The 472,445-nt window shown below is 42.9% G+C and overlaps 2 protein-coding genes and 2 pseudogenes across 2 annotated transcripts; 2 read left to right on the top strand and 2 right to left on the bottom strand.

Moving 5' to 3' along the window:
- Positions 1–10,191: 10,191 nt before the first annotated feature.
- Positions 10,192–10,752, top strand: LOC139005974 (cytochrome b-245 chaperone 1 pseudogene; annotated as a pseudogene).
- A 2,253-nt stretch (positions 10,753–13,005) lies between these two features.
- On the bottom strand, positions 13,006–14,451 carry LOC139019039 (F-box only protein 31-like). The gene is made up of 2 exons (XM_070428250.1): positions 13,349–14,451; positions 13,006–13,225 (listed from the first exon to the last, which is right to left on the bottom strand). The coding sequence occupies exons 1-2, from the start codon at positions 14,449–14,451 to the stop codon at positions 13,006–13,008; spliced, it is 1,323 nt and encodes a 440-aa protein (XP_070284351.1).
- A 314-nt stretch (positions 14,452–14,765) lies between these two features.
- Positions 14,766–15,785, top strand: LOC139018977 (speckle-type POZ protein pseudogene; annotated as a pseudogene).
- Positions 15,786–27,729: 11,944 nt separating this feature from the next.
- Positions 27,730–333,797, bottom strand: KIAA1217 (KIAA1217 ortholog). The gene is given in 21 exon segments (XM_070432834.1): positions 27,730–29,389; positions 29,391–29,741; positions 30,421–30,543; positions 31,071–32,720; positions 32,831–32,908; positions 37,205–37,324; positions 40,331–40,495; positions 41,224–41,405; positions 45,470–45,653; positions 46,984–47,380; positions 51,014–51,161; positions 51,647–51,777; positions 56,714–56,889; positions 68,020–68,186; positions 75,143–75,192; positions 94,619–95,454; positions 126,591–126,684; positions 130,889–131,087; positions 180,995–181,193; positions 324,478–324,761; positions 333,478–333,797. Coding segments are annotated over 21 exon segments (5,748 nt in total). The 5' UTR covers positions 333,548–333,797; the 3' UTR covers positions 27,730–29,245.
- Positions 333,798–472,445: the final 138,648 nt, after the last annotated feature.

The raw sequence follows: 472,445 nt of genomic DNA, 5'->3' as shown, positions 1-472,445 counted from the left end.
ACACACACACACACACACACACACACACACACACTGAGTAGCCAGATTATTATGACCACGCCATCAGTACTTTGTTGGGCCACCTTTTGCCTTCAATACTGTGGCGATTCTTCTTGGCATTGACTCCATAAGGTATTGAAAAGTGATGCGAGGAATCTGACACCATGCCTAATGAATAGCACTGTCCAGTTCTGTGAGATTTGATGGTTGTGGAACCAGGTGCCTGATGGCCCTTTTAACTTTGTCCCACAAATGCTCAATTGGATTGAGATCTGGTGATTGTGGGGGCTACCTAAGCAAGATAAAGTTTCCCTCATGTTCTTGAAAGCACTCCTGCACAATATGAGCACCGTGGCATGGCGTATTGTCTTGTTGGAAGAAGCCATCTCCATTGGGATACGCCATCAACATGATAGGATGAACCTGATCAGCAATGATACTTAGGTATGTTGTGCTATTCTGACATTGTTCCACACGAATTAAAGGGCCCAAATCATGCCAGGAAAACATGCCCTAAGCCATAACACTGCCCCCACCAGCTTGAAGGGTTGTACTCATGTTGTGGGGTGCATGCTTTCATGATGTTTCTGCCAAATTCTCACTCTGCCATCTGCATGATGCAACTGCAAACATGATTCATTGGACCACATGACTTTTTCCCAATGCTCAACTGTCCAATTCTTGTGTTCCTGTGCTAATTGGAGAAGTTTTATCTTGGTAACTGCAGACAGCAAAGGTGTTCGAACAGGCCTTCGGCTTCCATATCCCATACAATGCAGTGTATGGCTAATTTGCCTACAAACGTCAAGTGGTCATAATAATCTGGCCACTCAGTCTCTCTCTCTCTCTCTCTCTCTCTCTCTCTCTATATATATATATATATATATATCCCATGTTCAAAGGCTGTTAAATCACATTGTTTACCCATATCTTCGAAAAAAATCACTTCTACTAGTGTGGTAAACAACCTGCTTTCCTATTTATAATGGTCTGGCCCTCTGGCAACTTCAGTGCAAAATTATAGCTAATGTGCTTACAAACATCAGGTGCTCATAATAATCTGGCCACTGTGTGTGTGTGTGTGTGTGTGTGTGTGTATTTCAGAGAGGAAGAGAGGGAGAGAGATAGAAGCATCAGTGATGAGAGAGAATCATTAATTGGTTGCCTCCTGCATGCCTCACTCTGGGGATGGAGCCCACAACCCAGGCATGTGCTCCTGACTGGTATTGAACCCAGGACCTTTCAGTTCACAGGCTGATGCTCTATCCACTGAGCAAAACTGGCTAGGGCAGAAAGATGGCATCTGTGGTGTGGGAGAGGGCCTCAGCACAGGAACCCTGGTAGCTATCCCTTCAGCTCTCTGCCAGAGCCACAAATGCCAGTCTCTCCTCACACTCTAGTCCACTCTGTGCCAGAGCCCAGGGTGACTGGCAGTGAATGAAATTTGTGTGTTTGCCCTTATGAGGGTGCCTTTGGTCAATTTGTGTCTCTCGCTTGCGAATAGAATCCTCATTGCTTGTTACAGCCAGATGTTATGTGGGTGCCTCTTCCCAGCTCCTGTGCTCTGGGCTGGGCAGCCTGGCGTGAGTTGAAACCCCCTCCTCTGGGGAACCTTTGCAGCTGAGATATCCCTCCAGACTCAGCTGCCTCTGGTGGGAGCAGGCCAGCTCTCTCTCGGTCTCCGCCCTGCCTACCTGTCTCATTGTAGCTTCTTCTGTACATTCTTGGTTCTAAGTCCTCTGTTCAGTTCACTTTCAGTTGGTTGTTCAGGTTGATTGTTCTAGATTTTATTTGTGATTCCAGTTTGGTCTTGGGAGGAGGTGCGTGTACCCTCCGCCTTCTCTGCCATCTTGGATCTCCTCCTTGGAGTTTTCTCATTGGCAGCACTCTGGCTTTGCAGTCGTCACCTGGCTTCCTTCTTGATGCAACATCTCTGGCTCTGGTGCTTCTCAGCTTCCAGAAGCCATCACTAGCATCACTGATGTTAGAGCCACACTCACTATCATCGCATTATCCGCAGCCACCACCCCCTACCCCCTCTCCTCAGATCCTTGGAATAATGGTCACCTTTCCTCAGGTGCCATTTTCCAGTCCTAGTTTCTACTGGAAAAACATGCAGGAAGGTGTGGGGAGAAGTAAGCAGACTCAGAGCAACGCCTGGTCTCCTCTACGGGTAAGTCTGTGGCAGGAAGATAGTCGGGCAGAAAGTACTTCTACTTCCTGGTGCTCCAGTCATTGCCCCTGAGGGGGAGGGAAAGACAGCCTTAGCTCCAGCTCAGCCTGGGGCTGACTTCCCTTATGTGCAAGCATGCTTGTCAGCTGGGTGAATGCCACTTAGGTCTTTATCTGAGGGAACTGAGTTCTTCTTGCCAGAACAGGCTGTCTGTCACCACCACAGGGGAGACCAGAGTGGGTGACATTCCTTTGGAAGCAAGTAAGACAGGACAGTTCTGGCCCTGACTGAGATGGGGGGGGTGGGGGGAGAGCGAGCGGGGGAGGCCGCTAGTGCCCAGAGTGTTAAAGGGTGAGGCTGCACCCAGAAAGCTGGGAATGTCAAGTCTTTGTCTGGGAGGTCTGTGCTCTTTCGTTTTTGGAGTAACTGAGCTTGAGACAGTAATCAAGCTAATTTTTCAAAACCCTGATCTCAAATTAAAAAACTAAAAGTTTTTTGCACAGCAAAGGAAACCATCAACAAAACAACAGGAAAGCCCACTGCATGGGAGAACATATTTGCCAATGTTATCACTGATAACAGTTTAATCTCCAACATTTACAGGGAACTCATCCAACTTAACAAAAGGAATATAAACAACCCAATCAAAAAATGGGCAATGAACCTAAATACTTCTTGAAAGAAGACAGAAGAAAGGCCAAAAGACATATGAAAACATGTTCAAAGTCACTAATCATCCGAGAGATGCAAATCAAAACAACAATGAGGTACCATCTCACACCTGTCAGGATGGCTATCATCAACAAATCAATGACAAGTGCTGGCGAAGATGTGGAGAAAAAGGAACCCTCGTGCACTGCTGGTGGGAATGCAGACTGGTGTAGCCACTATGGAAGACAGTATGAAGTTTCCTCAAAAAACTAAAAATGGAACTGGCATTTGACCCAGTAATCCCACATCTCGGAATATATCTCAAGAAACTAGAAACACCAATTAGAAAAGATATATGCACCCCTATGTTCATAGCAGCACAATTCACCATAGCTAAGATTTGGAAATAGCCTACGTGCTCATCAGCAGATGAGTGGATTAAAAAACTGTGGTACATCTACACAATGGAATACTACGCTGCGGTAAAAAAGAAGAAATTCTTACCATTTGCAACAGCATGGATGGAACTGGAGAACATTATGCTAAGTGAAATAAGCCAGTCGGAGAAAGATAAGTATCACATGATCTCACTCTTTTGTGGAATATAATGAACAACATAAACTGATGAACAAAAATAGATCCACAGACAGAGAAGCATCAATCAGACCATCAAACATCAGAGGGAAGGTAGGGGAGGGTGGGGGTAAGGGGAAGAGATCAACCAAAGGACTTATATGCAAGCATATAGGCCTAATCAATGGACACAGACAACAGGGGGGTGAGGGCATGAGTGGGGGGATGGGGGTAATGTGGGGATAAGAACACATATGTAATAACTTAATAAAAAAAAATAATAATTAAAAAACAAACAAACAAAAACCTAAAAGTTTTTCCCAGGCCGACGTGGCTCAGTTGGTTGGAAGGTTGCATCATCCGTTGCAGGGCACATACCTATGTTGCAGGTTCAATGCAGGTTCAATACCCAGTTTGGGTGGGAATGGGAGGCAACCAATTGATGTTTCTCATATTGATGTTTTTCTCTCTCCCTCTCACTTTCTCTCTCTCTAAAATAAATAAAAACATGTGCTTGGGTGAAGATTAAAAATCAAAACTAAACTAAACTAAAACTAAAAATTAAAAAAATATATATTGTCAATTTTCCAAGGTGCCACTGTCATGGCAGAGCATCTGGTATTGCGATGGCAACACCATGAGGACAATGTGTGGCTGCATACACGGTGGTTGATGTTGATGGATTTGGAGATTTTCCTCTTCTCGATGTCCTCCATGGGCAAGCAGGATCATTTAATTTTGCAGAAGGCAGAGGTGGGAAAAGGGAGCAGGAGAAGTGAGACGCTGGGCCAAGTGGAAACACACAGCCCCAAACATCCAGTTGGGCACCAGATGGAGTGACTTGTCAGCCTCCGCAATCTGTCATTCATGAGCCCGCAACTCAGACCCTCTCCTTCTCTTTCCTCATTTCCCACCCCACTTCCAAAATGGTTTTCATGATTCAAATTGTGTCTTTTTTCTCATTAAATCGAATACTTTTTCTTTTGCTTACAAAAACATTACTAACTTTGTGCTTAGTATGCAAGGTCCTTCTTGTTTTGGTTCCAACCTGCTTTATGACATCACCATGCTCCTCCATGAAGCACCAGCCTAACCAAATACCATTGTCCTTGCTTTTCTCCCTGGACCTTCACTTTTTCTTCCCTGGGGGTGAGTGAGGGCCATCTGTGCCTGCTCCCACTTGCCCAGCACCATGGTGGTTTGTGTCTCATTGCTGTCCTGCTTTCCTGCTGGAGTCTGAGTTCTTTGAGAACAAGAGTTGAGTTTTCCTGGAACCTTACACCATTGCCCGATAACGAGGAACACAACAGATGTGGTGGCACGGCAGGCTTTGTGCCCTTGAAACAGGTCAGCAGTGGGGGCCACACTCTCAGCACACCAGTGTTGGGGTCCAACCCCAGCAGGTCCAGGGGTTCCCAAAGATGTGGACAGAGTCTGCAAAGAAGGAATGACACGGAGACAGCATTCAGATGATCAGCATAGTTGGTTCTCTCTTTATTGTCCTGTTACAGCTGTATTTATACCAGTTGATTTTAATCCTATCCACTCTATTCCAAAGGTTAGGGCGTTTCTTATCTCCATTCCAAGGTTACTCTATTGTTCTATTAAGCTACAAGGAAGTAACTGAAGGGGATTATCCTAAGTAAAGATTATGTAGCTTAAGTGTGATTGTTCATAGTTAAAGTGATTAATTACCCGCCTGGCACTTAGTTAAGGGGTTTTATTCCCTCCCCAACTCCAGGGGAAAATCCCCACCTGGGGAAACAACCTTTCTCAGAGAGGTGACCTTGGTTAAAACAAGTAGCGCTAAGAAGGGGAGCAAACATATTAAGAACAGTATGCCATATACACCAGGTCCCTTGAAACATAGGCTGTGCAGATGTTTCTTCCCTGCAGCGACTGTGTCAAGCAGCAAGGGTGGACAGGCTTCTGGCAATTTCCCTCCATTTTTATTTTTTAAATGACAGCGAACGTAAATCAGGGCCACCTCTAGGATTGGGTGGTTTAAGACTCTGAAGAAGACTTGTTTGTGACTGTGCCAACAGGTCAGTTCAAGGCTTAACCCTATATCTCACGGCTCCCCACATCTCACCCTTCTTTTATTTTTTAAGCCCTGCATGGCCAGTCTGTTTGTTCTAGGTCCTCCATAGTGATCATCGAGGCATCACAAGAGGCCCCCTCACCAGTCCTTAAAAATAACGTACTGCAGTAACACGCAGGAATGAAGTGTGGGCGAGAGGCCGGGGCACGGGGTGGGGGGGAGAAGAGAGAGACAGGGAAGGTCTGGAGACACCCCCCAGTCGGTTATCAGCGGTGATCTCAGGGCAGTGAAATTTCAGGTGACCTTTCTCTTCCATCTCTACACTCTCTGACATTGTGTTAAAATGTTAAAATCGGCACCTGTTATTGGATAATTACAAAAACAGCAGTTTCTTTCTGAAAAATGTTAAAATACTATTAGAGAGAAAAGCAGGCTAACGACTTGAGAATATCAAAGGCAGACGCCGTTCTCATTAAAGGAGGCACTGAGCCCAAACCTGATTTGCTTTGGAACTTAAACTGCAAAACACGTGCCCTAAACATCCCGATGTGGATGACCATCAGAGGCGGCGACGAAGAGGAACGACAGTCGGAGGGGACAGCAGGCGGTGCTGGTGCTGCTCAGAGGCATGCAGGAGGGGACATGATAGCCCCGTGCAGTTTGGTGGTAAGTGGGTCAGCCTGGGGCGTTACTAAAACAGGGCACTCTCCGGGGAAGGGTGGCTATTGCTGGAGACGCAGAGGGTACTGTCCAGAGCCTCGAGGCCCCGGCCGGACCAGGCCAGGCCCCCCTTCACTTCATAGTCATCCAGCCGCCACAAGGCCCGCAGCAGGCTCTTCTCGTGGCTCTCATGTGCATCCTTCTTGGTGTTCTTTATAAACGCTGAGAACTTGGCAAACACGTCATCCCCAGGCTGGGTGGGGAGGGGTCTCAGGGAAGCAACAGGGTGGAGCAAGCAGCTATGGCTGATCCTCAGCTCTGCCCTAGAGGGCCCCTGTCTCAGTGTCCCAGTAATTGCTGCAAGCACCTCTGAGGGAGAGCTGCCCTCAAGTTCTGAGTTCTGCCCACTGCCAGACAGTCCAGTTTCTCCCCATATGAGTCCTGGGTCCCCAGAGACTTCCCGGAACTGGAGTTCAGAGCAGTCGGGAGCTTGTGACTCCCTCCAGATTCAAAAAGACAGCCGCATCCGCAGGTGCCAGCACCTTTCCACGTACCTCTGCACTTTACTTCCACACCTCCTCTGAGTCTCAGTGTGTTTTTCTCTTTGCTTCTAGTTGTAGAATTTCTGCTCAGTCAGCCTTCCTGTGGTTCTGGATGATGTCCATTTTGTCTTTTAGTTGTATTTTTGAAGTGGTTGTGTGAGGCAGCAATTTCCGGTGTTTACCTATGCCGCCATCTTGGTTTCTCCTCACATCATTGATCTTTATATCTCTCCCTCTCCCTTCCTGCCTGAAATCAATAAAAATATATACATATATATTTTTTATTTTTTCCCCTTTATTGAATAAGATATTACAAATGTGTCCTTATCCCCCCCATGTCCCCTAATCCCCCCAATCCTGCCCTCACCCTCACCCCTGTTGTCCACATCCATCACGTATGCTTGTATGCAGGCATACAAGTCCTTTAGTTGATCTTTCCCCCTTACCCCCACCCTCCCCTGCTTTCCCTTCGAGTTTTGAGCATCTGATTGATGCTTCTCTGTCTCTACATCTGTTTTTTTCCATCAGTTTATGTTGTTCATTATATTCCACAAAAGAGTGAGAGCATGTGACATTTATCTTTCTCTGACTGACTTATTTCATTTAGCATAATGCTCTTCAGCTCCATCCATGCTGTTGCAAATTCTAGGAGTTCCTTCCTTTTTACAGCAGCATAGTATTCCAATGTGTAGATGTGCCAAAGTTTTTTTTTAGTTTGATTTTGTTTTATTTTTTAAAGTATTACAAAGAGTATTACACATGTCTCTCTTTTCCCCCCCTTGACATTCCCGCAGCCTCCCCCACCCCCCGTGTCTTGTGTCCATTGGTTATTATATGCATGCACACAAGTCCTTCGGTACATCTCCAACCCCCCCAACCCTCCCCAGGCTTCCCACTGTAGTTTGACATCCTGCTCAATGCTGCTCTGCTTCTGTATCCATTTTTGTTCATCAGTCTATATTGGTTCTTATTATCCATAAATGAGTGAGGTCATGTGGTATTTTTCTCTGCTTCCCAGGGGCCGTTTCAGCCTCACCGGGGCCATCTCAACTTTACAGGGGCTGCCTCAACCTCCCCGGGGTTCAAAATTATATTTAAAGTATGAATCCAAACAGCTACACAGAAAGCATGCTATGAGAGTAAAATATGTAAAGGAATGGGAAATAAAGATATGGAAGAGAATAAAAGGATGAAGACACAGGTAGAGAAAATGGAAAGAACAGATCTAAGGTATCTTAGAGTCTTGGGGCACGTACCTGTTTCTGGGCTTTCTGTATTTTTCAACCTGATGAAATTAAACGCGCGTGCACACACACACACAGGAATACAGAATGAAAACTGTGGGGTGCAGGTACAGTGTTTTGGCCAGGCTCAAGCCTCAGACTAATGAAAGGACAGGGTCCTCTCATTGCCACGTGCAATCTCCCAGCTGGAGGGCAGGGCCCTCCCAGCACAATCATAGCCAATGGCTGTGGTTGTAAGCTTGAAACTATGGTCCAAACATGTGGCCCAAAGTACCTTGTGATAGACCTCGGGTGCATGTAGTTAAGTGAGGTTGAACCTCATGAGAATGCTGTAAACAACCTGATCACGCCCTTACTTTGCCTTGTGACATCTGCTATAAAATAAAGACATGGCTTGTGGGCGCTGGCGCTGTCTCCTCATCAGGGAGCAGCGTCCCACCGAGACCCAGCTTTCATTCTCTTGTCTGTCTTTTCTCAATCCTTTCACGACCCCCACTCAGGATCACCCTTGGCTGAGCTGGCATGGCACAACAGGTGCCCTGGGGCTGAGTATGCCATGGCCATGCTGGCTCGCCACAAAAACCAGGCAGCAGCCAGGCCCAGATGCCACCTGCTGGCTGACATCAATACCACCCCTCTCTGCTGGGGTCTCTGCAGCATGGCCACCACCAGGCAGTTCAGATGCTCCTGCAAGTGGATGATAGAAATTGTGTGATAAATAATAATACATATTATGCAGTGCAAAAAATAATGTAAACACATAAGCAATTTCTGATAGGTTATATAGTTTATTTTAAATGTAATATTAATCAGCATCATTTCAATAGTTGCAAGTCCTTTAAATGTGAGTTTGAAAGTCTGAAGCAAGACAAGCACATATCACTGCTATTACTTAACATTGTTCTGAATATTCCAAACAACACTTTTAGAAAGAGAAAGGATTAGAGGTATGAAACATGAAAATGCTGCCTTTACTTTGTAAAAGGTACTTTATCTAGAAAAACACTTAATAATTCACTAAGATATCTAGTTATCTAAATGCTGAAAGTTTAATGGTTTTCATATAAAAATCATACAATTACTTTATTTTGCTGATATTCATTGGAACACAAAATGGAAACAGCCAGGAATATACAGGGGAAAGGATTTAATTTAATTTCACATGAAATAGATTTCAAATATATCTGCAAACCAAATAATCAAAGCAATGTGGTCCTGCCACATTAATTCACAGGCAGACCTGTAGAACAGAACAGCATATATTTACACGTCTATATCTTTCTATGTATCTATGTATGTATCTATCCACATACCTTATTTTTTTTTGTTAATCCTCACCTGAGGATATTGTTTCCATTGCTTTTAAGAGAGAGACAAACCTATGTGAGAGACAAATTAGTTGGTTGCCTCCCAAACACACCCCAACTGGGGGCAGGGATCAAACCTGCTACCCAGGTAGGTGCTCATGATCAGAAATTGAACTCAAGACTCTTTGGGGTGTCGGCCAATGCTCTAAACACTGAGGAAAGCAGCTAAGGCCATCCAGGTATTTCTATCCAGATCTATCTATCTATCTATCTATCTCTATCTATCCTTTAACTCATTCATCCATCAACCCTGAAAGCTAAATAGGAGATTCACTTGAACCTGGAGCAAAAGGAAGGAATTTAGGATTTTCCAAGAACAAATGCAGACACTACTTGGAGCAGCAGTGCTCCAAATTATAACACATTTATTCCATGGAGGCCCTTGTTCAAATGAAATAGGTAAACTTAGAAAATATAATTTTATTTGAACTTAGTAAGAAAGTCTCATAGAGATGCCAGAGTTAAATACACATGTATAAATATTGCCTGCTACATGATGCTGCCCACTGTCACATAAAGAATGGCAACTCCTTTCGCACACCAGATGTACTACAAGATTCCAGAGGTAGAGTTCTTGCAGAGAATGTAGGAGTCACAGGCTCATGGTGGCCCCCGACCACCTCTGGCAGACAGAAAATGAGGAAAGCAAAACTGATTTCTTGACAAATACGCAGTCAAGTGCAGTGTGCTCCTCACAGGTGCCCAATCATCTCTGTTTGTTTCAAGATCCTTCATTGCTTGGGGCTCCTAGAGGGAGTGGTACTGATGGTGTAGGGCAGTGATGGCGAACCTATGACGCGCGTGTCAGAGGTGACAGGCGAACTCATTTTTTGGTTGATTTTTCTTTGTTAAATATATAAAATGGGTTCCAGGCTCCGACCCGCGCCTCTGGTCCGCGCTCTCGCCGGCCTCCCGCTGAGCGTGGCGTCCGCGGCCCGGGATGTACATGCAGGTGGAGAAGCTCTCCGGTTCCCGCCTCCATCTGAAGAGGGCGCCGGGCATCCGGTCCTGGTCCCTGCTGGTCGGAATCCTGTCCATCGGCATGGCTGCTGCCTACTACAGTGCAGATAGTCTGGGCTGGAAGATCTATGTCACCGGCTGCCTGTTCGTGGCCATGCAGAACCTGGAGGACTGGGAGGAAGCCATCTTCGACAAGAGCACCGGCAAGGTCGTGCTGAAGACGTTCAGCTTGTACAAGAAGCTGCTGACCCTCCTCCGAGCAGGCCACGACCAGGTGGTGGTCCTGCTGAATGACATCCGGGACGTGAACGTGGAGGAGGAGAAGGTGCGCTACTTCGGGAAGGGCTACGTGGTGGTGCTGCGCTTTTTCACCGGCTTCTCACACCCCCTCACCCAGAGCGCCATCATGGGCCACCATAGCGATGTGGAAGGCATCGCCAGGCTTATCACCAGCTTCCTGGAGCTGCACCGCCCGGAGAGCCCCGAGGAGCTGTCTCAGAGCAGCGACAGCGAGTCTGACAGCCCCACCGAGCAGGGCTGACCCGGGAGCCCACGGCCGTGGATCTGATGGTGACTCAGCAGGCCAGCCTTCCTCCTCACCACCCAGCTGTGTCCCTGGCAGCCCCCGTGCGGGTCCCTGGGCCACTCCTGCTACTTGCTGCTGCCCTCTGCATAGAACCACGGCTGGGCTCCAAGGCGCCCGGGGAGGGTGTGGCCTCGGATCTGCCTCCGGGAGCCTGGCGGCCCCAGCCTGGGAGGTGTGGGCGTGAGTGCGGTGGGTGGCGTGGTCTGGGCTGGGCTAACCCACCCCACAGCCCACCAGCCGCGTGTGCTCCAGCCTCTGAAAGGGGAGGGGAGCCAGGCTCCCCAGGGCACGGCCTGAGGCTGGTGTTCCTGCACGCGACAGAGGTTGGCCACACGGTCCCGGGGGAATTCAGCTCCAAGGTTACCGCGAGGCTTCAGCTTGTCTTGGACCATCCAGGATGGTGCTGGGCTGTCTTGAGGCAGATCCCCTCCCGCCCGTCCCGTCCCCTCCACCCCAGCAAAGCCCGCTTGGCGAGAAGAGGTTCTCCAGCCTCGTGCACTGTTTGAAGCCGGGACCTCGCTCTGAGAAGCCAGAGGCAGCTTCTCTGGAACCGAGAAGACCTGTCAGCCGGCCCCTTTGTGGGGCAGGAAGCGGGCTGCACCCACGGAACGGGGCACCGAGCGCCTCCGGGCAGGTGCAGCGGGCAGAGCCGGGATCGCCCACGGGGCTGCGGCTGCCGGGTGACGTGGACCGCAGTTTCTACGGGTCTCCCTTCTCAGCGGGGGCTGCGACTAGCCCTTGGCTTGGGCACACGTGGCTCGGACCTGCTCGAGTTGGGTTCCCAATGAACCGCTGTACCGAGCTGTGCAGGTCTGCTCCCCCTGGGGGCTGAGAGGCTCCGGGAGGGAGGGGCCTGCTTCCCTGCCTCCATCCCCCCCCCCCCCCCCCCCCACACCCCGGGTGGGATTGTTGTGGACCCTCTGGGCCCTGTAAACACCTGAGTGCAGCCAGGCGGGAGGGAGGTCGGTCACATTCCTGCCAGCCTGACCTCTAGCTTCTACTCTCCTTTTTATTCCACGAGAATTAAAGTTCTTCGTGCAGATCAGTGAAAAAAATATATATATATAAAATGAATATCAAAAATATAAGTCTCTTTTTTACTATGGTTGCAGCTATCACAAAATTTCTATATGTGACATGGCACCAGAGTGAAGTTAGGGTTTTTCAAAATGCTGGCACGCCGAGCTCAAAAGGTTCCCATCAGTGGTGTAGGGGAATCCAATACAGGCTCAGATATATTTCTTCTCCCAGCAGGAACCTCTCTTCCCAGGTGTGTGGACCTGATATTGAGAGTTCTGTCCCAATTCCCCGCTTCGCAACCCGTCCTACTCTGTATTGAGGAGGAGGAGGGGAAAGGAAGGAAGTAAAGCAATAAACAGGGACAGGGCGGAGGGCCCTGCAATGTACAAGATGCCAAAGACTTCTGTTGGGAAGTTCTCTGTCCCGCCACCTAGGAATGAACAAAGCTCAGTTGGAGTCTGAGTCAGAGGTGTCCCCCGAGGAAGATGAGCAGGAGCTGCTGGCACCTTCATCGCTACTCCTGGAGTCTGAAGAGCTGCTGCTTTCTGCCTTTCCCCCGTGTTCCTTCTTTCCTTCAGATCCCCGTGAGGAATGAGAACAGCCCTCATTTGTCTCTGAAGACGCCATCCCAGGAGCCTGTGGCCCCTGCTGGTGAAAATAGCCCACAGCCTCAGTGCCAAAGCACTAGCTATGCTTTATGGAGATAGTGTATCTGTTAGATAAGCTTTCATAAGGAATGAGATCTATTGCTATTGGCCATGAATTCAATGTTAATAAATAAACAATATAGATTAACTAAGATGTCTTTATTTTGTTTGCGTGATTAATCACTATGCTTTAATTATCTTCAATTTGTAACAATGAAATTGGGGGTCACCACAACATGAGGGACTGTATTAAAGGGTCGCAGTAGTAGGAAGGTTGAGACCATTGGTCTAAGGTATATTTCGACCTCAATTGCCGGCTCCTACCTAGCCTGGCCCTGTTCTGGGCTTGGACAGGAGGCAAACGACTGATGTGTTTCTCTCACATGGATTATTTGTGTCTTTCCCTCTCTCCCCCACTCTCTCTAAACATCAATGGGAAAATATCCTCGGGTGAGGATTAAAAAAACAAACAAACAAAGGTGGGTAACTTGGTCAGAGGGTCAAATCTTCAAAGTGCATACAAGCTGCTCATCCCAGGGGATCAGGGGCAAATGTTTGAGAGCATCTCCAGGAAGGCCTGCGGGGATGGTGCCTCCACATTCTGGAAGGTGTTCTGGACTCTGCTGTACAGGATGAAGAATTTCCTCTCCAGCCAGATGAACCCGAAGTGGTTCTCATCAAACAGGATGAAGACTCCAGGGCAGCGCCTGGGGTAGGCGAAGGGATCGAAGGTACCAATGTCCGCGGCATAGAAACACATCCTGCAGGTTCGGGGGTAGTTCTGGTCTCTTGATCGCACGCCCACAGGCAGAACAAATGGAACAGGCTGCTCCTCCAAAGCTGCAGCCCCGGACTCCCCGACGCTGGGCTGGGCAGGGCTCTGCCAGGCATGGCCCTCGCTTTCCTCAGTCCCGTTTTTCTGCTGCTGCTCGCGGATCACCTGCTTGTCAATCTCCTGGACCACGCGGGAGAGCTGGTTGAAGTTGCGGAAGATCTCTCCATCTGACAGCGGGATGCGGCGCATGAGGTGGATATCTATCAGCCCGAAGGTGACTCCCGTGATCTTCGAGATCTTGGCATACTTCCCACGGAAGCTGAGCATGGCAATCATTAGGCCGGCAGAATTATATTCGACCTCGAAGAGGCCGGGCCTGATGAGGTCGCCCGGGTGGTTTGGTGGGAGGTAGAGGCGGCGGTAGGTCAGGCAGTCATACTGCTGTCTGTCCTCCTGCACCAGCACCCGCCCCCGTTCTCCCCTAAGCCGCGTAGGTGAATCCTTTTGGTGATCGCTCTTGAGCCACTGGATGCTGAAGCTGTCCTTCTGAATCTGCATGCGGTGGCGGTGGGACAAGCTGCAGTAGTCATCCATGTACTCCACCGCGGCTGATTTCCTCCCCGTCAGGCGAATTCTGAAGGAGGGCTCGAACTGCATTGGGGCATCCACATGGGTGTTAAGGGAAGGGCTGTACTTCCAACCAGTAATGCAGAAGCCATCCACCACGACATTCAGCAGTGTTCTATAGCTTGAATCTAGCTGCCACAAACCCAAAATGTTTCTGTATGGGTGGAGCAGCTTCGCATAGACTTCTCGATAAGACGTACCGATTATCTCGAGGTCCTGCAGGTTTTCACAAAGGCCGTACTCCTCCCGGCAGCGCCGTCTCCAGATGCTGTCGCTGTGCAGGATGTGGTGGAATTTGGTGCAGGCCTGGGCCAGGCTGGGCAGGTCGGTGCCGGGGAGCGAGGCAAAGATCGCCACCAGCATCTCCACCGGCAGGTCCTGCAGCGAGCAGCGCCGGGGCGGCATGGGGCTCGCGGGTCCTCCACTCCCTGCACAGCACCGCGCTGCAGCGTGCGCCTCCAGGTGCTTTTCTGCCGGGGCCTGCTTGCCCTCGGCCGCTGCCTTCTCAGCTGGGCCCTGGCACTCCTGAAGACACCGACAACCCCGAGAAGAGCCCGCGCTACAGAGGCAAGAGCACTCCTCCATGCCTCCACGCTGAACAGCCACCACAGAGTGGGCTGCTGCCCTTCTGCAGGGTTTTAAGCTGGCTGGGTCCGCCCTAGAGTCCAGCCACGCCCCCCAGGGCCTAGCCACGCCCCCTCAGAGATGAGCCAATTGTAGGACTTTAAACCCATTAACAGTTGCCTCCTTTTCCCAGTGCCCCTCCCTGTCTCCCCGCCCTAGCCCCTGGCAGTCACTAATCTGCTTTCTGTAGGGAGATGCCTCCAGGGATATGCCACTGGGGGTGTGTGTGTGGGGGGGACGACATTTCACAGAAATGCAGTAAAACAAACACAACCATGGTGCATCTACACAATGGAATACTACGCTGTGGTAAAAAAAGAAGGAATTCTTGCCATTTGCAAGAGCATGGGTGGAATTGGAGAGCATTATGCTAAGTGAAATTAGCCAGTCAGAGAAAGATAAATACCACATGACCTCACTTATTTGTGGAATATAGAGAACAACATAGACTGATGAACAGGGACAGATCCAAAGACAGAGAAACAGCGATCAGACTGTCAATCCCCAGAGGGAAAGTAGGAGAGGGTGGGGGTAAGACAATAGTCTTCTCCCTGATGACAAGCTGTCCCTCTTCTGTGAGGTGAGTGTGGTTCAAGATTCCTCCACCATTTCTGGCCAGAGTACCACGAAGATGGTGAAGGTTCCTGAGTGCCAGGTGGCCCATGAGCTAGGAGGATTTGGGAAAATTCCTGGTTCAGACTGTTGTTTTTGTGTTGCTGGCCAGGAATTCCAGGCTCACAAAGCTATCTTAGCAGCTCGTTCTCCAGTGTTTAGGGCCATGTTTTCACACTCAATGGAGGAGAGAAAAAGAGCCGGTTGTAACCATTGACATGGAGCCTGGAGTTTTTAAGGAGATGATGTGCTTCATTTACACGGGAAAGGCTTCGAACCTGGACAAAATGGCTGACTGTTTGCTGGCCGCTGCTGTCAAGTGTGCCCTGGAGCGTTTGAAGGTCATGTGTGAGGAAGCCCTCAGCAGACACCTCTCTGAGGAGAATGCTGCAGAAATGCTCACCTTGGCTGAACTCTACAACGCAGATCAACTGAAAATTCAGGCAGTGGATTTCATCAACTCTCATGCTGAGGATGTCCTGGAGACCCAAGGGTGGCAGGCAATGGTGGGGTCCCATCCCCACTTGGTGGCTGAGCTGTACTGCTCTCTGGCTTCGGTACAGTACACCTGTCTTGGTCCCCCACGCAAGCGCCTGAAGCAATCCCGAGATCCTGCCTGTTGTAAGACTCCTTTGATTTTCCAGAAGCAGCAGTCACTGTTGCTGCCATTGAGCATCTGGTAGACAACACAATCTGTGGAGCTTTCCTCTGCTGTCGGGGGAAGTCTGCATCTCGGCCCAAGATTTTTAGTTTTATTATTTTCCTTAAAGAAATCATATTTTCAAATGTATCTTTATTGATTTCAGAGAGGAAGGGGTAGGGAGAGAGGGAGAAACATCAGTGATGAGAGTGAACCTTCCGTAAACTGATCCCTGCACGCACCCTACTGGCGATAAAGCCCACAACCAATGCATCTACCCTGACCACCAATGGATCCTAGATTGACACATACCAACTGAGCAACACTGGCCAGGCTAAGGATATTTTCTTCCATAGATTTTTTTTGAGAGAGTGCAGTGGAGGGAAGGAAAGACAGAGCCTGAGACTCTGAGAAAGAGAAAGAGAGGCAATGCCCAGACAGATGCGTCGCAAGGGGTGGAAACTGCAACCCAGTTATGCGCCCTTGAGTGGAATCAAACCCCTGACCCTTCAGGTCTGAGCCAAAGCTCTAAACACTGAGACACTGACCAGGGTGAGATAAGTCTTACATTGGGCCTTAAGCATTTAAATTTAGAAAAATGTTCAAATGTCTGTCTTTAGGGATTTGTTGTTCTGCAGATGTTGCGGTCATCTCTGCACTCTACTAGATGTGACAGCCAAAACCGCTCCTGTTGTTGTAGCTCAGAATAAAGTAACATCTCAAAAGTCCAACTTTTGCCTCAGGACTTTATTTGCAACGTGTCCACATGATTTCTTTTTCTTTTTGCAGTGACGATCACTTTGCAGCCGGGAAGAACTACTAGATTTGTCTTCCTACCTGGAGGTTTGATCAGCCCTTGTGTGGGATATGGTCCTCAAGGTGCAAATGTCTCTGTTGTATCTGAGTGTTTTCATGCCTGGGGTTCTGAGACTTTTACCTCTGGGAGACATGACTGGGAGACATTGGAACTGGGCTGCTGGAGTCTGTAGTGATGATTGGAAACAGGAGTGTCCAGAAGGGCCTCTTCTTGGCTGTGCTAAAACCCACATCCACTACATTGTCCTTGCCACCTCCCCACTTTCACTGTAATATGTGCCCTAACCTATTGGCTGAGTAGGGGCATTCCTGGATTTTGAAGGTGAAAGTGTGACCTTTATAAATGTAGCTCCAAGTTCCTTATTTGTAAAATTTCTTCCTGCTCCTTCTCTGTCCTTCTAAGGCCTAACTTTTCCTTTAGTCACTTTTGACTAGAAATAGATTAGGAATCATTCTACATGCTGGGGAACACCAGTATCTAATAAAGACATTTTCCTAATACGCTATCAATTATGACAAATATGTTACCCCTTTTTTTTTTTGCTTTTAGTTTCCTTTTATTCCATGAAGATCCATTTACTATATCATTCAATATGATGATAACATTCAAAACATAAGTATTGGTTTGTGCTTTACTCAGGTTGGGAAAATCTCCACGCATGATGCACGGCATAGAATATGTTCTCTGGATTTTGCTCTATTTCTAAACTGTCATCAGGAAGTATAATAATAGATGACAGGGGTGTCTAAAAAAGTACAATTAAATGCAAGAAGTTGGCTGATTTCATGTAGCATAATATTCTTCAGGCCCATTGATGTTGCCCCAAAGTTTCAGAGACCCCTCTTTACAACTGTGTAGTATTCCATTTTGAAAATGTTCCACAGCTTTTTTTAATTTATCCATTTGATTAATGATGGCCACTTGGGCTGTTTCCATGTCTTAGTTATTGGGCAACAGAAATGAAGGAGAAATAGGCAAATGAAACTAAGTCAAAATAAAAAGCTTCTGCACAGCAAAAGAATCATGATCAACATGAAAAAGGACACCCCCATATGGGAGAAAATATTTGCCAATGTTAGCTCTGATACGGGGTTAATATACAAATTATATAAAGTCCTCATACAAGACGACAAAAGGAAGAGAAACAATCCAACAAAAATGGGCTGAAGGACCGAGTAGACATCTCTCCAGTAGAATGAACAAGCTGTGCTACAATCATAGATTGGAATACCCTGAGACAAAATAATAAAAACAATGCTACACACAGAGGAGCGCAAAAATCTAGCCAAAATGCTTTCCTTTAATTCTTTAATATCAAATATATTTTTATTGATTTCAGAGAGGAAATGAGAGGGAGAGAGAGATAGAGACATCAATGATGAGAGGGAAGTATTGATTGGCTGCCTCCTCTGACTGAGGCTCAAACCTGCAACCTGGGTATGTGCCATGCTGGTTTATAGGTTGACACTCAATCACTATGTCCCTCTGGCTGGGCTCACCAACATACTTTTATACGATGAAAGTACACACCAAAGTTGTATACTATGTGATTTTAGTCATATTAATTTAAAGAAATGATCATTAGAAACAGGGCATATTAATCACCAGCATATGATTACCTTTTTTGGGAGAGGTTAGAATTAAGACAGGGTAGGCAATCCTGGGATCTAGAGGTATGAGTATGTTACATTTGTGTTATGAAATAGAACATTCTTTGGACAATTTCTTCACCATTTTCCATAATATTAGGAAATGTCTGGGCAGAAAAGCTATATTTTTGAGTCAGTATCATGGAACCGTCTCCTTTCACTGTGTCCCCCAATATTATTTCTTTTATGGTTGCCTACCTTATGGATTCCAGGGACCTGTAAGAGCATTATTTCCCCCGTTTGATACATATAGAGACACAAAATTGTTATCAGTTAACAGCAATTTCTAGGATGTGGGAAGTAAGCTCAAATGACCTTTTAATTTTATCTCACTCTGTAAAAAACATTTATTTTCCCAACTAAATATGAAGCTTTGCTATAATTTCAAAAATATGCTCATTTTAAATAACACTCATTTCTTTTGTTGTGTTGCCTAATATATAAGCTACAGTTTGTAATTTGCTTTTCAACAAAACTCTACACTATTCAAAGCTTATCAAATCATACAATTAAAGTTGGTTAGCGAAATTGTATTTAAATTATGTATCCAAACAGCTACACAGAAAGCATGCTCTGAGAGTAAAATATGTAAAGGAAGGGGAAATAAAGATATGGAGGAGAATAAAAGATTGAAGACACAGGCAGAGAAAATGGAAAGAACAGATCTGAGGTATTTTAGAGTTTTGGGGCTAGTACCTGATTCTGGGCTTTCTGTACTTTTCAACTTGATAAAATTAAACGCGCGTACACACACACACACACACACACACACACACACACACGAATACAGAATGAAAACCAGGCTGAAGCCAGGCCCAGCAGCCACCTGCTGGCTGACATCTATACCACCCCTCTCTGCCGGGGCCTCTGCAGCATGTCCACCACCAGGCAGTTCAGATGCTCCAGCAAGTGGAGCAGAGGAAAGGGACAACCTTCCAGGTGCTCAGACACATCACCCAGCGCTTCTCCTCGGGCCACTCTGAGTGGATGATAGAAATTGTGTGTTAAATAATAGTACACATTATGCAGTGCAAACAATAATGTAAACACATAGGCATTTTCTGATAGGTTATATAGTTTATTTTAAATGTAATATTAATCAGCATCATTTCAATAGTTGCAAGTCCTTTAAACGTGAGTTTGAAAGTCTGAAGCAAGACAAGCACATATCACTGCTATTACTTAACCTTGTTCTGAATATTCCAAACAACACTTTTAGAAAGAGAATGGATTAGACGTATGAAACATGTCAATGCTGCCTTTACTTTGTAAAATGTACTTTACCTAGAAAAACACTTAATAATTCACTAAGATATCTAGTTATCTAAATGCTGAAAATTTAATGGTTTTCATATAAAAATCATACAATTACTTTATTTTGCTGATATTCATGAGAACACTATATGGAAATAGCCAGGATTATACAGGGGGAAAGGATTTAATTTAATTTCACATGAAATAGATTTTCAAATATATCTGCAAACCAAATAATCAAAGCAATGTGGTCCTGCCACAATAATTCACAGGCAGAGCAGTAGAGCAGAACAGCATATATTTACACGTCTTTATCTTTCTATGTATCTATGTATGTATCTATCCACATACCTTATTTTTTTTTGTTAATCCTCACCTGAGGATATTGTTTCCATTGCTTTTAAGAGAGAGACAAACCTATGTGAGAGACAAATTAGTTGGTTGCCTCCCAAACACACCCCAACTGGGGGCAGGGATCAAACCTGCTACCCAGGTAGGTGCTCATGATCAGAAATTGAACTCAAGACCCTTTGGGGTGTAGGCCAATGCTCTAAACACTGAGGACAGCACCCAGGGTTATCCAGGTATCTTTATATTTCTATCTATCTATCTATCTATCTATCTATCATCTATCTTCTATCTATCTATATCTATCTATCTATCTATCCCTTCATTCATACACCCATCAACCCTGAAAGCTAAATAGGAGATTCACTTGAACCTGGAGCAAAAGGAAGGAATTTTAGGATTTTCCAAGAACAAATGCAGACACTACTTGGAGCAGCAGTGCTCCAAATTATAACACATTTATTCCATGGAGGCCCTCGTTCAAATGAAATAGGTAAACTTAGAAAATATAATTTTATTTGAACTTAGTAAGAAAGTCTCATAGAGATGTCAGAGTTAAATACACATGTATAAATATTGCCTGCTACATGATGCTGCCCACTGTCACATAAAGAGTGGCAACTCCTTTCTCACACCAGATGAGTATAAGAGTCCAGAGGTAGAGTTCTCACACAGGGACCGCTTGGCGCAGATCAGCACGATCCTGCTTTCAGGCCCTTGTGTCTCTGGGGGATCTGGGTATGTGCTTGGCTCTTTGAACCGAGGGACATCCCACGGATTACCTGGGCGCGTGGCCTCCTCCTGGACTGAGAGCCAGAATAACTCAGGGTGGTTGAGGTGGAGTCATCATTAGCTAAAACCCAGAGCACAGACTTTAGGAGCCGTCACCCCTACCCCTCACAGCCTGCTCCTCGTGCTCCCACATCAGTCCTCTCAGGGTCAGCTCAAAGATGGCCACGGCTTGACACCCTGTAGCCACACATGCAGCATCGTTTGTATTGGATCCTTTGTCCACTTCTTTGCCTTGTTCCTCCTGCTCACCCATCAAATCTCAAATGACATGAAGGCTCAAATGACAGCTCCTCTCTGAGGTTTTTTGAGCCGCTCCTCCTCCCAGAGCACAGTTTCTCTGTCTTGGGGTTCTTACAGAAGTGGGGTCCCTATTCTTGTAGGGTGAAGGGGTTCAAGAGCGCAGGCCACCCCAGGCTGACACCCTCACTTTTCAGGGAGCAGGGTCTCTGGAAACCATGCATGCGGCTCACACGTGTGAGTTTTTTCATAGTGGACACATCAGATAGGGCTTCCTTTGTACACGCCCTTAGAGCATGCCCTGGTGTAGCATGTTCTATGCAGAAGCAAGAACCCCTTCTTTCTCTAGAGAAAAATGCTGATGGTGCCTCAGAACTGGCACTGGGCCTGGAAAGCAGCCAGGGATGGAGGCAGACCCTCCCATGTCCCCCTCTTCTCCCAGGGCTTTTCTAACCTGACTTCTGGGCTTCTCTGGGCACATCTGCTTCGTTCCTCCCTCCCCACCCTGGGCTCCCCTCACTGCAGCTCCAGATCAACTAGGAGGCGACAGTTTCTCATCATTTAGTGCCCTGCTGCTACGGGATGTTCTCATGTCACCCGCCAAGCCCCAGCCATACACACTCAGAGCAGGTCACAGAACACCCTGAGTTGGTGAGGGAGGCGGCTGCTGAGAGCCTGGCAGAGGGCTGTGGAGCCACCTGGTGGACCTTCGAGGTAGAGCTTCCCTTGTTACCTCAGCAGTTGCTACTTGGCTGAACCTCAGAATTCCCTAGTGAGCTTTCCCGGCATGCATGTGCCGGGCCTCATTTTCCAGCTCCACAGCCCATTCTGGTGGGTGGTCACACGTGAGAACGTGGGCTTGACTGCTGTCCCCATTCTGAGTGGCTGTGCGATGTGACTTGGACCCTGTGATACCTGAGGGAATTTACGTGGCCTTTTCTCTCCCTCTAACCAGTGGTTCTCAACCTTCCTAATGCTGCGACCCTTTAATACAGTTCCTCATGTTGTGGTGACCCCCAATTTCATTGTTACAAATTGAACATAATTAAAGCATAGTGATTAATCACAAAAACAATATGTAATTATATATGTCTTTTCCGATGGTCTTAGGCAACCCCTGTGAAAGGGTCGTTCGACCCCCAAAGGGGTCGCGACCCACAGGTTGAGAACCGCTGTCTAAACCCTATTGGTAACAGGGGAACTGGTGTTAAAATAAGTTGGCCTGTGTGGCTCAGTGGTTGAGTGTTAACCCATGAACCAGGAGGTCATGGGGTTCCATTCCCAGTCAGGGCACATGCCTGGCTTTCAGGCTCAGTCTCCAGTAGGGGGCGTTCAGGAGGCAGCTGCTTGATGATTCTCATCATTGAGTTTCTCTCTCTCTCCCTATCCTATCCCTTCCTCTCTGAAATCAATACAAATATATTTGAAGAAAATAAACATGAAAGGGCAAAAGTTTTAAAAGGCTACATTGTAAAAGGAGGGAGCAGGAGTTCAGGAGTGAGCAGGAGGTGGCCTGGTGCACGTGGGGGCTGGGCACCTTCCCCCTGTGCCCCCGAAGGCCACCCCAGGTCACAGCCACCTGCGCGCAGGGGTTCCCCCCAAAGGGAATAGCTTTTGGTACAAAATGTGATACAACCCGCAGGGCTGCTCGGCCCTGCTCACATGTGGGCCGGGCCGGTCTTGGTTGTGGGTCTGTCCTGTGCAAGGAGGTGGCTGGCTGCACCTGGCCTCTGCCCCCTGGCTGCCAGCACACCCACTGCTCCTAGTGTGACCACCCCAATGTCTCCAGACATTGCTGAGTGTCTGCTGGGGCGCAATGGCCCAAGGGTGAGAACTGCTGGGAGTTAGTGGTCAGGCGATGGAGGGATCAGCTGTGCCAGGGGAAGTGGATGGAGAGAAAAGAGATGCGGTGCATCAGGAGCCAGACCGCCTGGGCTCCGGGGTCCTGGCCTCCCTCACAGCTCTGACAGCCGGGGGCCTGATGCGGAGTAGACAGCAGCACCTGGAAAAGATGCCCAGACAGACTCTCACCTTCTTTGGTAGCATTCGACTCTTCGCCACAGACCTCCCCCACCATTCTAGTGTGGCCTGGGGGACAATGAGAGTTACCCACAGCTGAGGTAATGTCTCTGCATTCACTCCTCGGGCAAAAAGTGTCTGCAGGCTCAGAGGTCCGGTTGGAGGTGTTGGAGGAACCACACAGCAGAGGCCTCTCTGCGGGCCCCTCGTAAAGGGTTTGGATTGTATTTAAACACACCTGGAATGATCTGTGGAATCTAATGGGTGAACATGTAACTGGGATACATAAAAATTCATTGTTGGATCCAAAGTATCAATTGCACAAGGACAGGGCAGGGGCCCTTGGCTTCGTTCTATACTCTCGTGCTTCTAGTTTCTAGCCCTGTCATCTCTGCAGTAGATGAAATACGTCCTCCAGAAATTCCGCAAGTAGAAATAACAGCAAATTCATGGTGACCAGAGCAGGAGAGGGGCTGCCTGCACGGACTCGCATTCCTGCCTTTGGGATTTACTGCCCAGGGAACTCTACCTTCCTTCTCTTAGTCAGCTGGGGCTGCCCTAACAGATGCCACAGACTGGGTGGCTTAAATGACAGACATTTCTCTTGCATAGTTCTGAGGCTGGAAGTCTGAGAGCCAGGTGCCAGCCTGGCCGGGTTCTGGCCTGCAGGTGCCACCTTCTCAGGTATCCCTTCTTATGAGGGCATCCCTCCCACCATGAGGGCCTCATTGTCACAACCTCATCTAACCTTTGGGCCCCGCCTCCAAATACCATCACATGGGGATTAGGGCGTCATTATATGAATGGGGGAAAGGGGGAGTGTGGACAGCAACATTCAGTTCTGCCCTCTGGTATTTAGAATTCCACCACTGGATGCATGGCCATTTGATTAAATGCTATTGCCTTCCTATAGCCCTAAAGTGCTTGGAAGGGAACATCAATGTTTTGGTTTGTTTTTTTTAAATTGAATTCAGAGAGGAAGGGAGAGGGAGAGGGAGAGATAGAAACATCAATGATGAGAGAGAATTTTGATCTGCTGCCTCTTGCACGCCCCACACTGGGGATTGAGCCTGCAATCCGGGCATGTGCCCTTGACCGGAATTGAACCTGGAACCCTTCAGTCCATAGGCCAACACTCTATTTGCTGAGCCAAACCGGCTAGGGCAGGAACATTAATTTTTTAGTGCCTTAGTTTACCATCACTTTCCCCCAAGATAGGAATGATGGGAGGTAGTTATTCTGAAATGGAGGCCTTGCGATGAGGAAAAATGCCACCTGCCTCACACTTTCATCCAGGGCCCAGATGCACCCTGCCGGCGGGCTGCACATTTCACAGCTGTGGCAAAAGGGAAATGAAATTGAGAGATGTAGTGAAAGAGCAGGGCTTCTAATAGTCTTCTAGAGGAAGTTCCTGAAATGACCACCAAGTGGCAGCAAGTGAACAGTCGTTCCTAAAACCCTGCGGAATCTTAAGGGAGTCTACCTAATGTCAGCCTGGCTAAGTCCTAGGAACAGTGTGAGGCCCCCAGGTCCCCTCCACAACCTGTGTCTCCACAGAAGAGCATGGTCCTTCATGGTTTGTAGCAGGCTCTGCCATGGCCCCTTTGGGAGTGTGTAGGTATGAATCCCTGTACTTATTGCATACTTCAGCCTCCCCTCAGCGCTATGACAGAGAGGTGCTACAGCAGGGGTCCTGACCCAGGCTTCCTGGGGAGAATATTCCAGGCAGAGGGAACCCCTGGGGCTCGGGCTTGTCTGAGGGGCAGAGGTGGCTGTGATGAAGGGAGCGATGGGGCAGGTGGTTTGGGCTAAGACCAAGGGCAGGGAGCAGCAGATCCCATAGGGCAGCAATGCCTGCTTTCCCCTGGGAGCGCCTCCTTTGAGGAATTTTACACAGAAGGGACAGGAGGGTAGAGGGCGGTCATGGCCCCTTTCTCTGGGGTCACTCGGTGAAAGGCCATTCTGTGTCCAGGTCATGTAAGGTGTGCAGGCCTGGCAAGGTGTCCCCACTGTGACTGCCCACTGGTGGAAATAAAGAACTTTGATTGCAATCACCGCACAATGGTCTATTTATCCCTGAAGTTTCCTGCCCTGACTTCATTTCTAGGTGAGTGAACTTTTTCTGTGAGTAAAATACAACCGCCTGGCTGGGTTTCCGGGAGCAGATGTCAGAGCAAGAAGCGCTTCTCGTGGCTCAGGAGGTGGAGACTCCCTGCTTCAGGAAGGGCAGGCTCTGTGCCAGGGTTGTGTGTGTGTGTGGGGGGGGGATGGGGGGTGGGGGGGGGGGTGAGGGGGTGGGGGGGGCAGAGGCACTGAGGCCGACTCAGGCATGGGTGCGTGCGGGCCAGTGAGCACAAACCCAGCAAGGGGGAAAGACCCAGGAAAGGAGACAGAACACACCAAAGGCGAAGTCTCCTTCCTGAGAAATCTTAGATCTCTGATCCTTCTGTAACCTTAGGTCTAATCTAATACTGCCTCCCCCGACAGAGCGGGGACTGTGTTAGGGGCCGTCTGTGCCCCGAGCCCTGCAGAGGGATGCTGATTGTTAAAGGTGCAAGCTTGGTCCCTACTTCATCAGTAGGAAAGAGACTTAATCTCATTTGTTTAATATGGAATCTTTGTAGGTAAAGCCCTTCAAGAAAGCCAAAGATAGAGAGTGAAAAATGTGCAGTCTGCGTAGCAATATGGGGCATGGGTACCACTAAAGGGAGCCATTTGAGGGTGTGGTGGAAGCCGACTGGTTGACCCTCTTGCCTCCAGGTCACCAGGGTGAGCCTTGGCCTTTAAGGTGGCTGTGGAGTTGGAAGGCAGGAGCCCTCACAGGTCTGGGGTTCTCTCCTCAAAAGTGCTCTTGTAATCACTTTGTCCCCTTTGGACATGATCTCCTCAGGAGAGTAGATCAGAGTGTGTGCGGTGGCCTGTGACCCGTGGTGCATTTTCCTGGACAAGATCACCCGATTACTTTTGCAAGATTATCCGTTGCATATTCAGTAGAAGCAACTTCATCCCTCTACTGCCTCCAAAACACTCCTGGTTGCTCTCCAATGCCTCTGCGTTGACAGGGCCATGGGGAGGGGAGGAAGCTAGTCCCCGCTGCAGGGCAGGCAGGCGGCTGAAGCGCCTGATTTGTCCTGAATCTGGCAGGGGGGGGGGGGGGGGGGCGCGAGGGGAGTGGTCAAACCTGCTCTCAGTGCCCAGTGGAGTATCTCCTTTTGGTCACAGGTCTTGCCCCGGTACTCAGGGATGGGCCCCAGCTCCACCCCTTACCGCCAGCAGGCTCTGGGGCGGGGGGTGGGGGTGGGGTGGGGGGGTGGGGGGTGGTGATTGGGGGTTCACCTTTCTCCCAAGCCTGAAAACCCACCTCTCTCTTCTGAGGCTGTGGTTCTAGGGCCGTGGCTCTGCCCCAAATCCATGTAAGTCTTTGTTTTACTTTGGAAAGAATTCCAGTCACAAGCAGCATTAAAAGGAGAGCGGCCTCCTCCATGTGGCAACACTATTGACCGTTCTGTGTTGCACCTGCAAGAGCCCAGCGCCAGCGCGAAACATCTCCGCGTCTGGCTCCTCCGCAGGCCTGTTTGTGCCACCCCCGCCCCACGGGAGCCTCTGAAGGTCCATCCTTGCAGAAGTGATGAAGGCGACCACAATCCTAACCAACCCTTCCCGAGTGTGTGGTATGCGCCGGACTCCGTCTTGGGAATTTTCTGTGCTTCTCATTTAATCCTCTCATCAGTCCTAGGTTCCTTTACTATTCTCCGTTACTGATGGGCAAACCGGGACATGCCCAAGGCTGCAGCACCAGCCGGTGGCCCCGATTACGGACTGTAGAATGGATCGGAGAAGCCTCCGTGGTTTATTTAAGAACCTTTTCCCGATATAATAATTTGTTAGTTGAATGATGAACTTAAAAGATAATGTAGAGAGACGCTACTAATAGTATTTTAACAAAAACCTGAAAATCCAGCCGCCGCCTGTCTAACATCACCCACCTGAGCTGCTAAAGGAACCGAGGTGCCTTTTTAAGTGTGGCAGGCAGCTGTGCACACCGGGTCCAGCCCCTCCAATGATGATGGTTTCCCCTCCAACTTCCTGAGGAGGCAGGCAGCGCCTCGCTGGGTCTGTCAGGGGCCACGTTGAGTCGTCCCCCCCCCCCCCCCCCCCCCAGAACTGTCCCTGTCCGTTCCTTCATTACAAGGGTTGAAACTGGTCCTCACATGTATGTCCTGCCAGAGCTCTGGGAGGTCTGAAGTTGCATTGAAAGCATGAGCCACAATCTGTTCTTTAGCTGCTGACCCAGAGTCTCAGCAGCTCATACACAGGAGCAAATGCATGGGCGTGCAGTACCCGTTCCATCTACTTTAGCATATTGCAGCTGTTGAGTTGGTTCCAGGAGGCAACTGAAATGTTGGAACCTCTGATACCTAAAAGGTTTAAGGCAACTTTCCTGAGTGTTACATACGTCAAACATGTGATTATAGTTACTATAATGAGTAGAGACAGGGTAAAATATTTCTGGTGAAGGCATGCCAGCTCAGCAGCCCGAAGCTTGTAAACACTACCACCGGGTGCTAAAGTAATAAGAAATATTGCACTTTACATGAAACCACCAAGTTAAACATTTTGGAGGCAACAAGTAATGATAAGCAGGTTCCTGAGACTGTCCTAACAAGAACAGTCTATTTATATATTGTGTCTATTTATAGATTTACAAAAGTTTATCAGTGTGTCAGTCCATTAGTAATCTGGGCATTATTTTCACGAACCTTTATCCCTATTTTTTAAAGGAAAACTAAGTGTAATGTTAGTTATATTTCCCTTTGTTAGTTATATTTGTTTAAAATTAAGAACTCAAACAAACAAAACAAAACACATCCTAGTGATAAGGACCGTTTATTTCAGCTTACTTCTCCTGGAATTCAAACAGGAAAAAGCCGGTCGGAAGAGCCTCTCTGGAAATGAAGGTGGAGGCTGTGCCCAGGTTTGCTTTCTGTCAGCCGAACCTCGGTGAGCCTCCGAGAAGAGAGTCAGCAGGTCACGTCGGAAGGCACCACACTCACAGTGAATTCATAACACCTCGTCATGAGTCACCTCAGAGTTTTCGGAGAAATAGAGCTTTCAGAACACAGGTTTGAGGCTGCTTACATGTCCCTGATAAACCCTCAAAGCCCAAACCATTTCCCTTGGTAACAGTTCCGTTTCATTCTTTGCCTAGGACGCAGCTATAGTAACAAGGTACAAAAAATAATAAGCATGCAGCCCTTTATTAGTTTTGCAAAGTCTCTGCTTATAGTTCTGTATATTACATGACTGTGTTATACAAATACAGTTATTTACAAAAACACTCTAGCTGTGCAAACTTGTTACTTTTTAAAAATGTATGGAGAGTCCCATTTCTGCCCATCCCAATATATAGTTGTAAAGCATGCATAAAAATTAACTTTGGTGTGGGAAAACTACTCTATGTGCTGTCACATATAGTGTTTTTATGTCTATTTATATATTTACAAAAGTTTTTCAGTTTACAGAACAGTACAGGAGTGTACACTTCAAAATCCACAATGTACTGTAATAGTGTGGGTTGCCAGGTCTCAGAAAACAAAGGAAGGGGTTAGATACTGCAAAGAAAACAACAAGAGAATCCCAATATGTTAAAAAGAAAAAAGAAGAAGAAGAAGAAGAAAGAAATGCAAAGAAAACTAGCTTGCTTGGGCTGGCAAATTATTATACATAATTTTCATGGCAGTGCAATTGGTTTGATAAATTGCTTTCTACATATGACCCTGGGTTGGCCTGTTGTCTAGACACTACTTTCAAATGTACAATGCTATAGTATCAAAATGTTTTGGCAAAAAAGATCTTGAAAGGAACCATGAAGTTTTGACAAAAATAGAAATCTGTAATAAAGCTAAATAACACTAAAATAAAAGGAAATATTATAGTATCTCTTTTACAATTTGTATAGTCGCACTTGCGTATTTCTCTGTTCACTTCTAGTCTCCGTAATGAAAAATATTTTTATACAAAACATACTAAAATTCTGGAATCATACATGTTTTACATGCTCAATACATTTTTTCCTGCCTCACACACATACCCTTCTCTCTCACCATACTCTTTCTGTAACACATGCTTACTTCATTGAACAGGTGTTGAATACAGACAGTTAACACTATGTAATTACAATAGCAACAACTAAAAAATAAAAACCAAGTCAAACAAGCTTTACTGAAATCTATTAATCCAGTATTTAGCACATACTTAGCATGAAGCCTCAAACAGTACAGCAATATGTTACATTCTCCTGCGAAAACAGTTGTTAAAAGACTGTTACATTTTTTTTTTCTAAATTTTTAAATGTAACTCCAACTTGTGCCTGATAGGGTGTGGCCTTTAAGAGGTTTCCTTTGCTGTGAATGGGGTGGCTTTGCTGGAACTTCCATTCTGTGCCTTGTAGCTGGTGAGGCTGGGAGTATGGATGGTCCTGATGCTCCTGGCACCTTGGTTCAGTGAAGTGGGGGAGGCGGGGGAGGGGGGGGGAGGGGGAGCAAGAGGGAGGGGCTGCTCGGCCATTGGGAGTCTGCAGTGAGAATGAGAGATGGTGACCTTTACCTGTGTGAGTGGGGCTCTGAAACTTTAAGGAGCCGTTAGAGACAGAGGGGATGAGGGAGGCCGAGGAGGCGGATCGTCCTGTTTGGGGGCTGAGAGGGTTAGAAGTAACCGGTGGTTTAGAAGCAGCCGGGTTAGGGAAGTTAGAGCTGTCACCGCTAGAAGAGGGCAGAGAGCCGCTTTTCCCAGAGCTGGGAGAAAGGGCTGGGATCTTAGAAGCAGGTAAGGAGGGGAAAGCAGGCTTACAGTCCCCACCAGCTTTCTTAGCACTTCCATTAGCCTGCAAATAAAGACGGCGGAGACAGTTTGTCAGAAAGTTGGTAACACGATCGTTGCACAGGGTCTGGCAACACAGCCCTTCTGAGAATAATTCAATAAAAGGCATCCACCCCAACCAAACCAGTTCAAGGCCTGAGCTAAGTCTCATTGTGCTGTACTGGGCCTGGGAGAAAACCCCAAAGTACAGAGCAGAGGATGCACAAAGGAAGAAAGGAGACCATGTCTGGGGTCTGGGGCTGGGTCAGCCATGCGTCTGGGTTATGAAGGGGTGAGGGTGGGACGTGGAGTGTTAATGTGCCTCTAATGCAGTGCAATCAACATAGACGTTAGTGGGGGCGACTTTCAGGACAGTTCAACGACAGGTTTGTCTGACTCGGTTTCTCAGGGCGTCCTGATGAACCACTACATTCGCCAAAGAAAAGCCAACCGGTGTGGCAGCTTGTGTTAATGGCTAAACTTGGGACTCACAAAGTAAACGATGTTTTATTGCAGGCATGCAAAAGCGTGGAGAAAAGTTCAACAAACAAAGGTTTTTAGACTTTCTTCATGCCCCAGATCCAGGAAGTCTACACAAACCATAGCTTACAAAGAAAAACACAATGTTTGGTATAAACTAAGTCAGCGACTTGCTTCACCACTGTAAGAGTGTCCATCCAAAACTGGTTTTAAGGTAAAACTACCTGACGATATTGGCGGGGATCCTGCAGTTTGGTCTGCTTGCCGGGCTTGTCCAGGCTTCCGGGTCTATTCTTGGAGCTCATGGGGACTGGCATCCTGCTGGTCTGCGGGGTCCCCGCCGGGGCCTGTGGGGAAGAAGAGCGAGAGGGGGGAGACAAGGGAAGCACGTGAGTGGATTATCACCGAGGCCGGCCCACCGTGTGCTGAGGAGCTCAATGTGAGAAGCCACAGCCCTACATGCAGAACAGATCTGGGAGACGGACATCAGAAGACACCACGGGGTTAATTCCAAGAATCAAACAGAATAAACTGCTCCACTACTGATCAAACGGATTTTAATGTGAGTATCAGAGCAATCACTTTAACGGCAAACGGATGACTCGGCATCCTTGCGCTTACCCAACACCAATCAGCAACAGAGGTAAAACCAGAGTCAATTAGCTGTTAGACACCCAGTTGTTGTTGTTTTGAAGGGGAGGGAGAAAGTGTGAGAGAAAAGTATCAAGGCGAACAGACAAAAAAATAAATAAAACATAATAAATGAGCCACCTGAAAGGAAGCAAGTCAATCACAAGACACCTTTTGCTAGTGGTGATTATGGCAGATTTAGGAAAGCAGCTGGGTCTTTTCATTTTCCATCAGACCAAGATACCTTACGTGAAGCTGAAGGTATTGATGAGGGGGGCTCTAGGGCAGTGGGAGCTTCTTCCAGAACTAGCAAGGCTCCGGGAGAGGCCTCCCGGGCTATGTGGGACGAGCTGGCAACAGAATCTCTGTTGGGAGAACATGAGGTATCAACGAGGGCTTTTGGACTCATTTCGCTGATCGTGTTTTCCAGCTGTTTGATGGTCTGCTCCAGGCTGTCCAGTGTTCTGTAGGTGTTATTTCTAATCTCATCAGTTCTGGAAATGGAAGATGTGTTCTCCAGACAGGGCAGCCCCTGTCTCCGGAGCCTGTTTTGGGGGGTGTCTTCGGGTGGAGAAGACTGAGTGATTTCGAATCGCTTGGCTTCTTTGTGCTGCTTCAAAGTGCCGTCCTCTTCCTCCTCTTCGTAGACCACCACCTGCAAGGTCTTCTTCCCCGTCTTGGTTCCTGTGCGAATTGCCTGAGTGAGAGCGGCGAGTTGCTTTTTAGGGAATTTGAACTTGAACTTTTTCTTGGGGCTTTCCAACTGGTCATATGCCGCATCACACTTGCTTTCTGAACTTGGAGAATCTGCTCGGCCGCTCGTGGTCAGCTCAGCCTTATTCATTCCCTGTCCTCCTGACACTCCGGTGTCTCCTGAGAGGGAGTGTGGCTGCAATCGGCTCTCAGCCTGCAGTCCTGAGCAGGGGCCTGGCACAACCTTCTGGAACTTTTGGGAAGTGTTATTCTGGACCACAGTGTCTCCATTTTCCTCCTCTTCCTCCTCTTCTATCTTTTCCTCTGTCATCATTCTCTCTAATTCCTCATCGCACTCCTCAAATATGGTTGAAAGTCTCTTATATGCAGATCGGATGTCCATGGGCTCGTCAAAAATGATGATGACTGGTTTCTTGTCTAGGCACACAACTGGCTCTTCATTTTCAGTCCCTTCTTGTTGGGAAGTCATCTCTTTTTTGGCATCAATATTCACCGTCTGTACATCTTCTCCCTTCTTGCTCACTATATCCCGGACCTCCCCGCTGGAGAGAACCTGGACCGCAGTTCTGGTAATCATGAAGGCGATGTTGTCTGTGGGTGCACTTTCCTCAGTGGGAGAACTTGGGGTTGATTCTCTGTCCTCATTAGGCTTCCCATTATTAGCATGCCAAGCCCCCTTGGGTCTTAGCACAACTTGGCCAAACTCTGTCACAGGAACTTCTTGATCTTGAGTTTTGACATCACAAATACTCAATTCAGTTGACCTACTGGGAGAGAGTAGGTGACATCTATCTGCATTTTCTTGATCTCGTTGACTCATCTCTTTTGTCTTTTCATAATTCATCTTCTGGTTCTCAGGGTCAGATGGAGGGCCCTGCAGTCCTGAGATTTTAGGCCCTTTGCTTATTTCATCTTCTAACAAATTGGTGCCAGGGAAACTGGAATTGACCTTAGACACATTTTTCTGGGAATAATTTCTACTGTCTCTAAGTAAACTCTTATTGGGTATGGGATTTTCCTTCATTAAGATGTCAGTTTTATATTCTGATGTTCTTGAGGCATCAAGAATATCTGATGTTCTTGATGTCAGTTTTATATTCTGATGTTCTTGAGAAATACTATTCTCCACTCCTCTTTCCCACTTGGGACGGTCACTATGTGTAGGAGCCCCTGAGGTGACCTGCGAGGGAGAGTGGAGGAGGGAAATGACATGCGTTAATCAGAAATGGATCTGCAAAGGAGGCTAATTAATCTGCATGGTATCGGCTGGAACACGGACGGGGAACTCACCTTTCGGGATTCCATTTGGGGGCCATTTTCATATTCAACATCAGATTTCCGTACGTCTTCATGGAAAAATTCCAAATTCTGGTAGGATAGTGTAGGACATGTTACTCCACAAAACCACACCTCCTCCCACAGTGGACTATAACTAAATTGTTCCTTTAATTACATTTCCAAAACATGCGGGCCAACCACATTTGTTACACACCGGTCCAAAGCCTATAGCTCTGTTTACCTTGGGCTGTTTTGTTCGCCAACTTCCAAAAATGCCCTGTGTTTGCATAAGATGAAAATCTCAATTAGCAAAATATCTCAAGAAATTCAAAACTGGTGGGGGAGCAACGAAGAGAATAAAGAGACTGATTCTGTAGGAAACGTCCTCTTTTCAACATCTGACAGTAAGCTTGGCGGAAGCGGAAACCAGCATGGGGTGGCCTTGCAGAAAGCACACTACGTCAGCAGGCAGAGTCAACGTCTTCTGCCTGCCACTTAATCGTGTCACTTTAGGCAAGCTCCTCCACTTCTCTGGGCCTCAGTGTTCTTGCTTATAAACTGAGGCACTAGACCAGCAGATTGTTCATGTCCCTTCCAGCTAGTTATTTCAGTCCTATCAGTTTTGTTTATGGAAAGTGTCCTCCAAGGACATCTGCACTGGTAGGGTGTAGGACTTTGAGATTTAAAAAAACAACATTCTTTTTCAAATGACAGATTGAAATATACTCGCAGTTTGTACTTGCACTTGCCAAGGAAAGTGTCAAAATAGCCTTCAAAGTAATCACACCAAGATGATCAAATCCAAATTCAGTGTGATAATGCTGCTAAAATATCATCTAAACATTTACAAAACAGATATCTGAGGCTAGGATTGTGACTGGCACATCATGATTAAGATTTTATTCTCTATACAGTCTGATGCAGAGCAAAGAGACATCCCGAGGCTCTCACCGAGGTTCCGACCAGAAGAGCCCAGCATGGAGGACCCGGAATGGAGAGGGCTCCCCGGGGAAGTGCGCCCTTCCCCGCATGGCTGTCCCAGTAGCCTGGGCCCTGTCACAATGCTCACACTAACCATGCCCTGTCATTTCCAGGGCACTTCTGTCCTTTCTTCTTGTTGCAGAAGCCCAAGAGGAAGAGGTGAGTTTAGTAGGATGGGACATAATCCCAACGAGGTTGTTTGGTTACAGCAACGACAGCGTAACAAAGCACAGTAACCCAGGACCCCGCCAAAGTCAACCCAGAGCAGTCCTACCACCCTGGTTAAAAATGGAAAGAATGTTCATACAGGTTAAGGGATAATACACAAACCACAGACTCCCTGTAAGTCACATGGAAAGATCGCACAAGGTACGAGGTGCATTAGCCAACAACACCAGTTCAACTTCCCCTCACCCCCAGGAGGCCCCCAAACAAGTGCAATGAATGACTCAGCTGCTGTAGTCGAATGACATAATATCTTTTGTGGGATTTTACATTTAGATGATTAAACAATGAATACAACAAGTAGAAGGTTTTAAGAAAAAGAAAGGAGGCTTGGGCCCAAGGTTTCAATTCCATCTATGGAGCTAGCACATTAGGACCTGCGGAAGAATTTATCCTTGAATCAGGGAAGGAACAGCCATGTGATCTAAAGAAGACACCTGCACAGCTGATGTTCTGCTGGCCCAGGTGCTGGGGGTAGACCTGCTCTCTGTTCTGATTGGTCAGGATCCCAGTCATACCCATCATGAAATATTTGGAATGCCACCATGTGAGACACGCATTGTAAGACAGATGGAGTAGCAGGAATACTCCAATGGAAGGTCACTAAGATAAAGTTGCCAAGCTTAGGTTTCACATGGCCTATCATTTTTGTCACTGGGCTAGAAAAAAGAATGGGTGTATCAAAGCAAGTGCATTAAATTTATTCAGAGTAGCATGGTCACAACTGTCATAGGTAATCTCACAATGATTTCTTAGATAGTCAAGATTGAATAATTAAGCCTCATTAATATCTACTTATGGGCTCTGAGATTTGGATTGTTCAGACAACTGGTGAAGCAGGCTCAATACACATACAGGCAATAAACCAGAATTAGAGACAGAATTATAGGACTACTGCATAAATGTCAAGAACTAGGCTAATGCTTTCTGATGACAGAAGAAATATTTTAAGAGGTATAGAAAAGGAGATGAGTAGCCCAGGAAGAGGTTAATGACAACAATTTGGGGACAAGTCTGAAACCCACATTGTATATACTACTCAAATACAAGTCTGATACTGATATTATGGAGCAGATCAACCTACTCAGTATAATTATCTAGAATAAGCACTTGTGATTAAACCCAGTGTTGGGCACTCAAGACAGACCTGCTTATTATTAGCCGATGGACCCCTGATTGAGATAAAAGAGATGATTGGGATATGGGTTTGTAATTGCTGGACAAAACATCTCATGCAAATTTCAAGGCAATTAGCAAAATTCTACAATGAGACAATAATCTTCTCCAGAGGGATCTTCAAGAAGTTCCCAGTTTCCAGTGTTTTAGACAAAAACAGTCCCATTGGCCCAAATATGCCCTATAACTCAAATGCGCTAGGGTCTTCCATGGCCTGGTCTTAATAAGGCCACATAAGAGGATTCCAGAGACTGAAAAAACAATATATTTCCAATATGACTGCCATGGATTCAATCCAAATTAGTAGGAGGTTCTCTTCATGAGAAAGATTTATCAACAATAATCTCATAACCTCCCGTGATGTACCGGGAGATCGCATGTCGCCTGGTTACTGGCTTCTTGTGGCAGACTCATTGTACACAGGGCTCTCTGCTGGCTGTGAGCCAGGGAGGAGTAGGCAGGGGGCTGCAGGCACCGGGCTGTGTCTCTTGAAGGGTTGTATTAGAATAACTTTCGATTTCGTGACCCTTTAGCTCAGGGGTCCTCAAACTACGGCCCGCGGGCCACATGCAAATACAAATATTGTATTTGTTCCCGTTTTGTTTTTTTACTTCAAAATAAGATATGTGCAGTGTGCATAGGAATTTGTTCATAGTTTTTTTTAAAACTATAGTCCGGCCCTCCAATGGTCTGAGGGACAGTGAACTGGCCCCCTGTTTAAAAAGTTTGAGGACCCCTGGTTTAGCTCCTCACTGAGCTTATGTGCAGATGGACTGCGGTGCCCACTTGGACTCACAATGTGCTAGCCGAGATGTTTGACTTCATTTAAGGGCAACTAGAACCTCTGAATTCTGAAATATACGTTCTGGTGAGACATGTTAGGACTTGAGTTGATCATAATAAACTTTCTATACCAGCGGTTCTCAATCTGTGGGTCGAGACCCCTTTGGGGGCTGAACGACCCTTTCACAGGGGTCACCTAAGACCATCGGAAAACACATATATAATTACATATTGTTTTTGTGATTAATCACTATGCTTTAATTATGTTCAATTTGTAACAATGAAAATACATCCTGCATATCAGATATTTACATTACGATTCATAACAGTAGCAAAATTACAGTTATGAAGTAGCAACGAAAATAATTTTATGGTTGGGAGTCACCACAACATGAGGAACTGTATTAAAGGGTCACGGCATTAGGAAGGTTGAGAACCACTGTTCTAGCCTGACATTTAGACAGCGACTTCATTCAAATAAGATGGCTCTCTTGCCAAAAATTCATAAAAGTTCCAGGTCTAACTTAATGTTGAAGTTCAAACACTCAGGCTTACATCCTCTCCCTAAAGTACTGAGGTCATGACAATGAACTTTTGTTCCAGAGCCTGGACATCTGTTTTGAAGCCATTTGAACGCCACAAAGTATATTAGCACTAAAACTATACTGAACTTCTTATCCTGCAAGGTCTACTTTGAGAATTTGTAATATAAGAGAATTCTGCTGGGCATCTTTACACATGTGTGCAGATACATGTGTGTGTTTCCATGAGCATCCACCTGAGGACAGCCTCAGGTGTGCAGCTCTGCCCCAAGCTTCCTTCCTGGAATCTACGACTTTCACTGATTTTTAATATAGATGCTTTGGTCCAGGAGATAGGTGAAAAATAAGAAAAAGTGCTACAAACTTGGTTGGTGTTTCTTTTTTATGTCTGTAAGAGTCATTCTAGACAATCTTGAAAGATGTATATTCTTTAGTTTGTGAAGATAATGCCTCAATTCTGCACATACTATTGAACGCTGTGCACGGAAACAATGCATCTGCTCAGAAAACCTCAGCCAGTTATCTCTGAATTAAATGCAAAGCGGTGTCTCAGTTCATTGTCTTTTTAAAGGCGAGAGGAAAAGAGAGGGCACAGAAGGACAAGCGCAGGAGCGGTTAGTGTCAGAGCAAGGAAAGAAGGGCTGTCCGACCGCGTGGCAGAGTGTAATTGCCACGTTACCTTCTTCTCCTTGGGTGAGACTGTGGCCCCCGGCCTACTGTCTTTAGCGTGACTGTCAGCCCGGGACTGCTCAGCATGACTGTTTGAATTTACATCCATAAAGGAACACTTCTGGAATGCCTATGGAATTAAAATACTGAGGTTAACAGGATTCTGTGTATCGAGGAGGAAGGAGGAGACAGGCAGGTAGGGAATCAATCTAGAGTGTGGAGACCGCAGCCCTGTCCTGCACGCAGGTCACACCAGGGCCGGATGGAAGGCAGCACCTTGAAAACCTGCTTCCCTTCTGGCCTCAGGCCCACAGAGCTGGTGAGAGGACGGAGCCTGGGGCCAAGGCCTCTTGATTTCTGGGCCACAGCAAGATAAAAGGACACAGCCCTTGCAGAGAACACCCTTTCTTCCGGTCCAGGGTGAATTTGGTTTGCGCTTAGTAGGGCTTCTTGTTTTGACCTTTCAAAAATATTGAATATGTAAATGAATTAATGAAAAAAAAACAACAACCAAGAAGCCATCTTTTCTTTCTTTTTTCTTGATTATTATTTTTTTTTACCAGACTCAATTTCTTTATTGAAGCTATAGAAAAAGGGCACAAGATATTAAAAACCCTTAAACCTTTAAATAAAAGTAATGCTTGCCAATTCATTGTCTGCAATAGTAACATGGACTCCGTGCTCCGAGGTGTTCTGAGGCTCACTGAGAAAGTGGTGCTGTTCAGCACCATGGCATTCTGAGTGGCCTCGGAACTGCCTGAGGCCTAGACTTGTTTCTGAAAACTGTCCTGGTTTTAGTAGCCACACCAGCTCATGTGAGCACGGAGCCAGGAGAGGAAGCACAGGCTATGTCTGCAGGGCAGAGGGGAGCGGCAGGGTGATGGTGAGAGCAGGAGACACAGTAACCCAAGAACCCAGGTTTCTTGAAATCAGAGGTTTTCAACACATCACCTGGTTTAAAAAATACTATTACCCAGGGCTCACCCAGAGAAAATTAAATCTGAATCTCTGGGCTGTAGGACTTTAAAAAAATTTTTCTTATGTAATTCTAACAGCCAGCCAGGATTAAAATCTACTTATTTAAATGAATCATCTCAAACAATTCTTTCATATTTCCTTAATGTCAAGTACTATCATCTAGAAATAACTGCAGGCAGAAAGAATAACCCATGCCCTCCCCAAGTGAACGTCTCATCGATGGTCCAAGTAAGAACGGAGCTGATGCCCAGGACTCTCCCCAGCCGGCTTTCCACTCTCTGCGGATTCCCTGCTCCCGCCGCTCCGGCACCCTCCTTGTTGGCCCAGAGCTGCCCAGGGCTCCGCTCACGAAGGCCACTTGCCATCGCTGTTGGGCTGTGAGACCCTGGACTTTGGAGCCTGTGGTTTCTGATGGTGCCTGTTGACAGGAGCATGAAAGTTGCTCCACAGTTACGCTCCTCGTCCTGCCGTGGGGATGAGGGCTGTCTAACCAGAGCCACTGGCCAACTTTCTGAGCAGCAGGTTGGGTCCCTACCCCAGCAGGATGGCTGGGTTTGGTTAAGTTAGGGTTAGAGCACGTACTCACCACTAGCACCTAACCACCAATAATACAACAAGAAGCCAGATACACCGCTTTTGTAAAGCTTCCAGGTGAAGAAAGCATCGAAGATACTCAGACTTCGATGGAGGGAAATATTCTCAAGTGATGGGCTCTAAGTGGCTAGAACAAATATATTAATTTTCTTAGGAGGCTAGTGCAGGATTATTCACAAGACTAACACTCTCCACTTCTTGGCTTATTAGTAATTGTTCACCGTGTACAGATTTACAATGATCTAGTGCTCTGTCACCATTTGAATCAAACCAGGCCATGACCCATTCACACCCTAATTTGGGGCCAGATGCTACAATGAATGGCCCTAGGATCTGCCTACACATCTTAGGACATGCACCAATCCCAGCGACAAGTAGGCTTGACATGCCAGGGTCAACAGCCTGAGGGTCCTCATTGGATAACTGGGTGATGGATGCCTCCCTGCTCCCAGCTGTTTCATGAGTTGCTAACTTTATAAATCTGTGATTCCTATGAATGAAATTCTCCAGCCATTCTAAAAACTTGTGCGTAATCTGATTGGTGGAGGGGATGTCCCAGTCCAGTCTGTGAGTTTTAGTGAGGCTCGAAAGGCTCGTGCATGTGACCATCAACCAGCAGCCCTGTGTTCCCTACAAAATCCAAGCAGCTCCTCTTTAGCGGGCATTACCACGGAAAGCAGAGTAGGACAGCAGCAGGGGAAATGACATGCTTTGAAAGCTCTCCCTATTCCAAATGCAGGATGCAGATCTATGGTTGTGGGCCTGCACACAACCATGGGTACACTGGTGAAAAGTAACATGTTTTGGAGCTCCAAGAAAGTTGTGATCTTACCATCTGAAGAACCAAATGGGTCAAAATGAAATACTCTATGAACAGACTTTGGTCTAAGCATTATGCATATGTCTTCAGTTAGTCAAGTTCTTAGAACGTATATGCAGGGCAGATTCACTTCCACAATCTGAATGTGGGATCAGTTTTGGGTATAGCCCATGCACCCCATCTTTAATCCTAAGAGCAGACTGTGGTAATTAGTTACAAATAAAAATCTAAAAATAAATAACAATTTCTTAAATAGGCAAGGAAAATGATAAAGACTATTTGGCTTTTGAGACTATTTGAAAAGATGAAACTGACATTGAGTGGGAACCTTGTATGGAGTGAAGGAGGCCACATGACTCAAGTTCAGTCATTCTAAATATCAAGGCCAAGTTACAGGACCCCGCCTGAAGTAGGGGTTCAGCAGTTCTTATCAAGAGATACCATGGCCAGTGTTTCTGATTTCCTTTTAAATTATTTTTTTAAGGGAAACAGAGACTATCAACACTGAAAGGAAGAAAAGTAAATTCTACCAGCCAGAGCTAGGAAAGCTTGCAGTTGATTTTTTGTGTAAACTTCCTGAGTTGTTCCATGGAATGGTCATTCCTTATACACATCCTAAAGGTGTGCTGAGAGCCCAGTGAAGGCCAAGGCCAGCCTTCTCTAGCCAAGGAGTCTGTGAGAGATGTAGGCGGAGTCCCTGATGGGAAGAGCAAGGAGCCACGGTCAGTCACTGCATCCACATACCTGGAGTTCTGCCATGATTTTGTCTCCTTCTTCTTCCTCCTCCTCGTCCTTTGAGGAGCAGGTAGTGACTGGAGGTGGGGATGGAGTCCACGCTGAAGCAGGCTCCTCTGCTGGGCACTTTGTGGCTCTAGCCTGCAGGCTTGGTCCTGCATCTTCACTGCTTGCCTATGGAAGATTCAAGCCACAGATGTTGGCTGAACACCCCCAGGTCTGGCAAAAAGAGGGAGCGACCACAGAGGACCTCGTGTTCCCTCACTGCCTACTAAACTGACTTCCTGGCTCTTCAAATTGAGTTGAAGGGCTATTTTGTCCACTTGCATTTCGTTTAGGTTTTTGTTCATGTAAGCTACCATTTTGGTGAACGGATTGAAGAATTATAATAAAATTGTAACTCCTCACCATGCAGTGCCTGTAAGAAAGGTCCTCCCATACTATCTTCCCTTGAAACTTGAATTTTACATTGAACATAAAAGATAAAACATGCCATGTGCCATGCAAGCTGAAGCTCATTAAGCATCTCTGTGTACGGATGCCCTCAACCATGTTAGCGCATCCCAGTTATCATTGTAAGGTGGCCTTTCTTTTGCTTCCCTCTGCTACCCTTATTTTCAATCTCACGATGACCTGCTGGGGAAGTAGCTTATGATTTGCATTTCACGTCATTGCAGCTAAAAGTCAAGTAAGGATAAAACTAGTGTTGCTGCATCCAGTCCAGTAACACGGGCTGACATTTATCCATCTGTGGTACTTCCTGCCCTTCCAGTTTTATTTGATTCTCTGCTTCTCTTCTCTGCCTCAGTGCTTTCTATGTTCTAAATGAGAGCAGACATGACCTTGTCTAAGGGAATCATATGAACCCAGAGACCAGTTTGCCAGGCCTTGACCCATCTGACCTTAGTGGTGGTGTTCTCCTTCCTGCTGGTGTAGACCACGTCGCCAGTCCTGGTGGTGGTGAGCCCGGATCCTGGCAGGTAGCTCCGTCTCGGGGGCGGGGGAGGAGGGGGTGGGGACTTGCCCCCCAACCTGTCCAAGTCCTGCTCGGAGCTTGGAGAGTCTTCTGTAAGACAGTGTGCCACTGCACAATCATCTCCTTTCAAGATGACGCTCAAAAGTCCAGTGTATTCCTATAACCTTGATACATTCTGATGCAAAATTTTCTCTATTCTCTCCATCGTGCAAAAATTAATGTAAAAACCCTGCAGCCCAACTGACTTGAAATCCTGGAAAGATCTTTCACAAGCTAATTAACCCCTCTGCCTTGGATTTCTTGTCTGTTAAATGAGTATTATAACAAGCACCTGACCACTGGGGTGCCCTGAGGATTAAATGACTTACTATGCATAAAGCACAGTGCTTACTGGCTTATGATAAATGTTATGCAACTATTAGCTGTCATTATTAAACAAAAAAAGCTACTTGGAGAGATGTAAAGGCAAATCAGACCTAAAGGCAAATGCAGAGCCCTGCATGGTCTCCAAAGCCCCCAACCCCCAGGCGAAAAACAGCCTTCGGAGGAGGCACTGGGCAGGGGTGTGTTAGAGTAGAATATGGCCAAGGAAGGGGCAGAGGGAAACTGGGAAGCACATGGGAACAGAGAACAAAATCACGGGGAAAGTGGGGGCTTTGGTCCTGGTTATGGGCTTGGAAAAGGCTCTCTGCTAAAGAACAGACAGCAAATGCAGTAGAGAGAGAATTGTTAGTATTGACATCTACTCAGCCTTCCCCAGGAAAATGCTCAGGAAAACAGCCTCATTGCAAAGCCCTTCCCCAACCTTCCCCACTTCAGCCCTTTACAAACACTGCCCAGCAGTTCTCTAAAGTGGTAGAACCAGAAATTCAGGGTCTGCACTTATAGCTGGGCTTTTCCCAACTCTCTCTAGGGTAGTGATGGTGAACCTATGACACGCGAACTCATTTTTTTGGTTGATTTTTCTTTGTTAAAGGGCATTTAAATATATAAAATAAATATCAAAAATATAAATCTTTGTTTTACTATGGTTGCAAATATCAAAAAATTTCTATATGTGACATAGCACCAGAGTTAAGTTAGGGTTTTTCAAAATGCTGACACGCCGAGCTCAAAAGGTTCGCCATCACTGCTCTAGGGACTGGAGTGCTTGTCTTTTCTGAGCAGAGACAGAGTTCTTTAGAATGCTTGACACGATCCCATTTATAGTGGTGACAGACTTGCCCAACTGGTGGCTCAGTGGTTGAGCATCGACCTATGAACCAGGAGGTTAGGGTTCGATTCCTCAGCAGGGCACATGCCCAGGTTGTGGGCTCAATCGCCAGTGTGGGGTGGGCAGGAGGCAGACAATTAATGATTCTCTCTCACCATTGATGTTTCTCTCAGTCTCCCTCTCCCTTCCTCTCTGAAGTCAATAAAAATATATTCAAAAAAAATAAAGTTGTGACAGACTCGGGAAATCATGAGGGTGACATGTCAGTGATTATTCATGGTGGACAGTTCCTGTCTCATGCACGGGGGTGCTGGGTTACAGGGCCCCGCAGCATCGGGGCTGTGCTGGTTGATATGCCAGCAGCCTGGCCTTGGGATGGTCACCTCCAGGTTGGGTCCCTCTCGCAAGCATGTCAAACTCACAGCTACCGGGCCACATGCCTCAACATAGGCTGGCCGACCCAGGTCTCTCCTCTCAGGTATGATGACAGACTCCCTCTTTGAGCAACTTATTCAAGCTCCTCTCGGCCCTCTTCTCACTAGCCCTGACCTTGATCTGCTGAGCCGAGCTTTAGCAAAGAATCCAGTCAACAAGAATCCCCCATTCTTGATATCTGACAAGTTCTTCGTTCCCCACCCTGATATTTAGGTCCTTGGCCTGCCTTTCGCAGGAATCCCGCCTGCTGCACTCAGAGCTGAGTCAGTCTCTCTCCTCTTGGCAATAGTCTTGAATAAAGTCTTCCTTGATGCTTTTTAACATCTGCCTTTGTGAAGACTTTTGCTTTACCATTGACTGAGGCCACCATTCCCCAAATTTTCCATTAATATTTTTGGGAGCTATCCATCCTTCCCCATTATATATAGGCAGACAATTCACCCAAAAGGGAATACAAATGATTTTTTAAAACCCTTAGCTTAGAATTTTGCCCCATTAGTAGACAAAAATAACATCCATGACAAATAAAAAAAGAATAATAGAAATCAAAGTTTACAGAGAATGGATGATACCCTCACCCACTTCTAGTGGCCTGGACATTAGTAGACTCTTTTTGACAAGAAACCAGGCCATGTGTTAAAAAAGAAAACAACAACAGTAAGAACATTTTAACTGAGTGAAGATACTTTGGGGAGTAATTAAAAATATAATTTATGCAAACTTTTTTTAAATCTGAAAGAATAAAAATCCCAAATGAGGTTAACAAAATGTATTGTTACTATTTTTATTGTACAAGCAGGAGAAGGAACAATTATAATTTATTTATCATTCTAAATATATAACATTTTCTTTTTTTATTTTATTTTTATTGTTGGCACTATTACGGACGTCCCCAATATCCCCCCTTTGCCCACCTCCACCCAACCTGTCCCCCTTCCCCCTGGCCATCACCACACTGTTGTCTGTGTCTATGGGTTATGCATACATGTTTTCTGGCTAATCTCTTCACCTTCTGTCATCCAATTCCTACTCCCCCCTCCTTTCTACCATCTCATTCTAAATTTATAATTTATTTGTAATTCTAAAACATCAAAGGAGACTCTATGACAAAAATTAATAATAGGGAGAGCTGAATTAGGAAAGAGAGAGCTGCAATGAGGAAGATCATGTTATTTATTAGAAATTCTCCATGGGAACTTTGGGAGAAACGCCGTGGTGGTGAGAGCAGACCTGGGCCCTTTCCTCTCTGGTCTGTGTGCCTGACCCTCCAGGGGCCTCGCCAGGCCTCTCACAACTGGCAGGTAGGGAAATAGATCAAAAACCCCTCTTAGCACAGACTGAGGGGGAGACTTTCAGTGAGTGGAGCTTTAGAGCAGCTTTGTGGAATGAAAACCTGGAGTGTTACAGTGGTTAAACTGTGGTTATAAATTTCCTTGACAAGTCAAGATGGCGATTCCATTGCAAATTAATTTTAGTTGCTGGACAAGGTCTCATTCATTTAGTGTGACACATTGGGCCACAAGTAAACAATGATGTCACATAATTTTTTTTTTTAATCCTCATCCTAACTCAAGAATTTTTATTGATTTTTTTTAGAGAGAGAAGGGAGAGAGAAACATTGATGTGAGAGAGAAATATCGATTGGTTGCCTTCCATAAGTATCCTAACCAGGGAATCAAACCCTCAATCTTTTGGTGTATGGGATGGCCTTCCAACCAACTGAGCCACCTGGCCAGGCTAGATGTCATATAATTTTATTTTATTTTATTTTATTTTTTAAATATATTTTATTGATTTTTCACAGAGAGGAAGGGAGAGAGACAGAGAGCTAGAAACATCGATGAGAGAGAAACATCGATCAGCCGCCTCCTGCACTGGGGATGTGCCTGCAACCAAGGCACATGCCCTTGACCGGGATCGAACCTGGGACCTCTCAGTCCGCAGGCCGACGCTCTACCCACTGAGCCAAACCGGTTTCGGCGTCATATAATTTTAATATCAGAATAAAGCACAAGGCTTGTAATAGCTTAGAAACTTAGTAGGCTGAGTTTTTAAAAAGTTATTTTATATTATTACTGACATATTGAGGCTTAACTTCCATAGTTCAGTTGGTTAAATTTACAATTTAATAATTTCGATTTAAAAAATACAATTTCATCTTACAAGCAATTATCCCCCTGGGAGCTCATAAAAGCTGGCCTTTTTTTTCCGCAGCATATGAAAAACTCCTGCTTTGGATGCAGGCCTCATACTCGCCCAGCTGGTGCTGGGAAGTGTCATGAATTCACAGGAAATGCAGAAGCTGGGGAATCTAAAAGTTCCCTTATTGGGCATTGTTCTAGCATCTTAACATAGAACAGCGTCCCACTATGGCTATAGTTCTGGTTTCAAAGTAGTAGTGAAGTTCTAGGGACACCTGAGAGATTGGTTCTCCCAATTTTTCAATTTTATAGAATTCTTAAGAAGTGAGAGCTTGGCCCCACCCTGACCCGAAGGCAGCCAGTGGCAGCTGCCAGCACCTTACCTGAGAGTTCCAGCCTGTCCCCCGGAGCATCGCCCTTGGGCTTTGGGCCCGAGGCTGGGGGCATCTCTAGGTTTGGAATTGACTTCATGATATTGGCCTGAGCTTCTTCCAGGAGCTTCTCAAACTCTTTCCCATTATAGTGGTCCAGATTTTGTCTTTTCTCTTCCCATTTCCTTTCCGCTTTCTGAAGGAAAAGAGCAGGTGAAGAAAGTTGTTTAAAACAGAGGGAAAAGCTAATTAATTGTTTAGAGACTTCCTGTTGGGTGGGAGGAGGTGTAACATAGTTAAAGTGTTGGCAAAATAACGCTCTGGGTTATGTGCTGCGGGACACCTGGCAAATCAGACAAACCTGCTCTCTGCTGCCTCTTCTATAGCTAAATGGGCTGCATTTAAGCACGTGACACTCATTCATATTGCAGCAAGCTCAGAAATCAAATTCATTCATTAAACGATGACTGAGCACTTACCAAATACTTCCACCAACAGTAAATAAAATGGGACACAGACATGCTATCCTAGGTAAGTATCCATAACCAAGTTTTTGTTTTCTAAATTGAGCTTTCATCGTAGAGATGTTCAAACAAACAGAAATAAACACCAAAACACTCACTAGGAGCTAAGAATCCCATGTCTTGGTTCCACTTCTGTCAAAGACTTGCTATATGGCTACTGGACCACATTTTCTTACTTTGAAAAAGGGGAGGGGGTGAGATTACTTAGATGACCTGTTTATGGTACAAAGTCAGCAACAGTTGATGACTTCAGGGCACACAAATACCACATGAAATGATTCTTGATGTTTGCAGTTCTATTGCTTTGTGTCATCAGCAGTGCTTGGGCAAGAATGATCATCATATTGAAAACAGGCATTGACAAAAAAATTACTCATTTCTGTAGATTCTTTTAAAAATTGAAAATGAACTGTATGTTAATAAACACTGACTTTACAATCATTCAAAGTGTGCATACATTTCTTAGGACATCATATCGTATGTAATAAAGAGGTAATATGCAAATTGACCATCGTGCCCTCACAACATGGACATGGCTGCCTACAACCAGGCTGGCAGGGAGGTTAGTGAAGGTTGACCAAACGACTGAACAAGCAAGCTGCATGGGGCAACCAGGCCAGTGGGGGGACTGTGAGGGGTGACCAGGCCAGCAGACGGGGGCAGTTGGGGGCAACCAGGCAGGCAGGCAGGTGAGTGATTAGGAGCTAGCGGTCCAGGATTGTGAGAGGGATCTCTGACTGCCCCAGGATTGGGCCTAAACTGGCAGTTGGACATCCCCCGAGGGGTCCCAGATTGGAGAGGGTGCAGGCTGGGCTGAGGGCACCCCCCCTGCATGAATTTTGTGCACCAGGCCTCTAGTATATATATAAACACATTGTCAAAAAAAATATAACTCGGATACATATATGGACTATCTCTACTGCCAGGCTGTAAATTCTTCCAGGGAAAGACCATGAGTTACACTCCTCTATGGGGCTACAAAAAATGAAATTAGGACTCTACCTCAATAGACACCGCCCTGTTCCTGGCACTCACACTGTGGATTTCCTCAATGAACAAACTCTGCATGGAGGAGCCATTCATGGGTGCCTGTGGAGACTGAGTTGCCTGTGATGACTGGGGAGCTGAGGTCACTTCCTGTGTGACAGTCGGAGGGCTGGTCGGGTGCTGGGCAGGGTTGGGTGGGGCGGAGGAGAGCTGGGAGGGCTGAGTGACCACAGGAGAGCTCTGTGCATGGTGAACCGTCAAGGGCACCACTTCCGACTTCACGTCTCGAGGGACTGCTGCGCCGTGGAGGGGCTGGGACGCCAGGACTTCTGCGGCGGTGGCCTTCTCCATGGCCACGTACTGTGCGGCCTCGGCTGCATCTGTCCCTTTTAAGAGCCCATCGGTGACATGTCTAGGAGGAAGCATGCACAGCAGCGTTAGCTATGAAATAGGTGACTTTTATTTTAATATTATGGTGTATGTGAATACAGTGCCATCCCAAAGCCAGGTAAGCTTTTGTTGCAAAATTAAAACATTCTAAAACTCAGGGTAGCAACTCAGGGTTGAGGGTTTCCATAGCTACTTCCCAGCAGTGAATTTCCTCCTACCTATCTCTGGCAGCTGCTTTCTCAGTCATGTCCTCAGGAGGTGGCCTGCTTTGCTCTGTCCACTAGCACTGTTGTGCCCTGACTCACAATTCCATCACTGCTTTGGGGGCGGGGGGGAAGTGGTCAAATGATTCTAACAATGTCTCCTGCAGCTGATCCCGGCCTGGAGGGCCCTCACAGATGCAGTTCTAATCCCCAAACCTTCCCGACACCCCAGAATCTGCTCCTTGCACTTCAAATGGCTCAGGAGGGCAGTCTATGTTCTAATGCTCACTCTTCCTGGTGCGAGCTGGCTTCCCCACCGGGACTTGACCAAGCTTCCTGCAAGGTCACCATGACACCAAATTGAGCAGCTGGGTTAGTTCTCATCTTCTTCTGCTTCCGGGGCCATGTGATGCTCTTTGTCCACCGACACCCATGGTGCAGCGAGAAAGACATGGCATTGGGGTCAGACAGACTTGGGTCTGAACATCAGTTCTGCCACGTTCTACTGCTATAACGCCAGGGACGTCACCTTTTTGAGTCTCAGATACTTTTCCATAGAATGTGATCTTGACGATGATGCTGACAGCTGATGTCTTCCCTAGGGTGGTTGTTCAGCTTAGTGTAAAGTTATATATATGAGACAATGTGAGACTTGTACCTGACCTGTAATTTTTAATTAGTCTCTTTCCCTTCATACTAAAATGTTCTTTTTGATTTGAAAAAAAAAAAGACACTATATTCTATGAGTCTCTCCTGCTACTCATGTCTCTGTTCCTTTTGCTGCTTAGTTTCCCTACCCTGTCCCTTCAGCCTCGAGGATGCCCAAGGACCTCTTCCCTCCTTTCCCTTCTCTCACTCTACCATAGCCACCTCTTCTACTTCAAATCATCATCTTCACGAAGGCAACTTCTGATTCTAAATCTCTCTCCCCTTCCTCCTCCCACCTCCCCTCCCCATTAGGCAGGGACACCCTTCTGTCTCTCTCTCTTGAACCTCAGTCCACATTCCTAAGGGTCTAGTGGGCAGTTGTATTTGGTTATCCTTAAAGCACTTCAAATTCAATACGTATCAAAACATGTCAGCCTCTTCCCAGCTGCTGAGTTGCTCTTGTCACCTGCGTTATCTCCCTGCCATGGCATCAGGACACAGGCACGTCCTGTCTTCCTCATTGTGTCTCCCCAGTGCCGGATACAGCACTTTACATACATGAGCTACCAATACCAATTAATAGTGCAAAGGCTTGTGATGGGCAGCCAGATGGCAGCTAAGATTTCTTTTATTTTAAAAGTTAGTTACCTGGGGTTGTCATTCTGACCACTGAGCATTTATGGGACAAAAAGTCATGTAACATTCAAAACACACATCACATCTTTTTTAGAACTTGATTCCCTGGAGATGAGGCAAGCACTGAGCTCCGTCCCTCTGTGCTGGCTCTAACACTTTGTTTTAATTGTTTTTCAGGGGAGAGAAGGGAGAAGGGGCAACACTGTCTGCCAGCCCGTTATCTGTTTCCACTTAACAAGGGTGGCTTGTTCTGGGCTTTGCGGATGGGTTACCACATTTAGGGAAGAGCTTAATGAAGAATTCTTTTACCAGATTTTTATCCTGCTGGAAGAAAAAGTTCACTCCAGCAACTTAAAATGAGTGGACCTATGAGAAGATGTGTCTCAGGTACAATTTGTTCCTGTACTCAGTCAGATGTGGTCTCTGCAGGAGGCCACTGCTGGATTTCAGAATTCCTTCGGGAACTTATGCAGGCCATGCTTATCATGTTTGCATCTCAAAGGAGGCCTTTTCTTGAGGTCATTGTTGCTAGAAAAATCTCACTTGTTCCTCTGGTTAATAATAATTCATCTGAAAGTCAACTATACATTTATTTATCTTATAAATCTGATCACATGTTTACAGTTAATGACTAAAATTCTCCCAAGAAGCTGTCTTATTTGTTCCTTCTGTCTGTGACTTGCTCTCAAATCTGGTCTAAGAGCTGAAGGCTAATGTCTCTGCAATTACCTAGTTCTATTAAAAACAGAAAACTCAGGGACAGCCCTGTTGGAAACTGGTTTAGTTTTGGTAGTTGTGTCTACTTCCCATGTGAGAGAGAAAGTTATAAAAGGGCAGGGTTCCTGTTTGTCTTTATTATTATACTAGAGGCCCAGTGCAGAAAATTGGTTCACGGGGGCTGGGGGGAGAGGGTCTCTCAGCCCAGCCTGCACCCTCTCACAGTCTGGAAGCCCTCGGGGGATGTCCAACTGATGGCTTAGGCCCATACGCCTGGCTTCTGGGCTTCTGGCTGAGTGGCGCTCCCTCTGTGGGAGTGCACTGACCACCAGGGGGCAGCTCCTCCACTGAGCGTCTGCCCCCTGGTAGTCAGTGCGCATCATAGCGACTAGTCATTCCACTGTTCGGTTGATTTGCATATTAGCCTTTTATTATATAGGATTCTTAACACCCAATACCAAGCTGGACAGGCAGACTGTCCAAACATTACTGACTGCCTGGGTGTGAGATCAGAACCAACTCTGCTCACTGGAGTCAACCTATCACTTCCTATCCTGGCCCCATCTCTGACTTCCAGTGAACTTCCTCGAAGCTCAGATTTTCTCTAGACAATGGGAATGAGAATGCCTGCCACATAGGGTTGCAAGTTAGGACAGTGTGAGCTAATATTTACAAAGGCTTAGTTCAGTGCCTGGAACATAGGAAGTGCTCACTGACATGAACTATTGTTATGAGTGTGCTGAGAAGAAAGAGATCTAATTGTCACCCAAGACAGAGTACATGAGACGGCATTTATAAAGGTGCTTCTGGCAACACAATCCTGCATATATGTCAGCACTTTCTATGTGAGCATAGAGTTCAGGAATTTTCTTCTCAATGAAAGTCCTGGGTGATTCAGTGATTTAGTTTAGTTTTTCTTCTTCTGTGACCCTCTTTTATGGGCAGGCAAGGGTGACTGGCTGTGCCACGCAAGGGGGTTTGTTTCTCTTTTCTAGATGGGATCAACACCTCTCAGATACTCTTTCAGTAGGAAACTCAAAAAAGGCTTTATTTCTACTCATTTTCTTTGAACTGAAGTCATCTATGCCCCTGAAGTGAAGGAGGCTAATATTACATTTTGATCCATTCTTCAACTTCAAAATGTTATTGGAAGGAACCACCTTCAAATGATTTTCTTAAAATGTTGAATGAGTTGACTAGTGAATTGCAAGCCCAAGCTCGTGCCGGATGCAGCAGGAACCTGCTGAAGGATTAGGACCTCAAGCCATGCGCACAACGGAAGTTCCAGGTGGGAAGGGACTGCGGCTTCTCCTCAGGGCACAGGAAGTAAGATGTGCCATGTCCCAGGTCCCAGGAACACAGAGGAAGCCTGGGAGTCCAAACCATAGACCCTCAACCCTCCCAGCACCCCCACCCCCGCACCGCCCTCTGCACGCCCACAGTGCGGTCACCTCCGCAGCAGGGTCAGGGTGTCGGTCATGCTCCGCACTCTCTGGAGGAGACTGTCCAGCCGGTGCGGCTCCTCCTTCAGGAACCGCACGGCCTCCACCTCTATGCGCAGGATGGCTCGCATCTTGTTTTGTAAGGTCGGGAATTCTCCTGTGGCCAAGAGCAGTGCGTGAGTTGTGGGAGAAAAAGTCAGAACAGCAACCCCCCCTCCCTGCACCCGACCCTGGATAGGGTGCAGCTCATGGGGTTCACCAGCCACAGTGCCATTCACACATCTTCAGGGAGAAGAAGTGGCGAACAGATGGCCATGGCCAGGGGCAGAGCTCCCCTGGGCCTCCTTTCCTGGCTGTGAACTTCGGATAAGGCCAGCTCTCCCTTGGGGTTGTGTTTACTGAATTTGGCACAGGTGCTGGTGTGTTGTAAGAGTCCAGTGAGGAACTGTATTATCATTTAGTCCTAAATCTGTCAGCACCCACTACAGTATAAGCTTCAAGAAGACAGGAAGGCCTGCCTCTTGTTCAGGGCTGGGTCCCACGTGCCTGACACCGGAGGTGTCTGGCGGACCCTGCCATGCATGAGTGAATGAGTGAGTGAACGAGGCCCTCCCTGTGGGACATAACCCCGAGGAAGCTCACCTTTCAGGGAAGCTACCGCTTCTCCCACTTGTCGCAGGAGGAACGCCCCATCTTCCACGTCTTTTAAGGTGACCACTCGGCCGGCTGATGCAGAGTCCTTCTTCAGGTCTTCAACCAGGTCCTCCAGCTCACTGGGGGGCGAGCAGACCACAGAGCGTGAACACCGAGGGCCGACAAAGCACCGGCGCAGGGGCATGGGGCTCACCTGGGCCCCCCCCTGTGTCCTGTGTCCCCGCCCACCTTCCCTTCCGCCCAGATGGTGGAGCACATGTGAGCGCAGGTGCAGGCAAGTTTACCCAGGGCCTGTTTTTGGCGTGGCCCAGGCGGCTGCAGGGAAGATGGCAGCTGGCTGACAAAGGACCCACTCTTCATCTTCAGTGGCGCTGAGGCCAATTAAGGGGGGTTGTGTGCACTTTGTGACAATAGAGAGGGAGAGAGAGAGAGGAAGGGAAAAGAGAGAGAGAGAGAGAGAGAGAGAGAGAGAGAGAGAGAGAGAGAGAGAGAATGCTGTAGTGGAGTAAAATGAGGAGCCCAGATCAGGCTTCTCAACCTTGGCACTTGACCTTTTGGACCAGATAATTCTCTGTAGTGGGGCCTGTCCTGGGCATTTGAGGGTGTTTGGCAGCACCCCTGTCTCTGTGCACTCGGTGCCAGTAGCACTTCCCCCACTTTGTGACAAACAAGAATGTCTCCAGGCATTAAATGTCCTTGGGGGAGGGGAGCAAACTTGCCCTGATCCAACCTCTGGTTTATACTGATTGTCCCATCAATAAGGACTGACTTTCCTTTCTAAGCTACAAAGAGAAGAAATGATCCAGACCTGATTCACACACAAACATACACACACACACACACACACCACACACACACACACACACACACACACACACACAATCACGCACCCTCATATGCGCACACACACCTTAGGGTACTGCCTGCTCCAAAAGAATTAAGTTAAGGCCTTTCACTTCCAAAACAAACAAACAAAAACAAACATCCTGTCACCTGGGAACATTAATAACCTCCTCCTAAGCCACGTTTGTATCATTTCAGTTTACCTGTAAATCTAACAACCACCCCTCGTAAAGAAAAGGGGAAAGAACTTTGAGATGAAGAGCCACTGGGTGGCAGTAAGTGAACAGCTGTTACTTGGTGGAATCCTGAGCCTGTGGAGCAGGCAGCAGCAGGAGGGGAAAAGGCAGTATTTGCAGAAAGATGGCCCACTGAGACCCTCGCACCAGGTGGACGAGAGGATGAAGTTATGGATGGCACGACAGTTGTGAGAGCGATTCAGGCAGGATGGCGCATATGTTCAATAAGGACCATGGGACAAGCAGCAAATTCATCCACCTCCGAGAAGGGGGGTGAAGATTTTGCTGATGTCTTTCATTCTGTTATGGAAAATGGACCAAAAGTGCCTATGATCCCTTCAGATAAGATGATGCAACTTCAGGACCAAAATGCAAAGCCATCTTCTCACTGTCCACATTCACAAACGATGGACAGATACCCGTTTATGTGAACCCACTGGGATGTTCCCACAGCTCCTGCACCCCGAGGTGGAGAGACTGTGTGCCATCTCTCATAAGAGTTCTAAATATGTGAGGAAAAGTCCTTTTTCACTTCATAACCAAACAGAATTATTTGAATGTGTGGATTGGACACGCTGTCCAATCCTCCTAAGCTTTGATGGACGAGCTAAGACCCAAATGTTATCATGGTTCCATTAACAATCCTGCAGCTGGCCAGGTTGCAATTAATACTCTAAGGAGCTGTCATCTGAGCAGTCAGCCTAAAATTCTATTTGAATCTCTTCCATACAATGTGACTCTTGGATTTTATAACCTTGCATCAGCTGCTTATAAACACTTGTAAGGGTCCAACACAGTGGAGCCTTACATGTCAGTTTTTCCTGTGTTGATCATGGAACATAGAGAAATGTGTACTGAAATTGTTGTGCACAACAATATCGCTTCTCTTCATAAACTTCTATCATAGATAAAGCATGCAGAAAAATTTGGTTCACCCAAAATGTAAAAGGAGACCATGGAGCTAAAATGAATGCTGAAAATAATTTTTTAATATTATAGTAATTAATATGACTTTTGGGATATTAACTCTGCTCAAAAGAATGCCAGGTGTTCACAGATGCTATGGTTTTTAGGTAAATCCATTCTATTTGTTGATGTTGCTTTTCATTCTGCCTTGGTTAAAAAGAAGTATTAATTTGTTGAGATATATTTCATTTGACTGTTATCAGAAGCCCAATTATTATTTCCACATGGAAACCCACCAAAGAGAAATTCTTTTGATCCAATTTCTCTCCATAGTTGCCAGGCCCAAATTCTATTTTTCTGCCACTTGAATGGCTCACCAACAACTTGCCCTAACATGATCCCCAAGGAAACTTATTTTCATGTGTGTGCGTATGTGTGTGTGTGCGTGTGTGAGTGCATGTGTATGAATGTGTGTGTGAGTGAGTGTGTGTGTGTGCACATGCACGTGTGTAAGGAGAAAGGTTGGGAGGAGGAGGGTCAGGGAGAGGAGGAGAGTTGGGGAGGGCAGGAAAGGGGGAGAGGCAGGTATAACTGTTCTCTCTTTAGGTTCCCGAGTTGAAATTTCCAGCTGTCTTTTGTAACCACTCTGATCCATCCAATCAGTCCCTTTTGCATTTGATTTATTTTCTCATTCCTATTTCTACTGTTTGATTCAGCTCTTACTGACTTTTGTCTGGACTGTTAGAGTCAGTTCCAATATGATTTCTTAGACCAGCGGTCGCCAACCTTTCGGACCTCACAGACCACCAGGGGTCCATGGACCACCGGTTGGCGACCGCTGCTCCAAAGGTTTCCTTAAACCAGTGGTCGCCAACCTTTTGGACCTCATGGACCACCAGGGGTCCTCAGACCACCAGTTCGTGACCGCTGTCTTAGACAATTTCTCTCTCCCTCAATCAGCCCTGCATGCGATGGCCAGAGGGATCCACCTGAAATACAGCTTGGAATCTGTTACTTTCTTGATCAAAAAAGCTTCGGTGACCTCATCAGGCCAGGCAGAAACTCCCAAATGGGAAGATGATTCAAAATCTCCCCTGTATCTGTGTAAAATGCACAGTCCTAAGCTCCATCCCAAGAAATCCTGAATCAGGGGCTGGACCCAGGAACTTTCATGAAAAGCCAGAAATCCAGTTACGTGATCTTCCAATCTCGGTAAACACAGAACAAACAGACGTCCAGCAGGCATGCTGGGCGTGAGCATGGTCTAGATATGGGGAGGTACCACGCAAACAGAAATAGCACGACCCAAACACGAGACATGATTAGTATCTTGTATCCACGCTCCACCCAGCTGGACTATTCTCATTGTCCAAGGATGTCTTGTGCCTTCCTGGTCCTACTGGTTTGTAGGGTTCCTCTACCTGGGAACTGGTCCCCCCTCCACTGATGAAACCTCACCAGTCCTCAAGACCATTTCAGTTCAGTTTAACACACCTTTGTGAAGCCCTACTATGCACATGGTACTGTGCTTGGCCTGGAGGCCCATGAAGAATCATTTCAGGTTAAGTGTCCCTGGTTCCTGGGGCTCGAAGCCTTTGTATAGGTTAACCTGGCACCGGGAAACCACCTGTTTTGTGCTATCCATATACTTCTATGCCCTGTTTTGCCAGACTGAATTTCCTCTAGTGGCTGTGCACAACCTATTCACGTATGGCCATCCCACAAAGCCAAGGTGAAGTCCTCCATGATATGTTGGTTCCACTCCCCTGCATATCATTCCTATGCTGGCCTACTAGTCTCAGGATAATATTGAGATTAAAGATGCCTTATTTTAGTCAAGGAGCAAGAATTATCTCAGCTAACCAATAAATACAAAATTTGAAAGGAGGAAATTTACTTTTCATATTTTATTTGGAAAATGTATATAAAACACTAAAAGGCTATATATCTTAAAAGAAATTTTCAAGAAAAATCCTGAGACCTAGTTTTGAGAGCTGGGCTGTCACAAAATCATTTTAGACAGATAATAGCCTCACTGCTTCACGGTGAGAGATTAACTAGTTATAAATGTTTGAACTAAACAAAACATTTTGAGATGGCGATGAACAGTGGTCAAATTTGATTTCTTTGAAAAATAATAACGGAAACAGTTTTTTTCTCAGACTGCCACTGAGAGTGACATTCTGATTTCAATCAGACCCATTGGGTTGGCATCTGAGGTGAGGTAAGCTGCAGCCCCAAATATCCAATAGGAGACCAAGCACAGTGCTTTCCATCACGGAGACTTCTGGGGGTTCTGGGCATACAAAGAATTTGGAAGTTGCTCCCTTACAATTCCAATTTGGAAGGTTTAAGCTTTCCAAGAAGCAAGAGGATTGCCAACACTAGAAGAACCGCAGAAATTACTATTCATTATATTAAAAGGTGAAATATTTCTGTGATAAATCTCCATTGCATAACAAGACATGCATTAATATAGAAGATGTGCCTGCCCTAGTGACCGGGGAGTAATAACACTGCTCACTCCAATGGGGGGACTTGATAGATGCTTTCAATCAGACCCTCACAGAAGGCTGGGAGCTTTCAAGGAAGCATCTCTCCTCTGCATCAGACATACTTTACATTTAAATTCTTCTTTTTGTGACTTTAACTACAGTTGAATAATAGGAAGACAATTTTAGTGCGCTGTTATTTTGACAATTAGTTTTGATTTACTGAGATTAAATGCAGACTTCCCATTCATCATTGGGTTTTGCCATTTGCTCCTTTTAATTCTGTGTTGCTGAGCCCTACAGAAGAGTGTGATGTTCCCACCCTTAAAGAGACCAGCTCAGGTACCTAAGGATTGCTGAATTCCTTGGGCCTGGACTGGTGGTGGTGGTAGGGGTGGTGGTGGGGGCACCAAGAGTCCATGGACAGCCCAGAACCACAGAACTCTAGCTTGTACATAGTAGGTGCTCAATAAAGGGAGAGGGGGAGAACACCATCTAGGAAGGGCCTCCTCCTTGGCAAAGTCAGGTTTCCTTCTCTGGTTAAACAGCTAAACACACAACAAGCGACGAGCACTCACCATAACTTCTTGACGATCTTCTCCTCTTCCTGCAGGTACTTCTGTCTCTCTTGCTCCACCAGGACGCGCTGGCGCTGCACAGGGTCCTCCAGCCTCTTCATCATTTCAATCACTCTGCCGCTGATTTCCAGCTCAGCCTTCTTCATCATCGCCCTCAGCAGCTCCTGGTTCTGCAGCTGTGGAACAAAAAGAAATCAACCTCAATGGGCTCTGCCGGCCTGACACGCGGTGAGTGCCTGGCGGGCTTCAGAGGCGGGTTAGGATAAACAGCCGCAGCTGAATCTTCATTTCAATGAAAAAGGGAAGGACCAAAGACTGTACATAATGTTGCTTCTTCAGCCAACATCTGAATTTTAGCAGCCAACTGACAATCAGACTTCCATGTCTGAGTCTGCAGGAAATAGGATCCTCTCTTTACTCTGGTCAATGCATCATGGACAATGGACATGAACTCTCATTGACACGTTTTTATAGGGAGCAGCCAAGAACACTAGGTTTGAAGCCAAGCAGATTTTGGATCAAACCCTAAGCCTTTCTCCCAGGCTACTGTGAGATTCTGGGCATGTTACTTGGCCTGTCTTGGTCTCCGTTTCCTTATCTCTAAGGACGGGGATTCACTTCCTGTGGCAGGGCTATTCTGAGGATTAAATGAGATACTGCTTAGTATTAGAACAGGCACTCAACAAATGTTGATGTGGCTATGGACTATTTCAGGATATCTATTAAAAGAGGATCGTGTGCCTCTTTTTTATATGGGTTCATGTACCAAATACCAGGTAATCACAGACCATTACAACATGGCGTTGATAGTGATGGTGGCAACGACAATGATTCCAGATCAACCCAAGGCTCTTGGCAATTGAGTGATTTCCCTGGGTTATACACAGGCTGCTGTGTGCATCAGACCACAATTTCCATGTAATTTTCCACGTACTTACTAGGGAACTCGTTTCTCACCACAGAGTATAGGACGTGTGAGTTTGCACCAGGCTTCACAAGAATCTAGTTAAACACTTGAGTCCTATTTCCAAGAAGGTTCTAAGTGCTCCCCTGGGCAGGACAATTTTCTGACAGCTCATAGGCAAGTGAATTCATTCAACCAGCCTCAAAAGCAGTAATTATATTATACCTAAAGTTCCCCTGAAATGTCAATGTCATTTCCTCTGTTTTCTGCTCGTGTGGACTGTCCTACGACTGCTGTATAGGAGCAAAGGTGTCTTTGTCAACTGTCCATTATCTGAAAATTGAGGGAAATGCCATCTGGCCATGTTACACCTGCTTGAACCCTTATCCTGGCTTCCATTTTCTCTGAATAAAGAGAAAACATCTCAACACGAGCCATAAGCCACCACCACGTTCCAGCATCAGTACAGCACCGTGACCAACTGGCTGTCCAGAGAGAGCGAGACTGCTAGGGTTCAATGTCTAGTTTTACCACTTAGTAGCTGTGTAATTGAGGCCAAGTTATTCATTTCTGTGTCCCTCCATAAAAAGGAGTAGTAATAGTTTATATCTCATAGGCTGGTAATGTAGACTCAAAGAGGCAATCCAGTGCTGACAGCAGTGCCTGGCACAACCCTGGCTCTCAGTGCATACTGGCTCCGGCTATCAGGAGCATAACCCTGGGAAGGGCCTGCGGTTTTGTCTGGGAGGGAACCAGATAAAACTGTGCCATTCTTGGGTCACCTCCTCTATATGACTCACGACCATGCTCTCAGACTGCTTTGGCTAATAATGTCATCTTAAAAAAAAGTCACCACGTTTGGAGACAATGCACAGAGGGCCACTTCCTCCCATGCTCTCTGCAGCCACAGCTCCTCCTCCTCACACTGCATGCAGCTGGCACGCTCTCTGCTGCTGCCACGTAAACATCCTCTCAGCTCTTCTGATTGGCCAAGATCCTTTCTGCCACAGGGACTTTGCACATGCTAGTGCCATCACCTGGTTAATTTCTGTTCTCCATAGAGTCTCCAGGACACAGTGCATGGCACATAGCAGGCATTTAATAAATAGTGGTTGAGTGCATGAATTGAATTAAGCAGCAATCCTATCTAATAAAGACAGACTATGCAAATTGACCATCACTTCATGACAAACATGGTGGTGCCCAGAGCCAATAAGGAAGGAATATGCAAATTGATGTGACAAAGATGGAGGCGGCTGGGCCAGGACGCTTGTGTTGTTGCCATGGCGACAACGCAGGCATTCAGCCCCGCCCCGGCTGCTCTGGACCTTCACAGTGCGTGAAGGCAGAAGGCAGCTCTGGGCCAGAGCAAAGGTGGAAAGGCGGCTCCAGCCAGAGTGAAGGTGGTACCAGCAGCCAGGGGAAGGAAGGCCTATTCTTGCATGAATCTTTGTGCATCGGGCCTCTAGTGTTGGTAATAACAGACAATGGAGATCTAAACTCTCTTTCCTGGATGAAATAAATATAGGGTGGCCAATGGGCTCAGAGATGGTTTGGGTTCAGCTCTAATGCCTGGCCTTGCTCTGTCTGCAGTTGTTAAACATACACAGCAACACTACCTACTACCAAAATGGTATACTCACATTCAGTGCCATGTGTCAAATGGCAATAGTATGCGAAGGGCCAATAAGTAGATGATTGTGTCTAAAAGTGACTGATGCCTGGGTCCACCCTCCAAGAGAGGTGCAGCCTCAGCAACAAGAATTTTTAAAACTCCTCAGGTGATTCTGGTGTGCCACCAAGGCTGTGCATCGTGGTCTAAGAGAAGGACCCCTGAATGGATAGAGGATGCCACTGCGCCATGAGCTGTGTGGCGCAGTCCTCTGCGCCTCTTGCATCAACCTCACAGACAAGCTCCAATGAAGTTACGGTCCAGTTAGCAGTGGATAGTAACAGTGGCTATCCAGCTGGAAATTATTGAAAGACTATTTCCAGTTCTTAAAGCTAAAATCTGAAAGATGGCAAAGTGAAGCCCTAAGAGGTAAAACTACTGACTCAGAGTCACTTGGGCGACTGCAGGGCGGAATCAGGATGAGAACTAGGTCTTCTGAATTCAACCTAGTGATCTTTCAACCACCACCTGCAGGGGCAGAGTGCCAGGCATCATGTGTTTCACTCCCAGGCACAAGCACCGTTTCTGGCACACGGTAGGTACCCAACGCATATTTGCTGTATGAATGACTCTCAAAATAATGTTTCTGAGAAACCCGTAGACATATCAGAACACAAATTCATGTAATATTCAAATTATTCAACTGGTAACACGGTCAGGTCATATTCAAATTATGGAGGGAGGGAGGGAGAGACTCGCCTGGAGTTCTGGGCTGCATGACACTCCTTCCCAGAAAGAGGGCCTTCCGGGAGCCAGCCAGAGGACTGACCGGCATTCTCAGGGCATTTTCAGGAGCACGCTGGCTGGCAGGTGCACAACAGTGGATTAACCATGAAGGAGCAAGCACGTGCTCAGGTTCTCTTTCCATTCTCCTTTAGTCCTGTTCACCCACACTCCATCCCCACCCCCACCCCCACCTGGTGCTCTTGCCATTGTTTCTGGCACTTCATCCAGCCTGGTGTGAAAAGGTGCTGAAGGCAGCATGTGGATCAATACCTCTCTCTTAAATGCTTCAAATAAATTAGTCATCAGCACTTCAAGCCATTATGTTTATTTTGGTTCAGCAGTGACATCTCCATTTCAATGAACTTAAAAAAAACCTCATTCCATTTTTTACTTTTAAAACAGTAAAATACAGATGCTCCTAACTTTCCCATGAGTTAGGCCCCCATAAACCTATCATAAGTTGAAAATACCATAAGTTGAAAATGCATTTAATACACCTAGACTACTGAACATCATAGCTTAGCCTAGCCTACCTTAAAGGTTCTTAGAATACTTACATTAGCCTACAATTGGGCAAAATCATATGGCACAAAGATTACGCTGTAGATTTATCAGTTATTTACCCTCAGGATTGCGTTGGCTGACTAGCCCAGAAAGGATCAAAATTCAAAATGTTTCTACTGACCACATATTGCTTACACACCATGGTAAAGTTTAAAAATTATAAGTTGATCCATCCTAAGTTGGGCACCATTTTAAGTGTGCAGGTCAATGAGTTTTTTTAAAAAATATATATTTTATTGATTTTTTTACAGAGAGGAAGGGAGAGAGATAGAGAGTTAGAAACATTGATGAGAGAGAAACATCGATCAGCTGCCTCCTGCACACTCCCTACTGGAGATGTGCCCGCAAACAAGGTACATGCCCTTGACCGGAATCGAACCCAGGACCTTTCAGTCCGCAGGCTGACGCTCTATCCACTGAGCCAAACAGGTTACGGCTGGTCAATGATTTTTGACAAATGTATACACCAAAGTCACCACCACTAAAAAAAGAGATAACATTTTTTATTACCCTAGAACCGTGGTCAGCAAACTGCATGCGGCTCTTTGGCCCCTTGAGTGTAGCTCTTCCTAAGCCTTAGGAGTACCCTAATTAAGTTAATAACAATGTACCTACCTATATAGTTTAAGTTTTAAAAATTTGGCTCTCAAAAGAAATTTCAATCGTTGTACTGTTGATATTTGGCTCTGATGACTAATGGGTTTGCTGACCACTGCCCTAGAAAATCCCTTCATTACTCTTTGCAATCAATCTCCCAACCCTCAGCCCAACAAAACTATCAACCTGCTTTCTGTCCCTTTGGATTTAGTTCTTCCTGTTCTAGAATGTCATATAAATAGAATTGTACGATATGTAATCTTTTGTGTCTGGCTTCTTTCCTTAAGTATATTGTTTTTGAGATCCAGCCATGTTGTTGTTTTAGTAGTTCATTCTTTTTAATGTGGAGTTGTATTTCATTGTATGAATAAATCCACGTATGGGGTATTTTGTACATTGTATAAACTCAAATTTTTATTTACTGACTTGATTCTGGTGACCTCACCAAAAGTCACTTTTTTTTGGGTAGCATTTAAAAAATAGATTCTATTTGACTTGATATGTATACAATCAGGTCATTTGTGAGTAAAGCCAATTACACTTTTTTACTTTCCTCTCTGTATGCCTCTTCTTTCTTTTCTAGACTTATTGTCAGTGCTAGGATCTTCAGTACAGTGTTCAACTGAAGTGACAGCAGCCTTCCTTGGCCTTGTTCTTAATTTTATGAGGGATGTATTTAGTGTTTTAACTATAGGTTCTATAGTTTTTTTTTCAGACATCCTTTATCATTCTTGAGTCATGTGTGTTTTTATCATTGGTATTGAATTTTGTCTTTTTTTGTGTGTGCACCTACTGAAATATGATTTTTCTCCTTTATTCTGTTAGTAAGGTCAAATACATTAATTCATTTTTTTCATATTAAAACTATTTTGCATTCCTGGGATAAAACCAAGGATACTACCTTATCTTTTTAATATATTCCTGCATTTAACTGCTACCATTTTGTTAAACATATTTGCTTGAGAGATATGTCTATGGGTATTGTTTCTTTTAAATAATACAATTAATTGGTTTTGCTCTTAGGGTAATGCTAGCTTCATAAAACGAGCTGGGAAATGTCTTCTATTTTCTGAAAGTTTTTTTCTTTCAATACTTTAAAGATGTCATTCCAGTCCTAGCCGGTTTGGCTCAGTGGATAGAGCGTCGGCCTGCGGACTGAATGGTCCCGGGTTTGATTCCGGTCAAGGGCATGTACCTGGGTTGTGGGCACATCCCCAGTGGGGTGTGTGCAGGAGGCAGCTGATCAATGTTTCTCTCTCATCGATGTTTCTAACTCTCTATCCCTCTCCCTTCCTCTCTTTAGAAAATCAATAAAAAAATTTTTTTAAAAAAAGATGTCATTCCATTATCTTCTGACTTAACTTTTGTCTCTGTTGAGAACTCAGTGTTACTTCTTCTTTATGTACTGTGTCTCCTCCCGCCTCCCCCGCTGCTACGTTTAAGATTTTTCTATTTATCCCTGTTTTTTTTTTTTAGCAATTTGATTCTAATGTACTTTTGTGTGGTTTCATATTATAGTCTCCATGTTTGTTCCCTTACAAGATTGGAGACCCCCCCCCCCCCACCCCCCGAGTGTGCTTGTCATTCCAGGGTTCATTGAGCTTTTTTGGTCTGTGGATGTATAGTATTCATCAGATTTAGAAAACTGCAGCCATGATTTCTTCTAATGTTTTTCTCTTTTCCCTTGACTACTTAACATTGTTTGACAAATCACTAAGTTTTGGTTCATTTTCTTCAGTCGTTTTTTCTCTTTATACTTCAGATTAGACAGTTTCTATTATGTTTTCATGTTGACTGATATTTTGTTTCACCAGCTATTAATCTTCTATTAAGTGTATTCAAATACTGTGTTTTTTAGTTCTTGAAAGATTTTTATGTCATCCATTTCTTGTGTCATTGTGTCCATGTTTTCCTTTAAATCCTTGAGAATAATTGTAATAGCAATTTAAGAGCCCTTGTTGCTAATTTTATTATTCCTGCCATTTCATCCACTGATGGATTTTTCTGAAAGTTATGCGTCATGTTCCTCATAATCATCACATGTCCAGTAATTTTTGATTGGATGCTGGGCATGCAGTTTTAGATTTTGTTGTTTTCCTTTATAGAGAACTTACTCTGGCTGTTGTTTTAGTGACTTGTGGATCATATTTGTTCTTCAGAGGCTTGTTTTTAATCTTTGTTAGGGGTAATCTAGGGTACATTTTACTCTGTGGCTAGTTTAGTCCTAAAACTGAAGCATGGTTCTTCTCTGATATCTATTGAATGTCCCAGGGGAACAATCAAGACTCTTTACCTCTTTACTCTTGCTTGTCAAATCATGAACATCTCCCAGCCCTTTCTAAGATCAGCCATTTTATTTTTGCCTGGCTTAGTGGTCTTTCATACTATACACTTGGCTTATCCTATATAATAAAGAGGTAATATGCAAATCGACTGTCACACCTTTGCACAAGATGGCCACCCCCATGTGGGCACAAGATGACTGGCAGGAGAGGGCAGTTAGGGGCGACCAGGTCAGCAGGGGAGGGCAGTCAGGGGCACCCAGGCTGGCAGGGAAGGGCAGTTAGGGGCAACTGAGCTGGCAGGGGAGGGAAGTTAGGGGTGACCGGGCTGGCAGAGGAGGGCAGTTAGGGGCGACCAGGTCAGCAGGGGAGGGCAGTCAGGGGCACCCAGGCTGGCAGGGAAGGGCAGTTAGGGGCAATTGGGCTGGCAGGGGAGGGAAGTTAGGGGTGACCGGGCTGGCAGAGGAGGGCAGTTAGGGGCGAGCAGGTCAGCAGGGGAGGGCAGTCAGGGGCACCCAGGCTGGCAGGGAAGGGCAGTTAGGGGCAATTGGGCCGGCAGGGGAGGGAAGTTAGGGGTGACTGGGCTGGCAGAGGAGGGCAGTTAGGGGCAACTGGGCTGGCAGGACCAGCAGGGGAGGGCAGTTGGGGGTGATCAGGCCAGCAGGGGAGCAGTTAGGCATCAATAAGGCTGGCAGGGGAGTGGTTAGGGGGTGATCAGGCTGCAGGCAGAAGCGGTTAGGGGCAATCAGGCAGGCAGGCAGGCAGGCGAGCGGTTGGGAGCCAGCAGTCCCAGATTGTGAGAGGGATGTCCCAAATTGGAGAGGGTGCAGGCTGGGCTGAGGGACAACGCCCCCCCCCCCCCCGCCAGTGCACGAATTTTGTGCACCAGACCTCTAGTTGTTCAATAACAGACCCACAGATTCATATATATCGTTCTCTGTAGAGCCTCCTCTTGTTTGATACTCCACTCCATAAATTATAGTTGCTTCAACTCTCTAAACTTTGAGAGTATCTCCTCAGCTCAGAGTGTCAGTGCTATGCTTGGGTTATTGCTTTCTGTATTATGATCTGAAAAGTGTCCCCAGGAAGAAAGCTGAGTCAATTGCAGGAATAGAGAGCTTATCTCTCCCTCAACCAACAGAAAGGGGCAGAACTGCAGTCAGTTCTGTAGATACAGGATTAATTTGGTAAAACCCAAGTCCTGTGGCATTTTGGGAAAAAGAAATAGCTCATCTCTTTTTTCCCTCTAAATCATACCAGAAAAGGTAATAGACAAAGGTAGTCATCTTTTGAAGGGAGCATTTGTTAGGTACAAGATTTTCACCTGTCCCCCTTTACCATTATTACCAATTAATGGCAGACCCAACTGTAACCTACGAATGGGAACGTAACAATGTAAAGTTTCATACAGCTCTTGTAACAATTATAACTGAATAGAGAATACATATGATTAGCCCCTGGGCATGAGGGGCACTGTTTGAAGGCAGGGCTTTCACACTTACAGGGTGGCAGATACCCTACATGTTTCTGCTGCACCCTGTGACAGCTGTCTGACATCTCAACATTTCCAAAGTTATCACAATGAACTGAGCATTCACAATACCCGAGAGCAGTTCTCACCATGGAACATTCTAAAATCAACAGTGACTGGAACACTCTAGAATCTTACCCTGGAACATTCTAGCATCACCAGGGCATGCCTCTGGCCCACACCAATGAAGTCAGACGCTGGCAGTGGTGTTTGGCTATCGATATTTTTAGTAAAGACTTCAGGTGATTCTAAGGGGAAGCTAGGTTTAAGGACCATTCTCTTAGACTGTTAGTCCACATGAAACTGGACAGCAGAGGAGAATATACAGAGTTTTAATGGTTTTCCTGACCTTCTTCATGGGCTCCTTTTGTCTCCCTTAACATTTTTTTTTTTGCCCTGTTTAAATCTACCCACCCTACTATGTCTGCATCACATTTCTTTTCTTGAGAATAATCCATCAATTCTGAAAATGAAATGCTCAAATGGGACATGCTCTACAGCCTAGGACTTTCTGGTGATTTAATTATCTAATTACTGAAGCCGGCTGCCAAGCACAAAAGATTTCATTCAATTTCACTATTTTATAACACAGTTCAAAGAACATTTGAACTTCAATTTTTGTTCTTTTGAGACTATTCTACAGAGTTTCACGTGTCTCTAATGACAACTCCATTACTGGACTTGTAATCACTCTGGGGTTGTCATTTATTTTTGGAGTATAGAATACACATGCTGACGGAGAAACTGGCGCTCAGATGGCTTAATTCTTCTGAACTCTTTTTGTCTTACGTAGACTCCCCTGACGGAAAAGACAGAGGCTTGACAGGAAGGAAAGCTAATGGAGACACAGAGGATACAAAGACTGAGGTAGAAGCGACAGCAGCCAGGCGAAGAGGCAAAGTGCTTCTCTTTCCTCATGTGTCTGCTCTTGAGAACTGCAAACACTTCTAAGCTCAAGAGCATGTCTGCTCACTGTTCTTTACACCCCAAAGCCAGAAAAGCTGCGCAGTTCTGGGCAATAAAGGAACTTGTGTGGTTAAGACAGCATTCCCAGACCTTGACTAGAGAGCTGCTTTGTTTGGGAAGCTATGATTCTGCAACTGAGCCTCCACGGTTCAAGGGTTGAAAGGAGTGGCAAGCTGTGGGAGACTCCTTCCAGCCAGCCAGAGGACCAAACAATACCAGCCACCACCAGGGTGATGTCACAGCCACACACATCACAATCTTGGTATCAAATTTGCCACACTTCAGCGATGTTTCAGAAATTCCACCCCTGCCCTCAAACCAACAAATGTTCACTTTTGAAAGCACTACCATACAAACAATACATTTAAGAATATTTTCTCTTGAGTGTCCATTAGGGAAAGACAATTTCCAAATGGCCAGCAGGTGGCGCTACAAGGAAGGAGCAGTGTGAGAAGGGGCTTGTCCTCCATAAACCACAGGTAAGAACCGGGGGGGGAGGACATACCCTCTCTGCCCTGCACAAGTGTTGTTTGGCTTGCAGAGTACCATTGGCCTTTAATTATTTTCCAACATTCTACAGATGTACACAGATATTTTACTTAAAAAACCCTGTATTTCCTGATTCTCTAGGGTTGCTGAAATGTCCAGGCACACTGACTGTAATACAGTCAGGTTAAGAGCTGGCTGGAATTGAGTGGTAACTATCCTTAGAGGGGCCTCTTTGCCACTGTCCCTCCTCCACTTCACTTGCTGAGTTACTCTCGACACTGTGGGCACTGGACTTTGCCACCTGGCACACACCCTCAGCCCAACCCATACATTCATTTCATTGCAGAGTGTCTTTAAAATTGCAAAGCAAGGAGAAGCTAATGCAAAGGATGGGGAACTTCACAGACGACGTGATTCATAGAAGTATTCAAATGGATTTGCATGGGACATCCAAGGTGTCTGGGACGTTGCCTGAGAGGCAGAGTCACCTTGGAGGCCTGAGTACGGAGCCATGCTGTCTGGTTATCAGACCTTACAGTCCGTGACGGAGCCTCTCAAGCCAGCTGCCTTTCTGTTTACTCTCTGGCAGGTAGAATAAGGGCAAAGCATCTTCTTGCCTTAATGAGGTGGTGAAACATGTAGGGCTCATGCCTCTGTGAGCTGAAGCCCTTCCTTGTCGGACCTCCCTGGTTGAGGAGGCCACACCCCACTGGCTACTGTGGATGCCACACCTGTGTGGCCACGCCAGGCTCCTGGGCGGGTCTGTCTTTTACCAATGTTTGAACTACGAACTCCTCGAAGTCAAGGAGCCAGCTCTCTACCCTCAATGATCAACCTCCTAACGAAGGCAGGCGGCGTGAGGCTGATACGTAAAGCAGACACATGATCTCATGAAGAGCGGCCCTGCCCCAGCTCCTCAGTGCCCACAACCAGGAGATGCATTATTCAGCATGCGATTGGCTCACCGAGATTCGTGCCACAAAGGGTCATTTCCCCTCCCGTTTTGGTTCCCATAGAGTGCACACATTCCTCAATAATGGGAAAAGGTAAGGAAAATATTATGGGACACACTATCCAGATAGAATGCAGATGTTTTTCTCCACAAGATCATCCATGATGGCTTCTTTTCTATATGAATTAATCATTTAGATACCTCATAGGTCCTTGTTAAAAAAAAAAAAGCTCAGTTGACTGTCTCACCACTGGACCTGATCACTGGGGGAAGCAAGGAGCCGGAACACTAAACAGGAAGTCGTCACTGGCTGTTATTATGCTCCATGGGGCTCCTGTGCTCTCAGCTCTCCTCAGAAAAACAGATGTTTAATGGGCTTTTCATGTGTAAAAGCACGCGGAGCTTAAAGAAGTGGCTATCCATTGACTACGGTTGCAGTGGAAGAGTGGAAGGTCTCGACCAAGATTATGTGTGTGAGGGAGGACACCGTGGCTCACCCTTAGGAGAGGATGGTGGAAAGAACCCTGGTGGGTGCTGCTGTGGGGCCAGGGGTGTGGGAGGCGGGGAAAGCTGACTTTGGGCAAATAAGACAGAAGACATCGTCCACAAGGAACAGTCTGTACCTGGAGCTGTCGCATCTGCTGCAGCTGGAGCCGGAGCTCGGCCACATTCCGCCTCATGTTGAGCAGGCTCAGGTGGACGGCCGAGGTGCCGGCGGCCAGGGGCTGGCTGGGTGGCCCCAGGGACTCCAGGGCTCCGAGAGTCTTCCCGCCAGAAACATGGGGAGTGCCTATGAGAAAAGAGCAGCAAAGACCCTAAGAAAGCCAGCCAGGAACGGCGAAGTTAAGCTCCACCCCATCACAGACAACTTGACTCTAAAAATACCCATTTCCTTCACTGTGAAAATTAAAAAAAAAAAATTATGCTGGTCCTCTATATGACAAAAGTAAGGAATTAAATTTAAATAAAGTATGGAAACCTCATGCCACTTTGCAGCATGCGCTCTTTAACAATCATTTGCTAGAAGCTTAGTGCCAAAAGGAGGCAGATCAGTGCAGTATCTAAAGCAGGAGGCCATGTGGGAAGCTGTCTGTCTGTCCACACAGCTTCTGTGGATATATACAGATGTGCAGAGGAAAGATCAGATGTATCTGGAACAAAGGATTAACAGTATGCCCGGCTGTTGGTATTCCATGAGGTTTATATTACTACTTTTTCTATTTTTAAATCTGCATAGTGAATCTCCGTAATTTTATAACAGAAAAATAATTTTAAAATTCTGGGACCTAACACAGGATCTCCGTGACTATTTCCTGCAGGCAGGTGTACCCCAAGAACATGCCCTTAGTTCTGAGCAGAGATTGGGCCGATCACGAAGGGAAGAAGAATGAGAACTGAGTTTCTTCAGAATCTTTTCAGCTTTCCAGACCAAAAGCAGCAGGACCTCTGCCCTGGTCCCAATGGTGAGAAAAGCAGGCGCGATGCGAGAATTCTTTAGGAGAGGAAGCCAGGCAGCAGAAACAGACTCTCCCTCCACAGTTCCTACCTGCCATAAACGTTGGCTCCTGGAGTCCAACTCAAATAAACCTCATTCACTTTATAAGTTCATCTGGGAAGAGCCTTATTTGACGAAGTTTGCTTTAAAAGGCCTCATAAAAGATCCCAAGTAACACAGGATGAGCAAGGTACAGGAATCAAAAGGAAGTGCTATTTATATATTGTTTAAAGATAACGAATGCAGTTCTCTGGAACAGGCCACCAGGGTAAAATCCTCACCACACCCACACCCACATGCACAAGCACACGCACACCCACACCCACACGCGCACCCACACCCACTTCTGAAGGGGCTGAAAACTCTTTCCTGTAAAGGACAAAGTGGAGGGTGTGCCATGGGCCCGGCTGGCCTCCCACAGCAGAACCCTGGCGTTGCTCTCCTGCCCTGGAATGGCTACAGCCAATGGTGTCTCTTCCCATCTCAGCTCAGCACCCACGGGAACCTTGCCTTTCTCAGCACATGCAGGGCTGCTGCCCTGGTGGCTCTGACCAACTTTTGGCAATCTCCTCGCCCCCAAATCAAAATCACCCTCATAAAAGCAAGACTTGCTCCAATTACAATCTAGTCTCAGGTTAAGGGGCGATCCTATCACTGGACAGCAGGCAGTGAGTAGATGTCTATTTTAAACAACCAGTGAGCCAACCCCTCTGGCAATGTTGATGTACCTTTGGAAAGAAGGGACGTGAATTATCAAGCACCACATGTTCATGTGGAGCATAACTTCACTAAATGGAGAAAATACTTGGTCTTCAACACACACACACACACACACACCTACCTATATAGAAATGATTAGTTTCATTCCTTGATCTGACCAAAGTTTTACCTTAAGTCCAGTCAGTAAGAGAACCGTGACTCTGCTTCTCCTTGCCTCCTGTCCAGGCTCCCTCTTAGACTCAACAATGACTAAGAGCAGGGGTCCTCAAACTACGGCCCGCGGGCCACATGCAAATACAAATATTGTATTTGTTCCCGTTTTGTTTTTTTTTACTTCAAAATAAGATATGTGCAGTGTGCATAGGAATTTGTTCATAGTTTTTTTTTTAAACTATAGTCCGGCCCTCCAACGGTCTGAGGGACAGTGAGCTGGCCCCCTGTTTAAAAAGTTTGAGGACCCCTGGGCTAAGGCATCCACCTCAATAAAAGCACGACTGACATTCCTTATTTACAAAGACAAGAAATTAGAAACATCTGCAGCCTTTTCCAGATCTCATTTCTTGATCTGAAAACATTGCAGGTGGGTATTTTCTTCAGATACTCAAAGACTGAATCATAAGATCTAAGGCAGTGGTTCTCAACCTTGGCTGCACATTAAAACCACCAGGGAATCTTTTTAAAATCCTGATTTCTGGGCCTCATCCTCCGGAAATTCTGTTTCTTTGTTATGGGGTGGGGCCACAACATTAGTAACAGTGGTCGGCAAACTCATTAGTCAACAGAGCCAAATATCAACAGTACGACGATTGAAATTTCTTTTGAGAGCCAGATTTTTTAAACTTAAACTATATAGGTAGGTACATTGTTATTAACTTAATTAGGGTACTCCTAAGGCTTAGGAAGAGCCACACTCAAGGGGCCAAAGAGCCGCATGTGGCTCGTGAGCCACAGTTTGCCGACCATGGGTCACTCTAAGGAAAACGCTGACACATACATGACTAAGCTGAAGGCTACAGGGAAGACGAATGAATGGTGAAAGGTTTCCATAAGAGAACATCTAGTAACATTTCCAGCAATAGCAGCATGTCAGAATTAACAGCACCTTCAAGATCAAGTATTCTGAGGGAATCACAATAAATAGGAAGTTTTTCTCTTAGAATCGGCCAAGTTGCTTTATCATCACTCAATCCCTCCTTCTCTTTACATTCTGAGGGCACTGAGGCACCTCACCAACCTCCTGAACGGAGGAGAGGCCAGAATCTGTTAGAATTGAATGCTGATAACTGGTTAAAAAATACCTTTCACAACAAAGTTTCTTTATGGACTCTATACTCATTTCAAAAATTTCTTCATCTATAACTTCTTAATCCACTAAATTTGGTTTCTAATTCCATCGTTCACAGAAATGGCTCTTTATAAGGTGGGCAATGGTCGGCTGTCCACCCAACAGACACCTCCTTGGTGTGATGCTGGGCTCCATCAGCCACCTCTTTCCTTTTCAGTCAATTTGAACTCTCCTGTCCCTTGTCTTCTTCCCTCTCCACTACTCCATCTTGGTCAATCTCCTTTCTAATGTCTTCCTTGGCCAACTTTAAAAAGCCTGGCCTGTTCTGGCCTGGGCCTGTTTCTTCTCTCACTGCACGTGCTTTCCAGGGAGGTCACTTCCTCCACCGCCACCCGCCAAGGTCCCTCACATCTTTGTCTCCAGCATCCAATTCTCTTCAGATCCGCATACCAGTACGTTCGTGTTGCTACAGGACTTTTCATCTTCCCAGACCTCTTTTTGTCTCTGTACATTTGACCTTAGCCAGTGGCACTATTATATATTCAGTTACTTAAATCAGAAACCTGGAAGTCATCCTCAGCATCCACTTCCTAGTTGTGTGACCTTGGCAGGGTAACTCAACCTCTCTCGCTCTCCGTTTCCTCATCTGTAAAAGGTGTGGAAGGGTTACTGTGTGAGATAATGGAATTACCACATGTAAACTGCTTACCAGTAGCCTGGTGTCTGGCACAGAGGGACTCCCCACTGCAATCAGCTGTGATTATGTCTCTGAGCAGAGTGGGCTGGAAAAGCCTCTGCCAGGCTCCCTTCCTCCTCTGGAGTGTCACAGGGCCAGAGGCTGGGGGTGACAGCGGCAGGCTGAGAGCTGTAGGCAGGTGCCCTGAAATCCATGCACGGAGCTGGATTTGGTGAGTAGGGACCACGAGTGATAAGTTCCCCTTCAGATCAGTTCACAGGACCTGGGATCTGCTCACCATATCCACACGCAGGTGGTCACATTCTGCTCCCAACATGCACAGATGAATAAGGATTCATCGTACAGTTTGTTCTCAGAAACACCCTCCATTCTGGGTATGTCACCCTTACCAGGCAATGGCCTCCCTTCCTCCTCCCCAGTCACTGTTAGGTAATACACTTCAGTTGAGTATATCTCACTATGAAATTTATTACATGCAAATTTAATGTACCTTGTGTGATAGAAAGAACCTGGGTTTGGGGATTGGCCAGACTGGCTGTGACTCTTACTAAGTGTGTGGCTAACATCTTTCTTACAGGGTTGTGTGTTAAATTATATAACACCCTGTATAAAATACAAAGTATGCCTTTGAAATGGGAGGTTCCTTCTGTTCTCTTATACCCACAGAATCACATATTCCTAAAGTAACAGGAAGTCTGGGTTTTCCTTTTCCTTTACCCTTGGACAAATGAGCTCCTTAGCTCCTATGTAATTCCATGTACTTGTCTACAGAACAGGCGTAATTCTTCTCTTACAGCTTACTTCCTTGGGTTCTGGAAGAATTAATATATTTTGTGCACTATACAGGCTGCTATGGCAACGAAAGCCCGGTGGACCACATCTAGCCCTGACATACTAGAATGAGAAAGACCAAATTCAGCAGAGACGCAGGGGAGCAAACACACATGCTTGTTGCTGGTGGCATTGCAAATTGGCTCGGCCTCTCAGAAGAGAAACTGGCAGCATGTTGCCAGAGATACTCAACTGTTTGTCCCTTTGGACTTACTGATTCCACTTTGGGAAATACTATATCCTAAGGAAATTACACCCGCTCCTTCCCCCTTGCTCCAAAAAAGACATTTACAAAATTATTCAAAATAAAGAAGTGAAAAACCTATACATCTTTAAAGGGACTGTGGCACCTTAACACAAAAAGATGAGGAAAAAATGACAGGTGGGTGGCCCCTGTGGATGTGTTCCTATGTGAAAGTGTGTGCAGTCTTCTTCCCTGGGATATGGGAATAATGAGGACGTGCCAGGAGTTAATGGGTTGTTGTATGAAGAGCACCTAGAACAGTGCCTGGCACATTGGAAACACTCACTAAATGTCACTCATTGAAATGATGATGATGATGTCACCCAAAGTGAAAGGACTAAAAGCAGGGTACAAAGCGGCACGTACTATTGGTTAGAACAATGATATCAGATACTCATCATTTCTGGGCTAGAATCCAGAGGGATGGGATGATTTAGTGTCTGTAGTTTCCCTCTGCTCCCCCCACTTTGAGATACAATTGACCTAGACCACGGTGCCACTTTAAAGTGCAGAGCATGTTGCTTTGATACACTTATATAGGCCATATGGTCACCACTGTGGTGTTAGCTAAAACACCTGTCATGTCTCATAATTACCATTTCCTTTTTGTGGTGCGAACATTTAAAATCTACTCTCTTGGCAACTTTCAAGTATATAGTTCAGTATTTTTTTCTTTTTTATTGAATTTATTGGGGTGACATTGGTTAATAAGATTATATAGGTTTCAGGTGTACAATTCTATAATACATCACCTGTATGTTTATCACTCCAAGTCAAGTCTCCTTCCATCATTTATTCCCCTTATACCCTATTCTCCCTCCCCACACTGCCTTTTCCCCCTACTAATCACCATACTGTTGTCTGTGTCTATGAGTTGTTTTTTCTGCTTAATCCTTTCAAGGATTTTCACCCAGCACCGCCCACCCTCCACAGCTATCAGTCTGTTCTCTGTGTCTAAGAGTCTGTTTCTGTTTTGCTTGTTAGTTTATCTTGTTCATTAGATTCCACATATAAGTGAAATCATATGGCACTTGTCTTTCTCTGATGTATTATTATCTATAATCACCATGCTGTGCATTAATTCCACAGAACTTACTCATCTTCCAACTGGAAGTTTGTACTTTCTGACCAACACCTCCCCATTTCCCATCTCCCAGTAACCACCATTCCACTCTCTCTTTCTATGAGTGCCATAGGTTCCTTTTCCCCTTAAGTTCATAATAGGTCGAAAAAGAAATGAATGAACAAGTATCTCCAAAACAAACTGGCACTTGCTCTGAAGACAAGTTTAGTGATTTCTGTGAAATAATTCTCTGGATGCACGGCCACTGATTAACTTCTAAGTAAACCAACAGGCCCCAGAGGCCCGGGAGGGCTGGAAGACCAGCCCTGTTGGCTGAGCAGCTGAACTGCCTGCACGTAGCCCAGGACTAACCGAGGTCCAGCTGAAGTCCCAGATTCTGTCCATTCCACCGCGCTGCACAACACTCTGTGGCTTCCCCAAATTAGAGGTTTCACCCAACTTGCCACATGCTTCCTGTGTAATTCAGAGGCTGAACACGTCCCTGGTAATGATTCTATTTCTAACCCAGGGGGCAGGACGACCTCATATTCTCGACAGAGGTCTGCCTTGAGCCTGCAGGATAAGATGTGCATCAAATATAGCAGGATACTAGGGAATTCCACATGGAATTTAATTGGGGCCCTTTGAGAGGGGGGTGAGGGAGGGGGATGGGGCGCGATGCTGGCATTTAAAAAGCAGGCCTTGGTCCAAGGATACCTTCTTCTCCCGACTCGATCATTGGTGGCCCCTGTCAGCATTCGCCCCTTTTCACCCATTACCATGCTGCCCTGGGCTGAGGTCCTTCCCTAGTGCAGAGCCTTCCAACGGCTTCACTTTGCACTTAGATTATTATCTAAATTCCTCATCCTGGACGGCTCTTCCCTTCCCCCTTCACTACCTAAATCCTGTTCATCTGTCAGGTCTCAGTGTGTGTCACTTCCTCAGGGAAACGGCCTTGGTCTAGGCTAGAACTGTCAGTTAAACATTCATCCTTCACTTTTGCGTCACACTCAATGCTCATGTAATTACTTGCCCCATATTCATTTCCTCCACGGGATTCGGAATTCTAGGCAAGCAGCTGTGTCTGAATCATGCCCCCTGTCGTCCTTACCCAGTACTATGCACATAAATATTTGTTGGATGTTTGGCCATATAAATGAGTAAGTGAATGAATAGTGAATGAATGAATGAACACTGAAGGGAGAAGACCAAAGGGCTTAGTCCCTCCCAAATTAATGACGAATCTGGAATTTCCGCATTAAGCAGGGAAGGTGTGATGGGGCGGACATTATAGGGAAAGTCTCTGAAATCACACCATGTCGATGACTTCGGGAAAGGTCACGGACTTCTGCAACAAGCAGAGTGCACCCACGGCAGCCTGCAGGCTCCCCAACGCTCCAAGAACACTTACCTGCACTCTCTGTGTGGTTCTTAGTAGCTGGTGTTTTCATCATCTTCTCGCTGAATAAAAGAAAAAGAGAGTCAGCTATACAATTTCCAAAATGCCTTTTTTTCCGCCCCCTCCATTCATTATTCTAAGCAATGAGCAGCAGGTAGTGATGGTATCAAGCAATGAGGGGATTTTAGCATCAGCACCACGATTGGCCGGGATGGAAAAGGCTTCCCAGGTGTGCACTGACACTGCGGGTGGAAGACAGCAGGTGGGCACTCATGACTTTCAGAGGATGGCGGAGGTGGAGACGTGTGGACGGTGGCTGCAGGCACTGCGCAGTGGTCCATGAAGCCACATGCACTGGGAAGCCCATTTACCCTTCTTGGGCCAAAGGGTTACCTTCGACCAAGAATTACCAGAAGGAAAAAACAAACAAACAAACCATGATTCAGAGAGATGTAACTATTTTCAGCCTTGAAATGATTACAAGAAAACGGATTTGAATGAGTGAATTATCTTAATGATTAAAGAGAAACAGATGGAATTATTTAATGGGTTTGTTTCTTCTTTTTACCTAGATGCATCTTTGCTATTACTTGTTAGGGGCCCTTTAAAAAGCGCAGACTGAACAAGGCCAGTTAAACTGGCAATCTGTCTCTCCATGGCTTGCATCCTCTCTCTGTAAAACAAGAGAATTGTTTGTTAAAGCTTTATTGACTTGCAGACTGGTTCGTCTGGTGAATGATCACCCGAGGGTCATAAAAGGTACCACCTAGTAGGCCAGCAAAATGCACCCGCCCGGCTCGGAGAACGTGACGGGCCTGCCAATCCCTGCTGAGCTTGCGTCGTGATGGGAGTTTAATACTAACCCCAAGACCTCACTGAGAAGACGCTGTGCAGACCTGAGAGGCCTCCTGCGAAACTGGAAAGTGTCTCCCTCAGAAACAACTCTGCTTGCGTGGAGTGTTCTCGGGCCTTCCTGCCCTGCTTCTGCCATTTTACGTCTGGCACCGGCGGCGGCCTAGGCCAGCTGTGCCAGTGGCTCAGGCCTCTAAGCTGTGCTCCTCAGCGGGGGAACTGATGACCGGTTTGGGCGTCAATGATGGGGATGTGTTGTGTGTGAGGTAAAACGTGTTTTATCGTCTGAGAGCAACACCAATGACTGTCTCTGAAGGCCATGGAAAGATGGTTGAAGTCAATGTCTGACTCTGGGGTGAATGGTGCTCAATCTAATGACACAGGAACTTTAACCTGTGTTAAAGGGCTTCCACAGGAGCAAGAAGAAAAAAAAATATCCCCAACATGAATGAATAACCCCAACTGTTTATTGTGCACAGATGCCGCACCTGTTCGGGCTCCCTAATGCTTCATCACAATTCGTTTGGCTCAAATATTTGTGCCTCAGACAACGTCCGTTTCACAGAGCTATTACCATTATTTTCAACACATTAAACAGACAACATCACAAGTGGCTCCCTCTACTGGCAGAGGACATCACACGTGACTGCAGGCAAATTCAGTTATGTTTACTTGGGAGTTTAAAACAACAAAGACAGGCAGGGAAGGGCAGCTTGAAGAGCGGCGGCACCTTGCCGGCCTTTGTGCCCCATGCGCAGGTGTCCTAGTGTGAGCTTGAGACAGAGAAGGGACCCCACTCTTCACTGCGGTCTCAGTGCCGCCAACCTTTCCCAGTGTAAGCGGCAATGCCGCCCGTGCTACACACTGCATATGCACACACTGTGGCTTTTACATAGCAGCCAACTACTTTATCTGGTACCCAGTGGAAACTGTGGTGGTCTGTTCTTTCCCTGGAAAACAATAACTGGTTAAGTTGGGCTTACTGAGAGATGCTATATCTATATCTTAAAGTTCATGACAATCCAGCAGACTTTCAAGGGTAGTTTTGTCCGTACACAACTATTTTGGCCTTGCCTTTTGCCTTTGGAATATAACCCTTATGAAACACGGAGTTTAATTTCACAATTACAAGCTTCTGACTTCAGAATTCCATGCATTTTCTTTCGTTTAAAATGGCTGGTCTGTCACAATACTGAGTTTCTTGGATGAAAGTCATGCAGTCTAGGCAGTTCATGGTTGTAAACCCACTAAGGAAGAAGAAAGAATTTAAGCATGAATAGTGTGATCTCTTTGCTCTGGGAGTGTGGAAAGGAGAAGTCTCGAGCAGTGAGTGGGAACGCATCTCTATCTCCATGCAGCAAGTTTCCAGGTGTTTCCAGGTGTGGCAGTGAATGCTGAACCCCGGAGCTGCAAAGCATTTTCAGTCACACCTATGCTCCTGGTCTCCTCTCTGTCATAGCAGAGCGCATGTGCCAAAGAGAAAATTTAGGAAGAAGCTACCCTCAAGAAAGCAGGTTAGTAAATACCTAATGGCTATCCCATGTTCATCAGACCCAAGTCGCTATGGCGTCTCAGAAATGATTGGCTAGTGGCTGATCATGCTGCCTGCCATGTGGGAGACACAGACTCACACAATGGGCTCTTGGGAAATGAGTGACTTCCACAAGGACCCACTGAGTAGCGGGTGAAAGCTGTCCAGGGCCCCCGTTCTTCCCACGGTAATGCTCGAAGTCAAACTCATGACCCTCGGAGTCGAGGTACGTTCAGAACCACCTCAAGATGTACTCGTTTCCCGCTCTCATCCAATCCTAGGCAAATACAAAGCACTGCTTTCTTCTTTCTTCTTTTAAAAGCAGCATGACATTTTTAGGGTCTAGACAGCTTTGGTGAGTAAGCGACTTGAGGGGATCCATGAAGCTGGAGTGTGGAACAGGAAGGCATGGTCACAACATAACTGCAGACAGAGGACAGCACTACTATGTACGAAATGTAAGAAACAGGTAGGTCTATGACTATAGAGAATAAATGAGAATCTGGTAAGAGGGAAATGGCAGGAGAAGAGATTCAACATTGGCTCTAGGCATAGCCCTGATTAGGGCTAAATCACTGTTCTTTCTGAACCCTCACTGGCCAACGGGTTTCATGACCTTGTCTAAGAAAGGTCAGCGTAGCATTAAAAACCAAAACAAAGCACCTGGGCCATTCCAGATTCAGGGCATTGATCTGCAACTGATCCATCACAGCGATTGGAATCGCACAATGTTACAGCACAGGCGGGGTGGTCTCCACACGAGCGTCCATAGAGTTCCATTTCCTTGGCTCAGTGGGTACTTGGCTCTTTGCTGCGCTTCCCCAGACAATGGTTTTAGGATGCAGAGGAAGACAACCCACAAATCCACACCCCTCTTCTTACTCCATAGGGATCATGTCCACATAGCTACAGAGCTTTCTGGGGTCAGGGTCTGGATGCTTTGAAGGAAAGGCCCTAGACTCAGGCCTGGTATCACACCCTTGGTTCTCCTTTTTGTATCTGTGAGGCTAGAAGAAAGTGCTCCCTGGGTGGCCTCCTCTGTGCTATGCCACCATCTGGGCCCCAGAAGGAAGACAGGATCTTTCAGAGCCTCCAGAGTTCAGAACATTTGAGCTGACACCTGAGGGGTGCAATTCTCTCCCATTGCCCAGGTAACGGTGGGTCCTGCACGTGGCCGAGGCGCTGACTGCACACGCGTGTTCCACTGCCTCAGCCAAAACCACGTTACAAAAATACAATTTTTCGACACATGGAAATGAGAAAACTTTTCCCCCCCTATTTAATCATCAAAGTGTTTCTGGTTTCAGGATTCATTTGAGGGAGATTATCTGATTTATAAATTCATAAATAAGATTGTCTTTCCATTTCATGGTTGGTAATCTGGAAACAATTTTATGGTTTAACTAAATTACAGCAACTGGAAACTTATGCAGCCTTTGCCCATGATGAAATGTTATGAAGTATGTTTTAATGTGAAAGGGGAAAAAAAGTGAAATGCAGTGAAAGAAGAGAAATTATATATGACCCTCTCATTTTATTGCAGGGACAATTTTGTATAATAATCATCAAAATATTAAAGATGCTTAAGCTAATTCTTGCCAATATCGCTTGGTTTAAGGTATTACACGATTGGTATAATTACTGTTGAAAAAATGGTTTAAAAGTGATTTCATAAACCATTTTCTATCATTCCATAAACCATATTTATGGGATTAGTATATGTGGTTAACTAGTCATTTAGCACAGTAAGTCAGCCTGGATGAATGAATGTTTTCAGGGCCCAAGCATAATATTAATAAAAACTCAAGTCCAAATCCAGGGAAAGTGCTGATCCCAGTATTGAAATTCCTGCTGCAACAATGGGCTTTCCTGCAAGCACCTGTCTGTCTGTGAAGACATAGCAAAGCCTACACTGCTCACAGTCTGCTTTGTCTTTAGAGTAGAGGCACGGAAAAATGTGCATTTGAGGGAAAATTTTTAGTAAGTAACTCAATTTATACAACGTTTTTGATTCAAGTTTTCACCTCTAACATTTTTGACCATGGACTTGCCTTTGTTCTGAGCCCTCATTACTGAGTTAAGTCCTTATCATTGCCTATCTGAGTAAATTAATGGCTATTAAAAAACAAGTCAAGGCTGTAACAAGTCTGAGACTGGTAATTCCCCTGTAATGAAGCCCTTAGGCTATGTTTTTAAAGATCCTAAACAAATGCTGGGGATCTAGGTGAAACCAGCCAAGGGAGCTGATAGGATTGCTTAGGCCCCCAGTCAGGGGCATTCTCCTCCCTAACCAGTTACTAACATTGAAACCTAGTGGTGCAGGACAGCCAGTAACAATGATTGTAACCAGGGCTGGCATTCTGAGAATACTTTCTAGGTGGTCCATCAATTCACTTCTAGTTCTAACATTGTCTGATTTGTTTTTTGCTCCGGCTCATTCCTCTACCCCCAGAAAGGGACAGTCAATGAGTCCTCAACAAATGTTTTTGAGCACTTAAGTTGTGCTACACGCCACAGTGCAAGCTGCTGTGGACACAGCAGCGATAGAGTACCATCATTAAGCAGCACCTTCCTTTCACAAAGTCACTTTTTTTTTTTTTCTGGGAGAAATCTCAGTGAATTAAAGCCCAGTGCCAAAGGCATTTCCCAGAACTGAATAGTGAACAGGCTTCAAGTTGTTTGCTCATGCCCTGACTCTCTGGTATGAAGGGAAAAAAACCAAAGTAATTGAAGACACTATTTTCAAATGAGTTCAACAAAACACTGGAATTCAAATGATCTGAACTTGTGATACAGCTTCAAAGAGGACTCTGAGCAGCCAGCTTTCTATTTTTGCCCGCACTCTAACCTACTGGTGAAAGAGCTATATACTAAAGACATTCTTCCAAAAACTTCCAACAAATGTTAACTTTTCATTCAAGCATCCAGATGTATTGAGGCAATATTGATGGAGTTGATGGTGACTACAATGGGGCTACAATGTTCTGTGCGCATTAATATTGTCCCCCTACCACTGCACGCCTTTAAAGACCATATCTTGCACTTTTCCTGCATGTACAAACATTAGATGAGGACTGAATACACACAGGGTCATTAAAAAATATTGTTTATAACCCTGACCTTGAGGGCTGCTGTTTGTTCTCCTGCCCACTGCTCATGGAGAAGAAAGGAGTTCTATGTTCCCTATTGCCACTTCATCTCCCCGCTTCTGAATTACTCATCTGTACCTTCCCTGGTGCCATTTGAGACCAAGGCTATGATCATTCACACCCTCCTATTCCCAATCACTATGTACGGATGCAAAAGTTGGATAGTGAACCGGGGGAGGGTCAAGGGGGAAAAAAAAGGAGACATATGTACTACTCTTTGTAATACTTTAAGCAATAAAAAACAATTAAAAAAAAGTTGGACAGTGAAGAAGACCGATGGGGAAAATATTGATTAATTTGAAACACAGTATTAGAGGAGAGCTCTACAGGTACCCAGACCACTAGAACGATGAACAAGTGGGTCCTAGAGCAAATTAAGTCTGAAACATCATGAGGCAAAAATGACAAAACTGAAGCTACCTTACTTGGGCACATCATGAAAAGGCAGGGCTTTTTGGAAAAGACATTAATGCTGGGAAAAATAGAAGGCAGCAGGACAAGAGAAACACCAAACATGAGACGGATTGACTCCCTGAAAGAAGCCACAGGCATGCGTCTCCAGGAGCTGAGCAAAGCTGCTGGGACAGGACACGGTGGACATCACTCATTCACAGGGTCTCCAGGAGTCGGAGCTGACTCAATGGCAGTTAACACACACACACATTCCCTACCTACATCTAGAATATTCCCTCACATCCTTGGATGACTTCAGCCTGGAAAGATGTCCTCCTGTCTGCCACACTGCAGTCCATCATCCTTGGTAGCTTTGGTATCCGTGCTGATAACCCTTTCAGAAGTTTGGCATTATAGATCCTCAAACTCTTCTTCACAGACATTCTCTGACCTTAAGTTAGTAGTTGGTAAGTTTTTCTGTCCAGATCAGAAACTCCAAAATCCTCTCTAAGTGTAGCAACTTTTAGTTGTCTTTGATTCCCTTAGTCACACAAATCAGCTCTTTACCTTCATCCTTATTTCCTTCATCCTCAGCCATCAAGACTGTCTGGAAATTCATTTTAATTTTCCTGCTCCTCACCCTGATGGTCCACACACACTCTCTCCACTGTCCTGACTGGATTCTCTGTGGCTGGTCTCTCTCTCAGCCTTGCAGTTCCTATGCTGGCTGACTACAAAGGAGGGAAATAAATGAGAGGAAAGGACCCCTTTGTGTCCCTTTGTTTCTTCCCCTGTCACTTCCTCTTGGTGATACTTCAAGGAGACAGAGTGTGGAGTCCTCTCGTCAGGCAACCTGGTTTCCCCCAAGTCAGGAAAGACAATGATCAAAGCAAAGGTGTTCACCTGGAATGCTCTGCATTTTACTTATGGCCCATGAAGCTACACACTGAATGACAACTATAAAGAAATAAGCACAAAATGGAGCCCCATTTATGAGGATCTGGGAAGAAAAAGCTATATCTAATCTTCATAAATTTACCAAGGTATTGAGAGAATGAGAGCTTATAATGAGATGTGAAGAGAAATGCTGTGGAGATGATGGTATTCCCTGTAATAAATAGTTCTTCACATTTAAAAACTGCTGCTATTTACCCAGAATGCCTCAGTGATGTTTAATAATCAATAACTCAATTCAACAATTGCTTTGAGTGAGCACTGTGATAGCTCTGGGGGTAAATGCTGCGAGTCTTTCCTCTTGACCTCAGGCTGCAGATGCCCCAGCTCGGTGGGCACAGGTGGCTGGATTCTGCAGGGTACGGGTGCTCTTAGTAGTCAAGTGGTGCTGGATGGCAGAGTCGGACAGGTCAGCTGGGGAAGAGCTACTCCTCCTGAGAGGAAACATGTGCAGGAAGGCAAAGCAAATAGTGGGATTTAGCCAGAAGAAGAGAAAGGAGAAGAGAGCAGAACAGAGTGTTCTACGTAAGGAGAGTTCCAGGCAGAAGCAGAAGCATTGGACTAATAAAATTTGACAGGAGCAAAAACAATGGACTAGGAATTAACCCAGATTTGTGCTTTGATTTCAGAGATGGGCAGAGGCGGGGGAGAGGGGGAGGGTGGGGCAGCTTGGAGGCCATTGAGGCAGATCAGGTGACAGTGGTAGCGGCTTGCACCAGAGTGGTGGAGTGAGGTAGAGAACAATGGCTGGAGGCAGGGAATCTTTGGATATAGAACTATCTCTGGTTGCCCAGATGTGGAGTGTGAGAGACAGTAATCAAGATGACACCAAGGCTTTCGGCCTAAGTAATAGATGAAGTTGTCATACATGAGATGGGAAAATAAGTGTTCATTTTTGGACATGCTGAGTTTGACCTGACCACCAGACATCCAAGGGGAGATACAAATCTCCACTCATAAATCACTCAATATCTCTGAGTCCTCACCTGTCAACCTAGGGTAACAACTGCCTTCCCTATCCCACAAGGCTGTCGTCCTACAAGATGTGGGAAATGAAGGCAAGCAAGAAAAATGTACGAGCAAGCACTTTATAACTTGCAATATGTTATGGATGTGGAAGGCTTCTTTTGTCACTTCAACTTCATTCATTCAACAGATATTTTTCTGGTGTGGATTGTGTGCCAGGCACAGTGGCAGATGCTTGGGCCATAGCTGTGAATAAAGCAAAGGGCTTCTTACCCTCCTGGAACTTACATTTTAGGGGTGAGGGTAATGGTACAACAAACTAAGTAGAGAAGTGTATATATGTGTGTGTGTGTGTGTGTGTGTGTATGTAAATATAAAAATATACACTTGCATATAATTATACATATAATATTTATGTAATCGTGTGTGTGTGTGTGTGGGTGTGTATGATGGTTGGTTAGGAAAGGCCTCCTTGAGCAGATGGTGTGTGTTTTTTTGAAATATATTTTTATTGATTTTTAGAAAGAGAGGAAGGGAGAGGGAGAGAGAGATAGAAACATTGATAAAATGAGAGAATCATCATCGGTCAGCTGCCTCCTGCATGCCTCCTATTGGAGATGGAGCCTGTAACCTGGGCATGTGCCCTGACCGGGAATTGAACCAGTGGCCTCTTGGTTCCTGGGTTGACAGAGCACATGGTGATTAAGTGAAGCCCTGACATTGGCAAGAAACCAGTCAGGTAGACAGACATCTGCTGGAAGAGAAGAACAAAAGCAACGTCTCAGAGGCAGGAAAATCCCAAGTTCACACACAGGAAGCTAGTGTATGTGGAATGGAGCTGGTGACAGGGAGTGTAAAAGGCTGAAAGAGCACTCTGCACACAGAGGAAAGGGGGCCTCTAAGGCTCCCACCCCTTGTGAAATAGACGCCCATTCTCTAATGTCCAACACCGAGCAAATACCACGTCTGAAAGCCGGCCAGACTTAGACTTCTAGAATCATGCAACTTTGTAGTTGGAGAGAACTTATTTAGGCCCCATGATGTTCTTTCCATTCTAATTCAGTGATTTTGGCTAAAGCAAAAAAAAAAAAAAAAAAAAAGGAAAGAAAAGGCATGCAGGCCCAGCAGGCTGGGCAAAACTGAGCCACACCCAGATGTGTGCTCCCACGTGCACACTCACTGACTTCCGGCGTGCTGACAGCGTTCTGCCCAGCACAGCAAATGCTCTGGGAATGCTCCAGGCAGCCTTTACTCTATTTCACAACATGCTTCCTGGTAGGCTGTTTTGTCTGGGACCAAACAGTCCCAAGTCGGGCATGAGGACACATAGTCTCTCAGATTCAAACGGCCAACACATTATGGCTCCTTTCCGCAAAGGGCTATGGCTTCACAATGTTATGTCGATTGAGACTCTTATTTATAGAAAACTTTCCAGTTCACAAAAGGATTTTACACTCATTTTCCTTTAAACGGCACAGACCCCTCAACCTGTGGGTCGAGACCATCAGAAAAAACATATAGCATATCCGATATTTACATTACGATTCATAACAGTAGCAAAATTACAGTTATGAAGTAGCAACGAAAATAATGTTATGGTTGGGCGTCACCACAACATGAGGAACTGTATTAAAGGGTCGCGGCATTAGGAAGGTTGAGAACCACTGCCTTAAGAGGTCATGGTTACTGTTCCGTTCTGGCCAAGGACACCGAGGCTTAGGGAGGTGGGGTCCCCCTACGGAAGCACGGCTAGTTTACCGGCACACACACCTGCACACCCAGTGCTCCCTGCGGGGCTCTGAGCTGCCGCCTCGTGACTCACCAGCTGGGGCGAGAGCCTTCCCTCCCCAGGGCAAGCCTCCACCCTGCTTGCTTAAATCATCTGCTTTACATTTTCGTTCTCTTCCCTGAGGGGGATTTTTAATATTCATGCTGTAGAAGTGACAGCTCATTTTTTTTTTTGTACAGGTACAAACTAGTATGAATAGCTGTTTGTTCAGGTTCTGGCAACCTGAACACGGGCCTGTAATGTACCTTCCCACAAGAGATGGCGTCAGAAGCGATGGGAGGTGGTCTCTCGCGTGGTCCTAAGGGAGCCTGGCACTAACTGCCACTCCCACCTGCCCTGGGTCTGCAGCCTCTCAGCACGCACTCAAAAGAAACAAGATAAAGTCTCTGAAGGAAAAAGGAAAAAAACAACATCTCCTATACTTGGCTTCTCTCATGAGTTTTTTCATTTTGTCTTCTTAGATACTGTGCTTGCTGGAGGAGTTAGGAGACACGGCCTTTATTAAAAAGACAAGAAATATTGAGACAGCACGAGAGTGAAAACATCATTTGACTAGTGGCTCCAGTCACTGGACCTTTGGGAAGTCCCTGTTTCTCCGTCTGTAAAGTCACCGATTAGGAGCGTGGTCTCTAAGATCCCTCCGGCTCTGAAGATGGACAGGAAGGGAGGGGTGTTTCCTGGCAATGCAAGTTGGTCCTACAAGACTTGTGGGAAATACAGACTTTTTGAGACCTGCAGTTTTTGAAAGTTCAAATTTACGCTTACACCTGGCTATATTTTTGAATCGCTTCATTTATGAAAAATAGTTCAAAATTCAAACAAGTGCAAGCTCCCTGATCTTGACCAGACAGAAGGACAAGCCCCAAAGAGGCTAAAGTGTAGCCTGGATGTCAGGAGAGCCCGGGACTACCCAGCTGCTGGGCTGCTGGACTTAGATGAGCCCCATCTTCAGGCTGGGTCGAACCCACGATGAGTCTGCACTGAGTTTTCAAAAAGGCTGAACCCGCCCCTAAGCATTTATTCATCTTCTCTTTGAAAAAAGAGGTTCCAGTCGGCAAGGAAAGGGGCTTATCTGAATCTCACAGTAGTTACGTTCCTCTGGCTTAGCTTCTGGTTTCAGACCCAAGGCATCTGATTGACAGCACCTCATGAATATTCAAAGGGAATACAAGGGCATATTTAAATTTCACCTAATTAGTGACAGATGATGGCTTTTCCTTTTGAGAAATTGGTTTAAAGTAACACAGACTTTGTGACAGTCATTCCACTGGTATTTTTGATAGAATATTCCTTGTGTAAGAGGAGTGCTATCTTCAAAACTTGTCAGGTGGGTAAGTACCATGTTTATCAGACAGCTGTTGCCTCCACTCAGCAGTTAAGAAATGACTAGCAAATATTACTTAACCATGGAGCTTATATTCCTGTGACTGAAGTAACAATTCAATTCATTGGCTCTTACTTGACTTCTGAGACCAGCAAAACATCATATCCAGATGACATTTTTATAGGCACCATAATGCTAGCAATACAGCAAAGATAAGTCTGACTTCCTAAATAATATCTTTTCATTGTAATATATATATATATATATTATATAATTCTAGCTCATCTCCACATTGTCATGAAGGCTTCCAGATCAGTATGAGTTGAGGAAAGTGCTCCCTTGTCTGAATTCACAGCCATTGTTGTCTGTATCACTTCTTTGGAATTAATTATGTACAAGCAGTCCCCAAATTAGGCTTATAATTAAAAGTTTACTTGTACTTCCATTGTTTAGAACTTGGAATAAATGGTGGTTGAATTTCCAGCTGGACCACGGACGCCTCTATAACCTCCAGGGTGTTATTAGTTTTATCATGTTCTTCATTGTTTTCAAAGAAAACGTGGCCTGACTTTCCAGCTGGACTTCCCGACGCTGGGAACAGAACTGCTCCCGAACGAAGCTGCAGACTCTGGGAGAGCCATTTCCCCGGGAGTGACTTGACATGGCCTCCTCCCTTCTCTGCATTTCACTGGGAGACAGGGTCACTGTCAAAGTGACAAGAAAAGAACCCCTGAGAAGCACCCATGAATGAAACCCCATTTCTGTGGTTGTTCCTGCAAAACAGTTACTTAGTAGGCACTCAAAGTTCAGAAGTTTCCTGTACTTAACTGTGGCATAGCTTATATATTTATATTACAATTTTGATGGTTTTTTGTTTTTATTTTTAGTTAATCCTCACCCGAGGATATTTTTTTCCATTGTTTTTCAAAGAGAGTGAAAGGGGAAGGGGGGGAAAAAGAGAAGCATTGATTGGCTGCCCCCCACATGTGCCCAGACTGGGGCCAGGGAGCGAGCCTGCAACTGAGGTACGTGTCCTTGACCGGAATCAGACCCAGGACTCCTCAGTCTGAGGGCCGACGCTCTAATCACTGAGAAAAACCGGCTAGGGTACAATTTTGATGTTTTATGACTGTCTTCACAGTTTATCTTACTTGTGCATGGGGACTGCATAGAAATTTCTTTGTGTCCTCCAAAGCATGCAGCCCACAGCTAAGCACAGAAGAGAAGCTCAATAAACATTTATTGATCCATAATGAGAGCTGCATGGAAAAGCAATTGAGATAAGAATTGAATCATTCAGGCACTGTAAGGCATCAAAACAGATAACCTAGCAATCTCAACTACACCTGGCTAGGTGTCTTCACCCTCAGTCTCAGAGCCCGGGTGCCCTTGTAAAAGGATGCCCTAATCCTGGCTTGTCTTTTTGCTCCTGGACCCAAGATGTGCAACCCTGACTACTCTCTTGAAATGGACTTTAAAATGGCTTTGATATTCTAAACATTCTCATCTGGATCCTGAAGCCCAGTTGATTCCATTTTCTTCACACTGAGTTTTGTTGTTTCCTATAATCTGCTCACCAGCTCTATGTTCTTCTTGGTATTATATTCAGAAATAGTCCTTTGTCCTAGCCAGCTCTGTGGTTTAAGCTCTCTGTTTGCTAATACTTAGTAGGATGCTTGCCTCAAAGCAGGCACTCTTTGAGCACTTATGGTAAGGCAGGCATGGAGCAAAGCACTTAACTGTAATGTCTTCTTCCATCCTGTGAAGTCCTGTTATTATTCTTACCAGAGGTCTGGTGCACAAAATTTGTGCACTGGAGGGTGAGGGTGGGAGGGTGTCCCTCAGCCCGGCCTGCGCCCTCTCGCAGTCCAGGACCCCTCTCTTCTTACTGCCCGCTGCTCCTTACTGCTTGGCTCGCTGCTCCTTAGTGCTGCCATGGAGGCGGAAGAGGCTCCTGCCACCGCCGCTGCACTCGCCAGCTGTGAGCCCAGCTTCTGGCTGAGCGGCACTCTCACTGTGGAGCACATTGATCACCAGGAGGCAGCTTCTGCATTAAATGTCTGCCCCCTGGTGGTCAGTGTGCATCATAGCGACCAGTCGTTCTGGTCATTCTGCCGTTTGGTTGATTTGCATATCAGGGTTTTATTATAGAGGATTTTACAGATGAGCAAAGGAAGGCAGAGCAAGAGTCAGTAATGTGTCAAAGGTCCCAATTGCCAGCAAATGTTAGAACTCCGATCTGAACCCAAGCAACCTGGCTTTGGAGTCCACGTTCATAAATAAACACTGCTTCATACTGCCTCTCAATAAGCGGTGGATTGCAGATTGTCTGAACTGAAAGTAGTGACAGCAAGTTATAACAATAAAGAAGCTGTTTTACCACAAGGAAAGAATAGGATTGTAAAAGTTGTCAAGATCTGTGTTTTAGGAATGTCATGATTTACATTCCTTAAGTGTGAGGCATTACTTCATATGCCCACTACATTAGGTGGAAAAAGCCCACATTTCCTTTACAGCAGTGCTTCTCAACCAGGGGCATTTTACCTCTCCGGGGCATCTGACTATGTCTGGAGACATTTTTGATTGTCATGACAGGCAGGGTTGATTGGGGGGTAGTCTGCTACTGGCATCTACTGGGGTAGAGACTGGAGATGCTGCTAAACACCCTACAACACACAAGAGAACCCCTCCCCGCCTCGCCCAATTATCAGGCCCAAAGTATCAATACTGAGCAAGTTAAGAAAACCTTGCTTTAGAAAGATGCCAAGTCCAGTTACTTAGGATACCTCTGATGTGGCTCACTTCTGACGATACACACAGGACAAGGAAAAAATCAATCATTCTATTTTGATCATTCAGATTCACCTCTGTAGCAGGACAAATCAGTTTAAAAAATCTTCAAATGTCTGTCAGTCACTGTGAACATGTTTACATGACATAAACCTAAATTTAAACTTTCACTCAATCAACTGCTAAACCAAGGATGCATCCCACCCCTCAAAGCTACCAACACAGTAATATAATCCTCATAAAATGAGAAAATGATGTAAAATGATTAAGAACACACACACGCTACCAGTTAGCATGCAGGCTTCCTCCTGTACACAGAATTTTTCTTTTCCCTTCTTTCTACTTGGCTCGAGACAAGAGGTTCTGTTTCTTTAAATCTGTGATGTTTCAGAAATCATAGCGGGATCCCACGTGGCTTCTCTTTCCCCAGATATACATGTCCAGACAGGGCAAGAATGTCTCCTCTGTGGATTCTTGACTAGTTTGTTGAATTTAGCTACTGTACGTGCAGAATAGCAAGATATGATCTTAGTTCAGGTTTACCATGTTTTGTTGAAAAACATTACATTAGGAGGAATCTGTTATACATTTGGAAGGAGAGCTATTAGTCACTTGGAAATGAGCACCCTTGAATTTTGAGTGTTATTTCAATAAAGATATTGCACATTAAATGATACAAACTATAAATAGAAGATAGCAAAACATAAATGCCCTAGAATTTTATAATTCTTAAGGGCTGTTTTATGTGCCATGAATAGAAATAATCATGCTATTTAATGAAGTAATTTTAAAACCGAGGGAAAAGAGAGCCTGTGCACTAAGTCATGTCACACATCGTTCCCTCGGCACTCCCTAACAGGCACAGGGACCCACTCGCTTCTTGGAGTTCCAGCTGAAGGGAAGTCATCTGAGTAAAGCCACTTCATCACTCAAGATCGTTTTCTTTTCTTTCTAGAAGCTCAGATATGAGAATTGCTCTCCTGAAGGTCAAAGCAGTTGTAATCTGCTCATCTACCCCAAAACCCATAGCCATCTTGGGAGGAGAGCCCTACCAACATATATATTCTCCTATATACATGATTTCCCCCCAGATCTTCTATGTATAATTTGTCATTTTTCAGTGTTTTGTGGAAGCATATTTATAAAAACAAGAGATGCCAAATTTATTAAATCAAGACACATGACTAAATATAAGAATCAAGACGAAATTACTTTAAACTCATTTTCAAGTCAATATGGCTGTTATAAAATAATGTGCCTTCCAAAGAAAAATATACAAAAAACTACCATTGGAAGTTTCCTGAGCACAGATGGGAAATAAAGGATTTTTCCTCTGTGATTGCAAACATCCTGAAGTTATGTGGGCCCTTCCATGGAGTGCTCTTCTGAACAGCATCTGGATCCAGCTGTGCCCCAAAGAAAGCATCGCCACAGACTTCTTGGTCTCCCTCCTGTGTTTCTGTAGCTTCCCGTCTTAGAAGTAAAAGTTCACTTCAGAGCTTTATAAAAAGAGCACTCTCAGGTTTATTTGCTTTTTAACATCATTTAACTGCAACAGAAATTGGTTTGGCACTTTATAGGACCCTATACTCATGAAGTTAGACATTTAGGCATTGAAGACTCTTTTAAAAATACTCCCACAGATTAAATATATCTGAAATAACATCACGGTATAGGTGAAACAATGGACTATAATTTTGTGCTTCAGTAAGTGTTTTATGTTCTTGTTTTTAAAAAATTTCATTGACATAGTACTCACATTCATTGTTTTAAACATAAAATCTACCAAGAAGGTTCTCTATATTCTTTCCTTATTTCTTCATAATTGTGCTAATGTATTAGCTAGGGCAGATATATTTTAAATGGCATGTATATATTTAGCAGCTAATTATGCAAATTCTACCATGATTACGATTGTAAATATCCTTCAGGAGCATCACTTAGCATCTAGTCCTGAAAACATTTTTGGAAAATTCTGTTTAAAATGCTCAGAATTCACTTATTTTCTCAGTGAAGGTAGGACTCGGAGTTCTTATGCACCAGGCAGAATATTGCACATTGATAAAAAGTATGGATTCTTTAATGGACCTGAACATTACATGCCACTTCATGGCTTTGTGACCTTGGGCAAGTTACTTCACTTCTCTGAGCTCAGTTCCCGCATTTGTAAAATTGAAATGATGATAGTACATACCGGTACTTCACTGAGTCATGATGATTATATCCCAAGATGTGTAGAAACTACTTAACACAGTGTTTGGCCCATAAAAGGCTTTCAGTAAAAGCTAGTTATCATCAGCACTCTTCTTCTTAAAATAGTAGTTTATAAAATAAATGTAGTGCCCAGCAGTACTACATTACAGCTCAGTCACTAAGCTCTCTAGAAGAGTTCAGAACTACAGTTGAAGAGGAGGAAGTATGACTATCTGGGTAACTATGAGATGATAGGTGGGAGTGCTGATAGCAAAATTTCCAGACTCAAGATTTTTTACTAGAGAATCGTTCTATACACACTTATGTCATGTGCCTGGGTTAAGGATGTTTAGGTGTTTCAGTAATGCGGACTCTAAATGCTGATGTATGTGCGTGTGTGTGTATGTTTGTGTGCATGTGTGTGCGCATGTGCGCACGTGTGTGTTGGCCTACAGGAAAAGGGAATCTAGCCTGCTCATGTATGTACAAGGACTCCAATTCCACCCTCTGAAGATAATCTGGTTAACAGGTGAGGAATCACCTCGGCCAGATGTGAGATAATATTCTTCCTCTGTTATTTCACATTTCAGGGAATAAAAAAAAAGTAAAATTATGTTCATAATTATAATCATATGTCAGAATATGGTAGTGATAATGACAGTATATTTTAGGTGAACATTATTCTCTTTTAGTCAATTTTTCTAATACTTGTTATTCTAGAAATAAGATCATTTAGATTTTCTAAAAAGGGTTTCTAACATATAAAACATAAATCCATCTACTTTTTCTGAGCTTTGGTAAAATAGAAACCTAAAGAGGAAGCAGAGGCCCTAAAAGAATTCTGATACTGCTGAAGGCCAAAATTCTTCATGACTTTGATCCAATATAGAGAAGACTCCACAGAGCAGAGAGTTCTTTTGTTCCCTCCCATAACCCGGTGCTGTAAAAAACTGGGCTCAGCCTGGCGGGCGTGTCTCAGGGGTTGAGCGTTGACCTATGAACCAGGAGGTCGTGGTTCGATTCCCAGTCAGGGCACATGCCCAGGTTGTGCGGACTCAATCCCCATTGCGGGTGTGCAGGAGGCAGCTGATCAATGATTCTCTTTCATCATTGATGTTTCTATCTCTCTCTCCCTCTCTCTTCCGCTCTGAAATAATAAAAATATAAAAATTAAAAAGAAAAACCTGGGCTCAGTGATGCTCATTAAGTTATAAACATGTGGTAACTGCATGCTGGGAAAGAAGTCATACAGTGTCATTGACCAAAATGTGCCTACAGCCCAGCAGGGTGGAAATAGCTTAATATGATCCATGGTGGAATCAAGCTCTCAATTCTCTCTCTTTTTTTAAAAAATTCTTTTCTCTTTTTTTTAAAATATATTTTATTGATTTTTTACAGAGAGGAAGGGAGAGAGAGACAGAGAGCTAGAAACATCGATGAGAGAGAAACATCGACCAGCTGCCTCCTGCACATCTCCTATTGGGGATGTGCCCGCAACCCAGGTACATGCCCTTGACCGGAATCGAACCCGGGACCTTTCAGTCCGCAGGCCGACGCTCTATCCACTGAGCCAAACCGGTTTCGGCAAGCTCTCAATTCTCTTCGACCCACAAGGTGAGGCAGCATGGGGGTGGTGGTGGTGGTGGTGGGGCGGGGATGGTGGGGAGGATGGATTCTAGCCCTCACATAGTATCCTGGAGATGAATGGTTTTTAGTTTCCTTACTAAATTCTTATGATTCTAAGTCCTTCCCCTAAGTGACTAGTTTTTCTCACCAGTCCCTTACAGCCCACCCCAGAGGACGTGTCACCCTTTCTTCAAAGCACAGGGCACAAGCTTCTGAGCAACAAGGCACATCTTGGTAGATTTCCTTCTAGTTGTGACATTGGTCTATTCCAATAAGCCTCAGTATTCCCATACCCCTCAGCTGTCTGTGTTCCTTTCTTCGAATTTTAGAATTTCACTTCCTACGGCCTTTGGAAAGGAGAGAATACATATCATTTCTCAATCCTTAATTTTTCTTAGTCCTACATAATCAAGCCAGTCACCACTGCTAGTATATTTTTTTACTCGTGTGAAAGCATAGAATTTGTTAGAGCATTAATGATTCCCAAACGACCATTTTCATTCCCTTTCCATCCTCCAGGAATCTTTCTGCTGTGACTGAACAGATAAGGAGAGACAGCCCTTTCATGATAAAATTCTGCTAATGAGGACAGGGCTTTCTGATTTGTGTGTGAAACAGTAAGATAGACAATTCATATTACATTCACAATTTTGGCCTTCTTTTTATAAGGTTATGTAATAGTAGTAAGTGATATTATCATTTTTAGTGAGGAACAGGTAACACTGGTTCTTATAAGGTACTGAATGATTAAATATGTAGATATTATTTTTCATACATCTTCTGGATTTATATGACAACTAGTTTGGGATGCATTTTTTGACTAGATATTTTATGATTATAATTATTACGTTGATTTCCTTTAGCCAATTCAGGCTAGAGAAATTCCCTCTATCACAGCGGTTCTCAACCTGTGGGTCGCAACCCCTTTGGGGGTCGAAAGATCCTTTCACAGGGGTTGCCTAAGATCATCGGGAAATACATATATAATTACATATTGTTTTTGTGATTAATCACTATGCTTTAATTATGTTCAATTTGTAACAATGAAAATACATCCTGCATATCAGACATTTACATTACAATGCATAACAGTAGCAAAATTACAGTTATGAAGTAGCAACGAAAATAATTTTATGGTTGGGGGTCACCACAACATGAGAAACTGTATTAAAAGGTTGTGGCATTAGGAAGGTTGAGAACCACTGCTCTATCAAAATTAGCTTTTCTTTTACTATAAGAACTTTGGAGAGTTTTAAAAATGTAGTAGGAAGGTTCTAGACTGGCAAATTATAATAATATGTATATTAAAACAGAAATTAAAATGGCTAGAGTCTGTCATTCAACAGATAATTTTGCTGATCTCAGTATCACTCTGGGATGAGCAGTAAATCTAAACCATCCTATTTTTGTGCAAATTCATGTTTTATCGATGACAACCAGTAACACCTTCTTTCCATTTCCCCAAACCAGATGAGAAAACAAAAATCTCACCACACAAGGAAAAACACAAATCATCACTTTAAACAGCTACACCTTGGACCACTCACTCCTTATTTTCTGTGGCGAATCGTTATTATGAGCTCTGGATTTCTGGGTCTGAATGGTTTCTGCTAACCACAATTTTCTTCCAAATTATTCAGCTGTAGTTATGGATGACGCGGTCTGACCCACGCTCAGGAGCCTGCACTGACCGCTCCTGGTGTGTCTGCCCTTCTTGAGCAGGGCCGTGGGTCTGCCTCATTGACCCCCAACAATTTGGAGGCCGCAGACAAGGTTGGCCTCTGAGCCTCGGCTTAGCCCGCCGCAGCATCCGCAGGGCACAATGCTCAGCTGACATCTGTTCTCTTGGTCTGATCTCTGAGGAGCCGCGCTCATCAACACGCGGGCACAGCCCACCCTCGCCACCCCCCGCCTCCCTTACCTGGTCTCTCTGTCTTTGGGGATCGTAGCGGTGCTGTAAGCAAACATTTGCTTCTCCACTAGCGGAGGGCCGAGGTCCATCAGGCCCGAGAGTCCTGGCGCGGTCCGTGGCTTTTCAATGTACACCAGGGTGCCCGGCTCCTTCTTGAAGGACTGGCGGCTGGGCGAGGCCCGGTCCGGCTGCAGGGTGTGCGGGGGCCCGTGGGCGTTGTGATGCGCGTGCATGTCCACCAGCCTCAGGTCGCCGACGCGGTGCGGGGAGGCGGGGGGCGTTTTGGAGCCCAGAGTGGGTAAGTGGCTGTCCGGGTATTTCCTGGGTTTCTGCCTGTACAGGGACTGCTCCATATGCATTTCCGCCTGCAAGGCCGGGCTGCAGTACGCGCTCGCCGACCGGATGGCGGTGCGGTGATAGGCGATGATGTGATCGGGCACGTCCAGCGGGTGCGCGCCGCCGTGGGAAGAGGCGATGCTCATGCGTCCCTCGTGGTACAAGTAAGGATCCGCGTAGAAACCCTCGTTTCGGTACATCGCGATGTTCTTGCCGCTCATGTCTTCATCGGGCTTTACGTCTCTTCTTTCCAGAATGGCGCTGGGGCTAGGGGAGATGGACCTGGACACGGGCAGGCTGGAGAGCCTGTCCCTGGGGATGGTGGCGTTGCCGGGGACCACCATGGGGCGGCCGCCCCCGTAAGGAATTCTGGATGGGGAGGGAGGCATGGAGTGGGGCACGGGCGTGGAGGGCGGAGAATTTGGAATGGCGTGGGCCGGGTGTGCTGTGGACCCAGGTCGAGAGGCCGCAGGGCCATCTCCTCTTGCATAAACAAGTTCTCTCTGCATCTGAAAATAAAACAAGAAGTTAGAACATGTACTTTGATATTCACATTTTTTAGAGAAGCCCCAGGGGACAGGGTGGTTTCCCTGATGTGGGAGGCTGCACGAGGGCCCTTGTCAGATGCCCACCCCTAATCCCTGGGCCCTGTAACTATGTCCCTTACGTGGCACAGGCACTTTGCAGACGTCCCTTTTTAAGAATGTTGAGATGGGGAGACTGTCTGGGATCATGGGATGGGCTGACGGCAACGATAAGGGTCCTTATATGTGACAGGGAAGCAGAAGGGTCAGAGGGGGGCAGGAGATGTGGTGCAGAAGCAGGGTCAGAGACACTGGGAGATGGTACCACTGGCTTTGAAGGTAGAGGAGGGGCTAAAGAATGCAGGCAGTGTCTAGAAGCTGGAAAAGGCAAGGGCATGGATTCTCCCCAGGAGCCCTCAGAGGGAGTGTGGCACGGCCAACACCTTCCTATTGGCCTGTGAAACCCACCTGGATTTCTGGTCGCCACAGCTGTGCAATAATACATTTGTGGTGATTTAAGCCACTAAATGTGGTATTTTGTTACAGCAGCCACAGGAACCAAATACACCTGATGTAGAACTCAATGCTGTCGGGTTTGGAGGGAAAATTGTGCAGTGGTTTAAAATTTGAGGTCATAGCTTCGTAGAGACACTTAATACATGTGGTCCAATGTATCAAAAGTGCTAAAATTGTGTTTTCTAAAACTTTTCTGGGCACATTTTCTAGTATCAGCCCTGGAAAATAGTAAGTATCTTTCCCATCTGGTGCAGTCTAGGGACGGGACCAGAGAGGGAAGGACACTGCTAGGGAAGACCTGAAGGGAAGTTTCACTCTCACTCACCATCTTCTTACTTACTTGAGCCTAGAAGGTTGGGAGGAAATCATGATCCAGGGGATAAGGGTGCAACTGGAGGAGGGAGAGAAGATGGAAGGGAATCCCAGGCACGTGGGAGAAGGAATCCTAACAGTGCATCCTCTGGGGCTGCCATGTGATGAAAAGAAGCCAACAGGAGTTGGCCACTGTAAGCCCGGTACTTCCTGCTCAGGCAGCAGGGACTTCTGGGCTGTGTCATTACCATCAGAGAGCAGGGACTCCCACAGGGTCCCATTAGCTCTCCTTTAGAAGAAACGATGATTAAAGAATCAACGACTCAAGAATCATAGATTCTTGGCAGACTGGTGGTTGCCAGAGGCAAGAGGTGAGGGGTGGGTAAAAGTGGTCTAAAGATATAAACAATATAAACTTGTAGTTATAATAACAAATACAATAAATAAGTCATGGACGTATAATGTATAGCACGGTAGCTATAGTTAATAATACTGTACTGTATATTTGCAAGTTGCTAAGAGAGTGATTTTAAAAGTTCTCATCACAAGAAAGAAAAATTGTAACTCTAATGAGCCGATGGATGTTAATTAGACTTACTGCGGTGATCCTTTCTCAATATTCATATATGTCCACCTGAAACTAATATAATGTTATATGTCAAATATATTTCAATAGGAAAAGGAATCAACTTAATGGGGAAAGGGAAAACTAATTTGCAATTACACTGCTGTGTTTAGCAAGGAGCAGAATAAGAAATACAAATTAATTCAGGATATGAAGATTTGATACTTTCTGTTTTCGTCAAAACCCAGGAGATTTTCCAAATGGACCTAAGGGAAGGGACAAACGGCCTTGGCACCTCCCAAGTCCACTCTTCAAGTTCTATTTGTGTTGTCGCAGGAGCCCACATTCCTACCCAGGCTTCTGGGGATGTGACAGACAAGGAGGACATACATGACTGGGGGTGGGTGAGGCAGGGAGATGACGAGAGAGGAGGTGGGCTCAAATAGATGAGAAGTAAGATGAGCAGCTGGGAGACCCATAGTGTGGGTGATGGGGAAAGAGAGAAGAGAAAGCAGAGGCAACAGATGGTTGAAAATAAAGCAGAGCCCAGTGCCTTGAATATATACCGATGCCTTATCTTACACATCCACTCATTTAGGAAATGGTATTTATCAAGCACTTGCTTGGAACCAGGCATTATTCTAGCATACAGCTCTCAGAAGCCCCCAGTTCCTACCCTTAAGAGAGCGCTCTTGAGTATGGCTCTGAGAGGAGAATGCAGGGGAAGAACGGCAGGACTCCCAAGCTTCCTTGTTTTGTCTTTGGGAAGATCCAGCAGTGCAGAACCCCTGCCCCAGGAGTCTCACATGTTATGAAAGATTTAATAGTGGGAATGACCAATAAAAAATGCAAGCGAGGTGCAAATATGTAGCAACCACAAGAAGCCTTTCAGGCTACCTTATCTGAGCACCATTGGCTTCACTTCTCAGCCCTCTTGGGCGGGGGGGGGGGGGGGGGGGGGGGGCAGGGACTGTTTCTGGGGGCCCAGAGTATGCAGGTTCCTCAGTGGCAATTATAACTTTATTCCACGCCCTCCACCTCTCAACATACACAGTCCCACCAAAATAGGCCAGTTGGTTCCCTGTCTACACTGAACTTGGGATATCCTCAAGCTGTCCTCACCCCATTTTCCAGGCTGACACTCAAGGTTGGGATCCAGGTATGTCAGCTCCACAAGGCCCAGCTGGTTTTCTCTCTGATCACTCACTTGACTCAGTTGCTCAAGAGCATTTCCAATTCTCATCCCAGAATGGATAGACTAGCCACCTGACAGACGTTTTGCAACAGAGCAACACGGATCCTCTATAAATACCTCTCCCACTCTACCTTCCACAAGTTATGGCTCAGTGAAAAGAAACTAACTACCAACTGAAAGCCTAAAGCCTTCCGGGGAGTCTAATGGCAGTAACTCAGCAACTGAAGCTGCTTTACGGCCTAGAAACTATAACACATCCACTGATCATTTTGATGAGTAATAAGCTGTAACAGCTGTTGAAATAAAGTCTTTAAACAAATTGGAAAATAAAAAAGAAGAAAGAAAGGTTTGGGTTAGTGGTGAGCAAAGCAGACCTTCACAGGTCATCAAATACAAGAAGGACTGGCTCAGCCAGCAGGGCGTGTCTGGCCAAATTCCTCACGCAATCAGACCACGCAACGCAATAATCAACCCAAATGAACGCAAAGATCAATTTATCACCTGGATTCAGACATGCCACTGTGTAGAAAGCGTAACAGTGCTCAAGAGGAATCAGGTGCAACAAATGGTAGGCACTATTATCCTTATTTTTAATTCCAAAAATTAAAGGGGGTTTCAGATGTCTAGACCCCACTCAAGATAAACAGAAATCCTAACTATGTTAGTCACTGCTCCCTGTTCTTTTCCCTCTTACCTGGCTTCATATTACATCTTGATTTTGGGGAGCCTGACCCCAATTAATATCCATCAAACACTTCCCCCCTTTTTCTAGCAATAGAGTAAAAAGAGACATCAAGATTCTGAGGAGTACAGAACTGTCTAGAAGGATAAAGAATATTAATGAAAGAAAAATGTTAAATTAACTTTACTTCATGACAAGTTGAGTAAATTTCTTTTAAAATAACAGGGTGCCTGCATAGGTATTTTACTTATTTATTTTCTATAAAAACATGTTGGGTAAGGTGAAAAGAAGTGGTTCTGAGGTACATCATACAACTAACTTTTAAAATAAAACATGCAACAATATCATTAGATGTTCTCAATGTCACTTGTAGATGAATTCAGAAAGAAATGTAATAGTTAACAACAATTCTGATACGCAGTGCATTCGTATTGGGAGTGCAGGTGATTGGTCAAAATATTTAACATCCAGTAGCAAGAACTGCATGGGTACCACGCAACCAAGAATGGGACTTCAGCCAAGGAGGATGGATCCTGGCCACAAGCAATCAGTATCATGTGCCTAATGGTAATGCTGTGTATCACTCCTGCCATGTCCACTTCAAAATAACCTCGCCATCATCCAACAGGGCTCCTGGGAGAATCACTGTCCACCCGAGTTATGCTTAGTGCAGGTGAATACAGCATTCAGCTATGGCAGAAGAGGTAATCGAAAGTTGAACATCTCCATCAGCGAGAGTGACTTAGAGGTTGAAAGCCTTTGGCAGAATTCTTGTATTGGTTTGCCAAGCTATGACTGACTTTCCAAGATGGACTTCTAAAAAAGAACCCTGATAATTTCATCCTTGGCTGTACATAGAGCCCAAGGAGAGAATGACATGATGTTCCCATTATGTCGTGGGGAATGTTTTAAACTTACAACCAGGATGAACCCTTATAACTGGATAACTTGGGTTCATACACTAAAGGATATGGATCGACCAAAGGCAACTCACTCAGGATGAGGCAGAAGGTATGGATGGGGAGATGAGAAGAGAGAATTTTTTTCAAGTCTTCAGGGTGATCATCCATGGAGACCACTGGCTATTCTGATAAAAAGTGGACTTTATAGACTCCAGAAGATACCGATAGTCTGAGTGAACTAGGATGATATCTAAGAGTCTATAATTCATAGTTTAAATAGTCCAGGTTGATCTCATGGAGATCTCTTCCAGAATCAGTCACATACCCAGTTTCGTTTTGTTTTCTGTTTTATTGGCAAATGAATAAAGAAATGGCATTAATACATACTGGGATTTTCCTGCACTAGTACTCAAAGTCAGTCCTTTCAGGAGAAAATTATATTAAACTTTAAGGTAAAATAAATAAGCAAAACACACACACAGAGCTACTATGCACCTTAATATACCTGAATCCCTTATTTCCCACCAATCTCTCTGATGCCACTAAACTACTCTGTCATCTCACTTCGCTTAGTAAGTTAAACGTATCTGGATATGTTATATCACTGACATTTTTGCCCCACAAGATTTCAACAGTAACGTCTTATGTGAGCTTTAAAGAATTTCATTTTTCATCAGGAAAGGGATGACCTACACACAAAAGTAAAGGTTCTCTTAACACCTTACCAGAATACAACACAGATATTCCTTTGCCTGCGCCTCAGCTCAGACAAAGAAAACGGTCATTTCTTGCATACTGGCAATGGATGAACAAGGCGGTTCTCCATCACTCCTCTCCTGTGCTGGGCATCACCGCTCCCTCTCTCCATTACTGCCCAAACCACTGCTGTCTCGGGTTGAGTCCTTCCAGTTCTTGTAAGCAGCATAGTTTCCTCCAGATCCCAGCACTGGGCCCGGCTCAGGCTGCTGTCCCTGACCACAGTTCCCTGCTCAATATGCTGTTTGGCCTGAACTTCCTAAAGACCAGAAAAAAATCTGGGGCAGTATCAAATGAATTGCTTAAAGTTTGAGTTAGAAACCCTAACATATATCTAAATTGTATTTCCCCCCAATACTGTAAGTTAACTCAAATATTACTCATTGAGAAATTTTTTGAATGTAAGATAAGAGGGGGAAACATCTTACAATTATTTCTGGGGGAAAAATAATGTAGCCCCAAAAAATGTTTATTTCCAATCATTTTGGGAACTGTCTCATGTAATCATGTCTTTGTGGAGTATTTAAAATACATATATTGTTTGCAGAAAGGGAATATTATGTACAGTTTATTTTACTTCAAGCTCCACCATTTCAAGTCTAGAATCTGTAAACATCCCACTCAGTCAGACTACACAATGAAGTAACCAGGCAGAACTGAAGAGGATTCTTAGGAGACTTTCACCGACAAAGAATTAAAGCCACTTACTTTTTCTTAAGCCAATCACCTGTATAACTAACGCCGTGAGAAATCGCATTGGCTCAGCTCCCAATTACACGATTCCTTTGTTTGCTGCCTTCATCTAAATCCTCAGTTCCACACTTGGATATGTTAGAGTTTTCTCTTCAGAGAAGAAATCCCAAAGGACACAGATCCTGAAACGTCCCCCAGCTTGTGTTCCCAACCAGTAAAGACCATCTCGTTCTGCTCAGTCTTCTGAAAGAAGCTGCCCCGGGCATGGATGAAAAGTCCTCCTCGCCAGGATAAGCCAGTGTCTCCTCCCCTTGGAAATCAGTCACTAAATAACCTCAGCCCACATCCAACCACCGGCTCCGGCTGGGTGACTCAGTCCTTTAACAACTGCTTACACGGAAAACACACACCAACCAATGAACTCCGGGAGGCCCAGGTAAACGGGTTAACAATGGGGGAAACATTACAAAATAGATTTACTAAAGCAAACACGATCATTCAGACCAGCAAACACGATCATTCAGACCAGCAAACAGGCAGCCAGCACCAACGGAAACCATGCGAGAGCCCATGGGCTGATTACCCGGGGGACCAGCTCTCAGGTCAGCGCTCCGTGGAGGGCGGGAGCTGCTAGGAAACCTGGGTGGACCCGCACCCCACACCTGCGCTGCTGCCAAGACTTTTGAAGTCTCTGGATTGGCAACGGAAGGAAACGTGAGCCAATTCCTGGTTTATAACACCGGAGGGAAAACATGAGGGAGGAGGCTGTCTGTGTATTCATTAACCAGCCTCGCTCACCAGGCTGAACTTTGGGTAGCAGCCATTAATCAGTCCTGTGCAGTGCCAGGCGGGGAACATACCTGAGAGGAGAGGAAAAGATAGACGGGGCCAGCCAACGCTTGAACAACGAGGGGATTCGAGAGAGGAAACCAGAGCCTTTGCGCCCCACCCTCAGCGGGATGGAGGCCGGGGTAGTCCTCGAGGTCTCAGCGGTCTAGCTATTCCCTCCAGGTGAACAGGCGCAGGGACGTGCGCTCCCAGCAAGAAGGGACTTGTGCGGCGCGCAGGGCGCACAGGCACGAACACATTGCTAGCAAACGCTGAGGGAGAAGGAAGGCATGTATTTCCTTAGCTCACAGGTAGGCTCTGCTAGTCTGCCAGCTGGCTGAGCCCTGGGGGCTGGTGCGAGGGAAAGCTCCCCGAGCACGAACCCAGCAGAGTCCCTGCGAAGGCCGTGGCCTCAGGCCACCCCCCATGACCACACTCTGGGCAGCCTGCGCATTTTTCAAACATTTCCCGGCTTTTAGAGGTTGTCCTCGCTGACCGAAAGAATTCCATGACATCTCTCAAGTTCATTTTCATCAGCACCGCAGGCTTTTCTCAAAACCCTGTTTACTGCCACCGAGACGCTCTGTGGTTATTAAAGTGGGGAGGGGACGGAGCACATGACATGGCCACCCTCCTAAGATGTCTCATTTAGAAACAATATTTGGATGAAGTGGTTGTAACCGATGCCACCTAAGAGGTCGGAAAAGAGAAGAAGGAATGTGAAAACCCTTGTTTTGATTTTTAATCTAATCAGCAGGCGCTTGTTATTTCTCAGCGGAGTATGGGAAGCGCGCTATCAGCCCCGGCCGCATCTGGTGTACATTTGCAGGTTTCGTTTCTTCAGTCCAACGTGAGCTTTCCAGGAAGGGGGAGGCGGGGGCCGCTCTCCCCTGTCTGTCTGATTAAGCCATGAATCCACCGCCGGCACATCCCTAAAGACCCTGTGTTTGGCATACAGCACACAAGACATCCTAGCCGTCAGGCTCTTGCAGTGATTGACCCACTGTTTCTACGTGCAGGGCTGCTGGTGCGAGGGAACAAAAGCGAGGAGTCCGGGTCACGGCCCCTCCCCACGAAACAGAAGCACTCCGCTCGCCCTGTCTTTGTTCGACTAAGTGACTCACACCACGCTCCACACATTAGCCCGTGTCAGCTATTTTAGAGACAGGTGGCTTCTGTCAGCCCCGTTACCACCAGAGTCCGTGGGCGCAAGGTGAGAGACTGTCTGGCTCACCTCTCCCACCGCCTTCTTCCTTTCAGGTCCAGAACGCTCTCACTTGCAAAGTGCTCCCGGCACGGCCTGCGGAGCACACCGAGGCTCCGGCTCCGTCATTAGCAGAGCAGTAACTCACTGTCAGGGGGTTGAAAGCTCGCCCAACCCTGCGGTGAATCAGGATGAGTTAAATGCTCTCTAGTGAGAAGCACGCAGCTCACCCGGAGGAGGAGTTCCATATCCTGAGCGCTGTCCAAGGAGCCAGGAGAGCTGATCTAAGCAAATCCTGGCTCACACGGACCCGGCTCGATGAGGGGCGAGCGCACTCCAGCAAAGGGGTCTCTCAGGCTGTCACCACAACCCACCGCGAACGCCCCCCACGCTGGCCCTCACTTCACCTGACCCTCCTCTGCAGGCCCACCCTAGGGACGCTGCTGCCTCTGTGAACCTGCTCTTCCAGCCACGTTCAGGGTCCTACTCCTCAGCCACCCACTTCCTTTCACTGACGGGCACTTTAGCAACGTGGAAGCAACGCATTTCTTTTGAGTTACTATTAAGGAGGGAGAGGCTGGTCAATTCAGCATGGCCTCAACAAGAAATACTTTTTAGGCTCTGGAAAGGCTAAGAGTCTTGAGAAATTATTTCCCTTCCTTATTCATTTCTTGATTGCCTTTAACAAAATTACCTATGTTAAAGGAATATCTAAAATGTACTTATCAACATTAAGACCATATTATGAAGGGAAGTGATCGTGATGTTAAAAAATGTCAAATTCATCTTGCTTACACTGTTCAAACTGGGAAGACGGTCATTTATGAGGTACTAGTGGACCTTTTAATATTGCATTTGATCATAAATGGAATGTCTCCCAGACATGAGACAGACGGTTGCCAAAATTATTTAATTCTCAGGGAAGAAATGGTCCAGTCAGTGGTTAGCTTATGGCTATATTTAAGATAAGCGTATTTCCACAAATATTTTGACACAGGGAACTCCGCTGAGCCCTCCAGTACTGGCCCTGGCTGCCTTAGCATTGTGTCCACTGGTGATTCAAGACCTGTCTGGCACAGAGGAAAGTAATGTTAAATAAATCATTTAACTTCCAAGGCATGACTGTAAGTGTGTCAAGCTGCAGGACAGATAAAAGAAAAATGTTCTTCCCTCACTGATACTCGATCTTCTGTTGGGACACTCCTGTATTATCCAGGCCAAGGACAACCTCCTTTTGTACCTAAAATAGTTACAGTTTGTAAAATGATATCTTCTTTCTATCACTTGCAACAGATGGTGCAAACAGCGCCTTCTCATTAGTTACCTCCATTTCTGCACATCATCCATTTCCTGGATGGACACTGTTCTTTTATACACAGGAATCCCCTTCCGTGTTTCCAGACTTGTTGCTAGTAGCAAGTCACCTCTGTCACCCAAATATAACTTTCAGTTCCTTAGGCTGTGTTTTTCTTTTTATGACAGTTCTCTAAACTCCTGTTTAACTTGGTAACATACATCCTGCAATATACTTATTTATTTATAACATTCCTTATTCTACAAAGGATGTATTTGGACACACACACACACACACACACACACACACACACAATATTCATCCAGCAGTTTGCAGCTTACCCAGTGCTTTCAATTGTAATTTCATTTCATGGGCCTCAGAAATACCATCTCATGGGTAGGAAATGGAAGTGCAAGGAGTTGAGAACCAGAATCACCTCCCCATTGCTGGTATGGAGTGAAGCAGCCAGAATGCCCTTCCTCAGCCAGGCACTGGGCCACTGCTTCCTTCGAGTTCAAGTGTAAAATCGCAGGTGTGTCCTCCAGGACTCTGGGAGCTGCTCTGGGAGGAACTGTGTCCCCAAGGCCTTCCCTACTGGGATTACTGAGGGTTTGTTTGAGTTCTGACCTTCTGTGTGCAGCATGGCGAACTCTGTTGGAGAATTACTTCATTTACTTCACTTACAGGTTGAAGTTTTCTCAGCAAAGGAAAGAAAAACTGGGACATACCAGTGGGCTTAGGAGCCAATTACCCAGATACTCTCTTGACTTACTAGGAGGTTTTATCTTCCTGCCTCAAAATTAGTTATATTAATTATATAATTAATTATATATTATATGTACCTAATATATATATTAGTATTTATTATGCTTATATATTATACTTACTTATATTATGTATCAGTAATTATCACTATTTATATATCATTTCATCACTAGTAATATATGTATAAGTATGTATATTTCCATTAGTCACAGATACTAAATTACTAATGGGATAAAATATCTGGGCCTTATCTGATTAATACTTGTTACCATTATGACCCCAATCCTGCTACTGGTGACATTCCTGGGACCACACTTCTCAGAGATGCTGGATCACTAACAGAAGCATACATCTCCGTCCCTGTCTCCTCTGTCCTTCTTACCTTTTGTTAGGGAAACTGATCAACTTAATTATGTTGCAAATTTAAAAAGTTGATATAACATGATATACCTTTAGGATAATCACCACAATGTCAGAATAAAAAGTATATATTAGTTTGATGATATGTCTTCAACATATCTGAACTTAAGCAACAAATTGATGATCTATATAGAATGTTATGCTTTATAGCTGCAGCTTAAAAAACTAGGTATTTTTCAGAGACTGTTGCAGAAAATAGTGGTAAACAAATTGATGAATGGTAGATGCCAAGCTAGAGGACAAATGATCCTTTATTCTTGTTCTGTCACTGTCCTCTCACAATGTAGCTACTCAAATCTCAAGGCTTTCGTTGGTTCCTCTAAACCCTTTCTCACGGGTCAAGCAGGCTCAGCTTCTTAGCACCAAGTGCCCGGTAGGTTTAACCCCTTCCGGTGGCTTCTGTCTCCCCTGCACAGCTCCTCCTTTCTGCACAGCTTTTCTCAAGCCAACTCTGTGGACCTGGGTTATAATAGTGGCCCTGGAATCACCCCATTGCCTGCATCCTGCTCTGTTCTTATATTGATGGGAGTAGGATATGTGCTGGTGCCATTACGAAGTAATAGAACAAACACACAACATCCCGGGAGCTCTGTCAGCAGAACCCATTTTAAAGGGAATTTTATGGATGGCTTCTGATGAAAGGTTTTTTAGTTGTGCCATTATTTTGATCCTTGGCTGAACAATATTAGCCAATCTGTCAAAAGGAGAAAGGGTTGTGTGAGGGAAGAGCTCCAGAGGATAACATGGAGGGACAATAACTCAAAAAACCCACCAAGTTCAATTTTCCCTCAAAATCAACATGAAAAAACAATGATGGAAATCCAGATCAAAACAGTCCAGGTGCCAACTCTTCTTGGGTTCAGAAGAGCCACCTGTTCTCCTCTAACAGCAACGTTTGAAGCCAAAAGAAGTTCCATGGGTATCCCAGGTATACTGAATTAGTGAACTGGGAAAAGTCTCTCGTGTAAGACTGGGAATAGATGTTATTTGTTGTGTAATTATATGGGCTCATGAACTTTCCCAATTCTCACTAGTTATAAAAGAATTTAAAAGGCTCCATGTTTACAAATTAAATGAATATACCTTTGAAAGTCCATCTGTTTTACTTGAGTTTGGCTGGAGTCAAACACCCATTCAGGGTGTCCCTCTGCAGTCAATGAAGCACGGTGAAGTGCGAAGAACACAGGGGTTAGCAACAGGTTTTTAAATATAAACAAGAAGTGTCTGATCTAGACTATCTCCAAGGCCCATTCCAACTGTAACATTCTGTGGGTCCACAAAGTATTTATTGAGTAGCCACTACATATGCAAAGCCCAGGATTCAGGCTGATGATGAAAAAAAGATCTATACGATTTCATACCTACCTTTGAAGGGCTTACATTCTAGTAGAAAAAAAAATGAGGCATGTACATGAATATTCAAAATAAGAAAAAGCAAAAATAACTTTGACAATTATCAAATGAGTGCAACAGACAAACGCTCTTGGGATCTACATTCTTCTGGCTAGGAGAGCTGAGAAATAATTCTCTGAAGAGGTGATATGTAAGTGAGTCCATAAATAATGAGCAGAATTTCAGTAGGTAAGAAAGAGTTTCCTTTCTTAGGTATTCAAGGCAGGAAGTAAGGCACCTTCAGAGACAGGAGATGGGGGAGTGCCTAGTGTCCTGGAGCAATGGGTTGATCTCTGACCCAACGAGCAATTTACTCGAGGACAGTGGTTCTCCAACTTCAGCACGCATCAGAGTCGCCCAGAGGGCCTGCTAAAACACAGATCATGGCTCCACTTCCAGAGTGTCTGACTTAGCAGGTCTGGGTGTGGCCCGAGAATTTGTATTTCTAACAAGTCCTCAAGTGCTGCTGACCTGCTGGTCCAGGGACGGCTCTTTGAGAACCACTTCTCTCGAGAGAAGTGGAAAGCTCACATCAAAATCTCCACTCAGCTGATTTATTAAGCTTTAGGTGGCAATTATAATTCAACTAGAATTTCTTTACCTGTAAACATACATGTTCAACTAAATCTGCTAGAAGATGGAAATGGGGAAAGTAAACTCATATTTTTGGAAACTTCCTGTTCACCAAATGCTTTCCAGAATTTCCTTATTTAATTCCCAGCTCATTCCCATCAGGTAAATGTTATAATCCCCACTTTATAGATAAAGAAACTGGGACTCAGCCTTGGCCAGGTGGCTCAGTTAGTTGGAGCATCATCCCGTACACCAAAAAGGTTGAGGGTTCGATTTCCTGTCAGGGCACGTACCTAGGCTGTGGGCTCCATCCCTAGTTGGGCGTGTACAGGAGTCAACTGGTCCCTGTTTCTTATATTGATATCTCTCTTCCTCTCTCTCTCTTTCCCCTTCCTCTTTCTTTCAAAAAACTGGGGCCCAGAGACTTAAAGTGTCTTACCCAAAGTCAAAGACCAGGGCAGGGATCCATGAAGAGCCAGAACAACCCTGCTCTCTAGCATTAAGAAGTCAGTGCAGTGGGAATGCAGACTGGTGCAGCCACTGTGAAAGACAGTATGGAGTTTCCTCAAAAAATTAAAAATGGAACTCCCATTTGACCCAGTGATCCCACTTCTAGGAATATATCCCAAGAAATCAGAAACACCCATCAGAAAGGATATATGCACCCCTATGTTATAGCAGCACAATTTACAATAGCTAAGATTTGGAAACAGCCTAAGTGCCCATCAGCAGATGAGTGGATTAAAAAATGGTGGTAACCTACACAATGGAATACTATGCTGCTGTAAAAAAAGAAGGAGCTCTTATCATTCACAACAGCATGGATGGATCTGGAGAGCATTATGCTAAGCAAAATAAGCCAGTCGGAGAAAGATAAAATATCACATGATCTCACTCATTTGTGGAATATAATGAACAACATAAACTGATGAACAAAAATAGATCCAGAGACATAGAAGCACAGAACAGACCATCCAACCTCAGAGGGAAGGGGGAGAGGGGGCTCATTAAGAGATTAACCAAAGGACTTGTATGCATGCATTTAAGCACAACCCATGGACACAGACAGTAGGGGGGTGAGGGCATGTGCTGGGGGGCTGGGAACGACTGGGGAGAGGTCAATGGGGAAAAAGAAAATATATATAATACTTTAAACCAGTGGTCGCCAACCTTTCGAACCCCATGGACCACCAGTGGTCCGAGGACCATCGGTTGGCGACCGTTGCTTTAAACAATAAAGAATTTTAAAAAAAAGAAGTTAGTGTAGAGGCCTGACCTTCTTTGAACACTCTTCAAAGGAAAGCAATGGTCCAGCGATTACAAAGATAGGTATTATTTCCGTCTAAAATCAGGTCCAGAAATACCTAAACAAAGTCATCTGTATTGAATGCTGCAAGAGGTATAAGAGAAAAGTAGACCAGAGCATATTACTGTTATCTACAAATGTGGGGAGAAACTGCCTTCCAAATGATGTCTCCAGCATACCCGTGACCCCCACAAGAATGTTCCATTTCAAAGGCATACCTTTGTGTTTTCAGTTCAAATATCGAGAAAGCCAGTCAGCCAGCCAGCCAGCCAGCCAGCCAGCGGACATGGCTCAGAAATCCGAGCTGGTCAGCAAAACCACTGCTTCTCCTAATTTGGATAAATAACAGCCTCAAAGACCGCCAGTTTGGGAGTCATGCATCCCCCAGGCCTGGCATGTGGCACGCTTCTCTGCCTGCCCTGCTGTGCCACGCTGTGCCCTGCACAGACGGCTGGGCAGTGGCAGCCAGCATGGGCCAGTCACTGCTTCCCCACAGGTCCCGGTGCTGCCAGGAGCCTCCTCCTCAGAGATAAGAGCTGCTTCCCTGCGTCCCAAGGACAAACTGGCAGGCTTTGGGCACTCCTGAAACGGAGGCCCTCAGGAGGAAAAACAAGACAGCTGCCAGTCCAGGGACTCCGTGTAAAGAAGTCACGCTCCATATCACAAAACACCCACCTCCAGCAAAGGGGCAGGGATGGTCTAGTTGTTCCCCCCAAACACTGCCCCCGAGAGGAAAGAACCCTCTGCCACACAGGAGGTGAGGCATGCGAAGAAAATGCTTTGGAATCTGTGAAGTGCTTTTGGAAGTTCATAATCAGCATCAAGAACTTTCAACTCACTGCAAAGAGAAACAAGCTCCAGGCTGACCCCTAAGTAGCATGTCTTCCCCCCCTGCCCAACCCAACTTCAGTCTTTTTTCCTCCTACTTTAGATTATCCTTTCTCTCCCTTTCCTTCCCCTCTTTGAAAAGGAACATTGGGCAGAGTTTCTCCCAGAGACGGTAGGAAGATAGGGGTCAACCAACAAAGGGAGTTTCTTAAAATTAGGGCAGGACGATGGCTTGATTCCATAGACGCTCAACTCTCAAGTTCCCCTTCAATGTGCTGAAGCTTCAAATTCGTTTCCAATTTTTTAAAAAAGGGTTAATCATCGTCTCCGGTCAGTACCCCTCCCCACCTTGATGCCCAAGGAAGGGTGTGGAGGGATGAGCTGGGTTATGCATGAAAAGGCTTAGGTTCTCCTCATGGGACCTGCTCAGCCGTGGTCTTCGGCCGAGACCGTGTCCTGCCACTGAACTTTCCTGAGGCTCTGGTTCAGCTGCTAATTTGGCTCAGGAATAGCTTGTATTCTTACCCTCCTGGTGCCGTGGACATCACATGAGCTAACTTATTTGTATATGACTTTACATGCAGAAAAGTGTGGTCAATGTGTTATTAAAATCACCAACAAACATTTATAGGCTCATTCAATGAATCGTGAGAGTAACACAGATAGATAGAAAGACAATACCTACTTTAATATATTCACAGGAGGATAAAGAGGATGGCATACTCTCTTCTGGAGATATAAGAGCTCGTGAAGTAATGGAGATTCTAAATGCCGTGCTGTAATATTCCAAAGCATCATCCTTGAGAAAAACGCCCAATATATGCTATGAACTCACATTCAAGAAGGTGCTTGTACCCATTCTCATTCCCAAGTGAACTGGCTACTCTGAACCCAGGCCAGGTTGGTTAAAAGACTTCCCATCCACTTCATGCTGATAGGATAAGTACATTCCAATATCAATTATTTATAAAATTCATGGTGGGCAATTATACACATCTCCTTCCCTTCCCAGCTTATCTCCCAGGAGAACCTGTCTTCAGGAATGAGAAGAGAATCTGTTACATCACTTGCCTGTGAACAGAATAAAAGTTTTGGTTGGTGAGGAGGAGGTAAAACCAATTAGCTAAAGATCAGTTTTTGAAAGCTCTCAGAATGTCACTATATTGTCCATTCTAGTCTTGTCCCATATTTGTATTAAAAACCGTGATCTGTGTGCCTTAGATCTTGATAGAAAACCATTTATCTGTGCTAGTGCTCAAAAATAATTTTTTGGGGGGCGCGGGGGGACAGGCACAGATGTATAGCACAGTGTAGTGATTTAATAGAAATGTTTGTTATTGAGCATATATGCCAAGACGGATTTGCACATACAGATACTCACTGTATCTACTTTAAAATATAAAAATGTTTTGGTAGATTTTATAGTAAGATATACTATGTATATGAGTAAAATTCTGCAGATCAAAATTGTCTGCCAAAATTAAAAATATCAAAATAACCACTTCTGACTCATTGCTATGCTGTAGTCACAAAGTGGTACTGAATAGAAGCTTATTAGCATTTCACTCAATTTCTTCAGTTCATTGTTACAAATAATAAAAATACAGACACATTTTAAACACCATATTTCAGTCTTAAAATGGCCAGATTAACATAATTATAGCCGTAGGTTGCCAATAGTGGCACATTTCTCATTTTCACGAGAACGCAGAGGTTCTCCAAGATCGCAGGCTAATGGGCTCCTTGGTCTAGATATAGAAGTGAAATCTGCAGCAAGTTTCTGAAGCATTAAGATCCGAACCCTGGAGATACCTATGAGTGACTTGCGCTGCAGTGGAGCAGTATTTTTGTTTGTTTTGTTTTGTTTTGCAGTGACACAGCTGCTAAGAAATGTATTTTTAGATTTGCTTTTGAAGCAAGCAAAAATGGCATCCACTTTGCGGATATGTATCTAGAATGTCCCCTCAGTCTCTGGGCTGAGATGGGTCAACCATCTACTGAATGCCCTATTCAGGTGCCTTCCTCCTTAGAATGAGTACAAAGAATGGCACCAGGCGCAGCTCCCAGAGCCGGGCTGTGACCTCACACCTCAGAGGCGAGTTGCAGAAAAAGCACTCACTGCGCCTCAGCCCTGTAGATCAGGCCCCTGCTCTTCCGGAATTACTTCATCACTGACATTGTTATGTTTGGGTTTTTCTTTGGCAGCTCTTCTTACTATATCAAGGGCAGATGGAAAGGAACAGGTTCAAAGAGTTAAATCAGAAGAAGGGGAAGCATGACCTTTGATTCACAGGAAAAGACAAACATAAAAAGAAAGAAATCAAGTGCATGAGTCGATCAACGGAGAGAAAGATGCTTTCTGCACTTCAGGACCAGGGCCTGTGCTAGAGCTTCCTGGACAAGGGGAAGGACCCGTGGCCTCAATGACACACTGGGCGTTCACACTTCTTATCAGAAAGGGCCTTAAGTAAATCAATCTGCACGAAAGGGACCGAGGAAACAGCTCCTCTTTTGTGCCAAATACCAAGATGCTGGAGGTCTTGAGAACACTTAAGCAAGAATTCAATTTGACCCTGACATCCAAATGGTTCATTTTCTTCAATGGTATAATCCTTAATAATGGTTTACTCTGCCCCTCTATGAACACCCAACTCTGGCTTTGTCATAATGCCTGGGTTTCTACACTTCACTCGATAACAAGATATTGTCACTCTTTCTGCCAGACCCTCACACCAAATGTACTATCATGCTTTAAGTCAATTTTAAATGGACTTTCTTTTTATTTAGTTGTGACAAAGCAAGAATATTCATTAACTTTCAAGTTCTTGGCACTACTTATCTTTGCAGTACTTGTTAATACAACATTATTTAATTAATAACATTTAAAAACTTGTTTCTTCTATGTGCCACTTAAAATCATTGGCTCCAAGGGAAAAACAGTTTTGGAAGTAGTCTGAATAGTAATACATTAAAGTTCCAAACAGAGTTATTGTCAGAGCCTTAGCAAAGAGGCCGACGTTTGAAAATAACACTATAATACTATACAACCCTTTAAAGCCAATGTTATTTTATTCAAAGTATCATAATTTGAAGCAGCTGCTGTTTTTCAGTTGTCTTGATGGCTTGCTCTCCTTCAATAAAATATTGAATGATATGAATCGGGTTAGTTGAGCAACCCATTTCTTTCTGGTCCAGGCCCATGCATATCTGACTAATGAGCTCTGGCCACACCACAGTGTTGTGCTGCTGTCTGGACGCAAAGTGAAAGCTGGCTATGCTCAGCGACTACAATGGACAGCTGAGAAGTCAATGGCATAGTGTTTGCCTGAATCAATCAAGAAAACAACCCTCGAGAGGGTGAGAACCAAAAGAGGAGAGCCCTGGAAATGGACAAAAGGCTGGTGTAAGGGGCTGGGGTGGCCTGGGATCCAGCCCTACTTTTGTCACTTCCTTACGTTGTGGCCTTAACCAACTCACACCAGTCATGCTAGCCTCCTGAGTCACAACTGGCGGTGAAAGAGTGATGAGAGGTGATGTGTAAGTCCTTTCCACCTCTAGAACCCTGATTCCAATAAGCCAGGCCTGTTTCTTCAGGGAGCGCCAACGACACAGGCCAGATGTATTTCCTAGTCACAGGAGCCAGCCCCAGCTCCTCAGAGCGGACAGTGTCACACCTGCAAATCACACGCAAGCAAAGGGATCGCCAACCCCACGGGATAAAAGCAGGGCTTGCCACCAGGCAATATGGATCTTAAAAACATTTCTTTCCTCTTCAAAGGATAAATGTGTGTCGCCCCCCCGCCCCCCAAATTTACATAAAAGTAACACAAGCTCACCTGAGGGATTTTAGGAAAATCATGAAGAAAAGAATGGTCACCTGGATAGGATCTTGGCTCCAAGGGAGCCTGTATTGATATAACAGGAAATGAACTCCCATAGTCCAAGCTGCCCTGACGGGGACTCACAGAGGAGACATTCAACCCCAGGGAAAAAACAACATGTAGGTACAAGGGATACAACCGGAAAATACCAGGACATATGATCGCAGTCAAAGGCCATTTCTGCTAGCACCTATATTTATGAGCCAAGAAACGGGGTGTGGCTTGGATATAAAAAAGCTGAAGTGTGGCATTAACCTTTCCTGAACTTTCTAGCAAGGCACAGAGCTCTCAGGAGCTCACCCCAGTGGCTGCTGGAGGAGGAAGGCCTGGTTCCAGTCAACATTCAATTGCGTCGGTTGCTTACCCAGCCCCAGGTTTTATGCAGAAATGGGGTTGGAAGCAAGCTGCTTAGATCCTGGAGCCCAAGTGCAGTGCTGCGATGAGCAGCCGCATTCCCGGTGGATGCTGCTGGCAGGCATTACTTCGCAGCCCAGGTCACCAGGACATTTTGGCGGCTGAGTGGCTGTGTCAGTCTTCAGGAGGGGCCGAGGCAAGCAACAGTCCCTGCCTCTGAGTCGGTGCAGCTAGCTGTCCTGACTCCAGAGCCCTCCACCTTCCAAGTTCTTTAACGTTCTTCCTGTCCACCTCTTTCTAGAGGCCTGAAAGGAGAGCAGGCGGGCACATGCAGGCCGTCTCCATTCAAAGACGCTCCCTCACTTCCAAGTCAAGCTCTCGAATAAGCTCCCTGGTCCCACGAGAAGTTTTATGAGCGCACAGCACGTGACGCAAAGAAGGAAGCGTAAGAAGGAAACAGCCCTTTATCCACGGTGCTGTCTGCTATCCCACGTCATCTGACGTTCACTGTTTTCATTTCACTCTAAGTTGTAACCAGGTCCCTGAATAACAACCAGTGTGATACTAGGTCTTGGATGCTACAGATCTAAAAAAAGATATATCCAAAATTGTACTAAATAATTTATTGTGGGCGCTGTCTCCTCATCAGGGAGCAGCGTCCCACTGAGACCCAGCTTTCATTCTCTTGTCTGTCTTTTCTAAGAGATCTCTTAGGTTTTGTTAAGCTAAAGATAGGTAAGATAGAAATAAGCTGTAGAGACGAAACCGGTTTGGCTCAGTGGATAGTGTCGGCCTGCGGACTGAAAGGTCCCAGGTTCAATTCAATTCTGGTCAAGGGCATGTACCTGGGTTGCAGGCACATCCCCAGTAGGGGATGTGCAGGAGGCAGCTGATCGATGTTTCTCTCTCATCGATGTTTCTAACTCTCTGTCTCTCTCCCTTCCTCTCTGTGAAAAATCAATAAAATATATTAAAAAAAAAGAAATAAGCAGTAGAAATAGAAAGTAAGTGGTAGACGTTAGAAAATAAGCAGTAAGAATCAATCCTTTCACCCCCCCCCCCCCCCCCCCACTCAGGGTCACTGAACCAGGCTGAGCTGGCATGGCACATAAGGTGCCCTGGGGCTGAGTATGCCATGGCCGTGCCGGCTCCCCACAATTTATCTTGAAGACAGTTAAGCATTACTTATTTATTTATAAATCATTACTTCCAAGATGAGTTATCTGTATCTGACTCCAGACTTGGAGCTCTTAGCTCCTGGTAAGGCTGTGCATAGTTAGATTCTAAAACAAGACCTGTAGAGTCAGCCTGGGTTTGAGTCACAACTTTGCTACCTACTAGTGTGTGATCTTGTTATTAATCTTTCTCAGCCTTTGTTTTCCAATCTTAAGATAGGTATGATGGCACCTACGCCAAACAGTTATTATGATGATTACATAAAATAACGTATACTATTTAGACCACATTGGAAAACAACTTCTCATATGAACTCATCTCTAAATTGGGATAATGGTATCCATACAGTTATTCATAAGCTGATCCATGCTCACATGTACCTTTAAAATGAAACAGATTGATTTAATAGAACATTATTCTTATTAAACTTCTTTAAAAGAAATAAATGCAAAATATTGTGATTTTAACTAGTGCAAGAATAAGACAGAATAGTTATTCTCAAGTAAATATAATTTCTGCCAAAGACTTTTTTCAGTCAATTATTAAACCCAATAGAAATGAAATCTATCTATTATGTTATAATATGTCAAAACTGTAGAATATTTTAATGTTATTCATAAAGCTTAAATTGATATTTCTTTTTAAAATGTAAAAATCAAGATAAAAGAGCTATTTTTATTTTAAAATCTACAATGTTTTATACAAGAAAAAAAACAAGAAAATTCCCCTGGACTGTGAAAGGACACATATTAATCTCCACCCCCCCATTTGTACCACGCCTTCAAATTCTCTACATTTGTCTCAGAAACTAAATGCAAGTGAGCACCTTTGTGAAAACACTGAAAACTGTCACAAAACACATAAACCGATGAGATCTGTACTAGCAAACAATGTTGACTATTTAAATCCTTTTCTAAATTATAAGGTTCAGCAGACACTAGATCACAAAATTTATTGACTGAAGACAGCCCAATGTAATTTAAATGGATTTTTTTTTAAAAAGACGAATGCCAATAACAAAGAAGTGCCCTCTAAACAGTTAAAATAAAAACCTGAAATTTCAATTCCTCATTGAATCAACTTAAACACAGCAGACCTGACTCAATCCAGGGAATGTGCCACAGACGACAAAAATTTCTGAAAATTCTTTTCTGTTACAGAGGCACAGTTCTTACCTTACATCTTCCGTGAACCTTTCTCTTCTAGAAGAAACTTTCTAGACTCGCAGAGACCTTGGAATCACCCATCTCTCGAACGCTTCCAGCGCTGCCTGTCTTTATGGTGACTGAATGCAAGGCTTGAGGTTTTTGTGTGTGTTCTTTTTTTTTCACAGAAGGAAGCTTTTAGTCAAAATATGCGGTTTAAAGGAGCAGTATCCACCCTTGTTAAAACTATTTCACGGACATTCAGAGGTTTTGTTGCTACTCTATGAAAGTTAAATCTGAGTAGGAAGGCATTTTTCCTGTTCCGGAAATCGGCATAAGTAAAACCAATGCTGAGCTAACGAGAAATGTTTCTTCCATGTGTTCGTCTGGCAGAAGCTGTGAGCCATATCAAGGAAACACGTGATGTTTATAAATACAATATGGCTCGTGTTGTCATAACCTCTCAATGACAAAAAGGAAAAATAAGTGCAAGGAAAAGCAAGCAGCCACACAGCAGGAAAGATGAGATTTGTATCACTTGGAAGCTGTACATCAGATGTGCATAGATTACCCTTTCTTGCTTCTTAAAAATAAAATAAAATGTAACTGGAAGTAGCGAGGGAGGAATATCTACCTTGTCCTGGATCTTCCCCGCATGGAAATGTGTTTGCCTAGCTAATCGTCTCAATAAGAAGAACTCCTTACCATTCCAATAGAAATACTTTGTGTCTGTCAGAAAGACAGGACAGAAAAGGCCATAATTACATCCATTATGCATAAGTGAGTTCCATAGTGTTAACTCAAGCAAATAGCAGAATGAAGGCGAAGATTTCACATAGCCTGGAACTGATGTGAAAATTATAGATGTCTGTGTCATTATTCATTAGTGACTTTCTGATCTTCTATTGGACTGTAGGATTTGTGAGGGCAGTTACCATACTTGGTCACTATTACAGTTGACTCTTGAATAATGTGGAAGTTAGGGGCTCCGACTCTGCACAATAAAAAATCATGTTTACTTTTACTCCCTCAAACTTGACTACTAAGAGCCTACTGTAGACTGGAAGCTTTACTGATAACAGAAATAGTCGATTAACACATATTATGTATGTTATATGTATCATATACTATATTCTTAGAATAAAGTAAGCTACAGAAAAGAAAATGTTATTAAGAAAGTCATAAGTATGATATAGTCCCATTCATTTATTTTTGCTTTTATTTCCCTTGCCTATGAGGCCAAATTAATAAAATAGTACCTATGTTTTCTTCTATGTAGTTTATTATTTCAGATCTTATATTTAGGTCTTTTTTTAAATTTTTTTAATTTTTTTTTTTTTTTGCTAAAAGTATTACAAAGGGTATTACATAAGTGTCCTTTTTTCCCCCCCGCCCTTGACAATCCCCTGCCCTCCCTTACCCCCCAGTGTCTTATGTCCATTAGTTATGCTTATATACATGCATACAAGTCCTTCGGTTGATCTCTTACTCCCCTCCCTCCTGCCCCCCAACCCTCCCTGGCCTTCCCACTGCAGTTTGACAATCAGTTTGAGGCAGCTCTGCCTCTGTATCTATTATTGTTCAAAAGTTTGTAATGGTCTTTATTATCCATTATATTTAGGTCTTTGATCCACTTTGAGTTAATTTTTGTGTATGGTGACAAGCAGCAGTCATTTCATTCCTTTGCATATAACTTTCCAATTTTCTCAGCTCCATTTATTGAAGAGGTTTTCTTTTCTCCATTGTACATTTTTGGCTCCTTTGTACAATGGAATATTACTCAGCCATAAGTAAAGGTGAACTATTGCCATTTGTGACAACATGTATGTGTCTTGAGAATGTCATGCTAAGCGAAATAAGTCAAGAACCATGTGATTTCACTCATATATGGGATATAAAACTGAAAGCAACAAATGAACAAACAAGACAGACAAACAAAAACTCACAGACACAGACATCAGTATGGTGGTTACCAGAGGAAAAGGGGGTGGGGAGTGGTAGCAAAAGGTAAATGGGGTCAAATATATGGCGATGGAAAGAGATTTTACTTTGGATAGTAAATACACATGATATATTATTGCACATGTGAAACCTAAGTAATTTTATTAACTAATGTCGTCCCAATAAATTTAAATACAATTTTTTTTAAAAAGTCATCAAGAAGAGAAAATGCACTTATGGAATTGCACTGTAAATGAAAAAAATCTGCCTATTAGTGGGCTACACAGTTCAAAATCATGTTGTTCAAGGGTCAACTGTGTCTCTTCAGAATCTTGCACAAAAGCCTAAACCAGGGAAGTGGTTCTACGTATAGTGGTTGGGAGAGTGAATCAGTGAAACTTCACAATAAAAGAGTCAGATGAACTGTTCTAAAATAATCACTCCTACTTTATAAGTTTGGAGGCATTTAAAATACTGACCATACAATCTAGAGGCAAGATTTGTCTGACTGAATTATAAATACAGTGAAATAAGATCTGTCTTATTTAATTTGTTATCTGGAGATTTGTTTACTTTCTGCTATAGGGGAACGTAACTCCTGAGAATAAAATGCAGATATGTGTACATCCCTTAATTTAAACTGACAAATCTGTTGCTCTCATCTTAAAACTTCAGGGCTATTCACTGCTATAAAATTATATGGATACGAGATGTTAGGCTAGATAGGCATTCGTATTTCTCATTTTGGTCAGGAACTACTTCTGGGATAAACTAGGGAATATGTTGCAAACCTCAGACATTTCCAGTTATAAGTTCTTGCACTGATCTTAGGAGAAAAGGCATTAACTGGAAATTTGTGATGGGAAAAGTGCTGAAGTGAGCCCCCTTTTCATCCAGACATGTAATGAGAATTTTCTCAAAGCAGGACAGTATCCAAGGGAAACACAGGAGTTTCCTTTAAGAAGCTTAGAATTTAAAAAGGACTTATATGTGCATATCAATACCTACAGTGCAGGCAGGAAAAGGTGAGTGTGCTATGAGAGGGGGTAGAGGTGAAGTTCTGTGGAAGTCAGAGAAGAAAAAGTGGTGAGTGAGGCTTGGAGAAGAGAAGAGTAAGGGGAAGTTAGATGATGACAGTGGCTTCCGAGTTAGGTCTTTAAAAATGGGTGGCACATAGACACTGATGATGAAGATAGGAGTGTGGAGAACAGTAGTGACCCCAGGAGTAAGAAGGCCCGTTCTGAAGATGACCTGCCTGGCTCTGAATCCAGCTCCACTTCTGAGAAGCTCTGCGGCTTTGAGCAAGTTCCCTAACCTCCCTGATCCTCCTTCCACAACTGAAACAGAGCGATAATAAGAATTCCTTTCACACTGGCTTTTACTGAAAAATCAAATGAGCAAAATGCTCATTTTTCAAAATGCCCAGCATGGTACCTGGTCCAGAGTATATCATGAATATTTCATTATGTGAGTGAAGGGAATACTGTGATGGTTGGGTCAAGGAGGGCCTTGAATGAATCAAAGAAAATTAGTTAGGAGTGTTTTCTGATTTCTATGGGATTCTCTTCTCTTCCATTTCTATAGAATTATTTCATTCACCCCTGCCTTCCCCAAGTCCCAAACCCTTCTCAACCAGAACACTGGCCTGAGGACAAAATAAAAATCTCAATTACATTAGAAAATGGGCACATACTTCTTTTCCTTTACTTTGATTTTCTTCCCCCCTCCTTTGTTTTTGGCAGGATATCTTTTTAACCTTTCCAGAAGAGAACAGAATGAAACAAAGTCAAATATGAAAAGACACCGTAATAGAATTAAGAAGTGAAACAAATACTTTAAAAGAATATTTTATGTGTTCTAAAATCTTAGTAGAAGCATCATTTCAAAACTTGCAAAAATCACATGGAAATATCAAAAAAGGTAGACTGTGGGCTGAATCCAAAGAGTAAGACAGAGCTGGGTTCAAACCTGACATCTGACATTTACCAGGTGTGTGGGTCTGGGAGAGACATCATTACCTCAGTTGTATCATCAGTAAAATGGAGTCAGAATACCTACTTTGCAGAGTTGTTGACTAATTTAAATAATATGCAAAGTATTTAACACATTGCCTACCATATAGACACAAAAGAGTCTATTATTCTAAACTTAGGAAAACAGTAATAGAGAATGAATATTACTTATATCCTGACTGATTCCCCAAAAATATAATAGAGTTCATATAAATTATTACAATTTTGCCCCTCAAAAAGTCAAAGTGGAACGCAGGACAGAAAAAACAAGAGAGGAGGGAAAATTAAAAAGAGAAGCCAGGAACAAAGCCAGCACACAAAATACACACTGCAGAATGCCTGTACACTTGCTGTGGGTGGGCCACAAATTTAATTCTAAGCTTTAAAGTAGCAACACAAAGAGGGAAAATGATCACTTCTAAGACTCAGAGTGTCCACATGATAAAAATAAACCGGGAGAAGCACAACTATTTCTGGTGATGAGAACAGGGAGATATTTTAACAGTGGCTTCTCATTAATGACAGAAAATGAATAATACAGCATTTGTAGTACTGTCACTACACTACTCAAGGCATCACGTTTGACAAGTATTTACACTCACCATGCAAAAGACACAAACTGGCTCTTGGAGGGATACAAAGATGAGCATGAGAATGGTTGTGCCTTTGGAGAACTCACAGTCTTAGGGGTGAGATGAACATGCATTTAAATGAGTATAACACCAACAGAATGTGCAAAATGTCCCCCTAAAAGAAAGATGAATTCTGACAGAGCATTAGGGAAAGCTTCACAGGCAGTCTTTTATTTGGCCTCTAAAAGCACGAGTTTAATTTTTTACACTTTATTATGGAAATTTCCAACCATAAAAAGTAGAGAAAATAATATAACAGACTACCATCATCCAGCTTTGACATTTTTCAATATTTTACCAATTTTGTTTCATATATTTCCAAAGCAATTTTTTTATTTGCTTTGCTGGAGTGTTTTAAGGCAAATCCCATTAATCGTGCCATTTGACCTGTAAATACTTTAGTATGTCTCATTTTTAAAAACACAACCACCAAGTTATCATTATGTCCATCAGAATTACCGGCTATCCCTTACTATCATCTGATTCCCAAAACATGTTCAAATTTTCCAAAGAGTTTCAAAGATATCTTTTACAGTTGGTTTGTTCTAATTAGGATTCAAACCTGGCATTTGGTGTTATTTTATAGAAGAGACCTAGAGACACAATAGTGTTCCCTCCCACCGTTTTTTTTTTTCATGCCAGCATTCTGTCACTGGCATCAGGCAACTGTCCCGTAGTAAGCTGCATGGACTTTCGAAAGGCAGACATGTGCGGTGGGAGAGTGCATTTCATACACTTGGAGCAAGAACTGTGAGGCAGCTTTGCTGGGTGTTGGGGTGGAGAGGATACTGGTCACTGGCCTGTGTGCTATTCTTTGCACAATGGGAAGTTGGGCTTAAGGTGATGACTTCAGAAGCAGTTGTTGGAGTGGAGGAGGAAGAGTTGGTTAAAGGCTGTTGCCGATAGAAAAACAGTGAACGATGCACCTCCAGCAGGAGGCCGTGTGGCTAACAGCCTGGAACGTGGAGTGCAGAGGCCTGGGTTCACTTCTCAGCTCTGCCTGCTCTAGCTGTGTGGCCTTGGGCACAGTTCTTAGCATACCTGAGCAAATGTCTCCTGAGTTATAAACATGAGGCAATACCTGCCTCAAAAGGTTGTCTTGAAGATTAAATAAAATTACCCTGAAAAGTAGGTAGTAAATGCTCAAAAAAGTTAGCTATTGTAAGAGTAGCAGTGCAGGCACTGGCCAAAGGGTCATCTGCCAGAGGCCTTGCACAGCGGAATGGTTCCGGTGACAGTAGGATGTGCTGAGAAACAGGAGTTAGGCCAGTGATGGTGAACTTATGACACGCGTGTCAGAGGTGACACGCGAACTCATTTTTTGGTTGATTTTTCTTTGTTAAATGGCATTTAAATATATAAAATAAATATCAAAAATATAAGTCTTTGTTTTACTATGGTTGCAAATATCAAAAAATTTCTATATGTGACACGGCACCAGAGTTAAGTTAGGGTTTTTCAAAATGCAGACACGCCGAGCTCAAAAGGTTCGCCACCACTGAGTTAGGCAACTGAAGACTCACTGATAAGTCAACTTTTTAAATCTCTTCTCCCCAATCCTCAAAACACACATATATGTGTGTGCAAATGTGCACGCATGTGTGTGTGCGCGTGCGCACGCACACACACACACACACACACACACCTTCTCTCACAAAGATAGAAAAACAGGAGGAAATAGCTTGGAAGAAAAAAGAAAAGATTATGACTTTTGTATGTGTGTGTCTTCAACAACAGGATACACTGGAAACACTGGAAGACTATCCACGTAGAGACAACCACTTGGAAATTGACCATTTGGGTCTTGAACTCTTAAGAAATTGCAGAGCCAAGGCTATAGTTTCAAGGATTGTCCACTTTGGCACGATTAAATCAGTAGTAAGATAAAACTCACAAGTAAAAAAGGTGAAGATAAAAAAAACAAATTAAAAAACACACAAACTGGAAGTCTGCCTGAAAACACTGAAGACCATAGAGCAGTGGTTCTCAACCTTGGCTGCACATTAGAATCACCTGGGAATCTTTTTAAAATCCTGATTTCTGGGCCTCATCCTCCGGAAATTCTGTTTCTTTGTTATGGGGTGGGGCCACATTAGTAACAAAGAAACAGAATTTCTGGAGGATGAGGCCCAGAAATCAGGATTTTAAAAAGATTCCCAGGTGATTCTAATGTGCAGCCAAGGTTGAGAACCACTGCCATAGAGGGCAAGAGGAAGAAAAATAGTTGGTGAATAAAAGAAGTGTGCCTGAATGTCGGCTGGGATTTAGCAATGGCTACAGTGTAATGGAAACCCAGGTTTCTAAGGAGACTGCGCATCGGTGTCAAATGCAGAGCGCAAATAGAAGAGGTCTGGGAGGCAGCGGCTGAACCGGGTGTTGGGAACTAATTTAAGACGCAGGGCTGAGCTGGGGATTGTGCTCTAAATGCAAATCTGGGAACTATCTATACACAAGGAAAAATTAAGGACATACAAGAGGGAGCAAAGTGAATGTCAGGAAGTAACTTCAAAGTGCCTGAGAAGGTGGAAAAGCCCGAAGACTGACAAAGCCACCGGCTTGGTGGGCGGGACGTCGCTGGTGGTTCCCGTTGAGAGCCACGGAATGGGATGGCTCCTCTTCGAGTTGTACATTTGTGAATTACAAACCCATGAGAACACATATAATTTTTTGCAGAAGGGCCTGTTCCACATGGTGACTACAGTACCATGGGAACTGAATTATCAAAGCTACTATTTAATGTAACAAAATAGGGACGGAAACATTCAGGAGCCGGGCGCGCTCATTCCAGCAGAGAACCACAAGTCTCATGAAATAGGCCAGCCTCAAAAATGCGCAGCGAGTGCAGAGTGAAAAACTAGACACGTCCTCCTCACCAAGCACATATGCCGTGCGCGCTCACCACCCCAGAGCGAATGCTTTAGTCTAACATGCTTCCTGAGTTACACCGGAGCATGGACTGTGTTAGACCCAGACTCTTACAACCTTTCTTTCACAGGCAAGATACTCAATTCATTGTGTAAGGGGAGTTTCAGAGGGCCCTGCAAAGTTCTGGCACTGCTGGTGTGGCGCCTCTGCATGGTCCACCCAAAGTTTGTCATGACACGCATGTGCATTGGTAACGAGTGGGCAGCTGGAGGACCATCCCGCTGCCTCTGGAGGCTGCTGAGGGAAGGTGAGTGACAGGCGGGGCAGGGCTGCCACGGGCACATTGCAGACATGCGCGAGGATGGAGCTCCTCTCCACCCACCGTGCAGCTCAGTTTAGTCTACAACAATTCATCCTTGCTCTGTTCTCTGTTTCTGTTCTTCACCACGAACCATGGGGCTATGCAGCTGCGCTCCAGACAGGGCTCAACAAAGCTTTCTTTCCTTTCATGGAAAGGCAGTTACATTCATCAGGAAGGAGAGAGAATGCCAACCTCTCGAGCCAAGAGGTGAGGCTGAAGGAATTCCATGTCTTTTAAATTCTGGAATCTGCGATGAGACCAAGCGGCAAACTGCAGGCACAATCACACCTAGTTGGTTTTTAAACTGCGTTCTGTTTCTCATTTCTAACTCATCTTCACTGAAACCTAAAAAGCTTTTCAGTGGGTTGGATGGTGAACATTTGTTGTCTCCTCGGCTGGGGACAACAGTTGATTTTTCTCACACAAAAAATTACTGTCGAAAGTACGCTGTGGGCAACTCAGAAAGTGATCGCTAGGGTCTCATCTTAAAGTAAAACACAGGACAACTTCACCGATAAGTTCTGAATTCCAATAGGCTTTGTCCACGTGGTTACTATTTGATTCTCCCCATGCTCGCGGATGGCCCCTTGTGCAGGTACCACATCTGCTTAAGAGTTAAAACAAGTGTCCTCCCCAGCCATAAACAAGATTTTCAGAGGCGATTCTGGGACCGCTGAGCGGGCTCTATGTAATGAAAACAGAAAGCTGAACACCATGAAACTCCAGTTCAAAGGCTAGACATATCAAACACACAGATCTCCCAGGGAGAAAAGATTCCTAAAAATGTCACCGAGAAAGAGAATAACGAAGCAATAAAAGGCAAAGGGTTTTGTGATATTCAGTCCACGCAGCCTGGTTGGCAGGCCTCGATCTGTCTTCACCTGGTGCTGGTTTACGTTTAGAGTGGAAGTGGCTAAAAATAAACCTCAAAATCCTAGATGGTCTGAAGTAGCCACACGGCCTTCGCTTCAAATCACACACCATTTCTGACATAAAAAAAAGCAGCAGTTGAGTACGCGAGAGGCCTCTTCCTCCAGAAGTGTAGGTTCTGATGTCACCACAATGTCATCACTCATATTCCAGGCCAGAGTTACCTAGAAATCCTCCCAGCACTTCCTATTGGACCTCCTGGCCTCTTGGTCCTGAACTCACAGACCCTGTGTGGTAGACAGAACGATGATGTCTACATCCTCAACCCTGGAACCTGTGACTTTAAAGTAGGGAGACTATTGTGGGGTATCCGGTAGGTTCCATGTGATCACAAGGGACCTGGGTTAGAGGTGTGATGATGGTACCAGAGAGATGCGATTTCACTGGATTTGACAACGGAGGATGAGGGCTGAACGCTGAGGAATGTGGGTGGCGCCTAAAAACTGAGACTAAAAGGAAAGAAAAGCCAACATCCCGCTGATGACCCCTAGATTTGAGTCCACCCATACTGGATGTCTGACCTATAGGACTGTAACATAGTAAGTCTGGGTCGTTGAAGCCACTGACTGTGTGGTAATTCTTATGGCTGCGGCAGAAAACAAAACGCTGTAGGAAGTGGGGATGCTTCACCTCAGGCACTCCCCTCCGGCGCTAGGAGACGGTGCCTGGCTTTCTCTGGCAATAAAACCAGTTCATTTCCTTTTTTTCTAGTTAAACTTCAGATTCCAGCAGAGTGCTAATCCTCAGAAAAGATGATATATAATAGCACAGCATCTTCTAAATTTGAGTGTGGGGGTGGGAGGAGGAAGGAGGTACAGTGGGAGAAGTTAATCTTTCTTTTTTCCTCCCATTTTCTTTCAGAGAGATGTAACACTATTGTTAGAAACACAATCCCTTTCTAGTGGACTTGCATTAATGTGGTTTGAAAATCTGCCTTTTCAGTTTCTCTGCTCTTTTTTCCCCTCCAAAATACCTCTGTGTGCTGTGAATGTTTGGATAATCTGAGATGATCTAAATGGAAAGAATTTTAGCTCCCAAACCATGTAGTTTTTCGTACTATGCCCTCAATCAATTCAGATAAGATTTGATAATATTTAATATACAGCAACAGCAAACAGTCCTGAATTAGAAGGTGAATAATTTAATTAGCGTGCTAAGACTTGGAATAGCTGACGTAAGAACATTAAAATATTTTACACTTAATTATTTATGGGGTATTCTTTTTCATTGCTGTTTGTATGCTAGCTTTATTTTAATTGGAGAAAAATAGAAAGAGTTCCTCTGAGTAAGTTAAGGTACTATGCATCAAGAACCCATTTATGTAAAGATTTTTCAGGATCCTCTTGGGGTGAGGACATCACTAAACTCCAGGCCTAAGAGCAATGAGTCTGTGTGAGGCCCTGTTTCAGTCCCTTTGCCCCAAATGACCAGAAAATATTTCTCTACCAAGAAAGCAAATGAGTCGTCAGACCAAATGAGTGGTGAGAACTCCCAAAACCTGGTGGTGGGGTGTGATTTCACCAGGAGCACATACCAGAAGAAGAGATGGTTTAACCCACCAAGTAAAATTAAAAATAGAACAGGAACACTTACCCTCATGTCTCCGTTCACAGTTTTTGGCGTGTGATTGAATGCATGTGCAGGATCCTTGTTGTACACTTTGAGGAGCGATCTGTCCTGAATGTTCCTGGAATAAAAAACATCAATAACTATGGCAGACGAAAGGAGCCTTACTTTGGCCATTTTCTTTGTCTGCCCATAAGAATCAGGTAAAAGACAGCAGCAGACAATCCAGCTGTTGTCCACAAGCAACCAGACAAAAGTTCTTTTACCACAGAGTAGGCAAAAATAAATAAGGAAAATAAAAATGACTTCAGTTTTTCTTTCCTTTTTTTTTTTCTTTTTTGTTCTTTCTGTGTAGTTTACCACCCATAGATAGAGGGTGGCATCTTTTAAGATGGTGAGCAAAGAAAGGTAACACTTAAAGAAACAGTAATGCTCTGATATCTACAACATGTTCCAAGAGATTTGGTTAATATTTAAATATTTAATTGCTTACTTTAACCAAACACCCATTTTTCTGCTTATCACATGAATGCACACAAACAAAAAATGCTTTTCCCCCTTCAAACAGTTTCAGCAAGGAAAAGAATATCTATTTGCAGCCCAGACCAAAAAAAAGTACCACAAAGATCAAAACCATATCTTTACAATGCCTTTTTTTTTCTTCCACAGTGGGTTTTAAAAAATACTTTTCTACATACAAGTTGAATGAGTGGATGCACAGGGTATTGAGAAGGAATAGCTGCAGATCACTTCTTCCACCTGTCTTTCTCTCCTTCTGAACCCAGCATTTAGAGCTGGGGAGTCAGTCACACCCCAGCAAAGAACAGAAGTCCCACACCTTTTCTCAGTTCCTACCTTAACATTATTTAAGACCATATGAGTTGTCTACGAAGTCCTTTTCCCTTCATATTCAGATTTCGTCAGCAGAAGGGCCACCCAAGGCCCTCTCAGCCTGGCCTGCACGGTGATTCCTTCCAGGGCCAGCGCAGGGAGGGGGGGGGGGGGGGTGGGGGGGAGGGGGGGACAATGTGTGCAGGAGGACACATTCCTTTCCTCCAGGTGCAGCCACACGTTTTGCGGGCTGATCGCAATCACTGGGATTACTGGGTTATGTTTTTGTTTTAAACGGAGTGGAGAATTCTTGGACTAGTCTTGCTTCCCTCTTTTAAATACCCGTCAGTAATTGCTTTGAAGCAGTGACTAGCCCAAGCTTGCACCATAGCTCCAGGTTTCAAGTAGCTCATTAGAAGTCAGCTTAGGGGGGAGTGTGCGGTCCTTGTTATTAAGGGGCTAGGTTACTCTGAAGGGGGAGTTCACAGAAGGTGAGAATGTGGGGATTCACTAAAGGAATTCACCCTGTAGCTTCGGGGAAAAGTCACAGTAATGATGTGGAGAAACCGAAAAACATACTTGAGCCACGAAAAAAAAACCTGGTGTGATTCTAAAGGTATTTAAAGTACCTTGGTTTATAATTAAATTAGAAACATGTTCATCCAAGATGAACCAACACCAAAGGCCCAGATTGCATTTATCATGGCAACATTTACAACACAGCATTTGAACCTGAACTCTCTGTGGCATTTCCCTAAGGAAAATATGGAGAACCCAACACAATGATGAAACAGCCAAACTTGTAACAAATATATTCTCACTTCAGAAAATACTGAAGAATGTAAAATGAAATTTGTCTCTGGGTTCAGATTAAAACCATTGTCTTCATTTAAAATCCACATGGTACATTTTTTTTGGAGGGGAAAGAGGTTTTATATAACGGTAATGTTGAGAATTTATTTGATCATTCAGATAAGATATACTTGAAGCATTTTATGCATAAAAGCAAAGAAATAGAATAATTATTTGGAAAGGATATATATATATATATATATATATATATAGTTGTATATATTTATATATATAAAAATTTTCTCCACATTTTTAGATCCATTTTTATAAGTAAATCAAAACACTAAAAAGTAAAATCTAGACAAATGACTTCCCAATTAAACATTTTAAAATGAGATTTTAAAAAATCAGGCTATTTACACTGCAGCATGAGGATAAACAAGATCATCATTTTTGCAAATATAAACATATTAACTGAAAATTATCAATGTTAGAAATGATCACTTCTCTCAAGCACTTGCTTGAATTTGCCTGAAAAAGGATCTTCTTAATTTGGAAAGTTGGGGGACCTTTCCTTTTTGTCTTCCCTCCCACTTCCCTCTTTGTGACTATGAAATGACACTCCCTCAGAATGCTTAAAGGAAGTATTAGTAGTACTCTGAGACTTGGGGAATGCTCTAGAATATTGGGCCTCATCTTATATAATAAAAGCCTAATATGCTAAGTGTCTGACTATTCAACCAGTCACTACGATGCTCAATGACCACCAGGGGGCAGATGCTCCGACCGGTAGGTTAGCTTGCTGCTGGGGTCCAGCCAATCGGGGCTGGGTGAGATGGGCTGGACACACCCTGGAACCCTCCAGTGGTCCCTCCCCGGACCTGATCATGCACTGGTGGGGTCCCTCAGCCTGGCCTGTGCCCTCTCACAATCTGGGACGCCTTCGAGGATGTTGGAGAGTCAGTTTTGGCCTGATCCCCGGGCCTCTAGTTGTAATATAAAAATTCTTGCATGAGCTGTGAGGCAGTGGGTCCAATTGTTCATAATAACCTCATCAGTCTTGAGCTCCATAATCAAAAGTGGCTTTGCCTAGTTTCATGCTTATTTGTTATTACCATATCTCTCAATTCCTCTAACTGCAAAACGCAGAAATTCAAGAGGAGTGTTCTAAAATGTCACGTCCATGTAAAAACTCTACATGGGATTATATTACCCCAAACACACTCTTTAAACATAACATGATTACTTCATGTTTAAGTTTATGCTTTATAAATTTCCTTTTATTGGTGACAGCCTGGTTAATAATTTATTTCAAAAAACAAACATGAATTTTCTGTTACCTATGAATATTTAAACATGTTTGGTTTTTTTTGTTTGTTTTTTTAAAAAGCAGGAAGGTTATGCAACGGATGCAGCACCCTCCACCTTAGGGCATGTGTCAAATTTTGAAAGCCCTCAATTGCTCATACAACTTGGCACTTGCCTAAATATGTCATTGCGATCACTGTTAGATATTTATCAGTTTACATTTATTATACATTAAAGGCACGTTTTTAAAAAGTGGTTTCCACTAATTCCATAATGAAGAAACAGGTCAGCCTGCTATTCCCCATAGGGCAAGTACCCAGGAACTCAAGTTGTGGCCCAGATGAGCTGAGCAGGGAATAAACGTTCTGAGGGAATAAAAAATTCTTGACCAAGAATGTGGACAGTCAGGTTTTGATTAGGTGTAGCCATGAACTGGCTGCGTGATCTTGAGTAAGTCCATTAACTTTTATGCATCTGAATGTCTAGTACCATAACATAAAAAGGCTAGAATAGTCACTAAATAATTTTTTAATTTCTAAAATGCTTAGAGGCTATCCTAAACAATTCAAACTACAATTCAAACTGTTATGCAAGGGTGTTGATTTAAGTCCTGTTTCTCAGGCTGTTTGTCTGGGACAGATTAGATGGGTCCCTTCTGCTCTATACACAACACCACCACAGCCGGTAAAGATGCTTTAATCGACTGCAGTAGCAGGCGTCCATGGAGCCTCAGTAGCAGGCGTCCATGGAGCCTCACTTTAGAGTATATTCTACTGGGCGCCCTGGAGAAGCCCAACTGGAGGGAGATCCTTTGGTAAAGGCCCAACTATTTAAGACACAACTGGGAAGGGAGAATACGTCTCAGCCTCTTTTCCTGTGGATAGTAGCAGATTCCACTGCTTTTATTCTGACTGGCTCATGTGAAGAATGACTCAGTGGGGTCATTGCCTAAGATGTCCTCAGGCTTGTCTGTGAGGGCAGAGCAGCTGAGAAGTTGGGAAAGTTCCCGTCAGAAGTAGTGTCTTCAACTCTGACGACCTTGATCAGGTCTCTCCGCCTGGGCCTCAGTTTCCACAGCTCTTAGATACCTGGTGGACTGGATCGTTTCCTAAGTTCTTTTCAGACACAACATGCAAAGATCTCTGTGGGAGAAGTCTAGACACCGTTGCCTTTGTAAACCACTTCTTTGTAAGTGAATTATGGAAAGCCAGCGGGTGAATTCCCACCTGGGTGAGATAAACCTGCCAGGTAGGAGCAGGCTTTCTTCATGGGGCCACGAAGAAAGTAGGACTCAATACAAACTGTAGCAATGCTAAACGCAATATGGTACACACACACACACACACACACACACAAACACACACACACACACACCACACGGCATGACTGCTTACCTTACATCATTTAGTTCATAATAGACATTTCTGCTTTCGTCTTTGATGTAAATGGCGACACTGGGCGACTCCAGCATTTTCATGGTGAGCTGCTGTGGGAAGGCACTTACGAAGAGAGCCCGGATCGTGTCTGCACTCGTGATTTCGTTGGGCATCCTGAGCTGCTTGGTTTCATCTCCATACTGGAGATAGAGAACCCCTGCGTGCAAAAGGAGCACAGCGGTCACTCTCAGACCAAGACTCACAGGACACGCAGCACAAGCTAAGCCACTTCTGTCTGGCCACGTGCAGGAAATGTTGTGGACAAGCTTGAAAGCATGCAACAAGAAATATATGTTCGGAATTTCCAAGGAATGCACTCTCTGGTTATCTCAAAAGTACCCATTTTTATTCTTTGGGAGTCCGGGCAGGTGTTAAAGAGGCTAATTTTCAACTTTTTTAAAACTAAAAGAACAAAAAGCGAACCTCTGGCAGCCTAAAGCAAAAGCCAATACTTAATCCCCTTGAAAGGTAGACTTAGGAATTTAACAGCATAGGGTGATCCCCCCACCCCCCATGTCTTTCACTAACTAAAAACACATTCAGTATAGCCATGTGTAAGATATATAGTTTAATCAGTGGTTCTCAACCTTCTGGCCCTTTAAATATAGTTCCTCATGTTGTGACCCCATAAAATTATTTTCGTTGCTACTTCATAACTCTAATGTTGCTACTGTTATGAATCGTAATGTAAATATCTGATATGCAGGATGGTCTCAGGCGACCCCTGTGAAAGGATCATTCGACCGCCAAAGGGGTCGTGACCCACAGGTTGAGAACCGCTGGTTTAAGTCTTTATAGTCCATTCAGAAACATTTTAAGTGGCAATGTTACAATATTTCTGTAATCTAAGACATATTTATTTAATGTTTATACCATGTGAAACTATAAGGAAAAAGTGGCACCCTGATGTCTCAGAAAGAAACTGGAACAAGTCAGTTGCACAAATGAAAACAAGCACAGGATCACAGAATTCCAGCATTCCAGAGGGTACGTGGCTCCCAATGAACCATGCCTATACGAGTAGCCATGCTCTTACAAAGTGCAGATTCTTCCAAGATCCGGTCTGAGCTTTGCCATGTGACTTTCTTTGGCCAACGGGACATTAGCAAGTGTGATGCAAAATGGAGGCTAGCCAAGTGCTTGCACACTAGACCTTGTCCTATTGCTGAGCATGGTCATGGGTTCTCCCTCACAGAATCACACTTCCATGGAATCCAGGCAAACATGTGGAGGCCGCATGGAGAAGAATGGAAGCCCTGACTGGTGGCCCCACTAAGCATCCGTTCTCCAGCCAGTCATGAGGGTGAACCCTCTCGGTAGGGGTATCCCTCCCTCCCGGGAGAACTGCCCCCATCACACGAAACAGAAGTCATATGAAACAGAATCGAGAGCCTGGCCCAAGTTGCAGAATCATGAGCAAATAAATGACTGTGTTTGTTTTAAGTCACTATGTTTAGGGTCATGTGTTACTCAGGAATAGATAACCGAACCAGGGAATTGGAGATTCTGACATTCAATTTGTATCCTATTGTGAGAATCTACTGAGGAGGGACTACTACTTACTACTAGAATAATCCTTGGCAGGAGAGATTTAAAAGAGAACAGAATATGACTTCTGGTTAAATATGGCCGTTTGTGTAACACATTTATCTCTTTCTCCTCCTGAAATTCCATTAAAATGACAATGAGGAATAAAAAAGCAAACATTAAAGAATCAACAGAACAGGAGAGGAAACAATAGCAGACAAGAGAAAGCTGACACCTAGGTCTTCAAGGAGACAACTCCACATAAAACGCAGGCCCAGGGGAGCTCCGGAAATGAGCGCCAGACTCTGAAGGCAGGAATGCACAGTGACCGGAAAGCATGAGCCCTGATTGAACTTCCTTTTTTTTAATGGCACAGCAACCTGTTCATATCTCCCTTTTTATCCCACTCAGCCAAGCGACTCCCCATATCCACAGAAGACTGAAGAGGTTGAACCAGATTCTGCTCATGGGCACAGGGCAGTGGGTGAAGTGCCCTCTGACAGCATCCTGGCAAAGGGCTGCCATCGCAGCCAGGGACTGGAGGAGCCCCCCAGGAACGCTGGCTGGCCTGTGGGAAGAGAGCAACAGAATTGTGAGGGTAACTGTGCAGGGTCTGCTTGGTCACCACGGTGGTAAGCAGCCTGGCCCATATATAAAGCTTCCGGTTAGGACACCCGGCCTCGCTCAGAGATTAGCAGACTACCCGGGATTAACGGACATTTCATAAAAGCCTCTAATGTGAAAGAAAAGACTGAAATAAACAGAAAACAGAAACTCAGAAGGGATGAGACAATCCAAGAAAAGGGGGATATTTGGAGAGCAAAAGTGAACTCTGGGAACCATGAGAGCAGAAATTAAACACATTCATTGAAAAAGAAAAAGTTGATAAAAACCTTAAAAGTGTAGTAAAAAGACTTTTAGATGGGAGAAAGGTGAAAACCAAGAAGAAAAACAGAGAATTACTTCAGCGCATCCCAATACCTAATAATGGAGACTTGGATAAAAAGAGATCAGTAAAAATAGAGAAGTTTTACAAAAAGTATTATTAGACCTCCCCCACCCCCAACTGAAGGACATGAGATTGGAGATTGAAAATATTCATGAAATGCTCAATACACTCAGGCTTGTCACTGAGACATTCCAAATGGCAGGGGAATGAGAGGTTCCCACCAACCCAGAGGGTGTGGAGAACAGTCACAAGAGAAGGGCCAGGACTCAGAAAGGCACTAGAGCTTTCTCTACAGCAACCAGAAACCAAAGACAATGGAGAAACAGCCTAGGAAATCTGGGAGGAAATACTTTAGATTAGGTTTGTATCCTTCCAAACCATCGACTGGGTATCTATTAAAGTCAGATTTGCAGTGAGGCCTTCCTGACCACCTTATTCATTATTTCAGCACCCATTTTCCCTAACAGTTCATTCTCCCATCCTTGCTTCATTTCTGTTCTTGAGCATTTTTCACTCTACAGTTGATGCTTGAACAATTCAGGGTTAGGGGCTGACCCCTACACAGTTGAAAATCTGAGCATAACTTTTGACTCCCCCAAAGTGCAACTACTGCTAGCTTACTGTTGACCAGAAGCCTTAGCGATAATAGAGTGGGCAAAAGTGGTTTTACAGTTGTGAGTATGCGAAATACAGAGTTTATTCTTGTATTACTATTTAATTGTATTTTCCATATGAATAGTTGTAAAACTACTTTTGCCTCACCCTGTCTACACAGTTGATTAACACATATTTTTATAAATATTATATTCTATATTGAAATGCTATACTAAGCTAGAGAAAAAGAAAATGTTAAGAAAATCATAGCCGAAACCGGTTTGGCTCAGTGGATAGAGCGTCGGCCTGCGGACTGAAAGGTCCCAGGTTCGATTCCGGTCAAGGGCATGTGCCTTGGTTGCGGGCATATCCCCAGTAGGAGATGTGCAGGAGGCAGCTGATTGGAGATGTGCAGGAGGCAGCTGATTGATGTTTCTCTCTCATTGATGTTTCTAACTCTCTATCTCTCCCTTCCTCTCTGTAAAAAATCAATAAAATATATTTTAAAAAAAGAAAATCATAAGGAAAATACATTTACAGAATTTATGGAAAAAATCTGCATATAGGTGGACTCACACAATTCAAACTGCTTTCAAGGGTCACCTGTATAATTCATATTTTAATTATTGTTATTGTTTATTGTCAGTCTCTCCCTTTAAAATGTAAGCTTCATAAAGTCAGGAATTTTTAAAAATGTTTTTGTTCACCGTGGTATTCTTAGTACCTCTAATATGACTTACTACATAGTAGGTTCTCAGTAAATGAATGAATGAATGGATGAATGGATGAATGAATGACTTATTAGTCATCAAAAGGAATGTTCATTTGGGGTCTGGCTGAACTATAAGAGCTTTGGCTACATGATGTAACAGCCCAGTGATCTCCTTCCCACTTTGCATACACATTAGAACTACATTCTGAAGTGGCTCTTTCCTTGACTGGAGCAGTCCTTTCCATTCAGTGTAAGCAGCTCAACTTCCCCTCCCTGCCCATCATAGTTTTGATCCTCAGCTTCTTCATGGGGTTAGTTTTCCAGAATATCCATGCTGTTACACATTCTTCAGAGTGCAGAAAAAATCTTTTAAGCCTCTGAGCTCAGATCGTGCAACGTTTCTGTCCCAAAGGGGAGATGTGGTGGCTGCCCATGTGATTGCTATGCCATGTCAAAAGGCCAAAGCCATTCCTGAGGTCGGGGCCCCAACCATGGCTGGGCGAGGCCCCTGCCCACGGGCCACTTATGGCCTCACTACAGTCAAATATCATGGCCTCACTTCCCCAAAGAGCCTGGCTTTCATTCCCACATCTGCATTCTGTACGTGTGTGTGCTTTAAATAGAATTTGTAGGCTCTGAGTAAAAAAAAAAAAAAAAAAAAAAAAAAAAAAATCGGGCCTACACTAAGGTTACCTCAGGTTCTGGCTGGTGCAGCTGCCAGCTGGGTACACAAGTCCAGTTACAGATCATGACAATCCAGAAAAGACGGGGGAATGATGCCTTTATAAACAGAGAATAGTCTTTTTACACTTGATTCAGCTTGGTTTCTCAACTCAGGAAAGGGATTTAGAAATGCTTAAACTCAGAAGGAATGCTCTTAATATATGATGGCGTTTTACTGGCACAGTGATGAGAGTCAGCGCGCTGGCATACTCCCCCAGCGCTGAGTTCGTGCTGGCTGCTCCGCATTCACAGAGGAAGGACTTGGATCATAAACTAGTTCTTTATGAAGAAGGAAAGAAGACAGGAAAGTACATTTATGGGATGTCTGCTATGTGTCAGAAACAGCATGCGCATACAGCAGGTTCTCAATAACATTAAGTAACAACTTTGATGAGATGCCCTATGAACTTAACTCTTGTTTATATCAATTAGCCTAGGGTAAAATTGGTTTCATTATACATCATTCTGCTTCAGGTTGTAGAACTATGAATGATGTTAAGCAAGGACTTCCTGTATTTCATTTAATCAGCACAGCTTCTCTTCAGGTCGATGTTATAGCCCCACTTCACAGATTGGGAAAAGGAAGCTCAGAAGGTCCCAATACCTTACCTAAAGTTACAGCTAGTAAATGACTTAACTAATTTACATATCCAATTGCATCCATCCACAGAACCAATTATAAATAACTAGAGGCCTGGTGCATGAAATTCGTGCACTGTGGCGGGGAGTGGAGATACCTCAGCCCGGCCTGCACTCTCTCCAATCCGGGAACCCTCAGGGGATGCCCTACTGACGGCTTGGGCCTGCTCCCCGTGGCTCTCTGCTCTTTGCAGGGCCTGCCTGCTCCACACCACGGCGATGGGCAAGCAGGCCCCGCTAGGTGCTGCCTGTGGGCCATGCTTGCTGGCTCGCGGATCGCCGCGGCAATGCCTGCTGGGCTCACATTGCTGGGGTGACACCGCCAGCGTCCTGCCCTGGCCGCTATGGGTGCCTCCATCTTTGTTGTGGAGTGATGGTTAATTTGCATATTACTCTTTTATTAGATAGGATAATGTAAATGGAGCCACTTTTAAAAATGAAGCTGGAGCTGCCAGGCCACAGGCACTACCTTACATGTCTACACCTCAACTCTTGGAATGTTTAAACAGGACAAAATAACCATTGGACTGGACCTTAGGCCACCTTGTGTCCTAAGAACTATTTGCAAAGATAATAAGAAAGCAATTGTGATGACTACTGGACTGATAACTACTGGACTGAACATTTAAAACACTGTTTAGAATTAATATCACATGTTATCTACACCGATAAAAGGCCTTCCTTCTATTGATGTAATTATTCCCCTTCCCTTTCTCATACTCTGCCTCCTTACTGGAATATTATTTGGCCTTCTGCCTGAATTAATGATTCCAGCATAATTATTCTTACTGATCTCAAGTAAACACTTGTTTGCCTCTCACTTTGAAGGGCCTTTTTATGTTTCGGTTAGGACCATGATCTCTCTCTTGAAGCATACAACCTAAATAAACTTCTGCATTTAGTCACATCCATTTCCTCTAACCTTCCTGTCTGGATGATCTTAGCTGTCCTCACATTTTAGTTTGGCCATCTGCTTGAAGATATTGAGATGTGATGGGGGCAGCTTGGAACAAAGATTCCTTAAAGTTGACTGGAGTAAATGCTGACACACAGTCAGACAGAAACAATACACATGCTGGGATAAGTGAGGAAGGCACAGAGCTCAGAAAGCAAGAGAGTTGAAATGAACCTCACCACATGGAGCCCCTCTGAGAAGCCTGGACACTCAAGGGTGCTCCAGCTCGATGGCTCTGCAGAGGCAATGTGCATTTTTCACCAAGAGCATTTGGTCACAATTTTACAAAAAACAAAGTGCACTTGGCAGGTCACGCTTGCATCACACATCCTCATAATCTTTTGAATCTCAGAACAGTTCCAGAATGTGGGGCATCTTCCAAAATATTCTTTATCGTAATATGACATGCAAGGATTTTCACAGTGGGATCTTGCTGCGCACTGAATGTTTTTGTTTCTCCAAAATTCATGTTAAAACCCGAATCCCCAATGTAATGGTATTTTAAGGTGGAGTCCTAGGAAGTAGTTAGGTCATGAGGGTAGAGCCCCTGTGATGGGATTAGTGCCCTTATAGGAAGAGGCACAGGGCTCTCTTTTTCTTTCCATCCGGGATGCAACCAGAAGATAGCCATTTGCAAACCATGGTCTCCCCAGACACCAGATCTGGTGGCACCTTGATGTTGAACATCCCAGCCTCTGGAACTGTGAGGAATACACTGTTGGTGATCTATGGTGATTTGCCATAGCAGCCTAAATGGACTAATACAGACCTCAACCTCCCGTTCCAGCCTTATCACTCACAGCATGCCTCATTCCTAGAGCACTGTAGTTGTTCAGACCTCTCACTGGCTCAGGTGACTTTCCCACCACTTCTTTGCGTGGCACTCCCATGACCTACTCTGAGCGATCTTCCTCAACCACTCCTCCATCAATTTTTCATTAAGATTTGAGGAATTAATTTTTCTCACATGTGCTTACATTGTGTTTTACTGAAATTGAAAGCATGGCTTTTAATTCTGCATTATTATTAGTTGTATTCACCAGATGGTATTATATAGTAAAGTACTGGCTACAGAGTAGATGCTCAAATATCTTTTCATTGAAATGAATTCAATTCTGCAGCCATGCTAATCGACATGTGCTTGCCTCCTGGGATGCGTTCTACAATCCCCCTAAACAGCATTTTCCATAGGCAGATGATGGTGACAATTCCAAATGACCTAAATTCCGCAGTTTCTCCAAATCCAATGCAAGATTATATCAATCAATACTTGTATTACAATTATGGCAAATGGCTAATGCCTTAAAAATATAAAGAGCTCCTATAATACTTTCTGATGGAAGCCAACAGTTTTCAACTTAATAAGAAAAAATATAAATATTAAAATAAGATATTTTTTTGCACCTATGAAATTGGCAAATGTTTTTACAATAAAATACACAGTGCTGACAAGGGTTGGGAAAATGAGATATCTCACATACCATTGTTGGGAAAGTAAATTGATACCATTTCTCTGAAGGCCTATTTGTCAATATGTGTCAAAACTTCCCAAAATATACATATGGTTTGAGCCAGTAATTTTTATTCTATACATTTATGCACAAAGATGCACTTACTAGGGTGCTTACTAAAGCATCACTTATTAGAATAACTTGGGGGAGTTTTAATATTAGGGGATTTAATATATCAATTCATTTCATAAACATATTCATTGGAACATTACACTGTTATTAAAAGGAATTCTAAAAGAATATGGCAATGAAAAAATATATATTTGTTAAGTGACAAAGTATGTTATAAAACAAAAAGTTCTGAACGTTAGTTTTTTTTTTTCCCCATGGGGTCAAAAGGCACCTAAGTATATGATTGCAAGTTGAAAATAGGGGACAGAAATCAGGTATTTGGCAGTTTTTCCATTTTCATTTGTGTGTGAATTTTTTTAAATATAAATGCGGGGACATAAAGCATTAATGCAAGTCAAATGTTTCAGTGAACAAGTTTCAGCAGTTCAACTTCATAACAATATAAATAAACCTGTTAAATTTTTTTGGACAATGCCAGCATTTGGATTTTTTTAAAAACAAGTAAATTTCTTATTGATGGTAACTAAAAAAAAAACCAAACCCCCCCAAAAAAACAACAAAAAACAAACTAGATTTAAAATAAATTAATCACCTTGATGGCAGTGATGAATCCAGGTTTTGTGGGGCCTGAAGCTTAGACCATTATGAGGGACCTCTTTAAATAGCAGAATATCAAGTTGGAAATATAAAATTCAGTATGAACATTAATTATTTATTTACAGGGGTCTGAGCCTTGCTTTGTTTCACCAAATGAAATAGTGATACTATTGAAGTGAGCATCCCAAGGCATTTCTCTAAAAAATGCTTTGAAGAATCTGTTGATGACTTCTGTAATTCAAGCCATGTTGAAGACATGAATGTCGAAGATGCTGATTTCTGGTGCAGTGATCCTATTCATCCCAAGGGCTCCTGCTGCCCTCTTACATGGATTGTCAGAAAATTGTCTATAAAGAATCTATGACACAAAGTCACTACAGAACTTGCAACAACATCAGCTGAGTCAATAATTTAGTCTTAAAGGTTACTCAACAAGTAAGGCAGAAAATATTATAAGACAATGTTGTGAGAAGCACTATAACTGATTATGGATATACTACAATTGTAATTGAATTCTCTCATACTTAAGGTGAACTATTGGTTAAATAAGCATTGCAATATGAACTCACTTTGTAAGGCTGAATATTAGAAAGGGAGAAATAGAAAGGACTTCAAATTTAAATCAAACCCCTGAATAAAATACTAGTAAAGCAAATCTAGCAATGTATGAAAGAATACATCATGACAATAAGAGTTTACCTCAAGCATGCAAGGATGGTTTAACACTAGAAAGTTTAGTCCCAATACATTCTCCAATAATAAGAGAAACTATACAATAATCTTGATAATGTCAGAAAAATGTTAAGAAAGACCCAAAATAAATTCATGATTTAAAAACACACACAATCATTTAAGAATTAAAGAGAGCTTTCTTAACTTGGAAAAGGAATCCATCAAAACTCTCAAAAAAGCATATTGCTAAATGATGCAATATTAGAAGCGTTCTCCTTAAACACAGAATTTTTGTTATCGCTGCATCTGAAGTCCTGGTTAGCACAGTTAATGCAAGAAAAAGAAGTAAAAGGCATATGGATTATAAGGGATAATTAAAATAGTGATTATTCTCTGATGATATAACAGAGAATCCAAAGAAATCAGCAAACACACAACTAGAGCTAATAAGGATTCCATACGACTGAAAGATTTAAAATCAATATATAGATTCAACAGTAACCCCACTACTAGAAAAAAATAGAAAACATAGTTTAATAAAAATACCACTTAAAAATATCACTTATAACAATAATATGGCTATTTAGGAGGGAGTACATGCTCTACCAAATACCAACACTATTAAAACAGTGTAGGTTTGGCAAAGAGATAGAACAAGTAGACTATGAAACAAAATAGAGAACCTAGAAAAAAACACACAGGTTTTTTGAAAGCTTGATATATGACAAAAGTGGTGGTATACATCCTGGGAGAAATGACTGTTCAATAAATAGTGCCAGGAAAATTGGTCTCCATATGAAAAAAGTAAAAAATATTTCTTTTCCTTACACCATTTACACATAAATTCCTGATGGGCTAAATACCTACATGTGAGAAGCTAAATTATGAAATTTTAAAAACAAAACAAAAAACAAAACATGGTGCTGTCTCCTAGCATATTGTATAGGGAAAGACTTTGAAAAGAAACAAAAATCATAAACCATAGACAAAATATTTATACTACATTAAAATGAATATTTTGTACTGCATAAGACATTGTAAGCAAAGTAAAGAACAAAACTACATTTTGAGAGAAGATATTTATAGCTCACATGCTCTATTAAGGATTAGTATTCAGAATAATTAAAGAACTCTTATAAATCAATAAGAACATAGAAAATAAGCAATAATGTATAACCAAAAATGGATATAAATAGGCAACTGATACAGGGAAGAAATCTCAGCAGCCAATAAAGGTTAGAATGCCCAACTTCACTAGTAATTATCGGAATAAAAAAATGGAAACAATGACATACTATTTTATACCCATCAGATAGGCAAATATGAGTAAATCTAATATCCTCAAGTATTGATGTGGTCTTGGAATAATGGAGTCTGTTATTCCTTGCTGGTGGGAGTGAAATTTGCACAATCACTTTGGGACACCTGGAAAAGTGGAAGATGTGCATCCCGTTACCTGGCTACTTCTTTTAAATTGTCCATCACAGATAAAAATCTCATGTGCGGGCACTTGTCCCCGGATGCTTATTGCAACTCCATTCCTCATTGATTTGTTCTCAGTAGTTTATTCATATAATGGAATAGCAAACAGCAGTTCAAATGAATGGAGTAGAACGACATCCATCAACATGGATAAACCTTAAACCTTAAAGTTGAGTGAACACAGAGGTTACAAAAGGATCTATGCAGTACGATCCCACTTATGTAAAATTTTATGACACACAAGACAGTAATACATATTCTTTATGAATACAGCAAATATAGTAGAAGCACATTGCATGACAATCATACCCTCTAACTTCAGCATGTGTTTAACTCTGAGAAAGAGGGGGAAGAGAGGGAGATAGGGTTCTATGGCATTTTCTTTCTTTAAAAATGTAAGAGGTCCAAAGAAATTATAGAAACATACATTTTATAACATTTGACAACTTATATAGCATTTGCTATGTGCCAGGCACTATCTAAACCAGTGGTTCTCAACCTTCTGGCCCTTTAAATACAGTTCCTCATGTTGTGACTCAACCATAAAATTATTTTCGTTGCTACTCCATAACTATAACGTTGCTACTGTTAAGAATCGTAATGTAAATATCTGATATGCAGGATGGTCTTTGGCGACCCCTGTGAAAGGGCCATTGAACCGCCAAAGGGGTCGAGACCCAAAGGTTAAGAACCGCTGATTAACTCATTTAATCTTCTTTATGAGGTTGCTACTATGAGTATCCCCATTTTATAGATAAGAAACACTGAGGCAAAGAGAAGTAATTTGTGACATACCCAGCTAATGATCTTAACCATTGTGTTATGCTGCCTCTCAGGTGTTAAACAGATGAAAATATCTGTTTAATTTTGGTAATGTCTATTATATTATGTTTTCTGTACCTTTTTCATTCAAAAAATTGAACAACAAATCATTTTTAAAGAAAGAATGCCAAAATAATGCTGTCTAAAAAACATCCCTTCCACAGAGCACCCAATTCTTTCCCAGGAGTTTAAAACCTGAATGTAGCCATGGAAATCTGGAAGCTTTTCCTTGGCTTTTGATATAAGAGTTGGTGTGGGAATTCTATCATACAAAGCAAAGAGTAAAGGCCACAAAAAAAAGAATATTTTCTTAAAGATAAGAACAAAAATATAAAAGTACAATAATCATGGTTCCAGAAAAAAAATTAACTGGCCTTTTAAAGATATGAAAAGTATGTCTTTTACAGTTTTCAATGCATGTTTTCAAAGAATCAGAAAGATTGGTTTTAAGTCAAACAAAGTCCATAATCACCCCCACTAGGAGATTATATATCCTGCATATTCTCAATCACACTTATTAGCAGACTTAGGTTCAGAGATTATAAATATTTGTGAGAAACCATCTGAGTTAATCTGAAATTTATTTTCTTCTCTGCTAAACTATTAGTATTTTAAATAATAATAACCAGTAATTATTATGGATGAATGAATATATCTTTAGAAAAGTTTTCAGTATGAAAGACTAGTTTTTATATAATTACATGGAGATTTTAAACAACACACTGATATACAGTGTTATGAATTTTATTGTTCAGAATTTCTTTCATTTTCTATATTATGGTGAAATTATTCTACTTAAAAGATAAAACCTGTTTGGTTCTCAAGCTGGGAGAAGAAGACATGGGGAGGTGTCCATAGGATGAGCTATTTTTTTTCTCCTCTGGTAAACAAAACTCAGGATCACCAATAATTTCCAGAGGGAAGTTGTAGGGTAAATGGGAACACAGGTGCATCTTCATACTTTTATACCATCAGTCAAGCTAATGACAAAAAAATAAAAGCCATCCTTGATGATAAGCATCCTATATAACAAAAGTCTAATATGCTAAGTGTCTGGTCTTCGGTGACGGGTCAACTGTTCAACCAATTAAAGGGTAATATGCTAATGATATGCTAAGGCCGCTCAACTGCTCACTATGACATGCACTGACCACTAGCGGGTAGATGCTCCGACTGGTAGGTTAGCTTGCTGCTGGGGTCCGACTGATCGGGACTGAGCAAGATGGGCCGCACACACCCAGGATCCCTCCTGTGGTCCCTCCCTGGCTGGCTAGCCTGCTGTGTCCCTCCTCAGCCAGCCAGCCCCGATTGGCCCTGATCAGGACTAGGCGAGATAGGGCCAGACACACCCTGGAGCCCTCCCGTGGCCCCTCCCTGGCCCCAATTGTGCATCAGTAGGGTCCCTTGGCCTGGCCTGCACCCTCTTGCAATCCGGGACCCCTCGAGGGATGTCGGAGAGCTGATTTCGGCCCAATCCCACAGGCCACTCCCCTTGGGAGGATGCCAGACACAGGGCTCATGGCTGGTGAGCGCTGCTGCAGCAATGCGAGCCTCTCCTGATTGAGACTGTTGGGTGCAAGCTTGCAGCAGGTACAGTGGGGCCAGGATGAGCGGGGGCAGCAGGTAGGAGCTGCAGGCAGCATTGACTGTGGGTTTCAGCCCGATCCCCGCAGGCCACCCCGAGGGACCCCACCCATGCATGAATTTGTGCATTGGGCCTCTCTATATATATAAGGACTAGAGGCCCGGTGCACAAAAATTTGTGCACTGGGGGGGGTGGGGGGGGAGACGGGGTCCCTCAGCCCGGCCTGTGCCCTCTCGCAGTCTGGGACCCCTCAGGAGATAATGACCTGCTGGCTTAGGCCTGCTCCTGGGTGGCAGAGGGCAGGCTCAATCCCTAGGTGCAGCTCCTGGTCGGGCTCAGAGCAGGGCCGATTGGGGAGTTGGGGCGCTGCCTCTTGTCATGCACATAGCAGGGCAGACCGGGAGGTTGCGATGCCACCCCTAGTCACGCTCAGGGTAGGGCCGATTGGGGGGTTGGGGCACCGCCCCCTGTCACACTCAAGGCAGGGTCAATGGGGAGGTTGCGGTGCCACCCCCTGTCACACACAGAGCAGGGCCGATAGGGGGTTGGGGTGCTGCCCCCTGTCACGCACAGAGCAGGGCCGATCAGGGGGTTGAGGAGCTACCCCTTGTCACTCACAGAGTAGGGTTGATAGGGGAGTTGGGGCACAGCCCCCTGTCACACACAGAGCAGGGCGGATCAGGGGGTTGGGGTGCCGCCCTCTATCACCCACAGAACAGGGCCAATCAGGGGGTTGGGGTGACGCCACTGTCACACTCAGGGCAGGGCCGATGGGGAGGTTATGGCTCTACCCTGTCACACACAGAGCAGGGCTAATCAGAGGGTTGGGGCGCTGCACCCTGTCACACACAGAGCCGCAGGGCAATCAGGGGTTTGGGGAGCTTCCCTGTATCAGGCACAGAGCAGGGCTGATCAGGGGGTTGGGGCGCCACACCCTGTACGAACAGAGCAGGGCGGATAAGGGCGCTGCACACCTGTCACACACAGAGCCACAGGGCCATCAGGGGGTTTGGTCGCTGCACCCTGTCACGCTGATCCTGGGTTCGGGAGGCCTCGCGGCTCCGCTGATTCTGGTGCTGGGAGGCATATTACCCTTTTACTATATAGGATAGAGGCCTGGTGCACGGGTGGGGGCCATCTGGTTTGCCCTGAAGGGTGTCCTGGATCAGGGTGGGGGTTCCCACTGGGGTGCCTGGCCAGCCTGGATGAGAGGATGATGGCTGTTTGTAGCTGGTCACACCCCCTTCAGGGTGGGGGTCCCCACTGGGGTGCCTGGCCAGTCTGGGTGAGGGGCTGAGGGCCGTTTTCAGGCTGGCGGGTGCCTGAAGCTCCCAGTCTGTCCTTTTTTTCTTTTTTTTTTTAATTCTGGGCCAGCTTTAGCTCTGAGGCTTGGCTCCAGCACTGAGGCCTCTGCTGCTGAAAGCAGGTATCTGGTTTGTTTGGGTTCTATAATTGTAACACTGTTGCAGTTGCTCACTCCAGCTCTGAGATCCCGGCTGGCTGAAAGCAGGGATCTGCGTTTGTTCTATAATTGAAACAATGTTGCGGTCCTGCTGGCTGAAGCCCGGCTGGCTGAAAGCAGGTTTCTGGGGTTTTGTTTAGCTTCTATATTTGTAACATTGTTTCTTAAACTGAAAGCTCAGAGCCCATCAGCGGCAGGCGGGGAGCGTTGGCTTCCTCCGTCACTGAAGCAAGCAAGCCTCCTGTTTGCATCAGCTGCCTGGCTGCCAGCCGCCATCATGGCTGGCAGTTAATTTGCATATCGCCCTGATTAGTCAATGGGAAGGGTAGTTTCTCTTTTATTAGATAGGTTAATATGCAAAGTGTCCCCTTGGGATTTCAACCAGGAGTTCAATCGCTGGCTATGACGTGTGCTGACCACCAGGGGGCAGCACGGAGTGAAGGAAGGCCCAGGCCGGCAGCCAGAAGGCCCCAATTGGCCCTGATTACTGGCCAGGTCTAGGGACTCTACCCGTGCATGAACTACGTGCACCAGACCTCTATTTATAAGTAAGTGCCAGTAGACCCAGATTGGTGGGATTCCATTTTATAGGATAGAACCCCTTCCTTTTCAAGCTCATGTTTAAAAAGTAGTAAAAGGGGGATGTCTGAACTCCAAAGAGCTTTGCCCATTGTGCATCTCTTCCTACACTTTGCCCTCTCTCACCCTCATTCCTGGGGGCCACCTCGTCTCCTACCTCTGTATCCTGTCTTCTGCAGGGGCGCTCATCCCAGCAGGTCTTTGCCACCCTTAGACCTAGAGGTTCACCCACTCGTGTTATGCGGCCTGAAATAGGGGTGCTTCAGTTGAAGGGTGACACTCTGGCCATAGGCAGCCACTGAGGGTTATTTCAGGAGCACTCACATTTTACTCCTTGCTGTTCTGTTCCCCAAAGGAGAAGGCCATAGAATGGCCGACTGGGAGGGTGAGGTCCATGCTGACCAGCAGCTGTTCCTCTTCAGGCTGCTTTTTCTCAGCTTCTTCTTAGGTGTCTGAGGGGGAGGAGGCTCAGAACTTCTAGGCAGTGGTGAGAAAGAGGGTGTGGGCAGTTCGGGGAATTCATATCTCCTGTGTGACCCAAAACATAAAGTTAACTGATCCACCCGAGGCAGCGCCACAGGGATGAACAGCTTCTCCTACAGTCGGTAATGTGACTTGATGGAGGTGCAGGGCTTACAAGTGTTAAGTCCGATGGAATAAAGGTCCAATTGTAGGATGCAGGAGGAGCATGGGGAAGGGCCCTGCCTCAGGAACTACACTTCAGAGCCTCTCACCCCCAACAGCACATGCACCCCAAGTATTGAGGGTGGTCAGGGCACGGCTGCTTGCAGGGTGTGTGGTGGGTGCCTGCCCCTATGAGTGAGCAATCACTTGTGGCTGCAACAAGAAGGGAGCTGGAGGTGGAATGAAGAGGGGGAACAGCTGCTATAGGGTGGGGATGATGGTGGGGGGGGCCCTTCTTTATCTCAGCATCCAGCACAGAATTGTGAGAAGTTGGAGAATTCTGAAATCAAACCTGGCTTTCTAGGTCGCTTTATAAAGGTGTATCTGTCAAAGGACGAGGACAGAACATATTTTATCTAACAGTTTGTCAGCTTGATGTATAGCTTTAAAACGATTTAGACCAGTGGTTCTCAACCTGTGGGTCGCGACCCCTTTGGCGGTCCAACGACCCTTTCACAAGGGTCGCCTAAGACCATCCTGCATATCAGATATTTACATTACGATTCATAACAGTAGCAACATTACAGTTATGAAGTAGCAACAAAAATAATCTTATGGTTGGGTCACAACATGAGGAACTGTATTTAAAGGGCCAGAAGGTTGAGAACCACTGATTTAGACAGACGGCAGAGGAGCCCCTGTGCACCTGCTCCAGGCGAGCTTGTCTGAGACACAGAGAGATGAGGACTGTCTCCCCAGCACTGGCGTCAAAGCCAGGAATAGAACCTTCCTCGCCTCCTTTATCCGAGCTGCTGTGATGTCCACTCCATCAACAGGTGATTTTGGGTCTATTTTTGAGTAGTCCTAATGGAGACAGGTCCCCGAGTGTCCTCAACTTCTCTGAGATTTGGTTACTTTATTTTTGGTTTTCTGTGAGTGGGAAAGGCTGAGTCATGCTGAGCTGCTTTTAGTGTCTCCACGTTTTATATAATAGAGAACTGCTCTTGGTACTAATTTAAAATTTTCCTATTACTAGTATATGCTAATTATTGTGATTTACTCACTATCTGATTCCTTGGAGCCTTCAAGAGACTTTCCTCGGATGGTTATAAAAGTTCCCACCACCATGGCAGCCACAGCGGCCAAGTGGACACTCCCGGGCAAATCCACCCCGACTCCAGCCCGAAGTGGGCAGTGACGGAGCAGGAGGCAGGGTAAGTCCGTTCCCAGGCTTGTCCCTGGCTTCTCGCCTACTTCCCCTCCCTGTGTCTTCCCTGCTGCTCCAGTGTCTCTCCTCCTGTGTCCTCGGGCCCATGCCAGGGGGTGTGGATCTTCTGGAAGCCTCCTCTGTGTCTCTGGCCTTTGCCTCTCTCCACACCCTGCCCCCGTGGAGAGAACAGGAATGCCCTTCTTTCAGCCCTGGCCAGAAGAATACAGGGGTCCCAAGACAGCTGTTGTCTAGGAGAATCCAGAGAGATGGCAATGGAAAGTTCTGGAAGTTGGGGATAGGTGCACAGGATTGCTTTGTGGGTGAGCAGGAGAGAAGAGTGAATGGTGATTGAGACCGATCAGTCGGTCAAGTCTTCTGATCTGGGTTATTTGGTGGCACTTGTCCTGGTGGGGAAGGGGGCTTATCTAATTTTTATACAGCATATTCTAGTACACCATTGCTTGCTTTAAGAGCAAGTGGGAAAGGTGAGGTTTGCTAGTGGACCTCCAGGCGCAGGAGGGTAACCAGCGATCAGGCCCAATCTCTCCCCCAACTGCCCAGCTCCATCCAGCACCCAGGACCCTAAGGAAGGGATGGACTTGACAAGCTGAACTTTCAGATCTGCCCTCGAAAGACCCAGAAAGACTTTTCAATGAACCTTCCCTTTCTGTTCCTCTCTGGTACTTTCTGAAGTGGCATTTAAGAGACATCACACGTGGCCGCTGCCTCCTCCCCATTTCCCTTTGAAGTTTCAGTGCTGCCTTTCACGAGTAGCTTCTATTCTCACCCATGAGATCACAATCAGGAACAAACGTCTGAGGTGGCTGAAGTAGCTCTAGGAGCGGGGGGTGGGGAGGGACTGCAATGACAAAGTCCCTGCTTAGATCCATGTCCCCAGGTCTCCTCTGTCACAACCTGGAAAAGATAACTCCTGCATCCAGATTCACCATAAATAACCTTTCTCATTGCTTTCATAGGTAAGAGTCCCCTCTATATGCCTCAAGATCAAAACGACAATTGTTAGCATTCCCACTAAAAGCACTGGGGAAAAAAGCAATAAGCACTGTAGTATCCAGCTGTCGTATTAGCTAAGAAATAAATCAGGCAAAGTTGTTGTCTTGGGTGCCCTCATCGTCTCACCCATTGAACAAGCTGGGCGGCTACCCCAGGATGGAAGAAACCTGGAAAAACAAGACCCAGCATAGATTACGATGACTTAGAAGCATCTGTGCATTCTCTTGACTTTATCTTCTATAGTATCGATTCAACTGATAGACCAACATTATGCTTTATAACAAGCATAATAAAAGGGAGAATAATGGCGTATGTCCCTTTTCCACAGGACAAGTACAACCTTCACACTGTGCTTATGCAAAGCAGACTGAACTGTTATTTTAATCCTTAAGTGAAAGCTATAGGAAAAGAGCAACGTTGATGACACTCAGGGCTGTTTTAGATTTACGGAGCAGCAGCTCCGCATTTACTTATGCAGAATTAATAGCATAAAAGATGAATTTCATTCATTTAGGAATATTTATTGAGTACCTGTGTGTGCCACGCGGTCTTTTAAAGGCTGGGGATACAATGGTAAGCTCAGAGGTCTTCACTTCTACTGATGTACAATAGACAATAAACTCACAGATAAGAAAGTGTGGGAGTGTGCCAAATAAAAGGGAACAAAATAAGGCAGGGTGTGGGGGCTGGACAGCATGGGGTGGGAGTGGGTGGATTGCTATTTTATTCGAAGTGTTGGATGTCCTGCTGATAAGATATTTGAAAGAAGTGTGGGAGCAAGGCTCAAAGATATCTGGGCGAGGAACAATTCAGGGAGAGGGAGTGGCAAGTTTTCTTGAGGCAGGAGTATGCCTGTTGTGTTCCAGGAACAGCAAGGGGCTAGTGTATTTGGAGGAAGGTGAGTGAGATGGTGAACGCGGCAAAGTTAGCGAGTGGTCACACCTTGTAGTTTCTTATACTCATGAGCTGGAAGCCAGCAAAGGGTGATGAGCAGAGGTGTCACAAAATGAAATCTATTTAGCAGGGCTGCTCTGTTAAGAACTGACCATAGGGGACAGGACTAAAATGGGAAGACCTTAGGGAACAAGGCAATAATCTAGGAAAGGGATTATGGTGGGTTGGACCTGTGCAGAGTGCTGGAGATGACAAGAAGTGGTTAGATTTCTGGATATATTTTGAAAGTAGAGTGAATAGGAGTTCCTGACAGATTGGATATGAAATGAGATCAAAAGAAGAGTTAGGAGAATGGCAAGGTTTTGGCATGAGCAACTGGCAGGATGGGGATGCAGTTGATTGAGATGGGGAAGACACTGGAAGGAAGAGATTTTGTTGGGGGTATTAAAAGTTCATTTTTGAACCTGTTAAGGGTGAGATAGCAAGTAGGTAATCTGAGATATTAATCTGGACTTTAAGGGGAAAGTCCTAGCCAGTGGAATCATCATGATTATTACAGACTGAACTAGAGGCCTGGTGCACGAAATTCGTGCATTGGGGCGATGGATTGTCCCAAAGTGGTAGGCTGTGCGCCTACCTGAATGGTTCTCCACACTGCAGTTTCTCAACATCTCCCCACGCTCCTGAGGGAACTTCAATAAACCAACTCTTAATGCTCAGCCTTTCTCTGCCTCGCGCTGGGCCCTGCCCCTGCGGCACGCAGAGTGGCCGCTGAGGCCCCGCCCCCATGGCATGCAGCCATCTTGTGATGGTGTGAGGGCATCACGCATGAGGGCGTGATGACTACTTAGCCTTTTATTAGTAAGGATGCTTGTGCCTCCCCTGCCAAATTCATATGTTGATGCCTTAACTCCCAATGTGATGGTATTTGGAGGGGCGGCCCCTGGGGGTGATTAGGTTTAGATGAGGTCTTGTGGGTGGAGGCCTCATGATGAGGTTATAGCCCTTATAAGAAGACACACCAGAGAGCTCGCTCTTTCTTTCTTTATGAGCACACACCAAGGAAAGGCCATGTAAGCATACAGTGAGAAGATGGCCATCTGCAAGCCAGGAAGAGAAGCCTCACCAGAACCTGATCATGCTGACACACCCTGATCTTGGACTTCCAGCCTCCAGAACTATAAGGAACTAAATTTCTGTGGTTTAAGCTACCAAGTCTATGGTATTTTGTTATTACTGCTCACACTAATACAATCATATAGGTGACATTTGGCACTGTGGGACTAGATTACATCATGTAGGGTATTGGTATAGTTGAGAACAGATGAGGTCCGGAGCTGAGGCCAATGTTTATAGGTGAGAAAATGAGAAGGATCAACAAAGGTGATCAAGGAAGAGTGGTCAGTGCAGTAGGAAGAGAACCAAAAGGCAGAGGTGTCCAGGAAGCCAAGAGAAATATGTGTTTTAAGGACAAAAGTGGCCTAGTGAGTCAAGTTTTGGCAAGTCAAGTACAATAAGGGCTGAATAACATGTGGAGATAACTGGTAACCTTGACCAGAGCTGTTTCTATGGAGTGGTGGGACTGAAGGTCTGAATGGATAGGTTCAAGAAAAACCATGGGAGAGGAACTGGAGACAGTGCTTAAGGACAACTCTGTCAAGTCATTTTATCCGAATGCAACAGTACCTGGGAGGGGATTTCATAAAATCTGGGGAGGGTAAGCTAAAGGGATGGGTAATCCAATCTCAGAATAATCCCAAATGATTGCTGAAGACTGACAAGCAAGTCAGATGAGACACAGCTCAAATGCCATCATTTTTATAAGATTCAGATTTCTTTTTTTAACCAAACAATTTTTATGGTATTGTTACAGTCATAATGGAAAATTGTAACAAACATGAAAATTGCACAGGATCTTTCCTTTTAGAATTTTGCAGACACAAACAACTTTTGGTCACAGTGATATCTGGCAATCCAACAAGAGCTCATTCCTACGCAGATATTACTAATCCGCCCTCAGCAACAATTTCTCTGGTTTTATAAGGCATGTTTTGTACACAAAGTGGGGTTATCCAAGATCTTTGTGATACGCTTGGCCAGAAGCAAAAGCGTCAATTTTCATTTCTACTGATAGTATCTAGTCTCCAAATTCCAAAGAAAAACTAAAAATTTTCAATGTTCACAGCTAGACTCAAGAAAAAATATTAGTGTCTATTTAGATGCGAGGAGTGATGCAAATGAAAAAAAAAATCAGTGGTTTTAATTTCCCATTGTTTCTTTCCTCTCTGCCAGAATATGCTTGTCATGGATCACTTAGTGATGGTTGCAAATATAATGGAAAATGATGTCCAAATCTAAGAAAATCATATGTGTGTATGTATATATGCACCTTTTATAGGTGTATGCACATATGATATGTAAAGACACACACATACATATGAATACATACAATTTCTCATAATAGATAAAACCAAGGAGTACTTATTACCATTGTGAAAGAATTCACCAACACATCCTTTGGTAGTTAGTATCCAAATGCACTTAAAATCACAATTACACGTTATTTGAACAACGGTCTTGGGAATATAAGTGCAATAAAGGGGATAAACCAATAAATGTAAAGTTAAAAGGTAAAGATTCTGTAATAATTCACAACACGAAAACAAATAATTTCAAGGATCTCAACAACAATATGCTATCCTTGAATTACAAAATACTGCATATTTGTTCTATTTTGTCTTTGTGTCTCTGGGTCAATGGGCATTAAATCAGTAATCAATCATACACAAGAGTAAAAAATTTTAAATATATCTGTTTGAATAGAAGTATATTGATTAATTTAAGAGCAATTGCTTTGATAGGAACCTATTTATTAATTAAAGTATGGCCCATTTGACCACAATAGTGGAATTTCAGCCTTAACTTAATCTGACATGCACATACATCTTGCTGATATTTTTACTGACTTTAGTTCTATTGATATTGTTTTTAATAGATGGCTCTTCTCTTACAGGGTAAGTTAAAATAAAAAGAACATAACAGTGAGTCATGTATATGCCAGACAACATTTAGAATGCCTCATTCAGAAGAAAGAAAAAGAAAACATGCACAAAGGGCTTGAGAAACATTCTCAGTATCTTAGAAAAAGAGAGAAGGAAGAGAGATGTGACTTTTATGCTGGAAAACAAAATTCAGGGTGATCCAATTTCTAATTACTGTGCCAAAGCTGCTGTTGTAGATGACCTCGGTCAAATCATTTATTTCTCTCTGTTTGCTCATCTAAGAGTCCTATAAACCCGCAATTCCTCAAATACTATCCAATTCCTTTTGGCTATCTGATTTTCACTTAATTTAAAGGATGGAACCTTACATAAATGCTAGAGAATACCTCCAAATGGTAAAATCAAAGTTCCCTTTTCAACACAAAAGAAGACACATAGAAATGTTATTGTAAATTGGGGGTAATTACTGTTACATAGCTTCATTCATCACCATGGTGGGCAATTCAGAGACCTGGGAGAAAATAAGAGGAGTGTGTGGATGTGGGCTCTAGTCAAAGTTTGCCACAAAAATGTTGTGTGACCTTAGGCAAGTTATTTAACTTTTTTTTTCCAAAACAGCTTTATTGAGATAAAATAACATCCAATAAGTTCTACATGTTTAAAACGTACAATTTTCATGAGTTTTGATATATGCCCATACCCATAAAAATATCACCAAAATGAAGGCAATGATCTGTTTTCTGTCACTATAGAAATTTGGGGAGGATCTGGCTCATTCTTTATAGGTGTGACTGCATGAAATTTGTCCCTGTGAAATCTACTTTATGGGATTAAACAAATTTAACCACTATATCATCTATTCCAGTTAATTGATTTAACACATATCTATTGAGCATCTACTATATGTAGGTACCATGTTAAGAGCTTGTAAAACAGCAGTGAATAAAACAAGATCCCTGTTCTCTTGGGCCTTTTATGCTATTTGGGGAGAGCATGTACTATGTTGGGTGATAATTAGCCCACTGTATGGAAATAGGGTAAGCCTAACAGGAAAGAAAAAGACATTTCAGAGAAGTCCACTTCAGGTAAGATGACATCTGAATAAAGACTGAATGAGAGACCACCCTTCTCACAGATGTCTAGGGAGAAAGTTTTCAGGCAAACAGAACAGAAATTATAAATGTTTTGAGTAGCAATAAGCTAAACTGTTAAAGGAACTACCAAGATGCTAGTAGCTAGAGTAGAGGAGTGAGCGGGGGGCAGCAGGAGATGAGGCCAGGTGGCAAAAGGGCTATATCTCTGCCTTGTACTTTGAATGAGATGATGGGCCATGAAGTATTTGGGCCAGAAGACTGGTGTGATGTGACCTGGTGGCTGAAATGACCATTCAGGCTGCCCTATGGAGACTATTGGTTGCAAGAGGGGAAGCAGGGGGACAGTTAGGAGGCTACTGCAATAGTACCAGCAAGAGGTAGTGATGGAACAGAGTTGCAGGAGGTAAGAAGTGGTCAAATTCTAGATGCATTTTGCAGGTGAGCTTCTCACTCATGATTTATTTTTCCACAGTGGTTTTCCAAAATGCTTAACAATAATACTACAACTTAAGTATTGCTTACTATACAGTTCAGGCACTATACTGAACAATTAACATAAATTAACTAATTTAAATCTCAGGACACTATGAAGTAGGTCCTACATTTATACCCATTTACTTACTGATAGGAAAATTGAGACAAAGGGTAGTTAAGTAATTTGACCAACAGCACATAGTGATAGATGATAGAGCTGTGATCCCATTCAGGTGGTCTGGGTGTAAAGTCTATGCTTTACCCATATGCTATATAACTACTCAAGATGATTGCATAAGAGAAATAGTAACTATTTTGATCCAAATAAACACTGACCAATCAAAAATTGAGAAACAAATGCTACAGTGATCATTTCATTGGAAACTTACGGTTTCAAACAAAAATTTCAGAAATAAGCTTTTTAATCTTTTAGTAAACTAAGCTGTTAAAGTTACTACCTGGCCACTATTCACAACCATGACCATATTAATGGTGAGCGCTATTAAGGACTAGAGGGAAGATGACTCTTTGGAAAAACGCTGAATCCAAAATGGGGCTGGGAATGAAGAATTCAGAGCAGTATGGTCATGATTGTCTGCCTGTTGGTAAATTCGTTCTTTCTGGCATTTTCCTTTTGGTTTTTCTTATTAAAAATGTAGATCTCTTCTCATTATTAAGGGTACAAAATGAATCAATATTTCCCTATTTTATTGTCACTAAGAATTTATGGGAGCTTTAGTCATGATGGCAGCATAGATAAATGCAGTACTGGCATCCTCTTACAACCACACCAAAATTGCAACTAAACTACAGAACAACCATCATTGAGAACCACCAAAAATCTACCTGAACAGAATCCTATAACAGAGGATATAAAGAAAAAGCCACGTTGAGACAAATAGGAGGGCTGGAGACACAGAATGGACTGGTCCCATTCCCACTTGTGATGGTTAAAAATCGGGAGGGATATCTCAGTTGTGTAGGTCATCCCTGAGGAATGAGGGGACTCAGCCCCACACCAAGCCTTAGTTTCACAGCCAGACCAGTGTTCCAATGCCAGGAACAGAAGTCCCATAAGTTCTGGTTGTGAAAACCAGCAGGGATTGTGGCTGCTGGAGTGCTAGTTCATCTTAAAGGGCTGTGCATGGACTGAAATTCACTCACTCTAGGCTACACACTGGGGCACCAGGGACATAAAGGGAGGAACTGAGTAGTCTGGCATCAAGGCAGGAGCTGGAGGAGCAGCTTTCTCCCAGATGGAAGTGCTGACAGTGACCATAGTTCCCCCACAGAACTATCAGGTGTACTCTACATCTGAGACTCTATCAAACTGGCTATCATTGTTAGCCCTGCCCTGGTGGTTCCATGAAACCCCAACCAACTTGTGAACCCATCCAAACCATTTCCAGGGGCTTTTCCATACAAATAGCCAGTCTTGGCTCATGCTTTGGACTTTACTAAAATCTCTCAAACAAGCAGCATCTGGCCTCTGTGTTCTTTGTACATCTTGCTAAGTGGCCCTAGGCCTGGCACTAGTGGCAGCCATCCTCAGTTCATAGCTTGGCTTCTCCTGGGCACCTCCAAGCCCAGCTTGAGTAGCAACCATCTTCAGATCACTCTGTAGCTCATGCTCAGTGGCCTCAAGTAGGGCACAGGTGGAGGCTGACCTTGGCCAGCACCTCCTGGGAGGTTCCAGAGCCAGTGCACTTGGTGGACAGCTTTAGACCTTGTTGAAGTACCACCCAACCACCTCCACAAGTGATACACTCAGGGAAAATATTCAGAGGGCACCAGAGCCCCACTGAAGCAAGTGTTGCTCCCTGGGATTGGCCCCTGCACAGTAGATCCTACACTGTTGTTGTAGCCAGTCCTTGCAGCCAATTGGCCTGGGGATAAATAACCTCTCACTGATGTGCCAACAGCAGTCAAGATGCAACTACATTAGGAGGGTGCACAGAGTGCACCTGAAGCGGCCAGCTCTGGGGGCCAGAGAGGCTGTGCCCCTGGGCCCAACAAGACACTACTATATTGCCGGAAGCTGGTCCATCCTTGCTGCTTGACACAGTCGCTGCAGGGAAGAAACATCTGCACAGCATATGTTTCAAGGGACCTGGCGTATATGGCATACTGTTCTTAATATGTTTGCTCCCCTACTTAGCGCTATGTGTTTTAACCAAGGTCACCTCTCTGAGAAAGGTTGTTTCCCCAGGTGGGAATTTTTCCCTGGAGTTAGGGATTAACAGGACTAAGGAAAGGAATAAATCAGTAAAACCCCTTAACTAAGTGCCAGGCAGGTAGTTAATCACTTTAACTACAAACAATCATGCTTAAGCTACATAATCTTTAGTTAGGATAATCTCCTTCAGTTACTTCCTTGTAGCTTAACAGAACAGTAGAGTAGTGACCTTGGAATGGAGATAACAAACGCCCTAACCTTTGGAATAGAATGTATAGGATTAAAATAAACTGGCATAAATACAGATGTAACAGGAGAATAAAGTCAGAACCTGGCTGGAGAACCTTGCTATGCTGATCAACTGAATGCTGTCTCCGTGTCATTCCTTCTTCGCCAACTCCGTCCACACCTTTGGGAACTCCTGGACCTGCTGGGGCCAGACCCCAACACTATATAAGGCCATTCTACCAAGAATGGGAGACAGAGCAGCTCTACCTAATATATAGAAACAAACACAGGGAGGCAGCCAAACTGGAAAGACAAAAAATAGGTCCCAAATGAAAGAACAGAACAAAACCCTAGAAAAAGAACTAAATAAAATGGAGTGAAGCAATCTATCAGATGCAGAGTTCAAAACACTGGTAATAAAGATGCTCAGCGATCTTTAGAGGAGGTATAGAGAGAACTTCGACAAAGAGATAGGAAAGATCAAAATGGAGATAGAAAATATAAAAAGAAGCCATCATAAATGAAGAATACATTAGAGAGAATCAATAAAGAAGATAAAACAAAGGATCAAATCAGTTATTTGGAAGATAAGGAAGCAAAAAATACCCAATCAGAACAGGAAAAAAAAAATGAGGATAGTTTAAGGAGCCTCTGGGACAATTTCAAGGGTACCAACATTCACCTCATGGGAGTGGCGGAAGACAAAAAGAGAGGAAGAAATTGAAAACCTATTTAAAAAAATAATGACGGAAAACTTCCCTAACCCAGTGAAAGCAATGGGCATACCTGTCCAGGAAGCACAGAAAATCTCAAACAAGATGAATCCTAAGAAGCCCACAACAAGACACATCATAATTAAAATGCCAAAGGTCAAAGACAAAGAGAGACTCTTAAAAGCAGCAAGAGAAAAGCAGATAGTTACTTACAAAGGAGCTCCCATAAGACTATTAGCTATTTGCTCAACAGAAACTTTGAAAGCCAGAAAGGATTGTCAAGAAATAGTCAAAGTGATGAAAAGCAAGGACCTACAAACAAGATTACTCTACCCACCAAAGCTATCATTTAAAATAAAAGGACAGATAAAAAACTTCCTAGACCAGAAAAACCTAAAGGAGTTCATCACCATCAAACTAGTATTACAAGAAATGTAAAACAGTCTTTAAGAAGAAAGAGGAAAAAGATAAAAACATAAATAATAAAATGGCAATAAATACATATCTATCAATAATTACTTTAAATGCAAATGGGTTAATTTCTCCAATCAAAAGGCATATGGTGACTGAATGGATAAAAAAATAAGAATCTGACATACAGGCATTTGCAAAAGTAGATTTACAGTTGTGAGTACATGAAGCAATTTATTTTTATATTATTATTTGCTAGTTAGTGTATTATTTGTATTACAACTGTAAACCTACTTTTGCCCACCCCTATATGCTATCTGCAAGACACTCACTTAAGATCAAAAGACACACACACACATACAGAGAGACTGAAAGGAAAGAGGTGGAGAAAGATATTTCATGAAATGGAAACGATAAAAAACCTGGGGCAGCAACATTTACATCAGAAAAAATAGACTTTAAAAGAAAGGCTATCAACAAGAGACAAAGAAGGATCCCACAATTCCACTTCTGGGTATTTTTCTGAAGAAACCCAAAATACTAACTTGAAAAGACATATGCATCCATATGTGCATTGCAGCATTGTTTATAATAGTCAAGATATGGGAGAGACATCAGAGGAATGGCAGCATGAGGAAGCCTCTTGGCCTCTCCCCTGAAATTTCAACAACTTAACCAACAATAATTCAACAAAAAATTCCCTGCTCAATACAGAGGCGCACCTGAGAGACTTGCATATTAAATATCTAAAGGTGGGCAACCGGGAATATATGCAGAGATGAGAAGGGAGGAAAGTGCAGACAGCCTGAAGACACAGCCTGGTGGCCAGGAGCTTGTGGCTCAGCCTGGACAGGGGAGGAAGCTGGTGGGAGCAGGCAGTTCCTTCAGCGGGGAGGAACAGGGAGCCGCAGGGGGCAGTGCAGCAAGGTGAGCAGCCAGGGGAGTGCACAGTGACTAAGCCAGCAAATGCCTGACAGGGCATGGGGTTCTGCCATGTGGCTCTCTACTATCAGGACAGGCCGTGGTGTTTCAGACAAAGAAATGGAACCACAGAGCCCTGTTGCTGCTTGGGTTCCCAAAACTTGCTCCTGCAGTCAGGCCAAGAATTATGTTACCTGTAAACCAAGAACTATTACAGTAGAAGGGCTGTTTCCTTCTGTGACTGATCCCCAGGTAGAGTGCTTAGGGCAGGACCCCACGGAGGTCAGGGGTAGTCATTACAGTGAAGGCAAAACAAACCCCACTCCCAAGCAGTGTGGCTTTATTGTCTTATGGAAGCTGTATATGTCAAGACTGGGACATCACAAATATAAAAAAATCTTATGATTCAGTGCCATCTACTGGAAAATAGTAGAAAGACCTCTTCAGAGGACGCTGCTATTGGCCATTAATATAGACATAGATTAATATAAATGCCTAGGCAAAGGAGAACAGCAAATATCATGGATAATCACGGTAACAAGGATGTTCAGAAAGAAAAAGAAAAAGCCTCAGAAATCAAGCTGGAACACATGGAAATATGCGATATAAATGACAGAGATTTCAAGATTGTAGTCCTGAAAATAGTGAGATGCGAGAAAATACAGACAGGTAATTCAATGCACTCGGATAACAAATCAATGAACAAAATGAATACTTTACCAAAAAGACTGAAACTGTAAAAAAGAACCAATCAGAAATCCTGGAAATGAAGCATGCAATTAAGGAGATTAAGAGTAAACTACGGAGCACAGAAAACGGAGCCAACCAGATGGAGGACAGAATTAATAATGAAAATAGGAATCTAGAAATGACACAAAGGGAAGAAGAGAGACCTGAGCATAAAAAAAAATGAAAGAGCTCCATGAGACCTATCAGACTCTATCAGAAAAGCAATATTAGAATTTTAGGCATTCTGGAGGAGGAAGAGAGGGAGAAAGGAATGGAGAGTCTATTCAAACAGCCATCAGATATATGAAAAGATCTTCAACTTCACTAGCTATTAGTGAAAGAAATGCAAATGAAAAGTACAATGAGATATCATCTCACTCCTGTTAGAATGGCTATTATCAACAAGACAGGTAATAACAAGTGTTTGGAGAAGTTGGAGAGAAAAAGGAACTCTTATCCTACTGCTGGTGGGAATGTAATCTGGTACAACCACTATGGAAAACAGTATGGCACTTCATCAAAAAACTAAAACTTAAGTTACCTTATGACCCTGCAATCCCTTTTCTGGGTATCTTCCTGGAAAACTCTAAAACATTTATTCACAAAGATTTATGCACCCCTGTGATCATTGCAGCATTATTCACAGTGGCCAAAACATGGAAACAATCAAAGTGTCCTGCAATAGAGGATAAAGATGTGGTATATATGCACTGAAAGGGCGAGGGTTAGGCCCTCCACCTTGCCCCAGGGTAAAGGCTACGCCCTCCATCTTGCCCCAGGGTAAGGGCTACGTCCTCCATCTTACCTTGGCCACGTGCTTGGCAAGGACCTTCTTCCCGGAAGTCTAAGACTCTGCTAGCCACACCCAGGAACAAGACATCCACTTGCGCCTGGCCAATCGGCAGAGCACAGTCCTTTCTCCTCCCCTTACTCCAACTCCCCCCTTTAAAACCCATCTCTAGGCGGGGTTCTGTCTCTCAGCCACTTGGTTTGCCGTTGTGTCGGTGAGTCTGGTGGATGGGGAGCTCAAGCTAGCTTGAAATACAGATTCTTATGCTTTTGCATTGGATTGGCTGGCTCCCTGATGTGGTTTCTTGGGGATCTTGAAATCTGGGCATAACATACACAATGGAAGACTTACCCCACCATAAGAAAGGATGAAATAGCGCCATTTGCAACAACATAGATAGACCTAGAGAATATTATGCTGATACAATAAGTCAGTCAGAAAAAGCTAAGAACCATATGATTTCACTCATATGTGTGAGATAAAACTGAAACTCATGAACATAAACAGCAGAGTAGTGGTTGCCAGAGGGAAGCCGGTAGGGAGAGAAGAAAGTCCTAATATATGGTGACAGGAGAAGATTTGACTTTGGGTGGCGTGCACATGGAACAATATGCAGATCTTGTAACATAAAAACCCACACCCGAAACCTATATGATCATGTAGAACAATGTCACCCCAATAAATGTAATTAAAAACAAAGATATGGATGCAATGTAACTGTACATTAATAGATGAATAAAGGAGAAGTGGGGCATACATACAATGGACTATGACAGTCATAAAAAAGGATGAAATCTTGCCATCTTCAACAACATGGATGGACCTAGAGCAGTGGTTCTCAACCTTGGCTGCACATTAGAATCACCTGGGAATCTTTTTAAAATCCTGATTTCTGGGCCTCATCCTCCGGAAATTCTGTTTCTTTGTTACTAATGTTGTGGCCCCACCCCATAACAAAGAAACAGAATTTCTGGAGGATGAGGCCCAGAAATCAGGATTTTAAAAAGATTCCCAAGTGATTCTAATGTGCAGCCAAGGTTGAGAACCACTGACCTAGAGTATATCGTGCTAAGTGAAATAAGTGAGACAGAGCAAGATAAATGCCATATGATTTCACTTATATGTGAAATCTAAAACAACAACAACAAAAACCAACCAAAAAAAATGAACAAGCAGAACAGAAATAGATTCATAGGTAAAGAGAACATTTTGATGGTTGCCCAATAGGAGGGATGAGTGAAAACAGCAAGGAAATAAAAAGTACAAATTGGTAGTTACAGAGTAGTCATGGGATGTAAAGTACAGCACAGGGAATATAGTCAATAACATTGTAATAACTATGTATGGTGTTTGATTGGTACTAGATTTATCGAGGTGATCACTTTGCAAGTTATATAAATGTTGTACAGCCAAAACTAATATAATATTGTAGATCAACTGTAATTGCAAATAAAAGAATTTCTAGAAGACAGCCTGCTTTTCATAACCATTCCTTATTACCAGTCTTTCTCTCAGATCTCCTGGAAGACGGGTCAGAATTTTATGGATGAGGAAATTGAGGCCTACGAAAAATAAAACATTTTCCCAGGGTCTCCAAGTTACTCCATGGCAGAGCTGGGATGGAAATGCCAGGGTCAGAATGTTCCTGATGTTTTTATAGAAGGCTGTGAGCTCAGCCTGTGACAGGTGTTTTTGTTGTTTCATCAGATGGAACTATTGGGAAAGAGCTGGGCAAACACATTCTGAAGTCTGCACACAAGGGAAGGGCAATCACACGTGTGTGTAGAGTTTGAGGCTACATTTTGCTTAATGCTCTGTTTGGGTGTACTTCACTCCTTCCTGCCAATGCAGCAATCTCTACACACTAAGGAAACTTGGATTGTTCAATGATACACCTGATTATAATTCTAACTTCAGGAGGCAACACATTTCAAATCTTTTTCTAGCACATTTGCTATAGTCACCCTAAGTACAACAGATGAAGCATAAAATCTTTTATGAGCCAGTAAACAGAAGCTTCTGCCGCACAATGTTTCAAGATAAAAGTACTCCTTCTTTTCAATCCTGTAAAGTGGAGAGCTTTAGTCATGTGTTCCAGGATAAAAGGTAATAAAGCCTGATAAACCAGAGACAAATCTTTAGGTTTCTTTAATTCCAACTGGCCAACAAACATGAGCAGCGAAGCCATAATACCTCTCCCCTATGAACCCAGGATCAATGTGTGTGAGTTCTCTTGCAAGCTCTGTGAATATGCATGTATGAAAATGTATCTTAACATACTTGGGTTTCAAAATCATTTTGGAATCAGACTAAACAGATTTACAAATGGGAAATTAACCAATAGTTCAACAGACTTGTGGTTTTCTTTCATGTTCACATATCATCTCCTTTTTCTCCTCCACACTGGATAAGATAAAAAATTTTACTTTTATGTTCTTTGCTTTACTGAATAAACACTAATTTGAATGTTAATTGAAGCTCTTCTAGGTAACACAGTAGCTGGATGATGTGCTACTGGGAAATAAATAGCTTCACAATGATGGTTTGTTGCTGATAAAGGAAAGGAGAAGCTATGAAAGCTGTCTGTATTGGAGTAAGTTTTGCCCTTGTTTGGTCAATGAAATCAAAGGTAAAGGGTAGGTATGAAAAAGCTTTTTGTTTTACCCATAGTTTGATGATGATTCATATTTCATTTCCTAAAAGGTAAAAATATTTCATCTTCAAAACAGTGCAGGCATTCCACTTACAAAATTAATTTATTTAAATATTAATTATGCCCAGGGAGGCATAGTTGAGTTAAAAAAACACACACATACATAAGTTTAGGTGTCAACGTGTCCTGGGTTTAAATCCTGTCTTCTCCACTTGCTGCTACGACCATTTATGTTATTCACCCCCATTTGGCCTCTGTTTATTCATCAATGAAAAGGGTTTACCACATTCTTTCAGGATTTTGATAGGAATTTTGATGTCAGTAGGTTTCCAAACACAGAGCAGATGCTCAGTATATGATTTTAATATGAATTAAAGTAATACTAATTGGTTTATATGCTATTTTATCGTAAATATATCTCAAACACATGGTTTTCCATCCCCCTCCTAGATAATGGGAGAATTTTAATGTTTTTTAAATTGATTTCAGAGAGTGGAAGGGAGAGAAGCTACATCCTACTGGGGATCAAGCCCACAACCTGAGCATGCCCCCTGACTGCAATACTCAAACCACTAAAGCACACTGGCCAGATGAAAACGAGAGAGTTTTAGAATGTATTTTCTCTGATCACCCTCTCTGATCTTAAATTGTAACCACCTGGTATTTTTATTTTATACTAGTGACCAAGTGCACAAAATTCATGCACATTAAAAGGAAATTAATTAGAGAAAGTATTTCAATATTGCTCTTTGCCCTTTCTCTATAATAGAAGTGTCAGAGATGAAAGAAAATTAGTAAAATGTATATGAAAATCTTCCTCCTGTCAGAGTCTGGGGTGCACCACAGGAACCAGAGTCAAGTCCCCGCCCACCCATGTGCGCCTCCAAATCTCGCGAGACTCAGACTCGGCTGGCCCCACCCCCATTGGGCTAGATCCAGACCCGGCTGGCCCCACCCATCAAGCCCCACCAGGTGGGGGGCATGGCCTCAGGTCCCCCAGCCTGGGGCGGGGGGCGCAGCCTCAGGTCCCCCGGCCCGGTGCCAGGGCGGGGGGTGCGGTCTCAGGTTCCCTGGCCCAGTGCCGGGGTGGGGGGCATGGACTGAGGTCCCCAGGCCAGGGTCAGGGTGGGGGGCGCACCTTGAGATCCCCCGTCAAGGCCTGCATGGCAGGGGGTGTGGCCTCAGGTCCCCCGCCCTGGTGCCAGGGTGGGGGAAGGGGCGGCCCGAGGTTCCCCAGTCTGGCACCAGGGCAGGGGGTGTGCCCTGAGGTCCTCTGTCAAGCCTCACTGGGTGTGGCCGTGGCCTGAAGTCCCCCCGCCTGGCGCTGGGGCAGGGGGCACGGCCTGAGGTCCCCTGTCCCAGCCCAGCGCCAGGCAGCCTCAGGTCCCTGCTGATTGCTCGTTAAGGCACTTTACTGGAACTCGGCCTCCGCTGTAGGCGCAGCCATCTTGACCGTTATGGCATGACGGTCAATTTGCACATTCCCTCTTTATTAGATAGGATTGCCTTTAACTCCTTTAAATGATTCATTATGATTGGTGTTTATTTAGATTTTCTGAAAAACATTTAGTTTATCACCATCAGTTCACACACATCACTTCTCCCTCCTAGGTTTATTACACTTCTTAAAAAATATATATTTTTAACTTTTTATTTTGAAATAAGTATAGATTCATAGAAAGTTGCAAACAAATCTATAGGGAGGTCCGACGCACCCTCCACCCTGTTGCCATCAATGTTGGCATCCTGAATAACTATATGCAAAAACAAAACCAGTTCATTGAAATTGATATTACCCACAGAGCTTATTCAGATTTATACATGCTCTTGTGTGTATGTGTGTGTGTGTGTGTGTGTGTGTTGTGTGCGTGTATACTTCTATGAAATTTAATGCTGTGTAACTACTACCCAATCACAATATGTAATTGTGCCATCATAACATGGCTCCCTCATACTGCTCCCTTGTAGTCAACACCCTTTCACAATCCCTGTTAACTTCTAATGTGTTCTCCATTTCTTTAATTTTATTTTAGTAATCTTACCTAATAATAGACAAACATGTAAATTGGCCGTCCCTCCGCTACGCTCACCAGCCAATCAGGAGAGTATGCAAATTAACCCAACAAAGATGGCGGTTAATTTGCATACATAGGCGCGAAGCAGCGGAGCGAAGACGGAAGGCTCCAGGCTGGAGCAGCGAAGACGGAAGGCTCCGGGCCGGAGCGAAAGCCTGGGTCCCAGGTGCCGGAGGAAAACTGGTGCCAGCAGCCAGGGAAAGGGAAGGCCTATTGCATGAACCTCTTCATGCAACGGGCCTCTAGTCTATATATATAAAAGCCTAAGCGCCCGGCCGACTGGCCGGTAGCTATGACCACCAGGGCGCAGACGCTCAACACACAGGCATAGAAAATGGAACAGACTAATAAATCTCAGAGGAAAGAGGGGAGGGGGGATGGCGGGAAGAGATTAACCAAAGATCTTATATGCATGTGCACTGGTGGCCTGGTCTGTGGGGATCTGGCCAAAACTGGTTCCCTGGCAAACCGACCCCCCTCAGGGGTCCCAGATTGCAAGAGGGCACAGGCCAGGCCGAGGGACCCCAATGGTGCACGAATCCATACACCGGACCTCTAGTGTTTCCTATAAATGGAATAGTAACTTTAGAGGCTGGTGCTTTTTGTTCATGCTGCATAATACCTTTAAGTACTGTATCATCTAAGTTGCTGTATCAATAGTCTGTCCCTTTTTATGCAGTAGTATTCCATGGGATGAATGTACCACATTTTGCTTAACTATTCATCTACTGAAGGATCCTTGGGGATGTTCCAGCTTTTGGCTAAAACAAAGCAGCTATGAACTTTCATGTTTGAGAGAATATGTTTTTATTTTCCTGAGGTAAATGCCATAGAGTGCAATTGCTGAGTCATATGGTAAGCCCATTTTTTTTTTAGTTTAAAAAACCTGGAAAACTATTTTCCAGATTGGCTGTACCATTTTAGATTCCCATGAGTGGCCCAGTTTTTCTGCATCTTTGCCAGTATATGAATTATAATTATTTTTTATTTTAATCATTCTGATGTGTATAGTGGTATCACATTGTGGTTTAAACCTACATTTTTCCAAAAGGATAATGAACATATTTTCATTTGCTTATTTACTATCTGTGCAACCACTTTGTGAAATGTCTTTTTCTGTATTTTGTTCATTTGTTAATTAGATTGTTTGACTGTTTACTAGTGAGGTTTGAGAGTTATGTGAAATGCATATGCTACTAGTTCTTCCAGTCAGTTATGTGACTATTCTTCTGCCCATACCACACCGTTTTGATTACTATAGCTCTATAGTAGGTTTTGAACTTTATTCTTCTTTATAAAAAAATTTTTTTGCATCTTCTAGCTTCTTTGCCTTTAGAATAAGCTTGTTAATATTTATAAAAAACCCTGCTGTGATTCCGAAAGGAATTGTTTTAAGCCTATAGATCAATTTAGAGAGAAGTAACATTTTTACTTTGTTGAGCTGTCCATTCAATGAAAATAGTATGTCTCTTCAATTATTAGGTCTTTGATTTCTTTCATCAGCATACTGTAATTTTCAGCACACAGATACATATGTTCTGCTAGATTTATACCTAAGTATTTCTGTTAGATTTATACCTAAGTATTTCATTTTCTTTGAAGCAATTGCATATGATACTGTGGTTTTTTTTAAAAAATTACTTATTTTAGTTTCCAGTTGTTTGCTGTTAGTATACAGAAATGTCACTGAGTTTTTTATTTTGTGTATTGATCTCAGATCCACTATTTCTATGAAGGTTTCTCTCTCTCTCTCTCTCTCTCTCTCTCACTTTCTTTGGGATTTTTCTATGTAGAATATGTCACCAAAAAACAGAAACTTTTCTTTCTTTCCAAATGGCATGGCTTTTATTTTCCCTTTTGCTGTCTATTGTGCTGACTAGAACTCCCAGAATCATGTTGAATAAGAGTGGTGAGATTGGACATTCCTACTTTGTTTCCAGCTTAGAGGGAAGCATTCAGTCTCTCATCATTAAGTATGATGTTGGCTGTAGGTTTTTGTAGATGCTCTTTATGAGGTGAGGCAGTTGCCCTCTGTTCCCAGTTTGCTGGGGCTATTTTTTCTTAATTGTAAATGGGTGTTGGATTCTTTTCAAATGCTGTTTATATGTCAATTGATATGATCATATGATTTTTCTTCTTGAGCAGGTTGATATGGTGGATTGCATTGCTTGAATTTCAAACCTTGAACCAGCCTTGCATACCTGGGATAAGTCACTTGGTTGTAATGTATCATTCCTTTCATACACTGCTGAATTTGATTTGCTAATATTCTGTTGAGGACTTTTGTGTGAAATGCATATGCTACTAGTTCTTCCAACCAGAGTCTGTGAATGCTAAATACTTTTAATCTTATTTATTTAAAATTTCTTCATTTTGCTCTCACTCTTAAGTAATAACATTGCTGGTCAAAGAAATATTAGTTGAAAATGATCCCCCCTCCCAAAATTTTAAAGACATTATCCTATTATCTTCTGACATTGCATAGAAAAGTATGCTGTTGTCAAGTTTTCTTCCCTTCATAAATAACTTGTCTTTTCTCTCTGTGTGCTTTTAAGATTTTCTTTTCTTTTTTAAAAAAATATATTTCTTTATTGATTTCAGAGAGAAAGGGAGGAGAGAGAGAGAGAAACATCAATGATGAGAGAGAATCATTGATCAGCTGCCTCCTGCACAACCCCCACTGGGGATCGAGCCTGCAACCCAGGCATGTGACCTTGGCCGGAATCGAACCCGGGACCCTTCAGTCCACAGGCCGACGCCCTATCCACTGAGCCAAGCCAGCTAGGGCAAGATTTTCTTTTGATATTTGTTGTTTTGAAGTTTCCCCAAAGTGAGCCTATGTGTGGGTGTTATTTTAAAATTTTTCTTGGGATTTTGTGTTGTGTTTCAATCGTAAGACTCAACTCCATTTTCAGTTCCAGAAGAAGTCTCATCAGTTGTACCTTCCATTATTGTCTTTCCCAGTTAGATTTGGTCTTGTCTTCTGGAATTCCTTTTAGACATAGGCGGTGTTGGTCATTTTATCCTGTCTCTGTATAATTGCCTTTTCTTTTTTTTTTTCTTCCCTTACTTGAGGATATGTTTAGAGAGAGGAAGAAAGGGGGGATATATATATAATATATATATATATAAGAGAGAGAGAGAGAGAGAGAGAGAGAGAGAGAGAGACATTGATGTGAGAGAGGAACATTGGTTGTCTCCTGTATGCACCGTGACCTGGGTTTCAAACCCACAACCTAGGTATGTGCCCTGGCAGAGAATCAAACCCACAACCTTTTGGTTTATGGGCGATGCTCTAATCAACTGAGCTACCCAGCCAGGGCCATAGTTTTTTTAAATTTCTCCTCAGATTGTGAGATTTCCTAAGATTTATTTCTCATTGATTATTTCTCTCTTTGGTTGAATAACCTGTTCTAGCAGTGTTGGCAATCCTGATCAAGTCTATGTAAATGTGTTGGCTCCACAAGTATTCTAGTTTTTCCCTAGGCATGCTGGCTTATACGTCCTTGTTCCCTTTGAAGTGGAACATGGCCTTGTGACTTATTTTAACTGAAATATCACTGCTTGCAGATGCTTTAAGAGCCAGAACAGAATTTGTCAAGCTTCCTTTATCCAGCTTCAGTAACATGCTGAAATGGAGCCTTTATGAGCATGTGTTCCTGAGTGGCTACGATAGACAGACACACCTGTCAACCTGTACCAGATATACAATTTGAGAAGAAACAGAGATTGAGTTGTGGTAAGTGTCACTGAGATTGCAGATTGTTTATTACTGCAGCATTACTCAGCCTATGCTGACTGATACACTTCGGGATTCCCCCCAAAAGACAGGTATTGTAAGTTCAGGCTCAATTCCTCTAAAAAGGGAGGTATTGTAAGTTCAGAGCTTTTGATTCAGAGCAGATGATTTTTTTCTTTGCCTCCCAATGTCTAGGCCAGAAGGCAAACTTATTTGCTGTTTGCTTTGATTGTAAGTTCCTCTGCTCACATCCCATTTTATTAAATGATCTGTAGGCCATTTTTTTCCAGGGGCCATTAGTCTTTCTATTCATTTTCCTGTTGCTATGTAAGTATCAGAGTCCTAGCCCAAAGGCCTGAGGCCAATGCCCACTTCTGAAATACCCATATTCACTGTCATTTTCTTCTGGAATCTGAAGATTTCCTTTCCTTTCTTTCAAATTCAGCCATGTATTCATTCGTTGTTGTTGTTGTTGTTATTGTATTTCAGCCTTCCTTTCTATGTGCTTGCAGTAAGGAGGGGACTGTAGGCATTCTAAGCTCCATCACTCTGCTAGAAATCTCACTAACATCATCCTTACTTAGCAAATAAAATATAATAATGTGAAAGGGCAATGATGGAAATTTTATTTTGAATCGGGGGAAAATTGAGGTGATATGTTTGAATTAACTCTGCAGATAAACAGAGTAAATTAGAAGCTAATAAATCTCAAATGAGAAATGTTTTGATTTTAACTTTTGATGTAAATATTTCTAAATGAAATTCATAATGTCCTATCTTAGAAAACAAAATATAATTGACACTTTTATTTATAACTCAGGTCATCATTGTGAACATCAGTTAATTGATAGAGTACTTACTATATACCAGGCACCATATTAAGAACATTACCTATATGATCTCAACTGTTCTTTACAACTAGTGTGGAGGTAGGTACTTATAAATCACTTGCCCAAAGTCACACAGCAGGTAAGTAATGAAGTCCAGATGAGGTGACCGTAATCTTATATATGTGCCTCCTCCATTAGAACACAAACTCCTGGATGGCAGGGGCCAATCTTACTCTAATTTCAAAACATCTACAGAATCCAAATTCTTCCTTCTGGGTCCACTGCTAACACCCTCATCTCCCTAGATTATCCTGAGACTCCTACTGGCCTCCTGGCTTCTGCCCATGCCCTTTAGTCAATGATTAAACCCAGCAGCCAGAATACAACCTTCATACCTGAAGTGATGCCACTGCTCATAGCTGTGCCAGAGCCATTTCCATTCCGATGTGGCCAGCATAGCCCAGGTCTTTGCTGTTGTAATAGCCCTACACTATGCAGCCCCCGTTGCCTCTCCAACCTCAGTCCCTACTCCTCTGTTACCAGCCACTCCAATCACAGTGGGCTCCTTGCGTGCATACTCTTGCTCAGAGACTTTGCACTGGCTATTCCCTCTGCCTGGAATTCTCCTGGGTATCTGCGTGGCTTATGTCTTCACATGCCCCAGATTGTGGCTCAAATGCCACTTTCTCAGTGATGCTCTCCATTCTTTTCAAAATGACAACTCTCCTACCTTCATCTCTGTACCCCTTCCTCTACTTAATTTTCCTCCATCTCCACTGTGCTTATACCATCTATTATTTTATTTTATTTGTCATCTGCTACCCCAACAGAATAGAAGCTCCAGATGATCAGAAGGTAGTGACTCCTTTTTTTTTATTGCACCCAAGACTGCTTTAGTAGAAACTCAGTATTTGTTAAAAGAATGAGTTTCTTTCTTTCCACCTGACATAGCACCACGTACATTGTAAGTATTTAATACATATTTGTTAAATTGAGCTCTTTACTCTTAAAAAGGTTCCCACATTACTTGGCTCTTATGCAGGCACATGGAAGCATAGGAAAGTACATAACCCGAGAATCATACAGAACCAATTACTAAATCAAAGCACAACGCATCTTGTCCCAGGGGAGCTTTCTTCCCCAGGAAAATCTTCAGCTACACTGTCCTGGCGCATTTGGCTCTCCCTTGTCAGCACCAGGAGGAATATCAATGTCTGGCTGCTGATTGGCCCTGAGTGGGGTAGAGTTCCCTAGGGCAGACAAGGGCTGGTGGGGGAAATCCCTAATTCCTGGGAAATTGGGATGTGTATGTAGAGAATTGTGAAGTCATATGGAAAGGTCAGTCACCTTTTTATTTATTTTTATTTTTTTAAAATATATTTTATTGATTTTTTTACAGAGAGGGATAGAGAGTTAGAAACATCGATGAGAGAGACACATCAATCAGCTGCTTCCTGCACACCCCCTACTGGGGATGTGCCCACAACCAAGGTACATGACCTTGACTGGAATTGAACCTGGGACCTTTCAGTCTGTAGGCCAAACTACCCACTGAGCCAAACCGGTTAGGGCGAGCCACCTTTTTAGTGTTAAGTCTGCGTACCTTACTAAGTGTGTCAAGCTGAAGGAGGCGGTGGCGGATAACAGTAGTTGAGTTCAAGCAGGGATCAAAAGTAAAACCAGCACAATGTAGAAGGCCAGACAGACTGAGGTGAGCAGGACGGCTCTACAGCTCACTGAGGAAAGGGTACATATTCCCACACTTCTTGTGAGGGCTCTGCTAGTCACGTGTGCTAGGATTAAATACTCTAGTTCAAGGACATGACGAAGGCCAGACACTTTAGCTCTCTTTGCTTTCCTGCCAAAGTATGACTACTTTCCACCCCCTACTGGGAGCTGAGTAAAATCCCCTCATGTGGTGCTGCACTGTAATAACACTTTTAAATCTCCTCCAGAGCATAATACTACCTTAAATCAGTGATTCCCCAGAATTCAAGAAGTAGAGCTAGAAAAAGTTTGAGAAGCACATTCCTAAATGATAAGTGTCACGATAAGAATGAAGCCGGGTAACTGGATAGAAACTGGCAGGGTGGGTGCTAGCTCATCAACAGAGGGCTCTTTGGGGAGCACCATCTGAGCAGCAGGCTGAATGAAGTGAGGAGGGGGCCATGCAGAGATGGAGCCGGGAACCGGGGCGATGGCTCCAGGCAGAGAGAGCAGCGTAAGCAGAGTTCCTGAGGGGAGCCTGCTGGAACAGCCAGGAGGCCAGCACGTCTGTGTGTATGCACAGCTTCTTCTCTGTAGTCGTTGATTTATGTATATTTTAAAATCCTTACATGGTTACCATGTGCCTTTAGTTATACAGAAAATTCCTTAAATACAAGAACCAGATTGCATATATGTTTAAAATAACTCTCCATGGCACTGTTAACAGTGCCAGAAATGGAATAGATTCTTAATAAATGCATAAATACATGGAGAAAAAATTGAGAAGTGGGCAAAACTTGTGTGTGTGTATGAGAGAGGGTGTGGGAATGGAAGATTTATTTTTATCCTGTTTAGTTTTATATTACTGGGAGACACTTAGCCAAAGATGTCTGAAAGCCAATTAACACCTTGGAAAATTCTGAAAATGAAAAGTTGGTGGGAATATCATTTTTCATGACATTCCCAAACCTTGGAGAACTCCAACTCAGCGTGATGAAATGGGAGCTTTTCTTGATGGGATACAGTTAAACCAGTCAGATGCCAAACAACTTTCATTTGCTAAATTTGAGGGTGGGGCTTGGGAGACGCCAAAGTGAAAGGTAGTAATGGAAGTTGAATCTGTACCAGGGGGTTTTAAATTTCCCTTCCCAGTGCTAAGAAACCAGGTGGAAACACTATGAGAAGGTTGAAGAGGCTGGAATAAAACCAAATTAAATAAACAGAAGACCTGACAAATCTAATCTCACTGTCTTGAAGAGACGCTTTAAGTTTGTGACAACTGCCACAGGCCTGACTATCCCCTCAAATGAGAAAAGGAGAAAGGAGAAGAGTGTTCCGAGTCCCTGTATTAGTCTGCTCAGGCTGCTGTAACAAAGTACCAAGGCCGGGTGGCTTAAACAACAGAAATTTATTTCCTCACAGTTCCGGGGGCTAGAAGTTTGAGATCAAGGTGTCAGCAGGATTCGTGCCTTCTGAGGCTTCTCTCCTTGGCTTGTAGATGTCATCTTCTCCTTTTGTCTCCTCTGTGCGTGTCTGTGTCCTAACCTCCTCTTCTCATAAGGACACCAGTCATATTGGATTAGGGCCCCCTCTACTGACCTCATTTTAAATTAATTACCTCTTTAAAGGCCATATTTCTAAATACAGTCCCATTCTGAGGTACTAGGGGTTAGGGGCTTTGCAAGGTGCAATTGAGCCAATAAAAGCCCCTAGAGGAGTGGTTCACAGTGACAGGAACTGAGACACCACCATCATGGCGGTACTTCGAGGGCTTGCCTGCTCTCCTGCTCAAAAGCAGCTTTTGGATGGTGGTCCAGACAGGACCTCATGTCCAGACCAAGGAGGCTTAATTGAGAAATCTGAACAGGAAGTGACCTGGACCCTTCACCAACACCTTCACCTCAGAAGACATATATCTGCTCTCTAACAATGCAGAAGGTGTTCCTTCCTCCCAAAATATGAGAAGCTGCCCCAAAGCTCAGTTTCCAGATGTCAACAGGCAGCCCTCTGAAGGCCACTGCTAGGGTGAGAGCACCACGGATGGAGTTCTACTTGGGTGTATGGCATAAAGCCGGCTTGCATGTTAATATTATTTTTACTGTTTATTAGGAGAATCTTTAAAGCTGGTACAAAAATATGTGGGAACTCTTACAGAATTTGATGAGCATAAAGGATTATATATATATATATTTTTAAATATATTTTATTGATTTTTCACAGAGAGGAAGGGAGAGAGATAGATAGTCAGAAACATCGATGGGAGAGAAACATCGATCAGCTGCCTCCTGCACACCCCCCACTGGGGATGTGCCCGCAAGCCAGGTACATGCCCTTGACCGGAATCGAACCTGCGACCCTTCAGTCCGCAGGCCGACGCTCTATCCACTGAGCCAAACTGGTTTCGGCTAAAGGATTATATTTTAAAGTCAGATTTTAAAGAACAAACTAACTTGGCAAAAACTTTTGAGTGTGCAATGAATCTTACATTTACATAAACAAAACAAAACTAGCACGAGTTAGTCAAGAGATTTTAGGTAGAGTTTTCAAAACAAGAGACTGACAAACTAAATGTTTTCCCTGTAAGTAGTTTAGGCACATTTTGTTAATGCCTCGTGTTCCAAACAAATAATAACAAAGCACATCAGAGTACGTCCTCTGAATCCAGATGCTTCTGATCTCATTCCTGAAGAGAGTGGAGAGTAACAGCTGGCATTATTAGAACAGATACAAAATTTGGAATTTTATCAGCATGAGAGATGCCTTCTCTAACTTTTTGCCATTCAAAGCTTTCAACAATGACCTGCCCCTCAAATTTTCTTCTCAGTCTGAAGATACCCACCCTGTTAAGACAAAGAATACCCAAGGGCCAATCATCTGAGAACTAGGCGAATTATTAAGACTACACCAACTTTTTCCATGTATCAGATTAGATCACCAGAAATCTGTTAAGTTCAAAAGACATGGCTTCATATTATGCTCTTGGGTTTTGAGGTTTTATATAATGACATAGCCATATGAAAACCCTTCCCATAAAAGAACTGTTAGGTATGTCTGTTACATAATCCAATGTCAACAACATTAACCTATAGGAGTTCTTGGATTATAATTCTGGAAAACATTTTTTCTAATGAGCTAGTATAAACCTCTTCTTAAATAATGAAATCTACTTGATTTATTACATTTCTCCTTTTTTTTTTTGGTCTTGGCTGCAATTACAGCAATTATCCTTATCTGAATTTCTCTGGCACACATATTGTGCCCAACTGCTATTGTATTAATTCTTGTTTTAATGGTTCTTATATACTTTTACTATTTTTTAATAAGCCCAAATAAAATCTATTTTGGATGTAGAGAGATATAAATAACAGATAAAACTTCCCTTCTCTCATGCTGTCTTATGAAACTTGATGAAGAGTTCTTTTTGTGTAAGAGCATTTTTTATGTAATAAACAAAAGTAAAACAAGTTATCCAGGTGTCTTGGTTAGGATGGGGTATTGCAGCTAGGACAGAGAGGGAAAGAAATATTTTACACTGGCTTATTGGCAGATTGGTTTTCTGAAGTGGCTGTGAAAATTAAATTCCATAACCTCATAACCAGCTATTTAATCTCATAGCTCCACCTACGTTATTGAAATGTTTTATATTGACTTTACGAAAAGGTGACCTGTAGTCCAGGTTAGGAACACCCCAGTTATAAAGAAGGAAAGAGAAACAGCAGACCCCAAGTCTTCTCAAAGACTCTTCATTGTTACCACCTAACCAACAACAGACCCTGTAAAAAAATGGTGACTCCAGGAGGGCTCCGACCCTTGGAATCAATCAAATCTATTCACCTCTGTTGACACTTTTCCTTCCTGTGCCCTGTCTACAAAGTAATCCTAGAGATAGTGGTAAAGGTCATTGACCTTCTCAGGTACCTTATTACAACTAAACGATTCCTGCAAAGTCTTAGAAATCATTCCAGAGTTTCAACCCAGGAATTGTAACAGTGAGAGATTTCAAAAGACATCTGACTAACTTTATTTTTTTAATGTAAGCAAACACATCATGAGCCTACAAATCTTTTACGAGAACATTCTTTTTATGGGGGAATTGAGAACCAAATGGGTAAACTTGAAAAAATACTTCCTTCTCTCAGAAAACCTCATATATAAAAATCAAAACTCATAAAGGAAAATTAGGGATGATTACATTTTTTAAAAATATATATTTTATTGATTTTTTTTTTACAGAGAGGAAGGGAGAGGAACAGAGAGTTAGAAACATCGATGAGAGAGAAACATCGATCAGCCGCCTCCCGCACACCCCACACCGGGGATGTGCCAGCAACCAAAGTACATGCCCTTGACCAGAATCAAACCTGGGACCTTTCAGTCCACAGGCCGACGCTCTATCCACTGAGTCAAACCGGTCAGGGCAGGGATGATTACTTTTATCACGACTGTTTCTTGAAATATTCCTTTTGGTGGTTAATTCCCAGTCCCAAATACATTTGCTTACTTAGTTTAAAGATTGATTCAGTTTATAAAAACTACCTTTCAAGACATTCATTATGTCAAGTGCAAGAAAGCTAAGAGGTAATCTTTTTGACTCACCTAATTTAGCCAAATTAAAATCCTAAATACCTCTTGTTGTATAGAGAAAATTTATTCAGGCCTGCCTGCCTTCTTGCCTTCCTTCCTTCCTTACTTCCTTCCTACCTTTCTTCCTTCTTTCCTTCCTTCCTTCCTTTTCCCATACCCCTGGTTTATTTAGTGTTTTTGCTATGTGTGTGTGTGTTAGTAGTTTAGCATAGCTCATTTTTTCAATGAAATCTTATTTATAGCAGAGAAAATTCCCTAAGAACACAATTTGAAAACTACACCTCGAATTCATTCTCTAGTTCACAGCCAAGTCTCTAGAAGTTGTTCTTCTGAGCCTACAGGTACTTGTCATATTTTCTGAAACACCCAAAATAGGCAGCACTATAATTTCTACAAATCAGCAAATCAGACCCCTTGTATCAGTCATGCATGGTTCAGTTGCAGAGAACTGAGTTAATTTAAGCAAATATGGAGTTATTGTGCAGTGTGCAGAATCATTAGGATGATTTTAACTATAGAACTGGGTACTGCAGACCCCATTTGACTAAGAGAAAGCTTCCCATTACCCGGACAACTGTGACTCCAAAGTCACAGTTGGAAAAATGGATGCTTTGCACCTGACTTTCAATGCTATGAAATAGCAGTGCTCTGGCACCTTGGCAAATGATGCTGAAGAAAACCCAACAGCCTCTGCAAACGCCTTGGTTCCCACTTCTGGAACCCACACATTTGATATTCCAGACTCAGTCTGCTTCCTGTCTCCAAAGTAAAGAAAGGCAAACCAGGAGGAGACAGGAGTGGACCATGCCAGCAGGTTGCCATATCCACCTACCCCAGCTACTTAGTTCCATACTAGGGAAAATGCTTGAACTTTTCTTTGACAGCACTCTAAAAAGGTCCGGAATGTGCCCCAAACCTATTGACCTGCTATTAAACTCTCTTCTATAAATTTTCGTTTTGATAATATTACATTTCAATCATTACTTGTGCTTAGAAAACAAATTTCGTAAACGTCTCACTTACTCTCTAGATCAACACGACTTTCCATTCGTCTGAAATGTGTTTCTATTTTAACTATGCGAGTGGTGTCACGTTCACACTGAAATAATCTGAGTCTCACAGTCTTTGCTCATCACCCTTCTTGGCTTTCCACTTGGTAGATGGAGGTTTCCTCAATCCTTTGCTCTCACCTCCTACCTCCTCTTATGTGCAGGAGAAAAAATTATGGCAACTCTGTCCCCTCTGTTCCTTAAATTCACACATCTCCTCACCCCCAGGAATGGTCACCATCACTGTTACCACGTTGAAATAAAAGAACAACCACATAGGTACTCAACAACTCACATGTGTGGAAAAAAAGTCTCCCCAGTTAGTCTAAAATCTTCTCAAGCCATTTCAAATCATTCTTGCTTGCTGAGCCTGAGGGTTCAAAAGACAATTTGTTACAGAAACAGCAACCTGTCCGGCTGGCAAGCTGGTAAGAGTCACATGTGCAAAAATTAACTCAAAACAGATCGTGTACTTAAATGCACGATACATACTAGTAAATATAAAACTTATAGAAAAAATGAGACATGATTGAGGACCTTGACCTTCGTGAAGAGTTCTTTGACATATCACCAAAACCACAATCCGTAAAAGAAAAAACTGATCAATGGAGCTCATCCATAAAAGACCCGCTGAAGAGGAAGGAAAGACAAGTCAACCATTCAGAACGTGGTCAACACAGGCATCTGGCCGCGGCGAGGAGGTGCTGCTGCTCTTCCCGGTTGCACATGAGTTTTACTTTCAAATTCCTGAGCGCACACAGACGGGTGGGAATGTCTCGCGGCTGCCCTTTCCCCACGGCTGCCTACGGTCACATTCCGGACAGGCCTTTATAAGAAAGACAGCGACGATTAAAAGGCAGCGGAGGGCCCCTTCACCGAGACCCAGACCTCATGTCAGCGGGGCAGTTTTTCATGGAAATTATTTCTAAAACCAAATGCGACTGCAAAGCGGTTTTTGCTTTCTTTTGCAGACTTCCTTTCTCCTTCTCTTCTCCATTTTCACTGAAGAGAGAGAGGAGGAGAAATGGTGAAAATGCCACCGAGAAGAATTTCGGTTGGGCTCGGATGGTGGAGGGGGCAGGGAAGACAGCACCCTGCAGAAGTAGAGGTTTACAGGTGTCGATCACCGGGACCTGCTCAGGTTGTAATTCGGGGCCGCTGAGCACCGTGCTTTCCTTACTTCCTCTTGGTAAACCTCTAAGAATGACGAGCTTGCCCTCAGCATCAGAAAGGACCTGTGTCCTGCCTGCAGTCCCTCGGCGCCTGTCCCCAAAGCGGAGCTCACATCCTGCAAGCAGGATGCATCTGAGGGAGAATATGAAAACCGACCCCAGCGATGGCTGAGGTCTCTGTCCCTTCTCTCCTCTAAGTCTGCTCACAGCCTCTGTGAAATTCACCCCACCTCCCTCGCTCCTCCCATCCCCTAAATACACTCAAGTAACAGAAAGAGGGAATCAGCCAAGTGGAAAATGATTAAGCAGGCAGGTTTATCTCTGGGCACAGGCTGCTGAAGTGGGGGGAAGTTTCATTCCCCCCGGGGAGCGGGAGTGAATTGAGGATCTGCCTCGTCAGGGCTCTGCCCTCAAGGTGCCCAGGTCTCCCCCTGCGCTGCCTGAGCGACACACTGCGCATGTGCAGAAGAGCAGCGGAGGACCTGGGCTTGACTCAGCCTCCTCCTGGGCTCTGTGGCTTTGAGGCCAGGACAATGGGATGCGGTGTCCCGGGTGACCCAAGGGGCAGCCGCTGGAGTGAGGAGAGCGAGGCACTCTCCACCAGTGCAAAACTTAAGGAGGCCCCAAAGAGTAATCAAGATCAATTATAACTTAATGTGATATCTTAAAAATCAAAATTCTTGCAAAAATCCATGATGAACAAACTATGAAAATTTTAAATAAAGACAGAGCCAACAGGGCTTTGGGGGAGATCGTAAAATTCTGTGCATTAAGGTAAAATGACAATGTACAGGTTCGAAAACATACCCAGGTGTCCAAATGGCACCAACGGTGGGTTTCTGGAGGTCCCGGCTCAGTACCGGGTCTGCAGCCTCTGAGACCTGGAGTACCAAGGGCTGGGACACACCTGCTGCTCCTGCCCTTCCCAGGAGCCCGTGCCTGAGTGTTAAAGAAAGCCAGGCACACGGGGCTTTCCTGAACACAAAGCTGAACGAGGCCCTGGCAGGGAGACTGTTTAGACTCTCTCTGACTCACTTTCCTGTTTATTCCCCATCCAGGCCCAACTGAATTACCCCACAAGGCCAGGTGCGGCTGGGAGGGCATTCCCAAACAGGCCACCAAGAGGGGACCAGGGCAGCGCCCACTCCACTGGCCAGTTCATTTTCTGGAACCACAGTTCCCCTTGCTTGGGCAAACTTCTCATTCCTCTCTTCTCACTGCGTTCCTTTGTGTCTATCCAGGAGCTGTAAACATCGCAGGCCTAAAGCCCCTCCTAGAGCTGGAGGAACAAACATCTCGGATGCATTTTTAATCAGCTGTGACTCTGCCCCTGCAGGAACTTTACAGCCAGGTGGGCTCAGAGTAAATCTCGGCATTTTGCAGAAGGGCAGGAGGAAACACCAGCCGCCCGCAGCAATTCCTAGGGCGAGGCTGCCCTGGCTCCTGCAGCCCCTCCGCTTCCTGAGGCCAGTATCTACCCACCTGCGCTGCCAATGCGCTTGGCTGCGAGACAAAGGGTCCATTATCCAACAGGCTCAATGTTCCCCAGGTACGGGGAAGGCACGGAGGCATTTATTCTTATCTTCATTTTATTTCGCAAAGCACAGGCTGTCTGCACCGAGAACTGAACCTCACTCATTTCCTGCAGAGCACAAAGGAGAAATTCCGCTCCTCAGCTGGTTCCTGGTGCTCTTGCTTCCAGCTCGAAGGGTTTAAGAGAGCAGGATGCTCCATAATCCAGCTGGAAAGCCCCCGCCTGGTACCAGGGTGGAAGCCTGTGTCATCCTGACACTGCCCTGGCCCACTATGCTCCTTGGCATTATCTCACCCCTTCAGGTCCCTTGCTTTCATTTGTAAATGAGGCGGTAGGAAGCCTGGGCTACTGCTTCTGCCATTTAATCAACTATGTAACCCCCAGAATTAAAAAGCAGATTTTCTGTGTGTGTTTTTTTCTCTTATTTGTGAAATGAGGAACCTGGATTATATGCTAAAATGAAGTATACAAATTTAATGTTAAAATTAATAATGCAAATAATAATAGGGGTTTTTTTTGTTTTGGTCTTTTTTGGACAGCTAGGACAATGTCTGAACCCAGTCTGCTCTCATCATCTGCAGGTGAGGAACAAATTCAGGGTACTTCCTCATGTCTTCCTTCTCTTTTCTTCTTCATGCAAAGCATTTGGTAGGTTTTACATAGAATTTAGCTGTCTCATGCTAAATTCTAGGGGCCAAACCCTGAACTTTTTCTAATTAACCCAGTTCCTGTTCCCTCTTTCCCCTGATCCCCATCTGTCTGCAAACACAGGTACCGAGTGGAAAACTTGAAATGGCAAGTTAAGCGTATGAAACACCAGCACAATTGGCAAAGAGGTCTAAGTTCTCATACCTGTACATTTTGTTAAAGGGCCAGAAAAAAAAAAAAACACCCAGCAGAGCAAGATAGGAAGTGAAATGTCCAATATGAAAAAGCGAACAATCAGTGGTAAGGCAGAAAGAGAGAAACCTCCTGTTTTTCTTACAAACTCATTGAAGGAAAAGCTTTGCCAAACATGTGCCAAGCCCCTCCATCCTTTCGTGTGGCAGTGGGATGAACGGCCCTGAGTTTACAGCTGTCACTAACAGTCGTGGGCGTTTTGACCACATTGCACCTCTTTTTCCTGGAGCCATTCACACCCTCCTCTGGACTACCAGACAGTAGCCTGGTGCTGGTGCAAACCCAGCTCCCAGGACTCAGATCTCAACTCTCCAGGCTTCTGAGACGGGGAAGGAGGTTCCTGAGAAACACCACTCATTCTGCAGTCTGTCCCCCACTCTTCCCTGTATCAGGGACACAGGCAAGTACTGCTAGAGTGTTGGCTCGAGTGGCTAACCAGCCAGGTCTAAATGTGCCCACTCCCAAAGACATCTTAGACTTCTGCTTCCCCAGCAGGCAAATCTTCACGCGCGGTGTTCAATCAGTGAAGTTTCTCGGGATTCGTGTTTTTACAAATCAAGATCAAATTAACGTTCCATTGCAGGAGTATGTGTTCAGAAGTATAAAAACAAGACACACGCAGTAATAAAGAGACATCAGAAACTGCTTTCTGAGGCTCACCCAGAGATCTTTCTTTCGTCTGGTTGGTCGATCTCACCACCGGAAGGCTCGCTCGAGTTCGGCTGCCTCTGGAGAAAGGACTTGGGGCTTCGCTCTCAGACATGGCTTCCAGAGAGTCACCAGAAGTCTCGGATAAATGCTCCACCGGGTCGCCCAAGCTGGGAGGCTGAGGACTGTGAGACAGTTTGGGGCTTCTTGTCTACAAAAGGCATTTGAAAGAAAGTGGGAGAATAAGCCATTATTAGTTATACTAAAAATATATTCAATGCTATCAAGGCCTTCAATCTACAAAAAACAACATAGCAAGAGGAAGAAGTCCATCAGAAAGACTGGATAGGACTAGAGACCCAGAGGGTCAAAGTTCCAGTTGTAAAAGTTACTGAGAAAAACATATTGCCCCTCAGGATCCCATTAAGATTTTTATCAGTGAACACCCACCTTACAAATTCCATTTTGGACAAGGAGTTGAGGACAAGCCACGTTATAAGAAAGAATGACAGCATATCAACTCCTTTTGCCAGTTGTTATAACACATGAATTGTGTGCATTTATACACTGCCACATGCCCTATAACAACATTTTGGTCAATGATGGACTGCATACATGACAGCGTCGTGTGTAGGAGACTACACTATCCGGGTTTGTGTAAGTGCACTCTATGATACTCACACAAGGACAAATTGCCTAATGACACACTTCTCAGAACATATCCCTGTCATTAAGAGGGGCATGACTGCATACGCAAATGGATGTTGCATTTACCCCAGAGTACACTGAACACAACAACCAGTCCTTATATCAAGACCATTTCCAAAATCAATAACCTACCATTGTGAGAGGGAGATTTATATCACAGTTGAATTTTTCTTTTGAGACACAAATCCTAGAAATAAGATTATGTCTAGTTTTGGTTATTACCTCACCAATCGGCAGAAGTATGTATAATAAAATGCATACGAAATACATAATTGGTTTTCTTTCTTAGTTATCTCTACTATAATGGCAGAAGTTGGATGTGTAAAATGCTTAAAGCTTTTAGTCAATAACATTCCTTGACTATTACTACCGGTTGAGCACGGTGGAAGATGCAGAAAAACAGAAATGTGGCCTGATGTCAGAGTTTCAAAACTAATCACTGAAATTACCGAAGGACAACAGATAACTCAAGATATTATATAATTAAGTGTAAACCGTGAACTGGGTGGAACATCCACTCCTACTTTCAACAGACACCTATTGAGCACCCACCATGTTCCAGGAGCTATGCCAGGCCCGGGGACAGAATGATGCACAGAACAGACCTGCCTCCACCCTCATGGTGCTCACAGACTAGTCAGGTGACAGGCATTAACACAAATTAAAGGTGCAATGAGAGTGTATAATTCCAACTGCTGGTGGTGTTGGGGTGGGGAATGTATATGGGCAGAGGGTTGGAAAAGCATGTAAACTGTGATCTCAACAAAGAGGGAAGTTGGGGAAACCACGGGGGAGGGATGAAAAGCAGGAAAGCCATTCCAGGTGAAGGGAATGGTATGTGCAAAATGCCTAAGGCAGAAAGAAGTGGCAGCGCTGGAAGCTTGGTGTGGCTGAAGTCCAGCGGAGAGCAGAACACACACAGCCTGGAATGTGGATGAGAATTCTCAATTGGACTCTAAGGTACCAGAACATCGTGTAGGTAGTTTAGGCAGGGAAAGGGGGCCGGGGGCCAGGATAGATACTCTTTTTAGAAGATCACTCTGCTGTTGTGTAGAGGCTGCAGATTATATATGTAGAACGTCAGAGAAAGGAGGCAGTGAAATGGGATTAGGCTGAATAAATGTGTTACCTCGGCTTTCCCCTCCCACCGCCTGCCCCTGACTTGCATTACATGACTCCAGGCACCTTTCAGGAGGCAAACTCATCTGTGTTAATCAAGTACACGAATTTTCACTTCAGGAGATGCCAAAGGTACTGATGGGCTGGTGCTGGGATCTTGGCATATATATACTCGGTCAGGGTCCCTGTAGCCATTTTTTTGTTTGTTTGTTTCTTTGCATTCCTTCAAGTTTTCCTGAGGATGTCAATGCATTTTGAAGTGAGGCACCGAGGCACTTAACTCTCAAGGGAGGACCAGCTCGTGGATGTACAGGCAGAGCGATCACACAGGGCCCCGTCCTTGAAAGGGTTTTGTGATTGGTTTGATGCTCTACTTTGGCTGTCCTGAAGCTCATAAATGTCAACAAGGTACACTGATGATTACATAGCTGTCTCAAAGCTCCGGTGACAGAGCTCTCTCAGGGATGCCCAGATGTGCCAATACTCAGGAGAACCCTTTGAGGGTCGATGATCCCATCTCTCTTCCTAAAAGTTCAAGGACACCCCTCTTGGCAGGAGTGCTATTGCGTTATGTAGATGCCTGCATCTGGCCGCACCTCTCAGGACCTTTCCGTGGGGGAAACAAGAGTGAGGTCAGCACACAGCGCCCGCACCCCTTAAATGCGGGACATGGCCAATCTGGATGTTCCATAGAAAACTCTCAGCTCAGAGGCCATGCCAAGAACAGGGCCAGAAAGGACACCTATTAACAGTCAAATGGTGTCTTTGGGTTAATTTTTCTGTGCAAGCCTCCGAGGTGGTTTATTGCCAGATTTATTTCTTATAAAGTTTGCTTCTGCTCTGGAGATTAAGATCTGGCTGTGGCACTCAAAGAGTATCATTTGATGGGAAAAGCCAACCATACATCACTGTGCAGCTCACCAAAATGTGCATAAATTCATATGGTCTTCCATGAAGTATGCTGGGCAATGAACCTGGTTACTATGCTCAGCAGAATATCAAGCTCAGATGTCCTCATCCCTGACTGGAAAAAAAAAGATATTCAGTTTAGCAAAATAGCTAAGGAATAATATGACTTGATGCAGCGTGGCTTCATGTACAACCTCTGCCATTTGGTCACCCTCGCAGCCTATGGGAGACATTCACGAGTTGTCATTTTCCATGGCAAGAGGCAATAATCCTTGAAGAACATCAGAATTAAATTTCATTTCTTGTTCAGGGTCCTCATGGTGGTAGTATGTATAAAAATAAAGATGTAAGGGCTAAATCTTTATCTTTAACTTCCTGTACACAGCCACTCGGTTCCAAATATAAACTCCTTCTCTCGTTCTATGTCATTCACTTTCTCACTGCGAACTATCTTGCATATTAGCAATCTCCTCACACAGTACCTCCCCTCTGATGCCAGCTCACTGCAGAGACATCACTTAGTGCAGAGAAAGTAAAAAGGAAATTGCTGACATCAGTGTCAAATACCCTGTGATTTTTGAAAAGTCAAAAAGCATTTGGAACAGGGACACACTACTCAGCACAGGGTTAGGCTTCAAGGGTTACAAGTGAGCTCATAATGCATTTAAGGGATAGTTTGGGGCCAAGGACAATATACACGTAACAGCTGGACAAGAAGAACTAAGAGGTGTGCCACTGTAAGTGCAGAAGGGGTTTGGGGGGAAAACTGCTGACATTAAAGGGTAGGTTGGGTGAGGAGGAAGACCATGGGGGAGGAAGTGCTAAGGGGTGCTCAGAGCAAGGTCACCGGCTTGCCTTCTCTCACCTTCACGCATGCAAGGGGCCCACAAGAGGAGAAGGTGGGGAGGCTAAGCTTTCCCCACCAGGCACACTCTGAGGAATGGGAGCCGGTATCTTCCTCTGCTCTCTCAACTAAGCTAACAGGTACACATCATCCAACAGCAGTTGAATCCCAAGTTGTCATTCCAAAGGCAACCTCGTGGCAGGATTATGCCTCCCACAGTCTCTCCAGTAATATTGAATACATAAAAAAGTTCCACTTTTGTTGTTGACACTTAGCCATTTTTTAAAGGGTTCCTGCCCCTAAACCATGCTCCCCTCTCTAAGGACTACTTCCCTGCCCACATGAACAAGCCCCTAAAGCCCAATGTTTCGTACATAGAGTAAACATATTGCAGCTTCCCCACACAATTCTGCTTTGCACCTGTTGCTCTAAAGTACTTATTAGTAGTAACCCCCTTTCACTCTCAAACATATGATGGTTTGAACAACAAAGTATATGCACACCACTCCCAGCCCCATCTCAGCTTCCAGGACCAAGTCATGGTCACCTGATCTTGCCTAAACTAATCATTTTCTCTCCCCTGGAATGCAGACCTGGGACAGAGAAGCTATTAGTCAGTGTCTATTAAAAACTTGAAGTGTGAGATCCTATGAAGCTGCAGCTGAAATGGGCAGGGAACATGAAACAGAAAAGAAAAATATAAGGAAAGGATGAAGCAGATCTGTATAGGGAGATGGGAAGGAGACACCCTTGGCCCCAGGTGAAAAGACTGAAAGATTTTAAAAAAGGAGCTATCTGGGCCCCCCAGGAGTTGCAGTTCCTAACTCCAGTACACAGCGAGGCTCTTCCATTTGTTGTGCTTAAGCTAGTTTTTAAAAAGAGCAATGTATGTTTTTTTTAAATTTATTTTTATTGTATTACAAATGCCCTCCATTTCCCCCCCTGCACCTGGCTCCCTTCCCCTCCTCCCCTGGCCCCCAGGCCTTTGCTGCAGTATTGTTTGTGTCCACGGGTTATGCATATGTGCATACAAGTTCTTCAGTTAACCTCTTCCTGCCCCCCTCTTCCCTCTGAGATCTGTCAGTCTGTTCCATGCTTCCATGTCTCTGGATCTATTTTGTTCATCAGTTTATTTTGTTCATTAGATTCCACATATAAGTGAGATTGTGTGATATTTGTCTTTCTCTGATTGGCTTAGTTTGCTTAGCATAATGCTCTCCAGTTCCATCCATGCTGTCTCGAAGGGTAAGAGATCTTTTTTTTTCTACAGCTGCATAGTATTCCACAGTGTAAATGTACCACAGCTTTTTTTATCCACTCATCTACTGATGGGCACTTGGTCTATTTCCAGATCTTAGCTATTTTAAATAATACTGCTGTGAACATAGGGGTGAGTATATTCTTTCTGATTGGTGTTTTGGGATTCTTAGGATATATTCTCAGAAATGGAATTGCTGGGTCAAATGGCAATTCCCTTTGTAAGTTTTTGAGGAAACTTCATACTGTTTTCAATAGTAGCTGCACCAGTCTGCATTTCCACCAGCAATGTACTAGGGTTCCCTTTTCTCCACATCTTCTCCAGCATTTGTTGTTTGTTGATTTATTGGTGATAGCCATTCTGACAGGTGTGAAATGATACCTTATTGTCATTTTATTTGGCATCTCTCAAATGATTAGTGTCTTTGAACATTTTTTCATGTCTCTTGACCTTCTGTATGTCCACTTTGGAGAAGTGTCTATTTAGGTCCTTTACCAATTTTTTAATTGGATTGTTTGTCTTCCTTTTGTTGAGTTATGAGTTCTTTATATATTTTGGAAATTAACCCCTTATCAGATGTTCACCCATGCAGTGGTTCCCTTTTTATTATGATGGTGGTTTCTTTTGCTGTGCAAAAGCTTTTTACTTTGATATAACCCCATTTGTTTATTTTTTCTTTTGCTTCTCTTGCCCTAGGAGATATATCGGCAAAAATTCTGCTACGTGAGATGTCTGATATTTTACTGCTTATGTTTTCTTATAGGATTTTCATGGTTTCACGACTTATATTTTAGTCTTTTATCCATTTTGAGTTTATCCTTGTGTATAGTATAAGTTGGTGATCTGGTTTCATTTTTTTTGCATGTACCTGTCCAATTTCTCCCACATCATTAATTGAAGAGACTGTCTTTACTCCACTGTATGTGCTTGCCTCCTTAAGATGACTCTGTGCCTTGCAAAGAAGCCACCACTAACAGAGACCAATTCTAGCAGCTCACTTGCCCAGGCTGCTATGATGCTCATACATCTATAATATTAGTAGTAACCATGAAGAAAGTGAAACTGGAGCAATAATGCTCATTATTTTGTATTTCAAGAATTAAACTTTCTTTAAAAGTATATGGGGGGCATATAATATAGGGTTACCACGATTTTATTTTGTGGAGCCAGGGACATCCAAAAATGCTCTTTCTATGGAAAGTATCACTCTGCATGGTATCATTATTATAAGAAAAGAAAAACATTTTTACTCCAAAAAAAGGAAGAATATGATGTTCATATAACCTCAGATTTGGCCTAAGTAGAAAGTCCTTCTGTCGGGAGTTACTGTTCCCACCGTGGCTCAGGTGCAGCCTTTGCTCGGTCACGCGTCGTCTACAGCACGGCACGGGGAGCTTCCACCCTGAGCTGCTGAGTGAAGGGCTGCCCCTGCGTGGAGAGAAGCGTGAAGCCGAAATGCTCTCCAAGTCACCTGAGCAGGACGTTAGGGTCCATAAGGTCGGGGTTTCCTCTGTGCTTCATGGGGACCCATGGCACCAAGCAATCTTCTGTTTCCATCACAATCTTCTAGAATTTTCCCCAAACCATCAGGCAACCCTAAACCTACAAACCCAACTGGGAAGCCAATGGGAGTCATGCATAAAAGTGTGGTCTGTGTAACCAGGCTCCCGGAACCCCACTTGTTCCTTCTCCTCTTGTCTTCTACAAAGATGGCTTTCTGTTACCAGGAGACACTGGGGTAGCAGGCGTCAGGCAGGTCTCCTCTCTGCTTCATCTGCAGCCTGCACAGACTCTCTGGGAATCTTATCTGCTTAATGAAGGGTTGACGGAAGGGAGAAAGGAACTGACAAAGAGAGTACCTGCTGCACTGTGCTGGGTGACTGACATGTGGTAATCCCATTCAACCCTCATTGCAACTTCATTGAGAAAACAAGAGTTTAAGCCTGACATTCTAGCAAGTGTGGGAACTGGGATCAAATCTGTAGAATTCCAGAGCTGACATTTAACCAGGAGCCTAAAGATGCTGGCTCTAGTTCTGTTTCTACAAAAACTGAGCAACATATAACCTCACTGTTCTCATCTGTAAGACAAAATTGAATTCGTTGGAAGTTAGTCCTTTCAGGACTAAAATTTCCTATCTCCAAGATGTATACCATACAAAGAAGAAATCATGTCACCCAGAAAACTTTTGTTTACTGAGATTTTCTTCCACTTGTTTACCCTTTAGCTCTTGCTCTATAGAAATATGCAGCAAGTGGCACACTGGTGTGGCTCAGTGGGTTGAGTGTCATCACATGGACCAAGAGGTCCCGGGTCCAATTTCTGGTCAGGGCACGATCCCCAATAGGGGGTGTGCAGGAGGCAGTCAAAACATCTCATTGATGTTTCTATCTCTCCCTCTCCCTTCCTCTCTATCAAAAAATCAATATTATTATTTTAAAAAGAAATATGCAGCAAGCTAGCGCTAGGATCTAGTTTCCGAAATTGTTTCAAGTGCCTGCAACAGAGTTGCACAACATTGCTTTTTAAAGGACTGCCATCCTTGCATTTTTTATCATCATGAACAAATATTTGCTGGATTGCTCACCATGAGCATTATGCTATGCTAGATCAAATTTATTCTTATTCTTTGCAGTGTTGAAGGAAGAGCTAGAAGCATTGATTGTGTGTTTTTTTCATTTCCATTTTCCAGACCTTTCAAACTCTAAATTGAAATACTGAGGTCCAGAAAATGAAACCTGCAAACATAGCTTTACGTAATGTGTTAACTGTGGGGAACAGTGGGGTGTCTGGTGAGCCCACTCGCTTCAGATTATATTTAGAGAGGAAAACTCAACACCGCCTTACCGAAGTTTCACTTTATCCTAATTAATGCCCAATTTGCCACAGAGTATTAGGAAATATAATGAAGCGTCCCCCATGGAAATGTATTCGGGATGACTCATTATCCCAGCGCTCATTAACTCACACGGTTAATTTAATCACTCTTTCGCCCCATTGCTTGCACTTGCGAAGCTTTCAGCTCAATCCCAGTCAACATTCGGAGTTGAACTGAGAGAACTTTCTAGCTATACGGCACTCTTACGAAAGGATTCAAGGAGCAGAATACTAGAAGTTAACCAGCAATGGGTCATCCCAGACTTCAGGCTTCTCCACCATTCCTGCTCCACAACCCTCTAGCCTCGGGAGAATGAACAGATTATCACGATGGAAAGGTTTAAGCTTCTAACTTTGCATACAGAGTCTTTTCTAGAACCACAGAGCAGGCACTTTCCTCTCTTCTTTGCCTTTCCTTGTTTTCAAAGTCTAAGGCCTCTGTTGGGTTTGGGTCTGCAGTGGGAAGAAAGACAAAGAGCTCTTAGAAGCCATCCCAGGCTTCCAACCCGCCTCCTGTCCCCGCCACCTTACAGAAGCCCGGCCCAGGGAGCTGGGTCAGCAGAGAGCCTCTCCCTTCAGGCCGGCCACCTGCTGTGCTCAGGGGGGTGGGAGCCAGGTGCGCTTCTGGAGCAGCGGGCCCGGGCCCCAGTCTTCGCGTGGCTTTTTGGGTACTTCCCACACTTCTATGGCCCGTGGCCAGAAAAACCCAACCCAAGCCAGTGTCTCCTCAGTGCCAATCAGGCTGATGGCCTATCTGGGGAATAGACTGATGACACCTGCAGCTCTAGAATATGGCAGGTGGGTGTAGGAGCAAGACCACTGTAAGGGAGAGCCGTACTTAGTCGCAGCACAGTTATGAAACTCTGGGGTGGGCCTGGCACTAGAGACTTAGAGGAGAAGAAATCAGCTTTTGTTTTTAGTAGAAAACTTGGTGCAAGCACTAAAGCGTCCTGCTACTGGTAAACACACAGCTGAGTGTTTAGGGTATACCTGGGCACTTCATGCAAGCAGTCTGTGGGCACTGCCAGACTGACTGGTAACGGGGCACTTCTGGGCCTAACACTGTGAGGACGTAACTACACCAACCCCCACCTTAAAGCCAACATTCAACTGTGTGTATCTGAGATTCTCACACATCTCTCCTGTCATAAATTTAGCTCTGAAAATTCGTTATTTCCCTTCCCTAGCTTGGATAAATGGGAAGCGTTTTCTTCAAGATTTATTCTGATAAATTATCCTTGATAAACTCAGCTTAAACCCTGTTTCTACAAGGGTAATGTTTCACCTCTTTCCTCCCTCCTCTCCACTAAAAGAGTGCCCAGGAATTTTTCATGATTTTCACCTGTGAAAACACAAAGATGTTTGGTCTGGAGTAAAATCAGACGATTCAGCAGTTGAACAAAGTACGACTGTGCCTTTTGTTTCCACGTTTCCTTCACTGGGCCTGTTGCTTCATTATCAGGTCAGAACTCTGGGAAGGCGGTGATGCCAAGCAGTCACTGCCCATTGCCTTCTGTCTGGAGCCGGCCACAGGCATTCATGCGGCGAGGCAGGCACTGCACGGAGCCCAGCGAGCCAAGCGGGCCGCCCTGCCAACCCACGCTGCCATGCAAAGCCCCCTCCTACACATGCCAAGGAACAGATGACAAGGACACCTGTGCAGGAAAGGAGACTTGCTCGTTATTTAACGTAGCGCCATACAGCACAGCTACTCTTTCAAGTTGTGTCAGATTAATCTTTTGAGATATTCTTAATTTTATCTTGTCCTTGTAATTGTCAAACAAACAAACAAAAAGTATGGAACATCTACGCTTCTCCCTAAGACCCTGGGAAAACTGCCAAGTCTTTGTGCTCCAAGGTGTTCCCAGGGGAAAGGTCTGTTAACGGGGTCTCTTTGCCACAGAGGCCACCCCGAGGCCCCTCTGCGCAGGCTTGGCTTAGAAAGTAAAGGCTTTTGGAAAATGAACCTGGAGCGGCCCTCCAGAATCAGAGGCTCAGAGGCCTTACCTAGTTTTATTTAGTGCTCCCGGAGATTTCTTTCTGACCCAATGTGATGCAAATACAAGTTTCAATAATTGCTGAAGACAAGCGAATTTAATTAGAATTGTAAAAGTTAAGAAAAGCCACACATCCTGTACTGGAGTGGCAGGGAAAAATCTGCACACGTTACATCTTTAACAGAATAGATAAATGTAGGAACAACTTAGAAGACTGGTTAACAAATTACAATGTGGGCGGACATACTATGGAATATTATGTATGCAGTCACAATCAAGGTGTTTTTTAAGGATTAAAAAAAAATAACAAGAAATGGAAATAATATCAAATATTAGCATTGGTTTTCTTTATATGGCAGTGTTCTGAGTAATATACATTTTTCCTTATTTCTCCAAAATGAGAATGGATTGCTTTGGTAATTCAGAGAATTACTGAGGAGGCAGGATAAGTTAAAAGCGTGGATCAGGGGAGCACTGAGAAACCAGAGCGATTCCTGTCTGTGGTGACCTGAAGGGACTGCTGCCGACCCTGTCTTCTCCTGTGCATGCGCAGGACTAGGGCCCAGGTGAAAGGAAGCCTCCTTATACTAGTAGATGGCCCCTGACATGAGGACACAAATGTATGGGGAAACCCCGGGCACAGACACAGTTTCATTTCCACACCCTACACAATGTGGCAGGAATCTAGAATGGTATGGACTTCCAACTTCAAAAAACATACAGTTAAGAGAGAAGACGCAAAAGCTGTCAAATACATTCTGGACATGCAGATTACATCAACCTTTTAAAAAGACAAACTCTCACCTCTGTAGTCCTGACACCACGGAGGTAAGGTAAGGCGCTTAAAATTTGACTCCAGGAAAACACTTCAACAATTTTCTATAATTCCTTGAATATTTTCAAATTTTCAACCCCTTCACAGTGTGTAGATGGTATGATTCTCCTTTGTTTTTCTTTACCAGGCTTGGCTGTGCCTGGAGGGGCAACAAAAGCCAGTTGCCCTGCAGATGGGGTCTGGGCTCCTCACCAGGTCTGTTGGGGGAGGGTGGGGGTTGGGGGGCAGGGGTTGTAGCCTCTTCCACTTCTGGGGTTAGATGTCAACTGCTACCTGCCCACCTGGTGTCCTACCTGTAACATGACATAGACTTGCTTCAGAAATAGCACCAGGAATTGGGCTGCTCTCTGACTTTCCCCTAAAGCCATCATAAGATAAGGCTATTTAAAGAAGATAAAGAAGGCCTAGCTCACCATCATCTCCATTTAGCATCCTTCCATCAAGTTAGAAAGTTACACCTTGAGCAATTCCAAATATGAATCTCATTCCCACCCCCTCCACCCCCGCCCCAGCCCTTTCAGGCACGCCTTCCTGCAATTATTATTTAGTGTTGTGTTTTCCTCTTGAACACAACAAAATAAAAGACCTGATGAAGAATACTGCTATTTTCTTGCTGACCTATTATGTCCATACATCAATGTACCTTGCACGAAGGCATGAGCAAACCACGTGTCTTTCAGAATTTGAAACAGAAAAATAAGTTTGCCTCATGAAGGAGTAATAAGTGTTACTTTGACCTACAATGAGAAGGGCATAAAATATCAGGTACATTGGAAAGGTGGAAGCTAAATTTAATTCTCAAGCCAATCACAAATTTGTCTCCTCGGCCTCTTGATTTTCAGTTTATCCACCTTCAGGTAGAGTCTCCCTATGGCCAGCTGCCTTGATTCAACCCTCTGTTTATTTTTGAAACAAGAAGGTGTGCATGATAAACAAAGGAGCGGGTTCCGCAGGCTTTGGCTCCCACAGTGCTCACTGGGAGAGGCTGAGCAAAGCAGCAGATGCCTCTGCCATCCAGAGAGCCAGGAATGCACTTAAAAGGCTTCAGGATAAAAGGTGGCCATGTGAGGATCGCTGTTATTACAGCGATGAAAGGAAAGCGACCTGCTTGCAGGCTTTGAAATTTCAAGTCAAATACAACCAACAGAACACACAGTGCAAAATATGCACCTTAGGAGGCCTCCTGACAAAAGCCATTATTAAGCTCATCCCTGCAGCCCGGGCTTTAGTTCCTTTTGGAGAGGATGTGGGGCCCCGGGCCCAGGGGTGGTGCCCCTAGAGCTTAACTGCCTTGTTGTGAAACCAAAGAGGTTTTCCCTGGTGGCAAAAGCGACCTCCCTCAGCCTGTCACGGGAGAGCTGAAGATGTCCTCACTACCCCCACAATGAAGAAGGCCACATGGAGCTGGTCAGAGGGGACACTTGGTCCCCAAGGCGACCAAGCCGAGGCCACCAAGTGCCTGAGGCCAGACCCTCTCCACACGTCTTGGGAGTAGAGTTTGCTGTTACTTTCCAACTCACATTTCCAAACACACCCCCCACCACCAGTCACCCTCCCCATTTCAATGGACTGATTTTACAATGAAAAATCACCTTGTGAAAATTCTGACTAGCTTCTCGGGTAAGTGGTCTTTTTCCCTCTGGTTCTGCTAGAGGAAAGAATACCAGGGTTTGGAGAGATGGAAAGAAGACAGGATTTAGAATAAGAAGATTTGACTCTTGCTCACAGTATTCTCACAAATGCATACTCCAATCCTGACATGGACTGGCCTTATTTTGAACTCTAGTTCTCACTTTTATAGAAGAATCATAATATTTACTTGAACAGTTGTGAGCGGTAACTGCAAATGCGCACAGGAATTTGTCAGCTATGAACTGACACTTAGCTCCCTGATGTAACAGCGCTCTCTGCAGGTGGTGCTGGGTGCTCTGATCCCCACTTAATTCGAGGTGGTGGGTCCCATGGCCTGTGGGGTCCTATGCGAGAGGGGAGGATACCAACCAATCTCTCACTGAGTTCACCTTGCCTTTTTCTTGATCTTATGAAGTCAGTAAATGGTTACTTCCATCTTCAAAATAGAAAATTTGACACGTGCAGATGCTCTAAGAGTTGCTTCCGTTTCCCTCTTAACTTTCATCCCACTACTTCTCCAAGTATAAATCATGTTCAAGTACTAGGAACGACTTCACCATTTTTGTCTGCTTATCTTATGGAATCACAAGAGTGATTTGATAAATGTATATGTGAAAGTAAGTTAAAATACTCTCAAAAAATACAAAATGAAAATGCTAGGTGTTAGCAAAGTAATAATACCTGGTGCTAATTGTAACTTGTATGTAAATGCTTAAAAAAAACACCTTGAAAAAATTCTCTAATACCTCATTACTCACTGCCAAATTTGCTGTCAAATTTATCATCAAAAAATAACAAGAGTCAGCATTTAGAATTTATTTGTTTTAAGCATAAGAAAACAATAATGAAGGGGACCCCAAACTGTGTATTTATCACAATGAATGGAAAATCCCACATCATGATGTCAAATCTCTGTTCTGATAGCAGAAAGGAAGAATAAATAGCAGTGTACCAGTTGTAGGAAATGGCTTCATTTCCTCCTCTGCATTGCTACCTAGTGCACAAGGTGTGTGCGAGGCCATCATAAAGATGCTTCTAGTTTGTGTGAGTTATGGAAATGTGGGAACAATTAAGAATCACGAAAAAAATAAAAGGTGACCGAACCATCAGAACTGAGATGGTGTGGAGTATGACAATGATGCTCTGTATTTCTTCTAGCCCAAGTTTTACTTCTATGTCTCTTTGTTTGAGTGGGGGCTTTCTAATTTGAGCTTATTAACCCTATAAAATAAAGAGTCTGAGTATTAGGAAAAGGGAAGGAAAAAGGGTCAGTGTGCTCACTGAGGACTGACCACAAGTTGGACTGCTGGGACCTTCCTGAGCATAGTGTTTCAGGCCTCACAGTCCAGACCAAACGGTTCTGCCCTGTGTATGCTCAGGAGACAATCAAGTAAGAGCCCATGCTTGGGGGACAGGATGTGGGTGGCTATGTGCTAAGCCAGGTATCCAGGTATTGGAAACTCTCCCCGCTGCATTCCAGTTTTAACACTCTAAACCAGCTGTGGGCAAACTACGGCCCGCGGGCCGGATCCGGTCCGTTTGAAATGAATAAAACTAAAAAAAAAAAGACCATACCCTTTTATGTAATGATGTTTACTTTGAATTTATATTAGTTCACACAAACACTCCATCCATGCTTTTGTTCCGGCCCTCCGGTCCAGTTTAAGAACCCATTGTGGCCCTCGAGTGAAAAAGTTTGCCCACCCCTGCTCTAAACTCATCTATGATGAAGCAGAGAACATTGAGGACGTTGAGGAAATAAACGATATGTTGAAAAAATACAAGGCCAGATTGCCTAGAGCAGTAGTCGGCAAACTCATTAGTCAACAGAGCCAAATATCAACAGTACAACGATTGAAATTTCTTTTGAGAGCCAAATTTTTTAAACTTAAACTATATAGGTAGGTACATTGTTATTAACTTAATTAGGGTACTCCTAAGCTGTACTTTGCTAAAAACGTCCTCAATCTGATTGAGGTATGTTCGCTGAGGTCGACCCCTTCCAACTCTCCCATCCACACTCGTCTTGTATACTTGTTTCAGATAGACGAGTGTGGATGGGAGAGTTGGAAAGGGTCGACCTCAGCGAATGTACCTCAAAACAATGTACCTCCCCCGTGCTGCATATCCCGCGGCCCCCCCACTTCTTCTAGCGCCACTTCTTCAAAATAGACTCGCCCAGGCCGAAAACCGACTTCTGCGCATGGGCCACGAAGTTTTAATCGCACTGTACGTGCGCGTCCGCACGTGGTATTTTGTGGAAGAGCTACACTCAAGGGGCCAAAGAGCCGCATATGGCTCGCAAGCTGCGGTTTGCTGACCACTGGCCTAGAGTCAAATCCCAATTCTGTTACTTACCAGAGCTTTGTGGCCTTGGGCAAGGTACTTAACTTATCTGTGCCTCAGTTTCCTCCCTTATAAAATGGGGACCATGGTATGCCTACCCCATGGAGTTGCTGTGAGAACTTAATTCTTGTAAAGTACCTGGTACAGTGCCTGGCACGTAGTAAGTTCTAGATAAATGTGTCTATTCATGTCATTTTTATTATTAAAATGTATGTCAGTAACGTGAACTGGACCCCAAATTGAATGTACTGGAGCTGAGCAAAGGAAGAGTCCTAGAGCTCTGAGACCTAGAATGATGCAGGTTTCTGCTTTACTCCCACAGCTGCGCTGCCTGGAATAACTGCTGAGGATGGAGTTTCCTGTTGGAGAGCCTGCTTTTCAGGTGATTGTGCCCCAATCTCTGACCTGCTGTTGCATTACTGCTGATTCACAGCTCAACTCGTGGAAAATAAACAAAATATTTCAAAGCAAGCATGCAATTAGTGTTCATTTCAATAATAACTCTCACAATTTTAAGATGCACATTTCAGAATGTTGCAAGCATTTGGCTTTGAGAGGTTTAAATGAGGACGCGGGGCAGACCAGGCAAAATACAGGCTCTCCGTTTAGTGGCTGACACGGATTAGAATGCCACACGCAGTTGAGTGAAAAGGCAGGAGGTGAGATGCGACTCAATGCAGAGAAAAGAAAAGTACTAACTCGCTGAGATGATTCAATTTTCATCAAGTACCTTTGAATGTCAAGTTCTGCCTGGAGAGAGATCAGCATGCACTGCAAAGCCTGTGTATCAGGAGAAAAAGAAAAAAATAGAAAAGAGAAAGGGTGAAAACATGAAGAGAAAAAGAACAGGTTGACCAAAGGGACCATCTATTTGTTCCTGATGAAAATGTAGCACAGTTAACTCTTTCTCTCCTATACAGAAAGAAAGAATGGTGACAGTTCCATCTTTAAATTTTAAAGAGAAACGGTAAAAGGCTTGACTGGCAATGAGTTTTCCCTAAAATATCTGCCACAAGCCTGTCTAAATTCACCTTGTCATTTCAGAACATGTCACATGATTGGCCTACTGTCCTGAGGTTGTCCCAAGGCTGCAGGGGAATTACCAAAGCCAGAGTGAAATACCAGGCCTAATGCGGGCCGGTGGCGAGCCCCAGCCTGCCAGCCTGATTGGTACTGGCCACTGGGCCACTGGCTACTGAGCTGGTTCTCCAAAGTCGGGCCTGCGGGTGCAGCGCTCTGTGCTGTGATTGTCCACGCAGGATGACAACTTGTTTACCATCAGACCCACTGTGAATACTTACAGGAACAGAGATCAGCATTAGGGCTCAGGGAACATATTCTGACACCTGAACCTGGCTGGCTCTGGAGTGTGCTGTCAGTTTACCATGATTATCATGACAGTATTTAAACATTATTCACAACAGTCAAAAGGTAGAAGCAACTCAGCAGATGAGAGGAAAAAAAAGTGTGGTATCCTATCTAATAATAGACAAACATAGTAATTAACCGTACCTCTGACACGCTTCCCATTGGCTAATCAGGATGATATGCAAATTAACTGCCAACCAAGATGGTGGCCGGCAGCCAGGCAGCTGAAGCAAACAGAAGGCTTGCTTGCTCCAGTGATGGAGGAAGCCAAGGTTCCCCACCTGCCGCTGCCGGCCTCTGAGCTGCACTCTAAGAAACAATGTTGCAATTATAGAAGCTAAACAAACCCCAGAAACCTGCTTTCAGCCAGCCGGGCCTCAGAGCTGGAGTTGCAACAGTGTTTCAATTATAGAAGCCAAACAAACCCAGATACCTGCTTTCAGCAGCTGAGGCCTCAGAGCTGGAGCCGAGCCTCAGAGCTAAAGCCGGCTCTCAGCTCCAGTGACAGCCATAGAAGGTAAATAAATCGCAGAATAAAAAAAAAGAAAAAGAAAAAAAGGAGAGGTTGGGAGCTTCAGTCACCCGCCAGCCTGAAAACGGCCTTCAGCCCCTCACCCAGACTGGCCAGGCACCCCAGTGGGGACCCCCACCCTGAAGGGGGTGTGACCAGCTGCAAACAGCCATCAGCCCATCATCCAGGTTGGCCAGGCACCCCAGTGGGGACCCCCACCCTGAAGGGGGTGCGACCAGCTGCAAACAGCCATCAGCCCCTCACTGAGGCTGGCCAGGCACCCAAGCGGGACCTCCACCCTGATCCGGGACACCCTTCAGGGCAAACCAGCCGGCCCCCACTAGTGCACCAGGCCTCTATCCTATATAATAAAAGGGTAATATGCAAACTGACCCTAACAGCAGAACGACTGGGAATGACTGGTCACTATGACACACACTGACCACCAGGGGGCAGACACTCAATGCAGGAGCTGCCCTCTGGTGGTCAGGGCGCTCTCACATGGGAGGAGCTCTGCTCAGCCACAAGCCAGGCTGATGGCTGCCAGTACAGCGGTGGTGGTGGGAGCCTCTTGTGCCTCCTCAGCAGCGCTAAGGATGTCCGACTGCAGTTTAGGCCTGCTCCCCGCTGGCAAGTGGACATCCCCCGAGGGGTCCCAGACTGTGAGAGGGCACATGTCGGGCTGAGGGACTCCCCCCCCCACCCCGAGTGCACAAATTTTTGTGCACCGGGCCTCTAGTCTATAATAATAAAAGCATAATATGCTAATTGGACCGGATGACCTTCTGGACGAAGCCAGGCTGTGAGAGAAGCCTGGGTCCCAGGTGCCTGCCAGTGGCCAGAGGGAAGCCGGTGCTGGCAGCTGGGGGAAGGAAGGCCTACTCTTGCACGAATTTCGTGCATCAGGCCTCTAGTATACATATAATGAAGTATTATTCAGCCTTAAAAAAATCCTTAAAAAGGAATCCTTTCACATGTTACAACATAAAGTGAAATAAGCAGTCACAAAAAGACAAAGACTAAATGAGGTACCTACAGTAGTCAATTCATACTGATAGAAATAGAAGGGATGATGCCAGAGGCTGGGAGTGGAGGGGGATGGGGAATTGTTGTTTAATGTGCATAGTTTCAATATAGCAAAATAAGAAGAGTTCTGGAGAACAATGTAAATGTACTTAACACTAATAAATTGTGTACACTTAAAAAATGTTAAGATGTATATTTTACCACAATTAAAATGTCATGTATATTTTACCACAATTAAAAAGAAAGAGAAAACAGTCAGCCAATGAGGTGTCATGGTTTGGCAGCTCACTTTATATATTACTGCACATACATACAGATGTACAGGCACACCTCGGAGATACTGCGGGTGTGATTCTAGACCACCACAATAAAGCGAATATTGAAATAAAGTGAGTCAAGCAAACTTTTTGGTTTCTCAGTGCATATAAAAGTTATGTTTATGCAATGTTGTGTGTAATAATATTATGTCTAAAAAATGTAATACCTTAATTAGAAAGTACTTTATTGGTAAAAATGCTAACACTAAAATGTAAATGCTAAAAATCACAGGGCTGTCACAAACCTTCAATTTGCAAAAAACACAGTATCTATGAAGCATAATAAAGCAAAGCACACTAAAATGAAGGATGCCTATATCCATGTGGATAACTAAGATATGTGAAGCCTCTAAATATCAGCTTAATCGAATTACATAATATCCACGATCCATTCCATTAATGTATGCATGTACATATATATGTGTATTTCTGAAAAAAATTTATACTATTTGTAACTTAGTCTCACACATAGTAGGTCACAATTATCCACGACAAAAAGAACATCTGAATAAAAACGATTATATACAAAAGACCAAAAGCACAAAGACAGGTCTCCAGACAAGAACTGTTCTAAAATACTCTACCCAGAATGCACTTAGAGGTTAAAGAAGGGGAAAGAACTCAAAGGAACTTTTAAGGGAAGAGGGGAGTGACAACATTAGAAGAATTATTAGCTTAAACTGACCTCAGAAAAGCCCTTTTCAAGGTGAATATATTCTTGATAGAAAGGTGAGGGTTGCTGTAGGGCCCTCTGGTTCTCTTGCCCTGAAGTTTACAGGCTTCATCAGCTATGAAAGAAATATCCCAAAGTACACATAATAAAGGCCCTGAGGAGGTTCATGATAAATAAAAGTGTAAAATAAAATCAGGGTGATAGATTTGAAGAGTTGCTATGTACAGAAAAGGGAAAAAAGGGAACCAAAAATCACAGAGTTTCCATAACAAGGAGATGGGGAGTAAAATGGGCAGAGGGTTGGGGACCCAGGAGAGATGCAGCCCAGTACAGAGATGCGGAGATAGGAGTGGGCAGAGGGGACCAGTGCCCTGCTGACAAGGAGGCTGCCAGTGGGCCAGAGACCCCAACCTCCCTCTGCAGGCCATGGGCAGCCGAGGAACCTGCAACAAGAAGAGAATAGCTGGGCTAAGGGGATGAGGAAAGTCACTGAAGTACTTTATACTTTAGATCAGAATCATCTGAAATTCAAGAAAGTAGGGGCAAGAGGTGAAAGGCTTCCAACTTTGGAGCAAATCCCAACTCCACTGGTTGCATCTTTTCCTGCCTTTGCTGACTGAGGTCAAGGAAGCAGAAGCAGGAACAGTCCCCCTGGCTTCCGAGCTGCAAGGACCCAGGGGTGCAGGAGAAAGGCCGGTGGTCCTTGTCAGAAGATGCAATGCAGAGAAAGCTCCAGAACCAGAGGCCACTGGAGCGGTAGCCCCTATAATGACAGATACATTTTCTCAGGATTACAAAATTAAACTCACAGAAAACCTTTCCACTTCTCAGCAGGCTTCATCTGTGTGGAAATGTTTTGAGCCCTGTAGGTTTTGAGCTCTAGAGTAAGAAAGCAGAGGGGAAAAAAACTGGATTTTATTAGGCCACTCACATACTCTTGTTAAATCAAGTGTGTAGAACCTAGAAGCCTGATTTATGAGTTTGACTATAAACTAGAAAATTGTTCCTAAAAAAAAAAAAAATTAGAGTGGGTGGGAAAGGAGTTGAGCATCTTCAAGCCATTTTAGAGAATTGTAATGACGACCGAGTACTTTATCAACATAACAAGGTTACATCGAGTTTCAGGGAAAACACAAGACTCACCGCCTTAAGGAAATGGCTGGAGTGTCAAAAATAATAATGCCGTAAAAATTAAGCAGAAAGACTCCTAATAAGTCCAATGACTATTATAGGAAGACAATGGCAAAGAGAAACTACAGATGCTGGGGTTATACTGAAGGTTATTTGCGATTTCTCTGACAGGTTCAGTGCAGCATTAAGGAAAGGGGGTTCACAAGTTTATTTTCTAAGAATAAATATAATGTTGATGAGCCTGAGAAGAGCTGATCGAAAACAGCAAATATGAGCCGAAACCGGTTTGGCTCAGTGGATAGAGCGTCGGCCTGCGGACTGGAAGGTCCCGGGTTCGATTCCGGTCAAGGGCATGTACCTGGGTTGCAGGCACATCCCCAGTGGGAGATGTGCAGGAGGCAGCTGATCGATGTTTCTCTCTCATCGATGTTTCTAACTCTCTATCTCTCTCCCTTCCTCTCTGTAAAAAATCAATAAAATATATTAAAAAAAAAAAAAGAAAACAGCAAATATGAGGTAAGTGCCTAATGCACAGATGAGACAGGGAAAAGCAAAAATGAACAATAAATACACAGCAGTTGTAACAGTGAATGATGAGTGATACTTAGTCACTTATATTTTTTCTATTGCCACATCTGTTTCTGAGTATTAAATAATAAAAATAATTATATCCTATATAATAAAAGAGTAATATGCAAATTAACCATCACTCCCTCACTCCCTCACTCCATCACAAAGATGGCGGCAGCCATGGAGCTGGAGCAAGCAGGAGGCTTGGTTGCTCCCGGCGATGGAGGAAGCCAAGCTTCCCGCCTGCCCTGGCCAGCCCTGAGATCCACTCAAGGCTACAAAGTTTCAATTATAGAAGATAAATAAATCCCAGATACCTGCTTCCAGCCCGTGGCCGTGGCCAGCCTGAACATGACCCTCAGCCCCTCACCCAGGCTGGCCAGGCACCCAAGCGGGACCCCCACCCTGATCCAGGACACCCTTCAGGGCAAACCAGCCAGCCCCCACCTGTGTACCAGGCCTCTATCCTATATAATAAAAGGGTAATATGCAAATTAACCCTAACAGCAGAATGACTGGGAACAACTGGTCACTATGACACACACTGACCACCAGGGGGCAGATGCTCAATGCAGGAGCTGTCCCTTGGTGGTCAGTGCGCTCCCACAGGGGGAGTTTTGCTCAGCCACAAGCCAGGCTGATGGCTGCCAGCACAGCGGTGGTGGCGGGAGCCTCTCCCACCTCCTCTGCAGCACTAAGGATGTCTGACTGCAGCTTAGGCCTGTTCCACGCTGGCAAGTGGACATCCCCTGAGGGTTCCCAGGCTGCCAGAGGAAGCGGGCCTAAGCCAGCAGGTGGACATCCCCTGTGGGGTCCCAGACTGCGAGAGGGCACAGGCCGGGCTGAGGGACCCCCCCCCCCCAAGTGCATTTTGTGCACTGGGCCTCTAGTCTATATATATAAAAGGCTAAGTGACCACCCGACTATCCAGTACATATGACCCGCACTGACCACCAGGGGGCAGATGCTCGGCACGGTGACTTGGCAGTGGTAGTTCTCGGGTGATCCACCCAGGAACCAGAGAGGAGGGAGCCCGATTCCTCGCGGGGCAGCGCAATTCCACCTTCAGCCATGGGTGCACGAATCCGTGCACTGGGCCACTAGTAATAATATTAAGAGTATCAATAAAGATGGCAAAAGTCAAATGTAGGTCTCTGGTAAGCAACAATGAGAGATCAAGTTTAAAGGATGTTGGAGATTGCTAAAATTTAAAAACTCACAAAAGGTTCAGTTTTGTTCACAAATTGAAGATTTTCTGATATCACTTTACTTCTAGTCAACTTTTGACTACCTGGGAGCAATTTAACCAGGTTTGAGACTAATTATGGTTAAAGGAAATATATTCATGAAAAAATTACAAGATCTAGTGAAATCATGTTTATATTAGGAGTCCTGTAAAGTCTGTAATTACACAATAATCATTGGTCGTCTAGCATTTCTTCTTCTAACATGAAGCCCTAATTGACAGAGACTACACTTAGGTTTTTATTCATGTTTCCAAATTTATTTCCTTTTCCTCCTCTATTACCGTTGTGAAACCCCATCTCCATTCTCCCCCCCCCACCCCCCCGCAAAAAAAAAAAGAGACACTAAGAAGGGATCCGGGGAACTAACTGGGCTCAAATTAAAAAAAAAAGCAGAAGCCTAGCAGCCATTTCTGCACATGGACCTCTCATGCAAACTGTACTTCACAGAGAAGCCTCTGCACTAAACTGCCAGCCTGCACTGTGTTTTCACATCTGAGTCAGCCCTTATGAAGGAGTTCTTGGAGTCCTACATCAACAGTAAGACTGAGGCTTTCCCATCCAATTGGAGCTGAGCTGCACAGCTCGGACCAAGCAGATCTGCTCTATTCTGACCAATTAGCAACAGGGATGGGGACTTCTGTCTCTATGAGCCAGTTCCCTTCTGGCTGAAGTAGTGCACTTTGGGAGGGGGGTGGGAGAGGGTAAGAGCAGGGCTGCCTGGCTCTGGGGCAGCCTCACACCAGTGAAATGGCCTGCTGTGGCACCACTGAGCTGTTCCAGGCAGTGCTGTTTTCACAGCCATGCTGTATTACAGTTGAGCTGTTTGCACTAAATAACATTTCTTTCTTCATTGCACCCCAAATTGGGGATTTCTGTTGGCGTTTGAATTGGTGTCAATGACCATCAGTTGACACTTCAACTTCTTTGTTCTATGGAGAATTGTCAGTATTAGTTTCCACTGAGTTCAAGATTCAAGGAATGCAGAGTGCTATTTTTTTTTTTTATCAAATTTCTTAACACCTATCATCTTCCTGCTTCTGAAATCACATAACAGGTATTTAATTTTTTTAAAAATATATTTTATTGATTTTTTACAGAGAGGAAGGGAGAGGGATAGAGAGTTAGAAACATCGATGAGAGAGAGACATCGATCAGCTGTCTCCTGCACACTCCCCACTGGGGATGTGCCCGCAACCAAGGTACATGCCCTTGACCAGAATCGAACCCGGGACCCTTGAGTCCGCAGGCCGACACTCTATCCACTGAGCCAAACCGGTCAGGGCAGTATTTAATTTTTTAATCCTGACTTTCCTTCTCTATAAAGTGGGGACAGTTTTTACTTCACGAGGTTGTTATGAACATTAAAGGAGAGTGAGGCATGTGAAACACAATGCACAATTTCTGGCACAGACTAAGAATACAAACGTTAGGAACTTCAAGTTTAGAAAAAATTGCCAAATAAAAAGATGCTTTACTTTAACAAATAACCAAGCAATAAATATAAAATGCCTTAAAATTCTGCATATCTTTTTGATTCAGCCATTCTATTTTCAGCAATTAACTTTAAGAAAATAATCTACAATGATCTACAAAGATGTACACAATAGAACCAATCAAACTAAACAGTCACTAACAATGAAGGATCCAACTCTATAACAATGCAGAATGAAATTCACACATATAATTAAGTGGGAAAAATTATGCTAGAGAAAACGGTATGTGTTAGGCTTTCTTTCAGTCTACATATATAGAAAGAAATAGGTAATACACCAAAATGTTAATCCATGTGGGTCATTAGTTTGTAAATGATTCTTTCACTCTTTATTCAGTATTTCTAACATCTCTAGAATATACATGTATTACTTTTGTCATAAAAAAATAAATTATTTTAAAGTCACCTGGAGGTTTGGTATCAAATTATTAATGCTTGTTTTTCCCAAATATGATATAAATAGCTACAGATGGATATAAAATAAGATGGGAAAACAATATTCTATCCATTTGAGAGCCTTACAAATGGGAATAAGAAGATCATATCTAGATTCATAGCCTCTTGATACTTGTAATTTTGCCATTATTTTTTCTCACGTTGATTATGTACTAGTTGCACCACCAGGGGGCGCATTGAATTAAGCAAGTACAATAATACAGGGTGGGGGCAAAAGTAGGTTTACAGTTGTGAGTACCTGAAAGTTTATTTTTGTACTATTATTTTTTTTCATATATTTTATTGATTTTTTACAGAGAGGAAGGGAGAGGGATAGAGAGTTAGAAACATCGATGAGAGAGAAACATCGATCAGCTGCCTCCTGCACACTCCCTACCGGGGATGTGCCCGCAACCAAGGTACATGCCCTTGACCAGAATCGAACCCGAGACCCTTGAGTCCGCAGGCTGACGCTCTATCCACTGAGCCAAACCGCCTAGGGCTGTACTATTATTTATTAACTACTGTATTATTTTCCATACAAACAACTGTAAACCTACTTTTGCCCCACCCTGTACAATCTATCATGATAGGAAGAAGCAGCTAAAATCCCAAATTTAGGAACACGACACACCCCACATTGATTGCTCTGTCACAGTTCCTCTTCAATATGCCCCACAGGGTGCCTTGTACAAACTCACTTTGGCTGTACGAAACCAGTCTGAAAAAAAAAATTACACCACTTGTGTAGCTAATATCAATGATAGAAGGAAGAGCATTGATTTCTGCAAGTCTAATAAATTTAATAAAATTGCCATCAAAGAAACAAAAATTAGTAGTCGCTCCTGTGACATAAAACTAAACACAACAAAAGCAGATATTGGGAAAATAGTTTTAGAATTAATTCTACCCTAAAGACAGAATTATCAGTAACGTGGGGCCAAAGCAGTATTAGGTTATTATGGGGTAAAAAGAAGGTTCTCCATTAAGAAACCCAATTGTAATATAATTTCATTTCTAAAAATATTCAAAATATTAACGATGGAATAAAATCAGGTAGCCTTGTGAGACTTTGTAAGTCATGCTATGATTTATAAATGATATTTCAATAATCTTAAAATATAGGATCAAGCCCTGGCCAGTGTAGCTCAGTTGGTTGTACCATTGTCTCATGCACTGAAGGGTCATGGTTCAATTCCCGGTCAGGCACCTACCTGGATTGGGTTCCATCCCTGGTTGAAGTGCTTATAGAGGCAACCAATCAATGTTTCTCTCTCTCTCTCTCTCTTTCTCTCCCCCTCTCCTTTCTTCTCTCTCAAATCAATAAAAAACATGTCCTCAGGTGACAATCAAAATATATCTAACATAGATATTTATATGATCAAGTCTAAGGGACTTTCTAGGGTAAGTACAAACATATAAGACTGCAGCATCTAACAAAAAGTGCTCATGGCAGAAATCTGAAGAAGTTGTAATTTTCTAGGAATCCTAAGTAATTCTATAGTGAATTTAGGATGGTGACTGGGAGGTATAACTTTTGGAAAGAGACAGAATTGGGCTTGAACCAATTTCAACGTAATATCTGTGAGATCTTGAGCACGTTACCTTGGAAAGGTTGCCTTGGTCATGTTTCATGTGCAGTTTCCTCATCAATAAGATAACAAATATAGTAATAATATTGCTTATATTATGGTTTGTTGTGTGAAGTAACTTATGAAAACTGCTAAACCCAGTGCCTAGCATACAGTAACACAGTTCACTGCTTAATAAAAGCCCAGTAAATATTAGGGCTGCCATAGATCCTGTGCCAGCATGTGGCCGAGCAAAGTGTCTGAACCCTTCTGTTCTTATATTCTCATGAGTCGAATGGAGGTAAGGAGTTTGATTTTAAAACAAAAAAATAAAAAGCAAATATACATTACTTATGCATGCAACAGAGTGCTGCTTTTCAAAGCATGGGGGGGGGGGGGGTGTCCAGTTACCCAATTATTTCTATCACCTTACCAATGTCTGCAAAATCAGACTACAAAGTAAGCAAGTAAACCTGGCATATGCAAGGTGGATATTCAGCCAGTTCTCCCTATAGCCGCACCATTTGTTCATGACCACTGGGCCATAGCAGTGGCAGCCCTCACCATAGCAGCTGTTAAATATGGCAATTATTAACCCTGGTCATTTATCTTAAGTTCTGGGTTTCAACATCCACCCTTCCCGCCTCACAGAGTATGAGACTAAAATGATGCAATAAATAAATCTCTGTGAGAGTTTTGAACAAGTTAGATCCCTGCAAATAAAAGGTGGCTTTAGGATTAACAGGTACATTAGCTATCTAATTATATAACCACTTACAGGATGGCTGATGTCTCACTAACAGGTCAGCGAGTTCTTCCCTGAGCCTCCACATTCTGGTTTAACGAAGAGGGAAATGCAAGTGGGCTGACTTGGAAATGTCCCTGCCCAGTGTTTTATAAAACACGTACACAGAGTTAACCCAGGTCATCTCCACGAGAGTGACAGGTATTCTCAGAACTGCCCCAACCAGACGCAGCCGAAGGACATCAGGATGACCACTCCCCTGAGAACTCATTATCTTCCCATAGTACTTAACACCATTGGACACATTAGACATTTTGTTTATTTGCTTATTTCTTGCTGACCCCCACCCCTACTCCACCCCCCACCCCCAATATGTAAGCACCAGGGAGGCAGGAATCTCTTCAGGGCTCAGATTTCACTTCTAGAATGAATGAAAGGCTGGAAGGAGGCTCTGGCTTGGGGGAGCCTTGGGCCTTGTCAGCCTGCTTGACTTGAGAGTTTACCTCTTGACCCTCTGCATTGTTGGTCTGACGAGTTCAGACATGTGCTCCCAGCAGCCGTGCCTACACCAGCAAGCTCGGCAACACTCAAATCAGCCTCCCCAGCCAACTTGCTGACTCCCCTCAGCCACCACTCAGGGCTCTCCATGACATTCCAACCTATCACCTCGGCTCCCCTGGCTTTAGTGCTTCTTGGCCGCACTCACACCTTCTTCAAAGGAGAAACATCTCCACCTGATATGGGATTCCTGTTGGGCAGAATTCCTGTTCAGTTTTCACCAAAACCTTCCTCCTCTGGAACACTAAACTCAAGTGAAACAAAAACACTCCAACCCCTCAAGGAAAAAAAGAGCTCTGAAAATCCAGGTTTCTTTTCTCTCTCGTTATTACCAGAGCTTTGTTATATATTCCATCCTTGTTCCAACAGCTGCCTGCCGGTAGCTGCCACAGGGGAATTACCTTACTCTGGGATACAGGTGCCAGTTAACACCGGCCTCACCATGAGCTGAGCAGGCCTTGCCTTAAGAAGCAGCCTTCTCACGTGTAGGACCCGATGAAAGGTCGCAGTTTGAATAGGGAGGAGAGCCCGAGAGTGCAAGGCTGGGTCCTGGCCTCATTTTCCAGCGTCTCGCCTATTCATCTCCAGAAACAGCCATATTATTTTGGAACTAAAAATTATTGTGAAAGCGGATAAGCTTTATTGGGGAAGAAAATACCTTCTCATACAAATACTATCTTTGACAATCCCATTTCACTGCTAATAGCAATCAAATAAGAGATTGAACCCATTTCTTCAGCTCTAAGATGGACTGGTATTATTAAACAGACTAAAGGCCCAGTACACAAAAATTTGTGCACGGGGGGGTGGGGGGGGGTGGTCGGTGTCCCTCAGCCCGGCCTATGCCCTCTTGCAGTCTGGGACGCCTTAGAGGATGTCCATCTGCTAGCTTAGGCCCGCTCCCTGGGGGATTGGGCCCAAGCTAGCAGTCAGACATCCCTCTGGCAGCCCGGGAGCCCTCAGGGGATGTCCACTTGCCAGCGGGGAGCAGGCCTAAGCTGCAGTCGGACATCTTTAGCGCTGCTGAGGAGGCAGGAGAGGCTCCCACCACCACCGCTGTACTGGCACCTGTCAGCCTGGCTTGTGGCTGAGCAGAGCTCCCCCTGTGGGAGCTCACTGACCACCAGGGGGCAGCTCCTACATTGAGCGTCTGCTCCCTGGTGGTCAGTGTGTGTCATAGTGACCAGTCGTTCCCAGTCGTTCTGCTGTTAGGGTCAATTTGCATATTACCCTTTTATTATATAGAATAGAGGCCAGGTACACGGGTGGGGGCCAACTGGTTTGCCCTGAAGGGTGTCCTGGATCAGGGTGGGGGTCCTGCTGGGGTGCCTGGCCAGCCTGGGTGAGGGGCCCCACTGGGGTGCCTGGCCAGCCTGGGTGAGGGGCTGATGGCTGTTTTCAAGCTGCCCAAACCCCCTTCAGGGTGGGGGTCCCCACTGGGGTGCCTGGCCAGCCTGGGTGAGGGGCTGGTGGCTGTTTTCAGGCTGACCAAGCCCCCTGGCGACTGAAGCTCCCAGCCTTTCCTTTTTTTTTTTTTTTTTTATTCGCTCCAGCTCCGTGGCCACAGCCTGCTGGAAGCAGGTATCTGGGGTTTATTTACCTTCTATAATTGAAATTTTGTTGCTTTTGAGTGGAGCTCAGATACAGTGGCAGGCTGGCTTCCTCCATTACTGGAGCAACCAAGCCTCCTGCTTGCTCCAGCTCTGTGGCTGCTGGCTGCCATCTTGGTTGGGTTAATTTGCATATAGTCGCTCTGATTGGCTGGTGGGCGTGGCTTAAGGCGTAGCAAATGTATGGTCAATTTGCATGTTTGTCTTTTATTAGGTAAGACAAGGAAAACATGGGCCACCATCTGTGGCTAGTTTGTGATGATCTAACATCAGCTCTATAATAAATACAACCTAGCTGGGGCCCAATTACAAATTAGTATTTTTAACATTGCAATTAAGGTAAAGAATTTCTGAAGAAGTAAAAGGGGGAAAAAGAGCTATAGGTCTCTAGCATGATTCTGAAGTTACTGCAGTAGAATGCATACATTCTCCTAGCTGGGTGAATACTGCTAGTTGTCATTTTTAATATTCCAGTCTAATGTTTTGTTTATAAAGTAGGTAAAGATTCCAATGTTTGGGAATCAGAAGTCTGGATTCTAGTAGTTCTTGGAGAAGTTTAACATGTGTCCCTCTAATTACAATGAATTAAAATAGAATGCCTGCACATAACAATTCAACTCTAAACAGACTTTGCTAATTGCCTGGAAATAGCGGGAGCAAAGAGCTGAAAGCAGTCAGTGAGAACACAAACAGCCTCTGGCCCTGCACTGAGAAGCTGAGAGAGTGAGATGAGAGAGAAAATCGCCCCTTAGCAAAACTAGAAGTCATGTGGCTCCTGTCTATCATCATAAATATGGAACTTTTCGACCTGGGGGCAACCACAGTTCACAAATGTTCATCAGGACTCTGGGTGGTGCCATTAGAAGGCTTTCAAAAGCACATTTAAGAAGATTACCAACTGCCCTTCCCAGAGAAGGGCACTAAAAAGTTAATTGAGAACTTCCTTGCCACTTCTTCCATCAAAACACAGAAATAAGTTGAAAATACCCAAAGGAACAAATCTAATGAGAAATATGTTTGGGAGAGAAATAAAAACAGAAATTGTTACTCACAAACAAAACATATTGTTATTGTAAAGGCATTTTTGTTTGTTTTTTACCAATGGGTATTATTTTACCGGCATTTCCATCTGGACCATCTGCCTGGGTCGCCTCATCACCTGTCCTAGAACATCAGGAAGTCATCATATTGGAATGTTAACACTTTGGGGTGGGATGGCTTTCTTTTCCCTCCTCTAAAGGAAGTCTGGGTCAGCAGGATTGGGGTAGAGTGAGGGGCAAGGGAACCTGCATTCAGGGAGTCAGGAGGAAACAACATCATTGAGATGGGTGCTCCTTGCTGGTCTGAACATGTTCTTCAGGAAACACCTCTTTCTTTTCTTCTGCCTGGAAGATCCAGGAGGCTGCTATGGGTCTGAGGCTGAAGTGTAGGCATACAGGGTTATTCTGGGTTTCTAGCAGAGATATCAGCACCACTCACCCTCCAACACACCTAAGAGAATCTCACAAGAATTCCCTTAGAGAATTCCTCACCCCCAAATCCCTCCTTTGGTTTGCACCTGCAGACATGAGGGTTTAGGACGAAGTTGAGAAGGTCACTCATAATTTTCAAACTAATTGCTCCATTGTATTTCAACTCTTAGCCAAGGTGTCTGACATGGAATCTTCCTCTTCTTAACCCCTGGCCCCTCTCAGAATTTACCAAGTATCATGATGACCGTCTACGTCCTGCACAATGCAAATAAATCCACTTGCATATCACCACTAAAGCACAACAACAGTTCCTTTGCCTCTGGGAACAGAAACCCACTCTTTCAGGGCCAGATTGCCAAGCAAGAATAACCCTGACTCTCCACCTACTCCTAGTTTGACACTGACCTTTTCAATATAGGGCTAACTTTGACGTGTAACTGAAGAGCTTAATAATCCAAGCAAAGGACAGTTAAAATAGAGCATTTCATTAGTTGACATAAAAAAAGAATATATGTTCAGTAGAATGGTGGTGCTCTGGGCACCATAATCTACAATGGGCAGACCAGTGGCTGTTAGGGAGAAGGGTGAAACTCTGTAGTTGCTTTTTAAGTTTACATGTAAAGTATACACACATACCTTGCAATTAATTGCTTAAAAACGCAAAACGATCATGTGGCCATGTGGAACACTGGGAGCAGGCAGACTTCCTATGGGCTCAATCTCTCTTTAAGGAGTTGCTCAGTGAGCCACCCTCCTTCCCGTTCATAATGCAGGTCTTAGGTCAGCTGGGAAGACTTATGGCGAAAGTATAATCCAATGTTTAGCCTGTTGTGGATTTGTCTACTGACCTCTTTCCCACGCCAGTGGAGCAGACAATGCAGCAGAGCGGGAAGGCAAGCCACGCTGGTGGTCAGCTCTCACTAACCAGAGATAAGGGAAAGGAGCCCAGCTGGACAAATGATCCATCCTGAGGGTGTCCAGAAGGCCCATTGCTGGCCCTGGGCTGTTGCACCCCCAGGCAGCATAACGCAGAGCTTTCCCATTGTGTTATCAGCCCCCAGCACGTGTAGACTCTTGTCCTGTCTGTCAACCACAAGGGCAGGATCAGACTCGTGACAGACAAGGTAGTAGCTTGTGGATGGGCTGTGAGGTGCCGAGGGCGATTTCATGGGAACTAAGAAGATATAATGTTTCAGGAATGCCTCACCAACTCGCTAGCTGAACCTTACAAATCCATGGCTTCTTGGTGCGCCAAGCAGGGTCTCTGGACACCATCATTAAAAGTGTAGGCACCACTGGGAGAATAAACAACAGCCTTACCGGGCAGTTAGACTCCGTATCAGCAAGGTTAGTAGAGCCTTTCCTGAGAGGGTATTTTGATAAGATGTAGGAAAGGGGGTCCAAAAGTGAAATAACTGTTGCACAGGCAACTATGGTTTACTCATTGTTTTTCATGAGTTCTGCCTAGACCCGAGGTGGGGGCAAGTCCTGTATGCTCACTGGCTCTCCAGCTTCCCCTCTCCTACAAGAGGAACCTCTCCATTTCACAATGGGCAACAGGTTCAGACTGTGGCTGAGACTTTCAGTGTCTCTCTCCTGCCAGCCCTGGGGAGTCCCAGCTACCCCCACCTACACTGTTAATGACCACATGAAGTCATGAATAAGTGCTGACCGTGGATTGTGCTGTGCAGAGCACGGCCGTAGAGACTGGCAGTTGCTCCAGAAAAGAATGAAGCCCAGGGCAGGGAAGCAAATAAAGACAGAGGGCAAGAAAGGAGGCCACAGTGAACATTTTGAATAGTTAGATTCTCTTACGAAGAGTAACACTTGAAATGCATGGCCCACTAGGTAGGATTAATCATAAAAATCACAAATCACTGTCAGTAAGCTTCAGGGGATGTAGGTGGACAGGATTTGGGTACAATCTGTTTTATGGAGTTTTCATGGTTCTGTTACTTAACCTCATGCTAACAAGAATAAAACTGAGACTCAGTAGCACAGTACAGGGGAAATCCATATCCCATTTCAAGGCCAACTAGTAAAAGAAATTTGCTGTGTCCCTCTAAAGATGTCAAAAATTAAATAATGGAAACAGAATTTCCTTGATTCTTCTGTGAAGGGCAGTTTTTCTTAATCACTGGAATATTTTGGTCTAGGGAGTCCAAACTGATCATGAAGACACCACAGAAGTACGTGATCAATATGGAGACCTTTCAAAAATACACTCAGGCAAGACAGGTTTATCTATAGTTATCTCAGAACTAGAACACAATAAAAAAATCTTTACATACAAGAGAAGGCACACTAAATAACCTTCCTTTGGTTTAGTTCACAATATCAATCAGACTGCTTTCTCTCCCCCTACTTTCGTAAAGACTGCCCTGTGGTGCAATTGGAATTACATGACATGGGAGAACAGTATCCTTCAGCATTGATGTCATCATTGTTTTTGAGTCAGGTCACAGCTCTAAACGCAGGAAGCATCTGCAACATACAACATTCCTTTCAACTTCTGAAGCTTTGGGGCCTAAAGCCAAAAGGTGCTGAGTAACCTCAAAAATATGTTCTTCTCTTTCTTTAAAACAATTATTTTGGGGGAAGAGGGTGACACAAAAGCAATTTGCACCACCTTACAAAGGAGTTGAAGAGTAACTCCTCATCATGGCTGCTTTTAATCTCATTTTTTGTAAACCGTCTTTTCTTCCAGAATTTTTTTCATGCCTGAAATCTACCTCATTTTAGCACCATTACCCAAAGGCCCTCTCTTCAACTCTGGAGCTAAAGGCATTCCTAGTACACACGCTTTTCATTATTGCTTACATTTCTTTTCTGCTGACCATGATTGCACATCAACTTGCCAACAATCTCTACTCAGGAGAGAGATTCAATTCTTTTTAAGAAGAAAAATCACTGGGTACTTTATTTCTCCATGCAGATCTCATAATACAAAGATGTTCAATGCATTCAGCAGGTGACTCATTTTCCTTAATGTCTTTCAGATACTGGCATGCACATCCCAGCATTTCCATTTCCACCATCCAAAGCAGAAAAGATAAGACGAGGTTATATGTTACCCAAGGCTATATATGATTATATGAGAAAGGTGCCATAGAAGTGTGTCTGGTAGATCAAGCTGGCCAGGGAGCAGGCGGCACAGGATTAGAATAAGACTGTCCTAGATATACTTTCTACCAAATTACTTAGCCTGACGGAGCCTTAGTCTTCTTGTCTATAAAATGGAAATACCACCATGTAGATGATCCAAAGGTTCAGTGAGGAGTAAGTGAGATAACTTCAGTGGGGATTAATAAAAAACAAACAAAAAATATCTCATACCATAAATACAAAGTAAAAAGGAAAGAAATATTTGCTGTGAGTACATACTAAAAAACAATAATTGTGTCCATTTACTCCACTATGCTAAGTACACTATTCTAAAGCCACTGTATCCACTAACAGTACAAATGGCATGTACTTACACATTTCTAGCTATTTGTGTATCAGGTTACACAGCAGGTATGTTCCCAAAAAGATGTATATAAGTCAAACTTTAATGGAATTACATGTTACCTTTGTTAACTGATTAAACATTATGCTTTTATTTTCATTTATAATTTATTTTCAATTAAAATTTTATCATTTAATGTATAGCTATAAAATAAGTTGATTCTATTATGTGCATATTGGAATGAACTACAGAAAATTCTATTTTAGAAGTAAATTTATTGGTCTGATGGAGTAGAATAAAAGAGAGAGTCCTGCCCTAACCGGTTTGGCTCAGTGGATAAAGCATCGGCATGCAGACTCAAGGGTCCCGGGTTCAATTCCGGTCAAGGGCATGTACCTTGGTTGCGGGCACATCCCCAGTGGGGAGTGTGCAGGAGGCAGCTGATCGATGTTTCTCTCTCATCGATGTTTCAAACTCTCTATCCCTCTCCCTTCCTCTCTGTAAAAAATCAATAAAATATATATATTTAAAAAAAAAGAAAAAAAAGAGAGAGAGTCCTTTCAGGATAAGAATGATCATACCCTAAGTTCAATGGGTCAGTAATTACCTCTTATAGTACAATTTTCTTAAGGCAAGAAATTATATGCAAATGCATAGAGATACTATCTTGCTTATTCACTTCAAAACTCAAAGTATTTCTTCACAAAACTGACATGCAATTTGTGGGGTTTTTTTTAATGTGTGGTTTGCAATTTTAAAAAATCAGTACTCTTTTATTCTACTCCATCAGACTGTCCAAGGTATACTTACTACCAAATTACTTTCTACCAAATTTCATTCTTCCTCCTACTCATGCCAAGAGTAATCCCCAGCTATGAAAACAAAATATTTTAAAGACAAAATTGTGATATAAAGCCTTATGGCTTGTTTCATGGCATAACCCCAATCATTAATCTCCTGCTCACCCAGTGCCAAAAGTGGTCAAATCTGGCACACATGTGAAAAATAAATGGAATGCGTTTCCATTTCGTTCTTTATCTGAGAAATGAAAGTGTTGAGTCAGGGAAGTCCTCCAGGGCAAGAGGATGTGAAATAATGTAAATGTCTCCAGGCCCATTTTCCAGACCTCTGAGTGTTGATCTTAGTGGAGCCTTTGAGAGTCTGGTGAGAAAGATCACGTACTATGTCTCTGAGGAAATAAACCCACATCTCAAGCTTAGAGGTCTGAACGTGTCCATGAAAAACATACCTTTCTGGATGCCAGGTAAAGGGAACTCAATTCAAGAAAGCACACATCTCACACCAAGTGGCTGCCGCCTTTATCCTTTGGCTTCCTACATGGATCCTGTGGCTGCCTGAACTTCAAATAGGGAAGAGTTGAGGTTTCAAGACTGGGGATCAATTGCTGTAGTTTATTTTATTTTTTATAGATTTCAGAGAAAGGCAGGGAGAGGGAGAGATAGAAACATCGATGAGAGATGAACATTGATCATCTGCCTCCTGAATGCCCCGCTACTGGGGGTTGAGCCCACAACCCGGGCATGTGCCCTAACTGAGAATTGGACCCTGACTTCCTGGTTCATGGAATGACACTCAACCACTGAGCCACACCAGTCGGGTGCTGTAGGTTATTTTTAAGCAAGCATTTGGACCACTAATGTGTGCCTTAATACTCACTAAGCCAACTCACAGTTACTGACAATAGTATAAGACCAACCAGGAAGTATCTTCAGATTCTATTTTGTTGGGACATATTCATATGGATGATGGTAGTGTGTGTGTATTTTATTGCTTCAAAGTGAACAAAACCCAAGTGTCCTTTGACAGATTAATGGGCAAACAAAATTTGGTTTATACACACAATAAAATATTATTTAACCTGAAAAAAAAAGTGTGCATTTGGCCACAATAAAAAATTTTTAAAAAATACTGTTGATGGTCAAAATAAATAAATACCATAAGAGAGCAAAATAAAAAAAGTGGACAAGAAAGAACGTCTGGCCTGGATTCTCTACAAAGTGTCTAAATATATATGGAGGGTTCAATGGAAAATTATTCTAAGCATATCATTTGAGATGTGGGGGCAATTTCTTGCTTGTGTATTTAGTCAAAACTCTTATTTTAACAGTTCTCTCCAGAGGGGAATGGCTCTGTACTCAATCAAGTTTGAATAAAGATTTCAGCAATATTTCATTTCATCTAATGCTCTTTTGGTGTTTTCCCAATCTTTTGATTCCTTGAAGTATTTAACCATGCTCTTAACCTCAAAAGCTGGACTGTATACTACCAATGCCCTTTGGAGAGGCTCTCTGAGGTAGGCTGCAGTTAGTGTACGCTACCCTTCCTACTTGGGAAGGGGGCTATGTGTAGGCAAATATCGCAGTATTTGTACCACATGGGGAGTTTCAAGCTGGATACGGGAGAACTCAAACCAATCACTACAACTGTCCTCCAAGTGCCATGTGTTAAAGCTTTTCACAGCCTCTTCTTATATGCTGGAAGATGCAGTTGTTCATGAAATCACTATGCATGGTGCCTCAAATTACTTGGACTGCAAAGAATGTTTTCATATTTGAAGGCAGGACAATAGATTAGACATACCTTTTAGCACACACCCACATTGCTTCTCTGACTGTGGTCTGGGACTAATGAGCATCTATGTTTTTTCAATTGACAAACTGCTCGTTCAGCTTAAGATGATATACCGCCTAGCCCTAGACAGTTGATATTCAATTCTCTGAGATAGTCTGCAGAGTTGATTCTGTTATTAATATAGCAACTCATTGAATGCACACAGTCTGTTTTAACTCAAAATATGATCCAAAAGACAATCCTACCATTAAAAATATGGAAGAGAGAAAGAAATCTCATTTATTTTCTCTCCAAATAAATAGTAAGGTTTCTCCTTCGAACTATAACATGTACAAATAAGGAAATTTTATAAGCAGGGACTGTTCTCTGACCATGTTTAAGCACAAATCTGTGTAAAATTATTTCCTCTTTTTGGAAAATACTTTATTAGCATGGGTGAAAAGATCCTTTACTATTCACATTATTAACTAAAGAAAGGCTTTACGTTTTCACATTCCTCACAGTTAAGATAAAAACTGACTCTTGGAATCTACCCCAAAACCTCAATTTCCTGCTCTGTAAGAAGATTTACCTCGGAGAGTGAATAGGTCCTAACTGCTGCCAAAGCAAAGGTCTTTGTATGAAATCAATCAGATCTGGGCAACACATAACTCTATTTGATGTGCCACATAGTAAAAGATGCAACACAAGAAATATTAATACTTTTCTGGCTGATCTACAAATGCACTCAGAACAGGCATACCTCATTTTATTGTGCTGTGTAGATACTGTGTTTTTTTTTGTTTTGTTTTTTTACAAATTTAAGGTTTGTGGCAACCCTGTATCAAGCAAGTCTATTGGCGTCATTTGTCCAACAACATTTGCTGACTTCTTGTCTCTGTGTTGCATTTTGGTAATTCTCACAATATTTCAAACTTGTTTGTTATTATTATATTTGTTATGGTGATCTGTGATCGGTGATCTTTGATGTTTCTATTGTAATTGCTTTGGGGTGTCATTAAACCGCACCCATACAGGACGACAAACTTACTCGATAAATGTGTGTGTTCTGTCTGCACCATCAACCAGACACCCCCACCTCTTTCCCTCTCCTCATGCTCCCTATTCCCTGAGACACAATGATATTAAAATTAGGCCAATGAATAACTCTACAATGGTCTCTAAGTGTTCAAATGAAAGGAAGAGTCACATGTCTCTCACTTTAAATCAAATGCTAGAAATGCTTAAGCTTAATGTGGAAGGCATGTTGAAAGCTGAGATAGCCCAAAAGCCAGGCCTCTTATGCCAAACAGCCAGCCAAGTTATGGATGCAGAGGAAAAGTTACTGAGGGAAATTAAAAGTGCTACTCCAGTGAACACAAATGATAAGACAGTGAAACAACCTTATTGCTGATATGGAGAAAGGTTTATTGTTCTGGATAGAAGATCAAACCAGCTATAACATTTTTCTAAGCCAAAGCCTAATCCCGAGCAAGACCCTAACTATCTGCAATTCCATAAAGGCCAAGAGAGGTAAGGAAGCTGCAGGAGAAAAGCTTAAGCTAGCAGAGGTTGGTTCCTGAGGTTTAACGAAAGAAGCCATTTCCATAACATAAAGATTCAAGGTGAAGCAGCAAGTGCTGATGTAGAAGCTGTAGCAAGTTACCCAGAAGAGCTAGCTAAGATAATTCATGAAGGTGGCTACACTAAACAACAGAGTTTCAATGTGGATGAAACAACTATATTGGAACAAGATGGCACCTAGGACTTTCATAGCTAGAAAGGAAAAGTCAATGTCTGGCTCCCTAGCTTCAAAAAAACAGGCTGACTCTCTTGCTAGGGGCTAATGCAGCTGGTGACTTTAAGTTGAGGCCAGTGCTCATGTACCATAACAAGAATCCCAGGACTCTTAAGAATTATGCTAAATCTACTTTGCCTGTGGTCTATAAATGGAACGACAAAGCCTGGATGAGAGCACATATGTTTACCACATGTTTTACTGAATATTTTTAAACCCACTGTTGAGAACTACTGCTCAGAAAAAAAAGATTCCTTTCAAAAGGACACCTGGTCACCCAAGAGCTCTGATAGAGATGTACGAGATTAATGTTGTTTCCATGTCTATTAACACAACATCCATTCTGCATCCCATGGATCAAGGAGTAATTTTGACTCTTACATCTAACTATTTAAGAAGTATAATTTGTAAGGCTATAGCTGCCATAGGTAGTGATTCCTCTGATGGATTTGGGCAAAGTATACTGAAAACCTTCTGGAAAGGATTCCCCATTCTAGATGCCACTAAGAACATTTGTGATTCATGGGAGTAGGTCAAATGACCAACATTAACAGACATTGGGAAGAAGGTGATTCCAACTCTCATGGATGACTTTGACGGGTTCAAGACTTCAGGGGAGGAAGTAACTGCAGAAATAACAAGAGTACTAGAATTAGAAATAAAGCCTGGAGTTGTGACTAAATTGCTGTAATTTCATAATAAAACTTAAATGGGCCCAGCTGGTGTGGCTCAGTGGTTCAGTGTCGACCTATGAACCGGGAGGTCATGATTCGATTTCCGATCAGGGCACAGCCTGGGTTGCGGGCTAGATCCCCAGTGTGGGGCATGCAGGAGGCAGCCAATCAATGATTCTCTCTCATCATTGATGATTCTATCTCTCTCTCCTTCTCCCTTCCTCTTTGAAATCAATAAAAATATATTTAAAAATAAACAAACCAAACACTTAAACAGACGAGGAGTTGTTTTTTATGAATGAGCAAAAAAAGTTATTTTTTTTTTAGATGGCATCTATCTCTGCTGAAGATGCGGTTGAGAATTGTTGAAATGACAACAAAGGATTTAGAATGTTACATAAACTTAGTTGATAAAGTGGATGCAGGTTTTGAGAAGATTGATTCCAATTTTCAAAGATGTTCTGTGAGTAAAATGCTATCAAACACTATCACATGTTACGGAGAAATTGCTCCTGAAAGGAAGAGTCATTTGATGCAGCAAACATTAATGTCGTCTTATTTTAAGAAATTGCCACCCCAACCTTCAGCAATCGCCACACTGAGCAGACAGCAGCCATCAACAGTGAGGCAAAATCTTTCACCAGCAAAATGATTACGCCTTACTGAAGGCTCAGGTGATGATTAGCAATTTTAGAAAGTATTTGTAAGTGAAGGTATGTATATTTTTAGATATAATGCTATTGGACACTTAATAGACTACAGTATAGTATAAACATTAGTTTTATATACACTGGAAACAAAAAGTTCACATGACTTGCCTAATTGTGATATTCACTTTATTGAATATCAGTCTGGCACCAAACCTGCAATATTTCCAAGGTATGCCTGTAATGTCTTATTTATGGAACACTGTCACAGAAGTGAGATTTCCAGAGAACATTTTTTAAAATATATTTTGGATGCCAATTTAAAAATTATCTTATTTAATTTTAATTTGGCATACATTCAATCTTTAAAGCTTAGTGTAAGGGCAAAAGTTCATTCTTTTTTTAGATGATACAGTATCACCATGAACATTAGTTCTGATGTTAAGAGAGAAAAATTGAAAACAGGGGTCGCTTCATTAAGCAGCCTCAAAATAGTGTGCCTATGAACTGAGCAGAACAGCGGCTAAGTTCCCTTTGCTTGACTCATATCTAAGAACACAAACATACTGGACTCAGAGAAAAAAAATAGTTCAATGGAAACAAACATGGAGTTCAGAAATAAACCCAAACACAAGCAGACATTAGGATCTCACAGTCAGTGGGGAAAAGATTGCTCAGTCAGTGGTGGTGGCAGCACTGACGAGCCACTTGGGAGAAGAACTAAAGCTGGATCCCTCTTAGATTAAACTTCAAAGTAAACTTCAGATGGATCAAATATGACAACCTAAGCAAGTTAAGCTCTGAAAGTACTAGAATAAAACACAAACAACTTTTAATATATAATATTCAAATGGGGAAGACTTTCCTGAAAACATGACTCGAAAGGCAGAAATATAAAAGGAAAGATTCTAAATTTGATCAATGTAAATTTCTAGTGAAAAATCTCCACAAACAAAATCCAAAGACATGCTGGACAAATATTTATAACAACTATGAGAGAAAGTTAATTCCTTAATTAAAAAAATGTATAGCTTTTTTATTAATCCTCACTTGAGGATATGTGGTATTTTGTGATTTTTTAATTGAATTTTAGAGAAAGGAAGGGAGGGAGGGAGGAAAAAGGGGAGGAGGGAGGAAAAAAGAGAGAGAGAGATCAATTGCCACCCATACACATCCTGACCAAGGACCCTTCAGTGGCGGTTTAAAACCATAGAACGCTCCCAGGAGTAACTTCACAAGGACCCAGTCTGCTTGGGCCAGGGCAACCTTGCCTGGCCTCAGCCCTGGGATGGGTGCTGCAGGGATGGGATGGAGGAGCGGGGGGCTGGGAGGGGTGAGCAGCAGTGCTGGTTAGAAGAGGACAGCAATGGTGGCCATGCTGGATCCACGCCCCTCCAGGACAGAGGCCAAACCAGGCGGTGCTCCTTCCTACCCATCCCAAAGGACCTGGAGGTCAAGTCCCCATGAGATTCTCCTTTCCTTCTATGTACAACTGCACAATCTGTGGTACAACTGCACATAGTGTCCTCACATCATGACACTATGAATCCTTGGAATTAGTCAAGGTTTTTTTGACAAGCCATGGAGTGGGAGAGAAGACAGAATCAGAGGAAAGGAGAGAATCTGTTGAGTGAGACAGAATTTAGTATTGGGGTTGGTGGGATGCTGAAGTTCCATATGTTAAAATTTGTCTCCCCATAACCATGATCCCTAAATGCAATTAAAATGTGAAAAATAGTAAAAGTCGCAGACAAACCCAGGTGCAACATGGGTCCAGAACTTTCTTAGTGTGCCATCCCTAGTGAATTAAACCAAACCCATGGACCTTAATTTCCTCTCCTATAAAACAGTGATAATAATTCCCATCGGAGAGTTGTGAAAAATAAATGTGAAAACATGTAAAGCACCTGCCCTATTCCTGGCCCATGCTAGTGACTAAACAAAGAGTACCCAAATTCCTGATAGTCATCTCAGCTTGAGGCTACTGGCTTCTAAATCCAGTAATTCTATAAATCCATGTAAGGTTGAGGCCAACCCCCAAACATGTTACTTTGTCACTAAGAAAGAAAATCCTTTATAAAAGGTAGGACAAGATTTCCTCCTTTGTGATGGCTAATTTTCTTTGGACTGAAATTAGGTAGTAGCTAATGAATTATAAATGAGGATTTATTTGAATGGCCAAAAATTGGGTGACAAATGTCCAAAAGGAGGGAAAAATATATTTAATAACAGAATTGCAATCATTACATCACAGAAATCTGTGTTAATAAAGAGATACATAAAAAAGAGATAATATTTAAATAAAAGAAGTTAAGTTGAGATAGAGAGGAAGGAATGGAGGAGATGATTATTGAGAAGCTACTATGGAGATCAGATACCTATCAGGTTCTTTCACGTGCAGTATTTTATTCAATCCACATGTTAACACTAAGAAAAATATGCTATCTTCAATTTTACAGATAAGAACACCAAGCTTCAAAAACCTGCTTAGAAGGGCTGGTTCAGCCCTGGCCAGGGAGGCTCAGTTGGTTGGAGCGCTGTCCCATACACCAAAAGGTTGCAGCTTCGAATCCTGGTCAGGGCACATACCCAGGTTGTGGGTTCAATCCCTGGTTGGGGCTTGTGTGGAAGGCAATCGATTGCCTCTCTCTTGTATCGATGTTTCTCACTTTTTTCTCTCCATTTCTTTCTCTAAAATTAATTAAAAAATAATAACATAAAAAAGTCTTGTTCAGGCATAAATCTGCATCTAAATGTGAGTCACTTGGATTCAGTTTCCTTCTATGCAAATGGAACTTATTCTAGAAACATTAGTATATATTCTTCTATATGTCCTTTTATAAGACAGTTTCAACAGGATTCAACATGTTAAGATGAAACTATTCTTTCTTAAGAGTCATCTGTACTATAAGGATCAATTCTGTTTAAATTCCATCACCACAAGAACAAAGAAAAAGAAAGTAAATTTAAAATGCCTTAAATTGAAACTGCTTAAAAAAATATGTATTACTTCTAGAATCGGGAGAAAACATAAATTTATATTATATGAAAAGAAAATTCATTTCAAATAAATTTTATGTAGATAGAGAATATCTTGAACCTCAAGGTCAAAATTATAAAATACACTCAACATCTCAAAAACTTGACAGCTGCCTCTGTTTGAAGGATTAGATTTAGCCCAGCTCAAAAGCATGAATAATTTCACGAGGGCTTTCCAGCATGTCCACATTCTACAGGACTGGAGGAAGAGTATCTGTCAGTCCTCTAAAAGGAAGGGGCCGTTGATGTCATTTGTTTCAGGGGCCTTCCAGGACTGGGGACTTGGGCTGAGGAGGATGCATAAGGTCCAGATCCTCCAGAATGGGCTGTTAAGCACGGAGAGGAACAGACAAAGACCCTGTACTTCAAACACTAGAAAAGCCTGGAAGGCACCCTGAAGGAAGTCCTGATGGAAAATTTCACACAGTGGGACAGACGACTCCTCATTTCTGGTAACAAAAGGACTCGGGCATTGAGTGAGGCGAGTAGAACACTGAGAACCTTATGAAGGGCAGGGCATTTGCTGGCTGCCTTCCAGACTACAAATTCACTTCAGCTACATTTAGAAAACATGTTGAGAGATTACAATGTGCTGTCCATTGCTGAAAATGGTAAAAAGTCTAGGAAAAAGGCAAATGCAAAAACGTTAAGTCTGCAGATTAACAAACTGCTAGGTGTCACGCGCTCACAAAGTGAGGTGTACATGGGCCTCCAATCCAAGGGGCTGAGCCACAGGTCTTGAGAGAAATAATGTGCACACAGCATCACTTTTCCAGACCCCTCTCATGCGTCAGTATGGCATCCCATCAGTATTAGGAAGTCTTCGGTTTCTACTAAGAAATAGCTCATAAATCTTTCAAAAATACATTATTTGTAAATATATTTTTCAATAACCAAATCAAATGAATTAGTATAAAACATGATTAGAATGCCACCACCACCCACCAAAACAACACTATGAAATCTCCCAGAGTTTGGCCCAGAGATAACGACCAGTAAGTCCCAGGTTTTTCAAGTGTACTAAGCACTCGTGACAATGTCACCAGTTACTGCTTGGTCATTCAACAATGCTGAAGTAACAGCTGGAAAAGAATCAATGTGAGGCAGTGCTTACACTGAGGATACTTATGCTGAGACAGGTGGCATGGGACTTCTATGGCAGACTTCTGTCTATGTAAGTAACCACCATCATTTAAAAATAATTATTTGATATTGTGGTAAAATATATAACACAAAATTTACCATTTTAACCATTTTGACTATGTAGTGCTGACATTAAATTCATTCAACAATAGTTACAATAATGTGTAACTATAACCACCATCCTTTTAATCTTTTCCAAATGAAATTCTGTACCCATTAAGCAATAATTCCCCATTCCCATCTCCCTCTCATCCCTAGCAACTGCCATTCTGCTTTCTGTACCTATGAATTTAACGACTCTAGAAACCTCATTAAGTGAAATCATGAAATATCTCTCCTTTAGTGACTGGCTTATTTCACTTAGAAATAATGTCTTCAAGGTTCTTCCTATTGTAGCATGTGTCAGAATTTCCTTCCTTTTTAAGGCTGAATAATATCCCATTATACCAGTGATGGTGAACCTATGACACGCGTGTCAGAGGTGACACATGAACTCATTTTTTTGGTTGATTTTTCTTTGTTAAATAGCATTTAAATATACAAAATAAATATCAAAAATATAAGTCTTTGTTTTTCTATGGTTGCAAATATCAAAAAATTTCTATATGTGACACGGCACCAGAGTTAAGTTAGGGTTTTTCAAAATGCTGACACACCGAGCTCAAAAGGATTCACCATCACTGCACTATACAGTTATATATGTCATAGTTTATTTATCCAATCACCCAGAGGCGAACACTTGGGTTGCTTCCATCTTTTGGCGATTGTGAATAATGCTGCTGTGAACATGGGTGCACCAAAAACTCTGAGTCCCTGCTTCCACTTGTCTGGGGTATATACCCAGAAGCAGACTTGCTACATCATATGGTAATTATGTTTAATTTTTTGAGACATTTCCATCTCATATTCTACAGCACCTGTACCATTTTACATTCCCATCAGCAATGCACCGGGGTTCCAATGTCTCTGCATCCCCATCAGCACTGCTGTGTTTGCACAAGTGCGCTGCCTCCCTTCCTCTCTCCCAGTAGCCACCCTAATGAGTGTGAGGAACTATCTGATGATGGTTTTGAAAAATTTGAATATTTTTTTCAAAGCATTTTCTAAGCAAGCAACTCTGTTGAGGTCATAACAGAGTCTGACCTGTTTTTAATCAAAACTTCCCTGGGCCTTTATATTTAAATATGGATAGCACGACAAACATCGGTGGTCGCCTACCATGAGCCAGGTTCTTGGTAAATCAACACAGACTCAGTGCTAAACAGGATGGGATCATGGTACTCATAGTCTATGTTGTACAGGGTGAATCAAGCACAGGAATCCACACTTAGGGTCTTTCAGGCTAAGAGCAAGATTAGGAGGTCTGCACACAGTCCAAAGGGAAACAGCAACACTCAGCAATGCTGGTTTGGTAGAAAAGGCGTTTGCCAGGTATAATTTTTAAATAGAGTTAGCCAGAGGCAAAACTGGACAGTAGAAAATATTCCGAATTTGGTGTCTAAACTCCATGTTCTTCCTGCTCATTTTCTTGCTAGAGCCCTATCACCATGGAGCCAGGTGCCCCATGAAGGTACCAGTTAAAATGTACAACGTAATGGATTTTAGTGTATTCACATGGTTGTACAACTATTGTGACAGTCAATTTTAGAACATGTTATCATCCTACAATGAAACTCTATGCCCATTAGCACTCACTTCCCATCTTTCCCTAATTTTCTCAGCCCTAGGCAACCAACAGTCTACTTTCTAGACTATAGATTGACTTATTTTGGACTTTTCATATAAGTGGAATCATATGTGGTCCTCTGTGATTGGCTTTTTTTCAATTAGCATAATGTTTTCAAAATATATCCACACTGTAGCATATATCAGTACCTTATTCCTTTTTTAAAAAATATTTTTTTATTGATTTCAGAGAGGAAGGCAGAGGGGGTGATAGAAACATCAATGATGAGAGAGAATCACTGATTGGTGGCCTCCTGCACCCCCCTACTGGGGATGGGGAATTGAACCTGTGACCTCCTGGTTCATAAGTTGATGCTCAACCACTGAGCCACGCCAGCCCGGCAATACCTTATTCCTTTTTATTGCCAAATATTCCATTGTATAGATGTACCACATTTTGTTCATCCATTCATTAGTTGATGAACATTTGGATTATTTCCATTTTGGGGTAATTATGAAAAATGTTGCTATCAACACTAATGTACAAGTTTTGGGGTGGATTTCATTTGCATATTAAGAGAAGATGAGTAGAGAAGAAGATCTTAGATTCAAATGATGCACAATTCCAGTAGTGGGATTTCAACAAAATACCCAAGATTGGGGAACACATTTCGATGACATTCTAGCCTCCAACAAATCTTTCTAAAAATGCCAACTTCCTAAGCCTGCAACCTTCTGTGTCATAGTTCTGTCAATATTATCATTCATTCTACAAATATTATAACTGTGTGCCAGATAATGTGTTAGAACTGAAAGCACAATAATGAACAAGATAGACATGGTCTATTAATAGAGCTGAGAGGCACCAAGGAGACTAAGGAAGCAAATATTTTGAAAACTTAAAAACACCACCATAAAGGAATTACCTGGTAATTAGAAGAGAGCTGAACATACAGTTGTTGTGCGAAGAGGAAAGTGCCACTTAAAACTTTATTTATAAAAGACCCTGTCCTTTAAAACAAATTCAGATCTTGACATATAGTTGAGATCAGAGGGTACATCTCCTTCCTGGTCTACTTCATGTCCAAACTCAAACACTTTAATAAAAGTACGAAATGTACTCTTCCCTAAAACATAATTGCTCATCATTTTAAAGATCTCTAGGAAAGCAGCACACATCTTTCTTCACTACCTTATCTCAGTATTTAATAAGGGGCACACTGTTTTCCTTTAAATTTATTTCAAATCCTTTATTTTGGTATGTATTTGGCCTCTTAGTTTGTCATAAAAAGAAATATAGATGTGTTTTGGGGAGTCATTCAGACACTTAACATTAATAACTTATCACAACATTTTTCCACACTATATTCAACTTTTGTTGTGCCTGGAAACCTTATTTTTCCAACCTATTAACCATCTTTATGACTCTTTTCGATGTCTCCAGCCACAGTTTTATTTGTACAGATAAGATTAGATCCTTGGTTACCTAAGGCCTTAAGACCTGAAAAAATACAAGTTACTTTGTTACTTGACCTTGTAGGTTGGTTCTGCGCTTTATACCTACAAGGCCTTCTTGTAACTCTATTTAGAGGGCATCTGGTCCAGAAAGGTCCAACTTATATGGTTCAGAAAGAAATCATCTCGATACTACTTTTGGGAAAAAATGCTATTAGCAAACAAACTCAAAACATATGTCTTCTGAGCATGAATTCAAATTATGATCATGCTCCTTATATATAACAATATAAGTATTCTCTTATCCTCTACCTGTCTGCCCTTGACATTACCTTCTACTATCTTGTTTTCAATGGTGCCGCCAAATGGCCACAATTATTCTGACCTAAATCCCTCCCTTCTCTCTATCCCCATCATTTTCTGTGTTTCTTGCACATCTTCCAGGAACATTTTGAATAAGCACTGGATCTAGCACTGATCACCTTAGAACATTTCTTTTGTATGTATGACCCATTTCTCCCACTTTGCTATGAACACTAATTTCTAATTAAACTTTCAAAGTGCTCCCATGAGGTTACCCCTCGAAGAGTTAAATAGTGAAAAGGAATTACTTGTTTGAGGTTCCATGGTGTGACCTCTGTCAGCTTTCCTGGAGAAACACTGTCAGCTTTCCTGAAATCAGACTCGTTCACTTCTTCCACTTTCCCTCAATCTACTATGTCAGAGAGAGACCACGTTAGTCTGACAGAACTTGCTTTTTCAAACCCACCTGCTACCTTTCAGCCTGAAAGTTGTTTTCGAATCAGTTTTTTGATATCTGCTACTTCTCCCCACACCATCCCCATTTTCTTTCAGGTCATAAAAACTTTCAGATTTGTCATTTCAAGGTCACCCTTTCTCCGTGTTACATAGAAATGGCATGGTGCTTCATTTCCAGCTCCATATTCTCACAATGACTGGTGTTCTGTGAGGCCATCATTCTAAACACCTCCTGTTGACCCTGGAACAACATGGTTGCTAGAGGCATCGACCTTTGCACCGTGGAAAATCCCTGTACAAGGTATGACTTTTGACTCCCCGAAAACTTAACTACTAGTAACCTACTGCTGACCAGGAGCCTTACCGATAACACACATACCTTTTGTATGTTATGCATTAGATACTGTATTTTATAATAAAGCAAGCTAGAGAAAAAAATGTTATTAAGAAAATCAAAAGGAATAAAAACTACATTTACAGTATTAATTGAAAAAAACCCCACACATTTAAGTGGACTCATGCAGTTCAAATCCTTGTTCAACAGTCTCTTGTACTTCAGTACCCGTGGGTGCCTACAGATGTTAATACAAGCAGTCTACTAAAACAGCCTTCGGCAGCTCTTCTAATAATCTTGCTTCCTTCCCCTACTCCCAGACTCTTTTAAAACAAAGAAGTTTTGCTTTTGGGGGGAAAAATAGACAAGTTGACCTATTGCTGTCATTTAAAACCAACTCCCTCCTCTACTAAACAGAGAAACGACATTTCCCCGTCCTGCTGCGTCTGATGTATTTAAAGAATATTTCCCTTGATGTGTTTTGAAAGTTGCTTCTCATTTCCTGCTCGAGCTTTCCTGACTTTGCTCTGCGGCTCTTTCTTTGTACTCCTCCTTGGCCTTCTGCCATCCCCTACTCGGTTGCAGCATTCTTGTTCGGGCTTAGCTATTCAAGTAGTTCTTTGTTCAGGCTGTTGGGTTTCCTCCTACCTTCCCTACCTTAGAATGGCCTCCTTTTGTTTCCTTTAACTGAATTTCATTAAAGCAGCCCTCTGGGCTCTCAGGTCTTCTTCTATTCAATGGTGGTGGTGATAACTTCCCTTAAATACCGGAAATTCACTTTCACAAATTCAACTTTATTAGTACTGCTGATTTTTACTTATTTTTTAATATATTTTTATTGATTTCAGAAAGGAAAGGAGAGGGAGAGAGAGATAGAAACATCAATGATGAGAGAGAATCACTGATTGGCTGCCTCTTGCACGTCCCTACTGGGCATAGAGCCCACAACCCGGGCATGTGCCCTTGACTGGAATCGAACCTGGGACCCTTTAGTCCACAGGCTGATGCTGTATCCACTGAGCCAAACCAGCTAGGGCAATTCTGCTGATTTTTAGCCAGTGAAGAGCCTAAGAAATACTAGTATTGTTCACAATTAGATACTGATCTACTTTCGTTGTTTGGAATAGTTAACTTCAAATAGGGCAGCCATCACTGATCCTTCCACGCTCTCCTCCAAAAGGATCCTGCTGTTTCTCTGTAGATTTGTGTGGTTTATAAGGCAGACGAGGGCCGGGAGATCCCTGACACCACCCAGGTCTTCAAATTGATCAGATGGGCAGAAAGCCTGTGCCCAGCTTCTCTTAAATGAGAGGTCTATGTCAGAATTCCCGAAAAAGATTCCCTCTGCCTTTTCTAAAGTTTACCTTCTGAAATGACAAACTTTCTGTCTGAGGATCTCCTTTGATGTCCTCTTAAATCACAAAGAGAATTGTGCAAATGATAACATAACCTTACTTTTCAAGCCTCCACCTATTCTTAAACAGGCCACATTTTAAAATTCTTAGGTAAGTTATACATTAGACATGTTCAGCAAGGTCTAAGTCAGGAAGAGAAATTTATTTGCCCCCATTTTCCCTTATTTTTTATATTTTAGGGAAACCAGTAAGACAGTACTCGCTTAGTGCATTTGCACAGCCTCTTGACATTATGATTTCTTTGCTTATGGTAGATTCTCCAAAACGGGTCAAGTTCCTTATGGCAATCTACTGATGATCAAACATAACATAGTAATTACTAACTTTCTCCTAGTAACTAAAATATAAATACCCTGGCATCTCTGTCAATAGAGCTGTTTCACTGCTCATTGGCCCAGGTTAGGTCCCTGTCAGGGAGTCTCCAGGTCGCACACAGAGATATGATTAGCATTTAGCCTTCAGAATAGGGTGCACCATGATAACATGTGGCAGAGGAAGAACATCAGGTCCCAGAATCCGGGGACTGAAGGAATTAATGGCATGTAGGGTTATGACTACACGCTCCAGAACTAGCGTTTGAACCCTGGCCCTGCCATTTGTTAGCTCGGTTTTGGGCAAGTCATATAAATCCTCTGTGCCTCTACTTCCTCAGTAGCTAAATGGAAATAAAATCAACATTACACATCTCAAAGGCTATTTGAGAGGCATTACACATGTAAGGCACATGGGACTCAATGAGCAATTCCTAAATTTACACAGACAGGGGAGTTTACAGCAACTAACAAAATAGTAAAAATACTTAAAAATCACATAGGTAACCAAATTTTGGGAGAGATTATTAAGACATCTCACATAATATGCCACGATTGGTCTGAATGCCACAGTGAGGCCAACCTGTTGAATGAACATTTCTGAAAAATATGCATCTGGCATCTTACCATGCCTTGTAAAGAGAGCACCCATGAAAAGTTTTGTAAAATGCTGACAATTTCCGGGCTAGTTCTCACCAAAAGAGAAGTGACACCAATTTGGGAGACTACAACTAATTTGCATCCATTCCAATAAAATGTGATGAGTTTGCCTTTTCATCTTATCTTCAAAAAATAAAAATAAAAAAAAACAGATAAAAACCAAATACTTTATGTTCTCTTTTTAAAATACCAAGAAGCAAGTATAATCCAATGAAAGGAAAACTAAAAATAGTAAGCATAAAACATTTCCAATGCAATTTATCACCTTTCTCTGCTTAAATTATTAAGAATCATTTACAAACCATCAGTTGTTTTATATCAATCTCTTAATTACATCAAAACACCTGTCTACCTCAACTGTATCTTTCCTAGGTGTAAGAGTTTTAAGGGCCAATATTAATTCACATAATTGTGAAAGGGTCCAAAAGCAATTTAGATTTTCATTCTTGGAAAATAAGAATGCCTCAATCCTTTGAGTGGGTAGCCCAGCTGAGAAAATGCAAAAGCATAAAAGTAGAAAAATCCATTTTAGTTTGAGATAATACATGATGACAAATCAAAAAGCATGACATTTAATAACATAGCACCGTTCACATCTATTTGATTTTGGTAACCATGCCCTTCACACCTTTAGCTTTGAGAAATGTTCGAACACACTGGAAAAAAATGAATTATGTAACTACAATGCCTGCGTTATGAAGAACTTTTGTCCATTTCTCTCAAACTAGGCTACTACAGGTATTTGTCTTTCATGAGCTAGACCAAAGTATTCTGTGACCAAAATTTAATAATAGCACTCTCTGTAATTCTTATGAGGTGAGGAGGTAAAGGAGAAAGTATACATTTTGTGATTTAAAGTTTTCTCCTATATGATATTTTCAGTTCCTGGTGAAATGAACGATCCTAGGAGTAACTCATGCAATGAGTAACATGACAGCCTGCAGGAATCTTTACAACTTAGAACATGGGAAAGCATCAACACAGGTACTCCAGTGATGCAAGAATTTGATGAAAAGGATAAAGAAGTAAAAACTGAATATAAAGTAAGGTTCCTTTACTTTCCCTGGTCCCTGAAGCCCTCATAAGGACACTTTCTCCCAGACAGTCCTGGAACTTGCTGAAATAGAAACACTAATCCCAACAAGAACTTAACAGGACAGGTTGTGATGCCTTCAACTGGCATACCTACACTTACAATAGTCTCTTGCTGGGGCTCAGGGCTGAGTTATTCATAATATCATAAATGTGAAAAGACTGAAATGTCTCATAATTATAATTTTATACATTTAAAAAATTAGCACAAAGATCTTACAGACATTAAAAAAAAATGGCAAGACATTAAGAAATAGAAACTTTTTAAATATGGTAAGAAATGGGAAGACATTTCAGTCTATCTGTAGGATAAAAATTTTTTAAAAATATATTCTATTGATTTTTTTACAGAGAGGAAGGGAGAGGGATAGAGAGTTAGAAACATCGATGAGAGAGAAACATCCATCAGCTGCCTCCTGCACACCTGCTACTGGGGATGTGCCCTCAACCAAGGTACATGCCCTTGACCGGAATCGAACCTGGGACCCTTCAGTGTGCAGGCCGACACTCTATGTAGGAAAAGATTTTTTAAAATACTTTCTGAGTTTTCCATAATGGTTGTGATTTACTTTAAAATATATATATATTTCCAGAAGATCCAATATTAATCCTTACTTTTGTGATTTACTTTTATTCAGTAAAAAAAAAAAATGAAAATTTTAAAAAGGACAATATTTTTTGTGTGGAAAATCTATTAAAAAACAGCTGAGCTTTTAAAAAATTATATTAACCTCAAATTTAATAAAAGCTGATAAACAACAACAAGCTTCTTTAATCGTTCAAATTCTGACACAGTCTATTAAATAAAAACTATGTTCCCAAGTTTCCCCCTGGTATGAGAGTTTGCCTATTAGACCTATAGACACCCATCCTCCCCTCCCCCACACCTATGTGCTCTCAGCACAGTGGTCTATATAGGGCATAGTTTCATCAATGGTCAAATTGAAGGCTTAAAGGTTAAACCAGCCAAAAACACTTACCCAGCACCCCCCTTTCCAATGCTTCCTTGCCCTCATGTGGATCTATCCTTCATTCCCAATCCACCTTCCACATGTGCTCACTGTCCTCCACACCCAGCTCAGTTTCCATGTCCAGCTTTATGATCAATTCCTTGCAAATATTTCCATTGGCTTGGGTCTTCTCTTCTGCCATTGTGCCAGCTTGGCAATCAACACAGGTTCAACCTAACTAACCATTTGCAGTGAGCAGCTAAAATTGCTGGAAGGAAAAAGCCTACACAACTTTGCCTAATGGTCTTACCTTAAATTCATTACCATGAATCTCAAACTAGCACTCAACTCTGCTAAATAATTCTTCTACACTTTCTTTGTTATTTCCCTTTTTAAGTTTTCTGGAATGACAATCTATTGTTCACATTTTCTTCTCTCCTCCAACTCCCTCTTCCTTCTTACTCTCAGCTGCTCACCTCCTTTCAATTGTCATTAGCACACAAGAACTACCTCATTCCCTCACCCTCAAATCCACCAAACTGAGGTGCCCACATATGCATTTCCTACTCTTAGGATGGAAAAGTTGTCTCTGCTCCTGAGGCCCCTTTCACTGTGTGCTAAATCCCAGTCCTTTGGCTCTTTAATGTCTTCTCTCTTACATGCGTCCTTTTCTGTTCTCTAGATCATTCTCACAGCATACTGGCTTGCCTTGATATTGCTGAGCTTGAAAACAAAAATGATAGTTTTATCATTTACGTTTCCCTTTAACTATATAATGCAATGACACACACACACACACACACACACACACACACACACATGCGCGCGCGCGCGCACCTACATATAATAGATGAAGTAAAACCAAGAAGTTTTAGCTGTTATGAAAATGACCTATCCATTAGCTCCTTTAACTTAGTAGTTCTAAGTACATGAAAACGAAGCAATTTTCAGGAAATTACTTAGCTGGGGAATATGTTATTTCTTTAACAAAGTAACACATAAATGGAACAAGATTGCATACAGAATGAACAAAATTTAAAACAAAAATGTGAGTCTAATTATTTGGTATTCACAAAGGAGATTTTTCCTTACAAATTCATTGACATGATCATTTTGGGAGAGTAGCTTCTTTCTCAAATGCACCGATGCCATGATGGGTGAATCTTCTGAGAAGGAGGCAGGATAAGTCACTGTGGGGGTTGGGGGGGGGGGGCGGGGGAAGGGGTCTAAGAAGAAGGCACAGTGGTGTTTTCAACCTCTTGAACAGGCCTGGGATCTGTTCCTGCCTGCCCTCCTGGGTTGCCTGGGAGAGAGGTTGTCCTGAAAGATGCTAGCACTCATAGTGGGCATTACAAGAAAATTGAAGCAATAGCCCACGACTTATGAAAGAAAGAAACACCAACACTCCAAACAGGGAATAAGGGGAAGAAGTTCAGATTAATTCTTATGCTATCTCCTCAGGGAATAATGTTCACTGCCAGGAAAAATCCATTTTGTTAATAAAAGGATCGCTAAAATTGAGAGCCAATTTTTCAGTAACATGTAAATTTTGTATAACAAATTATACAAATAACACCTGTTATCTACCCACTTATATTTCCCGGGTTTTCTCGAGCCAGGTACCAATGAAAAATCCAAAAGAGAGTGTCAGGGAAAGCGGTAGGCAACTTACCCTTGTCACTGAAAGTCATCATCGTAAATCCAGCAATGCAACCAACCAGAATGGGCAAGGGACTTAACCAGTACACACTCTCCCACTTGTAAGCTCAAATAATTCTATGAACCCTGATTTCAGGAACAAGAGCATAAAATTTAGTCCTATAGAATCGAAGCCAAATAACATAAACTCAAACAAGAAAATGGTCCAGGATAGGAAGACTACAAAATACTGAAACTGAATTTAGGAGACAAACTGGCAAATTGGCATATGTCTTCATTTTCTTCTCTTCAACACTCTGCCAATGTGAACATACATGCCCATCCATACCCACATGCAAGGAAACCTTCACCCCATTACTTGCTACTCTGATTCCCTCACTCTGCATCAAGAGTGTAATTTTCTCTAATCTTGTAGCCAGACCAAACAAATCACTGAATTATAGTACCAACTGACTGCTTGTAATTAGCCTTTTCTGAGAGGTTTAAGAGAATCCATCCATTCTGTGGTGTAAAAGTCAGTTGATAAGGGGGCTGGATGCTGAGTTGTTAAATATATAAGGTGTTGGCTGGGAGCCCCGTGTTCTTTCTGGGGCCTCACCTGTAGATTGAAGGGCTGAGACCAAGATGAACTTCCTGCTCTCATTCTTAGGTGCCCACCCAGGAACCACACATCCTTTGTTCTCATCCGATCTTGCATCCATATATTCCCCTTAAAATTTCCCAATTTATCCATAGTAACTCCAGGGACTACTGCCAGCAGAGTTAGCTGAACTGCCATACCTGCCCGAGCCTTCCTCCTTGAAATCAAAAGTGCTAAGCTCCAAATCAGAAGGAAAAAAAAAATCCCCAACACAAAAAGCTGCCTCCAAAGAACTTGCAAAATCATTGTCCCACACGCCTTTAATGAGGAGATGTTGAAAAAATGAACACAAGTCAGAACACTGAGCTTCAATTTAAATTTACTGCTGATTGCTAGGTGGCTTTGGCATTGTTCTTTGGTGAATGAAAATGAGAATTCCCAGCATTATTTCACATTGAGAAGGTGGCCAGAGACCAGCACCTCGATGGTCACCTGCTTATACCTTCCCCAACACAAGTTCTGCATCGCCAGTATCTGAGGGCTCAAGCTCACGGTCAACGCAGAAAGCAAGCAAGCACTTTCAAGCAGTCTCTGAATAAAAGCAAGTATAAGCATTATTATGAACACATGAAAATCTTCGGTACCTATCCAAGATATTATTAGCACTACAGCAGGACAAGTTTGCAAGACTTGACAAGACCAGCATCAAACAAGTATTGACATCATCTTTTTTTAAAAAAAAAAATAGGGTCTAAGACATGGAATGAAGATTACTGAAGAAGCATGACTACAACATAAACAACTATTGAGCCATAGCTTGGGAAGACAAATCCAAAATTCTTACTAATACAGCACTCCCACCCTGCACTCAACCCTCTATCCACATTTTCTCCATATTTATAGTGGCTCCTGAACCTAAGATCTAATGCTTAACTTTGTAGCATTTTATTATTTTTAATAAAATTTATTTACATTTTATTATTAAAATAATTATTCCTTCTTTGGTTTTGGAATTACGAATTGGTATTCATAATTCTAACATTAACTAAGGCACAAGAACTCTCGAATACTAAGGAAGAAATATGACACTCTAATTAGACACACAACCAAAAGAAGACATTGTCATTTGACAATCTTAATGCCACACAAATTTTCCTTCCTGAGGAAAAGATTCAGTCCGTCAATCCTTTTCCCTTCCCAGCACAGCTGGTTTTAAAGTGGCATTATAAAGCAGATGGAACTCTAATAAGCAAAAGCCAGGGGGCTGATTAGATTGTTTGCAATCTGCACTTCACAAATAGAGAACCATCACCGAAAAGTAAAGGTCACTCAAAATGAATTGTAGTCCATAAAGGGCATGGGTAGAGACACTGGGGCTACTAGCTATTATTGATTCCGCAAAATTCTCTGATAAAGGAGAACGCGGGATTGTCAGGGATTTCTCTTGGCACAGACAGACGGATGGACTCAATTGGGCTCGGCGTGTCCTGTTAGGTGAGCCCCTGAAGCATACATAAAACTCTCGGTGCATGTGTAGACATTGAATTGAAACATCGGTCACTCCATTAATCTAATGTTCAATAGCTGTTTCTGAGCCAGGAGAAGTATGGGCTCATGGGGAAATGAAAGGGTTGGCGTCTTCCTCACAAAGAAAGAGGAAGAATCCCTTTTAAGCCACGTCACCAAGTCACATTCTTAAGCATCTAGGAACATGGTTGTATTCAGTCACCAGTCGCTGGGATAAAAGTGTATGGTCTATTCCAGGGGTGGGCAAACTTTTTGACTAGAGGGCCACAATGGGTTCTTAAACTGGACCGGAGGGCCCGAACAAAAGCATGGATGGAGTGTTTGTGTGAACTAATATAAATTCAAAGTGAACATCATTACATAAAAGGGTACGGTCTTTTTTTTTTTTTAGTTTTATCCATTTCAAATGGGCCGGATCCGGCCCGTGGGCCGTAGTTTGCCCACGGCTGGTCTATTCATTCTGTGCTTCCCTTCTATCTCTGCCTCACTCCAAGCAGGAAGAAGATGCGTGTCCACTATCTTCCAGACTCTCTAGAGCAGTGGTACTCAACCTTCCTAATGCCGAGACCCTTTAATACAGTTCCTCATGTTGTGGTGACCCCCAATTTCATTGTTACAAATTGAACATAATTAAAGCATAGTGATTAATCACAAAAACAATATGTAATTAGATATGTGTTTTCCGATGGTCTTAGGCGACCCCTGTGAAAGGGTCATTCGACCTCCAAAGAGGTCTCGACCCACAGGTTGAGAATCACTGCTCTAGAGCAGCCAGTGAGGTGAGACCCAGGACAGATGGTGCTTCTTCTGTCTTCTCTCCATGACAGACATCACCCCCTCTGTGTGTTTAGAAGGACAGTAACCTAGACGTGATTGAAAGACCCTTCATGACCACATGCACAAATAATTCATCATGCCTGCAATTGGGTTGACATCTTCCTCACAAATAAAGAGGAAGAATCCCCTGTAAGCCTCGTCATCAAGTCACATTCTTAAGCATCTAGGGAGAGCTCCTTGGCCACGGCAGTGGTCAGAGTCTTCTTCCCTGCTGGAGGGAGTTCGCCTGCCATTCTCATTCCTTCCTGGTGCTCAGCTCTCCCCTCCTGCCACCTGGCAGCGTGGGCCTCCCACTGCTGGTTGTACCACTTGGGTCCAACCTCTCCAGGGATCACCCCTGCTGACTAGACTAGAATCACCACAGCTTGGCGCCTGCTGCATACTAACTGGAATGGAATGTCTGTGGTGCAGCCGACTCCTCTGTTATTTTTGTTTTTTTCAATTGAAGTAAAATAAACATTATATAAAATTACTACCCTAACCATGTTTAAATGTACAGGTCAGTGGTATAAAAGTACATTCACACTGTTGTGCAACTGTCACCCCCATCCATTTCCAGAATTCTTTCCATGTTGCAAAACTAAAATTCTATACCCATTAAATAACTACTCCCCCTGTCCCCAGCCCCTGGTGGCCACCATTCTGCTTCTATGTCTATGAATTTGACTACTACTCTAGGTACCTCAGAGAGGTGGAGTCCTGCAGAATTTGTCCTTTTGTAATTAGTTATAGGACTTTGAGTAATATACTAAAGATTCATCCATGTTGTAGTATGTGACAGGATTGGTTCCCTTCCTTCTTAGGTTGAATACTATTCCATTGCATGGACAGACCATAATTTATGTATCTATTCTTCCATTGATAGGCCCGTGGATAGCTTTCAACTCTTCGCTATCATGAATAATCCTGCCATGAACATGGGTGTACACATATGTCTTTGAGTTCCTGTTTTCAACTCTTTTTGGTATATATTGAGAAATTGCTGGGTCATAAAATAATTCTATTTTTAATTTTTTGAGCAACTGTCATCTGTTTTCTAGTAGTGGCTGTACCATTCATTCAGTAGTTTTTAAGATGAGTCTAGGTGACTCTAATGAGAATGAGAAGGTAAATAACCAATGCTGAGGCCATTAGAACCATCTCCATCCCATTAAATCAATTAATGACGACTGCTACAGAAAGCTGTTTTGTTTATACACAGTAAAAATAGTTGTATTTTCTCTGTCATCAGGCAGCTCTGGTTATTCTGATAAATGGTTCGGTGCTGTGGTGCAATGAAAACTGCCCTGAGGAAGTTCTTATAGTTTAATATGAGAACTCCTGAAGATAATACTTTAGCCAAAAAGGAACAACAAGTATAAATCATGATTAGGAGAATGTAAAAATTAACTTTATGCTTCTGAGTCATACTTCAAAAATAGCCTAAGATCTACATTCTTAATTGTACACAATAGACTGAGGAGAAAGTAATCAGCATGGAGCATGCAATTTATACCTGTGATTAGCTAACTCTATGTCTGATTTATGGCTTTTGGGTAGATGGGTACTAATTTATTTTTCCTTTGCAGGTCTCCATGCATAAAGTGTAATTACAAATTTGTTTGCATTTCCTGTGGAGCAGAATTAAAAACATAAACTTCTTGTAAACTTGGAATAGAATGCTTTCTTGTCCTTTATTTTTTCCTCATAATAAAAATAGTGCCAAATAGTGTTTCATCCATATCATAAGCCCACTGGTTCCAGTCACATGGTTCTCAAAATCACTCATTGTACCTGATGGAATAACTAGTGATGATAGTAATTGCAAAAAATCTGGAGTTTTATATATTTAATTTCTCTACCCTTTTGTTTTGTCACCTTGCTATATCAAAATACGGACTTTAGTTGTCACACAGAAACATTTTACCTGAATGTACAGTTAACAAAGCTGGATATATGACTCTTCTTGCAGGCAAATTAATTTCAATAAATACCAAGAGAAAGTGCTTTGGCAAAGACTCATGGTTTTAATGCTGACTGGGAAGACTATGGCTTTGAATTGAAGCAGGGCTTCCCGCCATCAGCTGAGGCCCCTTTAAAGGACCAGTGGCAGGGATCTTGATCTTGTCCAAGCGCTGTGCTAATAAGGTTCACATCAGAAGTCCCACCGCTGCACTCACCTGTGCTATTCTCAGGCCCTCCCCATTATGGCTGCAGCCCAGACTGTATCCGCAAATTCCAAACATGCATATTCTTTAAAATATATATATATATATATATATATTATTTCAGAGAGGAAAGGAGATGGAGAGAGAGAGAAACATCAATGATGAGAGAGAATCATTGATCGGCTGCCTCCTGCACACCCCCTACTGGAGATGGAGCCCACAACTAGGCATGTGCCCCGACCAGGAATTGAACCGTGACCTCCTGGTTCATAAGTCCATGTTCAACCACTGAGACACACTAGCTGAGCAAACATGCATATTCTAAATGCTTGTCAATATACATGTGCATTCCAAAAAAGAGTTTAAAGTTAAGGTGCCTCACCTCCAATATTCCAAAACTTAATTTCTTATTTCCTCCACCAAACCTATTGTCAATTTGACTTCCAGCAATGTATTTCTTAATCCTCACCACCCCTCCTTCCCATCCACCCACTTCATGGAACTCTCTTGAAGCATAATATAATGATTTATTTTTCTTGTCATATTATAAAAATAAAATCAAATACAGAAAGATTAAAGTTGTTGTCACAAATTATGGGTTTATAATTTTTCAGAGGAAATGTTTTAACTTCTTTCATGTCTTCTCATTTAGACAAAGCAGTCAAGACAGGGTGGAAAAAGTACCCAGCCTGGTGATAAAGATGTTTTTATAAGGAAAGTTCTCCTTGATTTAAGAAAAAACATTGCCTCTAATGAAACATTGTGTGGGCAGAAATGTCATTAAAATGCATCTTGACATGGCAAGGCCATCCTGTAACAGTAACCTTGAGCCAGGCTCTGTCCCAGAGAGTGATGAGTCTAGCCTCGCCCAAATAGCTGAGTTTGTGGGTGGCTTAAAAGGCCAGTGTGACATTTGGCCTTATAAAGTAAAAAACAAATGTAGGAAATGTGGGGGAAAACAAAAACATCCATTTTATCTATTTTCCCTTGAGAGCATATGTACCTTAGAGTAAAAGACAGACACTGACTACCACTGTGCAAAAAACTTTGCAAACTCTCTTTTTTCACTTATTTCTCATAATTAAAGCTGGAAACCACCACAGGAAGTTCTTTCCTCTATTATTTCTTTTTTTTGTTGTTGGCTATATCTGCTCTATTGAATAAAGATGTCATTTCACCACACATCGTAATATTTATAGCTCTGTCCTCCTAAGATACCAAGGCAATGTGATTTTTCTCTCAAAGAGTGGAGCTTGTTATTCACAGAGAGCAGTTGATTTGGCATAAAAAGAAGCCAAATGGGGCTCATTCCAATGGGGCCCAGGACTCCAGCTGAGGGAACGCTATCACCAGCCCTCACATACCTAGATGTCTGCAACCCCGGAGAAAACTCAGCATTCTACAGAAAACAAAGAGCTGATGCAAAAAATAATTGACAGCTCAGAGAAAGCCCATGAAATATCTGGTTAATATTAAAAACTAGGAAGCATTACAATTTGAATGGATTTGTCTAACTGAAAAACAAGTCCACACTGAGATTTACAATGAAGGCAGCAAAAAAGAAACTCAAAATTGGGGCTTTTTGGACAAGCAAGAAATGTGATATAAAAACACATTTGACAAAAGCACAACACAGTTAAATGTATTTATACTTCTCAGTTTATTCTCTCCAGCTGATGTATACATTTTTGGGCAATGAACAAGTGGAAAACCTATAGGCTGACTTATATATTATAGTATTGTTGGTATATGAATTTCCCCACCCGGTCAATGTTTATAATAATTTATAATTCCAGCATTTGCTAGACTACACAATCGTACCAGCCCCCTGAGACACTCAGAATAAACAGAACCTGATTTTTCCAACACTATTACTAAAAATAAAAGGACCACACAGTGAGTATCTCTCATTATCACAGACACTATTTGAACAGGCAACTTTCTTTAAATTCATTCCATTCAAAAGCCTTAGGAAAATTAGCAGTTCTCCCTAGAAGCCCACAGAATGCTGGAGCCAGAAGAGATATGCAGGCATCTAGTCACTGGCTTGGAAATATATTGTTTTTTAAAAATTGGAGCTGGCCTGACAGATGAAAGCAGTGACACTCTGGCTGAAGGAGGGGTGGGAAGCTGGGGTACTGGGAAGGTTGGGGTATCTGGCACCGAAGCCTGCTCTCTGCACCAGTCTGCAAGAAGACAGCGCTCCCAAAGCTGGTGAGACCCATTCCGAAGCCATTTTGGAGGTCCTTTCCATGGAGAGCAGGTATGGAGTTGGCTCGGCATGGAAACAGGGTGTTTGAGGAAGGAGTCCACTCTGCACTGTCAAGTAGGTTCAAGAACATTTTGAATGTCAACCGCTTAATATTATGAAATGTAATGCTGACGTTATGGTCAAATCCATTATCCCACACAGAGTGAGAATTCATTCTGGTTTGACCAGGACTTCCCCATTTTAAACACTGGAATTCCCATATCCTGGGAACTCCCTCTGTGCTGGCAAACTGGGACAGGACAATTCATTCCCCCCCACCCCCCCCCACCCCCACACACACACACTACAAAATAGCACCTGCTGGCAGCTGATCTCACTCTGATGGGACTCAAAGAGCAGTAACCAAGCAACCAATGGAGAGCAAGGATGAAGAGTGCCTATGGGGTAACACAGCACCCAGCAGGGGACAGGAACCGGGCGTCTCCCACACCATCAGGACGTATATGAACTTATGGAAAGCAGCAGCTGAAGGTGCTCTGGACTGGGCTCACACTTGTCCTTAGAAAGGAATACCTAAAGTGCTTAAAAAAGAGTTTTCAGCTCATCGGGTAACTACAACAATAAAAGCATAATATGCTAATTAGACCCGACAGCCTAATGACCTTGCCGGACGACCTTCCGACCTTCTGGATGAAGCCAGGGCTGCAAGGGCCAAGGCAAGTGGCCGCAGCTGCAAGGGCCGAGCCCCTTGCAGGAATTCGTGCATTGGGCCTCTAGTTCTTTTTATAATCTTAATCATATCAGATCCCCCCTACTATTAGATAATACTAAGGTAAACTTCCTTCCAGTTACTGTTTAAATGATCGTAAGTTAAAATCATCATAAATAACAAAACGTGGCAAGTATAAGCTGATACCGCTTCCCTGTTCACATTTTTAAAATATTTAGGTCCCATTCTGACAACAGACAAAATTACAAACATTCCTAAGGCTCAGAGCCCGGTGGCAGAGCCCAGTGGCAGAGCAGGTTGATCCGCTGTGCCAACGAGGCCTCCTGGGCACAGGAGTGAGTCTGCCCTTGGCAAACAGGAAAGAGCAGTTTTCATGAGTAGACAAAGCTCCAGCTCCTTCCTTTCAGATGGTCTCCAACACAGACAGCCGCTCCCACAGAGCAGCATACATTTGGTCCTGAGCTTCTATTGCCTATAACCAGGAAGCGGAAGACATGGCAAAGGCAGAGAAAATTCCCATTTGTCCTGAGACCCTGTGAAACTCTTGAGCTGGTTTTCACCTTTGAAAAAAACACACAAACATACTCTGGGCCGACAGTTTCATCTCCCTTTCTTTCAATGTAAGTAGCACCGATTTTCTGCAGTTATCTTTAACATCAGGACCTGAGGGGCTCCTGGTTGCTTCGCACCACCTTCTCCTCTTGTTAAGTTTCCTGCATATCACCCCCTTTTCTACCACCCCCCATTCTCTGCTCAGCCATCCAGTGATGCCTCAGGGCATTGCTGTGACCCGTGAAGACATGCTACGCTAGAGACGGTCAGCACCAAGACTAGATGGAGAGCCACCCAAACCAGAGGAAGACGTGGGTTCCTGGGTGAACAATGGCTTTATTTTGTAGCTGGTAGAGCTCATCAAATATCACATCTGTACCTCCATCAACAACCAAGGGACCTAAATGGAGCTGTAGGATGGCTCCTCATGCCACACACAGGCACATGTCTGTGCGCACAGCGCCTGCTTACACGCTGCCCTGGACAGATTGTACAACTCTGCTGAGCCTAAGAGTTACTCCTCCGCAAAATGGTCTACTGCCATCCCCACCTGAGTCTTCACCGTGTTGTCAAAATGCTTAGGTCTTTGGCAGAAATGTTACCACAGATTAACGGGGCTAGTCCTCTGCAAAGCCATGCAAATGGCTCTCTTCATTTTATAATGTGTAAATAGAGCTATGGAAGGAATTGCATAAGGGCTATCAAGGCAATAGGATTTATTTTTAAATGAAATAATGGGTGTCTTTGAAGCTCTCTTGAATAGGATCCGTTGTCTTTCAGGGTGAATAAGGTTGGCTCCCTCGTTCCCAAGGACACGCACTAAACCCATGACCAGCAGTTCTAAAAATCGACACTCAGCTCTAATGTCATGGCCTATAACCTTTAGCCTGTCAGCAGTTCCAAGCTGTGCACTGTCACTGGGTGAGAAAACACCTATCCGAAGGATCCTCTCTGACAAGGGGGTTGCACCAGCTTTCTGCAGATCTCAAAACAGTCCAAACAAACACATTTCTGCAGGTGGTATCCTGAAGAAGCAAAACAATCATTGTCTAAAACCAGCCCCCTCTGTAGGAGGCTCCAAAGCCCGAAGGCTTTAACAACACAACCCACTGATATTTCCACAGCCACCCTCCCTTTCCTCTTAATTAGACTGTTGATGGGCCTGGGCTTAATATAATGGGCTCCTCTGAAAACAGCCACTCTGCTCATTTGGAAGTAAGAACATGTAATAATCACCAGGCTACTCTTCCTCAGCTCACCAATGAGAGCGTGCTGTCCCGCATTTATGTCAGAGCTTGTCAACAAACAACTACAACTTCACTGTCAGCTCTGCTCAGGTTCCCTAAAAATCAACAACAAAACTGCAAAATATGTCCCCCTCTCCTGTTGGTTTCCATCAGGAGTTACCGGGAGGAGATCACGGGGAAGAGGGAAGGATAGATTCCCTTCGTATGTTGTTCAACTAAAAAAATCTTCCTCTAGTTTCCACCCAATTCCTCCCGTCTCCGCTGCTGAACAAAGCTCAGGTGTCATCTGTCAAGTCCCTCTCTTTTCTAGTCTACGAGGAGCCCCTGCCCGTCCCAACTGCATTTCTTTTTCACCTTCAGAGAGTGAAAGGACTTTTTCTTTTTTTCTGGAAAACCTTTTTTATCCAGATGACCAAAAAAGTCCCCAAATGATTTGCAACACTCTGACCCTAGATCCCAGACGTCTCTTATGAGATATCAGGAACCCTAACTGAAACTTAAAGGCCATCACTGCAGGATCACCCAGTATGGGATCAGTTATAGGTAATAAGGAAGAAATTGTTACAGAGTGCTGAAACTGTGGACTAAAAAAAGTAACACAGTCAGCATCTTTGATTCATTCAGAGAGCAGCTCCCTAATGCTCCCTGCCTTTATCACTGTTTCCCCACCACACATAAGAAAGCACACAGTAGATACCCAAACACCTGCTGAGTCATTCAGGCAATATTTACTACTTGCCTGCTGTGTGCAAGGCAAGGTCTGAAGCTCAAAGACCAGTTCAACTAAGACCTTCTCACTGCCCTCAAGATGTTTAGACAACAGTAGAGTACCTGGCAAAAGACAGGTTCCTTTCTTACCTTTTCAAATATAAACCAGTCTCACTCACTTTCTCAGTTGTCACAGGGCACAGGCTATGATCTAATACACATGTGATCCTGGACTATACTGTGCATACAGAGTACAGAGCTCTGAATGTGGGGTCACCATAGATCACTCCAGAGAATCTGGGTTCCTGGATTGCTGGAATAGGGAAAATAGCAATTTCGTATTTCAAGGAGACCCTTGCTCAAACTTTAACTAAGTAATTGCCCTCTGAATATTTGCCAATATTCAATTACATGTCTGCAAGGGTATTTTCGGAATGAGATTATCATTTGAATCAGTGCACTGAGTAAAGCAGATTGCCCTCCCTAATATAGGTGGGCCTCATCCAATCAGTTGAAGGTCAGAATAGAACATAAAGGAGTAAGAGAGAACTCTTCCTGCCTGTCTGCTTGAGCTGGGGCCTCAATTTTTCTTGCCTTAGGACTTTACCTGAAACATGGGCTCTTTCTGGGTCTCAAGCCTGCCAGCTTTTGAATTGGAACTCACACCACTGGTTCTTCTGAACCTTCAGTTTATTAACTGTAGATCTTGGGAATTCTCAGCCTCCATAATTGTCTGAGCCAATTGCCTATTATATATATATAATTTTTAAAAATGTTTTCACCTAGATTTGGCAAGAAATTGGAAACCTCAAGGTTCTCCACCAGGTGACTTCCCAATCTTCAACTCATCCTTGTATGTGCTAATCTGCATGAGCTCTTGTCCCTGGGAGTTGTAGTCATCATTCATTTGCTAGGTGGCCTTAGGCTCCTAAAGCTTCAGTTTCTTCATCTGCAAAATGCAGATAACAGTGGACGCTCATTGGGTGGTTGTGAGGATTAACTGAGTAATACACATACTGAATTTAGAGCAGTGCCTGATACATAGTAAAAGCAAAATAAATGTTTGTGGCTGTTTTTCTTGTTATGTATAGTTTTGAGACAGCCATTTATTTGGTAGGTTAATAAAAGACATTTCCAGAAAGACTTTTCCTTTTTAACATCCAATTTAGAACTTAAGGGAGTCAAAGGAAAAAAATAGAGAAATAATGTTGCCAAAACTTATAAGGCAATAGCACCAGCAAATGCAAAATAACTATGAGCCCTTTGCCATAACTTTCCTTTGGGAAAGCAAATTTTTTTTAAATACTACCCTAACATCATGGATAGGTCCTGCGACCGTAAGGGAGGGAAATGACTGTAGCAAAACCAATTTTACCATAGGCTAGTCGATGTAAACAAGAGTTAAGTTCCTAGGACATCTCATCAATGCTATAAGCAATCAACATCGAATGAAAAGACATTATTGGAGGACCTGCTGTAATTATTCACATTTTACAAGTGCAAATAACAATTGTCTGCCACTGGCCATAGAGATTAAGGACAATAGGCTATATCCTAAAAAAAAAAACCACACCTATTGGTGGGTACCTGTATAATACAGAGAAATACAGTTCATCAGTGTGGAAATAAATAACCTGTGGGATTATCCTGTGCTAGGTGCACAGAAGATGGATTACCTGCATTACCTGGTTTAATTGTCATATTTTAAGAAATGGACATTATCTTCATCTTGCAAAGGAAACCAGAGCTTACTTAATTTGACTCAGGAATACACGGTGAGTTGTAAACCAGGATTCAAACTCAAGTCTCTGATAAACTTTTAAATTTCTACCAGTGTTGGCCAAAGTGTGCTCAGTGGATTCTGGATGTAAACAGATATAAACCAGAGTTTAATGGTCAAATATCTTGGGAGAAAAGCTGAGTGAAATAAAGGTTAATCGGGTTATCTTCATTGTAGATGTTGTCAATGACTTCAGCATGCAAAGGTATACTGTGGACTCTACAGTGTGATATAGTGTGCAACATTTGTCGGATCACATAAGTGTGTGTGTGTGTGTGTGTGTGTGTGTGTGTGTGTGTGTGTGATCTGTCATGGTCTACTGTTCCAGGGGACCCAGAGTTTGGTAGCCTCACACTCATATAACTTCCCATGTGGCACTGAAGGCACACTCCTTACCCTTAAAACTAGGATTTGTTGTTTTCAACCTTTTCTCCACTCACTAACATTTTCCTCTTTTTTGACAAATCACTATTTATTTAGGCACTCATCCATTCATTCACTCAACAAATATGTTATGCTAGACAGTAAGCCAGAGACAAAGGAAATGAAGGAGTCATGGACATTGACTGATATCTATCAGACACAACTAAGAAGCTATTTCAGGACCTTGTTTCTAAGAGAGAAGGACAAGGGGGATAAAAGAAGTAATTGTGTGGATCGTTATGATGGATCAGCACAGGTTTTTCTGGCTGGATTTTATATCGTTGTCCCTTTCAGAGAACAAAGCTCAGGGCCTTGTTTGGATTAAACCTATGAAAGTTGATGACTTGCTCTATTCTCCATTCAATAGGACTCACCTCATTCTAAAAGGATAGGGGGAATTGCTTGTGATTTTGAACTTGGCCTTCATCCAGCTGCCCAGACCACCCTATTACTGCTTAACCGCCATCAATTATATGAGCTCCACCATTCCTTTGATTCCTTTCCAATCCAAATTCCCCCTTTCTAGGGTGACTTCTGGCGGTCTAGCCAGTGTATTATCTAACGGTGTATGGAATTTGGAAAGGTATTTTCATACGCGGGCCATACACATTCCTTTTCCAGGGTCTATTCTGAAACACATGTGCTATCAGTTAGCTCAGGAGGCTGAAAAGGGACATGGCTGAGGAAATGATGGGGAAGAAGAACCAAGAGAATTCAAAAGGAAGGCTGTCACACTGCTTAGCAACAAAGAATCAACAATTTTTATATGTATTTAACAGAGAAAATAAATTGGTTTATTGTATCCAATTATGGTAGCTAGATTTTTTTTTTTTTTAACTATTTTGGTCAGTAAAAAATCAAACAGCCTCCTCTTATCAGCAATATGGATTTCTGAAAAATACCTTTAAAAATATGGCTGACAAAGTCAAGGAGTGATCCTATAACTCAGGAGGTGATTTACATTCCACTGTTTGCCTCAGTGAGAAAGCCTGCCTGCTCCAGTGTGTGTGTGTGTGTGTGGGGGGGGGGGGGGATGTATGCTGTTCTGTCACCACAGGAAGGAGAGACTGTGGGGTCAAGCAGTGTTTACACAAAGGCCATCTCAATAGCGCTTGAGCTCTTTGCCAGGTCTGACAATGGGAAGCTTGACACAGGAAAGAACGCCAAGGGCAGCTACATCTTCCAGTGATTAACAACCCCCACCAGCCATCCCTCTGTGCTCACAGATGTGGGCTTCCTAATGTCAGAGTTCTTGAGAAGAAGCTTGACCTGGAGCTACTGGAAAAGAAGAAATTACATCCACTAGTCAATTAAGATTTCCAAAAGGAGACGGTGAAGATGTTCAAAATCTAAAAGCTGGTCTGCTCTTGTGCAGGAACTATGTACATCTATTATTAGAGCGTAGGATCTCAAAGAGCCTTCAGTGATGGGGGAATAAAATAAAGACTTAGGAGAAATACTGACATGAAAGTTGTTGCCTAGTAATTAATAGTGGGGAAATGACAGAAGTAAAAGTATGAACATCTATGCTAGCTAGTGCCTGGCAGATCTCTGTCAAACCCTTGCTGTATGAGTGAATGGTAGATACGCGGAATGTAAAATGCAAGTGTTCAAGAGGCAAAGACCCTCCCAATATTAGACAAAAGGACAAGCAGACAGATGTTAGCCAGTTAAATTAGCGAGACCAGAAACATCACATTCCATCCAAACCGTGGAAGACAAGATGTTCCTTTGCAGGATATCAACAGAGAACAGGAAGTGAAAGGGGACACCTGGCTTCAGGGCTACTGACTAAAGCAGAGTTATTTTTATCACTTGGAAGATGCTGCGGCTGAAAGCACTATTTCCCACGCCTGTGTGTGACATGCAACCAGCCTTCCCTCCTGCCATCCATGGCTTCAGAGAATAGCTCCTTCTAAAGGCTGACAGCTGCTTGCAAGTCACTGAGACACACTAAGTGGCCAAAGAGGCCATTTTAAATACCTGGCTAAGGACCTGGAGTTTTGGCGTTAATTCACAATATGGAAATTTATTATTCCATGATATTTTTCAGAAATCCATATTGCTGGTAAGAGGAGGCTGTTAGAGTTTTTACTGTGGCATCTAGGTTTGGGCCAAAATGATGCTCTGCTTCAACTCCTTATGACCAGCGGTTCTCAACCTGTGGGTCGCGACCCCTTTGGGGGTCAAACAACCCTTTCACAGGGGTCGCCTAAGACCATCGGAAAACACATATATAACTACATATTGTTTTTGTGATTAATCACTATGCTTTAATTATGTTCAATTTGTAACAATGAAAATACATCCTGCATATCAGATATTTACATTATGATTCATAACAGTAGCAAAACTACAGGTATGAAGTAGCAACGAAAATAATTTTATGGTTGGGGGTCACCACAACATGAGGAACTGTATTAAACGGTCGCAGCATTAGGAAGGTTGAGAACCACTGCTTTATGATTCCTGAAATCTCAAGTACCACTGTGTTGCCCAAAGTTATAATTACTAATGCTTTGGGGAAGCCAGAACATGCTGTTAATCCTCTATGAAGAATGAAGTTCAAAGTTGGTTGTGGTAGGTCTTCATGGTAGAAAGGACACCTTATCAAGATGTTTTCATTGAAACCAGTTGGCACTGCCTGAAGGGGAATCAAATAGCATATAGTCTCTCTCTTTTTAAAAAATTTCTTTCTTTTTTTAATCCTCACCCGAGTATATTTTTTTCCATTGATTTTCAGAGAGAGGGAAAGACAGAGATAAACATAGATGTGAGAGAAGCACATCAATTAGTTGCCTCCTGCATGCACCACGATCCTGGGAGAAGCCTGCAACCGAGGTACATGCCCTTGCCCACCATAGAACCCAGCACCCTTCAGTCTGCAGGCCAATTCTCTATCCATTGAGCCAAACCTGCTAGGGCCGTATAGTCTTTTTTTAATTAAACAATAATAATGTAACATTTACCAGTTGGTTAGCCAGAAAATCTTGATGAAAGATTAAATCAACACAAATTTTTACATAACTTGCTCCTCTTTTTTATTTCCAACATCAGTGGTAGTGCCATTTGTACCACAGAGACTCAATCCCGCATGTATGGTTTCCTCAGGACTCTTATCTTTGTCCGTGTTCTCCCTTTGCTTGCTATCTTGGGTGACCTCTTTCTTTCCTATCTAGATGTTGAGGATCTTTAAACATGTTCCAAACATGTTCTTCCAGGCTAAGGTCTCAGCGGAGCCTCAGAGCTACATTTCCAGCTGCCTGATGGTGGCTCCGCAAAGAGGATGCGCCCAGACAGTACTATGGCCCTTCCTCAACCTCCACCTAACTCCACCTGCTGCCAGTCCTGCAATGACATCATCACTCATCCAAGTAGCTGTTGAAATTCTACAAGTAAGATGTCTAATTTGGTATTCTCCTCCCCATTATAAATGTTTCTGCTTTCATTTATTTACTTTAATTTTATAAACACTTACATAGCACTGAAAGTGTGCCAATTACTGTTCTAAGAAATTTATGACCTTCATTATCTTTTGCCTTCAACACCAAGAATCTTCTTACCAGTCACCTCCCATCTATTCTTCCTATGGCAGTCATAGCTTTGCCTACAAATACCTATCTGACCCTAAACTTCTGACATTTCTATACTACTCAGCACATCCCATAATGGTCTGTATTACCTTCCTATCAACTGTTCTTTTTGGCTGAGTTCTCTTCATACTCCTCATGAAGCTCATGTTGCAGCCATACCAAACTAGACACCTGCCCACTTGTTCTTCCCTCTGAGTGCGAAGTCTTTCTCCACCTGAAACCACCACCATCCTTCAAAGGTCACCAGGTATAAAGAAATTTCTTGAGAGAAACCTTTTTGAACCTCTACCAGAGCTGTCTGGAGGATCCCAAAGGCATATAGTAAAACTTCAAGTGGATCTAAAACAAAACCCCAAGTGAAAACAGATGAAGTTGTTGGTTCAAAAGAAGAAGGGTCAATTGCAAGACTTTTCTTAACCATATGGCCAGGAAAAAAAAAAGAACCTAATATAATATTGCATATGATGAAGCAATGACAAACTGAAACACTTTTTCCATGTAAAACGAAAATGTAAAGGAATCACACAGCTGTAGTTATAGAAGCAGCTGTTGAGTCAGCCAACTTGGATGAGATCAGCATGGAAATCAAAGAATGATGATTTATGCTAATTTATTTATATTTGGTCTGTGTACTCTCTATTTTGCACTTCTAAACCTCCTGTCAGCATCATTTGTGCTTCTACCCATTTTCAGCAAGTTTCATCCTGCATTTTTTCCAATTGTCTTTTCTCTGCTTTTACAAATTATGATGAGAAAAAAACATGGAGATGCAAGTGGAACTGCAGGCCACTTTCAGAAAATCTTACACGCACAAATCTGAATCCTGTTAACTAGACCACAAGTGTTAGGTGTCCTGTGAGCAAGAACTTCTACAAATTAATTGGAGAATACAAAGATGACCAAGACATGGCTTTGAATCCAAGGACTCACAGTTCTGGAAGGGAGACTCACAGCCAACAGCCTTGCATACCCAACAGGTACTTCAAATGCCTCATGTCCAAAACCCAACTGGAGTTTGTCTCCCATACTTGATCCTCACTCAGACCTTCCCATCTCAGTCAATGACATCATGAATCTTCCATCTGCCGAGTCCACAAACCTTGTTTATAACCACTCCTGATTCTCCTCCTTCTCTCACAGGCCTCCATGGTGAGAACAGCAGCAAACTCTTTCAACTTTCTAAACCAGGATCTAACTATTGTCACCCCTCAGGCCACCATGCTGGGCACGGCCCCTGCTGTCAATCACAAGCTATTCAAGAGCCTCCACATGAGTTTTCCTGCTTCCAGACTTGAACTGTGGTAGGCAGTTAGGCAGACATGAGTAGAGCAAAGACCATGAGCCAGGTACAGAAGGTCACCATGGTGGAAAGCCTAACAAGGGACAATTGTAGGGTGACGTTTCCTCCCCTAGCATATCCTTATCATGTGGTTCAGACCCCCTGAACTTTCCTCTCTAGAGATAATATCTAGACCTCAATTGTGTTTCAGCTTTAGGCCCAGAAAAGCAGCAAAACCATACAAGCAATGCCAAGGCTGATCTCAGGACCAGCTGCATTAAATAATGACCCCCTGCCCTGGTGCTGACCAATCAATCAGTGGAGACCCTGACCCTGAAAGGACACACTTGGAAAGCTGATGAATATTCTATTGAGTTCTTCTCCTGGAACCGCCCCTAAAATCTCTACCCCTAAAACCATTAGGATTAGGACCCAGTGCTCTCTCTCAGCCCCTACCCTCAGTCATATCACCTTTACCTTCCTCACTTCTAAGCTCCAAAGGTCCTTCCCTTTACCTCTATAACTTGTTTCCGAAGCCCATTTCTTTCACAAATTACTTCTTCTACCTCTGCATTCTCTTGTAGTTGGAACTTTGGCTCTGAATTCTTTCTTAGTCAGAACTCAAATACCAAAGTTGCTGAACCCATGTCCAGAATGACCCCACCTGTCTAACACTTGGTGCTGGTCCACCACCCCTACCAGACCTATCCCAATGCAGACGACTCTTCACAGCAGCCCAAGCCATTCTTTTTTATGAAAAGTATGTAGGTCTTCAAAACCCTCCAACAACTTTCCTTTTTACTCAAAGTAAAATCCCAACTCTTTACCCAGGTCTCCTAGCACAACCTGACCTCGCCTGGCTCTGTCCCCAGACCTGCCTCCACACCAGTCCTCAGGCCACTCTGGCCACGCTAACTCCTGGTGCCCTGTCCCTCACACACCCCAGGTGCCTCCTGGTGCCCTGTCCCTCACACACCCCAGGGCAAGTTAGAACTCCAGGCCCTTTCTGGCTCCTCTGCTCTGCAGGCTCTTCCTGTAGCCGGATAGCCACATAGTCGCCTCCCTCCCTCACTTCTCCGCTCTCTGCTCTGATTGCCCTTTCATTTGAAAGGCCTTCTCTATAAACTGCACCCAAGTGTTCTCCATTTCCCATATCCAATATTCTTTTCTTCGTAGTCCTCACATCACATGCTAGTTCTTCTATTTGTTTTCATCTGCCTCTCTCCACAGAAATGAGAGTGCTAAGAGGGCAGGCCTGTTGTCGTGTTCATGACTGCTCACACCTGGACAGTGGCATATCATATGCCCTTATTAAATATACACTGAATAAATGAAAGGATGAAAGAGAAATTTGTAGAGAATAACTGTATTGCCAGATCAAAGGTCGTTCGTTTATGTAGAGACTATTCATGTTTAAAAAAGAATCCTTTGCCTTCCCTGAAAGTTTTTTTTAAACATTCCAATAGCATTCCATTTTAAAAAGTCAACTAAAGAAGACAGAGGGAAACTAGATAGACAGGAAGGATGGGACCATGAAGCGGGGGGTCGGGGGGGGGGAATAAAACCAGGGAACCTAACTAGGTGGAATCACTAAGGCACCCCAGAGAAGGGAGGTGAGAGACATGAGCTTTAAATGTGTGACTGTTGCTAAGGCAGGCAGCTTGCAGATAACCAATCATAAGACAGTGTGGCCTATAAGCAATCCCAAGAATGGTAAGGCAGAATTCTTTGAAAGGACCAATCAGGAACTAACAAGGGTATATACAAAAAAGTGTGCACTTCCTCTTCCCTCTCTCCTGGTGCGCTAGGTTAATGGCAGGAGACACACTCCCCTGCACCCACGTGGCTTATGGCCTTGTGGGCCTCCATACATGGACTAACAGACTTTAATTAGCTTGGATGCTGAACTACTCCCGACTGTAACATGGAAAGGAAGCTCTGGACACGGGCCTGGTCCTGGAACCCCAGTTGCACCTTTTCTAGGACTGGCTTCTCTCAATAAACTTTGCCTCCGTTAACCACTTTTTTTTTTTTTTTTTGGTCCATTACTTCATTCTTCGATTTCCTGAGATAACAAACTCAGACTCAAACTCCACATTTTGGTTTCAAACTCACATGCAACTTTACATATAGTTAGTGAGGAAGTGATGCCTATCTGATTATTCATTCGAAACACACTGTGTAGTAACTGTGGCAGGCAGACAGTTTGGGACACACTGTAGACTGAAAGCTCAACTAGTTATCACCTGCCTTCAAGAAGTCTAGATTGCATCACATAGAGGAAGATAAGAATTAATATAAAAAAAGAAATGTGGCACTTTCATTGCCATTTTTGCAAGTAAAAGTCTTCTTGGAATTCAGAAAGTGCCAAATCACTTCGAACTAGAGCAGTGATGGCGAACCTATGACACGTGTATCAGAGGTGACACGCGAACTCATTTTTTTGGTTGATTTTTCTTTGTTAAATGGCATTTAAATATATAAAATAAATATCAAAAATATAAATCTTTGTTTTACTATGGTTGCAAATATCAAAAAATTTCTATATGTGACACGGCACCAGAGTTAAGTTAGGGTTTTTCAAAATGCTGACACGCCGAGCTCAAAAGGTTCGCCATCACTGAACTAGAGCGACTGTGGACCTGGCCTGATTTTCAGCAGGTGGAGAGGGCTGGGCTTTGGGGTATGTGGGGAGAGAAGGCCTAGCACTACTTGGGGAATAGAAGCTGAAGGTGCTTGCAGCACTGAGGGCTAATCCGGACATGGGACTGTGGTGATCTGGTGCAGGCCGCAATTCAATTTCAATTTTCCAAGATACTGACTCCCTTGATTTGAAGTCACTCAATATGCTTAATAATTCATTTATATTTAAAGAGAGATGTGAAAGGTTAGTACCCTTAATATTAAATGCTTTGGAAAATATTCTAGTCATTCTTAAGGCTTTTTCTTTTGGTGCTCTTAACACTTCAGTATTGAGTGCATCATGGAAATGTCATTGATACAAAATAATGACCCGGGCCCAACTTTAACACACCAGGACCAGAGAGAAATGTCAGAACAGAGGACATCATCCACCCAGATGCACTGGATTTTACCAAAATGTAGTGGAAGTATTAGCAAGGGCAGATGCCACTTCAAATGCAACAACAGCTGAAAGGAGACACTCATGAAATGCTAAGAGAGAAGCCATTATAATAGGACAGGAGAGGGATATATTTATACCACACTTAATTAAAGACAATCTGGCCAAAGACAAGATAAAAGAACCTCTGAGAACATGTTGTGACAAGTGACTAAAGAGGTGAAGCAGAGGAGAAAGGGAAGGGACAAAAAGGTCAGAACAGACTCCTGTGGCCACATGGTCACTTTTCTAATGACTAGCATTTAACTTTCAAAAGAAATAATTCCTCCAGGAGTAAACTAAGGATTGATCTCTTTGCACAACAAAGTAGGGATTCATTGCTTTATCATTTAAAAAGAGTTTTAACGCAAGATAGTAACTCACATTGTCTTACAAAGATTCTCTGAGCCTTCTGCAGGAAGAATGGGGAAGGACCGCTGAGCATCCCTACCTGCATATCCTTAGCACCAGCATTAGAGTGAAGGGCTGGAGATGCTCCCCATGGTGAAAGGGAAAGCATTCTGAAAAAGGTCTGAAACACTTTGAAGTCCACCCTTCTTGAATTTGAAGTTAAACATACTGGTAGAGAACCTGCTGGACTTAAGGCTTGCCTACGTGCTGGAAACTTGAAGAGAAGGAAAACAGAAAAGGCTGGGGTCGGGGAGGGAAGAGGGAGTGGGAGAGAGACACCATGCCAGTTAAATCCCAGAAGGAGCTGCCAGGAATCCAGAGAGAAAGCTCCCTGAGCTGCAAGACTGAGCTCAGGTCCCAGGGGGTTCTGACTTGATTGAAGGAGGCAAGACAGCACCAGGGGAAATACTGTTTCTCACCCCTTCTTCCTTCATAAAATTGTAGTGACTACTTAAAAAACAATAACAACAGCTAACAGATGCCGAAAACACTTAAGTTGCCCCGGGAAGTCACAGGTTTGCTTGCGGGCTTGTAGCAATTGTATGATGTTTGGTGTAATTTGATGAAAGAGTCTCATATAAGCAAAAACAAGAGTCTATGGGACTTTAGAGGGAGAGGGGTTCAAGTCAGGAGCTTTACCTGCAACTGGGTGTTAGTGTCATAATAACCTAAAGAACCTCGAATTTGGATTCTCGATCCAGTCCATCCCTGAGGAATGGTAAAAAACTTGGCCATGTCTCTGGAAGCCAATGTATAGCTTCTTCTTTTTTTAAAGAAAATTATATTTATTGTTGAAAGTATTACAAATGTCCCCATTTTTTACCCACTGACCCCCCTCCACCCCACAGCTGCCCCTGTCAGGCTTTCACCACTATGCATATATGCATAGCCCATGGGTTATCCATATATGCATATGTGTTCCCTGGTTATTATCTCCCCACCCACTTCCCTGACCCTGCCATCCCTCTGAGATTCTCAGTCTGTTCTAGATCTATTTTGTTCAGTTTATTTTGTTCATTAGATTCCATATATGAGTGAGATCATGTGATACCGATCTTTCTCTGACTGACTTATTTCACTTAGCATAATACTCTCCAGGTCCCTCCATGCTGTCTCAAAGGGTAAGGGATCCTTCTTTTTTGCTTTTGCAAAGTATTCCATGGTGTAAATGTACCACAGCTTTTTATCTACTAAACTACTGATGGACATTTAGGCTGTTTTCAGATTTTAGCTATTGTAAACTGTGCTGCTACGAACATAGGGGTGCATATACTCTTTCTAACTGATGTTTTGGGTTTCTTATGCACAAGAACAGCCATCTAGACCAATGGAACAGAACAGAGAACCCAGAAATCAGCCCAAGCTATTATGCTCAATTAATATTTGACAAAACAGGCAAAAGCATGCAATGGATTCAAGACAGTCTCTTCAATAAATGGTGTTGGAAAAATTGGACAGATATATGAAAAAAAATTAAACTAGACCACCAACTTATACCATACACAAGAATAAACTCAAAATGGACAAAAGGCTTAAATATAAGTTGTGAAACCATAAAAATCCTGGAAGAAACCATGGACAGCAAAATCTCAGACATCTCTTGTAGCAATAAGTTTATGGGTACATCTCCTAGGGCAAAGGAAACTAAGGAAAATAAACAAATGGGACTACATCAAAATAAAAGGCTTCTGCACAGCAAAAGAAATCAACAAAACGAAAAGGGAGCCCACAGTGTGGGAGAACATATTTGGAAATGATGCATCTGATAAAGGGTTAATATCCAAAATATATAAGGAACTCATACTACTTAAAAAAAGGAAAACAAACAATCCAATCAAAAAATGGGCAAAGGATCTAAACAGACACTTCGCCAAAGTGGACATATAGAAGGCCAAGAGACATATGAAAAAATGCTCAAAGTCACTGATCATCAGAGAGATGCAAATTAAAATGACAATGAGGTATCACCTCACCCCTGTCAGAATGACTATCATCAACAAATAGACAAAAGACAAGTGCTGGCGAGGATGTAGAGAAAAGGGAACTCTAGTACACTGCTGGTGGGAATGCAGACTGGTCCAGCCACTGTGGAAAACAGTATGGAGTTTCCTCAAAAAATTAAAATTGGAACTCCCATTTGACTCAGTAATCCCACCTTGAGGAATATAGCTTCTTTATTTTTCATTTTCAAAGAGTCACCCGATAGTAGGCAATCGTATATATCATTTACAATTTGATATATACAAATTTATATATATATATATATATATATATATATATATATATATATATATATTCATTAACAATTTTTGCAAGTCTGGGACAAGTGTTTTAAGATCATTATTGCTAATATTCACTCTGACTCTGCAAAGATGCCCAAAAGCCAGAGCTCAGGAGGCTAGACCAGTGCCACCCACTAAGAAGTGGCAGGGGAGAGCGTGGCACTCAAGTATGGTAAGCTCCAAGCCCAAGCTCTGTCTCTTATGCCCACTATACGCATCCCCACCACAGCAACCCCATAATCATGCTTCTCTCAGCTTCTCTCATGTGGGATTGTTACCATCATAATTAGCTAATTATTGTTAATAATAGGAAAAGAGCAAAGGGAAGGCCAGACATTATAAGCATAGTCATCTGGGTAGCTTCACCAGAAAGCTGCAAACTTCACACTCTCCAGGGAATAGCTGGTCGATTCCCTGCAGATCACTGGGGAAAGAGATCAAACACAGGAGATGGGTGCATGTGCAGTGAAGTTAGGGTGATGTAAGAAAGGTACTTGCCTGTCAATCTAACCTGGGAACAAAGATCACTAGCTAGGAAGGTAGAAGACACTGCAGGCCTGAACAATCCTGAAGGGTTGATTGGTTAAGCTCCCAGTTATGACGCAGAGACAGTGAGTTCCCGCTCTCTTGTTTCTCTTGCTTTGCTCCTGTTTCCTTGCACTCACTTGCTCCTGTTAGCTCACCATGTGGCCCTAGAAGCCGCATGACCCATGGCCATGTGGACCCCTCACACAATGGACTGCAGCTGGGAACACAAGCTAAGCTAGCCAGGTACTGGACTGGAATGTGCTTTAATATGGAGCAAAGACGCTCCATATTAAAGCTCTAAGCCTTGCCCTGCTGAAGACATGGCTAGCCTTCTTTCATGGCAGGTCGGAGGGAGATGGCACCTTGGAAGGAAACTCCCTTAATGTTACCTCATCAATAAAGCTTTCCACAACACCTCATCGTCCTGTGGGGGCCTCAGAAAATTTTTCCCGAGGCACCCCAAGAGCTCCACTTCCACCAGTAACAGGTGGGGACAGAGAGGGCACCCCACTGATAATAGTATGTGACTGTTTCTATTCGTACATCTGAGCCTGAGCCTTTACAGTTACTCTTAGACAAGAACTAATGAGGCTGTCTGTGCCAAAGAGACTCTCAAACCTATCAGAGCCAACACCTCTTTTTACAGCCTGAGATATAATTAAGAAAAACCTTACCAGGTCATATACATTTTAAAAAATTAACGTAATGTCCTATTACCTAAAGGAGAAATTTACAACAAATAAGATACACTTCAATAATAAATGCTCAGGTACAACTTCAACAGAAGACACAGGAAGGCTTGGCACTCACTTCTAAGTAGGATCCATGTGAATTCAACAGCTACACATGCAGGCTGATAGGAACAGTGATGTTATTTTTCTGAAATAAGCATATACTAAAGCTCTGAACAAAACAAAGGACAATATGCTCTCAATTAATATGGTAATTGCATGCCTGGAAAATTCAGCATGTGTTTAAAATGCTCTTTGTAATATATATTCTAGTAATAAAAACACTCTTCACCCCCAAAATGTCTGGCCAGATGTTCTCAAGTTGTGGCCTCTTATGGGACAATTCTTCACAGTGTGAGACAATCTTACACATTGTAGAGCGCCCATGAAAATGTCACCTCCCAATTAGGCAAAGACGGCCCCACAAGTTCCACAATAGGCCACAGTGGGTGGTTGTTTTGTCTGCTATAATTTGTAGGCAATACTCCTCCTTACTTTATATGTTTCTCCCAACCTCCTTTTTATTTCCAGACAGCTGAAAACACTTTAATATCAAAGCCTTTAGTGCTTTAAAAATCCCAATATATTGTCATCGCCTTCTGGCTATTAGCAAGTATGTGTGAACCGGATCACTCAGCTTTTGACAGGGTGACAGAGAACCTCCTAGGCTTTAGTTGCCATCTACTTGGCCCTTAAGAACATAGCTGCTAAGATGACAAAATGATACACTCCATACTAGAAATTCTTTTTTGCACAAAACCTATATTTAGACCCAATTAGCAAACTTTCTCTCTAGACTTATTCACCTAAGGCCAATACTATGCTGTGAGGGCATTAAAAAAAAATGAGGGGGAAAAGAGTACCCAAAACAAAAACCCAAACAACTACCAAAGTAACAAATCAAAGTAACGAATCAAAGATGTTAAAAGGGAGAAATGGGTCTCCACTATTTACGACTGAAAATGGTCACAGAAAAGTGATGGGTATTGGCTCACATTTTTTATGTTTAATTATGAGATTATTTTCCCACAAGTCAATGAGAACAACCTTAGCTTTGAATGCTATTCATTCATCAATTCAACAGCTATCCAAGGGTACCTGTTACACAGGAGGTTCTATGCAGTGTAACATAACAGAGTACCTCAACTTTTCAAGTGCATTGTATCACCTAGGGGGCCTTGTAAAAATGTGGGTTCTGACTCACCAGATTTGAGATGGGGACTGAGATTCCTGATTTCTAACTCACTCCCAGCTGATGTTGACACTGTTGGTCCATGAGACAGGCTAGTAAGCCAGGTCAAGTGAGACAGGGAAACTGAGACAGTTTACAGGCATCTAGTGAATCACAAACCCTACCTTCCATAACCAAGGACACAGAGTACATGGTTTACCCTTCTCCTCCCCAACTACAGGATAAATAGCTAAAATCAGGGAGATAGATAACAAAATCCAATTAGTATCATTTGTGCCAACCATACCCAAGGCCTGATGAAGTCAGGGGAGCAAATCTCATTTAGCTCATCAGCTTAAAGCTGATGAATATTCTATCAAGATCTTCCGCTAAAATTCCCGCCTTTATGAACAGATTAGAACTCTGAAGATAAAGACCCAGGATAGCTCTCTCTGGAACGTGCCTACCCTTTTCTTCCCCAGGCCTGTATGTTTACCTTTTCTCCCTAAGTTCTAAGGGTCCCCAAGAACCTGTCTCCAAGGCCCCTTTTACAATGACTTTTCAGTGAGTTAAAAGCAGTCCTGCCTTAGCTCACTTTTTTTCACTGTGGCTGCTAGCTACTTCCAAGTGTAACAGCAGCCCCGCCTTGGCTCGCTTCTTTCCTCTAACATTTCCAGGGAGCCAAAGCAGAGCACCGCCCAGGCTCTCCTGTTGCTTCTTCTACCCTAAGCCCTCTCTTTGCTTCCCTGTCCCCAGCTTTAATAAATGTGCTGGTGTTGTGGAATCTTTCCTGCAGGAAGTCAGGAACCCACACACTACTGGCCAGCTGGAGGCAGACCTGCTCCAGGCCCGGGGCCTTTCCAGTGACAAGCAGACCCTATTTTGAGTAGCAAGGCATTTTATGGAATGAAATAATCCAATTAGACATGGACCCTACTTTCCAAGAACTTACAGTTAGATAAGGAGCTATACCTTCCAAATAGGCAGAAAAGCTCCATGCTGTAAGGACACTGGCTCGGGGTGGTTGGGTGTCTGGGAAGATATGATGAAGAAGGTGGCGTTTTGGCTGGTTTCTTAGGACTGGGCAGTAACCACAGGGAGGTTACATGGTCTGGAGAACATGGCCTGGCAGAGGGACCAGTGTCAACAAAGGGACAGACCTAAAAAAGTGCGATGTGCTGAGGTGAAGAGAGAGAAGTCCCGTTGGGAGATGATGTCTGTAGGAGGTGAGAATAAAATGGTGGAAGATGAGGTTGGGAAGTTGCCTGAGAGAATCCTGGGAAGAAACCAGCACATCCGGTCAGGAAACTAGAGCGAAGTTGATGGCAGCGCTCCGCAGAGCAGTGGGAAGAACAGATGAAGGGTCACAGGAAGACAAATAGGCTGACAGTCCAATGAAGAGGCTCCTAAAATAGTACAGGAGAGAGACAGAGAAGGCCTGAAATAGGGACAGTCATAAATCTTTGATAAGAAGAAAAAAAATGCCGAGCAATTTATACCTGAATTTCCTATATTGGGCTTTACTTTGAATAATGATCTACTTTCTCCTGATTAGACAAGCAAAGTTACAAGCATTTTTAGAAAGTCTTGGGGAAAACTGATACGGTAATTAAAAGTCATAAGATGAGTACTCCTGGGTTATATTGGAAATAACTAAGAAATGCAGTTGTGTTTTTTTCAGAGACTTCAGATTTAAGTTCCCTATCCTATTAATAAAGAGCTAATATGCTAATTAGATTAAACAGCAGAATGACTGTTCAGACGACCTTCCAGACGAAGCCGGGGCTGTGAGGGCCAGCAGAGGCTATGAGTGGCTGTGAGGGCCAAGCCCCTTGCATGAATTTCATGCATCGGGCCTCTAGTTAATGAATAATGTCCCACCTAACTTGGTCATTTTTCATTCTCAGAAAGGTGGTCTCGGTGCCATTAACCACATTTCCTCTTATTCCAATGTCTGGGTCTGTGTTGCTTTAGCTCACCCCAGAAAGAGATGTATTTCCAGAAAAAAAAGCATCTGGTTTTGAAATAGAATCAGAGAGACTGCCTCCAAAACATTAGTTTATAGAGTGGGAGAATGCAAGGTGGGAAATATTATAATTTCAAATCCCCAATTCCCACATTACCAGGCCGAGTCTATGTGATTTAATAGCATCATAATGTGGACAATGTTCAAATGATGCTTCAAGTTTCAAACCAGTGACTTTTCCCATCTCAGCAGGAGACCACAGAAGTCCCTAAAGAATGCAGTGGACCAGACAGATCTTAAAGTTGCAGTGTTGCTTTCTGAATCCTAATTAAGCGAAAATTCTTCTTCAGAATAATTTCACTGTGAAGCAGTGTGTCGAACTGCACGGTGCAGCAGAGCCATGTTCTGTTACGGAAACAGATGCACCAAATACATTTCTGTTTACAGAATACATATTCAGGAGTCTATTTTCTCGTGGGTGTGAGTGCATGTAACTGCCATTAACTTACCTAATGGAACAGCGCCAGGCACAGCAAAGGGCACGCCCCTGATGGATGGGAACTGTGCCATGCCTGTTGTTCAGTCTCCATCTCAATGACATAAAAAATTGGAGTCTTTAGATGATTGACCACTAAAGAAGCATGTATCTGAGTAGGCAATTAGATTAAGAATTGAACTGAGGGAATCGAGTGAAATGGGAAAGAGTGAAATGTACATGAAATAGGAGAAAACTGCCTGAACCAAGGTGACAAAGGTGGGATCCCCTAGAAGGGGGCTATGAGAGGGGCAGCTGTGGGAAACTCTTCATGCCAGGATGCCAGCAAGGCTGACAACACAGACCCTGCATGGATTTCTGTGTCCCGGGTGTTCATTTCATTAATGGGCACTCAGGACTGAGAAACCCCGTGTCAGCTCCAGAAGGCCAGTTGCCAGTAGAGAGAAACTATTAACTGAAGACACAGTTGATGATGCAGAAGAACAGACAATAGGGGCTTCCAAGGTTCAAGCACACACATGAGACATCCTGGACCTCTAAGACCATGGGACATGCTCGGAGCGACACGCTAGGCGCGGAGATCAACACAGAAGCTTTTACGCTGAGCCCCTCCAATCCCGATGGCTGCCAAGCCCAACTTGCGTGGTTACAAGTGAGAGAAAAGTCCCTGAGCGCATGTGTTCTTTCCTGGGTGTAGAATGAAAGATACAAAATGCCAGGTGCTTTCCTCTGATGAGTGGGAGGGAAGAGAAAGATAAAGGGTGGAGGGAGGCAGTGAGTTCAGGGGCTGCAAAGGCAAGACAGAGTGCATTTAGTTATTGCCATTGAACAGGACTTCCTGAGCATACAGTGAGTTGCAATTTGAAATGCAGCGAGGAGGAGGCAGATTCCTGGTTCACGGGATGCTGCAACAGAAGTCCTACATGTCTGTATATTTCCAGAGATTACTTAATAAGAATATTATAGACAATGGCTTTTTGTTTGTTTTTTGGGGAAAAAAAAGGAAGTGTTCCTTAATCCCCATCTCCATGGCTGCACTGGGCGGGGCCTGTCTCACACTCAGGCTGCAATATCCTAGCTGTTTAGCCTTAACTCAGACTTTGATCTCTTCAGTCTCCCTCAACCACAACCTGATAGTTTTTTCTTATCAAGAAAACAGAACAGTGAAATGAGTTTTCCCATTTTTGGACTCAGCACATTAGCTACAAATCAAATTTGTAGATATGAATTCCAGTTGATATGAAAAATGTACCATAAACAGTCTGGGGCAAATTCTGCCAGGATTTTAAGAAGTTAATAGGATATGTTTAACTCTAGTGGAATGTAAGAACACCCACTGCCTCCACACCCTTATCCTTAATCTGTTTACAGTTACACAGAATAAACCCCTTTCACTCCTGGCTAGTGAGGCAAGTGGACTTCCTTTACAGCCGGAGCCAAAAGGGTCTTCGGGAAAGTTTTGTGCGACCAACTTGAGCTGCCAGGACACAGGAATGGGTATTAGGATGGGCCGAGTTTGAAGAATAAAATGAGTGATACTGAGCTCCAGGTTATTGGTCCAAATCTGTCCAATTCAGTTCCAGGGCCCATCACCTGGAGTTTCCATTAGTTAAATCACTTCCATAGCAAACTGTTAGGACAACTTACTGGTAGATCTAACTCCAAACTGTATCAACTCAGTTTGGAGGATCCTTTTTTTTAATACCATCATAGTCATCATAACAACTTTGCATTGTTTTGACAGTTTTACTTTCTCACTCATATTTCTTTTAATTGTCCAGCAAGCCTTTCCTAATTAGAAAAGAGCCAGAAAACTCATCCAAGCATCTCTGTTAGAATGGTATGAGTGTTATTCAATTTTTAAGCCAGTAAATAAAAATTCTGCAATTTGTTTCATCTGATTTTAGAATTAGACTCTCTATGCGTGCTACAGAGTTAGGGGCAACATATAACTATGTTTTAGCTAAAGCCATATATATAGGGTGTCCCCCAAAATGTATACACTCATTTTGAATAATTATAAAGGCAGTGTTTATTAAAATACACTTTCTTTTCAAAATTGAGCTACCAGCTGTTAAAGTCTGTATATATTTTTTTAGGATAGCCTGTATATAGGAGAATTTAACATGTAATAGATGAACCTAAAGTCTTCAAAGTCTTAGATTTTTGAGGTCTCTTATATTTAAATAATAGCTCTTGGTTTGAAAAATCTGCAAGGAAAACATATTCTTTGGTAGGATGCTTCTTCAAATTGGGGTAGAAAATGGTTCTGTTTGCCAGCTCCCTGGTATTAGTAGAAATAAATGGTGCAGTTTGACCAAAAACATACTTTTGATAGAAGCTCACGAGTGAACAGGAACATAAGTCGCTGTCCCCACAGAATGCCTTAGAAGTGTCCAAATATGCCAAGGAGGAAGGAGAGAGGAGAAGGGGTGGGATGACTGGTCAAAATTTTCTAAGATCAAAGCTGGTAGGAATATTCCATGGTGGGTCAGGCTCTGGGACTGGCCATGGGTACGTGGCAAGAAAAGGTAGGTTGGCCCTAGCTGGTTTGGCTCAGTGGATAGAGCATCGGCATGTGGACTAAAGGGTCCCAGGTTTGATTCCAGCCAAGGGCACATGCCTGGGTTGTGGGCTCGATCCCCCCAGTAGGGGGTGTGCAGGAGGCAGCCAATCAATGACTCTCATCATTGATGTTTCTATCTCTCTTTCTCCCTTCCTCTCTGAAGAAAAAGAAAGAAAAGGTAGCTTGGCTCTCATTGTCCACAAGACAAGCTCAGGGGCTGCGCTTTCTATCCCAAAAGTCATTATAGCAATGGGGGGGGGGGGGGGCATTGTAAAATTTAATATGAAACAGAACAACCCACATAGGAGATGGATAGAAAATAAGCTTTGAAAAGAGAGGTCAGCTTGCTATCCCTATTAGATATATTTTATTATGGTTTATCATGTCTTTATTTTTATTTCTTAATTTTATTTCTTTTTTTAATTTAAATCATTTTTTTATTTTTCAATTACAGTTGGCATACAATATTATATTAGTTTCAGGTGTACAGTGATTAGGCATTATATAACTTACTAAGTGATCATCCCGATAAATCTAGTATCCATCTGACAGCATACATAGTTATTAGAATATTCTGTAACAATCAATTTGTACACCCTCGTATTGTAGTTGAAACTTGACTGCTGTTGGCATGCCAGTGAGAGGGATTCACCCCCAGGCCAATGGGCTGCAAGGACTGCCTGTGACCACCAATCACCATGGAGGATCAGCTGTGTAGTGGCCCACCCCACAGAGCAGGACTTATACTTCAGCAGGCTTCTGGTCCCCTCTGAGTTCACTCCTTGAGTATGTTACTGTGGAGGTGGTTTGGTGGTGCTAGGAAGTGGTCTAAAGCTGTCCACTGAGTGCGCTGGCTCTGGGTGATCTGCAGATGGCTGCTACTTCTCCTGGGCTTGGAGGTGCCCAGGAGAAGCCACTGCTAGTGCTGGGTCTGGGGCAAGAGGTACAGGGCATGCTGAGGCCAGATGCTACTTGTTTGAGAGATTTTAGGAAAATCTGTAGTGTGAGCTGACACAGGCCATTCATATGAAAAAGCCACTGGAAATAGCTTGGGTAGGCCTGAAAGTTGGGTGGGACAGGGTTTCAGGAAACCACCAGGGTGGGGCAAACAGTAATAGCCAGGGTGATGGAAACTCAGATATGGTACCCATCTGCTGGCTCTATGCAGGGTGGGGGGAGGGCTTAGAAAAGGAACAATGGCCTCTGTTAGCATTTCTGTCTGGGAGAAAATTGCCCCCCAGTGCTCATCCTAATGCCAGACAATACAGTTCCTCCCATATATCCCTGGTGTCTTTTGAGCTTCTATCCCAGTGCTGAAGCTCAGAGGGAAAGTCAGAGTAAGTCTATGTGTGGCCCTTTAAGAGGAACTGCCTAAGACTCTGGCAGCCCTCAGTCTCACTCAGCCTCAATTCCTTCTGGGTTTTATGGCCAGAGTTATGGGGACTTCTCTTCCCAGCTGCCATCTTGGTTGGAAGTCTCCTACCAGATATGTTTTAATGCTCCCCAAATAAAAAGTCTTAAGAGAGATATCTGTTCATATTCTCTTCTGTTAAAGCCTTCTTCCTGCTATATTATTGTAGTAAGGCAAACTCAGCAAAGGAGAAAGAACTGCCTCTTTTTGGAAACTATGAAACCACCTGAGAGATGAATGACAGGGAATACTTACAAGCACAGTTTGCAGGTTACTTCCAGAATTCCAACAGATTCCTACTTCTGGGCACTTTAACCTTTTCCAAAACCCTCAGATCCATTGTGAGAAATTGTGATTAAAATCAGATTTTAAGAGTTACATTATTTTGAATGCAAGTAAGAAGCTTTCTTTTACAGGGAGCACATTCCAGTTAATTAATCCTCACTCCTATTTGGATAATAACTCCATTGTTCACTGATGATTTTGGAACCCTACTCCCACTTTCTCTTCACTCTAACTTCTGTCAACACCATGCTGGCTTCAGTGTCCTTTGGAAAAGCCTTTCACACTTTTGCCTCCAAGTTGTTTGGCCTTCTCACTTTGAAGGGTCCTTGCCTGCACTCCACCCACATAAACAGACATCCCTTGGAGCTTAATATAGCTTACAACTGCTCCACGTCTGAAATCTTCCACTCTAATTCCTCCTTCTGATCACAGCCTTTCTGTTCTCACAATCTCCTACTCGGACTCCATCTTATCTTCTTTTAGTTTCCTCACTGTTACATATCTATTCTTAAACAGATTGGATATCATTATCTATCACTTGTCACCCTTCTCTCAAACCCTTCAACTATTTTAACCACTTATCCTCTCCCACACCCACACAACCAAACCTCTCCAGTCAGTCCCAATATCACTGACCTCCTCTGAGCGCTGCTGAATAAAATCCCACAACTTTGCTGGTGGGTGCCATTACCTACCTGTGGTATCTAACCTTGCTGGGCTTTCACGGGGCCTTGATGATAATCTTCTCAACACCCCCCCTCTCCTTCCCACACAAATACTGCCTCAAACCTTGACTTTTCTCTCAGGCTCCTTCCTCGCCAGCTCCTTATACCATTAGCAGTAGGAGAGCCTCACTGGAAAACCAAAGGCATGTCACAAGCCTTCTCCAACTTCCTATGCTGCCACAGTCTCATGTATATCCAGCCCCAAACTCCAGTTTTCCTTCTTCAACAGCAGAAAAAGATCCTTCCACCTCCCTCCTACTCTTGCCCCCATAGAAAGCAAAGCCACCCACCAAGTCTCTCCATGCCTTCAGGTTTTCTCCTCTCAGGCTTCCTTAGGGACCACACACTTATAATCTTTTGTGGTTTCACAATAAGGCTTCCAGAAAGAGTGTCTGTATTACACACCTCTTCCTCAATCTTTCTCACCTCCCAATTGATTTCTGACCCACTGCTCTTGTCCCTCAACTGAAATGGCTCTTTCCAAGTTTGAATGACCTCTCAGGTGCTGAATATAACCGAGGTGGCACTATCCTTAATCTTTGAGTATTATTATTTTATTTATAGTATTGGACTTAGTCATTGGGATGGGATGAGACAGAGAAAAACAGTAAAGAGAAAGGAGTAGAGAATATAGGAAAAAGTGCATGGGCATGCTTAGGTACACAGTAGGGCTCAAATACATGGTAGCTATATAAGCATGGAGGGTATCTAGAAGCAGCTTTATAAAAAGGTACAGCTCAAACCCTTCTCATTGGACTTGTTATCATGCCACTTCCCTAATTATAATCTTTCAGTTGTTTTCCATTGTCCACAGGATGAAGTGTAGACTTCTTAACCTGAGACATACCAGGTACTTCAGTGACCTGCCCCAGCTCTCTTTCTTCCCAGCATGCCCGAGCTCCACCCACCCCACACACACATGCTGTGCTGCAGGCTCATTTAATTATTTGCACACCACTTCTTAGACACAATTAATTTCCATATTCACATCATACTCTCTCCACTTCCAACAGACTTTTTTGTGTCTGAAAAACTCTGACACATTCTTCAAGAATCAGTTTTAGGGTCAGCCTCTCTGAGCAACCTTCTCTAATCCAGAGCCTGTCCCTCATCTCCTTGCTCCCTCCAGGGTAAAAAGCCCCCCAGCTCAGGTCTCACTCCTTGTTCTGTCCCTTGGGTCAGCACCTACATCCTATAAAGCAATCCTGTGCCATATCTCCCACTAAACTTGAGGGCACAGGCTGAGCGCTGTTCATACTTGCAGTTGAATTGCCTGGCATGTGATTGTTGTCCAACATATATATTCATTGAAGGAATGGCAAACAGAAGTGAAGACTCTGAGAAAGTGCGCTATAGTGTCGTTGCCTTGTATGGAATGCAGTGAATAGAAGATAAAGTTAAATGGACACCTAGCCCCAGGAGCTTAAACCCCATCAAAATCATATCTCTCAGTTTACTAATCTGTGAAATAGAAAATGCTCAATAGTGTATTTGGACATTTTCAAATTAAAATAATACACAGAAAGAAAAGATATAATCATCATGTGGTCCAATCTCCATAACAATGTCTTTCAAGTAAGTCAGTCATCTTAGCAAATGAATAATTAGAGTAACATTAGGGGGTAGGCTCCCAAGAAGCATGTCTACTACTTTATGAAAAAGTCCTGTAAAACGTTTCGGATGAGAATACATTTCAAAGGCAGGCTGAGTTTCAACCAGCAGGATTATATCTGGAGGCTTTTAGAACTGACCTAAGATGTCCTTCCAAATCCTTGTGCTTCTCTGGTGGCTACCAAATGCCAGAGTGAACTTTGAAACAAAAACAACTCTCATGTTATTAAGTGAGATACACATTAAAATTCTAACCAGTTTGGAGAATCAAATTATGGCTTTATTTAATCAATGTTCAACACATACAATTTAAAGCAATTTATTGGTCACAGAAAGAGGAGTATGGGACTTTCTAAATATCAGAGGTCAGATATCTAGTTCATTTAAATCATGACCAAAGCAACTATTTTCTTTAAAAATGCTAAGTCACTTCTACCAACATGCTAAAAATCCTATTAACTATTCTTTGATTTCGACAAAATTCATTTCCATATTCACAGCATGAAGTTATAAAGTTCAAACTATAAGCATGAAGGAAGATAGTATTTTCATAATGAGCTTTGGGAGGGGGATATAAAAGAAACAAGCTTCCCCTAAAGAAAAATGCCTTTAATTGCATCTACAGTAGATAGTGATTATGTCCTGTAATCACAAACTTGATGTCAGTCTTCTCAAATATGAGTGTGGTCATTTTGACACACAAAAGTTCTCACTGACCTAAGCACCCTGATTGAAAACAAGTGAGAAAAGCTTCTGAAAAGTAAAGGGCAAGATGCCATAAATCCTAGTCCATGGGCATGGACTGGGGGATTCCGAGTTACTTGCTTGAATCAAATGTGATTATAATTCCCCTGCTTAAGATTTAAAGTGAAATAACTGGGTTGACCAGGTGGCCCTCCCATGAGTGCTGGGTAGAAGCAAGAGGGCAGCACCGCTTTTCTTCCTGGAGGGGACAGAATGCTTTGGTAAGAAACTGCAGAGCAGAATCTCAGTCCTCAGCCTCGAGTACAACAAAATTACTCAAAATTAGGATTTTTACTATTCCTTCAGTTAACGCAAAAGAGCCTCCAGAAGACTTCTAACGTTGCTAAAGTCAGACTCAGCAAAGGGTGAAGTGGATATTAAGTGGATAATGTCCTTGAAACTTTCTGCCTCTGTTTCCCATCAAATTAAATCGACAATAATATTTCCCATTGGCTCTTCATTCTAAAAGTAGGGTTCGTGTTTGGCCCATTTGATGTGTACAAATATATATTTGCTGAAACTAAATGAATAAATCTTCTAACCTGTATTAATGGAGGAAGGGTAAACTTTATTTTGAATCAATAAGAAATTCTGTAAAGTGCGATAAGTTAAGATCTCTTAAAATATGCAGAATATTTTGGTTGTGAAAAATATGTGAGAGTAGCCCGGCCTGTGTGGCTCAGTGGTTGAGCGTTGACCTATGAACCAGTAGGTCACGGTTCATTTCCTGGTCAGGACACATGCCCGGGTTTTGGGCTTGCTCCCCAGTGCGGGGGTGTGCAACAGGTAGCCGATCAATGATTCTCTCTCATCATTGATATTTCTATCTCTTCTCCTCTCCCTACATCTCTGAGATCAATAAAAATATATTTTAAAAAAAGAATGCTACAATGCAGAGATTCCTATGGCAACATACAAGAACAATCATATAAAAAATACGTAAGAGTATATACTAGAAGAGAACTTAAACTTGACAAAAAATAAAACCCATTATCATCATTATTTTGAATGAGCATGAATCACATGAAACTGTAGTTACTGAACTGCTTTTGACTTTTTTAAATGTCAATTTGTATGGTTCCATTGAAAAGACTCCAGCATTCCTTTCTAGAAAAGCACCAATGATCATCCGAGCGCAGATGAAGAAGATCTGAGGCGACAATCAGCCCCCCGGAACCGAGCACTCCCTCACATTAAAACCGGGAAGGACCCATGTGTTCATTCTAGTCAGGAAGTCATTTCTTCACCAGGAGGGCTCCTCACTGAGCCCTCTACACCATCAATTTCCAAAGTAGTTTTTAAAAAGTCAAACATTAAACATGGAGAATCATATGGCAGAGAACTGCCTGAGAACATCAGACCTGCACCATTCAGATGAACTCTTAACCTCTCAATACCTCTCACCATTTTTCTGTCCACTAGCAATGCTATTTGCACATTTTTATCATAATAACATGTTTTTTTTTCCCTTCTGGCACTGCAAAATACATATTAACATGCATTCCCCCTCCACCCCTGGCCCAGCACTGCAAAAAGAAGCAAAAAGCTTTAACTGGAGTTAATTGGTGAAATCTTCTATTTTGGATTTACTATATTTTAGTTTTATAAGTTTTTGCATAAATTCTGGGTTCTTAATGATAAGCTCTAACTTAGATAATCTTTTTAAATTGTAATAAAATATTGTCATAGAGATTTATATTTAATTTGCAGAATTCATAAATCTTTGGTTTATAATATTTTTCTCATGTGCTTGTTTGCAAAAATCCTTCATTCCTTTTCACAGAGACCTCATTTTCTAGATAAATTTTGCACATACTCATTAATCAGTAATATCATCGTGTTCAATGGTAATATCTCCACTTGAATAATATTGTAGATTTCACAGTGATATATTAAAGACAATTATGACTGAGTCAGATGTCAGCATGCTAAAGAACTTTGAAATCAAGGATGCTACTATGCTCTTGGCTCTAGCATATGATGGACCCTGCAAATCTTTTATTTATTTTTAATTTTTTAAAAAATATTTGTCATATTTACAAAACTCAGAGCTAAGGGACTAGAAGCATGAGTCCCTATTCCTAGCCTGTTTTATGCCCAATCATCCTCATTAATTTGAGCTCCCCTCCACAGATTCAACGGCCCCAGCTCTTCATTGTCAGTAATGATGCAATGCCTTCACTGTCAGCAATCTTCAGTTTCTTTATTATAAAAGTGAAGAGAGAGGTGGCCACAGGATAGAGGTAAATTTCTATCTAGCATGACAGTGTAAAGCATGCTGATGGTAACACACCAAATGTATCTGGCTAATGGAATTATTGGACTAAAAAACTATTGTGGTTGGGTTCAATTCTGATTTCTAGAACATACTTCATGGCTTGAGCTAGCATCAGTGGTTTACATTAGCCAACCACCACCTGTGTACGTGTGTGTGATGAAGCCAGGGGTAATATTGGCTCCTGTTATGCCAAAGCCATATATTTGAGGGATTATTAAAATCTGTTCATTCATCCACAGTGGAAATCCTTGAAAGTAGGGATTGTACAGGCTAGTTCTCTATTGGTTGGGGGATGGGGGAATACTTTGTAAATTCTGTGGTTAATTAATGCTTCGCAATAGAGGCAGTGACAGTTACGACATGCTACATATCCAACTGGGATTTTCTGCAAGTGAATAAAATAAATAATGGACTCCAGTTACCCATCACATATTAACCTGATATCCCTGGTATAAGTGAGGCAAAAGAATGATAATTTTTCCTAAAGGTATTATGACAAGGTAATTTTACATTTATTACTTGAAGACAGTCTCTAAGGTTCAGGTTTACTGAGCAGCAGCAAAGGAATCAGAGCACTGAAGTAGGGTGAATTTTCAGTTTTAAGGAATAGGAGTGAAGTTGAAAATGTATATTCCTTATTTTGATAACTTGAGAACATACTCATGACATGTGGTCAATTGTAAAGGATTGGAGTGGTCCAAAAGATCCCACTTTTGTCTAAAAATACCTAAGCAAAGGTAGAATACTGAAAATTATAAACAAAAATGTGAACAAGCATTACTTCTTGGGGGTGAGACAATGAGGGAGTATCCTATATAATAAAACGGTAATATGCAAATTGTCCCCTCGACCGGGAGTTCAACTGGAGTTCGACCAGGGGGCTGGGCTGGTCCGCCAACTGCTCGGGGCCCCTCGCTTTTGCCCCCCACCACCCCAATCAGGGGTGGGGCTGGCCGGCTAATCTTCCGCTTCCCCTCCCCTGGCCAGCCCGACCTGATAGGCCCCGATCGGGGTGGGCTGGCCAGACTTCACCTGTGCATGAATTCCTGCACTGGGCCTCTAGTTTTTTATATTTTTCCAACTTTTTAATCCAGAATAAAAAAAAGCTTAAAAATTAGCACTGATGCCATTCCACAAAACCTAGTGATGTCCACCCTAACAAAACTGAATCTTAGGATTTAGACTAATTCCCTTTGAAATGCATATTATGTTGGGCAGGAGGGGTCAGAATAGAAAGGATATAGCATGAGAAGGTACACTTTAGGTATGGAGAGTGTGGGGAGAGTCAAAATGCAAACCATCGTGTCCACATGACAGGCAGATGTTGGGCAAGATGACTGATGGCTTTGGAAAAGACCCACAGCATTTCAGTACTCTGCCCAAACAGCCTTAACTCAGAAATTGCTCCGATCTATATATATGGGCAGAAAATTTCCTAGAAAAGTCCAAGAAGCTGCCTGAAACAACTTAAACTCCATGCGAGGGAAACTGAAGCTGCCTAAGACTCAAGAAACTAGACCTGGCAGTGAGCACGCACCAGAGTATAAAGATGTCAAATTTTAATGTTGTACACTGAAACTTGTATAATGTTATTAAGCAGCGCTACCTCAATAAATTTAACTTTTTTTAATAAAGAAAGGGTTTCCATGGCTTTCCTAGTCACCAGAACCTCAAACATAAATGAGGAACGTAGTGCCACCTCATCTCCAACTTGTTTATTAATCTCTAGTCATATCACCAACATACTTATTGTAAATTAAAAAGATATGAAATCCTGACATGGTGCCACTAATCTGTAAGTTGAAGCCCTGTAGGGGGTCCTGATTCAGGGTACGAGGAGGCCCTTGTAGTCTGAGTTACCTTGCTAAGAAATTAAAGTGCCTATTGGACATAGCAATCGCTTTATATTCTTAGCTTTCCATAAGATTTAGATCATTAACTCTGCCAATTTCCTCTGCAGAAACTACTTTGAATAAAATGTCTCAAATAGAAATGCAATTTAGAGATAATAAGAGAAGAGCAAGTTTTTTGAAGACAGAACACAGTTTTGCCAGCGTGCATTCTGGACGGTTTTGTGTAGCCTTCCCTGGCCCAGGGTCTGCAGCACAGACTTTTAAAGATGTTGTTAAACTGAACACCAGTGAACACTAAGAAGTCTCCTTTCTTGTACACACAAAGAATCTATCCTCACTGCTAATCAGACAGAAAACCTCCACGAGACAGACAGGTAAACATAAATGCCAAGTACCCCAAGCGCTAATGTTTATTCCTGCACCCTATCGACGAACCTGGAGAGCGCCAGAAGTTAAAATCAAATTGTCCGCCACGTTAGTGAAGGGACCACTAATACAATTAAGAACAGCTGTATTTACCTGCAGAATAAAACTCTTTCGTTCTACTTTGTTTGCAAAGTGAGAGATGCAAGTGAGGCATGGCTGGAGAGCTCAAATCCTACATTCTGAGATAAATTAAATTGATCTGCTTCCCTCCATCCTTCCTGCCATCACCTCTACCCTGAATCAGCCTGTATAAATATCTTGACTGGCTACTGCAACAGCCTAATACCAAACATCCCCACCTGCTGTCTTACAACCACCCCCTCCACCCTGCAGCCAATGGCCTTTCTAAAAGCAAATCGGTGCCTTCAACCCTTCAATGGCTCTCTATTGCCCTTAACATAGACTCTCTGGCCTGGCCTCGCCTCCTGGCTCTGCTCATCCCTTCTCTGCCCCCTTCCCAACGACGCCATTACACCTGATCTCTATTCAGATGCATAAAGATCCAAGCTCTTTTCCCTCCATGCCTTTGCGTACGCTTCTGTGTGTCTGGAAGGCCAGCCCTCCCTCCGCTTGCCTGGCTAACTCATATTTCACAGCTCAATATAGATACTTTTTCCTCATGGAAATTTCCTAGACCCACAAGTATGAGTTATCAGCCCCCCTCGGTGTGTTCTCATGTCACTAGCTTCTTTGGTCATGGAACTTCTCACAGTCTATTTTAGCTACCTGTTTGTTTGCTATCCTCTTATTCCTTTTGTCTCCCCTGTGCCTAACGTGACACCAGACCAGAGTCAGCACCAAACACTGACTGACTGGTGAACGTGGCTCAGTATGAGGGAGCTGCCCCTGACCGAATGCCTGCTGGACGGCTGCACGCTGCCTGATGCTCTTATCCACATAACTCTGGCAGCTCTGCATTACTTTGGAAGTCAGTGGGATTAAACAGCTTTCTTTCTCTAAGCACACAGCATCTAAGTGAATTGAAAACCAGGTCTGTGTAGCTTCAAAATTCCTGTTTACCTCACTGCAAACACTGCTCCCCCTGTGGCCCGTGCACAATGACCAGAGTTCTGTGCGTCGGGCCTCACAGAGTAATTCTAATCCATCTTCTACCCAACAGTCTTTCACAAATGAAGACTTCCCAGAAGCTGGTGGTGAGGCTGACCCCTTGCACCCCCACTATGCTTGAATGCTCTTCTTTGTAGTGCCAAACGCCCTTCCCACAGTGACTCATCAGGGCCTGGCTTCTCCTCACTGTTTTCACACAGAGCCTAGAGACAATGTCACCATGTTTTTGTTTTTCACATGTTTACTGATTTTTAGAGAGAGAGGAAGGGAGACGGATAGAGAGATAGAAACATCAACATGGATCCGCTGCCTCCTGCATGCCCCCTACTGGGGATCAAGCCCAAAACCTGGGCATGTGCCCTGACTGGGAATTGAACTAGTGACCTGTTGATTCACAGGTAGATACCTAACCACTGAGCAACACCAGCTGTGCCATCTAACCCACGACAGCTTCTTCCAGCTGCCAAGACCAGGCATCCACAGGACAAAGGGGCAAATCACACAGCTGCCATCCAGGAGCTTCGTGAAGAAAGGCCAGCACAAACTGCTTTCACAGGGAACACTCCACCCCAGGCGTCTGGTAGCCAGAAGTGCTGCCGCTGTCCTGCGGCTCTTGTCTGCCTCAGGCAAGTGTGATTCAGAGAGATACCCTGGGGAGACCCTGGATAGCAAGTAGGCAGTGTCTTCCCATCGAGAGGCCACACAGTACCTCCTGACTCTGCGTGGGAGGCTCTCCTTTAGGAGGGAGACCGGCCACGGACAGGCTGGCTCCACTTCATGTGGGATCCACTCCAGCGTCCACCGCAGAAGCATCTGCATTTTTGGAAGTAAACTCAGCAATCCAGAAACAGCCATTCTCTGGTGCCAACACTCCCAGGCTGACAGTTGACATAGCCTGTATTTGAAAAGTCACCCACTTGTAAACAGGTAAGAGTTAAGACATGCAGAATAGCTATCATCAACAAGTCCACAAATGACAAGTGCTAGAGAGGATGTGGAGAATGTGGGGAAAAAGGAACCCTCGTGCACTGCTGGTGGGAATGCAGAATGGTGCAGCCACTGTGGAGAACAGTATGGCGTTTCCTCAAAAAACTAAAAATGGAACTGCCATTTGACTCAGTGATCCCACTTCTAGGAATGTATCCCAAGAAAACAGAAACACCAATCAAAAAGGATATATGCATCCCTATGTTCATAGCAGCACAATTCACCATAGCTAAGATCTGGAAACAGCCAAAGTGCCCATCAGCAGATGAATGGATTAGCAACCTGTGGTACATCTACACAATGGAATGCTATGCTACTATAAAAAGGAAGGAACTTTTACTATTTGCAACAGCATGGATGGACCTGGAGAGCATTATGCTAAGCAAAATAAGCCAGTCAGAGAAAGATAAATATCACATGATCTCATTCATTTGTGGAATATAATGAACAACATAAACTGATGAACAAAAACAGAACCAGAGTCATTGAAGCATTGAACAGACTGTCCAACCTATGAGGGAAAGCGGGGGGTAAGGGGGTAAGAGATCAACCAAAGGACTTGTATGCATGCAGATGAGCATAACCAATGGACCCAGACAGCAGCGGGAGGGAGCGGGGGGCGGGGGGGGGGGGGAGGATGTACTGGGGGGTGGGGGCGGCTGGGTAGAGGTCAATGGGGGGAAAAGGAGACTTATGTAATACTTTAAACCATAAAGAATTTTAAGTTTTTTTTAAAAGAATTAAGACATAGTTTGAACATAGCAAGTATTTCTAATCTATAAAACTAGGAATTGGATTTTAAGAGGATAAAACATTTGAATTGGTTTAAAAGTTTTCGAAAAATTCAAACCCAGATTTCCACAGGCTTTAGTAGCTATCTTGGGAATTATAAAGGATGCTCTCAAACCAGGCAGAACTAGATGAAATTGTAAGCCCTTTGTCTTTTACATTTCTGGAAAGACCTCCCTTTTTCAAAGGACATCAAAGCTGAAATGCCACATAATTCCCTTTGTGTGTCTGCGTTCTGTTCAGTGACATCAATAAGACGGATGATTGGCAAACAGCATCTAACTCCATTTGTACTAGTATTAGAATAACATGTGAAATGATATAAATGATCTGATTCCAATGACCTTGTAGTTCAATTCAATCACAGTGTTACTAAATAAGCGCAAGATCAACCGTACTCAAACTTGCATTTATGAATTAAATTCAACCCTTTTTCCACAATCTGCACAGGCTTGGGCAGAAAGAGAGGACTGGAACAGCAGCTTGCCTTCCCTACCATATTCATGACAACACTGCCAAGTTCACCAGAGGGCTGAGTCTGGAAGGACAGGTTAGAAAAAAATATCTAAGAAGCCAGGAAGATAGAAGTGATGGCCAGGACTCCTTCTGCAGTCTGTTCCTGCCATGTGATAACAATGGCAAGTGGACTCCACTTTGGAAAATTCTATCGAGAACCAAATTACACTGATGCTAAAAGTCAACAAAGCCAGTAGCATTCATCTCACCTGCATCTTAAGCAAAGGCTTAATGGGAAAACAAAATACTCGGCTGAAGTCCAACAAGGTGATGCTCTGCCTTCTCGCTTCAGCTCTCAGACTGTAAAACGGTGTCCTTTTCAAGGCTACTCAGTGCCACATTTTTTTGCATTTTTCTGCCGTGTGTGTGTGTGTGTGTGTGTGTGTGTGTGTTCACGATTTAAAATGGCTCCTAAGTGTGCTGAAGTACAGCTCAGTGTTCCTAAACATAAGAAGGCTGTGATGTGCTTTATGGACAAAATATGTGACTTAGATAAACTTCCTTCAGGCTTAAGTTAGAGCTGTTGGCCATGGTTCAATGTTAAAAAATCCACAACATATATATTACATAAGGTGTTTTTAACCAGAAACACACATAAAACAAGGTTTTGTGTTGACTGGTTGACAAAAACATAACCAGAGACTCACAGGAACTTAACCCCGTATTTCACCTAGGAAATTCAGAAAATTCGGTATTCACTAATTCAGTATTTGCAGCCACTATACAGAACACCACTGCAGCAAATAACAAGAATTGTCTGTGTTTTCAAACTACAGCAAAAAATGTCATAACTATATAAAATAGGACTTGGAGGGGGGAAAAAAGCAAAGGATATTTAGGTGTAGTATCTTCATCATTTTTACCTTTTTTGCAGAAATTTGACAATTTCTGATCACTGGCTTGCATTGGAGAACATAGCCACCTTGTATTTACATGGTCCTCTATAAACTGTGATGTTGTATTAGAAATTAGTCATTATTTTTATTATTAACTAGAGGCCCAGTGCATGAAATTCATGCATGGGTGGGGTCCCTAGGCCTAGCTGGCGATCAGCGCCAATAGGGACCAGGCTGATTAGGGCCAGGCCAGAGAGGATGTGACAGTTGCCAGGCCAGGCATGGAAGGAATGGGTGCTGACGCCGATGCCAACGCCGCCATCGTTGGTGCCCTGCCACCGAGCGGCTCCCCGCCTCCCCCACCCTCCTTCCCTCACCACCACGCTGCCACCAGTGGGTGGGCAGTGGGCCGATCAGGGCCTGCCAGTCAGGGGGAGGGACGGGGCATAGGAGGTTGGCTGCAGGCCCTGAGGAGGGAACCAGCCCTTGGCCCCCCTGGGAAAGGGGCCATGTCTGCCACCACCTACCCCTGTTTCCCTGTCCCAGCCCCGGGGCTGGCCCCCATCAGGCAATCAGGGCCTGCTGGCTCGGGGGAGGGACTGTGAGAGGTTGGCTGGCTGGGGGAGGTTGGCAGTGGGAGCACACTGACCACCAGGGGGCAGCTCCTGCATTGAGCATCTGCCCCCTGGTGGTCAGTGTGCATCATAGCGACCAGTTGACTGGTCACTTAGGCTTTTACATATATATAGATTCCTAAACATAATGTATTATTTTCACCTTTAGGCCGCTGCGTCTATGTGGGAGCAGTGTGGTTATACAGTTTTGGTCACATTGCCACTGCTCTCCAAAACCTATTGTTTATAGAGAGCTAAATTTCAACAATTATGTGGCTAGAATAAAAACAGACAAATCCTTTTAATATAAACTATGTAAAAGTTACTTAACACTGTGTTAACACCTTTGTAACCATTTACTTTTGTCTCACTTGGGTGCCACTTTGTGAAATCTATTTCCAAATTTTTAAAAGTAAGCCACAGTTGGATTTTCTTATCTCCAAGTCTTTGAAAATATTCATTATTCCCCCAAATTATCTTATAATAGTGCACCAATCTGAAGATAAAAATTTGTCACCTCAAGTCTTCCCCTAACTCAAAAGTTTCTAGCTCTATGCATAAAATCAATTCATATATACATGCGTTCTTAGGATGTCTCTGGTAATATATGGAACACCAACCATTACCTTATCATTTATGATATTTCAGTTGTCCTTTGGTTTAAGGTTGTATTTCTAATTCCCTGGTACTGTAATGGGAAAATTTGCTTCACTAAATGTCTGCTCTGGTTGGGTTCCCGATCTAACATTTTTATGTTTGGCCGTATTATTTATGTTCTTGAATTAAGGTAGGAAAGGGGCTGCCCCATGTCCCTCTCAAAGATAACCTGGTCTTAATTAAGGATGTGCTGTGGGACAGCTGTACCCAGAGAAAAGCAAAAAGCCTTCAAGTGGAACCTCATTGATTTGGGATAGTGAGCTGGATGTGAGAGATTCTGCTGTGTCATTTGCCTCAAATACTCCAAAAGGGAGAACTTGAAATTGACAATGAAATCAAAGTTGCAAGGGTATATTTTGCTTCAAAGAAGACTGTTCATGTCTAGCATGGACTCTCTAAAGAAAGGGGAATAAAGGAAACAGTAATACTTAATTTAATAATTGTTTTTCAAGTGTTTTTCCCTGTTCACACTTGCAAAAGTTAGTAAGAGTTTGATCTCTTGATAGCAACCATAGGCAAATTAATCAGTCTCTAAACATAATTCCTTCTCCCCCCTGAGCTGGGGAAAGGGAAGAGATATCTCACACAGAAAATGCCAGCTTCTCCCGCTTATATATTTAGTGTCATTAAAAGAACTCATAGAAAATGAACTATTTTTTAATATTTTCTCTTCCCAAAGGCTGATCTCCAGAAATAATCAACAGACCAACTGTCTAAGAGGCAGAAGGGTACACCCTTTTACACAGTGGGAGCCCCTGGCATTCCTCTGGCAGTCAGAGACTCCATTCTCAGAGCCCAGACACCAAAGAAAGAATTGGGGTGAAAGCTGTTCCCATGTTTGCTCTTTTCATTTAAACTTTTCAAAGAAGACTTTATTCTAACATGCATTTAGAAGGAAAAGAAAGTTAAGAATTCTTCCTCCGGGCAAATAATTCATAAGAGGAAAAAAATCCTTCAATATGATTTATTTCATGGGGACCATTGACGAGTGTGTGGAAACAGATCTCAGCTGAAATTCTAGAATGGCTGTTAATGGTTACTGTGAAAGAAGTAAGTAAAACAAAAATTAAAAACAACTATTAAAGAAATCTGTTACTGTTTTAACAGCTATCTCAATTTGGCTGGAACGTGGCTGGTATTGAGGGTGTACATTCATTTTGACTAGAATTTGACAGTCAACCGCAATATTGAAGGTAGGGCTCCCTAGAGGGTGGCTTCGGGAATTCATAACCTTCTCAATGTGTCACGTGTTAGAGGAATGTTAGAGGTGAAAGAAGAAAACTCAAGACATCACTTAATCGTCTATGTAATGTGAACATTTTTTTCAATACATAAGTTTACTGAGGCCAAAAAAAGTGACTGAGGTTACAGATCAATTAGAAATAGAAGTCCTGCCTCCTGGTCTGGGGCTCCTACCTCTAACCTGGATCCATGGCGAGCATCATTGTCATCCCTCAGTGAGCAATGATTTTCCTGGTAGTTCTCCCTTATCTAATTTTACTGCCTAAACATAGTGCCTTTTGTTCCAGGAGTGGGACACCGATCATGTGGGAAGAAGGAGGGAGAAGCCTGAGGGACCTTCTGATGTCATTGCTAGGTAGAGGGGACAGGTTGCTTCTCCAGCCCAGAGCCCGTCCCACCACATTGCTCTCTCCTGCGGGCGTCCCTAAGGGCCTTGGTCTCTGTGCTTCCTGTGACCAGCCTAAAACGAAGGTGAGTTCTGCATGAACCTGACAATGAGCACGTCTTTATCTTGCATGAGGCTGGGTCATATTTTTGAATGAAGCAATTTTTCCGTGAAGAGGTTGGGAGGAAAGGGGAAGAGGGAGAAAGTCCCAAGGAATATAAAAGAATGAGCCCTTCACAGGGGAAAAGATTGTTAAATGCCTATGTATGCACAATTTCATTATTCCTATTTTCTATTCTCTTAGTAAAAGGCAAGTATTAACTAATGAAATAAATGGTTATTGTTAGAAACAAAATTAGCACAGATAATCTGAAATCTCAACCAAGATCCAGCATGTTGTTTATATTGTGAGAGATTTCACAATATCTGTAGCTACTAAAGTTCATTATGAGGGAAGTAATTACAAGCTTAATTTAACTGAGGTTCTTACCCCAAAATGTGTTAATATTTTCCCCTTCAGAATATATTTTATGACAATCAATATAGAAAATAATCCTAAAATTAAATATCATTAAAAAAATAATTTTGATGCCAAATTGGAAAAGAAAGATACAAAAGTGCTTTGAAAGTGGCACCAAAGTTAAAAAAAAAAAATTACAGGCAAATTGAGAATATGCTTTTTCCAATGACACTGAACTCAACAATTTTCTCCATGATGATTTGAAAACCCTATAATTCTTATAGAAATCTAGCAATGTCACCCTCTCAGCAGAATAGAGAACTACATGTTGTGTTCTGTAGTTCAAAGATATATTGCTTTAAAATGGAAACTGGGGCAGGGGGCACATGCCAGGATTACTCTTGAGTGTCACCAGAAGAGAGCAAGCTAAGCTACACTTCACAATGCAGTAGCTTAATTCATCACCTTTATTTTTCATGCTTGCTAACTGGAAAAAAGTTGAAAATAACAAAAGATGCCATTCTTCATGCAATGGACTGTTTCAATGGAGTGTGTGCACGTGAACTGTCTTTACGATGACGGAGGGATAGCTTGTGAGTATTTATCTAACAGTGCACTTGTAACAAGGAGAAGAGCATCACGGGAACCTGGTAGTGGGGGAGCGGAGGACAGAATTCACGCGAGTGTCACAGAGCTAGAAGAGACTGTGCTCAGTGTCCAAACATCCTCTTTACGTTAAAAACAATCTGGGCATTCGTCCAGTATAATGGTTGAAAACTGAAAAGATTTACCAAGAAAGATGATGAAAGTCAATTGTTCTCTTTTGAAAATCAAGTTCATTGCCAATATCCTTGTTAGGGAAATTGGCCAGACAAGTGACTAGGGTAGACCTAAACCCAGAACTCGGCAATCAAACTGGAGTTCTGTTTCCATCACCCACTGCTCTCTCTGTGGCGGGAGGGAGATTTTGCTAATACAGTAAAATCTCCATATAATGAACTAATACGGTGGATGGGATGTCCTTCAAAGCCAAAAGTCCACTATATAATAAAGTACTTTTCTGAATGCATATGTTAAAAATTTGACAAATTAGTTTACCTGTTTTTACTTATGCAGACATGTTTGTGTAATTAAAAATAAGTATGTAGGAAAAGTTTAGTTTCACTGAAAAGTTTTCTTTATGTATTACTGTAATTTTTAAAAATATATATTTTCATTGATTTTCAAAAAGGAAGGGAGAGGAAGAGAGAGATAGAAACATCAGGGATGAGAGAGAATCATTGATCGGCTGCTTCCTGCACAAGCCCCACTGGGGATCCAACCCACAACCCAGGCATGTGCCCTTGACCAGAATTGAACCCCAGAACCTTCAATCAGCAGGCCAATGCTCTACCCACTAAGCCAAACTGCTAGGAGTATACTTTTAAATTTATTCTGAATAGGTCTAGTAAATGCGTGCATTCACCAAACACCAGGAATAAACAAATGCACATGGCAGTGGCACAGCTTAGTGCACCTGGGAACACCCCCATCACCCATTAAAACTGCTGCAGAAAGTCACACCATTGGACAACGGAACCAATTACTACATGTGATGCGGTATGGTCACAGGTTAATCATTCACAGAACATTGTTTATGAGCTGTGACTCTTGAATTTAAATATGTAGACTATAGTTGTAGATATGTAATATTTATTTATGTGGGCAAAATTACTGCAGTGTTTTCTCCAAACATATGGCCTATTTGCTAAACTTTGTTAAAAATCGCAGTGAATTAATAACATAAAATAACTTGTTAATTCAATCATAAGCAAATCTTGGTTAAATGCATTTGAAAGTTAACAGGGTGTTAATTTTCACATATGACATATGGTATGGATCCCCAATGTTTAGGTGTGTGGGAGAGATGGTTTGGCACTCTACTATTCCTAAAAGTTCCCCTTGATAAATATCTGCATTGTTTGAACATATTACAGAACTTCTTGAGATAGTTCTGTAGGCCTCTTTGTCCCAACCAAGTAGTTCTCTGAGAGAAAACCAACTCACTCATTTTGCCTTCAGTGTGATAAGCACCAAGTGAGTGGATGCTCATCTATACATATATAAAAGCCTAAGCAACCGTTAGGATCAGAACAACCGGTCAACCAGTCGCTATTACATGCACTGACCATCAGGGGGCAGATGCTCAATGCAGGAGCTGCTCCCTGGTGGTCAGTGCGCTCCCACAGTGGGAGCACTGCTGAGCCAGAAGCTGGGCTCATGGCTGGCAAGTGCAGCTGCAGAGGCGGGAGCCTCTCCTGCCTCTGTGGCAGCGCTACCGAGTGGCAGCTGCAGCAGGGTGGGATGAGTGTCACCATGGTGCCTGGCCCCGGCTCAGGCTCCTCTCTGGCCACCTGCACTTCAGCACTGTTACATCCTTCAGGGGATGTCAGACTGCTGGTTTTGGCCCGACCCCCACAGGCCCTGAGGGCACAGACCAGGCTGAGTGACCCCATCCATGCGTGAATCTGTGCACTGGGTCTCTAGTATCCAAATAGTACCCTTCATGTTTCTGTCAAAGTTTAATATTCTATGTGTTGTTTTTTTTAAAATATATTTTATTGATTTTTTACAGAGAGGAAGGGAAAGAGATAGAGAGTTAGAAACATCGATGAGAGAGAAACATTGATCAGCTGCCTCCTGCACACCCCCCACTGGGGATGTGCCCGCAACCAAGGTACATGCCCTTGACTGGAATCAAACCGGGGACCCTCTAGTCTGCAGGCCAACGCTCTATCCACTGAGCCAAACTGATCAGGGCTCTATGTGTTTTTTTTATTAAAAAGTTTTAATGTTAACATTTCTTTATGCTTTTTTGATGAATGTTTAAAACAATCCATTTTAAAATGAACACGTCTTAGCAGGGAGGTTAGCATGTCAATTAACTGGCAGGGGGAAAGTATAGCACACTTTTACTCATCATGTTACGAGTAATTTCAAATATAACAGGTTGTTGACGTTCTGTACTTAGGGAACTGCTAGTTTTCCAAAAATGCAATATAAGAAATCTGACCTTTCTACCCAAATGAATTATGGGGCAGTGATTTGCACCAGAATCTTGCCCTGTTCACTGACAGCATTTTTTTAAATAGCACCTCCCCTAGTAACTTACTGTCAGTGACAGTCTAAGTGCACCAATCATGAAATAACTGCTGGAGAAAGGAGCTTTAGGGCACAAAAACAGAGGTAAAGGGTGAGCTACCACTGCCAATTACAGGTAATCAGAAAGCATACCATTCCCTTAATTAAAAATAAGATAATGGTAAATGCGATTGGATCTATGAAAATTCAACCCACACCCAAATATCAAGCCTCCATTAACTGCATGTTAGGCAAACCATGCAGCAGTGTGAGCAGAACAACCAGTTGTTTCTGGACCAACAATACAAAGTACCAGCCTCGGTGAAAAGAAAACAGGTTTGCTTCAAGTGGTGCTTTTTCTCTCTCTACAGCATTATTACTTATATTAGGTATTAACTACGAAAATAATTTAACTCTTGAAAAAAATTATTCAGCTATGTTAACAGTTTATTATTCTTTCTCTTTTTAAATATATATACACTAGAGGCCCGATGCACGAAATTTGTGCAAGAGTAGGCCTTCCTTCCCCCAGCTGCCGGCACCGGCTTCCCTCTGGCACCCGGGACCCAGGCTGGCTTCCCTCTGGCCCCAGCTTTGTCAGAAAGGATGTCTGGAATAATGTCCAGAAATGTCCAGTCTAATTAGCATATTACCCTTTTATTATTATAGATATTTTTTAAATTGATTTCAGAGAGGAATAGAGAGGGAGCGAGAGACAGAAATATCAATGATGAGAGAGAATCACTGATCAGCTGCCTCCTGCATGCCCACACTGGGGATCGAGCCTGTAACCCAGGTATGTGCCCTGACCAGGATTTGAACTGTGACCCTCTGGTTCATAGGTCAATGCTCAACCACTGAGCCTCACAGGCCGGGCAACAGTTTATTATTCTTTCAAAATCAATTCATACATCCCCTTCTTTCTGAAGTCCTTCCAGTTTCCCTCAGATGGTAAGAACTCTCCTCTTTTGCGTTCCTATAATGCAGCAGTTCTCAATCTGTGGGTTGCGACCCCTTTGGAGGTCGAATGACCCTTTCACAGGGGTCACCTAAGACCATCAGAAAACACATATATAATTACATATTGTTTTTGTGATTAATCACTATGCTTTAATTATTTTCCATTTGTAACAATGAAATTGGGGGTCACCACAGCATGAGGAACTGTATTAAAGGGTTGAGGCATTAGGAAGGTTGAGAACCACTGCCATAATGCCTTGTCATACACCCTGCAGGTTTACTCCATCAGTTCTCAGTATATGACCCTTTGCCACTGGACTGAAGATCCTTGAGAACACAGTTCATCTTTATATTCCCATCAGACACGTGGATTCCTGGTGCTTAGTGGATGCTTAATGAAAGTTTATTTAATTGTATTTACAGAGAAGGGGACAAACATGAAGTTATAAATAACTGAATCTTATTATAATTAAAACTGACATATTTCCACTCCAAACATTTCACTTCCCATTACAGCTAGTCACATAGTCATAATAGCATACTAGCAGACTTTTTTTATTCCTGTCATCCGGTCACAGGGGCAGTTAATGAGTAGCATAATAGTCAAGAGAAAGAGAAAAGATGAAATATTTGGACAACCAATAAAAAATGATCAGTCTTCACAGATCCACAAATTTGGAGTTGAATATAATGTGGCCTCCAAGGTTCTGTATAAAACAAACCATCTTTTACCCTTTTTCCTTTAGAATTGTATTGCTTTCTCCTTCATCTCCTCTAAAGATAAATCCCTGAGTTCTTTAATTTCATCTCTGGCTTTACTTATTTAGACTTCCCTGACTCCTCCCACAGACTATGTCAGCTCCCCCATTAAGAACACTCCTTATCTTAGCACCATCCTTATAATTATTTAATGTTTTATCTCCCCCCCCCCCCACACCCTTCCCTGCAAGAAGAGGGAACCCTTGTCCATGTTGCTCACTGTGCTCATCCTGCTCACTGTGGTCATCCATTGCTTAACACAATGCCCAGATAAACAGAGATACCCGATCTCTTTATTTGGTGAATGGAGGGAAAAGGAAAAGAAAGGGAAAGAAAAACTTTCACATGAAAATAGGAGAGATAAAGACACTGAGAGGGAGAATAGACACGTATGCCTGGAGGGGGAGTCTCTTCACCCTCCATTCTTTCAACTCTCAGCTGCTTCAAGAAAGAAGAATGTTAGATTCCACATGCATGTGACAGACTGACATATTTCAGAGGGAAGCGTGGGGGGAAGAGATTAACCAATGAACTTATATGCATAAATGCATAGTCCATGGACAAACAATAGTACAGGGAAGGACTGGGGAGGGGATGGAAGGGGGTGAGATAGGGTGGAGGGGGAACACTGGGGGGAGGGGGGTGTGATATCTGTAAAACTTTCAACAATAAAGATTTAAAAAAAATGTTTGTTCAGACACTGTCTTGGGATAAAGACACTAACTTAAGAAAGAGAGCGAAGAGGAAGGCTGAGTATGGGACAGTATGTATTGTCCTGGGATGAAGGAATGTGCACTAAATACGAGGGTGAAGGCCGCAGTTGTCAGTTATAGAAAATTTCTTCATATTTTCTAAAGGATCACACACATGATACTGGCATTATCAAGGTGATTATTATTTGACTTGAGTGAAATGTTGGTGGATCTGAAATCATGTACAAGACCAATTTAAGCATTACTCATGAAGGTACAAAGTCTTCAAGTCCAGATAAACTATAAAGGCCACGGCCAATGTCTGCATTATCAAGACCAACACAACTTTGGTGATAATGAATGCCGTGTCAGACAGTTCCTTTCCTTGTCCTTTACAAACTCCCCATATTGTTTTATACTGCAAGTTCTTATCCTAGCAATTCACTGAAACAAACCTTTGAAGGAAAAGAAGGAAACATGTTATCATCCACGGCTCAAAGATTTCCTGGAATGTTCTGTGCAACTAACTCCCTTTGTGAACTTACTTTCCTTTTTTAAACGCTGAAGCCGGTATTACTGGTTCAACACATTATCACAGACTTCACCTTTCATCTCCTTACACAACTGTGTCAACCTGATAAAAACAGAACCTGTCTGCTTTTGTTCCTTCTTGCCCACCCTCTTCCCAAATGCCCATTTGGGTATGTGTGTTAGCAGATCCTTTGAAAGGGATTTTTTTTTCTGTCCCTCCCCATATCTCAGAAATATAACAGAAATGGGCAAAGGCTGAATTTCAAGCCGTCTAACACAATGTTGACTATTATATATGTTCTACCCAGCCCGCTCTCTTCAGAGCAGAGAAAGAAAAATCACCCTGTGCTGGTTACATGCATGTGAGGTGTATAATTGATAGAGTGTATCTAGTACCAAATCTATAATTCCCTGCAAAAGCTTAAGTACTCCCAAACCTACTATTCAATGGACAAAAAAATTATTTCCCCAATAAAAATGTTAGAGGTTCCCCCACAAGATGAAATATAAACGTAACTGGGCTCCTTTGGGTAAAGCCAGTCAGTAACAGTGCAGGCTTCAGAAAGAAACGGTTCCTCAAATCTAAAACACTCGCTGCTTAGTGGGTAGTCTCCCAGACACCCTTGGGAGTCAGCTCATTTATCTTCGCTTGGTACGGAAAGGTTAAAACACCTTTCGAGAGTCAGGATGAGTCAGTGATGGCAGGAGTGGCGGAAGGGGAAAGCGAACCCAGAGTCCCTTCTGAAAGACATCAGAGACCCTGCTGACATCTCCTCAGTGGCTGACACCAGGAAGGAGGTAATGCAACAGCATGGTGTGGCAGGCATTTTCTGCAAGAGTTAAGCACAATGGAGTGAACCAAGCTTTCATTTTCAAGCCTCCCCCCTTCCCCTCAAAATGGGCTAGCATTTGCACATCGACAATGCTAAGCTAACTTCATCCAGACACCTCCCTCACGGCCACCAACAAATAGGAGTTGCAGTGACTTGTTATTAAGGAAGTACAACTGGAAAATTTACAACTAGATGCTAATCTTCCTGTGCATTTATATTTAGAAAGAGAGGGACAGAGGGAGGGACAGAGGGAGGGAGGCTGGCTGAGCATGCCAGGCTCCGGGTGAAGACTGGAACGTGTACACCCACCCCCGTATCAGGTCTATCTGGGACAGAGAAGCGGGAAGACGGGAACAGATGACCTCAGCACAAGGAGGTGCCAAGACACAGACAGAAGAGCTTTCCCATTGGGCGCATGTTAAATGTGAGTGGACCTTGGCCTCACCCACGATACTAAGGTTACTCAACAGTATTTAATAAGGGATTTTCTTCTTAAGGAAACCTCAGGAGGAACTCCCACTTTCTCTAGCACCTTAAGTTGGAACTCCCACAAATATTTAAGACAGATGATCATTCAGCCTTTAAAATGACCAGCAACCTACCTACTCAATTGGTAACATAAGCCAATGCGTTATCATATGGATTCTCACAACTTGATCCAGCAATATTTCGCCTTAAAGCCTTCTCTCCCGTGTGGCTCACTACGGACATGCGAAATGATGTCTGAGTCCTCTTCAGAGCAATCCGTCATAAACTACCAGACAACAAATACATCTCCGTCAGCCTTCTTTCCCACAACATCCCCAAATCCTTCATCTTTCCATTCTTTCACCATTTGTTCCCTTTGCCTCCTCATCCTCTGAGATTACTAAAATTGGAGGAAACACTGAAATATGGATCCAATACATTAAAATGATCCTTTTATGTCAATGTTTTCCCCCACATACACACAGCGTTGAGGAGGTTTTTTCTCCTGTGAAACTGGATCTTTGTATGTCAAAACTGAATTCTCAAAGGCCATACACCATTCTGTCTCCTGTGTCTTGGCTCAGTTGCTGGAAAGAGCTCAGGTCTCTAAGTTTAGATTTTTCTCATGGCTTATAGCTCAGGCAAATGTCCTTGCCAGACAACACATATGGCAACAGGCCCTGCAACTCTTCCCAGTCATCAACTGCCCCAAGTCTATCTGCAGGGTCCTGGCTAAAGTAACCAAGCTGACCACCCCATCCCCAAACTCTACACAGCAACCCCACCTCACTCTTCAACTCCACCCGTCCCTCTTCAAAGATAGAGTCTTCTCCCCCTCCCCCACAACCCCTCTGAAGACACCACTGCAGAGGTTTCTTCTTCCCAACCCTGTTATACACCCCAGGAAATCCCTTACTAATAACACAGCTTCACTACTCACAGCTCAGGGGAGCAGCTCCCCTCTCACATACCATTCCCCCCATCACCCACTCTCCACTGTCAGCCCGGGAGAGAAGTGCTCACTATGTCAAAAATACAGAATTAGGACTCAAGAACCATTTCTCATTTTAAAAAAAAATCACAAAAACCACCGCTCAGTAGGTCAGCTAAACTGCACATTCAATGCACTTCTGTAGGACTATTTGGAAGGGAAGTGCCAAATTCCACACAACTAGCTTAAAAGATAAACTTTTATAGCGACAGTCATTTAGGGGATGACATGTACAATCCCAGAGAGGTGTTGATACATGTTTCCGTGGCATTGAGATCCCCTACCTAGAACTGACGTTAAACACTTATGTCATATAGCTCTGTGACTAGGTCTCTTTATGAAGAGGCATTAGACTCTCCACCTCCAATACTGTGACTGGATTATTACTTCGCCTTTCCTCATGGTGGTCCTGCAGACTAGGAAAAGAATGGACATCTCTATTCACAGAGCGGGTGAGGCAAGAGAAATAATATAACATTCCAGCATATAAAATTTTCTGTCAAGTCTAGAGAAAATGTTGTAGTCTAGATAAAGCTACTTGTGGACTATTTTATATTAAAGTACCTTTTAATTTATTTTTATAAAATATGAATTTCATTATAGGAACTAGGCTTCACAACAATTGTGGGAGGTGGTGAGGAAGGAGAAGTCCAAAAAGGATCAGACAAACATCACTAACCATCCCTGATATTGTCAACACGTCAGAATTTGCAGGAAGCTAGGCATGTTCAGCTATTAAAGTGCAAACACAAAGAGGCTCAAAATATCCTTTTCAAATATGCTTATGCCCTTCATAGCATAACAACCACACAATTCAAATGTTGGTTGTGGCATGAATGAACATAACAGGGCTAACAAATACCTTGTGTTTTTCATGGTGTCTCGCCTAGTCTGAGGTTCCCTGACCAGTTTTAGGGAGCCTTTGTAAGGAACATGTATGAAAACAGGAGGTCTGAAGCATAGCCGCTTGTTTTTGCATGCTCTTCCTAAATTCTTCAGAGATCTCTCTTCTTTTTTTTTTTTTTTTTTGACTCTTTCCTTTATTTTTCCAGCTGATGCCATACGCACACACACACACACACACACACACACGCACAAGAAATCCAGGTTATGATTCTACAATGAGAATACTTTGCTTTAAATGATCTTTTCTTCCTACTTAGGTCCTCACAATGAGGCCTAAACCTTTGTTTCTTTACAGGGTGAGAAATACACAGCCAAGGAAGGCCCTCAGCTTCCTACAAGGGACAGAGCTGCAAGACCAAATCTTAAAACCACGGGGACATTCCAAATTCAGACACCTGAGCTCTTTTGAGCAACTGAGTCAAAACACAGACGGAATGGTTTGGCCTTTCAGAATCCAGTTTCACCAGAGAAAACATCTCAACCTAAGATGTGTGTGTACCTGTGTGTGTGTATGTGTGTGTACCTGTGTGTGTGCATGTGTGTGTGCACGCGTGCCTGTGTGCATGTGTTTGCGCGTGTGCACACGCGTGTGCGTGCGTGCGCGTGTGCGTGCATGTGTGTGTGTGTGTGTGTGTGTGTGCGCGTGTGTTGGGAGTTGGGCCTGGAGGGCAGTGAACGAAGTGGAAGTTTGTTTGCTAATTTTACTCTCACACTCTCCTCTTTCTCCTTCTGGGAGAGAAGGGGCGAGGGGAGTGGGAAGCCCTGAGAAAGAATATATTCAGTATTAGCCTGGAAATGACCCCTCCACAGGCAGGTGGAGGTGGGACCCTAGCAGTGGGCTCATTGCAAACCTACCCTGTGAGTCTGCTACCTTCAAGGCTCCCTGAGGGAGGGAGTGGGGGCGACACAGAGTTCATTTCCAGACTCCAGGACTTTCCACAGGAGACCCAACTTAGGCCCTATTCTCAACACCAAGTACTTTAACAAAGTTCCTAGTAGGGTAATTCCAAGGAATTCCAAGCTTTCAGTGAGGAAAGACTATGAGAAACTGCCAACATTTAATGTGTGAAAAACCTGCACCCTTATTTTCCTATGGAAAGAAATGTTCACCCACCCAAACACAGAGACAGATCACTCTATTTTAAAATTAACCAGAGTCCCCTGCAAACACAGCCCCCTGATTCCTGGCTTTACTTAGAATCTCATCACAGTTGAACAGGAAAGAAGCAGCTTAACTTCCTGCCATGTGCACCTGCCAGAATCAGACAGTGCTTGTCTTGGAAGAGCCGCCCCTGAGCCCTGGGCTTTAGAGGAAAATGGCTCTGGTGGGAAAAGCTACCTCCTCTGTGATGACCCAGGGCTGACAGGCATCTATAGGCTCAAGCATAAGCCCCTGGATGCCAGGAATTGCTTCTAAGCGCTGTTTGCACCCTGTGGTGGCTCTAGTATTAGTCCCCCTAATACTTAATTTCGACAGACTGTACCCCGAGTCAGACTTCCATTCTCAGCCTGGACCTTCACAAATTTGCTTTTTTATATTCACCTTTCACAGAGCACAAGTGTGAGCCCCAGATATGAAAGCCAGTCAGGATTTCAAACATCCTATCCCATTGTGTGACTATGTACATTGTATGTATGTGTGCATTTCTCCACTTGGGGTTTGGAGGACACAGGGAATAACCCAGTGTGATATTCTCCCTTTACCTACAATTGCTTTTCTTTCCCCAGCCAGAATCTCAGAATCTGTGTGGCTGAAAACACTTATCAGGGATAGTCCAGTGGTCCCCCGCTTACCTGTGGGGATACATTCCAAGACCCTCAGTGGGTCCCGGAAATCTCAGATCGTACTAAACCCTATATATACTTATGTTTTTACCTATACATACACCTATGATAAAGTTTAATTTATAAATTAGGTGCGGTAAGAGATTAACAACAATAACTAATAATAAAATAGAATAATTATAACAATACAATGTAGTAAGTTATGTGAATGGGGGTCATCCTATATAATAAAAGAGAAACATAAAAAAAAGAGAGAAACATGTAAATTGACCATTCCTTTGCTATGCTCACCAGCCAATCAGGGTGAATATGCAAATTAACCTGACAAAGATGGTGGGTTAATTTGCATACACAGGCACCGGGCGGAGAGCAGAAGTGGAGAGCAGCTTGGGGGGACATGGTTCCCTTGGTTGCTCCCAGCGCAGAGAGCACCAGGAATTCTGGGAATAGTAGTTCTGATGGCAGCCCCAGGACCGGAAGCGGAAGCTCAGAGCACGGGGAGCACCAGGAATGCTGGGAATCGTAGCTCTGGTGGCAGACGGATCTCCTAGACACTAGAGCAAAGTGAGCCTGGAGCAAGTTACTATTGCAGTGGGGGATGGAGGGAAAGCAAAGATGAGAGACATAAGTAAAATCAGAGTGTCTAGGAAAAATTAAAGGGAAGATATCCTAAAACTTCCAGGAAATCTCCAGCAATGAAGCAAAGGAAAAAAAAAGCCTCTATTATTCTGTGAGCAACAAACCAAACTGGGTTGGGGGGGGTCTCAGACAATTCGTTCATATGATTGCAAAGACAGACAGAAACTCCCGGATTAAAGAGGGCTCCCCTGAGGGCTCCCAGATTGGAGAGAGTGCAGACTGCAGTTGATCGTGGGTAACTGAGACCACAGAAAGCAAATCCATGGATAAGGGGAGGACTACTATGCTCACCACCAGTGTTCTTCAGAGAGTGATACACCAGCACTGGGAAGCATGCTCCCTGGGTAGGACCACCACTCAGCTCTGTGCTACCTTGTGTGGTCCCCGAAGGAAGAGCAAGAAGGAGTCAGGAAGCGGGGCTGACCCAGGTCAGAGCATAGCAGAAATCAGGATACTAGGGCACAGGGGAGACACTAGGGTATGTGCCCAAGCCACCTGTCCAGACTCCTATGTTATCTGCCCTTCCTCAAGAACGGTCATGAGCTGGAGGTGGGGGAGGGGGCTATTCTCAGGAAGCCTGAATTGATGAAGTCACTACCTAAGCTTTCCAGCCACCCTGACCTCACCTGGCATTTGGGGGTGGCTGGATATATATTTCAGCTCCCATGTTCTCTTAAGTGAGATTTTGGTCTGAGCTAGTTTTAATTCTCAGCTTAAAACTAAGAAGACGTAACTAGGTGGGAACTCAATGAGACAAGGGTCTTGGGACTGTGTGAGGAACCAGAGGCCCAGTCAGATCCAGGTCTGAAGCGAGAGGAAGACAAGGAGAAGGGAGAAGGTCCTGTGTCCTACCTGGGCTACGCTCCCAGGCCTGGGGGATCTGCGTGAACCCGTTCTGCTCAGCTCAGGGGAATTCCGAGTGTGGTTCCAGGCCCCCCCCGTGCAGACCCATCTTCCCTCGAGAACAGGCTTGTCGCTTCTTGCCAGCCACTTCTCTAAAGAACGAGAGCTTCCTTTTCATTTCCTCACGGACCCGCGTTTCAAAAAGCGATTAGAAAAACAGGTAGAGACTGACGGGGTCTCTCCAAAACGGCAGGCTCTCCAACCCTCTGCTCTGGCAGAACTGCAGTCTCCACGTAAGTGATGGCCCGGCCTTCCTTCTCCTGCCACCAATACCATGGTACCTCACTCCACTCACACCACCTTTGAAAACCATTTTTTTCTGACCATCTTGGTTAAATATTTTTACCCGTACCCAAACCCCTTTGCTCTGCCCAGTCCAAATTTTGTAGTCCTTGGTCCCTGGGTCTTTTTCTCCTCTTCTCTAGAGGACATGCATCCTGGGCCAGGTAACTCAGTTGGTTAGAGCATCATCCACATAGCTCAAGGTTGGGGGTTCGATCCCCACCGAGGGGCACATACAAGAATCAACCAATGAATGCATAAAGAAGTAGAACAACAAATTGATGTTTTTGTTTCTCTCACTCTCTCTTTCTCCCTCCCCCCCTCTCTCTAAAATCAATCAATAAATAAAAATAGAGGACTAGCATCTGTTTTCTCCTACCTATGACCTGTAGTTACTCTCCACTGGCACAGCTCCTATACCTCAACCCCTAGCCCTTCTGCTGCCAGCCTGGTATCCCCTCAACCCGAAGATGTCTGAAGGAGGCTCACCGGCCACGCTCTGTGACAGAGCAGCAGGAGTGTGAGCCGAAATGTTCCAATGCTAAAACACACACACACACACACACACACACACACAATCCAAATCCTCATATTGCCAATCACTCATATAAAAATTTAAAACTCGAGCCTTTATAAAGCACTATTGAGTCAGTTCCTTCTGGAAAATGCTCCCCCCCCCCCCCCCCCCCCCCACACACACACCTCAATACGCTCTCTTCCTACATCAAACTTGGTAACTGTGATACATTTCCTAAGGTTTCTATTCAGAACATCTTAATTCTGGCAGTGGGAAGACAGGCACAGATATAAAACTCATCAAATGAATTCCCCTACTAGGGCTTTTCATTTTTGAAGCTTTTCTCTTTTCTTTCTATGAACCTCAGCCTCCACAGTCTGACCACGTTTTCCTCACAGAAAGAAAGCTGGTCTACTTTTCATGCACTGAGAAGAGGTAAAGTTTCTACTGTCCAAGCTGGGCGGGCTCCTGAGGCAGATCAACAATGCTGTGAGTGGGGATGAAGTCAGGAAGGAACAAGAAGGAACATGCCAAACCTCCCTTATGCTTTGAAAAACTGATCCAGACCGGTTCAGAAGCAGCCGTGCGTGTTTTCAGAGACTCAACCAAACTGCTGTGGCAGAACCAAAGGGAGAGGAGGCTTTTATTTTTCCCAAAGGAGGGAAAGCAGGTTTGTGGGTTTTCGGTTTGTTTTGTTTTGGTTTCAGAGAAAGTTCTTAACTGGAAGCACTTAGATTCTAATCTTTGTGGCATTTGCAAATTAGAATCCCACATACTTGCTTAATTCACAATCCAGCAAGGTAAGGACAGATTACACCTTACCTGGAGACATTCTGTATAGTCATAGAAAAATGCTTCTGCCCGGGCCGAGTGGCTCCGTTGGTTGGAGTATTGTCCCGTACAACCAAAAGGTTGCAGGTTCGATCTCAGTTGGGGAGAGTACAGGAAGCAACCAACCAGTCGATATTTCTCTCTCTCCCTTCCTCTCTCTTTAAAAATCAATAAACATACCCTCAGTGAGGAATTTTAAAAAGTGCTTCCTGCCTTTGTACAGAAAATAAGATTTTCCAGAGTAAAGCAAAACAATTTAATTATCACTAAACCAGGATTAACTGCTGTGGGCAATCAACCTCTGTGCGGAAGCACAATTTAACTTAAAAGAAACCACGTGACCCAGAACCCTCTCCTGCTCTCACTTGGCAATAAATGGCCAGGAACAGCTCAGTCCAGGTGAGCTGCCCAGGTAGCCAGGAAGGCATCGCATAGCAGATGAGAGACCCCAGGGAGAGGCAACAACCCCCGATCACCCCACTTCTGTACCTCGCTCTTGTCTGCTGTGCTGCAGGGCCCCTGGCAACAGAAACTCAGGAGGCCGCCTTCCTTTCTGGGCCGTTCTACAGGGGGACACACAGATGGCTCCATGTGCAGACCCGCAAGCGGACATCAGCAGTCACCTGCCTGGCCCGCGGGCAGCAGGACCTGTCCCGTCCACGCTCAGCTGGCCTTCAGCTGAGCCCATCCTCCTCCGAGCTGGCCTGGCACACCCCTGTCGGAGGAGGCCCAGGGTTTGAAGAGTGATTCACATAGAAAATACCGGTTTTTCATTGCTATGCAAATGACCCAGGGTGGGGTTTAGCTAAATCCGGATGTGGGCACCAAAAAGGAGGGCAAGAATGTGCCTCTTTCTTATACGTCTCACTTGGCCAAATGGGCTCAGGCCATACACCACTCATGAAAGAAAATTCGAGTTGAATGGAGTGGGTCGGGCCCATCTATAGTTCGCCAGCACACATTTGGGCAGTTAATAGTCACATGCGCTTTCATATTTAAAAGAGACAGATCTTTGTTTAGTTCATATCAAAATTTATTCTTGTGTCTCTATCATCATGAGGCAAAGCCCAAACTGTCAACAGTTTCAATATCAGTGTTTAGTAAAATTGCTTTATCTGATAGGCAGTGCAGTCATGGGATGTTTCATCTGTGGCCATATCTGCCTCACAACCCACTAGGCTGGACGGTCTAGAACAACTGCATAAAGAGGCTATGACATCAAGATGCTCGAGAGCCACCCCGAAGGACACACCCCACTGCTGACAGCACAACCTGTGCCACCCATCCCACCCACTAGTCTCAGAACCATCTCCAAAGAACACGTGCTGGTGTGAAAGGGTCGCTCGGGGTTAGGAACCTGGGTCCCAGACGACTCACTCTGGTGCTCACAACCGCTGAGGTTGACCCAAGTCACATCTGTTCTCTGAGGCTCAGTTTCCGCAGCTATAAAATGAGCGAGTGGAATGCTACCTACTGGCCTTCCCAGCATTTCCACAGCTTATACAAATAAGTCCAACTGAACAACACCCAGCATTAAAGGTGTCAGTGGGACTTGCATGGTCTCCACTGCAGTGTTCAGCCAACCTTAGCAGGGGGCGGTCTGAGGGCCCGGCCTGAGCTAGGAGCAGCCAGGAGCTTCCAGTGGGCTGTGTGTGGAAGCTGGTGGATTTGACTGTTGATATCATACTTCAAATCGACTACCATGAAATGGAAAAAAAAGAGAGTTGGAGTCAAATATAAATAAATGATTTTTTCTTTACGTTGAAAACAGATGAAAAGGCAAAGGATAGCTTTCTCATAGTGTCACTGGGAAAACCCCAAATCAGGGATGATGACACGTGGATCCCAGATATTATTGCATCAATGTATACCCTTTATTGTGGTTGAGAGTAAACATTTTAGTGACCAGAGAGTGGACACTCTGAATACATGAGACCCAATGACAGTGTTGAGAACTGGGGAAAAATAAGTAAGAAAAGAAATACCAGCATTCAGCTTTTGGGTTAATAATAAGAACACAGGATTGCATATTTGGATAACAGGCAGAAGACCCTGGGTGGGGTCACAGATCCTCAGGAGCCTGACCATTTCCTGCATGTGGGGTCTTCACAGTGTGCCAACGGCCCTTTGGAGAGAGTCACTGAGGGAGAGGGGAAGCCAGCTTAGTTAAAAGCCCCCTTACCCCAGCCAAAAGAAGCTTCTGCATAAAATTAGTGTTTAAACAAAAGCTAAAAATATTCTATTACTCTTCTGCCTAAAATCCTTTGCACTATACTAAGAAAAAAAAAAATCCAAACTCCTTACGGTAGCTTACTAAACCCAGCCACCTCTCCTCCGTCACCACTTATAGGTAATTTTTTTTCAATAAGTACTATAAATGTGTTTTCTCTTCCTTGTGATTTCTTTAATAACATTCTTTTCCTCTAGCTTACTTTATTGTGAGAATACAGTATAGAATACATATAACATAAAAAATATGTGTTAATCAACTGTTATCCAGTCAACAGTAGGCTACTAGTTGTTAAGTTTTGGGGGAGTCAAAAGTTACACCTGGATTTTTCAACTTCACAGGGGCTTGGTGCCCTAACCCCTGTGTTGTTCAAGGGCCCAGTGTAGTTGCTTCCATGTGTGGAGCCTCTGGTACATGCCAGGTACTGGGTTAGGTGCCTCTCATACTGTCTCCCACCTGTACACCACCTGGCTGCAGAAATGGAAGCTTCCTTAGGTCAAGTGACTTTCCCAAGGCCACACAACGAGGAAGAGGTAGAATGAATTCCTGAAATTACGTCTGTCTGAAACAAAGGCCGGATTCCTCCCATCTCACCACCGCCCTTCACAGGAGCAGGTCTATGAGAGACAGTAGGACTAGCTTTGATAGGTGTCGGGCAGGTAAGAGAGACAGGTGTGAGTGGGAGAGCGTGGGGTCCGTGGTACTCCTGAGAACCTGGACACCCTTTTCAATGGAACAGCTGCTCTAATACAAGTTTTGACAAAGGAATTTGAGCCCAGTGTTTCCTGGTCATCTAATTTCTTGCTTCATGATGTAAAAAAACATTAGAAATGTATGTAATACTCTGATTCTACAAGGTTTTGGTAGCTTATCAAAATTTGCAGAAACCTTTGGGCAGGCCTTTCTGGAAAACCTGGCCCCAGGCCTGGTGTCTTTGATCTATAGTTTTCTGGCACAAGGGATTTACCTATGAAAGTTGCCCAATCTGTCCCTTCAAGTACAGTGAGAACTTTCCCAATCGCACATAAAAATATTGGCAACAAATCCGGGCCACAGAAGTAAGGGGTAAGTGTGTTTGGGGTTTATCATGAAAAACATGTGAGCAACGCCATTTTGTGAACGGAGATCTATGGACACCGCTCATGCCTTCTCTGGGGTGAATTCTAAAGGCCTGCTCACGAGGGCAGGTTTCTGAAGAAGGAATCTCACTGAGGCACGCAGCTTTCCGCCTCTAGTGCCAGGAAGACGGTTGCTTAATAAGCACATTCCTGACGGGCCAGCTCCAGGCTTGACTTCAGAGGTACCGCAAACAAGTAGCAAAACCAACCGCTGTTCCAACCTCCTCACTTTCTTTAAGTCCCCCCTTTGGGGTAACGTTGGAATGGCAGAAACGGTAGGCATTGTGAAAAAGAGCGGGAGGCTACAGAGGCAAGAAGGAAATCATTCCCTGAGTGATTACATTGTTTGGAGATCCACTTTCATAAAATGACCAAGATTTCAAAGCAAACACCTCAGGCATGCTATCAAAATGCCTCAGGCTTGCGTCAGAATTGCGGTGTCCAAATCCCCTTGTTGCCCAAAGAACCAAGTCTCTAGAGACCTCTGAGCCTTAGTTTCCTTATTTATATGGATTCATTTGTATGGTTTTATTAGAGGACTGTATGAGAAAATTTGTGTGAAAGTTTCTGGTATATAGGAAGTAATAATACTTGTGGGCAATCTAGTACTTGTAACTATATTCACTTGGGCAGGACAACTTAAATTATGGCTTTTCTCGTGTGGGCAGGACAACTTAAATTATGGCTTTTCTCATTTTGTACGTCACAGACACTACTCTACCCTTTTTCCTCTAAGCATATTCATCATTATTTTATAGGTTTACCAACTAATGTCAAGCATATATGTTTATTCACAAAATACCACATTCAGAGACATTTACTTTACATGTATCCCCTTTTGCAACTATTTGCAATTAACTGCAGAACTGAGATTCTTTATGAAGTAGAAAAAGAATGTATCTGGGGAAAACATGAAGTTTCCAAAGTAGCTGTTGAGAAAGAGAAAGGAATAAAAGTCTAATCACAGTAAAAATATGTACTGATTGGTGCAAAATAAATGCATACATCAAATCTACTTCACTTGTGGTTCTGATGCATTCTGTACACCTGAATCAAAAAGTAGTTGGAGTTTAAAATAATGTCTGAAACTTTCTTCAGTGATTCTGAATTATAAAGGTATTGCTTATTTTCTTTCAAAAGGCATCCTATGATTCTATTCTTTACTTGTCTTGCTGTAGAAAAATAGAGTATTTCAAATAAAAATATTCTGTGTGTTAAAGTTTGTTTTTATTTAGGAAACTGAATCATAGTTATATAGTCATATACTTAATATGAAAGCCTAAGTACCCTTTATCCAAAACTGATTCCGGTAATTTGGCAAAGGAGGAAGTTTTGCTGTAAACTTGAACTTGAAGTGAATGTTTTATACAATGGGAAAGAAGATACCCAACAACCTGGGAAGGTGCATTCACTGCTTTTGTTGAAAATTTCAGGCAGCTTAAATATATTTGATCAAAACACACCTGGTACTCACAACCCCAAACAGCATTTATTTAGAAAAGTGGATCCTGACTGGAATGAACTGGTTGAGGGAAGATTCCACAGCTGGAAATGAGACTACTAATGTCATCAGCTCTGATGCTCCAGGGAAGACAGACAAATAGAGAATCCCTTTCTTCCTGGAGAAACAACCATCAGCGCACAAATATGCTTCCTGATTGGTGTGTGGGATGAAGAAAGTCCCTTTCGCCGCCTACCTGGCAACTGCTGTCCTCCCTTGGAAGAATACACATTACACTCCAGGGCAACTGTTTTCTTACAACTAGTTTCTGAATTTTAAAGCACTATACTAGTATATATGACAAACATAGAAGTAATAGAGAAGTCCAGAAATAAAAAAATAAAAGCTTTTGTCCTCACTAGCTCATTAATCCTTCACTCCCGTTTATTAGGCATTGTTCTAGAAATGTTTAATGTATAGATGAGGACACAGAAAATAATGGGTATGCTCTTCATTCAAATAGGATTCAGCCTTTTTAAAATAAAAGGGATCCTACTATCTATGCTGCTAATTTGTATTGCTTATTAAATATAATTCGGTTATGTGTCCATACCTGCACGTAATGTCTATTTCATATATTGTCATAACTGTATTTTCTGAATGTGCCATAACATACTCTCAAACATTCACAGTGACAGAATAAATTGGTAAGACTTTTTGAGAGAAAATTGGGCACTACCATTCAACACTAGTAATCCTAGTAAACTAGTAGTAATAGACTAGTAATTTGACATCTAGAAATTTGTCCTTCAGATTTGCACAATTACACAGAAGGTCATTGCAGCTGTGTTTATAACGGGGAGAAAAACGAAGCAATCGAAAGAGCAATTAAAAGAGGTCAAGTTAAGATATTATGGGGCCACTACTATAATTGCTCTGAAAGGCGAATAGTTTTAAATCAGTTTGTGCTGTTCTCACCATCATAAACACAGACACACACACACACACAGGCACACACACACACAGGCACACACACACACAGGCACACAGGCACACACACACAGGCACACACACTCCACAGAGGAGAAACAGAAAATTGTCCTTAATGAGGCAATTTGCTGGAGTTGATGTCTTCTGCAGTCTTAAAACTGAAAGAGGATTCAAATAAAGTTACAGGTAAAGATGAAGAGAGCCATGCAACCTTTCCTTGAGCAAAATTCAAACAGATGATATATTTTTTTAAATTGTCCCTTTGGAACAGAACACGTGTCTCTTCCTAGTGACTGCTACAACCACATGCATTGACATCCACGTGACATTCTCAGGGGTATTTACAAACATTCTTAGTGCAAAGACCAAACATACCCAACAGTTCATCTGAATCTCTGTTTCCTCAGTCATTCTAAAACACGTGCGGGGCAGCAGCCTGCTTTTCTTCTAAGTGGCAAGTAGTAAGGCCAAAGAAAGTCCTATTTGTACAGCTTACAGTGCCACCAGATGGACCCATCACAATATCTCTGGGGTGGGCCTTTGCTCCCTCCCTTCCTGCACGATCCCAGTAGAGCACAGAGCATGGCAACCAGGCGGTGTGGGCCCACAGCTCTGAGGACAGTCCGACCATTGGGTTTGTGGGGGCCAATGTGATCATCTGCACTTACTAACCTAGAAAAACTGCTCGTGGGAAACACCTCCATCACCTCTGTTGCTTAATCATGAGCAAGTGGACAGAAGTGGAGGTGAAGAGTACCCTGCAGTGGCACACAGGGTGGGCAGTGGCACCGCCATCCAGAACCTAGGCCTGTAAGCGGCCACTAACGCTGCCACCTGCCTTTACCAGGACTGACCACTCAGGCCATCACACAAATCAGCGGGACATTCCTTTCTGTGAGATCTCTAGAGGAGGATTTCTCCAAATCTGTGATATTTCCCTTCTGCCTTGTAAATAAGTAGTTCAAAATTCTTTCGGCCTGTAAGTCTGTTGTCTGATGCCAAAGCAACAGAGCTCCTGCCATTAGAATAAAGCTCACCCCTATCTCCATCCTTTGTCCTTCCCTGCTCCCTTCCTGAATAAGATTGTCCTGAACCCCACTCTTTCCACCACAGCCCAGGGGTCCCAAGGCCTCCAGCTGCCCAGATGGCACAACCGTCAACAGAGATCAAGGAGAATTTGCCATATAGGTTCATATCAGATAGATTTAGTACCAGAATCCTGCCTACCTTGACATTATGCCTCCAGAAAAAACAAAAATCTGTCTCCCCATATTGTCTCTCATGAATGGTTAGAAGTTAAAAGCAAAGTTAGTAAGTTTATGAAAAGGACATCAATATTGGAATGACTTCCAAGGAAATTCCGCTCTGAAATACGAAATGGCCAGATTCACAGGCATGTCGGGTCATAGTGCTTCTGCGTTCATAACAGCAAGTCCCCAACTCAGGCAGCCTGAGGAATTTTAGCTTCCACTAAATCCTCTCTTTACCTGCTTAAAAATAGGTTGGGGGGAGGGGTGACATCAAGCTTGATTACTGGCAGGGGAAAGCCCCTCTGGACTCTCAGAGGCCACACATCTCAAGAGAAGAGTGAGGACAGAGTCTGGGATGGCACCATTTCCCAGGATGACTTTTTTAAAATAGATTTTTGCAAACTACTTCCCATCAGTTTCAAAACAGGAGTGTTTCTGATCATATTAAATTGATAAATAGCAATGATAAAGCTGAGTTGTGAACAACTTCTAGAAAGAGCTTCCCTATTGCATGTAAAAATAATAAAATTAAAGAAAGAAAGAAAGAAAGGAAGGAAGGAAGGAAGGAAGGAAGCAAGCTTCCCTCCCTCTCAGAGGAACTCGGCCCTGTCTGCCCAGGGGGAAGCATATTTCCAGTGCCTTTCTTTCTGAAAAAAATAATTTTCATGGGAATGCCAAAGTTTTTAAAAGAAAAAAAAAGTAATATTTAGAGATCACTAATTCTGTTGCTCAAAGGCTTTTTTAAATTTCGATGCTACGTTTTATTTGGAATATGAGTAAACCTACATATATTCTTCAGTGGGAAATCTGTGCAACTAGTAAGTGATGGCGGCAGGACTTGAATCCAAAAATTTGGTCCTTGGATCACTGTGTATCCAGTGCTTTTGTCGCAACAGACCTTCACTAAACTCTGCTGGGCACAGAGCAGATTTCTAGATGCAATCACCACTTCTTAATCAACAGATCATTTCTGAACAATATAACAATTAAGTGTAATAAAAAGCTTTATTGGAACTTCTAAAACATGGTGTGTGGGTAAAGAAAATAAATGTGTGAGAACATTCATTGGCGATTTTGAACCTATTTGGAATGCTGGGATCCTACAGCTATTTGATTTCATGACTCTTTTCTACTTTAAACTTGCTGCTTTGTGGTTCATATTTGGAATATCAACTTTGAATGAAATAAATATTTGCTTTCAGACTCACAGATTTTGCCCTTGAGGTAACTAGTGCTCCAGACCAGGCTGGGAACTAGAGTCCCCGCCACAGGCGGATGCCCTTCACCTCACCACATTTCAATAATGTACACAGAACCCGGGACAGGGTGAGGTCAGCCTCCGCAGCTCGGAGATCAGAACACATTAAAATCCCACCCAATAAGCGACCCAGTACTCCTGCTAAGAGCCTTCTTCCAGGAGTGTGGAATCTGAACAATTCTGACCAGTCTGATGTGGAAAACTTGAAAAAATTGAAAAAGTCATCAGGAAAATCCTGGAATTAATAGAGTACTTTTCCCTGGCTAGAAGCACTGCTGCTGAAAATAACACAATGAAAAACATATTTCTTTCTTACATACAATGGACATAGACTATAATTACGGGCTGTTTAGATCTGGGATGTAGACAAGGAGGGGAGGTGTCAAGGTCTAGAATATAAAAGGAAAAAGGCAGTGTGGCCAACCCCTTGCTTCCTGTTGCAAGTCCCACAGCCCTTGGTGCCTCGGTTTCCTGCTCAGGATTCCTGTAACAGGTAAACCTGACTCTTCTTGCAGAACCAAGAGACACCAGAGGCAGGTAAGAGTTAAAATTGTATGTCTGTGAAGTAACTGGAGCTCCTATCAATTGGTGCCAGTAAAAGGGAAATTAATCCCACTTCCAAAGCCTACCCAGAGAAAGTGTCACAGACATAATTAATGTAAAGCCACGACTGTCCTGGCTCCTTTGAAACACTTAATATTTTGCTTTTTAATTAATTTATAGAAATAGTTGTTGCTGCTGGGAGTTATTTCAGTGACACACTGATTTGTTTCTAGACCTCTAAAATGGAAAAAAATAACAAGAAAATGTAGCAGGGCTGTGTATTGTGTTGCATAGTTCAGTATCCCTCTGAGACACAGTTTGTCATCCGTAAAGGAGGAATAAAACGATTCTGCTAATTTTACTGCGCTGATGCAATGATAAGAAAAAGTAAAGGATGTGAAAACACTATAAATAGTCCAGTGCCACATGAGTAGTGAATAAAAACAATCGTTACCATATGGAGCATGAATGTTGAGACCTGCGCTATAAAGATGTTGCCATTTCATCCTCACAACACCGCTATCATCACCCCTATTTTTTGAGGAGAAAACCTAGGCTTAAAGACATTATTTTACTTTCCCAAAGTTATCCAGGTAGTAAGTGGTGAAGCCAGGACTCAAAACCCAGGCATTCTGATTGAGGAGGATAGTTCTTTTGTCACTCAACTGTGCCACAATCACTGTGGTAACACAACAATCTAATATGAGTATCAATTAATCCAAATAATCTGACTACAACCTTCAGGAGGTTCGCAGTATTAAAAATACAGTATCAAAAGTTTTAAAAATATTTTACTGCCTGCCCATTTGCTCCTAAATAGTTTTGGTTTCAAAAACCCAAATTCCCTTTTCACAGGTACCTTTAAATGCTTCTTAACCCTGTGCTTTAACCTTACCTGGTGTGTGAAAAGAAGCAAATATGTTTTTCGTTTCTTTGTAAGCTTGGTGGGCCTAACTCCACAGCCTGATGTCCCCAAACTAACCCCTTTAAGTCAACTATGCAGGTGAGTGATTTTTATCACATCCATTTCACTGGGAAGACTGTTTACTCGGTCTTACCAGTAACTGATGCAAACAAAACCCAAACCACCAACGAAGCGAGGTTTCCTTTCTAAAGCAATGCTTGAAAAACAACCTCCACCAACCATTGCCTGCACCCTAGGAACCTTTATCTGCACTTTCAGAATTTATAAGTACTGCTTCCCTCAAGTCCAAAAACTGTGATGTCTCAAAACAGGATATTTTTCTGTATAAAATGCTTCTCTGAGAAAAGTCTACAGGCACACACCAAAAAAGTGCAGCAGTCATAAGCCTGACTGTTTTGGTAACATTCCCTGGGTTTTATCTTTAGCATTTTAGAACTTGAAAAATACAGAAATACATGTAGTCCCAATTCAGGTCTGCTCTAAGAGTTTTTTAAAAATCTGAAAATAATCCACAAATACACAGAGTATCTCAAGTCTCAGATCGTCCTTCTAACCTTTATCTAAGGCATTTTTATAGCATTATTTACAGGGTATAATCAGCATAATGCATAATGCACCACTTGTTTTTCAGCTCTATTCAAAAATCTCAGTTCTTTCAATTAAAAAAAAAAAACAACCCTGAAAAAAACAGCCCCGAAGCACAACCATTCCATGTGGGAAAGCTGTGCTATTGATTCCGCTCTTCCTGCCAAGAGAACAATGCAGAGAAAAAGACCTCAATGTTCCAAACAATTTTTGGCAATAACTCGGAAGAAAAAATGCATATTTACCTGTACTCTGAGCTCCACAGGTGAGGCAGCAGTTACAGTAGAAAAGCTACTGCTTTTTCTGGAAGTCCTTAAAGGATTCGGGGGTCATCCTTCCGAGCTGTCAGGTAAAGCCCCCTCCATGTCTCTGTACTGTTTTCTTTTGCCGTTTTTTCCCCCAGTGAAACTCTTGTCATTTGCATAAAACCTACTTCTAGCCTATAGGACTTTTTGAGTAGCTACTTGTTAAATTGGCTGTCTTGACATGCTCTTTCAAGCATGACATCACAAATCTCCATGGAAACCCTAACCCCACTTTTCTATGTGCCAACATTACCTGTCAGGCAAAGACTTAAACAATCGTCTGAAATTGTTCATTAATGAAACCTTTTCAGGGGCTTTGGATCTCTGCACAGTATAATTTGTGCTGTCGGCAAAAACTTAGCCAAGAATGATGGCTTCATTTTCAAAGCCTGAGCTGTTTTGTAGAAAACAATGATCAAAATTATAGGCATTCGCTAATCTGCCCCTCCCTGTCTAACAATGCACTTAATCGGTTGAAGAAAAACCTACAGTGGCACATGTGCCTCTCTCTGAAGGATAAGGTTACGCTGAAAATGTAGGTTCTGAAAAACCTTCAATCAATACTCCTAAGGCTTTCTACTCTGCTCTCCAGTAACCCCTTCCTACTTTGACCAGTGAAACTTGCAAAACAGGTTCCTTGCTGAAATGAGTGTGTGCATTTTCCCTTGGCCTCTGGCTAGCAGAGGTAGCAGGAGAAGGTGTTGAGAATTTTTTAACTCTTTCCTAACACACGTCTTTCGCATGTTTGTCCTAGCTTGCATAAATTACGAGAATAACATCAAAATCAGTGTTCTTAACTTTTCTTGGAAATGGTCAGCAGGCTCTAGCATATTCAGTCCTTCCTCATTCACTTTTCGCTGTCCCAGATGTGATAGAATCCCTGATGTCTGCATAAAGCTTTAGGCATATTTCTGCCAAATTTGTGCCCAACCCTTGCTGGTGACACCGGGGCTCAGTCCTCTTCCTCTCACCTCTAAATTTACTGCGGACACACCCAAGTCCAAGACTGCTTACCTGGAAGCCCCAGAAAGGTTGGAATGGGACTTGTTCCAAACCCATGAGAGTTTATAATGATGTTATCAAATGGCTAGCAAACGCTGCAGCGGAGAGCTCAGAGCTGGAAAGCAGTTGAAGGCAGCCTCCAGCGGCATCTCAGAAGCTGCTTGCACTTGCCACAGATCTGCTGCAAACCTCAGTCAGAGAGCAGAGATCAACCTCCACGCATTGCTGAGCCTGCAGGTGCATGCAGAGGGATCCCGGGTAAAAACAGAATGGCTCTTTCCGTAGAAGGATTGTAAATGCTTCCGGCCCCTTCCTCTGACTGGGGAATTCTGCATTGCCACAGTTCACAGTCAACAGATGGGACATCACCTTCCAAGAAAACCAAGAACTAGCCTGATTTGTCATCCCCGAGGTGAAACACTCCTCAAAGGCAAGACTATTGTCAGAGATTCAATTACTGTCTCTGTGAGATGAAAATACATCCAGATGAAGCCCGAACTGTGCTGTACCCAGTGGGGCACAAACACAATGGGAAACAAACAAAAACAAGATATAACCAAAGCTAAGCTTTATTCCGTTGATAATGGGGTGGAGCACTATTCGACTTATTCCTCAAAGTTCCATTAGAGAGAGGAGTCTGCGAAAGTTGATTCAGCAGTCAGAGTGGTTACCAACTACACGGCATCTTTTCTGTGGGTTATTTAGGAAGCTATAATAGCTTAGCTTTTACTTAGTGAATTCAAGCTTGGAGAAGAGACTGAGAAGAGTCAGAATCCTACTGTCAGGTAAGTGGAGATAGTCAGGGAGATAACTCAGATGTAACAGCAACCTGATTAGCCCATTCATGGGCAGGCAGGCAAAGGTAAAGACTTACAGAGTAATTTGTAACTAGTGATGACATCATTATGGTGATGTGAGGATCTTGAGATATTTAGAGTGGGCAAAGTTTTGGACAACGACAATCTTAGCAAAAAGGGCAACACATATGGGGGAGGGGGGAGGGGCGGAACAGAAATGCTAAGATATGCTTAGAGGTGACCAGTCCAGTAATGACTTTTCCTAAAGTCCCTAAATGAAACTAATAAGTAGGACTTTGCTTTAATAACATTGTGATTTGCCTGACAGCAACTGAGTACCACACTAACCAAATCAGAGAGCCATGAGTCATGTAGCTGGAGTATTTTATTTCTAAATTTAGCAACATCAGAGGTATCTCTGTTGGACTTGGATAGCAAATAAGATTCTTTCTCTTGGATTTGTTTCATCAAACCTAGTTTATAACAGACAAAGAAAACTGCTCACTGAAAAAAGCCCATGAAAATATTAGAATACAAATAATTGGTGAAAGAGGTTGGAGTTAACCACTTATGTCATGAATTTTTGTTTCTTAAAAAAACATGAATTATGCCCTAGCCGGTTTAGCTCAGTGGATAGAGTGTCGGCCTGCTGACCAAAGGGTCCCGGGTTCAATTCCCGTCAAGGGCATATAACCTTGGTTGCAGGCTCCTCCCCGGTCTGGGCCCTGGTCAGGGATGGTGTAGAAGGCAACCAATCAATGTGTTTCTCTCACATCAATGTTTCTCTCTGTCTTTCCCTCTCTCTTCCACTCTCCCTAAAAACAATGGAAAATATCTTTGGATGAGCATTAACAAAACAAAAAAAACACGAGTTAGAAGTTGTCATGTAGAAAAGAAATACTGCTTTGAGTAGAAAAAAGCAGTACTTTTATAATTAAAATAACCAATCCTTATTTCATTTAAGTCTCACTACAATAAATAGCATGATGCAAGAACATTTAATATCCCCCATGTTACAAAGAGAGAAAGTGAGCCTCAGAGAAGTTAGGTAATTTGGTCCATTGTACACCATAAGTGTCTATAGATGCAAGCAGCGGACCTTCCCCACATGCCAGGCGTGTCTATAAAAAAAAAGTTTTCCCTAAGTGGCAGCCCTGACCAACTTTAAAGTAATTTTTTGTGAGAATTTGCAGCTGAAAATATTCAAGAACACCCGAATTGTGAGTAATATATTTATTTTTATAATATTCATGGCAAATTGATTTTTTTTAAATTAAATTCAAAATATCGTGGCGTGTGGGGATGGTTTCCATCTTGGACGCGTGGCAGTTAACTGGTTGAATAAGTTTAGATGGCTACGAAGTGTTGGAATATTGATTTGAACTCAGGCAGACCCAAGATTTGAACCCAAAACACATATGCTTAACCCTAGTTTAATAAAATTGCTCATCATTGGAGATACTGAAATCGTAACTAAACTAAGCCAGGCTGGAAGGATTTATTTAGTAAACTCATTTGAAAGTACATATTAGATTGCAAAGGGTAAACAGAGACCTTTGCAGATCCTCCCAGATATACCAAGTCAACAGATGGACGGGGTCTGGAATAGTCCAGACTGGGATAGTCTGTCAGCACAACAGCAACAGTAGAGCAGTGGTATTTATTTAGCTTTAAGCTCTGTGGAGGCACAGGGTAGGATTAACATGTTACAAATCATAACCCCAGGACAAGCAGACCGCTAGGATACAGAGAAGACTAATGAAACAGCAGACACTCGGGAAATGTTCGCAACCTGAAGTTCTGATCTAAAGAAAAACTGACAAACACTAAAAAGAAAAATAACAAGCATTCATTTTTGTGTGTCAAGAACACACCTTAAATATCCAGTGGGGACACTGGAGTTTCTCAGTGAAGTAATGGAAACCAACTGTGGTAATTAATTGCCTAATGCTAAGTCCTTGAACTTTGGTTCTGTTTTTATTTGTAGTTATTGTTCCTTTTGAAGATTATCCACTCACATTTAGTCTCCTTTTTCTATGGTGCTGAGGTAATGGCTAATTATGTGTCTAACACCAGTTCGGATGTTGCTGTGAAGGTATTTTTTAGATGTGATTAATATTGAAGCCAGCTGATTACCATCTATATGTGGGTAAGCCTTGTTCCATCAGTCGAAGGCCTTACGAGCAAAATCTTAGCGCTCCCAAAGAAAAAATTCTGCCTCAAGACATACAAACCCTGCCTGTTTCTACCCTGCAGATCTTAGACTCAAGGCTGCAACATCAACTCTTACCTGAATTTCCAGGCTGCCAGCCTGCTTTGCAGATTGCAGATTTGCCAGTTCCTACAATTGTGTGAGCCAATTCCTTAAATTAGACCAATCTCTCTCCCTCTCCTTCATTCTCAGTCTCACTCTCTTCTCTAACTTCCTGGTTCTGTTTCTCTGGGGAACCCTGACTAATAGAGCAGATAATGCCAAGATGTAACTGTTCAGTCATGTTTTCTGGCTTAGGTTCCATTCCTCTTCTACATCCAACTTTCTGGCGCTCGTTTTCACTTGGAGCACCTACTGCCATTTCAAACACAGCTTGTCAAGACTGAAACTCAAGTAATTGTTTAGTATTCCTTGCACAGGACTGTATTTAATAAAGAAGAATGACATATTTGCTGTCAAATTAAGTTGAAGGAATATAATAAAATTCATCAGTTAATACAGTAGATATCAATGGATTGAATTCTCCCATTAAAAAATGAAGACTAACAGAGTGGGCTAAAAAATCAAAACCAAGTTATATGTAGTTTCTAATAAACATACCCATTTTAATAAACAAAAGTTGAAAATAGATGGTTAAATGTACCAGAAAAAATGCAATGAAAGGTAAAGCAAGAATGATAATACTAATATTTTTAAAAGTTAACAAACATTAAAGAAAATAAAGTCATTTGGTAATGTAAAAAAAAACCCCACTATAATTTATGGAGAAGGAATGATGATCCATAAAACTGTTTGCAACAAATAACAAATAAACTAAAAAAACCATAAGGCAAAAATTCTTAGGAACGCAAGACCAGGAAAACAATACAATTATAGTGATATACTTTATTATACTTCATTCAGAACTGAATAGCACTGAAAGAATAAAATAGGGACTGAGAGGAAATGAATGATACAAATAACAAACCTTACATATATAATACATATAAAATAGATAATTTTTATGAATATTCATGGAAACTTACAAACATTGATTTTGTACTTGACAATTCATAAGAAAATGCTTCAACAAGTCCTTAAACAAACTGAAAAGTAGGGATTATACAGACTTCATTCTGATCGCATTCAAAAAATTCTAAATAATGCTAATCTCAACTAGTTGGAAATGAAATGTATCTGACCATCCCTGAACTCCAAGAGAAAAATCAAAACAAAAAAAATTTCAACTTTCTTTAAAGCAAAGAAACAGGATATATTTCATATAAAATTGAAGGACACAGCCCAAGCTGATGTCAGGAATTATATGCCCTTAAATGCCTTCATTATCAAACAATAAATACTCAAAATGAATAAACATACTACTCATTTAAAAAATAATAAAAGACAACACATATAACTTTAAAAACTAGAAAAAGCAATTAATTATGATAAAAGTAAACAATCTGAAAAAGATAAATATAAACTGACTCTGAAAAATTTAATAAAAAAGATAAGCCTGAGAGAGTGCAAACAAGACATTTGCTCTCTAGCGGCTTACATGGGCACTAAACTTCTTTGTACTTAACCAGAAGCAAAACAGATGCTGTATGAAGAAACTGGAGAAAGAAGCATGGAAATGGGAAGCATACAAGCTGGACTTGGAAGTGCAGTGGTCCTCACACCGAATGTTCTGGTGCAGTTGAAATGTTTAAAAACCAAAGGAACAAAAGAAGGAACAAAGGAAGGGGTATGGGGAGATAGAGGGAGGACAACGAATGCAAAAGATAACATCAGTCAACAGTAATTACAGCACATTCATTTCTCATGTACAACCACTATCCATCCCACCACACCAGCAACCTGCTCTCCTTTCAGCATCTTGGTGCTGTCTGAGTAGAATTCATGACCTTCCCAGCTATAATCTCAGTGAGTACACATGAAGCAGAGTCCTTACACATCCCATTAATCCGGAAATACTTATTGGTGCAAGCCTGACAGACATGAAGCCTCTTGACTGTAGTGTGCTGCGCCCCACGCTACATTTTGTCAAATCAATGCTTCAGTTCAAAGTTCCATCTGATAGGCCCACAACATTACACACTCTTCATGACTCACCTTCACATGTGTGCAGGGTGTGCAGCATACTGCCTGAAAACCTTGGTTACAAAGGAGAAGAAAGAAGAAAGGGCAGACTTGATAAGACAAAAATGCTGAGATGGGTGCTTAAGTGGGGCCCTGAGAGGACAAATCTGAGAGTGTCTCAAAAGGAAGATACTATAGAGTTTTGCTGAAAATCCATTGAGGAAGGTTTTAAGATGGTAGTGAAGTAGATGGGTCTTTCTCGCACCTCCTCCAGAACCAAAATGGAATTAAAACTAAATTGGGGAATAATCACCTTGATTACCAACTGAGGACTAATGTAAGAGGATATTTTTTATAAGAAAGGGCAGAAATCGCCTTGCCTGGGGTTGAAAGAGGGGCTGGTCCAACTCCCAAGCGTGGCCGGCGTGAGTGAGGAGGGATGTTGTGGCTGCCAGCGTTTCCCACTGAGCGGAGAGAGGCTTGAGCAGTCATGCAATGTAGAAATTCATTTATTTTGGGCTAACCAAGCATGTCCCCAAATGAGGAACTTTCTCCCTACTCTCCAAACAGCTAATTAAAAAACTAGGGATCTAGGATTCTTGTACCATACTTTTACAAGATTCTGGTCTAGATCATCGCAATTTAGAATGCACACTGTTTCAGGCTGCCCTAACAGAAACGGAATCTGACTTCCCAAGTCGAATGTCTTCCCCTTAATGAGAAGAGTTTTAGCATGCTGTCAACATCCATTGTAGTGGAGAGACATTGCATCTAATCCTCAGAATGACAGTATTGTCTGTCGCATCTCTACGGATAAGAAAAAGCCTCAGAGAAATGGACTGGCCTGTCTATAATCTCACAACTGTATGTCCTAGCATATATAAACTCAGTTGGATGGAACCCCAAAGTCACTACTCTTCCCACTAAAGTCAGGTATCCTTTGCAGGGTAGGTATTTTGTACTCTGCCCAGAGCCAAGCTCATAGTGTAGATCCCTAATAAATAACCATTTGATTAAATTAGTCCAAGAAAACCCCTGCAGGACAAAGGATGAATAACAGCAAAGAAGTGAGCTTGATGAGTGAGGAGAGGAAGGACAAGTTAGACATTTACAATATGAGTTCTGCATCAAGGTGCTGGACTGCATCATTCTGGTCTTTTTTGGATTCAATACCGAAATTTCCATCTCATTTGGTGACAATTTTCTCTAGGTTTTGCTGATTACCACTTCCCAGGTGTCTCTGCCTCTGCATAGCTATACCTTGGTTCCTGACACCCCTTTGCTTTCCCTCCGACTCTCAGGCACTCCTTAGGAGGTTTTCCAGGAGCATCTTATTTTGATTTTCTGCAAAGCTCTTCTTAATATAGCACTGTTCTCAAAATGTGTTGTCTTGCTCTTCCACAACACTAATTAAAACCAAAGCTGTCACAGCGGTTGGTGGCACCCAATTAAACCACAGATCAAGAGGCATGTGTTATGAACGATTACCATTTAGGACTCTTCTCTTTTTCTCTGTCTTGTATGATTAATGTCAACTTGAAGTCAATTTTGCAAGTAAAATCATAACCCCTTAAATTTAGTCTTATTGATTGCTCAATCCCTAGGACAATGTGTCCTATTATGTAATATTCCAAATCTAAAATGCACTTCTAACACCCTTTAAGTTGCATTTCAAAATATCAGTCCTCAGGGAAACATTTCCCAGCTAACTCCTTCATCTGGTCCCTTGAGTAGCATCATCTGTTAAGCATTAGACTGCTCCTTCTGCTTTTTAAAAAACTATTGTTTCTCATCACACCCAAATTTAGAACATTATTACTTCTGATGACATTCTGATTGCCCTTAGACATAGCCAAGATTATTCTGAAGACTTTTTTTTTATACTGATTCTTTCAATCCTATCATATTCTTTATCCATGGGTCTCTAGTAGTTCATTGAACACTCACATATACACTAATATCAAGTTTCTAAATGCAAATTATAATTTAAAAATTTTCTCAATTTTTAACTTCTCAGAGACTCACCACTATTTATGCCACTGCTTCTTTAGCGCCAAGTTCCTTTTCTTCCCCGAATTGTTGAAGGCCAATGTCATTAGGACACGGCACTTCAGCCATTCTAGGATCACCGCTACATTTTATACTTATGGACACAAGCAAACTAGTCCCCTATTCTGTTCCTTCTCTGTGTCCTCAGCATTTCAGACTGTCTTTCGATTCTGTCACTCATTAGACGATATAATCTGTAGGTTGAGAGCAAGGTCCTCGCAAACAATAGGACACATTGTCTACATGCTCTGTGCTCAGTTTCCCATTTTGTTAAGGAGAGTTAATAATAGTGCCTACCCCACAGGACTGTTGGGAAGACAAAATAACATGTGTAAAGAGCAATAGTGCCACAATTTTAGCTGATGCCAATAATATGTTTCTCTACCTTTTCACGACTATAAATAGTAGCTGACAAAAACAGTACTAAAGGAATGCTAATTGCTTATCTAACATTCTCCATGTTCATGGCAGTCCACGCAGGGTATTTCTTCCCTCTTTCTATTGTTATTTATTCCGTATACATTGTGTTATATTTCTTAATTACCAATAAGTTTCCTTTTCCCTTCAGGTTTAGGTATATATATATATTCCAGAGTTAAGACCAATGTGGTAGGCAAAAATCTGATTAATTTGGAATTTTTCATACATGTTGGAGGAACTATGTCTATTCCCCGAGATATAAACTGATACTGAGATCTACAGCATGAGGAATAATTCAATGTGATAGAAGTTCTGTTATGATACAATTAAATTCATCAAAAAGGAGTCATAAAGAGGCCATTACATAAAGATATAAATATATGTTAATTTATATTATATAAATGTGATATATTATTGTACAGATAGGTGTAAAGTGCTATATACTAGTACAATGAAGGTGATGAAATCATTACTTATATTTGAGAGTATGGATATAAGTAAATGGGGTATTTCCTTCTTAAACTAGACTCCACAGCTAAAATATGAATAAAGCAAACATCCCAGCAGATGCCAGAACCAAGAGCTACAATGAAGGAAAGTGGCATATGCCACTTCTTGGCTAACAGATTTAAGAGCTTGTGTAGAACCCACTATCTCTCTCTTTCTCTGGCATGTGACTTGTAATCCATGTGTTAAGATGGCATTGTTATAAAATGGAAGTAGCCTGAATCAATAAGTCATTGCAAGGACAGCTTCTCTAAAATGTTTTTGTATTATAACACACACACACACACACACACACACACACACAGGAAATTACCACAATCCACATGGTTTATTATGCAGCATTATCAAGACTATCCTGATTGATATATCAGTGTTAAGATATATGTCTCCTATTGGCTCCTTTTTTATTATAACTCACATTTGAATGGATAGCTACTGAAAACTAGATTGCAAAAGGAAAGAGCCAAGCAAGGCATCTCTGGTTTGTGATATCAATGCCTTTGCCACAAAAATGTTACTTGCTTTGTCCTAAACAAATGTCACCCTCACTCTTCAGTTTGTAGCATTCAATGTTTTGAGGCTCACAACAAAGCTCTTAATCACAGCATTCTGTGATTGCACGAGTTGTGATCTGGTAATACTTCTCCTTTCATTAACCTTGCTCTGCATCAATAAAGCTCCATCTATTGAAGATGAGGTCAAGATCATAATATTGTTGGTAGCACACTTTCCTCCTTTAACTCAGCTTTTCTTTCTATATTCTGTGTATATGGGGTCCTGATCACTTCCTTGTTTTATTCAAGAGGGGTATTTTTTCCTCTTTCAAATATTCCTAATTATTTTCAGTGCGTTTTGATGGAAGAGAAGCAAAAATGCCTGTATCCTACCAAATTGAAGTAGTGTTTGTTTCTTAAGACCTGGTCTTTTGATTCAAATGCAGTTAAAGACTTCTCTTGTTCTCTGTTTTTAACTGTGTCATTTTCCATGATTCTGACAAAATCAAGTATATACCTTCTGAAAAGGAGATGTCAGTCAAGGGAATGGATAATGTTGAGTCTGACCAAAGCCTCCTGTTCCAAATTCCATTGAACAACTCTTCACCAATGAATGCAGTTCTTGAGAGATTGTTAAAAAAAAAAGAGTAGCATAAACTAGAACTTGGATGTTTATGAATACACAGGCTGATAGATATTTTCCTGATTTTCATTTTCACAATCGGTAGTACAGTTACACTTGTGCATAGAAACCATAGACTACAGTAGACAGTGGTGAGTGGCGCTAAACTCACCAGGCACAGAAAAAACAGCTCCCATGCTATTTCCGCACAAACACAGAGAGGGGCCTGCTGGGCACTCGGCAGCACAGCCCGGCTGAGGAAAGGAGCCGGGCAAGAGGCCGCCTGGCGTGAGTGACGCCATTTCAGACGGTGTTAACGTTCGTGGCCTTACCTCCTTACTGTGGCGATAGTCATGTGAAAGGAAAATTCTCCTTCATATCTTTCTTACTCTTTGTATTGAATGAAAGAACACATCAGACTTTTAAATTAAAATGCATTACTCTTGACTCCTAAGACGTGACTACATTAGATATAAGAATACGTATTAACTACTTGTAACTGCAGAGTGGGTACTGTTATACCTAGTTAAATAGAAATTCTGTATGTAACTGAGAATAAAGGTGGACAAAAGGTTTCTGAATCTAGGAGTAAGAAGCTTGTTCATGTAGGTGAGAGGCCACCTGGACATCTGTTTCTTCATTAGTGAAGAAATAGAAGAAGCGCATTTCTGCCCTGGCCTATGGCTCAGTTGATTGACGCATCATCCGTACACCAAAAAGGCTGCAGATTTGATTCCTGGTCAGGGCACATACTTAAGTTGTGGGTTCGATCCCTGGCTGGGGCACGTATGGGAGGCAACTGGTCTATGGTTCTCTCTCACATCAGTGTCCCTCTCTCTCTAAAATCAATAAAAACATATCCACAGGAGATTAACATTAAATAAATAAATAAAAGAGCATTTCCAAAATGTGTATTACACAGTGCCCAGGACTGTGGGAAGACTGCTGAGCTACAGACCTTTCTGAGCTCAGAGCTATTTCAGAAAAGTAACTTTCAATGTAAAATATGTGTAGAAATCCATTTTCTATGGTCACCTCGGGCACTCTGCAACTAAATAAGATTTATCTTTTTAAAGAAATAACAATGACATGTCTTTGTTATTTGACCCACTGTGATCAAGTAATCTGATACCAAAACATTAGAAAAATTTAAGGTGAAGGGAGCAAACACCAAGGTCAGTAACAAGTGGAAAGACCAATTCTGACCTTGGTTCAAATGCTGGCTTCTTGACTTGAAGGAAGTTACTTGGCCTTTCTTGGCTTCTTAGCCTCAATCTCTTCTGATTGCCCAAAATGCAACCAATCTCAATTCCCCACCCCTCTCTATCTGTATCACTCAAATAGTATCTATCAACTTCTAATTGTATTAAAAATATTGGCTCATTCATTCATTCAACAAAAATTGATAATGCCTAGTTTAGGTTGCATGCTCCTTAAATGCTACATTTACAAAGGTGATTAAGACAAGGTTTTTGTGCTCTAAAAACATATTCTAGATGGAAGAAACATAAAGAAATGTACAATGAAGGCATGATTATTTGCCAGAGTACAGGTACCACATGATGCTGTGAACACCTCACAAGGTGGGACATTTGGGCTGGATCTTGAGAGATTAGCCTGGGTACAATGAATGTCTTATTTCTTTTACTGATTTGAAGGCAGGGGTCATGTCTCATTGTTTGTATCCCTCACAATGAGATTTATCATTGTAAGTGCATATGTATGTGTGTGTGTGTGCGTGTGTGTGTGTGTGTGTGTGTGTGTGTATACTAGGTGTACCAGTTAATAATGCGGATTTCTTTCAATAGATGGAGTTACACATATGTTGATATATATGTGATTTGATATGTATGCTATTTTGTTGTACTGACAGCAAGCTTCAAAACTTCATATGTCAAATTTGCTGAAGGTGTTAACATCATAGATATTTTTTCGCTTAAAAATGTCGAATTTTGTGCCCAAAAAAGAGCATTTGCAAGAAGTTTTAATTCATTACTTTCTTTTGAAGAAAAGTGCTGGGGAATACTTTGGGAAGCTTATGGTGAACATGCTCCATCTCAAGATACTTGTGAACACTGGTTTGAATGCTTTAAAAGTGATGATTTCGATGTGAAAGACAAAGAACGTCCAGGTCAACCGAAAAAGTTTGAAGACCAACAATTACAAGCATTACTGGATGAAGATACGTGTCAAACTCAAAAACAACTTGCAGAAAGATTAAACGTTGCTCAGCAAACACTTTCTGATCATTTATAAGCAATGGGAAAGATTTTAAAGGAAGGAAAATGGGTGCCACATCAACTGAACGAAAGACAAATGGAAAACTGAAAAGTCATCCGTAAAATGTTGCTTCAACAGCAAGAAAGAAAGTCTTTTTTGCGTCGAATTGTGACTGGCAAAGAAAAGTGGATTTATTTTGAGAATCCAAATGCACAAAATCATGGGTTGATCCAGGTCAACCATCAACATCGACTGCAGGGCCAAATCGCTTTGGAAAGAAGACAATGCTCTGCGTTTGGTGGGATCAGGAAGGTGTGGTATATTATGAGCTTCTAAAACTGGGTGAAACCGTTAATACTGATCGCTACTGACAACAAATAATCAATTTGAACCACGCTTTGATTGTGAAATGATCAGAATGTGCCAGAAGACACGGCAAAGTAATTTTGCATCACACACTTAAAAACCAGTTAAAAGATCTTGCCTGGGGCCGAAACCGGTTTGGCTCAGTGGATAGAGCGTCGGCCTGCGGACTGAAAGGTTCCAGGTTCAATTCCGGTCAAGGGCATGTACCTGGGTTGCAGGCACATCCCCAGTGGGAGATGTGCAGGAGGCAGCTGATCGATGTCTCTCTCATCGATGTTTCTAACTCTCTATCTCTCTCCCTTCCTCTCTGTAAAAATCAATAAAATATATTTAAAAAAAAAAAAAAAAAAAAAAGATCTTGCCTGGGAAGTATTAACCCACCCACCATATTCACCAGACCTTGCTCCTTCAGATTCCCACTTGTTCTGATCATGGCACACGCATTTTCTGAGCAGCACTTCAAAATGTACAAAGAAGTGGAAAATTGGGTCTCTGAATGGTTTGCCTCAAAACAAGAAAAGTTCTATTGGGACGGTATCCACAAATTACCTGAAAGATGGGGGAAATGTGTAGCTAGCAATGGACATTACTTTAAATAAAGCACTTTTGATGTTTCTCTTGAAATTATCATGTTTTCTTTGATTACAAAATCTGCTTTATTAACTGGTACACCTGGTATATAGATATTTATACACACACACACACACACACACATAATGAATAAGTGAAAGAAATCCAAATTTTAAGTTTTCATGAAGGAAAAATACAAGTAAGTTTCAGAAATATAATACAATTTTGTTCTGTCAATAGGAAAAGTAAACTTCTTCGGATTACTTAAATATGTGTTAATAAAAAAATAAAATGAATTTAAATACTAATTTAAAAATAGAGCCTCTGAGACTCTTCTTTAGGACATCATAAACCAGAAGAGTGTAATGCTAAGAGCTGTCATTGTAGCAGTAAAAGGATCCATCATTTTCTTCCTCAATACTCTATGATATAGTTATTATTGTCTTGTGACATATAAGGGCACTGAGACAGAGAAGGTTAAGTCATTAGCTCCAAATCACACAATTAGCACATGGATGGAGGCTGGATACCAACTCAGCCCTGCCTGACTCCAGAGCCAAGCCTTAGCTGCCAGGTGATAGAGCATCACAGTCTGATTGCCCTGCACAGAAGCTTGGGGGAGTCAGAGATAATGACAGCTGCTATTATGCAGATAAGCACTATGCTGCAATAATAGTCATCTGCATTTTTTAAGATAGTGGAAAGAAACCTAGTTTGCTTTACAATAATTTAGACCTTAGAAAATTCTTGGTTGACTAAATTTCAAAGACTTGAATATAAGTTTTCAACCATGAATCTTCCAGTGCTTAAATTCAATTTTCAAAATATAAAGTTTGCTCTAATTCTCTTTTTATATAATACCAAGTAATTAGAATCTAGATTCCCTTAGTATCAAAATATTTTGTGTAATGACTAGAATCTAGAGTCCCTTAGTATCAAAATATTTTGTGTAATGGGTGAAAAGTTGAAGGGGTTAAGAAAAAAATCATAGGCACAGACAACAGTATGGTTATTTCCAGAGGGAAAGGGGGATGCTACTGTCATAATTAGCTAGTTATTAATACTAATAATAGGAAAAGATCAAAGGGGAGGCCAAACATTACAAGCATGGTCATCTGGGCAACTTCACCAGGAAGCTGCAATTTCACACTCCCTAAGGAACCACTGGTCCATTCACTGCACATCACTGGGGGAAGGGGTCCAACAAAGGGGAAGATGGGCACATGCACGGTGAAGGCAGGTGATGTAGGGAAGGTGCTTGTTTGTCAGTCTAACCTGGAAAAAGATAATTGGCTAGAGAGGTGGAGCCACTGCTAGCACGAAAAATCCTGAAGGATGAATTGGTTAAGCTCCCAGTTACAACCCTGAGACAAAAGGTTCTCTCTCTCTCTTGTGCTTCTGCTCTTTTACACTCTCTTGCTTGTGACCTACACTTGCCCATGTGCTAGCCAGCCATGTGGCCTTAAGCGGCCCATGCCCATGCGGACCCCAAGAGCAATGGACTGCAGCTGGGAACACAAATTAAGCCAGCCAGATGCTGGACTAGACTGTGCTTTAATAGAGAGAGGCAACTCCGGGCAATGGATTTAATCCTAGCACTGCTAAAGACAAGACTGGGCTTTTTCCATGGCAGCATGGAGGGAAATGGGGCCTTGGAAACCCAGGGGTTTAATTCCACAGAAATCAATATCACTCATCCTCCTGTGCAAACCTCAGAAAATTCCTCTCCTTGCTGATATTGCAAGAATTCCACTTCCACCTGCAACAGGTGGGGACACAGAGGGCACGCCATCAATAACAGGGAGGTAGAAGGGAATAAAAGGGGGACAAATGGTGATGGAAGGAGACTTGACTTTGGGTAGTTAACATACAATACAATATACAGATGATGCACTATAGAATTGTACACTTGAAATCTATATAATTTTGTTAACTAATGTCACCCTGATAAATTCAATAAAATTTAAAAAAAATATTTCATGTAAGGTGCTAGATACAGCATTTTCAGCATCTTATTCAACAGCACTCTCCTCACTAAGGCCACTTCTCTGGGAGGATTTTTCGTGCTAGCAGTGGCTCCACCCCTCTAGCCAATTATCTTTTACCCAGGTTAGACTGACAAACAAGCACCTTCCTGGTGAAGTTTTAATAATTTAAACTGATGATAAAATACCAGAAGAGAACATGGTATTGAGAATCTGGAGAAGAGCATCAGACGTGTGCTATTTGAATTCCTCCTCATTGCAGCTAATGTATCTTCCTGCAAAGGAAGCCTGGAATAATCCATTGTCAGAAGGTCAGGGAGAAACAAAGGGTGTCATAGAGCAGAGGAAAGGACAGAGGAAGGAAGAGAGGCAGGAGAAAAAGAATGGAAAAGGCATTAGAGAAAGTGCTGTTCATAGGAATATCATACACCCTTGCCTGAGCTTATAACTGATGTTTACAAAGCTTATTAAGGTTCATTTGCAACAAAGCAGTGGAATAAAAAATGTATATACAGAACAAAGCATCAAAATCTTTCTCCTTTTGGGTGGTCAGCTTGGAATACACAAAAATTTATCCTGAATTACCAGCAAAGGCACAGCTGCCAGGCCATGGCTGGACTGCACCCAGGGCAGAGATATATGTGACAAGAGATCAGAGCTTGAGGCCACTAACTTACATCATTATTCCCTGTCATCTGACACCATGTGCCCTTTACATCCTTCTAGTTATATTTAGGCTCCCCGTGTAATTGTTTTAACCTAAAAGCACCATCATCATAGTAGTAGCTATAATCATGACATCACAAATAATAACAGCAATGATAATAACTCGAATATTTTTGACATGAAAAACATACCATTTTTGACAGACTAATTTCTATATTTCAGAAAGAAATATATTTTAACATTAAAAAATACTTTCCCTCTTCACTCAATACATAATCAATTTTCTAGCTTCCTTTACCCTGACCCTTATCCCCATGGTCACATGTGCATGTGCATGCATGTACACAAACACACACACACACACACACACACACACACACACACTCATGACCCTTACATCCCAGATATAGACCATACTACCTTGTTTCTATAATCAGTGATCTTCCACTTATAGAACAGTGGAATAAACAAGGATTCTGAGCTCAAACTTATCTGGATTCAAATCCCAGCTTTTTTTCTGAGCAAATTGTGCAATTGTAACTACCTTGAGTGAGTTTCCTCAGTTGGAACTGCTTTATATAAAATATGGTGTCTCACCAAAAATGTGACATAGGGAGAGGTACTGATTCTAGTACTTAAATGGATCGTGACTCTACTTTTAATAGAAAACAAGGGTATTTGTTATATATCAATTATATCTCAATAAAACTGGGAAAAGTAAAAAATAAGTAAGTACAATTTAAAAATAGAAAATAGGGGTATTTTCTATATACAGGCACACCTCATTTTATTGTGCTTCACTTGATTGCCCTTGACAGATGTGCTGTTTACAAATGGAAGACAAGACTCTATACCAGCAAAAAAATTATGACTAGATTTATCGCAGTGGTCTGGAACCCAACCCACAATAGCTCCGCAGTATGCTTGTATGCTTGAAATGAAAAGATAGCCTTCCTTTCCTTAATTACCAAACAAGTAATCTGCACATCTCAACATCAAGCAGGGCTCCCATTTCTTTTCTCCTCTCTAGGTCAACTGCCTTTTGGCAATGTGAACAGAAAGCAAACACATAGTCCATAAAGCACGTCACGGTTTTAGGCACTCTGATAAAGATTTTATAGTTTAGAAGGTTGAATTTAAGGGGAAAAAATGAAATTGAGATAAAGCATACGTTTAAATAATTTAAACTGATGATAATCTCCACTTCCATGGATGCTCAAAAGTTGAGCTAGTTAGACATCACTTTTGTAACTAACTTATTTGCAAGATAAGCAGACTTAACACACTATGCTTGCCTCTCTACCTGGAGGGTGGAAATCAATAACAGCTTGCCCTCTTCCCTGACCACCCAAATCACTAAATGCTCTGAGTCCTTTGCTATGTTCCCCATCCTGAAAGGTCAATCTGATAACATGCCTGTGAGGTCGACAGAGAAGGCCTCCCACCTCCTGTCAGCTAGAAAGTAATTGCACACAGACAAGAAACAAAAACACCCCAAGCCACAGTTGGGTGATATCTGTCTGGCTGTCAAGATAACCTAAGAAAACAGGTAGCTGAAGACAGCAGAAAACCAAGCATGCAAAAGGAAAACATCTGTGATTAAAAAGAAAAAAAGTGAGCAGAAACAAAACCCTAATGTCAGATTCTTAAGGAAAAGGGGTTTATCTCAAGTTTATCCCTCCGTGCTCTGTTTTACCCTGAAGACGTATTTATATACTCATTCATTCACTGTGCCAAGCACTCAGTGCCAACAGGGTACACAGCAGTTGATCCTATGCTTTACTCAGTCAAGTAATACTTCCCTGCCTGCACTTCAGATGCATTTGTGGGTGACCATGGGGACCCTTTTGGGAGAACTGCCCACTCTCTGGATCTTTCTTCTTGAGATCTGGAGCAACTTAGTGGTGGGCACAGTCCACTCAATTATTTTTCCCCTTTTAAATCAAAGGTCACTTTGCTTTCCTTCATGTTCATTAAAGAATGAGCTTTGCAGAGTGAAATGGTAGCACATTCGTACCTGGTCTCTCAGCCTCTCCTGGTGGCCCATGATTGCTGTGGCATGATGGGGGTATTTCTGCTTGAGATGTTCCAGGAAAGCTTCTCTCTTCCTATCCATCTCAGATGTTTGCATTCCCAGTATTTCTTTGGAACTTCGGGGCCCACCTAGGGTGTGTCTCCGCGGGATGTTTCGGGAAGCCTTGGACACTGAAACTCGACTGTTCCCATTAGAAAGGCGTTCCTTGGTTCTTCGGCATTCTGCATCTTCTAATGACGTTACATGCAGATTGCTTTTTCCTTGTTCTGGAAGACAAAAAAAAAAATAGTTTAATTAATGATCTCACACTAGAAATCTCATTTACAGAATACCGAGAGGGATTGTGGCAGCTGTGAATGTATGAATATAACCTAGCAGATTTCGTGTGTGTGTGTTTATCAAGAAGAAAAAAAGTCAACAATCATGAAATATGAAAAATCACACTTTAGAAATAAAGATGTTGCAGCAAAAAACTGCTATTTCTGACTCTTTCCCTGCAGTTATTCAAAATGAGACACTTGTTCAAATGAGTTTGCAGGCAATTGAGTTAGCTCTTACCTTCACCTGTAATTGGAGAAGAGTACTCCGGTGAAATAGATTATTTCTTTATTTTTAAAAAATACATTTTTATTGATTTCAGAGAGGGAGAGAGAGAGATAGAAACATCAATGATGAGACAGAATCATTGATCAGCTGCCTCCTGCACATAATCGGTCAACACTCAACCACTAAGCCATGCCTGCCAGGCTAATTCTTTATTTTTAATTCCATCATCCTGGTAACAGGATCTTTAGATTTTTATATCTGAAGGTGGTTTCTGAAGCATTTGTTTCATCTCCAAGATCAAAAATAGCTATTATAATAACTGACAGGCCAACCACTTACAAGTTCGATTCCCCTCATTAACATAAACCAAGTAAGCGTAATAACTGAGGGGGCGTAAAGGCTTAGACACATTTCACTTGAAGTGGACTTTATCTGAAACACACACTGAAGGGAAGAGACACCCGGTGCATTCTTGAGCAGCCGTGGGCAAACTACAGCCCGAGGGCCGTTTGAAATGAATAAAACTAAAAAGAAAAAAGACCGTACCCTTTTATGTAATGATGTTTACTTTGAATTTATATTAGTTCACACAAACACTCCATCCATGCTTTTGTTCCGGCCCTCCGGTCCAGTTTAAGAACCCATTGTGGCCCTCGAGTCAAAAAGTTTGCCCACCCCTGTTCTAGAGGCTTCTGACCTGGTAGGGTCAGAACGGAAGCAGGCAATGACAAAGCTCTGAGTGCAGGACATGAGTAGGGCCTCTCCATTCCTTCTCAATGGTTGGCAAATGGGTGCCAGGTTGGAATATTCCACTTAACTGAGAAAAGGGAGTTACTTCTTTAAAAGCCAGAATAGGAAGGGAAAGTAGTGCACATTCAGAAGCACTTCAGGAACTCGCCAGGTTCTGTCACAGGGAGCAGCTCTTAAACAATATCACAGATGCGGCAGGAAAAACGTCCGTGGCCACCGAGTCCCCTGGAGAAAGCACTGGGCTGGGTCTCAGTGCTTAAAACCTAGGCTTCCAATAAGTAATGTGACCTCTCAGACTCACTCTCTTCATTAACAAAAGGAGGATGTGGGACTAGCATCAGATATGCAAAGAGCCTTCTAGATCTAAAGCCTTTAAAGGGACCCTAAAGTATTTTTTAAAAAATAAGTTTCCAATGCGAGCTTATTTGCCAATTACTTATCTTTGAAAGGAATGTGTAGAAAGACCCAATATTTGAGAGTTTTAGATTTGAGTCTCAGATAAACAGAGAACCAAACCTTCATGCCAGAAAGGTAGAGCATCAGGTGTCCAGACTTAGGTGTAAGTTAGTGCCTCTGAAGGCAATGCCACCAAAGGTTTTCTCCGTCATTGCCTAGAAACATCTGTGTGTGGGACTCTAGGCATGACCCCCTTTGGTTAGGCATAGAGAATATTTTAACTCAGGCTGGTTTTCCTGTTCCGGTCTTCCGTCCCTCAATGCATGTTCTGGGAATAATTCTTCTTGTTTACCCTTCACTTCTCATTACATTGCTAATTACAGCATCTCCATCAGACATTGATGAGAAAAGGGAGGGGGACAAAACAGCCAGATTCCTTAATTCTTCTACTTTTCATTAGTCTCAGCAGTACATTTAGAAGGCAAAGAAGATGGAACTATTGGTTTAAAAGATAGTGGGAGATAAACTGTAACTTCATTGATTTTGCTTACTTTCTCATTGGGTGGACTCACAAGATGGCTACCTTTTTTGTGGCCTCTTCTTTGATAATACAGAAGTAACAGAAACCATGGAATAAAGCTAGATGGAGAAAATGCCATATCTCAGGCTGGTAAAGATGTGTGCAATCTGAAGAGATTTAGCTTTATCCTTTGAGTGTGCATGTGAATATGAGTTTTGTATTAGCCAAAAGTTGTGTGTTTGATCTAACAATGTTAACTTTTAAATGGAGTATTAAGATCACTTTTAACTTCATTAAAATAATATATTTTGGGGGAAAAAAGTATCCAGGACAGTGAGGCTAATTAGCAGGACAATCTCTCGAAAGGGGATTTCTTTACACGGGCATAACACACAAACATCCACACACACCCACTTGGGTATACACTCCTGCGCCTCAAATACCAACAGGTGCAGAAAGTCCCCTCTGCAGAGCTTTGTCGCAGACTCACACGAACTATTGTTTCATCCAAGACTCCGAGGAAGAGGTCAAGACAGCCAGAACAGTAGCCCCTTGGAGCCGGAAGGGAGTTTTCCACTTTCTCCTTTGAAATAAATTGGGAATGGCACGAGGAGGGGCAGTGTGGAGCCAGCATCAACCTTCTGTCAGCATTCACCTCACAGCAGCCCCCACTTACTGGCCCTCTACACCCCCTCTCTTTTCAAACACTTAGCACTGGGAGGGTCACATCAACCTTCCTTCACTTTTCCATTTTTTCTCTGTCTCATGGATTCCTCTAAATGTCTCCAGTTGCTTAACAAGGTTTAATCCGCTTTGGAGAAAAGCAGCAAATAGCACCAGTGGTTGATGCACCAATGGCTAAAGGCACAGTCGGCATCTAATCGCCCTTGAAGCCCGCTCCTTCCTCCAATCCCACCTTCCTGCCTTGTGCTTCGATCCAGCTGTCAGCCCCATCGGCCCCCATCCCACCACCAGGACCTACTCCGCTGCCACCAGCACCCACAGCAACCCCACACCACTTTGCCCACACCGCTTTCCTCATTAAGCTCCAGCGCTCAGGAGCTGCCAAGCCCATGCCTGAGGGAGAGTGACCACTTTCCATTCCAGTCATTTAGAGAGAATGTGGTCTTTCAACTGAGGGGGAAAACTAAACAGGGATAGACACAAACAAGAGAGGGAGCAGGCAGAGGACGTTCTGTCACAACTCCACAGCCATGGAACCAGAGATCCGAGTCCTGCCAATTCCTCATTATCCGCATGAATAGATGATCCAAGCCATCCAAACAGAAACAGAGTTTTATTTCTTGTCCAGAAGGCTTTGGTGCTAACATTTAAATTCGGGTGTGTCTAGTTGTTTGCTATTATGGGAATCCACCTCAGACAAATAAGGAGGCTGCCGTATGAAGACCAGGCTTCCAGTTTCCCCTTCCGGTCCCTCCCAGCCTCTGCACAGCCTGGAGCAACTCCTCCCAGTGGCTCACTTCTAGCAGGAGCTGGGGGCAGAGAACAGCCCCTCCAGGAGCAGAAGGAGGGACAAGGCAGGAGTGTTAGAGAGACACGCTTCTGAATTCCAAAGGGCTTTCTGGCTGGGATGGACACGTTCTGGAAAGTGCAAGTAGAAGTGAGGAACGGGGTCAGTCCTGAGTAGGCCGGGAAGATGGGTCATCCACATAACAAGCTGCCCAGCAGGCAGGCGACCTCAGGAGCTGCCCAGGCTGGCTTCCTGGCCACAGCTCAAGTTGCTTTGGCTGGATAAGCTGACCTGCAACAAGTAACCCAGGCCTTGTACATCACTGAGGCATGACATGCCCGGTATCTTTCTGAGAACCAGCAACAGGATTGACAGGCTCCCAGGCCAAGATGAGGTGGGTCACAGTCTCTTAGGGAAGAAGTCACTTTTTTTTTTTTTAGAAGTCACTTCTTTATGGTCACTTCTTTATGGTGACTCCTGGCTAGCTGCCTCTAAGATGTAGCTTTTTAAATTGTAAGAGAGGCTCTCGTCATAGGAACATCATGGGGAGCTTCTGCTTTGCCTGGCTGTACAACCTACCTAGGCCTGTCAGACAAAAGAGGGGAGGGAGAACGTCCATCCCTCGGGCCATATAAGGCCCACAAAATCATGTGGTCTGGCCCTGCCAAGGCATTAGGAGTGAGTTAATTAAATGTTTCACCAAATATAGCAGGCTTATTTTTAAGTTGATAATTTTGTATGGCCCACAAATGATGTGATAAATATCCAAATGGCCTTGGCAGAAAAAAGGTTCCCCACTCCTGCTATGTATTCAAACCATAACGTCTTCACATTGCTCACACAGGAAGACTGTGTGTTCCGGTCCCCTCACCTAGCTGGGGCCCTGTACTAATTCCAGCCAATGCAGAAGTGTGAGCCATCTTTAGTCCCGGCCCCTGGACCTCCTGAATTATCTTTGATGTTTGTTCTCTCTCCTCTCTGGCCAGTTGACTGTGAAAGTTCCAGGGAGAGCCTCCTAGGCCTTGGGGAATGGTGTCGTGACTCTACAGAAGGTGCCTGGGTCCCAGAGTCAGCCTGGAGGTGGACCGTCCAGGAGATCCACATTCTACTGTGTTTGAGAAATAAACCCTGATTATGCTAAATCACAAGGACTGTTAGAGCAATCAGCCTATCTGACTAATATATAGCCTGTGTGCTGCTGGGGGCCCACACGCTTCACCAGTTTTCCAGCTCCCTTATTCATATCATAAAGATCACCATATGCAAATTAGCAGAGAAGGTACACCTAAAACTGGGCCGTTACATTCCTCTAAAAAAACTTTAAAAATTAAGTGAGGAAGGTTTTAGGCAAAATCCTATAGATTTTAGGCAAAATAGGTACAGCCCCTTCCTCACCCAGAAAAGCATTTTTTCTCAACTGTTGGTTAGTTGATTAGTGAATTCATTCATTCACAAAAATATTTACTGAGTGCCTGCCCTGTACACTGAAAGGAGTTAAGACACATAGTAAAGTGGTGATCAAGAGAGACTTAATTCCCTTCCCTTATGGTGGAGTCAACATTATAATTAGGGAGGCAGATAAACAAATAATATGTAATAGAAATGACATATCATGATAAGTGGTCTGAAGAATAAAACAGGATAAGGAAGAGAGACTGATGGGGAAATTTTAGAGCTGACTTCTGAGCGAAGACCGGAATGTCTGGGACTCCCCAGGCTTGCACTCTGTGGGTCTGCCAATTCTATTTCTTTTTTCCAGCTTCACTGAGATGTAATTGATCTAATATTGTCTGAGTTGAAGATGTACAATATATTGCTTTGCTGCACTTACACACTGTAAAGTGATTGCCACCATAATGAATACTAAGTATCTCCAAACGCTGGCAATCGGGAGGTGGGGGAGGCAAGCAGGTAGCTGGCAGCACTTCACCAGCATAGAGATTTCAAGGTCTCAGGGGCCAGACAAAAGCAGACCCTCAAGGGTGCTGTGGGCAGATATATGCATCCCAAGGAACCCCCAAGGGCCACTCTGAAGAGCCCATAGCCTCCAAAGGGAACATGATATAGTTAGACTCAAATTCAACCAGTAATCATTGAGGGCCTGCTCTGCACAATGCACTTGGCAGTGCACTTCCACCCTATTACTTACCTAGTCACCTGCCTATTCAGCCATGGAAATGTCATTGATTAGAGCTATTCCTGAGGCAACCATATGCCCCAGTTTGCCAAAAGAGATCTGGGTTACAACTGTTGTCTCAGAGAAATTATTTATAGTGTTCCCTCTCACTCTCAAAAGTGTCTCCGTTTGGACAATAAGTTACATGATCACCCAAGGGGTCCTTATCTATAGTAGATGGATAAACATCTTTGTTCAACAAGTATTTCTCCAGTGCCTTCTGCATGTCCGATGCTGTTGGATTCTGGGAATGTAAGGATGAAGACAGGGTCGGTGCCCTGGAATACCACATTGTAATTGGTTGAAACACATACAGTACATAAACAATACAATGGAGAGTGCAGTGACCGGGATGGACATACGGTGTGATGGGTGATGTGGGCATCAGTGGCCTGGCCTCCCTTTTGTGGTCCTTGTGCTGACCAAAAAACTGGAAATAAAGCCACACTCCTTCACAGCATCATTCTTACCCATAACTCGATGGGATCTTAAAAATCTAACCTGGATTCTTATTCACCTTTCACCACCTCTCCAGCCACCCTTCCCGGATGCCTGACCTCTAACTGCTGGAGTGTTCCAGGGCACATCTCCCGACCTTTCCTTTCCTTCTGCACACAGACCCCATCCTAGCACAATTCTCAGTCCCCAGTTCTCTCTCAATTCCGGTCATGAGTACCCAAATCTTAATCAACATCCCTACCTGGATGCCTGTTATGCTTCTCAAATCCTAACAGACCCAAGCCACAAACACCTTCTCATCTATTCCCCTCACACGCTTTCTACTTTAAGGAAATGGCAACTCCATTTCTTCAGCTGTGCAGACAAACATTTTTGAAGTTATCTTTGACTCCTCTGGTTCTCTGATGTCCCACATCCAATCCCTCAGCAAATTCTTTTGGCCTTACCTTCAATGGACATCGAGACCATTTCCTGTCACCACTTGATGCTCTACTACCTGCTGGTCTAAGCTAGCGCCGTTTCTTGCCTGTTTTACTGCAGAAGCCTTCAGCACAGCACCCAGTACTACCCTTTGTAAGACAAGTCAGAGCCACCAGCAGCTCCCCACCGCCCTTGAAGTAACAGCCCAAGTCCTTCCCACACTGCCACAGTCCCTGCATGACCTGGCCTGGGATTACCTCTTAACCCCTGTTCCTCCCAACTGTCTCTCCTGTTCTTGCTGTTCTTTGACCATGTCCTTGCTATTCCCTCCCTTACCTTTTTCAGATGTTTGTTCAAATATCACACCAATGAGGATCCCCTTAATAATTCTATCTGTAGTTTCACCTCCCCCCACCCCCACCCCAGCACTCCCTATTCCCTGCCTTATTCTCCCCCACAGACTTAATAGGGCTGCTAGATAAAATACAGAATGGCTGGTTAAATTTGAATTTCAGATAAATAAATAAATAATTCTTAACATAAGTATGCTCCAATCGTGTATGGACTATACTTATGCTAAAAAAAATTATTTGTGGTTTATCTGAAATTCAAATGTAAATGGGCATCCTGTATTTTTATTTGCAAAACCTAGCAATCCTGCCATCTAGCATGCTATATATTTTACTTATTTGCTCGTTATCTGTCTCTACCGCCCCCATCTGCCCAAACTTAGCCCTTAGAATATAAATTCAATGAAGGCAGGTACTTTTATTAGTCTGTTTGCTGCTAGATCCCCAGTAACTAAAAACAGTGACTACTACAGAACAGGTGCTCAGTATTCATTGAGCAGATGAATAAATGAATAAAGTGGTCACACTCTCTCTTTGTGACCAGCTCAAGTCTCTCAAGCATCTTTCAATTGCTGTGTTTGTTTGAAAGTTATTTCTTAAATTGGTCCCATTCTAATTGCCCAGCTAGATTCTGAGCCATTTATTGCAGCAAAGGCCCAGAGGCTGAATTCCTGCCTTAGGATTCGGTCCTATCAAATAAGGGTGGGGGAGGGGCGGGAGGCAGCCTTATCTCCTGCTGGACCCTACTGACCAGGCGCCTTCAAGGAGAATGCTCTGCTTTGGAAGTGCAAACCAAAGCCAGGAGTGATGAATACAAGACTTGGGGATTTTCCAGGGGTTTCTAAACTTAAAGTTTCCTGCATTTCACCAGCGGTAGGGGGATGAAGAGGTGGAGGGTTGGGGGGTGAGAGAGGGAGAAGGAGGGGAAGCTCTACCACTTGTAATTGCATTTACTTCTGTCTGGCTGACTTTTGCATTTTCAGTGCGGATGAGTCATTTGTTACTTCCCTTCAGTCTCAAAACACACACACACCTTTTCCCCTGTGCACAATCCCTACTCCCACACAGCCTTGCAGTCCCGAAAGCAAGACTTTGAGTTGCTAACTGGGCCCAGATGAGCCTGGGGTGGGTGGGTAGGGGTGGTTTATGAACAGCTGTCTGCATGGTGCTGCAGGATAGGTTCTGGCGGCAGGCTCTGGAGAGCAAATAAGACTTTTCTCTACCCAGCCCCTCTGTGAATTTTTTTTGGAACAACATAAGCTTCTGGAAATTCCCTACGGAAAAGACAAGTCTATTATAAAAACAATTAAAGAGAAACTGCCCAAAGAAAACTCACCAACATTGTCTAACAACTCTCAACTTTTGAATTAAAACACACAGAAGACTCAGAGTCCCACCTATCATACAGATGTACACGGCTCCCCGGCTGTTCTGATCTGTAAAATGAAACATCCCCAAACTCTGGGATTTAACTCGCAGACACTACAAAACTTGCATCCACCATGCATTTGCCTCGTGAAATCCCCCAACCAATGAATGGGAATGCTGCTGCCCCAGGGAGGGCTCCAGAGAAACAACTGCTTTCTCCCGCGCTGGAGCGGGGAGTAGGAAAAGCTGCTTTTAGCGACACATTTGTCATTGCCTAGAGATACAGCAGCCACTGCCTGCTGACTGTGCTCCAAGAAGGACATCATCACGCCACTTCCGAAAATCCTGCCGGAGATAAAGTAAAAAACACAAGAAATCACAGCTCTCCGCTCAGTTCTGAAAATGCACCGCCCCAGGAAATAACTCCTTTTCTTTGCCCTGAGCCCTGTCTCCACTTATAAAACGCAGCCAGAGGCTAGGGACGCGCGTAACCGTAACTCCATCTTTGAATGAGTCTGTGACTTACCCCGCGTGTGTCTGCTGTCTGCTGGGTAAGGAAGGCACGGCTCACATTTCTGGCTTTCATTTTCTTCCATTGTCCCTGCCTACAGCACCAACTCCCCTCTGCTCTTTAAACTTCCCAGCGCAGGTCTGAAAGCTCTCCAACAGCGCCTGGAAGGGGATCCGGGGGTGGGGGGGAGGAGACGGTGCGAAACCCCACCCCAAACTATTCTCCACTCCCGTGCGAAGTCTCTCGGGCTGGAGAAAAGTGCATTCCTGCGCCGGGCCTCCCCGCGTCTCCGAGCGGCGCCCCCCGCCCGCGCTCCCGCCCGCGGACAGTCCCGGAGCGACTGGGGCTGCGCTCCCAGCCGCCGCCGCCGCCCCCGCGCCGCGCGCTCCCGAGGCCCCAACAGGTGACGGGCCTCCCTCCCAGGGACACGGGCTGCCTGTTTCCACCTCGGCCAACCGCTGAGCCCTCGCAGCCCGGGGGTGGGAAACATTGCACCGGGATCACCGGCGCGAACCTTCTGGTCTCTTTAATCTCAGACACTGAGTCAGCTTCCCACATAGGCTGCTACACATATTTATAAACAGCCAACTGCTGAACGGACCAAATTTCAGTGAAATCCCTTAAACTTTTTTTTTAAAAGAAAGAGCGTATGCTGAATGTTGTTAAGGAAATATTTTCTGGCACTACTTGCAGCCTGATTAGCATACACAGGGGTGGTTTATTTTTGACACGGTCCATTTCAAGCACTTAAACTAGACTTTAAGAAGTCTGTACTCATTTGCCTACACTTTGACTCCGGACCTTTCCCCAACACACACACACACACACACACACACACACACACACACCGTGGATCACAGAGCTGAAAAGTACACTTAGTGAAATCAACCTTCTGACTCTCTCAAGTTAATTAGTTTAAGATATCTGAAAAGCAACTAAAATGCTTTACTTTGGATGGGCAGAGGTATGTCCGACTTACTTTGTCCTTTGAAACTACCTACAAATATTTATTTTGTTTTTTGCCCAGTCCTTGAAAAACTGGCAAATTTCCCAGAAAGTGAAAATAGGCACAATGTTCACAAAAAAAGATGGAAAAATAATCTAAGCAACATCAATATCTAAAAGTAGTACAACCACTACTAGGAAGAATGTGATATTGTAATGTGTAGTGGGACTCTTCAGTTGAGGGGGGAAAGGACAATGGTCAGCCTGCTGACCATACCTTGACCCAGGTCATAGGCCAATCAGGCAAGGCTTTAGATTAATTTAGATAAAGAATTGGTGCAGAACAATGGCTGGCCTATCCTCCAGATTCTGACCTTGGGTCCCTGTGGGTTTGGCCGTGTGGGGGACATATTTTGGCCATTTAGGGCAAACATATGCGGAAGCCCCTAGAGGACAAAGGATATAGACCAAAAGGAAAGTGGACTTGCCAGGGAGTGAGCGGAACTCACAATGGAAAGGGAGGAAGAAACTCTGAACAGGACTTGCCTTGAAATCTAAGATGTGGTGAATCTCCTATGAATGCATGCATGTAGGTGGGTGGACAGGGCAGGTAACTCGAGGTCTCCATGATTTTGCAACGGAATTAGTAGGTCATCTTGCTTTAAGGAGGATCTAATCTTACACAGTGTCTGTACTGGTGGCCCTCAGGCAAATGCCAGATGAAACTTGTTTTAACCTTACTATGTCCTCAGGTTCAGGAGGGATCTGCGTTCAGTCCCTCAGGTCCAGATTATTCTGATCCTTGTATAACTATTATTTGTCTTCAAATTATTAATGTCAGAAGGATGGGGGGTCTGATGAGAGAGAGAGAGTAAGGAAGGGGAGGGGAGAGGAGGGGAAGAGAGGGGGGAGGGCAGGGGAGGGGAGAGGAAGGGACAGGAGAGAAGAGGTTGCAACACCAGAGTGTCAGTCTAAACCAGATGTCCCTGGTCCTGGGGCTGGAACACCAACCCGATTTCCTTTGGTGTGTGAACAGCCTGCTCCTAGCAGCTCCTCCTTGTCACTTGACATAGCACAGAGACAAAATCCCCAGAGTGAAAGAGATAAGAGTGCACCTACTACAGACAGCACCCAGCCCTGCCCCAAGTGTGTGTGTGGGTTCCTAACTAGTTCGATCCAAGCAGGAAAAAAATCCATTTTTAGATGCAAATGATACTTTCTTGGGGCTACCTGGAAAGTGTGAGAACAGCCCTTCAGGGGCCCGATTAACCCCCAGATGGACATAATGGGGGCAGCTCTCCCACTAGTTCTGAACTCCGTTTAGTTTCCAGGCCGCCCCAGGCACCCCCTCAGCAGACCACGTGCTGGGACCCTCCTCTCCCCCGTGGACAAAGCAGACTGCCTCCTCTGTAGATATTCCTGAAAGCCAAACTCTATGTGGAATGCACAACAGAGAAAGGCATTCCCAGGGAATTGACATAAATCATCAAGGACCATGAAATCTGGACGTATATTACAGCACGACATGTTCTCTTGAATAGTTCAACTTCCTGACCATTCTATGGGGGAAAGCTTCTTTTGGACTGGTTATTAGCCCTTTGTTCTTCCTCCCTGAGCACAGGAATGGAAAACAATGTGAGAAGGCGCTGTATTAACGCTGTTGTTGCACTGACTCTACATTTCTCCCCAAAGCACACAGAACTTCCTATGAAGATTTTGCTGGATGTCAGTTTTTCTGAGAGGGGACTCTGGAAAACAGTAACTGAACTCTGCCATCGACATAAGCTCTGTAAGTCAGGTCTTCATGAAAAATATGATTCTTGTCATTGCTGTTGCTGTGGAGATGTTTTCTGGAATAAAACTATTTGAAGTACCCCATGCTTTTCGGTTTAATGTAATTTCTGGGCTTAAAAAAATGCCATTATAAACCAATCTGCCTACTGCTATCCTTTGAAATTTGCTGTGAAAGGCAGAAGGGAAGCGGGAAAAACTTGAAATTTGATTTTCCTCCAGTTATATAGAGAGCTACAATAATGATACCAGGGGCTAAATGTTCAATCCCATTTCTGTTAACCAAGGAAGGTGCAAGACTATTTCTTGGTTAATCGCTCCATGTTGGCAATCCATGACTCAAAATGAACTAACACACCAAAAAAGTGTCTTTTAAAAGGAAAGACAAGCCCGGCTAGTGTGGCTCAGTGGTTGAACATTGGCCCATGAACCAGGAGGTCACAGCCAGGGCACATGCCCAGATTTTGGGTTCCATCCAATGATGCTCTCTCATCATTGATGTTTCTATCTCTCCCTCTCCCTTCCTATCTCTGAATCAATAAAAAACATATTTTAAAAAATTAAAATAAAATAAAAGGAAAGGCAAGTGATGGGATGAAAGATGGTGATTTTGCAGTCAGAGCTAACCTATTATAGTACTGGCTCCTTGTTGGTTTTGATAACACAACTTAAAGGGGCATCTATCATAATGGACACTAATCATAATTACATATGACTTCTCAACAGCCCAATTAAATTACAGGACTGTGGCCCTGACCAATTTGGCTCAGTGGCTAGAGCGTCAGCCTGTGGACTGAAGAGTCCCAGGTTCGATTCCGGACAAGGGCATGTACCTTGGTTGCAGGCACATCCCCAGTAGGGGGTGTGCAGGAGGCAGCTGATCGATGTTTCTCTCATCGATGTTTCTAACTCTATCCCTCTCCCTTCCTCTCTGTAAAAAATCAATAAAATATATATTTTTTAAAAATTACAGGACTATAGAAAGCATGTCAACCTCCTTTATGTAAGTTTTTCAAGAGAGCAATCATTGCTAGTACCAAACATACATGGAATTACTCTGATATGTTTCAATTTTTCTTTTAATCCTAAGGATAAGATAGCTTCAAATGACAACATTAGGACATTAAAGAAATAACCAATGCTTGCTGAGGTCATAACTGTGATTTTCAAAGGCATTGATAACCGTGAAAGAAAAACAAAACAAAGTGAAAAACAAACAAAACCAAAGTGTTTCAACCAGAGACCTCATGTTTGATGTGTTACATGTCTCCTTTCTAAGGAACACATTTCTGTATGTCACCCTGTACCGCACTCATTAAGGACTTTTGACAGCTGGGAAAACATTTGCTTACATGGATGACCTGGTGATTGAAATGTAGGGTCTTCAGTCCTAGTGTTGCCAGCAGTGTGTCAGCTGGCCAGGGTGACCTTATACTTAGATGTAAACCAAAGGGCTGGTGACAGAGAACAGGGGCACTATTAATAATGACAGTAAGACAAGATGCAGGAACCATTGCTGTTCCTGGCAGACCAGCCCAGATGGTCACCCACGTGTAGTCCAAGATAAGCCCTAGTGCTCCTCAAGTTTCCAAATGTGAAATGAGCATAACAGTGCTGTCTGAGTTTCCCGACACAGACCTCGCCAGAGAAGTTTAAGCACTAATTAAATGTGTGAACCTCATTAGAGCTGTATGACAAGCCTCACCAACAACTTCCCACCAGGAAACACAAATTCCATGGTATGATATTCTGCATGATTCATTCGTCAAAACAGCATTTTAAACCAGGTCACCATTTTCATCTGGAGCATTCTCTCCAGAAGGTCACCCACCTCCCTGCTCTTCCTTACAGTCCTTCAGGTCCCAGCTGCTCAGAGGAGAGCCGGCTAGCCAAGAGAAGTGAGGTGGCCCCGAGCCCCCACCTCTCAAGTCTATCTATTTCGATGTCTTGGAACTTTCTTCCCACACCCGATACAAATTCCTCATGCGGTTATAAATATGAACTACACTTAGAGCCAATGTGTTAATACTTTAAGCATATCTGCTTTCTTTTCAAGAGACTCCATTGAAGTCCCTTTTTATCGGGGGTTCTTTTTATCTCTGTTAGGTTGAAAGATGCCGGAAAGCAAAGACCACGTCTGCAAAACACTGGAGCTGGAGCTGCCATGTGTGCAGCAGGTCGAGGGAGAAACCCACGCTCAGCTCTGCTTCCTGGCTGCTGAAGACCAAGTCTGGATTCCAGGTGGCAACTTTTAAGTGAAAATTGCAACTTGTATATCCTGGACTGAGCTAAACCCTGACATGTTCCACAGAGTTCCCAAAGGCCCAGGATCCAATCCATGAGAACTCTAGAACTTCCACAGACACAGCACCCTGCGCGCTTCCTCGCTGAACCCTTTCAATTGAGTATTTGCTGAGGCCTCACTGGAAAGGGGTTTCCCTGGCCTTTTATTCTGCCCCGGCCCTTCCCCACATGCTCTCCCTCAAAGCTACAATGAGCTGTGCAGGGGGCACAAGAACCATGGGGAACAAGTCGCAGTGCCATGAAATCGGGACCATATAGTTCACCTCACCCGAATGCACTCCCCCATTTTGCAGGTGAGCAAACTGAGGTCTAAAGAGTTAATTCAAGTCATGCTTCCATCTCTGCCATCTCCTGTCAGTCTTCACTCTGTTACACTTGCTGACTACTTAGGACCTTTTATCCTCTTTTCTCACAACTGCCTAGGCCAGGGGTCCTCAAACTTTTTAAACAGGGGGCCAGTTCACTGTCCCTCAGACCGTTGGAGGGCTGGACTATAGTTAAAAAAAAAAACTATGAACAAATTCCTATGCACACTGCACATATCTTATTTTGAAGTAAAAAAACAAAACAGGAACAAATACAATATTTGTATTTGCATGTGGCCCGCGGGCCATAGTTTGAGGACCCCTGGCCTAGGCCCTAGGGCAGTGGTCGGCAAACTGCGGCTCCTTGAGTGTGGCTCTTCCACAAAATACCACGTGCAGGTGCGCACGTACAGTGCGATTGAAACTTCGTGCCACACTCAAGGTGCCAAAGAGCCGCATGTGGCTCGTGAGCCGCAGTTTGCCGACCACTGCCCTAGGGGATCCCTCAAATTATCCTAATTCCCTTTGCTATGCTGAAATGGAGAATCAAGTCAGGGAAGGTTAAGGGAAGGGTATACCTATTTTCTAAAACCCCTCTCTTCTCAACCACAGAATTGGGTCTGGGACTAGGTCTGGTCCTTTTGGGGGGCATTGCTGTACAAGCTGTTCATTGAGCCTGGTGTGTGCTGTGTGCCAGCCTGTGCACTGTTTTGTAATGCCACGAACCTCCCAGGTGGGCAGGGCTTCCCGGAGGAGATGAGGCTGGGATCAGCCATCACTGTTGATGGAGAGGAGGCTGGACGTGGTCAGATGAGGGGAAGAGCCTGTGAGGTGAGCCAGGGTGCAGGCTCATGGCCATAAGGCTGGATGTGGTGGTGGTGGGTGCAGCAGGGGTGGGGTTTGAGGGCTCTGGGTGCTCATCCCTGGAGGTGACCTTGATCCCGCAGAAAGAGGGGTCTGTGCCAGGCCCTGGGGTCCTGGAGGGCAGGGAGAGGATTTCCTTCATTGCTTCTCCAGAACCTTTGCTCTCCCCGCCCCCAGCGCTAGAACTCAGAGCTCCGCACCTCCCCTACCAGGGCAGGGGAGCCCCATTTGAAACTGGACTGATGGCCTCTATATGCTTCTCTGCCAAATGAACACTAGCATAGGTTCTGTTCCAATACCTCATCTAGTTTTTGTGTTTTTTCACTTTTTCGTCAGTTCTTAGCCTTAGTAATAGTCACGAACTTTATTTTTAAGAGACACAGACAATAGCGCATGGAAGGCTCATTGCAAGTGCATGCCTTCCCTTCCACCCGCTGGAGGCTGTGAGCAGTGACTAAGAGAGGGTGCGGGACAGGCTGGGTCATCCCGCACATGGAGTGCACGCTGTGGGCACTGCGAGGGCGCAGGGGCTCCTTGGGCACTGGGGGTTCTGAGCGTGTGTGTGTGTGGGGGGGGGCTCCTAAGGTGCGGGGGCTCCTGTGGTGGGGATGGGGCAGGTGGTCCCCAGGGCCCCGGGCTCCGCAGGGGCGGGGCTACCGCAGCACATCCCTCCGGGAACCTCTGCTCTCCAGCTTCCCCTCACACCCACGCACCCTCTAGTTTTATCGTCGTCTCTTGAAAACCAATCATGTGCTTCTAAACTTAAGTATTTCTACAGTGAGCTCATTTTCTCTCCCCACTCCAGTCCGCGGAATTTACGGGGAGGGGAGAACTTCTGTTCCTTGCAGATGGGAAGAACAGTTTTACTGAGGAAGGATCTGCTTGCTGGAGCCGAGTGGGAGGGCGGAGTGCTGAAACTGGGGAAGTGGAAGAAGACCCCCCCACACCCCACCACCCTGCACTGACCAACTCTTCTAGGGCTCAGCTTCTCTGACTTTTAGCCATGGGCAATTTGGTGTTTGTCTCCATGTGCTACTAGATCTTAACATTCATTATTTCCCAAATTATGCTGTTTTCTTTAAATGTACCCTTTTGCAAACTTAGCAATTTCTTTTCCTTCCTTCCTTCCTTCCTTCCTTCCTTCCTTCCTTCCTTCCTTCCTTCCTTCCTTCCTTCCTTTCTTTCTTTCTTTCTTGGTTCTGAATCCTCATCTGAGGATTTTTTTTCCATTGATTTTTAGGGAGAGGGGAAAGGAGGGGAGAGACACAGAGAGAGAAACATTGATGTGAGAGAGACACATGACTGGTTGCCTCCCACACACTTTGGAAACTGGGGCAGGGATCTAACCTGCAAACAAGGTCTGGGCCCTTGACCGGAATCGACCAGAGACCCTTTAGTCTGAGGGCCAACACTCTATCCACTGAGTCAAACCGGCTAGGGCTAACTTAACAATTTCTTGACTGGGAGGTTGAATGAGATAAAATTTAATTAGAGGTCAGGCCAGGGTGTCCTTAACACAATATTCGGAGTCTACTCTGTGTAACATGACTGAATTCATAAAAATGAAAAGAAGGACATGATAACCAGTAGTTTCTACCTGCCTCCCCCCCTCCCCCCCCCCACATATACACATTCCCCATTCCACATACACCATACACCTCTGCCCAATGTGCCTAAGGACCCCAGGACCTTGGTCAGTGACAAACTGGTGTACAGCATGACACAGCGGACCAGAGAGGAACTGATCATATTCCAGACTTGCCCTGCTCACAAGCCCCAGCTGAGGAACAGCTTCTCTGCACCACCCCAAGCCTCACCTGGGTCCCCTCTGCAGGGTTGGGCTTGAAGGTGAAGAGCACAGGTGCTCTGGGCTGGGGCGGGGCTAAGAGACCCATCAGATCTTCCCTCTTTTTTCTTAAAGAATATGAACGACATGTATGGAAAAGGAATGCAGGTAGAGGTTACCAACAGACCTGGCTGCCCAGGACTTTAGGTGTCCCCAGGTTGCAGACATTTTGGTGCTAAAACTGGGAAAGTCCTGGGAAAACTTGGTTCAGTTGATCACTCCAAACGCAGGCAGTATGGCAAAAGCTGAGACCCACAGAGACATTAGCAAGCAACAGCCCTGAGGCAGAGAGAGGGAGAGCAGCAGCAGGCAGAGAAAAAAGCAAGCAGCTAGGGAACAGTGAATGAGGGACAAAGACAGATCCCTGCTGGTTTCGCAGAGTTGCTGTCATCCTCATGTAACTAGTGTTATATCCTAAATGTCAAAGAACCGTCTTCAATTGTTCAGGAGACTGGGGAGGCCATTTCCCATTCTTCCCACTTCCTCATATCAACAACAACCCAAACCATGGGCAGGCCCATTCCTCGCCACCTAAGCAGGTCCCAACCTGTGAAAATCAGGACATTCATGTAGAGAATGTACAGAATCACTTCTGAAATGAAATAAGTTCTAAATATGTTTTGGTTCATCTTCAAAACACACACAATGTTCTTAGTCTTATCTTTTTAACGATTTAATTAGTTAAAAATTCCCCTTGGTCATAAGCTTTCACAGTACAATGATTTATTTTAAGAGGTTCCAAAAATTCTAAAGGTAAGTTTATGTAGACTGGATTCAGGAAAGGAGTAAACCCTAAGGAAAAGGAAACAGTGAAAATTACCTTGTTTAGGTCAGTATTTCTCAAACTTTAACAATGTTTTCTGCCGTCAAATTGATACATTATCTTAGTATTAACTTCATATGTATAGTATTGTTAAAAGTATGGGTTTGATAAACAATTATATGTTTTCTTACATACAATATAGTAAATACAAAACTTTTTTCAAAGTAAAATGTTTTGTTCATGAACCTCTTAAAATTGCCTCATACAACTGCAGCCTGGAGTACTGATTTAAGCTAACAATGACTGATTCCTCTGTCCCATCATTAATGCACACCTTCATTCGTTCAGAAAATGATTAAGCCCTAACTTGCCATTGGTGAATGCTACAAATGCTGGAATTGATAAGACAACCCATCGATGTGTGAACATTTATCATACTGCACAGTATTTATTTGCTTATATGTGAGCCTGTCATTAGATTATGAGCTCTCAAAGGAGTAAGATAGCTTTAGTCATCTTTAAATCCCCACATGCCAAGATGTGAGTAAAATTTTTTGCATGGTGGGATTAATGAAAAGATGATAAAACCATGGATTAGGAAGATACTATCTATATTCACTTAGAGAAAGAAGAGTTCTAATCGATATATAAACAAAGAGCAAGGAAGATTCAGCAAGCACATTTGTCAAGAACAAGAAAGGCTTTGGAGAGAAGGTGACATGTGGTCTCAAAGAATGAATAGAGTTTCATCAGGTGGCTCACTGGGGAAGAAGCATTTCACTCCAGGGAACCCCAAGTACAATAGCCAATGCCTGGAGAGAGTGTGAGTGGTGTGTGTGTGCTGGGGGCTGAGGGGGTGGGGGATGGGGTGGGAAATAATGGCATAAAGTAAAGATATTTTTTAAAATTTATAGTGGGGACAAGGATTGGCAGATTGATAAAATAAATAAGGGCCATTTTTGAGGATTCTTGTATTTCAAATTCTTGTATTCTTGTATTTTAAATTGGATCCAGTAAGCAACCAGGAGTGAATGGGCCAAACCTGTGCTTTGGAAAAGTGATTCTGTTGGCACAAAACTGAGTGGTGGTGGGGAGGTGGGATGAGGGAGATGAGCAGCAGGGCAATTAGGAGCTGTGGCAAACTACTGCAGTCAAGGAAAACGCCCCTCCGTTACCCCTCCTCTTCTCCGTATGTGCTCACGGGAGCAGGAGGCCTGCAACCTGCCCACCCTGGTTTAAATGTTCTCCCAAGTTAAAGCTCAATCATTACACTCAAGTTTGAGTCACTGTTCTACAGAAATTATGTAGATGATCACATCAGCACCTATGTTTATCCAATAAAATAAATAACATCAGCTCTGGCCTGCTGGCAAAACTCGTTGGAGCATCCAACCAAAAAGGTTAGGGGTTTGAGTCCCTGTCAGGGTACATATGTGGGTTGCGGGTTCCATCCCTAGTCCAGGCACATGTGGGAGGCAACTGATTGATGTTTTTCTCTCACATTACTCCTCTCTCTCTCTCTCTCTCTCTCTCAAACCAATGAAACATATCCTCAGGTGAGGATTAAAAAAATAATGAATGCGGCAAATGTGGTCTGATGAACAAGAAATCCAAAGATAACCAAACAGAGGCAGGAAGCTAGTAATTCACCAAGTGTATTGAAGAGCACAGGAGACTTGGTTGGAAAGTTGTAAGGAGGACATTCTGAGAAAAGGGAAGTGTGTGGAAGGCCGCCTGCCCTGTTTATCAGAATTCTGACTTAGGGGAGGCTTAGGGGAGTGTCGAAGGCGGCCCCCCTAATTATTCATTGACCTTTCCAAAGAAGTCTGTGCATGTGCAGACCCCTGGGTGTTTACTGGAATCCTTATGCTTAATCCCCGGATGCCCTTACCTAGAGGACAATGTAAAAACATGTCCTCCCAAGATTACTCACCCTACTGCTTGTATCTAAAGATAAAAATTCCAATAAAAGCCTAACGAGGCAGGCAATCAAGGCTGCTTGGTCACTTTGGCCAGGCCGTCCCTTAGCCTCTCTCACAGCAAACGTTGTGTCAGAGTAATCCATTCATCGGTCGTTCAGGGGCTGCTGGTCAGCCCCCGCACAAGTGCTGTTTTATTCAAGTTCTCCATTTACGTGGACACAACCTCATGCTCACTCTTGAGCTGTGTGATCCTGGATAAGTGGTTATTTAATCTCTCTGAGCCCCGGGGTTTCTCATCTGTAAAATGAAGACTTTAGGCCAGATAAACTATGAACCTCTCTCAATTGTAATATGATATTCCAGTTCTCTTACAACAGCTTTCCCAGACAACCCAGGTTCACATGCGTAAGGGCAGATACATGCTGGGGCCTCTTCCCTCCCTAAGCAGCTCTTCCATCTGCTGCCCCAACTGTCCTAAAGGCAGGGAGTAGCGTTAGCTTCGCTTTGTCTCGGTGGTCTTCCTTCAGTGCGAGTGCTGACTGTGCATCCTAGTACAAGGCTGCGGGCTTGTGGTGTTTGAGGCCTCACCTTTGCACAGAAGTTGAGGAGCGGAGCACACACTGAGCTCTAAGGTAAAGGGCACCACATGGTTGGTGCCATCCTGAGCCCGGACTATTTCTGCAAGCACGTCAGCGGGGAGAGAGCACAGGCTCGGAATCCCAGCCCCAGTCTCTGCTCCACCCCTTGGCTGCTGTGCAAACTTAGGCAGGTACTTCAGTTTTTCTACTTATACCCTGGGAACAGTAATAGTACCTATCTTACAGGGTTGTTGCGAGGATAAAAGAACAGTGCCTGGCAGGTTGGAAGTGCCATGTAAGTGTGGTACGTGAATAAATAGAATGCGATACAGTTCTATCAACCTGGGTTAAAACATGATAAACTGACCTTTATCATCCCCATGTGAGTCATGATCCCCGAGGCAACCCAGACATGTGACTAAAGCTGTTGGGTTTAAGTAGAAAATGCCTGCTGGACAGATCAGCAAAATCCATTAGTGTTCATCAGTTCACTCCAACAGTGCTATTCCCTCTCTGCTTCACAGGGAATTTATTTTGGCACTTTTCTTCAATGCTTGCAGTGCTCTGCACAAAAGTAAAAATGCAGTGACCTCAGTAATCTAAACATAATAGAAATATCAAGCATAGATTTGAATGAGGCATGCCCAGTGGTATTAGATTTGCAACACTGCCTGGAAAATGAGAACACATAGAAATTCAGACACTGTAGGAAGCATCTGCTGGGGAAGATCTTGCCAACCCCCTCCACCGGCCCCCCCTTAGAAAGACTGGGAATCCCCACCTCACCCCATTAGTAACCTTTAAAAAAAAAAAAAGAAGAAAGAAAGAACAGACCTTTGTAACCAAAGCATTTCTACTCTATGTTGTCGTCAAAATCCAATGAACACAAAATCCCTGCGCACACAAAGAGAATTAGCTAGAGAACTCCGCACAGCTGGAGGGGAGGATGAAAGGGCAGGAAGCCTCTGCAACCTGATAAACATATTACTCACTGCTAATGGGGCTCTTAAAACACAGTCAATACAGATTCATAACACGTTTAGGATGAGACTGTCACCTCAGGGCTAGCTGCACAAAAGAAGATTTAGATATTTAGATATTCACTTAACAGGTCCAAAAACCAGTTCCGGGTGCCAGCAAGACCCTCAAAGGGACACGGGAGGAGTGATGGAGTGATGGTGGATGGAGCTGGACAGGTGGCATCCCCCCCGCCGCCCCCCCGCACTCATAGTGCAGAGAGCTTGACCTTTATCCTGCAAGCACTGTGGAGCCAGACACAGGGTACAAACAGCTGTGATATGATCACATTTGTGTTTTAGATAAGTCTGTGTGGAGAATGGATTTGACAGAAGCAAAAAAGGAACTACACCAAACTGACTATTACAATATTACAAAAGATGTCAGAATCTGAACTACGGAGGTAGTAAGTTAAAGAAAAACAACTACACAGAATTGAGAAAAACTAGGGATAAGTTGGCATGGTGTAGAGATGAATTGAATGAGGGATAGCAGAAGCCGGGAAGATGACCCTGTACAGCTGGGCAAACCCAGGTGACACATCGTATCCCACCCAGGTTTGTGACTGGCTTATTTGGTCAGTGCCACCACAAACAAACCCAGCTATTTTCAGAACAGCTTCATCGCTCTGACAGAATTTGTTGGCACATTCTCTCTGTGCCAGCAACTCAGCATTGCATGTTCCAGGCAAAAGAAAAAAAAATCAACATTCTCCCAAGATGCTCTTTTTTTCATATAGTTAGGAATGGCTCTAGGCACATCACATAGCATTAGTTTTGTATTATATTCAGTTTGATGGATGACTATGTGTCCAATTAGAAATAATTGTCGAGAAGTCTAATGGCCATTGATCAAAAAGACGCTGTATGTGTAAGTTATAAAGAAAGGATGTGGCAGAAAAATTAGGATTCAACTAAAGATGTGGTACTCGGGTAGACCCTTTTACAATTCTAACATTGGTGTGCCTCGCGGTGTGTTCAATTCACCTTGGGTGCAATCTCTAGACCGCTGGGCAGACTTCTTGGTTTAACTCCAAATCGTAATGAAATATATCAGATGTTATGCCCAACACTAAGCACAGTGCCTGGCCCATATTAGTCCAGAAATATCTGTCGGATAAACGAATGAAAGGAAAGGCATCCGTGGACGGATTCAATCCCAGAGTCTGAAGCCTCACCCAGAAGGAAGCAAGAGGCTACGGAGAGAAGCGCAGCGTTCTGCACCTCCTTCTGGGATCCCAGCACCTCTCAGGCTGGCTTTGAGGCTTATGATCCGCCTGCACCTGAACCTTCCCACCTTTCCCTTAATTATGACACTTACTGCAGAGTTAGAGCAATGGAGGACTCCCTGTGGATGAGAGACTGTAACCAGCAGGAACCCAAACCCTTGTTCAGACATTGGCCACTAGGGGGCAAGAGAGCCAAAAGCCTGCTTCTGCATGTCTGTGAGGCCCTCTGCGGGGGCGGCGGGGTGGCAACTTCCACGCTTCCTATGTGGCATCCTCAGCGTTTTTTTGTTTTGCTATTTACTTTAATAACTAACTAGTTAATTAAATTACAGTTGACTTACAATATTATATTAGTTTCAGGCGTACAACCTGTGATTACACATTTATTTACCAATAATCCCCAATCTCAGTATGGCAGGGCAGTTTCACCCCAGAGCAACTTGAAATATTGACTTTTGGGAATATTTTCCTTGTTAGCTAATAATCATTTAAAAACCCAAACAGAAAACAACCAGGACAATTTCCCCAGACTGACCAACCAGGCCTCCGTAAGAAGCTGTGAGGTCGGACCTGCTCCTTACAGCAGCCAGGTGTGCCCAGAGGCCTAGGCTGCAAGCAGGAGAGCAGGTAACAGGCAGGAAGCCCAGTAAAGGTTGAGTTTCAGATAAACAATGAGTAATTTTTTTAATATAAGTCTGACCCAACCGGTGTGTGTGTGTGTGGGGGGGGAGTTTGTTATTTTTATTTGCTAAGACTGGCTGCCCTCCCTGCATGGGTCACTTGCTCTTTCAGGATGCACCAGGTGACAATGGCCACTTCTCTGCCTTTGCTCATGCTACCTCCTCACCTGGATTGCTGTTCATCTACTCACTTCTCCACCTGTATCACACTTCTATTCAAGGTCTGGCTTGAATGTTATCTCCTGCTTCCTCTTCAGTGCCTGTGGGGCCATGTTTACCTGTGTGGTGTAGCATTTATCACGCCTGCTTAGCATTCCTGGTAAGTGTGATTGTCCCATGAGATGGATGATTTGCAATGGGGGCCAGAGGGTTGGGACAGATTTGGATCACCTGGGAAGAGGGGTCTTTATACGGGTTCTATATGGGAGTCAGGACAAGGTTGGAAACCACCACACTAGATTTCTAGCCACTGGGGGGAGTTGGGCCCTATTTATTCCTAATCTTTGTGTCCCTATGATTAGCACAGAGACTAGCTCCTAGCAGAAAGGCAACTCAGATTCATATTTTTTTAAAATAGTCAGCTAAACTCTAGTTCTTTTAAGCAACAAAAAAAATCCCCATGGTTCCCTTTCTGGCACATTTTACCTTTTGGTCTCCCTCTCCTCCCTCACCCACTTCTTCACCTACTTCGTGAAGGAGAATACTCACTTGATGATATGCTATCAGATTTTCCGAGGTTCCTACTTTCCTGGGAGCATTTCACTCATCACCTTATTGGCTCTGCCACCCCCTGACCCCACCTTCCCCTCTGTTTTTACCGGTTTTCTGTAGGTGGATGCCCCAGAATAAAATCCCATATCCCCCGTCCAACAGGGAACACCCAGAGGGCCCCCCAGGGCAGGGCAGGGTCACTGGCTGGCTCCTGCACAAAGGCCTGAGTGCCCAGTGCCTTGGACAAGGCAGCTCATGGGCCCAGAGCCATCATCCAAGGACAATTTGAACTTCAGTTTAAATAAGGACAAATGCCCGGAGCAAACGGAGTAAGCAGCTGAAACTAATAACACCCACCCCGAATTGGCAAATTTACTCAGCTGGTGAGATGGTTTGCAGCCGGGAAGGGCAGACCTCCCCTGGAAAGGTTAAAAACCAGGGATCTGGGCAGGAAAGTTTGCCAGACCTGAGCCCAGAGGGTCGGAGGGAGACCGCATGGCAGACAGCCGCGTCTCTTGGGACAGACACAGACCCTGACCAGGGTAAGGAGTTCCGCGGGTTTGCTGGCGCCAGGAGATTTGAGATTTGGATTTTGTGATTGCGGAGAACTGAGACTAAAGGGGGCATCCTGAGGAACTGATCAGACCGTGCAGTGCCCATAAGAGAGGAGCGTTTCCCAGACCATGCAGTGCTGGTAAGAGGAGCGTTTCCCAGACCGGTAAGAGGAGCGTTTCCGCGGCCGGCCGGCGTTTGTCTGTTTCTTTGTTTTCACTGAACCCTGCTCATAGGACAGTTCGGATACAGACACTCACCTGTGCTGAAGAGAGGGTGAAGGTGCAGACGAGGGGAATCTGGGGAGAGGCTGAGGAAAGAGGGGGAGCCGGAGGAGGTGGCAGCGAATTGAGTGCTGAGACCCCCCTGGGCCCAGGACTGGGGCAGCCATTCCTCCAGAGGGTGGAATTCCTCCCTCCAGCCCCCCAGGCAAGGAGCACAGCCACACCCAGATTCCACCCTGTATGAGATAAAGGACTAAAACAAGCTGATTAGTCCCTGGGAGTTACCAGGGTCTGGCCTATAGAGGGATTTTCAGTCCCACCAACAACACAGAGCAGGGTAAGGATTAAAAAAGGATAGAGAAGCTGTATAGCCTCAGAGGCCAACCCAAAAACACTGCCACCCAGAGGTTGAGCCACAAACTGACTCTTAGGGGAATACAAATTAAGGCAGACTGGATCACAAATACGGCCTGCTTTAAAATCAGGACTGTGATTTACAACACGGAGGAACAGTGTAATGCAGGCAACACTCTCCTAAATACCTGGCAGGACCAAGGCGAACCAGGCTGAAGAGTAGAAGAACCGAAAGACCATCACTACTGCAAATTTTTTCTTTTTCTTTTTCTTTTTAATTTTTTCACCTTTTTACTAAGAAACCAATTTTTTTTTCTCTTTTTCTTCTTTTTCCATCACCTGATTTTACCCTTTCAATTACCACATTTTTATTTTTAACCAGTATTATTACTCCTACCATTTTACCATTTTTTAAAGTGCCATTTTATTTTCTCTTTATTTTCTTTTGGGATTAGTGTTCTCCATTCTATTTTCATCGTTCCTTTAGCATTAATTTTCCCTATCTCAATTCCACCTCTTTGCTAAAACCCTCTTCCTTACTTTTCCCCTTTTGGTGTCCTGTTTCTCTTACCCTATTCCTGCTCCAGACCTTCCCAATTCCCTCTTTTTACCCCCTGTCTAATTCCACCCTACTTATATATCCTATTTCCAATCTACTGCTCTAAATCCTTATACACCTATTCTTTATCCTTCTTCACTTTCCAACCATTTTTTTTTTTTCTCTCTTATCTTTCTATTGTTTTCTTGATTGTTGAATATATTGGGCTTTTTTTTTTTTTTTTTTTTTTTTAAATTTGTTTGTTTGTTTTGTTTTGTGTTTTTTCTTCTTTTTTAGGACTGGTTGTGAGGTTGTTTTTCTTTTTCTTTTTCTTTTTCTTTTTTTTTTCTGCTGGTTTTTCCCTTCCCTCCCCCACCCCACCCCAGCTATTTTTGTGCTTCTGTTTTCCCTTACCCCTCTGGATATTATTGGTGGTTTGTAGTTTGTATTCATCTCCAGGGATCTGTTGCTGGAATTTGTTGAGATTAGTGGCAGTTCTATTGGAGTTTGCTCCTCATACGGGGAGTCTCTTCCCCACTTCTACTTCATTCTCTTTTTTCGCTCTCTTTTTTCCCCCCTCTTTTTTCCCAATTCTATTTTTGCACTCCTTTTTTGTTTGTTTTTTTCTTATTTTTCTTTTCTGTTCTCTCTTTTATCTTCTTCTCTTCTTTCTCCCTTATCCCCTAATTCTCTTAATTCGGTTGGTCACCTTTATTTGGAGTTATTAATATTGTGAATATACTTGTGTTCAGTGCCTGGTACGTTGTGCCTTGCTCTGTTGTATTTTGTGCCTTTAAATCAACGCAGCAGATCCAAGCAACAGCAGCCCCCTGATCACCGCAGCCTCCTGATCACCACACCCTCTGTCTGTGGAACAGCAACTGTACGTGAAGCCTCCCCCCACCAGCCAGAAGAGCCAACGCAGCTGTGAACAACACCCACCAGAGGAGCTGCTGCCAACTGGAAAGCAGCTGCTACCGCAACCGTCTGAGCAGCAACCACAACCCAAGGAGCCCCTGCCACCCAGGGAGCAGCCACGGAACACCTCAACATCTACATATGTCAGCGAGATCAAACATGGGTAGGCAAAGAAACCCCCAAAGGAAAGAAAAGGAGGACTCGCCAGAAAAGCAGCTAAGTGAGACAGAGATATGCAACATGACGGAAAAAGAATTCAGAATAAGGTTCCTAGAGTACATGCACCACATGTTCAAGAAGCAAGAAGAAACAGATGAAAAACTCAACTACTTATGCAAGAAGCTAGAAGAAACAGATGAAAAAATCAACAACTTAAGTAAGTCCCAAGAAGAAATGAAGAGTGACATAGCTTCAATAAAAAACTCCATTGAAAGTATCAACAGTAGACTGGGAGAAGCGGAGGACCGAATTAGTGAATTAGAAGACAAGGAAGCAAAACACACTCAAACTGTACGGCAAATGGAGAAAAAAATTAAAAGACAGGAGGAGAGCCTAAGGGAGCTTTGGGACAACATGAAACGAAACAACATACGAATAATAGGGGTGCCAGAACAACAGAAAGATGAACATGGATTAGAAAACCTATTCGAAGAAATAATATCAGAAAACTTCCCTGAGGTGGGGAAGAAAAAAGTCACACAAGCCCAGAGAGTCCCAAACAAGGTGAACCCGAAAAGACCCACACCAAGACACATCATAATTACCATGGCAAATGTTCAGGATAAAGAGAGAATCTTACAGGCTGCAAGAGAGAGACGGAAAGTAACATACAAGGGATCTCCCATTAGATTATCAAATGATTTCTCAACAGAAACACATCAGGCCAGAAAAGAATGGACGGAAATCTACAAAGTGATGCAAAGCAAAGGACTGAATCCAAGAATACTCTATCCAGCAAGGCTATCATTCAAAATTGAAGGGGAAATAAGAAGCTTCACAGACAAAAAAGGGCTAAGGGAGTTTATCACCACCAAGCCAGCCATGCAAGAAATGCTAAAGGGACTGGTGTAAAAAGAAGAAATATCAAGCTCAGAAAGAAAACAGCCACACACACACACACAAAAAGAAATGGCTACAAACAAATACCTTTCAATAATAACTTTAAATGTAAATGGACTAAATGCTCCAACCAAAAGACATCGAGTGGCTGAATGGATAAAAAAACATGACCCATACATCTGCTGTCTACAAGAGACCCACCTCATTAGAAGGGACTCACACAGACTGAAAGTGAAGGGATGGAAAAATATCTTTCACGCAAATGGAAAGGAAAAGAAAGCTGGGGTAGCAATACTTATATCTGACAAAGTACATCTCAAAGTGAAGGCCATAACCAGAGATAAGGAAGGCCACTTCATAATACTAAAGGGATCAATACAACAAGAAGATATAACCCTGGTAAACATATATGCACCCAATGCAGGAGCACCCACATACATAAGAAAACTTCTGGAAGATATCAGGGGAGAGATCGACAACAATACAATCATAGTAGGGGACTTTAATACACCACTGACATCACTGGATAAATCCGCTAGACAAAAACTCAGCAAAGAAACAGCAATCCTAAATGACTCACTAGATCAGATGGACTTAATTGACATCTTCAGAACACTTCACCCCACAGCTGCGGAATATACATTCCTCTCAGGTGCTCATGGGACATATTCAAAAATAGACCACATATTGGGTCACAAGCAAAGTCTCCACAAATTCAAGAAGATTGAAATCATAAAAAGCTTCTTCACAGACCACGATGGCATAATGTTAGAAATAAACTACAATAAAAACAACCCAAAATACTCAAACACTTGGAAGCTGAATAGCATGTTATTAAATATTGATTGGGTTACCGATGACATCAAAGAAGAAATTAAAAACATCCTGGACACTAATGACAATGAAAACACAACAATCCAAAACCTCTGGGACACAATGAAAGCAGTCCTGAGAGGGAAGTTTATAGCTCTACAGGCCTATCTCAAAAAACAAGAAAAAATGGTAGTCAATCATCTAACTCTACAACTCAAAGAATTAGAAAGAGAGCAACAAGAAAACCCCAGAGTGAGCAGAAGGAAGGAGATAATAAAGATTAGAGCAGAAATCAATGAAATAGAGACCAAAAAAACAATACAGAAAATCAATGAAACCAAGAGCTGGTTCTTTGAAAGGATAAACAAGATTGACAAACCCCTAGCCAGGCTCACCAAGAAGCAAAGAGAGAGGTCCCAAATAAACCAAATCAGAAATGATAGAGGCGAAATAACAACAGACCCCACAGAAATACAAATGATTGTTAAACAATACTACGAGCAACTCTACTCCAACAAACTGGACAACCTGGAGGAAATGGACAAATTCCTAGAAAAATACAACATTCCAAAACTCAATCAGGAAGAATCTAAAAACCTCAATAGGCCAATAACTATGGAAGAAATTGAAGCAGTCATCAGAAAGCTTCCAGCAAACAAAAGCCCAGGGCCAGACGGCTTCACAGGGGAGTTCTACCAAACATTCAAGGAAGAACTAAAACCTACCCTCCTCAGACTACTACAAAAAATTCAAGAGGAAGGAACGCTTCCAAGCTCATTCTATGAAGCCAGCATCACCCTAATACCAAAACCAGGTAAAGACATCACAATGAAAGAGAATTACAGGCCAATATCCCTCATGAACATAGATGCCAAAATCCTCAACAAAATCTTAGCAAATCGGATCCAGCAGTACATCAGAAGGATCATACACCATGACCAAGTAGGATTCATCCCAGAGATGCAAGGATGGTACAACATCCGTAAATCAATAAATGTGATACATCACATAAACAAATTGAAAGAAAAAAACCACATGGTCATATCAATTGATGCAGAAAAAGCATTCGACAAAATCCAACACCCATTTTTGATAAAAACTCTCAGAAAGGTGGGAATAGAAGGATCATACCTCAACATAATAAAAGCCATATATGACAGGCCCACTGCCAACATCATACTCAATGGACAAAAACTAACACCATTTCCCCTAAGAACAGGAACAAGACAGGGATGCCCACTCTCACCACTCCTGTTCAACATAGTACTGGAGGTATTAGCCATTGCAATTAGGCAAGAAGAAGGAATAAAAGGCATCCAAATTGGAAAAGAGGAAGTAAAACTGTCCTTATTTGCAGATGACATGATATTATACATACAAAACCCTAGAGACTCCATCAAAAAGCTACTAGACTTAATACATGAATTTGGCAATGTAGCAGGATACAAAATTAACCCCAAGAAATCTGAGGCATTTCTATACACCAACAGTGAACTTTCAGAAAGGGAGATCAGAAAAACAATCCCATTTACCATCGCACCAAAAAAATTAAGATACCTAGGAATAAACTTAACTAAAGAGGTTAAAGACCTCTACTCAGAAAACTACAGGACGTTGAAAAAAGAGATAGAGGAAGACATAAACAGATGGAAGAACATACCATGTTCTTGGATTGGTAGAATCAACATCATTAAAATGTCCATACTACCCAAAGCAATCTATACATTCAACGCACTTCCCATTAAAATACCAATGGCCTTCTTCAAAGATCTAGAACGAACTCTCCAAAAATTCATCTGGAATAAAAAAAGACCCCGAATAGCTGCAACGATCCTGAGAAAGAACAAAGTAGGTGGGATCTCAATGCCAGATATCAAGCTGTATTACAAAGCCACTGTTCTCAAAACTGCCTGGTACTGGCACAAGAACAGACATATAGATCAGTGGAATAGAATAGAGAGTCCAGAAATTAGCCCGAACCAATATGCTCAATTAATTTTTGACAAAGGAGGCATGAACATACAATGGAGCCAAGATAGTCTCTTCAATAAATGGTGTTGGGAAAATTGGACAGACATATGCAAGAAAATGAAACTAGACCACCAACTTACACCATACACAAGAATAAACTCAAAATGGATAAAGGACTTAAATGTACGACAGGAAACCATAAAAATTCTAGAAGAATACAAAGGCAACAAAATCTCAGACATATGCCAAAACAATTTCTTCACTGATACAGCTCCTAGGGCAGTTGAAACTAAAGAGAAACTGAACAAATGGGACTACATCAAAATAAAAAGCTTCTGCACAGCAAAAGAAACCATCAACAAAACAACAAGAAAACCCACCTCGTGGGAAAACATATTTGCCAACGTCATATCGGATAAGGGCTTAATCTCCAAAATTTATAGGGAACTCATACAACTTAACAAAAAGAAGATAAACAATCCAATCAAAAAATGGGCAAAGGATCTAAATAGACACCTTTCAAAAGAGGACATTCAGAAAGCCAAGAGACATATGAAAACATGCTCAAAGTCACTAATCATCCGAGAGATGCAAATCAAAACAACAATGAGGTACCATCTCACACCTGTCAGAAAGGCCATCATCAACAAATCAACAAACGACAAGTGCTGGAGAGGATGTGGAGAAAAAGGAACACTTGTGCACTGCTGGTGGGAATGCAGACTGGTGCAGCCACTATGGAAGGCAGTATGGAGGTTCCTCAAAAAATTGGAAATGGAACTCCCATTTGACCCTGTGATCCCACTACTAGGAATATATCCCAAGAAACCAGAAACACCTATCAGAAAGGATATATGCACCCAGATGTTCATAGCAGCACAATTCACCATAGCTAAGATCTGGAAACAGCCTAAGTGCCCATCAGTAGATGAATGGATTAGAAAACTGTGGTACATCTACACGATGGAATACTATGCTGCTGTTAAAAAGAAGGAACTCCTACCATTTGCAACATCATGGATGGAACTGGAGAGCATTATGCTAAGTGAAACAAGCCAGTCAATGAAGGAAAAATACCACATGATCTCACTCATTCATGGATAATAAAGACCATTACAAACTTTTGAACAATAATAGATACAGAGGCAGAGCTGCCTCAAACTGATTGTCAAACTGCAGTGGGAAGGCCAGAGAGAGTTGGGGGGCAGGAGGGAGGGGAGTAAGAGATCAACCGAAGGACTTGTATGCATGCATATAAGCATAACTAATGGACATAAGACACTGGGGGGTAAGGGAGGGTAGTGGTTTGTCAAGGGCGGGGGGGGGGAAAAAGGATACTTATGTAATACCCTTTGTAATACTTTAAGAGGAAAATAAAAAAAAAAAAAATAAATAAATAAATAAATAAATAAATAAGGACAAATGCTCCTGGACCATCTGCCTAATGCCGTTCAGGCAGGACCCAGGGTAAGAAGAGATGGCATCCTGACCTGGTAATTGGAGGGAGTTTTTTTTTTTTTTTTTTTTTTTTAAATATATTCTATTGAATTTTTACAGAGAGGAAGGGAGAGAGACAGAGAGTTAGAAACATCGATGAGAGAGAAACATCAATCAACTGCCTCCTGCACATCTCCCACTGGGGATGTGCCGGCAACCCAGGTACATGCCCTTGACCGGAATCGAACCTGGGACCCTTGAGTCCGCAGGCCGACGCTCTATCCACTGAGCCAAACCGGTTTCGGCAATTGGAGGGAGTTTAATAAAGGGACCTTGGTGTTCTCATAGGGGTGGGCGGGGTTCAGAACATGTCACAAGGGAGGCTGCAGGAGGCCTGGGTTTCTTACTTTCCAGAGACCCGGACGAGCAAGAGGAGGAAGCACTCACCCAGCCTGCTGAGGGAGTCCCTGGGAAGGGCTGCCTGGCCCCTGGCCTTGCCCAGAGGGACTTAGCCCACCCAGTGACCCAGCAGGGAGGGTGGGGGAGGGCCCACCTCATTCTTCTTCATCTCTAGTTTTTGTTAATTGTTTGTTGAATGGAAATCAATAGCAAATGCACCCATTTTGGGGTAGAAGCACTCTTTTGTGAAGAATGGGGAGGGTGTGATCCAGAAAGGCCCACTGACCATTCCCCACTTCTGCTCTAGGCTCCTGGGACACCCAGTGTCTCCTGCCCTCTACCTGTTGTGGGGCATTTCGTGAAATAAGAGAAAATGGTGTGAAGCACACAATGCAGAGGGCACTGAGGTGCGTGGAGGGAGAAGATGGCCGGAGAGAAAGACCAGGTGTATGAAATCAATAGAGCATTCCTGTGAGGACCAGTGAGCGCTACGGACCCCTGGTTTGGGAGTTGAGCAGAGAGTGAAAATAAAGGCCAGGATGGGCAGGCAAGTTTCATAGAAGAGTTGGCAAGTTAGTCTCCTTGGAGATGATTTTTAATAAAAACAAACAGTACTCCTTCCTTCAGAAGCTTTGTTGAGGGCTGCCTGTGCCCCAGGTCAACTACATCATGATGTGGGTTAAGCATGAAGTGTCCACAGTTTAATGATAATTGCTCTCAAGGAGCAATTACTTTGGCAGGAAAGCACATCTTGCTTTGATTTTCCAGAAGGAAGAGTTTTCCCCAACCCTCTGCCTCACCCCTTACCCTTTCCTAGAGGGGATCTGTATGCCCAGGGCAATCCCAGTTCGTTCTCTCTCTCTCTCTCTCTCTCTCTCTCTCTCTCTCTCTCTCTCTCTCGGCCCCATTTTGGAGAGAGGCCTACAGAGGTCCACGGTGTCTGGAACTAGAATTAGCTTAATTCCGGGGGGTAGCCCACGGTTGCCCTAACCCTAAGTAGTTCAGGATTGGCTTTATCAGTAAACAGGCTATTTTAGTCTCTTTCTTTCTTACTCTTTTGTTTACCTTGTAATTTGCTCAGAATTTGGGTACGAAAAGTGATATTATATATGAAACCTTTTAAAACCAGAAACCACCCCCTAGTGTGTTAGTCATTGTTTTAAATTCTTTACGTGTGCTTTCATATTTAATCCTCACTACAACCCTAGGAAAAAGGTGCTGCTATTATTGTTATTTATTATTATTATTATTATTATTATTATTATTATGCAAGTAAAGAAACCAGACTTTCAGTAACTGGACAAAGGTCACACAGGAAGGGAAGGAGCTGAGATTTAAACTCTCAGTTAGACTGTAGAGCCCAGCAAGTACCTCCAGCTGCTGCTGCCTCTGCTAGGATTTCTTTTGTGTTATAATCCTCTCTTCTGTCATTGTTGTTGTTTTAGCCAAGTTATTTCAAATTCTCTTTAATTCAACAAACTAAAGTACACGTATGTGAGTATCCTTTTGGTTAAGAAAATACTGAAGAGGGAGAAAACATCAAGACAAAACAAATGGGCTTGTTGAGAGCTAAGATCTGCTCTAACACCTCAAAAGTTAGGACTTGAGCACTTTTTCTCATCTGCTGTCTGGATCAGCGCATCTAGCAGCTCACTTATTTCCTCAAGGAGAGACCATTTAAGCCACCGTTTTTGTTCAGGCTTGAGAATTCTCAACAATTTAGATAATTCTCACTTATTGCCAAAGGAAGACAAGTATTATGTAACCTGAACTGGGAGAAGACAAATTCTCTAATGCTGTTGTTATATAACTCAGCAGGACAGGTGGTGAGTCCTACTCCTGTCTGCACAGGACTCGGCATTTGGACCACTGGTCAGTTGCTCAGTGGTTAGAGCGTTGGCCTATGGACAAGAGGGCCAAGAGTTAGATTCCTGGTCAGGGGCACGTACATTGGTTGCAGGTTCCCCAGCCGTGGTAGGGGCGCATGCCAGAAGCAACCAGTTGATGTGTATCTCCCCCCTCCTCCCTCCCTCCTACTCTCTAAAAATCAATGGAAAAAATATCCTCAGGTGAGGATTAAAAAAAACACACAGAGCTTCAAGATTTGTTTGAGACAAGTGAAAAGTTCCTTGAGGGAGTTTTATTTTTTGAATTTGAATTATTTCATTTTTTAATTAAACTTATTGGGGTGATATGGGTTAATAGGGTCATATAGGTTTCAAGTGTACATTTTTATGATGTGTGATCTCTGTATTGCATCATGTACCCACCACCCAAAGTCAAATCATCGTCTATCACCATATATTTGGCCTCCTTTACCCTTTAATACCCCCCCACTCTCTTTCCTCTGGTAACCACCATACTGTTGTCTTTGTTTATGTGTTTCAGTTTTCTATCCCACACATGAGTGAAATGATATGGTTCTTAGCTTTTTCTGACTTGTTTCACTTAGCATAATATTCTCAAGGTCCATCCATGTTGTCATAAGTGGTAGTATTTTATTTTTTCTTATGGCTGAGTAGTATTCCATAGTATACATGTACCACATCTTCTTTATCTAGTCCTCTATCAAAGGACACTTTGGTTGTCTCCATGACTTGGCCACCATAGATCCAGAGCTTTTTAGCCATTATCCATGTAAGCTTCCCAAGGTCTTGCTGTAAACACTACCCCAGCTATTGTTAATACTACTTCTGGTCACAAACACAGAAAGAATTCATCCGGCCCTATGTTTTTCTCCGATCCATTAGGGATCACGCTAGTCCTCATCTGGGTGTGACTTTTAGCACTGGCTGGAAAACCCTACCACAGCCCCATGTCATCTGTCTCAAATGAGCTTCTCTTAGACGCCTGGGCATGAACAGGGGGATGTGAAAGCACATAACCTGTGGGGATGGCTTTGGAAAAGAAGGTTACAATGATTACTTCAGTGCCTCGGTCTTTGATTCTCATTTGGATTTCTTTTGCAGGAATTTCAAAACCATAACTACCTCTCCTGGATGGAGAACTCTTCTGTTGTGCCCATTAAATGGTTCTAACTCCTGACCAAATCAATTGAGTAAAAAGGCGAGTCTTTAAATCACATTAAACTGAATAAAACTGTGCTACGAAAAAAATAGACTCTTGTGGTGCAAGTTTGCCTGATAACTCTTGAAGAAGACAGCATGAGAAACCTACATCCTTGTTATCTTTTATTTCTAGAAAATCAACTCTTCAGAGAACTTCACTTATATAGATTACATGTTGTTTTCTTATAGATCCTATCCACATAGTAGCTAATTGCAGAGTTCTGGCTGGCATTTCCTGGAGTACATGCCAAAGGATGGGAAGATGTTAAGAAAATAACTAGTCAGCAGCCTGCCTACCCTTAAACATGACATCTTCAATAGCTTGTTCTAATTCTGGAAATCCTAGATAGCACTGGGGGACGGGAGAACTTCTGGGCTCTTTATGTTTGTCAGTTGGGGCAACCCTGCTATGGGAAGTCCCTAAAGCTAACTTCTAAAGCTCGCTGAGAATCCAATGCTGCTTATCTTTCTACCAGGAGTAGGTAATTTAGTGCCCATTCAAATCAAGTTGTTCTGGAAGTTCAGGCTTTAGAATAATGATGAGAAATGGCTACAGTACAAGTACAGAACATTCCTCCACTAATTATTTTCCTATCTCTTGGTAAGAGTGTATGTGCATGTGTATGTATGTGGAGGGGAGGGGGGAAGGGAAAAATATATTTTTCCTTTGGATAATTTTTATTTATTTTTAATTGATCCTTATTTTTGAAAGTCTTACAGATGCCCCCCCCCCCCCTTTTACCAATTGACCCCCTCCACCCTGCACCTGCCTATGGGAAAATCTTTTAAGTTATTATATTCATTGTAGGGATTATGGAATAACACCACAGCAATGAATTATTGCCTGGAGCTGTCCTCTAGTGTCTGGATCACATTTTCAAAGTATTTTGAAACAAAATGAGTTGGGCTCATCCAATGATCTCTCTACCCTTTCCTTATACCATTTAGTAGTAGGAACAGCTGTTGTTTAACAAGTGCATACTTTGTTTCAGGATTTATGTTGAGTATTTTCATAGGTGGCATTATTTATTCCTCTGCACAACCCTCTGAGGTAGGTATAATTATCATCCCCCTATTACTGATGAGGAAAATGAGACCTTCACAGCTCAGATAACAAGCCGCAGACTCACAAATGCCAGGGGGATCCCAGGGTTTGCAATCAGGCAGTTTGATTGCATAGTCCCCAGTCCCAGCCCGTACTCCCTTGTTGGAGTCGAAACAAGTGTCTGGTCTCCTTGAGGCTGGAAGGGATGGCCAGAAAACACCTATTTCAATAGCTGACGCCTGACACCACAGTATAAACACACATTAGAGTTGACTTTTTAAGGCCCACTTCCATCTTTCAGTACAAAAAACAATTGCATTTTAGTTAGAATACGCCAAAAATAAGCTAAAATAGGCAGTGGCCTTTTGAATGTAGCAAGGAAAGCTTGCAACTTCAGTTGCAGTAAATTTCACATGCAATCACTGAATGCCAAATATGCACCTGCTACGATGCTAGAGGCCAGAGACTCAAAGATGCGAATAAGGGGCTCCTTTTAACATGTGAGTTATTTATACCCACGAAAATCCCCAGTGGCATGCTGGAAAGTACTTGAAACCTCATTATTAGTTGGCTTTCCACTTTGAGGCTTCAATTTTACTCAGTATTGGAGGTGGGATTGGGGGGGGGGGATTAAGTAATTTAATAGGAGAGTAATTTAAAACAGTTTAAATATTTAAAACAAACACAGATACTATGGCGTTGAATAAAAATATCACCTTATTTTTAGATAAAATTCTGGGCTTCCAAGAAATTGGGTGAAGTCAACCACGTCAGGTCCCACACTTGAATTCCCAAGGGAACTTATTCTCTTTTCTCTGTTGATATGGGTTACTTCATAACTAGGTGGCCACATTTAAAAAGTACAGAATTCATTAATTAGTGAAGGGAGACAGACACATATAGACAGTGATATTCTCTAGAAGTTGGACCTTCCAAACTGAGAAAGGAAATAGGTGACTTGAGAGGTAGGAGAGAGGGAGAAACTGTGAGGAGCTTAATTAGGGTTAGATCAGTTAGCTACAAAAGTTATGTGAGAAAATATAAAAAGAAAAGAACAAGAGAAAGGGGCTCAGTGAAACCACAATGTTGTGACAAGGGAGGAAGCTCAGGCAGGAAACATTGAGTGGAAGATGGGATCAGGTATTCAGGAATTGTTTATGAACAGATCCTAAACACATCAGCTAGGCTGGTAGATCAGGGCTGTGAGCAAAGTGTCAAGGGAACAAAAATAAAGAAATGAGGTAATGTTGGAAGAGAAAAAGAGGAGGAAAGACAATTCTGGGTGTTGAATCTCAGAGTGTAGACTTGAGGAAACTGAAAATGAATTGGGCAAAAAAAAGAGTGACGGTGAATAGATAAAAACTTATCACTGCTGCCGTAACTGGTTTGGCTCAGTGGATAGAGTGTCAGCCTGTGGATTGAGGGGTCTCGGGTTCGATTCCAGTCAAGGGCATGTACCTTGGTTGCGGACACATCCCCAGAAGGGGGTGTACAGGAGGCAGCTGATCGATGTTTCTAACTCTCTATCCCTCTCCTTCCTCTCTGTAAAAAATCAATAAAATATATTTTTTTAAAAAACCTTATTGCTGAGGAAAACAAAAGAGATCCAACTTCTAAATAATAGGTATCTCTGGAGAACACCAAGTAAGAGAAAAAGGTATAATTATGTCCAAAGATAATTCAAGAAGCTTTTCTGAAGTAAAAAGATTTGAATCTACAGATTTAAATATAAACTAAGAAAAAATGGATACAGATCAAATCATAAGAAGAAAAAAGTGAACTTTGGAAGGCAAAGACTTCAGAGATGTTGAGTGTGACTCAAGAATTTTACAGACAACGCTATCATTCCAGTATAAAGGCAAAGGATATTCAGTGTTAAGAACTCATGAAAATACTTTCTGTGAAATCTTTAGAAGAAATATTAGAAGACCAAACCCCAGTCATCCAAGAGAGGATTGGAAAAGCTGGAGTGAAAGGACTGCCTTGAGGACAACCTTTCTAAAACTAAGAGAACAAATAATAATATTGCTAACGCATATTAGGAAGTGGAAGGGAAGAGAGTATGTATGTTGATCTCCCAGTTTTTCAAATGGAGGCTCAGAAGGCATTCCTTAAAACTGGTAAATCAGGTAACAGAAGCGTGAATTGGTACTCTGATGTTTTTATTCATCAGGTTACTGTGCAGAGGTTACTTATTAAATAAATGAATAATAAAATATCATAGTTAGGACAAAGGAAGAGGACTTGCAAGGAGCATGCTGAAGAGACTGTCTTGGAGGAGATACTTAGTAAGCTTTTTCCAACCAAACTAGAACTAAGTGTGTCCTGGTACATTCACGTGTAACTGACTGCAGCTGGAATCCCCTATACCGCAGCTTTAACACCTCACATATGTTCTTGGAGCATGACTATTAGTCAAACATTGAAATGTCACCTGTGGCTTTACAGCGTACACCATGAAAGTGTGGAGACTTCTACAACAGTGACAGGTAGGTAAATGGTGATCCCAAGAGCTCACTCTTTAGCAAAGCGTTTCCTCTTTTAGGCTATAGATCAATGGAGACCAGAAACTGGAAGAGGAGCTTCTACCTGAGAGTTTCCTCTTTCATTTTAGGTTAAACTTTTAGGTCAGTGTTTTGAAAAATATTACTTCAGCATTGCATCCTTTTCTCTCTTGACACATAGAATTGCCTATGTTATAAATGTTACACATACCTGTACAGTTCTATATACCATATGTAACAAGATAAATCATTTTTTTCTAAGATAGTATATTCTTTGCCCCTGCACCAACCAAGAGCAGGATTCACCAGCACTAGTAACTGTGGTTTCCTTCTTGTTTTAATGACCATCTCCTAGTATGGGGCTAGGGCTCAAAACCTTGTAGGGAGGATAAATAAAAAAATGAGAAATCTGATGCTGCTCCTAGTTTGAGTGTAACTCCTAGTTATGGGGCTAACTTTCCTGTTTCCATTAGTCCCACTCTTTTAACCAGTGACCTCCCCATTAGCTGCAAGCCTGCCCTAGACAGGAAGGGAGAGGGAAAGAGAGATAGAAACATCAACGATGAGAGAGAATCATTGATTGGCTGCCTCCTGCAAACCTCTCACTGGGGACTGAGCCTGCAACCCTGGGCATATGCCTTGACCGGGAATCAAACCATGACCTCCTGGTTCATAGATTGACACTCAACCACTGAGCCATGCCAGTTAGACAGTGCATTGAGTTTCTTGAAGTGATAAAGGGGCATAGTTTCATGTGATTACCTTCCATAAACTGGAGTAGAGAACTGTGCCCTTGGAAGGCGCTTTGTCAATATGGATGAGTCTGAAGATTCTATAAAATGGAAGTTTATTTGCATTAGAAAAAAAAAGATCTGGGCTTTCAAAGACATCTCTTCACGAAAAGAATTTGCTAGGTATACTAAAGAAAAAAAAAAAGAAACAACACAAAACAATGCCATGTAAAAGGAACATCTGTTACAACAGCTGTTCCTAAATGCAGATTAAGGTACAACTGCCACATAAAGAGTGAAAAAGGGAAATATCTTCCCATTTTACTATGAGGGGATAAAAAATCCCTCCTATTTATTACCTAGTAATTCCACTGGGATTCAGCACATTTCATTTCCCACAAGTGAAAATCCACTCTGTACAAACCAAACATAAATATTCCACCTGCCTTGGAATGTCGAGCTTTAAAAACAACACACATTCCACACATCCCTCCATCTACACGACTTGTTTCCTGTTTAAAATTAAAGTGTTTGTCATTAAGCATAAGCACAAGAACAACTGAGAGGCAGCTGTCTTGCTGTACGTGGCCCTGGTCAGTGTAGGTGTCACTCAGACTGACAGTGTAGGTGTCTGCATTTGAGAGGGCCCAAAGCAGGCATGTTTTTGTAAAGATGGTGAAGAATGTAGAAACTGTGCCCAATGAAATGTATTTGAGGAGGCAATTGGAGATATTTGGTTTGCAGAGGAGAAGGCTTGAGGAGAATGGCAGTTTCTTAATGTATTTAAAAGGCTATCACCTGGCATGTAGAATAGATTTATTCGGTGCTGCTGTGAGGTACAGAACCAGTGTCAGTGTGTGGGCTCATCTCATTCTGACTTATTATAGAAAAGTACAGTGGGGCCTTGACTTACAAGTGTCCCGACTAACGAGTTTTTTGAGATACCAGCTGTCTCTCAGCTGATTTTTTGCATTGAGTTGACAGAGTAATTTGAATTAATGAGCTCCTTAACGAGCTCCTTAACGAGCTCGGTCTCGGAATGAATTAAACTCGTAAGTCAAGGCCCCACTGTATTACAATTGGATTTAGTAACAATATTGGTTGATTCCTAAAATAGAGAGGGAGCTCCCTGCTGTTAAGAATAACCAAGTAGAACTGAGTTAAGCATTACTCAGGGATCTGAGGAGAGGTTTCTCCTACTGGAATGTAGGACCAACCCAATGCCTATTCTTACATTCTATCATTTATGCTTAGTTATAAAGCCTTCTGTGTAATTTTTAAATCTAAGAGAATAATGATGTGGGATAATTAATTTTAAGACACAGTAATTTAGCCCTACTGCTTCTTTATTCATTACTCTATTTTGTGAAGATGAACGAGAAGCAGGTGCTGAACAGGAAAAGGGGAGGGAAATCAGAGGAAAGGGGGTAGAATGAGCATCTACAGCTTATCTGCTCTTTCTTGGAAATTAGGCTATATTTGAGCAGTCATATCAAATGTAAACCACTGGTTTACTAGAGTGCACGTTCATCAAAGACCAACTCATACTTGCGAATAGTCTCCTAAAATTTCTCACTGGACATGAATTTTCACTAGCAGCACTGTAATGATGGCACAAAATGATAGAGGCCTTGTTTTTATTTGTTCTCGTCACGGAAGTTCTCTCTCATCTTTCAGTATAGTCGAGCTCACCCATAACTAGTTAATATACTACATTAAGAAAAATACAGGTTGTGTTTACAAGTTAGCTGCAAAGAACATACATCCCTCCACTAAGCCTGCCCACCTGCAGCCAAAAGAACAAATACATGCAAAGAGCATTATTGACCTAACCCACTTCTTAAACAAAACAAAATTAAAACAAACAACCAAAGCCATCATAATCTCGTTGGAGAAAAGAGTCACTTTTAAAGATAAGAACTATGAAACCAGCTGATCACCAAATATCAAGTTAGAAAGAAAAAAAAAAGACACAAAGAAACCCCATTGATAGATACAGTTATTTATGGTCTTCTAACTGTATCTCTATTGGTGCTCATCTAAATTACACAATTCTCTCAAGACCCACTTAACGTCCACCTCTTCCATGGGAAATATGAAAAAGTATATCACCGGTTCCACCTGAATGTTTCATAGGGACTTCAAATCTGTGCACCTGGAACTGAACTTATAATTTTGTCCTCCCAGCCTGGTCCTCTCTCAGCGTTACTTGGTGTAATGACTGTTATCAAAACAAAAGTGAAAGACAGCCTTGACATTTCCCTTTCTCTCACCCCAATATGCAATGAATAACTTCATCCCACCTAATCTTCTAAGTACCATTTGAATCCACCCTACCATCATTATCCTGGACAAGGTGGGGGGCAAACTTTTTTACTCGAGGGCCACAATGGGTTCTTAGACTGGACCGGAAGGCCTGAACAAAAGCATGGATGGAGTGTTTGTGTGAACTAATATAAATTCAAAGTAAACATCATTACATAAAAGGGTACGGTCTTTTTTTTTTTTTTTTTTAGTTTTATTCATTTCAAACGGGCCGGATCCGACCCGAGGGCCGTAGTTTGCCCACGGCTGTCCTGGACAAACCCATCATCTTCTCTCTCCTGGACAATTGCAAAAGCTTCCCAATTAGTCTCTTAGGTACACGTGTGCTCCATTCTATAGCTGAAATGATCTGGGAGACAAACCTGATCATGCTACTCCACTTCGATGGCTTCCAGCTGCCTGTAGGATAAGTTCCAAACTCTTTAGCCTGGCCTCATGGACCTGCATGAACTGGCCACTTGCCACCTGTCTAGCTGTCCCTCTTATCACTCTCTCCCTTCTGCTTCAGGGCTCACATTATGCTCCCAGTTCCTTCAAAGAAGGGGCCATACTCATACCCCCCTCAAAACTTTATACCTGCTATTCCTTCTGCCTATCCTCCCCGCCCCCCCCCCCACCAAGTCCTACTTTTCCTTCAGGTCCAGATTGTCAAGGAAGTATTCCCTGACACCTTCCCCTGTCAGGTTAGGTCCCCTTCTTTAATGTTCCCACAGCTGTTTGCATCTCTCCTGGGTAAGCCACATCATCACTTTATCTCCTTGTTCACTGTCATTTCCAAAACTGGGTTAGAAATTCTTGGATCATAGAAACCATGTCTGCCTCAACCACTGCCGTCTCCCTGGTACCTAGCACCTAATTTGTGCTCAAATAGTTGTTGAATGAATAAAGGCATGAACGCTATGCGCTGTCTAAATCAATAATTCATGAACTTCCCTGCGCAGAGGAATCCCCTGGGAAGCCAGGTTAGCAGATCCATAATCAGCCCCAGGAATCTATCTTTTCAACGGGAACCCTGGGGGGTTTGACGCAGATTGACCTTGGCTCACACTTTGGAAGGCAATGCTCCAGGATACCCCCAGCAAGGGAGACAAGCAGCATTGAGGTTAAAGAGACAAAAGGGAGCAAACTGTGAGAAGTTAAATAACAAGAGAAGATTGATGTAACTGTTCAAACCACCACTGAAAATCCGAAGCACTAAATGATAGATTGTCCAAATAACGCCTCAAAAGGATAGCCCGAAATGGTTAGAAGAAGCCACCTGCTGTGGCTGTAGGTGTGAGGAGACATTAAAACAGGAAAATAAATGCAGACTTGTGCTGAAGGATGGGTTATGTTGGAAAAAAGAAGAGTAGGGGCAATAGTATTGTAGGCAGACAGACCAGTAGGGACATGAGTCCAGAGGGAGGGGAGGTATAAGGCAAGAAGTGAAGCACTTTGCTGAAAAGCATGCTCAGAAATTGAGTGGTGGGAGAGATGATTAGAAATAAAGGGAAGGGCCTCACTGTAGAGATCCTTGAAGTTAATGAAGGGGGTCAGAATAGGATACCTCAAAACAGGCCACTTGGGCGTAAGGATTATTTGAGCTGAAGGCAATTGAGAAATAGCAGATGTGGGGAGGAGCTCTCTGACCTCCCTCTTTCTGCCTAACAGCAGGGCATAAATTTCTTTTTGTGAGAATATCCCCCACCCCTCTCTCATACCAGGAAGAGAGATGACTGACCTGAGTCTGCATAACAAACTTTGCTAAATCCTTATCTTCCATTAGTTTTTCCCAAATATTTACCTTTCCACAATTAACCCCCTCCCCTAGAAGCCCACACCTCTTTTTCTTTGTCTTGTCACCACTCCACAATGTCTCACCTTGTGATAAAATCTATGTAATAAAAGCCTAAGCGACCATTACGGTAGCTATGAAGTGCACTGACCACCAGGGGGCAGACACTCAACACAGAAGCTGCTCCCTGGTGGTCAGTGCGCTCCCACAGAGGGAGTGCTGCTCAGCCAGAAGCCAGGCTCACGGCTGGTGAGCGCAGCGGCAGTGGCGGAAGCCTCTCTCACCTCCGCAGCAGCACTAAGGAGAAGCGAGCCAAATGGTAAGCAGCGAGGTGGGCGGTAAGGAGTGAGGGATCCTGAATTGTGAGAGGGATGTCCAGGGGGATCGGGCCTAAGCTGGCAGGCAGACATCCTCCGAGGGGTCCTGGACTGCGAGAGGGCACAGGCCAGGCTGAGGGACACCCCCCGGCCCTGCTGCAGGAATTTCGCACACCAGGCTTCTAGTGGTATATAAGCTTCCTGGCCTAACCAGACCTAGGATTTTTCAATTCTTTTATGTGAGGTTTCTTGTGTGCATGTGAAATAAAGCTTTTCTTCTGTTAATCCTCTGTCAGCTTAATTCACAAGCCCAGTCACTGAACACAAGAGGGTAGATAGAGTACTAGAAGTTTGTTTTCTTCCCCTATATTATGCAAAGGTATGACAGGAAAAAAAACTGCCCAAAGTAACACTTGACTTGCAACTCAAATAAAGGGTCAAAATACTCTCTTTTTCATAATATGCCCCATTTTCCTGAAGCACTTAAAGACTTCTCCATAATGTAGCCTTCACATGTGTTATAAAAATATAGGACAGATTTGAGGTTAGAGAAAAAGGGGCCATGAGTGCTGAAAAATTTCAAACAAAATGGAACAACTAAAATCTAACTTTGAACTCAGTTGATATAAGAACAGTGCCTTTTCCCACCTCACTTATTTCATGTCAACTTTGATGAGTGGCGGAAAGGAATTGGAGAGGATCAGGAAATGCCAATTCAGAATATGCCACTTTGGCATAAAGATCATGTTGAGCTGCAAGCAATTAAGAAACAGCAGACACAGGAGGACTCTCTGTTCTCCCTCTTTCTACCTAAAAGCAAGGCGTGCACCTCTCTTTGTGAAGGCATCTCCTGCACTGGTACCAGGAAGGGGAGAGCAGCGCTTATCACCAGAGACAGAGAGTCAGCATCGGCCCCAGTCTGCATAAACACACCTTTCTAAAACGACACTTATCTTTCATTAGTTTTCCACATCTATTTCCTATTTACTTTCCCACAATTTATTGTCTCTTGAAACCCAAACAGAGGAAAGCCTTTGTGAAATGAGATATAAGCCCTTGAGTCTAACCACTCCTTTGAGTTTTACTTCTTTTCTGAAAACTTCCAGGCATGTAAAATATTAATAACATTTGTATTCCTTTTCTACTGTTAATGTTTTTTGTTTGTTTGTTTTTGGGGGGTGGCAGTCAAATCTGCAGGCCCTTGTACACTAACCCTAAGAGAGCAGAGAATAAGCTTTTCCTTCCCCAAAGAATCTGCTTGCTGAAATTAGAACGGCACAATCCAACATGCAGGTGTCCCCAAAAATGTATACACACAATGCCTGTGGATTCCATTACATTTTGAACATGAAATGTATTTTAATAAACACCGCCTTTATAATTATTCAAAGTGTGCATAGATTTTGGGGGGACACCTTATATGGTGACTGACTGAATCAAAGGGGGTTGTGAAAAGGCACAAAGGGAAACTCCAGAATGTCACCCTGACTCGATCCTGTCACAGTCCCACAGACAGCGCCTGAACTTCTGTGGGGAGAATTTGCCGGTACTGCATGCAGAGATGGAGCTCAAAAGCCTGGGCGTTATACCCTGGGCCCACCACTTCCAAGCCAGATGGATTTACCTCAGCTCAACTGCAGGTTCTTCACCTGTGAAATGGCGGTACAATTTCTTGCCATCGTTACAGGTTTTCAGGACCCAATATGAAAACATGTGCAACCTATAAGTCACTTTAGAAGTAGAAGGCATTGTTAAACTCTATAAATAGGTAAAGCAGTTAATAGCTCCCAAGGAGATTTAATTTTTTTTTCTTAAATTACTTATGCAAGTGACTTTGAAATAAACATTTGTAGTAGATGATATAAGGTATAATGGTAAAAAGAATTCCGAATGACACATAATACTCTTATGTACCTACTTCATTCACCTCTTTGGCCTCACTTCATTTTCTTTGCTGAGAATAAACATCTTAAAGCCCAGCAGTACATCACTGTGACTCTCCAAGGACTAAATACTGAGGGAGTTTCTATCTGATATTTAGGAGAAGTGCCAAACCTGGCCATATCTGTGCACACATTAGATGAGAGATTCAGCAAACAGATGCTCCTTCTTGCAATCAGCCAAGAACTTCTAATAGTCTGACAACTTGTTAATCAACCAACATATGGCATCACTTTAGTACACACAATGCTCATCTTTGGCTTTTTACAAATGCTTTTCTGAAGGATGTAATCGTCCTGACTCATCAACTCTATTCACTGCAAATCAAGTGAAGCTAGCCTCTACCGCCACCTTGAATTGGTCTAACTATTTGGGGGGGGGGGGGGGGGGGGCGGAAATAAATATAGGCATTGATTTGGATTTTGTGCTTTTATAATCTGAGTTGAAAATTTTTTTAAAAAGTCATCCTTTAGACATTTACCAGAGTAGCAGATGCCTTTATTGTGCAGATTTACATATATCCAATGTCTCTGGTTCCTGTGTTAGTTTTCTAGGGCTGTTGTTACAAAGTGCCACAACTGGGTGGCTTAAAAAAAGGCAAATTTATTTTTTTACAGTTTTGGAGGCTAGAAGTCTGAGTCAGGCTGTTGCCAGGGCCAGGATCCCTCCAAAACCTCTACGTGAGAACCCTTTCTTACCTCTCCAGCTTCTGGTTGTCCTATGCCTGTCTTGGCATGTGGCACGTAACTCCAATCTCTGCCTCACCTTCCCATGGCCATCTTCCCTCTGTGTCTGTGTCCGAATTCTACTTTTATTATAAGAACAACAGTCATAGTGGATTAGGGCCCACTGTATTTACGAATGACCACATGTTAACCTGATAACATCTCCAAAGACCCTATTTTCACATTCACAGGCATGGATCGGGTTTTGTCATCAGCATATCCTTTTTGGGTACTTAACACAACTCATAGCAGTTCCAAATAGCACAGATCTCATCCTATGAGATGATCCTATAAGGCGTCCGTGAGGCTTATCTCCCAAGACTATTATAATAGTTCCCTCTTATCCATGGTTTTGCACAGTCCAAAAATATTAAATAGAACATTCCAGAAATAAACAATTCATATTTTAAACTGCACACCATTCTGAGTAGTATGAGGAAATCTTGAGACGTCCCACTTCATTACTCCAAGGACGTGAATCATCCCTTTGCCCTACTGCCTCCATCCTGCAGACACTTCCCACATATTAGTCACTCAGTGGTCGTCTTGGTGACTGTCCAGTATTGCAATATTTGTGTTCAAATAACTCTTATTTGCTTAATAATGGCTCCAAAGCACAAGAGTAGTGATGCTGTCAATTTGGATATGCCAAAGAGGAGTTGTAAAGACCTACTGCTAAGTGAAAAGGTTTGTATGTATAGAAAAACCTGTGTATATATATAGGGTTGGGTAGTATCTGCAGTTTCAGGCATCCACCGGGGGTCTGGGAACATATCCCTCTGGGATAAGGGGGACTACTGTGCTAGAGGTCACCAGCCTGTTTGGGTCCCTTTAAACAGGCCCAGCTGGCTGATGTCTTGAGCTCATAAAAACCCTTCTTTGTACATCTCCCTCCCATCTCAGAAATCCCTTAGCACTGTCTCCTTTCTTTTCTCACCGCTTTCCCCCTGGCTTCTGGATACCCTCTTGCTTTCGCTCTTCAATACCTAATCCTTGCCTCCACATTCTACCTCATATATGCCTTCACTTCTGTCCTCTGGTACTATGCAACTGGCAGCACCACCTCCACCCCCAGTGCCTCTGAGGAGTGTAAAATCCAGTTCCTTCTAGTGTAGGGTGAGCCGGCCAGGCACTAACCAGGCTGCGGTGGGACGTTACCCTTTCCAAGGTTTTCCCTACCACCTGATATCCCAATGGTTAAGCATATAGTGACTGGAGATAATAGCATGCTCATTGTCATTCATCTAATTCTCCGCTTCTGAAATCTCAGCAATAGTGTTCACCCCTGACATTTAAAAAATTTTACTTATTTACTTAATCCTCACCCAAGGACATGCTTAGAGAAAGGAAGGGAGAGAGAGAGAGAGGGAGAGGGAGAGAGAGAGAAAGCGGGGGAGGGGGGAGAGAGAGAGAAAAGAGAAGAGAGAAAAACATGGATCAGTTGCCTTCGGTACGCTCCCTGACTGGGGATCAAACCCACAACCCAGGCATGTGCCCCGAAACCTTTTGGTGCACTGGGCATTGCTCCACCAACTGAACCATTCCAGCTGGGCCAAAACTTATATATTTTGTGCGCTTTAATAACAACAAAAGCATTCCTCTATAAGATGTCAAAAAGTTATACCTGTATTGAACATTATTAGGAATATGGAAAGACACAGGGACTGTGTGAATTCGCAGTTCTGATTCACACTCAGAACCTTCCGCAGAGGAGAACCCATAGGTCCCTTAACAATCTTTCTGCCTCCAGCTTTCATCTCTGTACCCACTCCCCTGAACCCCTCTCACCGAGGTCAGCATGACCAACCTCACCTTGACAAAGCCAACAGTAACCTCTCAGTCCCGGTCTTACTTGGCTTTCACAGCATTTGTGAGACTTGATCACCTCCTCCCTCCTGAGGCCCTTTCTGCGCTTGGTTTCTGAAACACTGCTTCTCTGTCCTCCTTGCTGGTAGCCCTTTCTCAGTCTTCTTTGCTCAATCCTCTACCTCTCCTTTGTGTCTTAGACTTGTGCATCTGTCTCTTCGACATCTCCACTTGGGTATTAACAGGCTTCTCTAACTTAACATGCTCCAAACAAAACTCTTAATTTACCACTCCCAGCCCCACCCCTTCCAAACCTGATTTCCCCTAGTGAACCTGCCTCGGTCCATGACACCCCCCATTCACAAGGCTGTCCAGGCCCCAAATTACTTTTTTAAAAACATTTTTCCAGATTTATTGAGATATAATTGACATATAACATTTTGTTGTTAATCCTCACCTGAGGATATATTTTCTATTGATTTTTAGAGAGAGTGGAAGGGAGGGGAAGAAATAGAGAGAAAGAAACATTGATGTCAGAGAGATACATCGATTGGTTGCCTCGCCTCCCCCACACGGTGCCCCAACTGGGGTCGGGATCAAGCCTACAATCGAGGCACGTGCCCTTGACCAGAATTGAACCCGGGACCCTTCAGTCTATGGGATGACACTCCAAATACTGAGCCAAACTGGCTAGGGCAACATTGTGTAAGTTTAAGGTATACAGTGTGATGATTTGATATATGTACATATTGTGAAATGATTATCGTAATAAAGTTCGTTAGCATCTATAACATCACAAGATTAGCAATTTTGGTGGTGGTGGTGGTGGTAAGACATTTAAGATCTCTCTTTGCAACTTTTAAATGTACAACACAGTATTGCTAACTTCAGTCACCAAGCTGTCCATTATATCCCCAAGAACTTACTCATCTTATAACTGGGAATTTATACCCTTTGACCAATATCTTCCCATTTCCCCATTCCCCCATCTCCTCTCTGTTAATATGAATTCAGATTTTCTTAGATTCCACATATAAGTGAGGTCACGCAGTACTTGTCTTACTACTTCTGATTTATTTCACTTAGCATAATGTCTTCAAGGTCCATCCATATTGGCACAAATGGCAAGATTTCCTCCTCTTTATGGCTGAATAATATTCCACATAAAAATCACTCCTGCCAAAATCCACTATCCAATTTACATAGTAAGATATTTTGATTCTACCTTAAAAGTGTATCCCAAATCTAACTCCTCCCACTTCTACTGATTCTCCCTTGTCAAAGTCACCATCTCCTTTCCTCCTCAGCAAACTGTTAGGAAACCTGGTAATCTGTCTTCCTGTGAAAAAGTGTACAGTGACTCTTTTTTTTAGAGGTTTCATGTCAAATGATCAATATTCTCTTCCTAACTTACTCATTCTGCATGTGTATGTGTGCCTGTGGGTGGGTACATATTTGTTTGTCTTTTTAAAAGGGACTCCCTGAGACTGTACCCTAAGCTTTAAAATTAGTTTAATCAATTGAAATGATAAGCAGTTTACAGAATCTTAGAGTGGAGACTTAAGTTTAACCTAGGGGGCAGACAATGGGCTTTCTAATCAGTGAAATGAACTACAGTTGTGCCTGAATGCAGATATTTCAGACTGAGATGTCCAGTGGTCTGATTATGTAATGAGAATACTTCAGCAGAGCTGAGACTCCAGATGCACTATGTCAAAACAATATGTTCTCATGTAAATTGTTCCTTTGTGGGCCAAGCGAACACCCTCTTGTTAGAAGAATGTGGTTTCTTTAAGAAGGAAATGGAGGGCTTCCGGTCAAGATGATGGCATAGATAAACACAGTACTCGGAAGCTCTCAAAACTATATCAAACTTACAACTAAGCTACAGAACAGCCATCATTCAGAACCTCCTGAAATCTGAACAGAATTCCTATAACTAAGGCTATAAAGAAGCAACATTGAAACTGGTAGGAGAAGTGGAGACAGAGAATGAGCTGGTCCCACACCCACGTGTGGTGGTTAAAAATCTGGAGGGGATATGTAGGCTGTAGAGGTCTCTCCTAAGGAGTAAGCGGTCCCAGACCCACATCAGGCTTCCCACGTTAGAATTCCAATGCTAGGAAGAGAAGTCCCCATAACTTCAGGCTGTAAAAACCAGCAGGGAGCCCTAGCCAGTTTGGCTCAGTGGATAGACAGCCAGCCTGTGGACTGAAGGGTCCTGGGTTTGATTCCGGTCAAGGGCACATGCCCGGGTTGTGGGTTCAATCTCCAGTAGGGGGCGTGCAGGAGGCAGCCAATCAATGATTCTCTGTTATCACTGATGTTTCTATCTCTCATTCTCTGAAATCAATAAAAATATATTAAAAACAAACAAACAAAAAACCCAGCGGGGATTGTGGCTGAGGGAGATGGGGGGCTGCTGGAGTCCCAGGTGTTCCTCCTAAAGGGGCCACGCAGGGACTCACCTGGAATCACTCCCTCTGAGCTCCAGTGCTGGGGCAGCAGTTGTCTGGCAACAGGACGCGAACTGGAGGGACAGTTTTCTCCCAGACGGAATTGCTGGCAGAGGCCACCGTTCCTTTGCTGAGCCCTCCCACCCAGAGTGGGCAGGCAGGTACCATATCTGAGTCTCCACCAACCTGGCTATCACTGTCTGCCCCACCCTGGTGATTCCCTGAGACCCTTCCCCACCCAATGTGTGGGCCTACCCAAGCTGTTTTCAGTGGCTTTCCCATTGAACTTCCTGACTTGGCTCATGCTGCAGACTTTCCTAAAATCTCTTAGTGTTTCACTAACCACAAACAAGCAGCATCTGGCCTCTGTGTATCCCGTACCTCTTGCTAAGTGGCCCCATGCCTGGCACTAGCTACAGCCAGTTTTGGTTCACAGCTCGGCCTCTCAAGGCACCTCCTGCACAGGTAGTAACCATCTGCAGATTGTTTTGTAGCTGATATTGGGCGGCCCTGCACAGAGTTAAAACAGCAGCCAAACTTGGCCTATACCTCCTGGGAATTCCCAGAGCTGGTGCACCTGGAGGACAGTTTCAGACCATGCTGGAGCCCCACCCAATCACCTTCACCACTGACACATGAAAGGGGTGGACTCAGCACACACCAGAGCCCTGGTGAAGTGCGTCCTGCTCAGTGGGGTAGGCCCTGCACAGCAGATCCTCTGCTGTACTCACTGCCAGTTCTAGCAGCCGATTGGCCTGGGGTAAATCCCTCTGATTGACAGAAATCAAGGCCCAACTACAATAGGCAAATGCACACAGTTCACCTGGGAAAGGGGCGAACCTGGAACACTCAGCTTGAAAGACCGGGGAGGTTTCTCCACTGGGCCCGTCAGGACACTTAAAATTGTGACTGAGCTGTCTTCTTTCAGAATCCCGGGGCAGGCTATTTATCCTGCCTGCATTTGGGCATGAAGGAAGCACCTTCTTGGCATAGTGGGGGTAGGACCTCGGCTCCTCTAGGAATGGCACATTATTTGACTTTTCCTTTAACACTTTTTTCCTTTTGCACCACTTCAGTGCAAGTTACAGCAAACCCTTAACTGCCATTCAAATGGCTGCTATCTTAGTTGAAAACCAGAATTTCAAATGTTTTCAATGTTTTTCCATATCACCCTGTGTGAATTGCACACAGGTTCAGTAGCCAATCGTTTTGGGTTTAAATTCTGGTTCCATTACATATCCACTATATGGCCTTCATCAAGCCATTGCCTTCTCTAAGCCTCAGTTTCCTCTTTGGTAAAAAGGGGATAATTGCCCCAAACTTGCGAGGATTTCTTGAGGATTAAATGAAAACAATGCATGTGAACTGCTCCCCCGGGTCCTGGCTTGCAGGAAGGTTTCAGTAACTCCTAGCTATTTGCTGTAATTTGGATTGTGATGTTGATTGTCATTATTATGAAAGGAAAACAGTATTTTGTTTTAAATAGTTTAAATGTTTTTTAAGATCATCCTATATAATAAAAGCCTAATATGCTAAGTGTCCAGTCATCAGGTCGGCCGTTCAACCAATCAAAGCATAATATGCAAATGATATGCTAAGACCACTCAATAGCTCACTATAATGTGTACTGACCACAAGGGGGCAGAGAGTTGCCCCGTCGAGCAGTCACTATGAGATGCACTGACCACCAGGGGGCAGATGCTCTGACCGGTAGATTAGCTTGCTGCTGGGGTCCGGCCGATCAGGACTGAGTGAGAAGGGCCGGACATTCCCTGGAGCCCTCCCTCGGTCCTCCCTGGCTGCCAACCTCCTGTGTTCCTCCCCAGCCCCAATCATGCACTGGTGGGGTCCCTCAGCCTGGCCTGCACCCTCTTGCAACCCGGGACCCCTCAGGAGGTGTCAGAGAGCCAATTTTGGCCTAATCCCCCAGGCCAGGCTGAGGGACCCCACTAGTGCACAAATTCATGCACCAAGCCTCTAGTTTATTTAAAAAACATTTTATGAGATTTTTGTAAATCTCTAGTCTGATAAAGCCCTTCTAGTTATGCTATGTTCTCTATTTAGGAGATCTTTTCAATGAAAATGTTTCTTAGAATTTTTCTTATCAGGGATGTATATTTTGGTTTTATAAATTCACTATTAAATGATGATGATGATGATGATGATGAAGGTGATGATGATGAGGATCGCAATGACAAACCTTTCCACTTTGAGGATACACATTAGTTCCTAATCTGGCTGAGGTCATTCTGATCGAATGGAGTGACGTCTATGTGAGTGAAGTGCTTTATGCCTTGTTTGTTCTTGGCACATGCGTCCTGTCAACCTCAGTGCTTAGCTATCCCACATGGGTTGGTGAGGTTCAGTTTTGCTGATGCAGTTCAGAGAAAGAAATGTTGACAAAACTACATTGGAACTTCTGCTTTTCCACAAATCATTACTGAGCAGAATACTACCCTGGAAAAATCAGGTTCCATCTGGAATCTTCTTCAAAGGGATGTTAGAGCTGGAGCACCCACAGGACATGAAGCCTCTTTACTCACAGTGTAGTTCTTGCAGCTACACACCATAGTAACTTTCAATCCATGCAGACTTTCCTTCAAGTGTATAGGGCATCTTATTTTATTGCACAACTCCAGTCAATTCAGAATAGAAATGGATGGTGCCAACTTCCATCTTCTGTTACCGAGGCAGTGGAGGTGGTAGAGACGTGAACAAAACATCCGAAGTATTGAGGGTCTTTTGATCATTAGACCCATTCACTGCTGCCTTTGTCCTTTCTCTGTCCTGAATTTGGACTTATTGACTGAGCGCTCCTCCCCAGAATGTAGAATGAGGAAGACTGCCAGAGAAGAGCCTCCCTTGGGAATGGCTCCGGACAGCGCATTCCTGCAAACCCACTGACTCTCCATTTCACAGCCAGGACAATAATGGAATCCCCAAATGAGGCAGATTTCACACAATGGACTTGGGGAGAGATAGGAGAGTGACTCTGCTCTGTTTACACACCAAAGAACAGAGGTACCTGAAAAGGATTCATGCATCTAACACAAAGGCCTGGCCCCCCTGGGGCTCCCACCTTCCTCTCCTGCTTCAGGAGTAACTCTATTTCCCTGTTCTAAAGTCTCAAATTGCCACCAGGCAAAGAGCCCCAAATCCTGCAAAATAGTGAACATGAAATAAAGTCTTCTCAAAGCTGCTGTATTTAGGAAAGAAACACACTAGTACTGTAAAATATCATTTCTTTTGGGCTTTGTGTAAAGCAGGGATATGTGTAGATAATCAGGCCCAATGGTCTGTATCTGAGCACAAGATCTGTACATTTTCCATGGCTAGCAGAGAAGTGGGCTGGTGTAATATAGTCAACGATGGCTACTAAATATAGCCTGTCTCTGGGAAAAAAATCCCTTAAAGCTCTTTGAATATTAGTAAGTTATCTTCCAAAATAGGAATGTAATGATTTTAGATTTTTACTGTTTTGTGACTGCCGGGTACTTATTTTCCCATAATTGCTCAGGGCCAGAAGGGAGATGTATTGGCTGCCATCAAAGCAAGGAGAGAAACACATTCCATCTATGAGAAGCACCCTTCCCCTTGGAAGAGTCCTGGCAAGTTAGAATGCCTGACCTTCACACAGTGAACCCAGAACAGGTTAAGTGCTCAGCCAAATCTGACTGACTTGCTGTTTGATTGAATACCACTGTCTTTTCCTGATCTATATTTATTCATTCATCATGATTTTTGGGGGGATTTATTCCTAACTACAAGGGATTAGGATACAGTAGGGAACACGATAAGTCCCCTATCCTCATGGAGCTAGCCTTTTGGTTGTAAACAAAGGCTGAGAAGTGAAGAAAAACAAAGCAGAATAAGTGGTAGAGAATGATGGCAGTGCTACTTAGAGGCTTGGGGTGGGGATTAAGGGTGTATGTCTGATGAGGTAACATTAATGCACTAGGTTCCTAAGTGGGCCACGCAGCTACCTGGAGGAAAATGTTCCAGGTAAAAGGGACAGCAAACATGTTCCAGGTAAAAGGCAAAGCATGTTCAATAAATATGCAAAGCATCAAGGCAGTATCTAGAAGAGACAGAAGCAGAGAGAATAAAGTGGAGAGGGCTACTACTAGAACACGGTCAAGAAGGGTCCGCATGGGACAAATCATTAGTGTCTTGTAAATATTTTGCCGAGTGTGATGAGAAATAATCGCATATTTACTGAGAGCCTCCTTGACCAAAGTTTGAGTATTAATGCCCTTGACAATTTAAAGATAAGTTAAAAATAATAGTGGGCACAGCACACACAAAAATTTAAAGTGTGGAAGATATCTGGAACTGTTGCTTTAGCTCAACAGGTACCTGAGCTCATTAGGACAGACACCTTCCTGACTGGTTCATCAGGCCCCACTGGTGGCTGGAACCCGGGAATTAAGCCAGAGAAGGAGCCCCTCCAGTCGCTGGATTGTGCGGTTAACAAGCACATCTGGGCACAGTGGACTTACACATACCTTCAGAGCTGCTGCATGATGGCCAGATGACAAATGGATCCTTAGACTGTGAGGTTTTCCTCTGCTTAGAAGCAGGAAAACAGTATCCCCAGGACCTGAGAGGCTCGGTGCTCTGGAATGCAAGGGTGTCTTGAGGCTGACACATGTGAACACTGATCATGTCAGAGGGTGGCCCGCGAGAGCCGAGACTGCCTTCAGTGCACACACTGAACAGGGGCAGCCCCTGGGGCTGCTGCGGGGGAGCGCCCATCCTTCCTCTGATATATGGGCGAGGCTGCTCCTTCTTCCAGCAGCACTTTATCTCGCAGAAAACAGCCTCATTCTTTGCTAATCAGCTACACAGTCTGCTGTTTTCCTTTAAAAAGAAAATTCAGGGATACCATATAGGAAGAGCATGCTCTCTATCCCCCACCCCTCCACACAGAACTCCATAGCACAGAGGAAATGGCCTGCAGTATTTCAGCTTCTGCTTAAAAGTTTTCTTTGGAAGGAGGCCCTGCTCTAGTCAGACAAACTCAGAGTTAAATCCCAGCTTCTCCACTTACTAGCGTGTGTCCTTGGGCAAGTTACACACTTTCTTCAAGCCTCAGTTTCCTCATCTGAAAACATAATTCCCTCTTTATGCATAGGCTTTCGGGGTGGGACATTCTATACCTGTACCTATATCTACATAATACCTAGCATTTAGTCTAAATCTAATTATTGATGAGCATTCTTTTTATTACTATTATTAATAATTCAAATCTTATTGTTTTCAGGTCCCTGTGTCACAGATCCCTAGGCATCCCAAGGGTTCCATTTCAGCAGCATTCTGAAAGTGAACAACCTGCCAGAATTAGGATCCCAATGTCCCATCCATTAACAAAGGTGGGGTTTTAAGGGAAGAGCTAGTGCCTCCAGCTGGGAAGACAGAGGCTTTGTAAACGTGCCACCACTCTTGCTCCAGGACTTTGCCATCCATCACATTCCTCCTTCCCCCTGAGTCCTGACCAGAATTCTGCTCTCACAGATGCCTTCTCACACACTACTCAGCATCCTCTAACAATAGACAGTGACTGTCAAAGGAGATAAAACAGAAGTCCTATACTTGGTCTAAATCGGCGATTTTCCACCTTTTTCATCTCATAAACTAATTACTAAAATTCTGCAGCACACCAAAAAATATATTTTTTGCTGATCTGACAGGAAAAAAAGGTATAATTTTGATTCATTCACATTGGGAAGTTATTGTTGTGTTGGCTGTCATTTTTTTATTGACAATCTAAGAGAAAAGAGGTCAGTGCCCCTGACTAAATTGTCAGGTATTGCATGTTTTAAAAATTCTTGTGGCACAGTGGTTGAAAACTGCTGCTCTAAATGATGACTAGAAGATATTGGTTTTGTGTGAAGGAGGGAGGGGAGAAGGCTCAGTGAGGAAAGGGATTTGTCAACGGATATAATCATGTAATGAAAGGCCAATGAGTTCTTCACAGCCGTCAGTGTTGAACAAAGATGGAAAAGGCCTCGGGCTGGGAAGTGGCAGGGCTTGGGGCTGAGCCCTCACAACACTATTACCTGTGACTGCCAGAGAGGTTAGGAGGCCCTTCCATCTCAGACTAGGATTTGCACAGGACAAGCATGTCAAACTCATGGCCTGTGGGCTGCATGTGGCCCACAGCTAATATTTTTTGCGGCCCAGCCAATATAACAGTATATACAAAACCTTTTAATAAAAAATTTGTAACTTAATTTTTACAATATCCTGTTATACATAATTATTAATAACGAACTACAACAGTTGCTAATAACATTGCTATAATCATGTTGCATTCATTTGCCTTACGCACCTTATGCGCAGGCGCACCATTTCTCTCCACTAATACTAGCAGCGAATATTTTAGCAGCTGATTGCCACGTCATTAGTCTTGGACTGACTTGTTTGGTGTGCACAACAGGAAATATTTCACTTTCAGAGAATAAGAAAAAATAGGTTTATTTGCGTAACGCTTATTAATTTGTGTCTGGTAAGTTGATGTTCAAGAAAAAATATTATTCAGTGTCTGGTAAGTTAATGTTCAAGAAAAAATACTAATTTTTTTATTAAAATGTTGTATTATTTTATGTTAACAATTACTCATTTATTTCAGCCCTTTGTATTCCGCATGTTTCTATCAAAATAAACCTACATTTCTATGAAATTTGAAGCTTTTGGGGTTTTTTTTGCAGCCCACATAAACTTAAACCTTGTTTATTTGGCCTGTGTTAGACTTTGAGTTAGACATGCTTGGCGTAGAATGTATAGACCTGCAGGAAGGAAAAAGATGCCTGGAATTTTGGCTGTAAACCATCATATAACTTTACAGATGCCATGACAAGGTTTTTGAATTCCACAAAATTCTGAAAAAAAAAAACAAACATACTGGGCACTGTTTGCTTCAAATTTTTGTTACATCTACAGTAACACACGTGCGCACACACACACACCGCTGTTCTAAGGTCTCTGGTAGGTGTTACTCTGCTACCCAGTGCTTCTTATCAGGAAGATGAAAGGGGCCCTTGGGAGCAGAGCCACCATAAATCAAAGATTAAAGAGGTCCAAGCAACATTGAGTTTCACCTTTACTGTCATTAGATATCTCCCCTCCTCCTTCAAAATGTGTTTTGTTTACCATTCAAAAAATGCATTTTCGAGAGAACCAAGATGGTGGCATAGGTAAACACCTGTACTTGCTGCCTCCCACAACCACATCAAAATTACAACTAAAATACAGAACAACTATCATCCAGAACTGTGGGAAAGCTGGCTGAGTGGAAGTACTATAACTAGAGAGGTAAAGAGGAAAGCTCATTGAGACTGGTAGGAGGTGCAGAGGCGCGAAATGGGCTGGCACCCTGGTGTGCTGCTTTTTTAATCAGGAGGGAGATACAAGCTCCCATTTGCTCTGAGCTCCAGTGTTGGGCCAGACTCTGGGGACCCAGACACATATGGGGAGAAACTGGACTGTGGCATCAGGGCAAGAACACGGGGGTGGTTTTCTTCCTGACGGAGGTGCTAGCAACGATCATTGTTCCTGTGCTGGGACCTCCCTGGTGCAGGGCTGTTTGCTCTGCCCTGGAGATTCCCTGAGACCCTGCCCCACCCAATTTACAATCCCACTCAAGCTGTGTGCAGCGACATTTGCATATGAATGGCCTGTCCTTTCTCAGCCTAAAACTTGTAAAACAAGCTGCACTGGGTCAAGGAGCCCCAAAGCTATTAAAAGAAGGCTCAAGCCCTAACCGGTTTGGCTCAGTGGATAGAGCGTCAGCAGACTCAAGGGTCCCAGGTTCGATTCCAGTCAAGGGCATGAACCTTAGTTGTGGGCACATTCCCAGTGGGGAGTGTGCAGGAGGCAGCTGATCGGTGTTTCTCTCTCATCGATGTTTCTGACTCTCTATCCCTCTCCCTTCCTCTCTGTAAAAAATCAATAAAATATATTTTAAAAAAGAAAAGAAAGTAAAACACTCTGCTAATGCGGACCCAAGATGTTTAAAAAAAAAAAAGAAGAAGAAGGCTCAAGGCAAGCACCAGCAGCCTGCCTTGCTTCACAGCTGGGCCTCATCTGGGCACTTCCAAACCTGATACAAAGAGGAGGAGTCTGCAGATCTCTATGTAGCTCCTGCTGGGTGGCCCCAGGCAGTGGCTGACTTTGCACCTCCTTAGAGATCCAAGAGCCAGTGTACCCAGTGGTCATACCAGATTACCACTCTTTACATCCATAAGTGACACACTCAAGGGGCAGACTCAGTGAGCACCAAAGCCCCACTGAAGCTAGTCCTGCCCAATAAGGGTGTCTCCTGCACAGCAGCTCTTCCATTGTAGACACAGCTGGTCCTTATAGCTAATTGGCCTGGGGGTCAATTCCTCCTAATGATACCAATAGCAATCAAGGCTCAACTACAACAAGACTGTGCACACAGCCCACAAAGGGGTGCACCAAGAGTGTCCACCTCAGGTAATTGGGGAGACTGAGCCACTGGGCCCTATAGGACACCTACTACACAAGGCCACTCTATCAACTCAAGGGGACTTAGCAGCTACCCAATACATATAAACAAACACAGGGAAGCAGTCAAAATGCAGAGACAAAGAAACATGTCACAAATGAAAGAAATGGAAGAAAGCAAACTACTGGATATAGAGTTCAAAACCACAGTTATAAGGTTACTCAAGAATCTTCTAGAAACCTCCAAGGAATTTAGTGAGACCTTCAAGGATCTTAGTGAGAATGCCAAAAAAATGGGAAAGGACCAGTCAGAAATTAAGCATACACTAACTGAAATAAAAAATAATATACAGAGATTTAACAGTAGACTAGAGGATCCCAAGAATCAAGTCAAAGATTTGAAATACAAAGAAACAAAAAATACCCAACCAGAAGAGCAAAAAGAAAAAAGAATCCAAAAATATAAAGATAGTGTAAGGAGCCTCTGGGATAACTTCAAGCGTACCAACATCCAAATTATGGGGGTGCCAGAAGCAGAGAGAGAGCAAAATATTGAAAACCTATTTGAAGAAGTAATGACAGAAAACTTCCCCTACCTGGTGAAAGAAATAGACTTACAAGTCCAGGAAGTGCAGAGAACCCCAAACAAGAGGAATCCAAAGAGGACCACACCAAGACATATCATCATTAAAATGCCAAGGGCAAAAGACAGAGAGAATCTTAAAAGCAGCAAGAAAAAAACAGTAGGTTACCTACAAGGGAGTGCCCATACGACTGTCAGCTGATTTCTCAACAGAAACTATGCAGGCCAGAAGGGAGTGGCAAGAAACATTCAAAGTGATGAATAGCAAGAACCTACAACCAAGATTACTATACCTAGCAAAGCTATCATTTAGAATTGAAGGTCAAATAAAGAGCTTCACAGACAAGAAAAAGCTAAAGGAGTTCATCACCACCAAACCAGTATTATATGAAATGCTGAAGGGTATTCTTTAAGAAGAGGAAGAAGAAGAAAAAGGTAAAGATAAAAAATTATGAACAACAAAGTGACAACAAATACATATCTGTCAACAAGTGAATCTAAAAATAAAAAATCTGATGAACAGAATAAACTGGTGAATGTAATAGAATCAGGGGCATGGAAATGGAGCGACTGACAATTCTCAGCGGGGGGAGGGGGTGTAGGGGTGTGGGAAGAGATTGGTCAAAGATCTTATATGCATGTATGCAGTACCTATGGACATGGGCAGTGGGTTGGCAAGGGCTTGGGGTGGGGTGGGGTGGGAACTGGGTGGAGGGGAGCTATGGGGGGAAAAAAGAGGGACATCTGTAATAAACTGAACAATAAAGATTAAAAAAAATTATAATGTAACCCAGTCCTGGCCAGTCTGACTTAGTGGATTGAGTGTGGGCCTGTGGACTTAAGGGTCCCAGGTTCGATTCCGGTCAAGGGCATGTGCCTGGGTTGCGGGCTCAATCCCCAGTGGAGGGCATGCAGGAGACAGCTGATCGATGATTATCTCTCATCATTAATGTTTCTATCTCTCTCTCCCTCTCCCTTCCTCTCTGAAATCAATAAAAGTATGTATTTTTTAAAAAATATGCATTTTTCCTTTAAAAATAGATTAGGTAAAACCCAAAGCTAGCCACTGAACTTTTAAGTTATTCAACTATCAGTCCTCTACAAAAAAGCTTTCTCGCCCTGGCCGGTTTGGCTCAGTGGATAGAGCATCAGCCTGTGGACTGAAGGGTCCCAGGTTCGATTCCGATCAAGGGCAGTGAGAGGTGTGCAGGAGGCAGCTGATTGATGTTTCTCTCTCATTGATGTTTCTAACTCTCTATCCCTTTCCCTTTCTCTCTGTAAAAAAAATCAGTAAAATATATTAAAAAAAAAAAAAAAAAAAAAAAAAAGCTTTCTCCTCTGGCTATCAACAGCCAAACTCTCTCCTGTCTGGGGTGATGCTGAACGTGGATCCTGGTCAGTCTTCCCGGGAACCAGGTCTCTGGGATGCACCCCCCTACCCCCCGTCCTTGCCCCCCACCCCCCAACTCCCTTCCCAACCCTGGAACAGTCTCACAGGCTTTGCTGGTGATTTATTTATCAGGCAAGGAGGGAATGAGGGTGGTGGTTTTCTGTCAATCTAGCCACTTGGTTTTAGTAAAAAGAATTTGAAATTGATTTGCCCAAAGGTCTAAAAAATCCTTTGAAGCTGCAGAAAATGATTTTCACAAAATCAGCTTTTGGTCTTCTCCCTGGGGGAAAGAGTACATGGAAGAAGAAATGGCAACTGAGTCTGCAGTACTAAGGGTATGTCTTGAATCATGGATTTTATGAATCATCTTGTCACCTTACCCTCTGACAAAAACCAGTAATAGCTCACCAAAGAAAAGCCAATGCCTGAGCAACTGCCTTACGGAAGCCCACCAGACTGCCTTTTCCTGCTGTACCTGGGTGACTGGATAGTTTGAACTCAGTGTCAAAAACACAGAATTGTTTAATGTATTTGTTTTTCCAGTTCCTGCTTTCAACCATGCCAAATATCTTTTTCCTGCCCCTTCATGATATCTCAACTAGAGCCTGTAGACTTCTGGTCACTTTTCCTTAATAAAAAATCCAAGGCAGCTTAAAACTCCAACCTTGCATCCAATTTAAATCTCATCTCCTTCCATCCCTGGTGTACAGCTGTAGGGACATGAATGGGGAAATGGCAGAGTCTGATTCTGGGCTCACCCCTTCCAAACTGGCTCCTCAGTGGACTTGGGGCAGTGAAAAGAGATTGGGGAAATCCTCTCTGGGTGCTTTCTTTGCTTCGTGGACTCGCATTGGGAAGTTCTTAGCAAATACTCTGTGACAGGATCCAAAATGTGGCCCCAGGGTGCCTGACTCAATTTTCTAGCTGGCTTTGCAGAGTCTACACAATTCTTGGAGGTGGGAGATCAGGGCCCTGCTCCACCTCCCACTCCACAGCTCCCACTAACAGCAGCAACCCCTCTCCTATTTCATAATGCGTCCTCTTAGAAACTTGGGAGCATTTGCTAACAGACAACTCTCAAAATGGTGCCAGCCTGGCCCTGGTCCAGGGAAGAATGTCATCCATCCTTGCGAATCTCATCCGTCCTTGCCACCCCAGCCACCGAAAGTACCATGGTCTTCATGGCCAGTTTGTTTCTTTGCTTTGCTCCACCATATCTCTCCTATTTCCTTTTATCAGGTCAACAAGGTACTGATTGGCTGGCCTGAGACCTAACCAGGTATCCAGCCAGTGAAAGAGGTGCCAGTCTTCCCCTCTTGCCAGCACCCTTCTCTACAAGGCGATCTTCCCTTGGATACAAGAAGGAAAGTACTCCTCCTGTCCGCATGGAGGGAAACCTTTTACAGTGTGTGCTTCATTGATGGAGTGGTCCCAACTGCTTCAGGAAACAACCCTTTCCTCTTCTCCCCTTCCTGGGACATTGTTGTTGGTTCTGGTAGCAGGGCCTGTTCCCCTCAAAGCCCTGGGGAAGGTGTCTGCTCTCATTGTTGGGGGTTCTCTGTGGGATACCAGAATCAGTCCTTAGTTGCTAATCACAAGGGAATAGGAAAAAGGCCCAGTTAATTTTGTTTTATACTGCTATGTGAACGTCTCTTGAAATTCACCTTTATCAAACCAGAAGCCTTTCCAGACTGACTAATTCATTCATTCATTTAACAAATATTTCTTGAGTCCTATTTGCTTGGGAACCTGCTGTAGGCCCTGGAGATATGACAGCAAGCAGGGCAGAGAGGTTACCTCTCTGAGACAGCTTCCATTCTACTGGAGGTGAGCACCAGGCATGCAGGCAAGATGATTTAAGATAGAGCTAAGTGCCCTGAGATAGAAAAATGCAGTGCAGAATGACTGGGGGTGAGGGTGGGGGGGTGGGGGGTGGGAAGGTCATCACTGAAGATTGGTGGCTGGAAAAGGATTATCTGAAGGGAAGATCACTGAACTGGCCTAAATGATTCCCAGGCAGAGCGGATGTGAAGGCCCTGGAGTGGGAGCCTGTCTGGCATGCCCAAGAAACTTCAGATAAGTGAATAGGTCATTTTCCCATTCTCATCTCAGAGTTAAACTCCTAAGATGCTTCTCTCTGTCCTCTGCTTGCTCCAGGCTAGTACATGAGATAAGAGCTCCACTGTTCATTCTGCTGCTGGCCCACCCTGTATATGTAAAGCTTTACAGCTGTCTCCTTAGACTTAGAGATTTTAGAGATGAAGGAGCACTTTCACTCATTCACCTGGGTCATGTGCATGGGAGTATCCTCATCAGAAGAGAATTGTAGCTCTGGCCAAATAGCCACCCGTGTCAACATCAGCCACCAGACAAGGGAAGAACAGAGCTGGAAGGCTTCACACCCAGTGCCTTCTCAGTGGGGTTTATGAATGCAGTCACGTGAATATTAAAATGTGTGTCACATCTTAGAGTATTACACAGATAAAAAATATATTAGTGTGAGGCTTACTTACTAGAGTTAAGAATGAATAATGAAGGGAAAAGAAATAAGTTCCAAGAAAGCTCAAGAGTACCATTTCTCCACTTGGTTTATTACTTTGAAGTGAGAGAAATCTCATTGGAATTGCCCATTTTGTTAAAAAAAAAAATCACCTCCATAACATTCATGCTCAAAATGGCATATTTCTTAGTGACATGGAATTTCAGAGCTGAAAAATATCTTTGAGGCCATTAATGACAATGCTCTCATTTTACACATGAGATAACAAATAACCAAAAAGGTTAAGAATCATTTCAAACCAACATAGCATTTATAACTGTGAAGTTGAACTTGAATACAAGCCTCTTTACTCCCAGTCCACTAGTCTTGCAACTATATTGCGAGACCTCTACGCTGACATGTTACCTGACATACATTATATCCAAACCAGGGCCAACTGTGTTCCCAGCACAGTTAGATTAGAGGTCTTGCGGGCTGTAGCCTCCAAGGTGGCCCCCAATGCTCTCCAACTCCTAATATTCACACTATTGTGTCGTCACCTTCTACATTGTACCAGGGTTGGTCTATGGGACCAACTGAATGTGGCAGAATTGATGGTATGTCACTTGCAAGATTAGGTTATAAAAGACTGTAGCTGCCATTCTGTTCTCTCTTTCTTGGATCAGTTACTCTGGGGAAAACTGGCTGCTCTAGTGTGAGGATGCTTAGGCAGCCTATGGAAAGGCCTACGCAGTAAGGAAGTGAGATGCTCAACCAAAGAGAGTCTGCCAACAGGCACATGAGTGAGCTTGGAAGCAGATCCTGCAGCTTCATGTGACTACAGCCCCAGCCGACAACTTGACTGCAACCTCGTAAGAAATCGTTAGTCTGAACCACCTTGCAAACTGTTCCCAGGTTCAATACAGAAAAACTGTGAGATAATAATTGTTATGTAGGCTAATATTTTTAGAGGTAGTCTTTTGTGAAGCTATAGATAACTGATACAAGCACAGTGCTTTTAATTCTTCTAAATCACCCTTAGTATCATATGATGGGCTGTATCACACAGTGGCAACTCCATCTTCTCGCTCATCACACAGGGGAGAGATGGATAAGACACTTGCTCTGCTCAAGGACCTGCCACAGCTCAGTCTCTGCCAATAAGATAAGGAGGTGGGAGGGCGGCCCTGCAAATGCCAACAATGCCTCCTCAAGGAGAGTCATGGCAACTTTTGCTGTAAAATGTGGAAAACAGGCATGTTCACAGAGAAGAGTGAATGCAAAGCATGACTTTAGGCAGAGCTTTTTTAAACATGCAAAATCTTTTGCTGCTATGTTCATACTTTTGGAGAGCTGGTTCCAGACGCTACTCTTTCCCTGCCCTGGATCTGGTGAAAAGTTTGTTGATGATGCCGGGATCTCAGATTTCATATTTTCTTAACCAGTCCCAGGCATGTGGACACTTTAAAAAAGTATTTGCAATTTAGGGCATGGGATATACTTATGCTAATATGCCTTGTGTCTTAAAGGCACCTAAGTCATCTCACCCTTGTTTTTCTGCTAGACTCTGTCTCTTTCCCTCTTCAGAGTCTAGCTTGAGCTCACTAAGATTTATAAAGCTTTTCTGAAGTGATGCTATCTAGTTAGTACAATTTCTTACTCATCTCCTCATTATTAGTCCTCATGCTTGAACAGAGCTACATTAGGGTCTATGCTCCCCTTGTCTCTGAGGGGGCTCTTACCTGGTTCCCCACATTAATTCCTGAATTAAAGAACATTTCAGACCTTAAACAGTGGGTACTTAATAAGTGTCACCAAATAATGCCAGCGCCTGAGAGGCTGGCATGGTAAGAGAGGAGCTAGATTATGGTAATGGTAATAATACCAACTTAACCTGGATGGGAACTTTCTTCAGTGTAACTGTATGTATAGCATGTGCTACCTTCACAACTTCCCTGTGAGGGAGGGGAGCAGGGAGAAAGAAAGGGAGGGAGGATGGAAGGAAGGAAAGAGGAAGGAAAGAAAGTTAAGGAAGGAAATCCATGATCTACTGTCACATAATTGAGGATATAGAGTCAGAAAAGTCTTTGTGCATTAGTGATGTCTTTTAGGAAGTAGAGCTCAGCCTTCGTATAGTCAGAGGTATAGGTTAGATCAGAACTCCCAAAAGGTACAAATGATATCTGAGGGGATATTGGCAAACTTTCTTGCCACTCTCTGTCCTTCCTTCCCACATGCCTAAAACCCCTTATTACAACAAATGTCTCTGCATTAGAGTGAGAGTCTTCTGAAACGCAAACACTCTTAGGAGTGTTAAGTGCTCTCTGTTCTTAATATTTTATGCTGAAGGGGTTTCTTGGGGCTCTGAGAGAAGAAGAGTTTTACAGAAGAGAAGGAAATGAGATCCAGCCAAATTTACAGCATGAAACACCCCCTGCAAACAGTTACTTCTTTGGAAAGACAGAGCTGCTCACTCACTCCTTATAAGGACTTGATGTCAGAGGTAAGGTTGTTTGCTTTTTGAAAAGTTTATTGGTTCAGAAACTAAAAGTTAAGCACTCCTAGGAATTACAAATAGAGTAGTTGGATTTTCAAGTAAGAATTTATAGACTTGTGGGGCCTGATAATTAATGCTGTTAAATTCAAGGACTTTGGGGACTACCAGTTAGCATTTCAAGTTTAGCCATAGTAAAGTCAGGAAGTGCAAAAGTTTAAGCTCTTAATGCACAAGTAATTCATCCCCATTACACATTCTTGACAGGACTCTTACAAGCCCCGGAAAATTGTGTTTCTTATGCACTCAGCTGGCTGAGCTGCTTTTGTAAAAGAGGACGACACAGTTACCTCCTTCTGGATCACATGGTTACATTTTCAGTCTCAGTGTAGGACTCTCAGCATTTAGTTTGAAAAGCTGAGAGCAAAATCCATTTGTAGAAACTTCTTGAAAGAGATGGAGTCCCAAATAGAACAGGACAACTATTGTTTTACTTTTCTCTATGCAAACAGAGCATTCAAATTGGACATAACAGGAGTTTCTCCAATTGGAAATTAAAATGAAGAAAAGAACACCATTCAGGTAGTAGCAAAAAACTGAATTTCTCAGGGATAAAATTTCACAAAAGATGTGCAATACGTGTACAACGAAAATTATAAAATATTGCCTAGAAAATTTTAAAGAAGAATGATGTAAATGGAGAAAAATATAAGTGTGTTGGAAGATTTAATATTGTTAAGATGTCAGTTTTCCCCAAATTGATACCTTCTTTCCAACATACCAGAAGGTTTTTTCTTTTTTTGAAGAAACTGACAAAATGATTCTAAATGCATAGCAAATGGAGAAGACCTAGAATGGTCAAAACAACATTGAACAAGAGGAGCAAAGTTGGATTTCCTCACCTCTTATAAAGCTATAGCAATAAAGAGATTGTGGGATTAGCAGGAAGATCAACAAATATATTAATGGAACAGAATATAGAATTCAGAACTAGACCTACACATATAAGGCCAACTGATTTTTTTAAAGGTGCAAAGGCAGTTCTATGAGAAAGAATAAATAATCTTTTCAACAAACGGTGCTAAACAATGGATATCCATATGCAAAAAAGCAAACAAATTTCAATTGGTAATTTTTACCAGATTAAAAAAAAAGAATATTATATATATACTAGAGGCCCGGTGCACAAAAATTTGTGCACTCGGGGCGGGGGGGGGGGGGGTCCCCCAGCCCGGCCTGTGCCCTCTCGAAGTCTGGGACCCCTCGGGAGATAACGACCTGCTGGCTTAGGCCTGCTCCCTGGTGGCAGAGGGCAGGCCCAATTCCTAAGTGCAGCCCTGGTCAGGCTCAGAGCAGGGCCGATTGGGGAGTTGGGGCGCCGCCCCGTCATGCACAGAGCAGGGCGGATCAGGAGGTTGCAATGCCACCCTCAGTCACGCTCAGGGTAGGGCCAATTGGGGGGTTGGGGCACCGCCCCCTGTCACACTCAAGGCAGGGTCGATGGGAAGGTTGCAGCGCCACCCCCTGTCACGCACAGAGCAGGGCTGATCAGGGGGTTGAGGAGCTCCTCGCTGTCACTCACAGAGTAGGGCTGATAGGGGAGTTGGGGCACCGCCCCCTGTCACACACAGAGCAGGGCCGATCAGGGGGTTGGGCCGCTGCACCCTGTCACACTCAGGGCAGGGCCAATGGGGAGGTTATGGCTCTACCCTGTCACACACAGAGCACGGCCCGTGGAGGGGGGTTGGGGTGCCACCCTCTATCACCCATAGAGCAGGGCCGATCAGGGGGTTGGGGCGCCGCCACTGTCACACTCAGGGCAGGGCTGATGGAGAGGTTATGGCTCTACTCTGTCACACACAGAGCAGGGCCCGTGGGGGCGGGGGTTGGGGCGCCGCACCCTGTCACACACAGAGCAGGGCGGATCAGGGGGTTGGTGCGCTGCACCCTGTCAAACACAGAGCTGCAGGGCAATCAGGGGATTGGGGAGCTCCCCCCTATCAGGCACAGAGCAGGGCAGATAGGGAGGTTGTGGCCCCGCCCCCTGTCACACACAGAGCCACAGGGCGATCAGAGGTTTTGGGCGCTGCCCCCTGTCACGCTGATCCCGGTGCCGGGAGGCATATTACCCTTTTACTATATAGAATAGAGGCCTGGTGCACGGGTGGGAGCTGGCTGGTTTGCCCTGAAGGGTGTCCTGGATCAGGGTGGGGGTCCCCACTGGGGTGCCTGGCCAGTCTGGGTGAGGGGCTGATGGCTGTATTCTGGAAGCGAGTGACTGAAGCTTCCAACTGCTCCTTGTTTTCTTTTTTTTTTTTTATTCTGGGCCAGCTTTAGCTCTGAGGCCTCGCAGCTGAAAACATCGATACAATGTTGCTAAAGCCCGGCTGACTGAAAGCCTGTTTCTGGGCTTTTGTTTAGCTTCTTATTTGCAACATAGTACATAGTTGCTTAGAGTTGCAACTGAGAGGCCGGAAAGTGAGGCGGGGAACGTTGGAGTCTGCAGTCCCTGGAGCAAGCGAGCCTCATGTTTGCTTCCAGCTGCCTGGCTGCCGGCCGCCATCTTGGCTGACAGTTAATTTGCATATACTCACTGATTAGCCAATGAAAAGGGTAGCGGTCGTACTCTAATTACCATGTTTCTCTTTGATTAGTGTAGATGTATCATAGACCTACATGTGAAACCCAAAACTACAAAAATGGTAGAAGAAATATCTTTGTGATCTTGGGTCAGGCAAAGATTTCTTAGATCTGACACTATAAACAAGATCTATAAAAGAACCAACTGACAAAATAAACTTCATCAAAATTTAAAATTTCTGTTCTTCAAAAGATACTGATAGGAGAACAAAAAGCCAAGCCAGAGACTAGGGGAATATCTTTGTAAGCCATATATCTGATTAAAGATTTGTATCTAGAGCTCTCAAAACTCAACAAGAAAACAAACAATCCAGTAAAAAAGTGAACCTAGATTTGAACAGATACATCTCCAAAGAATATATAAGAATAGCAAATTAGCACACAAAAAATATTCAACATAAATTTTCATTAATGGTTAAACAATTTAAACCACAAAGAATGGCTAAAATTAAAAAGAGTGATCTGACAAAGTGTTGGTGGGGGAGTGGAGCATCAGAAACTCTCATGCCCGCTGCCGAGAATGTAAAAATTTGGACAAAATTTGGTAGTTTCTTAAAGACTTAAACATATATCTACCATGTGATTCAGCCATTCAACAACTAGGATTTACTCAAGAGCAATGGAAGTGTTTTAAAATATACTTGGAGTATTTTAATTTAGGTAACGCAAGACACACAGATAACGGAAATGACTGCCAGGAAGAAGAAATTTTTTACTCACAGTTCCCTAGAAGCAGGATGCCTGGCAAACCATGCAGGGGCCACACAAGGAGCTCCAGGGTCAGTCAGTCAAGAGGCAGAGGGAGTGAGGGAAAACTGTGGGCAAGAGACTTTATTGAGTTTTTTTGTAAAAAGACACAGATGAGTCTGGGTAAACAGGCTAAGCAGAATTGGAGTTTGAATGACCAGCAGGCTACAGGATGTAGGTGCAGCTCCTAGTTGCTTGATACCTGGCCCTGGGGGGATTAGATCAGATGAATGGTGGCCCAGAGTGTAAGAGCTGGTAATAAAAGGTGGTTGGGAGGGGTGGGGTGAGTATGTGCTCTGAACTGGTTAGTTTGTATATGAAAGGAGCACTTGCCAGGATCACTCAGATATCAAAGTGCTTTATTTTTTTATTGTGGAAAATACACATAACATGACATATAGTGTCTTAACTGTTTTTAAGTGTACAGATCAGTGGCTGTCTGGTGATGAAGTAGGATATAGAGTGACATTAAAAATGGGAACAAGGGCCCAGCTGGCATGGCTCAGTGGTTGAGCATCGGCCTATGAACCAGGAGGTCACAGTTCAATTCCCGGGCAGGGCATGTGCCTGGGTTGCAGGCTCCATCCCCGGGGGGGCGGGGGAGGGGGGGAGGGCGTGCAGGAGGCAACTGATCAATGATTCTTTCTCATCATTGATGTTTCTATCTCTCTCCCTCTTCCTTCCTCTCTGAAATTAATAAAAAAATATATATATTTTTATATATATTTTATTGATCTTTTACAGAGAGGAAGGGAGAGAGAGATAGAGAGTTAGAAACATCGATGAGAGAGAAACATCGACCAGCTGCCTCCTGCACATCTCCCACTGGGGATGTGCCCGCAACCCAGGTACATGCCCTTGACCGGAATCGAACCTGGGACCTTTCAGTCTGCAGGCCGACGCTCTATCCACTGAGCCAAACCGGTTTTGGCAATAAAAATATATTTTTAAAAAATGAAAACAAGAAAATTTTGGTGGGTGATGGATATGTCATTATCGTGATAGTGGTGATGCACACATATGTCAAGGCTTATCAAATAGTACAATTTATTTTTTTGAAGATAAATGTTTAATGAACTCTGGTAAAGAAAGATTTTGAACTTCAAAGTGGGAGAACAAACCACTATGAAAAGGTTGATGGGTTTGACTGTACTAGGTATACCAGTTAATAAAGCGGATTTTTTTCAATAGATGGAGTTACACATATGTTGATATATATGCGATTTGATATGTATGTTATTTTGTTGTATTGACAACAAGCTTCAAAACTTCATATGTCAAATTTTCTGAAGGTGTTAACATCAGATATTTTTACACTTAAAAATGTTGAATTTCATGCAAAAAAAGAGCATTTGCGGGAAGTTTAATTCATTACTTTATTTTGAAGAAAAGTGCTGCTGAAAGTTATCGTATACTTCAGGAAGCTTATGGTGAACATGCTCCATCTCAAGATGCTTGTGAACGCTGGTTTAAACGCTTTAAAAGTGACGATTTCAATGTGAAAGACAAAGAATGTCCAGGTCAATTTGAACCACGCTTTGATTGTAAAACAACCAAAATGGGCCAGAAGACACGGCAAAGTAATTTTGCTTCATGATGATGCACCATCACACATTTCAAAACCAGTTAAAGACACGTTAAAAGATCTTGCCTGGGAAGTATTAACCCAGCTGCTGTATTCACCAGACCTTGCTCCTTCAGATTACCACTTGTTCCCATCAATGGCACACGCACTTTCTGAGCAGCACTTCAAAACGTACAAAGAAGTGGAAAATTTGAGGTTTGCCTCAAAACAAGAAAAGTTCTATTGGGACGGTATCCACAAATTACCTGAAAGATGGGGAAATGTGTAGCTAGCGATGGACATTACTTTGAAAAAAGCACTTTTGATGTTTCTCTTGGAATTATCGTGTTTTCTTTGATTACAAAATCCGCATTATTAACCAGTGCATCTAGTATAAAGAGTCAAATATTCAATATTCTCTATGTCCTCAAATAGTGCAGTTTAAATCTATGCAGTTGCTGTAAGTCCTTTGTACCTCAATAAAGCCATGGAAAACAACTGCCTGTCAAGGGGGTGTTTTATATCCCAGTTTCTGAAGTTATCCACTGAGTAGACGAAATCCTTAGCCCCACTTGAGGTCACAGAGTGGCCCAATGATACCCACAGATGCCTGAGGATCTCAGATTTTGGGGAAGCAAACTAGACTATGAGTTCATAAACTTGGGTTTTTGTTCCAGCTCTGCTGGGTCATTTTAGGTCAAAACCCCAGTTTCTCCAAACCTCAATTTTCTTGTGTTTAATATGAAAAGGTGGGACTTGGATATTCTCTGAATTGACGTCATCCCTGACAACCTGTGGTTCTGTGCTTCTGAGCAGTGGACCCAGCCAAAGAGTCCTGCTCAGGGTTCCAGATCTTCCCTGATCAGATGTCCAGCGACTGTCAGCTGTGTGTCAGGGGCAAAACGAAAGACTAAGAAAGAAGGCATAAGTGTCAGGTTAACAAAAGTTGCCTGGCAACGAACAAAGTGCTTTGTCTTTTATTGTGGAAAATACACCTAACATGACATATAGCGTCTTAACTGTTTTTAAGTGTGTAGTCCAGTGGCGTGAAGCACATTCACATTGTTGTGCAACCATCCCCACCACCCATCTCCAGAACTCCTTTCATATTTCAAAACTTGAAGTCTGTATCCATTAAATCAGGGGTCCTCAAACTACGGCCCATGGGCCACATGCAAATACAAATATTGTATTTGTTCCTATTTTGTTTTTTTACTTCAAAATAAGATATGTGCAGTGTGCATAGGAATTTGTTCAGTTTTTTTTTTTTTAAACTATAGTCCGGCCCTTCAACGGTCTGAGGGATAGTGAACTGGCCCCCTGTTTAAAAAGTTTGAGGACCCCTGCATTAAATAATAGTTCCCCTTGTCCCTCCACTCAGCTACTGGCTGCCACCATTCTATTTCCTGTCTCTGTGAATTTGAGTCCTCCAGCTGCCTCATATAAGTGGCATCATAGAGCTTTAACTGTTCATATATTACCTCATTTAATCTTCCCAATAAGCCAGAGGAGTAGGAATTATTTTTTTAAAACAACAAGAACAAACAAACTAAGGTTTTGAGTAAGGAGCTCTTTGTCACATGGTGAAGACATCACTAGGCCAGGGCTGAAATATACATCTCCTTGTTCCAAAGCCCCAATCCTTCCATGACTGTAATCTGATAATAAAACATTCAGTGAGAAGGCAGTGATCTAGTGAATGCGGGACAGAAGTTCAAGATCAGTGGAATTCATTTAACTCCCAGCCTTGATTAGATTATAATAGGCCAATTATAACCTTGCTGGCTCAGTCTCCCCATCTCTATAAATTATGAGTGTGTTTATTTATATTACTTCATTCCTAAAACAAGGTGAAATAGAAAATAAAAATGTCCAAAGTTCCAAGCTCCTTTTGAAAGAAGTATGTACCATGTAACCGCAGTACATATTTTTATTACTTCCAATGATTAAAGTTAAATGTTTCTAGAAAACAAAGAATAAGATTCCAGACAGACAAACCACAAGTGGTGCTCTTACCCTCAAAAGCATAAACTGACTCTTTCCCGGCTGCTGTTTCAGCTGTTGGGGGATCCTGGGGTATAGGAATTTGCAATTCTTCATGTTATAAGAAGGGACATTTGCTTCCAAGACCAGCTGTAGTTAATCAACCCCAGAGTGAACCAGACACCCCCCAGCCAGGCTTCATGGTGGAAAGGATAAAGGGGCCTGTGATGAGCCAACTGACTTGAGGGTAACCGTTCATGAATGTGACAGAAGGCCCTCAATCCAAAAAGACTGGATTTGCACCCAGCAGGCACCGTTTTAAGTCAGCCCTGTGGCTATCCAAGGATTTATTTTTTTTTTCCAATAAACTTTTCTCAGGTTTATTTTTAACTCCAGAATGAGTGAATTTCTTTCCTTTTCTATACTGGTCATTTGAGACTTATTTATTCATTATTAAAAAATCTTGTAAGCATTCCACAATTTCTAGGAACAGATTGTTTTTAATGAGAAAAAAAACACACCAAAAAAAAAAAAAAACTCCATCCATAGAGTATTTCCTTCTTACTGGAGGATTTGGCATTGCTTTTGAAACAGATCGGTACAATCTTTCTTTACCAAGAGAACTTTTACTTTTTTAAGGGAACAGGAAGTACAAGACAGTAAAGTTTATTTAAGTGTTAGACAATAGATGGAAAAGGCATAATAAGATGTTCTGCCTTATTTAGTCCAGAAGGTTTACTGGCGGGGAGGGGTATTTGGAAGTCTCACAGGAGTAACAAGCTCTCCTTTGTAAAGACCATCGTTACACTTAAAGCCACTGCCTATTTCTGTGTACTCCATGCAGAAAGAGATAGAAAATGTTATTTCACAAAATAAGAATTTTTTGTAATTCATTAACTTTCCATGTAGACACACACAGCAAATATTTTACATATTGATTCACATAGAAAGGTTTTTAGAAGGCTAAATACTTCTCCAGTAAATGAGAAGGAAAGGAAATGGAGGTGGGAATGGGCGCTCATTCTCTATCTGTGGATATTTACTCCAATAATAACGTTTTACTTTTATGGCACTTTGCTACCATTTGCAATCTGGGCATTTGCAGCAAATGTACACGCCACAAAACAGAGTTTAAAATACATAAAACCACATTGGAAGAACATCATACACTCATTGCGTGATACACTAAATGCTGAGAGCCAGAGCCTGAGAGAGGAAGAGAGGAAGAGTTTATTGTCCATATCCAGGAACCAAAGCCTCCCTGAGACAGTGGAAGCTACGCAGAAAGAGGGAGGGAGGGAGACCAAAAGGAAGGAAAGCTATTCTAAGCTAAAATGTCAGATCTGACCTAGTCACAAAACCTTGACTACTTTGATTAACAGCAAGAGACTTCTATTAGGATATTTAAATATGAAATTTAAATGGTTGGGGTTCATAGGGAAAGAACATAGGATTTGGAATTAGTTTAAAGTGTCAGCACTGTCACTAACCTAGGTGTGACCTCCAGAAATCCATCAATCCTTTCTGGCCCTAAATTTCCTAACCCATAACATGAGGAAATTGGCTTAAATCCTTCCTGTAAGTCTATGTAGCATTATAAGGCGATGATTCTCTGGCAAATGGACACAAAACGGTAGTAGTGCATCTGGCAAAACACCCCCAATTTATACTGAGCAAAATTTAGGGGGGCGGGGCAGAATTCAAGCAGGGAGGAAAATAGACCTAGTCCTTCCTGAGATAAGAGCATTCTCTCTCCAGAGAGACCTGAGGTCCTCATGTACTTACCTCCAGACAGCATCACTCCCTGAGCATCCTGCTCTGGTGCAGGTGTCACGAGGCGTTGGATTGTTGGGACATAGCTTCTTCCAGCTTCTATTGGAGAACCTTGAAGCACACTAGGCATATACTAGATGTTCAGTGAATAAACTCCAGGCAAATCCCTCCACTGGATAGATACTAGTTCTTCCTGGGGCAAGTAACCTTGGGAAACTTTCTTAGTCTCTTACAAAGCTTCAGTGTCCTATCTTTAACATGAGGTTTTTCCTCAGTGAGGTGAAATGTGTAAAATTCAGTCTGAGTAGCCCAGATTAGTATGAAATAGTAAAGTACACTCTCTGCTCATTGTATTCCCGGCCTCTTTAGATAACATGTTTTTCTATCTCAAGTGTGAGCTAGAACTCAGAATTTGCAAGACTGTCACCCAGGCCAGTCTTGCCTCTGTGTCTCCCAGGAGGGATAACGATTTCTAGTCCCAATTATTGAGAACTTCATGCCCTTGATAGGCTGGCAGCTCTATCATATTATTCAGTTATTGAGACTAAAACCACCAGAAAGGGACAAAGAGCCTAGAACTGGAGGGAGGGGAAGAGATTCTGGATAATAGCTATCATGGGTGCAGCCATGCCTGAAGCTGAGCTATCCAATCCATTGCATTACCAATCCATTATTTTTACCTCAGCCCATCACAACCCAAGGAAATTTATGTTGATTTCTGCTCATGGCAGGTGAGAGCCCTCATACCTGAACTCCATCCAGACAATTGAAAGATTGCATGAAAGAGTAGTACAAAAGAGGGCGAGGACGTAAACCTAAAAACCAGTGGAACCTCCAGGATTGCTTCTAAACAAGCCATTCTGTCCCCAAAGATCATCCATGGTTTGGCCTACAGTCTCCAGTGGAACTAGAATCAGACCAATCCCTGGAGATATGAAAGCAAAATGACCTTCTCAAACGCCTTCTCAAAGTTGGCTCCTTGCTTAAATAGGGACACATGATGAACAAGTTCTTACTGCCTTCTAAAGAATGTTTATGAATGCTTTAGAAAAATATAGAATATCTTGCAGTTGTATGTCCTAGTGAAAAGAAAATCTGTCCCTAATTTTTTTCTTACATCTGGATGCTTCAAACACACACACACACACACACACACACACACTCCGATATTTGGGAAAAAAATGGTGGCCGAATAGGCAGACCTGTTGTGCGAGGATGTGGAGAAAAGGGAACCCTACTGCACTGTGGTGGGAAGGCAGACTGGTGCAGCTACTATGGAAAATAGTATTGTTTCCTCAAAAAATTAAAAATGGAACTTCCATTTGACCCAGTGATCCCACTTCTAGGAATATATCCCAAGAAATCAGAAGCACCAATCAGAAAGGATATATGCATCCCTATGTTCATAGCAGTGCTATTTACCATAGCGAAGATCTGGAAACAGCCTAAGTGCCCATCAGCAGATAACTGGATAAAAGATCTGTGGTTCATTTACACAATGGAATACTACAAAGCTATAAAAAAGATGGATCTCTTACCCTTTGAGACAGCATGGATGGACTTGGAGAGTATTATGCTAAGCAAAATAAGCCAGTCAGAGAAAGATAAGTATCACATGATCTCACTCATGTGTGCAATCTAATGAACAAAATAAACTGCTGAATAAAATAGAACCAGAGACATAGATGCATGCACTGACAAATTTCAGAGGGAGGCAGAGCCGGGGGGCTGGGAAGGCAGTGATTAACATAAACTATGGACACAGACAATAGAGTGATAAAGAGGGAGAGGTGGGTACAGGTTGGATGGGGTCAATGGGGATAAAAAGCGCAGTCAAACAAAGGGGACATCTGTAATACTTTCAACAATAAAGATAAATTTAATAAATCCAATATCTCCTTATAAACAAGCTGCCTCTATATTCTTATACAGGAAAAAAATATTGTTCTTGAGGAGGAACACATTGGTGTTGATATTATATCCTTTTATAAATTGTCAGTTCTGTCAAATCATTCAACACCACACGTCTATAAAATCCGGGAGGCTTTACCTCTGCTTGCATGGGAAACACAATGGCAGGCAGTAAGCGGGGTATATGCAAAACACCAAGATTCTCACTTTAGCACAGGATGGGTTTATCTCTCAACAACAAAAATAAAAACTCAATGCAGTTTGCATATTATTTTAAGACACACAAAATAAATTAGGGTCTGAGGTCAGGAATGAATGTTTTATAGAAATGGAAACATATTCAGATAAAGAATAGTATGCATCTTTTCTCAGTACAGTTAAATGGAAATAAATAAGAAAAACACTAAGCTTAACTTTAGTTCTTTTTTATTTTTAGCTTTAGAAACCTATCTCTATGTAAAAGATTAGCATCAGAATTGGCAATTCTTCTACTTAATTCTACACAAGTGTTCTAGAAAATTCAGTTCAAATATGTGCAAGAAAAATTTACATCTATTCATAGTAATGAATGCTGTAGTTAAGAATGCAAAATACTTTTAGTAATTTAAAACCAAAAAAGAAAAAAATAGTCTCTTTTAAGGGATAACTATTCCATATATGGTTTTTATCCAAAGGCAACTTATTTTTAGAAAACTGGAGGGGAAAAAAAAAACCCTTTAGCTCTTTTGGACTTATATGATCAAAAGCAACTATTTATATTTAAAACAATATTTTAACCTAATATTTTAAGAACCAGTATTTTGGTGATACATAGACTAAATTTAATAGCTTTTATTTGACATTTCCTAAAATAAATAACCAAAAAATAAATTGAGGCATGAAGTAGAAAGTTCTTCTTTTCAAATGCCTAGTGCTATTGATTTTGCTCTACATTCATCTCTGGCTATTTATTTTACTACTGTTTAGACACAGCACATTTCTTGGACAACCTACTCTCCAAAGTTCAGATATATTAACTGGACCTTTCCAAGAATTCTCCAAGTGGTGCTTTCAAGGTTAGAAGAGGCTCTCTAAAGAATTGACAATGTAGATCACTTGGAAGAGTCTTTCCCTTTTGACAGAACAAAATGTGTTTAAAGGAGTAAAGATAAGCGACTCTTGGTCCCCTCATTCCCACTGAATTGCAAAAATAAAAATATTAAATTTGCAAACTGTCAAAAGGAAACAAGGGTGCTGGTTTGATCTCCACAGTGAAAATGTGGGTACAAAAGAACAAGATATCTCACATTTATCCATCAACAGAAGCTATTCTTCAGACCAGTCCAGAATTAAAGAGAAAGGAGAATGAAAACGGCAAGTCCTGAGGCCTCACCTAATCTTTTCAATTGGAATCAGAATCCCTGGGGGCATTTTTTTTTAAACAAGCTCCCTCAGTGATTCTTTAGTAAACGGAAATTTGAAAGCTGCAGTGTGTGATGTTGAAGAGTCAGATCAACTCTCAAATTCCTATAGAACAGCGGTTCTCAACCTGTGGGTCGCGACCCCTTTGGGGGTTGAATGACCCTTTCACAGGGTCACCTAAGACCATCAGAAAACACATATATAACTACATATTGTTTTTTTGATTAATCACTATGCTTTAATTATGTTCAATTTGTAACAATGAAAATACATCCTGCATATCAGATATTTACATTACGATTCATAACAGTAGCAAAATTACAGTTATGAAGTAGCAACGAAAATAATTTTATGGTTGGGGGTCACCACAGCATGAGGAACTGGATTAAAGGGTCGCGGCATTAGGATGGTTGAGAACCACTGCTATAGAAGCATCAATTCTCTTTTTTAACACCACCTGTTTTGTGACTTCTTTATCCCTTCAGTTTTGAGAGGTGGAATGGTAGATGGGTGTTTGGAGGTGGAAAGGTGGGTTATCCTGGCCAATCTCCTCCCACCAGGCTTAACAGACAAAAGTTGGGACATTTGCCCTCTCCTTGTTTGATATTTCAACCAGGGAATTAAAAAATGCTTGATAATGATCTGATTGTGCCCAATTAAGGACTTAGCTTTTCTAAAGATCAAGTTGAAGTACTCCTTTAGATATCAAATTCTAAAAAGAGAATATTCTTTATATAACTCATAAGGAAACATAGCCCATAAATGAGAATGGGCAGCTTCTGAATTTTCTTCAAACTACCAGGTGCTTTGAGAGGTGCTAAAAAGAAAAATATGTGCAGGAGGAGCATTTATGTGATCTCATCATTGTATATTTCCTGATGTTATTACTGCAAAACATAATGGTTGACTCTTACTACAAGTAGATGCTTTGTCTCTTTTTATCAGGCAAAAAAGAGAAAGAATCCACATGCTAGTTACTCAGTAAACACTTATTTTCTGGCTTTGCCTTTCTTGACGTCTTGTTTATTTGATTTTTTTAAAATAACAATTAATTGCCAGAATAGCTTTTGGAGTCTCATGTGCCTGGGTGTGTACAATGCTTAAGCTCCCAATTAATCAGGTAATAAACATCTGGGCAAGTTTTTGAGGAAGGTCTCAAAGTCACAGTAAAGTAGACAAGGAAGAACGTAACAGCATTATCCTTGACCAAATTGTTTAAAATTGCTATCCTGATTTTCTAACAATTCAGGACCTATTTGGGTGACTGCTAGAGATGAGTAAGAGATAAAATAAATGCGAGCTGCAGAGGTAGGTTCCTGGAACCAAAACTGGTTCACGTGGGGGGAGACTTTGCTTGCATTCTTCTCTCTGTGCAGTTCCAAAATAGAGCCTCTGAAATGTTCCACCTCACATGAAATCAAATTCCAAAGCGTTCTTTGATCTGTATGAAAACCCAAATAAGATGATAATCATTAACTCAAATAAGTTCCCTGTTTACAGAACCATTGTGACCATTTGGCAACTGTAAATAGCTCTTTGTCTAGGATTGGAAAACTCATGAAGAAGCAGGATATATAAATTATAAAGGACGTGAGCGGGGAAGGAGAGAGGGGGGTCAAAAAGAAAAAAGCAGATACACCCAGTAACTTGGAAGACACTAAAAGGCGGGCCAGAAGAACCTAAGGAAGAAGTAAGCACAAAACATCTAAAAATATCAGGACTGTAGGAAATGGTCCTAAAGATATTTGATTGGCCATTGTACTCCAAATCCTGCCATTTCAAGTCAGACCTATAAAAAGACATCTTTTGATAATGCATCACCTCCTTCCTATCTATTCAGTAAAGATACTGATTACATATCCTGCTTTGTGCTGCTGGTCCCTACACCTGATTTGAATTTCTTACTTTAAAAGGTCAGTCACATGTTACATTGCTTTCTCTGTGTGAATTTACACGAGTCACAAAATTGAGTCAATAACAGTTGTCCCTCTCAGCTTTGCAACCAACCATGGAAGTGTGAGATGTAAGACTTGCAAACACATTTTAAAATGTGCATCCCTTTGCTCATAGCAGGGCTCACTCTACATTAACTTTTGCTTCTTTTTTTTTCCCTTTGCCTTTTGCTTTCCAAGAGATGCTATATAAACATTCATTTGCTCAGTTTTCTAACATAAATCAATTAAAGGCTTCTGAATTACTGACGTGTCCCCACTGACTGACAAAATGAGATGCAAACTTTAAAAATTTAGTCTCTGATTATTAAAAATTACTTTAAGATTTGAATATATGCATACATAAAAATAAAATTATTCATTTAATAAAATTTTTTCTGATAACTTCAATTTTAGTTATTTAATGCGGGATCATTTGTTTTCTCCATTTTCTGTCCAGATTACGTAGATGTAGGCCTAATCTAATCATGCCAATAGCCAACATATGCATTAATTTTTACAGCGTTGGATTACAAACTTGCCCTTAAGTTGGCTGAGATGTTATGATCCATTGAATGTCTGCTATGCCCAGAGCTCACGTCTGATGAAACCAAGAGTTCGTTATGATGAGTCAGATGCTCTGCAACACATGATCCTGAGATCCTAGCCAGAGCTGTTTTTATCAGAAGTCAGCTCCTGATCCACAGGCTTGCTGTTTGCAATGGAGGAGGCCAGATGTGTCCACATGTTCATCTCAGTGGTGACTGCCCGAGCCATTCCAAATCCTGGGTCTCAGTAAGGCTGCATATGGGACACCTAGACAGGGTTAGTTGGTGAACTATAGCAGCAAAATAAGCAGAAGCAGAGAGAGAAGGTAACGGAGTCTCCACAATGGTGAGGCACAGGAGTAGGAGAAATGGGTGCCTGCTGCTGAGGGGGTGACAGGATAACCAGGTCACTGCAGCTGGTGTCCAGGGGGCCGCCTCACCCCAGCTGCATCCTGCATGGCTTTCTTGTTCCATGAGTGTTTCTGTACAGCTATGGAGACACTTCCCTCCTTGTTTCTCTCTTTAACAATAAAATTTCTTCAAGTAAGGTAAACTGCACATCTCTCTGCTCTTCCCAGCCCTAAGGAATCTCCCTGAGACAACCAGTAAATTGTTTGCAGCTATTTCTCCTCTCTGTCCTTCTGCTTTTTAATGGTATAAGAAAACTGTTTCAGCATGATACAGATTAATGTCTTTCCCCTGAAGTGGAATTATTGTACTTTTGGTCTTTGACATTAATAATAAATTCTTTTTCTCTTTTTGTGTGTATAGCCATTTTTAGTATCAGATATTTTTTCAGTCATTTTTTTTTCTTTTTTATTAAGCTCACAAGAAAAGCTGTGTTTTTCAGTAACAGTTCTTGGTTACATGATACCATGAGAGGACATACTGATTTACAAACTCTCAAGTGCTCAAGGTTGACAGCTACTCTGTCCTCCTGTCTTCAGTAGCATTTTTCTTTTTCACCCTCTTTTTAAATATATATCTTAGCATCCATCTCCTTTGCAGAGTCTTTATTCTTTTTCCTCATTTGTGTGTCACATTTGCTCCTATTCTCATCTTTCTAGACACAGGGAAACCTTATCTACATCAAAACAATGCCTTCACACTAGCTTACCTATATAAGCCCATCCTAAGAATACTGAGTCATATAATTTAGCAAGAAATAGTTCCACAGATAATTAGACCAGAAAGAGATCACCTAGTCTGGGCCCCTCAATGTATAAACTTAAATTTGAAAACTGATGCTCAATGCACTTACTAGAAAACTTTTAGGTATGTTGGGAACAACTTCAATATGTAAATCTACATTTCCAATTGTAAATTTTATGAAATCTAAATACAGATCAGGTATTTATGATGAACATTTAATGTCTGAATTGAGCTGTGCTGAAAGTGCAAAGTACACACTGGATTTTGAAGAGAAAAGAGCAAAAAAAAATCTCATAAACATTTTTAATAACACTTTTCATTAATATTTTAAAGTAGTGATTCATGCTAAACTAACAGTTTGGGTATATTAGGTTAAATAAAATATGTTATTAAAATGCATTTCACCAGTTTCTTGTTACTTTTTTAATGTGGTTACTAGAAAAATTGAAAGTATATATGTGGCTCCCATTATATTCCTATTAGACAGAATAATAGAGCCAGTGTACACACACAGGATCTACCTGGTCTAGGTGGAAATATATAAGAATACTGACCCAAGTCATGAGAAATGGAGAAATATTCACTATGATCAAAACTTAATTTCAATGTAATAAATTAATTGTGTCTTTTTCCCCTTCCCATAACCCAATCCCTATCATCTTTGATAAGCCAGTTTCTGAACATTCCCCAAATCAAAACTTGGTTCTCAATATCCAGATCAAACTTTTGCTCCTGGTCAATTTCTAGTTCAAACTCAGTAAACAATTTTATTGAATTGTTATTGATATGTAAAAAGCCATACATATTTAAGTATAGAATATAGTATTGTTAGCTACAGGCACAATTCGGTCTATTTGCATATTATGCTTTTATTATTATAGATATCCTCTTAGTTCTATTTCTCTGAAGAAGTGTGACTAATACATATCCTTTGACCATCACCTCCTCATTCCTCCCCACCCTCCAGCCTCTGTTAACCATCATTATTCTCTTTCTATAAATTTGCTTATTTTAGATTCCACATATAAGTGCGATTATGCAGTATTTGTCTTTCTGTCTGACTTATTTCACTTAATATGATATTCTTCATGTTGATTCACATTGTTAAAAATGGCAGAATTTCCTTCTTTTTTAAGATTGATTAATAATCCATTATATATTAACTAGAGGCCCAATACACAAAATTCATGCAAGGAGCTTGGCCCTCACAGCTTCAGTGGCTTGCCTTGGCCCTCGCAGTCCCAGCTTTGTCTGGAAGGACATCCAGAAGGTTGTTCGGCTGTCTGGTCTAATTAGCATATTACACTTTTATTATTATATATTATATTATATTTATTATATTATATTATGTTATATTATACTAGAGGCCCATTGCATGAAGAGATTCATGCAATAGGCCTTCCTTCCCCTGGCTGCTAGCACCGGTTTTCCTCTGGCACCTGGGACCCAGGCCTGCGCTCTGGCCGCAGCCGAGAAGCCAAGCCTCTTCAGTCTTCAGTCATCTTCAGTCTTCGCTTGGGCAGAGCCTTCAGTCTTCGCTCCGTGCCTGCGTATGCAAATTAACCGCCATCTTTGTTGGGTTAATTTGCATACTCATCCTGATCGGCTGGTGGGCGTAGTGGAGTGACACCAATTTGCATGTTTCTCTTTTACTAGTGTAGATTATACTAATTATATCATATTAAATATATTATATTAATCTAGGGGCCCAGTGCATGAATTTTCACACCTTGAAAGGAACTGTGACCCATGGTGTGCACAGGGGCAGGTCTCAGCCCATCATCTGCGCCTCTGCCCAGCCCCTTCCGCCATGGTCCCCTGTCCCCTGTACGCTGGCAGTCCTGCTCCTGCTGCCGCCGCTCCCATGCACTGACTACCCCGGCCCCATTTGTACCCACTGAAAGCACAGAGCAACTGGGGCCAGCGCTGTCAGCGGCTGCGAGTGGCAGCTGCTGCCCTGATTGCCCCTCAGGAGCAGGGAGAGGTTGAGAAGCCCTCAGGGGTGATCAGGGCCGGCAGCTGCTGCTTGCACCCACTGATGGCACCGAGCGATTAGGACCAGAGCCGGGCGCCAGCAGTGGGTGCAAGTGGCTGCTGGTGCGAGTGAGGCCATTGCTAGAAGCAGGTGTGAAAGGCGGCTGCTGGCCCCAATATCCCCGCAGGAGCAGGGGGAGGTGGAGAAGCCATGAGGGGCTATCAGGGCTGGCAGCAGGTGGGAGTGCTGGGAGGGACTGTGGCACATGGGAGCAAAGAATTTTCAGTGACCACCAGAGGCTCGCCCCAATGACAGCAACTGGTGCCCTGCCTTGGTCTGGCACCCTGGTTCACCTGTGCCACCATCCCACCGCAGTGTGCCCACCATGTTCTGCACATGCCCCCTGGTGGTCAATGCACATCATAGCGACTAGTTGTTCAGTTGTTCAGTTATTCCGCCATTCGGACATCCCCCAAGGGGTCCTTGATTGGAGAGAGTGCAGGCCAGGCTGAGGGACCCCCTCTATGCATGAATTTCTAGTCTATATATATAAAACCCTATATAAAACCCTAACTGCTCCCCTGCAGGCCTGATTGCTCCCTAACTGCTCCACTGCCTGCCTGATTGTCCCTAGCCGCCTGTGCCTCAGCCTCCACCACTGTGGCTTTGTCCAGAAGGACATCCAGAATGACATCCAGAAGGTCGTTTGGTCTAATTAGCATGTTGTGCTTTTATTAGTATAGATTATATGATATTATATGATATGATGTGATATGATATTATATTATATTAGTTATATTACTAGAGGCCCAATGCACAAAATTCGTGCAAGGGCCTTGGCCCCAGCCCACACCCACTGCCACCATGGCTGGGCATATCTGCCACCTCTGCCTCAGCCCCCGCCTGCTGCGGCTTTGTCTGGGAGGAAGGGTGTCCAGAAGGATGTCTGGTCTTATTAGCATATTACACTTTTATTATTATAGATTATATTTATTACATTATACTAGTGTCCCAGTGCACGGATTTGTGCACATTGAAAGGAAATTAATTAGAAGAAACATTTTAGTATTGTTATTCGCCCTTTCTCTATAATAGAAGTGTCAACCAAATTCACAATCAACAATGACAGATCGAAACACATGTGTGAGATTGGCACCAGTGAAAGCTTTATATGTATCATGCATGTGCAAGTCAACTTAGCCTATTATATATAGAATAAACTTGCTTAATTAGACCTGCTTTCTGATTTAGCTAAACTTTTTCCAGCCCAGTGAAGCACCCCAACTTCTCTTTCAGGTAATTGTCAGCAACACAGCAGTAAATGTCAACACGAAGCAGATTATTATTATAGATCACACAGGGAGAACAAAGGGTGAAATATTTTAACTGTGGCAGTGTTTGACTACATTCTGTGCAGTAAGAAAACCTGAAATCATTTTCAGGTTCCACCATTTCTTACTTCTTTTCAGTTGGGTCAAGTTTCTAAACTTTCTAAATCTCTGTTTTCTGGCTAATGAAAAGAAAATAGGATTCTACTAAGTCTCCTCTCTACCTCCTCTAGGACTTCTGTGAGGATCAAATGAGATGAGGCATGGGAAAACACTTCACAGACATTTGGTTAAACTGTAAAATATTTGCACCTGGCTATAAAGCAAGTTGTGTTCTTGGACTGAAGAAACTCCAAGGAAGCTAGTTGCTAGGGAGAGGAAGCCAGGAGTTGCTACATGACGTCATTACCCGGTGCCCACAGTGACCATTTCCAGGCTGGACTGGGCTATGGGCCGAATTTTGCGCCATGGGGTCTTGGCAGCATTGGCTGTGATTTAGTGGGGTGTTGCTCCGGGGTGGTGGTGGGTCCTGTGTCCCACTTGGGGGAAGCTGAATGTTGGTTTGTTGGTGCCAGGTCTGTGGTGCCATTTATTTTTAAATGGCCAGTGTGTGTCATGGCAGCTCCTGCATTGAGCGTCTGCCCCCTGGTGGTCAATGCGCATCATGGCTACCGTTCCCATGGACACTTAGTATTTTACATATATAGATTATATTATATATTTTAACCATTCACTTTCTTTACCTATTCATTAGTTGATGGGCATTTGAGTTGTTTCCATATTTTGGCTATTATGAATAATACTGCACTGGGCCTGGGAGTGCAGCTATCTCTTCAAGATTCTGATTTTAGTTCCTTTGGATAAACAACTAGAAGTGGGAATCCTAAATCATTGGTAGTATATTTATTTTATTTTTAATTAAATAATTAATTTTTAAATTAATACTTAGTACTTGGTTACATGATACCATAAGAGGTCATACCATAGAGGTACTTTAAATAATATTTTACTTTTCAATTACAGTTTACAAATAATATTATATTAGTTTCAGGTGCATAATCCAGTAATTAGACATTATATAACTTACTAAGTGATCATCCTGATAAATCTAGTATCCATCTGACACCATACATAGTTATAATATTATTGACTATATGCCCTATGCTGTACTTTACATCCCTGTGACTGTTCTGTAATTACTAATTTGTACTTCTTAATACCTTCACCTTTTTCACCCATCCTCCAATCTGTTAACTGTCAAAAAATTCTCTGTATTTATGAGTCCATTTCTGTTCTTTTTGTTCATTTATTTTGTTTTTTAGATTTTCACATGTAAGTAAAATCATATGGAATTGTCTTCCTCTATCTAACTTATCTCATTCAGCATAATACCCTATAGGTCCATCCATGTTGTTGCAGATGGCAAGATTTCATTCTTTTTTATGGCTGAGTCATATTCCATTGTTTATATGAACCACTTCTTCTTTATCCATTCAGTTACTGGTGGACATTTAGGTTGCTTCCATATCTTGGCTATTGTAAATAATGCTTCAATAAACATATTGATGTACATGTCTTTTTGATTTAGTGTTTTGGGTTTCTTCGGATAAATACCCAGAAGTGGAATTGCTGGATCCCTTTTTTGTCTCTTGTAATATTTTGTCTATTTTGGCTGGAATAAGTATTGCTACCCCTGCTTTTTTTTGTTGTTTCCATTTTCATGAAATATTGTTTTTTTCATCCCTTTACTTTCATTCTGTGTGTATCTTTTGAGCTAAAATGAGTAATAAAAGAAGACTCTCTTACCCTTTGAGACAGCATGGAAGGACCTGGAGAGTATCATGCTAAGTGAAATAAATCAGTCAGAGAAAGGCAAGTATCACGTGATCGCACTCATATGTGGAATCTAAGTAACAAAAACTGATAAATGGAGTGGATCCAGAGACATGGAAGCATAGAACAGAGTGTGGAATCTCAGAGGGAAGGCAGGGGAGGGTGGGATGTCATCAACTAAAGATCTTGTATGCATATATGCATAATCCATTGTCACAGACAATAGGGTGCTGAAGGCCTGGGGCGGGGGCATGGGGGCTGGCTAGAGGGGGTCAATGGGAGGAAAAAAGGGGACATATGTAATACTTTCAACAATAAAGAATTAAAAAAAAATAAATAAAATGAGTCTCTTGCAGACAGCATATGTAACGCCTTGTTTTGTTATCAATTCAGACTCCATATGTCTTTTAATTTAAGTATTTAATCCATTTGCTTTTATGGTAATAATCCATAGATATGTATTTATTGCCATTTTATTATTCATATTTTTCATCTTTTCTTCTTCGTCTTCTTAAAGAAGACTCTAACATTTCTTGTAATACTGGTTTGGTGGTAATGAACTTCTTTGGATTTTTCTTGTCTGGAAGCTGTTTTCTGTTCTTCCATTCTAAATGATAGATTTGCTAGGTACAGTAATCTTGTAGATCCTTGCTTTTCATCACTTTGAATATTTCTTGCCAATCCCTTCTGGTCTGCAAAGTTTCTGTTAAGAAATCAGCTGACAGTCTTATGGGAGCTCCCTTGTAAATAACTGGCTTTTTCTTGCTGTTTTTAAGATTCTTTGACTTTAACCTTTGGCATTTTAATGATGATGTGTCTTAGTGTGGCCCACTTTGGATTCATCTTGTTTTGGATCCTCTGAGCTTCCTGGACTGTATATCTATTTCCTTCACTAGGTTAGGGAAGTTTTCCGTCATTATTTTTTCAAATAGTTTTCAATTCCTTGGTCTCTCTCTTCTCCTTCCAGCAGTCTCATGATGTGAGTATTGGTATGCTTGAAGTTGTCCCAGAGGCTCCTTATACTATACTCATTTTTTTGGATTTTTAAATTTTACTTTTGATGTTCTGATTTTCTGTTTTCTTATCTTCCAATTTGCTAATTTGATTCTCTGCTTCATCCACTTTACTGTTGATTCCTTATAATGTAGTCGGACTGCTTTTTATGTTTTCTAACTCCATATTTCCCTTTCCTATCTCTTTATTGAAGTTCTCACTAAGTTCATCTACATTTCCCCTAAGTTAAGGGAGCATCCTTATCATCAGTGTTTTGAACTCTGCATCTAGTAGATTGCTTGACTCCATTTTGTTTAGTTCTTTTTCTAGAGTTTTATTCTGTTCTTTCATTTGGGACATGTTTCCATGTTTCCTCATTTTGGTTGCCTCCTGTGTTTTATGTAGAGCTACTACATCTCTCAGTCTCAGTAGAGTAGCCTTATGTAGTGAGTGTCCTGTAGGACCCAGTGGTGCAGTCTCCCGAGCTGGGTGCTCCAGGTGTCCCCCAGGTGTGCAACTTCCTTTAGTTGAATCGTGGTTATTGTCAATGAAAGGTATTGATTCCCAGGCCATTAGGATATGGTAACTGGCAGTGACCTCAGCAGAGGATCTGCTGTGCAGGGGCCAACCTTATGGTGAAGATCTTGCTTCAGCAAGGTCTGGTGCCTGGTGCGTCCTCTTTTTCAGTGAGTCAATCATGGAGGTGGTTGGGTGGTGCTTTCACATAGTCTGGTGGTATCCACTGGGTTTGCTGGCTCTGGGCCACTTAGGAGATATGGGTCAAGATCAGTTGCTGCCTGTGGCCTGCCAGGGACCACCTGGCATGGGCTACAAAGTGAACTGTAGATGGCTGCTACTTGTGCTGGGCTCGGAGGTGCCCAGGCGAGGCCATGCTGCTAGTGCCAAGGTCTACTGCAGCTAGTGCCAGGAGGGGGCCACTTAGTAAGAGGTACAAGGTATGCCAAAGCCAGATGCTGCTTATTTGTAGTTTTTGAATCATGAGAGATTTTAAGCACATGTTCCAAGTCAGGCAGTTTGTATGGAAAAGCCACTGGAAACAGCTTGGATGGGCCTGAAAGTTGGGTGGGATGGGGTGGCGTGGGGTTTCAGGGAATCTCCAGGGCAGGGAAAACACTGTTAGTCAGGTCGATGGAGACTCAGATATGTGGCTTCTAAGGGATCATTCTGCATCTCCACACCTCCTACCAGTCTCAGTGTGGCTTCTTCTTTATATCCGTAGTTTCCCTCAACCTGTCAGCTCTGTGGGGAGAGGTTTCAGAAAAGGAACAATGGCCTCTGCCAGCTCTTCTTTCTGGGAGAAAGCTACCCCTCCAGCTCTTGTCCTGATGCCAAACAATTCAGTTCCTCCCTGGTACTTTTCAAGCTGCTGCCCCAGTGCTGGAATTCAGTGGTAGTGAGTCCAAGTAAGTCCATGCTGGCCCTTTAAGGGGAACATCTGGGCCTCCAGTCATCCTTGGTCTTACACAGCCACATTTCCCACTAGTTTTTACAGCCATAAGTTTGGGGGATTTCTCTTCCTGACACTGGAAACCTAGGATGGGAGCCTGGTTTGTGTCTGGAACTCCTTGCTCCTCAAAGGGAACCTCCACAGCTGATATATCCCTCCTTATTTTTAACTGCCACAGTGGGAGTGGGACCAGCTTATTCTGCATTTCTACCCCTCCTACCAGTCTCAGTGTGGCCTCTTCTCTATTTCCTTAGTTATAGGACTTCTGTTCAGCTAGATTTCAGGCTGTTCTGAATGATGGTTGTTCTGCAGTTTAGTTGTAATTTTGATGTGGTTGTGTGAGGATTCCAGTACCACCATCTTGATTCAAACTTGGTAGTTCTATTTTTAAAAATTTGAGGAATTATTTTCCACAGTGGCTGCATCAATTTACATTCTCTACAGTGTTGTGTTTTTTTTAAAAAAAATTAAAATTCCTTACAAGCCTCAGGGTGACATCTCATTGTAGTTTAGATTTGCATTTCCCTCACAATTAATGATATTGAACACATTTTAACACATATGTTGGGCATTTGTATATTTTCTTTGGAATAATGTCTGTTCAGATCCTTTTCCCCTTTTAAAAACTGTGTTATTTATGTTTTTGCTATTGAAAAGTCAAAATCTTGAACACAGATTACTTCACCTTCCTCAGATTCATGCAGTTTCTCTCCAGTTCCCACCCCCTGAACCTTTTCAAGATCACCTGCATCCAACCTTATTCTCTATCATTTGGCCTTCCCACAGGGTTGTCCTTTTAAATTATGGAATCATCTCTTTTAATGTAAAACATGAACAACAAAGCAGTTCATAAGATCTAACTTTCTGAGATGGTCATACTATGCTAGAGTACATGTAAAAAGCTAGGACCCAATTTTTAAAGCGTGTAAGTTCATGAAGAGCTACTATGCCCCACTGGTTCCATGGCTGTTGGAATCCCCATAGGTACTAGATGGTTGAACAACTGCAAGGGAACCCTCACCACACTACCACTCTATGCCATGAAACCAACCTCTACAACAGCCCTCACTACTTGTTGAAGTCCCTTAGGAAACTAGCCATCAGATTCAGGTTCCATTTCTGGGGCCAACATTGTCAGAATTGATAAAGGAAGAAATAGGAAGACAGGATGGAGGGCCTGATTGAAATCTCCAGAGGCTCTAGTGATTCAATCTAAAAGTAATGCTAAACTTAGTTAACAAAATTCTTCAAAGTTCTATTTTTTTCAATGAGTGCCTCAAACTTCTATATCGAATATTTGTATCAAATTAATTTTTAGAAAGTCTGTCTTAGTTTATTTAGGCTGATATAACAAAAATACTAGATACTGAGTGGCTTATAAACAACAGAAGTTTATTTATCATAATTCTGGAAGCTGGAAGTATAAGATCAGGGCACTAGCATGGTCGGGTCCTTTGTGACGGCTCTTTTATGGGTGGCAGATTGTTGAGTTCTTGCTGTAACCTCACATGGTGAAAGGGAATGGTTAGCTCTCTGGGGTCCCTTTTGTGAGGGCATTAATCTCAATTAGGAGGGTTCTGCCTTCATGCCCTAGTTACCCCCCAAAAGTTTAACCTCCTAATACCACCACTTTGGGGATTAGAATTTCAATACGTGGATTTGTGTGTGTGAGTGGAGGGGCAGGAGAAATGGATGCTTTAGCATAGATCATAGCAAAGTTTTTATTGTTCCTGCTTTACTTATACCTTTAGGAATTCATAGTCTGCCCACTGGATAACCCAGTGAATGGGTGAAGGGAACTTTCTCTAGCTTCCTGGTTGGAGAGATATGTGCCTTCTATTTTGTGTCTGATATTAGAATTTATTTTCCAAGAGAAATAAGGTTGTGTGGTGTATGGTGTTAAGTTTCCATGGTCCAACTGTATTATGAATTAATAGACCCTCAAAGGATAACCTAATAATCTAATCATTTATATTAACATCATTATTATGGGTTGCTTGGTCCTAAGTTTTAATAAGACAACTTAAATAAAATTCAAAAAATAAATATAACAAGTTTTGTACTATATGTCTTGGCTCTTTCCACTCCACATGAGCTTGTACTATATATCTTGGCTCTTTCCACATGAGCTTGTACTATATATCTTGGCTCTTTCCAAATGATCAAAAGTAGAGGTCAGGTTCAATTTGCTTTTATCATCTCTGTCTTTTGGCATCACAAGTTCAATAAACCTCAGATATGTTATTTGTTAAAGAACAGTGGCTAAATAAATAGACCACAGCTGTTCAATCCAGTGACTGGACTCAGAATTCTGTGGAAATACTTCAGGGTCATGATCTACCCTTTTCCAATGAAATCATCTGAGGGTTAAGAACAATGTTAATAAACTCTTTATCCAACATAGATATTTAAATGCTATAGCAAAATCAACACTAACTACCTCCCTCCCTTTTGTTTACCCATTTGTTCTGGAAAAAGAGGCATTTTCATTCTTGCCCATTACACATCTAAAGTTTATTTTTAATCAAGATATTTAAAGTGTTCACATTTGCCAAAATTGCAAAACCAAAGCTTTAACATCCCTCAAAGCAATCTCCCAGTTGCCATTTTTCAGGGTGGTTCCCACAAAGTCACAAAGGCCCCTACAGCCTAAACACAGATCACAGAAGTGTGAGCCTCAGTGCCAGAGACACAACTCAGAGGAAGCCAAACGCTCCCCAAACCAAGGCTTCCAGCTAGAACACACTTTAGCAGAGATTTGGAACAACCTTTCACATTAAATATTTAGGAGCTTGAGTACATAGTCAGGGCAGAATACCCACTCACTTCAACTTGAGATTTTGCATTTCACTAAGTCATCCTTTCTACAAAAAAGTTTCCACTATGCAATTCTGCACTAAGAAGGCAGGATTATTCTTTCAAACAATGAAAATCCCTGGACTTTGGGATATTTTTTGACCCAGAAATTGTCCCTCCTGTCTCCCAGGGCTGTCCTTTACTGCCTATATGTGCCAACCTCTGTCCACTTACAATCTGGGAAAGCAAACATCCCACCTGCTTGTGCCTTGGGTCATTTTGTCACTGAAGGAATCCTCAGGAGACTCTTGAACAAGAACTCAATTTCTAAATCAAATAACTATTTTTGAATTTTACATGCCAGCACTCCTTAGTGACTGCATATACAAGAGTAGTATTGATGACTAGACAAGCTCTGATTTCTTGAATGCTACAAAATAAAGATTTCTAAGTTGGCAAGGGGGGAAAGAACAGTTTTTCCCCCCTGCAAAAATGTGCTTTCAACATTTTGTAACATATTATAAAGACAGCTATGATTCTGGAACTACTTTAAAAATTCTTTATGCTGCCATAATTTAATCATGACATTAGCTTTTTCTCATAAAAATCCTACTATATACACTTACTCATGCTATTATTTATTTTATTTTTAGTTAATATACAATAAAACTGAATTTTGTGTGAATGTGTGTGTTCTAGGAATCCAAACACATGTAGTTTCTGCTACTACAACCAGGATGTCTAAAAGTTCCATCACACATCAGAATTCCCTCTTGCTCTCCAGCTGTAGTCACATCATCCCCAGATCCCCAACCACCGATGTTCTGTCACTATACTTTTGACTTTTTGAGAATGTCACATAAATGGATTCACAGATTAGGTAAACTTGTTTGTTCAGCTTCTTTTAGTCAGAAAAACTATTTTAGGATTCATGCAAGATTTCCATGTATCAAAACTTTACTAGTATTTCATTTTATTGCGAGGACTAGTCCCTGTGTGTATCACAGTTTGCTTAACCATTCACCCTCTGAAGAACGTCTGGGTTGTTACCAGCTTGGGGAGATTATGAATTAAGCTTCTATAAATATTTGTGTAGTGGTTTAGTGTGAACACAAGTTTTCATTTCTCCAGGGTAAATACCTAGAAGTGGGATTACTGGACCATATTGTAAGTGTATGTTTAACTTTATAAGAAATTGCCAAGCTGTTTTTCAGAGCGAGTGGCTGTACCATTTTGTCTTCCCACCAGCAGGATATGAATCTCACTTGCTCTGCATTCTCAATAATGCTTGGTATTGTCAATCTTAATAAATGTTACCCATTCTAATAGGCGCACAGTGGTATCTTATCATGTTTACTCTGAATTTTCCCCCTAATGATGTTGAACCTCTTGCCACAGTCCATAGATGTTTGTTTGCCACCCATCTATGCTTTTTGGTGAAGTGTTTGTTCAAGTCATTTATCTGTGTTTTCATTGGGTTGTTTGATTTCTTACTGTTGAATGTTAAGTGTTCTTTATTCATTCTGGATATCAGTCTTCTGTATATTATGTGATTTGAAAATATTCTTTTCCAGTCTGTCATTTGCCTTCTCATTCTCTCAACAGTCTTTTGCAGGGTCCAATTTTTAACAGCGGTTATTTTTAGTTTTTTTTTTCTTAATTTCTTTCTATAGTTTTGCATTTTTCAAATTTATGTGAAGATTATATTTCTTTTCTATTTTAAATTATGTTATTTAAAGCAAAACAATTATTTGCAATTCCCAAAAGAGTTCATTTGTGCATTCGAAAGAATTCCAAACATGAACTGGCATGTCTACTGAAAACTTTGCTTTTAAGACTATCAATAGAAAAGGAGTGTTTTTAATAAGATGGCATAACATCAATTTAATAAGGGAATAAGTAGGAAATTAAGCCTTAACTCGTCACAGTCATTCAGATGAATAGGATATTTTTTATGCTGACCTTCCAAGTACAACATATTATCTTTACTGTTTTCAAGTTTAGGCTTGGCACATCCCAGAAGAGTTATAAATGACTTATAATACTTTATGTAATAATATGATTTTACTGTATGTTTTAAAACAGCATGCTTAAAAGATGAACTCAGTTCATAAAAATTTTAAACAAACTTTGGGCAAAAAGTTTTGACCCTTGGCCCACCTTTGTGCTGCTAGACGTCTCGGGAAAAGCAGTTTTGCACAAATGTTATCTGGCCTTTCAGAGCAGGCGTAGGTGGAGCAGAGATCATGCTATTTGCAAAGTGTCATTCTCTGTTCTGAATCACCCCTGGTAGAGTGCTCTCCTGAGGGCCTGGGGACACTGCTGCAAGCCTGGGCATCGCCAGTCATTGGGTCTCAGCCAGATACAGTCATCAACCTCCTGGCTGCTGGGGCAGACAGAGAACTGTAATCCTGCCCACAGCAGTGAGTCTCTGCAATCCTCAGGCTCTAAGGTAGCCTCAATAGAATGATGATGACAGCAATATTTTCTACGTTTGTGAAGGGGTTAATGACAATGCTCCATCAAATGTGATTCCATGGGATGGATTTTAAAAACAAATATGCCAGAACTTATTAAATGAGTGCTGTCCCCTTCAAAGGAGTCATTTATTTTAATGGTGCTGTCATTGCTCAAGCCACCATTTACACTGCACTTGGGACCCTGGCACCAGAGTTGATGGCACATTTAAAATAACTTTCTCAATTGGACAACCAAGATGGCGGCATAGGTAAACACCTGAACTTACTGCCGCGCATAACCACATTAAAACTACAACTAAAAGACAAAATGAATATCATCCAGAACCACGGGAAAGCTGGCTGAGTGGAAATTCTACAACTAGAAGGAAAGAGAAAAGCGCATTGAGTCTGGTAGGAGGTGCTGAGGAGTGGAAGTGCGGAGGTATGGAGGCGCACGCAAAAGGGACTGGCAGCTGGGCACACTGTTGTCTTTTTCAATCGAGGGAGATACAAGCTCCCAACTGCTTTGAACTCCAGTTCCCGGTGAGAATTTGGGGACCCGGACTCATACGGAGAGAAACTGGACTGTCTGGCATCAGGCCAGAATGTGAAGGTGGCTTTCTCCTAGAGGTGCTTGCAGCGGTCATTGCTCCTGCACGGGTCCGCGGGACACAGACCCCAGGACCTCTCCAAGGCAGAGAAGACTGGCAGCCATTGTAGTTTGCTCTGCCCTGGTGATTCCCTGAGACCCCGCCCCACCCAATTTACAACCCCACCCAAGCTGTGCGCAGAGGCTTTTGCATATGAATGGCCTGGCCTTTCTCCACCTAAAAATCTGGGCAGACTCAGTGAATGCCAAAGCCCCACTAAAGCAAGTCCTGTCCCATAAGGGTGTCTCCAGCACAGAAGTTCTCCCATTGTAGACACAACTGGTCCTCACAGCCAACTGGCCTGGAGGTCAATTCCTCCCAGTGATACCTACAACAATCAAGGCTTAACTACAACAAGACTGTGCACACAGCCCACAAAGCGGTGCACCAAGAGTGTCCACCTCAGGTAATTAGGAAGGCTAAGCCACTGGGCCCTATAGGACACCTAGCACAGAAAGCCACTCTATCAACACAGGGAAGCAGCAAAAATGCAGAGACAAAGAAACAGATCACAAATGAAAGAAATGGAGGAAAGCAAACTACTGGATATAGAGTTCAAAACTACAGTTATAAGGTTACTCAAGAATCTTCTAGAAACCTCTGAGAAATATAGTGAGACCCTCAAGGATATGAAAAAGGACCAATTAGAAATTAAGCATACACTGACTGAAATAAAGAATAATATACAGAGATCCAACAGCAGACTAGAGGATCCCAAGAATCAAGTCAAAGATTTGAAATACGAAGAAGCAAAAAACACCCAACCAGAAAAGCAAAAGGAAAAAAGAATACAAAAATATGAAGATAGTGCAAGGAGCCTCTGGGACAACTTTAAGCGTACCAACATCTGAATTATAGGGGTGCCAGAAAAAGAGAGAGAGCAAGATATTGAAAACCTATTTGAAGAAATAATGACAGAAAACTTGCCCTACCTGGTGAAAGAAATAGACTTACATGTCCAGGAAGTGCAGAGAACCCCAAACAAAAGGAATCTAAAGAGGACCACACCAAGACACATCATAATTAAAATGCCAAGGGCAAAAGACAAAGAGAGAATCTTAAAAGCAGCAAGAGAAAAACAGTTAGTTACCTACAAGGAAGTGCCCATATGACTGTCAGCTGATTTCTCAACAGAAACTTTGCAGGCCAGAAGGGAGTGACAAGAAATATTTAAAGTGATGAATACCAAGAACCTACAACCAAGATTACTTTATCCAGCAAAGCTATCATTCAGAATTGAAGGTCAGATAAAGAGCTTCACAGATAAGAAAAAGCTAAAGGAGTTCATCACCACCAAACCAGTATTATATGAAATGCTGAAGGGTATTCTTTAAGAAGAGGAAGAAGAAGAAAAAGGTAAAGATAAAAATTATGAACAACAAAGTGACAACAAATACATATCTATCAACAAGTGAATATAAAAATCAAGTGAATAAAAAAATCTGACGAACAAAATAAACTGGTGAATAGAATAGAATCAGGGGCATAGAAAGGGAGAGGACTGACAATTCTCAGGGGAAGGGGGTGTGGGGGGTGCGGGAAAAAACTGTACAAAAATTGTACACCTATGGACGAGGACAGTGGGGGAGGTAAAAGCAGGGGGTGGGGTGGGAACTGGGTGGAGGGGAGCTATGGGGGAAAAAAGAGGAACAACTGTAATAATCTGAATAAAGATTTATTTAAAAAAATAAAAATAAAATAACCATCTCAATGGTGGCTACATTTTGACCTTTAGGGTAGGCCTAATGATAATTCAGCTTCACTCTGAGTTAATTTTAAGGGCCAGCAAGTGTCTCCTTTTTATGGCATAAGATAAATGCTTTCTAGAAAAACCAGGTTCAAAATATGTTGTCATTGGTGGTGGTAATTTTCTTTGTAAATAATAACTCTAGATTCTAAAGTAAGAATGTTGTTGTTTTGTATTATTACTAGAGGCCCAGTGCACAAAATTAATGCACTCAGCGGGGGGGGGGGGGGGGGGGGGGTGGGGCGGGGTTCCTAAGCCTGGATTGCAAGAGGGCACAGGCCAGGCCGAGGAACCCCACTGGTGCACAGTTGGGCCTGGGGAGGGATGTGGGAGGTTGGCCAGCCAGGGAGGGACCACAGGAGGGCTCCAGGGCATGTCCAGCCCATCTTGCTCAGTCCCGATCGGCGGGACCCCAGCAGCAAGCTAACCTACCGGTTGGAGTGTCTGCCCCCTGGTGGTCAGTGCACGTCATAGTGACTGGTCAACCGGTCTACTGCCTCCTGGTGGTCAGTGCACATAATAGCGAGAGGTTGAGCAGCCTTAGCATATCATTAGCATATTACCCTTTGATTGGTTGAACAGCTGACTGGAAAATGGGACACTTAGCCTATTAGGCTTTTATTATATAGGATAAACTCATTAAAAGGGCTATAGAAACAATAAACACAAGTCACAAAAATATTTTCAATAATGGTCAAACCATCAGTGTCAATGCACAGCCTTTAAGATAAGTATTCATTTGACTATGTTCTGGTACATCTTTTTTTCTTTTTTAAGCATTCTGCATACTTATAGCCACAGTGAGTGTGCCTAATTATGCTGAGACCTACAACAGAGAAATATTGGGTAAATGAATTCATATAATAAAAACTTGCCCCTTGAAAGCCCCAAATTTTTAAATTCTAATATTTTGAATAGAATTTTAAAAATGTATCCCAGTCCCATCCTCTGCCTCTTTTACAATAGAGGCTTCTGGATGTAATTTATCCATTTCTTGAAGACTCAAAATTACCTCTGCAAGCTTTAATTACTCATTGATGTTTGCAGGTTCCAGAAATTATAGCACAAATACGGTCTGGACCCAGAGCATACGGAGATACAAACATTTTTTGCCCCTAACTGAACGATCCATATTACTATTTTAAAAACAAGTCCTTGGCTTCCTTTCATCTCCTCCTTATAGGGCTCTCTACCCCTGCTTGCTGTTATTCACATCTCATACTCTAAAACTCCCTCTCTATTAGTATCTTCAGTTCTCTGGGAAGACTATTGAGAAGATCAAACATATTAAAATTGTGTCCAAATTAAATATATAGTTTTTAACGAATAAACTGAAGGAGTACTGTCTCATGCTGTCAGCATAAAGGTTATAATAATGTCTACACTGACTGCCCAAAGACCAGTTTTACTTAATTTTCTGTTTTGGCTGAATTTGGAGAGATGATGTTTCTGATCACAGACACTGGATAAGTGAAGTGTCACTGTAAGCCCACGTGATGGATGGAAAAATCAAGGCTTAGAAAGCTGAGCAGCAAGCTCTGACTTGAGCCCCTGTCTCCTGACTCTAACCATTCCTCTCTGTCTCTAGGCTTTAGTCCAGGCTGTTTTCACTCTCTGAGCTGCCTCACCTGCTCACCTTGCCATCTCCATGGTGGCATGGACATGTGGTGTCTCCGGTCTCTCTCCTCTTCTATCTCTGCCCTCCTTAAAGGCTTGCAATTACTTCAGACTAACATTCAAACTGCCTGGCTTGTACACCTCCTCCCCACTTTCCTGCTTTCTTCTGCCTCCCGGGATACCTTAAGACACTGAGAACTTGTGACCTGCAAACCCAGCCCAACCCAGTCCCTGAGCCAGTCCTCCCTAGGCCAGTAGATGCAATAGGGTGGGTGTTGCCCTAAGCTCAGTTTTGAGGGATCTAAAGGCCCACTGACCTAAAGTCTCCCCCCACTCCCACTGAGAGCTGGGTTCATGAAACAGAGTGTCTGCTGTGGCTTCTGGATTTTTCCTCTCATTCCCTTGCTAAGACAAAAACCACAAAGGCCCGAATTGTAGCCTACTTATCAGGAAATTACGTCCTCCTTTTCTCCTTGAAGAAAAGAGTGGAGAGTTGGCTTTTCCTGGTCTCTGAATCTGTGCCAGGCAATGTACTTGGTAATCTTTTTGGACTTTATTATCGTATGTTATTATTACCACATTGTAGATGAGAAAACAAAGGCTTAGAGAAGTCAAATTACTTGTCAGAGGAAACAGAGCCGGTGTTTGGGAGCTGCCTGTCTGGAAAGAAGCTTTTCCTGTCTATACAGATTTGACTCCCAAACCTACTCCAAAATTAGATGACTACCTTTGAGTACAGCTTACTGAATTCCCCATCCCCACGGCCTACAATTCCTTGCTTACACCCCCTACTTACCACATTAGCCCTGCTTGGATGTCAACCTGGGTTATCTGGATAAAAACGAGTGTCCCATACCTCACCGGGCTCTGTAACGGAGACATCTGTCTACGTCCCAGGAAGGTCAGCCCAACTACAAGGTTCTCATTTTGCCCTGGTCACGTGCTTTGCCCTCGATCCTGTACCTTTCTGAAGACTCGCTGCTAAGGCTTCAAGCATGCCTTATGTCGTGTACCCAAGCTTTCGACCTTATTTTCCATTATTGCCCCATGCTTAGCTTCAGCCAAATGGAACTAATTGCTACTCTATATGCATCTGCTATGTTTTTCTGTCTCCTTGCCTTTTTATTTTAAAGACAATCTTTTAGAGAAGTTTTAGGTTTACAACAAAATGGAGAGGGAGGTGCAGAGATTTCCCATTGCCCCTCATCCCCACTCGTGCGTAGCCTCCCCATTATCAGCATCACTCACCATTTTTTACTAAGGATGAACCTACACAGATGCATTCCTTGCTTTTTCATGTTCGTTCTGCTACAAGTGCCTTTAACAAAACTCCATCCTCACCTTTCCTCCCCAGCCCATCTCCCTTTATGGTCTGGTGCCTTCTCCACGCCGCCGTCCCTTTGCCTGGTGCTTCAAGAGTGGGTGAATATTGGACTGGGCATTCCAGTTTCTGAATTGAAACTGTGTTTTGTAACCTATAACATAGACCTTTTTCTGAATGAGGAATAATCAGAAAAGTCATATTGGACAGAATCTAAGATTCCCGCCCCCTCCTCCATGCATCCTTTACCAACTCAGCATTACCAACTCAGCAATAACTTTCATTTGCTCCTGCCATCACAATAGCTAGGCAATCCTGCCATATGCTCTGCCAGATTTCTCAGATCAGAGAGAGAAATAGTCTGTGTCTCCTCTGCCAACCTCCGAGGATAGGTGTCAGTTTCTCAAAATGGTCCTGTTGAAGTCAGTCTTACTAGAACAAAGGGGAGGTGGCAGACAGACCCCCAGCCATTATCCTTAGGGATATGGGTGGAAAACACAGCATGATTTCTTTTTTAAAGTTAAAAATTGTTTAAATAGAAATTCTCCTCATGAAATCTTCTTTCAACTTTCACTCTCAGGGACCTTTTATATTCTTTTTGTAGCTAAGAAAAGTTTAGATTATAGAACCCTTTCTTGATTTTCCTTTGAATATCCACACCTTGATCTGTTCCCCACTTGGAAATTTCCTGTCTGTTAGACCTAGGAGCCTCAGCAGAAACTTTCAATGTAACATCCTGTTTCATAAGCTAGAACACAGCTAGTTATACAAGCAGCTTACCCCTTTAGGAGACTGTATACTGCCTGAGGGCAGAAGCAATATTCAAATCATATTATATCCCTCACAGCATCTAAAATTGAGCATCTAACTAATAGACAACATAGAGCTACAGCTTCCTGGAATGGGCACACAAGGTGTTATATGTTCTTACTAGAGGCCTGGTGCATGAATTCATGCACCAGTGGGGTCCCTCGGCCTGGCCTGTGGCATCGGGCCGAAACCAGCTCTCCGACATCCCCCGAGGGGTCCTGGATTGCGAGAGGGTGCAGGCCCAGCCAAAGGACCCCATGGGTGCACCATCAGAATCAGGGAGGGACACGGGAGGTTGGCCAGCCAGGGAGGGACCATAGGAGGGCTCCAGGGCATGTCCGGCCCACCTAGCTCAGTCCCGATCAGCTGGACCCCAGCAGCAAGCTAACCTACCAGTTGGAGCATCTTCCCCCTGGTGGTCAGTACATGTCATAGCGACTGGTCGACCGGTTGACTGTCTGCTCCCTGGTGGTAGCAAGTGCACATCATAGCAAGTGGTTGAGTGGCCTTAGTATATCATTAGCATATTACGCTTTGATTGGTTGAACGACCGACTAGACGTTCAGACACTAAACACATTAGACTTTTATTATATAGGATAGCTACTAGAGTTCAGCACTAACAGTGGGGTATTCCACAGACCCCAATAACAAACTATTGAAGATGTGTCAGAGACTGCTCTGTGCTCATCAATTCCTATTTCTCTTCCTCTTTGGTAGTTACCTAAGCTTCACTCTCAGTCTCCCTTGCAGAGTGGGAATGTATAATTGAGTTCTGGCCAGTGGGATGAGGGCAGAGGTGACATATGCCACTTTCAGGTCTGGCCCTAGAAGACCTCCTGGGAAGTACTCTGTGATTTGCTCCCATTGGTGGGTTGAATGCAGAAATGGTAGGAGCCCTAGACGTAGCAAAGCCATGCATTGTAAGTAGCCTGGGTCTGTAAATGACTGCTTAGAGCAGAGCCCTCAGGTTGTCCTCATCCTCACACCATTGAACAATGTGTGAGTAATAAACATACCTTTAGTGATAAGCCACTGAGATGTGGGGATTGATTATTATAGCACTATGCCCATTAACACAGAGGACAGGATTCTAATAACATACCCATGAATGCAAGCTGGGGAAGTTCTCCTAGAAAGAATTTTCTCAACTCTTCTGAGAAAGTGCCCAAAGCATATTTCTATGAGTTCCAGGTAACATTATATATTCCTTTCTGTGACAGTTCACAAGACCCTGAAATATGTCTCATTGCTCTTTTTAGGCTAAGTGACTTTATTTTTAGCTAAAAGAAACATATAGAACAGTTTTTTCCTTCTTCCATAATTTTCTCAAGAAGATAGGCTTATAGGCTTAGAATTCACTTTTAATTAAAAATTTGTTACTGGGAATGAAGGTGTGGGGTGGGCATAATTATGAATTGCTAACCTAGGGACTCAGACTCTTTTCTGAAGGGTTGCAAATCATCACGTGGTAGGCTGTGTTTTTGGAGTAGGAGAAAGACAGGTTCATTCAACCATGCAAATTGAATTACAAGACTTGGAATCATTATTTTTATGAAAATGTGATCTCCATACTGTGTTAATGCTGACATTCTTTTCAGATTTTCACCATAACAGTTTCATTTGGCCTTTAAATAACACAGGTTCAGTAAAATGTCTCTGGCGAAAGATGAAGTATTAAACTCCAAAGTTAAATTTGAACATCTTTGCTTCAGTGTTCCAAAATTAAAAATACCTCAAAAGAAACACCATGTAAGCAAAGAAAAAGGTAACTCTCACTGACAAGTGTAAAATCTAAGGTCTATGGAGTTTAAATTAGTCTCCAAATCTACCTTGTTTCTCAGTGTGTTATCCTACTCTTAATAAAATATAAGGAAGGTGATTGCATGTTTTCCACTATTATCTGTTTCAATATTCAATAATATTGAACTATAATAACTATTTATATTTTAACTAAATTATTCATGTAGTAATCTAAAGATGAGGAAGTACTGTTATCTCTGTCACATCAGTCTTGAAAAACTTTAACTTTTTATCTTTTAGGTGTATCATGGAAGATGGAAGCTTGCACCCCTAGATTAAAGGACTTTGGTTTAAAGAGTGATAACCACCAATTGCTGCACTGATTTCATAATGACGTTTGGCATTCTTGAGGTTTTATAGAAAAATTGCTGAAAAAGTTGATGATTATGATTAATCATGTTATTGGAAACATATTATAATGACAGTAAATTTAATATTTATTGAGAAATTACTAGGTACATAAAAAAGTAATTCCAATGGAGTTTGTTTTGATTTTTATGAATATTTGGCTGATTTACCTTTTTTTATGGTGCTTTTTATTTTTCAATTCTTGAAGTATAATGCTGGAACTCCATCGTACTCTGCCAACTTCACATTCTAGATAAATCTTTCCTAGAAGTTTATTTAGGGAACTGGACACCACCACCATCACTAACTGCTGTGATATTGATTATGCAAATTAAGGTTCATGGATTCATGCAAATTTCTATAGGACATGAAACCTGGTAACTTCCTTAAAATAGCCTATAAACTGTATCCAGCAAAATTGTGAAATAACCTTTCCAATGCATGCCAACTATACATTTTATAGGAAATAAGTGCTGCTTATGCAATTTCATATCTTTGAGATCAGCAACACCTCAAATAACCCAGTAGTCTCAATCAAGGAAGTTTTCATTGAAAGGGGGAGTTATAACTTACACACTGAAGGCTAAGGAGATGTGAACAGAATGATAAACAAGTTTCTAAAATAGTCTTTAGATGCTAAGGATGTAGGTCTTCCTGGAAAAGAGGAAGGAGGCCGGGGGATTAAAGATAATGTGGGTCTGGCCGGCATGACTCAGTTTTTGAGCACCTACCTATGAGCCAGGAGGTCATGGTTTGATTCCTGGGTCAGTGAATATGCACAGGTTGTGGGCTTGAACCCCAATGTGGGATGTGCAGGAGGCAGCCAAACAATGATTCTCTTTCATCATTGATGTTTCTCTCTCTCTCTCTCTCCCTCTCCCTCTCTGAAATAAATAAAAAATATACTTTAAAAAAGATAATATGGGAGGGGTATATGGGCAGAGACCCATTAATGTGTGATTATGAATCTGGACCTGATTAAGGGCAATAATGAGCCAATGGAATACAATGAAAGGGGAAAGAAAGCAGAGCTCAATGTAAAACTGAAGACTGAATGGCCATTCTCGACAGGATGAAAGGAAGTTCAAGCCAGGTTTCTAGAAATGAACAAAAGGAAGTTATAAAATAAATGAGATGGCTAAATAAAACTGATAGGATATAGATATACATTGTATAGGACAAGAAATAGTAGAGTCCTATGGCAGAGAAGTAGTTGTTTAAAATAAAGATCAACAATGAGACTGGGGAAGAATATAACAGTTTTAGAATTTAAAATTAATGATTATATGCTAAAAGACATTTAAAATATTTTTACTAAATATGTCTTCATAGTCACTTATGCCACTTAGAAATATAAAGTCTATAATACCATGGCCAAATGAGACCTATAAGTGTCTTTCAAAGATGAGTGTACGGTCTTAGGGAAGGAGCATGGCCTCTTCACTGGCCCCTGCAACTTATTGAATTTTTTAAAACAGTTTTTAAATTGTTTTTCTTAGGTAATAATCTAAAAATGCAATCAGTAGGTATATATATATATATATATATATATATATATATATATATATATATATATGCTACTTGATTTCAGTACCCATGTTTGCATTTATGATCTTGTTGGCAGCAAGCAGCACAGGAAAAAAAGGTGAAAATAATGCATCTGACTATACAGCACACTGTCAAAAGATCCATATATTTTTCAATTTATTTAAACAAAAAAAGAGTCACCCACTATTTACTGATTTTTGCTGACCTTATATATCTGACATTCTTGACCAAATATAATAAATAGGGTACAACTGAATTCTTTGTCCTGCTTCTTCTCTAATGTACTTATTCCTCTATTGCACTGTAGCAAGGCACATAATTGAAAGTTTAAATTAAAAAACAAAAATATCAGAAATCCTAAGGCAGAACCATCTGCATCAGGATTTTCCATATATTTCTCATCAGCTCAATACATTTCTCATCCAGCACTTCATCTCCCGTGACCCCAGGCAGAATGAGATTGGTTGCCTATACAAAGAGGGGAAAGATGAGTTTACTTGGAAAAATGTCCTTAGAGACTTAACTTTAGGTAAAGTAGGGTTAATTCAAATTGTCCCAAAAAAGAGGTATATTGCCTTCATAGCAGGGCAAGTAATGTCTGTGGCTATGATAGCTTTGGTAATTAAACATGAGGCTTGGCTAAGAATTATTAATGCCATTTATGAAATTATTAGGGACTGTTTTATCTCAAGTCGTTGGCCCTAGCTTCTCCTGGTTTAAGCTTGATAAGCTTGGAGCTTGCAGACAGCTCATCTTAATGGGTGATGGAAGACTGTGCTCCATTTCTCCTGGGACTTCATGCTCATTAGTCACAGACACCAATTAAAAGCTTCGTTAGAGGACTGGAGGAATGTGCCACAGCACATGTAGCGGCCCGGAAGCCCCTTTCACGCATATCATGGATGAATAACTCTTTGTGGCATGCCAAGCCACACATCAGTAGATCATGTGTGTCGGCAGACAGGACCAACAAAAGCAGCACAAAAATTTGAGGTCAGCACTTTCTGGAGCCAGTCCTTTTCCGTTCTGACTGATAAGGATTTAAACATTTTCATTTTAAATGACAAACACATTACAATTATTTTTAAAGGCAAGTTGCATAGTTTAGGGAACAGCCTACACTTGATAATTTTCTAGAAATGATTATTGACCCTTGTATATCTCTCATGTGATCATAGGGGTCAAGTCAAGGTTAATGTTCTGGCAACCCACTTAGGACCTAGAAGAACAACTGTTTTGGTAGGGATTATTGCCATTGTAAACCACTGACAAGGTTTGAAATGATAATTCTTAATTAAGAAAATAAACTGACTCAGCGTCTATGCTCTGATCATGCAGCTAACAATCAACTCCACCTCAATCCAAACACAGAATGAAATTCAGCTGAGAGACAGATTTATTTTTATAATAATTTGTTTTAGACATTTCATATAAAATAATATGGTGAGGCTTCAAAAATAACTTTGGATATCAAGTGTTGAAAGAATATTTGCTCTATTTTTAAACAAATCTTTTGCTTTTATTCAACTGTGTTGTATTACTGACTTATTACTAAATTGTTGTTTCCGAAGAGAATTTTGAGGCAAAATATCTCAAAATTATAGCATGTTCAGTGGAAGGGATAACATCTTCTAACAGTGTATATTTTGAAATATGTCATGTTTAGAAAGCATTCAATAATGAACATTCTCTTTAATCAACTAATTATTTTATTTTGACATGCCATAAAAATTATGTGGGCAAATCCGATAAAAAATATTAACAGCATAAAAAGTTGAAGATAGTCCACTTCATATCTATGGACTCGCTGGGGGGCTGTGATAGAGAGACTGGAGAACACTTTGAGAAGACTGAACAACTTTGTTACTTAGGATTTGGTCACAAAACTGCACACAGGCTATCTGCCTTATTGGAAAGATGTCTCAAGGTAATTGAAAAATCACAGAATTCTAGAGCTAGAAAGAGCTTAAGGTTTTTATTAAAATCTTTATTTAAAATGTTGCCCTCCTGGTCTCTCAATAGGAAAAAGCAAAAGATGATTGCACTATTTCAGAAATATTTGTTCCTCTGTAATACACTCCCTGAAAATTTTCTCAAAGTAGCCGAAACCGGTTTGGCTCAGTGGATAGAGCGACAACCTGTGGACTGAAAGGTCCCAGGTTAGATTCCGGTCAAGGGCATGTACGTTGGTTATGGGCACATCCCCAGTAGGAGATGTGCAGAAGGCAGCTGGTCGATGATTCTCTCTCATCGATGTTTCCAACTCTCTATCCCTCTCCCTTCCTCTCTGTAAAAAATCAATAAAATATATTTAAAAAAAATTTTTCTCAAAGTAGGATATAGCCTCTCCCCAGCCCCGCCCTGTTATTGTCAACACACCAGGCTGTGTCTGAGTTCATTGTAGAAGTTCAAAGAAATTCAATTCCTTAGCAGTTATATAGCAAAAGATTCAGGGTTACATTAGTTTAATAATTTTCAAGCTGCTTTTGGAACATTCTACATTTCTGCAGAAGCTAGCAGGAAAATTTTCATGGAAATATGATTTGTGAAATCCTGACACTTCTTTTTTTAAATGTCAAAAAAGTGACAGTAGGATGTCTTGTCCTGATTTTTTTTTTTTTTTTCTCAAGAAAGCCTGAACTTTTCGGTAGGCAGTTTTAGTCAAGATGGTGGCATAGGTAAATGCAGTTCTCAAATACTCCCACAGCCACATCAGAATTACAATTAAATTATAGAAGAACCATCATTCAGAACCATCTGAAATCTAGCTGAATAGAAGTCCCATAATTAAGGATATAAAGAAGAAGCCACTCTGAGACTTACAGGAGGGGCAAAGATGGGTGATGGGATGGTCCCATACCTTTGTGTAGAAGATAAATTTTGGGAGGGATATTTCAGCTATAGAGATACCCCTGAGGATCAAGGAGGCCAAGCCCCACACCAGACTCCCAGTTCAGGGTGCCAGTGCCAGTAAGAGAGGTCCCCATAACTTCTGGCTATAAAAATCAGTAGAGATTGTGGCTGAATGAGATGAAGGTGGCTTGAGTTCCAGGCATTCCTCTTAAAGGGTTCATGCACAGACTTACTGGGACTCACTCGTCCTGACCTCCAGTGCTGGGGAAGCAGCTCGAAGGGCAGCAGGACATACAGGAGGAAATGAATTGTCTGGCATCAGGGTGAGAGCTGGAGGTGCAACTTTCTCCTAGACAGAATACGGGCAGAAGCCATTGCTACTTTTCTGAGGCTCCCCATTCAGAGCTGGCAGGCAGGTGCCATATCTGCGTCTCCATCAACCTGGAGATTTGGCTACCCTGGAGATTCCCTGAGACCCCACCCCACCCAACTTGCAGGGCTACCCAATACATTTCCAGTAGCTTTTCTATGCAAATGGCCTCACCTCACTCATGACCCAACTTTCCTAAAATCTCTCAAACAAGCAGCATCTGGCCTTGGCATGTCTGGTATCTCTCATTAAGTGGTCCCAGGCCTGATACTAAAGGTAGCTGGTCTTGGTTGTCAGCTTGGCCTCTCCTGGGCACCTCTGAGCCCAGCAAAAGTAGCATTCATCTGAAAACTGCTTTGTAGTTCATGACAGATGGCCCTAGGAAGGGCATAGGTAGCAGCTGACCTTGGCCTGCACTTCCTGGGGGTAGGGGTCCCAGAGCCAGTACACCCAGTGGACAGCTTCAGACCACATTGAAGCACCAACCAACCACATTCACAAGAAACATACTTGAGGAGCAAACTCAGTGGGCACCAGAGCCCTGCTGAAGTAAGTCCTGCACCATGAGGTTGGCCCCTGCACATCTGATCCTTCATGATGGTAACAGCCAGTCCTCACAGCCTATTGAATTGGGGGTAAATTCTCCCCATTGATGTGCCAACAGAAATCAAAGCTCAACTACAACAGGGGGATGCACACTGCAGACAGGGGAACACTGGAGTACCCAGCTCTGGTGATCAAGGAGGCTGTGCCACTGGACCATACAGGACACCAGACAAAAAAACGTAAACAATATGGAATCAAGCAATCTATCAGATGCAGAAGCACAAACAGTGGTTGTAAAGATGCTCAATGAACTTAGGGGAAAAGTAGATGAAGCAGCAGGAGAAAAGCTGTTAGTTATCTATAAGGGAGCTCCCATAAGACTGTCAGGTTAGTTCTCAATGGGAACTTTGCAGGCCAGAAGGGATTGGCAAGAAGTGTTCAAAGTGATGAAATGCAAGGACCTACAACCACTATTACTCTACACCAAGTAAAGCTATTAATTAGAATTGAAGGACAGATAAACAGGTTTCCAGACAAGAAAAACCTAAAGGACTTCATTACTACCAAACCAGTATTATAAGAAATGTTAAAAGACCTTCTTTAAGAAGAAGGAAAAAAATGATTAAAAATATGAGTAATAAAATGGCAATAAATACATACCTATCAACAATTACTTTCAATGCAAATGGATTAAATACTCCAGTCAAAAGAGATATGGAGGCTGAATGGATAACAAACAAGGCCCTTATATACACTGACTGGCCAGATTATTATGACCACCCAATCAGTACTTCGTTGGGCCACCTTTTGCCTTCAATACTGCGGTGATTCTTTTTGGCATTGACTCCACGAGATATTGAAAGGTGATGCGAGGAATCTGACAACATGCCTGATGAATAGCACTGTCCAGTTCTGTGAGATTTGATGGTTGTGGAACCAGCTGCCTGATGGCTCATTTAACTTTGTCCCACAAATGCTCAATTGGATTGAGATCTGGTGATTGTGGGGGCCACCTAAGCAAGGTAAAGTCTCCCTCATGTTCTTGAAATGACTCCTGCACAATACGAACACCGTGGCATGGCGCATTGTCTTGTTGGAAGAAGCCATGACCATTGGGATACACCATCAACATGATAGGATGAACTTGATAAGCAATGATATTTAGGTATGTTGTGCTATTCAGACGTTTATAATGATCTGGCCCTGTAGCAACTTCAGCAGAAAATTATAGCTAATTTGCCTACAAACGTCAGGTGGTCATAATAATCTGGCCACTCAGTGTATGTTCTCTAAAAGAGACTCACTTCAGATCGAAAGACACACACAGACTGAAAGTAAAGGGTTGGAAAATGGAAACACAAAAAAAAGCAGGTGTAGCAATACTTATTACAGACAAAATAGACTTTAAAACAGACTGTTTAATAATACCTAGTATTAAAAAATATGTAGAGAAACAGAAATCTTATATCAGTGGCTCTTAACCCTTGCTGAATATTAGAGTCATTGGGGGAACTTTAAAACAAACACCAGTCTTGGGTCCCATCCCAGAGATTTGGATTTAATTGGTCTGGGGTGGAACATAGGCATTGGTAATGTTAAAAAGCTCCCTAAGAGACTCTTTACTGCCGCTGAGGTTTCAAAGTTCATACTGCTCAACATTGTTGATGGTTGAATAAACAAGTGCAGTTGGGAGAGCAATTTAGCAATACCTAGTAAAGTGAAGATGTGCTTCCCCATTCAACTTCTAGGTGACTCCCCTTGGGGAATTCTTGCACAAGTATAAGAGATATGTGCAAGGATCCTTGCAGTACTGTTGTAAATAGCAAAACTGCAGGGATCACCCACATTTCCTCAGTAGGAAAATAGATAAATCAACCTTGGATTATGTATGAAATGTGATGCTATACTGCAGTTATAATAAATGGACTAATACCTGTGTATCAACATGGATACACTTCTAAAACAATGAACTTAAAAAAAGTTATAAGATAATATGGACAGTACTTTTTATATTTTTTGAAATTTGAACACAAAGTAATAGTATGACCACAGATAGATACAATCACATATAGATATTTCAAGTCTGAATCTTATTACCCACCCCACATACGTGTAGTAGAAGTATTATAATATACAAGGAAATAATATACAGCAATCTTAGGATAATTATCTCTTGTGAGGGATGGAGGAGCAAAGAAAAGGAGTGATGCTTTGACTGCATTCATAATGTGTTTCATTTTATTTTACAAGTTATTTGAACTGAACATGGCAAAATAACATATTTAATCTTGGTAGGGAGTTTGCAGATAATTATTTTATTTTTGTACATTTGAGATATTTTCTATTAAAATATGTAAAAGAAAAAGGGCAATGCAATTGATATGCTCTTGGGGGCATATCTTTACTATTGTTAATCATCGAAGAAGCTATTTTTGGACATAGTAGTAAAAAGTAAACAAAAAAGGCACTGGACATGAAGGCCAGCATCTATCTAGACTTCTCATTCTAGTTCTGCATCTAATTAATAATGTTGTGTCAACCATTTCACTACGCCGGCTTCAGTTTCCTCATATATAATGTAAAAGAGTTAGATAAGATAATCCAAAACCCACTCTAACTTCAAATTTCTATGAGTCTCACACTCATGTGTCAGGTAGGTAATAGGCCACTTAAAGAAGGCAACATCTACTCAACATTCTCTGGTGAAGGAGGAGCATGACAAGTAGAGTTGAGCACCGACACTGCCATACCTGACAGTAGCCAGCATCCACAAGGGGAGCTGCTGGGGCAATTCCATGCTCCATAGAAAGAAGCACAAATCCTTAAGCACATCGAAACCAGAAACCAAGTAATTCCTCTGAAAGCGACAACCATCCTGAATGAAGACCAGACTCATCTGGCTCCATTGTTCCCAGATCACCATTTCAGAGCATTAAAGATTACACCATTACCAGGACACATTCCCATTGTTCACAGCAGGACTTTGCTCACGTATCAACATAGATTCATTTCCAAAACAATGTTGTTGAATTTTTTTAAAAAGTTATAAGGTAATATGGACAGTATCTATGGACATCCAGCTACTACAGAACATGTAGGGGAAATTTAAAGGACACCTACAGAACTGAAATCATACACTCTCCTAAGTGAAAATACCAGATGGCTGGGGAGATAAGGATCTTTAACGGTAACAAGGCTGGCTCTGGGAGGGCTGGCTTTGGCAACCAATGATGAACAGGAATCATGTTTCTTAGAGGACAAGGCAGACAGTAGCTAAAGACTGGGAGATACTGGACGGAAGAATGCTACACTCTCCATTCATGGAAGAGGCTTTCCCCATTATCTTTCTATTGAATGTTTCATTTCAGACCAGCTGGTTTATAGGAAGCTGTGGCCCGGATGATGGCGGTAGTGGTAAAGTGGGGGAAGCTGGGAAGCACAGATCATTCCTATATTCATTCTTGCCCAAACATCAACCAAACAACACTTTGAAAGCAGCCAGCTCTTCCCCTAAAAGGTTTCTGGGAAAGGTAGCACAACCTTTCCAGTAGCAGTTATGATTTACAGCTGCCGCATAAGGAGGGGAGGAGGGCGGAGGGGTGGGGGGAGAAATTAGGAGTCCGGAGGGGAACGGGACATTCTGGCCACTTCTAGTTGCCTCCCTGAATACTTGCACACTGTTCGGCCACATCCCGCTAGATCAGCTTGATAGCCCTGATTCCTGGAGTCCTGAGCAGGTGCCAACATATGCACAGCTGGAGCTCAATTTAATAGTGTAACAATGAAAGGTAATAGCAGCTCAAATATTTTAATGTTTCAATGCCCTCTTGCTACAGAGCACTTTTTTTTCCCCCTTTACATTTGCAACACGATTTCATGGTGTTTTCAAAAGAGGTTCACAAGAGTCACCGTTTTAGTGAATTTTACCCTAAATTTACAGGTTCCTCGGCAAGTCTACCACAATAGTTCAGAGATGGTGACAAAATTTGATTTGCTTGTTAGGGCAACAATTCTCTTTTTAAAGAAATTTTTACTTGCTCATTTTTCAATCTCAAATACAGTTCCTATTACTGAAGGAAATGAGGCCGAACATACCCACTTGAAACATTAATGAAATCACATGATTCTTGGCATAAAAAAGTAAACATGACCATAAATATCACCTGCTACCTGCTAAACAGTGTTAAAGCAGAACACTCTGACCTCAGCCTGTAATTCATTTATGAGTTCGCAAAGCATTTTACTTATACTTAGAGTCCAAATGATACCTTCATTGAGATTACAGTAGGCAAAAAATATGCTTATTAGGGGGTTAAGAAGGAAGAAAAGAGAACAATAAAGATAAAATACTTACTTGCCGTGATATTTTTAAAGTAATCCTGAATTTCAAATTTGGCGTTTTTGTTTAAGAGCAAAGCCCCTGATCTGAGCTAGACTTCTTTGGTCCTCAGGGTATTCTTCATTTTTCCACAGGACAAATCTTTGAGAACTCTTCCTTTTATATATTTTTTTTCTCCAAATATCAAAGCTCTACTGGGAAGTAGTAAAAAGACAAAAGACTGTCCTTAAAAAAAAAAAAAATCCCACGAAGCCCAGAATGTAAGCCACAAAGGAAAACTGAAACCTCTCCCAAACTAATACCTAATTCAGAAGTGTAACTGCTCCCCTCGCTCCGCTTGCAGGCGTCCTCTGGTATTCCGGTTGACACTAATCACCCCCCAGCCAGCGCTGCTTTACAGCAATGCGGGGATGTTCGAAGAGAAATGAACTCGTGCTCTGAAGTTCCTTGTAGGAAAGGAAAACATATGGAGGATTTCCTGCTGAGGCTTCCCTACCGAGTCACCAATTCGAGGGGTGTGGAGTTTACTTGTGAAGGCGCTGTTTCCTGGACTCAGCACTATCCGCTCAGCAATGAGCCCACAGGCCCTGCTGCTCAGCTGAGAGCTCTGTGAGTCTGCAACTACCCGGCAGCAGGACGACTCCCAGGAAGCAGGGCAACAGGATGTTGGTGCCCTGTTTGTCACAGGCCTTGTTCCAATCACATGTTACCTACCTCCAGGAGCGGATAACTGTCCATCAGGACTTTCTGCTGAGACACAGGCTTCCTATCCTATCTGTTTCCTCCTTGTCTCTTCACCTTCACCTCCTGACTTCTTATCTGAGATAAACAGTTTCCAGGTGTGCGCTTGGCGAGCACATTCCGGAAAATTAACTTAAAATGTTACCAGTGTGTTCTTTCTCCTCCCAGATCTCCCCTCCCCATTTGACAGCATACTTCAGAGGACAGCATGTTTCAAAATATGTTACGAAGACACCGGATGGTTTAAGAATATTAAATTGCACATACGAGGAAAACAGTATTCCATCTAAGCCCCTCACAGCTACAGAGGCCTACCCCCTGAGTCAACAGATCAATACTCTTTAGTTTGAAAAACAAAAACAGAAACAGCTGATATCTCAAAAGTATTGTTGGTGGGGTTACTGCCTTCCCCATCAACAATCAGGACACTCCTGCTATCAGGGGAGTTTTCCCCTTATTAATTTGGCATTTCCATTGACAAAGCATTAACCATGTATTAATCTTAACTGTCCTGGTAATTTACTCCAACTCCATACCCATCTTTCTATTTTAAACTGGTGTTAAACATCCTTCTAGAAATAAGCTCCATGTCATCTTTCCTTCCATGTCATTGTCTCTGTGAAGAAATTCATTTTGTGAGGCAAATGTTTTCATAAGTCCAGCTGAGTGACAGCGTGAATGATTTAAAAGAGGTGCAGATGGGTGTGTGGAAGAAGATATACAAGTTGTATATGGATTATGGCTTATCATCTGTGTGGGCTTAATGCATAAACTTGTGGGCTTAATGCATTTTTTCCCCCAAAATTTCTGAAAGGATGTTCTACATCACGGGTCCATAACTATGACCCATGGGCCAAATCAGATCCACAGCCAGTATTTGTAAATCAAGTTTTATTGGAATACAGCCACACTCATTTGCTCATATATTGTCTATGGCTGCTTTCATACTATAATGGCAGAGTTAAGTAGTTATGACAGAGACTGTGTGTGGTCCACAAAGCCTAACATATTTACTATCTAGCCCTTTATAGAAAAAGCTTGCAGGCACATCCTCTATATGAGAGAGATACTAGAAAATGACAAATGCTTGGGCTTGTTTTTCTGAGTTGTGTAGTCAGAAGTATTATCTTAATTGTATTTAAGGGCATGTTGATCACTCCAAAATCCTCCCACTAAGTAGCAGGAGGACTTCTTGAACCTATGGGTGTGGGTGGAACCCCAAGCTCCCAGGGGACAAAATGGATCATTTAGGGGTGTTGTTGGATGACACAATCAGAAGAAGAATCTAGACATCATCAAGGAGGGAAGCCCGAGAAGTCCAGCTTAGAGAGTGAGAACCTTGAAGCACAATCAAATCACGGAGAAAAAAAAAATGAAGAGTGGTTACAAGCAAGGATGTGGAGTACACAATGGCTGGAGCAAGCAGTTAGGACTAAGACCTTGAGGAAAAAAATGAGCTGGACAGTTTCTTTCTGGTGGAAGAGTGACTAAATTTTCCCAACATTTCCAGGACTTTCCCAGTTTTAAAACCAAAGATCCTGCATCCTCTTTAGTCCCAGGGAATCCTGACAGTTAGCCGCCTGACCTACTACTGCTGTGCGGGAGGTTGAGCTGGAAGAAAAACCTGAACTACAGTAGCTGTACTTCCGAGTGATTGGTTTTCAACCTTAGAGAGCTTAGATAAGAGGCAGGGAGCCACTTGGTGCTCCAGGGGCCACTGGAAGAAGACACGGTCTCCATTCTCATTGTGCAAGTGATCTCAGTGCAAGCACTCACACTGTGTGAACAGGAAGAGAATAACCTCAGAACAACCCGTAAACAAGTGTGAGGTCATCTGTCCTACTGGGCAGTTTTTGGCCTGGCCTTTTCACCCCAAAGCCAGCCTGCATTTTTTCCAGAACAGTGGATCTGTGTGATTTGATTACTGTCCATTACTTTGAACTCTCAGCTTTAATTTTCCCAAACTCCACAGTCATCCCAAATATTGCCTGGCTTTTTAAAAAATTATTATTGTTTAAGGTATTACAAATAGTAGTACATATGCCCCCCTTTTTCCCTCCGTTAACCTCCCCCTGGCCTCCCCCATCCCCTGGCACTTGCCCTACCCACTGCTCCCCCCCCCCTCCCCCCGCCGCCACCTTCTCAGTGTCTTGCATCCATTGGTTAATTGGTTATGCTTATATGCATGCATACAAGTCCTTCGGTTGATCTCTTACCATCTCCCCAAACCCTCCCTTGCCTTCCCTCTATAGTTTGACAGTCTGTTTGATGCTTCTTTGCTTCGGTATCTATTTTTGTTCAACAGTTTATAATGTTCTTTATATTCCACAAATGAGTGAGATCATGTGGTATTTATCTTTCACTGGATGGCTTATTTCACTTAGCATAATGCTCTCCAGTTCCATCCATGCTGTTGCAAATGGTAAGAATTCCTTATTTTTTACAGCAGCATAGTATTCCATTGTGTAGATATACCGCAGTTTTCTAATCCACACATCAGCTGATGGGCATTTAGGCTGTTTTCAAATCTTAGCTATTGTAAATTATGCTGCTATGAACATAGGGGTGCATATATCCTTTCTGATAGAAGAAATGGACATATTCCTAGGAAAATATGACCTTCCAAAACTCAACCAGGAGGAATAAAAAAATATGAATAGGCCTATAATTATGGAGGAAATTGAAGCAGTAATAATAAAAAAAACTTCCAACAAACAAAAGCCCTGGACCAGACAGCTTCACAGGAGAGTTTTATCAAACATTCAAAGAAGAAATAAAACCTATCTTCTTCAGACTACTCCAAAAAATTCAAGAGGAAGGAGCACTGCCAACCTCTTTCTATGAAGCCAGCATTACTCTAATCCCAAAACCAGATACAGACAATACAAAGAAAGAGAATTACAGGCCAATATCCCTCATGAACACAGATACCAAAATTCTCAACAAAATTCTAGCAAATCAAATCCAGCATTACATTAGAAAGATCATACACCATGACCAAGTGGGATTTATTCCAGGGACACAAGGATGGTACAATATCCACAAATCAATAAATGTGATACACCACATAAACAAACTGAGAGATAAAAACCATATAATAATATGCATTGATGCAGAAAATGCATTTGACAAAATCCAACACCCTTTCTTGATAAAAACCCTCAGCAAGGTGGGAATAGAAAGATCATATGTCAACATAGTAAAAACCTTATATGACAAACCCACAGCCAACATCATACTCAATGGGCAAAAACTAAAACCATTTCCCCTAAGAACAGGAACAAGACAGGGATGCTCACTCTCACCACTCCTGTTCAACATAGAATTGGAAGTACTAGCCATTGTGATCAGACAAGAAGAAGAAATAAAAAGCATCCAAATTGGAAAAGAAGAAGTAAAACTGTCATTATTAGCAGATGGCATGATATTGTACATAGAAAAGCCCAAAGACTCCATCAAAAAACTACTAGACATAATAAATGAATTCAGCAATATAGCAGGATCCAAAATTAACACTCAGAAGTCTATGGCTTTTCTATACACCAATAATGAACTCACAGAAAGAGAAATTTAAAAAGCAATCCCATTTACCATTGCAACAAAAAAATTAAGATACCTAGGCATAAACTTAACCAAGAAAATAAAAGACCTGTACTCAGAAAATTTCAGGATGCTGAAAAAAGATATAGAGGAAGACATGAACAAATGGAAGAATATACCATGTTCATGGATGGGTAGAACCAAATATTGCTATAAAACAATAAATGCTGTCCCAATATTCTACCAGCGGTCCTCAAACTTTTTAAACAGGGGGCCAGTTCACTGTCCCTCAGACCGTTGGAGAGCCGGACTATAGTTTTAAAAAAAACTATGAACAAATTCCTATGCACACAGCGGCGGCAAAAACACCCGGCGGGCCGGATAAATGTTTTCAGTGGGCTGCTTGTGGCCCGCGGGCTGTAGTTTGAGGACCCCTGTGAATCTAGGCTCCAAAATGTAGCTATTTTTTCACTTTTCCATCCATCAGAAGTCAAAATATCATCAAATATTTCTTGAGCTGCTATGTCCCAGGCACTGTATTGAGCCTGGGGTGTAGGACTGAATCAGATAGGCAAGATTCAGGCCTCATGGGAGAAAAAGAAAACCTAAAAACATACAAATGGGATAACTTCAGACTGTGATAAGTGTTTGGGGAGAAATAAGCCCAGCATTATGCTGTGGAATACCTGTGGGGTGGGGATACCATTTTAGGTAGGGTGGTCAGAGAGAACCTTTCTGAGAAGTAACATACAGTGGGGCCTTGACTTACGAGTGTCCCGACTAACGAGTTTTTTGAGATACCAGCTGTCTCTCGGCCGATTTTTTGCATTGAGTTGATAGAGTAATTTGAGTTAAAAAGCTCCTTAATGAGCTCCTTAACGAGCTTGGTCTCGAAACGAATTAAATTCGTAAGTCAAGGCCCCACTGTATTAGCCAAATGCTGAAAGCACTGGGCTCTATAGTGGGTTATGAAAACTAAAAGTTCAAAGACAGAGGTAGGAAGGAAATTGGCATGTTGCAAAAAGCAGAAAGGAGACTGGTATGGCACAGTGGGCAAGTGGGGAGGGTTAGAGACAAGCACAGACCAGATGGTGTGTGGTCTTATAGGAATGATGAGGAGGTTTGGAACTTTTCCAAGGGTAAGGCAAGTTTATCAAGGAATGTCTATGATCTGATTTATGTTTCAAAAGGATTTCTCTAGTCCTACTGCTGACACTGGGTTGGAGGGAGGTAAGAGTGAAAAGTAGATCAGTTGAGAGGTGGGTGTTGGCTGGGATAAAACAGTGCCATTAGTGTTCAAGAGAAGGGAATGGTTTTGAAATATGTTTGGAGATACGGCATATCTATCCCAGAAACAGTGGTCTGGAATTTAGCTGTCCACATGTTAATTTTTCATTTCCACCCACTTGAGAACAACTCCAGGGAGAAGGGACCTCATCTTCCTTAGTCACTACCATGTCCCAGCACCAGCCCATGCCTCACATGGAGAAGGAACGGCTGCTATTCTGTCAGATGGACAGCAGGTGGTATGAACAAAAAGCCAGGCCTGACGAGTGAGCAGGGTGTGTCTCAAAACCACAGAGGGAGAAGACAACACGCTGCTCTGTTGAAAGCTGTCTTTGCTTCTGGAATTTGAACATGGGGTGGATACAGTAGATCGGCTCACTCAGCAACTCTTCGCTCTCCTTCTAGAGCACTTCCTTCACAGTAGAGCTTGGGCAGTTGAAAAGGACATTTCTCAGACATCCTTGCAGCCAGGCTTCTGCTAGTCCTACACATTCTCACAGACTTGAACTTGATCCTGACTTAAGTGGGGAAGGGCAATAGCAATGACGCATCCATTCTGCAGGTGTGGATTAGCAGGCCAGCAGGGCTCCCCAACCAACAGTTGTGGGGGGAGGGGCTTCATGCACTGTGACCAGAGCAGTCACACAGGGCCCCGAGTCTAGAAGGCCCCACTCTTGTTGGTGCTCTATTGTTGCTGTCTTGATTCTTACTAATTTTGAACAGGGGGGATTTTCATTTTGCACTGCATTTTGGAGAACAGCATTTTCATTTTCCACTGGGGCCACACAAAGTACATAACTGGCCCTGCCAACAGCTCTGGGGCCAATCCCTCAGCTCTGCAGGGAGCAAGGACCATGTGTTCCCAGAGCCTGCAGGTGTGACAACAGCTTCCAATCCTCTGGATATTGTCTCAGGTGCCACAACCCAGGAGTCAATAGTTGGGCCAGTAGCTCTCTGGTCCCCGTCTTCCTGGCCATGACAGAGGGAAGCCAGCTCTGCTCACAGGTGTTGTGTCAGGGGCCATTTTTTGGAGGGCCAGTTGAGACCCCGACCCTCCAGATCTCTACTGATTTTGTGAACAAAACTCCCTGTTTAAAATAGAGTGGATGTTGTTATCTTCAGCAATACTCGTTCCTAATCAAGGGCACACTTGCAGGAACACACTGGCTTCTTCAAGAGCTTTTATACTGTTCTATCATCAGACTGCACTGTTGCAGTGGTAGGACTGAGTGGCATTTTGAGATTACATGTTGTGGACCTGCTCTTTATGAGGTGGAGAGCCTGCACTGCCGTTCAGCAGTGATGGACTTGGGCACATTCGTTACACCCTTTCATTGTGAAGATGCATTCTTTTTCTTGCTGATATACTGTTTATTTGCCAGCGATGAACCTATGAGCATAGCCTGTCTAGATTCTCACTTGGGTGTCCATGTGACAGGTAAAATGTGAGCAAGCTGTTGTGTTGGTTGCCTGTGGCTGCCATAACAAATCATTATGAACTAGTGGCTTAAAACAATAGGAATTTATTCTCCCAAAGTTCTGGAGGCCAGAAGTCCCAGATTAAGATGTGGACAAAGGTGTGGCAGGGTTGGTTACTTCTGGAGGTTCCGAGGCAGACTCTGTCCTGTGCCTCTCTGCTAATTTCTACTAGTTGCTAGCAAACTTTGGCTGGCTTTTTTTTTTTTTTTTTTTTTTTTTTCTTTCTTTCTTTCTTTCTTTCTTTCTTTCTTTCTTTCTTTCTTTCTTTCTTTTTAGAATAGTTTATTGATTTTTTTAGAGAAAGAAAGGGAGAAGAGAGAAACATCTATGTGAGAGGGTAATATCGATTGGCTGCTTCCTGCACACCCCCTACTGGGGATTGAGCCCACAACCCAGGCATCAAACCAGCAACCTCTTTTTTAAAAAATATTTTATTGATTTTTTACAGAGAGGAAGGGAGAGGGATAGAGAGTTAGAAACATCAATGAGAGAGAAACATCGATCAGCTGCCTCCTGCACACCTCCTACTGGGAATGTGCCTGCAACCAAGGTACATGCCCTTGACCAGAATTGAACCTGGGACCTTTCAGTCTGCAGGCCAACGCTCTATCCACTGAGCCAAACTGGTTAGGGCCCAGCAACCTCTTGGTGCACAGGATAACACCCAACCAACTGAGCCACACCAGTCAGGACTTAGGGATTCTTTAATTTCTGCCTCTTTGGTCTTTGCACGACCTTCTCTGTATGTCTCTGTGTTCTTCCCTCTTCTTCCACTTTTCTTTTAAGGGTCAGGTCATTGGATTTAGATTCAACCCTAATCCACTATGACCTCATCCTAATCCTATCTGCAAATACCTTATTTCCAAACAAGAGCACATTCTGAGGTTCTGCAGGGAACACTATTCAACCCATGACACCAGGGTATAGATTTAAGCATATAGTACAAAATAAGGCCATTTGGTCTACACAGAAGTAAATAATGTTGGCCTCAAAGCTGTCTGTTCCTGGACAGCTGAACCAACCAGCTGCAGATATGTGACATTAGACAGACTTAAAGCTAACCAATCATACTATAGCGAAAGACCTTGCAGTTTGTTATACCTTCAAACATATCCTATCTTTCATGGTACTTCTGTATATATGGTGACATTTTGCTTACTTTCAATGCATTTGTTGTCAGGAAATATTAAAGTTATAGGAAAATGCCCATAATTTACCCCAAATAAACCATCAGAGAACCAACATGGTGGCGTAGGTAAATGCCAGTACTAGATGCCTCCCACAACCACATCAAAATTACAACTAAAATACAGAACAACCATCATTGTGAACCGCCTGGAAGCTGGCTGAATGGAAGTACCACAACTAGAGAAGTAAAGAAGAAAGCACATCGAGACTGGTAGGAATGGTAGAGTTGTGGAATGAGCTGGTCTTACACCCACATGTGGCTTTTATTTTTAATTGGGAGGGATATCTCCACTGTGGAAGCCTCCCATGAGAAGCAAGGGGTCCAAGCCCCACACCAGACCCCCAACCCAGGGTCCCAGAGCTGGGAATAGGAGTCCCTGTAACTTTCAGATGTAAAAACCAGCAGGGATTGTGATTGAGTGATATGGAAGCTCCTGGAGACCCAGGCAATTCTTCTTAAAGGGCTGGTACATGAACTTACATGGTCCCACTCCCTCTGAGCTCCAGGACTGGGAAGCGGCATTGGGAGAACCAGGGACATACAGGGAGGAACTGGATCAGGGCAGAATATCAGGGCAGCTTTCTCCAGATAAGGGTACTCACAGGGGTCATTGTTCCTGTGCTGGGACCTCCCCCATTCCAGAGCTGACTAATAGCCATATTTGATTTTCTATCAGCCTGGCTTATATTGTTCACTCTGCCCTGGTGATTTCCCAAGACCCCATCCTATCAAACTTGCAACCCCACCCCAGCTGTTTGCTGCAGCTTTTCCATATGAATGGCCTGTCCTGGATCATGTTTCAGACTTTTCTAAAATCTCTCAAACAAGCAGCAGCTGGCATCAGCATGCCCCATACCTATCAATAAGAGGCCCAAGACCTGGCACTAACACCAGCCTGCCTTGCTTCTCAACTTGACCTTGCCTGGGCACTTCAAAACCCAATACAAGTAGCAACCACCTACAGATAGCTCTGTAGCTCATGCTAAGTGGCCCCAGGCACTGGCCAACTTTGCACCTCCTGGGAGGTCCAAGAGCTAGTACAGCTTCAGACCTACACACCCACAATGACACACTCAAGGAGCAGACTCAGTAAGCACCAAAGCCCCAGTGAAGCAACTACTGCTTCATAAGGGTATCTCCTACATAGCAGCTCTTCCACTGTAGTCACAGCTGGCCCTCACAGACAACTGGCCTGGTGGTCAACGCTTCCCAGTGATGCCAACAGCAATCACAGCTCAACTACAACAAGACTGTGCACAGAGCCCACACAGAGGTGCTCCTAGAGTGCCCAGCTCAGGTGACTGGGAAGGCTGAGCCACTGGGCCCTACTGGACACTTACTATACAAAGCCACTTTACCAATTCCAGGAGACATAGCAGGTCTACCTAATATATAGAAACAAACACAGGAAAGCAGCCAAAATTCAGAGACAAAGAAACATGTCACAAATAAAAGAACAGAAGAAATCTCCAGAAAAAGAACTAAATGAAACAGAGCAAACTGCTGGATCCAGAGCTCAAAACAATGGTTAAAAGGTTGCTCAAGGACCTTAATGAGAGCTTCAAGGGACTTAGTGAAACTTCCCAGGATCTTAGTGAGAATTTCAAAGACATAAAAATGATCAGTCAGAAATTAAGCATAAACTAACTGAAATAAAGAATAATTTACAGGAATTTAACAGTAGAGTAGAGTATTCCAAGGATCAAATTAACAATTTGCAATTTGAGGAAGCATAAAACACCCAATCAGAAGAGCAAAAAGAAAAAGAAATCCAAAAATATGAAGATAGTGTAAGGAACTTCTGGGACAACTTCAAGCATACCAACGTTCACATCATGGGGGTGCCAGAGGAAAAGAGAGAGAGCAAGATATTGAAAACCTGTTTGAAGAAATCATGAGAGAAAACTTCCCTACCTGGTGAAAGAAATAGACTTACAAGTTCAGGAAGCTCAGAGTCCCTAACAAGAGGAACTCAAGAGGCCCACACCAAGGCACATCATAATTAAAATGCCAAGGGTTAAAGACAAAGAGAGAACCTTAAAAATAGCAAGAGAAAAACAGTTAGTTACCTACAAGGGAGTACCCATATGACTGTCAGCTGATTTCTCAACAGAAACTTTGCAGGCCAGAAGGGATTGGCAAGAAATATTCAAAGTGATGAATAGCAGTGACCTACAACCAAGATTACTCTACCTAGAAAAGCTATCATTCAGAATTAAAGAGCTTCACAAACAAGAAAAAGCTAAAGGAGTTCATATCATTTAAACATGAAATGTTGAAGGGTATTCTTTAAGAAGAAGGAGAAGACAAAGAGGGAGGAGGAGGAGGAGGAGGAGGAAGAGGAGGAAGAAGAGGAGGAGGAGAAGGAGGAGGAGGCAAAAGAAAAAGAAGAAATAAATGATATGAAAAATAAAATGGCAATAAATACATATCTATTCCCAATTGAATCTAAAAATCAAAATAAATGAACAAGGAATCTAATGAACAAAATAAGCTGATGAATAAAATAGAACCAGAGGCATGGAAACATGGAGCAGACAGATGCATCTCAGAGGCAAAGGGGGAGGGGTATGAGAAGAGATTAACCAAAGTTCTTATATGCAAATAATGCATTATGTATGGACACAGACAATAGGGTGGTGAAGGCCTGCAAAGGGGCAGGAGCCAGGTGGCGGGGGTCAATGGGGGGAAAAGGGGTGGGGGAGCATCTTTAAATCTCTCACCAATAAAGATAAAAAATAAACCATGAAAAATACCAACTTCCTTATGTAAAAACATTTTTCATCCAATTTTTTTTCTCTGTGAATGCACCCCCCTGATTTTGTGCTGCCTAGGAAAATATCCAAGTGCCTCCAGCAAAGGACAAGTGTTTGTGCAGAGGAGAAGAAGGTCAGATAAAGACATTGAAACTAATCTTGCTTCACTCATGTAATGTGAGGACATTTTGCATTTCACAAATCAAAATATAATTTAAGCTACTTTAGATTCTATTTTTCTAGTTCAATGAAATCTAATCCATTAAAGCTGAAGAAGCAAGTATTTTCCTCCCCCCAAAATGACACTACAAAATATAGCCTTAGGATGGGGATATCTTTTTTCATGGACGTAGAAGATAGGATTGCGTTACTGAAATAGACAAAAAGCCATTCCATCAAAACTCTCTCACCGTTTTTCAATGTGCATATCTTGCCATGAGAGAGTTACATTTACCAGGCAGCACTGACACTGTATATTCCTTCATATTCCATTAATTAAACTATAATACAAGCACTTGGGTTACTCATAACTAATCTTTGGAAGATTAATGTAGAATGCTATTCTTTTGCTCATATTTGGCTTCTGCATGTTAATGAGGCAGCAATAAAGTTTATGTTCCCATAAGAATTGTATTTTGCACCAAATAGGTAACATCAAAAATAACTACTGGTGTAGACAATCATTCTTGGCATACATTAATTTGTCACTAAAAATACTAATACAATGCCCATTTTATCTAAACAAATCTGAATTTTTAGGTTATAAGAATGTATAACGAAAAAATTACTAAACATATGTTCTGTCTGAAAAATAATATGAAAATAGATGTTGGATGTTGGTTATCAAATTACCTCATTTTTAAATGTGCACTTTGAGGAAACTAAAATTTGCCTTGTTCTAAACTAAGTACTTGTGTTATTCCTGCATCAATCACCGTAGTCATCGTATTCCTTTAACTTTTAAGCTTTTTTCTCTCCTTTTTAACATTCTGTATTTCCCCCTGAATGTCCTTCTGGATTTTTGTTGATTCCACATCCCCTTTAGCTTACTTTCTCTCCACTCCCCACTATCCATCTATTTGCCTTTCTGCTGATTTTCTCCACCACAATTAATCCACAAAGAGAATTAACAATGGAAGGTTGGAGCCACACAGAAACCACAAGTGTATCTGTGCAAATATACTCAGTAAACTTAAGTATGTTTTAAAAATAACACAATTGAACTGAAAAGTTAATAAACTCGACTAGCTACATAAAACAAGGTCGTTATCACAATGGAAAAGGAAAAGGCAACTGGGAAGATAGACAAAAGAGTTTCTTTGCACCTGTGACATTAAATAATTTAAACATCCACAGTAGTATTTTGTTTGTTTTGTTGTTACTCATGATGTTGATCCCATTTCTCAGATCACTAATGAAAAGAGTGACAAGAGAAATTCAGTTTTGAGAGCATTTTGCTTTTTCTCAAGCCTCCTCCTTGTTTCATTGTCAGGTGTTGCCTAAATCCCCATCAACTTTTTAATCTAAGGGGCATTTTTAGATCTTGGCAAATTTGAATTGAGTTATTGGGTAAAATGCAGTGACACAGCAATAACTGCTTCTTGAATTTTCAGATATATCACACCAATTGCATTCTCCTTGTCCATTAATTTTATCATTCCATAAAAAGGCAATAGAGTTAGTAAACATCATTTCTACTCCTCATTTGTCTAACCTTTAGTTGGCGTAAAGGTGTCTTTTCCCTTAATATGTGTTCCGCTTTTTTTCACAATGGATTCAAGCTATACTTTCTGGGCAGTAAATTCTAGGATGCATTTTGCTAACATCTTTTAAAACTAAAAGTGCCACATTTTAAAAATCCCCTCCAGCTCTTATTTACCAGGCAGCCTACTATGTCTTTTTTAAGTTTAAGATACCTTCAGGCATTGAATGCTAGTCAATAACATGACAATCAGGCATCCTTATCTGTTTTTGCCACCTAAGTACTTTTGGCTGTAAGATAATCCTATTATTTCTGTCCCTGCCGCAAAGGAGGTTAGTATTTTTCTGAAGATGTGTGATTTCCTTCTGTTATAAACAGTCCCTATAGTTGCACAGTTGCTCACACCTGGTAGATAAAATAAAATAGCCTGCCTTCGGATGAGAGGTCAAAGCTGACACCTGCAGGCTTTTGGAACCTTCCGGGCTACTTATTCCCATAGCATCTCTCTCTTCTTCCCTCTTCCCTGCCTTGACATGTGCTGCCTGCTGGGTGTCTGACCGCTCTCCTAGATGAAGCCCACACCTGCCTATGTGTGGTCAAATGAGTGTTGCCCAGTAATGTGATTCAAACCACCTATGATGGGGAGAGTTAGTCATTTTCAACACTGTATTTGGTGTCTTCATAAAATTATAAGTTGAAAACTGTTCCAAAAATTTAAACAGGTATAAATATGTCTTAGGGAACACCTCTGATTATTCTAGGCAAGATTCTGCAGTGGGCAAAGTGAAATACACAGCAACCTTAACAAAATGTTGCTCTATCATTTGAAAAAAATCAAGCTTACAATTTTTCTGTCTGGCTACAGTACATTTTTAAAAAAATAGACTATTTCTTAAGGTTTACAGCAAAATTGAGCAGAAAGTACAGAGAGTTCCCATACACCCCTGCCCCCCACCATGTTCATGGCCTCCCCCACTGTCAATATTGGCATCAAAGTGAGACATTTGTTACAATCGATGAACCTATGTTGACACATTATCAGCCAAAGTCCATAGTTTACATTAGGGTTTATTCTTGTTGTTCTACAAATGTTTTCTGCATTTGGACAAATGTATGCTATCCCACCATCCTATCTAATAAAATAGTAATGTGCAAATTAACTGTCACTCCCTCACTCCGTCACTCCCTCACTCTGTCACAAAGATGGCGGCGACCACGGAGCTGGAAAGAGCAGGAGGCTTGGTTGCCCGGCAATGGAGGAAGCCAAGCTTCCTGCTGGCCCTGGCTGGCACTGGGCTCCACTCAAGGCTACAAAGTTTCAATTATAGAAGATAAATAAATCCCAGATACCTGCTTCCAGCCCATGGGCATGGCCAGCCTGAAAACGGCCCTGAGCCCCTCATCCAGGCTGGCCAGGCACCCCAGTAGGGACCCCCACCCTGAAGGGGGTGTGGCCAACCTGAAAACAGCCCTCAGCCCCTCACTGAAGCTGGCCACACTCCCATGGGGTGAGGGTCCCACTGAGAGGCTTGGCCATCCTGAAAACAGCCATCATCTCCTCACCCAGGATGGCCAGACACCCCAGCGGGACCCCCCCCCCACCCTGAAGAGGCTGTGGCCAGGCTGCAAACAGCCATCAGCCCCTCATCCAGGTTAGCCAGGCACCCCAGCAGGGACTTCCTCCTTGAAGGGGCTGTGGCCAGCCTGTAAATAGCCATCAGCCCCTCACCCAGACTGGTCAGGCACCCCAGTGGGGTCCCCTACCCTGAAGGGGCTGTGGCCAGCCTGCAAACAGCCATTAGCCCCTCACCCAGGCTGGCCAGGCATCCCAGTGGGACCCCCACCCTGATCAGGGACACCCTTCAGGGCAAACCAGCCAGCCCCCACCCATGCACCAGGCCTCTATCCTATATAATAAAAGGGTAATATGCAAATTTTCCCGAACAGCAGAACGACTGGGAATGACTGGTCACTATGACACACACTGACCACCAGGGGGCAGATGCTCAATGCAGGAGCTGCCCTCTGGTGGTCAGTGCGCTCCCACAGGGGGAGCTCTGCTCAGCCACAAGCCAGGCTGATGGCTGCCAGCACAGCGGTGGTGGCGGGAGCCTCTCCCACCTCCTCAGCAGCGCTAAGGATGTCCGACTGCAGCTTAGGTCTGCTCCCCGCTGGCAAGTGGACATCTCCCGAGGGCTCCCGGGCTGCCAGAGGGATGTCTTACTGCCAGCTTAGGCCCAATCCCCCAGGGAGCGGGCCTAAGCCAGCAGGTGGACATCCCCCTAGGGGTCCCAGACTGCGATAGGGTACAGGCCCGGCTGAGGGACCCCCCCCCCCCCACCAAGTGCACAAATGTTTGTGCACTAGGCTTCTTGTTATAGTATAAGACAGAATTGTGTCATTGCCCTAAAAATCCTCTGTGCTCTGCTTACTCATTTCTTTTCTCCCGAACCCCTGGAACCGCTGATGTCTTTATTGTCTTGAGAGTTCTGCCTTTCCCAGAATGTCATATAGTTGGAATCATATAATATGTAGACTTTTCATATTGGTTTCTTCCACTTAATGAAATTTAAGTTTCCTCCATGTCCTTTTGCCATTTGATGGTTCAGTTCTTTTTGTTGTTATTGTTAATCCTCAACCTGAGGATATTTTTTCATTGCTTTTTAGAGAGAGTGGAAGGTAGGGGGAAAGACAGCGAGAGACACATCGATGTGAGAGAGATCAAAGCTGACACCTGCAGGCTTCCGGAACCTTCCCAGAAGGTTGCCTCCAACACATGCCCCAACCAGGGCCAGGGATAGAGCCTGCAACTGAGGTATTCTGCCCTTCACCAGAATCAAACCAGTGACCCTTCAGTCTGAGGGCCAACACTATACCCACTGAGCAACAGCTAGGGTGGCTCAGTTCTTTTTACTAGTAGTATTGATTAATAGTTCATTGTATATATATATATATCACTGTTTATTTACCTACTGATGGACATCTACTAGTAGGTTGCTTCCAAGTTTTGGTTATTATGAATCAAGTTGCTGTAAACTTCCATGTGCAGGTTTTTGTGAGGACAAACAAGGAGTACAATTGCTGGATGGTATTCTGTATATTTACCAAACTGTCTTCCAAAGTGGCCATACCATTTTGCATTCCTACCAGCAACGAATGAGAGTGCCTGTTGTTCTGCATCCTAACTAGTATTTGGTGCTGTCAGTGTTTTGTTTGCCATTATAATATGGGTGTACAGCGGTACCTCATTGATTTAATTTGCAATTCCCTAATGACATGTAATGTGGGGTATCTTTTCACGGGACTATTTACCATTTGTATAACTTCTTTGGTGAGGTGTCTATTCAAATCTACCTCCCATTGTTTTAACTGTGTTGTTTGTTTTCTTATTGTTGAGTTTTAAGAGTTTTTTGTGTATTTGGGGTAACAATCTGTGGCTTGTCTTTTCATTCTCTTGGCAGTTTCTTTCAGAGAGCACAATTTTAATGAAGTCCAACTGATAAATTATTTCTTCAGTGGATCATGACATCAGAAAAAGCCACTGCCAAACACAATGTCATCAATATTCTTCTATGTTATCCTCTAGGAGTTTTACTGTTTTGCATCTTATATTTAGATCTACTATTCATTGTGAGTTAATTTTTATGAAGGGTGTAAGGTCTGTGTCTATATCAATTTTTTTTTTTTTGCTTCTGCTCTTTTGTCAAAGACCAAGTGAGTATAATTATATGGGTCTATTTCTGAGCTCTTTATTCTGTCCCATTGATCTGTCTCTTCTTTTGCCATTACCACACTGTCTTGATTGCTGTAGTTTTATGTAAAGTCTTGAAGTTAGGCAGAGTCAATCCTCCAACTTTGTTCTTCTCTTTCAATAGGTGTTGGCTGTTCTGGATCTTGTGCCTCTCCATATAAACTTTGGAATCAGTTTGTTGATATCCATAATATACCTTGTTGGGATGTTGATTGGGAATTCATTGAATCTATTGGTTAAGTTGTGAAGAGCTGACATCTTGATAATATTGAGTCTTCCTGTCCATAAACAGGGATATATCTACATTTATTTATCTTCTTTGATTTCTTTCATCGGAGTTTATAGTTTTCCTCAAATAGATATTGTACATATTGTTAGACTTTTACCTAAGTATTTCATTTTACCTAAGTATTCCAATTGTTCATTGTTATTGCATATGAAAGCAATTGATTTTTGTATATTTACCTTGTATTTTGCATCCTTGTTATAATTGCATATTAGGTCCAGGATTTTTTTATTGGTTCTTTTGGATTTTCCACATAGATTATCATGCCATCTGCAAACAAAGAGAGTTTTATTTCTTCCATCCCAATATGTATATCTTTATACTTTTAATGGAGACATAACTCATATACCATAAAGTTGACCCTCTTAAACTCTTTAAATCAGTATTTTTGTATTCTGTACACACAAAGCTGTGCAACCACCTCTGCTCTTCTTCCAGACCATCTTTATCACATGAAAAAGAAATCCCATATCCATCAATAGTTGCTTCCCATTCCTCAATGTGTAAAATGTCACATTTTACACAAAGAATTCAATATCCAAGATAAATATTGTGGCAAAATTTAAAAGTACAAAAGGAAAAAGCAAAACAAAACAAAACACAATTCAAAGCACAATATAACCAATTTCCAAGTGAAAAATACTAGGCTAGGCATTATGATATTGTCATTTTTACAGGCAAAATGACCTTAAAGATGGCAATTTCATATGGCTTCATCGAATATTCACATCGGCATATTTGAATCACTGAATTGTTTCAGAATACTTTGATGACTACAGACTTCAACTTAAGTTATAATCAGCTCCCAAGCATTGCAACAATAATGTGCAAGCAAAACAAGAATAAATGAAAATTGCAAACATTTAAGAATCACATTCATATCCTGAATTTAAGCAGTCTCAAATGCTGATGTGTCCCCACAGAATGGATGACCTGGGGGATTCCTACGCATGCGCAGAAACGGGATTCAAACACTTCAAACTGATCTTAACAAAACCTTCTTACCATAATCAAATGTGCTAAAGGATTTTGCATTTTATAAACACATCAGAAAACCCCACTGAAAATCATTAGAGAAAAAAATGTGGAATAATAAAAAAAAATAAAAGCAGTTAAATTGAAAAAAAAATGTGGGACTTGTGCTCACGTGTACCCACTGCGGGCCGCTCCTCCTCAGCTGTTCCATCAGCTGGGTTCCTGCAGCAAGATCTGTTATTAACACAGGGGTGCTGTTTTCTTTAAGCTGTGACTGTATTTTGACCTTGACTGTTATTGTGATTTGATCGGACAAATTGAAGCTTGTTGTTTTAGTTCTTTTGAGCAATAGTAACATGTGGAACATATTGTTTTTGAGAAAAAGAAAATCCATAAAAGCTTCAAGAATGCTTGTTAGCAGGGCTGAAATATCCAACCAAATGGCTCGGAAGTTCCTGATACAAAACGTTCACTCCAGGCCCCTGAGACAGAGTCTTTGCATGCGTTTTCTTAGAACAGCTAATCACAGGTTTATGTAGCCAAAATTTTCTTTTCCTAGCCCATTTTATGAAGTAAATGTCAGAAAACGATTTCCCTAAAACTGACACTAATGGAAAAAAATGGAGAAGCAAATTATCTAGGGTAAATTAGATCTAAATAATATAACTGCATTCTACTGGCAATATATTCTTTATTATAAGAATTGATATCCTTTTAAAATAGTTTGGAGAGGGAAGAGTTAATGATATTTCTTGCCTTTAAGGCACCTCTCTAAACTGGGCCAGGATGCAAACGTAATGACAGTTTTGCTAAAAGCAACATTCCCCTTATGTATTAAGTGCTACTAGCCTTATGTAAGACACAGTGAAAATGTATCCTATTTGCTGTAAAAGTTGAGGATCAGTAGATAGACTTGAGAATGAGTATACTGTAATTTGGCAATATTTAGTTAAGTTTCTTTTGTTGACATTCTTTTTTTAGAATATATTTCGGCCAAAAAAGTATGGAATATATTGGGGAAGTTAATCCTCTCCCCATTCTGAGTGCACTATGCTGCCTCCCACTTAGCACTGCAAGTTACAGATAGTTCTCTCTGGGGACCTTTAAACATACACCCAAAAGGCTGCCATCTGTAGAAAAACCTTTTATTCTTAGTCCGTGGAACAGATGTGCACCCTGCTGTCCTCAGAAGTTACTGGCCAAGTAGAGTAACAACTTTGGGCTTGTTACCAATACAGCTACCATAATAGCAGCCCCATATGCCTGTTTCCTGGTAGAGGGATGAAAAAAAATAACCCTAAAAGATTTGAAAACCACTGAGATAAGATAGAAAGATCTTGCAGGTTGATTACTAGAGTAAGGACAGGAGAGAAAGAAAAATAAAAGGGTTGTGCTAACGACATCTATAATAATAAAAGTGTCATATACTAATTAGACCAGACGTCCTTCCAACAACCTCCCAGACAAAGCTGGGGTTTCGAGGGAAGCCCAGGGCCCGAGTGCCAGAGGGAAGCTGGTGCTGGCAGCTGGGGGAAGGAAGGCCTACTCTTGCATGAATTTTGTGCATCGGGCCTCTAGTACACTATAAGAGAACATCAGCAGCTACAATCACCTTCTTATCAGGATGTTAGTAGCGGGCAAATAAGGCATAAACAAATCAAATCGAATCTCAGATCTATGACTCTGCAGTGTATAAAAAAATGGGCCTTTCATTTTTCCTCGTGAGAGCTGGGAAATGGGTTTGCCTAAGCAAGGGTAGGATGCAGGAGCAGGATTAGAGAGGAAGCCTTAAAGTTTGCCTTACTGATTTGTTTTTTTTTTTAACCATGTTGGACTAAAGTGGGTGCAGGGTGGTCTTGAATATATTAGACAGTCCTATGGTCTGGAATCTGAACCGAGACTGACCCTGTGGAGTCCAACTTAAACCCACTCTGCATTTCCCCTGGAGCCCCGAGAAAGTTCCCTAGCATGGATCTTGTCCCACGAGAGTGCTTTGGGTCCTTAACTTGGGCCTCCGCTCTCTGTAGATACAGCAGACACTTCCCCATTTCCCAGACCTGAAGCAATCCACACAGAGCCTCAGCTTTATCACTAAACAGCACTGTTTTTATCCCTATTAGGGTTTTTGCAAACTTCAGTTTCATATTTCAGGCAATCCTCTTCTTTTATGCTTTGTAGTCGAAAACCACTCTATTTTTCCTCTTAGTTTAAGTTAGGCAAACAGTGCCATTCCCCGCACACTGGTGAGATCTCAGCCCCTCTTGGCGACAGGTCTCTGGAATTTCTCCTCCAGGCCCACAGTCCCTGGAGCCCTCTCAGCTTCTCTGATTCCATAGGGTCCCATGTGCCTTATGGCTTTTCCCCTGGCCTCGGAAAAGCAAAGTCTGCCAGGGAGTAACCCACACACTCACTCATCAATGGGGCTAATTGTCTTCGGGCTTCTTGTCTGGGGCTGACTGCCCTGCTTTCTAGGTCACCTCTGTTGAAGATGAGGGGATGCAGGCAGGAGGGAAGATATGATGCCCTGGAATTTGGAATCTGCTCCAGTCCCAGGCAGTTTCCCCAGAAGAATGCAGGTACCTCCCCAGTGGTGCATAGCCATGACTGTGTGTGAAATGTGGTCTGGCCTCACTCAACCCCCCTGAAGAGAAGGAGACTGACGACCTGCCGAGAAAAGTATCTGCATGAACAACAAGTTCACTTCGGCTTTCCTGGCAGATGGTCCTAATTGGAAAAGGTATGTGAGCCGCCTTTGAAACAGGACTTCTGCTTTTCAGGCGACTCGCAGGTTGTCTATACCGTCCTCATGACAGTTTCTTGACCTGACATCATTAGCTTCTCCTGAAACCCGGTTGCATTCCTTAATTTCTTATTCTTCCAAAATCACCAGCCCCTATCTTCTGAATCTACATGTTTCCTACTCCCTTCCAAATACATTTCATTATCAAATCCTAGAAGTTTTTCTCCCCATTGCTATTGGCACCATGCTATGCCTGACCCTTATTACCCCAGGCCTAATATATTACGTTATAATCTCAGTGTTGTAGGTTTCCCCAATCACCCCTGCATATGATTTCCAAAGTGATACCAGGTAACACATTTCTCTCTTGTCTTTGCATACACGGATGCCTTCAACGGCTCACCTATATCTACCTGTATGCAACGTATTAGGCTGTGCATTACTAACCTTATTAATGTTTTATCTCCTTCCAACAGATATTTATTGGGTACCTGCAGTGTATCCCACATCATTCTTAGCTTTAGGGAGACATCCATGAGTAAGCCAGACCCATTTCCTTTTGCCTTCCCAAGAAGCGTTTGATATGAAAGATAAATGCTCAAAAATAATCTGTGAAAGCACCGGATGAGGGAAGCAGAGCTACTTTCTGATGAGAGCTTTCCCCAGAAGTGACATTTAAGCTAAGGCCTGAAGGGTAAAAAATGATTAGTTAGCGACGTGCAGGTGAAGACACAGCATATGCAAAGAGCCTGAAGTGGGAAAGAGCCTGTTACATCTGCTCTTAACCCTGGTAAGTAAGATTCTAGAGGGGAAGAAGGCAAGCTGGTGTGGCTGGTGCAGAGAGCGGTGGGGAAGCTCAGTGGGGGATAAAGGCTGAAGGTCACGGGGGCAGAGCATGCAGAGCCTGGTAGGACGTGCGGAGGAATTTGGGCTTTATTATAAAAGCGGTAGGAAACCACAGGCAGGTTTGAAGCAGAGGAATGCAATGATTTATTGGGTTTTGAAAAGATCACCCTGGCTGCAAAGTGGAGAGGGTTTGAAGAAGAGGCTGCTGGGTGACCAGATAGAAGTGTAGTGTAGAAAATAGATAGTGGTGGTTTGGACAGGGCAGTGCCATGGAAGTCAGTGGAAAAGAGAAAATAATACATGGATTACAGAGAGATGGAGAGGTCATGATCAGCAGTGAGGGAAGCATTCACTTCTCTTGGGCGTAAGATTATCGGTTATATGGCAAGGTGATGTCTAACTTTATAATCATTAATATTTTAGTAATTTTGTAGTTTTGGTTGGGTGGTAAGGTTAAGCTGGGATTCTAGAGGGTTAAGAAGTAAAGGAGAAGTGAGGAGTTGGATATAAAGTAAGTGAGAGCAATGCTTTGGGGAATTCTGGCTGACATAGAGATAGTGAATAGAGCTGTGGTTGGAGGTGGCCATGAGGTTAAGGGAGGGAGGGTTAGGAAAAGATAAAGAAGATTTGAGCATGTTTAATGATGGTGGGAAGGAGAGAGCAGACAGGAAGAGGTTCAAGATAAGGGAAAGAGAGGAAGGGGATAGTAAGATGTCCGAGGGGGTGGCAGGAACTGGCTTTTGATTAGAAGGAGGTACCCCCTCTATTTTGTGGAGAGGGCAGGAAATCAGTGAGCCTTCCAGAGCCCTCATCTGACCTTAAGTTGACCTTGTCAGGGATGGGAGGATACAAGTTTAGACCTTGCACACTACCCACCTGCATAAACCCTCGACCCCAGCTGACTGTCTCGAGATTAAGCCATGACCACGCTTTCTCTAGGAGCCAAGTGCTGTTTGGGGGGAGGCAGCCAATCACCTCTGCTTGCCCAGCAGTGATGGAGGAGGTGCTATCAAACAGGAGCAAAGCCACAAGTTCAGCGGATTGTTAATGTTTATCCCCGGAGGGATATTTTGCCTCCTTTTCTACAAAAAACACTCTTATTATAACCAAAGTCTGATCTCAATGTCACAGAAAAACCCCACCAGACTACCAAGAGCCCCAGGTCACAGGACGGGGTATGTGTAGGACTTGGGGGCAGGTAACATGGTCATGAAAAATTTCCTACCTTTGTACAACTTGGCATATTAGAGACTTTTTTAAATATAAAGTATCCTTGTTAGAGGCCCTGACATTGACCCCAGATAATTAGAAGTAGTGGTGACTTTTCCTCTGACTCATTAATGAGTAAAACAGGCTATATTTTTTCCTCACAGATTTCTACCCTTAAAAAGAAAACAGTAGGAACAATCCTGACACAATAAAAAAAACAACAACAGCATTTATATTAGCCAAGATCGTGATGCTGTAAGTCGTGGGGCCTGTTGTTGAGGATGTTACAGTTCTAAGACCGTCAGGGAACATCTGAAATGACGGCAGCCAGTCGTTCCGATTCCACGGAGCCCGTCTCTGCCGCAGCGATGTGTGAGGCAGGACCGATAACAGCACAGGCAGCGCTGGGATATCAGATTCACTATCTTAAAAACTCATAGGAAGCAATGAATGTTTTGTGGAACAGTCTATACAAAAAAAGAACTTGCCCTGGTAATATCATCTCAACGTACCCGAAAAGGCAAGGGGTTTAGAATCAGGAAACATAATTGCTTGTTTTGGGAAAAGGCTTGGAGACTGTTGTAAGTCTAACCTAATCGGGGAAGAAGTCTACAGATGGCATCTCAGGCTGGGAATCTAGAAATAATCCACTCAGGTGACTCCTGTCTTAATGACTTTCGGTTATTGGTTTGATTTTCTCCGCCACAGTGTTATATATCCAAGGGCTGCCACACTAGAAATAAATTTGCGTGTGCTCTTGAGAAATTCCTTCTAGAATACTTATCGCCATTAAAGCAGGCTCAGAATGTTGGGAAGTAAAGTTGTTTGACTTTGATGCACAGAGCAGCCACTCTGCTGGGGGTGGGAATCCAGTGTGGACAAGAGATGGAGCTCCCTAAACACTCTCCCAGTCACACCCCTGTCTCCCAGCTGCTCCCCTGTCTCAGATGCTCTCTGGGAGAGACCTGACAGCAGAGACAGGAATCCAATGTGATTTGTGGATGTTGCATTAAAGCACAGCCACTTGGAGAACAAGGGTTTGGAAATGACTCCTTGAGCCTGGCTGATGGAGAGCCGCATGTCCACAGGCATCACTGACTTCCCAAAGCCAGTCTCTTCTCCAGGGAAAATTCATTCTCAGCCTTATCCTTGGAGTTTAAGTTGTAAGGCCACTGAGAGATGTGGAATGGGAATGGACCGTGAGCCCAGAGAAAGGATGTTTGGGTGACTTCACCAATAGTGGGTGGTCCACTTACTTGGCTTGAGAAACCATCAGATGCCCTGGTCCATTTACACCTGATCATGGGAAGCCATAGAGCCTGACACAGCTTTGATCGGATATATAATTACTTACAATATACTCTTTCTAATTCCTGTGCAGCCAGGAAACAAATACACCCCGAACTCCTCCTGAGTTCTAAACATGTAAATGTGAGAAGAGTGCTGAGTTCTGTCACTGTGAGTAAGAAGACTGCCACGTTGAAATAGACGCCATGTCATATAGCTCTCCTTCAAGGCTGCTGTGAACTGAATGTGTGTGCCCTCCCTTCCCCCCTAATTCATATGTGGAAATTCTAGCCCCCAATATGATGGTATTAGGAGATGGGGCCTTTGGGAGTTACCCACGTCATGAGGGTGAAGCCCTTATGAATGGGATTAGTGCCCTTATAAAAAAGACCCCAGAGAGCTCTCTGTTCTTTCTGCTCTGTGAGACATAACCAAAAGGTGGCAGTCTACAACTCAGATAAGAGCCTTCACCAGAACCCAACCATGCTGGCACCCTGATCCCAGACTTCCAGCCTCCAGAACTGAGAAATACATTTCTGTGAGTTATAAGCTACCCAGTCTATGGTACTTTGTTATGGCAGCCTGCATGGACTAAGTCAGTGGTCTTGATTGTACAAGTGGCCTTTGCAGGTGGCATTAAATAGCTGGTCAGAGTTAGGGATTCTGTCTCTGTACATGGAATACAGTGAGGTTATGAGGGTCGAATTTATGGCCTTTTGCCATTCACTCACTTACTAATTCACTAGTTCAAACATCATGTTTATCACACACTGTGTGGACAGGGAAAACCTGGATATAAGATAACCACAATAATAAAACTTCATATATTTTGACTCCTTTTGTTAAGAATTTGAGTCATTTGGAACATATGTAGAATTTCACATTGAAATAAATACTTAGGAGATTAGGAGACATTAAACCCATAAAATAAGAGTGTTTATGTAAACAAATGAAAAAGATAAATATGGTTGCAGAAGAATGCTCAAATTATGTAAGATGGTAGTTTTCAAGAAGCCTCACTTTAGAAGTGCCTTTGGAAGTACATGAAGACAACACCTTAAAAAGGAACCATTCTTAAAGGTTTGTTCAAGTACTTTCCTAAAGAATTGCCATTAGGCCAGGATTTAACCTGATCCTAGTTACCATAAGTCTGTCAAAGTAATATTACTACATTTCTTAAAATTTTTCTATGATTCATACTTTGAACTAAATCAGACTGACTTTCTGCCACCCTAAGCCATAGTGGTATTAAACCTTTCCCTACAGAGTGATTTTCATATAAGGATTAATATATTTGCTGAGTTTGGATAAGGAATATTATGCATGAATCTCCAAATTAGATGAAGACCTCCAACTAGAGCTTTAGAGGACAGGGCCGATGAGAATGACCTAAGGCCGTGTCACCACAGGACTGTTACAACATGCCTGCACCAGCTGGACACCTGGTAAAGGAGTATCACAGTCCCTGCTGAACACATGAAGGTGTCACAGGCATGAGTTGGTTGAACTGCTGGGTCAAGGCTACCCTGTGAGTCCCTCATGGGAAGCTGGGAGCAAGACTAGGCTGTGTCTATTCTCATGTCTAGGACTGTCCGCCTCCCTTTCCTAGTGATAAGAAACTTCAATGTTAATTTCAATGTTTTAGAACTTGAGATGGTGCTTCTCAATCATTCTCTTCTTCCCTTCATTAATGTTTGGCATATCTATTACATAAAAAAAACACTTCCCATTAAACTGCAAAATTATGACATTTATGGAACATTAGCCAGAAAATATGAAACTAAAGCTTTATTCCAAGTTCACTTGGATTGCATCCATGAGACAATTCAGGATTCTTACAAGAACAGCAAACAACAACAAAATCAATCTGGACATGTTCCTTATTTAAAATCTGTACACATGGAAACTTCCTAAGAGGATATAAGAAATAATTAGGCTAGCAATCATTAACCTGTCTTTGTTGACATTAAAATATCTGGCTAATGTCACTCTGATAATGAATAAGTAGCTGTTCTCTCCAAAAATGAGGGAGGCTATGCTAGTTTGCAATACTGCCAGAAGCAAAAGGAATCCTTAATTTGCTCAACCCCCAGAGGCAGAGTGGCCTTCGGGGGAAAAAAACAAACAAAAAACTTTTGTTGAGGCTCCTATTTAAAGTTATCTCCACCCTGCTTTTGGTAATCTCCTCCTTTTCAAAGCCTAACTTTATTAACAACCTACAACAGACACCAGGTGCCAGGTGTGTGTGGGGAGTGGACAGTAAGTGTGACTGTATGTTTGTTTGTGGCACGGAGTGAGGAGGCTGATGGAATTACTGGTCAAAGGTGCTAAAGACTTTCAGGCTACTCTGATTCCACCTAGACTTTCACAGATGTGAGTTATGGCAAATGAACCATCAGGGCACGTAACAGTGCCCACGATGGGGAAGTTGTTGGTGGCAAAGGACTAGAAATCATACCTTTTCCAAAAGGATTTCTAATGTGCACTGAGGACCAGAAGCCAAGCCAACATCAATAATCTTATTTTATGGGTCTCATGTCTCCTAAGTGATTCTGAATTTACTCATTCCCAATAGTCAGATTGCCCTGTGTGAATTGAGAGGAAAGAGATGATCGGCAAGGCAGTCTAATATTTCAGTGACATGACTCATGCTTTTTTCTCAATTGTTACCAGTTCACGGCATTCCAAAGTCTTAGAACCACTGAACTATATACAGCATCAACATTTTGCTTAAAAGTTAAGTGTGACATTTATATCCTTGCATTATGCTTTGCCAGAGGAAGTAGTAGTACAAACAAATCTACCCATTTTGGTAGGCGGCTAGTCAGAAATGAATCAGATGCAGAGACAAAGGTGGCCAAGCTGTCCTGGTTCATCTCTCTTAATCATTTAAAAAAATATATATTTTATTGATTTTTTACAGAGAGGAAGGGAGAGGGATAGAGATCTCTTAATCATTTTTTTTCCTCCAGACCTAAGCCGACCTCTCTATAGCATCCGACACCTTTGAGCAGTTTCTCCCTTTTGAAATGTTCCTTTAGTTGGTGTGACAGCTCTGCAGCAGCTTGGTTTTCCTTCTGTTCTCTGAGTGGCTTTCCCTGGTTTCCTATGTGTGGTACATCTCCACATTTGCCTGCCTATAATGATGATGTCCTTTATTTCTCTGCTCTAGGTGCTGTTCTCTTTTTCATTAAACACACTCCCTGCACATCTCATTCATTTTCATACAGCTATGCCACCTGAATTTATTTCTCTCATCCAGATTAATTGATATAATACAGGCAAAGCACTTTGTGTCTGGCACACAAGAAGGGCTCATTCTCTCACTAAACAACTATTTATTAAGTGCTTATATGTACCATGCCCATTCTAGCTACTAGGGATACAGAAGTAAGCAAAACAGACAAAAACCCCTGCCCCCATGAAACTTAACTTCTAATAGATGGACTATCATAAGTGAAATAAATAAGTAAAACATATAGTAGGTTAGATAATTATAAGTATGTGGGGAAATACGATGCAGTGAACAAGGAATGTTTGGGGAGTAGACAATTGCCACTTGAAATGGGGTGGCCAGGAGAATCTCATCGCAAAAATGACATTTTGAGCAAAGACCTGAAGGAGATGGGGAGGGAACCATGCAGATATCTAGAAGAGAGTTCCAGACAGGAGGGACAGCAAATGCCAAGGCCTCAACAACTGTGAGCTATACCATTACATTAGGTCCTAGGTTTCTCTTTGGATGTCCAGCTTCAAGATATCTATTCCTTTAGATGTTCCACGGACACGTGAAATGCAACAGGTGCTCTGATAGGCGGGTCATCGACCTGTTGGACATGCCCTTCCCTGGTAATCTGTACCTGAGTGAACAGTACTGCACCCACCCATCACAGGAGGCAGAAACCCAGGGAGGGGGCAGCCTCAACTCCTCCCTCTCCCTCCCCCATATCTAACAGGGCATAACTTCTTAATGTAGTAAATTTATTTATTTATTTATTTATTTATTTATTTATTTGTTTGTTTTTAAAAGATTTTTTTCTTTATTGATTAAGGTATTACATATGTGTCTTTATCCTCGCCATTGCCCCCCCCCCCCTCACTCAGGCTGTCACCCCCCTAGTGTCTGTGTCCATTGGTTAGGCTTATATTCATGCATTCAAGTCCTTGGTTGATCTTTCCCCCTTACCCCCACCCTCTGGTTTATTTTGCCTAGCATAATGCTCTCCAGTTCCATCCATGCTGTTAATTTATCTTTATCCTTTACTAGAGGCCCCATGTACGAAATTTGTGCACAGGTGTGGCCCCTAGGCCGGGTCAGAGATCAGGACCGGTTCCCCACCTCCCTGCCTCCTCCTTCCCTCGCTGCCTATATCCGCCACCACCTACTCCTAGTTTCCCATGCCAGCCTGGGGCCCGACCCTGATCGCCTGATCAGGGCCTGCTGGCAGTGGGGAAGGACAGGGGGAGGGATCCGGAAGGTTGGCCGCCAGCCCTGAGGAGGAAGCTGGCCCTTGGCTCCCTGGGAAAGGGGTTGCATCTGCTGCCACTGACCCTGGTTCCTGTTCCCAGCCTGGGAGCCCGGCCCCAATTGGGCGATCAGGGCCTGCTAGCTGGGAGGGAGGGACCGGGAGGTTGGCTAGCAGGCCCCATTGGTGATAGGGCCTGAGGTCTGGGAGCAGCTCCTGCATTGAGTGTCTGCCCCCTGGTGGTAAGTGCATGTCATAGTGATCGGTTGTTCTGATAGTTTCATCATAACGGTTGCTTAGGCTTTTATATATATAGACTAGAGGGCCCGTGCACAAAAATTTGTGCACTCCGGGGGGGGTCCCTCAGCCCAGCCTATGCCCTCTTGCAGTCTGGGACCCCTCGAAGGATGTCCACCTGCTGGCTTAGGCCCGCTCCCTGGGGGATTGGGCCCAAGCTGGCAGTCAGACATCCCTCTGGTAGCCTGGCAGCCCTCGGGGGATGTCCACTTGCAAGCGGGGAGCAGGCCTAAGCTGCAGTCAGACATCCTTAGCGCTGCTGAGGAGGCAGGAGAGGCTCCAACCACCACCACTGTGCTGGCAGCCCTCAGCCTGGCTTGTGGCTGAGCAGAGCTCCCCCTGTGGGAGTGCACTGACCACCAGGGGACAGCCCCTGCATTGAGCGTCTGCCTCCTGGTGGTCAGTGTGTGTCATAGTGACCAGTCATTCCCAGTCGTTCTGCTGTTAGGGTCAGTTTGCATATTACCCTTTTATTATATAGGATAGAGGCCTGGTGCACGGGTGGGGCCTGGCTGGTTTGTCCTGAAGGGTTTCCCGGATCAGGGTGGGGGTCCCACTGGGGTGCCTGGCCAGCCTGGGTGAGGGGCTGATGGCTTTTTTTCTGGCTGGCCACACCCCCTTTAGGGTGGGGGGTCCCCACTGGGGTGCCTGGCCAGTCTGGGTAAGGGGCTGAGGGCCATTTTCAGGCTGGCAAAGCCCTCTGGCGATGGAAGCTCCCAGCCTCTCCTTTTTTTCTTTGTTTTTTCTTTTTTAAAAAAATATATTTTATTTATATTTTACAGAGAGTAAGGGAGAGGAATAGAGAGTTAGAAACATTGATGAGAGAGAAACATTGATCAGCTGCCTCCTGCACACCCCCTACTGGGGATGTGCCCGCAACCAAGGTACATGCCCTTGACTGGAATCGAACCTGGGACCCTTCAGTCCACAGGCCGTCGCTCTATCCACTGAGCCAAATTGGTTAGGGCTCTTTTTTTTTTATTCTGGGATTTATTTACCTTCTATAATTGAAACTTTGTAGCCTTGAAAGGAGCTTAGAGCCAGCCAGGGTGGGTGGGAGGGAAGCCTCCTGCTTGCTCCAGCTCCGTGGCCACGGCTGGCTGAAAGCAGGTATCTGGGGTTTATTTACCTTCTATAATTGAAACTTTGTTGCTTTGAGTGGAGCTCAAAGCTGCCACAAATGGCTGGGAAGCTTGGCTTCCTCCATCATTGGGGCAACCAAGCCTCCTGCTTGCTCCAGCTCTGTGGCTGCCAGCCACCATCTTGGTTGGGTTAATTTGCATATAGTCGCTCTGATTGGCTGGTGGGCGTGGCTTAAGGCATTGCATAGGTACAGTCAATTTGCATGTTTGTCTTTTATTAGTGCAGATAGCATTACACATGTCCCTCTTTTTCCCCCCATTGACCTCCTCTACCCTGCTCCTGCCCTAGTAATTTTAGATTTACTTTCAGCTTTAATTTTACTCTATCACCTCACTTATTAAGCAAGCATAATTTAATTAACATTTGATGGACAAAATATTGAGAGATGTATGTCCAAGTACTTCAAAATGTTAAGTGCTATTTCTCTGTTGCAAGGAAGTGCTAGATAAGAATATGGAGACTAATTCTGTCCCAGGTAATATGAAGGCCCATATATTACTCTAAACCTCATGTCATGAAACTAACTAGCAATTATTGAACACTTCCTCTTATTTTATTTAATTGTCTTTTTCATAAAATCAAGGCCTAGGAGAGGAAGTAATTTTCCTGAGTTGCACAGAGAGAATAGTGGGTCTGGATTAGAACTCAGGCCGGGTCATGCCCAGCGAGGTCCTCCAGGCCATGAGCCCATTGTGATCAGGAGGTCAGGACTGGAGGGAGGCAGACAGACAGACCACAGTGTCAGAAGCAACAATAGTGGAGTGGCACTGGGAGGAAGACTAAGCTCATAACAGAGGTCCTACTTCATTAGGAAAATTTGATTTTAGTATCTCACAAGGCTTTGTTTTCATATAGAATAAAAGTTTGTGAAAAGGTAGCAAAGGTGCTGAAAAATAACAGACACACTAAACGATGCAGAAGCCCAAAAGAACGGGGACAAAGGCTGATGCCCTGGCCAAGCACAGGGATTTTCTCTGGGTGATGTTACCTGCAGTCTGTCAGTCATTCCTTACCACAGGCCGGACTACAAGTAGGGAGAGGGCACTATAGCCTTCACCATCAGAAAGCTTCTTTTTCTCTTCCTCTATAATCCTGGCAATGCTGATGCCATAGTTCAGTCCCATTGTAACTGGCTAGGAGGTCTGCCAAGAGCATGCCTCTAGCAGGCTTGACCTGTGAAGTCAAAGATACACTTCTGGGCTCAACTGAGCAAGGCTGTAGCTCCTACTTCTATGGGGGGGAAACACACCAGAATATAGGCAGTCTCAAAGGACCTTTGAGAACTTGTCCTAGTTTTCAGGCATGCTCTCTCCTACTAGAATGTGCAGATGATTTTAGGGGCTCAAGTTAGAAGTAAGGCAGGAAGCTGAATGCATCTAATGTACAGGAAGGGAGAGGAACCAGGTGAGAGGATGCTCCACCAGGAGATAAATGGCTGGTGTCAGTCAGGCTCTCAGACTCCTTTGTAGGCACTGTCCCAGGGCCAATGCAAATGTGGTGCCTAGCTCTCTTCCTAGCTTTTATTCACTGTTCCCTCAGAAAACAAATGAAAGCTCTGTGCCTGATATCCCAGTGCAGCTCACATCAGGTGTCCTATAGAGACATTCCCACAGGCTTGAAATTAGTGTAATCACTTAAGATATTTCCACTTACACCATCAGTTCTGGCTTCCCAGCTCATTTTCTTTAGACTTCATATGCAGCAAATCAGCACCAGGAGAAATGATATGGGATACCAGGCACACCATCACAGGCTCATTTGCATGTGCCCTTGTCTCTTTGTAAATTGGAACCATGGTGTAAAAATCATAGCATTATTAAACATGCAGGAGAAATGATTTACACATCCACAGAACAATCATTCCACTAGACTCTTCAATAAATCAACTTCATCTCAACTGCGACGTAAGCCCCTGTGAATGATGTAGAAAGCTTTAAAATAGATTTTCATGACACTCTAACTCATATCATTTGTTCCCCTAATCATTGTCATATTGATCCAAAAATATAATCTGCAATTCAGAACTTCCTTGTTTAAAAATAATTTTGACAAGTGTTAAAATTAACTTAATATTGTGTTTTCAGTGGGGAAAAGCACGTACTAAACTAATACTATAAGAGAATACTAATAGTAGAATGCTTAAATTGCCTCCCTGAAAGAACAAGCTAATCCTTAAAAACCATTTACATACTCAAAATGCATATATTAAGCTGATGTGCTATCTAGAAGTAATTTTTAGTTATGTATTAAGTCAAGTGTATTTGGTTAGCCTAATTTAAATCACTATGCAAAGTTGGAAGAAATTAAAATGTTGCTTCTTTCAGAATCTTAAAATTGAGATGGGCTTTTCCTCCTAATTATGGGTAATTAGTGAGGTTTTATTGTAAAATAAATCACACGGGAAGCTTCCTGTTTCATGGGTGGTTGATGCCGATTCTAACCAGGAGTGCTGACCTAATGCTTGAGGAAGGATTGGCTTCCGGAACGACCCGTTAATGACTTAGGAAAACAGATGTGCCACTGAGCAATACTAGTCATGCCAAGGACAGAGTGTTCCCTCTTCCTCCTCCATCCTCTTAAATAAAACCAAGGACAAACACTGACGGGGGAGCACTGGGTAAACAACCGAACAGCTTACTTATAGTATTGGCAGAGTTTGGAGGAGCCTGCACAGCCAGCAGCCATTACCAATGGCCTAAACCTCTTCATCTCTCACTCTGCTAAAATTTCACCAGATCTGACACACCTACAAGAAGCCTTAAAGAAAAATAAGAAAGGAAAAGCAGGCCTTGGAAATCAGGATATGTAATTAGGGATCCTCTGGTTGTACCAACAGAAACCCATTGACACTAGCTAAACAAAAAGGAAGATTTACAGGATGTGGTGGTATCACATTGAAGACACACAGAAGCCACATGAGAGTCTGGGCTCAGCAATCTCATCTGTCTCTGTCTCTCTACTTTTTCTCCCTAAAAACTGTCTATCTCTGATTCTCTGTGCACTAGGCCAGCCTTGGATGTGCCAGGATGTTCTGGATTAAGAACCATCAGAAACTTCTGACCACCTCTTAGATCCAATTCTAAATTTTCAGAAGAAATTATCAGGGTGTTTCCTTTCAGTTGTGTCATTTACAGCCTGGCATTGGGGATGCAAGTACTGCTACAGGGGCCATGTGTGACAAGGATGTAGGTGTGGTCTGTGCTGTCATCCCCAAAGTTACCTATGACCAGCGTCAGGGGTGACAGTCCCTTTGCAAAAGATCAATCTGGGTACAAATATGTTCTCTCATGGAATGGGTAATATTTTATCCATGATCAATTATAGTTCTTTACAGGAAGCATGTTTCAGTATATCAAAGAAATGGGGATAATCAGTTACCTTTTTTGTATTTAAATAGGCTTTTCTTATTTCCTTTAAATGACAATATAATGCTGTCAAGGGATAAGTGATAGTATTCCATTTATTTTCTAAGGAAAATGGAGATTGTTACACTACTCACACAGAGACAATGGTGAGAAGTGGCCATTTGATGAAGTGTGCCAGGAGAGCTCAATGGTGCGAAAGGAAAGTGCCCAAACCCAAGTCTGGTGCTCTGAGTTGCCCATGGTCTTGCAATAGCTTCATACGGCCCTCCATGGGGGTGTAGGTGACTGCTGCTCTCCATCATCCCTAAACTGTACCTCTTCTCTAAATCTCACAGTTACACATCACAGGATATCTCCTCTTCTCTACATTTGTGTTTGTTTGCTTTAATCATGTATCTTTCATAGTTGTCTTTTCCCACAATGAGTTGATCCATTAAAGAAGGGGTGAATGGGGTTAACATAATTCTCCAGTGTGCTCCATATGCAAGAGGAACCCAGAGTGGCATGGCATTAATCAATATCTCATGGCATAAGAAAGCTATGGAAGGATACATAGAAACCAATTATCTACTGAGGCCCATTCTCAGAGAGGTTCTCAGAAGTGCATGGTCACTCAGCTCGTCGGAGGAAATAAGATTAGAGCTCAAGTACTTGCCCACACATCAGCATTGCTGGTGAATCTCCAGTGGAAAATTCCCACTTGAGAGGTAAATAGTGCAGACTTACAGGAACCAAAGTAAGAGTGAGACTGAGGGGAGATGTTAAAGCACATGGAATTGGCCTTTGCTGGGAAGAAATCCTAGAGAGTTGCTGGTCTAAGTTAAAGCTGCATAGTAAGAACAACTTCTCTCCTGATTTCCCATATTTTCTCCAGGTGCCCCGACTTCTCAGGGTTCCCAGGGCACTGCTCCATCTGGGCTTCCCTCTGTAATAGTGGCCAGTCCCCAAGGCCCTGTTCAAATCCTTGGGCCAAATTTGTCCCTAAATAATGTTTCTTCTCTTAACTCTCATAGTACTTTACATCTGAATCTCCTGTAAATAGTATTTTTACTATGATTTACTATGAATAGTAGTTTCAGTTTATTAGGTCTGCAGAATATTAGCATCATTTAAACATTTTCTGAACTCAAAAGTTCAAGTCTCTTTGCCCTTTTTTCTAGTATTAGCATAATAAAGAGCAGCGGCTTTCACTTTATGCTATTGGTTAGGACCGAAGAGAGTGTGGGTGTTGGAGTCAGAGGACCCTGAGTTTAGGTTGCAGCTCTACAACTTTGAGACCCCTAGATAAGGCATTTAACTTTCCTTTTAAAATTAATTTATTTTCTCATTAAGTTGCCATACAAAATTGTATTAGTTTCAGATGTACAACATTTATTAGTTTCAGATGAACAAAGTATGAAGTGATCACCCTGATAAATCTAGTACCTATCTGACACCATATGTAGTTATTATAATATTGTTGACTATATCCATTATGCTTTACTTTACATCCCCTGACTATTTTTATAACTGGCAATTTGACTTTTTAATCCCTTTCACTATTTTCACTCCTCCCCTCCAAGGCACTTAACTTTTCTAAGCTTCAATTTCCTCATTATGAAATGGGGTAACTGTAGAGAATAAAAGAGCTACTCTTTGCACATGGAAGTGAATGTGATTCCTAGAATGACCAGGAGGCAGGAGCAGGGAGTCTTTCTATTTCCTAAGAGAGTAAAAGCAAGGATTTATCTGCCACTATCCTTAGGTTCTTGGACCCTAAATTCCAGAAACAAAAGGATGAGCTGGTTGGATCTGGGGAGAGGCCCAGACAACAAATATCCAGGGCAGATGCCTTTCCTTAATGAACAAAATGTAAAGGTATCTATTGATGTCCACAGTTAGCCACATTGCCAGAAAACGGGGCAGCCCCAATGGCTACACTCTGCTTAATATCAGTAAGTTCTCCAAGAAGTAGATGTTGGGTGTTCAGTATTAAATATGGCCTATTTCCCAATACCAGTGTTTGGATTAGCCCAGCGGGAAATTAACCCAGGGCCTGGTGAGACTCACAGGTTACCCATACTTGTTTCACAGTGACTGAGGGATATTGTGAGCTGGCTTCCAATCTTTGCCTCAGGTCTCCATGAGGTCTTCTCACTGTCAGTC

This window comes from Myotis yumanensis, unplaced genomic scaffold, assembly GCF_028538775.1.
Source record: "Myotis yumanensis isolate MYYU_CA2020_CCGP unplaced genomic scaffold, mMyoYum1.0.hap1 SCAF_1, whole genome shotgun sequence".
Taxonomy (NCBI): domain Eukaryota; kingdom Metazoa; phylum Chordata; class Mammalia; order Chiroptera; family Vespertilionidae; genus Myotis; species Myotis yumanensis.
This window is presented reverse-complemented; position numbering and strand designations above follow the sequence as displayed.

Coding starts and splice junctions, on each gene's coding strand:
- LOC139019039 (XM_070428250.1), bottom strand. CDS start 14,451: ATGGAGGAGTGCTCTTGCCTCTGTAGCGCGGGCTCTTCTCGGGGTTGT. Junction 13,226..13,348: donor GAAAGCGAGGGCCATGCCTG/GCAGAGCCCTGC, acceptor CCGAACCTGCAG/GATGTGTTTCTATGCCGCGG.